This window comes from Pan paniscus, chromosome 15 (assembly GCF_029289425.2).
Source record: "Pan paniscus chromosome 15, NHGRI_mPanPan1-v2.0_pri, whole genome shotgun sequence".
In the NCBI taxonomy this organism is placed as follows: Eukaryota; Metazoa; Chordata; class Mammalia; order Primates; family Hominidae; genus Pan; species Pan paniscus.
This window is the reverse complement of record NC_073264.2, coordinates 63,811,653-64,300,155: the sequence shown is the minus strand read 5'-3', so window position 1 is coordinate 64,300,155 and position 488,503 is coordinate 63,811,653. Positions and strand designations below refer to the sequence as shown.

General features: G+C 36.9%; 1 protein-coding gene and 1 long non-coding RNA gene across 2 annotated transcripts; both read left to right on the top strand.

Annotated features, from left to right (window-relative positions):
* The first annotated feature begins 59,498 nt into the window (after window positions 1–59,498).
* On the top strand, window positions 59,499–65,411 carry LOC134728970 (uncharacterized). The gene is made up of 2 exons (XR_010109812.1): window positions 59,499–59,582; window positions 63,934–65,411. It is a non-coding gene; the product is annotated as an uncharacterized LOC134728970 (long non-coding RNA).
* Window positions 65,412–136,897: 71,486 nt separating this feature from the next.
* Window positions 136,898–473,051, top strand: KCNH5 (potassium voltage-gated channel subfamily H member 5). Its single transcript, XM_003831625.5, has 11 exons — window positions 136,898–137,394; window positions 165,551–165,674; window positions 176,036–176,142; window positions 181,055–181,183; window positions 195,323–195,438; window positions 201,265–201,657; window positions 231,873–232,299; window positions 330,351–330,550; window positions 378,421–378,673; window positions 401,086–401,282; window positions 464,059–473,051. The coding sequence occupies exons 1-11, from the start codon at window positions 137,322–137,324 to the stop codon at window positions 465,004–465,006; spliced, it is 2,967 nt and encodes a 988-aa protein (XP_003831673.1). The 5' UTR covers window positions 136,898–137,321; the 3' UTR covers window positions 465,007–473,051.
* Window positions 473,052–488,503: the final 15,452 nt, after the last annotated feature.

Below are 488,503 nucleotides of genomic sequence, written 5' to 3'. Positions count from 1 at the left end.
ATCTTAGTCATCTCAGAATCTCAAACAACCTGATTGATTGTTTGAAAGTTGGTGTATGGTGATTTTTAATGTTGAAGGTAAAATGACAGCATATCATTTTGCAAAGACTGCCCTACAATGAAAAGGGCTCTGTTGCTACGAGTCTTGTTTTCCTAGCACATGATGATGTGCTAGGTCCCAGACAAATTGATTGTATATTATTGCGGTTTAGTCGAAAACCATATGTAAATGCTACCATAGAACCAGAAGAAATGCTGCCAGGATTGAATGTTATCAGACTGGATTGGGAATTGGTTCAAATCACTAACATTTCTGTTTTGTGTGATTTACTCCTTTCTTAGCATCTGACAGAGCTTTGAAAGTGATCTTCAGTGAGAAATCACCTATACTTTTTGGGTCCTCTGCTTAATTCAGTTATGAACTCTCTGACAGATTCACCCTAGATTGTCATTGCTGATGGCCCATAATTGTTATTTATGATTTTACAGTTTATTAGAAATAAATATAAGAAAATAAACCGTCTATGCATAGATGTAAACTAAACTAAGTTTATGTGGAGCTGGATGCCTTGGTGAAAATGATAAACAATATTCTTCTTACTTATATATAACCATTATCATTTTTACTTTTAAGTGACAGCTTATTACTTCATATTAGGATAAGCCTTTGGTTCTTTTTTTTTTTTTAACCTGAAATTAGTAGCACTGTGTCAACTGAATACCCATCATGTGGTCTTCAGCTGTCAAAAGTTGGAGAAACACTAGCTAGGTCATGCAAGGACATATGGTATTTGAAAAAAAGTTTGGATTTTATTCAAGGGTAAAGAGAAGCCACTGAAAGGCATTAAGCAGGGGAATTGCATGCTTCCAGCAGTGTTTTGTAAAGATCCTCTAGTTGTCATGTAGGTTAGAGAGGCACAAATGCAGAATTAGAGAGATCAATACAAGGCTGGTCTAGTTGAGAGATAATGGTTGGACTGGAGTGGTGGCAAAGGAGACAGTGATATTGAACACTTATTGAGTACTCACAATAAGAATCCTATAATATGGATACCATTAACGGGCCCAGTTTTACAGATGAAGACACTAATGCACAGTGAGGCATAGTAACTTGTCCAAGGTCACACAGTTAGGAGATTGTAGCTTTGATTTCAATTCAAGTAATCTGATTCCAGAATTCATATTTTTCACCACTAAGCTTACTTTCCTCTCTTAGATGGAAATGAGAAAAATAGATGGATTAAAGATATATTTATGGCTGGTCATGGTGGCTCGTGCCTGTAATCCCAGCAGCTTGGGAGGCCAAGGCAGGAGGATCATTTGAGGTCAGAGGTTTGAGACCAGCCTGGACAACAGAGTGAGACTCCATATCTACCACAAAAAAAAAAAATAGCCAAGTGTGGTGGTGCATGCCTGTAGTCCCAGCTACTCAGGAGGCTGAGAGGGGAGGATCACTTGAGCCCAGGAGGTTGAGGCTGCAATAAGCCATGATTATGCCACTGCACTCCAGCCTGGGTGACAGAGCAAGACTCTGACTCAAAAACAAAAACAAAACAGAACAAAAAAAGGCCTGGTGTGGTGGCTCACGCCTGTAATCCCAGCACTTTGGGAGGCCAAGGTGGGCAGATCACCTGAGGTCAGGAGTTCTAGACCAGCCTGGCCAACATGGTGAAACCACGTCTCTACTAAAAATACAAAAATTAGCCGAGCGTGGTGGCAGGCGCCTGTAATCCCAGCTACTTTGGAGGCTGAGGCAAGAGAATTGCTTGAACTCAGGAGGCAGAGGTTACAGTGTGCCGAGATTGTGCCACTGCACTCCAGCCTGGGCAACAGAGTGGGACTCCATCTCAAAAAAAAAAATTGCTATATTTAGAGAGGATAGGATCAGTAGGACTTGAACTCATTGAATGTGAATAAGAGGAAGATGGAGGATGCAAAGGTGACCCCCATATTTCTCCCTGCATCAACTAAAAAGATTCAATGTTTGTTGAAATAGAAGATGGAAGGATATGCAGATTTGAAGTGGAAGATGAGAGTTTAGTTTGGCAGGTACAGGTGAAGATGCCTGTGAGACATCTAAGTGAAGCTGCACAGTAGGCTGTGGCCCATGTGACTCTGCAGCTCTGGACAGAGGCCTGACCTAGAGACACCTGTCTGGGAACTGGTAGTTTACTGGAAATGATGGATGTGGTTTAAGACGGCCTGCAAACGACTTAGTTCCAGACACATAACAGGGGCCCAGTAATACAGAGGGAATGAATTTGTAGGGGAGCCATGGTTCTTTGGATTTAGAGTGCACCTTAAAATAAACGTTTATGATATTCAAAGTTTAGCTTTCTGGATGTTAAGTGGTTGACAATGTCCACTGAAAACATTCTCACTCCTCAGATATTTCCAATGGAACTACTGTGAAAGAAAAGCACTCTGAAAAATGTCCATTTCAAACATGTGTAGGAATAGTTAAAACTAGCTGTTTAATGAATAGCTCTAATTATCTGTGTTATTAGGTTACCAAGAGATAAACATCATTTTTTTTAAGTTCTGGAACTCACCAACATTATTTACCAAGATAATGTGTGTTGAAAGCAATGATGACTTTTCTTATCTTTCAAGTTTTAATAACCTCATGTGTTTAGAGTTAAGTTTAAATGCTTTTAAATTTAACTTTAAATTTAAAGAAGACTGTAGTATTCCATAGTGTATATGTACCACATCTTCTTTATCCAATACACTATTGATGAGCACCTGTGTTGATTCTGTCTTTGCGATTGTGAATAATGCTGTGATGAACATATGTGTGCATGTGTCTTTTTGTCATGTCCGCTGCTGCAACACAGATGCAACTGGAGGCTGTTATCCTAAGCAAATTAATGCAAGAACAGAAAATGAAATACCACATGTTCCCACCTAGAAGTGGGAGCTAAACATTGGGTACTCATCACATAAAGACGGCAACAATAGACACTGGGGACTACTGTGGGGGAGGGTAGGAGGGGGCAAGAGTTGAAAAACTAACTATTGGGTACTATGCTTACTACCTAGATGATGGGTTCATTCTACCCAAACCTCCACACCCCACAATGTACTCATGTAATAAACCTGCACATGTACCCCCTGAATCTAAAATAGAAGTTGAAATTATTAAACAGAAGAACAATTCTAATAAAATATTTACTGGAATTAAAATCTAAAAAAAAATTTAAAGAAGAGTTGGAAGAGTAGCATAAAGAACTCCTATAAATTCTTTATCCAGATCCACTAATTATTAACATTTTATCATATTTGCTGTATCATACTTTCCCTCTTTATATCTACATAATATTTCCTGAACCTTTTGTGAATAGGTTGCAGTCATTGCGTTCCTTGACTTAAGCCTGTATTTTACTTAAAGCATGTACTTCCTAAGTATGGAGACATTCTTTTATATAGTCATAGTGTAATTATCAAATTCAGGAAACATAACATTTTAATGATACCCTTTCATGAAATGCAATCCATATTTAAAGTTTTTCATAGCAATTTACTCCCTAGTAGAGTATCTAACCTGGGATCATGCATGGCGTTTAGTCCTAATGTCTCCTCAAACCTCCTTTAATTTGGATAGTTTCTCTACCCTTGTCTTTCAAGACATTGTCATTTTTGAGGAGTATAGACCAGTGTTTTGTAAAAAGTCCTTTATTTTATCTGATGTTCCCTCCTGATGCATAACACGATTAGATTCAGGCTATTTATTTTGGGTAGTCATACTAAAAAAAGTTAGGGTTCTATGTTTTCAGTATACAATGTCAAGAGGCAAATATGTCAGTTCGCCTATTGGTGATGTTAAGTTTGGTCACTCATTTGAGGTAGTATTTGCCAGATTTCCTCACTATAAAGTCATAATTAGTTCCTTTATAAATATTAAGTAATCTGAAAGAGTTAAAGTTGGAGATAAAACCTTTCCCTTAAAAGCAACATCTACAACTCAAAACCTGGTTTGCTAATTGCCAGACTTCTAGTAGAAATATGCATTGGGAATCTAGGTGCAAGCTAACTGAATTTGGTGGGGTGACTAGTGTTAATTTGTTTAACTTCTAGTATGTATTTGTTTACATCTCTCAATCAAACCATAGGTCTAAATTGGAAGGGTGATGGTACCAGTTCATATTCCTGATGAGGTTCCAGCCCATTCTTGTAGACAGAAGAAAATATATTGTCTTTGTACCAGCCCTACTGTCCCTTGTAACCTCATTCTAAAGAGAGTTTGCCTGATTATTATTCAACGTATCTCCAAATTATTTTACATAAATTACCATTGACTTCTCCCCTCACAGGGATTCTAATATTCCTAATATCTTGGAATTGAGTATTGGCTTTTGTTCCTTGTCTTTTATTTCCCATACTGATTAATCTTAGACTGCTGAAACAGGCCTTAACACATCAAGAATCTACTCATATGTATAGATACATGAAGAAATGTACAACTAAGCTTGTTTTCATTTTATTCTTGAATTAAATGGTTATTCACTCAGGCATGTTAGCATCAATTTTAAAACAAATTCTGTAACAGCTATGAAAACATGAAAAAGCAATAAGGCTTTATGCATATTGTGTGTAAGGCTTTATGCATATTTTATCTATTTTTATTTTATAAACTTCTAATGAGTCATTCAATATGAATTTTGGCAGACTATTGTAAAATAGCACAGTTCTGTGAATTTTTCAGACTGGTAACATTGGGTCACATTTTGCTTTGTTTCACATCTGCTCAAAGCTTGCAACAAGTTTAGCAAAATTCCTGCTGTATAAGAACTACTCTAAATATGAGAGATTTCAGAGAGAATTCTTTTTTAAGCATGAATATTTAAATAAGGTATTTGTGCTTAATCCCTTCCCATAAAATTTGTCTACTTTTTCCTATGTTTCTAGTTGTCCAATACTCAAATGAGCACCATTGCTTTAAAAACAGTAAGGAGAAATTTATTTCACTCAATCATGTTGTCTTCATGATTGACAATCAAGGTAAAGGAATAGACCACAAAATAGAACATAGGTCTTTATGCTCTTCAATAGTATATCAAATCTGGCAAAGAAAAAATCAATTTGCCTCATTTAATCTTAGGAAATTAGAAGTTGTGAAAAACCAAATTAAAACAAGGACTTCATCTCATTTGGTCAAGCATTGAGATTGGATACTTCAAAAATATACATTGCTAACATGAACAACTAATCTTAGCCCAATAGTGGGTTGAATACTTTGAGTACTGCTCTTAGAATACTTTTCTATTAAAGTCAAAATGAGAGAAACTTTTTAAAGCCTTGACTATATTGTGGTATATACTGAATTATAAGAAATTTTCTTGTACATTGGTAGACTATCTTATTGTATTCAATTATAAAAAGACATGTTTCCTGTATGGGAGTATTGACAGACTCTAATAACTTTATAATGCTCCTATTATTTCCACTTCATGAAGAGAACGTCAACCAATTTCAAATTGACCTCAAGCATTATTTTAAAGTAAAGCATAGGGAGTATATTAGGATAAAAGGAAAGGTACTGTAACAAAGAAACAGAAAAATACTGTGGCTTAAAGAGTAGAGAAGCTTCTGGTAGTCTGGGGAGCCTATGCTGTTGGGCAGCTCTCCTCCATGTAATCATAAAGAAACAATGTTTCTTACATCTTGTTTCTCCATCATTTTCTAGGACATTGTCTTTGTCTTTGCATGATTCAAACTAGATTGTGAGCATATCTATGTCTCAGTCTTTTAGAAAGGGAAGTGGGTATGAAGAAGCCCATGCCCAATATCTTAAAGTCCAAACTAAGAAATGGCACATATTGATTCAGCTCACGTTCTTTAGTCATGTGGTTAATAAGTGTGAGAGAGGCTGGGAAATGTAATCTAGCTGGATAGCCACGTACCCAGTGAAAATCGTGGATGAGGAATAAGGGTTGGACATCTGACTCCACAGAGAGGCTGAATACCTTGCCTATGGTCATGTAGCTGGTAAGTGAAAGAGCTGAGATTCAAAACCAGGCAATCTTGTTCCAGAGAACATGAGATTAAATACCTTTTTAGTTTTCATTGCTGCATAATAACCAATTCAAAATGCAGTAATTTGTTCTGATTCTGTGGATTGGGTAGGTGGTTCTCCTGTTGCCTAAGCATACTTGTGTGGCTACATTGAGCAGGCAGATTGGTTTAAAACAAATTCTACTCCTGGGTATTTACCCAAGAGAATGAAAATATATGTCACAAAAGACTTGTTTAAGAATGCTCATATCAGCTTTATTTGTAATAGCCCCAAAAGCCTGAGAATAAACCACATATACATCCACAGAAAAATAGAAAAATAATAGAAAAATATTTATACAAGGGAACACTACACAACAATGAGAATAAATAATTATGACTAAATGTAACAATATGGGTAAATCTTAGAAGTATAATGTTGAGGGAAAGTAGCCAGCCTCCCCGCCCCTAAAAGCATACATAATAACATTGTATTATTTCTTTTATATGAAGTTTAAGAGCAGGGAGAACTATTCTAGGTGCTAGAAATCAGAATAATTTTTGCCTCTGTGGAGAGGAATAGGAGGGGCAAAGTAAACTTTCTGGAGCAACTGAAATGCTCTGTATCTTGATTGGGATGTGGGTTAAGTGGGTTTGTAATTGTCAAAATTTATGAAACTATACATTTAAGATCTGTGCATTTAATGTAAATCATAATTCAATTAAAAAAGAAAAAAGTACATGATAAGGAATTGAATGTTACAAAATTTTTTTAAAAACCCTTTTATAATCAGTGTTCTATAATGCAACAGATAAAGTTTCTTCAAAGTTAACCTGTACTGATAATTATATAACAAAAATGTATTGAGGGCCTCCTGTATGTGAGACATGTTCTAGGAATTAAACAGGGCAAAAAATAGCCTTGCTTTCATGTGCTTTACATTTTAGGAGGGTAAAGGTGGTAGTGGTGATGGGTGGGTGGCGGGAGAAGCAAAGGATACATGAGCAAACAATGTAATAAATAGGATAATTTCAGATGTGCGTCATGAAGAAAACTGTGACTAGGAGAAGGGGTAGGAGAAACATTTTCGACCAGATGGTGAGGAAAGACTTCTTTGAGAAGATGACATTTGAGTTGAGTCTTATGTAATAAGAAGGAGCCAGCTCTGTGAAGATCTGTGGGAAGAGTTTTCCAGGCACAGGGAAGAGCCAATGTACCGGCCCTACATTGACAATAAGTGTGGCACATTGAAAAAGCTTCAGTCGACCTCTGAGACAAGAGCATCGCAGGCAACGGGAGAAGGGTGATCTTGTTTCTGCTACTTAAGCTGTGTGGATTCTCACTGATTGTTCTGAGTATAAATGTTCCTTGTTAGTGTCCAGATTACTTTATGGGGATGCAAAGTTTGCATGAGAATATGGTTTTCAAACTCCTAAGAACTAAATGCATTCTAGTTACTATTGCTATGATTAAAAAATTTTAAATATTCACATGTTTTCATCAGTAAATCCTACTTTGCTTTTTTATGGCTTAGTAATGTAAATGACAGTGGGGTAATTAGAAAACCATAGCCAAAAGAAGAAGAAATGAAACTCCCTGTGGTTGTTCATAACTGTGTATAATCTTAGTAATATAACTGGGTGTAATATATATTAATCAACCATGTTGTATTGTTCTGAAAATTGATGTCGCTACTCTATTTCATGTCACTTAATATGTACTATGATATCATTTTAAAGGCTACATAGTGGCCCTCTGCACAGGATATGTAATAATTCATGAGTTGATTCTGTAATCTTGAAAATTTAGGTTGTTCTCTACTCTTCATCATTAACATTTGTGCATCTTTGTGCCTATCCCTAATAACTTTTTTTAGGATAGATTTTGGAATTGAATGTGCTTTGGATATATACTTCCTAATTGACCTTCTCATTGTCTATATCAATATAATTAACTGTTTCAATGTAACTTTTTCCTTTATAAAAGTTACCTGGAAAAAATGATAGCCTCCTATTGTTTTGTAGGCACATTCTGAACCAGGAAACGTGATGTTTTGATTTTTAGAAAATCAGATCCAAGACAATAGCTTTGTTTGAAAAAACAAAACAAAAAGGAATGGTTGTGCTCCAGTGGAAAAGTCATGGCTCAGGGATTGACCCATTATGCTTCCTTCTTCCTGTTTGGCTGATGTGTTACTGGAACCATTATATGGTTTTATTATGAGGGGAAAGAATGAGAAGGACACAGTGGGTAATAGGATGAAGGGAATATATTGAGACAGAGCCTAGGAACAGGGCACGGGAGAAAGAAGGAACATACTGTGATAGGCAGAATAATGGCCCCAAAGATGGCCACATGCTAATCTTCTGGACCTGTGAATGTGTTACTATGCATGTCAAAAGTGACTTTGAAGCTGTGATTACATTAAGTACCTTGAGATAGAGAGTATTATTTTGGATTATCCAGGTGGAATCAATGTAATCAAAGGAGTCCTTATAAGCGAAAGAGAGAGGCTTGAGAATCAGAGTCACAGAAGGAGCTGTGATGACAGAAGTAGAGATCAAAGTAATGAAATTGCCAGTAGAAGGAGGCTACAAGCCAAAGAATGGGGGCAGCCTCTAGAAGCTGGAAAAGCCGAGGAAGCCTGTTCTCCCCTAGAGCCTCCAAAAGGAAACTAGCCCTGCTGATACCTTGATTTTAGCCCAGGAATGTCCGTTTGGACTTCTTATCTCCAGAACTGTAAGCTAATAAATTTGTTTTAAGCCACTAAACTTGTGGTAATTTATTACAGCAGCAGTAGGAAACTAGTACAGATGCTGAATTTGATGGGAGGAGTTAGGGAATGATGTAATTTTGGAAGAATGTAAATATTTGCAAAATGAGTTTGAAATTTAGGTGAAGAAACAATGACAGAAGAAGGTCAACTATGTGTGAAACTGCAGGGATGGGTAGAGAAGAGTGAGACTGACTTCAAGGCAAGGTTACCACCCCCTGCTGTCTTTTCTCAGCTATGTAGTTTTCCTTCACAGCACAGCTTGAAGTTAAATGTATATTTGTGCAATTATTCATTTAATCTTTGTATTTCCCTTTAGCAAATCGTATGAGGGTAGGGACTGTCTGCTTTGATCATCACAACCTCTTGAGCAGCCACATAATAACTAACAATGAACAAATAGGTAGGATAAAGATTGAAATGAATGAATGAATTGGGAGAAGATACTCATAGGTAAACAAAAAATAATAGTCCAATAGAGGGAAGCCTAACATATAGCCAATTTCTTGGAGATGTAAAACTCCTTACATTGTCCTATAGTGATTTTCAGCCATTAAGGATAGCCCTAGCATACTGTTTTCTTTTGCAGTTTTGGTGTAGTGACTGTTTAAGAGCAGGTGAGGGCTTTGGAACTAGACTTCTTTGTTTCAAATTCATATAGCTATGCATACTGTCCCATACATACTTAAGGATATCCCGAACATACTTAAATGTATGCTTGTCAGTTTAGCTAGGCTAAAGTACAGCAAAGTGGCCCATTGTCCACCCACCCATTCATCCATCCATCCATCCATCCATCCATCCATCCATCCATCCATCATCCAGTTTACTTTGGTGGTGAGGAGTATAAACTGTGAAGACAGATACCCAGGGTTCAATCTCAGTTCTGCCAGTTAATATGGGACCTTGGGCAAGTTACTTGAAACTCAGTTTTTTGATCATAAAAAGGGATGCTAACATGGTTGTTGTAAGCATTAAATATAAAGCAATTAGAATCATTCCTGACACTTAGTTATTGATAAATATTATTTTGTATTATTATTACTAGAGGTTGAATAAAATAGATTTTGGTTTAATAGAACCAAAGACCAGATCTCCACTATTTAGCTGTGTCACTGCCGCCAGACTTTACATCTCTGGTTGGGGGAAGGGATTGTATTGAGCCAGTGATTCTCGATCTTTGTTGGGCATATCAACTATCTGAAGGCCCTTTTAAGATGCTGATTCTGATTCAGTAGGTCTGAGGTGGAGGATAAGATTCTGCACCTCTAACAAGCTCCCTGATGATGCTGATGTTGGTGGTTCATGGGCTACACTTTGAGTAGCCAGGAACTAGGCAACCTCTCAAGCTCTTTCTTGCTTCAATATTTCTGCTATTGATATCACCATCCTGCTAATCTCTGGGCTATATAAATAAACCTTGGAGTTTACTTTTTCTTTCTTCTTATTGCCTAAATCCAGGTTTTCTTTTTACTGATTTTGTTTGCTGCTTTAAAATGTCTCTTTAGTGTCTATTAAAACAGAATTATAATAGATTTAGAAAATTGCCATAACTGTTCAATTATGCCACCCTTAAAAGTTGTTACAAAGAACATTAATTACATGGCAAAACTTGTCTAATTTAATATTGTACATATATAAACATATATCATGTATGATTAGGGGTAAGCTCAATTCCCCAGAATTCTATAAACAAGAATAAAAGGGAAAGAAGGCAATGGCCCAAATGGTCTGAGTTTGGGTGGAAGAAGTGTGATTCTCTCTAGGTACATATATTTTTCTTTCTTTTTCTATATTTTCTTTAATGAGGATGTATCACTTAGAAAATGAAAACGTTGTTTTCAAAGAATTACCAGAACTGAAATCCTTCCAATTCACAGGTATTTCTGGATCTTTAGGGACGGTTGCTCTCCATTCTTTCTTAAGTATCTTTATAGGCTCTTCTCTTCATTTTTAATCTTCAGGTCTCACTGACAGAAAAGGCCCCACTCTCCAAAAAGATTTTTCTTTTCATCTCCTTTGTGAATAGAAACTCATATTTTCCCCCAGGTCTTTCCTGACCAAAGAGTTTAATCTCTTCCTCAAACCATCAACATGGTGACAGAACACTGGTCCCTACAAGATGTGGTTTTACTTCTAATGGCTACCAAGGGCCAGAGACCAGAGTGCTGACACCATCCCATGTTTTCCAGAGTTTTGCCTGGACTTCTTGGGGGTCTGCCTCAAGTAAAAGGACAAGGGGGGCAGGGGGTTGTGGAAGGATGAAGTCAGATGTTGCACAGCTGCAGCTTATGCCAGAGGAACTTGGGACGCGGCCCCACAGCTGTGAAGCAAGCCAAGCAGCCCGCCACGTCCACAGCTGCTGAGTCTCCAAGGGGGAAAAAGCCATAGAGCCAGATGTTACTTCTAGAAAAAAAAAAAACTGCTGTGTGGAACTTGGCCTCTGAATGGTGCATCTGTCCAACTTACCTTCTGCTTGGTCAGAGATAGCAAAAACTCTGCTAGGAAGGCCTGGAAAAAAACAAAGAAGGAACATAACTTGACTATGAAAAGAAAGTTGTGGAATACAAATGTTTTTGCCAAAGCATTTATTCTGGAGTTTCTCAGTTTTCTTAGCTTGAATTGATATTTAAATGCCCTTTCTAGGAGGGAAAAAAGTCTGTTGATTAGATACTGATGCAGGTTCCGCTTGATTCTACTTTTTATATCACATAGGGTTTGAGTAGGAAGCTTGGTTATACATTAGAGGGGAGAAAGAAAACCCTTCCATTGCCCTCAATTCTAGGCCTTTCCAGTACAATCTTCTCTCTGTGAAGTCACTGTGCCTTCCAAGTCTGCTGGGTATTGTTTGACAGGTTGTTTACTGCCCAAGGGTACCTGCATTACTCAGTGTTCTCCAGAGATAGAATCAGTAGGATAAACGGAAGGAGATTTATTAGGAGGAATTGGCTCACGGAGTCACAGAGACGAAGTCCCACCATAGGCCAAGTGCAGGCTGGAGAATCTTAGAAGCTGATAGCATGGCTCCAAGCTGGTAGTGTGGCTCAGTTTCTGTCCAAAGCCTCAGAACCAGGGAAGCTGACAGTGCAGGCCTCAGGCCCAAGAGCCCCCTTGGGAGGCTGCTGGTGCAAGTCCCAGGGTCTGCAAGCTGAAGAACCTGTAGTCTGATGTCCAAGGGAAGGAGGAGAAAAAGGTCCTGCTCTGTAGGGGAGAGAGACAGTAGGGAAGATAAATCCTCCTTTTCCTGCCAGTTTTGTCCCAAATGGGTCTGTAGCTTACTGGATGGTGCTGGCCGCGTTGAGGGCAGGTCTTCCTCTGTCAGCCCACTGACTCACATGGCAATCTCTTCCTGAAACACCCTTACAGACACACCCAGAAACAATGCTTCACCAGCCATCTAGGTGACTCAATCCAGTCAAGCTGACACCTAACATTACCATTGCAGTGCCTGACTGAGGAAGAAGGAGGAGGCCAGAATGTAGTCTGCTTCCCACACATCAGGCTGTGCCTGTACAGGCCTAGGTCCAACTGGGAGAGGCATCTTACCAAATAACACAAAAATGTGATGCACTTGCCAAGCACTGTGTCCACAGGTTTACCACAGTCTGCTTGGGATGCCTTTTCCTAGTTAGCATAAAGTGTTACATGGACCCTCCCTAACCCCATCTCGTACCTCCAACCTGGAGTCACTGCTCTTTCAGCTGCTGGGCCAGTTGTCTCCGCATCTTAAGGATGGATCTACCCTGACTACAATCCAGTGAGTTTGCAGGACTCTGTCTAGGGGCCAGAGCACCAAGTCTAGCCTTGAACTTGTATCTCCATTATGATGAGGGAGGTTTTGCCCTGGGATGTAGGCCTTGCACTTATACTCAGGAGATAGATTCTTGTCTTATTTCCTGAGTCAAATTAACATCTCTGCTACCTGCCTGGTATCTTGGTCCCTTTAGAGTCAGGGACCTGTGCTAGTCTGGCCCTCGGCATGCCAGAGATTCACGTAGTGCTCCTTCCCCCCAGCCTGGCTGCTGAGCCCTGTCTCCCCAGTGGTTCTTTTCTCTACGCATCTCTGAATGTGACTGCTTTAGGGTGAATCTCCTCCTTCTTGTTCCACCCACCTGCCAATTTGTGTTATGCTCCTGATGTTGACAGCTTGCCTGGACCACTTCCTTTCTCTATAGCCTTGAACCCTGTAGACACTGGATTCTGCCTCTTGGGCTGAACTTCTTCTTGAGGCCTCTCCATTGGGTGGCTCTGTCTTTCCTAGGCTTCCTCATCTTGATGCAAGGAAGAAGGTACACACTTGGCCATGCATGGTCTGAGATGTAATAATTAGTTTTAGGAAGTGCCTACTTCTGTGAGCAAATAATCAATTACCTGTCATAGCAGCCACTCTTTCCTGAAACTGCCTTCCAACCAGGTGTGCAGTTTCTGAAATTCTACCAATGGCTTTACTTCCTCCAGGTGTCTTCTGGAGGAGTAAGGAACAGTGACCAGACAGACACAAATACATATGGCCATTAGTAATATCATTACCAAGCTAACTACAGGAATCCAGGGCAGTATGCAGGCATAAGAGGTCCAGGAAGAGCAGAACAGAAGACAGTTGTGTGGAGAGCAAGTGAAGAGAGGCACTGAAGACAAACTCTCCCATCCTTCTGACTTTACCTGGTCCCAGTCCTGGGTGAGCAACTCACATAACCTTAGGCTTTGAGATGGTTTGGCATATCATGGGCCCTGAGAGAATATTGGACAAAAATGTTGTTCTTTAGAGTTTATGGAGAAAGAAACAGAAACAGGATTTGGTTATTATTTTGAAGTGGGCAGAAAAACTGAGGAGCAACCTAACTGCACCATTCAATAGATTATAATGCAAACAAGGACCAGAAATGGCTACTGTCAGAAGTGAGTGAGAAACAAAGCCTGGGGAAAGGATGTAGGATCACAGGTAAGTCAAACAGCAGTTAGTCCTCATGCCACTGACATTCAGCTTTCAGTATAATGTAGACCCTCCCACAAATACCTCTCTAGGACAAGCTGTAGCATTTCATGTCCTCTATGTTATTAAGTTATGGGCAGTACCAGCTGAGGGGAAGAACTTAATATGTGATTGACAGGTCCTTAAGTGGGAGGTGAAGACCTCCTGATGATTTTCTTGAAGCATTAGGATTGCTTCATAAAAATTTTAACCCACCTTGGGAGGTGATCCAGCATGGCTGGAATGTGGCTTTGGTGTCAGCCACTAGTGGGTTCTTTCTAGTCCTGGCTTAACTGCTTACTAATTGTATGTGCTTGAGCACTTAACCTAAGCCCCAGTTTCCTCATCTGTGAATTGGGTGTGATAATAGTTCCTAGGTCATAGGGTATTGTGAAGATTGCATAGAATCATGTATTATTTCATGGTATGGTATTATAAAGCTCCAAATAGAATGTCTAGCAGAGCAAAAGTATTTGTGAGTGGTGCCTCTGTTTTTATTAGATGAATTGCCTATTTTCCCACAAATGACCTGGTCGTACTTCTCTTAGCAGAGCTTTTCCAAAAAAGTCAGATCCCTTTCATTTCTAAGTCTTCTGGTATATGAAAAAGTGAAATACCAAAGCATCTATGTAGTTTACGTAATTGCATTGAACAAATCAATGATGTTAACATAAGCACTCACATGCAATGCATCATGTAACACAATTGTGTTGTTCATAAGATCCTGGTGCCCTACAGGGTGGTCATCCAGGGTTGAAAGTTCCAGAGTTGAAACTTGGGAGGGACCCAAGTTTCAAGTTATGTGGAGAATGTCCTTCAGTCCCATTTTTGTCTTTCTGTAACTAAATGTTTAATATCATTTGGAGTTTAAGGTGAAAAGTCTATGTTTGAAGCTTGAGCTAATGGCTCTGCTAGCCCCTCATGTAGTAAGACCAGACTGTCAGAGAAATCTAAGCTGTACAGACCATTAATCTGTTTATTTCTGGTGGTAGAAATCATAGAGCTTCTGCTGTTCTCCATCAGTGTAACAAGGACACTCAGTTGAGGCTGAACTCCTCTGTACATCAGGAAGATCTTAACTTGGGATCAGCACTGGATCAGGAATGAGGAGCACTGTTTCATGGGTGAAATTCATCACCCATCATTATGAGATATGGAAGAAGGTGCTTCTCAGTGCCAGGCTTTCACGTCCTGGCATTCAATGAGGGGACCGGGGTTAGATCCTGCCTGAGGTCTCCACTCTAAATTTGTGTGATTCTATATATGCATGGAGTTTGCACATGTGCGTGGGGCATGGTTTCTTGAAGGTTGAAGTAATCTAGCTGAGTAAAAGGTTTGATCTCAAAATGTTTGTATCAACTAAGTTAATCATAGCAATTTCTCCATAAAATAATTAAAGTTAATGGTTACCTTTAGAACTACTGGCATCTTTACGAGATCCAAAACGTCAGGGAAAGCAGCAGCTGGAGATGAAAGGAGAGTAAGGAATCAATTCTGAAAAGACCAATGGTTAGAAAGGAATGAGTCTGGGGTAAAAACCAATAAGGTCTTCAGATGCAGCCTTGAGACCTCATCAGATATTTTCCATGTAGTCCTTACTTCATTCAATTCCATTGAGTTTCCTTTTTAGCTTTTATTATTCACCTCTCTGTGCATTCATTATTCCACTTTTTTCTTTTAATTTTTATAATGCAAGGTTTAAACAGACAGATGCTGGAATATTCTTGGGCAAGAAGATAATGAAGTCTGTGAAACAATTATGTCTGTTCTTATTTTTCCTCTCTGCCGGCACTGATCAATTGGAAAGTAGGAAAATATTTTTCAGCAAATAACTCACATATTTGGACATGCCTAACTGTTTAAATAAGGGATGAGAAAATAATAAGTGTATAACTATTTGGAGAAATAGTTAAACGTCTATTTTTAAGGTCTTTTGTAAAAGTGATTAATGCATTAAAAATAGGAGAGATGTGTAATCAGAGGAAAAGATTAGAAAGAAAAAAACAAGATTATGCTCTGATTTTAAAAGTTTGAGAAATAAAGCATGTAGAAAAAGTTTTATAAGCAATTAAATTCTTTAATTTGTTTGAACAAAAATGTCTTTTGGCTAGAGAGACAGACTTCTTTATAAAATATCGTTCACATTAGTTATTCAAAGATAATGGGACATTTACTATAATTCTAGATCAAGGCAGGTCCTAGGATGGCTTATGAGTCTGCCAGTTGCGGTTCTAAAACTTAACCCTTAACAGTTTTATTCCTTTAGGTCCTGAAGACCTTTTGTCCTTCTGAAGTTTCCAGTAAAAATGTAATGATTTCTGGATGATATGGTTTACGTGTTTTAAGGGCAAAGGTGGTATCTCAGGGTGGCACCATGGCTGGAGAGCAATGGAGGAGAATAATTCTTTCTATTTCACAGATGTAGCTAGTGCTGTGTTCCCTGGGGCTGTGCAGAGGCTCAAGGCTGAGAGACAGAACAATAAGACTCATTAATTCAAATTCTGAGGGTTATCTTGATCAGAAGGGCAGGGACTCATTCTTGGATAGTGAAAGCATAGATTCCAGGGAAAAGAGTAATGACCCCTGAGTGCCTGGAATACTTGCCATCACCATTCATAGAGATTTCTTTTGTTCGCAACTGAATTCAACCTACTGTCTAGAGAGTTACTAAGTGAATCTAGCGAGGTAAAAATCCAGTTCATGTCTTTGCCTGGGGGGTCACTGGGTATCTTTCTCCACCTAGTGGCCAATGCCTCCTCATAAAGCTAAAAGACAATTGGTTATTATGGCAATGAAACAAGTGAGGTTTCTTGTTTTCCAATACTAGGCTATCAAATCACAGAATGAAGAAGACGTTTAAGCATATGTTTGGAAAAGCCAGTGGGTGTATTAATAATTAGATTGGTTTGCATAGCTTCCTTTGTTGAGATGACATGCCTTGCATTCTAGTGGAGAAAAAGCAGTTAGGAATGCTTGCTGATCAAGTAATGCACACAAATAGAGTTAAAGCTTGCGGCCAATTCCATAATATGAAATTTTCATACCATAACACCCACTCTTCAAGAAGAGAAACAGATGAGAAGGATTAAAGAATTTTTAATTATTAGTTTTGCATGATTTTTGGATAATCTGTGTCTACACTATAGGTGCTCAAAAAGCATATCACATTGAATTGAATAGATTTTCCTGTGCTTCAGTTTCTATTCATTACTCTTATTGTTTCTACTTTTCCAAACTAAAATCATATTCCATTAAAAACAAATACATCTTAAAGAAAGCATGTAATTAAGTTTTTTAGTTGTTTTCATGTTAGTCTCTGCAGCATTTGACACTGCTTTACACACTCTCCTTCTGGAAACTTTCCTCTTTCTCTCTGCTCTGGTTTTCACGACACCACCCTCTCCTGCTTGCCTCCTACTTCCCTGGCACGATTATTCTACCGAGTTTGCTTTCCAGCATCACTCTCCTTTCATGTTCCCTTAGATACCACTGTTGCCTGAGGTTCTAGTCTCAGCCCTCTTATTTTCTTCAATGAATTTTCCTTCTTCTAGGATCACACATCAATATTTGAACTTTAATGCAGATACTGATGGTTCCCAAGTCTCCACCTCCAGCTCTCACTAATTCTCCCTTGAGTTCCAGACAAAAATTCCCCTCTATTTGTTAGATCTCTCCACCACAATATCCTGTGGGCACCTAGAACCCTGTGGAATCCTAGTTGAGCTCATTATTTTATGCTCTTCTGTGACTTGCACTATTGCCTGAATCTTCTATCTGGGTATGTGTCAACATTATTTAGTCTTCAGGATCCAAAAGATGAATGGTGTTTACCTTCCTTACATTTCAGCGTTGATTCTGATACTACTACTACTACTAATTAGAATTTTCAAGCAGATGCTATTTTTCATACCCTGTGCTTAGCATTTCATGCATCACACTAGATAATTTCTTTTTTTCTTTTCTTTTCTTTTCTTTTTTTTTTTTTTGTTTTCTTTGAGACGGAGTCTCCCTCTTGTCGCCCAGGCTGGAGTGCAGTGGCATGATGTCGGCTCACTGCAACCTCCGCCTCCCGGGTTCAAGCGATTCTCCTGCCTCAGCCTCCTGAGTAGCTGGGATTACAGGTGGGCACCACCCTGCCCAGCTAATTTTTGTATTTTTAGTAGAGATGGGGTTTCACTATGTTGGTCAGGCTGGTCTCAAACTCCTCACCTTGTGATCCCCCCGCCTCGGCCTCCCAAAGTGCTAGGATTACAGGCGTGAGCCACCGCGCCCATCCCCACACCAGATAATTTCTGAACCCCAAGCCGCACTGCATAAATCAGCTTGGTTTTAGTGCGGCTGCCGTGGAAATCTCTGTGTTTGAGGCCATTATTTTCTCTCAAGTACATGCCTTAGCTTTCCTGCCTCACGGCTTCTTCTGAAGCTGGGGAAGGTTGCCCAGTCAGTGAACAAGCCAGCCAGTTTGTGCAGGGAAGTTAAAGCTCCCAGGAGTGAACCTCAACAAATGCAGATTGGAAGTTAGTGTATAAACGCCTCAGCTTCTCATCCTTAAGACAGGCAGTTTTGAGGACCATTCTATGAGGTTCCTCAGAAATTCCTCTGGAGGATTGAGCTGCAAGTGCTCAGCATGATAACCAGCCCACCAGTTCATCCTTAGCTGGCATGGCATTTCTCCCTCCCTGACTCACTCTTCCAACTCCTCCCTCCACTCTTTCACCTCCCCAACAAGCTACCTGATCCTAAGACCCATCTCAGGGTCTTCTTTCAGGAGAACCCAAATTCAGACATACTATGTAATTCTTACAACTGACCTTCCTCTGAGATAATACTATCCTTTCCTGAGGGAACTGAGGCACAGAGGTTACTAAACTTGCCTAGGGTTATTCAACCTACTAGTTGAAGAGCTGGGTTTTGAGCACAGGCAGTCTGACTCCAGAACCTGCTGTCTGCCAAAACAGTGATCTGAAGAGTACATGAAAAATAGCTGTGCACTTCTAACTGATTGGCTTTGATATCTATGTATCATTGTCCCTTCTATATTGAGATATTTTATCTCAGCTTTTTCCAGTTTTGAGAATTCTCAGCAGATTTTTCATTTGATATCAAGTAGAATGGAAAGATTCACAGTGTAAAAAACCTGTACAACTGAAAAGAAAACAAAGTAGACATATTTAAAAATTTTAAATTATATGCTGTCAAATTATGGTTATGTATGTTTATAGGGTACAAAGTGATGATTTATGTATACAATATGTAATGATTAAATCAAGCAAATTAATATATCCATCACCTCAAATATTTAATTTTTTTGTGATGAGAACATTTAAAATTTATTCTCTTAGTGATATTGAAATGTATGGTACTCAATTATTAGTTATATTCCCCGTGCTGTGCATTAAGTCCAAAAAAATCAAACGTATTCCTTTTATCTAACTCAGGCTTTGTACCCTTTGACTATTGTCTCCCCATTCCTCCCATGTCCTCCAGCCTCTGGTAACCACCATTCTACTCTCTGCTTCTATGAGCTCAGTTGTTTTAGGCTCCCCATATTAAGTGAGAACATGTCTATTTGTCTTTCTGGCTTATTTCTCTTATCATAATATTCTCCAATACCGTCCATGTTGTCGCAAATGATATAATTTCTTCTTTTTTCATTGTGTGTATATACCACATTTTCTTTCTTTGTCTGTTGATGGGTATTTAGGTTGATTCTTTAATTTGCCTATTGTGAATAGCGCTGCAATGAACATGGGAGTTCAGACATTTCTTTGACACAATTAATTATTTCAAACCTTCAGCTAAATAATCTAGAAGCGGGATTGCTGGATCATATGGTGGATCTATTTTCAGTTCATTGAGAAAGCTCCATACCATTTTCCATAATGGTTGTATTAATTCACATTCCCACCAACAGTATAAAAGTGTTTTCTTTTCTCCACTTCTTTGCCAACACTTAGTTTTTGTCTTTTTGATAATAGCCAATTCTAACAAGCATGAGATGCTATCTCATTGTGGTTTTAATTTGCATCTCCCTAATAATTAGTGATATTGAGCATTTTTTCATTAATTTGTTAGCCATTCATATGTTTTCTTTTGAGAAATGTTTATTCAGAACTCTTGCCCATTTCTTAATTGGATTACTATTATTTTCTTTCTATAGAGTTGTTTGAGTTCCTTATGTATTTTTGAAATTAATCCTTTATCAGATGTATGGTTTGTAAATATTTTCTGTGAATCCACAGGTTGTCAAAATCATTGTTCAGACCAATGTCATGTAGTTTTCCCTGCTATGTTTTCTTCTAGTAATTTTAAAGTTTCTGGTCTTTCGGTTAAGAGTTGAGCTGATTTTTGTATATATTGTGAAATAAGGGTCTAAGTTCATTCTTTTGCATATGGATATCCAGTTTTCTCAACACTATTGAAGAGGATGTCCTTTTCCCATTGTATATGTGTCTAAAATCAATTGATTGCAGATGTATGGGTTCATTTCTGGGCAGTCTCTTCTGTTCCATTGATCTATGTGTCTATTTTTATGCCAGCACCATGGTGTTTTAGTACTATTGCTGTGTAGTATAATTTGAAATAGGTAGCGTGATGCTTCTAGCTTTGTTCTTTTTGCTTGTTATTGACTTGACTATTCAATATTTTTGTGGTTCCATATAAATTTTAGGAGTATTTTTAATGTATTTATAAAAATTACATTGGAATTTTGATAGGGATTGCACTGACTCTGTATATTTCTTTGGGTAGTATGGACATTTTAATAATATTAAATCTTCTTATCCAGAAACATGGGATATATTTCCATTTATTTGTGTCTTTTTCAATTTCCTTCATTAATGCTTTATAGTTTTCAGTGTACAGGTATTTCACCTCCTTGGTTAAATTTATTTCTAAGTAATGTATTTTATTTTAATATCAATCATAAATGGGATTATTCTCTTGATTTCTTTTTTGGAAAGTTTGTTGTTAGTGTAGTGCAACACTACTGATTTTTGAATGTTGATTTTTTAAAAATCCTGCATCTTTACTGAATTTGTTTATCATTTCTAACAGTGTGTTGGTGGACTCTTTACGGTTTTCTATATATAAGATCATGTTGTCAGCATATAGTGACAGTTTCATTTCTTCCTTTCCTATTTGGATGTCTTTCGTTTCTTTTTCTTGCCTTATTGCTCTGGCAAGAACTTCCAATACTGTGTTGAATAGAAGTGTCAAGAATGGGCATCCTTGCCTTCTTTTGGATCTTGTAGGAAAGGGTTCCAATTTTTCACTGTTGAGTATAATGTTAGGTATGGGCTTATTACATATGGGCTTTATCATGTTGCAGTACATTTCTTTTATATCTAATTTATTGAATTTTTTAAATTATGAAAGGATGTTGAATTTATCAATGCTTTTTCTGCATCTAATTAGGTGATCATATGACTTTTGTTCCTTAGTCTGTTAACGTGATGTACATGTTTATTGATTTGCATATGTGGAAACATCTTTGCATCCCAGGCATAAATTCAATTTCATCATGGTGAATGATCCTTTTAATGTGTTGTTGAGTTTGATTTGGTATTATTATGTTGAGGAGTTTTACATTTATGTTAATCAAGGATATTGGCCTGTAGTTTCATTTTCTTATGATGTCCTTGTCTGGCTTTGGTATAAGGGTAATGCTGGCCTTGTAGAATGCGTTTGAATGGGTTCTCTCCTCTAATTTTTTGGAAGAGTTTGAGAGGGGTTGACATTAATTTGTCTTTAAATGTTTGGTAGAGTTAAGCAGTGAAACCATCAGATTTTGGGTTTTCCTTTGATGGGAAACTTTTTATTACTGATTCAATCTCCTTACTTGTTATTGGTCTGTTCAGATTTTCTATTTCTTTGTGATTCAGTCTTGTTAAGTTGTATGTGTCTAGGAATTTATCCATTTCTTCTAGGTTATCCAATTTTTTGGCATATAGTTGTTCACAGTAGTCTCTGATGATCCTTTGTTTTTCTGTGTTGTCAGTTGTAATGTCTCTTCTTTCATTTCTGACTTTATTTGAGTGCTTTTTCTTGGTTATTCTACCTCATTTGTTGCTTTTGCTTATTTTTTCAAAAACCAACTCTCAGTTTCATTATCTTCATTCCTTTTCTAGTCTCTATTTTACTTATTTGTGCTCTAATTGTTAATATTTCTTTTCATATGCTGATGTTGGGGTTAGTTTTTTTTCATTTTCCTAAGGCATAACATTAAGTGGTTTATTTGTGGTCTTTCTGCTTTTTGATGTAGGAGTTTATTGCTATAAACTTCCCTCTTGGAACTGCTTTTGCTGCATCCTGTAAATTTTAGTGTGTTGTGTTTCCATTTTCATTTGTCTCAAGATATTTTTAAATTTCCCTTCAAATTTTAAAAATTGATTTATTGGTTGTTCAGGAGCATGTTGTTTAATATCCATATATTAATACAGTTTCCTAAATTCCTCCACTTATTGATGTCTAGTTTCATATCATTGTGCTTGGAAAGGTACTTGATATAATTTTAATCATCTTAAATTTGCCAAGACTTTTCTTGTGGGCTAATATATGATCTATCCTGGAGAATGTTCCATGTGCACTTGAGGAAAATGTGTATTTTATCCATGCTAGATGGAACTTTTGTATATGCCTGTTAGGTCCGTTTGGTCCAAAGTGTTCTTCAAGTCCAGTGGTTCCCTATTAATTTTCTGTTTGGGTGGTCTGCTTATTATTGAAAGTGGTGTATTAAAGTCTCCTACTATTATTGTATTGCAAGCTATCTCTCCATTCAAATCTTTTAATATTTGCTTTAGATATGTAGGTGCTCCACTTTGGTTGCATATATATTTACCTCTGCTATATCCTCTTGATGAAGCAATTCTTTATAATGTCTTCCTTTTTCTCCTTTTACAGTTTTTGACTTAAGTCTGTTTTGTCTGATGTAAGTATTGTTATCCCTGCTTTCTTTTGGTTTCTATTTGGATGAAAAGTCTTTTTCCATCCATTCACTTTTAGTTTATGTGTGTCCTTAAAAGCATATAAAAGGTGAGTTTATTGTAGGAAGCATATAGTTGGGTCTTGTTTTTTAAAATTCATTCATTCACTCTACAATTTTTTTTGGAGAATTTAATCTATTTACATTAAAGATAATTATTGCCAGGTAAAGACTGACTACTGCCATTTAAAAGATTGTTTTCTGGTTGTTTTTAGATCTTTGTTTCTTTTTTCCTCTGTTGTTGTCTTGCTTTGTGGTTCAATGGTTTTCTGTAGTAGTATTTTTTGTATCTTTGTGTGTGTGTATGTGTGTGTGTGTGCTTTTTGGTTACCATGAGGCTTATGTAGAACATCTTAAACTCGTAACAGTCTATTTGAAGCTGATAACAATGAAACTTTGATTGCATACAACTCTATGCTTTGACTTTTTCCTATTTTATGTTTTTGATGTCTGAATTTATATTTTTATGTAAATGTGTATTATCATTTTGTAGTATGTATCCCTTTCCATTTCATTTTAGCTATAATCGTTATTAATAGTTTCATTCTTTAACCCTCCTACTAAGGATAAAATTACTTTACATACCACCATTACAGTCCTAGAGCATTCTGAATATTGCTCTGTATTATTTATATCATTGAGTTTTTTGCTTTTGTAAGTTTTATGTTATTAATTAGCAGTTTTTTGTTTAAAGTTTAAAGAACTTTTTTAAAATATCAATTCTTGTAATGCATGCCTAGTGGAGGATGAACCTCCTTAACTTTTGTTTATCTGGGAAAGTTTTTATTTATGCCTCATTTATGAAAAGCAGCTTTTCTGGATGAAGTATTCTTGGTTTGTGATTATTTTCCTTCAGCACGTTCAGCACGTTGACTCTATCATCCCACTCTTTCTTGGCCTGCAGGGTTTGTGCTGAAAAGTCCACAGATAGTCATATTGTGACTCCTTTGTACGTGATGTATTTCTTATCTCTTGAGGCTCTCAGAATTTTTTCTTTGTCTTTGATTTTTGGTAGTTTAATTATTATGTGTCTTGGTGAACTCCTCTTTGAGTTGAATTTGATTAGAGACCTTTTAACTTCTTGTACCTGGATGCTGGCTTCCTTCCTCAGATTAGGGAAGTTTTCATCCATTATTCCTTTTAATATATTTTCTGGCCCTTTTTCTCTTTCTTCTTCTTATATTACTATTACACATAAATAAGGTCTCTAAATGGTGTCCCACAATTCCTGCCGGCTTTCTTTATTTCTTTCTCTTTTTGCTCCTCTGATTGGGTAATTTCAAATGTTCTGTTTGGAAGCTCACTGATGTTTTCTTTAGCTTGATTGAGCTGGATGTTGAAGCTTTCTATTGAATTTTTAATTTCAGTTATTGTATTCTTCATCTCTAGGATTTCTCTTTGGTTTAAAAAAATGTTTATTTCTTTGTCGAACTCCTTGTTTTGTTTGTGTATTATTTTCCAAGTTTCATTTAATTTTTAATTTGTATATTCTTGAAATTCTTCTTCTTCTTCTTTTTCTTTTTTTAAAGAGGATCATTCTGAATTCTTTTTCTGATGTGTCATAGATCTCCTTTTCTTTAGGGTCCATTGTTGAAGATTTGTTAGTTTCTGTTGGAGGTATCATGATTTCCTGAGTCTTTGTAATTCTTGCATTCTTGCATTGGTGTCTGTGCATTTGCAGAGACAGCTACCTTTTCTGGCTTTTATAGGTGTCCCTTACCAGGAATAGACCTTCACTATTTAATGTAGCCCATGCTTCTAGATGAGTCAGCTGGTAATGACCCTGGAAAGGCAGAGCTTGCTTTTAGGTTCTCTAGATGGCTGGGCTGCTGCTTTTGCTCTGAATTTGGGTGGGGCAGCTAGCTGGGCTCTGCTATCTGGCAAGACCACTGGCTGACCTCTGCAATCAGGCTGAGCTACTGGATAGGCATTTCAATTGCCTCTGATCAAGCTGGGCCACAGGGTGTATTCTGTGGCCAGAAGGTACTACTATTTCAGTTCAGCAGTTGGATAGGGTTGCAGGAGGGTTCCTGAGGTTAAGTATATCAGGATGAATGGACCAACTGCTATACTCAGTAGAAAGGTACTGTTGAGATTTGTCTCCCTCCCTGGGAGGGATCTGGGGTTATTTTCTGTGGCAGCAAGGAATGCTGATTAAACTCCTGGGTATGGCAGAACTAGTCCTTACTTTTTTTTGTTGAAATTCACTGTCGGGGGGTCTCTCCCTTCCTGGGTGAGGGGGGATACTCTGGCCAAGTCTGAGGCTGGGCCTGGCAGCTAGCCATCTACGGATTCAAAGCAGGTAGCATTTCCCACCTCTTCTGGGAGTGACCAGTCCAGCTTTGTGGAGGGGGTGGTGGGGTGGGGAAAGTGGTATCTCTGATCTAGCACCACTGCTGGGAGGTACACTGAACTTTCGCCAAAATTTGTGCACTGGTCTCTGTGGGCTTTGCAACTCTTGCTTTGTTTCTACCTGACCCCACGTAGTCTAGCTGTGCAGTTTTTCCCTACCGTTACTGTGAGGTGAGAAGAGAGTGGGCTTTCAGGGAAGCATCTCTGAATCCTAGGGAAGTTGGATGTCCACCACCCAGGTTGTCTTTTCCCACTGTAGGCCCTGGGGAATCCTCTCTGTATGGCACTGTGGTGACTTGGGGAAGGGAGAGAGACCATTTCTCCTACCCTTTCAATGTGGATTTTTACTCACTTCTGTGGAACACGCAGGAGACTTAGGCTTATTTCTGTGTTTCAGGATTTTCACCAAGGTGTTCTTATCTGTGCATAGTTGCTAGTTGATCTCTCAGTGGAGGCATAGGGAAGTGGGGTGGTGGGTGAATCCTGAGAACTGCTATTCTGCTGATGCCACCCTTAGACTTGAATTTTTCTGAGAAACATTAAATCAATATTTTACATAAAAATATTCATGATTTCGAAACCTTTTTGACACTTTGCACACTGAGGTTAATGCTTAGATGTTCTTGTGAATGTCTTTGCATTAGAAAACAGACATATCTAGAATGTTTCAATAAAATGAGTGCTTAGTTTCCTTGTTAGAAGGCATTTTAAATGCAGATAGATGTGATCATGAATACTAATGTGTGATAAGAATTTTATTTTATTTATTTTTTTGAGACAGGATCTTGCTATGTCACCAAGGTTGGAGTGCAGTGGCATGATCTTGGCTCACTGCAATCTCCGCCCCCTCCCCAGCCCACTTCACTTAAGCAATCCTCCTACTTCAGCCTCCTGAGTAGCTGAGACCACAGGTGTGCACCACCACAGCCGGCTATTTTTTTTGCATTTTTAGTAGAGTTGGGGTCTCACCACGTTGCCCAGGCTGGTCTTGGATACACGAGCTAAAGCGATCTGCCCACCAGCCTCCCAAGGTGCTGGGATTACAGGTGTGAGCAAGAATTTTAGAATCATTACTGGTTCCTCATATGATTACATTGAATGCAGAAAAAAATGAGAAGTAAAAGATGGAAATTTGCCTTGCTTTACAGTAACATGGGTTTTGACACATATTTTTGAAATTGTAACTAGAATGAGGGAGAGGAACCATGTGTTGCCCTGAGCGCTTTACTTATGTGACCTCCTTTCACTTTCCAAAAACCATGCAAATATTCTTATTCTTTTTCTTATTTTACAAATGAGGAATTAAAGGATTTGACAAGCTCCCTTTAAATCAGAGGGTTTTTTTTTGTTTTTTGTTTTGTTTTGTTTTGTTTTTTTTGAGATGGAGTCTCGCTCTATCACCCAGGCTAGAGTGCAGTGGCATGATCTTGGCTTACTGCAACCTCCGTCTCCCAGGTTCAAGCAATTCCCTGCCTCAGCATTCTGAGTAGCTGGGATTACAGGCACCCACCACCATGACTGGCTAATTTTTTTTTTTTTTGTATTTTTAGTAGAGAGGGAGTTTCACCATCTTGGCGAGGGTGGTCTTGAACTCCTGACCTTGTGATCCACCCACCTCAGCCTCCCAAAGTGCTGGGAAATCACATAGTTATTGAGCAGGAAAGCTGAGATTTAACCCCTGTCTTAGTTTGTTTGGGCTGCTATAACAAAATACCAAAATCTGGGTAGCTTTTAAATAACAGAAATGTATTTTCCAGTTCTAGAATCTGGGAAATTAAAGATCAAGGTGCAGGCAGATTTGGGGTCTGGTGATAAACTGCTTCCTGTTTCATAGCTGGCACCTTCTTGCTGTGTCCTCACATTGGGGAAGGGGCAAGGCAGCTCTCTGGGCCCTTTTTTATAAGGGCACTAATCCCACTCATGAGGGCTCTGCCCTAAAGCTTAATCACCTCCCAAAGGCCCCACCTCGTAATACCATTACATTGGTGATTATGGTTCAACACATGAATTTTAGGGTGACACAAACATTCGGAGCATAGCAAACCTGGTTTGAGTGACTTTTCAAACTACACTCTTACTACATTGCCTGAGAGATAGAATACACGACCACGTGCAAGAATTCTTCAGATGCAAATTTGTAATAAACACTCAAAATGTATAAGCCATGAAGGCAGATGATGTGGTATAGCATATGCACAAGTACCATTTTTGTGGATCTTGAATTGATGTAGATGATGATTTTCCTTAGAATAGCCACCTCCAAATTTCTTCCAACAATGCTCCAAGAAGGAATCAAGAATTTTACTTGTAATATAATCTGAAATTTATTCTAATTTTGAAAAGCTACCAACCCTGGCTAATTTACTATAGTTAAATGAATTAACTTGCATTACTCTTCTACCAGAAAAACATCTAAATGTCCAATGTGGAGTGTTATCTTTATATGGGGGGCTGGCTCACAGGCCAAATCTGGCCTGCTGCCTGTTTTTACATAGCCCATGCACTAATGATTTCTACATGTTTAAATGGCAGAAACAAATCAAAAGAAGAATAATATTTTATGGCATGTTGCTGTGGTCTGAATATTTGTGTTCTTCTAAAATTCATATGTTAAATCTTCATCCCCAGTGTGATAATATTAAGAGGTGGAGTCGTTAGGAGGTGATTAGATCATAAGGGCACAGACCTCATGAATAGAATTTAGCACCATTATAAACGAAGCTTGAGAAAGCTTGCTTGACCCTTTTGCCATGCAAGGACATAGAAGGTGCCATCTGTGAGAATGGGCCCCCACCACACACTCAGTCTGCCAGCACCTTTATCTTGGACTTTCTAGCCTTCAGAACTGTGAGCAATACATTCCTGTTGTTTGTAAATTACCTTGTCTAAGGTATTTTGTTACAGCAGCCTGACCAGACTAAAACACATGTGAATACTATATAAAATCCAAAATTTAGTGTGTATACATAAAGTTTTATTGGAACTCAGCCATACTCATTCATTTGCATGTTGTTTACAGCTGTTTTTTGCACAACAGCTGAGTTGAGTAGTTGTGGCAGAGACCATATGGCTCACAGAACTGAAATATTCACTATTGGGCACTTTACAGAAAAAGTTTGCTGACCTTGTTCCATACTATTTGGTAGCTGAGGATGAGACTTAAAGCTTATGACTTTGTTTCCTAAAAATCTTTAAAATACCTAACACAAATGCAGTGTACACTTAAATACTAATATAAATGTATATTTTATTTATGCACACTCTATTTTCTTCTCCACTTTCAAGATAATGTGACTTTTATCTTCCAGAGTCAGCTGTGGTGATAAAGAGATATGTGAGAACCAAATTCATTCAGGGACCGAATTATTCTTTGGAAAGTGGTTTATGTGATGGGAATCATATTAACAGAGATAATAGATAATACCCAGCACTTTTCAGTTTAGAAATCACTTTCACATACCATGTTACATTTAATATTGATATTTTACTCGGTAATATCATATTATAATTGCTTTCTTTTTTGTTTATGTATGAGTAAATTGAGGCTTTGTAGGATTGACTTGTCCAAGGCCACAAGATCAGTAAGGGTCAGAGACCAGACTCAAATACAGTATTTTTTTTTTTCTTTTCTCGGGATGGGAGAATTTATTGTTAAACAGAAATATGTTTTTAAATTTATAAGTAGTTAGAATGTTTTGTTATCAGAAGAATCATGGGAATTTACTTAAAATAACAGTTTTTAGAATTCTAATTTTAAGTTCGTAATTTTTGGAATTGCTTTACTACTTACAGTGTTCTCCAAGGCAATGTTCTTTTCATACCATAATTGCCGGTATTAATTTTATACCAGCTAAATGTTCAGCATTGAAATAGATTTAGCGAGTAGTAACATATGTGAGTATATACTAAAATTATTTTTACTTATATGAGGAAATATGTTAATTTAGTTATTACAAAATTCACATTTCAGTATTTTTTCTGAATAAAAACCAGTATTATAAATAAATGAAATATATTAAAAAGAAAAAAACCAAGGTCTCAAGGCATATGAGTGAATTAGTGAAGTCCTAACAAATGGTTTATACAGATTTATAGTTTATTCTAAATCCTACAAATTATTTTGTTATATTTATTTATTACATATTTAAAGATGTTAACTTCAAACAACATAGTTTCAAGCAGCGTGTCAGGTACTGGTGATAGGGAGGTGACCCTGTGCCTTTATTAAGTCCATGGCCTATGGAGAGATTAGCACATAAACAAAAATTATGATATAACTGAGGTGGAATGTGCTCTCATGGAAATAGAAATAAAAATCCTATGGGTATTTACTAATTATGGCTGGAAGATAAGAAATTTATCAAGGGGCTGGTTGAAAATATGATGAACAGATGGTTCTGTATAAATAGAGAATATAAAAGAAGGGAAGTTTGGGTGATGAAGAGTGAATGAGTGGTCAAAGTTGGGGTGAAGAGAAGTTATGGAGTTTGGTTTGGACACGCTGAACCACCAAGAGTCTAGTAGGGGCTACATAAGAAAACATATGTTGCAACGTTTTGTGAAAAGGGCTACTATTAACAGCATGAGGTGCCAAAGGTGGGCAGAAAACAGGTATAGCAGAAAACAGGCTTTGATTTGATCAAGAGGCCAGAAGAATGTCCTGAAGGAAGGGATCTCTAAGCAGAGACTTATAAGCAAAAGTTTTCTGGATAAGGCAGGGTGGTCCAGGACCATCGGGTATGACTGTGTACACACTACTCAAGTTCAAGAAATTCTGGCCACATAGACTAAGATGTGAATAGAGTACCCTAAAGTTCTTTAGTGCATAGGCTGTACAACTATGTCCAAGTCGTTCTGCGTGAAAGTGATGATTAGGTGTTCCAGGTAGAGAGGAATGAAACAGGGAGAAGCTTCCAGGCAGAGTAAGCCAGAAGAGAAGATAAGGGCTCTGAATCAAGAGCATGACATGGTTAAGGAGGCATGAACTGGATCTCAGTTTCTGTTGTGTAGTCAAAGGATAGGGTTGATGGGTATGGGAAAAATGGCCAGAAATAAAGCTTGAGTGGTAAGTACGGCCTGACATTTGCAATACCAAATAGTTGGAATTGGTTAAGGTATGAGCACTAGAGGTGGAGAGAAAGTGAGTATGTTAAATGAATATATTGAAGATAGATTTAGGAAATTAACTTGAGATGCTTACAGGAGATACTAAACAGTGATGCCGAACTTTAAAAAATTAGCAAATACATTGCGCTTATTATGTTTCAGGTCCTGTTCTAGGTACTTTATATACATTAACTCAATCTGAACAACAATTCTATGAAGTAGGTACTATTATTACTCTCCCCCTTCCGTTTTACAGATGAGAAAACTGAGGCACAGAGAGAGCTTAGGTGACTTCCCTAAGGCCCCACGGCCCAGGCATTCTATCTCCAGAGTCCATGCTTTTAACTACCACATTCCTCTGTCTTTTAATAGGAGGTGGAAATGATGGAATTAATAAGAAACCAGGCATGAGAAGCCATGCAGATGTAAATTTGGAAATCAACATATTGATAGTTGGAGTCACTGGAGTAGGTAAGGGCCCAGGAAAATTGTGAGGTGAGAAGAAGCCAAAGATAAGTTCCTGGGGGATGCCACCATTCCAAGGGCAAGCAGATCAGGAGGAGCCAGCTTAAAAGGCTAAGAAGATGCTACTGGAGAGAAGGAGAACACTCAGAGAGAGTGGGCTTCACAAGCCGAGGGAGGAGTTTCACCAACAAGGACAGTGGACAGTGTCAAGGCTAGCAGAAGGTCTGCCGAAGAAGCCACAAGCCTTTACTGGCTTTAGTAATTAAAGGGTCATGAGTGAGCTCGGTAGAAGCAATTTAATTTAATTTAATTTAATTTTTTTTGAGATGAAGTCTCACTCTGTTGCCCAGGCTGGAGTGCAGTGGCACGATCTTGGCTCACTGTAACCTCTGCCTCCCAAGTTCAAGTGATTCTCCTGCCTCAGCCTCCCACGTAGGTGGGATTACAGGCACGTGCCACCACGTCCGGCTAATTTTTGTATTTTTAGTAGAGATGGGGTTTCACCAAGAAGCAATTTTGAAGAATGATGGTGCCAATGTCAGCATGATGGTGGTCTAGGACCTTTCTACTGTTGTCCCTCCACAGAAACATCTATTTTGACAGCTACCCACAGAGGGGAGTACCACTGGGGGAATCTGGGAGTCCAGTAGAGAAGTTCCAGCGCATGACTGGAGCAAAAAATCTGAGAATAGATAGATGATTGAAGAGGATAAGAAGAACAGTTTCACTTTATCCACATCACTCCTTCCCCTTGGCCCTCGATTTCTCCAGTGGGAGAAAGTGAGAGTGCAGTGAGTGACCCCTGGCTCCCCCAGCTATGTGGGACCTTGCCCCCAAGAGACCTGCTTCCTTCTCACCCCACCCAGAATACTGGGGTGATTGGCATGGCTGAATGGTTGGGAGAGGTTGGGAGGAGGAAGAGAGGCTGCAAACCTTGCTATCTGCCCTACAAACTCCCTCAGGAAGCCTGACTACAGCCACTCAGGAGGCCTTGCCTGTGTACCCCACCTCCAGCTGGCCCACAAGTCCCCCAAACACTCTGCATGCTTCTTCCCCCTACTCCAGTCCGGTTCTCTGAGCATACCCTCATGGAAAGCAAGTACATGTGTCCTGGCTGACAACTGGCTTGACCCTGCAGGACTGGAAGAAGGCACACAAACTCGAGCATTTCAGGGTATTGTCCTAGGGAAGAAAAATGGGAGGCTCTCAGGACCTGGCCTGGCTTTGTGGGTTTGAGGGAAGGCATATGATCTTTAAAATGCCCCTTGCTCCTCCTAAGAGGGAACAAGAGATGTGGAGTGGGGACATCCATACAGAAACAACCCATGTGTCTGTCGACCAAAGAATGGACAAAATGTTATATATACATTGTGTGTGTGTGTGTATGAATATTACTTAGTCTTAAAAAAGATGAAAATCTTGCCATTTGTGACAACATAGACGAACCTGAAGGACGTTCTGTTTAAGGTTGAAATAAACCAGGCATAGAAAGACAAATACTGCAAGATCTCACGTATACGTGGAATCTAAAGAAGTTGAGCTTGTAGAAACAGAGAGTAGAAGGGTAGTTACCTGTGTTCAGGGGGTGGGGAAAATAAGGAGATGTTGGTCAAGTGGTACAAACATGCAGTTATAAGATGAATGAGTTCTAGAGAACTATGGTATGGCAAGGTGACTATAGCTAATAATAATGTATTTTATACTTCAAATTTGCCGGACATCTAACATTTAGATTTTAATATACTCACCACACACACATATAAAAGGTAACTATGTGGGGTGATGGATATGTTAATTAGGTTGATTGTAGTAATCATCATTTCACAATGTATATGTACATCAAAACATCATGTTGTACACTCTAAGGTGCATACAAATATATGCGTTTTTAATTTGTCAATTATACCTCCATGTGGCTGGGGAAAAAAGAATGATGGGGGCAGAGGCTAGCACACACCAGGCTGAAAAATGAACAGAAATTAGAATCATGGAGACAGCTAAGATAGATGCTGGTGAAAGTGGAAAAGAGGGCATTAGTTAGAGGAAGAAGTTCAGTACAGGGGGTGGAGAAACCTGTCTGTCTATCTGTCTGTCTGTCTGTCTATCTATCTATCTATCTATCTATCTATCTATCTATCTATCCTATCTATCTATCTGTCTATCTATCTATCATCTCTGGACCCTAAGGCAGCATGCCTCCAGAGACTCTGCATAAGTAGGTGGGTTACTTTTGACATCTGCCATATACTACTTCTCCAAAAGAATCAGAGTCCCTCTTCTGGAAGCACTGGATAGGAATGAAGGATCTTTCTGCTTTCACTGCTTTCAGCCCGCCCACCTCAGGCATGCTTGAGCACGAGGGTGGTGTCTAGAAAACCTCAGGAGTTGCTCAGTGTGTTCCTCCTTCCTTTCACTCCTGAAGATCCACCTAGAAGATCAGCTCCTGTCTCAGTTCCTTCTGCAGGTGTCTCCTTTATCATTGAGTTCGATTCAGACAGTTGATTCTGGAACCAACCTGGAAACCATGTAGGATACAGTGTTTCTGGGCCCTTGGCACTATCTGCCCTACACATGGTCCGCATGGTACTGCTGGTGAGGCTCACAGCCCTCCTCACACAGAAAGTGATGAGTCATTTTGAGTACATTTTTAGGGATGTTTAGAGACTGATGGGAAAAACCCAGTAGGAGGGAAATGTTTTGTCTTCATGATTATTGGGTTCATTTCCAGGGCTTCCTCAAATCCTTACATTTTTTCTCTTGCTCAAAAAATTTGTATAGCTGACTCACGGTCTTTCAGACAATGGAAAAATAAAGCATGATTAGAAGAGTTATGACTTTTCTTAAACTCTATCCTTCTTATCTCTGTCTGACTGCCTATCTACCTCACATTAAATTATTGGGAACTATAAACTTATTTTTCCCACAAACAGTAGCTGATTTTCTGTTTTTAGACAAATGTTTATGTTCCACATATTTTAACTGTTGACATGAGAAGAAAAGAGATTTATAAAATTAGAGCCTGTGATTTTGTCTAGGAAGTTTATATTTAAGTTTAAAGTTATCTCAGAAGTCTTTTATAGTGCCAATCAAAAAGAATTCCTTTCATGGCTGTGAAAGTGTTCAATTATGTAGTATCAGTATTAGATATTTGTAAAACATATCTATGAAGGGGAATTTAATTAGGAAAACTGTCTAAAGTAAGGAACTGTTTACCCTTTCATTTATTTATTTATGTATTAATTCTGTCTTGCATCTCTTTATTGCCAGGGCTTAGTACAGTGCTTGTATATAGTATCTCTTAATAAATATTATTATTGTTTTAGGTATTAGCTCTATTGATATTCTGTTCAAATTCATTCATTTCTGCCTTTGTCTTTCTTAATTCCTTTATTTACCTTATTTTTGACTTATTTTGTTATTCTTTTAAAAAATTTTGAGATGCATGTCTTAATTATTTTTATGTTTTAATGATATAAGTATTTTAAGAATTTTCTTCTGAGTATTGCTTTTGTTTTATTCTATAGGGTCTGATACTTATGGTTTTCATAAATAGTGTTTTCTAGAAAATTTATAGGCTTTCTTTACATTTTCCATTTGACTTAAAAGATCAGGAGTTTTTATTTTTTGAATTTGTAATTAATTTCCAGTTTTAATTCATTATTATCAGAATAAGTTATCTGTATTACTTCTTTTTTTCTTTCTTTTTTTTTTGAGCTGGAGTCTTGCTCTTGTCGCCCAGGCTGGAGTGCAATGGCACGATCTCGGCTCACTGCCACCTCCGCCTCCCAGGTTCAAGTGATTCTCCTGCCTCAGCCTCCTGAGTAGCTAGGATTACAGGCACCCACCATCACACCTGGCTAATTTTTTATATTTTTAGTAGAGATGGGGTTTTGCCATGCTGGCCAGGCTGATCTTGAACTCCTGACCTCGTGATCCACCCGCTTCAGCCTCCCAAAGTGCTGAGATTACAGGCTTGAGCCACTGTGCCCGGCCTCTTTTAAGGAATTTATTAAGGTTTTCTTTGTGAACTAATATGTATTCAATTTTCATGAGTGTTCCATGTACACTTGAAGATAAGTTGTATTCTCTATTTTCAGATAAAATCTTGGTATATGTCACTTAGCTCTGCATTGTAGATTATGTTCTTTAGGTAGTTTATGTCATTATTTTTAGTTCAAATTGATCTATCATAGACCAAGAGAGGTAAGTCTATATCTCCTGTTATTAGTATCTCAACATATCCTTTTTCTGTAAGTTCTGGTTCATGAAAATTGCTACTCTGTTTTTTTTGTGTGTATAAATATTGAGAAAAAGGAGCAGCCCCCAATAGGTGTCAATTGGTACCTGGCATGACTCTTACAGCTAGCCCATGATGTTCTGCTGTGGAACTTACACAATTTTACAATATCAACATGAGACAGAGGCGCCCTGTGACAACAATGGAGTTGGACAAAACAAGACCACTCCATAATCATGTGTGAACAAAGACAAAAATAAGAACACTGTGCAAATCAGAAAAATGACCACGCATCCCCCTCTCCCAGCTAACATGAACAACTGTTGCTTTGTTACCAATGATAGCTTCAGCTGTTCTTGGTCTTCCTGATTTGTAGATAAATATCACTAAGATACCTGGTTATAGAATTGTTGCCACTTTCTGACATCACCTGATTAACAGCAAAACCACAGGTCCTTGAACCCTATAACAGACCCCAATCCTATAACAAGCCCTGCCTAACTTACTAAGACATTCTGTAGTTCCCTATGAAGTATGATCTCTCTTGTTACAAAAGTATCAATAAACTCTAAATATGGGCATCAAACATCTATAGCTGTTTTGTTTTCATTGTGAATCGTACCCTTAGCAATATAGTGCCATTTTTTGGTCTCTTTTGATGGTTGGCCTGAATTCTACCTTGTTTAATACTATGATCACAACTCCTATTATTTTACTTTGTGTTTTTCTTTTTTTAAAAATGTATTTAAGCTTTTAAAATTATGTAGTTTAGACACGTCTTTTGTATAAAGTATAGCATTGAATTCTGTTTTGTGATCTTATCAGAAGATCTTTTCCTTTTAATAGATTACTTAAGCTTATATACATACATTGATAGAAATGTATGTTTGGTCTTAGTTCTGTCATTTTGTGTTATGTTTTCTGTGTTTCTATATACAAGTTTTAAAAATGTATACTATACAAAACTTTTTTTTTCTGACTTTTTCAATTGCAGTCATTTCCCTTTGATATTTAGGAAGTTTTAATTTTTAATCCAAAGATTACCTTTACCTTATACTCTCATTCCCCTCTTATTTAAAACAATAATTATTCTCACATGAGCAATGATAATATTACTTTCTGTTCTTTTCCCCAGCTCCTCAATTCACCGTCTAATTTTAATTGATCCAATTTATCTTTGGTTTGCTAGTTTGTACTCAAGAGGTTTCTTAATGAAACTTTCATGTGAACAGTATTTCCCAAACTCTTGAATTTCCAAAACTATAGTCAATCTCCATTGTTCGTGGATTCCAACATAAATGTTAGAATTTTCTGACTTGCTAAAATTCATTTGTTTTCCGTAAATCTGTACTTTTGGGATCACCTTAAGGATGTGCGCAGAGTGGTAAAAAATTTGAGTTTCCCAACCTGCTTAATGTGTACATTCTCAGCTGAGACCTGTCTTCTTTTTTCAGCTCTCATACTGTGGACAACTGTCCCCTGAATGGCCAATTTGTTGCTATGTTTTTTGCATTTTTGTGCTTTTGTTGGTGATTTCACTTTTAAGATGGCCCTCAAGATAGTGCTGAAGTGCTGTTGAGTATTCCTAGTGGCAAGAAGGCTATAATGTGCCTTCTGGAGAAAATAGATGTTTTAGATAAGCTTTGTTTAGGCATAAATTATAGTGCTGTTGATTGAGTTAAATGATAATGCATCAACAATATATATTAAATAAGGCATCTTTAAACAGAAGCCCACATAAAACAAGGCTATATATCGATCAATTGATGAAAATGTTATGACCGTCGGCTTGCAGGAACCTAACCCTAGATTTCCCCCTAGGATCAATTATTCAGTATATGCTAATTCAGTATCTGCAAAGACTTTGTAGAATATAACTATCACAAATAATAACTGACTGTAGTTGTCTGTAGCCTTTAAACTTTAAGAGGAGTTGAGCTGGATATAAAATCCTTGTCTTATACCCTTTTCTCATGAGTATCTTGTAGGTGTTGCTGTCATGTTTTCTGTGGCCTTTGTTGAGTGTTGTTGTCAATAAACCTCAACTAACCTGATTTCTTTATCCTATTAGTGACTTGTTATTTTTACCTGGTTGCCCAAAGAATTCTTTTTCTTATTTTGAAGTTCAAATAATTTTACTAGGATAGTCTCAGGGTTGGCCATTCTGGGTCGGTTTTCCCTGATATTCAATAAATCTATATTTTTTCTATATGCAGATTCAACTCAGTCTGCTTGCTTCATTCCCTCCTCTCTTCCCTCCATGCTCCTCTTTCTTTCCTTAGTTTCTTCTTTTCTGTCTTTATTTAATTTCAGGAAAGGTTTTTTTGTTGAAATAGCTTAAGTGCTTATTAAGTTCCATGAGTTGGTTTTTATCATCAGCAACTATTTATACTTGTGTATAGAACCATATATGTGCGTGTGTGTACGTGTGTGTATGTATGTATATATATATATATATATATATAAGGTTAAGGAAAAGTATAAGAATACATATACATATATAGAAGGAATATACATATATTCCTTTCAGTCCTTTTTTTCTGTATAATTTTTAAATTATATATATGTATGGGCCTTTTCCTTCCTATTTCTATTTTATTTTGCATTTTGTTGGATTTTATTTCTGTTTTCTGTATCCTTACTGTGGTTTTCTATGGTATCTATTATTCTTAGTGTTTCCTATAGTTTAGTCGTCATTTTGGACCTGACTTTGTATTTTTCTTCTGTTTCTTTCATACGTTCCGTCAGTTCTTGTTTCATACCCTCCTGTTATCTACTGTCATGTCTTCTTGTGTAGCCATCTCTTCTCTATGTTTTGATATTTATCCTTATAGTTTCAATTGATGCATAAAGGTTTAAAATTCTCAGTTGAAATATTAGGTTGCACTTTTTATCTGCCTTCTGTCAATCATTTTTCTGGTGTTTTCATTGTCTTTAAGAAGGCTATACTGTTCTTCTTCATTTTTAAAATTTTCTCTGTAGTATCTTTATGAGAATGTAGGGCACATTTCTTTTTTGTTACTCATATTTTAGTGATGTTTAACAAGAGATTACTATGGAGGGGTGAGGCCAGGATAGATTTGTAGGCTTCTTAGCTCAAGGGCTTCCTCTTCTGATGTTGTGGCAAAAGACTTGACATTTGGCCCTCCTGTGTGATCTCATTTTTATGTATTTCTCTTACTGGCCGTGGGTTCATTAAGACCATAACCAACAAGAGATAGAATCCTAACCTTCCAAAGCTACCCCAGCTTTTAAAAAATGTACTATATTTGCTGGATGTTTCTGAGGTCATTTCCCATTAGGCCTTCTCTGTTCTCCCTGTTCCTCACTTCCCATTCCACTGCATCTTTGGTACCAATTATTTGCAATGTGAAGTTTTATGATTTATTTCTCTTACTTTGTAAGTTTATTTTTTACTTTCTTTGCTGCTCTTTGTGATGAGAAGATTCAGAAATAAAATGCTGCTGTGTTTCTAGTTGAATCAGAACTCTTCAGAGTTGTTTATTCATCAAAATTAGAATCAATATAAATGTAGTACTTTTTAGTCACCAAACATGATTTCCATTTCCCAGGTCTGCAAATTTATTCCAAGGTCACAAATGAGGTGGGGAATAACAATGTTAACATGTACAGGGAGTTAATGTGTACATGATTTTTGTTTGTTTGTTTGTTCTTTTCCTTTTATTGTGATCAAATTTAAGTTTATATCAGTTTTAAATAACTTGTTGTAACTACAGGATTTTTTTTGGTAAGCCTCAAGGTAAGTGCAAAGCAAAAACCTATGATAGATATAACAAGAATAAAAAGCAATGGATTCAAACATACTATGGGAGAAAAATCATGTAACCACAAAGGAAGACAGTAAGAAAAGAAGAAAGGAGTTACAAAACACATAGAAAACAAGTAACAAAATAGCAGTAATAAGTCCATACCTATCAATAATATTGAGTGTAAATAGATCACACCCTATAACTAAAAGATGTAGAATGACTGAACAGATTAAAAAGCAAGACCCAACTATATTCTGCCTACAAGAAACAGATTTCACATATAAGGACACACACAGACAGAAAATGAAGGGATGGAAAAAGATACTCCGTGCAAATGAAAATAAAAAAGAGCAGATAATTGCTATACTTATATCAGATAAAGTAGACTTTAAATCAAAAACTGTAAAAAGAGACATAGAGTTCATTATATAACAACAAATGGTTCAATTCAGCAAGAGAACATAACAATGTTGAATATATATACACACAACACCAGAACATCCAACTATATAAAGCAAATATTAATAGATCTAAAGGGAGGGATAGACTGCAAAACAATAATAGTAGGAGACTTCAACACTTCACTTTTGGCAATAGACAGATAATCCAGGCAGAAAATCAACAAATATTGGAGTTAAACTATACTCTAGTTCAAATGAACCTAATAGACATCTAAAAAGCATTTCATCCAACTGCTGCAGAATACACATTCTTCATATTAGAAAATGAAACATTCCACAGGCTAAACCATATCTTAGACCACAAAACAAGTTTCAACAAATTACAAAAGTAGAAATCATACTCAGTATCTTTTCTGATCACAGTGGAATAAAACTAGAAATCAATAACAAGAGGAACTTTGGAAACTGTACAGATACACAGAAATTAAACATGTTCCCGAATGACTAATGGGCCAACGAAGAAATTAAGAAGAAAATTAAAAACTATCCTGAGACAAATGAAAATGCAAACACAACATATGAGAATCATGTGGAATACAACAAAAGCAGTACTAAGAGGGAAATTTATAGACATAAATTCCTCCATCAAAAAATAGAAAGACTTCAACCTTATGATGCATCTTAGGGAACTAGAAAAACAGAAATCAAACCCAAAATTAGTAGAAGGAAAAGAAATAAGATCAGAGCAGAAATAAATAGACAGTAAAAACAATATAAAAGATAAACAACGAAAAGTTGGTTTTTGAAAAAGATAATTGACAAACCTTTAGCTAGACTAAGAAAAAAGAGAAGACTCAAACAAATAAAATGAGAGATGAAAAAGGGAACATTACAATGGACACTGCAGAAGTAAAAAGGATCAGTAGAGACTCCTATGTACAACTGTACACCAATAAATTGGAAAACACAGAAGAAATGGATATGTTCCTTAGCACATACAACCTACTAAGATTGAGCCATGAAGAAATAGAAAACCCGAACAGACCAGTAAGGAGTAGTGATATCAAAGCAGTGATAAAAAAGTCACTTATCAAAGAAAAACCCAGGATCTGATGTCTTCACTGTTGAATTCTACCGCTTACTAAAAGAACTGATATCAGTTCTACTCAAACTATTTCAAAAAATGGAAGAGGAGGGAAAACTTCTAAACTCAGCTTAGGAGGACACCCTTATACCAAAACTAGATAGGGAAACACACACACACAAACAAACAAAAACCAAAAACAAACAAAAAAGAAAACAACAGGCCAATATCCCTGACAAACATAGATACAAAAGTCTTCAACAAAATGCTAGCAGATCAGCTTCAGTAAACATTAAAATGTCAAGAAACAACAGATGCTGGCAAGTTTGCAGAGAAAAAGGAACACTTTTACACTGTTGGTGGAAAAGTAAATTAGTTCAACCATTGTGGAAGACAGTGTGGTGATTCCTCAAAGATCTAGAAACAGAAATATCATTTGACCCAGCAATACCATTACTGGGTATATACCCAAAGGAATATAAATCATTCTATTATGAAGATACATGCACATGTATGTTCATTGTAACATTATTCACAATAGCAGAGACATGGAATCAACCCAAATGCCCATCAACAATACACTGGATAAAGTAAATGTACATATACACCATGGAATACTATGCAGCCATAAAAAGGAATGAGATCATGTCCTTTGCAGGAACATGGGTGGGAAGCCATTATCCTCAGCTAACTAACACAGGAACAGAAAACCAAATGCCATATGTTCTCACTTATGTGGGAGCTGAATGATGAGAACACATGGACACAGTGGAGAGAACAATGCACACTGAGTCCTGTCAGGGTTGGGGAGGGAGAGCATCAGGAAGAGTAGCTAATGCATGCTGGGCTTAATACCTAGGTGATGGGTTGATATGTGTAGCAAACCACTGTGGCATACATTTACCTATGTAACGAAACTGCACAACCTTCACATGTACCCTGGAAATTAAAATAAAAGTTGAAGGAAAAAAAGATCATTCACCATAATCAGGTGGGATTCATCCCAGAGATGCAAGGATGGCTTAACATATGCAAATTAATAAATGTGATTCACCACATCAACATAATCAAGGACAAAAAACATATGATCATTTCAATAGATGCTTTAAAAGCATTTGATACAATTCAACATTTTTTTATGACAAAAACTCTCAACAAATTGGATAGAGAAGGAATATACCTCAGCACAATAAAGGCCATATATGACAGACCTACAGCTAACATCATACTGAATGGGGAAAAATGAAAAGCCTTTCCGCTAAGACCTGGAACAAGATAAGGATGCCCACTGGAAGTGCTAGCCAGCACAATTACACAAGAGAAAGAAACAATGGGTTTCCAAATCAGGAAAGAGGAAGTCAAATAATCCTTGTTTGGACACAAAATGATCTTATATTTAGAAAAACCTAAAGAATCCATAAAAAAATCCTTAGAATGAATAAATAAATCCAGTAAATTTGTAGGATACAAAAATCAGTAGCATTTCAATATGCTAACAGTGATCAATTTGCAAAATAAATCAAGAAAACAATCTCATTTACAACAGCTGTAAAAATACCTAGAAATAAATTTAACCAAAGAAGTGAAAAATATCTGCAAGAAAAACTATGAGACACTAATAAAAGAAATTGAAGAGGACACATACAAAATAATGGAAAGATATTTCATGGTCATTGATTGGAAGAATTAATATTGTTGAAGTGTCTGAACTACCCACAGGGATCTACAAATTCTGTGCAATCACCACAGAAACACCAATGACATTCTTCACAGAAATAGAAAAAACAATCCTAAAATTTGTATGTAAACACAAAAGACCTCTAATAGCTAAAGCAATTTTGAACACAAAGAACAAAGCGGAGGCATCACGTTACCCTATTTCAAATTATATTATACTACAAAGCTATAGTAACAAAAATAGCATAGTACTGGCATAAAAACATATACACAGGCCAATGGAACAGAATAGAGGACCCAGAAATAAATCCACACACTTCCAGCCAGCTCCTTTTCAATAAAGTTTCCAAGAACATACATTGAGGAAAGGTCAGTCTCTTTAATAAGCGGTGCTGGGAAAACTGGATATCTATATGCAAAAGAGTGAAACTAGATCCTTCTCTCACTATATAAAAAAAAACTCCCAATAGATTGAGGACTAAAATGTAAGACTTGAAACTATAAAACTACTAAAAGAAAACAATGGTAAAACACTACAGGACATTGGTCTGGGCAAAAATTTTTTTGTATAAGACCTCAAAAGCACAGGGAAAAAAAGTAAAAATAGACAAATGGGATTACATCAAGCTAAAAAGTTACTGCACAGCAAAAGAACCAATAAAGCAAAGAGACAACCCACAGAATGAGAGAAAATATTTGCAAACTCTCCATCCCATGGAAGATTAATAATCAGAAAATATAAGGAACTCAAACAACCCGACACCAAAAAACCAAATGATTTGATTTTTTAAATGGGCTATAGACCCGAATAGACATTTCTCAAAAGAAGGCATACAAATGGCCAAAAGATATATAAAAAAACTGTTCAACACCACTAATCATCAGGGAAATCCCAATCAGAACCACATTGAGATATAATCTTACCCCAGGTAGAATGGCTATTATCAAATTACAAAAAATAAAAAATGTTTGTGAGGATGTGGAAAAAAGGAAACTCATACGCTATTGGTGGGAATGTAAATTAGTACAGCCATTATGGAGAACAATATGGAGGTTTCTCAAAAAACTGAAAATAGAACTGCCATATGAACCAGCAATCCCACTACTGGACATGTATACAAAGGAAAGAAAATCTGTATTTTGAGGAACTATCTGCACTCCCATGTTTATTGCTACACTATTTACAATAGTCAAGATGTGGAATAAGCCTAAAAGTCCATCAAGCGATGAATGAATAATGAAAATGTGGTATGTATACAGAATGGAATACTATTCAGCCATAAAAAAGAATGAAATCTGTCATTCACAGCAACATAGATCAGCTTGGAGGACATTATGTTAAGTGAAGTAAGCCAGACATAAAATGACAAATAGCACATGTTCTCACTCATGTGGTAGCTAAAAACATTGATCTCATAGAAGCAGAGAGTAGAATAGTGGTTACTAGATGCTGGGAAGGACATGAGGATTGAGGGATAGAAAGACCTTGGTTAATGGATACAAAATTATAGTTAGGAGGAATACATTCTAATGTTTTATAGCACTACAGGGTGACTATAGTTAATAATGATTTATTGTATATTTTCCAATTGCTAGAAGAAAAGAATTTGAATGTTCCCAACACAAAGAAATGATAAACGTTTGAGGTGTACTAATTACTCTAATTTGATCAATATGCATTGTATATGTATATCAAAATATCACGGTCCATTAGAGGATGGCCAAATAGGAACAGCTCCAGTCTACAGCTCCCAGCATGAGTGACGCAGAAGATGGGTGATTTCTGCATTTCCAACTGAGGTACTGGGTTCATCTCACTGGGGCTCGTCAGACAGTGGAGACAGGACAGTGGGTGCAGCCCACCAAGTGTGAGCCGAAGCAGGGCAAAGCATCGCTTCACCCAGGAAGGGCAAAGGGTCAGGGAATTCCCTTTCCTAGCCAAGAGAAGGGGTGACAGATGGCACCTGGAAAATCGTGTCACTCCCATCCTAATACTGCACTTTTCCAAAAGTCTTAGCAAATGGCACACCAGGAGATTATATCGCATGCCTGGCTTGGAGGGTCCCACGCCCACGGAGCCTCGTTTATTGCTAGCACAGCAGTCTGAGATTGAACTGCAAGGCAGCAGCGAGGCTGGGGGAGTGGCGCCTGCCATTGCTGAGGCTTGAGTAGGTAAACAAAGTGGCCCAGAATCTCGACCTGGGTGGAGCCCACCGCAGCTCAAGGAAGCCTGCCTGCCTCTGTAGACTCCACCTCTGGGGGCAGGGCATAGCCAAACAAAGGGCAGCAGAAACCTCTGCAGACTTAAATGTCCTTGTCTGACAGCTTTGAAGAGAGTAGTGGTTCTCCCAGCATGGAGTTTGTGATCTGAGAATGGACAGACTGCCTCCTCAAGTGGGTCCCTGACCCCTGAGTAGCCTAACTGGGAGGCACCTCCCAGTAGGGGCAGACTGACACCTCACACGGCTGGGTACCCCTCTGAAATGAAGCTTCCAGAGGAATGATCAGGCAGCAACATTTGCTGTTCAGCAATATCTGCTATTCTGCAGCCTCCGCTGCTGATACCCAGGCAAACATGGTCTGGAGAGGACCTCCAGCAAACTCCAACAGACTTGCAGCTGAGGGTCCTGACTGTTAGAAGGAAAGCTAACAAACAGAAAGGACATCCACACCAAAACCCCATCTGTACGTCACCATCATTAAAGGCCAAAGGTAGATAAAACCACAAAGATGGGGAAAAAACAGAGCAGAAAAGCTGAAAATTCTAAAAATCAGAGCTCCTTTCCCCCTCCAAAGGAACGCGGCTCCTCGCCAGCGATGGAACAAAGCTGGATGGAGAACGACTTTGACGAGTTGAGAGAAGAAGGCTTCAGACGATCAAACTTCTCCGAGCTAAAGGAGGAAGTTCGAACCCAATGCAAAGAAGCTAAAAACCTTGAAAAAAGATTAGATGAATGGTTAACTAGAATAACCAGTGTAGAGAAGTCCTTAAATGACCTGATGAGCTGAAAACCATGGCACGAGAACTACGTGATGAATGCACAAGCTTCAGTAGCTGATTCGATCAACTGGAAGAAAGGGTATCAGTGATTGAAGATCAAATGAGTGAAATGAAGCGAGAAGAGAAGTTTGGAGAAAAAAGAGTAAAAAGAAATGAACAAAGCCTCCAAGAAATATGAGACTGTGTGAAAAGACCAAATCTACATCTGATTGGTGTACCTGAAAGTGATAGGGAGAATGGAACCAAGTTGGAAAACACTCTGCAGGATATTATCCAGGAGAACTTCCCCAATCTAGCAAGGCAGGCCAACATTCAAATTCAGGAAATACAGAGAACACCAAAAAGATACTCCTTGAGAAGAGCAACTCCAAGACACATAATTGTCAGATTCACCAAAGTTGAAATGAAGGAAAAAATATTAAGGGCAGCCAAAGAGAAAGGTCAGGTTACCCACAAAAGGAAGCCCATCAGACTAACAGTGGATCTCTGGGCAGAAACTCTACAAGCCAGAAGAGAGTGGGGGCCAACATTCAACATTCTTAAAGAAAAGAATTTTCAACCCAGAATTTAATATTCAGCCAAACTAAGCTTCATAAGCGAAGGAGAAATAAAATCCTTTACAGACAAGCAAATGCTGAGAGATTTTGTCACCACTAAGCCTGCCCTACAAGAGCTCCTGAAGGAAGCACTAAACATGGAAAGAAACAACTGGTACCAGCCACTGCAAAAACATGCCAAATTGTAAAGACCATCGATGGTAGAAAGAAACTGCATCAACTAATGAGCAAAGTAACCAGCTAACATCATAATGACAGGATCAAATTCACACATAACAATATTAACCTTAAATGTAAATGGGCTAAATGCTCCAATTAAAAGACACAGACTGGCAAATTGGATAAAGAGTCAAGACCCAACAGTGTGCTGTATTCAGGAGAGCCATCTCACGTGCAGACACACACATAGGATCAAACTAAAGGGATGGAGGAAGATCTGCCAAGCAAATGGAAAACAAAAAAAGGCAGGGGTTGCAATCCTAGTCTCTGATAAAACAGACTTTAAACCAACAAAGATCAAAAGATACAAAGAAGGCCACTACATAATGGTAAAGGAATCAATTCAACAAGAAGAGCTAACTGTCTTAAATATATATGCACCCAATACAGGAGCACCCAGATTCATAAAGCAAGTCCTTACAGATCTACAAAGAGACTTAGACTCCCACACAATAATAATGAGAGACTTTAACACCCCACTGTCAACATTAGATGGATCAATGAGACAGAAAGTTAACAAGGATATCCAGGAATTGAACTCAGCTCTGCACCAAGTGGACCTAATAGACATCCACAGAACTCTCCACCCCAAATCAACAGAATATACATTCTTCTCAGCACCACATCACACTTATTCCAAAATTGACCACATAGTTGGAAGTAAAGCACTCCTCAGCAAATGTAAAAAAACAGAAATTATAACAAACTGTCTCTCAGACCACAGTGCAATCAAACTAGAACTTAGGATTAAGAAACTCACTCAAAACCGCTCAACTACATGGAAACTGAACAACCTACTCCTGAATGAATACTGTGTACATAACAAAATGAAGGCAGAAATAAAGATGTTCTTTGAAACCAATGAGAACAAAGACACAACATACTAGAATCTCTGGAACACATTTAAAGGAGTGAGTAGACGGAAATTTATAGCACTAAATCCCCACAAGGGAAAGCAGGAAAGATCTAAAATTGACACCCTAATATCACAATTAAAAGAAGTAGAGAAGCAAGACAAACACATTCAAAAGCTAGCAGAAGTCAAGAAATAACTAAGATCAGAGAAGAACTGAACGAGATAGAGACATAAAAAACCCTTCAAAAAATCAATGAATCCAGGAGCTGGTTTTTTGAAAAGATCAACAAAATTGATAGACCGCCAGCAAGACTAATAAAGAAGAAAAGAGAGAAGAATCAAATAGATGCAATAAAAAATGATAAAGGGGATATCACCATCAATCCCACAGAAATACAGACTACCATCAGAGAATACTGTAAACACCTCTACGCAAATAAACTAGAAAATCTCGAAGAAATGGATAAATTCCTGACACATACACCCTCCCAAGACTAAATCAGGGAGAAGTTGAATCCCTGAATAGACAAATAACAGGCTCTGAAATTGAGGCAATAATTAATAGCTTACCAACCAAAAAAAGTCCAGGACCAGATGGATTCACAGCCGAATTCTACCAGAGGTACAAGGAGGAGCTGGTACCATTCCTCCCGAACTATTGCAATCAATAGAAAAAGAGGGAATCCTCCCTAACTCATTTTATGAGGCCAGCATCATCCTGATACCAAAGCCTGGCAGAGACACAACAAAAAAAGAGAATTTTAGACCAATATCCCTGATGAACATTGATACAAAAATTCTGAATAAAATACTGGCAAACTGAATCCAGCAGCACATCAAAAAGCTTATCCACCATGATCAAGTGGGTTTCATCCCTGGGATGCAAGGTTGGTTCAACATATGCAAATCAATAAACGTAATCCAGCATATAAACAGAACCAAAGACAAAAACCACATGATTATCTCAATAGATGCAGAAAAGGCCTTTGACAAAATTCAACAACGCTTCATGCTAAAAACTCTCAATAAATTAGGTATTGATAGGACATATCTCAAAATAATAAGAGCTATTTATGACAAACCCACAGCCAATATCATACTGAATGGGCAAAAACTGGAAGCATTCCCTTTGAAAACTGGCACAAGACAGGGATGCCCTCTCTCACCACTCCTATTCAACATAGTGTTGGAAGTTCTGGCCAGGGCAATCAGGCAGGAGAAAGAAATAAAGGGTATTCAATTAGGAAAAGAGGAAGTCAAATTGTCCCTGTTTGCAGATGACATGATTGTATATTTAGAAAACCCTATTGTCTCAGACCAAAATCTCCTTAAGCTGATAAGCAACTTCAGCAAAGTCTCAGGATACAAAATCAATGTGCAAAAATCACAAGCATTCTTATACACCAATAACAGACAGAGAGCCAAATCATGAGTGAACTCCCATTCACAATTGCTTCAAAGAGAATAAAATACCTAGGAATCCAACTTACAAGGGATGTGAAGGACCTCTTCAAGGAGAACTACAAACGACTGCTCAATGAAATAAAAGAGGATACAAACAAATGGAAGAACATTCCATGCTCATAGATAGGAAGAATCAATATCGTGAAAATGGCCATACTGCCCAAGGTAATTTATAGATTCAATGCCATCCCCATCAAGCTACCAATGATTTTCTTCACAGAATTGGAAAAAACTACTTTAAAGTTCATATTGAACCAAAAAAGAGCCCATACTTTAAAGACAATCCTAAGCCAAAAGAACAAAGCTGGAGGCATCACGCTACCTGACTTCAAACTATACTACAAGGCCACAGTAACCAAAACAGCATGGTACTGGTACCAAAACAGAGATATAGACCAATGGAACAGTACAGAGCCCTCAGAAATAATACCACACATCTACAACCATCAGATCTTTGACAAACCTGACAAAAACAAGCAATGGGGAAAGGATTCCCTATTTAATAAATGGTGCTGGGAAAACTGGCTAGCCATAAGTAGAAAGCTGAAACTGGATCCCTTCCTTACACCTTATAGAAAAATTAATTCAAGATGGATTAAAGACTTAAATGTTAGACCTAAAACCATAAAAACCCTAGAAGAAAACCTAGGCAATACCATTCAGGACGTAGGCATGGGCAAGGACTTCATGTCTAAAACACCAAAGGTAATGGCAACAAAAGCCAAAATTGACAAATGGGATCTAATTAAACTAAAGAGCTTCTGCACAGCAAAAGAAACTACCATCAGAGTGAACAGGCAACCTACAGAATGGGAGAAAATTTTCGCAACCTACTCCTCTGACAAAGGGCTAATATCCAGAATCTACAATGAACTCAAACAAATTTACAAGAAAGAAACAAACGACCCCATCAACAAGTGGGCGAAGGATATGCACAGACACTTCTCAAAAGAAGACATTTATGTAGCCAACAGACATATGAAAAAATACTCATCATCACTGGCCATCAGAGAAATCCAAATCAAAACCACAGTGATATACCATCTACACCAGTTAGAATGGCGATCATTAAAAAGTCAGGAAACAACAGGTGCTGGAGAGGATGTGGAGAAATAGGAACACTTTTACACTGTTGGAGGGACTGTAAACTAGTTCTACCATTGTGGAAGACAGTGAGGCGATTCCTCAAGGATCTAGAACTAGAAATACCATTTGACCCAGCCATCCCATTACTGGGTATATACCCAAAGGATTATAAATCATGCTGCTATAAAGGCACATGCACACGTATGTTTACTGTGGCACTATTCACAATAGCAAAAACTTGGAACCAACCCAAATGTCCATAAATGATAGAGTGGATTAAGAAAATGTGGCACATATACACCATGGAATACTATGCAGCCATAAAAAAGGATGAGTTCATGTCCTTTGTAGGGACATGGATGAAGCTGGAAACCATCATTCTCAGCAAACTATTGCAAGGACAAAAAACCAAACACCACATGTTCTCACTCATAGGTGGGAATTGAACAATGAAAGCACTTGGACACGGGAAGCGGAACATCACACACCAGGGCCTGTTGTGGGGTGGGGGGAGGGGGGCAGGGGGAGGGAAAGCATTAGGAGATATACCTAATATAAATGATGAATTAATGGGTGCAGCACACCAACATGGCACATGAATACATAAGTAACAAACCTGCACGTTGTGCACATGTACCCCAGAACTTAAAGTATAAAAAAAATCACATGGTACCTCATAAATGAATACAATTATGTCAATTAATAATAAAATGTACTACTTATAAAGAGGACTACACAATGAAAATGTATCATGCACTTCAGTTTTGATGGTATATAAATATTTTAGAAAGAAAATGAATAATGAATAATTTAAAAAATTGAAACCCTGAGATAAGGATGGACACTGAAACAGGTATCTCAGGCTTTGGAAGTGCAGGGATGAATATTTTTTCTCTATAGAAACTAAAAGGCAGAGTCAATTCTATATCTGGTAGACATAGAATTGATTTTTTTGGGGATATACTTCACATAGGATTTTATTATGGTATATTTACAAAGTGTGCAATAATCACCACTGTCTTCTTTTTTCACACCCAGAAGAAACCCTGTACACATTAGCAGTCAGTCCCCATTCTCTCCTTCTTGAAGCTCCTGGCATCCGCCAGTGTACTTTTTATCACTATGGATTTGCCTATTCTGCACAGTTTGTCTGGCTTCTGTCAATTAGCATAATGTTTTCAAGGTTCATCCATGTTGTAGCATGTTTATGAATGAATAATATTCCATTGTGTGGATATATTACATTTTGTTTATCCATTCATCAGTTGATGAACATTTTGATTGTTTCTACTCTTAGCTGTTAAGAATAATGCTGCTCTGAACATTCATGTACATGTAGTTGTGTGAATATACATTTTCAATTCTCTTGGGTATGTTACTAGTAGTGAAATTGCTGGGTCATATGGTAACTGTTTAATTTTTTGAATAACTGCCAAACTCTTACAAAGTGACTATGCAAAAGAGTTTTTTTTTTTTTTTTACTGTTTTTATGCCAGTACAGTGCTATTCAACATTCCCACCTTGACTATACTTGTTATTGTTCTTTTTTAAAAAATTTGTTTTGTTTCCATATGTTTTTGGAGAACAGGTGGTGTTTGGTTACAGGAGTAAGTTCTTTAGTGGTGATTTGTGAGATTTTGGTATACTCATCACTGGAGCAGTATTTGCTCAAATACCGAACCTGATTTGTAGTTTTAAAAGTGGAACTACTGGCTGGGCATAGTGGCTCACGCCTGTAATCCCAGGATTTTGGGAGGCCGAGGTGGGTGGATTACTTGAGGTCAGGAGTTCAAGACCAGCCTGGCTAATATGGTGAAACCTCATTTCTACTAAAAATACAAAAAATCAGCCTGGCTTGGTGGCGCACACCTGTAATCCCAGCTACTCGGGAGGCTGAGGCAGGAGAATTGCTTGAACCTGGGAGGTGGAGGCTGCAGTGAGCTGAGACCATGTCATTTCACTCCAGCTTTGGCAAGAAGAGTGAAACTGCATCTCAAACAAACAAACAAAAAAATAGAACTACCATTTGATCCAGCAATTTCACTACTGGGTATCTATTCAGAGGAAAAGAAGTCATTATACGAAAAAGATGCTTGCACACACGTTCTTTTTTTGATTTGCATTTCTGTAGTAACTAATGATGTTGAACCCCTTTTCATGTGTTTACTGGCCATTTGTGTTTCTTCTTCGAGGAAATGTTTTTTCAGATTTGGTATTGCTTAGTTGGGTTATATATTTTGGATACTGGTACATTAGTAGATACACTATTTCAAAATATTTTCTTCAGTTCTGTGAGTTGTCTTTCCACTTTCTTGATAATATCTTTTGAAGTACAAAAGTTTTTAATTCTGACGTAGTCCAGCTTACCTATTTTTTCTTTCATTGTTTTTGTTTTTGGTATTATATCTGAGATCACAAAGTCACAAAGATTTATGCTTATGTTTTCATGTATGAGTTTTATAGTTTTAACTCTAACATTTAGGTATTTGAGCCAGTTGAGTTAATTTTTGTATATGATGTGAAGTAGGGGTTTAAATTCATTCTTTTGCATGTGGATATTCAGTTGTTCCAGCACCATTTGTTGAAAACATTATTCTTTCCACTATTGAATTGTCTTGGACCCTTGTTGAAAATCAGTTGACCATAGGTACATGGCTTTATTGCTATACTCTAATTGCATTCTAGTGATCTGTGTCTATCCTTTGCCAGTACGACACTGTCTTGATTACTATTACTTGTAGTATGTATTACAATTAGAAAGTGTGAGTCTAACTTTATTCAAGGTTATTTTGGTTATTTTGGATCTCTTGCATTTCCATGTGAATTTCAGCATCTGCTTGCCATTGTTTGCAAAAAACGACATTTGGGAATTCATAAGGGATTGTGTGAATCTATAGATTAGTTTGGGAATTATTGCCATTTAACAATATCTAGTTTTCCTATCCATAGACACATATGTTTTTCCATTTATTTAAATCATTTAAAACTTCTTTTAACGTGTTTTGTAGTTTTCAGAGCATACGTTTTGCACTTCTTTTGTTAAATGTAATTTATCCTTCTTGAAGCTATTGTAAATGAATTAAAAAAAATTTTTTTTTTTTGAGATGGAGTCTCACTCCATCACCCAGGCTGCAGTGCAGTGGCCTGATCTCAGCCCGCTGCAACCTCCCCCTCCTGGGTTCAAGCGATTCTCTTGCCTCAGCCTCCCAAGTAGCTGGAACTACAGGTATGTGCCACAATGCCCAGTTAACTTTTGTATTTTTTAGTAGAGATGGCGTTTTGCCATGTTGGCCAGGCTGGTCTCGAACTCCTGACCTCAGGTGATCCACCTGCCTTGGCCTTCGAAAGTGCTGGGATTACAGGCATGAGCCATTGTGCCCAGCCTGGAATTGTTTTTTAATTTTATTTTTGGATTGTTCATTTCAAGTATACAGAAACACTATTGAGTTTTGTATATTGATCTTGTGCCCTGCAACCTTGTGGAACTTATTGGTTCTAATATTTTTTAAATTGAGTCCTTAGGATTTTCCTAAAAAGGTATGTCATCTTTGAGTAAAGAAAGCTTACTTCTTCCTTTCCAATCTGGATGCCTTTTATTTAATTTTCTTGCCTATTGCCCTGACTAGAACCTCCAGTAGAATGTTGAATAGAAGTGGTGAGAACGGACATCTTTGTTTTCTTTATGATTATACTGGGAAAGCTTCCAGTCTTTCACCATTAAGTATGATGTACTTTATTCAGTTGAGGATAGAACTGATTTTTAATAAAGCGAAGTTATGACATTACTTCAACGTTCTCAGTTTATCTTGGTTTAAAAACTTTTTAAAAACCTTGGCAATCTCAATATTTTGAGATCCATTGTTAAAATCCAGACAATGGTGTGACATTCTGAAGTCTCTTCTCCTTCCCTTCTCCTTCCCCCCTCCTTTCCTTCTCTCCTTCCTTCCTCCCTCCCTCCCTCCTTTCCTTCCTTCCTTCCTTCCTTGCTTCCTTCCTTCCTTCCTTCCTTCCTTCCTTCCTTCCTTCCATCCTTCCTTCCTTCCTTCTCTCCCTCCTTTATTTCCTACCTAATATAAGATTCATTTCAACAGCTGTTTCACTTTCCAGGAAATAAAAGATTTGCAGATTCTGTAAGCTTTCTAATAAGTTTCTATTCTAATAATTAACTTGAGTCTTTGACTCATAATTTAATCTTTAACATTCTGTGGTTAGGACAGTGTTAACTTTTAAAACTTTTAAGTAGTTTAATAAAATGTAATAATAAAATAATCAATATGGCCCTTTTTAAAGAGAATTCAATATTAATAGTGGTGACATAAAAATTTGATCATCAGGAACTGGTTAACTGAATTGTCTATTTATCTCTTTATATTTTAAAGCGCCTTTACTTTATTTCATTTTTAAGAAATTTAATATGAAAATCTTCAAGCATGCATAAGTAGAGAGCATAAAATATTTTTACATACCAATCTCTTGGTTTGGCAATTATCATTTTCCAAAGCGTGTTTCATTTATCTCCTGTACTTTTTTGATTAAATATTTTAATGCTAATGCCAAACGTTGTATCATTTAACCTAAAATATGCAGTATGTGTTTTTAATAGATAAAGATTAGGAAAAAACCAACCATGATACCACTAATATCTGAAATGAATATTTTCATTCTCCCTTGTCCTTCCCACTGCTCTGTTATCCCCAATTTAGTCACCAGGGGTACTCGTAGCTACTTGGTTTTCTTTATATCTAGACTTGCATTGGCCTTGAAAGTTCAGTACAGCAGTCTCTACCCACATGTGGCTACTGAACACTTGAAATGTGGCTAATCCAAATTAAAATGTTCTGTTAGTCTAAAAATATACATTTAATTTTGAAAACTTGGTATAAAAAGAATGTAAGATATCTCATTAACATTTAAAAATTGATTCCATGTTAGAATGATAAGATGTTGAATATTCTGGATTAAATAAAATATATTATTAAAATGAATTTCACCAGTTTCTTTTACCTTTTAAAAATGTAACTATTAGAACATCTATAATTATACCTGTTGCTTACATTACAATTTTATTGGATTTGATGTTTTAGACCTTTTTAATGAATGGAACTAGGGAATATCTGTATTTTAGAAAGAACAAAATAAATAATGATTTCATGCTGATATCTCATTTACATTAAAGATGACAGGGTTTTAAAATTTAAAAGACAACTAATTTTGATTTTATATTTGTATCTGTTTTTCTCATGCTGAGAATATTACTTCCTACTGACATTTCTTATTTGCTCTATTTTCAAGGTAACAGTGTCAATATTTCTACTGGAAGTATTATAGCTGAATGCAGTTTTTAATTTCTTTTTTTTCTTATTGAGGCATAATTGACACATAAAGTCATATGTATTTAGTGCTCAATGTGATGTTTTGATATATGTATACACTGTGAAATGAATACACAATCAAGCTAATTAATATATCCATCAATTTACATAGTTATCTTTTTTTTGGTGAAGTACATTTAAGATCTACACTCTCGGCAATTTCCAAATATACAATATGTAACTATTAACTATAATCACAATGTTGTACAATAAATTTCCAGAACTTAGTCATCCTGTCTAAACAAAACTTTGTACCCTTGACCAACATCTTCACATTTCCCAACTGCTCTCCCCAGCTCCTGGTAATTATCATTCTACTCTCTGCTTCTGTGAGTTTGATTTTTTAGATTTCACATGTAAGTGAGATCATGCACTATTTGTCTTTTTGCATCTGGTTTATTTCACTTAGCATCGTATCCTCCAGTTTCATCCATGTTTTCATAAATGACAAGATTTCCTTCTTTTTTAAGGCTGCATAATATTCCTCTGTGTGTGTGTGTGTGTGTGTGTGTGTGTGTGTGTGTATCACATATTCTTTATCTGTTCATCTGTTGATGGACAGAAGTTGATTCCACATCTTGGCTATTGTAAATAATGCTGCAGTGAACATGGGTGTGCATGGGAGTGCAGATATTTCTTCAACATACTGTGTTCATTTCCTTTGGATATATGCCCAGATGTGGAACTGATGGATCATATAGTCATTCAATTTTAATTTTTTGAGGAACTTCCATACTGTTTTCCAATTTACATTCCCAAAAACAGTATGAACGAATTCCTTTTCATCCATCTCCTTGCCAATGCTTGCTATCTTTTGTCTTTTTGATTATAGCCATTTTAACAGGCATGAGGTGATATCTCATTGTGGTTTTAATTGCATTTCTCTTATGATTAGTAATGTTAATCATTTTTTTCATATGTCTATTGGCCATTTCTATAGCTTCTTTTGGAAATATCTATTGAGGTCCCTTGCCCATTTTTAAAATTGGGTTATTTGTTTTCTTGCTATTGAGTCATTTGAGTTCTTTACGTATTTTGGATATTAACTGTTTAAATATTTATAAACCAGAGTGTGGTTTGAAAGTATGTTCTTCTATCCTGTAGGTTTTCTCTTCACTCTGTTGGTTGTTTCCTTTGCTATGTGTGAGATTTTTACCTTGACGCAATCACATTGGTCTATTTTTTCATGTTGCTTGTGCTTTTGGGGTCATATCCAAAAAATTATTGCCTAGCCTAATGACGAGAAGCTTTTTTTCCCTGTGTTTACTTCTAGTAGTTTTAAGTTTCTAGTATTACATTTAAATCTTTAATCCATTTGAGTTAATTTTTGTATATTATATGAGATAAGGCCCAGTTTCATTCTTTTGGCATGTAGATATCCACTTATCCCAGCCCTATGTGTTAAAGAGACTGTCCTTTACTCATTGTATGTTCTTGGCAGCTTTGTTAAAGAATAATTGACTGTAAATATGTGGCTTTATTTCTGGACTCTCTATTCTGTTTCATTGGTCTAAATGTTTTGATTATTATAGCTTTTTAGAATATTTTGAAATTAGGTAATGTGATGCCTTCAGCTTTGTTGGCTATTTGGGGTCTTTTGTGGTTCCACATAAATTTTAGAGTTTTTTTTTTCTATTTCTGGAAAAATGACATTAGATTTTGTTAGGGATTACATTGACTCTGTAGATTGCTTTAGGTAGCACTTACATTGTAACAATATTAATTATTTCAATCTATGAGCATGGGATATCTTTCTGTTTATTTGTGCCTTCTTCAATTTCATCAATTTTCAGTGTATAGATTTTTAATTTCCTATTTAAATGTATTCTTAAATATTTTATTCTTTTTGATGTTATTGGACATTGGATTTTCTTAATTTTTTATGTGTAGTTCATTGTCAGTATATAGAAATACTACTGGGTTTTTGTATGTTGATTTTGTATCCTGCAACTTTACTGAATTTATTAGATTTAACAATTTTTTGGGTGAAATCTTTAGGGTTTTCTCTATATAAGATCATGTCATCTGCAAATAGAGGCAGTTTTACTTCTTCTTTTCCAACTTGGATGTCTTTCATTTATTTTTTTTACCCAATTACTCTGCCTAAAACCTCCAGTACTATGTTGAATAGAAGTCGTGTGAATAGGCATCCTTGTCTTGTTCTTGATCTTACAGAAAAAGGTTTTTAGCTTTTCACTATTGACTATGATGTTAGCTGTGGGCTTGTCATATATGGACTTTATTAAGTTGAGGTACATTTATTCTTTCAATATCTAATTTGTTGAGAATTTTTATCATGGAATTTCATCAAGCACTATTTCTGCATTTATTGAGGTGATCATATGTTTTTTGTCCTTCATTCTCTTAATGTGATGTATCACATTTACTGATTTGTGTATATTATACCATCCTTATATCCCAGGAATACATTTTACTTGATTGCATATATGATTCTTTTAATGTCCTTTTGAATTTCGCTTGCTAGTATTTTGTTTAGGACTTTTACATCTGTGCTCATTGGGGATATTGGCCTATAATTTTCTGTTCTTATATTGTCTTGTTTGGTGTCAGGGTAATGTTGGTCTTGTAGAATGAGTTTGGAATGTTCCCTTATCTTCAATATTTTGGGAGAGTTTGAGAAGAATTGGTATTAATTCTTCTTAAAATATTTGGTAGGATTTACCAATGAAGCCATCAGATCCTGGGCTTTTCTTTGTTGAGAGGTTTTCTTTACCAAAAAGTTACTTATTCCTATCTCTATCTGAAATTCCTGTTGTCGTTTAAGATTTCTTCAAGCTTGAGATCCTTGCTATTTTCCCTATGCCGTACAATGTTTTTGTCAGTCTCATCTCCCTCCTAACCATGCTACTCTAAGTATTTAGCCATATGTGCTTAACACTTTCTGGGTTGGTTCACACCTCTTTGGATAGAATCTCAGCATTTACATTCTATTTGCATTCTCAATTTGATTTCAGACTATTTCTTACCTTTTCTTACCAAATTACAGTGTTATCTCTCATGCGCTGGGCTCCGTGTAGATGGAACATTTCTTCAAGAAAAAGTCTGTCATCTATATATTTTGTACCTATCTCAGATTTTAACAGGGTCTGTTACATCACAGCTGTTCCATAAATGTGCTCACCAGCTAATTATAGCTTTATAAAACATCACCTGGTGATACTGCTATTTTTATTAATAGTTGCTATATAAATAGTTTTCAAGGTTATTTTTTCCCCGAACGTTATTGGTGTTCAACATAAAATTAACTCCTTCAGTAAACAATTTGAAACACAAAAGCTGCTTCAAAAACACCATAAGCATTGTTGATACTAATTGCTATGCAGTGCTACAGAGCAGATTTTGCCAACATTTTCTCATGACCCTTATCTTCAGGGGTTTGTAATTGAAACAGTATGTATACATTTATAAATTTAATACAATTTATAAATTGAAACAGTATGCATGTTGAATTTTAGGATGCAAGAATTCACAACATTAAGCTTTTTGAAAACAGTATTAGTGGTCCAGTATGGGTGTTGCAATTTGTTGTAGAAGAGCTGGGTGCTAGGTCATGTTGTGTTATGCCAGGGTGGAGGGGGATGATCATTCTGCCATGCAGAGCAGCCCTCGTTTGTGATCCATTAATCTTTTGCCTTTGGCCTTCTTGTGAGTGGATGAATTGCAGTACAAAAATGTGAACATTTTATAATGAGACTCAGTTTGTTCTGAAAATGAAGACCATAAATGAGTGTTTTTCTTCTTTTGATGGGACTTCAAATTGAGACAAAAATAAATGCTAGGAATATCTAGAAATTGGTCCTAGAAATTGAATATGATCACTAGCTCTTTTAATTAACATTTCTGTTAACATTGGGACCTATTCCTTATTCTCTCCACACGGAGGCTTCTTCTTTTGTCAGAGATTAATGTTCCCTCCTTTTTCATGCAAAAGATTAAAGAGGTCATATAAATATAAAACATTTGCTTTTCATTAACCAGAGTTTTAATATATCTTCTTGATAGACATCAAAAGACATAAATTGCAGTGTCAGAATTAGAATTCTGTAATACAACTAAAATGAAGTGGGCAGCTTTATTTTAAAGATGTAACAGTATTTAACATATTTCTGTATTTTCATGTTAGATGAGGACTTTTGTGATGGGTTATGATCCTTTCCCAACAGAATCATTCTGTTTCTTTTCAAAGGAACCTACCCTTTCCTTATTTTGGTGGGAACGACAAGAGTATTTGGTTGGAAGTCATAGCTATACAGAGGGGAAGAAGCTGTGTCCAGGCAAAGGAAAGTGTAGCTAACTTTCTGTGATGATACCTTAGAATTGTAGTTCTGTAAATGATATTAGAGGTGATCTGTACATAATCCTTCTGTTACAGGTAAAGAGAACAGATTTAGAGTGGGGTGGATTTGCACAAGGTCACGTCACCCAGTGGCTGAGCAGGAACATAGGAAAGGGACTCTTTATCACCCCATAGTGTTCACAACCCACACTCAGTACTCAGGCTGCTCTTCAGTAGTGGGGACTCCCACAGACCCGCAGGGTATAAAGAAAGGACTCGTGGGAGGAATTCCTACTTATGATGTTCCATGACTGTATTAGGTCATTCTCACATTGTTACAAGAAATACCTGAAACTGAGTCATTTATTTAAAAAACTGGTTTAATTGGCTCATAGTTCTGCAGGCTGTTCAGGAAGCATAGCAGCTTCTGCTTTTGGGGAGCCTCAGGAAGCTTCCAGTCATGGCAGAAGGCAAGGGGGAAGCAGTCATCTTACATGGCAGGAGCTAGGATCAAGAGAAAGAGAGAGGGAGGAGGTGCCATACATTTTTAAACCACCAGATTTCCTGAGAACTCACTAACATGAGAACAGCACCAAAGGGATGGTGCCAAACCATCCATAAGAAACCATTCCTATGATCTAGTCACCTACCATCAGGCCCTACCTTCAAACTGGGGATTACAATTTGACATGAGATTTGGGTGGGGACACCAATCCAAACCATATCAATGACCAAGGGAAACGAGGGCATGTATCCTTAATTTTCAAAGATCTTTATGACTAGTTACAGTAAGGTCACAAAAGCACTCATCAAGGAGCCTCGTTCTTTTGCAGGATGTCTGCCAGCTCCTCTCCAGCCACCCATTCTCACAGCGGGTGAGCCAGACCACATCTGCTAATCCAGGAGCACAGCTCAGGTGAGATTTCCCCAGAGGGAGAGGTGGAGCTACGTGCAATACTTGTTCTAACATCACTGGATTTTGCTGACTAGTACCAAGTGGTCTTGGCATTGTATATAAAGGCAAAGTGGTTAAAAATTGAGATGTTTGCTATTTTAAAATCTGTGAAAATTACAAAAATAAGATGTGTTGGTTAAAAAATATTTAAATATCACTGAATAAATGTCTTCTTATTCCAATTTTATTTCCTTGCTCTCTGGTACCCACTGGCATCAGATTGGTGAGGTTCCAGGCTCTTTTTCTATGTGTATGCAACTGAAATAATTAGGATTTTATTTTGTTTTTACAAAAATGAGCTGTGTTCTGCATACTTGTCTTTTATCCCCCCCATAATCTTTCCTGATTGCACTCCTTATATGTTCTCAGTTACACAATGTTCCATAGTAAGGATATTCCACTATGTATTGTTACATATCTGTGTTGAAGGACATATAAGTTGCCTCGGGTATTTTACAAGTAATACAGAAATGAATATCCTTCTACACATATCCATGTGAATATGTGTTAGCACTTTCTTTTGCTAAATCTATAGAGGTTGAATTTTTGGTCAATGCATTCAGGCATTTAAAATTTGTCTAGAGACAGTTGATTTGTTTTGAGGATTTGATGTAAAGGTGAAAACCAAGGCAGTGAGTTTAGATCTATACAAAAGTCTAAGTGTTCTAAGTACCAAAAATCTATGGTACAAAAATACTAAAATAATTGGATTTTTTGCGCATTTTGACATTAATTCAAAGTGGCTTTCAGCCAGAGGTTCCCAGGGCCAACCTTCAGACTTGATGATTTTCTAGAAGGACTTTTGGGACACAGAAAAGCTGTTATGCTTACAGTTGTTATTTATGACAGTGAAAAGATACAGATTAATCCCAGCAAAGGTAAAAGGTATTCACCTTTTACCAGTTTGACCAGATGGTTTATGTTAACAATGTGGCTTGTGGTGAATGCCTGTTTTCCTGTGCCTCAGGTTTTGGACCACGCTGGATCAGTTTAATCTCTTAGGGGTCAGACTCTAAGTAGTTAGTATCAGTCATATGGGTGCTGCATAACTATGAGCTGACCTCAAACATTATAAAGATAGAAATGGTGGGCACTGGCTGGGTGTGTTGCTCATGCCTGTAATCTCAGCACTTTGCGGGGGGGGGTGGGGTGGGGTGAGGTTGGCAGATGACCTGAGGTCAGGAGTTCGAGACCAGCCTGGCCAACATGACGAAGCCCTGTCTCAACTAAAAATACAAAAAAAAAAAATTAGCCAGGTTTAGTGGTTTGTGCCTGTAGTCCCAGCTATTTGGAAGGCTGAGACAGGAGAATTGCTTGAACCCAGGAGGCAGAGGTTGCAGTGAGCCGAGATGGTGCCACTGCACTCCAGCCTGGGCAACAGAGACTGTCTCAAAAAACAAACAAACAAACAAACAAACACCCAAGAAATGCTGGACACCAAGGCTCAGGTAAGCTCGCCTGGTTGACATCACTTCCATGTGTACTTCCCATAAAATCAGGAGATAAAGGAGAAATCAGGCACAAGATTCCAGGTGTCCTTTCCCAGCGGAGTCACAGGGATGCACTTAGTTCTCTCAGCAACAATGTGTGACAACACATGGAAAGCGATGTCAACCAGAGGAGCTTACCTGAGCCTTGGTGTCCAGCATTTTTAGCTTCACAGTGATTCAGGTGGGCTCACGGTTATGCAGCACCCATAGGACTGACATTAACTACTTAGCGTCCAGCTCCCAAGAGATCAAACAAATCCAGCATGGCCCAAGACCTCAGGCATAGGAAAACAGGCATTCACCACAAGTCACATTGTTAAAAACCATTTGGTCAAACTGATACAACCTGGCCCAAGGTCTCAGAAGTATAAAAACACTCTTATTAGGCAGGATATTTCAGGGGTTCAGAGGTTGTCTCCTAGGAGCTTGTCAAGGAAGGGCCTCTATTTAGAATGTGTAGGACTTGATCAATCAGGCCTGAATTCAACCTTTACTGCACACTCTTCTTTTACTTTATTGGAGCGAATCTGTGATCTTAGAACATGATGTACTTGAAGAGGAATTATTAAAGTTACTTGGAGGATGTGTGATCATTTCTTTATTTTAGAACTTAGCAATTTCTATTGCTTCATAAAATGGAACCATAATGAACATGAGGGACCAGTACCTAACCAGGACTGACAAGACTTGATATGAATCCCAGTCCTGAATTTGAGTCTGGAGAGACTTGTCATTCCAATAAAGGTCAGGGATTTGTACATGGGAGCAAAGTAAGACTTTCCAGAGAAAGATAGTCAATGATGTGAGTCTGAAGGAAGATGTCCTTTGGGTTATTGGTTCTTGGTCTGGTGAGGAAGAAGTGACATTAACAAATATTCAAGACCCAGTATCAATTACTGTCTATTCAAAAAACAACAACCATTTGTTGTATACCTTCTACGTGGAGGTGCCACAATATCCAAGTGGGGACAGGACCAACAATTGGTGGAATTTCAAGGGGACGGGTGTTTAATAGTATAAAGCTTTGGCAACTACATCAATGAGCCAGTTCTAAGGAGAATGAAGTCTAAGGGCTAGAATATAATTTTTTGTCTAGATTGAGATAGCAGGCAGAGATTTAAAAAATTGTAACTTGCCACTGCACTCCATCCTGGGTGACAGAGAGAGACTCCGTCTCAAAAAAAAAAAAAAAGCAAAAAAGAGAAGGAGTTACAATTTTTTTTTTTTTTTTTAGATGGAGTCTTGCACTGTTACCTTGGCTGGAGTGCAATGGGCCATCTTGGCTCACTGCAAACTCCGCCTCCCAGGTTCAAGTGATTCTCCTGCTTCAGCCTCCCGAGTAGCTGGGATTACAAGTAACTGCCACCTCACTCAGCTAATTATTGTATTTTTGGTAGAGATGGGGTTTCACAATGTTGGCCAGGCTTGTCTCATACTCCTGACCTCAGGTGATCCACCCCTGTCGGCCTCCCAAAGTGCTGGGATTACAGGTGTGAGCCACCATGCCCGGCCGTAACTCCTTCTCTTAAAGGGACAAACAAGAATCTAGTGATAAGGTGCTGGACCATCAATTAGGAACTTATTAAAGAATAAAAAGGATACAGGGTAGGGGTTCAGTCATAGGGAACCTGGGTCTCAAGGCAGGACATTGATTGCTGACAAAATGAAGTTTTCTCTCAGGGTGGCACCAGAAGTAATGGTTGAGGCTAGACCTATTTTCCTTGTGTACGACAAAGGTTGGTCTTAGAGTCTGGGAGGGACTTACTGGCTTCATTTATACAAATTGGGGCTATTGATGGGCTGGATGTGAAGGGGTTTATACCATTCTTGCACCCACGGGTGATGACTTTGCTTTGGTTTTGTTAGAAAGAAATGAATATTTTGTGTATTAAGTGACTAGAAATTCAATAGAAGATAGAAAAATGTAGGTCTGGTTGAGTTATGTCAGGAGAGAGGTGGGTGGTGTGAGTAGAGGGGTGATAATTCAAAAAACATGCAGGAAAGCGTCTCCTCGAGTGTGGTGATTATAAGGGGCTGATTAAAGAGATAGAGACCTCACCCAGTGGGCAGCAGGCAATGCCAATTCTATTCTTGTCTATTCTCCAAAAGACCTATTCTTTCTGTTATGGGTCAGATTGTGTCTCCCTATAAATTCTGACCCAAGCCTCCCAAAAAGAGATGTTGGAATCCTAACATCTAGTATTGCAGAACATGACCTTATTTGGCAATAAGGTCTGTAATCAGTTTAAAATGAGGTCATGAGGGTGGGCCCTAATGCAATATGATTGGTGTCTTTATAAGATCTTAGGGGAAATTTGGACATGGAGAGAGAGACACATGCAGAAAGAAGGTGATATGAACACACACGGGGAAAGACAGCCCTCCACAAGGCAAGGAGAGAGGCCGGGAACAGATCTTTCCTCATAGCCCAAGGAAAGAATGAACCCTGCCAACACCATGGTTCTGGATTTTTGGCTTCCAGAACTGTGGGACAATAATATTTCTGTTGTTGAAGACACCTGTCTATGGTACTTTGTTATGGCAGTGCTCCAAATGAACACATGCCTCACCCCTGCCTCCTTTGCTGTTTCTCATCCCTGCCCTCTCACTCCAGGGGCACAGGCCTTTCTTTTCTTTCTTTTTTTTTTTTAATGGTATGAAATTAGTTTTTATTTTTAACTAAAAATGAATGCTTAACAACTTTCCAAAATCAAAACTAAAGATGAACACTTAGAAAAAAGGGTGGAAACATATTTTTCTTTCCCTGGGGAAACCAGTAAGGCAGACATTCTAACGGAGCTTGTTTTTTTTTTTTTCCACAGGACTAGTCTATGCAGATGGAATCTCTCTCCAGCCTTTTCTCTATGTCAGTTTTATCTACCTGGCAAGACAAAACAAAAACAACCCCAAAACAACCCCTCCCCACAAACACAACACAAAACAAGGGACTTGAAAAGTTGGAGAAAACCTTTTGATATGTTTCTGTAAAATCCTTTCTTAGGAGGTTTAGTACAGGTACTACCCATCAGCAACTTAGCCGGCCAGGTGAGTTGGTGCAGAAGCGCTTCGGCTGAATTTATACCAGAGCCATCGGGAGTGACTTGGCCACCTCTCCCAATTACCACAAGGAGGTCTTAAAATTGAATTTCAGTTTCAGCAGATACTTCAGATTTACCTGAGCAATATCATAGACAATGTACTCATTATATAGTAGACAAGTGTCATTCACACCAGATGAAATCCCAGTCCCAAGAGGAACCTCTGCACCATCCAGAGTAATACTAGCTGAAGGGTCAGGGGTAGTTTTGCCCAAACCTTTGACACTGTGCTTGCCCTTGGGTAACTTGCTGATATGTGAAGCGTGCTTCAGTTCATACATTTTCCAAGGGCAACTTCTCCCAACAGGATTAAGCCTGTTGGGCCTCCCTGAGATGTATGGCAGTAGTTGGCACTCTTGGAGGCCATGTCAGCGAAATAGATCCCCTTACCAAACATGTAGCCCGTCATGGGCACTTCAGGCGGGGCTATCCAAAGACCCTGGGACAGGATCCCAGCAAAGCTGGTGGTTGTGGACCCGGGGCATGGGCCTTTCTATCTTTTGCTCTTGGTTTATATTTTCTTATCCACCAGTTCTTCTTTAAAATAAATGTATTTGAGTCAAAACAATAGATCAATAAAATATACTAAGTAAATAATTGTATAGATGTCAAGTAGAATGTAGCCTAGAGATCAGTGAAGAAAAAAATAAAGAATACAATAGGACAAAGACCTGACTGGGATAATAAAAAGAGGGAGAGAGAATTGATTTTAAAATCTTTCCTGGGAAAGTTTAAAATCTGTCCTTAATGGAGTAATTGACTAAAATAATACTCTATTATATGAATGTTATATTACTGATCAGTTTTGATGTGTAGTAATTTTATTTTTGTTTTTGTCAATCTAAAATAATCTAACTAGTTCTTCTTCTTGTTCATCATAGTTTTTGCTTTATATAGTTGGCTTATACAAATTTATGGTGCTTTGTTTTGTCAACACAGATTTCTGTCTTTTTGCTGCTTAAGTCTTTGCCTGTAATTGGTATGTGTCCCTGGCTTTATTTTTGTTTCTGTATACCTGACAAATATGTCACCATCCTCTTGTTTTTGGCATGAAGTACTCCCAATTTAATTCTACGGTCTGGTGGGCATTCATGTGGTGTGGCACTGCCTTGTGGAGGTAGGATCGTATTGTACTTCTACTGCCTCTGACTCTGTAATTCATTGTGGTGCATGAAAAATTATAATCCACAGCATCTTCTTCATCCAGGACTCTTTCTTTTTTTACTTCCCTTCAAGGTTTTACACAAAGGATTGTGTATCTCAGGATGAAATACTGGCTCATGCTCCTTTTCCTGCCTTCCTATTTAGTTGTTTCTGTGAAGTGAAGTTGCAGTCACCTGGTATATGCAGAAAGTGATGTGGCACTACTTGAGCAGTGTGGGGAGTGATGTCTCAGAATGAATTACCATTATGGGAGAGGGACATGCTCAGTTTCCCATTAGTGCAAACTCAGAACTTCTGACCTGAGGGCAAATAGTAAGTATAATGGACATCATTTTGGCCATCCCATATGTATTCTCATTTTTTCTGGTAATAAATTCATTTTTTTCTTCTTCAGAGAACTACCCCTTCTGTATTCTCCAGGGCTATATGGGGTGGGAACAGGGAAGCAACAATTTTATTAGAGCACATTTTCCCAAAGTGATGCCTTCTTAGAAAATCAGATCTATAAGAAGGTGGCCAAGGCATAGTTTTTTACATCTTACTCTCCCTGATGGTAGAAATCTGGCAGTGAGTGATGCTGTTCCACACAGTTCCTATGGTTTCAAAGGGGCTTCTCTCTTGGCTCCAGAAAGAAGGCAGTGGCTCTGGCATGGCCAATCAGAGCATTGCATGTCCCTTCCCCGGGTCACAGTGATTCATTCAAAGTTGGGATGTGTCCCAGGCAGAGCCAATAAGACATAAAGGTCTACGGCATGGAGCCTGAGATCCATTCAGTTCAACCATCCCAAGAAAAGACAGTCAAAATATGAAGAGGAGCTATCTTAATAATACTGTTTAAACTCCTAGGTTAAGCTCTGCCTGAACTTTTATGCTCATTTTAATTGGATTTCTATCATCCAGCTACATTGTTGAATTGGAAACAAAGGAGCACTGGCTAAAAAAGAGGCAGAAGGATATATTATTTCTCTGCCTTCTTTTAGTCATCTTGTTACCTATGCTTCTGGTATCAAAGCATATATGGGCCACCAGTTATTTTTCATTCCTACTTTAATAGCTTTACAGTTGAAATTCCTTGCACATTTTTCTAATATAATAACAACCCACGTTTTCTCTTTCTGGTCCTTGTAAATGATAGGAGGTTGAATAAGAGTTAATGAAGGATTCTTTATCAGATGCACTTTAAACTGGAATGGTGATACTGATGGTTGAGCTTTATTATATTCTCATTTGACAATCTTTCCCAGTCATTTCGTGTTGATTCCTTATTAATTATGCTTTTTAGTTCAGCTGCTTGTAGCAGCACATCCAGGTGGGAGTAGCTTAAACTAATTATGTGCTTTTGTTTTCTCATGTAGTGAGGAATTGAAAGTGGGCAGTGTAGCATTGGCAGGATTGTTCTACGATGACACAGGGACCTGGCTTCATCTATCATACTGCTCAAATATCAAATATTCTTTCAAAGAACTTTCTTGGAAGCCCTATCCAGTGACTTCCACTTATTTCTCTTTGGCTCCAACTGTCACATGGCCGCCCCTAGCTGCAAAGGCAGCTGGAAAGTATAATTTCTTAGTCGTGTCTATGGTTGCTTCAAATAATAACAGTGTTCTTTCAGTAAGAAAGAAGGAGAGAATGAGTATTGGCTAGGTGGCTGACAGTCTCACCTATAAGGAGAATAGGTATTAGATAGAAAACTGCAAGTCTCATCCATGGACTTCCTTTTTTTTTTCTTTTTTGAGATGGAGTCTCACTCTGTTGCCCAGGTTGGAGTACAGTGGTGTGATCTCAGCTCACTGCAACCTCTGCCTCCTGGATTCAAGCAATTCTTCTGCCTCAGCCTCCCCAGTAGCTGGTATTACAGGCTCCCGCCACCATGCCTGCTTAATTTTTATATTTTTAGTAGAGATGGGGTTTCACCATGTTAGCCAGGCTGGTCTCGAACTCCTGACCTCAAGTGATCCCCCGTCCTCCACCTCCCAAAGTGCCGGGACTACTGGCGTGAGCCACTGCGTCCGGCCTCAACCATGAACTTCTTAATGCAAGCCCCTTTCTGACATGCTTAGTGCTTTGTGTCTATTCCTGTATTTTGGGGGTTGTTATTAGTATTAGCCATAATTTTTTTAGGCATTGTGTCTCTTGCCTACAGTGCTCTGTTCTCTAAGTTTAGTCTCCGAAGCTCACCCATACTGGTATATTAAAGGATACAAGTAGATTACATGTTACTTTTGTTTGGGATAATATTTTACATATTTAGGTTATGGCTGCAACAGTAGTATGCTGGAGCTAGCTCTGTTGGCCCCTGAGAGCTGGTTGTTAAATTCAGGAATTTTTTAAGTTGGCTGTTAAGCATGCACATCATTAAAAAGTGAATTATGTAAACTTATAATGAAATAAATTATATTAAAAACAAAGGAAATAAACATTCAAAACTCATTACTTCTTAATTATTTTACTCTGTTATCTCTGCCTTTGAAGCTTTTTATGTTTATTTTGTCTGTGTGATGAAAACTATATAATCGTGTGCTACTGCTCATCTCTTCCCAATTCTGCATTCAATGACAACATGTTGGTAGCTGGGAAGGGTCATAGTGGGAGTGTTAATACCATGGAATCAGCAAACACTACAAATGAACACCTCATTTATTGTTGTGTTGATTGTCTATCTAGACCTAAGAAAGTGGCGGGGAAAATGTTAATAATGCAGATTAAACTTCAGTTTGTGGTGGTTTAGCTGTTTTGTTGTGAATTGCACAACAAATTGAGAAAATATTCTTTTAGTATTAGGAAACTGTTAAGTGGTTTGGCAAAGAAGCTGTTCACGTCCTTGATGAACTAGTGAAGCTTCAACATAGATTTTAATTATTTCACAGTCATCTTACTCATTAACATTAACCAAAACATCAATCAAAATTCAGGTCGGAACTACACGCAGAGAACCAACTGTTAAATATTTACCCGCATGCCATGGCTGAAACCCAAAGGGGAAGAAGTACTGTTCTTGACTTGTGGGCTAGAGTTGGGTCATATTGGAAAGCAACAGCAAAGGATTTGCTTTGCCTGGGATGCAAGGCCAGCATGGCACCTCTAGACCCTGCCTCTAGCTGCTATCTGCTTCTCAGGCTCAAGTTGGACCTGCCTTGCACCATGTTCACGGACTCGCTTTGATAATATTCCTTATGTTGTGTGTGGTTTTCCTAAATCAAATTATGCTTACTTAATACTTTAAACAATATATGGTTGGTAGGTTGTATTTGATCTCCCATGCCATGCGCTACAGGCTTTTTGGACAATCAGTAGTACCCACGCACTCAGTATCTCCTAACTTCTCCTTTTTCCCACTACTTACTGGGAGGCTGGCATTTATGGAAATTTATAGCTAGCTACTTTGAAAATAAGAGAGGCAGCAGAATTCTTTAGAGCACTGAGTCCAGAAAATTGGACATGGTCTACCAGCTCAGTAAAAGAGTTTTGCAGAATCACTTTTTCTTGTCAGCTTGTGACATTGTTGGCTAAGCTGGTGGTGTTTTCAGATGAATAAAGTAAAATTTCATTAATTTAGACTCCATTAGTATAATTTTGAACAAAGGTTGGTTTGGAGTTTACATGTATACCATTCATGAAGAACAAAGGTGTCAAATGAATAGTCAAACGAGAAGAAGGAAACAAGTGCACAAAAACTTTCAAGTGCTTTAGCAGACTGCTTGCCAATGGTTTTGTTTGCCAGTGTTGCTAACTAGCTAACCATTAATGCAGATCTTGTGGGCCTCTACTTGGCAGAGGTCACTAGGTGTGTACAGCTTATTAAAAAGTAATGCAATTGCATATCTTTAAAAATCATCCATGATTCAGATTTTTCACAAATTCACATTGGTATTTTTCTTCAAGTAGACTCAATTAGGTATTACTGTATATGGATTTATGGAGAATTCTCAAATATTAGATAATACATTGCATATAAGCTCATTGGAATGTATTTCTCCTTGTTATGAAAATATTAGCATTTTTCATCCCTTAGTGTATTTAGGTAGTTTGAGTATGAGTGTGTGTATGTGTGTGTGCATGTGTGTGTTAGAGAAAGGAACAGCCTGGGGTCTCCTCCCCTTCTATTAATTTGACCATTCCTTTTCTGAGTCTTGTCTTGCTACTCACTACTCTTCACTCTGCCACTGGACATGAATTTGTTTGCTAAGAGTTAAACCCAGCAACAAATGACCCACAGCTCCTTCAAGACAACATTGTCCATGTCTCAAGGGCCACTGTGGAGTGTTTGGTGGAGGAGGTAGTAGAGATAACAAACAATATAGCAGGGATCACTGTTTTTCTTCATGTTCTTCTTCACTTCCTTTCAAGAGTTTGCTGTGCTAAGTTGTACTAGAGGAAGACATTTAAAACTTTCTTCAAAGCATTATCTTTCCCATGGCTCAACAGAAATGTACCCAAGAGGTTAAACCATTGTCAGATAGCCACTTTGTGGGCCATCATCATTCCCTGTAACATTTCCCAACCTTATTCCTGTATTCTGACGCTTACCCTCTCTTCTAATTTCCTTTGGGTGAATCTCTGCCCATCTTTTGGAAATTCTCTCCACAGGGGCAAGTCTGGCCTCAACATCCATCTCTTTTACCCAATAGTAAATTTCTTTAAGTTTGAGTGATAGTTTGGAAATGTGCCTTAGGACATCTGGGTGGGGCAGTCTTAGATGGCCTTGGAAAGGAATCCAGCTCTGGGAGACAATCTAGGTGGGCTTGAGCTCTCAGACTTCTTCCCCTTCAAATCTCTCTATTAAATGAGCGGCAAATATGCCCTTTGTATTCTTTGTTAGTGATTAACTGTTTTTTTCTCTCTTTCTTTGTTGCTGTTGCCCTCTCTCTCTCAAACATACATGTGCGTGCGCGCGCGCACACACACACACACACACACACCCCCCACACTACCACACATACCCTCTGAGGTCAATATAAATTCTCAGAGATAGTAAAGTATAAACCTACAAAATGGAAAAATATTCCCAATTGCATTATAAATTCTGAGGCTACTTCCCTCCAAATGAAATATTTCACATTATGATGCAGAGCATCATTTCCTCACCTTCATTCATTCCTCTACATTCCCTCCAAATTGTGCCTCTTTGGTAATACTGAGGATTGAAAAACAACCAAACAATATATATCTCTTAAAGAAAGCATTCAGTGACACCAAATCCGAGCTTGTAAGGGCTTCACTAATTTCCCAGATCAGTTGCCAACCACTTTTTCATACCCTATCAAAGCTGGAGGAAGCTTAGTTAGCACCATATTTCCCTATAATTTACTCATTCTTTGTGACCAAATATTTTAAGCTTTTCCCCAACTCCTAAAAACAATTGTTCACTCATTCCTCTGTGGCCCCATGTTACTTTATACATATCTTCTCTATGGTCCTGTTCACCTGACAGCTATTTCTTCATATATGGGTCTAGACTATCCTGTCTAATAAGGTAGTTACTAGCTACATGTGGCTATCTAGATTTAAATTAATTAGAATTAAATACAATTGAATATTCATTTCCTCAGTTTCACAACTCATATCTCAAATGCTTCATAGCCACAGCTGATTAGTGGTTACCATATTGGTCAGAGTGATATGGTTTGGCTCTGTGTCCCCACCCAAATCTCACCTTGAGTTATAATAATCCCCACGTATCAAGGGTGGGGCCAGGTGGAGATAATTGAATCATAGGAGTGGTTTCCGCTATACTGTTCTTGTGATAGTAAATAAGTCTCACGAGATCTGAGGGTTTCATGAATGTGAGTTCCCCTGCACAAGCTTTCTTGCCTGCCACAATGTAAGACGTGACTTTGCTACTCATTCGCCTTCAGCCATGATTGTGAGGCTTCCCCAGCCATGTGGAACTGTGAGTCAATTCAACCTCTTTCCTTTACAAATTATCCAGTCTCAGGTATTTCTTTATTAGCAGTGTGAGAAGAGACTAATACACAGAGCATTTGTATAATCACAGAAGGTTCTACTAGACAACACTAGTCTGGATTTTGATTTTGAATGCTTGTATTGATAATCTTTGTATTCTCTGCCCTTAGAGTAGTGCCTATAATAAGGTATTCAAAAATGCTTGTTAAATAAATAAATGAATAAATAAGTAATGAAAAATTCATTTATCATGTTAGATAGTTCTGCAATCTGAAAAATTTGTTTTTCTATAAATTTTCAAGGTCTCTTTTTATTGAATGGAGAACACAGGCTTAAGAATTTGTTTTTCAAGTTTTAAGGGCCCAGTAGAAATGACTTTTGAACAAGGAGAAGGACTTTGTCTGGCAAACAAAACAAGGAAGGGGATTCAAGGAAGACGAACAGAGATAGGAACAAAACATCGGGTTTAGAGAAATTGGATGATTGTAAAGTTCATGGCAGTTAACTATTATTGAGCACTTACTATGTGCTAGGCACTCTTCCACATCCTTTACATATACTGCCTTACTTAACTTTCAGGGAATATTATTACATCCATGTTACCAGTGGGAAATCAGAGGCACAGAGAGGTCAAATGACTTTCTCAGGTAAGTCACTAAGTGACAGAGCCAAGATTCAAGCTCATGCAGTCTGGCTTCAAACCTGGAGTCTAAATCAATTTATTAGTAAGGCCACCTCTCCCCATGAGTGACAAAGGCTAAGAGATTAGGCTGGAGAAGAAGTGAGAGCAAATCATGATGGGGCTTGCAGGGTACCGGGAGGAGTTCAAACTTTATCCTGTAGCTCTGGAAAAAGAAAACTTTTAAGAAAGAAAATAGCTTTGGATATTTGTTTTAGAAATCGCACTGTGGCTGTAGGATGAAGGGTAGATCACGGGAGGCAGATGTACCACCAAAGGGTTTACCAGCTTCGAAAGCTAGCAGAAGACAAGAAATAACTAAGATCAGAGCAGAACTGAAGGAGATAAAGACACAAAAAACCCTTCAAAAAATCAATGAATCAGGAGCGGTTATTTTTGAAAAGATCAACAAAAATAGACCACTAGCAAGACTAATAAAGAAGAAAAGAGAGAAGAATCAAATAGATGCAATAAAAATGATAAAGGTGATATCACCACTGATCCCACAGAAATACAAACTACCATCAGAAAATACTATAAACACCTCTATGCAAATAAACTAGAAAATCTAGAAGAAATAGACAAATTCATAGACACATACACCCTCCCAAGACTAAACCAAGAAGAAGTTGAATCCCTGATTAGACCAATAACAAGTTCTGAAATTGAGGCAGCAATTAATATCCTACCAACCAAAAAAAAAGCCCAGGACCAGACAGATTCACAGCCAAATTCTACCAGAGGTACAAAGATGAGCTGGTACCATTACTTCTGAAACTATTCCAAACAATAGAGTAAGAAGGAATCCTCCCTAACTCATTTTATGAGGCCAGCATCATCCTGATACCAAAACCTAGCAGAGACACAACAAAAAAAGAAAATTTCAGGCCAATATCCTTGATGAACATCGATGCAAAATCCTCAATAAAATACTGACAAACGGATTCCAGCAGCACATCAAAAAGCTTATCCACCATGATCAAGTTCGCTTCATCCCTGTGATACAAGGCGGTTCAACATATGCAAATCAATAAACGTAATCCGTCACATAAACAGAACCAATGACAAAAACCACATGATTGTCTCAATAGATGCAGAAAAGGCCTTTGACAAAATTCAACAGCGCTTCATGCTAAAAACTCTCAATAAACTTGGCATTGATGAAACGTATCTCAAAATTATAAGAGCTGTTCATGACAAACCCACAGCCAATATCATACTGAATGGGCAAAAACTGGAAGCATTCCTTTTGAAAACCAGCACAAGACAAGGATGCCCTCTCTCACCACTCCTATTCAACATACTATTGGAAGTTCTGGCCAGGGCACTCAGGCAAAAGAAAGAAATAAAGTGTATTCACATAGGAAGAGAGGGAGTCAAATTGTCTCTGTTTGCAGATGACATGATTGTATATTCAGAAAACCCCATTGTCTCAGCCCAAAATCTGCTTAAGCTGATAAGCAACTTCAGCAAAGTCTCAGGATACAAAATCAATGTGCAAATATCACAAGCATTCCTATATACCAATAACAGACAGAGAGCCAAATCATGAGTGAAATCTCCCATTCACAATTGCTGCAAAAAGAATAAGATACCTAGGAGTACAACTTACAAGGGATGTGAAGGACCTCTTCAAGGAAGACTACAAACCACTGCTCAAGGAAATAAGAGAGGACACAAACAAATGGAAAAACATTCCATGCTCATGGATAGGAAAAATCAATATTGTGAAAATGACCATGCTGCCTAAAGTAATTTATAGATTCAATGCCATCCCCATCAAGCCACCAATGACTTTCTTCACAGAATTGGAAAAAACTACTATAAATTTCATATGGAACCAAAAAAGAGCCCACACAGGCAAGACAATCCTAAGTGAAAAGAACAAAGCTGGAGGCATCACGCTACCTGACTTCAAACTATAATACAAGGCTATAATAACCAAAATAGCATGGTACTGGTACCAAAACAGATATATAGACCAATGGAACAGAACAGAGGCCTCAGAAATAATACTGCACATCTACAACCATCTAATCTTTGACAAACGTGACAAAAACAAGAAATGGGGAAAGGATTCCCTATTTAATAAATGGTGCTGGGAAAACTGGCTAGCCATATGCGGAAAGTTGAAACTGGATCCCTTCCTTACACCTTATACAAAAATTAACTCAAGATGGAGTAAAGGCTTAAACTTAAGACCTAAAACCGTAAAAACCCTAGAAGAAAACCTAGGCAATTCCATTCAGGACGTATGCATGGGCAAAGACTTCATGTCTAAAACACCAAAAGCAATGGTGACAAAAGCCAAAATTGACAAATGGGATCTGATTAAACTAAAGAGCTTCTGCACAGCAAAAGAAACTATCACCAGGGTGAACAGGCAACCTACAGAATGGGAGAAAAATTTTGCAATCTATCCATTTGACAAAGGGCTAATATTCAGAATCTACAAAGCACTTAAAGAAGTATACAAGAAAAAAACAACCAACCTCATCAAAAAGTGGACAAAGGATATGAACAGTCACTTCTCAAAAGAGGACATTCATGCAGCCAACTGACATATGAAAAAAAGCTCATCATCACTGGTCATTAGAGAAATGCAAATCAAAACCACAATGAGATACCATCTCACACCAGTTAGAATGGCAATCATTAAAAAGTTAGTAAACAACGGATGCTGGAGGTGATGTGGAGAAATAGGAACACTTTTACACTGTTGGTGGGAGTGTAAATTAGTTCAACCATGGTGGAAGACAGTGTGGCAATTCCTGAAGGATCTAGAACTAGAAATACCATTTGACCCAGCAATTCCATTACTGGATATATACCCAAAGATACATACCAAAAGACATGTACACGTATGTTTATTATGGCACTGTTCACAATAGCAAAGACTTGGAACCAACCCAAATGCCCATCAATGATACCTTGGATAAAGAAAATGTGGCACATATACACCATGGAATACTATGCAGCCATGAAAAAGGATGAGTTCATGTTCTGCAGGGAAATGGATGATGCTGGAAACCATCATTCTCAGCAAACTAACACAAGAACAGAAAACAAAACACCGCATGTTCTCACTCATAAGTGGGAGTTGAACAATGAGAACACATGGACACAGGGAGGGGAACATCCACACTGGGGCCTGTCACGGGGTGGGGGGCTAGGGGAGAGATAGCATTAGGAGAAATACCTAATGTAGATGACGGGTTGATGGGTGCAGCAAACCACCATGGCACGTGTATACCTATGTAACAAACCTGCACGTTCTGCACACATATGCCAGAACTTAAAGTATAATAATTAAAAAAGTAGCTAATGCATGCGAGGCTTAATACCTAGGTGATGGGTTGATGGGTGCAGCAAACCACCATGGCACAAGTTTACCTATGTAACAAACCTGTACATCCTGCACATGCATCCCAGGACATAAAATAAAATAAAATAATAAAATATTTTTTAAGAAGAAGAAAAAACTATACAAGAAATGATGAGAGTAGTGTGCAGGGGGTAGAGTGGAAAGGAGTTGGTGTGAGAGAAATTTGGATGTTAGAAGTGACAATATTGACAACTTTCTGATGTGTCAGTGAGGAAGAGAGAGGACTGGACAGACTGGGCAGGTTTCTGCTGTGGGCGCGTAGTTGATGGGGAGACATTTTACTGATGTTGGGAACACCCAGGGAAGAACAAGCACTGATGGGGTGTGGGAAGGCAACAGGTGCTGGGTGTAATTTTTAGTTAGGTGAATTTGGGGGTGTTTGTGGGATGTTTAGTTGGAGATAACCATTGACTCTTTGCTAGTTCAAATCTGAGGCTCAGGAGAGGAGTGCTTAGAGGTTTGTATTTATTAGCAAAAAATTGGTAGTGGAAGCTGAAGAAAGAAAACACGTGAGACAAAAAGTATGGAAAGAGGAGACTGTAGTACATCAGCATTGAAAGAACAGGTAGAAGAGGAGGCCGCAAACAGATGGAGAAGGGATGTTAAAGAGAGGAGGAGAACAGGGCGATTGCTGCCTTCTCTCAGTGCTGGAGCATTTCTCTCTAATTAGCTGCTACCTTCGCCTAGAATCCAGAACCCTTTTTTTTCAAATGAAATATTTTTGTGAGTCTCAATATTTTAAACAGAAATAAGTATAGCTGTTTTGGTTGAAGTGGGGTCAAGTGTAACCACATGTAACCACAATCTATGCCCTGAAATATTATGCTATCTCAACACATGTTTTTAGAATTAACTTTAGTTAATTTAAAGTCTTTATTTAAGTCTTTATTTAAATAATTTCAAGTCCTAATAATTCACTTAAATAGAGAAGTGTGTTTTGGCCAACACTAATTTTGAACTTTGATGATGATGATGATGACGATGATGACAATGATGTTCTTTTGCTGCTGACACTCTTGGTTGTCTAATAGTCTTTTTCTTGTCAATTGCATGTCTCATTTCTCCCTACCATTCGACTTTTCATTGATGGCAAAGTTCTGATTTGGTTTCCTTGTTTTCCTTTCACTGCTTAAGAAAAGCAAACTTCCCAGCTTCAAGGCATAACTGGTCTACATCAGTCGTGGTGGTTTCATTTCCTTTGTCAGTGATTTGCTTAGGAATGAATAGAACGTGTAACTCACTTTTGGTGTGTAGAACTGAGGGTAATTCTTCTGAGAAGTTTCTGGAGAGGCTTTTTTTTTGTTTTCATTATTGAAAATAGCTGCATGGGGAAAACACACCTATTATTAGTTGGCTATCATCATTGACAATGATATCTGAAATGTTCTAGCTTTCTTGTGACCATAAGGGGAGGCATTGCATACTGAGAATGGCACAGAAGAGAGAAGGGAAGAAGCTGGAGTCTTGAAGATGTTATTCAGTAGCTGAAATAACTGGCCCAAAGCTGCTCTATTCTTGGGCTTCTAGTTGTCTGATACAATAAAATTCTTTATTGTTCAGACCTCTGTTAGTTGAATCTTCCATTACTTGCAGCTGAAAGGATCATAATAGTTTCAACTCCTCTTCTGGCATAAAGGTTATGATCCTGAAAACCCATTCATTCTTTTATACATTTAATAAATATTAATTGAACATGTACATGCAAAGCGTTACCTAGGTGCTGAGAATACAGTAGAGAAGAGCACAGATAACGAGCTGTCATCAAGGAATGTAGTAAAAACAGAGAGAAACTTAGTGTGTCTGGAGCATAGTGAGTAAGGGGGAGAGAGTTATGAGGCTCAGTTAGAGAGAGGTGGAGGCAAAACTGTGCATGGTGTTGTAGGTAAGGTTGAGGATTTTGAACTTTATTCTAAAAACGGTGGAAAGAATTGAAGAATTCTAAATGAAGGAGATGTGACAGATTTGCATTTTTTAAATTGACTCTCTGGCTTCTGTGTAGAAAATGCACTGAAGAAAGTCTAGGATAGAGGCATAAAAGCAGTTATTTACGATTGTCCAGTGAGAGATGTCATTGGTTTGAACTAGGAGGTAGTCACAGAAATGGAGATAACTGTGTGACTTCAAGTTATAATTTGGTGGTAGAATTATTAGGATGTCACAACCAATTGGACCTGGGGAGTAAGGGAAGGATAATTGTTAAAGCTGACTCTAACTGATAATTGTTAAATTTCTGGCCCTGGGTAGAAGATGGTGCAATTTTTGAGATAAAGAACACTGGAGAAAAAGCAGACTGGGGTAGCATATGATACAAGAATTCCACATGCATGTTTATAGTGGCACAATTTGCAATTGCAAAAATGTAGAACCAGCCTAAATGCCTATCCATCAACAAGTGGATAAGCATGGAATACTACTCAGCCATAAAAAGGAACAAAATAAGGGCATTTGTAGCAACCTGGATGGAGTTAGAGACCATCATTCTAAGTGAAGTAACTCAGGAATGGAAAACCAAACATCCTGTGTTGTCACTTATAAGTGGGAGATAAGCTATGAGGACACAAAGGCATAAGAATGATACAGTGGACTTTGGGAACTCGGGGTGGGGGGGGGGAAGTGGGAGGGGGTGAGGGATGAAAGACTACACATTGGGTACAGTGTACACTGGTCAAGTGATGAGTGCACCAAAATGTCAAAAATCACCACTGAAGAACTTTTCTATGCAACCAAACACCACCTGTTCCCCTAAAACTATCCAAATAAAGATAAATAAATAGAAAAAAAGAGAAAAAAGATACAAGAATTTGGTTTTGAAAATGTTAAGTATGAGATAACTGTGAGACTTTCAAGTGAAAATTTTAAGAAGGAAAGTGGAGGTGCAAGCCTGCATCTTTTAAAAATAAGAAGCCTATCAGGAGATAAAGAATTTAAATTATCTAATACTGAATCAGTGTTACAGATTTGTGATTTGTAGTCCAGATTTCTGTGCCTGACAATTAAACACATGCGATTGCGAGATGTATGCTTATGAAGTCTTTCACCAGAGCTTTAGCCATAAAAAGGAGCAAAGTTAACAGAGAATTGAGCCTGTGCTCTAGGTCTCATGTTGGGCATTGAATAATGTGAACTAACCTGCATCTACGTGTCACGGACACTCCTATTGACAAAACTCTCAAAGTACATCCCAAATTCTACTTATTTTGCTCATCTTCACAGCTACAGTCCTAATCCAAGCCACTATAATATTTTATCTGGACCAATGCCATAGACTTTTAGTGTCTCTTGGCAGAGATGCCAAATAAACAGTTGGATGTATGGTTTTGGGGTCAGGAGAGAATCTGGGGTTACAGTTCTAAATTTAGAGTCATTAGAATGAGAGGGGAGTTAGCAGGAATCAGGGCAGTATTCCAAGAAGGGGAGGAATGTACAAAAGCATAGAAGCATGAGATAGTGTTGGTCTGGAGAACTACAAGATGAAAAAAGAAACCAGTATTAGTTAAGTATAATTAGTCACTGAAATAAACACTTATAATAGAGAAGATAAGGAATCTGCCCAAGGTGACACGATTAGGTCTTCAAAAATAATACAGTAGATTGTTATTTAATCAACGTGGCTTAAAATATATATGGGTTGGGCTAGTAGTTGGGAGTGGATGAGAGAGATTAATGCTTAGAAAAAAGGCTGATTCAGAGGCAACTATATGATCAGTCTTACATGCTACACAGAGTATTTAGATTTTATGTTGTAACTTCATTTGCTTGCACAAATGTCAGAAGAAGCTTGAGTGATGATGAGAGAAACAAAATAATTCAAATCCAACAAATAACGATTAAGAACCTGTTATGTACACTCTGGATGATACAAAGGGCTGTGGCCTTTGAGATGATTATCTGGTTGGGGAAATGAGACACTCCAACTAATAACTACAGTACAAGGTGGAATGTGAAGCCAGTGGAATTTAAAGTCAGGATACGTGGAAAGTTAAGATGTTCCAAAGAAGGGTGGATGAAGAATGAAAGGCACAAAGAAAGCTTTTGTGAATATGTGAGTTTGTTGTCTGTGCAAAAGAAGGGGAAAGGACTGAAATTGTCAGGAGAGAGTGTGGTGGAATCAGAAAGAGATGAAGACTGAATTTTTTTTTTTTTTTTGAGACGGAGTCTCGCTCTGTCCCCCAGGCTGGAGTGCAGTGGCGCGATCTCAGCTCACTGCAAGCTCCGCCTCCTGGGTTCACGCCATTCTCCTGCGTCAGCCTCCCGAGTTTCTGGGTCTACAGGCACCCACCACCACGTCACGCTATTTTTTTTTTTTTTTTTGTATTTTTAGTAGAGACGGAGTTTCACGTGTTAGCCAGGATGGTCTGGATCTTCTGACCTTGTGATCTGCCCGCCTCGGCCTCCCAAAGTGCTGGGATTACAGGCGTGAGCCACCGCGCCCGGCCGAAGACTGAATTTTTGAGCAAATGAAAGACACCAACAAAATCCAACACATAAAGATTCACACTTGAAACAGATTAATCAGGGTAAGGTTAACTATGTTACCAAATAATGGTTTCGTGAAAGAATTAACTATAGAGTAAGCAGTGTGCTCTTTCCAAGGACAAGAGAGAATTTTATCTTAGAGATTTTCTTTATACAACTCTAGCTCTCACGGGAAGCAAGGTAGGTCCTCGTTTCAACCCTCCGCCCCCACCCCACACACCACCAGCACTTTCTTTTCTCCTTTGGTGGACACGGCTATACTGCTGCATCTCATTTCCTGCCCAAAAAACAACTAGGGGCACACACAAAGTAGATTAAAAATGTAGGTAATGAAAAGAGATTAATAGCCTGAGCAGGTAGTTGGACGGCTGCTTTGGGGGAAGCTGATCACTTTGCTTTATAGGCTGAGGTCATTGTGATAATGTTGGTCAAAATCTGCCCAGAGGAAGCAAACTGCTTTTAACTGTACTGCTGTTGGTTAGCAAACCATCATACTGGTTTTGTGTTTGTTTATTAATTCTCCATTAAATCTGGATAATACTGTTAAGCATAAAGCAGTAAGCTTAAAAATCAGAAATATTTTGGAATTTTCTCTGAAACCATAACAACATATCTTAAAGGGCAACAGAAAGCAAAATTGGGTTTGTCAAAGCTAGACATTTCTGCTAGAAAAAATTGAGATTTATAAGATAAACCAAAAAAGTTCTATCTTGCTAGTCTGAGATTCAGAACAAATGGGAAAAAGAGTCTAAAGATCTTAGTACTCATGTAATAACTTATTCGATGTATATTAAACAATTTTTGCAGTAGTAAGACTTGCATTCTGAAGTGGTGTGTTTTTGAGAATACAGGTTTATGTCTCTCCCCTGGCCCACCCCTCCCTACCACGAGCTTCAGAGATTGGAGGTATACTGCATTGTATGTGTGCGTGTCTGTGTGTAAAGCTTTTGCTAAATTGGATTTTTCATTGCAATCTTACCACAGGATTTGTGGAATCCTTTCCAGATATGATATTACATTATTGTAAAAGCTTTACTCCTCTTATCTTTGTGGGCAGAAGGGTCACAATGGACTGCATATGAGGATTAAAATGAGCCTGCCCTGGAGCAGAATAAACCAAATGGATTACACAAAACATTTTAACAAATGCTGGAGGTCCTGGCTTGCCTTGATCTTTTACCTCTGAGATTTCAGAAAATGTTCTGAGACTATTATTTGGAGGAAAGCAGAAATCAGATATAAAAATTCCAGCAGCCACAAATGCTGAACTTACGTAAAACATTGATCTCAGTTTTAGGAACCACTTAAGTCCTTTCTTTAAAAAATGGTAGAAATGTTCTTAGCTTTTTCTGCAGTGGGGAAATAGTGCATTCCAAGGCTCTGCCCTATGCTCTTCTCTTCCCTCTCTCTGCTTCAAAGGAGCTCATTTTCCTTCCCTGGTTTTCTTTGTAACTTGCAAGTGAGGGTCTGGGCAGTTTCCAGCCACACCTCTGAGCTGGCCTCACAACCCGGGGCCCTCCTACTACCTGTGGTGGCTCTAGAATTGAAGTTCTGGAACTGCCACTCATCCAGTGTGGCTAAAACATAGACCAGCCTCTTCGTTACTAAATTGTTATTGCTAAAGCTTTTGTGGGAAAGTATTAACCTAAGAATATATTAATAGCAGGGTCTAGGATGAATATGATACTTTTCCTCCAAAACATTATAACCTAAGCACTATACTGGCTTGCTAGCACCCCAGAGAATTAATTAGTAAGAGCATCTCTTGCTACCTCCATTCGAAGAGACTGATGTTTTCTGTGTAATTAACCTATTAGTAGGTTATTAGTGATTAAAGTATAAGTAATTAAGGTATTATTAGTAGTAAAAGTCTTTTTTTAAAAAATAAAACAAATTATAATGAACAGCATTAGACTTTTAAAGTACGTAGAACAATTTATATAGGTGAGAGAAATAAACCTCTAATGGGGGAGAAAAAAGGACAAAGAAGAAAGTGGGGCTCTCTCCTGCTCTTCTGGACAGCTACATCAGGGAACCTAGAGAAGCTGATCCATTGTTCAGCAAAGCACATTAATGAGCCCTAGAACAGCAGTGATACACTCAAGCCAAGCCATAGGTAGCAGAGAGTTACAGTGTTCTGCAAATTAAATAGGGGAATTGAATTTCCAGAGGACAGCTTGAGAAGCAAAGCATGAAGTCTTTAGGGAATACCTACTGTTTATATTTTGTTTTTCACACAGTACACTACTCAACCTTCCTGCCTTGTGTTTTGTGTAGCAATCAAAGAAAAGGGGTCACGTTTATTCTGATACAGAATTGGAAGGACAGTGTGAGTGTGACTAGAAAAGACAAAGGCAACCTCTTTTATGATCTGCCTTTCCCCATCCTACCTCAGGTATGGAGAATCCCTGGGGAGGATGGGCCAGGTAACACTGAGTGGGAGATGGTGATCAAGAAGGTGACTTCCTAATCTCAAAGTGCATCTGAGTTACACTTGGCTGTCATGCCTGCTTGTTAGCATTCCCAAAGGGAATTCTAGAAATGGTAGTGAAGATCATACTTGCAGGATAATCTTTGGAGCCACCCTGACCTGGGTTTGAATATTGGATATGAAAATATAGAATCTGCGTGACTCTGGGCAGATTTTAAGACTTTAAAAAATGTTTGACTCCTCACCTGTGAATTAGGGACAATGATTCCTTAGGATTTTCTACACACATGATCATGTTTTCTGTAATTAAAAAACAGTTTTAAATTTTCCTTTCTAATCTGTATTTATTTTAAAACTTATTTCACTTGTTAGGACCTCTAGTGCAATGTTGAATAGAAGTGGTGAGAGCAGATATTCATTACTTACTTAAAATCTTAGAGGAAGAGATGAAAACATTCAGAATTTCACCATTAATTATGATTTTGCCTACATGCTTAACATATATGTTCTTTTTCAGGTTAAAGTTCTCTATTAGTTTGCTGAGAGTTTTTATCACAAATTAATATTGAATTTTGTAAATTTGTTTTAGCACCTAATGAGTTGATCATATGGTTTTCCCTTTTTATTCTGTTAATACAAGTTAAGCATCCTTAATCCGAAAATCCCAAATCCCAAATGCTCCAAAATCTGCAACTTTTTTGAGTGCCAACAATGATGCCCTGCCCCAAGTGGAAAATTCCACACATAAGTACTTAACACAAACTTTATTTCTTGCCCAAACTATTAAAAATATTGTATAAAATTACCTTCAGCCTATGTGTATAAGGTGTTTTTGAAACGTAAATAAATTTTATGTTTAGACTTGGGTCCCATCCCCAAGATATCTCATTATGTACCTGTAAATATTTCAAAATTCAAAAAAAAAAAAGAGAAAAAAGTGAAATCCAAAACACTTCTGAACCCAAGCATTTTGGATAAGGGATACTCAGCCTGTACAGTGAATTGAAGTTATTGATTTTCAGACATTAAACCGTCTTTGCATTTCTGTGAACAATGCTACATGGTCATGATGTCCTTTCCTTTTTCTATATTGTTGCAATCAACTGGTTAAAATTTTATGAGTTTTTTGCATTTATGCTAATGAGGAATATTAGTCTGTAATTTCCATTTCTTGCAGTGTTTGGTTTGATATCATGCTAATGTTGGCCTCATAGAATGACTTAGGAAGTGTTCCTTTTTCAGCTATTTTTCTGGAAGAGTTTGTGATTATTTCTTCCATAAATATTTGGCACAGCTCACCAGTAAATTCCTTTGTGTCTGGAGTTTTCTTTATGGGGAAAATGTTGAAGTACAAATTCAGTAGATAATAAATATTAAGTTATTCAGATTATTCTTGGATGAACTTTGGAAGTGTGTGTCTTTCAAGTAATTCAACCATTTGATCTAAGTTTTCAGTTACTGGCATAAATTGTTTACAATGTCCACATATTATCTTTTAAATGTGGGTAGGAACTGTGGTTATATTCCCTTTCTCAATCCTGATAGGGATAGTTTTCTCTCTTATGTTCTTGATCAGGGTGACTAGAAATACATTAATTTTATTGACTGACTTTTGGTTTCATTGATTTATCTTTAACTTTTTTTTTTTTTTTTTTTTTTTCTTGAGATGGAGTCTTGCTCTGTCACCCAGGCTGGAGTGCAGTGGTGCGATCTTAGCTCACTGCAACCTCCGCCTCCTGGGTTCAAGCGATTCTCCTCCCTCAGCCTCCCAAGCTGGGATTACAGGCACCTGCCACCATGCCCAGCTAATTTTTGTATTTTTAGTAGAGATGGGGTTTCACCATGTTGGTCAGGCTGGTATTGAACTCATGACCTCAAGTGATCTGCCCGTCTTGGCCTCCCAAAGTGCTGGGATTACAGGCATGAGCCACCACACCTGGCTCTTTTTTGTTTTTATTACGCTATTTTCTCCTCTTTGTTATTTCTCTTCTGGTTACATTGAGAAGGGTATGCCTCAGGGTAGAGAAATTCTTCGGTACATTCTGATATTAACAATTCCGTTTGTTTTCCTCTGCCTGAACCCATCCCAATTTATCCTGCCCCTCAGGGAACCTCCCTGTATCTTCGACTCAGGCGCTACTCTTTTCTAACAGATGCCTCCCACAGCTGTAATTAGGAGGCTATACAGTTGGAGGGAGTGGTGATGAGAGATTGGCCCATCCTGGAGTTATTGGCTCGCTAGTGCAGCTGGCTATTCCCAAGGTGGTCCTACTGATTTAACATCCAGAACATGTCTGGAGGGAAATAGGTTCTCACAGCCTTTTTCCTATCCGTAGTGCCTGACTTTCTTGTGCTCTTGGCTGCCATTTCCTACCACTCCTGGGTCCCAGATTCTATCTTCCTAGAGATTTCTCCTGGTTTTTGCTTTTCTGAGTTTTGTTGGTTTCTTCCTGGCATGTGGGCATCTCTGAGGCTCAGTTCAAAGATGAGAAAACCAACACTTTGTGTCTTCCTTTCCCCCAGCTCCCTTTAGAAATGTTCTTTTCTTTGCATCTCCGCTTCTGCTCAGGTGTTACTCAGGCTGTATTAGAGAATTTAATTTTTCAAATGGGTCTTTTGAATCTGAAGCGTCTACTTAGTATTGCAGAATCTTGGTTACATTGTTTAGCAATGAAGGGTGACTTTAATTGCAGATAAGGAGAAATTCCACTAGGTGCATATTCTTTCTACTAGAGAGATGTTTTATCAGTTGTTAAATGAATAATTAGAAAAAAAACTTTCAGGTTGTTTTACAGTGTGATTTGAGAAAAGAACAAAGTGTCAAGTGTGCACTAAATTCTATAGGATGGTCATTATCAAAATAATAGAGCTAGAGATATTACATCTTTTTATTTTAAGATTTCAATGAAATAGTCTAGATTCAAGATAAGGCTCCGGAGAAAAAGCGAATAAGAGCCTTCACTGTAACATGCAAATAAGCTGTCTTGAGTGGTGGCAGAGGTGAAGAATGTTGGCAATTTGGCTGATTTTGTTTCTTTTCTGGAAGAGAGGATTTGGTCATGTGAAAACACTGTAAAAGAAAACAGTGTAACTACAAATCATGTCTTTGTGAGAAACAATGAAAAACCTATTCAAATCCGCTTTCTTGCTACATCTTCCGTGTACTATGGAACTTCAAAGTGTAATTACTGGGCCAAACAAAAACAATGAATTAAAAAAAAATAAAAAGCCATATACCAAGACAAACATACTTCCCAGAGGTTACTAGCTTATGTATAATCCGCACTGCTTCCACACAATAAACAATTCTTTGGGTTTTTTAAAGCTGTATTAATATTAGAATAAATTCAATATCCCCAGAGAATAATTATTTTCCCTTAACGAATAATAATAATTATTCTGTGGCCTTATATGGCCACTTTTCCCCCAAAGAACTGATGAGAGTGTTCTACTTCTATTACACTTTTGTGTGTGTATTTGTGATTTTATTTCTATGCTATATTATTAAATGAAATTGTTTTTTATATATATATATATATATAAATAAAATCTATGTCATTCAGATATTTTTGTGAGGCTAGAAAACATCAAAGGTCTGCTGGGCTGTGTTGTCCTGGTCAAGTTTAATTCCTTGTGCTTCCATTTCCTCATCTGTAAAATGGGAATCATCATGCTTAACACATGGAGTTTTTGGAAAGCTTGAGGGAGATTATGAATGTTAAAGTAGGTTTTCAAATGGGGTGCAAAATACAGATATAAGTTGTTTTAATTATTCATATTAAATGATTATTAAAATAATAATTATTATTGGAGAAATATTTCTATCACTTTCTGAATACTCTGAATTTTTTTAGAACATCTCTACTTGGACTCAATGGAATAGTTGTATCAAAATTCACAATGTAAAAGCAATTTTTTTTTTAACATTTAGCTTCCACAGTTAGCTTCCTTTTTATTTCTCAGGGTTATATCTACCAATGAAGGGTGGAAAGAAAGAGAAACCTCGATGCTACATCACATACCCGGGACCAGTCTCTGGTGTGTCAGTCTTTTCAGTGTGTTCAGATCTTTGAAATGTCTTTCTTCATAATTGACTGTCATGCCAACAATTTGTTTACTTTTATGGAATTTATCTGATTTAAGTTGTTCTATCGTCAAGACTCCAGCTTAGACTTCAGATAGTGTTGCAGACTATCATCTTACCACTCCTTGGCTTCCATATTTGTAGTTTGTGTGATTCAAATGGTCCTCCAGGTAGCATATTTGTCCTTATCTGTGACCATTCTATAAAGCAGGGGTCCCTAATCCCCGGGCCATGGACCAGTACCAGTCTGTGGCCTGTTAGGAGCCAGGCTGCACGGCAGGAGGTGAGTGGCGAGCCAGCAGCATTACCACCTGAGCTCTGCCTCCATGCCATCAGTGGCAGTGTTTGATTCTCATAGGAGCACAACCCCATTGTGAACTGTGCCTGCGAGGAATCTAAGGTGTGTGCTCCTTATGAGACTCTAACTAATGCCTGATGATTGAAGTGGAACAGTTTCATTCCAAAACCAACCACCTCTCCTCCATAGGAAAATTGTCTTGCACGAAACGAAACCAGTCCCCGGTGCCAAAAAGGTCGGTGACCGCTGCTATAAAGAAAGCACCCTGAAGACCAAAGCCAGTCATCTGCCTGGAAAGTTAAATGTGGTATAATCCTTGAATCTGTTTACAGGAAAAATGGCTTTTAAAATATGCCTATACCAGTACTGGCTTTATTTTGTTCAGTTGACTTCAACCTATTTCAGATGATTTTCAGGGAGCTTGTTCTGTGACTTTTGTTGCTATGAATTAAATTTGTGAACCTCTAGAAGTTGTAACAGCGCTCTTTCAAAATGATAGAGGCCCCAGCTATTTGACACGGTTTCAGTCAGTTCAGGCCTGAGTGCAAAAAGATTCACAATAGCCTGGAGACACTGCCTGGCTTGATAATTACATGATCCCCTAAAGAATGTCATCCTTAACTGGAAAATGAAACACTTAAAGGCACCATCATATTCTTTCTCAGTTTTCTTTTATTTTCAATATTGTGACTTTGTAGAATAGCTTCTTCCTTTGATCTATCTATAAGAACGTTTACAGATAAATTCCATGTGTTCCTGTTTGAATTTGAGAGGGGCTTATGCTGCATGTTTCAAGTTGATTAAATATAAACTCTTTAAATCCATGCCTTAAAGCAAATATTTCAGAGATAAATTCCTAAGAAAGATATATTTTCAACTGAAACTTGTAATTCATCTTCATAGGAAGACAGCCAGAGGTTATTTCAATTTTGGATAATTTTATTCTGGGTTTCTAAATATTCTAGATGGTTTTCCAGGCACTTGCTGTATATTTTTGTCTATATATTCTTCAGTACTTTTTCAAATACAAGTTGGTGGCCTACTTACCCTTGCAAAGCTCAACCTTTGTGAACTTAATAGTGCCTTCCATTCTCTTTAGATGAAGGGGCCTAACATTTATTGAGTAGCTGCTAGGTGCTGTGCTAGGTGTATTATCTAGATTATCTTGTTTAATCCATAGAGTAATATTATGAGGCAATACCATTACTGTCTTCATTTTACAAGTGAAAAAAAAATAACAAGGAGCAGAGAGGTTTATGAAGTTGTTCCAGCTCAAAAGTAAACAAAATAGTAGATGACAAAACTTAGATTTGAATTTAGAGGTGGGGCTAAAGGGATATATGATAAACCAAACCAAAATGTTTTTTCTTTCTTTAGTCTCTATTCTTACACAACCAACACAGAGCACGTCCGACACCAGCTGTCCCCATGCTAAGCAATTCTCTGGCAAATTCCCCAGGACACACTAGCAGGATGCCCTCAAATTCAGTTCAGTTCTGACACCATCTACCTGGATATAGTGTCACATCCCACAGATTGACGCCTCCATTTCACAGGACTGCCCCTCACTTCAGATGCCGACTGCAAGCACAGGTTATGACCTGTACTTCTGACTAGCTGGCTATATACATCAGTGTTCCCACAATTCCCTCCTTAGGTTTGATTAATTTGCTGGAGTGGCTCATAGAACTCAGGGGAACACATTTTCTTACTTATTATAGATGATATTACAAAAGATACAGATGAATAGCCAGACGGAAGAGATGCATAGGGTGAGGCATGTGGGCAGGGGTATGGAGCTTCCATGCCCTCCCTGGGTGTGATACCCTCCAAAACCCTCCATGTGTTCAGCTATCCAGAAGCTCTCAGAATGTAGTCCTTCTGGGTTTTAATGGGAGCTTCATTACATAGGTATGATTGATCAAATCATTGGCCATTGGTGATCAACTCAAACTTCAGCCGATCTCCTCTCTGTGGAGGGGGTGAAGGGGTGCAGCTGAAAGTCCCAAACCTCTAATCATGTCTTAGTCTTTCTGAAGTCATCCAGGGTCCCCCAGCCACCAGTTGGCTCATTAGTATACAAAAGACACCCTTATTACTTTGTAGATTCCAAAGATTTTAGGAGATGTATGTCAGGAAATGGGGACAAAGACCAAATACATATTTTACAGTATCATACTCTGAAGATTCTGAAATTTATGCTCTTTCTACTATACCAGATGGCAGTAAGAATGTTTTAAAGAAATCATCAAGTTACAGTAAAGTGCCACAGTATGCGTAAATCTATTGTATGTGCACGTGTGTGTGTGTATTTAATTATAGCCTGCCAACTTGCAAGTGAAGGTTTGAGAAATCTCTGAATTCCAGTACATGTAGAGACTACAGTTGCTGAACCTAAACATGGACATGGTCTAGCATTTGACTGCACTGCTTAGTCAACATGAACATGATCCCTTTCATATGACTTGGGAAGCAGAGACGTCACATTTGGATGTTTCCCTCCGCAGACATCTAGTGCAAAGGTATCATTGCTAATGAAAGCAAACTGGAATGTAGAAAACTCTCTTTAGGAAATTCAGTACCAAAGTTGTCCTGTTGGTTTGACTTTTAATCACTATGGGCCCTAAAGTACATGTAATCAGCATGAGATGAAGCCAATAGTGTAGCTACAGACAGTTTTAGAAATCAACAGTCAGGATAGAAGACTACAGGACCTGCACTTCTATCTCCCTTGACAGAAATAGAAATTGTAAGTGCAGAACAATGGCAGGATTAGGCCTTTTCATGGCTGACTCAGATGTTACAGTTTAACTCCCCAGATGAACTGAGACTTGGGAAATAAAGGCTTTTTTTAAAATTTTTTTTTTATTTTTTAATGGCTGTAAATCAGTAAGGTGGTAATAGATAAAATAACCTGGACAATATGTGGCTTTAGTGAACTCTACAAAATTCTTACAAGTCTGACTTTGCTTGAATGAGGAGGAAATTGATTACATAAAGTGTAGTAATTTCCTCTACAGTGGAAATTACATGCGTATAGATAGAGAGGTAGATTCATTGATCCTTCTATTCATCCATTCATGTATAACATAAGAAAAATTAACACTAGATAATGATTATTATCGCTAGATAATAAGTTATTTTTCCACTGTGGTAAAATGGAATGTATGAATATTTAGAGGAGAAATCAAGGGTCTTGATATTTGCAGTGACTCCAATAAGACATGATCCTGGCTTTAGCCCTTAGCCTCTTTGTCCTCTCCTCTCCTCTCCTCCCCTCTCCTCTCCTCTCCTCCCCTCCCCTCCCCTCCCCTCCCTTCCCCTCCCTTCCCCTCCGCTCCCCTCTCCTCTCTCTCTGCTGCTAGAAATCCTAGTGTGCTTATATTTTTTCACCAGCAGGGGAACAGTGTTACCTATATTACACTATAACTCCCAAAGAGTCGGAAATCATAGGTTCTGTTTTAACTCCTTTAAATTTCCCTGTATGTAAAACCAAAAGGTGATTTGGACAATCTCTGCGATCCCTGTAAATAGCACAGAATAAATGAAAATAGCACAAATTCAGAATCTGACCTACGTTTGAATCCTGGCTTCATCCCTTTATGGCTATATAACTCCTCTACAGCTTGGATTTTGTCTGTAAAGTGAGAATGTAATATTATTTAATGTGGTTGATAGGAATATTAAATTAGAATAACAATAATGGCTTAGCACATTGTAGCTAAGGGAGGGTTTTCTTTTTTTGGTTCTCATTCTTTGTACAACTATAGGGACAAATTGAAACAGTAAAAGTTATCTTTTATTCCTACTTTTGATTTTAACAGTTCAGATAAAACTGTTATAATATCACATAGGCCAATAGACAACTGCATTGCAATGAGCAATTTAAACCGTAAAAATCACGTTCAAGTGTTTTATTTCTTTCATTTCCACAGCAGCCCTGAGCTATTTCTCCAATATTTCTCAAATAGCTAACTGGGCTGCTGTGGAAATGAAAGAAATAAAACATTCTAAAGTGATTTGGTGATTCTTCTATTCAACATATATTTATGGAAGGGCCTATGTTCTGGCACCATGGGGGTTCTACACTGGTGTGTAAAACGAGATGAGTTGCCTGCCCTCAGGAATCTTATCATCTAGCGTGGGAAGACTATCATTATTCAAAGAAGCACACTGAAAAAGAAAAAAAAAACCCCACATCCTTTAACCCCTTTTATTCGGAGTTATTTATTGGGGACCAATCTAAATTGGTCCCTAAGAGATACTGAATATGTAGCCTTCTGGTTACTGGGTGGTGAGTGAGGGGTCGTGCATGTGTCAATTTCTTTTGGTATAAGGAACTGAGGTTCTCTCAAGATTCTGCTCACGTCAGGTTTATATGAGGATATCTGTGAACTGATAAAAGGAAGCGGTCAAGAACAGAGGTCACTTTAGAGACTTAAAGTGACTCTCTGCATCCTCATGGGCTGCCACGTGGTCTCTCAGCTCATGGTGTCTTGTTTCTCTCAGTGGGGTTTTTTTTTCAGTCTCATAATATTGGCTTTCCGTGACACAGCATGGCCCTGACAAGATTTCATGGCTTTGTTCCAGCCTCTGTTCACATTAGCATCCTCATTATATTAGGAATACCTAATTTAAATTTCCAAGAGAGACAACTTGGATCAACTCCCCTTTTTGCTCCAGGTCACACCAAAACATCTAACCAGCATGTGGAATAATGCTCCTGAGGCTAGAGGTGCACATTCTTCATCCTATCAGATGTGGTCAGGACTGCTGGACTGGAGCAGCAAGAAGGGGGCTCTGGGGTGTCTAATGTGATTTTTCAGGCCTCAGTGTGAAGTAGATGAAATATTTCTCTGGATTATCTGCTCTGTATACTCACCAAATAGCCTTCTGTTGACTTACATGTCTTCTCAGGTACCTGACCTTGGGAACACAGGGCTATGAATAAGTAATGAATGGAATGGTTGCTGGCATGTATGGTCACTCCATTGAAAATTACTACACAAATATTTTGATCTATAAGTTCATCTCTTGTTGGTCAGTGACCACCAATCCGACGAGCTCTAGGTGTAATGACAAATTAAATGTGCAAAGTAGAAGACCACACACTGGGATAGTAACCTCTCCAAAAACACATTGTTTCTTAGAGTCTTACTCTTTAGCCTTGTATTATTTGAGTATGGTTGCATTATTTGAGTATGGTTGCATTATTTCAGTTCCAATTTGAGAATTAACTCATTAATGTATAATATTTGAAATCACTTCTTTATTACTCCAAAGCAGTACAGACAGGCGTGGTGATGCACACCTGTAATCCCAGCTACTTGAGAGTCTGAGGCAAGAAGATCACTTTGGGCCAAGAGTTTCAGACCAGCCTGAAGTGAGACCCTGTCTCAGAAAACACAAAAGACAAAATCCCAAAACACATACACACAAAACAAAAGCAATATTGAATAAATAGATAAAAAAATGTAGAAAATAAAAATAGCCATAATCCTGCCACTGAGCAGTAACTACTATTTAAATTTTCACATACATCTTTTCCAAGAGGGAAAGAATGTGTGCAAAACATATATACTGCTATATTTATCAAGATGAAACTTTTGTGTTCATACTTTTATAGTCTGTTCATCTCACAATATTTCTGAAATTTATTTCCATTTTTTCTAAATGGTCTTCTACCATGTCTTTAATGACTACTGACATCCTACTAGATGAATAAAACATGTACCTTACAAATTTTGATTCAATGAAATGTAGTTCTTGTTATTACAGACAATATTGTAATGAATTATATCGGCTAAATATTTTCCAGTCTTCATGAGTATTCCTTTGAGGTATCTTATAGGCTTGGGTGATGTCCTGCTCAGACCTCCTTTCTGAGACCAGTGCACTCATCCCCCAGCTGTTGTGTTTTGGCTGCAAGTGACTCACAGCTGCCCTTTTTCACCAGATAGATACCTGCTGTCAGATAATGGAACCTACTTGCCAAAAAAGGCTACAACTCCAGCTGCTACAGGCACCTGCAGCCAAAGACTGACTAACGTGGGTGTACATAAGACCAGCTGTCTTGATTCAAAGTGGAGACAATTCTGCAGGGGCAATTTAGGCTCCAGAGCTCTGATAAATCAAGCCAAAGCCAGATTTTGTCTTTGCTTGACCCTTTCCTCTTTCTTAACTATAGTCCTCACTCCCTTAAATGATTTCCTGAAGAGCACTCCCTCAATACATTATAATCTACTTGAATCCAAGACTATTTTTAGGGAACATGACTTAAGATAAAAATGACTACCTAGAAGGTCTATCTATCCATCTTCTCATATATATATAAGAAGTATATATATATATATACTCTTATATCTATATAAGAGTGCATACATAAAGAGCCATTGATTTTTGAGATATTTTATAATACATATATACATATGTATATATGTGTGTGTATATATATATTTTACATATATACATATGTATATATGTGTATATATATTTTACATATATACATATGTATATACGTGTGTATATATATATTTTACATATATACAGATGTATATATGTGTGTATATATATATTTTACATATATATACATATGTATATATGTGTGTGTGTATATATATATAATATATATATATGTTTTTTTTTTGAGATGGAGTCTCAGTCTGTCACCCAGGCTGGAGTGCAGTGGCACGTTCTCGGCTCACTGCAACCTCTGTCTCTGGGGCTCAATCAATTCTCCTGCCTCAGCCTCCCAAGTAGCTGGGATTACAGGCGTGTGCCACCACACCTGGCTAATTTTTGTATTTTTAGTAGAGACAGGGTTTCACCATGTTGGCCAGTCTGGTCTTGAACTCCTGACCTCAGGTTATCCGCCTGCCTCGGTCTCCCAAAGTGCTGGGATTACAGGCATGAGCCACCACGCCCATCCTATATATTTTGAAATTTTATATTTACTAAAATAAAATTCACATGCCATACTCTTCATCCATTTAGAGGGTGCAAATCAAGAATTTTAGACTATCTACAGATGTATGTGCAAGCATCACCACAGTCAATATTAGAACATTTTCATAATCACAAAAACAACCTTGTAGACTTTAGCTATCACCCTCTACCCATCTATCCTCTCTAGTCCTAAGTAAGCACTGATCTACTTTTGCTCTCTGTACATTTGCCTAATTTGGACATTTCATATAAATGGAATAATATACGATCTTCTGTGACTGGCTTCTTCCACTTACTACAATGTTTTTAAGATCCATCAGTGTTATAGCATGTATCAGTATATCATTCCTTTTTATGGCCAAATGTTTCATTGTATGAATAGATAACATGTTGTTTATCCATTGTCAAAATAACTTAATGGGATGCCATTAGGCTGAGATGATTCCAAGGCTATGGGTTCCTACATAAACAAAACTTAAGCTTGGCCAGTCATAAATGACCAACTGAGCATTAATTATACAATCAAGACTTTCCACCTGGATAATCCAAATAAGGCAATTGCTTAACTTTAATGAATCAAATAATTTTTTTGCTCTTCTGCATTCCCCCTATAAATGACTTCCCCTCAGACGCATCTAGTGGAGCCCCCATACCACTTTCAGTTTTAAGTTTGATGCTGATTCATGAATTGTTTGCTCATATAAACTCCTAAAAATTATAATGTGCCTCAGTTTATCTTCTAACACTATTCACAATTTGATGATTATTTGGGTTGTTTCTTAATTTTTTGGCTATTATAAATAGTGATGCTATAAACATTTGTGTACAGGTTTTTGTGTGGACATATATTTTCATTTCCCTTGGGTATGTGTCAAAAAGTGGAATTGCTGGATCATATGGTAACTCTATCTGTAATGTTTTGAGGGACTGCCGGACTGTTTTCCAAAGTGATTGCCCACTCTACATTGCTACCAACAGTGTATGAAGGTTCTGATTTCTCTATATCTTCATCAACACTTGTTATTATCTGATTTTTAAAATTATGCCACTCTGGTGGGTGCGAAGTGGTGTCTTGGGGTTTTAATTTGCATTTATGTAATCTAATGATGTTGAACATCTTTTTATGTGGTTATCAGTCATTTGTATACCTTCTTTGGAGAAATGCCTATTAAAACTCTTTGCCCATTTTAAAATAATATTATTATCTTTTTATAATTGTTTTAGAAGTTTTTATGTATTTTGGATACTAATCCCTTACTAGATACATGATTTGCAAATGTTTTCTCTAATTTCGTGTGATATATTTTTACTTTCTTGATACTATAGTCTTTTAAAGCAGAAACATTTTTTAATTTTGATGAAGTCCAGTTTGGCTATTTTTTCTTTTGTTGCCCGTGGTTTTGGTGTCATATCTAAGAATACATTGCTCATTCTGAAGTAATGAATATTACTGGTGAAGAAAACACCTGTTTTCTTCTGAGAGTTCTTTTTAACAGTCTTTTTCTCTGGCCACACCCAGCTGCTAAGTTTCCCTAATTACCTAGATGATTGCTCTATTGTTTTCAATAATTCTCTGTTGCATAAGTTGCTCCGCAAATGGATCCGGTCAAATTTGTGTTCTTTTGAACGGATAGCTCCTAAAGCCAGTGTTTTGAGATTTGTTCCTACCCCAAGATGTCTTCATCTGTCTCTTTCCTCATTTATCTGTGGAAAACTAGCCAGCCTGCGGTTTAGCTTATAGCTCTAGTGAATCTATCAGTTTCCTCTCAATTGGCTATCATCACAATCTCCATTAATTTACAGTATGTCCTTAGGTTTGAACTTCTCCACATCTTGTTTCACATGAAGTCAGTTCTCTGGGGGAGAGGTTCAGACCTTTCTCTTCTAAGGCCTGATATTTCCCCTAGACAAAATCTTTGAGGCACTTGGCCGGGCGCGGTGGCTCATGCCTGTAATCCCAGCATTTTGGGAGGCCGAGGCGGGCAGATCACCAGGTCAGGAGATCGAGACCACCCTGGCTAACACGGTGAAACCCCATCTCTACTAAAAATACAAAAAAATTGGCTGGGCGTAGTGGCGGGCGCCTGTAGTCCAGCTATTAGGGAGGCTGAGGCAGGAGAATGACATGAACGAGGGAGGCGGAGCTTGCAGTGAGCTGAGATCGCGCCACTGCACTCCAGCCTGGGTGGACAGAGCGAGACTCCGTCTCAAAAAAAACAAAAAACAAAAAAAACCTTTGAGTCACTTGTCTGGTACTGGGAGCAGGGACAATGGTGTGCTTCCCTTTGAGTGACACTCTCACTCTTAGGAGCTAAGTGCTTGGTATAGGGAAGTGCAGCACTCCTGGGTCTCCTGGTGTGGAATCCCCAAACTGTGAGCCACTTGGATCAGACTCCAGTACTGTCAGCAGTACCATGCTTAAGTTAGATCCTCTGTCTCCTAGTTTAGCGTTGGGTAGAAAAAGGAAGCACCCACTTCTTAGCTGCACCCAGCCAGTAGTTAGCCTCACCAACAGGTAGCTAGTGGCAGGATGAGAAATTTGATTTCTTGCTCACTGCAGAAAGACAGTCCCCTGACTGGGATCTGGAGTGAGAGGGAACCTCATATTCCTGGCTGTAGCAGCCAGGAGTGGAGATTTTGTCTTGCTAAGTTGGGGGCAAGAAGGGAGAAACTGAGTCTTGGCTCATATACCACACACTTTTATTCTTCTTACCAAATTTTAGTACATTTTCTTGAATAATTTTTTTTAATTTGCTGTATGCTCTTAGGGCCATTTCTAGAGACTTAAAATTTATTTGGCCGGGCGCAGTGGCTCACGCCTGTAATTCCAGCACTTTGGGAGGCCGAGGCGGGCGGATCACGAGGTCAGGAGATTGAGACCATCCTGGCTAATGCGGTGAAACCCCGTCTCTACTAAAAATACAAAAAGTTAGCCCGGCATGGTGGCGGGCACCTGTAGTCCCAGCTACTCGGGAGGCTGAGGCAGAAGAATGGCGTGAACCCGGGAGGTGGAGCTTGCAGTGAGCCGAGATCGTGCCACTGCACTCCAGCTTGGGTGGCAGAGCAAGACTCTGTCTGAAAAAAAAAAAAATTATTTAAAAAATATTTTCGCCAGTTTTGCTAGAGAGCAGGTCAACAGAGAACCCCAAGCTGTCATGCCAGAAGTAGAACCTGGACCGTTGATTTTTTTTCCTTATTTTTTTGTGATAAAATATGTATAACATAAAATTTACCATCTGAACAATTTTTAAGTGTATACTTCAATGGTATTAAATATACTTATAATGTTGTACAACTATCACCATCATACTATTATGATTTATGTAGAATATCTTTTCCTATTCTTTTACTTGTAATGTATTTATGTCTTTGAATCTAAAGTGAGTCTCTTGTGGATAGCATGTAGTTGGATTATATTTTTAAAAATAGATTCACCAATCTCTGTCATTTGATTGGAGAGTTTAATCCATTTATATTTAAAGTAATTATCAATAAAAAAGGACTTACTTTACTCATTTTGCTATTTTCTATATGCCTTATAGCTTTTTATCCCTCACTTCTGCATTAGTGTCTTTTGATTATTTCGTAAAAGAAATGCTTAAATTTCTTTCTCATTTCCTTTTTTATGTATTCTACAGTTTTTTTTGTGGTTATCATGGGGGTTAAATTTAACATACTAGAGTCTTAACACTCTAATTTGAATTTATAGCAGTTTAACTTCAATAACATGCATAAACTCTGCTCCTCCCCTTTTGGCTATTGATTTCACAAGATTATGTCTTTATACATTGTGTATAAAGCTCTGTCTCCACACTTTTCATTTGCTAATGTTAAAAGATTATGTGTATCTACATTGTGTGCCTAAAAGCATAAACTAACAATCCTTTAAAATGTGTTAGTGTCTTAAATTATGTAGAAAACAAAATGTGGAATTACAAACAGTTGTTATAATAATATTAGCTTTTATAATTGCCTGTGCATTAACTTAATTGAAATTTTTAATTCTTCACATGGCTTCAAGTTACTGTCTAGCATCCTCTCATTTCACCCTGTGGGTTTCCCTTTTGTATTTCTTGTGGGGCAGATTTAGCAGTAACATACTGTCTCAGCTTTTATTTATCTGGGGATGTCTTACTTTCTTTTTCATGTGGGAAAGACAGTTTTGCTGAATATAGGATACTTGGTGATGGTTATTTTCTTTTGGCACTTTGAATATATCACCCCACTGCCTTCTGGCCTCCAGAGTTTCTGATGAGAAATCTGCGAATAATCTTCTTGAGAATAACTTGCATGTGATTAGTTGCTTTTCTCTCGGCGGTTTCAAGATTCTTTGTCTTTCAAAAGTTCAATTATAATGTCTTGATGTGGGTCTTTTTTGAATTTATCTTACTTGGAGTCCATCAATTATTTTAGATGTTTATATCCATGACTTTCATCAAATTTGGAAAGATTTCAGTCATAATTTCTTCAGATATTTTTTTCTGTGACTCTTTCTTCTCTCTTCTCCTGAGACTCCTACCATGCTTGTTTTGGTTCATTTAATGGCATCCCACAGGTCTCTTAGGCTCAGTTGATTTTTCTTCAATCTTTTCTCTTGTGCCCCAAATGATAATTTTTTTATATTTCTTGTTTTTGTTTATTAATACATAATTTTTGTACATATTTATGGGGTACATGTGATATTTTGATACATGCATACAATGCGTAATAATCAAATCAGGGTATTTAGGATATCCATCACCTCACACATTTTATTTCTTTATGTTGGAATATTTCAAATCTCTTCCAATTATTTTGAAATATACAATATATTGTTTTTAACTATCATTCACTCTACTTTGCTATGAAACACTAGAACTCACTCCTTTGATCTAACTGTTTTTACCCATTAATCAACCTCTTTTTATTCCCCCTTGATTCTTTGCAGCCTCTGGTAATCTTCATTCTACTCTCTACCTCCATGAGATCAACTTTTTTAGCTGCCACATATGAGTGAGAATATGCAATGTTTGTCTTTTGTGCCGGGTTTATTTCACTTAACATGATTTCCAGTTCCATTCATGTTGCTGCCAACGACAGAATTTCATTCTTTTTTATAGTTGAACAGTATTCTATTATGCATATATACCAAATTTTCTTTATCTATTCATCCATTGATGGAGACTTAAATTGAGTCCATATATTGGCTATTGTGAAAAGTGCTGCAATAAACATGGGGTTGCAGGTATCACTTTGATATATTGACTTTTTTTTTCCTTTGGATAACTACTCAGTAATGAGATTGTTGGATTGTATGGTAGTTCTACTGTCAGTTTTTTTTTTTTTTTAGAAACCTCCATACTATTGTTCATAATGGCTATACTAATTTATGTTCCCACCAACAGTGTATAAAGGTTCCGTTTTCTCCATATCCTCACCAACATTTCTTATTTTTTGTCTTTCTGGTAATAACCATTCTAACTAGGTTGAGGTGATATCCCATTGTCATTTTGATTTGCATTTCCCTGATGATTAGTGATTTTGAGAATTTCTTGTCATATAACTCCTAGCCATTTGTATGTCTTTTAAGAAATGTCTACTCAGATCCTTGGCCCTCTCTTAATGGGATTATTTATGTTTTTGCTGTTAAGATGTTTGAGTTCCTTGTATATTCTGGATATTAGTCCTTTGGTGGATGAATAGTTTGCCAATATGTCCTCCCATTCTACAGATTGTCTCTTCATTCTATTAATTGTTAAACTTGATAATTTCCATTGTCCTCTCTTCAAGTTAACTGATTTTTTCTTCTGTTTTCTCTAATCTGGATTTGAATCCCTCTAGTAAATTTTTCATTTAAGTTATTGACTTTTCAGCTCCAGAATTTCTTTTTGGTCTTTTACAATATTTTCTATCTTTTTACTGATATTACCATTTTAAGTCACATATTATTTTCTTGATTCTTTCAACATCTCCTTTCAGTTCTTTCATTGTCTTTAACATAGTTGTTTTAAAGTCTTTGTCTAGTATATCTGCCACAGGTCTTTTTCAAGAATAGTTGCTGTTGACTTATTTTTTTCCTTTAAATGGATCATACGTTCTTGTTTTTTTGGTATGGTTTGTGGTATTTTGTTGAAAACTGGACCTTTGAATCTAATAATGTGGTAATTGTGGAAATCAGATTCTTTCCCTTCCCCGGTGTTTGCTTCCCTCTTCCCCCACTCATTTGATCCTGAATACTGTGTGAAGGTTGCTTCAGGAACACAAATACAGCTTCTTGACATGGAGCTGTGGGTGGAGGATGAGTAGCTGCTACTGTACTAAGAGCTGAAATGGACCGAAATTAACCATAATTTATCATCCAAACCTGGAAGTGGGAATTTCAAGTCTTCAATAGACTCCTGAGTTCCAAAATAGTTACATTAGACAGAGTCTGCCAATGTAATTGGTGTCTAGATTGGTAGAGAGATATCTGGTGCTTCCTACTCTGCCATCTCCCCAGAGTCCTCTAGACCATTAATGTTTATGACATTTTAATTTGATATACAAGCTTACAATAAAGTTGCAATAGTATAAGGAACTCCCATATATACTTTATTCAGATTTGACAGCTTTTTATATTTAGATTTCATCCATTTGCGTTATCATTCTCTCTCTCTCTGTATATATATAGATATGTGTGTGTGTGTGTGTGTGTGTGTTTGTGTGTATGTGTGTCTATGTATATTAGTTTTTTTCTGAATCACTTGAAAGTAAACTGGGGACAACCTGCCCTCACCCAAATATTTTGGAATGTATTTCCTAAGAAAAAGAACATTCTCTTACAAAATCCCAGTACAGATATCAAAATCAGAAACTTAATATTGATAAAATAGGATTCTTGTCCACAGTTTGTATTACAATTTCAGTTGACTGATATTAGTCTTATAGCTATCTTCCCTTCATCCCTTCATTCTAGCATCCAGTCCAGAATCATCATCATGCAGTGTATTTACACATTTAAGGTTGCTATGATTTCTTGGAGAAGTGGCCGGCCTGCTTATCATTAGGTAACATCCTATATATGTATACACATTTATGTATGTTGTAACTTAATATATACATATAAAGATAATGAATTTAGAAGCTTATTATACATTCTGAATACAAATTCTTTGTCAGAAATATGTATTGTAAATATATTTTTCTGGTTTGTACTATGCCTATTCATTTTTTTCTTTCTTTTTTTCTTCTCCCCTTTCTTCATTTTTTTTTTAAGAGACAAGATCTCACTCTTGCCCAGGCTGGAGTGTAGTGGCATGATAATAGCTCACTGCAGCCTTGAACTCCTGAGCTCAAGTGATCCTCCTGCCTCAGCCTCCCAAATAGCTGGGACTGCAAGCATCCACCACCATGCTCGGCTAATTAAAAAAAAAAATTTTACAGATAGGGTCTCATTATGTTGCCCAGACTGGTCTCAAACTTCTGGCCTCAAGCAATCCTCCTACCTTGACCACCCAAAGCACTGGGATTGTACCCGGCCCCTATTTATTTTCTTGATAGTGTCATTTGATGAGAAGAAGTTTTAATTTTGATAAAGTCTAATTTAACATTATTTTTATTTCATGATTTGGCTTTCTATATCCTAAGAAACTTTTGCCTATCTTCATATCTCAAAGATATTCTCCCATTTTTTTTCTTTTAGCAGCTTTGTAGCTAAATCTTTTTAAGTGAAGTTTTTTAGCTTTTACCTTTAAGTCTATAATCCATCTCAAATTAATTTTGAGGCTTAATATTTTTATAGAGAAATATGTGTGTGGTGTGTGTGTGTATATATGTGTGTGTTATACATAAAGGTATACTCGAGACTTAGTGATTTATAAGGAAAAAGAAATTTAATGGACTCACAGTTCCACATGGCTGGGAAGGCCTCACAGTTATGGCAGAAGGTGAAAGGCATGTGTTACATAGTGGCAGACGAGAGAATGAAAGCCAAGCTAAAGGGGAAACCCCTTATACAATCATCAGATCTCATGAGACGTATTAATTACCATGAGAACAGTATGGGGGGAACTGCCCCCATGATTCAATTATCTCCCACTGGGTCCCTTGCACAACATGGGGGAATTATGGGAGTACAATTCAAGATGAGATTTGGGTGGGGACACAGCCAAACCATAGCATAGATCTTAATTTCAGGTAGTTTGAGTCCTTCAACTTTTCTTCATTTCCAAAACAATTTAGGTATTCTAGGATCTTTGCTTTTTCATGTAGATTTTAGAGAGAGCTCACCAGTTTTTACAAAATGCCAGCTGAGAATATAATTGAATTTGTGTTGAATTGCTAGATTGGTTTGGAAATAACTGACACCTTAACAATATTATTTCTAAAATATGAACATGGTATATTGGTCCATTTATTTAGGTCTTCTTTAATAACAGCAGTACTTAATAGTTTTCTTTTTTTTGAGATGGAGTCTCACTCTGTCACCCAGGCTGGAGAGCAGTGCCATGATCTCGGCTCACTGCAAGCTCCGCCTCCCGGGTTCACGCCATTCTCCTGCCTCAGCCTCCTGAGTAGCTGGGACTACAGGCGCCCGCCACTACGCCCAGCTAATTTTTTTGTATTTTTTTTAGTAGAGACGGGGTTTCACCGTGTTAGCCAGGATGGTCTCGATCTCCTGACCTCATGATCTGTCCACCTCAGCCTCCCAAAGTGCTGGGATTACAGGCGTGAGCCACCGCGCCCAGCCTAGTTTTCGTTGTTTATATCTCATATGTCTTTGTTAATTCAGTACATTCCTAATTATTTACTATTTTTGATGTTATTATAAATGACATCAAAAATCATTTTCCAATGGTTTACTACAAGTATATTCACTTTATTTTTGTATATTGAGTTTCTATCCCCAGACCTTGCTAAATTCATTTAGAATCATTAGGATTTTCTACCAAAACTGTCATGTAATCTGTGAAGAGAAACTGTTTTACTTCTTTCTTCTTAATCGTTATCTTTTATATTTACTATTTATGCCAATTGCACTGGTTGAATAGAAATGGTGAGAGTGGACATGCTTGTTTTGTCCTTGATCTTAGAAAGAAAGCATTCACTATTTCACAATTATGCATGATGTTAACTGTAGGTCTTGCTTAGATGTAATTTATTAGGTTAAAAAAAGTCCCTTCTGTTTCTAATTTGCAGAGATTTATTATACATGGCTGTTGAACTTTGTTAAATGCTTTTTCTGCATCTGTTAAATGATTGTGATTTTTCTCCTTCATTCTTTTAGCATGATGAATTGCATCAATTGATTTTTGCATGTTAAATCAAACTTGTATTTCTAGGGTAAATTTCACTTGGTTGTGCAATATTTTTCTTTTTATGTTTGCCTAGATTTTATTTGCTAGTATTTTTTGAGGAGTTTTGCAACTATGTTCATGAGAGATATGTGTCTTGATAAAGCTATAAAAGAAAAATTTGAGGCCATACATAGTATAGGATTATAATGTTTGCAACTAATGAGTTGAAAAGCTATGAGGAAATATGTTGAAATTTTTGAGAAATTTGTGTTCATTTCTATATAAAGAAAGAAAAGGTTACAAATACTTTATTGCAAGTTGCTATATGGACTGCATAAACAAAAACTAACACTAGAATTTGGGGTTTTTGTTTTGCTTTCATTTATGTAGCAAAGTTATTGTGTCTAGACAACAGATATTTCTTTTATTAATAAATTGTTCTGTTAACTCTGTTCTTTTTGAATACTTTTAAATTACTTTGGAAAAGGATTACTTACTTTTTAAGGCTAAAAATGTTAATAGTCATGGTTACTTATTTAAAATTATTGCATGTAACTATTTCTTTTCTTTGGATACTTGTGACTTATGTTCTTGTCTTCTCTGCCAAGTCTTTTTGATTTCCCAGATCAGGTCCAACATTTATAATAATAAAACTGTTGGGATAACGTTTATGTTTAAAATTTCTTTGAGCTTCCTGGAAAGGCCACCATGAAACACAGAGATTTTCTTCTTTATCCTTGTAAGAGAAAGACTATAGGAATAATTATGCTTGCTTGGCATTCTCTACATTTTAGTTAATTCAAAGCTATAGTGAGAGTACTTTTGTTTACCAAACTTAGAATAAGGAAACAATACAGCATATCAATACATCAAAAGAGAATTTCAGCCTTCCTAGGGTATTTATGTATAAATAAAATGTTAGTATGAATATATTTCAATGACTGTGTATCCTTCATATTAAAATAAACTATCATAATATCTTCAGAAAGGTTTAGTTCCAGGTTTAAATGCTCTTGTCAATCAGAAACAATCATAATACAATTTATGAAATAAATTAAGGGCCTAGAGGTTTGTCAGTTTTCTTACTTTTCATAAGATAATCTTTCTGCCAGCATAATCAGTGACTAAATCTTTATAAAATTGATTATATGTTACAGCTCAGTAGAGGGTTTTGTTCTCTTTCATTCTGCTGTTGTTATTGTTATAATAAATTAACCAGAGCCTTTAGTTTTATTATCCACAGGGATTTTTGCTCCTTTTTTATTTTGTTTTATTTTTATGTGACAAATTATAATTGTATATATTTACGGGGTACAATGTGATGTTTCAATACCTGTATACATTGTGGAATGATAAAATCAGGCTAATTAATATACGTATCACCTCAAGTATTTATTTCTTTGTGATGAAAACATTTAAAATCCTTTCTTTTAGCTATTTTGAAATATACAAGTATAGACAACATTTACATTCACCTAATGGCCTGTGATTTAAGATTAAGCTCTGGAATGTGTGTTCCAGAAGGAATATTAAAAGAATCTAAGTAAGGAACTGTAATAGTATCTCTCTCTTACTATGCTGTGAGGAAGCTGGGTCGTGTACAAGGCGTTCTGGCCTGCATCTCCAGCTAAGGTCTCCACCTAAGGCCAGTATTAACCATCAGACACGTGAATGAGCAAACTTTCAGATGATTGCAAACCCCATCCTTCAGGCTGTCCCAGTCGATACCTAGTAAAGCAGAGATAAGCTGGCTTGACAATCCCTGCTTGGGTTGCAACTCTATGAGCAAATTAAATGTTGTTTTAAGCCACTAAATTTTGGAAAAATTGGTTATGCCGTGATAGTAGCCAAAATTGATTTTAGTTCTGGAACACAGTAAGTGAAACAGATAATATAGAAAATACACTTACAGGTATCACTGACATCATCACTACTGCCAGGTGACTGAGTCAGAATTTGTAACAGTTGGCTTCAGAAGCAAAAACAATATGAAGTAGGCAAGATCATTGGCACAAGATTCCCTGATTCTAAGAGCCACTGATTACCATGAGCTTCTTTGCATAATTTTGTTTGTTATACTCTTTGTTGCTGTCTTCCCTTTATGAAAAAGGATATTAGGAGGCAACCCTGTTCTTTAGTCACAATACTCCCAAACTCCTTATCCTTGCCAACTATCATATGTGACTAATTTTTCAAATACTATAAAATTGAACAACTCATACTCAAAGGGAAGGCCATTGTTTATCTAAAGAAGGTCCAAATAGTTGATGAGATATGTGGGATATGCTCCAAACTTTAATAATAATCCTTGCAACTGGATATACAAGTTGACAAAAATGATTTTGATGTATTGGAAAATTATTACCCATGGTGGATATCACCAGAAATATGGGGAGGACCATTTCTACATTCTGAAAAAACATGGGTTTTTATAAACTAAAGATATCTTTGCCAATATGATGAATTAAACCAGGTGGAAATATTGATAATTTGAATTTAGTTAATAACTAGTACAGTTGAATTTTTTCATATTTATTAGATAAAAAAACTTCTGTTGTGAATTGATCATGTTGATTATCCTTCTCATTAATGAACGTTCATACCTTTCTACTGATTTGTAAGAACATTTTACATATATTAGAGATATGAATCACTGGTCTTTATATATTTGCACACAGTATTTAGCTTGTAAATGAAAACATTTTAAATAGTGTTCCAAAATACAGACATTTGTAATTTTTTTGTAGCCAGATATACCAACTAGTTCCTTAATGAACTGTTTTTGTTTTCAGGCTCAGAAAGTTTTTTCAAATTCAAGATTACAAATAACCACCTATGTTTTATTGTATGCATTCATTATTTCAGTTTTGTAGAATTCACCAATGAAGCCATCGGGTCCAGTGAAGCTATTTGTGATCTCTTGAGATTCCATATGAATTTTAGGATGTAAATATATTTTTTCTATAACTAGGATATATGTGAATTATTTTAATATTAATTATTATGAAGCACAATAATTAAGAAAACTTAGACTCCAAATATTTGTTTTATTTAGTTGTCATATAACCTTTAGACTAATTATTTTCCATTACATATTTTATTATTTTTGCTGACAATCATCCCATTTTGAGTCCCTACATTAAATTTCACATTCTTTCTTTCTTTCTTTTTTTTTTTTTTGAGATAGAGCTTTGCTCTTGTTGCCCAGGCTGGAGTGCAATGGCACGGTCTCGGCTCACTGAAACCTCTGCCTCCCAGGTTCAAGCGATTCTCCTGCCTCAGCCTCCCAAGTAGCTGGTATTACAGGTGCCCGCCACCGCATCCAGCTAATTTTTGTATTTTTAGTAGAGATGGGGTTTCACCATGTTGGCCATCCTGGTCTCAAACTCCTGACCTCAGGTGATCTGCCTGCCTCAGCCTCCCAAAGTGCTGGGATTACAGGCGTGAACTACTGCGCCCAGCTGACATTCTTTCTTTCCAAAGTATATTTCTAATCATTTCCTTCTTTTCCTCCATTTTATATATATACTCATTCATTCAGCAAACATTTGTCGAGTTCACTGAAAGCAAAACACCGTGCTAAAATTTTCTTTCACCATACCTGATCAAATTTCTGTTAGCAAGGCACTAGTATCATAAATACTAGGATAGTATCAAAAAGCAAGGATCATAAATATTATATTCGAGAGCATAAGTTAGTGCCCTCGAATATAACTTATTCATATTGAGTTAACTTACTGCTGAAATTATTCATATTGAGTTGCAATATAGATCTAATTTGGGGAAAAAGTATTTTAATACATGTTATAAAAATCTTTGTTGTGATCTGAGCTCACTGCTAGCTCCACCTCCCAGGTTCACGCCATTCTCCTGCCTCAGCCTCCTAAGTAGCTGGGACTTCAGGCACCGGCCACCACGCCCGGCTAATTTTTTTGTATTTTTTTAGTAGAGATGGGGTGTGACAGAACGAGACTCTGTCTCAAAAAAAAAATTTTTGTTGCAAATCAGTTTTTTTGAATTTAGTGAATAAACATCTATCAATGTTTGAAAATAATTATTCTGGTGATTTAACAAAAGGATTTAACCCTACGTATAACAGAAGAAATCATTAGCTTTAAAATGAGAATTATAGAAAAATACTTTATAATTTGTATTTAATAGTAAAAAGAAGGTCTGAGGTCTAAGAAGCATGAATGAAAATATTATAGAATGATTCTTAAATAAATAGAAAATTGTGGAATATATCTGTTCCTGGTAGAAATTGATTTGTTGATTGCTGATTGGTAATACTACTTATAGATCTATATGTCTGTATGTCTCAGATGCTTAAAAATCATTTCCAGTCTTGAGACTGCATTGACATAAAAATATTTAAAGCTTTTTTTTGTGGTGCAACTCTCATGTCTCCAAAATTGCTTTTTGCCCCATATTTGAGATGCTGACATCCTACCCATCTTTTATGGTGCTGGTTATTGGACACCCTGTGTCAGGGGTCCTCAAGACCCCACTCGAGTTCCATAATTCACCAGAAGTACTCACAGAACTCAGAGAAGCTGTTATAGTCATGGTTGCAGTTTATTACAGTCAAATGATACAAATTGGAATAAAAAAAAAAACAGTGCATAGGGCAGAGTTCAGGAGAAACCAGGCACAAGCTTCCAGTTGTCCTCTTGCAGTGGAGTTGTATGGACAGTGCTTATTTTTCCCAGCATTGATATGTGACAATGTGATGGAGTATTGTCAACCAGGAAAGTTCACCTTAGCCTAGGTTTACAGAGTTTTGATTGTAGGTCTGTTACGTAGGTGTGGGGCACCCATGTGGCCAACCTTGGTTATTTAGTCTTCAGGTCATTCAGAGGAAAGTCTGATACAGCATGGCCCAGACCCCCACTGTAAATCACATTGCTAGCATAAACTCCATGGCATGGCCCGTGGCCCAAGGCCCCAGACATACCAAGACAATCTGATCAAGTGGGACATTCCAATGGCTTAGAGCTTTTCTCCAAGGAACTGGCCAAGGGTCAGACTTTTCTTTGTAATGTGTAGGCTTTGAATAACCCAGGCCTGTTGAGTTAACCCATTACTGCACATGCATTGTATTTAACATGCTAAAATCCTGCCAATCTTTGGCATCTGGATTATCTTGTATCTAGTTACGATCTCCCTTCACCTACTGGCAATAACTTCTAACTCTGTGTTTCAAACGCACTTTATATTGAACTTGTCTTATTATCATATATGCAATAAGGTGAGGAGTTATAAATTAAGATGATATACAGTGCTTTCCCTCAGCACCTGGGACAACAGCTTGTGTATATAAGAAAGGTGATACATATTTATTGAAATGAATGATTGTTGTCTCTGCTCATGTTTTGGCATTCCTATTAACTGGTGAAGTCTTCATAATTAGAGACCATGTTGTGTTCATTTGTCTTCCACAGAGTTTAAGGCCTTTCATGGATCGAGGGAATATATGTATATGTATTGAATGATATATTCATGAAGCATTGCTTGTATGTAAAATCTCATTTAATCCTCACAAAACCCTATGTAGTAATTACTGTTATTATTTTAATTTTATAGATAAGGAATATACCTATAGCCACTTAGCCAGCAAGCAACAGAACTGGAATTCAGCTGCATAGTCTGGGCCCAAGGTCCACACTCTTCACTGCGTCATAACCTCCACAGTCAAAAATCCATGTGTAACTTTTGACTCCCCTAAAACTTAACTACTAATAGCCTACTGTTGACTGGAAGCCTTATTGATAATATAAATGATTAACACATATTTTGTATAGGTATTATATACTGTATTCTTATAATAAAGTAAGCCAGAGAAAAGAAAATATTAAGAAAATCATAAGGAAGAGAAAACATATTTGTTATTCACTAAGTAGAAGTGATTATCATAAGGTCTTCATCTTTGTCATCTTCACATTGAGTAGGCTGAGAAGGAGGATGAGGAGGAGGGGTTGGTTTTGCTGTCTCAGGAGTGGCAGAGGTGGAAGAAAATCCAAGTATATGATAAACCTGTGCAGTTAAAACCCATGCTGGGAGAGTGCTGGGAAAATGGCAGATAGCAGGCAGGACTAACTTGCAGCTCCTACTCGGACAGACAGAGCAGTGAATGGAGACCCACGTTTCGAATTGTTGCTCCAAGAACTACCACAGGAACATACCAGGAAAGCAGAGAGAATTCACAGTCCCTTTGAGGGAGGTGGATGGCTGCTGCAGACTCGGTGGGACAGCCAAGGAACTGTGAGTCTAATTGCTTTCTCAGCTGGGAGGCTTGTAGCCTGGTGCAAGTTCTAAGGCCTGCTCACCAGCTGCCTGGAAATAAACTCAGTGCTGTTGGGGGAGCATGGTGGGTGTGAGACCAGTCTTTCCAGCTGTGGGCTCCATGGGAGCTGGGTGAGGCCTGTGGCTGCTGGCTTTCCCCCACTTCCCTGATGACCTGTGATACAGCAGAGACAACCATAATCCCCCTAGGAACATAACTCCATTGGCCTGGGAACCACCCCACCATCCCCTGCAGCAGCCGCAGCAAGCCCTGCTCAAAGAGAGCCTGAGCTCAGACATGCTTAACCCTGCCCCAGCCTGATAGTCTTTCTCTATCTGCCCTAGTAGCTGAAGACAAAGGACAGAATCTCTTGGGAGTTCTATGGCTCGCCCACTGCCGGATCCTCCCTATACTACCACAACTGATGTGCTCTTGAAAATGTCACCTCCAGGCTGGAGGCCAACCAACACAAAACCAGCGCACCTAAAAATACAACAAAGGACCCTCACAGAGTCCACTTCACTCCTTTGCTGCCTCCACTGGAGCAGGTTCTGGTATCCATGGCTGAGAGACCTGAAGATGGTTCACTTCACAGGACTCTTTGCTGACACTCCCCAGTACCTGCCCAGAGCCTGGTAATTCCACTGGGTAGCTAGATCCAGAAGAGAACTAACGATGTTCAGCTGTCAGGAAGCCCCATCCTTAGGGGAAAGGGGGAGCACTACATCAAGGGAGTACCCTATGGGACAAAACAATCTGAACAGCAGCCCTTGAACCTCAGATCTTCCTTCTGACGTAGTCTACCCAAATGAGAAGGAACCAGAAAAACAACTTGGATAATATGACAAAACAAGGTTCTTTAACACCCCCAAAAGATCACACCAGCCCACCAGCAATATATCCAAACCACAGATAAAAATTTTTGAATTGCCAGAAAAAGAATTCAGAAGGTCAACTATTAAGCCAATCAAGGAGGCACCAGAGAAAGGTGAAGTCCAACTTAATAGAAATAAAAAAAAAGATATAGGATATAAATGGAAAAATCTCCATATAGATAGCATAAATAAAAAACAATAAAAACTTCTGGAAATGAAGGACACACCTAGAGAATTGCAAAATGCACTGGAAGGTGTCAGGAATAGAATAAAACAAGTAAAAGACAGAACTTCAGGCTTTCAGATTAATCCAATCCAACAAACACAAAGAAAAAAGAATTAAAAAAAAAAATGAACAAAGCCTCCAAGAAGTTTGGGATTATGTTAAATGACCAAACCTAAGAATAATTGGTGTTCCTGAGGAGGAAGAGAAATCTAAAAGTTTGGAAAATATATTTGAGGGAATAATCAAGGAAAACTCCCTCAAGTCTTGCTAGAGATCTAGCAGCTCAAAGAACAACTGGGAAATTCGTCACAAAAACATCATTGCCTAGGCATGTAGTCATCAGGTTATCTAAAGTCAAGATGAAGGAAAGAATCTTAAGAGTTGTGAGGCAAATGCATCAGGTAACCTATAAAGGAAAACCTGTCAGATTAACAGCAGTTTCTCAGCAGAAACTCTACAACTAGGACAACCTAGAAGGGTTGATGGTCCTAGCTTTAGCCTCCTTAAACAAAATAATTATCAGCCAAGAACTTTGTATCCAGCAAAACTAAGCCTCATAAATGAAGGTAGGATATAGTCTTTTTAGATAAACAAATGCTGAGAGAATTCACCACTACCAAGCCAGAACTACAAGAACTGCTAAAAGGAGCTCTAAATCTTGAAACAAACCCTTGAAATACACCAAAACAGAATCTCCTTAAAGCATAAATCTCACAGGACCTGAAAAACAACAACACAATGAAAAAAACCCAAGGTATTAAGGCAACAAATAGCACTATATGTAGAATGGTACTTCACATCCCAATACTGATGTTGAATGTAAATGGCCTAAATGCTCCACTTAAGTGATACAGAATGGCAGAATGAATAAGAATTCACCAACCAAGTATTGGCTGTCTTCAAGAGACTCACCTGACACATAAGGACTCACATAAACTTAAAGGGGTGAAAAAAGATATTCCATGTAATGGACATCAAAAGCAAGCAGGGGTAGCTATTCTTATATCAGACAAAACAAACTTTAAAGCAACAGCAGTTAAAAAAGACAGAGGAACATTATATAATGATGAAAGGACTTGTCGGCCAGGCACGGTGGCTCACGCCTGTAATCCCAGCACTTTGGGAAGCCAAGGCGGGAGGATCACGAGGTCAGGAGATCGAGACCATCCTGGCTAACATGGTGAAACCCCATCTCACTAAAAATACAAAAAATTAGCTGGGCATGGTGGCAGGCGCCTGTAGTCCCATCTACTCGGGACGCTGAGGCAGGAGAATGGTGTGAACCCGGGAGGCGGAGCTTGCAGTGAGCCGAGATCGTGCGACTACACTCCAGCCTGGGCGACAGAGCAAGACTCTGTCTCAAAAAAAAAAAAAAAAAAAAAAAAGAAAGGACTTGTCCATCAGAAAAATGTCACAATCCTAAATATATATACACCTAACACTGGAGCTTCCAAATTTATAAAGCAATCACTACTAGACCTAAGGAATGACATAGACAGCAACACAGTAATAGTGGGGGACTTCAGTACTCCACTGACAGCACTAGACAAGTCATCAAGAGAAGGTCAACAAAGAAACAATGGACATAAACTGTACCCTAGAACAAATGTACTTAACAGATACTTACAGAACATTCTACCTGACAACCGCAGAATAAAAATTATATTAATCAGCACATGGAACATTCTCCGAGATAGACCATATGATAGGCCACAAAACAAGTCTCAACAAATTTGAGAAAATTGAAATTATAGCAAGTACTTTCTCAGATCACAGTGGAATAAAATGAGAAATCAACTCCAAAAGGAACCCTCAAAGCTATGCAAATACATGGAAATTAAATGACCTCCTCCTGAATGATCATTGGGTCAACAATGAAACCAAGAGGAAAATTAGAAAAGTATTTGAACTGAATGATAGTGACACAACATATCAAAACCTCTGGTATACAGCAAAGGTGGTGTTAAGAGAAAAGGTCATAGCATTAAATGCATACATCAAAAAATCTGAAAGAGCACAAACAGACAATCTAAAGACTAGAGAAAAAAGAACAAACCCAAACTCAGCAGAAGAAAAGAAATAACCAAGATCAGAGGAGAACCAAATGAAATTGAAACAAACAAAAAATACCAAAAATAAATGAAACAAAAAGCGGGTTTCTTGAAAAGATAAATACAATTGATAGACCATTAGCAAGATAAACCAAGAAGCAAGACGATCCAAATAAACTCAATTAGAAATGAAATGGGAGATATTACAGCCGATACCACAGAAATATAAAAGATCATTCAAGGCTACTATGAATACTTTTACGTGCATAAACTAAAGTTATGGAAATATACAACCCTCCTAGATTAAACCAGGAAGAAATAGAAACTCTGAACAGACCCAATACAAGCAGTGAGATTGAAATGGCAATTAAAAAGTTACCAACACAAAAAAGTCCAGAACCAGATGGATTCACAGATGAATTATATCAGACATTCAAAGAAGAATTGGTACCAATCCTATTGACACTATTCCACAAGATAGAGAAAGAGAGAATCCTCCCTAAATCATTCGATGAAGCCAGTATCATACAAATACCAAAACCAGTAAAAGATATAATAAAAAAAGGAAAGTAAAGACCAATATCGCTGATGAACATAGGATGCAAAAATCCTCTACAAAATACTAGCTAACGAAATCCAACAGCATATCAAAAAGATAATCTACCATGATTAAGTGGGTTTCATACTAGGGATGCTGGGATGGCTTAACATACACAAATCAATACATGTGATACACCACATAAACAGAATTAAAAAAAAATCACATAGTTATCTCAATAGATGCAGTAAAAGCATTTGACAAAATCCAGCATCACTTCATGATTAAAACCTTTAGCAAAATTGGCATAGAAGGGACATGGCTTAAGGTAATAAAAAGCATCACCCAGGAGGCGGAGCTTGCAGTGAGCCGAGATCGCGCCACTGCACTCCAGCCTGGGCGACAGAGCGAGACTCCGTCTCAAAAAAAAAAATAAAAATAAAAATAAAAAGCATCTATGAGAAACCCACAGCCAACATTATACTGAAAAGTTGAACACATTCCCCCTGAGAACTGGAACATGACAAGAATGCCCACTTTCACGACTTTTATTCAACGTAGTACTGGAAGTCCTAGCCAGAGCAATCAGACAAGAGAAGGAAATAAAGGGCATACAAATTGGTAAAGAGGAAGTCAAACTGTCACTGTTTGCTGATGACATGATTGTATATTTAGAAAGCCCAAAAGACTCATCAAAAAAGTTCCTAGAACTGGTAAATCAGCAAAGTTTCAGGATACAAAATTAATGTACACAAATCAGTAGCTCTGCTATATACCAACAGCAACCAAGCTGAGAATCAAATCAAGAACTTAACCCCTTTTACAATAGCTTCAAAAATAAAATAAAATAAAATAAAATAAAAAATAAAATAAAATAAAAGAAAATACTCAGGAATATACTTAACCAAGGAGGTGAAAGACCTCTACAAAGAAAACTACAAAACACTGCTAAAAGAAATCATAGATGATACAAGCAAATGGAAACACATCCTATGCTCATGGATAGGTAGAATTATTATTGTGAAAATGACCATACTGCCAAAAGCGATCTACAAATTCAGTGCAATTTCTATTAAAATACCACCATCATTCTTCACAGAACTAGAAAAAAAACACTAAAATTCATATGGAATCAAAAAAGAGCCAAAGCAAGACTAAGCAAAAAGAGCAAATCTGGAGGCATTACATTACCCAACTTCAAACTATACTATACGGCCATAGTCACCAAAATAGGATGCTACTGGTATAAAAACAGGTATATAGACCAATGGAACAGAATGGAGAACCCAGAAATAAAGCTGAATACTTATAGTCAACTGATGTTTGACAAAGCAAACAAAAACAGGAAGTGAGGAAAGGACACCCTATTCAAAAAATGGTGCTGGTATAATTGGCAAGCCACATGTAGAAGAGTGAAACTGGATCCTCATCTTTCACTTTATACAAAAATCAACTGAAGTTGAATCAAAGACTTAAATCTAAGACCTGAAACCATAAACATTCTAGAAGGTAATATTGGAAAAACCCTTCTAGAAATTGGCTTAGGCAAAGACTTCATGACCAAGAACCCCAAAGCAAATGCAACAAAAAGATAAATAGATGGGACTAGATTAAACTAAAGAGCATTGGCACAGCAAAAGAAATAATCAGCAGAGTAAACAGACAACCCACAGAGTGTGGGAAAATCTTCACAATCTATACATCTGACAAATGACTAATATCCAGAATCTACCAGGAACTCAAACAAATCAGCAAGAAAAAAACAATTCCATCAAAAAATGGGCTAAGGACATGAATAGACAATTCTCAAAAGAAGATATACAAATGGCCAATAAAAGTGAAAAAAAGCTCAACATCTCTAATGATCAGGGAAATGCAAATCAAAATCACAAGGTGATACCCCCTTACTCCTGCAAGAATGTCCATAATCAAAAAATCAAAAAATAATAGGTGTTGGCATGGATGTGGTGAAATGGAAACACTTTTACACTCTTGGTGGGAATGTAAACTAGTACAACCACTATGGAAAACAGTGTGGAGAGTCCTTAAGGAACTAAAAATAGATCTACCATTTGATCCAGGAATCCCACCCCGGGCATCTACCCGGCAGAAAAGAAGTCATTTAATGCAAGTGTGTATATACACACACCATGGAATACTACTTAGCCATAAAAAGGAATGAAATAATGGCATTTGCAGCAACCTGGATGGAATTGGAGCCCAGTATTCTAAGTGAAGTAACTGAGGAATGGAAAACCAAATATTGTAATTTTCACTTATTAGTGGGATCTAAGCTATGAGGACTCAAAGGCATAAAATGATACAATGGACTTTGGGGACTTGGGGGAAAGGGTGGGAGGGGGTGAGGGATAAAAGACTACACATTACAGTGTACACTGCTTGGGTGATGTGTGCACTAAAATCTCCGAAATCACCGCTTAAGAACTTATTCACATAAACAAACACCACCTGTTCCCCAAAACCTACTGAAAAAAAAAAAAAAAAACACCCAAATCAGTAAAGCCAGGCATGGTGGTGCATGCCTGTATTCTCAGCTACTTGGGAAGATTGCTTGAGCCCAGGAGTTTGCGTCCGGGCCACATAGCAAGACTCTGTCTCTAAACACACACACACACACACACACACACACACACACACACAGCCTAAACCAATAGGATAAGGTTTTAAAAATTCATTTGTCAAAATTGTTTTCCATTAACTTAAAGAGTATAATTGGATTGTTTGTAACTCAAAAGATAAATGCTTGAGGGGATGGACACCCCATGCTCCTTTTTTTCTGGCTGATGTGCTTATTTCCCATTGTGTACCAAAACATCTCATGTACCCCATAAATATATATATTTACTATGTACCCACAAAAATTAAAAACGAAAACAACAAATTGTATTCAAAATCTAAAAATAAATAAATAAATACTAAGCAAATGAAAGCTCAAAAGAAAAAACCCACCATGTTGTTAAAGGGTTAACTGGAGACTACTGCAGGAAATTCATATTCCAAAAATATTGAACATTATTTTTGACTTATTTCTTGACCTAAGGTTTTCTCATATAATTACTTTCCAAAACTACATTGTCTTAATTTTAAAATATGCACAAGTGACATTTATTAGTCACATAACTTACTTTCACTATGTCTGAAAATTTAAATCTCACCAAGATAAACACTGTTAAATATTGGTGGCTGAAATTACAATACTATCTTTCAACAGTGGAGGCAGCAAGCAGAGTGAATAATAATTTTATTTTCTGTAAATTCACTATTGTCACTGTATATATTAGGAAAGTGCATCATTGGGCTTAGCATACTAAAGAGAAGAGATTCACTATGTAAGCGGCGGCAAAACACAGGAAGCACTGTGCTAGCTCTTTCTACCCTGCAACTGTTATATATGTATATATTTAAAGCTGTGCCTGCATGGGTGGATTAACACCTGGCTATTTCTACTGCCATTAAATTAAATGAATCATTATTCTGCCACCTAATACATCAGAGGTAGACACTTTTATGGTTGGCAGAAACCCTTGCATTTGAAAATTTCCAGTAATTGCTGAATATTCCTGAAAACTTTCAGCTTCAACAGTGTTTTCCAAAACCATGCAGTTTGCTTTCCAAGTTTTAAATAAGGTATATACAGTATGATCGTTTGCTCTCTCTTCTCCTTTGCAAACAGCAGTACGTTCTCTTCTCCTTGGCAATATGCCACTGTAGCATAGATCGTAGAGCAGAAAGCCTGGTGTCTTCCGTAGCACTAAAGTTTCTAATGAGAACATGGTTATTTGTTTGGTTGCTATCTCACTGTCATGATTCCTCTTAAACAACTACAGCAAAAGTGGTAATACAGCTTAAAAATGTCTCCAATTTAGGCCCAAACCTACTTAAAAAGAGGCAAAATGTATATTAATATCGGTATTTCCTTTCCCACTCTATTATGTAGTGGGCCTCTCCAATTTAATTTTCTATTTCTCTCCTTCCTTGCCCACACCCTTATCCAAATCCTTGGTGTCCAGCGCCTTCCAGGCTAGTTTATCCCTCCCTCCCTCCCTCCTTCCCTCCCTCCCTCCCTTCCTTCCTTCCTTGCATCTGTCTTTTTTTTTTTTTTCTGAGAGGGAGTCTTGCTCTGTCACCCAGGCTGGAGAGCAGTGGCACGAACTTGGCTCACTGCAAGCTCCGCCTCCTGGGTTCAAGCCATTCTCCTGTCTCAGCCTCCGAAGTAGATGGGACTACAGGCGCCCGCCACCACAACCGGCTAATTTTTTGTTTTTGTATTTTTTAGTAGAGATGGGGTTTCACCGTGTTAGCCAGGATGGTCTTGATCTCCTGACCTCGTGATCCACCCGCCTCGGCCTCCCAAAGTGTTGGGATTACAGGCATGAGCCACCGCGGCCCGCCCTGTCTTTCTTGTCTTTCTTTCCTTTCTTTCTCCCCTCCCTTCCCCTCCCCTCCCCTGCCCTCCCCTGCCCTCCCCCTCCTCTACTCTCCTCTCCTTCCAATCGCTTTCTGTCTCTTCTCCTTCCTTCCCCACTCTCTTTCTTTTTCTCTCCTTCCTTTTTGTCTTCCTTCTTCCCCCTCACCCTCCCTTTCTCCTTCCCCACTCTCTTTCTTTTTCTCTCCTTCCTTTTTGCCTTCCTTCTTCCCCCTCACCCTCCCTTTCTCCTTCCCCTTCTCTTTTTTCTCACTCTCTCTTTCTCCTCAGTGCTGTGGCTTCTTCTTTGATATTTCTTTCATCTCTCCTTAATCATTTTTTGATTCTCAGTATCATTCCGCTTTATGAAGCCTTTCTTTTACTCCCGGGCTCTATCTTCTATGTTTCCATCCAACTTGGTTCATTGCTCTGTAAAAACATTTTTTGTGTATTGTGGTGATTCAACTGCACACACACACACACACACACACACACATATAAACATGCACATATATATTATAATTATATGTATATTATATATTATACATATATACATATACATACATACATATTTATTTATTTATTTATTTATTTATTTATTTATTTATTTATTCTCCCCAAGCCTATAAACTCTTTGTGGGGAGAACTTTTCAATAATTCTCTTTTGCATTTCCATCAGTTATCACAGTGGCATGCCAAAATTATTGAATAAATTAATGAATAACTCAAAAGCACAGCTCTAGTACTTAGACCTGGGCTGAAATCTCAACTCTACAATTTAATTTCTGTGTAACCTTACACAATCTACATAACCTTTCTGAAGCTCCTTTTTTTTATCACTTATAAAGTGAAGACTTTATAATCTTCCCCACAGAGTTATTATGCAGCTTGATGAGATTACATATATAAAATCCTTAATGCCTAACTTATTTTTCTTCTAGATAAAGTAGTTCCATTCCCAAGATTTACAAAATATGTGCTCAATTTTATAAAAATAATCAAATACAGCAAATCAGATGATGGGATGAGAAAGGATAACAAAGTTTTCCTGGAATTGGATCTTTTCTACTGTGAATTTATAAAGCGAATCATCCACATGTTGCTTGAAAATTGACCATTCAAGAGAAGAGATAGGAATCAAAACTTTTGGACAGATTTTCCCTAATTTTATCTTTTGTAGGGAATGGGTAGTAATTTTTCCCTTTGTTGTTATGTGACACATTACAACTTTGCTCATAGTGTTTGCATATAGAATGTATCTATAGCAATGTTTCCTTATCCATGTGCTGTGGTTGGATGCCTGGTTTATCACTTTTTTCATTCAATTTTTTACTGCAACTAGTTATAATTTTTTTGGTTGCAAGTGACAGAAAACATAATTCCAATAGTTTAAGCAATGGAGAGAACAATAAGTCACTCTAACAATATCTAGATGCCAAGGATGTGAAGCTACATCTATTGATCCATTAGGTTCATCTTTTTAGACAACTAAATGGCTGCTTTAATTCTAGACTTCATAATCCATCAACTAGAAGAGAGAGAGAAAGCTTCTCCTTCCCAAGAATGTTCAATAAAATCTTTGCACTTTTCTTTAGTTCGAAGTGGTGTGCTCATCTTTAAACCAAACATGGTTGACAAAGTGGATAGGAAATGCTGATTGACTTTGGTCCAAATAGACACCCTCTCCTGGTGTAGCCAGGATAAGGCAATCTATGCCATTTGGCTGAAATTGGGAGATGGATGTTGCCAAAAGAACTTTGGGTACAGTTGAGAAAGGACAAGAGCTAACAGGGAAACACATTTCAAAGAAGGAGCAAACAATCATCCACTATACATCTGTTGACTGTCTACTCTATACCTGGCACTGTGATGATAAATGTTGCTTTTTTTGGTGGAGGTGGGGGGGGACAGAGTCTCACTATGTCACCCAGGCTGAAGTGCAGTAGCATGATCTCGGCTCACTGCAACCTCCGCCCCACAGGGTTCAAGCAATTCTCTGCCTCAGCCTCCCGAGTAGCTGGGATTACAGGCACACCTGCCACAATGCGTGGCTAATTTTTGTATTTTTAGTAGAGACAGGGTTTCACCATCTTGGCCAGGCTGGTCTTGAACTCCTGACCTTGTGATCCACCCACCTCGGCCTCCCAAAGTGCTGGGATTACAAGCCTGAGCCACCGCGCCTGGCCGCTATTTTTTTTTTTTTTTTGGATGCTCTGCTATTGTGTGTGTGTGTGTGTGTGTGTGTGTGTGTGTGTGTGTGTGTGGCAGCTCTGCTAGCTCTCTTCTAGTTTTTCAAGTAGAATCTTAGACAAAAGAGAATGCAGAGGGTGTGTGAGGAGGTTTTTTTGTTTTTTCATGTCTGCTAAGGAGGATATGTTGCTAGCATTATCCTGAATATTGCTGAGAAGAAATGAGCTTGCTTTCAATTTAAAATAGTCTTTTTTTCCATTTAATTTTTGTGACCATGGGCAGCTACTTTGTGTTGGATTTTTGGTCAATGAAGTCCCTTGGAAAGCACCCTTTTCTCCAGTTAGGAGGTGCTTTCTGTTTCCTCACATACAGAATATAGTTTAAAACAGAATGGATTTTGAGCATTCCTGAACAAAGTGAGTGGATTTTACAAACATGAGATATAGAAAAATATTCTTTAAATCTTGTGGGTGGTTCAGCACTTTAACCCTGATTTTACTCAAGCCTAATTAACCTTTTTACATTTTATTTTATTATTTATTTTAGAGACAGGGTCTTGCTCTTTCAACCAGGCCGGAGTGCAGTGGTACCATCATAACTCACTGCAGCCTCCTGATTCACCTTGTTACACATACGACAAGGTTATGTGAAGAGTTACTAATAGATTACTAAGCTCTATTATGTTAATAAATATGAAATCATTCCCTAGAAATTTCATTCTAAGTGCTCCTTTTCTAAATTGCCTAGTTACCTGAATGAAAAAAATTCTTCATTTTGTCACTGCACTTTGCTCAATTTTTTCCTATCTTGAATGTAAATCATAAAAGTGAAAGTGTCATATAGCACCTAATCATTTTACAAGATGACAGTAATTGTCTTTATTTATATGCTTTTTAAATTAATTGTAAGTTACTTTTGAATATCTCTGATTTTACAAAGAAAATTTAAGAGACATCAGTAGTAAATCACAAAATAAATAGGAATATTATCACTGAAGATCTAAGTATGTGGATATTTGTTATAATTTGAATTGTGTCCTCCACGAAATTTGTATGTTGAAACAGGGCCTTTAAGGAGGTAATTAACTTAAAATGACATTCTCAGTGTGTGCCCTGTATTAGTTTGTTTTCACACCGCTGACAAAGACATACCAAAGACTGGGCAATTTACAAAAGAAAGAGGTTTAATTGGACTTACAGTTCCATGTGGTTGGGGAAGCCTCACAATCATGGTGGAAGGCAAGGAGGAGCAAGTCACATTTTACATGGATGGCAGCAGGCGAAGAGAGAGCTTGTGCAGGGAGACTCCTGTTTTTCAAAACCATCAGATTTCGTGAGACTTATTCACTATCATGAGAACAGCATGAGAAAGACCTGCCCCATGATTCAATTACCTCCCACCAGGTCCCTCCCAAAATACATGGGAATTCAAGATGAGATTTGGGTGGGGACACAGCCAAACCATATCAGGCTCTAATCCTGTCTGACTGATGTCCTCCTAAAAAGAGGAGATTAGGACATAGACATGTATAGAGTAAAGGCCATGAGAAGCCACAAGACAAAGTGGCCATCTGCAAGACAAGGACAGAGGGCTCGGAAGAAACAAACCCTGCTGAGACCTTGATCTTGGACTTCCAGCTTCCAGCTATGAGGGAATACATTTTTGTTGTTTAAGCCACCCAGTCTGTGGTATTTTGCTATGGCAGCTCAGCAAACAAATACAATCTTCTATAACTGTGTTTAAAGCCAGGTTATTTCCTTGTGAGTTTATAGAGGCCTAGGACTAAGATTGGATTCATCTATGCTTCCTCATCATCTAAGCAGAGCCTGGCCCAGAGTAGGTGTATGGGAAATGTTTGTTGAATTTAACTGAATAAACACAAACTGTGTTTTGATCACGGCAGTGGCAGAGCAGCTGGCTGCCAGCCTGGCTCTTTCCGGCTACCACCTAAAGTTTCCAGACTGTTGTTTGTCTAGTTCTTCCTAAGAGAAAATGGCTTTTTTTTTTTTTTTTTGGTTCATTCTGATTATAAAAGCAGAGGTAAAAGCATACATGCATAGAAATGTGTGCTCATTGTAAAAATTATCTGGTAACGCATTAAAGTGTGAACAAGAAAGTAAAACTCACCCAGAAGTTCCCCACCCAAAGCAACAATGATTCAAATTTTGGTGTATACATTTTGCTCAGGGAAAAATATACCTAAGGGAAGCATATTTGGGGACCATATCAATATGGTTATCAATTTCTCTCTAACGAAAAAAGGCATGATTTATACAGCATATGTTGTTTTTATAATATGATTTTTCCCCCTGCATAATATATTGTGGATATCTTTTCATAATAGAAAATAAAATAAATGTAGATATATAGTAGCAATTCCAAGGTGGCTGAACTAGATTTCATTTAAGGAATGTGCAATATTTAGCCTATGAGTAGAGGCTATTTAGCCTATGAGTAGAGACTATTTAGTCTAGCCTGTACTAATGGATAGTTGGGTTGCTCCTCATGTTTTCCTAATATAAATAGTGCTGTGAGCATTTGGACTCTTTGTTGTAGCTCTTGTCTCATTATTATCTCTTTCTACTTCTAATCTCTTTACTGAAGACAAGACAGCTATTAAACAGCACATTTTAACATATTTGGGAAATTGTAGAAAAGGTAATGTGGACATGGAGGTAATGCAGATGCCCAAAGACGAAATCCTTGCAGAGTTCTGTTGGTTGGGACATCTTCTGCTCCCGGGATCCACAACCTTTCCTGTGAGCTCCAGACTCAACTATCAAATTGCCTGCTTGATGCCTCTACTTGGCATATCAAATTCAAAATGTCCAAAACGCAGCTCTCTTTTGAAACACATCTTTTGCCAACTGGTCTTCCCCATCTCAGTCAACAGCACCACTGTTCTTCCAGTTGCCGCAGGCAAGAAGGGAAGAGCTATCCCTGCCTCCTCCCATATCCTCACTTTCTACACCCATTCCATCGGTGAGTCCATGCTGATTTTATCTTCAAAATGTATCTCTGACCTGCCATCTTCTATCTGTTTCCACTGTCTGTTTTGTTCCTTGCCTATAGGATGGTAACAGCCTTCTCACTTTCTCCCACTTTTTCCTCTGGACTTCTGCCACACAGCTGCAGAGGTGATCATGTCATACAAAGATGGACTGATATTGTTATAACAAAATTTCTTTCATTCGTATCTTGTTATTTATGTGAACAAGGTTTCTTGGCACTTGAAGCTACAAAAATGAAAAGTTAATGCATTGCTAATAATAAAATTTACTCTTTATGTTTAATAATAATACCCATTTGTAATGTAATTGTTTGGATCAATTGCTTACTAATAAAGAAGACGATGAGGCCCCCCATTAATGATCATGCCTATAGGCTACCTTAAAATATCTCAGTGGTTCCCCTTTTACTTTGACTTCAAGGGAAAGTTTTAATTCCTTGCTTTGGTCTACAAACCCTGAATGCTATGGCATTTATTTGCCTCCCAGCATCTCTTTGCAGCTCTCTCTGTCTTACTCCCTCTGCTCCAGTGCCCCTTTCTTACAGTTTCTTGAACATCCCCAACTTTTTTCCACCTAAGGTCAGTTACACAGTCATGCTGCTTCCTCTGCCTGGCCTGCTATTCCTTCTATTTCTTTTGGGCTTAACTTCTTTCCTTCCCCTAGTTTGCAATGTAAATGTGCTGTATACAGAGAGATTTTCACTGAACATTTAAAGTATAGTTGACCCTTGAACAGCGTGGGGGTTAGTGGTGCTGACACCTGTATAACTTTTGAACCCCCAATAATTTAATTACCAACAGTCTACTGTTGACTGGAAGCCATACAGATAACATAGGCAGTTGATTAACACATATTTTGTATGTTGTATGCATTATATACTGTATTCTTACACTAAAGAAAATGTGATAAAGAAAAATCATAAGGTAAGAAAAAAATACATTGACAGTACTGTACTGTATTTATCAATGCCATAAGTTTAAGCTATCTGTTTACAAGAGGAATGGCTATCTGAAATGGTGGGTTATCGCAGCTGCAGACCTCAATCTACAGTATATATCAAGCAATTTGACTTTTTCTTGTAATATCATGACTTTTCTCTGCTTATTGGGAGCACTTCCAGCACCACTAGTGGCACTTTGTGTCGGTTTTCTTGTTATCAAGGTTTACGGTATTGAATCAAATATGATGAAAGATATGAGAGAACCATGAGATCACTTTTCACTGAGATCTGCAATTTACTGGAGAGAGGAACTGCTTACGTGGAGATGATTAGCGTCACATGGCATTTTAAATAGCAACAGGAGGTGGCTAAGAAATGATTACAGTCATCAGTATGTACTACAGTTAATTTTATGCAGTTATGATTTAATATTACATCTTTACATTTGTTTACATTTCTCTTGACTGTGAATGGCACCATGTAAGGCCTGTAAGTGTTTGCGTGTGTAAATTTCAATAAATTTTAACTTCTTATGGTAGATTTATGTATATTTTATGGTGGTAAATGACAAAATAGGCTAGCATCTCCATATATTTTATGCATTTATGACATATGTAACTTTTCTTGGTTTTGATATTTCTAGGCTATGTGGTTCATTTGAAAGATTTTTTTTCAAATGTGAATCTTCAAAACATTTTCCAGGACATCTATTGAAAAAAATCTGTGTATAAGTGGATCCCTACAGTTCAAATCCATGATGATTAAGGATCACCTGTATGTACCCATCTACCCACTTACTTTTTTCTTTTATTTCTGCCTCTTGTTTTTTCCTTTATTAGAACTTTTTTGACTTGCAAATATTTTACTTATTTGTTGGTTTCTTGTTCTTTGTCTGTCTCCTCTACTAGAAGGTAGGCTCCATGAGGGCAGGGCTGTGTCTGTCTTATTCACCAATGCATCCCTGGACTGCAGCACAGAACCAGGCACAGAGTAGGCTCTCAACAAATAATCTGATGATTTTGTTGTTTCTGTGGCTTTCTTGCACAGCCATGCTTGGATCCCAGTGCTGAAGACCTTTAAACCTGCAGGCTTAACCCACTCAGAGGCTGAGGCATCTTAGTACCTAAGTATGTATGTCCCTGCCAGGTGTGGTCTTGCCTTAAGCCTAAGGTCCAGTTACTCTGGGATGAGTTGCTAAGGGGCTTGCAACCTACTGAACTGTAACTTTCATCCCAAGACCCTGCCCCTTTCTCTCGCATCTCCCCCTTCTGTGACCTTCTGTTCCATATGATGGGGCCTCTGCCCCTAGTTTAGGTTTGAACTCAAGTTGGAGGCTAGGACTTGTGGTTTCGTGACTACAGCCATACCAGCCCCTCTTTCTGAAGCCTGATTTGTTCCTGATTCCATCCCTAGCCATTGGCTGAGATGTTGCCTTTAATCAGACAGATTGTTCTCCTCTATTTAGCTTTCCACCCTTCCCTACCTGTTCCATCCACCTGGCTGAAAATATTGCCACCTTCTAAGCTTTTTGCCATGCTCCATCTCCGGGTATGAGTGACAGCCGACATTGTAGTCAAGTTCACCACTATCTCTTTGGATGTTGGGATTTGGATGCTTGCTGTCCAGTTTCACTGGGCTGGCCTATAGGAAGAGGGCTTTGGAGCTAAACAGGCCTGAATTTGAATTTTGGTTCTGCTACTTATCAGCTGTGTGACCTTGGGCAAGTTATGGACTTCTTTGAGTCTTGGTTTTCTCATCTGTAATGCGATGGCAAATAATACCTATCTTGAAAAGTGAGTCTTGGTGATTGCCTTTGACCCATACCTAAAGCAGAGCCTAGCACAGAGCTGTCACTCAAGCCTCCCACCTGCCAGCTCCAGCCCTCTATTCCTAGTTTCTTTCTCCCATCCCATCCACCAATGGTGCAGGTTCTGGCCTGTGTCTATAGAGTCCTCTGGACTATTTTAGACTGTTCTTTCTCTCTTGATGTGAGCTGAGCTGACTCCTTTCACTTCTTAAGTTTTTGTTTTCTTTTTGGTCCATACATATCCTTTAAACCAAAACTCTTTTAACTGCTTCTGGTTTACACATCTGAGCCACTTTGATCTATTTCTTTCTGGCATAAGAGCCATTTGTTCACTTTTGGAAGTAAGTGAGATGCATGCCATGGTTTTTTTTTTTTTTTTTTTCCCGAAGAACCCTATAGTCATATCCAGAGAAGATGCTGACCTGATTTCTCCAAAGATGGTATAGAGGGTCAACAGCATTCATTAAATTCACATGCAGAGGATGTTCTTACAATAGAGGACTTTTTTGACCAATTTTAAAGCTGTATGTAACAGTGCTTTATACTACAAATAGAATGCAACAGAATGGCCCTTTGTGATAAGAATCTTATTTGCAACGACTGTTTAAATGCCCTATTTATTTGTTTTCAAGGTTACAATTAGAACTACATGACCACACAACTTTTCTGGAAGGCATAAAACTGCTGTTGGAGCCCAGCCCCTCCAACACTTTGGCATGCATAATTTGAAGAATGCCTGGGATCCCATATGTTTCTTCATTCCTCCTAGACAGCGTTGACATTTGGGGATTTATTCTTAGAGTTTGCTTCTTTGAACATGTTTGGTTCAATTAGTCTACTGAAGCTGAGGTAGCATAAGCTGTTTTTTTAAGAAGTGGTAGCATATTCAGGACAGGATGTTTGCGACACAACAGATGGGCTTGTGATCAGGCTAGATTGCCACTTATCAAATATAGAGTAAACTGAAGCAGATCCACAGCACCTAGCCCAGTTCCTTGAACAGATTAGGGACTTAGGAAGTGCTAGTTAAGAGAAAGAAGCAATGCATGAACAGCTAATGGTCAGAACCCTATAGAGGCCTTGGAGAAAGGAGAACATTTAAATGAGTTGGGGATTTTTAAATCTTAAAATGTCACATGTACTACTAAATAAGTACATTGTTGCTAATTTTCTTTCTAGAGATTAAATAGTTAGAGATCCATCCTGGCCAACATGGTGAAACCCCGTCTCTACTAAAAATACAAAAAAAAAAAAAAAAAAACAACCAATTAGCCGGGCGTGGTGATGCATGCCTGTAGTCCCAGCTACTCGGGAGGCTGAGGCAGGAGAATTGTTGGAACCCAGGAGGCAGAGGTTGCAGTGAGCCGAGATCGTGCCACTGCACTCCAGCCTGGGCGACAGAGCGAGACTCTGTCTCAAAAAAAAAAGGTTAGAGATCATAGTGGCTACCACTTATTGAGGACCTACTATAATGAGTGTGTATTGTTTTTGTTTGCTCTGCAACATTATTCCTTCTAGAGAACTGTGTCTATCTCCATAGTTAGTGAGACTATCAAATGCTGCATTGCTCAGCAGCCAGGATAGAGCACATGCCAGGCTTGGTCAGTTACAGTAATACAGCCCCTCCGCACCCATTCTTGGTGCAGATACTAGCATGTAGACATGTGATCCTGGTAGGGCAAATCAAGGGCTTCCTCTGGACTGATATTTGGATGTTAGGGAGAGAGAAGTTTATCTTTGCACTGGGATTGCTAAACTTTGAAGTGGCAAATTGCACAGTGACGTGAGGGTAAAGGTTTAACAGGTGGCTCTCAAGAGAAAAACATGCATGTATGTATATATGTACGCATATATATACATACATACACACATATATACATATTTAAATTATAAATTCTACTGATGAAAGGATATGTAGCACATAATTTTCAAATACTATTAAAGTAGTTATCTCTCTTTTTTTTATTGTACTTTAAGTTCTAGGGTACATGTGCACATTGTGCAGGTTACTTACATACGTATACCTGTGCCATGCTGGTGCGCTGCCCCCACTAACTCGTCATCTAGCATTAGGTATATCTCCCAGTGCTATCCCTCCCCCCTCCCCCCACCCCACAACAGTCCCCAGAGTGTGATATTCCCCTTCCTGTGTCCATGTGATCTCATTGTTCAATTCCCACCTATGAGTGAGAATATGCGGTGTTTGGTTTTTTGTTCTTGCAATAGTTTACTGAGAATGATGATTTCCACTTTCATCCATGTCCCTACAAAGGACATGAACTCATCATTTTTTATGGCTGCATAGTATTCCATGGTGTATATGTGCCACATTTTCTTAATCCAGTCTATCGTTGTTGGACATTTGGGTTGGTTCCAAGTCTTTGCTATTGTGAATAATGCCACAGTAAACATACGTGTACATGTGTCTTTATAGCAGCATGATTTATAGTCCTTTGGGTATATACCCAGTAATGGGATGGCTGGGTCAAATGGTATTTCTAGTTCTAGATCCCTGAGGAATCGCCACACTGACTTCCACAATGGTTGAACTAGTTTACAGTCCCACCAACAGTGTAAAAGTGTTCCTATTTCTCCACATTCTCTCCAGCACCTGTTGTTTCCTGACATTAAAAGTCATCTCTCTTTTTGCAAATTCCATGTGGCCTACTCATTCTCACAGGATACTTTCACCGGTTTTTGCCTCACTCTTGCATCTGTAGCCAACCTATGGTTACAATTGATGATAAGGTAGTTCCAACAGGAACATTGGTTGGTATTTTCCTTTATCTTAATGATGAAAATGAAACAATGAAGATATATTCTAAAAATTTATACATTTGTCAATGTTGTGTGTGACTTCTTTGTTGAATTTGATAGTTAAAAAATCTTTTTTAAAATGACGGCTAACATTGTATATTTTTGTGGTGTACAACATGTTTTGAAGTACATATACATTGTGGGATGATTAAATCTGGCTAATTAACAAGTGCATTACCTCACATAGTTGTCATTTCTGTGGTAAGAACACTTAACATCCATTCACTTTACATTTTTCAAGACTACAATATATCACCATTAACTATAGTCACATTGCTGTACAATGAGATCCCTTGAAGTTTATTTCTCTTATCTAATTGTAATTATGTATCATTTGATGGTAGTTTTTTAATATTAGAAGAATATTCCCTAAAATTTTTATTTTTCACAATGTTGCTATGGTTTAAATATTTATGTCTCCTCCAAATTTACATCTGAGGTTTGTGTTATTTTCCTTGGAGATCCACCGCTCTCCCTGCATTGTGGCAGGAGAAGGTCCTCCTTACTCTTCTTCTCCAACTTGTCTTCCTTCCCTTAGCGCAGGGGAATTTTTTTCTCATTTAGGGTGGATGTGGAGCATATGAGACAGCTGGTTCTTAGATATTTTCAAAATCTTTTGGGTGACAGTGTAGTGCAATGGTGAAATAGATGGCTAAGCATTTGGGCTTTGAAGACAGAGTACCTGAGAACATAATCCTGACTCCATTACATACTACCTTTGTGACCTTGTGCCAGTTACTGAACTTCTCTGTTTCTCAGTTTCTTTTTGGTTCAATGAGGATAATGTAAATACCTACTATGGTGCCTGGTGTATAGATGCATAATAAATATTTGTTGAATTGAATTAAATTCAATTTTGCTCTATTAAAATTAAATGAGATTAAATGAGACCATTCGTGTAAAGTATTTAGAACAGTGACTAACACCGGGTAAGAATGTATAGAGCCTTTATTATAACACTTTTCTCATTGTATTTCTGTTCTAATGCTTAGACTTGAAATTCAAAAGCCAGGAAGAGGTGAGCTGTGGTGAGGAATGATGATACAATGAAAGCAAGAGGGTGACAGTAAATATGGGGCTTGGGAATAATTTAATATTTCAAAAATATCAGCTTCTTGTATATAGGGGTCTCTTAAGTAGTTTTTTCAATCCTGGACTTTTCTCTCCCTAAAGCATCTTCAATCAGAAACTGATTTTTTCTCCTCAAATACCACGTCACATATTTACTCAAAATATGTCTTTCATTGCCTACAGAATAAAGTCCAAACCCCTTAAGTTGGCCTGATGAGCCCCTAACTACCTCCAATTCTATCTTCCATTTAAAGGTTCATTTTGTCTACTGTTAGTCACATATCACAAGCTTTCTTATCATTATGATTTTCCTTTTTTCTAGTTCTGTCAGCTAGAAAGCTCCCTCCTTCTTCCCACCAAGCACACCCATTAAGGGAAAAAATAGAGGCTGAAATCCAGCCCACAAATATCTCATCAATCGGTGTGCTGTGACTTGGCCCTATGACTGGCCAGAAGGGACTTCTTTTCCTAATTCTCACAGAGATGCCAAAAGCACTAGTGGCAGTTCTGGTGAAGAGATACATAAGATTTCAACTGTATTTGCAATCTTTTCTTCTTTATTATTATTATTTTTGTCTTAACAACATTGAGATGCAAAGAGTGAGGTACAATGTTGCAATAGAGGAAGCATAGAGTGGTATTAGAAGAACTTACAGGAAGGAAGGGCTGTTTACCAGGTCATGGAGAGTCAAAGAAGGCCTCTTGGAGGCAACGACATGTCATATAGGGTCTGAAGTAAGGTGGCTAGTGGCTAGTGATGCAGGACATTGGTGGAGGAAGAAAGAGACAGCTTAGTAAGCACAAGGAATACAAAGGGACATAGGGAGGGAGGAAGTATGAAGGTGGAGGGTTGGAATGGGGAATGATGAGAGTTGATCCTGGATAGATAAGCAGGAGTCAGATAGGGAAGGATATAAAAAGGCCAGGTAAGGGCTTTGAGCTTTCACCTGGGGGCAAAGAGACTTAGAAGTGTTTACACAGGGAAATGACATAACAGATTTATGCATTAGAAAGATCACTTTAGCTATAGTGCAGGGGGAAAAATGAACTGTGGTGGAGCTTGGAGAAGAAAATAGAGAGGACTATGTATGGCCGGAAAACGCAGGAAGAAGGGAGACCAGTTGGAAGGCTGATGTGGAAATGCAAGTAAAAAATGATGGGGCCTGACCTGGAGCAGAGCCAACAGAGAGAGTGAGAGGTGGATAGTTTAAAGAGATATCTGGGAGGTTGAATGAATAGGACTGGATGTGGAGTCGGGGGTAGAGAAGTGTTGATGTTACTAACTTGGATAACTGGGCGGATAGAGGTAGCTCCTGAGATAAGAAACACTGGCGGGGGAGAGAGTTTGGGCAGGCTGCAAGATGATTCATTTGTTTTGAATATGTTAGAGATTCCCGTGGAATTGCCAGTCAGTCCATGGGTATGGGTATCTACAGTTGCAGGAAAAAGATCTGTGTTTTGGAATTCAGATATTTGTGGATTTCTATGTATTTGTATCTCTCTCACTGGGGTTAGGGGCAGCAATCTCTGTTTTCAAACACATGAATATCTATGCAGCAAGACATGGTCAATATCCACAGCAGATGGGATAAAAAAAAGAGTACAAATAGCCACCTAACAGTTCAGGTCAGGTTTTATTGGCAAATGAGTTTGTAAAAAATTTATGAAAAAACCCCGTAGGACATCAGAGTTTTCTATTTCAGAAAGCTGGATGCAAGATTCTCCACCTGTACTATCTCATTTAATTCTTACATCAACCATATGTGGTAGGCATTATTAAGTTTTTTACAGAAAAAAAACCCCTGAGGCACAGATAGGTTAATGAAAATGCATGCTGAGATTACAGCATCAGTATTCAAAACCAGTCAGTCTAAGGTAGGAGAATGTTTCAAGAAGAAAGGATTAGTAATAGGCTCAAACATCATAGGTGGGTAAAGTAGATTAGCAATGAAATTGCCTCACTGGATTTGGCAATTTAAAAATTACCTTTGGGGAGGTAACTTCAGGAAAACAGTTGAAAGGAGGCCAGTTTGTTGGGGGTTAAGGAGTGAATAGGAGGCAAGAAAGTGGAGACACCTATCACAGACTTCTCAGAAGATTGACCATGAAGAGATAGGAGAGACAGAGCCAAATCTTGAGGGAAATAACAAGTTAAGAAAGCATTTTTAAAGCATGTTAAATGTCAAAGTGAGGAATGAGGGGACAGTCAGTAAAATGAGGTCTCCAGAGGCCCAAACGAATAGGATCCAGATCAGTGATGGAGGGATGGTGAGAGAAATTGCTTTCTATTTGTTTGGAAGAAAGAAGAAAAGGAAGAGAGAACAATGGCAGGAAGTCTAAGAATTGACATCATGACCTGTTTTCTACGAGTGATCTTCTGAGACTGGGAGGTGAAAAAGTGATGACGGAGGTGTGAAAAGAGACAAGATGCTTTGAGAAAGCTACAGCAGATAATGGAAAATGCAGCTGATCAGGATGTACAGAAGGATTGGGCTGTATTGAGAAGGTCAGGTTGAGTTAGGAGGCTTTCAATTTATGGTGCATTAGTCTGGGAGGTTTTGTGGTTCTCTTCTGGGCTGCTCAGCAGATCCAAGTACACAGAAACTCACAGCTGCATGTAATAGAGCCTTTGTGGGAGAGGTGAAACTGAAGGTATGATCCTTGGGAGCTGAGGATTTTGATACAGTATTGAAACCCCAGAGATTCCCATAGGATGCAGCCTTGTTCTAGGTCAGTGGTTCTAAACCTTGATACATATAGAAATCACGGCCGTGTGCAGTGGCTCATGCCTGTAATGCCAGCACTTTGGGAGGCTGAGGCGGGCTGATCATGAGGTCAAGAGATCAAGACCATCCTGGCCAACATGGTGAAACCCCAATTGTACTAAAAATACAAAAATTAGCTGGGTGTTGTGGTGGGCGCCTGTAGTCCCAGCTACTTGGGAGGCTGAGGCAGGAGAATTGCTTGAACCCAAGAGGTGGAAGTTGCAGCGAGCCGAGATTGCACCACTGCACTCCAGCCTGGTGACAGAACAAGACTCCATTAAAAAAAAAAAAAAGAAGAAGAAGAAAAAAAGAAATCACCTGGGGAACTTTAAAAAAAAATAGTAATGCCTGTGTCTCATCCTTTGGAATTTTGATTTATTTGGTCTAGGCTGTGGCTTTGGGATTCTTATAAAGTCTCCAGGTGACTGTAATGTGCAGTCAGGATGGAGAATTATTGTTCCTCTGATCTCCTGTTCCCAAAGCAAGTTAATAACCTGTACCAGCCAGGATAGATAGACTAGGTTATGGCACAGTAACAAATAGTGCTGGATTGTCAGTATCTTGACACAACAAAGGTTTATTTCCTGCTTATATAATGTCTACTGAGGTCTAGGCAACACTTTTGGGCAGGTGTTCTCCTTGTATTTCTTGGCATTCCCTAGTCACTGAGGCAGGGGAAGAGGAAGATGAGAAAATAAGTCCTGGTTCTTAGATGCTCACCTGGAAGTAACACCCTTTCCCTCCATTCCTATCTCATTGACCAGCATTAGTTGCATAGCCACACTGATTTCAAGGAGCAGGAAAAGGCAACTGGATATTGGTGAACCTTAGTAGTGACCACTATCTAGAGCCTTCACTGTAAATGAAAGTTGAAGGGGAGGAAAAGGCTCATGTATTTACTTTCAAACACTTACATAGTGCTTATTACCTGTCAGATATTGTCTGCATTGCTTTCAAGTAGGAACTAACTTAATCTCCATATCAGCACTATTAAATAGGTAATTATTATCCCCATTTTATAGAAAGGGATGTTGTGCTTAAATAACCTGCCCTGGGTCATATAGCTAGTAAGTGGGAGAGGCAAGATTAAATTCTAGGTAGTCTGGGTCCACAGTCCAAGCACTAGGTCTCTCTAGTCTGCTTTCTCTCAACTTCGATCCTGAGTGGGGGGGAGCAGAAAGGAGGAAAGGTAGAAGATATGGGTGTAAATGTGGGATTTGGTGCATGCAAAGGAATTTAGTAATGTTTGTATGCTTCACTGCTAGAGCTGGGATAGGACTTTGTGGAAAGGCATGCAGTGAGGTTTAGGGAGTTAAAAATGGAATGGAGTGATGCTGCTGCTAGTGAGGCCAACCTTGGAGGCCATGATAGGGAATCACTTTTGCCCCTTTCCTGTTTTCCTTCTTCCCATCCCTCCATCAGAGCCACCCATTTAGCATCTACATACAGGTTGTAACTTGGAGCTGTACTGAGGTTTGCTCAGAAACAGAAAGCAGGAAACAGGATAAAAATTTCCCGAGAAAGTAGTGGTTGGATCATTTGCACAAAAGGGATCAAAGAGTAAGTCCAACTGTACCTATTTGTAATGCATTTTTGAAAATTTACATATAATTACAGCTACTGTCAAGTAAACTATATTAGAAAATCTTCAGAGGAGGGGTATTTGATAAAAGAGTCCTTCAGTGAATCAGTAGTAATTCCAAATCATCACTTCCTACATCAGTTTTCTAAGCCTTCTCGTTTATATTGGTTTCGGTTAGACTAGAACACACCTGCAGTTCACTCAGCCAGCTTCCATTCTGCTGTGATTTAGGAGTCAGTGAACACTTCTGGGGATTGGAATTCTTGGTTATCACAGACAAGGTCTAATTACCATACCTGGAGGGACAGAAGAAAAGAACAAATGATTCTGTTTTAAAATGGACTTTTGGCAACATAACAAAACGAAGCTTTGTCTTTGTGTGACATTGAAGCTTTCTAATTCCTATCTCTCTCATCTGTTAAATCTTGAGGTTTGTTCCCCACATACGGAGTCTGTAACACACTTTTAAAATGATGTATTAGCACCTTGTTGCAACTGGCCAGCATATTCCTTAGGGCCAGTCAATCTATATGATGCTGCTACTCTATTTTGCTTGACTCTATTTTGATTGGGAACAGTTGCAAGTTGTTGCCAAGGGTTTCTCTTCTTTCATGGGCTGCAAAATCATCGATGGCAATAGAGATCCTTGATGTTGCTGGTTGTTACCACACTAGCCTAAGATTAGGTTATTTTCTATTATTTGCAAGGAGCTCTGGCTACAGGGTCAGGAGACCTGATTCTAGTCTCAGTGCAGACTGTTCTAAAGCACTGTGTCATCTGAGACAGGATATTTCATCTCTCTGGGTCTTGGTTTCTTCCTTTATAAAATGAAAATTTAAACTAGAAGATTAAGAAAAGTGTGTAACCTTTTCACACTACACAGCTACATTTTTTACGATCATTAAAATAATCCAAACGTTATAATGCTATGGAGTTATTAGAAACAAAGAAGAAAGGATAAATATCATTTAATTGAATCTGCAGATGGGAATAAGAAAGTTCTACCAGTAATTTTGTGATTGTGTCTTAATGGAGTCCAAAAGAATTTCCTCTTTGGGAAATGTGAGCTAATACACCCACAGAGGAATGATTAGGAACAAGAATATATATACTAGATGGGAAATGCTGAGAACCTGAGATTTTAAATCAATACCCATAGGCGAGATGTGGGCAGCTGACGATGTGCAAAAGAACATATAGATTTGAAATATTCTCTGTTAATGATGATGGAATTATTATAGCATGCTAGAAGTCTAGAATAGCAATCAATGAATTATACATGTTTAAAAAATAAGTCTGTCTATTCACCAACCCAGCCAATGAATGACTGATTAGTTTAGGATCATTTGAACACAGGTCACAAAAGAATCGCTAGAGTGGGAAATTCAATTATGTGTTTAAGGCTGCTGTGGTGATGGTGGTTTCAGTTCTTCCCACCAACCGCAGGGAGGGAGTTGTAACCTGGCCGTATCTCTTGAGTGCTGCTGTGGCAAGCTCACTACGGATCCAATCTGCACCTGAGTCTCTTGTTATTTAACTAAACACACCTGATGTATTTAAAAGACATTTTAACTGTAAGGGGATAAGCTCCATGGCCAGCAGCACTTCCTGTGGAAAGCTAGAATAGCCTAGTGTTATTCCACCGAGTCTCTTGACTTTTTTTTTTTTTTTTGCATAAAGATTTTTAGCGGAATAAAATTGCCTCGTGTCAACCTTCTGGGTTTGCTCAGCTGCCTGGTCTCTGAAAATTTCAGAGAGGGAAAAAATGACCCCAAGGTAAAGGCTGGATCCTGGTTTTGCATTTAGCTGCTACAAGCGGTAGGCTTACCCAGTTGGGGAGAGGAGAGAAAGGGAGAGAGAGGTGGGGGGAGAGAGAGAGAAAGGGGAGAAAGAAGGGGAGAGAGAGAGGGAGAGGAGCGGGGGGGGGGAGGGGAGGGGAGGGGAGGCAAGGAGGGAGAGAGACAGAGACAGGCAGAGAGAGAGACAGAGAGAGAGAGATCCTGTCTTGAGGTCAGTGATTAGTAATCTAGGGGGTTCCAAAAGGGGACAGGTGCTGAGATGTGTACTTCCACCCCTGCCTGGGGATTCTCCCTGCTTCTGGTAATCTGACCTTGATAATTTCTAACGCAATTACCTCTCCTCTAGCACATTCTGACCCCAGCAAAAGGGGACGCACCCATCCAACTATCTTTTCGCCTTCAACACTGAAGACTTCGCTCTACCACCAACCGCTGACGCCGCGGCAGTGCACTTTGGTTCCCCACTCTTTGACCCTGTTTGCACAATCGTCCTTTCTCGACAGGCCCAGGTGCAGCCCCCAGAGAAGAGAGGAAGCCTTACGTGTATCATATTTACCTGGAGGGCTTGTTTAAACAGATGGGTCAACCCAATCCTCAGAGTTCCTGGTTCCCTAACTTTGGGGTAGAATCCACTAATTTGCATTATAAACAAGTTCTTAGGTGGTGCAGATGCGGATGCTGCCCGTCCAGGCCACTTTGAGAACCACCGCCTTAGATCAAGGAAGGTGCCTCAGTGTGGGCTCCTCTTTCCTTTCCATCTCTCTCCACCCCTTTCGCATTTATGCCATTTTCCTTTCTCTGTGACACATTCAGGCTTTTGGACTGTTTGTAACGGTGCCGCTGCTGTCCGTTCTCAACGCCTGGAAATTGGGGGGTTTGTTAGAGGTGATTCGTGCCCTGCCCCACCCTGGCGCATCTTCGCCCCCACAGCCTTTACCGTTTTTCCATCGCTAACACTGCCCGCCTCACTCCCCCTCTCTCGGGTGTGAATTATTCACCCTCTTCCCCTACTCTTCACATCAAGTGCAACCTTTCCCGCAACTTTGCAGCGGTGGCGGGCTCGCGGCTCGCCTCCTGTGCTCAGCAGTCCTGGGGGAAACTCCCCTGGGCGGCCGCACGCTCCCCCAGACGCCAAGCCCGGCCCGGGTCGCAGGGGCCATTCCGGGCGCCGGCTGTGCGCTCGGACCTCAGGGCTCGCGCTCCCGCTCGGGGGTGGGGTAAGGGCGGTGCGGAAAGCGCCAGTGTTCAGGAAGGTTTCAGGCGCCGGAGCCCGGAGGGGGGCGGTAGCAGCGTCAGGTGGCTGCTCTGCGTCCCCGCGCGCCGCCCAGCCAGTCCCTGCCCTGCTCTCAGCCTCGGCTGGAGGGGAAGCCTGCCCGCACCTCCGCCCCGGGAGCCGCGTCCGCGCCAGCAGCCCGGATTCGGGATCCGAGCGGGAGACGCCGAGATGTGAGCCTCCGACTGGCCACTGCTCTCTCTGGCACCCTCTTCTCCCATTCCACCGGCCCGATTGGAGAGCGATCGCTTGCCTCGATCTCCGGGGAGAGGAGCAACCACCAGGCGCACAGCCCAGAAGTTGGGCTACGCTGTTCTGCCCGGAGCTCGCTGCGCGAGGGGGTGGACGAGGAGACCGGGAGACGAAGGCGCGGGGAAGGGGTCTCGGTCTGAGCTGAGGGGGATTGGGAGGGTGGGGGCTTGAGTTCCCTCTTGCGCTCCCCAGCAGGGGGGAGAGATGCAGAGCCCGCGCCCAGGCGCCGGCCGCCGCGGTAGCAGCCTCAGCATCAGCACCGGCGGGACAGCGACAGCGGGGGCGGCGCAGGCGCACTGTGCCCCGCGGAGCCTGCAGTTCCCGAGCCCCGTGTGCGGCACCGCCACAGTCTGGGCAGCGGCGGCCGGGGGAGCGCTACTACCATGAACTGCCTGGTCCTCCTCCCCAGAGCTGCTCATCCGGGTCGGGCTGGAGACACAGTCAGGGGACCCCGTCGCCGCCGCCGCGCCCCCTCTTCTTTCGGCTCAATCTTCTCTTCCACCTTTTCCTCCTCTTCCTCCACCTTCTTTGCCTGCATCCCCCCCTCCCCCGCCGCGGATCCTGGCCGCTGCTCTCCAGACCCAGGATGCCGGGGGGCAAGAGAGGGCTGGTGGCACCGCAGAACACATTTTTGGAGAACATCGTCAGGCGCTCCAGTGGTAAGGAGAGTTGTAGTTCAGAACACCCCCACCTCCATCCCGCCCACACGCGCCCCCCATCCTCCCCATCCCATCCCTCTCCCAAGGGGGGAGGGGGATGCAGGCAGCCTTACCTGGTGGTTTCATTTACCAGTTGGGCTGGATTTGGGGTGGGGTGGGGTGGCAATGAGATGGTGGGGGAAAGTTAGTTGCATCCCCTTCCTACCAGACAGACTCACCCCCTCCCACCTGTCCAGAGCCCAGAACTGGAGGAAAGAAAGGGGTTGGATAGGGTGTAGGTACATCTGGAACATAGAGTTGAGTTTTGCTTTTATCTTTCTTGTTCTTCCTTCTCCCACATTTTCCCCCAAAGTAAGCAGCAGGGACTGACCAAATTCTGAGTTAATCTCAGTGGAAAGGTTTCCCTCAAGTTGGGAATGGCTGCGAAAGTGGCTACTTAACAAGATTTAAATCTCTGGAAAGGCTTTTGGCCCTCGTGGTCACTGGGAAAGGTGCTTTGTGCTGGGGAGAGTAGTTGAGGTTGAACCTAAGAAAGAGTTCAGTGCTTGCAAAATGGGAAGCCGATTACTGTGGACAAATTGGTGCTTAAAGTTTCTTCTTGCTATGTTTTTCACTGTACATTCATCTATATATTTCGTTTGACTTAAACATGAGAAACGTAGAAGTGAAGCAGTAACTATTGTGCTTTTAATGCAACTAGAAAAAAATCAAAAAGATGCCATCCTACCTTGCTACTGACGTTAAAGTTTTCTTGCCTTAGTGTGTCTTTAAAATACCATCCATTTATACATTCATTTCCTACAAGATATTCTGGATGGGAATGGTTATATATTTCCACATTTTAAGACCTTATAAACTTTGCATCTTACTGAAATCTGCGTTTTCTACTTGTTTTTAATTCTTTTGTATAATTTTAAACTTCATAAGTAAGATATGTTGAATATCTTTTTAAGTTTTTCCTTCAGAGGCTGTTATTTTGACATCTCTTGCTTGGAGAATAATGAGAAAGACATTTCTGTATATGGAGTACAGTAGAGCTTGGAACAAAGCAATGGAAATACTCTATGCAGTTCCATAGTGCCTTGTTTATTCATTCATTGAAACAATATTTATTTGGGTGCCTTATACCATAGATACTCTGTGGTTTCTTGGGATTAAAAAAAAAGTAATTAGTACACATCCCCTCTTCTTAAGAGGCTCCCTGCCTAGTTGGAGGCACAGGGAAAGACAGAGGCACACTGAAATATCAAATAATTAAATAAATAATGCTTTCCCTAAATGGTAGATTAGATTATACTAATTCTTAGATTAGAATCTCTTTTAAGACTAGGCTTGTAAATATTTCCTCTGATTTTGAGACTAATTGTATTTAAGTGTTTCAAAGTATTTTCTCCAAATATCTGACTTGTTATTTGTTTTTAATTTGAGGTTTTAAACTTTATTTCTTCGTTTTGGCCAATGCCTGAAACAGTAAAAGTCTAAAGCAGTAGTGTTGTATTTGGGTCGGAAAAAATAGCGAATAGGGTCTGGCCTAATATTCTTTTAAATACCTGTATATTTTTTAGTTATATAAATTCATAATGGTAGGCAATTTTTATTCTTATACATTACCTTCTTGTATTAAGATTATACTAAACCTATAATACAAGGGGATATTACTCTTAAAACAGTTTGGGGAAAATGTGTGGATTATTGGAATTAGTTAAGTATACAAGTCTTCTTTCAGCTTTCTCATCCTCTTGGGTTATTTCAACTTCACGCAATTTGGTCTATGAGAGGACTTCTCAGAGAAGGCCTTAAAACATAAAATCTGCAGGATTACGATTGCTCTGCTTTATAAAGAGAAAGAACATGAGAATCCCTTGACTAAACTTTATTAATATAGCAACTGTGGTTGAAGCTTCTTATACAGACTATGAAACTATGAGATAGTTTTTTGAATTTTTAAAAATTGTACATATACTATGAAATGAAGATTTACCTTAGGTGGCTTAGAAATGTCTGTTTCTGTTGCCTCCATTTTGTATCTACCACTCAAATTAATGAGAATTTTATCTTTTTTACACTTCATGTTCATAATCGTTTCATTGGTTAAATGTTTCTTTCCTGGACAATACCAAGTGAAAATGAAAATTTATCTGTTTTGGCACTTAAATGCCACCTCTAATTGCCTATGGCTAACTTTGAATACCACTACTCAAAGACCCTGAACTGTTTGAAGTTTGTTAGATAATTGTAGTGAGTATATATGCAGGTGTGTGTGATAAATACTGAAAAGTCTCAGTACCTCTTTTATAGGCAGAACCTCAGAAATTGAGAATTATGGTATTAAATTGGTGTACACATTCACGGGGGAATATCCCGCAGTTGTCATTTGTATATGATTTGGCAGAGAAATAGAAAAATTTATCCTGAGAAATTGTTTAATTGAGACTAATAGAAAATTCCCTTCAGGATTCTCACAGATGGATCAGGTTTGTCACTTTGAAGGTTTCATTATTCACTAACTTAACAACATTGAAAGTGAAGTGTTGGCAGAGGTTTAGCAGGAAGACAAAGAATAGAACCCAGCACTCCCAATGTATTTAACAATTGAAGAAACAGAGGCTGGCCTTGTCTTTTTACCTGAACCCCGAGAAAAGCTCTTTCTGATACAATATCATTTTCTTCTTATGAAAAGGTCAGATCTTACAGTGAGAGTCAGCCAAACATAGACATAGATATAGAGAGATACCCAGATAATACACAGGCACATAGGTAAACACTCAGCTGGTCAGGCATCCACCCAGAAAACTGAAAAGAGGAATATCCTACTTCTTCTTTTTTAGGATTTGTCTGTAAAGTGTGTCCACCACCCTACAGACACAGAGGAAGCAATCTAACTCTTTTTCTCTGTCTTGCACACAAGGAGCAAAACAGAGATGTAGGAAACAAAACAAAACAAAACACACAGAGCAGAGAGAAAGGGGTGGGGTGGGGGAGAGAGAGACAGATTATGGGACATGAAAGGGAAATGGACACAAAGAAAATGTCAGACATGTATTTGTCCATGGGTATCACCAATGAACTGAAATCTCAGCCAGTTACAAATTTACCAGAACATTTTTTGATGATGTGAAACAAAAAACAAGAAGTGTGGCATATTTGAATGTCAATTTTATACCTGAGGATTTCTTAATAAAGTTCCAAACTCCTTAGATGCAGTTTCCCAGAATAACGGCGCTGCATTCTGTACTCCAGAGTGGCAACTATAACCTATGCTATTATTTCACACCTCTTGAGACTGGATTTTTATTTTCCTTATTTAGTTGACTCAGTCTGTTATAAGCGAGCATTGCAAGTTGTTACTGGTGATTCAAAGTCTATAAAACAAAATAATGAGGGCCATTGAGTAGGATGGATACACACACACTTTATAGCCAAATCTCAAAAGAAGCAAGGAATTCTTTTTAGTTTAAAGAAAAAAGATAAGATCATTTCTAGACAAAAGGAATTATAATAATTCTTAGCATGTGATTCTAGTAAATATAGAGAACATTATTACTCTAAGAAGTTGTAAAGTTTAAAGTATAAATGCTATAGGATGGCTTAGACAAATTTTTGGCTAGTACGATCAAAATAAGCCATTAGTAAGGGAAGGTTTAGAGGACTATGTGGTGAGTTCATTACAGCTGAGCAATGTCTCCCAGAAGGCCCCTGCCTCAAGGGCTTACAGACTAGATTTGTGTCTAGAACATTATTAGGATACCTTCCTTTATTTAAATTTCAATTATTTATGCAAACTATTAATCTAAATTGGGCTCTAGGGAGCAGTAAACTTGTGGGTAGAGGTTAAGTATCTGGAAGAAAGTAACTGTTTTTAGGACTTTTAGGTTAAAATTTAGATTCAAAAGACAAAAAATATTTCAAAGACCTTCAACCTGATTTTGTCTTTGGGCAGCACATTTTACTCATATGTTGTCTTCAATTCCTTAGCAAATAGGCAGACATGATTAGTTTGAGTGACAGTAAGCTAGATTGCTATTTTGAAAATTATAACTACAAATTAATACCTTTTAACTAGAAATTATTATTATTTAATATTTTAAGCTTTATGACAAATTGGAAGTTTATTTTAGTTTTGTGGAAAACTAGAAGTGTTTTTCTTTTTGGGGAAAAAGGGGGTTCAGGAAAGAAGAAAACAGAGAAGGTAGTATTTTATGAACCACTTACCTTTCAAGAGAAGAAACTCAGTATCCTCAATTTTTCATTCTGCTTGAGATAGCTGGTTGCACAAGCACTTTTTTTTACTCAGCTATCTCTTACTTGTAGAAAAGTCCAAAATTATTTTCATGCTGTAATTGACCTTTGTACAAACTGAGGTCTTAAAATAAACCTATAAGAGAGGAAGCAGAACTAGTGATCTGTAAACAAAGCAAAAAAGGAATAATAACTTTTACAATTAGCCAATTTAAAAGAAATGATGGAAAACAAATGGACATTATTTTGGTGGTGGTTGTTATAAAGTTATTGACATTTTTTCTTGAAAGGTTTTCTTTAATATCTAAGACACTATTCAGGAAATACTGATAAAACCACACAGTGTTTTTGAAGCACTGGTTTACTCAGGTCTTATAATGTACCACTTTAACATTTAAAATATCAAAGAGGTTGAAATTATACTGACCACTTCCTAAATTATATTTATACATAAGCCACAAGATTGTCCCTTGCATTAGATTCCCACACTGTGTTATATAATGAATGCAGCACATTGCTGATAGAGGGATGCTTATTCTAAGATACTGTTATCTTCACTAGAAATTGCCCTCTTTGTTTATCTTTTGCTTGATTCCAGAAGTAGGATGTGTAAGACATCCATCTACCTAGGCACCTTGTAACTGACTTACTAAAAGGATCATATAAACATTATTTTTAATAGAAGGGCGTAGTTATGATTATTTTAATTGATAGCGACTGAGTAGATTTCCTAAAGAAGCCCTTTAGTTTAGTCAGTGTTTATCTTTTTCTTTCCTTGTGAGTCACAGCCGAGTTTCTTAGCTTGGAGGAACAATGCTTCTGCATTCTCCAGAGTGTAGCCTAGGAAAAGGTTGTGCTGTTCACCAAAGTACTGTAGTTAGTATTTACCACAAGAGGTCACTCTGGGTTCTGTCACAGGTGAACCAAGTAGTTAATATTTTTCTCTTTTTCTGTTCTCCCTCCTCCCCCTTCCCCCACCTTGCTTGCCACCCCCCAAATTTGACTGGGAGGGAGTCAATGTAGTTAGTTGGTGCTCTTGGAAGAAAATATCTAAAATGTAAGACATGCAGGAAAGTTAAGTGAAAAAAGGTATTTATTATATTAATTATTAGAATTTATTTTAGTTGACAGTGATCAACATTTTATAACTACACGAATGTGATATTGATAAAAATTGTTTCTGTAAAGAAATGGATTTAAATACATTTTAGACTAATAGAGCATTTTCTTTAGCAGATAAAATTTTATTGTAATACACAATTTCAGCATTTCATATACATACAGTATATGAAATATAAAGTCTTGCAGAAAAATGACCTGTACATAATGCTTCATATTGAGCCACTTCAACAGATTTTTTTCTCTATGAGACATCTTTATATAATTTATATTGAATTGGTGAAGTAGAATCAGTTCATAACAGTGCTTTAATTTTATCAAAAGATAGTTTACAGATTTATAGTTACTTCCTCAGGATGTTATGTAATCCTAGTATTTTATTTTTACCCAAATTTTAAAAATTAAATACAGAGCTAAATTGTTTAAAATTATTAAATAATATTTTCAAAGTTCTTTAAATTATTAAACTCCAAAAGACAGGATTGGGAGTAGACTGTTTTAAGAGGTTTTGTTTCCTCTTAGTCAGTAAATCTGTATTTTGGTTTAAGGCAATTCTTTTTTCTTTTTGGTGGGTTAGAAACCATATATCGAGAGATACTTTGAAATGTTCCACACAATATTGGTTTTAATGGGAAAAACTGAAATATGTCTTAAAGTACTTTTATAAATACAAGAGATGTGTTGTGAATCAGATAAACATGGATAACAAATCACAATCCAAAACCAGTGGCAATTATTGTTGTGGACATTGAGGTCAAAGAAAGTAGTGTTCTAGAAAGTATTGTAGAAAATGGACATTTATGAAACAAATTCCTTTACCAATAGCAAAGCAGAATGTAAAAAAATCCTCAGCATTTTCCACTAAATAGTCTAGCTTTATAACACATGACATGAGTCCTTTTCATCATTTAAAGATAATTAAAAAGAATCATTTAAATATTCCTATGTTATATAATATAGAAACTAATATATTAGAAAGGCTGAGTCTTGAAATATATTTGATCAAATGGAGGGAGTAATAACTATTGTCACATCGATCAGTGTGTATTTTAGACATCATTTTAGTGTTTGGTTATATGTGGATACTATTACCTAGTAAAGAGACATATTTATATACATTCTAGATAGTAGTTTTGTGATATATTAGGTTGACAAAAGAAAAAAGAGGAAAATTAATGAGCACAGTAATTTAGAAAGAAAGTGTGGTTAGAAAGCTATTGGAAATTTTATTGAAAATAGATTTCCCTCTCTCTTTGGGTCTGGTCCCATTACAGAAATATAACTATTAAGTACAAAGTCATATGGACCTCAAAAGATACGCAATTTGAGATCTGAGCTTATGTGCACAATCACAACAGCTTGTAGATATAAGGACATATAATTGGGAAGTCATGAAAATTTTGGTATATGAACTAAGCTCCCTGAGGATATGGGTCATATCTTAAAAAGACTTTTATGTCCTCCACTGTGCAGAGCACATAGCAGTAAGTATTCGTTGAATAAATGCTTTTTTGATTTTTGTCTCCTAAAGTAACCAAGACCATAACTAATTCTTTCCCCAAGCCAATGCTGATTAAATCTATTAAGTGAGCTTGAATAAGTAATTACATAGTTTAAACTATTTAGTTAATCAATGCATATATCTGAAAACAGAAACCACACTGCATAGGGCAAATCGGATGGTACTTCTGAGAGGATGAGAAAGGAATATAAAATGGATCCCATGTTCATTTCCTATTCCAAATTGAGGTACGGCTGAAATATTTTCTACCATTTTTGTTTCAATTGTCAAGAGCTTGAAAGCTGGACTATTTAATACCAGAAAGAACTGCTTAAAAATTTGTAGATTCTAACTAAATTATTTTAACAACTTTGCAGTTAGCAGTTATTGATGGTGAGTTTTATCCCTGGGAATCAATCCTTACCTGCTTAAGTACCTTCTGAGTGAGTTTTGCCTTGGGGAGCAGCTTACAGCCCTGTGCAGTATGCAGCAGAAGAGGAAAATGAGTTTTAGATTTTTAGAGACTGCAGGGCCAGCCTCAGGTTGCCATATCTAACTAAAAATTGAACAACTCACTTGGATTGAGGGGAAAAGTTAACCTTTGTCCTGATCTTTTCTGTAAGCCCTTTTTGGTCTGCTGGCATTTATTTTTATTTTTTAAATTTGGGGGCAAATTAAAGCACAATGAATTTATTTTTATACATTTACAGCATTGAAAAAATAGAGGAGTTCCTCAATGGGGGTTAAAGAGTCTCAGAATAAAGACTCCGAAATACAACGCTGATCCTTTTGCTTGGCTCTCATGCCCTTTCTAGTTAATTATCCATTAATGCAACACAATTTTATTGAGTACCTACTATGTGCTAGGCAGGGATCTAGCACTAGGGATTCATAATGAACACAGTGACAAAAACAATGTTTCTCCTGTTTTTCTGTGGAGGGCATGTGCATATTTATAAGTTTCTAGAGGCCTGTATTAGAGTCCTGGCTCTGATACTTACTAGCTCGGTGACTTAACTTACTTGTACCTAGTTTCCTTATCTATAAAATACAAGTAATAATAGTACCTAGTTTATGGGGTTAGAGTGAGGATTAAGTTAGGCGGTACATGTAAGTACGGAGAACGGTGCCTGGCACATAAATAAGCATTATATCATGCCAGTAGTTATTACTATCATTTAGTTGTTTAAATATTTGAATGCACTTTCTATAGTTGATGTTTTTAATTCTTAGTCACCATTTCCTTCTGCACCTCTTTTCAACTAATTTCTGCCTACTCCATAATGCTGAAAATTCCTAGAAAATTATAAGTGCACATTCTTCTCGTAAATCTTAAGATCTTTTCTTGATCCATATTTTTTCTGACTTTGCAAGGTTTGAAACTATATTCCCCTACCCTCTCCACCATTCATCTTATAGCTATCATGAGCTTACAAGCCCTGCTGCCCTTTCTACTGGCTTCCCTTTTTGTTCCTCTCCTCCTCCCTCCTCTCCTTTTCCTTCCTAAAGAATGAGTTGAGTAGTCCCACAAGTTCTCCCTTCAACTTTCTTTCTTGCATCTCCATCCTACTTTTCAGGGAAAGTTTGTCTTCTGCCATAATTTAAACTTTATCTTCTCTGTGCCCCAGGTCTGTATTTCCAAAGGTATACAGGATTTCTCTTCTTGTACTACTCAAAAGTCATCTAAAACTCAGTGTAGGCAGAATAGAATTTATTTGCTTTTGGCCTCAGATTGACTTTTTTTTTTTGTATCTCCCGTTTCTATTCAAAGTGTCTTTAGTATTTTTGTTTTTTACTCTAGAAGTGTTAGGGTCATCTTTGACTTTCCATTCAGTATAATGTTAGTCTTACTTTCCAACTAGATTATCAATCCTTAGCTTTCTTTTGTGTCTCCTGTAAGCGCTGTGTGCAGAGTAAGTTAATTCATGCCCATTTACTATACTGACTCATCTTAAGACATGAAGCATGTTCATAACTGACATCATATACAGCCAATGTCTCTAACTGTGATGGACCAAAGAAAGAACTACAGGTCAGAAGGAAAGAGCTGCCTCATTAACTGACCTCAGAAACTAAAGGTCTCCAAGAGGGAGGAATGAAATGCGTGACATATTCCCCTTGCTCATTCCTAAAACAGCTTCTGTCTGTACTAGAGCAAACATCATCAAGGTAACCGGTAATCTTTCTGGAACTCTATGAGGGCATTTCCAAGGCTCACAGAGCAGTGCTCTCAACTGTGCTATCAGGCACAGTGCTGGGATGGAAAGAGCAAAGGTGTTGAGTTCTTGACAACACAGACTCCTGTCTAGCCCTTACTCCTGGTGACACACTGAGGCTCTCCAGAATTAGGACACCCACCTTACAGGGTTGCTCAGAAGATTTGGTGAAGCCCCAGATGTAGTGGATCATCTCACTAAGGACTTACTCTAGATAAGGTAAGGTAGGGGAGATTTTTTTTAACCTGAAGAAAGCAAGAAATTAAGTAGTTGAGAATTTCCCAGCAGAAACTGGTGGATCTGAGCTTAAAAGCATTTGAGTTCAATTTACTAGGGGCTTACCTTGGAGAGAATACTAAACCCAAACAAACAACACACCCCTGTCCATCCTTGCCCCAAACAAAAACCTACTGCCTAGAGCAAAAGAAGTATCAGTTCTGCTTACTTCAATACCTGATAATTCTTGGACAAACTGAGGAATAAAGCAGAAACATCAGCCTCTTCTTATAACCATCCTAGTGAAATCCTGCCAAAGGAGAAATGAATTGAATTTGTAGCTCTGTAACTCTTTCTTGAACAATTAGCTCCTGTTACATAGAGTGTAGAAATTTAAAAACATACAGGAGAAAGCCTTAGAAAATTAACTGGATTGTGAATGCATTCAGAAAAGCCTCCTTCTGTTTTTCTATCATGTGTGCAGGTCGGATCAGCTTTTTAATTGAAGTTTTTCATCATTTATCTTGCCATTAGTGTTTAATTGCCATTAAAGGGTAACTTCAAAGAAAATATATAATCTCAGAAAAGATGCAATCCATTTGCAAAAATCTTTATTTGTAGGATTTAAAATGATGCTTAAACATTAAATATATACTTTTTTCCTCTGATAAATACATCTTGACTGATTTAGCTTTTATTCCCCAAGATTATGTAACTAGCATAAGTCTTATGGCTTCAGGTATTTTAAGAAATTTCATTGCAATATAATTTAGTAAAATGTTATCATTATATCAGGGTGAAAGTTTTCTGTTGTATTATGATGCTATGCATCAAATAGGCCATTATTGCAATTATATTTTGCTTCTAATGATTCTGACCAGTTTACATTTTAGAAACTCATTTTTTCATGAACAAAACACCAACTATTAAAAGTAGAAACATTGAATTGTTAAACATTTTGTGGAGAAATCTTTTTTAATAGCAAAGTTGCTATTATTCCTACCACTAGAATTTCAGAAATATATGTTAAAGTATCTCATGCATTTTGAACCACTGTAGCTGGATGAAAAAATGAAGTTAATGCCATCAAAGAAACACAGACACTTAAAAAATGTACCTTTGATCGTGAAGGAGATAGAAAGTGGAAGCATATTTTTATCTTTCATGACACCTGAACAAGTTTGAATAAATTAACAGATATTTTTGCATATTTCAAACTCCTACAGTGATGGTCTGCTTAATGTTGCCAATATTATTGGGTAATAATTAGTGTCACTGTGGAAAGTACAAAGTATGTCTGCACATTTGCTATATTGCTAGAGGATTGTTGTAGGATACAGGTGTATTTTGTAAGAACATGAAGGAGACCAGCCTTACATTCTGTCATTGACATAGAAATGGGCAGTGCACATACAACAAATCAACATTGTGGATGTGGGCATGATTGTGCTTTTGTTTAGCCATCTGTACCAAGATTTTATTTAACCCAAATACAATTGCTATATATGCCTCAGATTTTTCCACTATTACTGTTCTATGAAACTTAAATAGATCTATAGGTATCATTCATCCAGAAGACACATTTAAAAAATAATACAGGCTGGGCGCCGTGGCTCATACCTGTAATCCCAGCACTTTGGAAGGCCGAGGCAGGCGGATCACGAGGTCAGGAGATCGAGACCAGCCTGACCAACATGGTGAAACCCCGCCTCTACTAAAATACAAAAAATTAGCCGGGTTTGGTGGTGCATGCCTGTAGTCCCAGCTACTCGGGAGGCTGAGGCAGGGGAATCACTTGAACCCAGGAGGTGGAGATTGCAGTGAACTGAGATTGCGCCACTGCACTCCAACCTGGTGACAGAGCAAGATTCTGTCTCAAAGCAAAAAACAAACAAACAAAAATAATACAGACTGCATGATTTAAATTCACAAGTTTCTAGAGGCCATTCAAAGCACGGGAATATCTGCTTAGCAACACCCACCCCCTCCTTTTTTTTCTTTAACTTATTGCCAATTCCTTGAAAAAAAAAATACCTGCCATGGTCCTTATCTACCTTCTTAACAATGTCTAAGAATTGCTTTATAACTATTTATTGACTGACTGTATGACTTTAAATAGGAAGCAGAATTTTTTATTTGATATATTCATAAAACATTTGTGAGTGTACAGTAATGAACAAATAGACATGGTCCCTGACGTCATGGAACTCAGAGTCTGGTAGGGGAGGTAGGCATTCACCAAGCCTACATCAAATATATAATTACAAATTGTGGTAAGCATTTTGGATGAAAAGGGGAGGGTTTGATGGTCATGTGCAATGGGATCTAATTCCAATTGGGAGGCCTTTCTAAAGAAGTAATGTTAAATTGATACCTACAGTGAGAGGTAACAAGAGGATAAGTGGCAAGAAGAATATTTCAGGCAAAGAGAAAGCATGTGAACATTCCTAAGGAGAAAAAGAAAATGAATGGCTAAGTTTGTGAAGCTTAAATACTAGCGCAGCTACATTGCCTTGGGTGAAACCAGAAGAAAGACAGGAGATAAGGGCGAGTGACAGTTAGGGGCCTGACTGTTCAGGGGAAAGATTTTGTGTTTTATTCCTAGTGCAGTGGAAAAACCTCATAGTCCCAAAAGCTACTTCCGTAAGGGTTGAGGGGAGGAGGAGCAAGAGTGGGAGACCAGTTAGGTCTGGTCTCTGTGCAGTAGTCGACGCAAGATACGATGGTGGTCTGGCCTGGGATGGTAGTAGTGGAAATGGGGAGAAATGGATGTATCAGATATGTTTTGTTGGTAGAATTATTAGGATCTAGTAATGGATTGGATGATATGGATGAGGTTTGAAGGATGACTCCCAAGGTTTTGGCCCAAGCATTTGCGTGCAGATGGAGGTAGGGAAGATATCCTTGAGATGGGAAAAACTGGAAGAAGGCCACGCTTGGAATGGAACTCTAAAGACCATCTGCATCATCGCTGTCATCTAGCTCCCTTTTCATTCCCTTGAAGAAAAGAATAATGCAGCCAAAGACAGCTTAGCTCAATATAAGTGTGTACAGATGTGATTTCTGCATTCCATTTGCATAGTTCAGAAAAGAGCCAGGTAATTAGCTTGGACAGTCTGGTCATTCTTGTGGATTAGAAACATGTAGTTTCAGATTTTGATAAACTGATTTGGATAAGAAACTAAGTAAACTTTTGAATAAAACCCAAACCCCAAACTAAACCTAACTTTATAATAAATATTTGACAGTAAGCATTGTTGAAAAGGCCTCTGCAGCCAACTCCTTTTAGAAAAACTTAGTGATTGCTACATGGTTTTAATGGGTCACTTTTGCTTCAGATTTTCCTTCATAGGCATCGATTTTTGGAATGTGTGTTCTTTGAATGGGAGCACTGTGAAGGGTGGGTCGATACTTGGAGCTGCGACTGCCTGCACTGATTCTTCCTCACTGAAGCCCCAGTGATCTGGAAGAGCAGCTTGAAATAGCCCTCATCTGGGTTTGTAGTCTTGCCTGCACTTCGTTTCTGTTGGAAGAGCTGTGTGTTCCGGGGTTTGAGGGCTTTGAGAGCGAGAGCCGTGGTTTCTGGGTGGTGTCCTTCTCCAAAGTTAGAACTACATGAATACAGTCAGAGGGAAAATGCAGCTGACTTTCTTCACATGCCGTCCTGGATCTTGGCAAATCTATACATTAGTGAAAGTTTTTTTTTTTTTTTGTGAAGTCATTTTTCTTCTCAACTCCTCTCCATTTTCTTTGTTCCTCAGTACTCTAAAATTTGTTTATGTGTCTTATTATTATTACTTAAAATACTTAAAAACTGCTAGTCCTCTGAAATATTTCTCTCTGGGGGTAATTGGCATAAAAAAGGTAAAAAGGAGAGGGAGCCAGAGGCTTAACCCCCTAAAAAGGTGTTCCACCCTTTTTTTCTACACGTCTTAAAAATTGTATATATATAAGGCCTGTAACATTGTTTTTATATACATATAAATAGTGAAATGATTATACAGTCCAGCAAATTAACCTATTCATAATCTTCTGTATTTACCCTTTTGTATGTGTGTGGTAAGAGCTAAAATCTCTCTTAGCAAATTTTCAGCATACAATACAATATTAGTAAGTACAATATTAGTAACTGTAGTCCTCATGTTGTGCATTAGATCCCTAGACTTATTTATCCTACATAACTGCCAGCTTGTATCCTTTGATTTCTCCCATTTCCTTCCCCTCCCCACCACCCTTGTTAATGTACATGAGATTTCTGGATCCGAGAATGATATGATTTTCATAAAAACAAAACAAAAACCAGTCCAATCATGTTGGAGCAGCTCAGAGGAAATCATTTTTTTTTCTCCTGGAATTACTATAGAAAGGGAGGAAACATCCCACATGTTCTTATATTGCCTTTATTGACTGAATATAACCTTCCTTTGTCCAGAATTTTTTATCAGCCAGGATTATTGATCCCATGATTTGTGTATGATCTCCTTTAGGAATTAATATGTACTAGTATTAACCTAAGTGTAGTTATTTTCCTGTTGTCTGAATAAATTGCTCTATAAAGAAGAAGTGCCTCCTTATATTAAAACAAAATAAAACAAAAACTTAGACAGCAGTTCAGAAATATAGTCTGACAGAATAGAAAGTCTTAGACAGGGAGGCCTGGTCCTGTCTTTTTCCCCTACTAGATACTCTTTTCCCCCTACTAGATACTCTTTTCCTATATTGGATGAGTCTTTAACTTTCCTGGTCTGTTTTCCCATCCCTAAAAGAAAGGAAAAGCAGAAGATGGGTGCATTTTGGGGTCACCTGAGGATCTTGTTAAAATGCAGGTTCTAACTCAGAAGGTCTGGGGTGCGTCCCAGGTTCTGCATTGCCAATAAACTCCCAGGTGATGCTGGCCCATACTTTGAGTAGCAAGGCACTGGATCAAAGTGTGCCAGACTTGGCTGAGCATGAGACTTACCTCTATGTCTGTATTTTTATATTCACCTCTGAGGGAGTCAATTCAGAGCATCTGCATTAGAATTTAACAATCTCTATTTTTGACATTCGTGACAAGATTCTATTGCAGCTGCCAGCATTTAGGAATTATTGCTCTAGATTAGTGCTTCTCCACCCTGGCTGCACACTAAAACTACCTGAAAGACTTAACAATAAGTATTGATGCCTGGGTTCCACTCAAGACCAATTAAAACAGAATCTTTGGCATGTGGGGACGGGGATGAATAACTCCTAGGTGGCCCCCTCCAATCTCCCTCAACTTTCACTCCACTCAGCTGTGCAGTCAAGATTGAGAAACACTGGTAATAATCTCTAGGGGACCATTTGGAATTAAGGGTCTTTGATTCGTTTTTAACCTTCTAACCCTTGAAGAAAAAGTGCTTGTTTTATTTTATGTTCTTTTCTGATAGGATACTGCATAGTCTTGAATGAATATAATGAGTTGTTTTCAAGTCTTAGCCCCTTGTGGATGCATTCCAGAATCTGCTGACATGTGAAATTACAGCTTCTGAAATCCTTGCCTCCTGGTGGGGATAATGCCCTGGTTCTTAGGCACCTCATTCAGGACCATATTGTGTGTCTGATCCTTTGGAGATGGAATGTTTGTAAACATCTTTAAGGAATGAAACAATCTGGATCTCAAGGAAAGTTCAATTTTCCAGAATTCATGGCTCAAGGTCCTTTAAGAGCTGTGAGGACAAACCAGAACTGGTTTCCCTGTCAAGACTGGTTGATAAGAATGGGTGATGGTCACTGAAATTCTGGGCAATTTCTTTAAAGGCATCATGTTTCCAAAACTTCTAAACCCTCTCACTTTCTAGATGTGTAACTCATTTGTTTTCAAAGAAGTTATTCCTCTGTAATCAGATTTCTTTTCCTCAACATGTTTTAAAGCTAAAGGAAATTAAAATTTTCTGGGAAGCAATTTTAATTAATTTGCTATTCTGTTCTTAATATTTATTAATAATATATTTTTCATTTGTTGTAATAAGAATTTTCATGACTACAGGGAAATGCAACAGTTATATGAATATTTCATATACATAGAGAGTGTTTCAATGAATAGAGAAATTTCAAAAAGAAACCTCTGGATTGTTAATATTCAGCAATTTCTATCTAATTTAGCCTTAATTAAAAAATCTGTCTCCCTCTCTTCTTCTCATTTTTCTCAAGTATTTTATTCTGTAGTTTAGTTCTTAGTGATAAATACAGTTTTATAGGTTTTGGTTTGCAGGGTCAACATTTAACAGTTTATTTTTTCTAGGTTCTTCTCTTACATACATACATATATACATCCCCCCCGCCACAAACACACCAAGATACCTCTGCATATACAACTCAGTAACTTAATCTTGTACATAATAGTAATAGCTTATAAATGCTTTTTGCTTTAATAGTTTATAAAGACTGCTTACTTTATTTAGTCTCCGTAACTATCCAGAATGGTGGGTATTACTGTCACCAGTTTGTATATCAGGCAACCAGTAGCCTAATTGGAACTCACCAGCTTTTTCGCAGAAACTTACTTGGTGGTACGGAGAAGGGATCCAAGTTCTGGGAGAATATTTGAGTCAGGGCTCCTTGTGGTATATTGATTGTTAGAAATGTTTACCACTTGATAACATCTCATATAAAGTAGACTTAGCACCATGTCTGCTTTACTCAACTACGGTTTTATAAAACGTTCAGAAATGGTAAAAGCAGTTTTCATGTTTGTCCTCCATAAACTCAGAGTGCATATAGTTAAAATGCAATTATTAAGGCCTGGAGGTAAGGTCTGGTGAGCACAGTCCAATTACTTAACTCTTTGATGGTCTCAATTACTGGACTTAAACTTCAAGTATAAAGATGAATGGAGAGCATATTTCCTAGACTACCTTTTTAAAAACTTTAAGTTGGTTTGAAAAACACTGTTTGAGTTGTTAGGTCTGAGGTCTAATTGACTATGTGAGCAAATACTTTGGGGTATACCTGGCAAATATGTGAATTGTCCATATTCTATATTATTGGTTAAAATGTAGATATTTTGAAAAATGGGATTGAAGAGAAAAGCAAAGTCTTAATTACCTACTTTTGATTCTAACTTCTGTGTTCTTCTCCCTAAACAACTCTGCTTCCAGTCTAACAGGAAGAGTTAGTTCTCCCTGCAGTGAGTTGCTTTAGGACTTTTCCTTCCTTCCTAGTCTTCCTACTTTTCCATCTAAAGCAAAAAAAAGAGACAGAATTTCCTAGACTACTTAGGAAGAGTTTAAATTTGCAATTATTTCAGCCAAGAATTAGAATTTAAGGAACATGTGTTCTAGTTGCCACTTCTGACCTTGGGAATCTAGGCTTTGTGAGTCTGTGACTTATTGCCTGATGAGTGATCAGTAAAGGAAGAAATGAAGTTTTCCTGATTAGGGATAACATGTACAACATCAGGCCCAATACCTAGCATAGAGTAGGTGTCCACTAATGGTTGCTTTTGTTATTAATTTTGTTACTACACAGAGTTACTCAAGTGTAAGTGAAATAACATATTAACAGATGGGTAGTGATAGCTGGACCCTGCTGAGCTGGAGTCTGAACATTCCCGTTGTAGAGCTGTTGAAAATGGTATGATGGGGGCAGGGTAATATTTTTAATGGCAGAGTTCATATGAAATAGTTAGAATGATCCAAATCCTAACAAATGTCTTGAAAACTAGTCTGTTTATAAGAGAGAGAGAGAGAGGTTTGTAAAGCCTTTGCAGAGTTGTTTAAAGCATGCTTTTAAAATTGTAAGGTACACCCCTTCATTGGGCTATGAAATTGATTTAACAGGTCTTGATTAATGCACCCAAAATTGAAATAGGTTAGAAATTGTAGAGTACATCTCATGTAGTGAGTAAATGTAGTCTGAGAAATTTTTTCAATTGTGTATTGTGTATATATATGTCTGCACATATGTATATACACTTGAGTCACTATGTAAAAATTATTTCTTACTATGAGCTTTAATAAAACAAGTTTGAAAAACACTATTTGTTAGATCAGCCGGCCCTTAATGTTTACAGTCTTTCTTTTTTAAGCCTGTGGGGTCCTTTTTCCTAGAATACTAGCAATTCATTCAACCAATAAATAATTACTATATTGCAACACTTTTCTTAAAATTTTTTAAAAAAATCAACAAGTAAAAATTGAATATGTTTATAGTATACAATAAGACTTTACCTTTCTCTTCAATACCATTTTTCAAAATATCTACATTTTAATCAATAATATAGAATATGGACAATTCAAGTATTTGCCAGGTATAGTATACCCTAAAGTATTTGCTCACATAGTCAATCAGACATAACAACTCAAAAGAGTTTTTTTTTTTTTTTCAAACCAACTTGAAGTTTTTAAAAAGATAGTCTAGGAAACATAATGCTTTGATATATGTCTACATTGTGGAATGGCTAAGTCAAGCTATTTCATATATTCATTACCTCACTTGTCACTTTTATTTTTTGCAGTGAGAACACTTAAAATCTCCCTTGGAGATTTTCAAATATACAATATATTGCTATCAACTGTCATTAACCTGATATATAGTAGATCACTCAAACTTATTCCTTCTGTCTAACTGAAATTTTGTGTCCTTTGACCAACATCTCCCCAATGTCCCCACCCTTCAGCCTTTGGTAGCCACCATTTTTCTCTGTTTCTATGAGTTTGACTTTTTTTACATTGCACATGTAAGTAAGATCATATGGTGTTTTTCTATGTCTGACTTATTTCGCTTAAAATAATGTCCTCCAGGTTCATCCATGTTGTCACAAATGACAATGCTCCTTTCTTTTTAAAGGCTGTATAATATTTCATTAGGCATATATACCACATTTTCTTTATTCATCTGTTGATTGGCACTTAGGTTGATTCCATATCTTAGCTACTGTAAATAGTGGAGCAATAAACATGAGCATGCAGATAGCTCTTTGACATACTGATTTAATTTCCTTTGGATATTTACCGAGTCGTGGAATCGCTGAATCATATGGTGGTTCTATTTTTAATTTTTTGAGGAGCCTCCATACTGTTTTCTATAATGGTTGTACTAATTTATATTCCTACCAGCAGTGTAGAAGAGTTCCCATTTCTTGGCATCTTGGTCAGCTGTTATCTTTTGTCTTTTTGATAATAGCCGTTCCAGTAGGTATGAGGTAACATCTTATTGTGGTTTTAATCTGCATTTCCCTGATGATTAGTGATGTTAAGCTTTCTTTCATGTAACTGTTAGCTCTTTGCATTTCATCTTTTGAGGAATGTCTATTCATATCCTTTGCCCATGTTTTAATCTGGTTTTTTGTTTTCTTACTATCAAGTTGAGTTTCTTATATATTTTGCACATTAACCCCTTATATGTTTGGTTTGTAGATATATTTTATTACTCTATAGGTTGTCTCTTCACTCTGTTGATTGTTTCCTTTGCTGTACAGCTTTTTAGTTTGATGTAATTTCATTTGGTAATTTCTGCTTTAGTTACCTGTGCTATTGAAGTCAGACCCAAAAAATCTTTGCTCAGACCAATGTCTTGTAGCTTTCCTTCTATGTTTTCTTCCAGCAGTTTTATAGTTTCAGGTTTGATGTTGAAGTCTTCAATGCATTTTGAGTTAATTTGTATATATGGTGTGAGATGAGTGTCTAATTTTATTCTTCTGATGTGGGATATCCAGTTTTCCCAACATCCTTGATTGAAGAGATTGCCCTTTCCTCATTGTATGTTTTTGGTATCTTTGCTGAAAATCAATGGTTTATAAATGTGTGGCTTGATTTCTGGGCTCTCTATTATGTTTTATTTGTCTTTGTGTCTATTTTTATGCCAGTACTGTGCTGCTTTTATACTATAACTTTGTAGTAGATTTTGGTATCTGGTAGTATAATGACTCTGGCTTTGTTCTTTTTGTTCAAAATTACTTTGGCTATTGGGGTCTTTTGTGGTTCCAGATGAACTTTAGGATTTTTTTTTTCTATTTCTGTGAAACATGTCTTTGGGGTTTTGGTTGGAATTACATTGAATCTGTGGATTGCTTTGGGTAGTATGGACGTTTTAACAATATTAATTCTTCCAGTCCATGAACACAGGATATATTTCCTTTTATTTGTGTCTTCCTCAGTTTCTTTTATCAATGTTTTGCAATTTCCAGTGTATAGATCTTTCACCTTCTTGGTTAAATTTATTCCTAAGTACTGTTTTTTTTTTGTTGTTACTATTGTAAATGGTATTGTTTTCTTGATTGCTTTTTTGGATAGTTTGTTGTTATAGAAATGTTTTTCATATGTTGATTTCATATCCTACAACTTTACTGAACTTGTTTATTAGTTCTAACAGTTTTTTGGTTGAGTCTTTAGTTTTTTTCTACATATAAGATCATATTGTCTGCAAACAGAGACAATTTAACCTCTTTATTTCCTATTTGGAAGGCTTGATTTCCTTTCTCTTTCCAGTTGCTCTGGCTAGGATTTCAGCTAGAAATTGAATAGAAGTGGTAAGAACAGGATCCTTGTCTTGTTCCTGATTTTAGAGGAAAAACTTTCAACTTTTTATCATTGAGTATGATGTTAGAGCTTGTTATGGCCTTTATTGTGTTGAGGTACATTACTTCTATACCTAATATGTTGAGAGTTTTTAATCATGAAACAATGTTGAATTTTTCAAATGCCTTTTCTAAATCTATTGAATCAATATTATAGTTTTTGTCCTTCATTCTGTTAATGTGGTCTATCATATTTATTGATTTGCATGTATTGAACAATCCTTGCATCTCAGGAATAAATACCACTTGATCATGGTGAATTATCCTTCTATGTATTGTTGAATTTGGTTTGAAAATATTTTATTGAGGATTTTTGCATCTATGTTCTTCAGGGATATTGGCGGATAATTTTCTCTTTTCGTGGCTTCCTTGTCTGGTATCAGGGTAATGCTGGCCTCCTAAAATGAGTTTGAAAGTTTTCTCTCCTTTTTAATTTTTTGGAAGAGTTTGAGAAAGATTGAATTAGTAAGCAGTGAAAGTATCAGGTTCTGGGCTTTTCTTTGATGGGAGAATTTTTGTTAGTGATTAATCTTCTTATTTGTTATTGGTCTATTCAGATTTTCTTTTTCTTCATGATTTAGTCTTGGTAGGCTCTATGTGTCTAGAAATTTATTTCTTCAAGATTAGACAGTTTGTTGGATTTTAATTGTTCATAATAGTTATCTTATGATCCTTTGTATTTCTGTGGTATCAGTTGTATTGTCTCCTCTTTGATTTCTGATTTTTTTGAGTCTTCTCTCTCTTTCCTTAGTATAGCTAAAGGTTTGTCAATTTTGCTTATCTTTTCAAAAAACCAACTTGTAGTTTCACTGACCTTTTAAAATTGTTTTTCTAGTCTCTGTTTCATTTATTTCTGCTCAAATCTTTATTATTTCTTTCCTTCTACTAACTTGGGGCTTAGTTTGTTCTTCTTTTTCTAGTTCACTGAGCTATAATATTAGTTTGATTATTTAGGGTCTTCTTTTCTCATGTAGGCATTTGTTGCTATAAACTTCCCTCTAAAAACGATTTTTATTGCATCCCTTAAGTTTTGGTATGTTGTGGTTCTGTTTTCATTTGTCTCAATATATATATATATATATATTTTTTTTTTTTTGAGATGGAGTCTCACTCTGTTGCCCAGGCTGGAGTGCAGTGGCATGATCTCGGTTCACTGCAACTTCTACCTCCCGGGTTCAAGTGATTCTCCTGCCACAGCCTCCTGAGTAGCTGCAACTACAGGCGTGTGCCACCATGCCCAGCTAATTTTTGTATTTTTTAGTAGAGACAGGGTTTTACCATATTGGGCAGGCTGGTCTTGAATGCCTGACCTCATGATTTGCCTGGCTCAGCCTCCCAAAGTGCTGGGATCACAGGCATGAGCAACCACGCCCAGCCTGTCTCAAGATATTTTTAAATTTCCCTTTCAAATTTCTTCCTCGACCCATTGGTTCCTTAGGAGTATATTGTTCAATTTCCACATATTTGTAAATTTTCTAAAATTCTTCATATTATTAATTTGTAGCTTTATAACATTGTGGTCAGAAAAGATACTTTATATGATTTTAATTTTCTTAAATTTGTTAAGATCTACTTTGTGGCCTAAGAGTTGATCTATCCTGCAGAATATTCTGTGTTGAGAACTTCAACTTTCTGTACTTGAGAAGAATATGTATTTTACTGTCTTTGGGTGGAATGTTTATATATCTATATCTGTCAGGTCCATTTGGTTTAAAGTGTAGTTCAAGTTCAATGTCTCATTATTGATTTTCTGTCTGGATGATTATATTGAAATTCCTGTATGCAGACTAGGCATATAATTTATAATCCTGAGGAATATGTGATTTATATGAAAAGACAAAGTTAGCATATATGGAATATTTAGAAAGACATTATTTAATAAATTTTATAATACCAATTATATAAAAAGAGAACCCTGCAAAAATGTATTAGTTCATTTGCTTATTCATATAATCAACCATTAAATTAGCATTTACTACGTGTCAGGCACTGTGCTAGGCAATGAGAGATCAAATGTGAGCAAAAACTTACATGGGCTCTATCCCTGTAGAGCTTATAATCCAATAGGCAGATAAACATTAATTTTTTCTTTTTTTTTTGAGATGTAGTCTTGCTCTGTTGCCCAGGCTGTAGTGCAGTGGCATGATCTTGGCTCACTGTAACCTCCACCTCCCATGTTCCAGCTATTCTCCTGCCTCAGCCTCCCGGGTAGCTGGGACTACAGGTGTGCATCATTATGCCCGGCTAATTTTATATTTTTAGGAGAGATGGGGTGTCACCATGTTTGCTAGGCTGGCCTCGATCTCCTGACCTCATGATCCACCTGCCTCTGCCTCCCAAAGTGCTGGGATTACAAGTGTGAGTCACCGCGCCCGGCCAGATATACATTAATTAAGTCATGACACAAATAGGTGTAAAACTGCACTTGTGAATGGCTGTGAAGGACAGGTACATCATGTCAAAAAATTATATAGCAGGGATATAACCTCATCAGCGGTCAGGGAAAGATTCCCTGAGGTCATGTCAATTGAGTTAAGATCTAAATAAGTGAAGGTGACAAGGTGAGGAGGGAAAGGAATGGTATTTAGGCAGAGATGATGGCAAGTAAAAAGTCCTTATGCTGGGAGAGAACTTGGCTTTTACAAGAATGTAAGAAAAGTCAATGAGGCTATTGTAGGCGAGTATCGTGGGCAAGGGGCAGAGTGATGAGAACTAAGGCTAGGCAGACTTTGAAGTCATTGGGGGCCATGGAAAGGATTTGGGTCTTATGAGAGCCAAAAGAAGGATGTTAAAGGAGGGAGGAAACATGATACAATTTTAGTTTTTTGAAAAACAAACAAACAAACAAAAAACTTGTTTGGCTTCAGTATAAAAAATCCATTGAAGGACTCCCACAGAGGTTCTGAGTAAATCAGACAGTTACCTGAGTAGTCTAGGGGAGAGATGATAGAGGGTTGGAGTTGGGTGATGATCATGGAGATGAAGAGAACTAGAGAGATTTGAAAGAGTTTTAGGAGATAAAAGTAATGCGATTGATAATTAATTAGATATGAGGGTAATGGGATAAATGTTGATTGATGGCTCCCAGATTACTGGCTGATAAAATTGTATGGATGGTGGCCCCATTCTCTAAGACAGGAAACAGTGGGAAAGTACCTAATTTGAAGGAGTAAAAAGTCATGATCATGTTACACTGAAGCACATTTAAGATAGCTAAGAAGAGAGGTCAAGTTTGGATATCAAGATCGAGAGTTTACAGAAGAGGTTTGGTTTGGAGATATACAATCATGAGTTACTGAATCTATGGACATAGATAAGCGTGTAAGAGTAAAGAAAGGAGAGGACTTAGGCACTCTAATGTCTACTTATTGGTAAAGAAGACACTCTAATGTATACTTATTGGTAAAGAATGGTGAGCCTGCAAAAAAACTAGGGGAATGTTCAGAGAAACAAGTGAATGGTGTTCTGTGAAAGCCAAGCATTGAGAGACTTTTAAGAGGGAAATGGTTACCAACGCTTCTGAATTGTTATGAAGTGAGTGAAAAGCATCCTGTGGGCTTGGCGATAGGGAGAGGTTATTGGTGACTTGGCTGTCTTGGTGGAGTGGTAGGGAAGAAGCTAAATAGGAGTGAGTTGAGTGAACAGGAGCTGAGGAGATGGAGTCAGTGAGAATAGACAACTTCTGTGGAAAGTTTGTCCTGTGAATGGTTGGAGACAGATACGGTGGCAGCCAGAGGAGATGTAGGCTGAGTGGTATTCAGTGAATGTGGCATAGAAAATGTAGAGTTGAGATGATTCTTAAATGTTTTGATGGGCAAAGAGATGTCAGAAAAGTATTTCAAGTGAATAGTGGGCAGCATGAATGAGCAGATTTTCGGAACATAATGAAGAGACTGACCTAACTGTAATAGTATAGACTTTAGGAATAATGGGAAACATGTTTGTATAGGTAGGGAAGGTGAGACTGGATTTCAGAGGGCTTTGTTAGCCTCGGAAAGGATTTGAGATTTGATTATATAAACAGTTGGGATTGTTGATCTGGATGAAGAATGACAGGATACAGGAAGGGTTTCAGGGAGACAATTTAGCATTCACCTAATCACAAGACTGAACATTGGAACGAGTTAAGGCAGGGATACCATGTAGCTGTATGGCCTGCCACAGTTATCTAGTCATGAAGTGGACAGCTTATGGATTAGAGAGGGTAAACTGGCTTGGGCTAAGGTGAGAAAGAAAACAATTTTTGATGGTCATATTAAAAATTTATAGTTGATACTATAAATAAAAGAAAACATCATTTATTTATAGAGGAATTTATACTTTCTGAAGTACTTTTGCAGAAATTAGCTCATTTTGATCTCTAACTGCCCTAGGTACCACAGAAATGTAGTAATACCATCCTCATAACTAAGGTTAAGCTCAAGTACCATTGTTTTACTAAAACTTCTGATTCTCTGGTCAGATGGAGTTATCCGTTGTCCTCTTTGTGTGTTTTAAAAAATTTTTATGCAGCAAAATGCACAGATCTTAACTGCACAGTTCAATGAATTTTGACAATTGTATACACCTGTGTAACGTATACCTCTATCAAGATAGAGAACAATTACATTTGCCAGAAAGTTCTTTTTATCTTTTCTGTCACTTCCTCCACCATTCCCTTTAGAAATCATTGTTCTGGTCCCTATCATCATATAATATTAGTTTTCCCTATATTTAAGCTTCATATTAATGAAATCAAACAGTATACCTACTTTAGTGGCTGGTTTCTTTTATAATGTTTTTGAGTCATATCGTTGCATGTATCAGAAGTTTTTTGTTCCATTTTAGAGCTGAGTAGTATTCCTTGTGTAAATATGGCACAATTTCTAATCCATTCTCTTCTTAATAGACATTTGCATTGTTTCCAATTTTTGGCTACTGTGAATAAATCTGATGTGAACATTTTCCTCCAAGTCTTTTTGTAAACATATGTTTTCATTTCACTTGCATAAATACCTAGAAGTGAAATTTCTGGGTCATAGATACATATTTAACTTTACAAGAAGCTGTTTTCCAAAGTGATCATACCATTTTACATTCTTGCTAGCATTTTATAAAGAGCACTAGTTCTTGATTCTCATCAACAATGTTGTATTGTTAATCTTTAAAACTACTCTAGTAATTGAGCAGCAGTATATCCTTGTGCTTTCAGTTCATGTTTCCTGATGCGTGATGATTGTAAGCATCTTATTCTTGTGCTCATTGGCTGTTGTTTCTCTTTTCTGTGTGTGAAATGTCTGTTTAAGTTACTTGCTCATTTTGATACTTGGGTTGTTTGTTCTTTTGTAGGAATATTTTGTATTTTCTGGATTAGAGTTCTTTCTCAGATACCTGTATCAAAAGTATTTTCTCCCAGGCTGTATGTTTCCATTTCATTTTCTTGAGAATGTCCTTGAATGAGTAGTTGACAGTAATTTTGATGATGCCTAATTTATCAACATTTTCTTTTATGCTGATTGCTATATGAGGCTTATATAAGAAATTTTTGTCTTCCTCATGATTGCAAAGATTTCCTTCTATGTTTTCTTCTAGAAGGTTTATAATTTTCCCTTTTATATTTACATCTATGACCCACTTCAAATTATTTTTGTGTATGAGGTAGGGGTCATGTTTCAATTTTTGCTCATATGGATATCTAGTTGTTTCAATAAAATTCATTGAAAAAGACTTTACCTATTCAGTTGGCGTGGCATCTTTGCAAAAAAGCTGTTGACGTTGTATGTGAGGGCCTGTTTCTGAACTCATTTTGTTTTATTGGTCTACTTGTCTGTCCTTACTCCATTTCCACATCATCTTAATTACTATAGTTTACTTAATTACTATAGTAGAACTTTGTTCTACTTTTTCATATTTTATTTTTAACTACTTTAATTTGCATTTTCACAAACTTTTATAATTTTTCAATTTCCTCAAAAAAGCCTGTTGTCATTTTCATTGTGATTGTATTGAATCTATAGACCAATTTGCAGAAAATAGAACACTTTTTGATGTGGAACAAAAGACCAAGAAAGGTATTCCTACTGTAGCTTGCTTATGTTTATCTCTCTTGTGGTTTACTGAGTTGCTAGTTTTCATTCTATCTGGGAAAATTTTAGCTATCATATCATCCAATAACATGTGTGCCCTCTTTTGTTTTTTTTGCAGACTCAACTACATATATTTTAGATTGCTTGATATTGTCCCACAGAACATCTCTTCAATCTTTTTCTCTTTTACTTCAGTTTGCAATAGCTTGTATTGATGTGTTTTCAAATTGTTCTTTCTTTTTTAGTGTCCAATCTGCTTTTAAACCAATCCAATAAATTTTTAATTTCAGAGATTGCATTATTTCTGTGTTTACCTATTGACTTCTCTTTCTACTGCCTACTTTTTTCCATAGTAATTGTAGGGTTTTCCATTTCTTCCCTGTCTAATAATTTTTGATTGTTTCTGGGACATTATATCAATACATTGTAGAGATTTGGGATTTCATTGTTTTCCTCTGAGGAGAATTACATTTTTTTTTAAATCAGGCAGTTAAATTACTGATGGATGACCTTGATCATGAAGAGACTTGATTTTAAGATTATTTTTCGTGTTGGTCTAATTTCTACATTTTTTATTTTAGTCCCAGGGCATATCCGTTCATCCTATGACTTGTTTCTTACTCCTAATGCATGGCCTTCTGTGTTTAGATGGAAGGCTTGAGGTGTTTTTCAAGCTTCTCTAGCTTGATGGGACTTGAACTCTGAAATTCATCTTCTAGCTTCGGAGAGCTGGTGAAATTTCTATCCATCTCTTTAGCCCTTTACCATTGCTGTCTGCTGGATTCCTTATTGTCTCACCCTATGCCTGCCCAGTTTTGACCACAAGAAGGATTTGAGGTATATTATGCAGAAGTTTATCACTCCATCAATTAAAGGATTTCCCCAACTCCAAGTTGCTCTGCCACCCCCAAATTGTGACCTTTGACTCCTTAGACTTGTAAGACACTTCTGCTTGAGCTCTTTCACACCATGAACTTCCCAAACTGGCAAGTGCTCTCAGCGGAATAGACAGTTAAATGACTATCTCAGCTAATAAAGCCTCTCTTTTTCAAGGGTTTATCTTTTCCAGTTTGTGCCTACTTTCCGTTGTTTCCTAGTGGCTTCAAACAGATTTTGCTTTTCATATTTTGTCCCATGCTTCTTTAGTATCTATTCTGGCAGTTGTATTTTGTTGTTACATATTTGTTTTCAACATACACACTTATTGAGAGCAAAGGGTGTGTTTTACTAATCTTTATTTTATCCCACTGTTTGACCCAGAGCAGTGACTTTTATACAGCAGCTACTTAATAAATGTTAAATTGCATTATTATTTTTATGAAGACCAATTATGAATGAGGATTTAAAGTCTTCTAAAAAATTGTTATATTTTTAGTATACTACCCTGAGTATGAGTTCAAAGGAAATTTTCATAGGTAAAATTTTGAAGCATATTATTGCTTTAAAAATTTTTACTTTTAAATTATTTATATTAAAAATAAGTGTTCATTTATATATTTTAATATTATTTTAATTTTAATTCATTTTAATGTTGACATACAACATGTGGTTTACAAAACTGCTAAAGTTACTGCCCAATATGATTGGATTTTCAATCATTTTATATTAATTTATACAAAAGCAAACCTACTTTTCTGTGTAAAATAGAACAAAAATATCTCTTTTATTTGGAATACTGATAGTTTCTAAATTATCTGTATTATGTGGTTGAAAATATCTTTGAATAATTTTAATTTAAAGGAAGACTTTTAAATTCTATTTTAAATTAGACTTTTCAAGATTAGTCTAATGGACAAAAAAATTGTTCTGTCATGTCAGCAATATATTAATATAATTTTTGAAGGGGGTCATCCAATTTTCTTTTATTATCAACTTCAATATTCTCTATTTGTAGGGAAGTGACCATAGCCCTAATCTTAATAAATTAACCAATTTTTAGGTGTAATTTATAGTCATTAACATTATTTATTACTAACTACACTTTGATTTCATAGCTTAGGGTATACTTGAATGGAAAGAATTATTATAAACTGGTTTCGTTTAAATGGAATTTTTAGTTTGTATATAAATTCGATATTTATTGCAGGGCTCATGATCATGCAAACCTGGTTATGTCAGTTTCAAGAACAGGTTATATTATTTGTACAATTACAAACCATAGTTGTATGTGTCCATCTTTATAAGTTTGCCTTTTTGATTACTTGAAATAAGTGCATTGTTGAATTAAGCTAAATAACCTCCTTTTTTCTCCTTTCTTCTTCAGAATCAAGTTTCTTACTGGGAAATGCCCAGATTGTGGATTGGCCTGTAGTTTATAGTAATGACGGTTTTTGCAAACTCTCTGGATATCATCGAGCTGACGTCATGCAGAAAAGCAGCACTTGCAGGTAGGTAACAGAATAGCTAAGTAATCTTTTCTGAAATTTAACAAAAATCTGAATGTAATTAAAAGGCTTAAGCTTACTTGGACTCCCATATACAAACCATAGAGTTAAAAATTATGTTAGAATATTAGGGAGACTAAATTATCAATGGAAACACATAGCTTAAGAGCCATTGGTGAGAACTTTTGCCGAAAGAAAGATTTGTATATATCTGTGAGTTAATCAATTCATTCAATAAATATTTTTTGATGACCTACCATGAGCCAGGAATAGTCTAGATGCTGAGTAATCAGAGGAACGTCTTGTATCAGGGAACAACTTGTGGCATGTGATCTACAGCACCTCTGGAACAACTAAATTGTCTTGAATAAAACAGAGTAAACACCACCTGGCCAAGTTAAACATGGTCCATGAGAATGTAAAGAACATAAAATAAAGCTCTTATATCCTGTGTAAGCCACATGTACTTGGTAATGGTACATTGTTTGACTCATGTACAACAGAATCTGACATTTATATTATTATAATGGTTCTTTAAACAAATATGCCATTTCTGTGAGCTTAAAGAGAATATTAAGAAAAAAGGGGATCAGAAAAAAGAAAAGGAAACTATATATAAGGAACCAATTTAGAACCTAAAACTTTTCACAATATTTCAGTAAGGCCAGATGGGATGTTTTTTCCATGAGTTAATTTTTCTTTAAAGCTCTCATTTAACTAAGCACTGAACCAAGTTATTTTAGAACTACAAGGGATCTGATTTTTTTTTTTTCTAGGCCAAATCCTCTGTTTTTCAGATGAGAAAACTGAGGTAGAGCTATGTTAAGGGACTTGCCCAGAGAAATAGTGATTTGTTTTTTCTACCTATTGATGCTGAGAAGCATTATATATATACATATATATGTATATATAAAATAGTTAAATGCGTATACAGTTGACCCTGGAACAACACTGGTTTGAACAGTGTGGGTCACTTATAGGTTAATTTTTTCAACCAAATGTGATCAGAAATATAGTATTAGAGAAATACAGATCAAAAATATGATATTCAAGGGGATATGAAACCCTTGGGTACAGAGGGCTGACTTTTTATATATGTGGGTTCCACAGGGCTAACTGCAGGACTTGAGTGTGCATGGATTTTGATATACACAGGGATCCTGGAACCAATCCCCTGTGTATGACTCTCTCCCTCTCTATGTATATAACTGTTTATATATCTGTGAATTAATCAATTCATTCAATAAATATTTTTTGATCACCTACCATCTACCATGAGCCAAGAATAATCTAGGTACTGAGTAATCAGAGGAACATGTATATCTGTATATATACGTACATACAGAGAGAGAAAGACAGAGAGAGAAAGGCAGAGAGAGAGAGTCATCCATGTTATACAGAAGGGATTGGTTGATAACTCTCTCTTTCCCTCTCTAGATATCCTTCATCATCATGAAATGTAGATATTTTATATTATACCATTGAGTTTAAACCTGACTGCACATAGCAATCACTTAAATAGGTTTTGCAAAACAGATTCCTACCCCGCTTAAACCTACTGAATTAGAATCAGTAGGTGATTCTGAAGTGGGTGGGTCAAGCAGGGAGTCAGTATTTTTAACCAACAGCTTAGATGATTCTGGTGCCTATCCAGGCTTGAGAAATAATCTGCTCAAACATTCTCTTCCTTAATCTATGCTCCTCTAGCCATCCTCATTTTTGCCTCTACTGAAGGCATTCTCATATTCATTCTTCATTCCCAGGTATGGAAATTGGTAAATGGGAGTGATGAAAATCTGTGGCTTCTGGTTGAGAGGATCCCTTTGCTAGCACTGATATCGTTGGGCCATATTAAGCATTGCTCCTCTCCTATCCCCCAGAAGGCAGTTTAAGTTAGAAAAAGCTGAGTTTCATGGTAGACGTTATCCTGTGGAACAGGTCCATAGAGAGTTCCAGGCAACACAGATATACTCACACTCGCATTTCTTATTCTTGGACTGCTGACATCCCGTCTTCATGCCAGGTTTATCTCAGATCTCATCTACCTGAAGGTATTTATGCTTCCCTAAGCAAGACAGGTTTTTCCCTTCTCTGACTCCTCATAGTTTCTTGTGTATATTTCTGTTGGCATCATCATTTGGCCTTAAACTAACTTGCCTTATCCCTTGGGTTTTTATTCTTATTGCTTTATTGCTTTTGTTGCCATTTTTGAGAAGTATTACTCTTCATATCTGGATCTATTTTAAGTCCTGCTCTCATCCCTTCTTGTGTCCCATGTATTTGCCCTATCCCTGGCCTATTTTCTTTGGCAAGTACAATTTTTCCTATAAACGATTCACTAAGAAAATAAGTGCTGGTGTGTTATATTAGCTCTTTGCTCCTCTGAAAGAGCTGCTTTTCTTCTAACACAAGTACCAGATTGTAAGTGCCTTAAAAGTAGGGTCTCCATCTTGCTCACTTTTGTGTGCACAACAGGACACGAGACAGTGTCTTATGTCAGTATTTATTGAATTGGATTGGCTTGTTTTGCAATAAACCGTAACCTAGGTCTCACATGCTCTCTATAGCATACTGTTATTTCTTGTATTTCATCCTGTGTTATGACATTTGAGGTGGGAGAGTTTTGGATTATACCATGCTTTTTAACTGTATAAAAAAGTGTTTGAGTCTTTCCCCAAATTGTCTTTACTTATCAGAGACAGTGTTTTCAAATGATCATGTTCTTAATGTAAACAATTATTACTTACTTGCATAAAATGCCAGATGTGTTTTGTTAACCTAAAAATTGCAACCAGTTTAATGCCCTCACAGAACAATGAAGACTAGCATCCGATATATGAACAAATATCTGACCTTTATCAGTTTTTCTTGGAAGCATGATTTATTTTAATGTGTTCTTCTTTTAAACTTCCTTATTCTCTTTTAAAATTAAACTATATCCATTTTATGTTTGCTGTAGCATTATTTAGAAGACTGAAGACCTGGAAGGAATCAAAATATCCAGTAGTAGGAGTTTAGCTACATCATATGTTGTATATACTGGAAGGACAATGACACTGGAAAAAACTAACAACATATTATCAAGTAAAAAAAAGCCTAAAACAAAATAAAACAACAAACCCAAAACCACCCCCCAAGCAGTTTATGAAACAGTGTTTGCATCATGACTCAAATTCTTTTACATATAGCTTTTTTCCCGTTTCTTGAATAAATCCAGAAAAGCCTTTAAGTGTGAGACACAAAATAACAGAGAGAGAAAAGAAGAAAATGAGATGCACATTTAGAAACACGGGGTTGATGGCTAAAAGTTATTATAGTATGTGGAATTACTGACTTATAAGTGAATATGGAGATAAGTATTTGACACTGAGAATATCCTTGTAAATAATTAAAAAATTTTGCTTATCATAATAAGTTTTTAGACAGACATAAGAGAATAAGAAGCTACAAAGCAGTGAGGTTCATTTTATATGGGAAAATACAAGCTTTGACACTATATATCTCAGAAAAAAGAATCATTTTTGTATACAACTTGCATTAGATGAATTAAAGTCTATAGGGTTAAAGTGGCAACTAGGTAAATGATTACATGCCACAGTTTTGAATGTTCAAAAGCGAATTGTTTTATGGTAAAATAAAAACACATTAATTTGTGTTTTTATAATATCAAGAGGCTAATATTTCTTTCTTCTGTTTTCTTATCTTTTTTCTTCTTTGTCCTTCTCAACCCCTCCCACATTGGACCAGACACGCAGAATCAAATTAAACATACTCCTCAGTTTGTCACAACATTGTCATTTTGCTCTCTCTAAGCAAGGTCTCTCTTTATTTTATTTTATTTTTTTCCTTTTATTTCTTTTCCCTTTCATCCCATCCCCCTTCTTCCTCTTATGGTTATTAATTCTAAAGTGTGTTTATTGTATGTCTTTCTAATCTGTCTTCTGCTTGTTAATTAAATATGTGTATTCTTGAAATGATATCGCTTTGCATATGTTGGTTGTTAAGATCTATTTAATTCCTACCACACTGTAATATTTATGGTTTCTTACTCTTTTCATTCACCATTATGTTTTTAGACTTCTTTGTGTCACTGTATGATGATCTATTCATCATGTCTGATTGTTGTCTAATGTTGTAGTGTCTTCACAGCCTTCGTTCTATTTATACATTCTAGTAGTCCTGGAATCTAACTTTGACACTTTGCTACCTCAAACAACTTGGAAATAAGAATCGTCCTACACATCTTCTTGTGGCCCTGTGTGAGACGTTTTCTGTCTCTATCCCCAGAAATGGGATTGCTAGATAATAGAATATATGCAGAGTTTGTAAATTAACTGCTATAAGACTGTTACAGAGTAGCCTTCTGTTTCCATTCTCAGCAGCCATTAGTGAGGATTCTGGTTTTCCTACATTTTTGCTATGTCATAATGGTACTGAAATTCCTATCTGAAAATATCTGATGTGTGCTAGGTATTGTCTCATTTTTGTTTTAGGTAAAATTATGACACTATGACACTTTCGGATCCCTAGGAATTTCAAACGTTGTCCATTTTACTGTGGACACTGCATTTTCCACGCCTTTGCACTGTTTTGCTGTTTATTGGAGGACATGAAAAGTATCGCATGTTTAAAAGAGGTTATAGACTTTGGGAGAATGACATTTAAAAGCATATGATCTTATCTCATGACCTGTAGAAGCTCTGACATTTGGGATATACTGTCATAGATTAGGTAGGAACCACTTTAGCATTTTACTTCTAATTAACCTGAAACTTTTAAGAGCCTATTCTGCTGTCATTTTTTGTTTTTGTTTTGGATAGAGGGGTGAGAAGAACAATCAGGTAGTTTAGGTAGGGAGGATTGAGGGGTAGATAGATGGTCTCAGATACATTTTTTTGAAAGACCATTTACAATCCCTTATCCAACCCCATCAAGTTAGACAATGAGTCAGAGCTATTAAGAAACACTTTATTGGGCAGATTTCACAGCAGTTTTATGAACACAGGATTATCTCAGCAGCTACCAAGAGCATGTGACACATGATGGATGCCAGTCAGTCCGGCTCCATTTGGCTGAGGGCTGTGCTTCTCATGGTGAGACTGATGAAAAGTGTTGAAGTGCAGAGGTGTCTTGGTGATGTCAGACTCCGAAGATTAGAGGTATACAGTGCTATCCCTGTTTTTCCTTAATTACTTGTCATGGATCAACCATTTATTTACTCCAGTGAAATCCTTTGAAGACCATGTAATTCAATGGGTTGTGAAACCTTTTGGTTATGATCCTCTGTATAAAGGAATGTCTTTGATTTATTCCGAAATTACCTCTTTCAGATTTTGAAAACTGTATTTTTTTTTTTTTTTGAGACAGACTTTCGCTCTTTTTGCCCAGGCTGGACTACAAAGGCATGATCTTGGCTCACTGCAACCTCCGCCTCCTGGGTTCAAGTGATTCTTTTGCCTCAGCCTCCCAAGTCGATGGGGTTACATGCACCCGCCACCATGCCTAGCTAATTTTGTATTTTTAGTGTAGATGGGGTTTCAACTGGCCAGGCTGGTCTCGAACTCCTGACTTCAGGTGATCTGCCCGCCTCAGCCTCTCAAAGTGCTGGGATTACAGGCGTGAGCCACTGGGCCGGGCCGAAAACTGTATTCTTGTTTTTAATTTTTCCTCCTTAACTTCCCCTCTCTCAGGCTTTATCTTTTTTGATCCTTCGACTGTAGATCTCAGTCCACCTCCCACTAACCTTTATGATTCTATGGTTATGGCCACTTCTGAGCTAGAGACCACATTTACCAACTGCGTTAAGTCTATCTGTGTTGCTTTGTTTTGACGAAGGATTTGCTAATCTATGAACTACAGCCTGCAGATAATATTACCCTGTATTATGGTGACTGAATGTTCGTTGCATTTTAGTCTAGACACACTGTTGCACATTTAGCAGAGTAAGAGAGGTTGGTGGAACTCATGATTAGGTTATGTTTTCTACAGAGCTGTGAGATTCTTTTCTCCTTTGGAAGTCTGTCAATCGTTATAGCCATTCTTACGCTAGGTACTATAATGAGGCTTGTTCGTGAGATTTTGAGAGCAGAGCAAGGGATCCAAGAATAAATAAATCCTGCTACAAGCCCAAACCACCTGTTCCTCAAAGTTTTCTAGGTCAGATACACATGAACGATAACTGCCAGATGCCTAGGCGAGCTGGATATGGCCTAGACCAGGCCTGAAGACAACTTATCCCTTATTCCCAAGATGAAACCAGTCAGTTGTGTGACAAGAAAAGTGGCCAGATTATACAGGAGCAGGTTCTGAGTGAGCGTTTGCTTCAACCTCATGGGCTTGTGAAGAAAGAAGATTCACAGAACCACGCACATCTCCCTTTAAGACACAGTGACACTGCCTTTTGGAAAGCATGGTTCCTGGAGAATCCTGGAGAAGCTGGGGAGTGAGGCTGGGGTGGGGAAGGGGCATTCTAGTCCCATCCGTACATTCCAGTCATATTTCAGCCATTGTGCAACACGTTATAATTTGTAACTTTATTTGCGTTATCCTTTTGTCACCCTTTGAGTTATATTATTATTGTCCTTATTTTACTGATGAAACTATGGATCTGAGAGGATATACGACTTGTCCATAAATTATCCAGTTTGTAAGTGGTCCTCCAAATGCAAAAGTCCTCTGTTATACCATGACTGCCCAATATTATAACAGAGAGTGATTGCTTCTGTGAATCCAATTCTATTTTCCTTTCAATAAAGTAACAGTGCAGTAGTTCATTTATAATTACCAAGGAGGAGCTTGGCATCCTATGTAAGAGAGCAAGTGGAAGTTTTGTGATTTTAAAAATATTTCCATTACATATTCCTTGAGGATATTTAGTAGAAGATATGAAAACTATGTACAATTATTATATATGGTTTCTAAAGCCTGTTGATTATTATTTCTATAATTTGTGACCCCTCAAATTGATTAACCATTCAAAGACTGCATTGAGCTTCAGTCATCCTGAGTCAGGCTTCAGGAACCTGTGATAAAACATTTCAGCATTCATATGTGACAAAGCCAAGCAAATAAACAAATGTGCCATACCCATAGAGAATGCGGGAATCATTGATTTATCAGTATGGCTTGGACAACTTTGGATGAAAATACTTTCAGAGATTGAATTAACCTCCAGAACACTTGCCTTGGGAGGATAGATAGATAGTACATTTTTGACATTCTTTATAGTCTGTTTTGAAATACCTCTTATTATTTAACTGCTACATGTCACCCCTTCAAATACATGTTCTATCACTGGAAATATGTGGTACAATAAATGAAAAATCTGAGTGGAACAATGTAAGAAATGAAAGACTATTTTAAAAACAGCATTCAGATGTTAATAATATAGGATTATTTTTCTTAAGTGCCTTTATTTTCCTAGGATAAGTGATTTTAGCACTGGAAGGACTAACTAATGGAGGTGTATTATGAAATTTTTATGGTTTATTTAAAAATTGCTTGTTTGTTTTTATCTTCTCTTCAGAAGTTGAGCTGCATCAGACTTGTGTTGCATTTTTTCTTAGTTGGTGTTATTAAACCAATCCCTCAAAGAGCTTCTTTTTTAAATTTGAGTTGCAACTTACTTTTAAATCTTATTGGAGTTAATTTTTGATAATTTTTATCCTAGTTGCTTGTTATATCATAAATTCTTTCTTATTTTGTTTTTCTGTTGACCAGTTGTGAATATTATGTTTCAGTTTATTGAACCACAGACACCTGTCATTTAGTAGCAGTGTGAAATGGTTTTTCTTTCTTTCTTTTAAGACTACAAATATTTACTTAGTTTAATTGCCCTTATCTTGAATTTTAAAATGTTTCTGCTCTATTAAGATTCTTTAATTAAAAATAAAAGTTAGTAAAAAAATGATTTAAAAATTTCACTTGTCTTTAAAAATATTATGTACAATATTAAGCTAATTTTTTTTGGGGAGAGAAGTGGCTTTATGTTCTTTAGCTGAATAATTCTAATTTAATTGTAATGCCTTCAAGCGATTTTTATGAAACTCTCATGAGCTGAAATTTCAGCTTTGACAGTAACAGTGGCTTTTCAATGCCAGCTTGCAGGTATGCTTTGAGGTTTCCTGTGTTAGTCTAGATATAAGATTATGGAATTAGGAGTCTGTCATTTTATTCTGAGATCCTTTTACTTATTTTATTATTTTAATGACAATTAAAATTTTCCTTTTTAAATTAAATATATTAAAAATGAAGGATTCAGGTTTCTCGGTGCTTGGACAATCTTTGATCTGCCTTACCCACTTTCATTTCTTACTTTCTAGAATTCTAGTTGCTTAGGTTGGTGTTATAGAAGGTGGGCTTGAGTTACCCTGTAATTTCCGGTTGTAATGTGGTGCTGCTATTGGATCCTGTGTGTCATTACTGGATCTTGCTGAAAAACTGTGCCTTTTAGGTTGTAAATTTTATTGATTGGTATTTTCAGGTGCAGATTTTCTGTGAACCTATAATGAATCTGAACCTTCAGGGGCCCTCATTTGAGTGGATGTCTTTCGAGGCTCTGTTTGTAATCTTGTTTTATAATTTTGTATTCTTTTTCTTAAGGATGGCTTCACAGATTGTATAAGCTTCAGCCTCCACCACACTTTGGATCTGCCTCTAGTAAATATGTGAACTCTTTGAAAACTGAAAGAAAAGCAATAACAAAGACAGACATTTGATCTTTCAAAATCTTGGTTAAGGTGTTTAGTAATGCCACATTTTCTGTCCTGGTGGAAGAAATGGTCTGGACAATCATACCGATCAGCAGAACTGTGTATCTAAAACCAGATGTACAACTGATGATTTGAAAGCATTGAGAATGGAGTTTTAGAGACATGTAGTTCCTGGGCAAGTTTTGTTATTTAGATGATCAGACTTTTGCCAAGGTTCTCTTAGAAAAATAGAGAATGTCAAACATTAGAAAGTTTTTGTGGAATATGGACATTCACTCCTTAATCTATGTTTTGTATGTTCCTCTAACCACTGTAATAATGTATGATTCTGTCAAGGTGCCAGCTTTACTTCCCTCCCATTAGCCACACTTGTACCTATCTTAAGAAAATTCCCTGAAATGATGAGAATGTCAATGCATTATATGTATAATATGCAATCCTCACTTTTTTAATGATAGTATGGGAACATAAGATCCATGCAAGCTGAAACCACATAATACTATCTTAATACTCAATAAAAATTATGATTGTTTTAGCATCTTTAAAAATGTTTGTCAAAGCAATAAAAACTCTCTTACTGTTGGTTATCAATGCAGGGAGATGATATAATAGTAAAACTCATATTTATTTAGTGTACTGTGATTTTGAACATTAGAAACGTTGAGAATGGAGGAAGTGTTTTATTTCTTCTTAAAAAACTTATGAGTCATTTAAACAATACTTGCCTTTTCAGAATGTAACTTTCTGTATAAAGAGAGCATCTTTTCTATCTTCTCGAAAATTGTCACCCTCCTTTCTAAGTTAGAATTAATTTCAAATATTTTATTCTTCCACTTTCACTATTGTGAACAATGTACTAGAGTTCCTTTAATAAGGAGGGTTTTTTTGGTTTGTTTTTAAACTGGTGTCACCTCCTCTGGGAAACCTTCATCCTTTTTGTCACAACCACTTTCTTCATTTATATGGATGAGCTCACCTTCACTAAGTCCTTTTGGATGCATATTTAGAGTCTCCCAAATGGCAATAGTATCGACATTTCCATGGTCACCTATTTCTCTTATAACTTCATTTATGTTCAATTTGAATTCCACTTCCAACATTATTATTTTTCATTTCTTTGGTGGACTTTAGTTTTTGTTGGCTACTTACTGCTTTTGATTATCCATTTTTGTAAAATGTCATGTGGGTTTATCACTGAGAGAAAAGGAGGCAATATGACTACATGCTTTTCTGTCTGTGCGTGAACTGAGTAACAGCCGTGCTGTTTCCAATACTGACAGGCTTTGAAAGAAGTGATGTGATCAGTGACTGGTTGTGAAGGTGCATCTGTTATTTTCCAGTGATTTGCAGACTGAAGATCAAGCAGCAAAGCTTGCACTTTGTGCAATTACTCACAGTTAACATACTGTGGAAACTGAAATTTGAACTGTGCTGTGGAACTGGTGTTATTTAACTAAACCACAGTGACTGAAATCTGTGCATACAGGAACTGTGTAAAGCAAGAACTGCCTCTCATGATTTGACTATTCTGTGTAGGAGCAATATTATATTTTGTAGCCACATTTGACTAATCAAAGACAATTATATGATTTTTGTAGCATTTGAAAGGCAACACAAAAGTGAAATTGATTGTTTGTTTTTTCCCCCCCCCAGTTTTATGTATGGGGAATTGACTGACAAGAAGACCATTGAGAAAGTCAGGCAAACTTTTGACAACTACGAATCAAACTGCTTTGAAGTTCTTCTGTACAAGAAAAACAGTAGGTATCTCAATTATTAATAAGATGTGCCAACTCTTTATTAATATTATGTTTGGTAAGTCGTAGTGGAGCTAAAATGTAGAGAGCATGTAAAACTTCTGTTGCTTCTTTTCTTGGCAGGGGCAGAGGTTGCTGGTGAAATTAGATAATAAAATTAATAAATAATTCTACCTATGAAAAGTAACCTTTTGAGGAATGGAAGAAAAATGTGATGCATCTTAAATATGACTTTTGTATCAGGCAGCAAAATATTTTGTAATTAATACTTATAATAAAGATCCTATAATTATGTGACAATGACTAAAAATGACAGATGCATGTATTAATTTCTTCTTATGGTTAAAGAAAACGGTAATTGTTAACACTGGATATATGCAATTACCTTTCTACACGAACATAGGCAATGTGAATATGTGGTAGCTACTTGAGGGGAATCTCTACCAATATGGCCTTTTGCCAGCCTCAGACTCTTTTGTGAGAAAGCCTAGTAGAAGTAGTCATTGTTCTCAGAACAGGTCATTCACATTTGGTAAATTTGTGTTGATTGTTGTGACCTTTCTCTGGGATGAGATTTGTATGTGGTAAGGTATGCATTATATAATGACATAATAGCTCATGATATAGACTTTCCATCAGAGTTTGGAGGGAAAAAAACCAACATGACAAAAACCAACAAGTATACTCAACAACTCAGTCCCCTTTCTAATTCACTTTATTTGCATGGTAACTTACGTTTATCTTTTTGCTGTTTCCTCAAATTGTTCTTTCTTTCTTTTTTGAAACGAACAGTCACTTCATAAGATGAGTCAATTTATTTATTGTTAATAGCAAATTATAGCAAAGTCTACTATTATCTTTGATGGAAATTGATGGTTACTAAATTCTTCCCAAGTTTGGAAAACATTCTCGCTTCAACAGGAAACGCCTGTTCCATGTTCAGTGCCTGTTGGATCTTGTGGAGCATAATTTATCCTCTCCATTTACTTGAAACATTTTTTATCTGTGGAATATTTGGAATTAAAATTCGATTTCTCTTTTTATTAGTAGACTAACAAAGGAATAACAGTGTGAGACATTGCCTCAAAGTAGTGCACTTGATAATGGAAACATTTGTTTTTAGTAATTTTACTTAAGGAATGGCTTATCTTATTTTTCATTTTACATCAAGGCCAAAGAGAATTTCAGTTTGAAGTCATAGCTAAATGTCAGCTAGCTTGTCACCTAGAAAACAATCCCTTCTGAACGGTCAGCTCTCTCCTCTGCAAGAGAAAAGGCAGACTGTAGGTGCTTTCTGGGTCTTTTTTTGCCAAGTCTAAGTACATATTGATAATTTGTAGGAGACCTGTATACCAAAAAATCCTTCATTTTCCTATGGTTTGTTAAGCCTTCAATAATTTAGATATGTGCTCCAAGTTTAGCAAATAATTTAAGAATATTCTATATAACTAAGGTCATTCACTCTCTGACATTTAAGCAAAATAAACAAACATTTGCCTGACTTTAAAGCCCCAAAGACAAGTCCATAGTTCCTGAGTTTCTCAAAAAATATGTAGGTGAAGCCTAGGTGACATAGCAAGACCCTGCCTCTATGAAAAAAAAAATAGCTGGGCATGGAGGCACGTGCCTATAGTCCCAGCTACTCAGGAGGCTGAGGCAGGTGGATGGCTTGGGCCCAGGAGTTCGAGGCTGCAGTGAGCTATGATCATGCTACTGTATTCCAGCCTGGGTGACAGAGCAAGACCCTGTAATGACAACCACCACAACAAAATAACTTAGTGGAATTTCTGTTTATTTACTTTAAATCATCTTAGTAATTACTTGAATTTTACATTTCCAGAAGTCTTTCCAAGGTAGTTTAGATATTTTGCCTTATGTTAATGGATTGAAATTATTATCTGATCATTGTTCAGGCCTATCTGGTTCTTTCCAGATAACTCTCTATGCAGATAAGTGCCTGCTTATAGCCAATAGGATATATACCCCATAGCATTGTAAGTTAAAACTTGTGCCTCCTTTCTGTGCACTATCTACATTGAGTTTTGCTTTTGTTTTCCTCTTTAGTGAAGGATAGGTGTTATCTATGTATTATAATGGAGTTTTGCTATTTAAATGCAGCTTTTAAAAAGTCTTGTAAATAGCTGAAAGGTTTTGAACATCAGCTGAGAAAAGTATATTTTTGTGATTTAAAAAAAAGTGTTAGGTAGAAAAATTCACGTCTGCAGAAAACTGTTTTGGGAATGCCTATGTGCCAAGTTCTCCCAATACGTCCTTTAAGCAATTAAGTTAAACACCATTTTGCAAATGGGGGAATTGCGGGATCTGATTGAATATGCATCACCATTGAAATTTTAGTTTGCAGCCTCTGTTCTGTAGGTCCAGTGCTCTGATTAGCAGGGGGCTGTTTCTACTGTGGGGAAAGAAATGGTAGCTCTGAGCTTAAAATAGCTCTTTCTGGCCGGGCGCGGTGGCTGACACCTGTAATCTCAGCACTTTGGAAGGCCGAGGCGGGCGGATCACGAGGTCAGGAAATCGAGACCATCCTGGTTAACACGGTGAAACCCCGTCTCTACTAAAAATACAAAAAATTAGCCGGGCGTGGTGGCGGGCGCCTGTAGTCCCAGCTACTCAGGAGTCTGAGGCAGGAGAATGGCGTGAACCCAGGAGGTGGAGCTCGCAGTGAGCCGAGATAGTGCCACTGCAGTCGGGCCTGGACCAAAGAGTGAAACTCCGTCTCAAAAAAAAAAAAAAAAAAAAAAAAATATATATATATATATATATAAATATATATTATGTATATAAATATAAACATATAAATATATATTATATATTATATATTATATATATTATATATTATGTAATATATATTATATATTATATATTATGTAATATATATAATATATATAATATATAATATATATATTATATATATATATGGCTCTTTCTGTGTACTCAAATGCAGAACTGACAGCCGAGGCTCCTCCAAGTCATCAATGCTGGAGCACTGCACCGAGATTCAGCCACAGCAGGTTCCTCTACTTAACCCTCCCAGACTCCCCAGCCCCCTGAACCCCAAATCCAGAATATGAAGGATCTATCACCACGTACTTGGCAGATACTCAGCCTACTTGGGGAAATATGACCCTGTGGCTTGGAAAGTTGAAAAACAATTACCTTCATATCTAAAGCAGTTTTAAAGAGAACCCAGACTCTGTGCCAGAATTTGAAAAGTTGCGGTTTTCACAGCAAGGCATGAAATCTAACATCATCTCTTTCTGTTCAGATTTCTAACAGACCTTGGAAAATTACTTATTTTTTTAGTGCCCTTTTCTCTTTGTTTATGACCCTTCTGCCTCAAGCTTACTGTGTTGGAATAGCTACAGGCCATGTATCCACTAACGTCTGGGTCTGGTGATTTGTAAAACCGTGCACATCACTCACAGTTCCTGGTCACGCTGTGTAAAATACGAAAACAGAAAAAAATGAACAAGCCTCTCGGGGAGATGATGTGATTATTTTTGAGGTCCCTGTCTCATTCTACCATCATTTTGGAAAGGGCCACGTCCTTCCATAGGCCCCCTGGGGTTGCAGAAAACCTGATTGTCACAGCTGAATAGTCCCATAGAAATCTCCTTTCTCTAATTCTCTGACTTCTTGAGCCTGGTAGTTATCTCATCCTGTCTAAATGAAAAATTCCCCTTTGTGGTGACATTAGGTGACTTTTTTATTTTGTATTTTTTTAGGCCATGGGAATAGAAGTGCTTCTTATTCGGTTCTCAATGGAAGCTAGTAAAAGGCTAGGGTCTTACCTACAGACTATTAATACCTGCACGTTTCACTCCCCAAATCCTAAACCTTACAAAAACCTTTATGTCTTAAAATAGAATATTTGGAGGGGCTTTACTGCACTGTGGCATGAAGAGAATATAATGAGAAAAGTGTCTCTTTGATTGTAATGTAAATGTGTCTCTTTGATTGTAATGGAACCTTCCCTTCAGTGTTTTATCACCTAACAGATAATTACACCTTTGAAGGCATTTCTTGTGCCTTCACATATTTTTATTTGTTATATACCAGTTCCTGACTTATCCAAATGATAAGCCTTGAATACTTTGATACCCTCTGTCCTAGAGGGCAGAGTCTGCAGTAGCCATCCTTCAAAGAACGAGGTGATAGAGTCCAGCTTCATGCTGTTTGAGTGAGGGAGGTAGGAAGCAGTGGCTCAAAAAGATGCCTGGGGATCTCAAAGGCTGGGGACACGTCTATTTTTCTTCAGGCTGCCTTAACAGTTTCAGGTAGAGCTCTGTGTACATCGGACATCAAGTTTTGCTGACATCCTCTCTCTCTGATGTGGGGATGCTGTCAAAGCCATAGAGCTATCATATAAGTCTATCTGACTGATGAGAGAGCCTTGGGATAGAAACAGTATTTTAGATGTTCCTCCAAGAGGAATGCTTATTAGAAGATCAGGTATGGCTGTTGCAGTTAATTGGAAACACTTGTTAAAGTGACATGACAAGAGAAGCAGGTAGGAGTGATCACAATTGGTAAGACTCTCAGAAGAAAGTTGGTGAGAGCAGCAGTGGTTGAGGGACCCAGACCTACAGGTGTTGCTGGGATTGCTTAAGTAGCAAGACTGCCTTTGTGTTCCTGCATTGTGAAATGACAGCCTGTGCCTTACTTTAGAATTTTGATATTTTGGCTTGTATACTGTGTTTATTAAATTTGAACAACTGGTAGTGGATACAAAATTAAAGGTTTACGGATTGTTTGTAGTAATTAATATACTGTTGTTTTGGTGTTGATTCCTGGCACAGCTGTTGGCAGCTGAAGGAAGAAGGAAGCCAGGAGACCAAACCACTGCTGTGGCCGTGCCACACTCTAATGTCCTTTCCCTAACTTCTTTCTGTTACAGGAACCCCTGTTTGGTTTTATATGCAAATTGCACCAATAAGAAATGAACATGAAAAGGTGGTCTTGTTCCTGTGTACTTTCAAGGATATTACGTTGTTCAAACAGCCAATAGAGGATGATTCAACAAAAGGTAATTTTCAAAAGAATTCCTACACTGAAAAATTAGGCTGTTGCTAAAAGATCTTCTTACTATTTTACCTCTGCTGATTGAACTGGAAAACAAAATTCTACTATGTGGCCTTTCTTTTGCTTCATTGCTTGGAATCTGTTTTATTCAATCATACTGTTGGAATAGAAATAGCATGGCTATCCAAAGTTGAAATATAGATTGGTTAACTTATAGCATGAGTAAGAAATTTTATAGAGCATTTTTTTTGTTTGTTTTTTAGTCAAGGTCTCACTCTGTTGCTTGGGCTGGAGTGTAGTGGTGTCATCTCAGCTCACTGTAATTTCCATCTCCCAGTCTCAAGTGATCCCCCAACCTCAGCGTCCTGAGTAGCTGGGACTATAGGTGTGCGCCACCATACCTGGCTAATTTTTCTATTTTTTATAGAGTCAGGGTTTTGCCATGTTGCCCAGGCTGGTTTCAAATACTTGGGCTCAAGTTATCTGCCCCGCCTTGGCCTCCCAAAGTGCTGGGATTGCAGACGTGGGCCATACACCTGGCTGAGCATTGTTAATTTTGAATCAATATGATTGGAATTTCAACACCTCATACCATGGTGAGCTTTAGAGCCAAAACGTAACAATTGGTGGAATGGTTTGGGTGAAATCTAACTAGAGCTCAGTTGGTTAGTTGATTGAATTTTGTTGAATTAAAATTGTAATAGTTGACTTTTTCAAGTTACTTTTCAGTTTTTATTTATTCTGTTGTGTAGTCTCTAGAGTAGATGTTGCAAGATTATGGAAAGAATAATTTTGTCTTCAGGAGAGTGACTGGCAAAATGCAAACCTTCTGACTGTAGTCTTATTGACTATAATAGTCAAAGAGACTGCTATAGAAACCACTAGTCAGTGGCATGTGCTTTTACCTCCTTTTCTATGTAATTTATTCCCAATTTATTCTCTCCAATTATGTTTAAATTAGAAACTGGTGTCATATAAATGAAGCATTTCAAATAACCTTAGAAGTAGTTTTTATGAAATGTTATTTTTAATAATCTCTTAGGAAACTAAAAATAAAATGTCTTCCTCTTTGCATTTGGCAAACATCGCCTTTCCTTACTTCTTTTTAAAAAACTGGCATAGAAACTTTAATCTTTCCAACTGTAATCATAATTATAGAAAAAATCACAGTAAGTTTATTCCTTGCATAGGAACTCACATATATAATATTGTGTCTGCTCAGTTTCTGGTTAACATCAAATAGCGAGAGGATAATTTTTACAGTGTGCAAACCATTCAAAGTATGACAGAGAGCAATTTATTTGTGCTTTGAAGATTGAATAAAGTATTCAATTTGGACCCATATTCTCTGTTCCTTTACACATAGACTCAGTAACTGGGAAATTTAAGATAACTATAAATACTACTTTTAAATTGAACAGTCTTCTAATAATATTTAGGGTTTTTTTTTTTCTTTTCCCTTTTTAAAATTATTATTATACTTTAAGTTTTAGGGTACATGTGCACAATGTGCAGGTTAGTTACATATGTATACATGTGCCATGCTGGTGTTCTGCACCCATTAACTCGTCATTTAGCATTAGGTATATCTCCTAATGCTATCCCTCCCCCCTCCCCCCACCCCACAACAGTCCCCAGAGTGTGATGTTCCCCTTCCTGTGTCCATGTGTTCTCATTGTTCAATTCCCATCTATGAGTGAGAACATGCGGTGTTTGGTTTTTTGTCCTTGCGATAGTTTACTGAGAATGATGATTTCCAATTTCACCTATGTCCCTACAAAGGACATAAACTCATCATTTTTTATGGCTGCATAGTATTCCGTGGTGTATATGTGCCACATTCTCTTAATCCAGTCTATCATTGTTGGACATTTGGGTTGGTTCCAAGTCTTTGCTATTGTGAATAGTCCAGAATCTACAATGAACTCAAACAAATTTACAAGAAAAAAACAAACAACCCCATCAAAAAGTGGGCAAAGTATATGAACAGACACTTCTCAAAAGAAGACATTTATGCAGCCAAAAGACACATGAAAAAATGCTCATCATCACTGGCCATCAGAGAAATGCAAATCAAAACCACAATGAGATACCATCTCGCACCAGTTAGAATGACAATCATTAAAAAGTCAGGAAACAACAGGTGCTGGAGAGGATGTGGAGAAATAGGAGCACTTTTACACTGTTGGTGGGACTGTAAACTAGTTCAACCATTGTGGAAGTCAGTGTGGCGATTCCTCAGGGATCTAGAACTAGAAATACCATTTGACGCAGCCATCCCATTACTGGGTATATACCCAAAGGACTATAAATCATGCTGCTATAAAGACACATGCACACGTATGTTTATTGCGGCAATATTTAGGTTTAATGCTCATTTGCTTGTTTTAAAATTCATGGTGCTCCATCCAACAGCCAGAGAATACATATTCTTCACCTCACAAGGAGTGGAGCATTCACCAGAGAGATCACATTCTGGGCCATAAAACTACCTTAATAAATTTAAAAAAATATAAATCTTAAAAAGTATGTTATCAGACCAAAGTGGAATTAAACTAGAAATGAGTAATAGAAAGATATCTGGAAGATCCCGAAATATTTGGAAATGAAACATGTTTCTAAACAAATCAAAGAAGCAGCCTTAAGATGTTAGAAAAATATTTTTAACTAAAGAAAAATGAAAATACAATTTATCAAATTTGTGAGATGCAGCAAAAGCAGTGCTTAGAGGGAAATATGTAACATTAAATGCATATATTAGAAAAGAAGAAAGACATAAAATCAATAATCTAAGATTCTACCTTAGAAAACTGGATAAAGAAAAACAATTTAAACCAAAGCAAACTGAAGACAAGGAATAATAAACCTTACAACAGAAATCAATGAACTAGGCAACAGGACAACATTAGAGAAAATCACAAAAACCCAAAGCTGGTTCTTTGAACAGGTCATAAAAGTTAGTAAACCTGTAGCCAGGCTAACTGAGAAAAAAGGGTAAAGACACAAATTACCAATATCAGAAATTAAAGACATGGACATTCAAGCAGAGTAAAGGGCTACTGTGAACAACTCTATAGCTGCCATTGATAAATTGGATGAAACAGACCAGTTCCTTGAAACACACAAACTACCAAAGCTTACAGAAGGAAAAATAAACTTCATTTGTGCTTTATTTATTTAAAAAATTAACAATAATTAATAATCTTCCAAAACCAAGAAAAGACCAGATGCAGATGGTTTCATTGGTAAGCTCTACCATACGTTTAGGGAAGAAATAATACCAGTTCAAGTCTTTTCCAGATAATAGAAGCAGAGGGAGCTCTCTTAACCTATTCTGAGGCAAGCACTACCCATATAACAAAACCAGAAAAAGACATTACAAGAAAGGAAAACTACAGACATATATATATATATATTTTTTTTTTTTTTTTGAGACGGAGTCTCGCTCTGTCCCCCAGGTTGGAGTGCAGTGGTGCCATCTCGGCTCACTGCAAGCTCCGTCTCCCAGGTTCACGCCATTCTCCTGCCTCAGCCTTCTGAGTAGCTGGGACTACAGGCGCCCACCACCACGCCTGGTTAACTTTTTTTTTGTATTTTTTGTAGAGACGGGGTTTCACTGTGTTAGCCAGGATGGTCTCGATCTCCTGACCTCGTGATCCGCCTGCCTCGGCCTTCCAAACCAATATTTTTCATGAATATAGATTCAAAATCCTCTACAAAAATTGAATCCAACAATATCTAAAAAGAATTATGACAACCAAGTGGGGTTTATCCCACTTATGCAAGGCTGGTTTAACATGCAAAAACCAATTGCTGTAATCTACCATATAAAAATGTAATTCACAAAATAATGAGAAAAGTCATGATTATGCCAGTCAGCAGAGAGAAAGCACTTGCTGAAATCCAGCACTTGTTCATGATAAAAACTCTCAGTAAAGTTTGAATAGAGGGGAACTTCTCTAGTTTGATAAGGAACATCTATATAAAGCCTATAATATTCTAACTATTTTTTCTTGTACCCATTAACCGTCTCCCCATCTTACTCCCCAACTACCCTTCCCAGCCTCTTGTAACCATCCTTCTACTCTCTATGTCCCTGTTGTCAATTGTTTTCATTTTTACATAACTAAAAGAGTTTAATTGGATTGTTTTTAACACAAAGGATAAATGCTTGAGAGGATGGATACCTCATTCTCCATGATGTGACTATTATGCATTGCGTGCCTGTATCAAAACATCTCATATACCTATAAATATATACAGCTACTATGTACCCACAAAAATTAAAAATGAAAAAATTCTACAGCTAACAATGGTCTATATCTTAAAGTTATATATTTTTAAACAAAAGAGAAATAATTGGCATCTGATTTGTGACCTAACATATTCATACACGAATGATAATCAGACTGAGTAAAAAGCTTTGATCATAGTCTTTTCCTCTCAAAAAAATATGTATTTGTATTTGCACTACATGATTATTGTTTTCTCTTACTTACTTTAAGTGATTTCATGGCACAGATGAAGCTGGCCAAAGAAAGTACAGTACTTTCTCAGCAGTTTTGACTGGCTGAACCTAAGTGGTGGTGTCAGTAACTACATATCTATTTATGGAAACTCAAAGTCGGCAACATTTTGCAGTGAAGTTGGGGAAAGGGTGCTGATATTGAAGTGTTGACTTTTCTTTCTGAAATTAATGCTTCTCCATATATCTGCATCTCCACATCAGAATCACAGTATTCTTTGTAAGGCTCAGTCTCTTTGAAATGAATAATTCATTTTTATACAAAATGATATTTGAAAAAGCTCGAGACAACTCAGACCACTTGATTTTTTAACTATGAGTTTGATAGACATGTAAATTAGAATTTATAGGGAAAATCAGACCCCATTGTGAAAAGCATTAGAGAAAAAGGTCTCTTTCCAGTGCCAGAATCTGTAGATGAGCTTATTTTAAATAGACTTTTGAGACTTCTCTGTATCTTCCAAACACATAGCAGATTACCGAAAAAGTATTGTAAAATGTAACTATGAATGGTGTGTAGGAGCTACTTTCTATTATTCATGTGAACTGTACATTTAACATGAAAAATTCAATAGAAATAAAATATTTATGCCATTAAGTCAGCATCCTATATCTTGAAGCTAGCAGTGTAGGAAAGTACGTTTTAAAATATTGGCATAAGCACCTATCTTTCAACTTTTTAAATCAAGTAAAGGAACCATGGAACTTTTGGGAAATAATGGGTGAGATGACATGATAACACCGTAATATCAAAATAATTTGGGTGTAGATCATTGAACTTGGGTAGAGTAGACTTGCTGTTGATTCAGTTTTGGGCACCAGAGTTACTTAACCTGAGCCTGTTCAGGACTCTTACAGGAATATTTTATCCTTGTCTTACATTTATCTATTTTTTTTTTCCCAACCAAAAATTGGGAATATGGTGCAGGCATGATTCTAAGTCCTGGAGATACAAAGTCTCTTCTGTCACATTCTAGTGGGGGAGGCAAACTAGTAAATATATAGTGGAAGCTTTCTTTTGATTGCTCCCGTTGTCTCAGTAAAAACAGGAATCACAGTTATCAACTGAGAGTAAAGATGGTGAAGGGTGTGAGAAGAGTGGAGTGCGTCTGAACTAGTTATCTAAGAGAGTGGAATAGTGAGTGGACAAGAGAAACACAGCAGGATTTCTGAGCCGCACAAAAGTCCATTTCAGGCTAGTGGTCATAAATTTCACTAGTTATCTATGAGCATAATATTGTGTTTTAATCCACTCATATTTAGTCAAAGAGGTATAGATGCAGAAGTAAGTGAAAAGTTGTGTTTATCCAATGTTGAAATTTGGTCAAGTGAATAAGAGAAGACTCAGGGACCTCAAAGATCTGGGAGTTGAGGATGTTTACAAGGGTGTTTGCAAAATTTTGAAGAAATACTTCATTGATAAAAATTCTGCCAGCATACAAGAAATAGTGTTTTAGCATTCAGAACAGACAAGTGAATCTACACACCGGCAAAATCAGAATGTAATCCCAGAGCAAGGACTTTTTACCTTCTTAACATGAAAAGGGGCCTGGTGATTGGAGCAAGGGTCCAAGTCCTTTGAGGATTTGCCAAAATTGACTGGAATTAACATTAATCTCCTACTTGTATCGATATTTTTACCAAGAAACTTAGACATATGATTGAAAGACTTAAATAAATGGACTCACTCTGAATTTTATTTCTGAATCATATCTGGGAAAAGAACTACAACATGTGATGGCAGCCAACTAATTTGAACGTACCTCTTCCTTGTAATCAATCTATGATTACCAAACTTTTATTCTGAATTGATATTTGATCTTACTGGCACTGGGTAATGTCAACACTATCTTTGAATTATACCATGATGGATGGTTGCAAAACCCATCGAAAGGGAAGGAAGCCAGTGTTGATGGAGTAGTTAATGTATGCCAAGAACTTTATATTCATTATTGGTCATTTCTATAATTCTGAAAATTAGTATTGTTGTCTCCATTTTACTGTTGAAGATTCTGACGCTCACCGTCTGACTGATTTCAAATCCCATGTTCTCTCTATTGCACCCATGCTGCCCCGTCCTTCTTAGTGGAGACTTATTGTTGAGGTTTAACTACCTCAATCCCCTGCTTTCTTTTTTCCCCACAAAACCAAAGCACAGGTTGAGAATACTTTCATTCGGAGAGAATTATGGTGCTTTGAACCAAATAAACTAACTGATAATAATTTAAGGGGGCAAAGTGTTCCCGTTATTTTTTGTTCCTGGTATTGAGGTCTTGATAGTGTTGTTCAGGTAATCAGTCAGTGGTACCTGATACATTATAATAATACAAAGAGGAAAATTACAGCCAAGAAATCCATTCTGTCGATTATCCATATGTGTTCTAAAAGAGATGGCCTAAATCTCTGCCCATTTATACTGTACAGTATTTTCAAACAGACTCCAAAACTGCCAAGATAATTACAGCGTGAAATATCTTGTGCCAAATAGTTATGGCACTTTCTTGCCAATAATTGTGACAAAAAAATTCCCATAGAATAAAAAATAACAGCCAAAATAGCAAGCTTCACCTTGTGGAAGCCAATGGTTTTCTTTAGAGAGGAAACAACAGATGAAATATGAGTAATTATACTATGTAGTCTCTTTGGCCAAGAGCATAATTGTTTACCTAAGCTTTTTACTTATAGATTAGAATCTTGTGTTGCAGTCTAGTAGATTGATTTAACTGCCTCTGTGACTTCTTTTTATTTTTAAGATTAGGCAGTCCATGACAAAGGGTTAATTGCAACCCAATAGAGCTAAACTAATATTTTATTAAGAAGGAGCTGGCATCCTAAGCTTTTAGGAGAACAAATGTTCTCATAATGCCATGAACAACTTACAGAGCAAGTATTAGGCTCTTCATATTCAGCTCTCTGTTTGCATTACCCTGTATCGACCACATCTAAGTAACATTAGCAAACTTTGCTGAATAATCAGTCACACCAGTTAGATCTCTGTAAAGGTGAGATCAGTAAATGTATCACTTGGAAAAGTTAGAACTGCTGATACGTCTTTTTTCTCTGACCTAGACAGTATGGCAGCTCAACTTTTTCAAAGTTTATACAGTACAATTTGGTGGGAGATCAAATGAACTAATATAGGTAATAATAGGTAATTCCAGATGTGTTCAGGAACACAAAGGGATTGGTATAAGACATTGTTAGTGATAGCAAAAATTTAGAATCTACTTCAAAGTACATGATTGAAACATGTGTGATCAGGAAGGAGCAAATGATCAATTCTCTGAGATGATAGGGGTGCAGGTAAGAACCAGGTGCCATAGTGGTTTAGTCTGGAGGTGGATGGGAGAGAAGGGGAACTGAAGGCTGTCACATTTCTATAACCATTTTGTCCAAAGCAGTCTACAGATTCAATGCCACTCTTATCAAAATACCAATGTCATTTTTTACAGAATTAGAAAAATAATTCTAAAATTCATATGGAACTAAAAAAAACCCAAATAGCCAAAGTAGTCTTAAGCAAAAAGAATAAAGCTGAAGACATCACATTACCTGACTTCAAGTTATATTACAAAGCTATGTTAACCCAAACAGCACAGTACTGGTATAAGAAATAGAGACATTGATTAATAGAACAGAATAGATAGTCCAGAAATAAAGCCACATATTTACAGACAACTGATCTTTGACAAAGCCAATAAGAACATATATTGGGGAAAGGAGACCTTTTTCAATAATTGGTGCTGGGATAATTGGATTGCCATATGCAGAAGAATGAAACAGGACCCCCCTATCTCTTGTCATATACAAAAATCAACTCAAGATGGATTAGCTTAAACATAAGACTTGAAGTTATAAAAAATACTAGGAGAAAATCTAGGAAAAACTCTTCTGGACATTGGTGTAGGCAAAGAATTCATGACGAAGACCTCAAAAGCTGAGGCAACAAAAATGAAAACAGACATATGGAACTTAATTAAACTAAAAGCTTCTATACAGCAAAAGAAAGAACCAACAGAGTGAACAGATGACCTGAAGAAGGGAAGAAAGTATCTGCAAACTATTTATTCAACAGAGGACTAATATCTAGAATTTATAAGGCACCCAATTCAACAACAACAAAATAACTCCATTAAAAAGTGGGCAAAGGACATGAATAGATATTTTTCAAAAGAATACATACAAATGGCCAACAGTATATGAAAAAATACTTGACATCACTAATCATCAGAGAAATGCAAATTAAAACTACAATGAGATATCATCTCACAACAATCAGAATGGCCATTAAAAAGACAAAAAATAGCAGATGTTGGTAAGGATGTGGAGAAAAGGGAACTCTTGTACACTGTTGGTGGGAATGTAGGTTAGTACAACCTCAATGGAAAACAATATGGAGATTTCTCAAACAACTAAAAATAGAACTACCATTTGATCTGGCAGTCCTGCTACTGGATATGTACCAAAAGAAAATAAATCTTTACACAAAAAAGATACCTGCACTCATATGTTTATTGCAGCACTATTCACAATTGCAAAGATAGAATCAATCTAATTATCCATCAGTGGATGACTGGATAAAGAACATGTGGCATATATGCACAATGGGATGCTACTCAGCCATAAAAAAGAATGAAATCATGTCTTCTGCAGCAACATGGATGGAATTGGAATCCGTTATCTTAAGTGAACCAACCCAGACACAGAAAGACAAATATCAAATAATCTCACTCATAAGTGGGTGTTAAAAAAATGTGTACACATGGATGTAGAGAGTGGAATGATAGACATCAGAGACTTGGGAGGGTGAAGGCGTGGGAGAGGGTGGATGATGAGAAATTCTTAATGAGTACAATATATGTTATTCAGGTCACAGTTACCCTAAAAGCCCTGACCATTATACAATTGATACATGTAAAGAAATTGCACTTGTACCTCATAACTTTATATAAATTAAAAAGAAGACTATCATGTTTCTTATGGCTTCTGCTTTTTTCAATAACATTTTTGGCAGGGGTTTGTGCTGACAGTAAGGAGAGAAGGACAGCATAGGTGTTGTGAGAAAAATGCTAACTCTTTGGAACTGGAACTGCAAGAAGGCCCTAATCAGAGTCAAATAAAAAGATTACTGAGTAGCTCAGAAAGCTCATCTCTGAATGCTCCCATTGATTTTAATGTGTACCAAAACATTCATTTGCTTTGCATTGATTCTCCATGTTCTAGGGCATTTTGATAGCAAAACTCATAAACGATTACTCAATTTTACAACCGCCTTTGGCTTTGATTTATCTAGGAAGAAAGAATCCTTTCCAAGTCTTTTCTCCTAAATTTCTCTCTTCTGGTCCGTCTGAGTCAGTTCAACATTTGCCACCACTTTTTTTTCTTTTTTCTGCCAGCAGTTCCCCAGTTCTCTTTCTGAAAGCAGATTATAATCCTTAACACTTCCAGAATTCCTTCTCTAACCTTCCCTACCATGCCTTTCCTACCTTCTTCAACCAAAAGACTTCCTTCATATAAGCTATGCTAATACCTAAGAACTGAATGTATTTTCTTCTTTAAATTTTAAATATTTACATATAATGCAGATGCTGTGCTCCTATTTATTTCCTCATTAATCATCATTAATTCATTCACTAAACAAAACCATTCAGTAAAACATTCCACAAAAACAGATCTAGTGCCCACTATGTGTTAGTCAACCAAGGTAATATGGTCTGGCTCTGTGTCCCCACCCAAATCTCATCTTGAATTGTAGTTTGAATTGTAATCCCCACATTGGGGAAGGCACCTCATGGGAGGTGATTAGATCATGGGGGTGGTCCCCCCATGCTGTTCTTATTATAGTGAGTAAATTCTCTGAGATCTGATGGTTTTATAAGGGGATTTTCCCCTCTTGGCTCGGCACTTCTCCTTCCTGCCGCCATGTGAAGAAGGATGTGTTTGCTTTCCCTTCTGCCATGATTGTATGTTTCCCAAGGCCTCTCCAGCCATGTGGAACTGTGAGTCAATTAAACCTCTTTCCTTCATATGTTACCCAGTCTCAGGCAGTTCTTTATAGCAGCATGAGAACAGACTAATACACAAGGATAGAAAATATAAGATCTGGCAACTAAAAGTCGCACGATGCAGTCACTTCCCTTTTCATCTATGTTCAAGGGTAGTCTTACTCAGAATATGCTGATTTAAAACATTTTTAGAATGATGGGTTAATATTACCTTTCTCTTTCATTTTCTTTCTGTTTTTTAAATCAATGATAGTCCTATTTTTATTCATGGAGAAAAATGTGTGTGTTTTATTTTTACTGTTTGAAAATGATTTTTTTCCTCAAGAAAGTAAAATAAGGTAAAGAAAAGAGATGAAATATTCCTTGATCACACTGACTTCATGTGTAAATTAAGGTACACACATACGCAGACGTTTGAACAAGCTTTTTTTGTATTAGGAACAACTGCTTCCTCCTTAAGAAACACAGTTGTAGTCTGTGCTCATGATGCTTCAAATGGAAAACCAGAGGATGACAATAAGCTTTCATTGTCATATTTCTCCTTTCTCACATTTATTTTCATGTATGATACTGTGAAATCAGAGAAAACATGCCGTTTGATGATTTGTATTTGTTTATGGATCATTTAATTTATTCCTAAATGTCTCCCTTTTTTTTTCAAAATATTTTCTGGATAAACCTTTTTTTCACACAGGGAACGAAAGTGGGCTTTTCTTTTAATCCAATGAGTTATACCAAGGGCTGTAATTTTACCTGTTTTAGAAATCTGAGCCTTCAGTAAGTAAAAGATTGACTTGGAATTTTCTAGAAATAGTCAAGGCAATTATAACATTCTATTGATGTAAGGTGCACAGATTATCACCAGGTAAAATTATAATATACCTATGACTAATATAGTTACTGTCATCCAAAGACACCCTCACCACTTTTACCAAACAAAGCAAAACCAAACTAAAAACCAATGATAATAAAACAAAATGAGATTTATTTTATATCTGATTTTTAAAGTTACAAATACAATTGATTTATTTTATGGCATATTTTATGCCAGGCCCTTTTTCAAGTGCTAAGAATGGAGGGATAAACAAGAGTTTAGCAAGAGTGGCTATTATATCAATCAACAATTACATCAGTGTTGTTAGTGCCAGGTGAGGTATGCATCCCATGATGTGCGTGTACAGAGGAGAGCACCTCTCACTTGTGGGTGGATCAAAGAAGCATCAAGGTAATGCTTTTACTGAGTCTGCAGTTACCAATAAGTGTTAGCCAGAAAGGTGGGGGAGGGAAAAGACATTCCAGGAAGGCAGAATGATTGTAACATGTGAAAATATGGAAACACAAAACAGCATAGGGTGTGCAAAGAATTCCTAGTAGATTTAATTTTAGTTTTGAATTTATTCTTTATTTGATTTGCTATTGATTTTAATAAGGCTGGGATGCAGAGCATGTGTGAGAAAGTGGCAAGAGACAGAGGCAGAGCAAATCACCGGGATCAGAAAATAAATGACCTGTATACCAAGGATATACAGTGTTATCCTGGAGGCCTTCAGGTTTCTGTTAAAGGGTAATAGGGTAAAAGGCATGTGTTTTAGAAAGAACTTTGCAAGCAATGAGGATGTGGTTTTGGAATGCTGCCTAACTCGGGTGAAAGATGGTGTGTTGTCTGACATAGTAGGCGTGCAGAGAGGAGATGCAATTTGAGAGATATTTATTGATGTTATAATCTATAAGGCTGGGAAATAAGTGTGTGTGTGTGTATGTGTGTGTGTGTAGGTAATAGTGAAAAGAGGATGGCGAATTTCATGTTTCTCATTTGGGCATTAGAAATATCTTGCGGCCATTTGACAAGATCAGGGATGCATGAGTGGGGCAGAGTGGGTGATAAAGGGGGAAGATGGTGTCAGTTTTGGACATGTTGAGTGTTGTCAGATGCCTGTAGAATACTGTAGTAAGAAAAGTCCAGTGGCTAGCTAGACACATAGGTCTGGCATTCAAAAGAAAAGTCTCAATTTGTCATAGAGATTGCATGTTGGTTTTTCATTAATGTTGAGTTTTTAGAGAGTTGGTGTCATATCTAATACCTTTTTTTTTGTTTCCACAGCACATTGTACAGGGTAAGCCTTAGGGTTGCATACAATTCCCAAAACCTAACTTTTTTTTTGTTCTAATTACTAGGATGGGGTTCAATAATGTAGAAGAAATAAAGACTCTCCATCAATTGCTGCCAGTTTATTTCTTTTCCAATCCAGTTATTGATACATAGACCTGAATTGGTGGGGCAATACAAAGCTTAAATTAAATTAGAATCAGCCTGAAGAATAGTAGTAAAGAATGATGTCACCTGCATTTTATGGTTTGACAGATATTAGGCGGGTGTATTTCCAGAATTTCTTCCTTAATTTTTTTTGTCATATCATCTGAAATTTCATCATTGTCATCATTCCTTTGGAATATCAGGAGTTTTTCAGTTTTAAGGAGTTGCCTGATAAATGACCTCATGAAGGGTAATTGTGTAGAAGTTATCAGATAGTGTTAATAAAATTTTTTAGTGAATCGGAGCTTTTGAGATATCTAGGGAAAGGATAATTGAGACAGGATGAGAGTATGGCTGGTTTTGTTCTATTTGTTCACTTCTTATTGACATTTCCTTGAGATTAATGATTTTATTACTGGCAATTTGAGGCCCCAGAAGAAAATTCTTTCCCATTAAATTGCATTTCTTTCCCCCGAAAGTCACTGCTCTTTCAGAAGACATTATTAACAATTCTAGATATTCCAAAAATAAATTTAGGTATCACTGCAGTTGTTAATAACAGATAAATAACATTTTGCTATGTTACAAGGAAGATGGAAGTGTGTGAAATGAACCATAAAAAGTAAGATTTGTTGAAATTCAGTTTTATTCTCTTATATCTGCACACAAACACATTGAAGGACTGTTATAATTAGGGTAAGACTAGCTGCTGTAACAAATAAATCCCCAACTTTTAGTGGCTTAATACAATAGAAGCACATTTCTTGCTCATGTAACAGTCCAAGGCAAAGGATCCTGGCTGGCATATGGCATTTTCCCACACAGTTATTCAGCAGCTTTGCTATCCCCTTGGGCCTTGTCATTTGCATCCTTCCAGCTGGTAGAAAGAAAGAGAAATTGTGGAGAAGTCACAGTTGTTTCTTAAATCACGGCATGGAAGTGACACACATTACTTCTGTCTGCATTCCATTGGTGAGAACCAGGGACATAGGCCATACTAAGATGCAAGAAATTCTGGGAAATATGTTCCTGATTGGACAGCTATTTCCCAGTAAGAAAGCTATACAATGCAAGGAGGAGCACAGAATTTTGTGGATAGCTAGTTGCATTGGCTACAGGGACTATACACAGATATGGGCAAAACACAAAGGTCACACATAAAAATTGCTCATTATTTTATGGCCACACTTCAAATATATGAGCATGTCTATACAGAAGGAAAGAAAATACTTTTGTTTGATGCTTTGCATTCATTTTGGATGTTATGTGGTTGCTGAGATCTTTTTAATGCTAGCAAGAATGTTGGATTCCTTATTCATTGTGTATGAAAAACTGAGACTTTCTTTCCTTATTTTTAAGGTTGGACGAAATTTGCCCGATTGACACGGGCTTTGACAAATAGCCGAAGTGTTTTGCAGCAGCTCACGCCAATGAATAAAACAGAGGTGGTCCACAAACATTCAAGACTAGCTGAAGTAAGTATGAGACGAACTTTGCTTCCCAAGATGGTGGTGTTGGTACATTTTTCTTCCCTAAAATGATTTAATACAGATATTTCTGGCTATCATCTTATAAATACTTAGCTGATAATTTATGTTTCCCTTGTAGAAATATAGAAATCCCAAATATTTCTATTCATTCTCTCCAACTTTTGAAATGGGAGTGTAGCTCATGACATCCCAGGTCATGTCTGTAGAGTGTAAGGTTTTCTTTGAGCATATCAGATAGGGAGTTCTTTCATTGCTTCATGCATATATGCAGCAAACACATATTCAGGGTATGCTCTGTGTTTGGCACTCTGCAAAGGATGTAAAGTTAAATAAGAAATGGGCCCTGTCTTCAAGGAGTTAAATATCCAGCAGAGGAAACTGATCATAAGATGTGAAAAGATGCAATGACAGGGTGCTGTGGGAGCCTGTGCAGGAGAATTTGCCCAAATGTGGGGCCCTAGGGAAGGCTGTGTGAGTGAGATGATACCTGGGCTGAGTGAATTCTGAAGGGAAAATGTGAGAGTTAGTCAGGTAAAGAAGGGATATAGTTTATTCCTACCAGGGAGGCCAGCATGTACAAAGGGTCAGAGATGAGGTAGTATGGTGACGTTGAGTATGACTTTACTGTAGTTGAATTCATATGGGGAAGGAGAAGGTAGGGTGGCATATAGTGAAATGGTGGTGGTTGGTGTCTCATGTGCCAGGAAAATGACCTTTGTGCCTCAGAAAAACCTCTCAAAGGGAGGTGGGTCCTAATTGGTTTCTTTTGCAATTTCATGTTTTTATTGTGTTAATTCAAAAACTTTATTCTAAGAAGAGGTCCATAGTTTTTACCAGATTGCCATAGGGATCCAAGGCACAAAATGATTAAAAACTCCTGCTTGGCCTAGTGGCTCTGTGGAGAATGGGGAGGTAGGGAAACCAGTGAGGAAGTCCTAGCAGTAAGTAAGTTAGCATGACCACGGTTGTCAGCAGGATAGTGGTAGCAGAAGTGGGTGGATTGCAGACACATTAAGATTAGAGTGAACACATTTGTTAATACATTAGAATAGTGTGTGAAACAAGGGGTTGAGTCCAGGACAATTCTATGTTTTTGATTTAGATGACAGGGTAGATAGTTCTGTTGGTTAATAAAATGACGAATGTAAGAGGAAGGAAAGAAGATTTGAGGACAATGATCATGAGTTCAGTTTGGGGCATACAAAGTTTGAAGAGTCCCATAGGAAGCCCTAGTGGAGATGCCTGAACAGCAGGGAGATTTATGGGTCTGGCACTCTGGAAGGATATTTAGTTTGAATTGTAGGCTTCAGTGTCATCTTCACAGTTATGGCTGTTCAAGTCATGTGACTAGACGATGTTACCCTGAGACTAAGGAGAAAAAAAACGAGGACAGAACTCTGAGGCAGCTAATAGCTTTATTGTTCACATGTCTTCTATAACTATAATTTGTATTACTGGTATGAAAGATGCCAAAAAGCTCATTAAGCTACCAAAACTATGCTGAGCACTACGTTTGCACTCACAAAATATTCTCAGGTAACTTTTACCAAAAAAGAGAAAGATAAAATCCATACGCTTATCAGTTTTCTCTGCTGCAGAAAAGTGAGTTGAAGCAATTCAGAGTAATTTTCTTAACTTGCCGTAAATATTGAATCTGGTTTGGAGGGGATTAGGAAGTAAAGTATGTTCCCTGAATTTAGAAGACTATGGAGTTTTTCTTAGACCATGGCTAACAAAAAGACTTTTGGTTTTCTGCTCTAAATAGCACTGTTAGCTTGGGGAAAGATGAATCCTTTGATGTGCAGACATGTTTCTGAAGACCAAAATAAGACATTAATATAACTAAATATTAACTAGTAATAATAATCACAATATTTAAAAGATAATATGCAATTAGTACAAGATTTAAAGCAGACAATGAGATACAACTTTCTTTTGCAAAAATGCTTAGATTTTGGAGCTAGTTCCTCTTCTGCCTAAAGTTGCCTGTTTCTTTCTACAAATCAAGCTGAAATGTAGGAGGTTGTTTCTGTGATTGTGAATTTTTATAGTCATGATTCCTTTGGGGTCTTAACCACACCTGATTCAGGATTTTTCTTTTGTCTGTTACACAACAGAGCGACAACAAGTGAAAGGCGGCCATAGAGAAGACAATCTTCTCCCTTAGCACCCAGAATCACTCAGGATTGTTTTTTCACTGTATCAACAGAAAAGAAAGAAACTTTCCCCTTGACATTTTCTCATTTTTATTTTTGAGAAATGTATTCCTATTTCATCCCATCTGTTTTTTTTTCTTTGCTCTGTGATTAGTGTTAGTTTCTTTACCAGTCATCCCTTATTCATAAACCTGGTTCTGATATAAAACTGCTTTCTGTCAGATCTTAGGGTCGATTTCAGAGAGCATACAGAAATAACAAGATTGTCGATAGACGTTTAGTCTGAATACCTGCAGCGCATGCTCTTAGATCTCCAAAGATAGACATAAAAGAAGTACCAAATAAGTATAACAATATTGTTTTTCCAGTGGTACTCAAAACTCTTGTAATTTGCTCAATGCAAGTATTTGGTTTAGCTATGGAATTTGAGGTGCTTTTACTTTTTCAAAGACAGATAAATTTGATCTCAATTCTACCTGATCCCCCAAATTTGGAGCTGATCCCCAGTTTCAAAGATTCCAGTCTCCATAAAGGTAGTTAATTAATTTTCTGCATGCATTGACACCCTGCTGATTGCCTTTAGCTTGTTCACTTTTATGTTGGGTAGAGATAAATATATACGCCCCGCCACATCAGTCAGTGGGCCTGACTTTGTTAGAGTCAATGCTCTCAGATCTTCAGAGAGGAAGAATGTGTCTGTATTGGTACAAAAATACATCAAAAAATGTGATTTCATCCTCCTTCCACCAAAGGCTTATTGCTTATAAAAGCACAAATGACATAACAATGAAAATGAAGAGTCTGTTACTCACTGTTTTATGAAAGAGCCCAGGAACAGAGTGAAGATTAGTAGTGCTTTGCATATGAAAAAGATGAAGCTTATTTTTTGTGCACTGTTTTTTGTTGTTGCCATTTTCCTCTTCTTCCTCCTCCTTGTCCTCCTCTACCCTTTCCTCCTCCTTTTTGTCCCCATCTTGCATTTTTTTGGAGGGCTTTACATATGCAAATCACTGTCTAGAGAATTGGGTCCTGAATGTCTAAAGAAATGTAAGACAGATATCTTACCTTGGGCTGTACATTGTAATCACCTGGGAAGGTTTTGAAAATATAGATTCTCTGAGAACCCAAACAAGACCAATGTAATCATTCTCCAGGGTGGAGTCTAGGTATAAGTATACTGTATTCTTTTAAAACTTCCCCAGATGATTCTAATATATAGCCAGGTTTAAGACTTTCTGAACTCAGGGTGATGCCATTCCATCTTTAGAGGAGACCTGCATTAATCCAGGCTACTGAGCAGGGCTTACATCTGTCAGCACAGTAGGCACAGTGTCCAGGGCCCCACAACACTTTTACGGGTCTACAGGATGTTTCAATTTCTATTAAGAGCAGAAGAAAACAGGGTAATTTTAGGTAAAAACAAAAATTGAATGTGTAATATTAATATATTTATCTTTGTAGGAATGCTGTTATATACACACACACACACACACACACGTATATATATGTATATATACATACACACTTTTTTTTTTTTTTTTTGAGACTGAGTCTCGCTCTGTCACCCAGGCTGGAGTGCAGTGAGTGGTGTGATCTCAGCTCACTGGAACCTCTGCCTCCCAGGTTCAAGTGATTCTCCTGCCTCAGCCTCCAGAGTAGCTGGGACTGCAGGCACGTGCCAACAAGCCCGGCTAATTTTTGTATTTTTAGTAGGACGGGGTTTCACCATGAAGGAGTCTAGGAAGGCACAAAGGCTTAGGGTCCACGAAGGTGGTAATGCACCCTGGTACTGAGTTTGTTCTTATTTCCCAAGTTTGATTTATTTGTGGTTAAACATAGACTGTGTATATATAGATGGTAAACTACTAACATTGAATATGAAGGCAATTTTCATGTTTAACACAATGAAATTGGAATTGACAGGCCAGTGGTTGAAAGGCAAAAGAAAAGACATGATTATGTACAATTGTATAATACTTCACCCCAACATGAATCTTACCTCCTGGTAGGATGATTTGCTGTTAAGTAATTTAAGACATCATGGGAAAAACATAACTGAGGTACTGATAATGGCAAATACATAAAATATCTTTACAAGTATTCTTACAAACACCAAAATAAAAATAACAATTCTAACATACAATTAAAGGGACCACCAGTGATGTTTTCCATATCAAAAATAGTAAAAATGGATATTATATTCTTAGTTTTCAGATATGTAAGTTCTGTATATGAGAGGAACTTTAGGATACTCTCCCAAGCTGCCAAAGATGCTAGTATATTTGTTTTGTTTTGTGGCATGTATTATAACTCAGAGTTACATGCTAACAAGTATTTTTATTTTTATCCATTCTTACATCTAAATATTTAATGCATTTATGATTTTATGATTTGGACTTTTTGACTCCTACCTCCTGGGTCCCATTAGTCCTAGAGACACTGAATAACTGAATACATACAATGGGCAAATCTGTTGAAAATATTTAAAAATTTCCATTTACCAAACTCTTTAACACATACATTGTCTTTGGCTTCATTGATGGCACAGGGCAGAAGTTTTTGATTTATCCCTTCAACTGTCTTTTTTTTTTTGAGACGGAGTCTCGCTCTGTCGCCAGGCTGGAGTGCAGTGGCACAATCTCAGCTCACTGCAACCTCTGCCTCCTGCATTCAAGTGATTCTCCTGCCTCTGCTTCCTGAGTAGTTGGGATTATAGGCACGCACCACCACACCCATCTAATATTTGTATTTTTAGTAGAGACGGCGTTTCACCATGTTGGCCAGGATGGTCTCGATCTCCTGACCTCGTGATCTCGCCTCAACTGTTTTTTATAATTCCCAGATTCCAGGTTCCAGAAGGCAATGCTATGTCCTGTGTTGGTTACCTTTGCCCAGGGATACACAAACCTCTACTCTTGCTGTGTCATCTGCTTTTTATCTTTGTTTTCTACTGTCATTAGACTTAATTAGTGTAATTCAAGGTTCATATAAACTTACACTAAAATTTTTCCATTTGAATTGGTATACAGAAACAAACTTGAGTATTTAATATTTTTTTCCCTAAAGGAAATTTGCAGTTGGGCAAGAAACACAATATTCTTTAAGTCCAGATCTAAGGGAGGAAGGGAAAAAGCAGGCGATACCCTTTACAACCCTTTACACTGCTGTGCCACCCATCAGGGCCCTTGCTGAGTATCACTCAACAACAGCATCACCAACAGTGGGATGCCGGGGTCCAGCGAGGCCATCAGAATCAAAGTTATGCTTCCTGAGGTGCTAAATGTGTATGAAGAATAGATAATGGTGTTTCACTCAAATAACTGCTGGACAGTCCATGAGAGCCATGTGATTCTAGGCAGGCTTGCATAGTGAGTGTGCAGGAGGCACTTGCAGAAGTGGACATCCAGCAGTGTTGTGGATCAGTGTTGGCTACTGCATCAGAGCAGGCCAGATAGAACAGCAGAAAGATCAGCTTTGGTAGAGTGTTTGGACTTGGAGTGACTTCCTCTGAACAAATTTTAGGACAACTCAGGAGAAGAGGGAGGCAAGACTGTGGAGCATGACTGGCTGTGGTTTGACTGCCAGTAGATTTGAATTCATCACTGACTGTGCAGAGATAACCTAGTCATGTATAAATACATTTTCTCTCTTTTAGGTTCTTCAGCTGGGATCAGATATCCTTCCTCAGTATAAACAAGAAGCGCCAAAGACGCCACCACACATTATTTTACATTATTGTGCTTTTAAAACTACTTGGGATTGGGTGATTTTAATTCTTACCTTCTACACCGCCATTATGGTTCCTTATAATGTTTCCTTCAAAACAAAGCAGAACAACATAGCCTGGCTGGTACTGGATAGTGTGGTGGACGTTATTTTTCTGGTTGACATCGTTTTAAATTTTCACACGACTTTCGTGGGGCCCGGTGGAGAGGTCATTTCTGACCCTAAGCTCATAAGGATGAACTATCTGAAAACTTGGTTTGTGATCGATCTGCTGTCTTGTTTACCTTATGACATCATCAATGCCTTTGAAAATGTGGATGAGGTAAGTTTTTCGTTTTGGTTTTCTGAGTACTGTGGGTCATATATTTTGAAAACATCAGGATAAATGGATTCCACAGATAATCCAAACCTCTTTTTAGCCACCACTTTCAACTTTCTTGAAACCCTTGCCGAAAGTTATTATATTTGATTACCTTAAATTAGTTTTCATCTGTTTCTTCTCCTTGATATCTGGTTGAAAGTACTAATTACTGGGAATTGGAGTTTGTGGATGGAAGAAGTGGAGGAGAAGAAAAGCGGCGGCATTTGAAGTCAACTACAGTTCACAAACTACATAATTGATTGAAAGAAGATATTAGATTGGTGCAAAAGTAATTGTGGTTTTCACAATTACTTTTAATGGCAAAAACCACATTTACTTTTATAACAACCTAATAAATAGATGTATTTTCTTTGAAAAGCTGCAGCATTTGAAAACTACTCATTCACAGATCTTTTGACTCCTCTCAAGACACAGATGATAACAATGGTAGAGTTAACATAAAGATAAAGAAACTTTTATGAAACAGCAATTCTTGGATTTTTGCCACTTTGGTTTCTTCCTCATAGCTTTTGCTTTACATTTTGTCTGAATATATTTGTGAATATTGGATGACTTATTAGTCCATTTTCACACTGCTATAAAGATACAACCTGAGACTGGGTAATTTATAAACAGAAGAGATTTAATTGACTCACAGTTCCACATGGCTGGAGAGGCCTCAGGAAACTTACAATCCTGGTGGAAACAAGCAAGGACCTTCTTCACATGGCGGCAGGAGAGAAAAAGGAGCACAGGGGAAACTGCCACTTTTAAAACCCCCAGATCGCATGAGATCTCCCTCACTGTCACGGGAACAGCATGGGGAAAACTGCCCCCATAATCTAATCACCTCTCACCAGGTGCCTCTCTTGACATGTGGGGATTACCATTTGAGATGAGATTTGGGTGGGGACACAGAGCCAAACCATATCAGATGACTTCTGATGTCTCGTCTAACGTAAGGCTCTGCTTCTTCAGTGTTATCAGTGCACCTAGAAGTACTTAAAATATGTAGAAGCTTAAAAGACCACTTCATCCACAGCTTCTCAGCCTCTAACTTAATAGTGGATGATATTTAAGTTGTTACACCAAGCTAATAGGATACAACCAGTAATTTCAATTCATAATATATAGAAGAGTCAATATAGAATATATCTATTATTAAAATATGTTCATTATTATAATATTACTAACTTAATTGTCCTAAGATGTTCCTATAGATTCTAGTCTGTAGACTGCTCAGATGGAAAATTCTTTACTCTGTTGTTATTATTATTATAATACATTGTAATATATTATTTCTCTATGTGTGTTGGGAGATAGATTGAAACTTTTCTTCAGTGACTTTTTCTATAAAATATTTACATTCAACCAACTATAATAATATAAATATTATTTCCCCCAAATTTAAGTGTAGACATTGTATTTTGATATTGTGTATGTAATTATTACTTTATAAATTATGAGAAAAAAATCATAATAATTCATTTTCCAAGTTTTGAGTCCACCTACATCAAGCTTTTAAAGATTTTTTTTTTCAAATTTATCTTCTGAAGTGAGTTAAAGGAGTTAATTTTGAAAATACAAATCACATGATAGGGGACAATAAGCAGTATTTATGTTTTGCACACTACACAGATTATTACATTAATACATTGAGATTTTAGTTATTTAGAGTATAGGCCTAAAGATTTTAAAAAAGGCAATCACTCATGTGGAATCTAGAAAAGTTCATCTCATATAGAGTAGAATGATGGTTACCAAGGGGTGGGGTGAATGGAGAGATGGTGGAAGAATACAAAACTTCAGTTAGATGGAACTAAATTCAAGAAATCTATTATACAATATGGTGACTATAGTTAACAATGTACTACATTCTGGAAAAATGCTAAGAAAGTGGGTGTAAAGTGTTCTCACCACAAAAATGATAACTATGTGAAGAAACACATACGTTAACTAGCTAGATTTAGTCATTCCACAATGCATACATACTTAAAAACGTCATGTTGTACATAGTAAATACATGCAATTATTTCTGTCAATTAAAAATAATCAAAAGATTGGCTTGATTAGTATTACAGTAAATATATTGTTTAATAATACATTTATAATTATGTAATACTTTTATTTATACATTTATAATTATGTAATATATATTAAAAGATTCTCTCAACTTTGCTCATATTCAAGAAATGCAAAGTAAATCTACACTAAATACAATTTTCTTTCTCTTTTTTTTTTTTGAGACGGAGTCTCACTCTGTCGTCCAAGCAGGAGTGCAGGGGCGCTGTCTCGGCTCACTGCAAGCTCCGCCTCCCGGGTTCACGCCATTCTCCGGCCTCAGCTTCCCAAGTAGCTGGGACTACAGGTGCCCGCCACACTAAATACAATTTTCATTTATCACGCTGCAAAGACCGAAACTACGTTAGAACACTAGGCTGTTGAGTGTAGTAGCTAAGTAGGCACACCACTCAAATCTCCTTTCATCAACACGTGCTGTGTGGAGTATGGTCAGCGGCACCCTGGGTCCAGCTCCTGGCTTTAGAAAGCCTATTGTTACCATCTCTTCTCAACTCAGCATTTGGTGATCTCACAGTGGTAGCTTGAAATTAGCCACAGTGGGCGTATTTACACTACAGAAAGTAGCAAAAGCTACAAATCAAGGCCTTTTTAAAAAACTTTCTGTAGAGCTAGTTGTTAATCATTTTCCAACACATCACTGAACACAGTTAACTGAAGGCTGCTGCCTTTTCTGATCTCCTGCAGCTCACATGTTGAAGCTGGGCTCACACATTTCCCCAGGGCTCTTCCCCGTCAGTGTCTGAGTATGGTGGGAATACTATAACTTGTCCATAACCGCAACTTTTGCTCTGGGACTATCCATTTACTGTGTAAAAGTGTAAGCTTTTTCTTCCTACCTGAGTCTTCCTTCCCTCTTTCACAGGTGTTAGACCTGCATTGTAGTCCAAAGGCTCTTCGTGTTCCCCTCCTCCCCATTTTGTCCTTCCCAGGCATTTACCTCAGTAAAATTCTTGCGTAAATAACCCTGGCTTGGCATCTTCTCCTTACAGGACCTCAATTGATCAAGTGGGATGTGGCATATCACTCTCATACACTGCTCAGGGGAGAATGAATTGGTAAAATCTCTATAAAGGACAGTTGGCAATGTTTCATTTTAAAAAAGAGAAGACCCTAGAGGCAACCACTTTCAAATTTTTTCAGGGGATTCTTTTATTATTTGCTTCCATGTCACCAAACAACACGATTACATATCTACCTCTTGGTTTGTCAATTTTAGGTTTTGTCTTTGACTTCTCAACATGAAAGGTGAGATTTTAGCTCCCCTTTCTACTTTCGCTCACTATTTACATGCACCATTTTCATCACCTCATTCTCACAATATATCATCCTTTTGATTCAATAAATATTAAGTGTTGATATTATTATTATTTTTGGTGACAGAGTCTTGCTCTGTCACCCAGGCGAGAGTGCAGTGGTGTGATCACTGAAACCTCTGCCTCCCAGGTTCAAGCGATTCTCCTGCCTCAACTTCCCCAGCAGCTGGGACTAGAGGCGCGCACCACCACACTCGGCTAATTTTTAAAAATTTTTTTAGTATTTCACCATGATGGCCAGTCTGGTCTTGAACTCCTGACCTCAAGTGATCCGCCCATCTCAGCCTCCCAAAGTGTTGGGATTACAGGCGTGAGCCACTGGGCCTGGCCAAGTGTTGATATTGTTATGACTGCAAATATGCATTTTATAGCTGATCCTTGCAGCATGCTGTAATTACTTTTCTTTTTCTGCACTTTCCATTTTTCTGGGAGCAGATAACTGTCTGATTTTATGTTTTCTATGTTCTTATCACTAATTCAACCACAAAGTTCTCTGACAATTATCTAAATCTCCCTTCATTACATTGATGCAAGAAGTATTCTATTGATATCATTTTCTTAAACAAACCTCTCTTTACTCTTTCACCTGATTGATAGTTAAGCTAGCTATAATATTCTTGGCTAGAGATAATTTTCCTTCAGAATTTTGAAAGATACAATGCCATTGTACTGCTCCAGTAATTCTGATAAGAAACTTGAAGTCATTATGATTTCTGTTCCTTTACATGTGACCTATTTTCTCTTTCTGGAAGTTTCATACACCTTCTCTGTCCTAAGGTTCTGTAACTTTCTGAAGATATGCCTTTGTGCAGATCTATTTTCATCAGTTTTGATGGGTATTAACTAGGTGGTCCTTTTCAGCCTGGAAAAGCATGACTACTGTCTTGATATTTTTTCCTATTATGATTTTCTCCAGCCCTCTGACCTTTTCTAAATTTTCTTTCTTTCTGGAACTCCTTTTATTCAGATACTGTACCTATGAGACCAGTCCTGTAATTTTTTTTTTTTTTTTTTTTGACATGGAGTCTCGCTCTGTCACCCAGGCTGGAGTGCAGTGGCATGATCTCGGCTCACTGCAAGCTCTGCTTCCTGGGTTCACGCCATTCTCCTGCCACAGCCTCCTGAGTAGCTGGGACTACAGGCGCTGCCACCATGCCCGGCTAATTTTATTTTTGTATTTTTAGTAGAGACAGGGTTTCACCATGTTAGCCAGGATGGTCTCGATCTCTTGACCTCATGATCCACCCATCTCGGCCTCCCGAAGTGCTGGGATTACAGGCGTGAGCCACTGCACCTGGCCAATTTCCTTTTTTTTTTTTTTTAAATCTCCTATTTTCTAATCCTTTATCTTTTTGCTACACTTTCTGGGAGATTTCTTCCACGTTATTTTCTAACTCTCTTTGTCCCTAATAATGCTTTTCTTGCTTAAGGTCTAGTTTGCTTAATACTATTATAGCTAAATTTGCTTTTGTATGGTTGGTGTGTATTTGGTCTGTATATTTCTGGATATATATTTTATGAGTAGTGTATAGATTCTGAAAGTCTCTTTAACAGGCAAGTTTAATCTGTTTACATTGATTGTGATTAATTACGTTTTGATTTACTTAGTACATCTTATTTTCTATTTTTAAATGCCTTTTCTTACCTTTGTGTTTTGGTGTTTTTTTTTTCCTTTTGTTTTTCCAGATTTTGGATTGATTGAACTTTCCTTTAATCTCTTGGATTCCTCCTACTGGTTTGGAATTTTTTCTGTTAATCGATTACTCTTACATTTTTAACATCAGTGTTTGACTTAACAGATTCCAGAAGCTTCTAAGTATCTTTACCTTTCTTCATTTAATTCAAGGACTTCTGTTCCCCTTCATCTTTCAAATTATTATTGTCTTTTATTTTGGATCTACATTATTTTTAATTTTTTCCTTTTAATATATGATTGTTTTATTAATATTTAATTGTCAATTCTTATTTAGATTTATCCACACGTTTATCGGCTTCTTCATTCATACTATTTTATGCATTCTTTGCCTTTTTTCTGGGTCAGTTCCTGTAGATTGGCTCTTTATTACCCCTTATTATAACATTCACCTTTCTGGAACAGATTTCTTTCAGGAAGCCTGCCTGCATCATTCCCAAGCAGCTTTAATTAATATCTTCACCATATTTCATGTTCACTTATGTATATGTGTGCGCCTTAATATAGTTAAAAATATTTTTTTCTTTTGTTGATTTGTGTGTGTTCATAAGCACTATATCAGCTGTTGGATGTTCTGGAGTCTTGTGCCTTGTCTAGGACATGTTTGTTTTGAGACTTTGAGAGGGTTACTCTGGTTCTCAGTTTCCATGATGTAAAACAAGGAAAGGAGTGTATAGCTAAATTACTTATATCACAAGGTGATTATAAGGAATAAATGGGAAAAGGGATACTAATACATTTTGCTTGTAGACTTCTGCAAATCTGGTGGGGTATTATTATTTCATTTGTATGTATTTGTTTCCTCAGCTGGATTATAAATCCTGTGATGGTGAAGAATGTGTCTTCCATCTCCTTGGTATTTCTTCATTTCTCTTAAGGCATACTGGTGACTTATTGACCTGAAGCAGTAAAATGTTAGCAAGGTTTTAGTAAATTGCACAATGACATAAAAATAAAATAGAACTTAGACCTGAAGAGGAAGTACATTAATGGTGACTTGGGAATAAGGAAGAATATGAGTCTGAAAATTACGATATAATCCTTTTACATGATGTAAGTGCAGAATGACTTAGAAGACTTAATAACGTTCTTTATTTTCAAGATTGTCGACACGCTCTCTGAAGGTAGTTTGGTTTACTAGGAATTCATGAACTGAATATGTGATTCTTTAAGAAAATTGTGAGGCAGAAAAGACAGATTCCATTAAAGAAGGCATTCTGTTTGAAAAGAAGGAACATAAATTTTCTAAAAGCTGTAAACAGAGGGTAAAAGAATGTTGTCACTAAGAATCCAAAGAATAGGATTGAGCTTCTTTGTAGTATGCATTTGAATACAGCTTTGGGAGGTTCAGGGAGCTTGATTTTGGGGAGATTAGAGGGAGTTGAGCCATAGAACATCATCAAAGATGGAGCAGCTGCAGATAACACGCTGTTTGGTAGCATAGGAGGATTCAGGAAATATGAAACATGGGGAATTTTGATGATAATGAGTAGTCTTAATAAGTGATAAACATAAAAACTAGGTCAAAAATGAAATTGGGAAAAGATAACTCATGCATTGCTTTAGGAGAAAGAATGAATAGAACAATGACTGCTAAGTGGAAGTATATAAATACTTTTAATTTTCAGAAAAGTTTATGGAAGATAATTTTCTAAATTATTGTTTTGTCATGAATTATGCTTGTCAAGCTGCCACATGCATCATTTCACTTTATCCTGTATAATTACGTTAATAATTTTTATTTCTGATCTAGTCATTAAAACAAGAACAGGAAATCAGGAAGGCTAATTATGCTTCTAGACTTTAGTAACTTTTGTCAGCTTAGAATCCTCTTTTTCCCTTTTGCTTGCCATCTCAGACCTTCTACAAAGAATAACATGTTAGAAATTGTTATTTAATGCAGTTGGCTTGCCATTACCTTTTCATTAAAGTGTATAGATAATTTAAAATAATACTTCAGTGGTATAACTAGGATATACCTAATTTTTCTGTTTGTTTTCCTAGTTTTAATCTTATTAAATCCATATAAATACTGCCTGTCTAAGTTTGTTATGTGCTGCCATAGCAAAATACCACAGGTTGGGTCATTTATGAAGAACAGGAACTTATTTCTCACAGCTCTGGAGACTAGGAAGTCCAAGGCACTGGCATGTGGTGTCCTGTGGGGGCTGTCCTCACATGGTGGAAGGCAGAAGAGCAAACAAGACAAATGTGTCCTCATGTAGCAGAAGACAGCATACCGCTTCTGCAAGCCCTTTTTATAGCAGCATTAATCCATGCATGAGGGCAGATCCCTCATGACCTAAATACATTCTGTTTGTCTTCATCTCCCAACATTATTGCATTGAGGATTAAGTTTCAACATATATATTTGAGGGGACAAACCAATCAAACCATAGCGCCACCCAATCCTTCTTGGAATTAGTTGATTTTTCTTTTCACTGTGATTCACAGCTGATGATAGCATGCCAACATTAAGTCCTAAGCAATCTGCTTTTAAATCTAACTTTGTAAAGAGTGTGAACCTTTTTAAAAATAGACTTTAATTTTTAAGACCGCTTTTAGGTTTGTAGCAAAATTGAGGAGGTGCAGAGATTTCCCATGTACCCTTTGCTCCCAAACATGCATAGATTCTCCCACTATGGAAATCCCACACCAGAGTGGTACATCTGTTACAATTGATGAACCTACATGAATACATCATTATCACCCAAAGTTGATCATTTCTAGTGGCTTTCACTCTTGATTTTGTACATTTAATGGGTTTGGACAGAAGTATGATGACAAGTATCCTCCATTACAGCATCACACAGATTAGTTTTACTATCTTAAAATTTTTTTCATGCTCTGCTTATTCTTTTCTTCTTCTCTGCTTATCCGTGGCAGCCACTGATCCTTTGTGTCTCCATAGTTTTGCCTTCTCTAAGTGTCATATAGTTAGAGTCAGATAGTTTGTAGCTTTTTCATATTGGCTTCTTTCTCTTAGTAATAGGCATTTAAGGTTCCTCTGTGTTTTTTCAAGGCTTGATAGCTCATTTTTTTTTTCTGTGCTGAATAACATATCATTGTCTGGATGTATCACAGTTTATTTATTCATTCACCTACTGAAGAACATCTTGGATGCTTCCAAGTTTTGGCAAAATTATGAATAAAGCTGCTATAAACATTCATGTGCAGGTTTATATGTGGACATAAGTTTTAAACATATTTGGGTAAATACCAAGAAACATGATTGCTGAATCATATGGTAAGACTATGTTTAGTTTTGTAAGAAACTTTCAAACTGTCTGTTTTCCAAAGTGGCAGCACCATTATGTATTCCCATCAGCGATGAATGAGAATTTCTCTTGTTCCACATCCTTGCCAACATTTGGCGGTGTTAGTATTTTGGAGTTTGACTATTCTAATAGGTGTGTAGTGGTATCTGTTTAAATGTATCTGTTTTGATGTTTTAAAATTTGCAATTGACAAATGGCATATATTGCTGAACACCTTTTCATATGCTTAATTCTCATAGGAATATCTTCTTGGTAAGATGTGTGTTCAGATCTTTTGTGCATTTTTTTATTGTTGTTTTAAGAGTTCTTTTTAGTTTTTAGATGATAGTACTTTATTAGATGTCTTTTGCAAATATTTTCTCTCAGTTTGTGGCTTGTCTTCTCATTCTTTTGACTGTGACTTTTGCAGAGCAGAATTTTACATTTTAATGAAGTCCAGCTTATCAATTATTACTTTCATGGATTGTGCCTTTGGTGGTGTATCTATAAAGTCATTGTCATACTCAAGGTCATCTAGATTTTCTCCTATGTTGTCTTCCATAAGTTTTATAGTTTTGCATTTTTTATTTTATACGATTCATTCTGAGTTAAATTTTGTGAAGGGTGTAGGGTCTGTGACTAGATTCACTTTTTTTTAAAAATGTGGCTATCCAGTTGTTTCATCACTATTTTTTGAAAAGACTATGTTTGTTCCATTGCATTGCCTTTTTGCCTTTGTCTAAGATTAGTTGCTTGTATTTATGTGGTTCTATTCCTGGATTCACTATTCTGATCAGTTAATCTATTTGTCTATTTTTTCTCCAATGCCATACTCTCTTTATTGCTATACTTTTATAGTTAGTCTTAAAGTCATGTAGCATCAGTCTTCTGACTTTGTTCTTCAACTTCCATATTGTAGTGGCTATTTTGAATATTTTGCCTGTCTATATAAACTTTAGAATCAGTCTACTTGTATCAACAAAATAACCTGCTAGATTCTTGATTGGATTTTTGTTGTCTCTAGTTCATTTCGAGAAGAACTGACATCTTGACAATATTGAGTCTTACTATCCATGAACATGAAATACCTCTTCATTTATTTAGTTCTTCTTTGATAAATTTCATCAGTTTTGTAGTTTTCCTCATAGATCATGTGCACATTTTATTAGATTTATATTTAAGTATTTTGGGGAGGGCTAAAGTAAATGGCATTATGGTTTTTTATTTCAAATTCCACTTGTGCCTTGCTGGTATACAGAAAAGCAATTGCCTTTTGTGTATTAACCTTGTAACCTGGAACCTTGCTATAATTACTTATGAGTTTCATGGTTTTTGGTCAGTTTATTCATATTTTCTACATAGATAATCATCTCATCTCATGGATAATCATCTGTGAACAATGACATTTTTATTTCTTCCTTCCCAGTAAGTATACCTTTTCTTGTTTTGTTGCATTAGCTAGAATTTCCATGATGAGTTTGAAAAGAAGTGATGAGAGGGAACATCTTTGCCTCGTTCCTGATCTTAATAGGAAAGCTTCTAGGTTTTCATTCTTGAGTATGATGTTAGTTGTAGGGTTTTTTTTCTTTTTTTTTTGTAGATGTTCTTTATCATGTTGAAGAATTTCCTCTCTACTTGTAGTTTGTTGAGAGTATTTTATCATGAATCGATGTTGGAGTTGTTAAATGATTTATCTACATCCATTGATATGATCATGCCATTTTCCTTTAGCTTGTTGATGTTATGGATTACATTAACTGACTCTCAAATGTTGCACCAGCTTTGCATACCTAGAACCAAATCCAGTTGGTCACAGTGTATACTTTTTAAAATACATTGTTGGATTAAATTTTTTTAAATCAAATGTTAACAAAACTAATATTTTGTTGAGAATTTTTACATCTATGTTCATGAGCGATATTAGTTTGTACTTTTCTTGTAATGTCTTTGTCTGGTTTTGGTATTGGGGTAATGCTGGTCTCATAAAATGCACAAGAAAGTATTCTTTCTGCCTCTACCTTCTGGAAAACATTGGAGGAAATTGGTATAATTTATTCCTTAAATGTTTGATAGATTTCACTTGTGAACCTATCTGGGCCTAATGCTTTGTGTTTTAGAAGGTTATTAATTATTGATGCAATTTCTTTAATAGATGTAGTTCTATTCAGATTATTTTTTTGTTGTGTGGGTCTTAGCAGATGTGTCTTTCAAGGATTTGATTTATTTCATTATCAAATTTATCAAATCTGTGGGCAGAGTTGTTCATAGCATTTCTTAATTATCCCTTTAGTATTCATGGAATTTGTAGTAGTGTCCCTTCTTTTATTTCTAATATTAGTAATTTGTATCTTCTCTCTCTCATTTCGTTAACCTGATTAGAGGCTTATTGATTTAATTTTTCTTTTTTTTTTTTTTTAGACGGAGTCTCACTCTGTCACCCAAGCTGGAGTGCAGTGGCTCAGTCTCAGCTCACTGCAACCTCTGCCTCCCAGCCTCAAGTGATTCTCATGCTACAGGCGCATGCCACCACGCCTGGCTAATTTTTTGTATCTTGATAGAGACAGGGTTTCACCGCGTTGCCCAGGGTGGTCTCGAGTTCCTGAGATCAGGTGATCTGCCTGCCTCAGCCTCCCAAAGTGCTGGGATTCTAGGCATGAGCCACTGTGCCCAGCCAAAAAAAAAAGAAAAAAAAATTAATTTTATTTTAGATTCTGGGATACACGTGCAGGACAGGCAGGTCTGTTACAGAGGTAAACCTGTGTCATGGTGGTTTGCTGCACCAATCAATCCATCACCTAGGTATTAAGCCCTGCATGCATTAACTGTTCTTGATGCTCTCCCTCCCCGTCCCTGGCAGCCCCCCATCAGGCCCCAGTGTGTGTTATTCCCCTCCCTGTGTCCACATGCTCTCATTATTCAGCTCCGACTTATGAGTAAGAACATGTGGTGTTTGGTTTTCTGATTTTTAAAATCTTTTCAAAGAATTAGCTTTTGGCTTTGTTGACTTTTAAAAATTTATGTCCTATTTTCAATTTCATTTATTTCTGCTTTAATTTTTATGATGGCTTTTCTTTGACTTACTTTGGATTTCTAGTTTGCAAAGGTGAAAGTTTAGATTATTGATTTTAGATTTTTCTTCTTTTCCATCATATGTATTCAAAGCTGTAAATTTCCCTGTAAGCACTGATTTTGCGATCTCCTATCCTACACATTGTTAATTGTATTTTCATTTTCGTATAGTTCAAATTATTTTAAATTTCTTTTGAGATTTCTTCTTTGACTCGTGTTATTTAAAAGTGTGTTATTTAATCTCCAAGTGTTTGGGTATTTTTCAGATATTGTTCTGTTATTGATTTCTAATTTAATTCCATTGTGACCTGAAAGCAGACGTTGTATGATTTCTATTCTTTTAATACACACAGTGATTCTAATAACAATTTAAAAATCATTTATATTTATATTGGATTTATATTTATATTGAGTATTGGATTACTCGTCTTTCATCTATAGGCTCAGAGAAGGTGTGTTGGTGACCCTATTTGGCATCCTTTAATTGTACTTCAAGTAAAGAATTCAAATCCAGCAAAGATCTTTAGAGAGCTAATGGTTAGGTATTATGCTTGTTTCTGGAAGAATCTCCAAAGCAGAGACTCTGTCTCTCTAACTCATCTTGGATTTGTATACCTACCAAGATGCCTGACATCTAATTGCCAGCCTACAAATATTTCTATTGAAGTGAATGAGGCATACCGCATTTCCTAACTATACATGCTTTTTGTTAATAATGGGAAATATAAGGCCAGAGGGAAACCTTTGTGACATAATCTTAGCTGTGCTCTAAACTCTTTCTTCTCACAGACTATAGGGCATATCCTTTGACCACTATGTTCACATTTCCTCTCATGAGTTGCTTTCCATGAGTATTCTTTTGCTGTCATGTAAATAATCCTCCAGTCAGATGACCTACCCTACCAGCTTTCCATACATGTTTAAGGATTACCCTAGGGTTAAGCCTCCAAGCTGTGATCTCCCACTGGGAGTGCAAAGTATTGTGGACAAATAAATACAAATGAATACAAAGATGAACAAGACGCAGTCTCTGAACAGATATCTACTTTCTACTTTGAGGGAAAAACTTTCTCACAAACTATTCGCGGGTGTAAATAAAAGAGGGGTCAGGGTGAAGGAAGAGATAGGGAAAAAATTTGGAGAAAGGGTAAGAGTCAGCCTCAAGTTCCAAATTGGAACATGATGGCTGTCATCTAAGCTTTTAAATTCTATTCCTGGTGGGCATTGGTAGAGAATGTTATCATGGTTGGGTAATACACAGCTTTAAAGATAGACTTTCTTAGATTTGAAAAGTTTGGTGATGTTGCAGGAACATTCTTTTGCATGAATTTCCAATGAGACAAAGCAGTCTGTCTAACTGAGGGAATTAGCTTTGAGAGGATAGGAAATAACAAGCAATGAGGATAGCACTGAGCTTCCTTTATTTGATTTTCTTGTTTACATAAAAATTTTTTTATCTGTACTGATCTTCATTCATGATAAATTGTTCCTATTGTTAAGCATCAGGGGATGATTCTAACATAGAGTCAAAGAAGGTTGAAATATATTGGAATTTGTATGTTACAGCTAACTCTTAAACAATTTTTACCTTAACTAATTATGAATACTTGCATAGAGGTTACTGTTTATTGTCTTTCTGTGCAATAATTATCCCCATGCTTGAGAAATCATAGTTTTGTTACTCTGCTTTTGGGGGAGCTCCAGTGGAGTTCATCCCTACTTCATTTAGCCTTTTTAATACTTCATTTTATTCCCTAATATCCCTGCTTTCACACAACACACACTAACTTATAAAGAATGTGTTTGTCTTTGTATTGAATTTCTTCATCTTTAAGAAGTGTTGTTTATATTTAGGTAAAGGGTTAACAAAATTATTTCTTCTTCTGCTTGATAATTTGACCTTTGGCTAGCAGTCTTCCTTTGCTTCCCTGGGAACTGATGAAGGGAACATGTCATTTATGTTTCTAGGCAATATTAATTATGTTTTAAAAAAAATGGCTGGGCATGGTGGCTAATGCCTGTAATCTCAGCACTCAGGGAGGCAGAGGAAGGAGGATTGCTTGAGCCCAGGAGTTTGAGGATAGCCTGGGCAACATACCAGGACCCCATCTCCACAAAAAGGAAAAAAAAAATTCCCTTATCAGTAAATTGCATCTAGACTATGAGGAACTTTTAATAAACTATAAATAACTTGATAAGGACGCCATAGCTTATGGGTTCCTTGAATGATGGAGCTTTCAGAGTTCCATCAGATATGAGCATATCTCTTGTGGGACTCTGAAACCTATGCCTGTGGCATTGTTATTAGAAGTATTTGATTAGGTAGAGCATGAGGCTGTCAAAAGCTACATCCCCAAACATTACCAACACAACCTGTTAAAAAGACAAAGCTGAGTTGAATTTATTGCTTACCACGGTAAAAGGGAACACTGCCATGCAAAGCTCTAGTAGTGTACTCAGAGCAGGAAAGACAAGGACAGAATGGATTAAGAATCGAAAGTTTGATATAAGGTAGGTTTTTAAAAACAGGGAGTGGCTAGGGGAGTGGGCTTTATTAGAACTGGGTAAAGTTCAAGAATATGATACAATAGCACAGGATTGGAGGAAACAGCAAGGCAAGGATTTTGAAGGAAAGAATTCAAAGAATCTTAGGACATAAACTGTCTGCAGATACTTTTCACTAAAGAGTTAATAGGTCTTTGCAAAGTTCTTGTAATAAAAAAATCAAACCATTTATCTGAGCAGGAGAGTCCTGGAGAAAGAAGGTCATGCTAAGGGAGACAGAAGAATAGTCCAAAGTCGTGTTAATGTAGACAGTAAGATAGAGTTTTAGTTTTCAGTGTCCAGAATGAGTGAGAGTAGTGGTGATGGTGAGATTAGACTATTTCTCAAGGCTTTTAAGTCAAGATGGCTCCAGTAATTGCTGACTGAGTCTTATTTTCTCACTTTTAAGTTGTCTTCTTGGGGAGACAGGGGACAGGGAGCATAGCTCTTTGGACTGCTACACAAACTACTATGAGGTCTATGCCCATGGAAGAGGATGCTAATACTGCCCTTTTGATGAGCAGTGATTTCTATTCTGTGCCCTTCTGAGTCTACTGATAAATAAGCATGATCGATGATAGTAGTGTCTGAATGTTTAGTTGATCAGTATTGCAGATACAAATACAGAGTTTATGATCAAATGCCCAGTGTGCACTTTCAGAAGATGCTAGTTTCCATTGTCATCTATTTGTTTTTGGGTAATTGTGTCAGGAAAAATCAGTCATCTTCAGTTACATTCACATTTATACACAGGATTACACTGAGTTGTGAATGGCCTTACTCAAAAACTTTTACAGATGTTGCAATTGTCCTGGTCACAGTAAATTAAGAGATCTATATCATGGAAACCAGTGCAAAAATTATTTTACCATAGATTACAGATTTTTAGATTTGCTCAATTTTATATTCAATATGATGCTACTGGAATTTTAGAATCACTTCTTCTTGTCTTCAATATTGAAATCTAACAAGTTTAAAAAAAGAACATCTATTTAATGACATCTTACCTATGATGGCAAAGAAAGTAATTATTTTTAGGAAATACACAGTCTCCATGTACAGAAGCCTGCCAGTACATATGGTAAACATATCACTAGGACTGATCACTAGATCAATTGTTAAATTTCTGCTCTTTAGTGTTATGAATGACTGTGTATTTGGTTTGACTTCTGAGATGTGGTGGTACATTGAGAAATATACAGGGACGGCTGTCTTAGTCCATTATGTGTAGCTATAACAGAATGCCTGAGGCTGGGTAATTTATAAAGAAAAGAAGCCTATTTAGCACACAGCTCTGCAGGTTAGGAAGTTCAAGAGCATGGCCCTGGATTCTGATGAGGGTTTTCATGCTGCATCATAACCTTGTGGAGAAAGTCAAAGGACAAGCAGACATATGAGGAGAGACAAAACCCAAACAGTGCCCTGGCTCTAGAAAAATCTACCATTGCAGGAACTTGTCCATTCCTTTAAGAATGAATCCAGTCTTGCCAGAGTGAGAACTCACCCACTACCATGAGAATGGTATGAAGACGTTCATAAGAGATTCACTCCCATGACTCAAACACCTCCCACTAGGCCCCACGTTCCAACACTACCACATTAGGGATCAAATCTCAACTTGAGTTTTGGTGGGACAAACCACATGCAAACTACAGCAACGACATAAGAAGGATTTATTCTTCTCTGAATGTCATCCTTTAAATGAAAAAAACAAATCCCTTACTTGATTTTATTCATCTCTTCACCTCTCTGTATATATATATATTGAGGTACTCCTTTATTATAAGTATTGGGGAATCTGGCAGTGAACAAGCACACAAATCCTTCCCTATCTTCATAAAACTGTGAAAGGGAAATCGCACCAGACATTTGTTGAAAACAAAGACTTTATTCAAGACCGTTGCAATAGTAGAGAGAGATTTTTGCACTAGGGGAGAGGGATTGAACTCAACTTTGTTGAAACAAGTGTAGAGATGTTGGTCAATATGATTAGGTCATCTAATCATTTGATAATTGGTGCTTATCAAAGTTTGACATCTACCCTCCTACAGACATTAGGAAATAGAGGCACTATCTTTCTTGATGATTATATTCCAAAGGAATAGCCCACAAGTCTTTGAGAAAGACATTCCTGGGTTATAAAATTGGCAAGAGGCTTGGAGATTTTCCTCTGAAAGAGGCAGAGAAAGAATTTACGATAGAAAGTTTCTAAAGTAAATTGTTCTAAGAAAAGGGAAGTCAGGATCCTAGACTTAGGAAGAAGCCAAGTTAAGGTCATCTTGGTCAGAGTTAATATTCTGGTGGGGGAAAAACAGACAGTAAGTATACGTGGACAGTTTAAATTGTATGTGTGTGTGTGTGTCTGTGAGTATAATTTCAGCTAGTGATATGGTCTACAAATAAAAATAATACAGGGGCAATAGGATATAGATAATGACTGGGGTGATGAGGAGGTGAACATGTAGGAAAGCATGTAATGGGCTAAATGCCGCTGTTAGGTTAGGATTTCTTTTTAGTTGCAAAGGAAGGAGATTCAAGTGACCTCAAGTGATGGAAGATTTAGTATAAGGATGGATATTTTTCAGCACATAGCACAAATAACAGTGGTACCTTAGAACCTAATGTATGGCCCTAGACCAAGGTGGCTCTGGGGAACTTGGCCCAAGGCAGAGCCAATTTCTAATGTTAGGGAAGTGAGCCTGAAAAAAGGAAGGAGCTGAGCCAAAGTATACGGAAGTGAGGAAAAAGAAAATGGAGCTACTCTTTAAACTCCTTCTTCATGTGTCTCACAGTCTTTCATTGACATCGTTTTCTCCAGTATCATTTTCTTATAGCCTTAACATTCCATATGATCACATATTGTCATTAAAATTGTTGAAAAAAGGGATATTTTAGAAAATTCCTTTGGAGGACATGACTGCTTACTGTTCTAGCTATTTTCTTAGGGTTTGTAGATCTTTAGTTGAGTTTCCCACCACTAATGTGACTCACTCACTCTGTCTGTATGCTTTTCTCTCTTGACTGAATTTCTTAGCATGCTTGTTAATTTCATCTCAACTTAACTGAACCTTGGGGTGTTCAGATTACACATTGTTACTGGGTATATCTGTTTCTTGCTGAGAATAGCACTTGGATCAGTACATTAAGTAAAGCAGATTGTTCTCCCCAATGTGGATGGGCATTATCCAATCTGTTGAGGGCCTGAATAGAAAAAGAGATGGAAGAAGGAGGAATTCTCTCCTTTTTTCTGCCTTACTACTTGATCTGGAACATCTCATCTCATCTTGTCTTGCTTTTGGACTGGAATTTACACCATTGGCCTGGTTCTTAGGTCTTTGGACTTGAATTGCAATATCGGCTTTCTTGGGTCTCCTGGTTGCAGATGGCAGACTGTGGAACTTCTCTGCCTCCATAATCATTTGAGCCCATTCCTCACAATACATCTCTCTCTCTTCCTAAATATCAACATCTATATACAGTTATTCCCTTTTACCCATGGGTATGCATTCCAAGACCCCCAGTGGAGGCCTGAAACCACAGATGTTACTGAACCCTATATATACTATGCTTTCTCCTATACAGACGTACCTATGATAAAGTTTAATTTATAAATTGGGCACAGTAAGAAATAAACAGTATAACAACATAGAAGAATTACTTTAATGTACTGTAATAAAAGTTATGTGAATGTGCTTGCTGTCTTCCAAAACATCTCATTGTTACTATACTCACCCTTTTTCTTATGATGATGTGAGATGAAAAAATGCCTACATGATGAGATGAAGTAGGGTGAATGATGTAGGCATTGTGACCTAGCTTTAGGCTACTATTGACCTTCTGATAATATATCAGAAGATGATTACATTCTTCAGGTGATCCTGGATCATCAAGCCATGAACATTAATGGTTGAATGTCAGGAGCAGGAGCAGATAATGTCAATATTAGGGATCCTTGATAGTTGAAGGTTATTTTTTGCTGAAACCTTTGGGAAGAACACTGTAGTTAGAAATTATTGTCTCTTTTAAACTCATTAAAATGTTGCTATAGAAATTGTATTCCTTCATTGATCATATAGGAGACTTTAGTGCTTTGTTTCATCTGTGGATCATATTCCATAATTCTGTCCATTATTGTCTGTACTATTTGAAACACTTCAGCAACTTTCCATAGTATCCACATTGCTAGTTCTGCTTCACTTCTTCTTCCTCTGTAGGTGACTCAACAAGTTCTTCTAGTTTCTCATTTGTTAGCACTTCTGATGACCTTCAATATGTTCTTCCACTTCATCAAGTATGTTGGCAAATTCTTCTTCACTAACTTGTCTTGCTGTGTGAATTATTTTCTTAGCTTCTCCATTGATCCCCAGGAAGCCTTTAAAATCATTCATGACTTCAATCCATAAGTTCTTCCAGCAGGTATTTGCAATTTCTGGTTTTAATTAATCCATTGCAGTTTGATGAACGCTATTGCATCAGAGATAGTGAATGATTTCCAGCATTGCTTTATATCTGGATTAGGGTCTGCATTAATTGCTGATCAAATGCAATCAAATATCAGGCAGGTGCGTGTGGCACTGATAAACCAAATGATGTCCTGGTCAAAGGGCTGAAACAAGGAGGTTGTATTTGAAGGTAAAAATACAACCTCAACATTTTCATTTTCATAGAAGATTCAGGATGGCTGGGTGCCTTCTCATCTCCATCTCCATCTTCATCTCCATCCCTGTCCCTATATCCATCTCCATCTGCACATCCATCTCCATCTCCATTTCCATCTCTATTTGCTCTCCATCTCCATCTGCATCTGCGTCTGCATCTCCATCTCCATCTCCATCTGCATCTCTATCTGCATCTCCGTCTCCATCTGTAACTCCATCTGCATCTCCATCTGCATCTGCATCTCCATCTCCATCTCCATCTCCTTCTGCATTTGTGTCTGCATCTGCATCTCCATCTGCATCTCCATCTCCATCTCTATCTGCATCTCCATCTCCATCTGCATCTGCATCTCCGTCTCCATCTGCATCCCCATCTCCATTTCCATCCCCATCCCTGTATCCATCTCCATCTGTACCTCCATTTCCATATCTCCATCTCCATTTCTATTTTCATGTCCATCATGTCCTGTTAGTCCTGTTTCTCTGGAGAGCCCTGACAAATACACTTAGTCTTTCTTCTCTTTTGCTTTGTCTCTTTGCTTACATAGCCCATCATGGCTACTTCAGTCTTACTCTGCTTCAACTCTCATTGCCTGTTACCTCATTCCCTCAGCATTTCTTGGACTAATTATTTATGCTATAAAACAAGAGTCTTAACTTTCAGGGTTGGGGATAGTTAGGAGAAGTGTCTCTGAGGGGGTTACATTTTTAAGCCCAGTCCTGAGAGATGCATAGGAATTCACCAGACAAAAGAAATGGTTGGTGGGTAGGGAGATTGTTTTAAACAGCATGTTTGGAGATCTCCTAGGTTAGAAAGAATATATTTTTAAGGTAGGAAAGAAATCCTATATGACAGAGTGTAGAGAGCAGAAGACAGATGCTCAAGGTGAGTCTGAAGAGGTAGGCAGGGGTAGGTTGTGTTAAGGAGTTTGGGCTTTATTCTAAAGGCAGCAAGAAATTATTGAAGAAGGATTTAAAGCATCCCCAATTTGGTTTGCTTGTACACATATCATAATGTTTGGAAAAAAATCAGGGCTTTAGGCAATACACCTCTTCATAGGGTACATATTTTGATCAAGCTTTATATTCACTGTGGGCCCAGTGGATATGAAAATGAAAGTCTTTTCTACAAAAAGAAGCATATTAAAAGTTACTACATTATGGATATTGCTGAAAATAAGTGCCTATTCTTTGTCTGTCTGGCCATTTATGCCACTGTGTTTCAATTAGAATATGAATTGGCTAATACAGGTGTTATGCACAAGTTATTTAAATTCAGATCTTCTACAGAAGGATGCTAGCTAATCCATGGAGTAATTAGGATTATTTCCCCGTAGAGCTCTTGGTAGCTTGAGTTGGAGCAGTGAATTCTGAATAGGAAAAAGCAATGTAATTTGTTATCTGGGTTAGAGGTTCAGATAACAAATGTAGTTTGCAATTTTTTTTCTGTCTTTAAATTGCACTCTACAAAAGGAAATGGAAATGGACTATGTAATCATTCATGTATAAAATCTATTTAGAATAAGGGCCCAATGCTTATGAAACAGAGCTTATTACTGTTTTGTGGTTTCTATCCAGTTGCCTAATATGGTACTACCTGTGAAAATTAAGCAGCTATTAATTATTGATTATGGTATCAGTGCTGGAGGAATCAGAAATTATTATGAGAGATTTATATATTGGTTAGGTTATTCTTTAATTAATGTTTTCATTCTTTAAATCACTAGGTTCCCAAGAGTGCTAGAGTGTGCTAGGGATAAAAGAATGAACAAAACATGATACACAGGCACAATCACAAAGAGACAAGTGTCATGAAGGGAATGTACATGGTCCTTTGAGATTATATAATGAAATGACCTGATCTAGATCAGAAAGGGAAAGTTCCCTAAGGAAGCAATAACTGAGCTATAATTTAAAGTATGGATAGAGCCAACTAGGCTGAGGAATGGGCAAGAAAGAATTATAGAACATTCCATTTAGAAAGAACAGCAAGTGCATAATCCCTGTGTTCGAGGGAGAATGACATATTCAAAGAATTGAAAATTGGATGGAGAGTGAGCAGAAGAGAATGGAGCTAGAGTGGTAAGCCTGGACCCGACTGTGCAAGGCTGTATAAACAAAACAGATTTTAGAACAGTGGGAAGCTATGAGATAATTTTAAACTAGCAGTGATTTTGAAGAGGTAACTCTTATGCAGTGTTCAGAACAGATTGAATGGGTTTAAACAAATGCCTTGACACTTAGGAAACTCCCGTAGATAGAGGAGAGAGATGCTGTTAGTGTGATCTAAGGTGATGACAGTGGAGGTGGTGAGAGGTAGATAAATTTGAGAGATAGGAGTTAAAATTATGTATTGATAAAAACATTATTACTACAAATATTTAAAAATAATGGAACCTGATTCAGAACAAGTTTCAAAATCTAACTACCAGTTTGCAGGAAAGTGGGAGGACAGAGGATTATATTAGTGACACCATAATGATGCAAACATCAGAATTCAGAATTTAGGAAACTCTATAAGACAAACAATCTGTTTTTTTATACAAATAAATTGGACTTCAACAGATTAAAAAAAGGAGAGGGAAATGTGTACATTAAGAGACACATTAACAAAGCACAAAGTGTGGACCTTCTTTGGTCCTAATTCTAAGAAACCAGCTGGAGAGAGGGTGGGCATTGAGTGGACTGGATATTTGCTGATTTTGAGAAATCATGTTAGGTTTTATCAGGTGTGATAATGGGTGATAGTTTTGTTGAATTAAAAAATATGTTGTCTTTTAGAGACATACCCTGAAATATTTATGGACAAAATTATACATTTTGGATTTGCTTCAAAATAATCCAGTGGGGCCAGGAGTTTGCTGTTAAAAGAGAGATGTAGAAGAAACAAGGGTGGTGATAAGTTAATAATTACTCTAGCCGAGTTGTGGGTAAATGGGGGAATTATTATGCTATTTACCTGTTTTTTTGTATGTTTGAGTTTTTCCATGATAAAATATTGTTCTAAAATGAATAGGATTTTAAGGTAGGTTGGGTGAGGTGATGTTAGAGAAAGGGATGGCAAGGATACTTCTTGGTTTCTGATTTGCTTAGTCACATAGCTGATTTAGGAGGGTGAGGGGGTATGTTAATTTTTTTGCTTAATGAGAGGGACATGAGATGTTTAAATATCTATGGGAAAGGTGTAGTTGAAGAGGGTATGGTTGGAGTTTTGAGTAGAGTAGAGAAGACTTGAAATATAGTGAGCAGGTAAATTTACAAGAAAAACAGGAAACTTGCTAGGTAGTTGACAGATGCATTGAAAGTGATGGTAATGAATTTATAGTGGAACCCACTGTATAACTGTCTTGAGCAGTTCATAATACAGATGTGAAGAAAGCTGGTAATTGAGCCAGGACTTGAATTTTGATAGTGGGCATAATGAAGAGACAGTGATGCTAAGCAATTTAGGGTGTTGATGTTATTGAAATTAGGGGATTATATAAGAAAAAAGGTAGAGAATGAAGAGGGTTAATAAATTGGGGACAGGACTACAGGTTCAGTAAAGATAAACTACTTTTGCAGTTGGTGTAATTGGGCCATTGATCTTGACAGAGAAGCAGCCATGGTCAGATAGCAGGATGATTCAATTCAAAATTTCAGAGCTGGAGAAAGTTTTGAAATATAACAAATTTTAGATTTTGATCATGAAAATGGGTGTCTGAGGAGAAGTAGAAAGGTTGTTGGAGATGGATTGGTGAAGAAACTCCAAGGCCAGGCTATTGGAAGGCTTACCTCCATGGATATCACCCAAGGTGATGTTAAGTTTTAGGTGAGATTGGCTTTTAGAAATATTTATAAGATTTATGAAGTAATAACTTGGAGTTCTTTATTCTCATGAAGTATTTGTTGGCGTCAATCCATGCAAAGCATAATAGCGACATATTTCTGAATATAACAGATAAATAACACCCAACAATTGTATATTAAACCTTACTTTACATACCCATATCTTTCCTATTTGGGATAATGTTGTATTAAAATGGGACCTCTCTATTAACGCGATATCTATATTGCCCCAGTGTTCTGTCATAGAAATATGAAATTCTGTGCTCATAAACATGTAACATATGCACTTTTCTTACATTTTTATCAGTTATCTTTTTTCCTGCATGTCAAATCACTCTAAAGCTTTATAGATAATATCCACCATAATTTATTCAACTCATGAGTCTGCAGTTCAATTGGGTGGTTCTGCTGATTTAGGCTAGGTTTGGCTTATCTCAACTAAGTTTACTCATGCATCTGTGGTCAGCCGCTGAGCTGGCTAGGGCCTGAGTAGTCTAGGATGGCTGAAATGCATGACTCAAAGAGATGCTTCTGTGGTCTCTCATCCCCCAAAGCCTAGTGAGTCTTGTTCACATGGCAGCTGGGCTGGCTTCCAGGACCACAGGTGGAGGTGGTGTGCAAGGCCTTTTGAGGCCTAGGCTTGGATCTGCTGCAATCATTTATGTCACATTCTGTTGGCCAAAGCAAGTCCTAAAGTCAGTCTAGATTTAAGAGATAGGAAACAGACCCTATGTCTTGATGGGAGGAATTATAAGTAACATTGCAGAGGAGTATGGGTACAGGGAGAAAAATAAACACAGCTATGTTTTTGAAACAATCTACCAGAACGTTGTATTGTGAGAATGCAAAGTGTAGGTGCAAAATCATGCAACTGGATATGACAAGTCTGTATTCCTGCTCTTTCATCTCCACTTAATTGCAATGTGTCCTTGGACAAGAAAGTTGAAGAAAATAGGAAGGAATATTGGCTGAATTATCTACCTGCTATTATTAGCGACGATCAAATAAGAGAATTGATTTGTATTTTGGATGGCTTTATCATTGCAAGATATTATTTTATGCTGATAACATCTCACATCTCTTTAATGTGGAATCCACAAAAGTAGCTTGAAGAGTTAATGGCACAGAGGTGTCTCCTGGATACTGTTCCTTTTGCTACTATGGCCTGAGGGGCTTGTCAAGTAAGGAAATTGGCTAGAAAGGTGGAAGGCTGATGGCCGAAAGTCCTCCATTCACCCTGTTGTGTTCTGTTCTGCACTTGATGTATTTGATATTCTGTTCCACAGTGGAACCTCAGGGATTTGTGTGCTAATAGCTCAGAGGTTGGGATAGAGGCAGAAAGCCACTGAAGTGCAGAGGAGGGCCCAGAAAGATTGGAAAGTTTGGAGTGAAATGAAGCAGAAAATCAATGAATATCTAAGACTGGTGGAAAGTACAGCATCAAAACATTGTTATAAAAAAGGCGGAAGTACATAAGAAGGGCATTTTTGGAGGATCAACCTCTAAAACTGTCCAGCAGTATCATATGAGTGAAATTAAACTTGCCAACAGGAATTAAATGCAATTCGTGGCCCAATCTAAAGGTTATGAGAGTGAATCATAAAATAAGGAAAATCTCTTATTTTAGATACAGTGATAGCTATGACTCCCTGCCCCCCCGCCGCCCCCACCAAATATCATGGGATGAGTAAGAAATTATTAATCTGAATCATGTACTGTGGTGAAATGTTAGCTTAATAACACATCAGTGACTACTGGGTTTTCCATAACCTTTTTTTGATGTTTAAATATGACATATTTAAAGAAAATTATCCGAATCTTAAGTGTACAGCAGAAAGAATTTTCACAAAGTGAACACACCTAGTGATTAGTAGCTGTGTTAGGAAACAAAATACTGCCAGAACCCGAAGGTCTCCTCATGCCTTTTGTAATCACTGCCCCTCTCCCAACAAAGGGAGACACTGTGCTCATTTAACCCCATCTGTAGTTCCATCTGTTTCTGAACTCTTCAGAAATGGAATCATACAGTATACACTCTTTTGTGTCTAGCTCCTTTTGCTCAACATGATGTTTGGGGGCAAAAAGGAGTTTGGTTTGATTGGAGCACTAGGTCTATGCAGAGGCATAGAGGGAAATGACCTGGCAGCATAGACAGAGATGGGATTGCGGGCGTTGAAGGCCTGTTCAAGAGATTATGCTTAATGTCTGTGATAAGCCCTTGGAGGATATGCTCAGTGCTGCCTTTCAGGAAGATTAATATTGCAGCAGTGATGTAGGAGAGATTGGGGGTAAGGACAGGAAGGCTGCAGAGTGGTTGGTTGTTGTGGGAAATGCACTCAGAATCTGAAGGACTGGGTCTGAGTGATACTTCTGTTCCTTGCTAACTGTGTCTTTGGACGATTCGTTCAACCTTTCTGATCTTGAGTGTCCTCATGTGAACAATGAAGGTAGGAATCCTGCTATTACAAAAACAAAATGAATTGATCCATGTTAGAGAACTGCAGACTATATAGATATAAGAGTTCCCGGGCCTCCACGGACCCCTATTGTGTGGCCATTGCTGTGACTGAGTGGAGAGAAAGAGGAGGCTAGGTATTTAATCTACTTTATTCAGTCATGTAGAGAATGCTCATGTTTAAGCCAATATTGCAGGTATTCATGTGGTTGGATAAATTACACATTATACTCTAGGTATAGAGAGAGACTTTCAGAATGAACGAAGGAAAATTCTGGAGACAGACTGCCTGAATGTGAATCTGGCTTCCTCCTCTTACTATCTATGTGAACTTAGTCCAATTATTTTTAACTTTTCTGGGCCATGCTTTAATGATACGTACCACATAGGATTGTTCTGAATTTTAATTTAATTAATACAAAGAAAACACTTAGAATAGTACCTGGCATGTAGTAAATACTCAATGTTATTATTGCCTTGTCTGTCTTTTCCAAGTAGCAATAAATGACCTAACTTTCTGTTGGTTAACTGCATAGAAGTGTGTGGCACAGGCCCATTGAAATCCTGTTTGCATCCTTCTATCCCTGTAGCTCCAGCCTTTTTCCAGGTTACCCACATTAGGATTATACAGAGTGAGCTCAGCCCTCATCCATGCACTGTGTATTTGAATATAAATAGTGCCCTGCTCCAATCTCCCTTTTTCCAGTTCCTTTCACATTTCCTAATAGAGTTGAGTTTTGAGGGTTTTTTTTTTTTTTTGGCAGTTCTCTGATGAATATATTCAACTGATCTCCTACATGTGTGACTTAGTGATATGGTTTGGCTGTTTCCCCACCCAAATCTCATCTTAAATTGTAGCTTCCATAATTCCGAGGTGTTGTGAGAGGGACCAGGTGGAGATAATTGAATCATGGGGGTGTTTCCTCCATACTATTTTTGTGGTAGTGAATAAGTCTCATGAGATCTGCTGGTTTTATAAGGAGTTTCTCCATTTGTTTGGCTCTTATTCTCTTTTGTGTGCTGCCATGTAAGATGTGCCTTTTGCCTTCCTCCATGATTGTGAGGCCTCCCCAGCCGTGTGGAACTGTGAGTCCATTAAACCTCTTTTCCTTTACGAATTACCGAGTCTTGGGTATGTCTTTATCGGCAGCATGAAAATGGAGTAATACACCTAGTCAGTGTAGAGATTAAGGAGAATTTCTCTTTTGTACTCAGTGACATACTCTATTAATGCAACCTTAAGTTACATTGACGGTTTTGTTCTCTACATTATACTGTTAAATCATTCTGAGTTTGTAATTAATCAAAGCCCTCCAAATTGATCCCCAACATTTGCTTGTTTCATAAAAGTTTATTCTTTCATTTATTGAATTATTGGCTGCTTAACATATTACCATATGCCAGCTTTGTAATTGACAGTAGATCTGCTCCTTAAGGAGTTTCCTGGAATGTCATACATGCAAACAGACTTGTAGTAAGTGTGACAGTGAAAATTGTTATAATAGAGATGTGCAGAAACTGTATGATAACATAAAGGAAGGATACCTAATTCTCCCAGTGGGGGACGGGGGAGAGTATGACAATAAAGATGGCAGAGGCAGGGAGATGATGTCAGGGAAGTGCACATAGAAGACAGAGTATTTGTCATAAACTGTATGTAAGATCCTAACCACTAAGAGTGAGGGAAGGAAGCCTTTAAACAGAGAGAATAACTTGTAACGTAGCATGAAACAGCATGGACATTCTGGGAACTACTCCTCTCTGAGAATGGCAGCAGCCTAGAGAACAGGTGGAGGAATTGGCAGGAGAGATGCTGAGCAGGTAGGTAGGTACAAGGTCCTGATGGGCTTCGCATGTCACACTTGGAAATTAATATTTATTCCTATAGGTAATGAGCCAACATGAAAAGAGTTTATATTAGAGAGGGACATGGTTAGACAGATGTGCTTTAAAGAAATACGAGACTGATAGCCCTTGTAGTGTGATCTGTGAATTAGAGGAAGCAAGAATGGAGGTGGGATGGCTGATGGAGAGGGAGCTCCTGTCACACAAGTGAGAAAAAACCAGGAAATCATGACCAAAACATGCCTATGGGAATGGAAAAGAAGGAAATTTTTTGAGAGATTTATTCAATAGATATATTTTGAGCATTTAGGCACTTTGAGTAGTGAGACCCTCAGGACTTGGTAACCAGCTACATGTGGCAGGAAATGGGAAAAGTTGAGGCTTCGCCCCAGGTCTGAGTGACTGGGTGGATAATGATGTCAATCACATGATAGAAGATAACTGATTTGAGAGAAGCAAACGGTTCCCTTTGGGACCTATTTTTGGATACCTGTGGGACATCCAAGAGGAAACGCACAGCAGACATTTGGCTTAGTATCAATAACTCAGGAGAGAGGTTTCTTTTTGTGCTAAGTGGACCTGAGAATCATTCATATATGGAAGATGATTGAAACCTAGATATGCAGTAGATCAACCAGAAGAGGACTGAGGGCAATCATGAGAATCCTAACATGAAATAGAAGCATGGAGAAGGATAGCCCTAGAAAGTGAATTTGAGAGGGCGTCAGTTGGAGGGTTGGCTCAAAACCAAGAGGAAGTGGTGCCATAGAACCTATGGCAGAGAGAGTCTATAATGCTTGATATATATGTGTATATATTACTAATATTTTATATATACTTTATGTATATATATCAAGTATGTATATTTACTAATATTTTGTTACTTTTTAAGCTTGTAAAACATTTTATAATGTTTAAGTGGTATCAAACTACTTCTAAACCTGAGGCAGAGAGTCTATAATGCTCTCTCTCTATATAAAACTAATATTTTATATATACTTTATATATCAAGTATGTCTATTTACTGATGTTTTATTGCTTTTTAAACTTATAAAACATTTTATAATGTTTAAGTAGTGTCAAACTACTTCTAAATATTAGAAAATGTGCTTTTGAGTAAGCAGAATCCAGAGCAGGCCTGTCAGGATGGTCACCTCCTTTCGGAGCAATCTGCTTGCTAGAGATGAGGGGTGTGTGTCTTCCCACTATTTGGACCTCATTCTAGTAGGTCCTAACTCATGACATTCTAGTTGGGGTTTGTGTTGGCTTTCTTAGTTTGAATGGGGTGAAGATTTTCTCTCTGTTTTTCCTTCTCTTTGCTTTAAGCTATTTTCAGAGAAAAGAATTCAGGTAGAAATGACTTTTCTATGCAGTATTTAAACAGAAGTCCCAAAGTTCCTTTAAAAGTTTGAGCTAACCAGAAAATATTATCTATAACATCATTGTTTTTGTTTTTAAACTGAACTCTGTTTGAGTTTTTCATGTATTTCGATTATGCGTTTCTTTAGAGCAGAAGTGAGGCGTATTTATCTTAATATCCCCAGGGCTTAAAACAGAACTTGGCATATAGGAGTGCTCCATAAATGTTTATTTTTGTATTACTTGTTGATGACTACACTGTTCCATTTTTGAAAGCTTTCAAGCCTTCCAACATCTCATGTCACTGAATTACACAAATTTGTCTTCTTTATTTCATTAATTCTACTCTTTTTAACTGACTAAAGTTGAGCTTCTTTTTCCCCCAAGTGTTAAAGTGAAATGGGAATTTGTTTTTAGGCTGTATATATGCCACAATATTTGAGAGTTTCAACTTAAATAGAGGTAGGCCTAAGGAAATTGAAGTTGAGGCAGAAACCCAGCAGGATGACCCTGCTACTCCTTTGTTTCTATAGGGACTCTTGTTTCTACTTCTCTTTGTTATCTTTCTCTTTTAAATTTTCATTATGAAAAATTTCAAACACATGCTGTCTTATAGAATATAGTATAACAAACCAGATGCATTCTTAACTGTTCCCTTTTTTTTTTTTTTTTTGAGATGGAGTCTCGCTCTGTTACCCAGGCTGGGGTGCAGTGGCATGATCTCGGCTCACTGCACCCTCCGTCTCCCAGGTTCAAGCAATTCCCCCTGCCTCAGCCTCCAAGTAGCTGGGATTACAGGCACCCACCACCATGCCCGGCTAATTTTTGAGTTTTTTTAGTAGAGACAGGGTTTTGCCATGTTGGCCAGGCTGATCTTGAACTCCTGACCTCAGGTGATCCACCTGCCTCGGCTTCCCAAAGTTCTGGGATTACAGGCATGAGCCACTGTGCCCTGCCAACTGTTTCCTTCTTAACTGTCAGGAACTTTAACATGCATAATTAGAGTCTTATTAATATACATCTATTCTACTGCAACAACAAATTCCTCCTTGCTGGTCAGAATTCATGTCAGAGTAAGTTATATTAGATTCCTTGTCTACATTCTGGGAGACAGGGTTAGCAGTAAGGAAGTCATGGATACGAATGGATTTGCAGGTAATGACTGCATGAGAGGCTTCCTGGATCACTGCTCCATTTTCCCTCCCTGCCTATTTTGTGAACTGCATCAGGAATGAACTTATCCTACCTCTGCAGGTGGCCTATTACATGCTTCCAAAAGAGTAACTATGGGACTTTCATTGATTTAAGAAAGCCTATGCTGTGCTTTGATTTGGATAATCCCTTATTTGTTATTTTAAGCTTTTAAACAAAATATGAATTTTCCGGCTGCTGTTCTTTTTTTGGTGTTATTTTTGGTGACTTTTGCTAGAGAATGGATAGGATAGTAGGCCACACACCCATTTCAGGTTCAGCTCTGTTCACGTTTTCAGAGCTCTAGAAATGTAGTTATTCTCATGATTGTGGCAGGAGGTAGTGGGGCCAACAATGGTATTTGTTCATTTTCCCCATATATACCAAAGTATTTCCTGTGTGATTGCCTGTAAGACTGTGCTTCCTTTTTCAGAGTTCTGCTATTTGTAGCTATCATAAAATAAGAAATGAAAAGAAACCTTTTAGAGTAGAGGGAAAGTTTTATAGGAAAAGGAAATAAAAGGTCTGAATTCAACACTCCTATTTGTATACTCTGTATATAACGCATTTGAGCAATTTTCATCTTCGGTTTCTCGCTGTACCATTTATATTCTACTTATGAAAATAAATTGGGAATTTCTTAGCTAATGAAATCTGTTTTATCTAATAATTTGAAAATATGAATTTTTGGGTAGGAAGATATCTATTTTTTTAAAGTTTATCATTTTGACTTTTTTGTTTTCTTAAAATCAGACCTATAGTATACATATGTTCTTAATATATAAATGGATGGTTAAATTTATGAAGGTGAGCCATTGTATTGTTTCCCTAGCCTTTTTTTTTCCTGAAAATGTGGTGTAATTTTTTTTTTTTAAAATCCAGGGAATCAGCAGTCTCTTCAGTTCTTTAAAAGTGGTGCGTCTCTTACGACTGGGCCGTGTGGCTAGGAAACTGGACCATTACCTAGAATATGGAGCAGCAGTCCTCGTGCTCCTGGTGTGTGTGTTTGGACTGGTGGCCCACTGGCTGGCCTGCATATGGTATAGCATCGGAGACTACGAGGTCATTGACGAAGTCACTAACACCATCCAAATAGACAGTTGGCTCTACCAGCTGGCCTTGAGCATTGGGACTCCATATCGCTACAATACCAGTGCTGGGATATGGGAAGGAGGACCCAGCAAGGATTCATTGTACGTGTCCTCTCTCTACTTTACCATGACAAGCCTTACAACCATAGGATTTGGAAACATAGCTCCTACCACAGATGTGGAGAAGATGTTTTCGGTGGCTATGATGATGGTTGGCTGTAAGTATTTTAATTTTTTCATTGAAAATTATTGTTATTGGCAATTTTCCTGGCTACAATCTCAGATAGGATGAAAACGAACTACTTTGTTTACAGAAAGGTATTTAATCCATCTTATTTGCAATTGTTTTTTTTAATCTACCTTAGAAAATAGAAATGCAAAATAATATATTTTACTCTTCAGGACATATTAATGTGTGAAAAACATATTAATGTGTGTACCCAGCAGAGCTCTCTTGAAGGAACCAGGACCAGCATCCAGAGAGGTGGCGTTTGGCACGTTCCATAGATTTTGTTGGTAATGTGTTAAATTCCAAAAAAAAAAAAAAAAAGAGATAGGATCTGATGTGAAATATATTGTTTATAAATATTCTAGTTAATACTGAATTCCTAAATTAAAGTTGACCTTAGGATACACTTTTGTATAGGTTTTTACAATTAAGACTAGGAGAAAGGGTTTATAAAGCTAGTCTTCATTATAGCCACTCTAGGTTGAATATATGCCTGTTTGGGAGAATGAAAGGATTACTGAATATAAGCCCATTCAGCAATGAGAAGAGTCTAGGATTTAACAGGTATACCTGGGTACCAAGTTCTTGGAAGTAGAATACCCCCTAAAGGAACAAAGACCATGTGCTCTGCACTCAGACTGTGACTGGATGGCATCAGAAGACCAGAACATAAAGGAAATACATACAAAGAAGCTGCTTTTGAAGATCTTGAGGGAGACTTCACCATCATTCATGCCTTCAAGTTGACTTAGATGACTTATCCACACCTAAACTAACCTTAAGATTGTACTTTGATTTTGTATCCTGAGACTTTGCTGAAGTTGCTTATCAGCTTAAGGAGATTTTGGGCTGAGACAATGGGGTTTTCTAGATATACAATCATGTCATCTGCAAACAGGGACAATTTGACTTCCTCTTTTCCTAATTGAATACCCTTTATTTCATTCTCCTGCCTAATTGCCCTGGCCAGAACTTCCAACACTATGTTGAATAGGAGTGGTGAGAGAGGGCATCCTTGTCTTGTGCCAGTTTTCAAAGGGAATGCTTCCAGTTTTTGCCCATTCAGTATGATATTGGCTGTGGGTTTGTCATAGATAGCTCTTATTATTTTGAAATACGTCCCATCAATACCTAAATTATTGAGAGTTTTTAGCATGAAAGGTTGTTGAATTTTGTCAAAGGCCTTTTCTGCATCTATTGAGATAATCATGTGGTTTTTGTCTTTGGCTCTGTTTATATGCTGGATTACATTTATTGATTTGTGTATATTGAACCAGCCTTGCATCCCAGGGATGAAGCCCACTTGATCATGGTGGATAAGCTTTTTGATGTGCTGCTGGATTTGGTTTGCCAGTATTTTATTGAGGATTTTTGCATCAATGTTCATCAAGGACATTGGTCTAAAATTCTCTTTTTTTGTTATGTCTCTGCCCGGCTTTGGTATCAGAATGATGCTGGCCTCATAAAATGAGTTAGGGAGGATTCCCTCTTTTTCTATTGATTGGAATAGTTTCAGAAGGAATGGTACCAGTTCCTCCTTGTACCTCTGGTAGAATTCGGCTGTGAATCCATCTGGTCCTGGACTCTTTTTGGTTGGTAAGCTATTGATTATTGCCACAATTTCAGATCCTGTTATTGGTCTATTCAGAGATTCAACTTCTTCCTGGTTTAGTCTTGGGAGAGTGTATGTGTCAAGGAATTTATCCATTTCTTCTAGATTTTCTAGTTTATTTGCGTAGAGGTGTTTGTAGTATTCTCTGATGGTAGTTTGTATTTCTGTGGGATTGGTGGTGATATCCCCTTTATATGCTGCTATAAAGACACATGCACACATATGTTTATTGCGGCATTATTCACAATAGCAAAGACTTGGAACCAACCCAAATGTCCAACAATGATAGACTGGATTAAGAAAATGTGGCACATATACACCATGGAATACTATGCAGCCGTAAAAAATGATGCGTTCATGTCCTTTGTAGGGACATGGATGAAATTGGAAACCATCATTCTCAGTAAACTATCGCAAGAACAAAAAACCAAACACCGCATATTCTCACTCATAGGTAGGAATTGAACAATGAGATTACATGGACACAGGAAGGGGAACATCACACTCTGGGGACTGTTGTGGGGTGTGGGGAGGGGGGAGGGATAGCATTGGGAGATATACCTAATGCTAGATGACAAGTTAGTGGGTGCAACACATCAGCATGGAACATGTATACGTATGTAACTAACTTGCACAATGTGCATATGTACCCTAAAACTTAAAGTATAATAATAATAAAAATAAATAAATGAATAAATAAATAAATAAAAAAGATTGTACTGAAGGTGTGATTAGCATTATTAGCGCCTCTTAAGCCTTTGGATCATGGTCATTGGTTTTTTTTTGTGTGTGTGTGTGTGTCTAAGCTGTCCTTTCTGAGATTCCATGTTGCAGAGGCTTAGATTTTGACAGTGATGGCAAAAGTTCTGGGACTCCAAGGGCGTTTGCTGGAACATGAAAGGTTAATATCTTGAGTCTAAGCAGGTAGTTTTCATCATTTAGAATGTCTGAAAGCTATTGGAGCATCAGTGTTGGCAGTTGTTCAGCTTCTGTTTGTCTAATGCACCCTTGTACAGGTATAGGAACAAGAACAGGCAGGCTCTATTTGCTGGTTAGAGCTTGCAGTTAGAGGGAGAGTGAGAATTCCACGTGCTGTTTGCTCCAGAGGCTTTCAGCAGGAAAATGTCCTTATACACAGAGAGAGATCCTGATGATTAATTAAATGGATACCTACGTATACAAAGTGGTAAGATGTATGGGCAAAAATGTATTTTATAAATTCAGAAGACAACATTTTGTCAGAGGCTGTATTTAGCACCATACTACTTTTAATATTTATACAATACATTTTGCCTTATACTTGAGCATAGTTAGATTTAAAAAAAAACCTTTTTGTTTTGAAGTAATTATAGATTCATTGGAAGTTGCAAAAATAGTGTGGAGAGGGCGTTTGTTACCTTCACCTAGTTTCCTCCAATAATTACATCTTATATAACTATAGCTCAGTATCAAAATTGACATTGATATAATGTGTGTGTATAGCTCTGTATTGTTTTATCACATGTGCAGGTTTCTTTAATTACAACTGCAATCAAGATACAGAACTGTTCCTTTACCACAAAGCTCTCTTTTATATGTAATCTACCCATTTCCCCCAACTATCCCTATTCCCTGAAAACTACTCATCTGCTCTCCATCTTTATAATTTTGTGATTTTGAGTATGTTATATAAATTGAATTATGTAAAATGTAACCTTTTGAAATGGACTTTCTCCGCTCAGCATAATGCCCCTGAGATCCATCTAAGTTGAATGTATCAGTAATTAATTTGTTCTTTTTTATTGCTGAGTAGTAGTTCATGGTTAGGGTGTACTACTGTTTAACTCACCATCTATTGAAGGACATTGTATTTGTTTCCAGATTTTGGCTATTACAAATAAAGCTGCTATGTTAATACCTAGGTGATGGGTTGATATTGCAGCAAACCACCATGGCACACATTTACCCATGTAACAAACCTGCACATCCTGCACATGTACCCTGGAACTGAAAATAAAAAAAAAAAAAACACAAACAGACAAGAAACACAAAGCTGCTGTGAACATTTGTGTATAGGTTTTTAATATGGACATTAGTTCTTAGTTCTCTGGGATAAGTGCCCAGGAATGTGATTACTGGGACATGTGATAAGTGTATGTTCAATTTTTAAAGAAATTGCCAAACTATTTTACAGAGTGGATGTACTAGCACAGTTATATTTTTCATAAGAGAATTGTAGGAAAATAAAATCTATGTAGAGTCAAAGGACACAATTATTTACTTTGTTTCTGAGGCCCCGAAGCTGGGAATCATCCTAAATTTCTGTTTTTCTATGTTACATCTATTAATAACATGGCCTGTAGGGTTTACCTTCAAAATACATTTGATTATTTCTCTCTCCTTCCATAGATTACCACCCAAGACCAAGTCACCGTCATCTCTGGCCTGAACTTTTGAAGTAACCTCCTATATCTTCCTAATTTTCTTATGCTTGCCCTACAATCTGTACCCCAAAGCTTAAGCAGCCCCTTTAAAAGCAAATCAGATCACACCATTCCTCTGCTCAAATCCCTCCAATGTGTGTGAAATAAAGTCCAGATTCCCTAGCTCATCTTTCAAGGCCTTCCTGATATGGCCCTGCCTACGTCACTCACTTCACTTTCAACCATTCTTCCTTGGCTTATCCTCCTAAGTCCATGCTCACCATCTCATTTTCCCTGAAAACATCAGTCTTAGGCCTGTCTCAGAGTCTTTGTACTTGCTTTCCCACTGCTTATAACACTCCTCTCCTGACCTATGACCCAAATTCATGTGGCTCTCCACGGAATCACCTCTACAGAAATTCCTTCCAGTGCTACCCTAGTATAAAAAAACACCTCAATGCCAACCTGTAGTCTCTACTCTTTAACCTTTCCCTTCATTGTCCCTACCACGATCCGAACCCACGTGTACTTGGTTTTTCTTTTCCTTCAGAATGTAAGCTCCACGAGAGGTAGGCCTCTGTCCGTTTCTTGTATCCCCAGTATCTAAACAATTCTTAAGAGTTTTGTGCTCAATCTTAATTTTTCATATGAATGAATGAAATTGAAGATGTCCCTGATTGTCGTGATGAAGATCTTCTGTCCTTGAATCCATCCCAGTTAGATCTACGATCAAGTACGTGCCAGCAAAATGCAGGGTGTTAGAGCTTTGACCCCGATTCCTTTGTGAAAGGCCTGGTAAGCTCACCTGCATTGTCTTCCTTTGGGGGTGTAGTCATTCCTTTAGCTGAGTTGGTAACCCCGTGTCTTATTGGCCTATCGATATAAGTTCTAAGAAGCAAGTCACTGGAAGCTCCAACAAAATGTTCTCTCACTGCTTCTTACCATCTACCTTCTGAATCTACCTACAGTGGAAATTTTCAATTATATTCAGTTGGGTTTCCGAAACTGTATTTGGTTCGGAGTTGGTTCTATTCCTTCTCTCTTTCATGAATAGCCAATTATACTTGCTAGATCTAAATTTCCATTTCTCCTCATCTCTTCCATTTTCTGAAGTTCCTGTTTTGATTTAGAGATAAAAACCTAGTTTTAAAGTTGGTTGTTTTCTTCTCTGAGTTTCTATTATATTCTTTGAATACTTGAGTAGCAGTTTTCTGTTTGTATACCAATTTTTGACATCTTCTTGCCTTTTGACTTAGGTTTTCCTTTTATGCTTCTGATTAAGTCCAGTTTCTATAGCCAGAGTATTCCAGGGAGATACCTTTAAATTTCCCTTTTAGTCCTTGGGTCCTTGGTAATTTCATGGGATATTTCCTTTGAAAAACCTGAGAAGATTATAAAAAGCTGTCTAGATTCATGAAGTGTTATAGTACCTTTGCACAGTTCCAAAATTTGTTAGACCTACATGCACAAAATGTCAACCAAATTTGGATATTGTAGCTCTTTGTAAATATAGTATCATTTTTTTCCTACAAGAACACCAAGGAAAACAAACAAATGAAAACAAACCACCTGCATTCTTAGAAACCAATATGTGCTAGCAGCCATAGCCAGGGATTTAGCGGTGTGTGTGTGTGTGTGTGTGTGTGTGTGTGTGTGTGTGTGTGTGTGTATGTGTGGTGGGGAAGATAGGATAGGGAAGAGGCAGGTAGAAAACAGAAAGATTCGTTTTTTTACTTGTGCCAGGATTCTAGTCAATCTGTGTGGCTGTCTAAGAAGCACCACTTGTAACCTTATAACTCAAAAACAGAAAAATGTTTTATCAAAAGGTTGATGGAGACACCAACTGCCTATATTCTGTTGAGAAAAATAATCACTACTTGCAAATGATAGACTCTGTTTCTTGAGAAAGTCATCCAAAATTTATATGTCTTTCAGAAAAATTTAGAAGTATGAATGTGGCAACAATCCCGATTCCTAGGTCCTTATGAGCCCTCTTTTCAATGGCCTTTCCTTTCCTAGGCTCTTGCTACCATAATGCTAAGTTGGATGTGGGCTCTGTCTAAGAATACAGTCTCAAAAGTTTTCCTTGTTCATATATCAGACAGATCTTCAAAAAATAGTATAGGCCTTCCCCTAATTCCACTCAACTGAGATTCCTTCCAGATCCCTCCTATGTCAGCAGGGTCCCAGGGTACTTTTCTTACCTGCTACCTGGGAATTTCTTAGACTTAAATCCTTTGTTCCTATATTTGCCCAACATGGGAAATCTTCCTGCTCAGTTTTCTGAATTGGAAGGGTTGCCTGATGCTTCTCTATATACATCTACTGTCATGCATTCTTTACCTTAAATTTGTCTTCTCTTGGTTTTTTCATCCTCTCTCTGCCTTGAGTGACCTCCACTGCTCTGGTAGCAGCCATTACTCCCCAGGGTAGCCACATCCTCCCCATTCCTCTGTATCTGTCCATTCATGAATGAATCCAGCTACTCTGCTGACATTCACAAAATTCACTACCAAAGGGCTTTTGTGAGAGAATATTTTTGCAGCACTTGTAGAAAATAGTATGTATGTACATGCGTATGTGTGTGTGTATGTGTATTTAGATCAAGATGTAAGTAATCTCCTTGCTAATTTGCTTAGTAAATACTTAATGATGCCTTCATGAAATGTTTTCTAATCCATTTTATTTACATAATATTATTATTGAGCCCCTAATAATATTAGATTTTCTAAGGATTAGGCACACTGACTAATTTTGCTGCTATTCAGAAGGCACCATAGTACGTGGATGATTTGTTTTGATGACTATAAAACAAAGGAATGCAATGATGGAATTTTTCTAATAGGATTATACTCTTGTCTTCATATGTTTTTAAAAATCCTCTTCCAAAGATTTATCAAGAAAGCATTTACTTAGTCCCTTCTTTATTGCTAAATTATCATATAAACTGTATTTTAGTTTAATCCAGCCATTATAAGGGACTCTACATTTGCATATTTCATTATAATTTTCTAAAAGAAAGAAACATATAAAATAAAAATATGTTTTGAATAACTCTTTGCCATAAGTTCAACCATAATTTTTTTCTCTCTCCATATATATGTTTTAGTACACTGTTAAGTACATTATTAAATATGTATTCAGCATATGTCAAAGGGCTATGAGATTGGAATTTGGGTATTCATTTTCTCTAAAAGCATTTTTCTACTTTTTCTATTGTCTGCTTTGGTAAATTGAGACAGGCTGGCCCATGCAGTATATGTCAATGAGAATTTGTCCTGCTGTGATGCAATGCAAACTGAGTCTTATAAAGCAAAACAAACCAAACTAAAAATTATAAATATAAAAATTGCTGGGGTTTAATTGGTAGACAGGAAGCCCTGTCATAACGATGCTAATCTGCAATTTTCAAATAGGGTGTAATTGGTAATCACGTAAACTTCTAAAAACTTTCTGTAATTGACTAGTATGATCTGTAATGCAGTAGACAAATGGTTTAGCACATCTAAAAGTATAGCAAGACCATCTGCCAGTGGGATGTGTATGACAAGAAATCTGAATCTTCATGTAGGCGGTTAAGTGCAACTGGGAAGCATTTAGTTGCACACTGGTCAATCAGCACCATACAGAGGAGACCAATGCCACACACTGTATTCTCATGTTGATGAGTTTATTCAGCATCCTCTGTGGAATTCAGATAAAAGTCAAGCTGAGGTTATGGGCATTGCCCTGACTTCTCCCCACCAGAAAAGGAAATAAATAGAAGATGGTAAGATCCAGAAATTGGGAGAATATAGAGTAAGTTGGGAGCAAAGGCCTGTGTGACCCTGGAGAGTCTTTACATCTCTCTGAGCTTTATTTATTTTTTTCAACTGTGAAATGCCAAAGTTGAAATCAGTGACTTTTAAGGTCCCTTTCAGGACTAACATTCTATACTTCTAAGGTTCTATTGGTGCAGTTATGCCCCTGTCCATGGCATGGAGCTGGTTATTGGAGATGAGATTAAGATGGAAAGAAAATGGTGTCACAAAGGTGTTAGGGCTTTTTACATACAGTGCATACATTGCTTTATGGAGAGTAAGATGTGTTTTCTATAGAAAATGTTCTGTAAAGGTTAAGAGGAAAAGTTGTCAGAGAATAAATATTATGGAGAAAAGAAAATATGCTTTTGGGAAGAGAAGTGTTTTTCCATATAGAAATTAGGCAGCTAGGAAGACTGAAAGGCATGTGTCTCAGGGTAAAAGATCAGGGCCCAGGAAGAGACTGCACACCATGCCCAGTGGGACTTGGACTTGGAGAGGTACTAGACCTAGGTGGATATCCAGACAGGCTTAAAAGTGGGTTGTTGCCCTTTCCTAATATTAGAAAAAAATTATTCTACAAATCTTAATATGCGACTTCAGGTATTTCAGGTATAATATTAAGTTACATGTTAAAATTTGTCTTGGCCTTGTTATTGCGGTGTAGGTAGAAAATGCAGTGTGTACATGCTGATTTTCATTTCTGGCTTTAGTTTTAGCCAGATGGGGAGAGCTTTAAGCCTAATGTTTATTTTGGAAATTGGGTCAATTCTTTGTGTCTGCTTTACCATAGCTTGTAAAGAAAACTTTGTCTTTTTTCTTTTCTTTTCTTTAATGAGCTGAGTTTTGCATGAGAAAAAACATTTTATGGAGCCCCAAGTTCAGGGTTATAGGCACCTTTTTTCATGGTTTAGCAGTCTCAGATGTGTAGTCCAGTAGTTAGAAAAAGACTGTGTGATGTACACTTTACTCCCTGATTCTTATTCCAACTAGGGCTTGTGTCTTTTGCAGGAATGTTCTTTTATACCCATCTTTCTTTTCATTCCTAGTCACATTTTCACTAAGCCTCTCAAATTCTGTAAAGGTTGACTTTCCCCAGAAAACAGCAGGACATTTTCTTGATAGCCTATTAACTAGCCTGAATGTTTTACAAGGATCTTCATCTCTTGTGTCCTTGTATCACTCAAAATTATTTAATTCATTCAGCCTTGTGCCAGGTGTTCTGGTATACATTGGTATTTAAGAAACTTTTGAGCCCTCAATAACCTTTTAATGTGGTATGAGGGTCAAACAAGAAAATCACGGATCCATCTGTCTCTCCCTTACTCTCTCCATCCCCATCTCAATGTCCACCTCTGCCTTCATCCTCATCTCATCTCTTCTTATACTATGAATTAAGAGGGAATAAAGAAGTTGGACTTGTGAGAACAGGATCTGTCTTTGTCCTGTTCATCATTGTGTATTTAGCACAAAGCATTATCTCCTACTTGATGGTTGTGCCCATTGAACACATGTTGAATGAATTAATGAATGAATAAAAATGTTTGCCTAGTTCAGCCTGAGGGAGCCCAGGAGGACTCCTAGGAGAAAGTGACTCTTGAGCTCAGAATACAAAATAAGTAGGTAAATGAGGCAGGACTTAGGTATTTTCCAGGTATAGAGAACATAGTATATGCAAAAATATAGGCATCAAATAGCTTGGCCCTTTTGGGGAACTCCTTGCATTTCACTTTGGCTTGAGTGGAAAGTAGATGTGAATGGAAAGAAATGAAAGAACCAAGATGTCAAAAAGCTTTCCATAGCTTCACAAGGAGTTTGCCTTTTATCCTAAAGGTTGTGGGATAAATAAGAAAAATTTGATTCTTTATTGTGGACAATGAATTGGAGGAGATAAAGGCTACTGGCAGAGAAACCAGTTAGGAGACTGTTGCAGCAATCCAGGAAGACATACATTGAGGTGGTAGATATATGGAGGATGGTATAGATTTAGAGTTGGCAAACTTTTTTTTTTTTTCTGTAAATGGGCTGATAGTGACTATCTTAGGCTTTGTGAGCCATATGGTCTCTGTTGCAAACTACTCACCTCTGCTTTTGTAGTGCTAAAACAGCCATAAACAATACATAAACAGATGAGTGTGGCTATGTTCCAATACAACTTTAAGCAGGTGGCAGATCAGATTTGGCACGTGGTCTGTGGTTTCATGGTTTGTGAAAAGACTGTGGACTTTGGAGTCAGACAAATGAATCTAGGTTCAATTTTTTGCATCATAATTTATAAGAATTCATATCAGTTATGTAAACCATCATTTGTAAAATGGAGATAATAGTCTCTACTTTGCAGAGTTATTTTTGATACTCCAGAATAGATTTTATGTAAGATTCCTGAAATTTTTTTTTTTTTTTTGAGGCAGATTTTTGCTATTGTCACCCAGACTGTAGTGCAATGGTGTGATCTCGGCTCACTGCAGCCTCTGCCTCCTGGGTTCAAATGATTGTCCTGCCTCAGCCTCCCAAGTAACTGGGGTTACAGGCATGCACCACCACGTCTGGCTAATTTTGTAATTTTAGTGGAGTTGGGGGTTTCACCATGTTGGTCAGGCTGGTCTCGAACTCCTGACCTCAGGTGATCCACCCGCCTTGGCCTCCCAAAGTGCTGAGATTACAGGCATGAGCCACCATGCCCGGCCAAGCTTCCTGAAACTTTAAAAAATGTTTTTATGGGTGAATGAATGAATATGTGGGGTATTTTAGAAGGACGAGTTCAAAAGCACTTGTAGATTTCTAGCAAATTCAGCTGAATGTACGATGAAGCTTTTTTCTAAAATAGGAAAAAGGTGCAGTTATTACTGGAGGAAAGTGGTTCTTTTTCCTGCAGGTTATTCTGATGGAAATGTTCATTAGGTGGTTAGAAATGTGGTTCTGGTTTCCAGAGCTATGAGGCACAGAGAGATCTCTTTGGGAATAACAATGTATAGAAAGTAATCATGTCAAGGAAGTGTACGGTGCAGTCAGCATAAAGCTGGCCAAGAGTAGACTCTGAAGAAGGAGAGCCACAGAGGGGCTGAGAAGAGAACCCAGTGAGGTAGAATGGAAGCATGACTCTGGAAGGAGAGTCTGTTGCTAACAAAGGATGAGAGAGCTTTAAGAAGGAAGGGAGAACAACAGGACCACTGAGAGAGGAAGTCAGAAGAGATCTGGGTGGCCTTAGGAGGTCATCAGTGACTTTCTCTGACTTGTTTGATTGGCTAGTTGAGGGGAGAGAGCCACATGGGGAACTCATGGGGTCCAAACCATTTTTTCTCTTATATGAAGGAAAATAATGTATTATTAGCCATTAACTTCATGGAGGTAGATTATGCTGATGCAGTAATTTTCACAGCCAATATGATTTTCTAAATCAAATTTCAAGTTCAACAAAATATACTTGTTAGATTATTAGATGCATAACATAGACATAGAATTTCTCTTTTGTGTTATAAAACGAAAGATAGCATTGGCTTAGAAGTTTGTATGAAATTGAACTTTCTTAGAACAGACGTTTTAGTCAGAGGAGAATTTTATTTACTTATTTGGTGACTTTCCAATGAATTTAATATTAATTCCTATGAGAAAATATTTTTCAGGACACACTGTCACCTGGTAGGTGAAGTGATACTCTGGTGTAGAACAGACAGTGGGGATGTAGATGATTCTCACATATGTGATATCCATCAATTGACATCTGATTTTAATTTTGCTTAATATGTAATACTTAAATGTTTTTTCACAGGCTGAAAGACTCACAAATTCATAGATGAATATATTTAGAACTTATTAAAATAAATGTCATACCAAAGGCCTTTAGGCATGGATTTAAGAATTTCTTTGATATGGCCAGAGAGGGGATTTTATTTGGAGTAATTTCTAAGCCAGCTCCTAAGTGACTTCTTCTTACCTACTTGTTTAATATTTTCATATGTTGTGACAACTGAGTTAGCCCTCCCTGGAAGGTTAGGTACCAGGCACATGGTGGTGGCTTTAGGCTGAGTGTGTAGGTAAGGAGATCTTTATGGGGTGAGAACTATATTCAAGTTGACTCTCAGGAAATACTGGAGGCTTTAAAAATTCCCTTTGAAGCTGGCTCTGTAGCTACCCTTTTTAGACTCTATCTTCTTTAAAGTTGAGCTTATTTTTAACAACACCCCCCCACCAGATCTTAAGCTGTGAAGGTCTAATTTGGGACCATTACTCATTTAAAGTGTCCTGTAAGGGAAAGACATTTAAATTCATGCCCCTATTTAGGCATCAGCAAAGGAGGCCGGTCTGGTATTGACTCTTCTGATGAGACTTCGGTATGGGAATAGTAGACCTCGGGAACTTTTCTTAGACTGGGCTGTTGAGTTTTCCCGTTGGTTTCCTTAGAAAGTGTCCAAATGGTGCCTTCATAGGTCTGTTTCCCCAACTTCTTTCCCTTATGAGGACCTAGCTAGAGAATAGCAGACCCTCCTCCCCAGGCACACACTGACACTCCAGATTCCTTCATCCTGTGCCCTTTTGCTGCCTTAACAACTCCATGTGGATCTATTTGTCTCTTTTTCTGTTCCAGGGTTGCTGAGCACTGGCTGGAGTCAACTAGACAGCCTTGTGAACAGCTGCCCCTAAAATGAATGTTTAGCAATCTTACGAATCTTCTTCCTGTAACATTTTGCTGAGCAACGATTCCTGTACAACTTGCACACGTTCTCTACCTTTCCCAAACCTATGACCACTCATCTTCATTGCAGCAGATGGCCTTCCTTTTACTTCTGTGAAAAAGAAACGTGTTGCAGATGTGCATTCCTTTACACTCCTGACTCTCCCCTTAGGAAGGTGGGCTAGGGGTGGCCAAGGGTGCAAACCATTCAGGGCCTTATAGGACAGGATAGTAGCCCTTACTTTGAGCCAGATGGGAAGACTTTTGAGGGTTTCACACCAGACTGACTTGATTTGTCTTATGTCTTACAAATACCAATCCGGCTGCTGTGTGGAAAATAGACTGTACAGGGTCAAAAATGAAAGAAGACAGACAGGTCAAGGTGAGAGATGATGATGGTGGTGGTTAGGATTGGTTAGATTCCAGACATACGGTAAGACCAGCAAAACATGAGGGTTTGAGAGAAAGAGAGTCAGGATTTAAGGCTTTCAGGGCAAGCAACTGCTCTGAAGTTAGTGATGGATGTTCATTTGTTGTGTCCAGTGGGCAGTCACATATACGATTCTAGCATTCTGTGAAGTGGCCCCGGATTTGTACATAGATTTGTGCTGTAGCTTGATTATTTTTCCCTTCCAATTGTTTGTCCTTCCTTCTCCTCCTCCTTCTTCATCTTCTTCTTTTTTTTTTTTTGAGATGGAGTCTCACTCTGTTGCCCAGGCTGGAGTGCAATGGCGTGATCTCCACTCACCGCAACCTCTGCCTCCTGGGTTCAAGTGATTGTCCTGCCTCAGCCTCCTGAGTAGCTGGGATTACAGGCATGCGCCACCACGCCTGGCTAATTTTTTTTTGGATTTTTAGTAAAGATGGGGTTTCATCCTGTTGGTCAGGCAGGTCTTGAACTCCTGACCTCGTGATCTGCCTGCCTTGGCCTCCCAAAGTGCTAGGATTACAGGTGTGAGCCACCGTGCCAGGCCTTTTTTTTTTTTTTTTTTTTTTGAGGCAGGGTCTTGCTCTGTCACCAAGGCTGAAGTGCAGTGGCATGAGCTCAGCTCACTGCAACCTCCTTCTCCCAGGTTGAAGCAATTCTCATGTCTCAGCCTCCCAAGTAGCTGGGACTACAGGCATGCACCACCATGCCAGGCTGATTTTTGTATTTTTTGGTAAAGAAGGGGTTCACCATGTTGCCTAGGCTGGTCTTGAAATCCTGACCTCAAGTGATCCGCCTGCCTTGGCCTTCCAAAGTGCTGGGATTACAGGTGTGAGCCACTGCACCTGAGCCTGTCTTTCTTTCTTCTGCGTTGTCCATCTCTCTCTCTCTCTTCTGGCTCTTTCTCATCAGCTGATAAACATGCTCATGTCTTTTTAATCCTAAGCTAATATACATATGTGAATAAAACACTTGACCTGGACCTTGCATTCTCTTTGCCTTATTATCCAGCAATTCTTCCCTTTTAAAGCTTTCTAAAGCATGTGTCTTCACTTCCTTTTCTTCTTTTACTCCCTATTGAAAATGGGTTTCTTCTCCTATACTGCCTCTCAGAGTACATTTGCTAGATTTCATAGACACTTTTTCATGCATATGGAAGTACTTCTTCTTTGGCTTCTTTAATATTTCTCTCTTTCTGGCTCTTCCCTGACCTCTCTTGCTATTTCTTCTCTGTTTGCTTTGCTGGATCATGTTACTGCATCACTGTCGTAAATATTGAAAACTGATATTGGGAACAAATTATTGAAAGATCAAGGGCAGCTCTCCTGATAGGCTGAGCAGTTTCTCCCACAAAAAGTGACTTCATGGGAGCCAGCCGACTCTCAGATATTTTGCTCAATGGTCCACCATTAGAAATCCTGCTGCATGTGTTCTTGACTCCAGAAGGCCCCTTGAAGCTGCCATTTTGTCCTCTAAAGGATGTAAGTTCCTCATCTCTGTACCAGATTGGACTGAGTTTTAAACTGGCACAGTGTCTCAATGAAGAGAAAATAATTGTTGAGATTTCAGAGGAGGGTGGAGAAGGCGTCTGGAGCATGGGCTGCCGCTTGGCAGGCAGGGGAGGGAAGGAGCTAAGGTAATGATGCCAAGAGGAAGAAGAGAACCCTTTTACTTTTTCCTAGCTCTGTGGGAAAAATAACCAGGGATTATTAATTCACACCACCCTTTCCCTCGTTTACTGCCATGAGACCTTTTTCCTCCTGTCTGAAGTGTCCCTATTACTTTATACTTCATTATTTCTTCATCATGGTCTTTAATTATATTCTTTAATTCTTTCTTTATGTAATTATTGCTTGTCTTTCCAACTAAAGTGGAGCCACAAAGGCAGGGAACTTGTCTTTCTAGTTCCACTCTGTATCCCTAGCATAACAGGAGTGTAGCAGGTGCTCAGTAAATCCTCCTTGAAGAGATAAATGTATTTCGAGCTCCATATTTGTAAAGTTGTAAATTCAAAACCATACTAGTTCTCCAGACCTAAATTCTTCGGTCTTGGGTTTAAATTTTTATACAGTGAAACATAGGTGAATGAACATGTGACTGATTTCATTTTTCTGTACAGAGCTAATAACTTAGTTTAGGACCCTTCTCTCATCCCCCCGCTTTTCCACCTTTCATAGTACGCTTGACTGCCACATCTGAGCTATGGCTGTACTGGCCACTCTGTGTCTATCATGTTGTAGAGTTCTGGATGGGAAGCTGGATATACTTCTTTGCTGCCTTTGATTTTCCCTTCAACCTATTTTGGGTTTCTGTTGTTACCTCCTATAGTTCCTTTTATTCTGCCCTCTTATGTTTCACTGCCACCCACCCCCATGTTTTCTGGGAAAAGAACTAAGATTTTAAAGTGAAAACAAAACACAACAAGAAAGACGACAAAAAAACCATTTGCTATCTCAAGGGCCTGGCACTTGCAAAGGAAATCTATGCTTTTAAGATTATTGTTTTGGCTATGGGCTTTAAAAAAGTCTAATTTGAAACTCAAAGCTAAGTTGCTTTCTTTGTTCTCAGCTGTTACCACACTCCTCTTGAAAAGTGACTGCCACTGTTTCAGTGAGAGGATAGCAAAAGGGTCATTAGGAAGAGCTAGGAATTAGAGGGACTGAAAACACTCTGCACCTGTGTGTCCCTCATCCTCGATCATGCTGAGGCCTGGCATAAATGCACTTGCCATACTTCCAATCTTTCTTTGTTCATTGGATACAGAAGAGAACAACCTGGGAATTTTAATGGTTTGGAAACAACTGTCTGTACTATGGGCAGAATTTGATTATGAAATTTGGATAGTCTCTTCTATAGAGGGCAACACAAGGTCAGGACTGCTTCAAGTTAGATGAGAAGCACAAATATCATTTTTGGTGTTTGCTAAAGAAACAAAACTATATAAGTGTGTTTTAAAGAAATTTGCGCCTGTAGTCCCAGCTACTAGGGAGACTGACGCAGAAGAATTGCTTGAACCCGGGAGGCGGAGGTTGCAGTGAGATCATGCCACTGCACTCCAGCCTGGGTGACAGAGCGAGACTCCATCTCAAAAAAGAAAGAAAGAAAGAAAGAAATTTGCATTTGAAAAAAGTGTGTCCATTTACTCACAGGGAGATTTCAGTGGCTTCTGATGTTTGATCAGAGCCTTTCTGTGCTGTGTAATTCGAACTGCTAATTTATTCAGTCGTTAGAGAGAAGTTTCCAGAGAAAAAGGGGTGATTCTACTGGGATTTGGGTAATAGCTAATACCAGGGAAGACAGAGCTGAGATAAAAGGAAGGAACACAGGGCCCACAGAAGAAGGGAAGGAAATCTCAGATATTTTCCACATCTCTGGTTCTCCTGCCTTCTTTTTCATTTAATCTGTGTGCTAATTCAGATTATCTGACTGTAGTTTTTTAAATTTAATTTTTAGATCGAGGTAATACATGCATGTCATTTAAAGAACCAAATAGCGCTATAAGATTTATTTTGAAAAATGGAAATTCCTTGATCTTCATGCCTTTAGACATTTCCCAGAGATGACTTTCAAATCATTTTCATTTTTTTGGTGGCATTTATCTTTTTGTTTTTACATGATTATTGGAGAGAATTTTCAGTTTTAGTCATTGTCTGTTGACTTCCATCTTTGGAAGATGAAAATAAAATTATATAATTCTCTTTCCTGTCCTATGTCCCTTAACTACCAGTACACACACACACATACACACACACACACACACACACACACATAATATATATGTGCATATATATGCATTTTCTGATTTTCTTAATCTTCTCTATATTTAGATCATAATTTTGATATAATCAATAGCTGTTTTCATTATTATGACTAGATATATGCTATTTACAACTGAGTCATATGCTATACTGTGATTATTTTCCTGTACAACATTTGATTTCCCCTAGGGTAATCATTGTCACAATTTTTTTTCTTAGTTTGTTATGTTGCTTCTTTTAAATTTATTACCAAATTCTCTTCCATTCTGTAACTCTAATCTCATCATGCTCACATTAGGCGGTTATAACTTTTTATCTCTGGAGGGATCTTTCTTTGAGCCTTCTGACTTTCTCTAGTTTGCACTATCCCAGGCTTGACTTAAAGCCCTCAGCCTGCTGTCTCCCATTAGCCCTGATGTCCAGGAGTCCCTTTGCCTTTCTCTTTTGTGGACCCATTGTTTCCTATATCTGTTTTGAATGAACACCTCTTATAGTAGCCTCTAGAGAAAGTATAGGTAAAAGAATTTTTTTTGAGATTATGCATGTTTTAAAATGTCTTTCATTTATCCTTACACTTAACCGATAGCTTGTCTGGGTAGAGATTTAAAGGTTAGAAATAATTTTATGAGAATTTTGGTGCACTGTTCTTTTGTCTTTGAACTTCTAATGGAACTGTTCAGAGGACTCCATTTGAGCCTTGATTCTTATAAATGTTATGTTTTTCTTTCTGTTTCCACTCTGGAAACATTTAGAATCTTCTTTTGCTTCCCAGTATTGTGAGGTACTGTGACAAGGTATCTTTCTATGGATTCGTTTTCATCCCAATGGGTATGTGTAATCATTTGGAAATGCCTATTTTTCACTTCTGGGATATTTTCTTGAGTTATTTCATTCACAAGTTACTCCTAGTTTTATCTTTTTCCCTTTCTTGAAATTCTTATTATTTGGCTATTGGATCTCCTGGATTGGTTTTTTAGTTTTTTTTTTTTTTTTTTTTAAATCTCATTTCTACAGTTTTCTATGATTTTATCTTTTTTACTCTATGGTCTAGAAGTGTTCATGTATTCCAATTTCTAATCCTTCTTTTGAGTTTTTGTTTCTGCTTGCCTACGTTAATTTCCAAGAGCTCTTGCCTTTTCTCTGTGTTCCTTCTCATAGCATTGTGTTTTCTTTTGATGAGTGCAAAATCTCCTCTTCTCTTTCTGAGGGTATAAGAAAGTTTATGTGTAGTTTTCATATCCCCACATAGTCTGTTTCTATCAAGATGATGTTTGGTTTGTTGGTTTTGGTCTCTGCTTCTCATGGTGGAGGCTTTATGCAGATGCCTCGGAATCCTGGCTGTCTGTTTTTGGCTGATTTGTGGCTGCGGACTTTATGTAGGGAGATCTAATTGGGTTATTTTGTGGAAAATCCTCAACACCAGTATTTTGGGGTCATTTCTATTAGGCTGCCAATTCCCTCGGAGAGGAATTTTCTAGTTTCCAGCCTGGAGAATATAGCCCTTGCACTGATCTTTCTGGAAGCTGAATGGAGAATAGAGCTGAGGGTTTGACACTCAGTGTGTAAGCTTTCACATAACCCCCTGATTTCAGTGTGGAACCCCTACTTTCTGCTCTTCCTTCATTGCAGGGATCCTCTCTAGTCTGCTGAAGTGTGAAAAGGGAAATTGACTGGCTCTGTGGAATTAGGGAAGGCATCTGGAGGGGTAGGTGTCCATCTGTTTCTTAAACATACTTTCAATAAATCCTCTAGTTTTAGCCCCACTTTTGCTCCTTCACTTCCCAAAGTACTTGGTGGTGACAATTCCTGGGATATTTAGTGGCTCTGTACTGCATATCAGATTGTTAATTATCATTCCTTTCTGCTAGTTTAAGATCCAGCTTTCTTGGATCTGATAAATTAGTTACTACTTGTCCTATGCTTTCCAGCTTCCAAACTTTTGTTGCTTTTGTCTGTTCTACTGTTCTGTTTGTTCTTGTGGCTTTATGGCTTTACGCAATCCATTTACTGTTATTTTGTGGAGTTTTGAGAGGAAACAGAGGTATATACATGTCGTCAACCCTCTATCTCTGGCTGAGTCTCTCTGCTTCTTTGCATAGTTCTGTTAGTTCTGCTGGTTCATGCTCCTCTGTCATGTGTTTATCATCCGAATTTATGTAGCTCTTGATCAAAACGTTCCCATTGCTATCTACCATTTGTCTCAAGCTACTTGTCACTAGATAATATCCCAACCTTGCTAAATCCATCAGAGGTTCATTGCTATATCTGTCTATTTAACCTGTAGGTCTACTTTACTGTCTGCTTGGCTTCCCAGCTATTCTGCATGGTCTCTGTTTTTTGGAAGTCCTCTGCTGTTATATACAACCTCTGCTCGATCATTTTCTCTGTATTCATTAGATCCAGGCCATCCCTGATACTACATCATTCCTCAAGCCCATCTCTGGCAGGTATCTCTCTCCAATCCCTTAAATATATGGATTAGCACTGTAAAAATGATCAAGCACTGTGTCATTATGTAGGTTGAGTCAGGGGTCTAAACTTTTCACATAGGGTTAATACTTTAGAGTTAAAGGAAGGCATGAAATGTACCAGCATCATGGATAAAGTTGGACCTAAATATCTTGCATTTCTTAAAGTCAGGTTTCTATTACACTCATTGGACTAGAAGTGAACAGCAATAGAGGAGTGAGATGAAAAATCACTCTCACTCAGTACTGTGAACTAAATTTAAAAAAATGAGGGCTGAATTCCCGTTCTATTAGATTTTAGTAAACAGCATTCTGTAGTCCACAGGGAATTCTTCACAATGCTGTGTGAATTTTTTTGGTAAACCGGTTACAGGTGTTTTTCAGTTTGTGTTTGGGCTAAAATATTGTCAAGTGGCATACTTGCCTGAGGCAGTCAGTGTAGGATCAGAACATATGTGCCTTTGATGAAAGCTGCTTTTCAGTTTAAATCACTAGGATGCTTGTGAAGCTGTATCTTATGAACATTGTTATATAAACATTGCCTTTAAAATCTTTGGCTTGAGTCTCAAGTAAATAGGTTTATACAGTATGATCTGCTGGCTGAGCAGCAATGAAAATAAAATGTCTCCATGTTGTGGTACGTGGAATTTTTCTGTTGTCAGGTAGAACTTTGCCTACAGAAATTTAAAGTGAGGCAAAGCTGACTAATAAAAATCATCATGGTTAGTGGTGTTAAAAACAAAGCTTCTACACTGTGGTGGGAATATAAATTAGTTCAGCAACTGTGGAGAGCATTTTGGGGATTTCTGAAAGAACTTAAAACAGAGTTAATATTCAACCCAGAAATCCTATTATTTGGTCTATAGCCAAAGGAAAAGAGATCATTATAACAAAAAGACACATGTGCCTGTATGTTCATAGCTGTGCTATTCACAATAACGAAGACATGGAATCAACCTAGGTGTCCATCAATGGTGGACTGGATTAAAAAATGTGCTACATATACACCATGGAATACTATGCAGCCACAACAAAGAATGAAATCATGTCTTTTGCAGCAACTTGAATGGAGCTGGAGGCTGTGATCCTAAGTGAATTACTGCAGAAACAGAAACTAAATTCTGCATGGGAGCTAAACATTGAGCACCCATGGACATAAACATGGGAATAATAGACACTGTGGATTACTAGAGGGGGAGGGAGTGGGGCATGGGTTGTAAAACTAGATATTGGATACTATGCTCACTACCTGGGTACAATATACCCACATAACAAATCTACACGTATCTTCCCTGTATGTAAGATAAAAGTTGAAAAAGAAAGAATAAGAAAAATAAGAGTTTTTATTTTACCTTCAGAAAAAAAGAAAGGTTCAAAAATATCATAATTAAAGTCTATGTCCTCATTATAAATTGAACAACCAGAGTGTCTGAGATAAGAGTGAGGAAGGGAGAAAATAGTACAGGATGAAGTCAGAAAGGTAATGAGACCAGACCATGAAGGGCCCTGTCACCATTGTTCTGTGGATGGAGACTTCTAGAGCGTTCTGAGTAGAAAAATGACATGATATGACATATTTTAACAGTATCACTCCGACTGTTGTGTTGAACATAAACCCTAGGGTTACAAGGTGGGATGGAGAAAGATAATTCAGGGAGGCTATTGCAATCATTTTAGTGAAAGATGATGTTGGTTTGGGCCAAGATAGTAACAATGGAGGTGGCAGGAAGTGGCGAGACTCTGGTTATGTTTTGAAAATAGAGCCAACAAGATTTGCTGACAGACTAGATGCGGGGGGTGGTTGTTAAAATCAGAGAGAAATCAGAGATGACTCCAAGAGTTTTTCGGTTTATACATCTCTTAAGAATGGGAAATAATTTGGGGAAAACAGAGGGGAGAGATGTGCTAGAATTAAGAGCTAAGTTTTGATAAGTCACGTTAAGTTTGAGACGCTGCATAGACACGTAAGTACATATGTCTCATAGGCAGTCCCATAGACAAATCTGGAGTTCAGGGGAGAGGTCCTGGCTGGACACATACATTCTGGAATTGTTGATACAGAGCTGATATTTAAAGTCATGAGACTGGTTGAACCCTCCTTGATATTGAATGTGGATAGAGAATAGGTCTAAGCACTAAACTCTGGCGCATTGCAATATGTAGTGGTCAGTGAGATGAGGTGAAACCAGCAAAAAGACTGAGAAGGAAGTGAGTTAGGAAGAAATCTAGGAGTGAGGTATGCTGTAGGTCAGTTGAGGAAAGTGTTTCAAGGAGGGATGAGTGAGCAGCCATGGGAAGTTCCTCTTACAGGTCAATCAAGACAAGATCTGGGAATTGATCATTGGATTTTTCAATCTTAGGGTCACTGGTGACCTTTAGCAGATTTTATGTAATCTTGGGGGCAAAAGCTCTTACAAACCCCTAAACCTCAGTTACCTCATCGGTAAAATGGGGTAATAATATTGCCTATCTTATAGGATTGTTGTGAAAACCCAATAAATTAATTCATATAAAATGCTCCGAATAATGCCTGGCTCATTGTAAATGCTAAATAAATATTTGCTGTTGTTTCTAGAAACCTCTATTCAGGTGCTCATTAATTGTCAGTCATAATCTTTTGGTAAGGTCCTGCAACTAATTAAGAATCTACCTAACTGAATGAGCATCCAGTCTTCCCTGCTAGGCTATTATTGAAGATCTTTTTCAGCGCCTCACCAAAGTATAGATAAATCTGAAAAACATGTTAACTCTATTAAGCAAGAAATGAGGTTATCACCGCATGACTTCTGCAGGATCATGTGCTGACTCCTCTTATTTCTGGATGCTTATCCATTCTAAATCTTGTCCAGGAATGCTTAGTTCACTGGTCTCCTGTTGGAATTCACCATATTTTCATATTCTTATTTGAAAACTACAGTTGGGTTTGCCTTATTTCTAGTCTTTTACCAACTCTTTTTCAAACATAGCTGGCAGTGGCATAGTTATCTCTCTGGCACGTTCTTCACAGTGTCGGGATGAAATCTGATGGGGCTAGAACACATGAACTCCTTTAGAGCTATTAATGTTTTGTTTTCTTCACAACCCATCATTTTTAAATTGCAGTAAAATACATGTAACATAAATTTTACTATCTTAACAATTTTTAAGGATACAGTTCGGTGGCATTAAATACATTCATAATGTTGTACATCCTTAACCCCTATATAGCCTCATAACTCTTGCAAAACAAAAACTCTTTACCCATGAAACAATAGCTTCCATTCCCCTTTTCCCACCAGCCCCTGGAGACCACCATCCGACTTTCTGTCTCTATGAATTTGAGTATTTTAGGTGCTTCATAGAAGTGGAATAAAAGTATTTGTATTTTTGTGACTCAATTATTTCACTTAGCATAATGTCCTCAAGATTTCTCCATTTTGTAGCATATGTCAAATTTTTCCTTTTGTAAGGGTGAACAATATTCCTTTGTATGTATATACCACATTTTGTTCATGCATGCATCTGTTGATGGACACTTGGTTGCTTCCACATTAGCTATTGTAAATAATGCTCCTATAGACATGGGTGTATAAATATCTCCTTGAGACCTTGCTTTCAATTCTTTTGGATATCTATCCAGAAGTGAAATTGCTGGATCATATGGTAGTTTTATTTTTAATATTTTGAGGAGCCACCACAGTGTGTTCCACAGTGCTTATACCATTTCACATTCCCACCAACAGTGCACAAGCGTTTCAGTTTCTCCACATCCCTGTCAACACTTGTTATTTTCTGCAAGTAGCCATCTTAATGGTGTGAGGTGGTATCTCATTGTAGTTTTGATTTGCATTTCCCTAATGATTATTGATGTTGGACATCTGTTCATGTGACTATTGGCTTTTTGTATATGTTCTTTGAAGAAGGGTCTATTCAAGTTCTTTGCCCTTTATTGAATCTGATTGTTTTCTTCTTGTTGAGCTTTTGTTTTCTTTTTAAATGTTTGCCTTTTGTTGGGTTTATATCGTCTCTCAGCAGTGCTTATAATCCACATTCTGCTCGTTATAATCTGTCATTCTGTGTGAAATGGGGACAGGCAGAGCAGGAGTCAAGGACTTGTGAGTCCTCTGCATCATTCATCAACACTGACCCATAACCAAAGAAGCAGATGCAATGGACTGAATTGTGTCTGCCTCAATTTCATGTGTTAAATCCCAACCCTTCATGTGACTGTATGAGATACAGGGCCTTTAAGAAGGTAATTAAGATTAAATGGGTTAAATGAGAGTGGAGCCCTGATCCAGTGGAGCTGATCTTCTCATAAGAAGAGGAAGAGACAACAGGACTCTCTTCCACCATATGAAGACACAGTGAGAAGCTGGCTGTCTGCAAGCTAGGAAGAGGGCCCTCACCAGAGCCTGACCATGCTGGCACCCTGATCTCAGACTTCACGCCTCCAAAACTGTGAAAAATAAATTTCTGTTGTTCAAGCCACTCAGTCTTTTTGTTATGGTAGCTCAAATGGACTAAGACACCAAGGCTCTTCTTTCTTTCTCCTTTTTGTTGTCCTTAGCATTTTATGTATGCGTGTGCGTGTGTGTGTGTGCGTGTGTGTGCATGTGCACAAGCATTACTTCTTTGGGGACTTTAGATTTTCTAAGTTGAATGGAAAAAATTCTCATTTATGCTTTGAGATACCGGCAGCTTTTTAAACTAAATCCAACTTAGTGGTTTGAGCTGATGACCACCTAAAAGTTTCAAGAACTTATCAGAGCAACTACGAAGGTATACTTCTAGCTTATCAGATATCTTAGCACTAATTTCTTTAATTCTCTAGAGCTGATGCAAGCCTATCCTTCTTGTCTTCCTTGCATCATTTATTTTTCTATCTCCCCTTATTTTCCTTCTATACCATCCACTTGCAATATTTTCTGCTGAAACATTTTGAAATGCTTATTGTATGTTACTTTAGCATATATGAAGCATTCGTACAATATTTATCAATATATGGCCTTTGTCATTCTTAAAGCTTGTGCAAGTCTATAATGGTGAGAAGAATACCTTGTCTATGCCTCTAATTTATACATTGACAAAAAATGCCAGCACTGTAAGGACTTTTATCTGATTTTTCCAAGTCGTGTTTTTCTTAATGTGGGAATTTCTTTCTTCTTTAATTTTATGTCAGAGAGCACTCAACCATTTAACTATTATTTATAGTCTGTGGAAATCCATAATTGGGAATCTAACTTCAGAGTACACAATTATGTCTACAAGGCTTGATTACAAGCTTTCTTGTGGTCTTATGATCCAGACTGTGGATCATACACATGTGGGCACAAAGGACAATGGCTGCTTATTGGGAATGTAAAGACTAAAAGAAATCAGGTATATGTGCCAGGGGTGTTGAGATGGGGTCGGTTAATATTTTATTTTTCTGTCTTTACCTGTGAAATGCAGAACAAGTATGTATCAAAATCTGTATACCTATATAACATATGTAAGTATATTTTAGGCTGACAAAAATTTGATGCTGAAGAATACTCATTATAACACTCAAGGGGAAAGGATAAATGTAATAGTATACTTTGGGAGAATTTTGAAAGAGGAGAAGGAAACATTTAGATGAAGAGTTAAATATGCAAGCTACAGTTACACAAAAGAAAGACCATATGGTTTAATGCCATACATTAGTTTGTTTTAAACCTTTTGTAGTTTATTTTCATTTTAAAATGAATGTGTGCTTTAATTAGTGTTGAAGTGGGCTAGGGAAACATATGTCTTTTAGTTAAACAGTAATTTATATTGTATTCTCTCCCTTAGTCTTAGTGATAAATCTAAATTCTGGTTAACCAAAAAAATGTGGTCTACAGACACCAGGCCAAACAATCAATTTCTCGTTTGTTTATTTTTATGTTTTCACAGAACTATGACAAATAAAAATTTTATATATATATAAAATGTACAGATTGATGTCTTGAAATATGTATATTCTTAAGTGATTATCCCAATGAAGCTAATTAACATATCTACCACCTCACAGTTACCTTTTATGTTTATGTGTGTGGTAAGCATACTTAAGATCTACTTTCTTAGCAAATTTCAAGTATACTTGACTTGAAGTATATTATTGACTATAGTCGCCATGCTATACGTTAGGTCTTCAGAACTTATTCATCTTATCACTGAAAGTTCATACCCTTTGATCAAATCTCCCCATTTCCCTCACTTCTAAGTACCTGGTAACTACCTTTCTACTCTGATTCTATGAGTTCAACTTTTTCAGATTCCACTTGTAAGTGAGATCATGCATTGTCTTTCTGTGCCTGGCTTGTTTCACTTAACATAATGTCCTCCAGGTTCATCCATGTTATTGCAAATGGCAGCAGGATTTTCTTTTTTTCAAGGCCTAATAATACTTAAAAATATATAGACATTTTCTTTATTCATTCATCTGTTGATGGTCACTAGGTTGATTCCATATCTTGGCTATTGTAAATAATGCTGCAATGAACAAAGGAGTGCAACTGCCTCTTCAAAATACTGATTTCATGTCTTTTCGATAAGTACCCAGAAGTGGGATTGCTGGATTATATGGTGGTTCTATTTTTAATTTTTTGAGGAACCTCCATACTGTTTTCCATAATGGCTGTACTAATTTACATTCCCACCAACAGTGTATAAGTGGTCCCTTTTCTTCGTATCATTGTGAACAATCGCTATCTTTTGACTTTTGATAATAGTCATCCTATCATGTGTGAGGTGACATCTCATTGTGGTTTTGACTTGCATTTCCTAATGACTAATGATGTTGAGTACCTTCTCATATGCTTCTTGGCCATTCGTATGTCTTCTTTTTAGAAATGACTATTCAGGTCCTTTGCCCATTTTAAAGTCGGGTTATTTGTTTCTTTGCTTTTGAGTTGTATGGGTTCCTTATATATTTTGGATATTAACCTCTTATCAGATTAGTGGTTTGCAAATATTTCCTCCCATTCTGTAGGTTGCCTTTTCATTTCGATAATTGTTTCTTTTGCTGTGCAGAAACTATTTTGTTTGATGTGGTCCCACGTGTTTGTTTTTACTTTTGTTGCTTGTACTTTTGGTGTCATATCAAAAAAATCATTGCCAAGACCAATTTTAAGGAAATTTCCCTCCATGTTTTCTTCTAGGACTTTTATGATTTCAATTCTTATGTTCAAGTATTTAATCCATTTTGAGTGGATTTTTGGATATGATGTGAGATGAAGTCCCAATTTTATTCTTTTGTATGCAGATAACTAGTTTTCCCAAAACAATTTATTGAAGATACTGTTCTTTCCCCATTGTGTACTCTTGGCATCTTTGCTGAAGATTAGTTGACTTTACAGGTGTGGGTTTATTTTTGGATTCTCTGTCCTGTTCCATTGGTCTACATGTTTGTTTTAATGCCAGTACCATACTATTCTGATTATTGAAGCTTTGTAATATAATTTGAAATCAGAGAGAATAATGCCTCTATCTTTGTATTTTTTGCACAAGATTGCTTTAGCTATTCAGGGTCTTTTGTGGGTTACATGAATTTTATAATTGTTTTTCTATTTTTCTGAAAAATGTCATTGGAATCTTGATAGGAATTGCATTGAATCTGATGTGTAGATTCCTTTGGTGGGTATTTTGACAATATTAATTCTTTCAATCTGTGAACATGGGATGTCTTTCCATTTATTTGTGTCTTCTTCAATTTCTTTCACCACTGTTTTATAGTTTACAGTGTACAGATTTTTCACTTCCATAGTTAAATTTATTACTAAGTATTTTATTCTCCTTGATGCTATTGTGAATGGGATTGCTTTCTTAATCTCTGTTTTGGATAATTCATTGTTAGTGTATAGAAACACAACTGATTTTTGTATGTTGATAACATATACTGCAACTTTACTGAATTTGTTTTAGCTTTAACAGCTTTGTCATGAAGTCTTTATGATTATTCTATATATAAGATATATGTTTTTCTGTATATAAGATTTATGGTTTTCTATATATAAGTTCTGCAAACAGAGACACTTTTACTGTTTCCTTTCTAAATTGGATGTTATTTACTTATTTTGCCTAATTGCTCTAAGACTTCAGGTACTATATTGAATAGAAGTGGTGAGAATGGGCATTCTTGTTTTTCTGATCTTACGGAAAAGGCTTTAAGCTTTTCACCGTTGAATATAATGTTAGCTGTGGGCTTGCCATATATAGCCTTTATTGAGTTGAGGTATATTCTTCCTATACCTAATGTGTTGAGAGTTTTTATCAATAAATATGTCAAATGATTTTTCTGCATCTATTGAGATGGTCATGAAAATTTTATTCTTCATTCTGTTAATGTGGTGTAACATATTTTTTGATTTGTGCATGTTGAACCATCCTGGCATCCTAGAAATAGATTCAGCTTGATCATGGCGTATAGTGTATGATTCTTTTAATATGCTGTTGAATTCAGTTTGCTAGTATTTTGTTGATGGTTTTTGCATCTATGTTCATCAGGGATATTAGATACAACCAATACTTAACATATTGAAAATGTGCTTTGGTTTTATTCTATTACACTTTGCTTAACTGAGAACAAAGAATTTATAGATGTTAATTTAACTATTAATAATTAAGTCACATGCTTATTTGGAATATTTCATATATATGCATGTCTACTATATAATGTAAATTTATGTTTGCATACATATTTGTGTCTTCAGTGCCTTGACATATCTTTGTGCATGTAGATGGATACACATACAGGTAAAGATGTAGATGTAGCTATAGACAGAGCTATAGATATAGATATAAATGCAGTTATCTATGTCTAAGGATTAAAAAAATCAAGTAAAATTATTTTCCTTTCCTCAAAACCTCAGGGATTACAAAGGAAGACCCCTATATGCAACTGAATCTAAAAATGCACTGTATAAGGTGGGACCCAGAATGTATATCATTTGCATTATTATATCATAGGATAATAAGCCAGAAAAAGAGCTCTGGTTCTAGACATAATTATATAGTCCTACCTATGTTACGCAATTGTTATGAGATCTAGTCAAATAACATTACAAGCATGTTTTAAGCTTTTAAGCATAAAATTATTGTTACTATTCTCAGAATACTCAAAATCCAGCCCCTATGTGTCTGTTCCTGTCAAAAGAGGTCAACTTAAGATGTATTTTATTCATCAAATCTTGCTCCACAAGGCTGTTAGATAAAAAGATCTGTCCTTCTTTGTCCATTCTGAAATCAGGTCATAACTAGGCTGGTGAACCCCAAGAGCCAGGTCAGTCGTGACTCATTCAAGTCTTTCAGAACAGCCAGTGAAATGGTTGGGAAGTTGTTTCAGGATGTTTTTTGCTCTGATTTCTGCAGGATGGTTGTTCTTCCTATGTCCAGAGGTGTGGGGCTTTCCTGGGTCATTTATGGCCATGAGAAATCATATGGCTTAGTCCAGATTTCCCAGAATGCTGGTGATTCATAATTTGATAAAACCAGGCTGAAGTCATCTCCAAATCCTTCTCCATCACACTCAATTTCTAGGTGATAGTGAAAACATTTTCTTCCCTTTACTTGGCATTTTCTTCCCATTACTTAATGGTCTGTTAGACATTACACATTCAGTTAAGGTTTTGAGACTGTACCTTCAAAATCATGAAAACATAAATCATACTTTCCTGTATTTTAAAGAACAGATTTTAATTTATCTTCTTTCTATTTAGAAAAGTTACAGGTTTTTAGCTCTTATTTTTACTTTGGATCAGTGGGTAAGTTTTTGATAGCAAGAGAGTGAAAAACGAAGCCTCACGTTCCTGTAACTGTGTTTAATTACGGAACATGCCGAACCACATTTGACTTTTTTTTTGTTTCTGAACTTATGTCAGCTTCCCCAGTCTGTCATGAAACATGTTTTGCAGCTCTACAACAAAGGATAAAAATAAAATAAATGTTTAGGAAAGTACTTTGGGATAGCTAAAGATAGAGAGCCATACAAAAACACATAGGCATTGGTAGGAACGACAAATTAATTGTGCTGCCTTTAAGTAATAACACAGAGCAATTAATGCATTTAATAGCTTTATTGAAACGAAAAGCTCTTTTGCAGTTTGCATAATTTCTTTGTGTAATAAGAATGTTTCATAAGTTTATAAATGAATGCATGACCTCTGACTTAGGGAGTTTTGGTAATATGTATATCTCTGTATTTCTATTTTCATTTTCAGACAGTATTTTTTCCTTATTGCGTAAATTCAGATCTTTATTGCATAAAGCCAGATCTAATGGCTTTGAATAATTGATTGGTCTTTCAGATTTCATGATTTATGACTCTCATTTTCAAGATTGTAATTTTTATTTCTTGATACAAACATACCCTAAATCAGTTTGTTTCAAGCATTTTTTTTGAACCCAGAACAACACTGAATCTAGTGATTTTTAAGTTGCACAGGAGGATCGAAGATTCTTGAGGGATTATCTTGGAACTCAGGGAGGTGTAAGGCAGGTGAGTAGGCAGGGCATCATACTGGAAGTTATGTGAGGGTTTTGTACCTCATTATAAGCCTAGCACTTATCACAGTTGACACATTGGAATAAATGAATGAAAAAGTTTACCCCACCCCGCATCCCTGCTTTAACCTGAAAGGTTCATTTTTCCCATTTTTTTTATTGTTCTCAGAGTAAGTTTTCCAGAGTTTAGTAGAGAATTCCAGAAACGATGTAAACTCTTCTCTGGGGGCTGCTAATCTGTTGCTGCTACTGACATACATTAGTATCCTGGCTATTTTCTCTCCATGACCTGCCTTCTTTTCCCTATCCCTCCACATCATTCTTCCTAAGCCTCTAGCTTCCCTGTACCATTTTCCCCCACAGGAGTTGGTATCCTAAAGTGCTGGTTGAGCACAGTCTCCATTCCCACATTCAACTGGCAGCATGATCAGAAAGACTGCCAACTCATCATGGAGATGGGCAAGTTCCCCCAAAACTCTCATGCACTGTATAAATGCAAGGTAGTAGTAATAGTTTAATATAGAAGTTTATTGATTTGTCAAAGTAATTGATATCACCTTGCCAGAATTGGACAACCTCAGATATCCTGGACTTTGGCTTTCTGGTACGCCTTCCTAAGCCTTCGCTGACCTCTCTCTCTCTCCCCCCTTGGTTTGATGATGCTATATTTAAATGTAATCACGCTCAGTAGACTATTTGACTGTCAATACTCTGGGACAGCAAAAATTATTAGTCCTCTCACAGTGTCCTTAGGTGACACATGATAATAAGAGTAATCAGTACTTTCATGATGGGCCAGGTAGATATTGTGTATGATTTCATTTTACAATGAACGGCAGACTTCTTTTCTAGGATGTCAGCTATAAATCTAAAAGCTTTAAATACATTGATTCATTTCATCCTAATAGTAATCTTACTAGATAAGTATTATTATTACCCATATTTTACAGAGGAGAGAAAATTGAGTGCACAGAGATTAAGTAACTTGCAGAAAGCCACCCAGCTAGTAAGACGTGGAACTTGGTAAGGCAGCCTTTTTCAAGTTTGGAATGTGAGATGCTCTCAATTTAATCATCTCTGCAATGTTCCAATTTCGTTTTATCCCTGTGAGTCCCAGAAATGCATTTCTAACTTTATAAAACATATAGAAAAAGACCTAGAGCAGTTATATCATTATTAAAATATTATCTCTAGGGAAGTAGTATATTTGTTTTCTAATAAAATGAAAATAGCTTCATTTTCTCTGATTGTAAAAATAATACATACTCGTGAAGAAAAATGAAGCAATACAGAAAATACAAATGAGAAATCAGAATAATTGGAAGCTTCATTACCTAGTGGCATTTGAGTGAATATACTTTCTGATATTTCTCTAGGCACATGTATATATATAAATATAGCATTTTTATGTATGAAACTATACTACGCTTTTTGTAATCAATTTCTATGCCTACAGTGTGTCATGGATATTTTTCTGTGGCAGCAAATACAAGTATATACCACGTTTTTGGATTGGTTGTATAGTGCTTCTTTGTATGGCTGTAGCATTCTTTATTTAAGCAATTCTATATTGAAGAACATTTAAATTACTTCCAATATTAATATTAAAAATAATATTATGGTAAAAATGATTTTCATAAGTATTTTGGTACATGGACAATTACCTATTTGGGAGCAAATTTCTAGAAGATTTTTGGCACAAAGGTTATGCATTTTTTTATTGGATATATAGTGTCAAACCTGAAAGACTGTAATGACTTAACAGTCTACTGACATATTTTGAGTGTGTCCATTTCTCTTATTCCTTGCAAATGGTGATTTTGCCCATTTAAAAATACCTCTGCTTGTCTGAATTTGAATTTATTGTTTGGTTTTTATTTTGGATATTCAGTGATTAGTGAGGTTGAATGTATTTATTATGTTTATTGACCATTTGTATGTTTTGCAAATTGCCTACTATGTCCTCTATCCATTGTTTTTATTAGTATGCTGTTTCTTTTAAATTAACTTTTATGATCTTTTTAAAAAACATATTAGCGATATAAGCCTTTTCTTTATCTTATGTGTTGCAAATAGTTTTTCCAGCTAACAATTGATTCTTCAGTCCTATTTTAGTAACTATTTATTTATTTATTATTTGCCACGTAGAAATTTTAAATTTTTATATGGTCAAACAGACCTTTTCTTTTATGGTTTCTTGCTTTTGGGGCCTTCTGTACTTGTAGAGTTGTATGTTGTACATAACATTGTAGAAATGGCTTCTTTTTAATGGGACCCAGAGCCAGGACATGTAACCAACACTTATATGTCAGTTACTTTAAAGTTTACTAAGAGCTCCCACAAACACTTTCTTATTTAATTCAATTAATACTTTAACATTATTATTAACATTCTTCAGATGAGGAAAATGAGGCCAAGAGAATACCTTAACCTTCCCATGGCTCATCCCAAATCACACATCTAGTAAGGATTAGAATATAGGCCAGTCTGATGCCAAAGCCATGGTTTTAGTCATGACTCTATACCAGGATCCTTTAGATAGATGGAACAGCAGAGAAAGAGGAAGGTTAAATGGCCCCTGCCTCATGCTGAACAGCATTTCCCTCTTTTGATAGAAAGATTAGGAACTGAATTCTTGACTGTTAATATGATCCTTCTTGGAGTAATCGGATTCCAGTTCAGTCTTTTGAAAGAAATTTCAGTGGAAAATCAATTAGATGTTAAAAGAAAAGAGCCATAGGAATGTTAAGGTATTAAGAATAATGTGGGGTATGCTTTGGGTTTTAAGAATTAAGAGGATGATGTCCAAGTAGTTAAATGAATTTGTGAAAATGGGTCAGTGAAAGAGTACCACGTCAGAGTGCTTGGTCCATTTGCAGCCAGGCATATTGAATGAACTCTTCTCTCATCTCATTTCTAATAAATAGTCAGAGCAAGTATTAATCGGGATTTTACATGTACAATTAGAAAGGGTTTTATTCTTGGTATTATACTGGATTTTGGTGCAGATAAATTTCTCATTCACAGGACACTTTCAGTCTTCCGGTCAGATTTTGCTTTTCTAATAAAGAGGTATATGGATTTCAGTTGATTCACATCATTAATTATCAGCATTTGTGTGGATACAGGGATATCTTGGGCAAAGCTCTGTATTTGAGATAAAGCAAAAAAAAAAAAAACCTTACAAACCATTTCTGCCTTTTTTGTCCCTCTTTAAAGATAAATTGAGTAGGGAGCAGTAAACACATGATTTCAGGTCTTGCAATGAAATAAGCAGAGCTCAGTCTCGTAAAAATAAATTAGGTAATTCAACACAGAACAAAAGAAGGAATATAACAATGTAAAGCTATGTATTAAGTACAGCAGATCTTACACTGACTATGGCAAATCAAAGTGTCATCATTTTCTAATATATCTTCTCTCAGGGCAGTTAAATATATTTTAAACTGTAGAGTAAGTTGCAGTTTTTATGTTAGTTTGTATTCCAATATCATTGGTGTGAAATCATCAAACTCTAATTTCTAGCATTTCTAGAAAATGAACCTCTTTAGCTCCCACATGAATTCTAGAATTTTCAGGATTCTTCTCAGTGATCAAGTTGTTAAAAAATTGCCTTGGTATACAATGTGGGCTCTGCTATTTTTAACTTTGTCTGGACCTCTTTCCTTAACAGTTGAAATAAATCAATCATTTGTTGGGACTGAGAGCCGTAAAGGATGAGAAGACTGTTTTCAGAGCCTCAGCATTTATTTGCACCTGTGCCACACTGCAGGAATATTGGCATGACCCTCTGTTGAGCTGTGCTTCTCTCCTTTCAAATCAAACATGCAGTCTCAGAGCCCCTCTGTGTTCTCAAATCTCATTAGTAGTGTTTTCTGGCTTGGAGGTTTTCAGAATCCACTGTTTGTATGGCAGTGGAAAAAGACATTTTTTCTCATCAGAAAAGCAGAGAAGGCACGTCAATGGCACAACAAACTTAATTGTTTTACTGTTCTAATAAAAAGGCTTCATTGAACCAGGGGCTTTCCCCCGAAGTTAATTATTTGTCACATCAGGTTTGTTCTGTCTAATAAAATTAAGCAGTGACCCTAAGAAGATGCCAATTGTTTGACAGTGTTATAAAGAACACATTAAGGAATTTGGATGCCTGAGAAATTTATTGTCCTTCTCTTTAATTGTGTCTTCCTTTTGGTAGTGTTCCTCCAATTAACCAATTATTTGGGGTATGGTTGTGGTTAAGAACATGAACATCAGCCACACTTGGATTGAAACCCTGGCTGGCTGGGCGTGGTGGCTCACGCCTGTAATCCCAGCACTTTGGGAGGCTGAGGCAGGCAGATCACGAGGTCAGGAGATCGAGACCATCCTGGCTAACATGGTAAAACCCCATCTCTACTAAAAATACAAAAAATTAGCTGGGCGTAGTGGCGGGCGCCTGTAGTCCCAGCTACTCGGGAGGCTGAGGCAGGAGAATGGTGTGAACCCGGGAGGCAGAGCTTGCAGTGAGCCAAGATCTCCACTGCACTCCAGCCTGTGAGACAAAGTGAGACTCCATCTCAAAAAAAAAAAAAGAAAAAAAAGAAAAAAAGAGAAAAAAAGAAACCCTGGCTAAGCCACTTACTATGCAGGTGACTTTGGCAAGTCACTCATTTCTAAAACACAGTTTTTCATTTATCAAGTGGGGGTTATGACACCTATCTCATATTAAAGTTGTAGTTAAGATTAAATGAAGTAATGTACATGCAATACTTTGATAGTACTGCCTAATATCAAGTAGATGTTTGATAAAAAGATTTTATTACTGTTTTTAAGCACTGATTGTTACCAAACTATTGGTGCTTTCATAAATAGCTTTAAAAATGCTTATTGGAATAGCATTTTTTTCCATTTCTGTATACTTTCACTTCAATGTAAATTGGGGTCCTGCTATGTATTCAGTATCAGGATTCAAAGAATAATAGTATGTAGCCCTTGTTCTAAAGGAGTGCAGAAGATAAATAATTCTACCTTTACTTTTACTGCATTCACTTGTTTAAATATTATATGTGCATTTTTAATGGCATTTGTAACCTTTAACTCTACTGGGAAAGAATATAAGCATGCTACCCATAATAATTATATTTCTTACTATAGTATTCTGTAGTATTTTTTCATCACGTTTCTTCCATAAATGACAGTAGTTTTGGAACCTTATAGGCCTGAAATATTCTATTCAATGTGTCATGCCAAAACATATAGTCCCCGCTCTCAAGAAACAGGAGGGGAAGAACTTAGAAGAATATGCAAATTTAAATAGTGAGTTTATGACATTAATTCAACAAGCAGGAAAAAAGCACAATTAGTTCTACACAAATAATTAGTAAGAATCTCACATGAGTTTGGCCAGTTACAAAGTGGCAAAGCCAGTTAGGCATATGTGACTTTTCACATATTGCTTAACTGGAGCAGGGAGATCTCTGGTTCACACCTGTGGTGCATTGGTCTGATTCCGTAAGACACTTATTGTCTGTTCTGTGCCAGGCACTGGCTCAGCTCTGGAAATACAAGGTGACTAAAACAAAGCCTCCATTCTTCAAGGAACGTAAAATCCCAAATCCATTGGGAATGTGCCTGATAATTTATGTTTGAGAAATCGCTTCCAGCCTGTCCTCACTGCCCACATGGCGAGGTATGCACGTTCGGCATGTGGGTATCTCATGAGTGTTGTCTAGTCTATTTGGGCTGCTGTAAGAAATTACCATAGTCTGAGGAGCTTATAAACAACAGAAATTTATTTCTCATAGTTCTGGGAAGTCCAAGATCATGGTACCAGTGGTGTCTGGTAAGAGTCTGCTTCCTCATAGATGGTGTCTTCTAGTTTTGTCCTCACATGATGGAAGGGGCAAAGGACCTCCAAAGAAACACATACATGTAATATGCTTTGTATACATGTAAAATATATGTAAATGTGAGAAGAGAGAGATCAATAAGATTTTTGTCTCTTCCAGTGGAAAATTCCTAGGAAATTAACAGTGCTGATCATTTATAAAAAATGATTATAAAACCACAGTATACTCCACCCTCCTTTTTAATGAAGTTTTATATAAGATCATTATTTTAAGTATCTGTTTCCAACTGTCTCTCTGAGTACAGTTTTATTTAATTTATTCTGTGATTGGAGTTCTATGATGATACAGAATCTTTGTTGCATTCTCTATCTCTATTACTGTGTCTCTTTCAATTTATAAGGGTGGCTTCGGGGCTTCCAGAAAATATAAACATGAGTGAGACTATCTCAGACTACATTAGGCCAACATAAATGATGACTCACCACGAGTAACTCAGTTGAGATGGTTATTAACGATTTCTATTTTTGTGGAAGGAATATGGTTAGCATGCAAGAGCTCTTTATACATCATTAGCAAATTTAATTTTTGTAATAATCTTTGATGTATTTTTCAATTTTAAGAAAGCACATGAGAGTGGTGTTCATTTACTCCTGAAAATTCAGCCTTTTTCACTCTGATTACATTCATTACTGGGATTTTTGTGAATGTGTTTATTGATACTCTCTCAAGCTTGAGGCTGAAGTGAGAATTAATTTTTGATTTTTATATAAATGATGAGGGATTTTAGCTGGGATGTTTGAGGCTAACATTGTTGCTTCTCTGTTCAAGATTATACTGTGGGATGAAAGCCAAGAGTAATTTTTTAAAAAAGCCTCAGGGGTGTATTACTGCCCTACAGTTGCTTTAAAGATGAATACATTTTTTTGACAAACTCTGATTTTAGCTAATGATTATTAATCATTAAGAAACAATGCTTCTTCTAGTATAGAGTAAAAACCATCTAAGCTTGGGTTTTATATTGTTCTTATTTTGTAGTTTCTCCCAAGTACTATAATTATTCTAGGTGGCTATACAAATTGAATTTAGAAGGGGTCCCTACTAATTAAACAAACCATTGCTACATTACCTAAAATTCTAAATCAGTTGTTCACTGACCTCTAAATATAAAAAGTTTTGGCCGGGCGCAGTGGCTCATGCCTGTAATCCCAACACTTTGGGAGGCCAAGGCAGGTGGATCATGAAGTCAGGAGTTTGAGACCAGCCTGGCCAATATGGTAAAACCCCGTCTCTACTAAAAATACGAAAATTAGCCAGGCATACTGGCACGTGCCTGTAGTCCCAGCTACTCAGAAGGCTAAGGCAGGAGAATTGCTTAAACCTGGGAGGCGGACGTTGCAGTGAGCCGAGATCGCACCACTGCACTCCAGCCTGGGAGGCAAGAGCAAAACTCTGTCTCAAAAAAAAAAAGTTTCACATTTAACACATGATCTGTTCTTGATTTATATCAGTATTGCTTATTCCTGGCTAATTTTATATTCGAGGCCAACAAGATGCATCAGATTTATTCTGCAGCTTCATTAATCTTGACAAATCACTACCTTACCCCACACATTTTGACTCCTTAGACAAAAATTTTAACTAAGTTCAGATTTAGAAGTCATTTTATGTAGATATTATTGGAAAATATAGATACATTTGTTAGATAATTCTCAATTTAAGATAAGAAAAACTTAAAACATTTTGCTCTCTGTAGCAATTTATATTCCCAGCAGGGTTTTAGCCTTAAGTAGACAGACATACCAATCTGTGAAACTAGAAGGGACTATACCTTACTGCCTGTAAATTTCTTCAATGTTAAAAAAGATAGTTGAAGCTTTCTATCTTCGTTTTCCACACTTAAAGTGGCTTATGAAAACTATTAATTTTATATTTAACTATGTCATATTTGTGTGTGGAACATTGCTTTTAGAGACAATTATTAAAAGAAATCTAGATGGCCGGGTACGGTGGCTCACGCCTGTAGTCCCAGCACTTTGGGAGGCCGAGGCTGGCGGATTGCTTGAGGTCAGGAGTTTGAGACAGCCTGGCCAACATGGTGAAACCCCGTCTCTACTAAAAATACAAAAAATAGCTGGGTGTGGTGGTGGGCACCTATAATCCCAGCTACTCTGGAGGCTGAGGCAGGAGAATCGCTTGAACCTGGGAGGCAGAGGCTGCAGTGAGCCAAGATTGTGCCATTGCACTCCAGTCAGGGCGACAAAAGCGAAACTCCGTCTAAAAAAAAAAAAATCAAGATATAGAAGGAAGTAAATGATGATAAAGCAAGATAAGAGAAAGTAGCAGACTGGATTCTGATTTAACTCAGCAAACAGTATAAGTACTAAAAGACAAAGAATAAGATTTGATGGTTGTCATCAACCAAATTTCTATTTATTATAATAAAAATTTGAAAAAATTATTAACACTGAATTTGCTGAGATTTATTATGTGAGGGACATATTAATGCATTTCATTGTTCTTTTACATGCACTATCTCGTGTAATCCTCATAACAACCCTAATAGGTAGGCAGGCTTAGGTAAAAATAATCTTGAGTCATATTTTGTAAGTAGTATAACAGAGGTATGTCTAAAACACTTTACTTTTTTTTTTGGATTAGGAGTCTCGCTCTGTCACCCAGGCTGGAATGCAGTGGCATGATCTCGGCTCACTGCAACGTCTGCCTCCTGGGTTCAAGCAATTCTCCTGCTTCAGCCTCTCGAGTAGCTGCAATTACAGGTGCCTGCCACCACACCCAGCTAATTTTTAAAATATTTTTAGTAGAGACGGGGTGTTACTATGTTGGCCAGGCTTGTCTGGAACTCCTGGCCTCAAGTGATCCACCTGCCTCCCTCCCAAAGTGCTGGGATTACAGGTGTGAGCCACCGTGCCCAGCTACTGACAGTTTTTGAGTTAAAAAAAAAAAGCTAGTTAAAAGCCTTCCTCCCGTAATCTGACATGCTGATGTTTTTTTCTTATATACAAAATGTTCACAAATATTGGCCCACTTCTCTAATTTCTATTCTATTTTATTGATCAAGTTGTCTATTTCTGAATCAGTGTCGTGTTTTCTTAATTCTTATATCTTTGTAATATATTTTGGATCTGGTAGGGTACAATTCTATGAAAATGAGCATCTGTTTTCCTTTCTCTAATTTTAATGAAATGCTTCCAATTTCATAATAAGCATGATGTTTGCTATTTCTTTAATAAAACAGGCAATTTTTCTTCTATTTATAATTTGTAAGGTTTTTAAAAATGAAACTTTTTAGCATCTATTAAGCTTGTGTGTGTGTGTGTGTGTGTGTGTGTGTGTAACATGTTAGTGTAGTGAATTGCCTTGATATCTTTCTTATCTGGAACTATTTTTCAATTCTTGGTCACATACTGATTCAAAAAATATCAAGCGCCTACAGGAACTGGTACCATTCTAGGCACTCAAAAATTCCCGGCATAATGAAGCTGATATTCTAATGATGGAAAGCAAAAAAAGAAAAAAACCAATACATATAATAAATGAAATATTGTATTTTTAGTTAGAAGAGATAAGTACAATGGCAAGCGGAAGGAGCAAAGCATATAAGGAGCAGAGTGTGTTTGGGGGGTTTATACTCTGAGTTAGATGGGCTGACATTGTGTGGTTCTAAGCAGAGGTATGGCATCACCTGCCTGTGTCTCTGCGGGCTCACTCTGGACAAACAGACTCTGGGGGGGTGTGGGTGGCGGGTGAGCAAAGGAAGCAAATGGAGACATATAAAGAGCTTATTATAGGAATACAGGAGGGAGGTGATTGAGACTGACCTGGTGGATGGCAGTGGGGGTGAAGAACATCCACTTCTATTTTGAAATAGAGGTAACTGGATGTTTTCTGACCAATTGCATACAAGGTGTGAGAGGAAGAGAGAGGTTGAGGTTTTTGGCCTGAGCAACCTGATCATGATGTTTCTTTTAATAAAAAGCTAGATTTGATTTGCTAATAATTTATTTAGGACTTTTACAATGTTGCTCATAATTAAAATTGTGTGAGAACTTTCTGTTCTTCCATATGCCTTGTCTGGTTCTATTAGCCTTTAAAATACGTAGCATAGTGTTTTCTATGTTTGAGAGCAGCTTGGCTACAGTTAGTTTTCTTTTACTTAAAACTTTGGTTGAGTTTGCTCAAAGAGTCATTTGGACCTGGTCAGGTAGTAGGTCGATGAGTCAGCATCCCCCAGACCACCCCCAAGTTTGGTGATTTGCTAGAAGGAGTCACAGGACTCCATATTGTGATACTCATGACTAAGATTTATTACAGCAAAAAAAAAAAAAAAAAAAAATACAAAGCAAAATCAACAAAGGGCAAAGGCACATGGGGCAAAGTCTGGAGGACACTGGGCACAAGCTTCCAAAAATTCTTTCACAGTGAAGTCACACAGGACAAGCCTGATTCCTCCAGCTACAGCTGGACACATGTGAAGTGTTGTTTGCCAGGAGGGCTCCAGTCTGTGCCTCTGGCTGTTTGCAGCTTTATGTCCCTTCTTTGTTTAGGTGCTGTCTCCTATCTTTCAAGGATTCCTAATAGTTTCCCTGAATTTGAGGTTTACTGAGGATTCTTCCTCTAAGTTTCAACAAGCTATTTTGTAATTTCTAGGAATTTGGGGTGGGAAGGAGAGATCATAGCATGTTCTAAGGCTACCATCTTGGCCAGGGAGGCTCTTTTTGTGTTACTGAGTAGGCGGGTGAACAGGAAGCAGGAAGGTGTTTGAAAGTCAGACGTATCTGTCTGTCATGTCTGTGCTCATCTCTGCTCCCCTGACAACTAACAAACCCATTGACTTCATTGCATTTCAGATTCCTAACCTGTAAAATGGAGATCACTGTAGTCCTGTGAAGATGAAATGAGTTCAAGAATGGTAGCCTCCTATTTACTACATACTGATGCTTAACAAACTGTTTTTTCCCCTTTTTTGGTGAAATAAAATGAAATATACTGTTATACAAACTGAGCTGAAAACATATAGAATCCATTACCCACAAAAGTTTATGTAGTATATATACATAATTATGTTTGAAAATCATTTAAATAAGGTCTTTGTGGATAGATTCATAATGGAGAGTCAAGGAGACCCTTGGGATGCTTGGGAAAGTATCTTTAATATTTTGAAGATGTCATTGTGGTAGAAGATGACCTTCATCTTGCACAATGCCCTCATGTGACTAACAGCAGGAGAACATCGACTATTGGTTGATCCACTAAGTTCTTTATTATGCTGTTACACAGGGCAGGGGCCAGAGCAAGTTGCACATGCTGCTCTGCTTTGTGCTTGTCACTTGCCGCTCCAGCCAGGCCACATGAGCTTGAGAACAGCTTCCTGTTTTATAGAAAGGCCATGAGTGCACAGGGAATGACAAAACGGAATGACTAGGTATGGCAATCCTACTTGCTTTTAGTTTTCTATACCTGTTACTCAGACTCCTTGTCTAGGCAATTGACCCTCAATTTCCAGACCCTGCAGTCATTTGTGGATTGCAGTGCTTGGTTTCCTGTCCTGGAAACCTGATCTCCCTGGATTTCAGGACTCTTATTATATACTAACCTTGGCAGTTGCCCTTTCCTTCCAGACTTGCATGAAGTTGTCAATGAGACCATCATGTGGGAGAGAATAAAAATGCACGATAAACTAGGAAAGAGTCAGTGTGGCACTGTGAAGACAAATCATGGCAGACTTATTTCATTTCTTCTCTGATAGAGTGACAGGCATCATAAACAAGGGAGAGTAATGGGCTAGATCTATCTTGCTTCCCTGTAATCACTCCTGAAACACTGAAGGTATGACTGGGTCATATTTTATATTTCCATATAGATGAGAAACAGGATCTTTGTCATAGGGTCTGATTGATCTGTCTAGTTTCTCTGAGATTCCACCTCCAAGCCAACATCCTGGATAAGTTGCACTAACAAAAAATCAGAGCAGCAGAATTTAATAAAGAATTAAGGAGAGAAGACTGTCTAGAAAGACAGTGAGACACATCCTACATGTGGAAAGTATAGTCAGAATTCAGGAAGGGATTGGGATTGTAAAGTTAAGAAAATGGATTAGGGTTGAAAATGCAAGCTGAATCTTTACAAAGAATTCAGGAAGAATTGAGACAGTGCTATACGTTGTTCATTGCAGGATACATTTTTTATTTTGCTTTTGAGACACCCTAGGTAAGGTACTTGAGAACACTTTGGGGTTGGTTGGATTCTGATTCCTTGTCAAGTACAGTAAACTCTCTTTACAGATATATACATTTCTTGCTGATGAGGAAAGTGGAATGAGAAAGAATATGGATGTCACCATAAAATGAGACAAGAAAAAAAAAGTTTTGTTATGTTTAAAAAAGTCTCCTAATTTGTATTCTATTGATGGTGAGTAAACAATATAACCCTGATATGTGAAGAGTAGTCTATTCATTTCTCTTTATGAATTTAACAATATCTATTAGAAAGCCAAAGGGGAAAAGCCCATCTATATTCTATTTGTTGTTCAACAGAGAGAGAAATGAGTTGTACATTTTTAGTATCTGACCTTTTTTTTTAAAGGAAGATAGATTATTCTCATTCTTAATGGAAACCTGTGAATAGTGTTGATCCAAGTGAAATATAGATTTTTGTAAAAGAGAAGAAAGAGATTTTGTTACAGAATGAGCTTCTATGTTTCCTTTACATCTCGGCTCAATCACTATTTCATTAGAGAAGCCTTCTCTGACTTCCCAGACAAGGTCAGCTCAACCTTTTCTATATTCTCACAGCACCAAGTATGTGCGTGTCTGTCTGTATGTGGTTACACACACAGACATACTATATTTGTGACTCTTTTACGTGATATTCCCCTTTAGATAGACTGTAAGCTCCACCGAACACAGGAAATGCACATGTTTTGGCTCATCTTTCCTAACCAAAGCCTAGCATGGTGTCTAACACCTAATACACTCTCAATAAATGAATGAGCCAATAAACAGTGAATGTTGTCTAGATATTAAAATGCTGAGAAAACCCTATGCAGTTGAATAGAACTATATTCATTGCTCATGAAAGAAGATTTTACTTAAAAGTTTTACCTTAGATGTGCTACCTTTTTGAGTAAGGGAGGCAAATTTTCAAACCTATGGGAGAGTTAGGGTGGGGAGTAGGAGACAGCACTGCCACATTCTGGGTGGGTGAGAGCTGGATGTGAAGTGGGCCTGGTGCCAGTCTCAGTCTTGACCTAATTTTGATAACTGTTACTGAACACGTTGCTCTTTTATCATGGCGTTGAAAGCCTATCTAAAAGCACTCTGTGGGACCTTTAGATATAGCAAGTGAAAGGGATCAAAGCCCTGAGAACTAGACATTGTTGGCTCACCCTGGAAGGCTGGCTTCAGTAACACTGCTTCCCTCTTCTCCACTGACAACTGGTTCACTGAGCAGGAAGTTGGGATTAATTTACTGGAGAGCAAGGAAGGTGACAGGATTTCCACAGCAATTGAACACATTTAGCAGAGATATGTTCTAACCATTGGTGACTTCATGATTTCCTCTTTCTTGGGAAAGTCCAAGACTCTTACCTAACATTTGTCATCCTTCTCCCCTGCCCCCCGCAATGAAGGAGAATGATAGAAAGGAGATCTTAGCAAAAAAAGGAAAAAATAAGAACAAATCCAAACTTTCATCTTATAGTTACTATGGAATTAAGTCCAAAAATGATGCTGGCTTTCATGGCAAACATGCATACTTCTCTCCTTCCATAGCCTCAGTTTCTGTGCCTTATTATTGTTTATATTCATTAATAATTTTTGCTAACAGGGTTATTATGCAAATGTTACCAGGTGTTTTTATTTGAAGCTAAAACAAAACAAAAGAGGTTTAATTGTATTCTGAAGGATCTAATGAACTGGGGAGGCTTTGAGTTCTGAAGATAGGACAAAAAAAGAAGATGGGGCTACTTGTTTGGTGAGGTAGATTTTCTTTTCTTAGCCTACTAAGGGTATAATGCCATCAGAACCTGAATCTTGGCTTGATGACTTTTCAAAGTCTCTACCAGCTCTTTGATTCTGTGGGCAATACCGAAGAAATACACTGATACTCAAAAATGCAACTAGATCCATGGTAGGGTATATTTTGAATTTTATAAATGAATGTCCTTTATTTTGTAATCTCCGAGGTTCGTTCCATTTGCTTCTAAACTTCCTTTGATCTAAAAAGCAAAGCTTGAACATTTGACCCAGCTATTAACATTGGTGGCAGGGTTTAGAGAAGTCAGACATAATTTCAGATGCAGGATATGCATTTGGTTTGTCATGGGGGAAAATGAAATGAGAAGTACACCCCAAGTCACAATTCAGGCCTTTTTATCTGATCAAAGTCCAGCCTTGTAGTCATCTTTAGCAGCCACTGAAGCCTCAGTGTAGCATTTGTGAAAAATATAAAACATGATAAATATGTCTAAAAGAAAATGTTTTTTCTAACTTTGATGAAGCCTTACTTTCTGTGACATGTATGTGCGTGTGTGTGTGTGTTGAGTATTGGTGGTGGGTGACCCAAGACATCTCCACATCATCAGGAAGGGTGTGGTTTACAAGGAAACCATTGAGGACCATAGGGGAAGAGGTAGGGGCATGTGTATGTGGGATTTTGCTGAAGATGTGAGGAACTTTTTGGTTGAATAGGAAAAATCAAATGTAACACCCACTCTAGTTAATAAGTCTGACTCTAACTAGATTCATCTGCTTTTTCTTCTGTCATAGTAGCATACAAGTGAGGTAGTATGGCTGAATTTAGCGTGGAGACCCTTCACTTGTGTAACATAATAGATTTATGCCAGCGAAGGAAAAATAGGTACAGTGACTAAGAGAAAATAGACTGGTAATTTCATTTTCAATTCATAAATAATTCACTTAAACTAAAATTATTTATAGGCCAATGTGGAAACAATTACTTTTTGACTTACTTGCATTCTTAATGAAGATGATGTGAGTTTTTGAGTGGCTTGCATTTGTGACAAATGCATCAGGTATAGTCTTGGAATATTTTTGTAGAAATGCCAGAATTTCTGACATATTGGAAAATCACACTCTTAATTGAACCAAAGATGTTTTAGTTTCTTAAGAAATATGTAAAAATGATATTTTTCATTTAAGAAAATAGCATGTGACCTCCTCACTAAAATATTTTCTGAAAAATAAAAAATATGATTTATAATATAATAAAATTATAATATTAGATCTACTTTTTAGTATTAAAACTGTAATAGCATCAGTAATCATACATTCTGTGTAACTTTGATAGCCCCACAAATGGAGACAATTATTCTTTCATCTATATCTATTCATTATTTTTATCTTTAGATATCCATGAATGATGCAGTCTAGCTTCATCTTTGTCAGTATAGAATAGGTTTTTTTTTAACATTTGTTTATTATTGTGCTTTGACACATTCCCTGCTACTTCTAGATTCTATTTTCTGAGCACCCAATGACTGTCAGCATCCTACATGGGCTAAGAGAATGCGACAACTGAAGAGGACCTTACATATTATCTGACCATACGCTTATGAAACCAAAGCTTAGATGTACAAAGTCATACAACTTCTTCTATATTTACTTTAACTGTCCTCCTAGTTCTCATATTTTTTTCCAATTTGAGAATAGTATGTCTTCCTTGCTTCAAAATGGACAGTCGCTGTATTGGGTCTTCTGCCTACCCTTTCTTGGAGAAACCTAATTTCCATAATGAACATTTGACACATTTTCACCCTGAGATTTTTAGCATAATACAAATGAGGAATGAACTGAGATTTGGTAGTACAAGGGTGTGTGTGTGGGTAGTGGTGAAGGTTGTGGTTTGAGAAGTCCATCTTTTATGGAGTGAAGAGAAGGAAGACAGGCCTATTTTTTCATTTGGCAAACATTTGCTGAAGGGCTACTGTATTGTACTCCTACACACAACCATTTATTATTCCCAAATAATAGGCTTGGTGGTGTTTCAGTTTTCAGATTTTTAAATAATTTGTGAAAAATCACATAGTTGTCATACATTTATTCATAACTGTCTTATGAAATAGATATTATCGCAGACGTGCTGGCTCATGCCTGTAATCCCAGCACTTTGGGAGGCCGAGGTGGGTGGATCACGAGTCCAGGAGTTTGAGACCAGCCTGGCCAACATGGTGAAACCCCATCTCTACTAAAAATACAAAAAATTAGCCAGGGGTGGTGGTGCCGCCTGTAATCCCAGCTACTCAGGAGGCTGAGGTGGGAGAATCACTTGAACCCTGGAGGTAGAGGTTGCAGTGAGCCGAGATTGTGCCATTGCACTCCAGCCCGCATGACAGAGTGAGACTCTTGTCTCGAGAAAAAAAAAAAAAGACATAGATATTATTATCCAAATTTTTTTCAGATAAAACTGATACAAAGAAAAATTAAGTGATTTGCCTAAATTCCTATTGCTAACTGGAGGTAGAGCTAGGATTTAAATCAGCTTTTTCTGACTAAAAAATTGGGCTCTTACAAAATATACTATATTGCCTGTATTAGACTCAACCTATGCTGGTGTTAGAGAGATGAATTAAGTCATAGTGTCCAAGCATTATTTTATATAAAAGAAAGAAAAACTACTATTATAATCACTTCCCATAATGTCTACTTTTTAATTTGTATTTATTGTACAATTTAAATCCCTACCTTTCACCACATAGAAAAATTAATTCAAGATGGATTAAAGATTTCAATGTAAGACCTCAAACTATAAGAATCCTAGAAAAAGAAAAAACTAGGAAACACCATTCTAGTCATCAGCCTTGGAAAAGCATTTATGAGTAAGTCCTCAAAAGAAACTGAAGAAAAATCAAAAATTGACACATGGGAACTAATGAAACTAAACAGGTTATGCATAGCAAAAGAAACCATCAACTGAGTAAAGTGGCAGCCTACATAATGGGAGAAAATATTTGCAAACTACAATGACAAATGTCTAACATCCAGAATCTGTAAGAAACTTAAAAAGTTGAACAAGGAAAAAAAAACCCATTAAAATGGGCTAAGGACATGAACAGATACTTCTTAAATGAAGACATAACAGCAGACAACAAACATGAAAACATGCGCCACACCTCTGATCATCAGAGAAATGCAAATCAAAACCACAGTGATACACCATCTCACACCAGTCAGAATTACTGTTACTAAAAAGTAAAAATAGATGCTGGTGAGGTTGCAGAGAAAAGGGAATGCATATACATTGTTGATTGGAATGTAAATTAGTTTGGCCATTGTTGGAAGCAGTATAACAATTTCTCAAAGAGCTTAAAACAGAAGTGCCATTTGACCCAGCAATCCCATTACTGGGTATATTTTCAAAAGAAATCGAATCATTCTACCAAAAAGACACATGCACTCACATGTTCTTCTCAGCACTATTCACAATAGCAAAGACATTGGATCAGCCTAGATGCCCATCAGTGGTAGACTGGATAAAGAAAATGTGGTACATATCTACCATGGAATACTACACAGCCATAAAAAAGAATGAAATTGTATTCTTTCCAGCAACATGGATGCAGCTGGAACCCATTATCCTAAGTGAATTAACCCAGGAACAGAAAACTAAATACTGCAGGTTTCCACTTTTAAGTGGGAGCTAAACATTGGGTACTCATGGACATAAATATGGCAGTAATAGAAACTGGGTTCTACTAGCTTGGGGAGAGAGGGAGGGGGCAAGGGTTGGAAAACTATTGTGTACTATCCTCGGTATCTGGGTGATGGAATCAGTCACACCCTACACCTCAGTATCACGCAATATACCTAGGTAAGAAATCTGAACATGAACCCTCTGAATCTAAAGTTGAAAAAAACCCAAAAATAAATAAATAAAAATAAATAAAAAACATTTTAAAATCGAATAAAACTTTTGGGATTGAAAAAAGTGATGGAGGCTGGGCACAGTGGCTCATGCTTGTAATCCCAGCTATTTAGGAGGCTGAGGCAGGAGTAGTGCTTGAACCAGGGAGGCGGAGGTTGTATTGAGCCGAGATCATGCCACTGCACTCCAGCCTGGGCGACAGAGCAAGACTTTGTCTCAAAAACAAAACAAAACAAAACAAAACAAAACAAAAAGATAGGAAGCATTTCATGTATACTATCCTGTAAAGCAACTTTTTAAGTCTTTTGTTCATTTTTATTGGGTTGTCTCTTTAATTGATTCGTAAGCGTTCTTTCTATATTCTGGACATATTCTTTGTTGGGTATATATGTTGCAAATATCTTCTCCCTGTGTGTCACATGTGTTTTCATTATCTTATGGGATTTTTTTTCAAAAACTTTTAGTTTTGTTGACCCTCGTCATCAAATCTTTGTTTTCTTCTTCATTAAAATTTGCTCTTATCTTACTGATTTCCTTCATTAAATTTCTTTTCATTTTTTAGAAAACTTTTTCATTTGGATGCAGAGCTCATTTATTTTCAAGCTTTGATTTCTTTACTGTAAATATCCACTACTTACTGTAACTTAGCTTTACCACCAAATTTAACATGTGGTACCATAATCATCTTCTATAAGATACAGCATTATTTTATGTAAAAGAAAGAAAAGCTGCTATTATAATCACTTCCCATAATGTCTACTTTTTAATTTCTATTTATTGGAAGATTTAAAAATTTTGTTGAAAGACATAATTTTGCCATATATTGTTCTTGTGCATACACATAAAAGTATATATAAAAATAAATTGCTTAAGCTATTCATTGGTTAAGCTATTTATTAAACTTCCCCACATACAAATTCCAACTCTTCTGAATTTCTTCACATTATGTAATTCTTATAGTATCCATTACATAATCAAGAGCATTTCCTATAGAGTGCTTTACTATTTTCCCTGGGATTTGCTTCCTAATTGTTGACAATTATTCTGTGAGTTTTGTTGCTGGTACTTTCTTGATCTTACTAGAAATATGCTACTGGATTTTTTTGGTCAACAAACAGGATTTCTATTTCTTCCTCAGATGGTCCTACAAGTTTGCAGACTGAAACATGGAGAATGCTATTTCCTTGTCACTCCACTGGGAATAACAATTGCTTATATGCAGATCATGGCAATTATGTCATCTGGCCAATGATAATTAGAAGTCGTTTTTGATTACAAGATACAGTTTGATTTCAGAGATATTAAAATATGAAAAAATATGTGCCTTAGGTTAGACATTTAGACACAAGGTCCTGTTCCAAGAATTAAAAATTTTTTAATTCAATTTTTTTTACTGTATAGATTTATGGGGTAAAAAGTCATGTTTTGATAGAAGTGTATACATTATGGAATGAATAAATCAAGCCATTTAACATATCTGTCACCTTATTTATTTATTTTTTGGCAAGATCATTTAAAATCTACTCTCCTAGCAATTTTCAAGTATACAGTACATGATTTGTTTTCCTATTTTGATGTCTTCTTTCTTCCTTGACCCATAGATAGGTTATTGGAAAGCTTATTTTAACATTACTATACACATGAGTTTTTGGATTGTCTTATTTTTGCTATTAATTTTTAATTTTTTTTAAATCAGAAAGTAAGTTCTGTATTATACAAATGTTTTTGAAATTTTCAAGACTTGCTTTATGACCATGATGTGGTGATGTGCTTTTTGTTAACATTCCTGAATGCTTTAGAAGAATGAAATTTTTGTGGGTTGAGAATTGTGTTGTCCAAATCTGTAATTATTTAGAAAAACTGTTTGGTAAATCACTTTTTAAAATAAATGTGTTAAAATCTCCAATTACTTTTGTGAATTTTTCAAAATCTCCCTTTACAGTGGCAATTTATATTTTATATATTTGAGGCTACGTTACAAGGTGCATACCAATTTAAAATTATGTCTCCCTGGGGAATTGAAATTTTGATGTATTTCTAATTATCATCTACCAACTATTAACCATTAATAATTATGAGTAATTACATATAACTATTCTGCATATAATTTCTATTATGTAGCAATAATTTATGATACCTCTATCCATTATTTTTACATTATTGTATCTCTAGCAATATTTGCATTTATGTCTAGCAATGACTTGTAGATTAAGGAACACTTTGTCTGCTATTAATACCAGATTTATTTTGCTGAGTATTTCTCTATATGTCATTTTTAGACATTAACTTCCAATGTTCTTATACTCTTTTGAATCTCTTGTAAACAGTACATAGTTATATTTTTTAAAAAAAATCACTTTGACAATTTTTGTTTTAACCTGTTGTTAGTCTATTTACATTAGTTTGAATTGCCAATACATTTAAATTCATGTCTGTAATCTTACTTTGTGCTTTCTGTTTTCCTTTAGAATGACTTTTTTCTCGTTTACTATTTTGGGAGTTAAAATCTCCAAGTCTATTATTTCAGTGATTTCTTTAGATATCTTAATGTGTATGCTTAACATAGTCTACTGTTAATGAGTGTCTTTACCTTCTTCCAGTGTGATGCAAAGGCTTTAAAACAAAATCTGTTCATTCTCTTCTGAACTTTTATGCCATTGTTCACTTCTGTTCTTTTAGCCCTTTCTATTTAGTTTTAACTCCAGAAATTAGACATCATAGTTATTATTTTTTCTCTTACTTTCTAAAATGTCTTAGAGTTTAACAGTTTATTACATTATATTTTTCAGCCTGTGTTCCTAACATATTCTAAGATCCTTAAGACCAAGTATCTGGTCTTATGTATTTTTCACTGGTCCCCAGTGCCCGGGCAATGCCATATACTTAGCAGGTGCTTAATAAATACTTGCTGGCTCATTGACTCAGCATCCAATTATACTCATGAGTTTCCATTAAATGAGAAATTTTAGCATCCAAATTAAAACATTTAAGTTTTTTTTCTTCTGTGGTTAGTATTGGTTTGCCATGCTCCATTTCCATGGGACTGATTTAACGGAAGTTTCAATTACCACCCCTCCCCCTCAATTTGTTGTGGGAAGTGGTGGGTGGAAAGAGAGATAACAAGAAACAAAGAGGGAACACAAAAATACCACTGTATTTTGTAACTACGTGAAAAATGGTAAAACTAAAATAGTTTCATTTTTCATTTGATTTTTTTTAACCTAACTGTGTTCTTCCTCTTTCACTTATTGACATCTATCAGTTCTCATAATATTCCTGTGCTGTAGAAGAGGCAGTAATACATTTTATTCTTGGGCCTTGTTCTGGGTCAAACAGGGCCATGGTAGAGCTAAGACAAAGTTCAATTCTCCTTTCTCTTTATCCGTGCAGTTTTTTTTCCCCCCATATTCCAGCATATTCCAGGTAAAAAGCTTCTTTCTTCTGTGTGGGTTGAGCACTCTTGTTAAGTTTTCATTCTTCTCTTTGTTACTTGGTTCATCTAGAAAAACATTTCTTTCCCACTAATAAAAATACTTTTCTTGCCTTGCAATACCTGACCTAAGAATAGCTTGAAAATAAACCTGAATTTCCCTTAAGATAATGTAATAAAGGGACACCAGATCAGACATCTGTTACTCATTACTTATAATCCATGGCTAAAAGTCATGCTAATAAGGAGTTATTGCTGTTTATTTCTCAGAGTGCTTGCTCAAGAGACTCATGCATTGTCTTTAGTCATTTTCACTTTGCTTGTGATGTCAGTAAAGCATTAGCAAAATTGGAAACACTGGCTATTAATGGGGAGGAGGGGACTTCCACCATAACACAATTTAGTGATCAAAATGTGTCAGTTCTAGCCACTGCTCACAGTGACCATGAGTTACATTTCTCAGTTGCTGAAGAGCGATTTGGAATTCTTAGCTTTCTATAATTGTTTTGTTTTAAAGAGAGGCAGGCTGCTTGTTATGTATATTCCTCATATGTGGCTGTGGTGATATTACTTATTTATGTGCCCCTCAACTAACAATGCCATTGTTAAGTTGAAAATATTGGAAGTTGAAAATGCATTTAATGCTAGCAATGCAGTATTGTACATACACAATCTTTGACAATGTCTAAATATTCCGTTGAGATTATTTATTGTATTAAGTTGTATATAGTTACTGGGACTGAAAAGACTCAACAAAGGGCTACCTGTGACCTCACGAAGGTCTTTGTTTCTGAAAAATCTTTAAATTCTGATCAGGATACCTATAAAGAAAAAAAAGCAATTCACTTCATACTCCATATGTCAGATAGCAATTTATTGTGTGAATTCTGTTGCTGGATGGACAACATGTGCTACGTTGATTGTAAAACTGAACCGTGAATCTACCTTAGGAAGAATTTTGAAAACATACAGATTAATCTATTTTTCCTTTTCCTTTAAGGATACTCCTCATGGTAAGAGGAAGGTGAAAGGGAGGCTCCTTCACAATTTCAAATATTTGTTGGCAATGTGAAATGAAGAATTGAAGTAGCTATACCAATAGTAGGCCTCCATCTTGTACTCACTCCCCAATCCTAAAGCATTTTCATCTCAGTTATCTGCAATTTGCTGAAAAAAGTGAATTGTACTGTTTCACTGTGTTAACATATATAGGTCCTTATGCAGCCAAACAGAATGGAAGTCTGGTTGATTCATAGGCTTAGCTGTAGGTGGCCTATTGACATTTCAAATAGAAAGAAGGATTTGCTTGGAGCTACTGATGACTATTGCTGCTGCTCTTTTCCTTTTAGACTGTGAATGTTACCATCAGGGAAAGTAATTTTTCTTGGGACTGTTGCTGTAGGTTCCCTGCTTCTGGACATATATATGGACTATTGGGTTGAAAACACAGTAGAAATTTTCATCATTTTTGCCTACTGGGAAAGCTTATGATGTGAAAACAATTTCTTTCTTATAGTCCCCCACCCTTAATTATTATTTTTCCCTACTGTCAGGGTAACTTAAATTTTTACCTAAATGAAATTAGGGGTATATCTGCTTCAGGAGTTCATAGAAGGCAGAGTTCAAAGTAGACTAGGCTATCCATGTGTGCTACATAGAGGTGTTCCTAAGTAATGCTGATGAACCTTTGCAAAATATGTCTTTGGAGTCTAAGTTCTATCACTAGATTTTTTAATGAGAAAAAGACATCAGTCTTTGGCTTTTGTTAACTTTCAATGTCTCCTTGTCATCTCTCTGAACTGAGAAGGCTATAACTATAGGTATGGCATACGGTGCATATTTATTTGTTTTTTACTCCCCTACTGACTCAGGAAATGTTTTGCTTCATTAAACTCATGATGCTGACATTGGGAAGCCAAGGTGGGTGGATCACCTGAGGTCAGGAGTTTGAGACCAGCCTGGACAACATAGTGAAACCCTGTCTCTACTAAAGAAAATACAAAATTAGCTGGGTGTGGTGGCGCATACCTGTAATCCCAGCTACTCGGGAGGCTGAGGCAGGAGAATCGCTTGAACTCATGAGGCAGAGGTTGCAGTGAACTGAGATTATGCCATTGCACTCCAGCCTGGGCAACAAGAGCAAAACTTTGTCTCAAAAAAAAAAAAGTCATGATGCTGAATGAATTATTATTGACTAATAGATTTCTTAATCTGTATTGATACCAGAAGGGTTAAATTTGTGGGGTACTAAGTCATCAGAATCTTTCTATAATTTCCTAGGTGCATAAAAAAATTAACAAAGAACACTTAATTGTAATATGCTAAAATATCTCAAAAATAGATGTAGGAAAGAACCTTGCCATCTCACATATGCAAAGCTTAAAGGCTTACTAAGAGTTAATTGAGCACATGGGAATTATATATTATTTGTAATTTTATTAGCTGAGTCTAAAACCAAAGAAAGGCTGAATGTCAACTCTCCTTTCATTATTAAGTTCAGTGTTATGAATTTAAGGTCTTTGGCTCTGTTTCTGAGTTATCATTAGAGTAGATTATAGGGTTCATTATCTATAGATTCCCAGCTGTAGAACAGAGGGGAATGTATTCATTTAGAGTTTTAGAAATGAAATTAAGAAGAGTTGTCTTTTGAAATATCTGAAAAGTTTATTGAGCTTTGGTGAGTTTAATTTCAGTGCATTTAATGAAAGTCAAAGGTGGATTCATTTAGTTAAGGCCATCAGATGGAGCCAACTATTCTGTGCAAAGAGAAAGTAAGACTGGAAAAATGACATACAATTAACCTTTTGCTTGTAATTCAGCAAATGGTCAGGCAAAAGCTATATAGAATTGGTTGGATGTTAATATAGTAGAAATTATTGACAACCGACCTCAGCTTCCAGGTTGTTCTAGGGGGTGTTGTTTGAATATGGTGATATAAGTAAAGATATAGTAATTTTCTGGAATAAGAAACCTGGATTAATTCATTGGTTCTGCTACTTGAGATGGAGGGAATCTACATGAGGTAGATGAACACATACACACTTACAAACGTACAGGAGCAAAATAAAAGAAAACACTTAAATTGCTTAATTGATGACAGTGTTTATTATTTACTAGTCTGAATTCTTCCCTTTGCACTCCTACAGTTTCCGGTCCATAGGAGTATAGATCTCTCCTCTTTAATACTTAGATTCAGTGTGCATGTGTGCGTGTTTTGTGATGTGATGTCTTAAAATATCCAGCACAAACGTATCTCAGAGATATTATAGGTTCAATTCTAGGCCACCTCAGTGAAGTGAATATTGTAATACAATGAGTCTCTCATAATTTTTTGTTTTCCCAGTACATATAAAAGTTATGTTTACATGATACTGCAGTCTATTAAATATGGAATACTATTATGTCTAAAAAACAATGTTCATACCTTAATTTAAAATGCTTTCTTGCTAAAAAATGCAAAAAATCATCTGAGTCTTCAATGAGGCATAATCTTTTTGCGGGTGGAAGATCTTGCCTCAACATACGTAGATAGCTGCTGACTGATGAGTAGTCATTGCTGAAGGTTAAGGTGGCTGTGGCAATTTCTTAAAATAAAATAAAATAAGTTTGCATGCAGTCCTCACAAAAGATTTCTCTATAGCATGCAATGTTGTTTGATTTTACTCACAATAGAACTTCTTTCAAAACTGGAGTCATTTCTTTCAAATCCTGCTGCTGCTTGATCAACTAAGTTTATGTACTATTCTTTTTTTTGAGTTGGAGTCTCGCTCCGTCACCCAGGCTGAAGTGCAGTGGCATGATCTCAGCTCACTGCAGCCTCCCAAGTTCAAGCAATTCTCTTGCCTTAGCCTCCCGAGTAGCTGGGATTACAGGCACACACCACCATGCCCAGCTAATTTTTGTATTTTTAGTAGAGGCGGGATTTCACCATGTTGGCCAGACTGGTCACAAACTCCTGACCTCAAGTGATCCACCTGCTTTGGCCTCCCAAAGTGCTGGGATTGCAGGCTTGAGCCACCATGCCCGGCCATTTCTTTACTATTCTAAATCTTATGTTATCATTTGAAAAATGTTCATAGTATCTTCACTAGGAGTAGATTCCATCTCAAGGAACCACTTTCTTCACTTATCCGTAAGAAGCAACTCCTTGTTAGTTAGTTTTATAGTGAATTCACTGCAGAATTAAAATGCTCCAGTTCTAATTCTAGTTCTCTTGGTATCCCCACCACATCTGCAGTTACTCCCTCCACTGAAATCTTGAACCCCTCAAAGTCATCCATGAGGGTCACAATCAACTTCTTCCAGACTCATGTTAATGTAGATATTTTGGCCTCCTTACATGAATCATGATGTTCCAAATGGCCTCTAGAATGGTGAATTCTTTCTAGAAGGTTTTCAATTTTCTTTGCCCAGATCTATCAGGGGAATCACTGTCTACACTAGCTATAGCCTTATGAAATATATTATCTTAAATAATAAGACTTGAAAGTCAAATTTACTCCTTGATCCATGGGCTGCAGAATGGATGTTGTGTTAGCAGGTATGAAAACAATATTCATCTTCTTGTACATCTCTGTTTCAGCTCTTAGGTGACCAGGTGCATTGTCAGAGGGAAGCACCCTTTTGAAAAAAAAATTTTGGGGGGGGTACACCAGGTCTCGACAATAGGCTTAAAATATCCAGTGAATCATGCTTTAAACATATGTGTTGTCATTCAAGCTTTGTTGTCCCATTTATAGGGCACAGGTAGAGTAGATTTCGCATAATTTTTAAGACCTTTGGGTTTTTGCAATTGTCAGTGAGCTCTGGCTTCAAGATGAAGTCACTGGCTGCATTAACTACTGACAAGAGAGGGTTTGAGGTTTTGAAGCCAGACATGACTTCTCTGTAGCTCTGAAAGTCCTAGATAGTATCTTCTTCCAAAAGAGGGCCATTTCATTTACATTGAAAATTTGTTGTTTAGTGTAGCCATTTTTACCAGGCATCTTGGCCAGATGATCTGAATAACTTGCTGAAGCTTCTTCATCAGCACTTGCTTCACCTTGCACTTTCATGTTATGGAAATGGCTTCTTTATTTAAACCTCTGGACCAATCTCTGGTAGCTTGCAACTTCTGCAGCTTCCTTACCTCTTTCAGGCTTCATACAATTGGGGAGAGTTCGAGCCTTGCTCTGGCTTAGTCTTTGGCTTAAGTCAATGTTGTGGCTTTTTGATTTTCTATCCAGATCATTTAAACTTTCTTTATAGCAGCGATAAAGCTGTTTCTCTTTCACATTATTTGTGTGTTTAGAGGAGGAACAGTTTTAACTAGTTCTTCAAGAACTTTTCCTTTGCATTCACAACTTGGCTTATTTTTTGTTGCAAGAAGCCTAGCTTTTGGACTCTTTCAGCTTTTGGTGTACCTTCCTCACTAAGCTTAATTATTTCTAGCTTTTGATTTAAAATGAGAGATGTGGGACTCTTCCTTTCACGGCAACACTGAGAGACCGTTGTAGAGTGATTAACTGGCCTAATTTCAATATTGTTGTGTCTCAGGGAACAGGGAGACCCAAGTAGGGGAAGAAAGACAGGGGAATGGCTGGCTGATGGAGCATTCAAAACACAAAACATTTATTGATTAAGTTCACTGCCTTACATTGGCCAAGTTTGTGACGTCCCTAAACAATCACAATAATATCCAAGATTACCAATCATAGATCACCATAAAAATATGATAATAATGAAAACATTTGAAATATTGTGAGAATTACCAAAATGTGACACAGAGACACAAAATGAGCACATACTGTTGGAAAAGTGACATCAATAGACTTGCTTGATGCAGAGCTGCCACAACCTTTAATTTGCAAAACCACAGTATTTGTGAAGCACAATAAAATGAGGTATGCCTATATAGGGTTATAGGATTAGGGGCATGATGTTTAGTTTCAAGTCTTTTTTTTTAACTTTTAGGTTTGGGGGTCCATATGAAGGTTTGTTACATAGGTAAACTCATGTCACGGGGGTTTGTTGTACCGATTATTTTATCACCCAGGAATGAAGCCCAGTACCAATAGTTATCTTTTATGCTCCTCTCCCTCCTCCCACTTCTACCCTCAAGTAGACCCCAGTGTCTGCTGTTTCCTTCTTTGTGTTCATAAGTTGTCATCATTTAGCTCCTACTTAGAAGTGAGAACATGCGGTATTTGGTTATCTGTTCCTATGTTAGTTTGCTGAGGATAATAGCCTCTAGCTCCATCCATATTCCTGCAAAAGACATGATCTCATTGTTTTTTATGGCTGAATAATCTTCCATGGTGTAGATGTACTACATTTTCTTTATTCAGTCTGTCATTGATGGGCATTTAGGTTGATTCCATGTCTTTGCTGTTGTGAACAGTGCTGCAGTGAACAGTTGTGTGCATGTGTCTTTATGGTAGAATGATTTATAATCCTCTGGGTATATACCCAGTAGTAGGATTGCTGGTTTGAATGGCAGTTCTACTTTTAGCTCTTTGAGGAATCGCCACGCTGCTTTCCACAATAGTTGAACTAATTCACACTCCCTCCAACAGTGTGTAAGTGTTCCCTTTTCTCTGCAACCTCGCCAGCATTTGTTATTTTTTGACTTTTTAATAATAGCTATTCTGACTTTTTAATAATAGCTATTCAGAGATGGTATCTCACTGTGATTTTGATTTGCATCTCTCTAATGATCAGTGATACTGAGTTTTTTTGCATGTGCTTGTTGGCTGCATGTATCTCTTCTTTTGAAAAGTGTCTGTTTATGTCCTTTGCCCACTTTTTAATGGGGTTGTTTTTCTCTTGTAAATTTAAGTTCCTTATAGATGATGGATATTAGACCTTTCCCAGATACATAGTTTGCAAATATTTTCTCCTATTCTGTAGGCTGTCTGTTTACTCTGTTGATGGTTTCTTTTGCTGTGCAGAAGCTCTTTAGTTTAATTAGATCCCATTTGTCAATTTTTGCTATTGGTGCGATTGCTTTTGGTGTCTTTGTCATGAAATCTTTGCCCATTCCTACGTCCAGGATGGTATTACCTAGGTTGTCTTCCAGGGTTTTTATAGTTTTGGGTTTTAGATTTACATCTTTAATCCATCTTGCATTGATTTTTGTATATGGTGTAAGAAAGGGTCCAGTTTCAGTCTTCTGCGTATGGCTAGCCAGTTCTCCCAGCACCATTTATTGAATAGGGAGTCTTTTCCCCATTGCTTGTTTTTGTCAATTTTGCCGAAGATGGGTTATATTAATTTGATGGCTGGTTGAATCAGAACATTTTTATGAACTTCATCTTCTAATTTTCCTACTTAGTTTTCTAATGCCTTTTTAAACAACCATCTTTAATACCCATGGATAATTAGCTTCTCTCCTATGTAGTTATACTTTCAATTGAAATGCAGTAGTACTATGCAGGATAATTTATTACCATACAGAATTGTTATTGTGTAGAATATGGCACTTAATGAGCCAAGTTTTTTCTCACATCCAAACATTATAGGTACTGAAATAGTCTGAATCTGCCCTGGCTGCTCGTCTTATGGAGATTCTACTCTCTTAGGAATCAGAGAGGCAGAGGAATGGGAACAGGGCCAGCATCTAAAACTCCAGGCCGGCTCTGTCAGTTAATGTGCTCATCGGCTGCTCTCTCGACTACTGCATCATCATCCCCCAATATCTCTGCTCTTAGTTGTTGACTTTTCCCTTGCTTCCTGCCATGTGGCTTTGTCATGCATGATATTCTTCTCCTCTGCAATTGAGCTTTTTTTGGTGCAGTCTCTGCTTTTCCTGGCTTGGCCCCCATGTGATGCTCTGCTGGGATGTAAGCTCTGTGAGGGGGAGGTTTTCATTCCTTTTGTTCAATTCTGTGCCCTCAGTGCCTAGAACAGTGTGTCTGGCAGGTAGCTGACTCTCAATCAATAAGTATTTGTTGAGTAAAATCCTTGGACTTTTGTCTATATCTTTTTATTTTAACTCTCACTTTTGCATTTCCATGAGTAGCCTTTGTCATCAGGTACATAACTTATATCACCTAGGGTGTGGTATAGGAACTTTAGACAAAATGTCCTCCTTCTCAGAGCTCATGCACATCCAGCCACTTCCAGCCCATGAATGTCCACTGCAAGGACGTTACTGTTGTAGAGTGTTATCACCCATTAGAATATGTTGCAGCTGGCACTTAAGGATAAATTTGACTCCAAGTGACTTTTGCCTGTCCCAGATTAGATATTCTTGTGGCTAAGAAATTCTTAGGTTTTATCGGAGAGCAACTTCAGTAAATGCTTAGATAAGTGAACTTATTTGTCTAAATTCTCTAATTGGGTTGGGGTCAGTGACCTTTTCTGTGATATTAACAATTATTTTTAGGAAGAGGGATACAGGTCCAGATGAATTATGCAGATGTGTGACAGGCTTTCTGCAATCCTAGGAAGTCTACAAATAATAATGATATTATTATCGTTTGGGTCAACATATGCACAGAAACTTGCTTTTTAATATCTGGTGACACTATTCCTGCCCCTGAGAATTAATCTAATACAGTTATCTGAGTGGAACCTTAAAATCCCATAAGACAGAGTCTTATAGGAATATATGTAAAATTAGTTTCCAACTTAAAACCAAGAAATATAAAAATATAGATCTTATTGCTGAATGGAACCTTGAGATCATCTGTTTCAGATGCCTGCCCACTGCCAGGTTAGGTGTAATTCAAATTTCTCACAAATCATCTATCTGAGACTCAGAGGTTGAATGATTTTCCTGCCAAGGGTGATAAAACAAAGTTAAATTTCATCTATTGAATTACAGTACAAAAGAGAATATACACTCTCATAATTTCTGTTTAAATTCTCCTTTCGTAGTAACCTTTTACAACAATCTGCAACTTCATTAGCACATCTTCTTATAGTATGTACAGGACTTTCAGTCTGTATAGTTTCAGTTTGAATGGAATTAGAAGATAAAATTAAACTTCATTCCCTTTCTTCAAAGCAGGAGGTTTATATTCTTGGTAAGACAAAGCACAACAAATCTAATAAAATAGGTTTTATTAGTAGGCTGTAAAAGTTACCTGCAGAGCCTCAGAGTCTTGATTGGGAATTAGCATGCCAACATTTTTAAATCCCTCTTAGGAAAGTTTCGAATACTCTTAGAAACACATGTGTTAGAATTAGTAAAAAGATTTATAAAGGGAGACAGCTGAAACTAAAACTAATCTCATTTATCCTTCTTGTTTTAAGGAGTAAGAACTGGACCCTAGTAGGTGATGAGGCTACATAGTGCATCACAGTTGAGAAAAAAAGTGACGAGGCCCCAAAAGTTTCATGTGAGACTACTCAATAGCAATGCTAACACTAGAACACCTTTTTTTTTCTTATGCAGTAAGAAGCTTTAATAATAATTTCAGGGTATGGGCAAACAAGAGGTATGAGCAAAGCAGACAGTCTGGCACATCAAGGGCAGCTCCATGGATCTTTTCTCCCCACCTCATACATGTATTCTCTGACCCAGAAGCTGGAACGCTATATTCTGACCCCAGCCTCAAGGCTTTTTCCATTTTGATGAAGTGAGTCCCTCCCTTTAAGTCTTAAATCTTGTGTAATACTCAGTGTTACCTCATCTAGTGTGTTCAGTACTGTGGTTTAACTTCAGACCTATTTAGACACTTCTTTTGTTAAATATACACAAATGATTTTTGAAGCATCAATAAGAGGCAAATTTGTTCTTACTTTTTTCTTATACTTCTGGAAATATTCATCATATAGCCTTCAAATACTGACATTGAATTGCATGAGCTACATAACTTTACATCTTAAGTCTTGGGCTGTCTTCATTTATCATTATAGTTTGCAGCACTACCAGAATATCTAACTAATGCAATTCTGCTCCTCCCTTAATCAAGAACTGATTTCGCTTGTATCATTTCCTGCTATTGCCAAAAAGACCATACAAACTGAGTGGTATTGCTCTGAAGTCTACTTGAAGTCTAGGCTAGCAGGTGAAATTGAATAGGCCTGTATTTTCCCAGATTTCTGCAGTGATAATAATAAAATAAACATCTCATTTTAGTAAGTAGCATAATAAGAGTTTAAGCAAAATTAGGAGCAAGGGGCTAATTATGTATTTTCCCTTTACATGCTCTTTATGCCATTGTCAAAGATAGAGGATTAAGTAAACCAAATATGGCATTTTGTTTGGCATTTTTTGATGTATAGAAATATATTAACACTCCTGGGAAATATGACTTCCCTTGTCATCATGTTCACTACCGGTTCTATTCATATCTAAATATTCTATTATTAAATGATATCATCTAATAAAGTCTTAACTATTCTGGTATTAGTTCCTCCCTTTTTTAAATCAAGATACAGTAATTTGTATATTTTCAAAGTGCTTTATAAACCTCAAACTATACTGTACCATAGCCAAGTCTTTGAAAGGAGATGCACATCCTACTATGTTTGTATGTTAGAATAATGCCCATGTTGACAGGAACCATATTTTCCCTAAAAAGTATGATTGATGAAGGCAGTTTTCAGACAAAGAGCTCATGACCAATTTCTTTCAAGCTTCAAATCAAGCTTGAAAACATGAAGAATTTCACATAGCATATGAGAAATATTCACTTTACCTTTTCAACTGGTATCACAATCATTGTGGGCTTCCAGACACATGCACACCCCACTCCTGGTTCAAGCCATAAGAAACCCTGTCATGCCAGAGTGTTAATTCAGTACAGCCATTAAAGGGAACATGTGGCTGGGTGTGCTCTTGAAAACACGAACCCTGCAGGATTCTGTTTACTGCTAGTTTTATGTGCAGACCACTAGTCCAATATAAAAATCAAAGCACAAATTTTCACGTGCTACACAGTATTGCAGTTTTTGGCCGAATTGCTTCGTGCTTATCTGTTATCTTTTGGGTTGATGGGTTCCAGAGGAAGCCAGCTGTGCAATTAGAGATGTTTTGGCACATCTGTTCCAAAGTTGCAGCCTGAAGATGCTCAGAGAGTGATATTCTCGTGTGTGTGTGTGTGCGTGTGTGTGTGTGTGTGTGTCCTCTGCAGGTGCTACGTTTTCAAGGAGAGAAGTGTTCAGCATGAACAAACATGACTAATGATTGTGAGAGGTTTATTTGCAAACAGACAGGTGTTGGCAACTCAGAATGTAAAGCAGAAATTATTACATTAGGGAAGTGCTATGAGATTTGGGGCTATAAATATTTTCCTCACAGACCCAGGTCTTTCTTCTAACCTGTTTTTTTGAATTTCAACACTGTATTTATTTGTAAAACAATTAACACTGTATATTAAACTATCTCTCATTAATGTTATATTTTAATTGTGCTTCTCCCCTCTACTACATTATGATAAATAATGACTCTGAAACACAAAAGGATGTTTAGGTAGTGAAATCACCATCCTTTCAACACATTTTTCTTCTTACACTCATAATTGTTTAAAGAACTCATTTAATTAACTGCCTCTGCTGAACTCGAACTCCCTGAAGGCACTGGCCATGCCATTTCATCTTGTATTCCCACTGTCTGACACAATGCGTGACACATAGGAGGTGTTTAGAAAACATATAATGAATAAACTATGATGTTATTTTCACTGTTTGTTCAATATGTGTTTGTCCTTTAAATATTTAAAAGTTTTGTCATCAAGTATGGTATGTAGGAGAATTCTCCATTAGCAAATACCTTGTCCAATCATGTAAATAAAGAACATGTTTTCCTGTAAGAATATTTTCAACTATAATTCTTCGATGATTATTTATGAGCCTGGTCAATAGTGAAAACTGATCATCTTAGTTATTATATGCTTACTATGTTCTCAGGATAAGGGATATCATAATAATTGTAGTTAACATAATTGTCTTAGAGCTAAGAAGAACTTTAGATGTCACATCACCCCAAGAGGAATAATTAAGGTACAGAAAGGTAAAAAGCTTGTCTAGTAACATTAGTAGGTTTTGGTTTTCAGTTGTGGGTTTCTTAATTATGTTTTTTAAAAAAATTGGTGGGATTTCAAGAATCTTTTTTGAGCATTAAGATCAAGCATAGAAATATCATAATTACTATCATTATCCAACTTACTCTTCAAGAATTTGTCTTTACTTTCATTAATTAAAGTGAAATACTTCTTTTATAGGGTACTGGGATTTGAGATCGTTGTTGTTTTTTGTACACTGGCATCCTATAAAGTTATACAACTAGTTCATAAATTGATTATGTGCTTTTGTTTGCTATGTTGTATTTAAAGCATTTAGTTTGTGTCTAATTCACTTTCTTGTTGGAAGTGACATAATTATATGTTACAGAATTCAAATGAAAATTTTCTCAACTTTGAATATGCACTAATTCAAACTGAAATGTTTTCATCTTTAATATTTTCCACATTCTGATTTTATCATCTAACCTTTTACTCCTTTGTGGTTTGCATTTGCCTTCTTTTTTTAACAGCTGGCACATTTAAAAATATCACCTACATACACATATCTCAAAGCTGTATACATGGAAAGACTAGTTTTTTTCTTTCTTTCTTTTTTTTTTTTTTTGAGACAGAGTCTTATTCTCTCGCCCAGGCTGGAGTGCAGTGGCGCGATCTCAGCTCACTGCAACCTCCGCCTCCCGGGTTCAAGCATTTCTCCTGCCTCAGCCTCTCAAGTTGCTGAGATGACAGGCGCATACTGCCACACCTGGCTAATTTTTTGTATTTTAGTAGAGACAGGGTTTCACCGTGTTGCCCAGGGCTGGTCATGAACTCCTGAAGCCAGGCAATCTGCCCACCTTGGCCTCCCAAAGTTCTGGGATTACAGGTGTGAACCACCGTGCCCGGCCGTTATTTCCATTTTTAAAAATTAATTGTTGTAGTAATTTTCATTTCTTAGTCAATTGTTTGGAATGCAATTCACAGACTCAGAGAAATCCAATTTCAAATATGGGCTATATCCATACTGAGCGCTGTTAGTGTCGTATTATAGGTACATTGTGGGTTAAATAGAATTTTTTGAGTTATTTTCAAGTTTTATTATAATTTCACTAAGAAAAATATTTTAAATTCTAACACAGAGCTTGAAGAAAACATCCCCTTTCTGCAGTACTGGTGGTTCTCTAAGAGGCAAGAAGGGCTGTGGCTAACAGATTCAATACTTCTGGGACTATTTAATCCCAGAAGTTTATAAACTTGTTATATCTCTGTGTCTGAATAAGAGAAACAACTGGCTATGATTATATACCTAGATGTTGGGATATAGACTGGAGCAAATTGAGATCAAATATGTAAATTGGGACAAAGGACCTTTGCCTCTGTGGATTAAAGATTCTTAACTCACACTCCTCCAACTTTCCTCTTTGTACCTATTGTGAGCCACTTCTTATTATTCATTATTATTATATTATTGTAATAGTATTATTATTATTGTTGTACTACATATCTGTGGTGGAAAAAAGGACAACAGTGTGTAACGTGAAAAGTAAAAGTCTCCCTCCACCCTCATTATCCCATCATTCTACTCCACAGAGGTAATTAGTGCTATTGATAGATTCTTGTGTATTCTAACATAAATTTTCTGTATCTACAAATATATATTTCATTTAGGTGATATGAATTTCAATTTTTCTTTCTGTATATGCCATTTATAAGTCTAGTATTAATGAACACTAGATTGCCAGCATCCTGATTTTAAAGTGTCCTGGAATTTTGATCTTCTTAATTTGAATTCCATGAGCAGCAGCAGAGTTACCCTTGTCCTGAGCCTAGAAGTCGTTCCTAGTTAATCATAATCACCCTCCATAGAGAAAAGACTCTTTTTTTATTTCAAGTAAAATCATTGCATTTCCTAAGGGTAAGGGACTAATTCATTTACTAGCTTTCCAAACAGGACTGCTAAATGTTTTAGATACATCCTAGGTAATTGAATTCTCCTGAACTTGGGAATATATCCAATTCTTACTCAAAAAGTTGTCCCGATTGGATCAAATAGTTAAATGTACAGTAAGGATGTGGGAAAAGAAAGATAACTCAGAAAGCAGGCATCTGCTATTTATCTCCCAGATTGATGAGTACAACTCTATTAGAAGAGTAAGTACTAATTAACTCATTAAACAGTTCCCACTGTGATTCTGATGTTTAGAGATTTAAAATCTAACTGTAGAAGCGTATCATTGCAAGCTATTGATAAAACTTTCAGAGATATTAGAAAAATTTCTTAGGCCATAAAGTAGAAAGGAAGTAATATAAAGCTAAAGGCTCTTGTTGTATAGAAGGTACTTAAAAACTTTTTTAGCTTAGTTTTCTGAATGCTAAGTCAGATGACCAACATGAGCTTAAAATCCCATGTTAATAAGAGCTCTGATGGCTTGGGAATTTGCATCTGTGTCCAATTCTGCAGAGTTATGTTCCTCAATTAAAATCTACCCAAGAAGCATGTTCAGCATGTAATCTAATGATAAAACAAATTTAGTAAACTACATTAAAAAAGAAAGACAGTAAAATGAATGTTCCATACCCTGTTGTAAAGCGATTATTGTATGCATCAGCACGGTGGCCCTATTTCTCCAGGGCACATATAGCATGGATTAGAACCACAAAAGCATGTGGTCCTACTCCACAGTCTGCTATGCAAACCTCAGCATTGTGAAGACTGTCCAGTTATGAGTGTCACACAATAAGCATAAGTCTGGTTACTGAGTGTATAGCACATTGCTTGTGAGACTTGGCTAAAGTCCCATGGTTATGCATGTCTTGGAGCATAGAAATTACAGCATGTAGCTCAATACTAGTCCTTTCAGCAGAGAGAATTCTTAGTTTCCTGAAAAAGATCTGTGGTCTTCTCAGATGATCAGGAGAAGAACGATATTGAAGGGTTTTCAGTTTTTTCTTTCTTTTTTATTTTTGAGACAGGTATCACTCTGTTACCCGGGCTAGAGTACAGTGACCTGATCATAGCTCACTGCAGCCTTGAACATGTGGGCCCAAGCAATCGTCCAGCCTCAGCTTCCCAAGTAGCTGAGACTACTGGTGCATACCACCATGCCCAGCTTTTTTTTTTTTTTTTTTTTTTTTAAGAAATGGGGTTTCGCTATGTTAGCCCAGGCTGGTCTCAAACTCTGGGCCTCAATGGATCCTTCCACCTCAGCCTCCCAAAGTGCTGGGATTACAGGCATTGAGCCACTGTGCCTGGCCTCAGTTTTTCCTTGAAGGCCCCACAAATATTGTTAAATGTTTAAAATAAGTTTTCTAAGAGTGATAGACATATAGTGGACCATCAAAGTTATTTTAGGAGACAGTATATTAATCTTTTCAGGAACTAGGGCTTTGAAGGTAGAGAGTCTGATAGTATAAGACTTTATCACTCACTAGCAGTGTGACTTTGAGAAATGATTTAATCTGAATATTCTTTTTCGTCTGGGTCTGTAAAATATGGATACTTATATCAACCATGCAGAGTATTGTTGTGGTACAAAATGCTTGTTAAATGGTACCCATGACTAGTAATGTGCATAGTGATAATGAATTGTTTTCCCTTTCTCATAGCATGAGGGATTTCTACTAGAAATGAGACATTCTTATATAGGTAAACTCGTGTCCTGGGGGTTTGCTGTATAGATTATTTCATCACCCATGTATTAAGCCAGGCACCTATTGGTTATTTCTCCTGATCCTCTCCCTTCTCCCACCCTCTGCCTTCTGGCAGGCCCCAGTGTGTGTTGTTCTGTCCTCATCATTTAGTTCCCACTTATCAGTTATGTATCAGGAAAAACAATTTTAAACAAAAACAAAAAATATAATGGCTTGAATAGGATAAAAGTTTCTTACTAAGAAAAAAAAGAAGTGAGACATTCTTATAATGAGGGTTTATAAATGGGGAGCTTTTCCATGAAAATCTTTAAACAAGTGATGTGCATATAGTTTCTGTTTATGTACTTCAATATTGCTTATTTTAGAATCTAAGCTCTTGGGGGCTAAGCACTGTGTCAGGGTATCATTGACTACCTGTAATGCCAAATATGAGTAGAAAAATGTGGTCTGTTATGTGGCCTAAATGGCCCTTAATGCATAAGCATTTTATTGAAGGCTTAAAGATGTTTCCATAGGATGTTGACACAACGGATTGAAAAGTGACCAATTTAGGTAAATCTGGCTCTTATAAAATGGCTGTAGTTTTGTAGCATTCTTTTCTCCCTCTGTGTCAATGTAGAGAAGGACTGATCCATTTATCAGCGGCTGGCTGGCACTCTATGCGGGACCTTTGTTAGTTCCAAATTCTGTTTGGCAACAAACATCCAGGACTTATTTATTTTCATCTTCTAAAAATAAGTCTATGTTTCTGAGATCTTTTCAAATGAATAAATACTATACTAAATTTACAGTGATTGCTCATTATTCAACCAAAGAGAAAACAGTAAATATTGAGCATGGTGATTAATTTGCCACTAATCACGATAAAATTGTTCACAGTCCTCTCTTCTCTGCTCACCTACAGTCTACTTTTTCTTATTTCCTTCTCTTGTCCCCAAGAACATCTACCCATCCTTATTTTAATATCGTTCTAAACATGTATGATTATATGTAGTTTCCAGTTCCAGAAAACAGCTGATGCTCAATAATTGTTTTTTTGGCGAGGACTCTCCTGGCTGCTGAGTGCCACAATATCCAGTGTGCTCAATGACATCAAAGAATTTCTCATTCCACCAGCATTTGAAAATCAATTCCTGGTTTTTACTCTTTTGCCTTGTGAAAGAAGTTTTAAAACTTAATGTCGGCTTTTCTTCTTTGAAAGACTAATACTTTTGAAATGTTTTTCCTTTAAGTTTGAGAATTCACAGTGGTATATGGAATTGAGCACATGAGTGTGCACGTGTATGTGTTTTTAAAAAGAATAGGATTTATAGCTCTAATATATAACTGCACCACTAATGAACTGTCTTTTCTAGTGCCACTGTCTATTCCGTAGAAAATATAATTACCTATATAATGGTTGCTAATAAAGAAACTGTTGCAATGCCCTTGACTATGAATGCATAAGTAGGAATTGAAATAAAATGTTTAGTTTAGTGTCTCCCACATATAGTCACCATCCAAAACTTCACTGAATGTAATAATACATTTCTAATACAAAAAATTAAAAGTATATTTTTTGAAGCATATATGTATTAAACACATTGCTTGGTATGCTTAATGAAATGTTTTTTAATAAAAATGTTCTTATGTAGCAGAAAGTAGATACAAAGTCCTGCTTTAATTCTGTAAATTTAAAAATTATGTAGACTGTGTTATGATTAGAAGACGTGGATGACATCTGCTTTTGTATAATGAGCAAATCATAATGCACAACTATAAAAATAGACTCTGAAATTTACAAAGAAGAAACAAATTCTATGGAAAAAGATCAATACCTCTTATAATTAGGGAAGTACAAGTTAACATTAAATTACAAATCAAATTGGCAATGGTACAGTGAATTTTAATGCCTGATACTGGGTAAAGAGCAGAGTAAGATAACTGTATCACGCTACAGATAGTAATATAAAAATTGGCACAAGTTTTTTGGAGAGTATTCGGGAAGGTCCTTCAGGAGGCTTGAAATATGCCTAAATTACAAGATACGTGACTGTAGATTTACCTTTACACTGGAAATAACCTAAATGTTCAATAATAATAATTTGCGGGTTAAAGAAATCCCATTCATTTATTCATTCATTCGATAAATATTTTGTCTGTACTTAACATGTGGCAGATAATGTTGGAGTCTCTGGGGTTATTGCTGGGAACAAATGATTTGTACATGATTACAGAATTAGAGTATAATCACGGAGATTACGTGGGACTGTTGGTCATATGGCTTAACTTTATAGGAGACTGCCCAACTAGTTTTGCAAAGTGATTGTACCAATTTGCATTCCTATCAGCAATGCATGAGAGTTCCAGTTGCTCTGTATTCTCTCCAACATATTCTATTATTAGTGTTTATCATTTTTACCATTCTGATTGGCATGTAGTAGTATCTAAATGTGATTTTAGTTTCTATTAAACTGATTACTAATGATTTTGATAATAGTTTTTGTTTTTATTAGTCATTAGTATACCGTTTTAATAAAGTATGTTTTGGGCTGACTAGTATTGTAAAATTGAAGTTCCCAGTACCTCAAATTCCTACATCGAAGTTCCCAGTACCTCAAAATGCAACCGTATTTGGAGACAGCATCTTCAAAGAGGTAATTAATTTAAAATGAAGTTATTAGGGTGGGTCCTAATCTAGTATGACTAGTATCCTTACAATAAGAGGAAATTTGGACACAGATATACACAGAGGGAAGACCATGTGAAGATATAAGGAGAAGACAGCCATCTATAGGCAAGGACAGAGGCCCCAGAAGAAACCAACCCTGCTGACATCTTAATCTTGAACTTTTAGCGTCCAGCACAGTAAGTAAATGAATTATTGTTTAAGTTCCCCAGTCTGTGGTACTTTGTTACAGCAGCTCTAGAAAATGAATGTAAAGGAACTTCAAACTTTTTGCTCATTTTAAATTAGATTGCTGGTTTATTTATTGAGTTACAAGTATTCTTTATATATTTTGTATATTTTCTCATACACCACATGTATTGTGAATATTTGCCCTCCTCGCCTCAGACTGTGGTGTGAATTTTTTGTCTAATGATATTTGGAAGTGGAGAAAGTTTAAATTGGCAAGAAGTCCAATTATCAATTTAAAAAAATATTTTGTGCTTATGATGTTCTTTAGAGATAATTTTTACTCCAAAGTCAACAAGACTTTCTCCTATGGTTTCTTTTTTCTTTTTTTTCTTCTATTATTAATATACTTTAAGTTTTAGGGTACATGTGCACAATGTGCGGGTTAGTTACATATGTATACATGTGCCATGCTGGTGTGCTGGACCCATTAACTAGTCATTTAGCATTAGGTATATCTCCTAATGCTATCCCTCCCCCCTCCCCCCACCCCACCACAGTCCCCAGAGTGTGATGTTCCCCTTCCTGTGTCCATGTGTTCTCATTGTTCAATTCCCACCTATGAGTGAGAACATGTGTTGTTTGGTTTTTTGTCCTTGCGATAGTTTACTGAGAATGATGATTTCCAATTTCATCCATGTCCCTACAAAGAACATGAACTCATCATTTTTTATGGCTGCATAGTATTCCATGGTGTATGTGTGCCACATTTTCTTAATCCAGTCTATCATTGTTGGATATTTGGGTTGGTTCCAAGTCTTTGCTATTGTGAATAGTGCTGCAATAAACATATGTGTGCATGTGTTTTTATAGCAGCATGATTTATAGTCCTTTGGGTATATACCCAGTAATGGGATGGCTGGATCAAATTGTATTTCTAGTTCTAGATCCCTGAGGAATCGCCACACTGACTTCCACAATGGTTGAACTAGTTTACAGTCCCACCAACAGTGTAAAAGTGTTCCTATTTCTCCACATCCTCTCCAGCACCTGTTGTTTCCTGACTTTTTAATGATCGCCATTCTAACTGGTGTGAGATGGTATCTCATTGTGGTTTTGATTTGCATTTCTCTGATGGCCAGTGATGGCGAGCATTTTTTCATGTGTTTTTTGGCTGCATAAATGTCTTGTTTTGAGAAATGTCTGTTCATGTCCTTCACCCACTTTTTGATGGGGTTGTTTGTTTTTTTCTTGTAAATTTGTTTGAGTTCATTGTAGATTCTGGATATTAGCCCTTTGTCACATGAGTAGGTTGTGAAAACTTTCTCCCATTTTGTAGGTTGCCTGTTCACTCTGACGGTAGTTTCTTTTGCTGTGCAGAAGCTCTTTAGTTTAATTAGATCCCATTTGTCAATTTTGGCTTTTGTTGCCATTGCTTTTGGTGTTGTAGACATGAAGTCCTTGCCCATGCCTATGTCCTGAATGGTAATGCCTAGGTTTTCTTCTTGGGTTTTTATGGTTTTAGGTCTAACGTTTAAGTCTTTAATCCATCTTGAATTAATTTTTGTATAAGGTGTAAGGAAGGGATCCAGTTTCAGCTTTCTACATATGGCTAGCCAGTTTTCCCAGCACCATTTATTAAATAGGGAATCCAGAGATATAGATCAATGGAACAGAACAGAGCCCTCAAAAATAACGCCGCATATCTACAACTATCTGATCTTTGACAAACCTGAGAAAAACAAGCAATGAGGAAAGGATTCTATCCTATGTTTTCTTTCAGAAATTTCTAGCTTTAGTTTTACCTTCAGGTCTTTGATCTATTTCAAAATTTTTACATATAATGTGAAGTAAGAATCAGTATTCTTTTTGTTTTACGTGGAGATCCTGTTGTTCTACCTCCATTTATTGTGGACTACTGTCTTTTCTCTATCTAATTATTCATACTTCAGCAAAATCAATTGACCAAACAGGTGTGCTTCTATTTCTGGACTCTATTCTGTTTCACTGATTACATATTTACCCTTATGGCAATACCCTGTTGTCTTGATAAAGGTCGCTATATAGTATGTGAGGTTTTGTGGATTTTATTGTCCAGGATTTATACATATTCAGTTAAATTTATCCTTACATTTTTCTGCTACTTGATTTTTTTTTAAATGTCAGTTTTTCTAACTTTTCAACTATTTGTTGGTAGTATATAGAAATAAAACTGGATTTTTGTTTGTTCTTTTTGTGTCTTTCTATATGACTGTGTTCACTTGTATTGTTCATATTGCTTTTGATAGATTTCTTAAAGATTTTCTATTTGTGCAATCATATCCTTTCCATGTAAACTATACGTCACCTTTCTAATTGGTGTGTCTTATTTCTTTTTCCTGCATTATTGCACTGGATAAAATTTCAACAAAATATATAATAGAAGTGGTGAGAGTGAGTATGCATTATTTACTTTGAATCTTAGGGTAACATCTTAAGTCTTTCACTGTTAAATATGTTATCAACTATTAGTTTCTCATAGATTCCCTTTATGACTCTGAAGATACTTCCATCAACATCTAGTTTTCAACACTTTGTTTTTTTAGACAGAGTCTCACTCTGTTACCCAGTCTGGAGTGCATTGGCACCATCTCGACTCACTGCAACCTCCGCCTCCCAGGTTCAAGCAATTCTCCTGCCTCAGCCTCCTAGGTAGCTGGGATTACAGGCACATGCCACCATGCCTGGCTAATTTTTGTATTTTTAGTAGAGATGGGGTTTCACTATCTTGGCCAGGCTGTTCTCAAACTCCTGACCTCATGATTTGCCTGCCTCGGCCTCCCAAAGTGCTGGGATACAGGCGCAAGCCATAGCACCAGGCCAACGTTTCTTAAAGGAAGGCAATAAAACCTAATCAACAACATAACATTGACAATTTCTAACACCAGGCTGGTCTTAATCTCCTGACCTCATGATCCACTTGCCTCGGCCTCCCAAAGTGCTAGGATTACAGGCATGAGCCACTGCGCCTGGCCACATGCATGTATCTTTATAATAGAAAGATTTATATTTCTTTGGGTATATACCCAGGAATGGGATTGATGGGTCACATGGTATTTCTAGATCTTTGAGGAATCGCCACTGTCTTCCACAGTCGTTGAACTAATTTATATTCCCACCAACAGTGTAAAAGCATTCCTGTTTCTCCTCACCAGCATCTGTTGTTTCTTGACTTTTTAATTTCTGAGGGCTCTGTTCTGTTCCATTGATCTATATCTCTGTTTTGGTACCAGTACCATGCTGTTTTGGTTACTGTAGCCTTGTAGTATAGTTTGAAGTCAGGTAGAGTGATGCCTCCAGCTTTGTTCTTTTGGCTTAGGATTGACTTGGCGATGTGGGCTCTTTTTTGGTTCCATATGAACTTTAAAGTAGTTTTTTCCAATTCTGTGAAGAAAGTCATTGGTAGCTTGATGGGGATGGCATTGAATCTCTAAATTACCTTGGGCAGTATGGCCATTTTCACGATATTGATTCTTCCTACCCATGAGCATGGAATGTTCTTACATTTGTTTGTATCCTCTTTTATTTCCTTGAACAGTGGATTGTAGTTCTCCTTGAAGAGGTCCTTCACATCCCTTGTAAGTTGGATTCCTAGGTATTTTATTCTCTTTGAAGCAATTGTGAATGGGAGTTCACTCATGATTTGGCTCTCTGTTTGTCTGTTGTTGGTGTATAAGAATGCTTGTGATTTTTGTACATTGATTTTGTATCCTGAGACTTTGCTGAAGTTGCTTATCAGCTTAAGGAGATTTTGGGCTGAGACAATGGGGTTTTCTAGATATACAATCATGTTGTCTGCAAACAGGGACAATTTGACTTCCTCTTTTCCTAATTGAATACCCTTTATTTCTTTCTCCTGCCTAATTGCCCTGGCCAGAACTTCCAACACTATGTTGAATAGGAGTGGTGAGAGAGGGCATCCCTGTCTTGTGCCAGTTTTCAAAGGGAATGCTTCCAGTTTTTGCCCATTCAGTATGATATTGGCTGTGGGTTTGTCATAGATAGCTCTTATTATTTTGAAATATGTCCCATCAATACCTAATTTATTGAGAGTTTTTAGCATGAAGGGTTGTTGAATTTTGTCAAAGGCCTTTTCTGCATCTATTGAGATAATCATGTGGTTTTTGTCTTTGGCTCTGTTTATATGCTGGATTACATTTATTGATTTGTGTATATTGAACCAGCCTTGCATCCCAGGGATGAAGCCCACTTGATCGTGGTGGATAAGCTTTCTGATGTGCTGCTGGTTTCTTGACTTTTTAATAATCGCCATTCTGACTGGTGTGAGATGGTATCTCATTGTGGTTTTGATTTGCATTTCTCTAATGATCAGTGATGTTGAGCTTTTTCTACATATGTTCGTTTGCTGCATAAATGTCTTCTTTTGAGAAGTGTCTTTTTGTTTGCCTACTTTTTGATGAGGTTTTTTTTTCTTGTAAATTTGTTTAAGTTCTTGTCAATATTATGAGCCATTTTTAAGAAACACACGTTTATACACAAGATGCTACATTCCTTTTATTATGAGTTTCCTTGTGAAGTTAAAATCTTCTGTAGTAGTAAACAGATATGCAAAGTGTCCCGCAAAAACCTCACTTCTTTGGGAATGAAAGTCCAGGAGGTAAACTTTAGTCCATGTTCAGTTCTTTCTTCTGTGGGAGGATATGTTTACTTGTTTTAAATATAAATTATTTTTATCATTAGCCTCAGGAGTTTCAGGTCTCCTGCATGCTTAAGAGTTAGTGAATATTGAGACCCCAAAAATATGATGTCATTTTGCAAGCCTGGGATCATAATTAAAAATAGCAAAACTAGACCCAGATCAGTCCTTGGAGCACGGACCATCAATTGAGCCATGCATTCACAGACATCACTTTGTGTCTGTCAGCAGCAGACTGGTGACAGTCACCCCTCAAGGCTTGTAGATTCTAAGGGCTGTTATCATTTCTTGTTATTTCTAGACCACTTTGTTCCTTTCATTGTGGGGAAAAATATTGAGGAGGATTTTTGGGCATGTATAATAAACAGATAGGGAATGTATTATTTTCTTCCATTAATCTTTTCAGGTAAGTAAAAAAAATAATTGTTTGATTTCTTAAATGCCTTCAAACGCTATATAATTCAAAGCATTAGATAATTTACAATTATACTTCCCATATGTAATGTCTGTGATCTAAGCAGTAGGACAACTCATTTTTATTCAGTGCTCAAGTGGGTATAATATATTGACACATGCTTGAATCTGATTTATATATTGTTCTTATTTTCAGATAAATCATATGAATTTGTCTGCCTAATACCTGAAACAATTACAAAAATCACTTCTTTCACTCAAGAGCCACATTCTAGACCTATGCATTGGTAACAATATAAAGAGCTGTCCTTCATGTATCCTCTATTTTTAAATTATCATTATTTTGAAACTGTCATTCCTTTTTTTAATAGCTTAAAACAAATTAACTTTTACACTTGAGGGTATATAACATGCCAAATTAGAAATTTATATTTACATTTTACCATTTTCTTTCTCTTCCTTCTCTTCTTTTTTTTTTTTTTTTGTGAGTCAGAGTCTCGTTCTGTCGCCCAGGCTGGAGTGCAGTGGCACGATCTCGGCTCACTGCAAGCTCTGCCTCCTGGGTTCACACCATTCTCCTGCCTCAGCCTCCCAAGTAGCTGGGACTACAGGCGCCCGCCACCACACCTGGCTGATTTTTTGTATTTCCAGTAGAAACGGGGTTTCACTGTGTTAGCTAGGATGGTCTCGATCTCCTGACCTCATGATCCACCGGCCTTGGCCTCCCAAAGTGCTGGGATTACAGGCGGGAGCCTTCTCTTCTTTTTTCTGGCATTTCCACTGCCATCTCACCATACTCCAAGGTCCTCATCTATTTGTCACTACCTCTGTCAGTTAGTAGAAGGCAAGTTCTTAGAACTTTTCTATATGTCAACATCACAAATTTCTATTCATTCAGTGCCCTTATACAGTGTGCACTGAGCTAAGAGTAGATTTTTTTTTTTAAGATGGAGTCTTGCTCTGTTGCCCAGGCTGGAGTGCAGTGGCACGATATCTGCTCACTGCAACCTCCGCCTCCCAGGTTCAAGCGATTCTCCTGCCTCAGCCTCCCAAGTAGCTGGGACTACAGGCACATGCCACCACGCCCAGCTAATTTTTTTTGGTCTTTTTAGTAGAGATGAGGTTTCATTGTGTTAGCTAGAATGGTCTTGATCTCCTGACCTTGTGATCCACACGCCTCAGCCTCCCAAAGTCCTGGAATTACAGGCAAGAGTAGGAATTTAAAGATAAGTTGTATCTTCCTTCATTTCTTTTATTATTTGGCATAGATATTTCAATGTAATACTTTAATTCTTGCTCCTTAACATTTGCCAGAACCATCTTTAGGGAAAATATTGAATTAGGTATCATAGAGATTCTCTTTTTTAAAATAATACCATAGAGTGATTAAAACCACCAGCATTGGGCATGGCCTGAGACTATTTGTTCATCTCTGTGTTATCTGTGCATCTGACATGTAGTAGAAACCAAATGAATATTTGTAGAATCAATGAATGAATGACAAGGAAATGAAATTGTGAAAGAATCAAGGAAGATTTTTTTTCTTTTCAGTAAGCTGGAAGAAGCTTGTATATGCTTAACTGCTGATTAGAAAGTTCCCACTGAAGGGAGAAATTTACTATTCAAAAGGGAGAAGGGTGAGAGAGATGATAACAGGATTTCTTAGAAAAAGGAATTTAATGGGATCAGAGCATTGGATTCACTGACCTTAGGGATGCCACTGAACACAAACAATGACTCAGTCTGAGATTTTCATACAAATTACCTATTCTTCCTGATTCTGATTAGTCTCCTTCTGAGATATGTAGGCAGAGCCACCCTAAACCCATCCTTGCCTACCACACTGCTTGTACAGCCCATCTCTTACACACTGATGCACATGGAAGCATATATGTCCTTCCACATCCTTTGCTTATGTCCTTGTCCCCCTCTTCTCACATATCATAACAAGCTATAATGCACATTTTCTTGCCTAATGCTTAGGGCTTTCTATTCATTTCAATTCCTCATTCCCCAGAATCAACACAGCTAATGTGTGGTGGTGTCAGAACTAAAGCCTAAATTTCCAACCCAACTCTATTGTTTTAGACATATCTCTAAATGAAACTGTAAATGAGACATTTCCTTGTTTTCCACAAGGAGAGTTTTATTATCTCATATTAATGGAGAAGTAATTGAACTGTCTTTCAATCGATATAGCTTAATACAAATTTTAGCTGTCATGATGTTGGAGCCACACCAAACAACTTTAGCAAGTACTTGGAAATTGCTCCTCTGGGAAGCTTTTCTTAAACCCCAGGATTGGGTTTGGTGCCCCTCCAGTGAGTTCGTCTTATAGCACCCTATGTAGCATTTGTGACACTGAACAGAAATTGTTTAACTGGCTACTATTAACTACAGTTTCCCTGGTGATAGATGTGATCTTTTATACCATTGTATTTTAGCATCTCACAAAGAGTCTGGTACACAGATGATAGTCAATATTGAATAATACCCAATAAGCCAATCAAAAAATCTGAAGACAAGAGCTTGACATGTTTGACTTTTCATTTTCTTCACAAGTGGATGTTCAATTGCAGTGAAAACAGTTTTCACTGATATGTTATATAAACAGAGAGAGGCTATTTTAAGATCTTATGGCTAATGGGAACAATTTTAAAGTGTTTATTGAGAGGCAGTTTTAGACAATGATTCAAAACACAGGATTTGGGGTCAGAATACCTGTGTTGGAATCTTGACTTCATAACTTACTAGCGGTTTGACCTTGAACAAGCAACCTATCCTCTCCGCCTTTAATTTCATCATCTCTAAAGTAGAAATGATAATAGACCTATGCCAGAGAGTTTTTTTAAGGTTAAGTGAGTTTATAAGAGTTATATATAATAATGACTGTACATGTATTATTATTAAATTGTGAGCATAATAAGAATATTTTCCAAAATACTTTGTATTAAAACTATGCCTTATATTTTCCAGTGGTTAAAGGTTTCCATGCATTATCCTATAAAAGATACTCACTGCCTTGCTTTTATTTTACATCTGAAGGCTAGAAAAATAACTAGATTTACAAATAGAATAAAACTTAGACTTTTTTAAGTTAAAAAAATTATTACCTATTTTTATGTGTGTGATCTGCCACTACTCAGAGGACTTGACTTTCCTTCTGTGCCATGCTATTAGGACATGACTACTTTGGACACATAAGCTTCTAATCAAATGATTCACTACTACTCACATTTAAATATAAGAACTTGATTCTTCAGATGAAGAAGTCACAACATTTGTATATATAGCAGGTAAAATATCCATTTTTAGGAGAAATTCTTTACATGTGATTGCTCCAAGCAGTCAAAAAAAAATTACCATCACTTTATGAAATGCATGAGAATATTTACAGAAGTGTTTCCATGTATGTGTGTCAAAGAAACCAATGGAGGCTAATTTGTATGTAACTTGTCCTAAGCAGATGTGACACTGAGTATTTGATTAATTGGCCAAAATAGTAAGCTTGTTGGGAGACTTATAAAAAAAAGAAATTTACTTACTTCCTGAATTTCAGCTACAAAAGGTCTCTTTTGCAATGGCTGTAGCATACACTCGAAGTAGCCATGGACATAGAAACTATAGATGTATTCAGTTGGTGCAAAAGTAATCATGGTTTTGCCATTAAAACTAATGACATTACATTTAAATCTTTAATTAATCTTGAGTTAATTTTTGTATAAGATGTAAGGAAGGGGTCCAGTTTCAGTTTTCTGCATATGGCTAGCCAGTTTTCCCAACACCATTGATTAAATAGGGAATCCTTTCCCCATTGCTTGTTTTTGTCAGGTTTGTCAAAGATCAGATGGTTGTAGATGTGTGGCGTTATTTCTGAGGCCTCTGTTCTGTTCTGCTGGTCTATGTATCTGTTTTGGTACCAGTACCATGCTGTTTTAGTTACTGTAGCCTTGTAGTATAGTTTGAAGTCAGGTAGTGTGATGCCTCCAAGACCTAAAACAATAAAAACCCTAGAAGAAAACCTAGGCAATACCATTCAGGACATAGGCATGGATAAAGACTTCATGACTGAAACACCAAAAGCAATGGCAACAAAAGCCAAAATTGACAAATGAGATCTATTTAAAAGAGCTCTGCACAGCAAAAGAAACCATCATCAGAGTGAACAAGCAACGTACTGAATGGGAGAAAATTTTTGCAATCTATCCATCTGACAAAGGGTTAATATCCAGAATCTACAAAGAACTTAAACAGATTTACAAGAAAAAAAAAAACAACCCCATCAAAAAGTAGGCAAAGGATATGAACAGACACTTCTCAAAAGAAGACATTTATATGCCAACAAACATGAAAAAAAGCTAATCATCACTGGTCATTAGAGAAATGCAAATCAAAACCACAACGAGATACCATCTCATGCCAGTTAGAATGGTGATCATTAAAAAGTAAGGAAATAACAGATGCTGGAGGGGATGTGGAGAAATAGGAATGCTTTTACACTGTTGATGGGAGTGTAAATTAGTTCAACCATTGTGGAAGACACTGTGGTGATTCCTCAAGGATCTGGAACCAGAAATACCATTTGACCAAGCAATCCCATTACTGGGTATATATGAAAAGGATTATAAATCATTCTACTATAAAGACTCATGCACACGTATGTTTATTGCAGCACTGTTCACAATAACAAAGACTTGGAACCAACCCAAATGCCCATCAGTGATAGACTGGATAAAGAAAATGTGGCGCATATACATCATGGAATACTATGCAGCCATAAAAAAGGATGAGTTCATGTCCTTTGCAGGGACATGGATGAAGCTGGAAACCATCATTCTCAGCAAAATAACACAGGAACAGAAAACCAAACACTGCATGTTCTCGCTCTTAAGTAGGAGTTGAATAATGAGAACACATGGACACAGGGAGGGGAACATCACACACCAGGGTCTGTCAGCGGGTAGGGGGATAGGGGAGGGATAACATGTAGATAACAGGTTGATGGGTGCAGCAAATCACTATGGCACGTGTATACCTGTGTAACAAACCTGCACGTTCAGCACATATGTCCCAGAACTTAAAGTATAATAAAAATAAAATAAAATTAAAAAATTTTAAAAGCACAATGTGATAATGGCTCAGAAACAGAATGATCATGAGACCATAAAGAAAATCCAGAAATAGACCAAAGATAAATATGAATTAAATGAAAGTAAGGGCAAAAACAGCAATTACTTTTGCACCAACCTAATAGGTTTGCATCTCTTGTTACCTAACTTATTACCTACTTGCCATTTGGCCTATTGCCTTGGAGAATTTATGAATTGAGTAAAATTGTTGAATGTCTGCAGCATGTCAGACACTGTAGTAGAGACCTGAGGGCACAGGAGAGGAATCCCACTGGGACTGGGCAAGTTCCTGGTGGGAAGAATGTGGAAGGCTTGAGTAAATCCTCAGGGAAGCTGCAGGATAGACTAGCTACCACATGACATCAGATAAAGTGCCTTCCAGGCACAGAGGGTCAGGATTTACCCCCTCACTCAATGATTGATTTGTTCATTCTGCATTGATTGCACCAAGTCCTGGGAATATTATATTCAGTTTGACAGAGAACAGCCGGATCTCGAGGAGTTTACATTCTGGTGAGAGCGTCAGGTTATACAGACAACAAGCATATTCACAATCCAATGTCAGGTAGGGGTAAGTGTTGTGAAGAAAAATAAAGCAGGTTATGTGTATGGCATAAGGGGGTTTCTGTTTTAGATGGTGACATTTAGGAGACCTGAATGAAGTTAAGGTGGGAACCATGTAAGCATGTTCTATGTGTCAGGAGCAGAAAATGCATAGTTCCTGCAGCAGGAGGGTGCCAAGTGGGCACAGGAATCCATGGGGCCAGTGCCTGGTGAGGAGGAAGAGAGGGTTAGAGATGAATTTGGAGATGAAGATTGTGCAGCCTTTGGTTTTATTCTACTTGTGATAAGAGCCCCTGGAAACTTTTCAGCAGGTCAGTGACATGATCTGATGTTATTTTAAAGTGATGTACTAGCTGCTGTGTTGAGAATATATTTTAAAGATCAAAATAAAGAACTAGTTAGGAGGCTATTGTAGAGGTATAGGGAAAAGATGGGTTGAGCATCGATGGTAGCTGTGGATGTAGTTAAGAATTGGTCATAATTATGATTTTTTGGAAAAACATTAGCAAATGTTAAAAACTGCATAGTGTATAAGGAGCCAGTGGTTGAATGTTTGTGGAGCTTGAGTTTTGGGGTGTGAAGTATCAGAAGATGAAGGTAGAGATTAAACCTGTGGGTGTTAGGAAGCCGTTGTAGGAGATTCAGAAGGGGAGTGACATGAGCAGATGTGTATTTTAGCCAATCCGCCTGACTGCACTGAACCTTGGTGCGGCAGAAGCTATTTTTACTTATCACGTATCTATGTGCTTCTCTACCTTTTCCAGCCTCCCATGCTGTGGGTTGGGGCCACATGACTGGGCTCTGCCGGTGAGAGGTGGGAGGAAGTGTTCTGTGTGGCCCTCTGATCCTCTCCTCTTTGCTGGTAACCATGGGGAGATGAATAAGTTGCAGGTGGAAGCAAGCTGTATCCCATTTGGGGCATCACTCCTGGGTGAATGGTAGATCCACATTTACCCTATAGAACTATAAGTAAAAGTTGGTTACTGTTAAACTACTGAGTTGCAGGAGGCTTTGTTTCCCTAGGAAACCTTAATATTACTCAGTTCTTACTATCAGGACATGATTGTTTGCAAGAGTATCAGTTAGGAGGCTGTTCCAGTAATTTAGCTGAGAGAGGAGTACCTAGACCGGGACAGTGGTAATGTGGATGAGGAGAAGTGACCAATTTGTGATCTGTAAATGGAAAGGAATGCCCCTCCCATATTTGTCAGAAGGATTAAATGGGAACTTGAAAGCACCTGTAAAGTGAAAGCTGGGAAACTTAGCTGGCATATTTCTTCTTCTTCATATTGTTAATGACAGCTGTCAGCCTCAGTCATGCAACCTCTTCATGTAAATGTTCAGTTTTAACCTACTGTCAGGTTATGTAGTACCTGACAGGAGCCCTGAAGATCTTTTTCATCACATGCTTATTATAGTTGACATTTCTGCCACAATGATGTGCCCGGGAGAATGAACTTGATATGGCTTTATTCCATACATGTCAAGCCTTGGCAGTAATGATTTATTGAAAAGGTGAACATTTGGTACCAAGTGTTGCTAGAAAAGAATAAAACTTAGTAATGTGGTAGACAGTAAGAGAAGAAATTGAGTAATGTGTCTTACAGTCTTTCATAGGATACAGTGTTTCATGGGGTACACAGTCTTGAAAATTAGAAAGGTGGGGATAATTTAATCAAGTCAAAACTTACACTCTTTGAAACCTATTAAACCAGTGCCATTTTTGTGAACCTTGCAGGTTTTTATTGATTCCATTCATCATAAGCAATTAACTAAGGTTACTTTTCGGCCAGCTTCTAATGAATAGGCTGAAGATAGAAACATTCTGTAGGCACAACACTCAAAGTTTCTCCAAATCCCAGTTCCTAGGAAGTATAATAAGTAGAGTAATATATTCTGCTTCTTAAGTTTCCAGATGATGGAGTTTTCCTGTCTTCATATGTCATCACATGGATTTGTTCTAGTTAGATGACGATGATGATTGTCAAGTATATGATAATCAATTGATGATTGCTCTTTAAAAGATCCAATCTTGTTTTACATAGGATGGAATATTGTCTTTAAAATAAGTCAGTGAAGTACCCCATCATATATAAAATAACTTGCAGTGCTTGCTTACCAACAATTAACTTTACATCAGTTAATCTATTGCTCTAAGCAATGCACAAGGTAGCTCTAGGAAATACACAATTCATCGAAAATATATTTTCTTGTCTTCAATACATTTGCACTTTATGTAGGGCAGTCAAAAGTACACAACTGAAGGGATTTGAAAAAAAGAATTAGAAAGGAACCAGTCGACATAAAGGAAGAGAGTACAGACTGAATATGCAGAGTGCCAAGACAGCGCAGACAGCCCCCAGGCCCTCCAGGTCTGCAAGAATGTAGCTGTGTTAGAGTCCTCTGACTTAAGTTTAGCCACTCTGTCCTGTGATTCTTCCTCATTTCTATTGGTTTACTTATTTCTCTCTTCATCTGCTATACCTGTGCGATTCCAGATTATCTTCATTTCTTTCCTCATGGAGATGGCGACCAATCTGGTAGCTTGTTTACCTGTCTTCAGTCTCTTTCCCACTCCAGTCCAACTTGTCTAAAACTGCAAGAATAAGCTTTTTTTTTTTTTTTTTTTTTAAATAGCATTTTACCCTTATTCACCAGACACTGACTTAAGACTCAATTAAAAAAATTCTGCTTTAAGACCCACGGAACACAGTGGCAGGGAATACAGAGAGTCTGTGTCTAAACCCAACAAGCCTTGTAAAGAAAACATCAAGCCCTGCCAACTCACGTAGACTGTCCTTCACCTTGCTCTCTGTCACTACCTAGGTTATTTTTTTGGTGAAATTGAAGTTGGGCCTTACCACCTAGCACTCCTACTCTTGCTTTTCTTGTAGGTAGGCATGGCCTTTCATGGCTAGTTCCATCTCATTTTCAGTCTGTGACAGTGGTTGGTGTAGTAAACACCTGTTTTTAGATTTGCTAAAATAGGCTCCTCTGTTGCTGCCTGTATTAGCCTCCTGGGATTGTGGCAACAGCCTCTCATGTGCCCCAATGCCAGGACCTGCTCCTTCCTGCCTACTGCAGGGATTGTAAAACAGTTTTCCATGGTGATCTGCAAAATATTCATAGATTTTTAATGAATAAAAAAGGTTCTAAAAACAAACAAGCATGAAAAATGGTGTCTTACTGCAAAGCCTCTCAGAGCTTTTGATATGCTAATATGCATTGTGACATGCTAATGTGAATTGGGACTCTCCAAGAGGAAGAATTAATATGCAACATTAATGAAACTTATTTGATCCAGAAACTACTTTTTTAGATAAACATCTGTTACCATCACAGAGAATTACAGTGTTCCAAGAGAGTACAATTTGCAAATTTTGGACTGCTCCATCAAATAAAATTCCTTCCACCTTGACCAACTCATCTTTTCTTCTTTGGGCATACTTCGTTCAGCTCAGTCATATAATTTGCAAAATTCACTATCCATTTTAAAGCCTCAGGTCAGCTTAGTCTGTGTACAGTCCCAGCAAGAAAAGAAAACAGTGGTTTCAGGTTCTAGAGCTGTGTTTTTATACTTTATGTTCATTCAGATGAATGTGAAAACCAATTTGGAGAAGAGTGATATTCTCCAAATTGGAAATTGACCTAATTGCTCTTTACAGAGAATTATAGTTTCTACTTTTCTGAAAAATATAAGTACCTATTCTTTATCTAAAAATTATTTAGGGTTATTGTAAAATAATCGATTAATAAAGAAAAGTCTTTACACTTTTTAAAAAATTTGCTTCTTTAAAGCAAAAGAACCCCACAAATCCTATTGCTCAAAAGTAACAACGTTAACATTTTGTAAGCATCCCCTTAGTCATGTTTCTAGGAATTTTGCGTCTTGGTCATGTACAGATGGTATTATAACAGAGAATAGAAGTAAGGAGAACAATTAGGAAAGCATTATGGTAACCTATGGAATGATAAGACCATACTTTGGGATGTAAATAGAAAGGAGGCCATGAGTATAAGAGGTAATTGTATACTCAAGAGGTGCCCATAAATCATTCACCCTCACATTCACATACATATAAAAAAGTATACATACAAATTAAGTAAATTTTTAGACAAAAATATGCCATTAATCTTTTCAGATCTGTGCCTAGAGATCCCCATCATTACCTTAATGGCTGCCTGGTTTACAACTGTATTAAGGTGCCAATGTTTGCGTCACCTAATCTTCATTTTGAAACATTTTACTGTTTTTCTTATGTAGCATATAAAATTTCAGTGAATATTTTCATATATTATTTTTATAATACCATAGTATAGTCTCTAAGAAATGAAATAATTGCACTAAATGGTAAACCCATTTGAACTTTTAATCTATACTTGGTAGAGGCATCTCTTCTTGATTAATTTCTGAGGAAGTCTTTATATACTATGGCTTATAATATATTTTTCATAAACTGCCAGGTTTCAACAATTGATGTTCCCAGGTTTTAATATTCTTGGAAGATATTAGGAGATAATTTTCACCTTGTGATTAGCCATAGCCTTGTGATTTCATCCCTCTTAATGGTTTGTTTTTTGTCTTCCATCTCTTCAGACTGGCATGTCAGAGTACTTTAAAAGTATTCTCAGTCATATTTAAACTGGGATGGTGGTTCTTGTGCACTTGCTGTTTACTTTGCTACACAAGGAGAATATTTAAGTTTAATTCCATTTGTATCTTTGATGTAAATATAGCATAGTTATGTGTCCAGAACTATGCTGTCAATTATAGAGAGATGTAAGGACCTCATTAGATTTATAGAAGATATGTCAACACACGTTAAAGACTATAAAGCAAGATGAATGATTAATTTTAAACAGTGGTATGTTGCTAGGTTCTGTAGAAGAATAGAAAGAAAAATTTCTTGACCTGGGATAACCAGAAGAGGTTTCATGAAGAAAATAATAGGCCCTGAAGAGTGTCTGGGACTTAGGAAGGATGGAGCAAAACGGAGGGCTTTCATGGGAGAAAGATGCATCGGTTGTTTATTGCTGTCTAAGAAATGCCTCCAAAGTGACCTAAATCCACACCCATTCATCATTTCTCATGATCCTCTGGGTTGACTGAGCAATTGGTTCTTCTGCTCATGGCTTGGGTTTCCTCAGGCAGCTACATTTAGCTGATGCATTAGTTGGGAGCTAGGTTCAGTGGGGACTACAAGAATAACTAGACTTCGCTATTCTTGCTCTCTTGTTGTCCCTCAGTACAACACAGACTTCTTCAGGGTGATGATTTCAAGGCAGCATCCTAAGAGAGTAAAGGCAAAAACTTCAAGTCTTCTGAAGGTCTAGCTCTGGAAGTTGCATAATCTCATCTCTGCCACATCCTATTGGTCAAAGGAATTTACAAATCTAGGGAAGACTCAAGGAAATAGATTCCATCTTTTAGTGGGAGAAGCAGTAAAGTCTTACCACGAAGGGATTTGCATACCGAGAGAGGAAAAATTTGTGGTAATGTTTTTAAATCCACCACAAGGGAACTGTATGAACAAAGATTTAGAAGCAAAAATGAATTTTTTTGAGAATCAGCCAGAAGACATATTATGACATGATTTCTCAGAAGTTATGAGAAGCTCCTGGCTATTCCATAGGGATCATTCTCAGGACCCCAAACTATTTAGGTTATTGGCAGTGCCGGCCACTTCAGTCTTTGGATCTCGGATCAATCTTACTGGTATTTTAATAAAATTTCAGTATTATTTTAAGTATTATCCTAATGCTTCCATATTTAAGTAAGCATAATAGTAACACTAACTTTATAGATAAATAGAAAAAGTGATGTAAGTTATATTCTGTATTTGTTGCTTCTTTTACATGCTGGTGCTTATGATTGGAGAAACGTCTTGCAGGTATCACCACGGAAAAGCAAAGATTCCTGGGTCATTCAAATGTGTTTCTAGTACAAAATAAACAGAGAAGAGCCATAAACAAAAGAAATTCAGTTTTTCATCATAGTAAGAGAGGACTTGTTGTATTTTGTTATTCCTTTTTTTTCTTCTGTAGCTGATAAAGCTAGACTTATAAATAGGTAAGGTAATCTTTGCATTTTATAAATTCAAGGTCATAGGAAAATCTCTGTATCGAAATAATGGATTGCTACATAGCTGAACTCTTATCATTGTAGTTTTCTTATTTTGTGTTTTAAAGTTGTTTTTTAAAGATGCAATCAAAGAATTTACAAATATCCTGAAAGATACATCTCATGCTATTATCAATCATCAGATCAGATCATAATTATACCGCGCACGCGCGTGTGTGTGTGTGTGTGTGTAAATGGAGATGGTGGGGGGAAATGTGCTTTTTCCTAACTTAAGATAGGAAAAAAATAGAAACAAAATAGAAGCGACAAAGACATGTGTCATCAGCTACATAATTTGTGAAATATGTTATACTTTCAGTTGTTCCTTGAATCTATAAAAATAGCAGTTTTCCAGCCTGGGAACCATAGCAAGACCCTGTCTGCACAAAAAAATGAGCCGGGTGTGTTGGCACATATCTGTGATCCCAGCTACTCTGGAAGCTAAGGTGGAGGATTGCTTGAGCCTGAGAGGTCAAGGCTGCAGTGAGCTGTGATTACGTCACTGCACTCCAGCCTGGGTGACAGAGTGAGAGACTCTGTCTCAAAAAAAAAAAAAAAAATCAATTTTTAGAGATAGAAAATAAAAGCAAACCAAAATTTCAGCGGCAAAATAAGTCAGTCCTACTATCTTTTCCAAGTTGGTGTTCTGCTCCTTGAGAACATAAAGTTGTGTGTTGGTGTTGACCCTTGTCCAGCTTTGCATCTTTTAACACAGACCTATCTGATTTCTCCTTAGTCATTTGTATTCAGCTGAAGTTTTAGTCTTTGTAACTATAGATTTTGAAAAATCATGTCACAGAAAAGACTTCATTTTCCTTCTGGGAACCTCTGAGTGACTGTGCATCATCAGCAGTCTCTGGCTGTGTTTCTTGTAAAACCTCCCTCACTTTCTTTCTTCCTCTGCTTCTTTCCAAGCTGGGTTTAAAATTTCTGAGAAACATGGAGAAGTGACGAGTGTTCCAAGGTTGGCATTGCACTCACTTGAGACCGTGGCTCATTGCCTAAGACAGCTCCCCTCCAGAGAATCTTTTAGTGACTAAGTTAGCCTTTGTATTCGATGGGCAACTGCACCAACTAGGAGGGTGTGATGCCTTAAGCAAGGGGGTAGGTCCTGTGAGAAGGGGGCTTAGAGTGATGGTAGCAAGTAAGAAGTTGGGAAAAGATGGGCACTAAGAGGTAGCTGGGGACTTCTAAAGATAGCATAGAGTTTTACTCTCTGGTTGTCTATGGTGGCCTGACAGTTGATACATTTAGGAACTATTGTTTGATCCATAATAAATGAGTCTGAAGTGGTGAGTTCAGTATTCCCTGAACATATACTATTATTCCTATTTCAGAGGGATTTTTCTATATTGCCTAGATAGTTTTTAATCAAAGTTACAAAAAAATCTGTAGCTGTGTAAGCAAGGCAAGTGTACTAATTTTATTAGAAGCTAAGTGAGTTTTGCTGGATTAGAGAGAATAAAGAAAATGAATTTACTTAGTGACTGAGCAGATCCAATGGTGCTTGAGGTGTCAGTGGTAGATAGGGATGCTGTTTGGAGCCTTTGGCAGGCCCCCATAGATGAATCACAGTGGAGGCCTCTAGGATTTTGGAGCAAGGCCCTGCTGTCTTCTGCAGATAACTACTCTCCTTTTGAGAGACAGCTCTTAGCCTGTTACTGGGCTTTGGTGGAAACTGAAGATTTGACTATGGGTAATCAAGTCACTATGGAACCTAAACTGTCTATCATGAACTGAGTGCTTTCTGACCTATCTAGTCATAAAGTGGGTCATGCACAGCAGCATTCTATCATCAAATGGAAGTGATATATATGTGATCTGACTCAAGCAAGTCTTGAAGGCATAAGTAAGTTACATGAAGAAGTGTCTCAAATGCCCATGGTCTCCATTCCTGCCACCCTGCCTTCTCTCCCCCAGCCTGCACCAGTGGCCTCATGGGGAGTTCCCTATGATCAGTTTACAGAGGAAGAGAAGACTAGGGCCTGATTCACAGATGGTTCTTCATGATATGCAGGTATCACCCGAAAGTGGACAGCTGCAGCACTACAGCCCCTTTCTAGGACCTCCCTGAAGGACAGCAGTGAAGGGAAATCTTCCCAGTGGGCAGAACTTCAAGCAGGCCACCTGGTTATGCACTTTGCATGGAAGGAGAAATGGCCAGATGTGCGATTATGTACTGATTCATGGGCTGTAGCCAGTGGTTTGGCTGGATGGTCAGGGACTTGAAAGAAGCATGTTTGGAAAATTGGTGACAAAGAAATTTGGGGAAGAGGTATGTGGATGGACTTCTTTGAGTGGTCAAAAACTGAAGATATTTGTATCTCATGTGAGTGCTTACCAACAGGTGACCTCAGCAGGAGAAGACTTTAATAATCAAGTGGATAGGATGACTTGTTGTGTGGACACCCCTTGGCCTCTTTCCCCAGCCACCCCTGTCATCGCCCATGAACAAAGTGGCCATGGTGGCAGGGATGGAGGTTATGCATGGGCTCAGCAACATGGACTTCCACTCACCAAGGCTGATCTGGCTATGGCCACTGCTGAGTGTCCAATTTGCCAGCGACAGAGACCAACACCGAGCCCTCGATATGGCACCATTACTCTGGGTGATCAGACCGCTACCTGGTGGCAGGTTGATTATATTGGACCTCTTCCATCATGGAAGGGGCAGAGGTTTGTCCTCACTGGAATAGACACTTACTCCAGGTATAGGTTTGCCTATCCTGCATGCAATGCTTCTGCCAAAACTACCATCCGTGGACTCATGGAATGCCTTATCCTCCATCATGGTATTCCATACAGCATTGCCTCTGACCAAGGCACTCACTTTACAGCTAAAGAAGTGTGGCAGTGGGCTCATGTTCATGGAATTCACTGGTCTTACCATGTTCCCCATCATCCTGAAGCAGCTGGATGAATAGAATGGTGGAATGGTCTTTTGAAATCAGAATTACAATGCCAATTAGGTGATAATACTTTGCAGGTCTTGGCCAGAGTTCTCCAGAAGGCCATGTATGCTCTGAATCAGCATCCAATATATGGTATTGTTTCTCCCATAGCCAAGATTCATGGGTCTAGTAATTAAGGGGTGGAAGTGGAAGTGGCACCATTCACCATCACCCCTAGGGATCCACTAGCAAAATTTTCACTTCCTGTTCCTGCGATATTATATTCTGCTGACCTAGAGGTCTTGGTTCCAGAGTGAGGAACCAGGAGACACAACAAAGATTCCATTAAACTGGAAGTTAAGATTGCCACCTGGACACTTTGGGCTCTTCCTACCTTTAAGTCAACAGGCTAAGAAGGGAGATACAGTGTTGGCTTGGGTGATTGTCCCACACTTTCAAGATGAAATTAGTTTACTACTCCCCAGTGGAGGTAAGGAAGAGTATGCATGGAATACAGGAGATCCATTAGGGCATCTCTTAGTATTACCATGCCCTGTGATTAAGGTCAATGGGAAACTACAACAACCCAATCCAGCCAGGACTACAAATGACTCAGACTCTTCAGGAATGAAGGTTTGGGTCACTCCACCAGGAAAAAATCACGACCTGCTGAAGTGCTTGCTGAAGGCAAAAGGAATACAGAATGGGTAGTAGAAGGTAGTCATCAATACCAGCTACTACCATCTGACCAGCTGCAGAAATGAGGGTTGTAATTGTCATCAGTATTTCCTCCTTTTGTGAAAAATGTGTTTGTGCACGTATATACTTGTACTAAGAAAATATCTTCATTTTATTTCCTTTTTTTTTTCTTTATCATGTTGACTTCATATCAGCATTTAAGTATTGTTAACTTTAATAGTATTTGGGTTGGGGATTGGTGTGTTTCTGGTTGTACAAAGGATAGTTGTATTATGTTAGGTGTAATTATGACTTTATTATTGTCTTTATTTGAAGATTATGATCTCAGGAGATGTATATGGGTTCAAGTTGACAAGGGGTGGCCTTGTGATGGGTAATAATGAGTGTCACCTTGATTAGATTGAAGGATGCAAAGTATTGATCCTGGGTATGTCTGTGAGGGTGTTGCCAAAGGAGTTTAACATTTGAGTCAGTGGACTGGAAAGGGTAGACCCACCCTTAATCCGGGTGGGCACCATCTAATCAGCTGCCAGTGCAGCTAGAATATAAAACAGGCAGAAAAACATAAAAAGATTAGACTGGCCTAGCCTCCCAGCCTGCATCTTTCTCCCATGATGGATGCTTCCTGCCACTGAACATCAGACTCCAAGTTCTTCGGTTTTGGGACTCGGATTGGCTCTTCTTGCTCCTCAGTTTGCAGATGGCCTATTGTGGGACCTTATGATCATGTGAGTTAACACTTAATAAACTCCCCTTTATATATTAAGATTAATATTAAGTGAGGATATATCCTATTAGTTCTGTCCCTCTAGAGAACCCTGACTAATACACTTAGCTTAAAAGAGAATAACTATCATAGAAGGATAAAGTGGAGATCAAGCCATCTGAATACTTTGATTCTTTGTTTTTACTGTTATGTTAATTTCTTATAATTTTTTCAAGTAAACAGTCTTCCCACATCTTTCCCTTCATTCCTCTCCCTCTCTCCATTTCTTCCATCTTTGTTACATTAGTAATTGATTAATGCAGGTTTGTGATTAACTTTCTAAAGTTAAGTGATTCTTTAGGGCATATAGGAAATAATATCAATAGTCATTGCCATATAATTATTGGGGCTATTTTGACAAAGTCAGTTATGGTAATCACAGGATCAGCTCTAAGATAGGTGACATCTATCCAATATTATACTAAAATTTGGTAAGTTCCAAAAGTGATCCTGCTGTGTCCTAACTAATTTTACTAGTTGACAGTTCATTCAAATAGTGATTCAGTCAACTCACTGTATCACTTGGAATTTCCCTTTCCAAATTCCAACATCTCTTAGAGGGAAAATGCGTCAAATAGTTTTCAGTATTTAACACTTAAAGTTATTGATGAGACCAGTTTCTAACAAAACAGTTGGCACAGCCCAGATACTAGATGGAATGGGGTGTAGATTAAGTGAAGATTGGAAAATAGAAATTGCCTGGCTCGTAGCAGATGCATAGAGGGTGCCTACATATATGGGTCACTGCAAAAGAGCATCCAGCGAAGCCAGGAGCCATTATGAGAGAGATGGAAGGAGAGCAACTTGGAAACTGGAAGTTTCTGAAGATCAGCTTCTCCACTTTGTGCTAAGGCCAACCGGAGCCATTTCAAATGTTTTAACAAGCTGCGTGCTACACAGATGATCACAGATTGCTGGAACATTTTCCTTCCACATCATAAATGTCATTATTAAAGGTGAACTTTAGTGAATAGAAATAAAAGTAGAAAATGATGGTTGGATCACCTGTGAGGCCTTAAGCGTTACTGCCAATGCATTATCATATCAATAGTTTAAACTGCTTAGTCTAAGGCCAATATCACTTGGCAAGATTTATAAAAGGAAGATAATTAGGAAAAGTTAGTATTGGTTATCATTATGGAGGGGCACAAAATATAATATCTAAGAAGGAAAAATTACTAATAAGGAGATGGAGAGATGCAGCTTGACCTAATGAGCAAATGAAATAACTGGACCACATTTTTTTAGAGACCTGAATATCACTATTTGATCTCTTATCGTGAGAAATTCATAAGAGTGAAGGCCAGGTTACAGTTAATTAGCTTAACATGATTTTTCTTTGACTCTACAAATTGTTTAACCCTGAGAAATAAACTATATTGTTTATATGCTTAGATTTGCTATATGAATTTTTATAAACTATAAAAAGAGAAAGATTCATCTTCTTTCAAAGAATATAATTTGGGAGAATTAAGGATGAATAGTTTTCTATAGGGAGGAGTGGATACTACTGGAGGGTGGGGATTATGTCTGTCTTTTTTATCATTGTGTTCCCAGAGGTTGGTATAGTGGCTGGCATATAATAGGTGTCAAATAAATATCTACTAAACTCAACAATGCTTGAATGAATAGTGATGTCTGTGATAAGTTATAACATTGTTCAGTCTTTTGACCTGTCTCTTTTTGATAACATTGTGTATTCTTTCATGTCTTTAATGTTTATATTATAAAAATAAAAGGCATTTTTCCATTTTAAAATATAAAACTATATTACATATTAAAAATTGTTTTTCAGAATATTCTCTTGGGCTGTGATGTGTGTCATAAAGGACTCAGTACCCTCCTCCTCCAGGACCCCTGCCCAATTGAGAACCACTCTGTGTTATTAACGTTAAATTGATGATAGTTACATAAGTAATCACATTTAGTGGCTTAAGAAAAGAATAATTATTTATTTTATTCATGAATCTACAATTTGCACAGGGCTGTGAGGGTATGACTTATTTCAAGTTCATGTAGTATCAGCTAGGATGGCTTCAATGGTCCTGAAAACTACTTAGTTGACTCAGCCACATGGCTGGTAGGCTGATGTTCTCAAGCTGTATCCTGCACATACAATCACAGACTGATGGAACATTTTGTTTTATTTCTTAAGTATCATTATTAAATATCATGAATATGAAAAGAAAAAAAGGAATGGTCGAACCACCTACATAGTCATAAGTGTTAACCAGAAATGTATACTCACATCAATATTGTAAATTGCTCAGCTATGGCCAGTGCTTAGCTGGGAGTTCAGCCAAAGCTATTGGCCAGGGGCCTTTATTCCTCTCTATGTGGGCCTCTCCAGAAAAATGCTCGGGCTTCCTCACAGCATGAAAACTAGATTCCAAGAGCAGGTGTTTCAATAGTGAGGAATTAGAAGTTTCTAGTTTTGTAAGGCCTCTGGGCCTAGACATTGGCACAAAATCATGGTCAAAATATTCTAGTGGTCAAAGAGTCATAGGGTATGCCTACATTCAAGGGATCAGAATATAGACCTTGCCTCTCAATGGAAGAGTTCTCAAAGAATTTGTGACCCCTTCCATTGAGAGGCAAGGTCTATATTCCATCTTTTGTGTGTCATAATTATCTTCAAAATAATCCTTTTGTGGTGAATAAGAAAAATGTAAGACTTTCTATGTAAGGCATTTGCTGGTATGTATGCCAGATTTACTAAGACCTTAAGTATGATTAGCTTGCACAATTAGCAGTTATCTGAAGTCTGTAAGTCTGCAGGAGAGCATATAAAAAGACCCTTATGAAATTGTCACAAATTAACCTAATTATTACTATTAACAGTAAAGTACATGGATTGACTATATGATATCTTCATTCAAAAGGTAAAATAATGTAAGGGGTCTCTACAAAACTGACAAAACTGGCCAGACCATGGGAATTCATGTTCAATGAATGACAATGGAACTTCCAATTTATTTTTACCTTAATATGGTTAGGACATGAATAACCTTAGCCTTTAAATGTTTCACTCCCCTACCTGCCTTAACAGTGTATATTCCTTCTATATATTTGTAACACTGGTAGTGAGATTTTGATGTGAAAATAAAATGTTTCTGAAAAACTGTTTTTTAGTTTTTGGTGTGTGAATTTACAGGAAAAAAATATTTGAACACTTGCCATGTTCTAGGAACTGGTCTATATTGGGAAAATACAGCAGTGAGCCAAAAGGACCAGGCCCACACCTGCCCTCTTGGAATTTGCATTCCTAGGGGAAAAGATGGATAATAAATGAATAAATAAATAAATAAGTAATATAAGTTAAAGTAGTGATAAATAAAATAAAGAATGATAAAGCATAGTAAGGAGGTGGATAGTGATAGTGAGGGAAGAGGATGTTTAGACAGCATGGTCAGGGAAGGCCTCAGTGATGAATGAGGGTTTTTTTTTTTTTTTTTTTGACAGAGTCTCGCTCTGTCGCCCAGGCTGGAGTGCAGTGGTGCTATCTCGGCTCACTGCAACCTCCGCCTCCCGGGTTCAAGCGATTCTCCTGCCTCAGCCTCCTAAGTAGCTGGGATATCAGGTGTGCACCACCATGCCCAGCTAATTTTTGTATTTTTAGTAGAGATGAGGTTTCACCATGTTGGTGAGGCTGGTATTGAACTCCTGACCTTGTGATCGCCTGTCTTGGCCTCCCAAAATGCTGAGATTACAGGCATGAGCCACTGCACCCAGCCGATGAGTCAGGTTTTGAGCAGAGACCTGAATGAGGAGCGGAAACAGACCAAGCGAGGATCATGCAGAAGAGTGTTCAAGGAACAGCTAGTAAAGGGGCCCTGAAGAATGAGTTAGTTTAGGTTGTTTGATCAGCAACAAGAAGATGTATACTGAAGCAGAGGGAATGAAGAGAAGACTGATAGGAGTGATGGCCAGTGGAAGAGGCAGTGCTATGATTATATGTGGCCAAGATCATATATATATATATATATCATATATATATATATGATTATTCTTTTTGTTTGGGAAATGATTTTGTGGTGATGATGATGCATAGCATTTCTGGATACCTAGTCGCTACTAGACTCTTTTTTTATACTGTTTTATATGCGTTATCTCATTTAGCGCGCCCTTTTGTGAAGATTCCAGTGTAATTTTAAAGTTCTAAGTGAGGACATAGAGGCCAACGGAGGTTTAGTAATTGGTCCAAAGACACGCACTCTTAAGAGACTGCAAGGATGCTGGTAGAGGTAGTGAGAAGTGATTGAACTGAAGCTATATGTTGAAGGTAAAGCCAACAGGAATTGTTGATGGATCAGATATAGGAGATGAATCAAAGAATGGATTGAAGAATAACTTTGAGGTTTTTGATCTGAGCAACTAGGTATGGCTTTGCTGTTTGCAGAGGTGAAAAGTGCATTTGGCTGTTGGAGAGAGGGTGCTGTAGACTGAGTTCCTTCTCGGATGTGTTAGATCCAAATAATGATTAGACATCCAAGAAGTTAGGTGTGTCTGTAATATGGGAGGGAGGTATTATTTTGAGAGTTAGCAGTTTAGAGGGAGCTTCTACTGAGATCAGTTTCCCTCATTATTGTGTGTCATGCTCCAAGGCCTCTCTCATTAAAGATGTGCCCATTTGTTTGGGCAGTGCTGTTGTTGCTTGCTGGAGTATCATACATGCTGTCACATTATCTCTTTTGAAATGTATTCCAGGCTCAAGATTGAAGATATTCATAAGGAAGAAGTGATTTCTCTTTTTAAAAATATATGTAAATGACATGAATCTATATATGTGATAAAATTTTATAAAACTATACACCGAAGAAACAAGTGCATATGAAAAAAAGAAAAACGGGCCAAAAAAAAAAAGTTCTCTAGTTTGGTTAATTGTACTGTGCCATTGTCAGTTTCCTGGTTTTGATATATTACTATAATTGTGTAGGATGTCATCCTTGTGAGAAGCTGCATGTGGGCAATGCAAGCTTTCTGCACTATTTCTGCGACTTCTTTTGAGTCTAAAATTATTTCAAAATAAAATTACAAAAATGTAAACATACAATTGAATCTCCAACTTTAAATTATTATCTTGTTTAGTCTTATCTGATGTAGGGACCCTACATTCGCATGAAAATGAGAAGCAGTGAGGGATAAAGAGCAGTTGGTTAATGGGTACAAAAATACAAGTAAGATCCAGGTTCAGTAGCACAATAGGGCAAATATGGGTAATAATAATTGATTGTAAATTGCATAAGAACTGGAAGAGTGGAATTGGAATGTTCCTAACGCAAAGAAATGATAACCAATTACCCTGATTTGATCATTATACATTATATGCTTATATCAAGATATCATTGTACCTCATAAATATGTATAAGTATTATGTGTTCATAAAATAATGAAAATGAAAAATGAACAAAATAGATATTTTTATAATATGCCAAACTTAATGGGATGTTGATAATTCTTCACTTATTAGTGCTGCAAACTTTTAATACATTAGCAGGTTCTTCATATTTTATCTTAAACTTTTATATGAGCAGAATATATTTTGTGTATACATTTAATGTACCCTAAAAGATGAAATGTGTCATAATTTGTTAAACTAGAAGGCAGTAATAAGACATTTGGCAAATGTAGCGTGTTGCAAGCATCTTAGAGAGCCAAACAAGTTAAACATGTCAAAATAATAGGTAGTTCTGTGACATTTATTGACAATTTATGATAGCTGAGCACTACTAAAAATCATAATTGCAGCATTATTTCATTAACCCCTAAATACTCATTATTTTAAAAATGTAAATTTTTCTTATTTCTCTTTTCTGAAAATGTAAAATTCCATATTTGTTAGATGATTCTGCTATCATTAATTTGTTAACCTTATTTCTGTTTGTTTTTCTTAATAGCAACAATGGTGGAATAGAGATGTTAAGTCTGTGATTACCTTTAGTTTTTTTTTTTTTTTAGGAAAGAACTCTATATCTTTTAATAAACTTAATAATTCTTTATAGAATCAAGATCTCAGGATACTATAACCAGAATCCTAGTAACCTCTTCATTTCAACATGGAAAACTGATACATTAAAGATAAACACATTTATTTTGAACTATTAAAATAAATATATGCACACAGGACGTTGAAAGATGGACAAAATGATAATTTTTTTGTTTTTAAATATGAATATTGAAAGGTATAAAGACTCACTTGGGAAATGTCAACACTGTATTCCTCCTACACAGGTCTAACAAAATATCATCTGTCTTAAAAAATTGTCCTGCACTGGCATCAAATAATAGCAGAAAAACTGACTACATTTTTATAAAATAATAGCTTTCTGTTGTGAAATTGTAATTTGTTATACTCAGAGGAGAACAGCTCTTCTTGAAGAAAACAAATAATTTTCTAAAAGCAGTATATTAAAGATCTTAAGTTGCTTCACTAGCTTGATTTTATACCACTTCCATCAAATGGGATTTGGCTGATGAAACTGCAAAGTGAAACAGCCTATATTTTGTTTAGAGTCATTTTTCAAATGCTTGGAGGATGTAGGATGGAAATTATCGTTGCCTGTGAGTCTACTTACTTGTGAAATGCTTATGAAATGCCTGTGTACTGAACATTAAGGTGAATAAAGTACTGCCCCCTTTTCAAAAAAGCTTCCAGTTAACAAGAGAGTGAAACCAGAGGGGCAGGGAAGTTGCGGGTAGTGTGCTATTGAAGATTGGAAGTTTGTTCAGTTTAGGCTGAACTGTACCCTAAATAAGCTTTTGTAGGATCCTGTCAGCATTAATAGCCTGACTAGGTCTGGAGAAAGAAGAGTTGGTGAATTATGGATTGAGGAGGAGGGAACAGTTGGGGCTTTGAAATACCCTATACCACCTGTAGTCCCCTGTAGATGAATGACAATAGTCAGTGGGCTAACTTTACATTTAATTAAAATGATGGAATAAAAAAAATCACTGGAATAATTACATGAATTTAATAACTGGAATTTCTCGGCATTGCCAAAGTTTTATTTTGGCTAAAAACTCCAAACCTCTTTATCTTCAGAACCTTCTAAACATGAAGCACATTAATTTGTCTCCACTCCCTAAATTTCTGATGTTCTGTCAAAAATATTTATAACCAGGGAGGTATTCCAAAAACTGGAAGGAGCAGGCAGTGAGAAAGAGCATATGTTTCTAAACTGGATCATCAATCCCTGAAGAATTTAAATTGATTAGGCTTCATTCAGGGGGACAAAGTGGAGGAGAACTTTAATCTACTAACAAATAGAATTTCTTAGGCTAAATTATAACTTTGGATCATCTGATTCTTCAGAAAAGATGACTCATGTTTTGTCATGTTGACTAGAGCTGTGCATGCTCATAAAGTCATGTTTCTCCTACTGTAGGTAACGTTTTCTGAGTGAATACCAGGTGTCAGGCAGTCTTCTCAGAGTTCAACATGTATTTACCCCTGCAAGTTTATAAGGATGTCTCTGTCAAATTATTCATTGATTTAGCAAATATTTGTATTTTTTTCACGAGATATTTGTTTTATTTTTATCATTTCTTCTCTTTCAGCTCTTCTTTATGCAACTATTTTTGGAAATGTTACAACAATTTTCCAGCAAATGTATGCCAACACCAACCGATACCATGAGATGCTGAATAATGTACGGGACTTCCTAAAACTCTATCAGGTCCCGAAAGGCCTTAGTGAGCGAGTCATGGATTATATTGTCTCAACATGGTCCATGTCAAAAGGCATTGATACAGAAAAGGTATGGGTTATTATTGTTATTATTTAGTTTCTATTTTAGTAGGATCTTCAGATGCATTAAGCTTTTCCAGTCACGTATTGCTTGTATAATTGCTTCGTAACTGTTATTCTGTATTTGTAAGTGACATATCAGTCAATCAGTCATATTTATTAAGTGCTTAGAAGGTGCAAAGCACTGAACCATTAATCATCAATTATTACCAGTCATCACATTCAATTTAGAAAATTCAGTTCGTGAAAATAACTCATTATTCTATTTCCCCAAAACAGTCTTATTACCTCTCACAGTAATTTGTTGCTTTCCTCTAAAACTCAGAGTGCTGCCATTTTTCCTGCTAGAATTTATTCTTGATTTTCCCTTTGCCTTTTTTGCTCATTTAAAAATTAGAAAGAGACTTCCTGGCTATAAATTTAAAATGTATGTGTCTTCTATGCTGTCCTCCACTTAAATTTCTCCCGTCTCATATGTTTTATAGAGAACTTATAATTCTTTATTTTCCACTTTACCTTACACACATCTATAAAATAGATATCTCCCTCTCCAATCATCTGGTATCTCTAATCTCTTCCTTGCCTTTTCATGGAGCTGATTTTAATTTTTCTCATGTATCTCATATTTGGGGCAAAGAAGAACTCAAGATCCTCCTTAAAATAAATAAAACCAAATTTTAAAAAATCCTCACTTCCTACACCCAGCTGATTCACATCAAATACAGAAGATGAAAAATAAAGCTTGTACACAGAGTTTTAGAGGAAACCAGTCTTGAGCTATTTTACTTTATAAACATCATTGGAGACTATTCTTTTTAGGTACTGATTTTTGACACGTGATAATTAGATGGCATAATACTTTCCTGGCCATTTCCCACAATTTTTTTTTTTTTTGTTATTTTAACCTTGTGAGGTTGACTTACGGTTTTTCTTTAAGACCTGCTCAAAAAGCGTCTTTCAATGTCAAAGGGAAAAAGCAAATGAGCAAAGTAGATGTTTAGTTAGGAGAATTTCATGAAGCAACATGTAAGTAAGTTGTTTTAAGCCAGGGCAGGTGTTGTTAGGAATAGGTTGAGTGGAGGCATAGGGAATGGACGAGGAACGTAGGAGTTGAGGGAGAGAAGCCTTCAGAGGGAGTGCAGGTGAGATACTTGGGGGCAGCTATGTGGAGGAATTGTGAAAGGGGGTGAGAATTACTCCTTTTTCAATATTTTACAAGATACAGTATAAATTTTCCAGTTAAATGGCCCCTTGAAGTAGTACGCATGAAAACAGAAGGGAGAAAGCAAACTACATTTCTATGGAATTTCATTAATGTATATCTGAGCCAATATATGGTTAGTAGAGAGAGTATCCAAAGAAGAAACAGAATCTTCCTTGGAGTGAAGGTGAGAGTAACAGAATTTAAGTCATCAAAAGCAGGGTGTCTGTTGAAGTCCACATTAAATGAAACAGATCAAGAGGCAACCACCGGCCTCGTCAATCACTATCTCAGCAAGAAGCTTTCCTTTCCAGAAAATGCAATAGAGCCACATGGTAACTAATAAAAATCAGTAAATGATGGAATAATGGCCTTTTACGTATTTGAAAAGAGTCTGAGCCAGGGCCTCTGGCACAAATCTAGTACATGGCAGAGTTTTGAGTCCTTGCTCTCTATATTCTTGAATACTGAGTTATTCATGAATGGAGCCGAGTAGATTGTCTTCAAGCCTCCCCTTGAGGACATGCTTAACTGTCTGATTCAAGATGGAGTTAGGGTCTGATGCACTGGCATGCAGTGTGTCTCAAAGTGCACATGCCATGTGGCAGGGAAAAATTTCTGGGTACCTACCATGGACTGCCTTAAATAATATTTTGTTTCCTTGTTCATTTGCAGTTAAAGAAAGGTACTTCTGATTAGCAAAGTAGCCAAGGAAAATGGAGTAATAGAACAAATATGGGGAGACTAATATTAAAAGTGAAATAAAAATTTAATTTCAATGAAAAGATTTTTTAAGGGGATATTTTAAGATATCAAAATTGATTAGCATTTGGATAAGAAAAAACCATGGATGTGGCTTTTAATTGAGTGAGGAATCCTTAAAGTTGTTTTTGACTAATAGGAGAAGCATATTTAAATAACTGTGACAAATATAAAAGTTTCCTTGTTCATATATGAAACATACTCTATGCCTGTATTGATTTATCCCAGTCTATTAAGAAAATCCCTACCCAGATGCATAAGTTCTAGGTTAACAGCACTGAAGGAAAGAGAAGGAAGGAAAGACATCTGCCAAATTCTGGGCTTAGAAAGGGGGTGTAGGGATTTCTAGTATTGCATCATCAAAGAGACTGAATTTAAAAATGATTCTTAGATTACACACCATATGCTATACTAAACAAGAGGAAAACAAAAACTGTCATTCAGCTCTCTGGTTTTGTAAAGAACCTGACAACTAGAGCAGAAGACTCCTATGCCTGTTAGGCATTCAGCTATTTAACAAATAAATTATATATAATATATATATATATAATATATAAAAATATTTAATTTTAAAATACAATAATAAAGATACAATACAGGGCCGGGCGCGGTGGCTCACGCCTGTAATCCCAGCACTTTGGGAGGCCGAGGTGGGCGGATCATGAGGTCAGGAGACAGAGACCATCCTGGCTAACACTGTGAAACACTGCACTCCAGCCTGGGCGACAGAGCCAGACTCTGTCTCCAAAAAAAAAAAAAAAGATACAATACAATAATACAATACAATAATAAATAAAGACTTGAAGCATAGACAAAAGAATTAGTAATTAAAGAAAAGAGAGGGAATAGATATCTCAGAACTAGATTCCACTATAAATAAGGACTGAATATAAGTTAAAGAATGAATTGTAAAGATGGAATTGACATACTACTTAATATCATTATAAAATGAACTAAAAATCTAAGAAAATATGTATAAGGATCTTCACTCATGACCTAACATAAATATCAGAAGAACTGAGAATTAAATGCAAAAAAACAAGAAACTGTAAACTATTAGAAGAAAATATGTGAATATATTTAATTTATCTTTGTACATATTAAAGTAATGGAATATATAACAAGGTAACTGACAGATTTTGCTAAAAAGTGTAAAATCTTTCACACTAGAAAACTATGAAAATGAAAATGACATAAAGCATTTGCAACAAATTTTGCAAGTGAAAGGTTAATTACCTTAATATGTAAAGTGATTTATTAATTAATAAGAAGAATTAGAATACTTGGGGAGAAAAATGATCTGAGGACATAAGTAATTTATGGAAGACAGAATGCAAATTACTAATAAGCATAAAAAAGGCTTATTTTCCCTTGGAACAAAGAGTTAAAACTTAAAAAAACAAACAAACAAAAAGACATAGAAACATTTTTAATATGGCAAATGGTCAAAGATGATGCCCAGTCTTAGCAAAGGTTGGTGACTGGCATTATTGTATAATTCTGGGAGGTGTGTAAATTGGTAGCACATTTCTTGAAAGCAATTTGAATAAGATAATATTTTAAATTTGGTGGTATTTTAGAGTTCAGTCCTTGTGCCTCGTCCCTTTTCTGTCTGTATTCCATTCTTTCATGATATCCTGCAGTCTCATTACTTTAAACCAACACCACCCAATGTTCATACTTCTCTTGAACTTGATTCCCTGAACTATAGACTCTCCCCTCCAACTGTCTACTCATGTCCAGTGAAGTTGTCCAAAACCAAACTTCCAATCATCTCCTAAAAACCTGTTTTACAGACATTTTTTTCCCAATGAAATTAATGGATGAAATTGGAAACCATCATTCTCAGTAAACTATCGCAAGAACAAAAAACCAAACACCACATATTCTCACTCATAGGTGGGAATTGAACAATGAGATCACATGGACACAGGAAGGGGAATATCACACTCTGGGGACTGTGGTGGGGAGGGGGGAGGGGGAGGGATAGCATTGGGAGATATACCTAATGCTAGATGACGAGTTAGTGGGTGCAGCGCACCAGCATGGCACATGTATACATATGTAACTAACCTGCACAATGTGCACATGTACCCTAAAACTTAAAGTATAATAAAAAAAAAAAGAAATTAATGGGAACACTACCTTTCAGTTGCTTAAGACAAAATCTCCCACATTTAAACCTCTGCTGAATCCTTTTGGCTCTTCCTCCGATTCTCACCACCTTCATTGCTATCACCTGGTCTACGTCACCATCATGTCTTCCCTGGATTTTTCTAATACCAACTAACTGGCCGGTGCTTCCACCTTTGTCCCCTGTATAGTCTGTTCTCAAAAGAGCAGCGAGTGAGCACATATGGCTTTTGTAACAAAACTTTCTATGTATGTGTGTGTGTATCTACCTATTTATGTTTATATCAATCATCAATTATCTATTTATCTATGCCATAGACTTTTGATTATGAGTTAAATTGATTAAACCTGTTAAAATACAAGTGTAGGAAAAATAAAATGAAAGGTTGATGACAGTAATAATATAAATTCCATAATTGCAGTCACCATCTTAGAATTATGTATGTACTTTTGGATGTAGCTTTAATAAACAGTATCTGAATTTTAACAATTATCCAGTATTTAATGTTCGAGACCTCTGTTAGACTTCCTGTTCCTCCATAAGCCAAATACATTTTATTACTTTATGTTTCTTATTTTATATTTTATTGATAATTTTTTTCAAATATTTTAAATAGAGGTTATCAAATTTAACTATGAATATATACTTTAAAAGGAAATATAATATATGAAGCCAAATGTCTTTGTTTTAATGCTTCTCTTCTCTGGTTAGTTTTAAAATAGCTGTATATTTTTTCAATTGCTTGCACAAAGAAATTTAATGATTCATTGAAGCTAATTAGAGAAAAAACCTTCACCCCAATGACTGAGATTTCCTTCTATCATTTCCACATATTTAGTTTTATAGATTTTTGAATTCAGCTTTAACCCACAAGCAAATTAATCACTGTGATTTAATTCTGTCTTAACGTGCCTTATGTGAATAATGCTTTCTCTAATATAATTGTGGCATTAAAATCTGTACTGACGTGGAGATTGCAGCATTTCTATCATGAAAGTTTGCTTTAGGCAATATTTTTTAATATAGAACAGTGCCTAGTTCAATTTTATGTAGTTGAAAATATGTTATTGACTGCTCATTAGTATGGTTGCTTTAGATTTTTTTAAAATTTAATAGCCAAATCCATCCTCTGGGCTTTGCTGCTTGCTAATATTCTGTGTACATGAAGGAAGAAGAAATGGGTGGAATAAGTGAGGATTTAAAAGGGGAAGAGGAGATTATGGGAAAAAATAGAAAGGATGCTGGTTAAAGCCCAACAAATTCGACCCCGCAGTTTGAAATGACTTTGCTGGGAAATAATTCAAATGAAGTAAATGGCTGGGGACTTTATTTTCAGCTTTTTGGAACATGTGAAAAAATGTAAGACCCTTATAGCAGCATGATTTATAGTCCTTTGGGTATATACCCAGTAATGGGATGGCTGGGTCAAATGGTATTTCCAGTTCTAGATCCCTGAGGAATCGCCACACTGACTTCCACAATGGTTGAACTAGTTTACAGTCCCACCAACAGTGTAAAAGTGTTCCTATTTCTCCACATCCTCTCCAGCACCTGTTGTTTCCTGACTTTTTAATGATTGCCATTCTAACTGGTGTGAGATGGTATCTCATTTTGGTTTTGATTTGCATTTCTCTGATGGCCAGTGATGATGAGCATTTTTTCATGTGTTTTTTGGCTGCATAAATGTATGTTTATTGAGGCACTATTCACAATAGCAAAGACTTGGAACCAACCCAAATGTCCAACAATGATAGACTGGATTAAGAAAATGTGGCACATATACACCATGGAATACTATGCAGCCATAAAAAATGATGAGTTCATGTCCTTTGTAGGGACATGGATGAAATTGGAAATCATCATTCTCAGTAAACTATCGCAAGAACAAAAAACCAAACACCGCATATTCTCACTCATAGGTGGGAATTGAACAATGAGATCACATGGACACAGGAAGGGGAATATCACACTCTGGGGACTGTTGTGGGGTGTGGGGAGGGGGGAGGGATAGCATTGGGAGATATACCTAATGCTAGATGACGAGTTAGTGGGTGCAGCGCACCAGCATGGCACATGTATACATATGTAACTAACCTGCACAATGTGCACATGTACCCTGAAACTCGAAAGTATAATAAAAAAAAAAGAAAAGAAAAAATGTAAGACCTGTAAAACAATGTGTGGACCACATATTTCCCATCATACTGGATTTTTTTCAACTTGTTTCATACAATGAAAGGTCTAAAACCTTACCTTTTGTATTTTCCAATATCTTACTTTTTTCTCTAACATGTAGCTTGAAAAAAATCAGAAAAAGCTCTTTAGTCTTCATTTTTGTTTCATATGTTTTATAATAAACATAAGGTATCAGTAGGAAGATGCTATTATATGAAATGTCCCAGCAGAATTACACAAAAAAAATCAGGTAGGAGTATGCCTTTAGAATTTAAACAAATTGAAATTTTGAACGTTTTAAAATTTTTTATTATCTTTTAACCGAATCTATCAGAGAAGCACTCTGCTTTCAAATACAGTAGGCAATATATATATTTTTTACAAGTTAATTTCCTTTTGACAGTTTAATTTTGTATATTTTTTTAATTTGGGAAATGATGTTTAAATATTTCATCGTATTACTAGATATGAAAAATGGATTATATTTTCATACATGTCATCATTTTCTTGGTTCGATATTAAAATACTTCAAGAGCTTCCCGTGATGGTATATATCATAGTTGAAGCCAAGAGCAAAGGCACTAGTCTTGTAAGAAAACTCCACCGACAAATGTCCTGTATTTAAAAGCCATGTAGGGGCCGGGCGCAGTGGCTCACGCCTGTAATCCCAGCACTTTGGGAGGCTGAGGCAGGCGGATCACGAGGTGAGGAGATCGAGACCATCCTGGCCAACATGGTGAAATCCCGTCTCTACTAAAAATACAAAAATTAGCCGGGCGTGGTGGTGCACGCCTGTAGTCCCAGCGACTCAGGAGGCTGAGGCAGGAGAATTGCTTGAACCCGGGAGGAGGAGGCTGCAGTGAGCTGAGATCACCCCACTGTACTCCAGCCTGGGCAACAGAGTGAGACACTGTCAAAAAAAAAAAAAAAAGCCATGTAAATATATCCATGTGAATATAATAAAATAAAGCTGAATTGGTCTTAAGATGCACTAAAAGTAATCTAGCCTTTGAATCAAGAAAGATAATGATCATGCCAGTACAGCCCATTTTAATCAGATCATAGATTGTGTTTGGATATTGTGTTCAACTTCTGCTGGATATTTTAAAAGAAATGTCATCCTATAAAGCAGCACACTTACCAGAAGATAAGCATGATGGCACAAAGTTCTTGGAATTTTGTTATATGATGGGTAGTTAAAATAAATATGAATATTTAGTTTAGCTGAGAAAAGACTTGGGAGAGATATGACAGGTAAGTTGAAGTATTTGGCATTTTAAAAAATGGAATGATCTGTTTCAGGAGGAAATTCACAGTCTGCCAGTAAAAGATTTAGGCACATATGTAGAACATAGTACTAAATGAACTTGCAGGTCCTGACAGTAAGATTATATGATTGTGTCTGAATGATTTGGAGTACTATTATATATTACATCTCATTTACAATTTACATATATGTATTTAAGGGATTTTATATAAAAAGAATTATAGTATAAAAATCTGTAATAATTCACTAATTATTTTCCAACAACTTTTTATTAGGACAGCTAAGTACTGTAGTTTTACATATGACATGAAAGGGCTTTTCCAAGGTGATAGAACATATACTACCTTAAAAAATTAGGATTCGGAATGTCTAATAGAGGGGCTATGCCAGGCCAGTATGGGACAACTGTAGTAGTTTTCCCTGTGGTCTTTGAGTTACCTGCTTGTTGAGCAAGAGACGCTATTAAGAAACTATTATAAGAAACCGGCATATCATTGCAAGAAACTATTCTTCAGCTTGTTATTTGAAAGCATTATGCAACAAATATATGAAAACTATAATTTTTCCATCAGTACCTAAACATAATCAGAGAACTTAACTATTGTTACATCTACATGTGTTTCCCAGTTGTTACCTACTGAAATATTACAAAGTAAGCATTCAGAATTATTACTGACATTTTTCTTTTCTGACTGACCTGCACATATTATGTGAGAAAGTAGACTTTATCTGAAACCTCAGTTTTTTCATTTTGCGTATCAGAAGTTAAGTAAAATAACAGCCAGTGGCTTATTGAAAACATTACAAGCAGATGAAAACTTTAAGCAATACTTTTTATAATAGTAATTTGGAACACTCAAACATACATATTAGTTTTCATGGCTTTTAGCGTAGTTTAAGAGGGTTCCATTGCAAGCTTTACATTATTGTCAGCTAATATACTTATTAGTAAACTTTTCATGTGTCAAATCTTAGGCTGTGTTATTTGATTCAAACCTATCTTTGGGGATAATATTAAGCACATTCTTTTCTTGTATCATGTTGAAATTTAGCGTAATAGTGTGGGCTAATTTATATTTCATTTTCTCATCACTCTGATACTAGCTTCTGAGGAAGGACCAAAGGAATCCTTTGATAGCCACAGTCCAGAAATGAGAAAGTAGGATTGTTTACAGAGGTCCATGGATAACTTACTCAGTACCCTACTTCATCTAGACCATAAGCATCAGGTTCCATACTTTTGTGTTCACATCTGTATTGGAGTTACCACCAGCCACATTTACTTAGTTGGCTGGGAGGTGAAAAATGCCCACATGGTGCTTGTGCAAGGTAGGCCATAATAAGAGGTAGCAGATAATTTAGTCTATTGCGGTTATAATACATTTCATCCTTTACAGGTTATAAACTACAGGCACTGTGTTATGACTGGCACCATTTTAAATCTTAGTTTTTGCTTGGTATTCAGTGGGCACTGTTTTATTTAAGTATAGATGAAAATAGAACATCAATTGTGGAGTAATTTGGATGAATGACATATTTCTATATATATACACATTGTACAGAAATATACTTTAGACTTTGGGGAAAAATTAAATCATGAATACTTCCACATGCTGCAGACAGCGTTATAGTATGAGTAGGTGTTTGTATCCAACCTATTATTTTATTCTGAGCTGCCTTGATTGATCTGTTTTCAAACTCCCACTGCTGTAAATCTGCAGTAATGGCTATTGATACACTTATTTTTAAATGAGACCATAATGCTTCCGAGACTTTTTCAGTTTTTAAGGTAAAAGTAGAATTATGCAGATTTGAATTTTAGAAACTGAACTTTTAAGACACAATGTTTCAATTTCTTTGATTTCTGTTATTATTATTTGACTGCGTTTGTTATTTTTCATTTCTCATCCAGTGCTTTTTGTAGCTTTCTCCTCTCCACCCGCTCTCCCATCTCTTTCTTGATTTTTTTAATGGTAATGACTAAAAGATGCCTGTCTTTTGGCTCAGGCTGATTGCTTTTGATTTTGTATTCATTTATATAATTTATATTCAGTACTGAAAATCCACTTTTAGTTCCTTTACCAGTAGTGCCAAATAACCATGGGCATCATTGTCTGGCACAGCAGAAGGCAGCAACAGGTTGTAGAAAAATATAGTGAATAGATTGAAATAAAAGGAAAAATTGTTATGTAAGAAAGAGATTCTGCAGGGTGTGGCAGCTCATGCCTGTAATCCTAGCACCTGGGGAGGTCAACGTGAGTGGATCATGAGGTCAGGAGCGAGACCATCCTGGACAACATGGTGAAACCCTGTCTCTACTAAAAATACAAAAATTAGCTGGATGTGGTGGCGCGTACTTGTAATCCAGCTACTTTGGAGGCTGAGACAGGAGAATCACTTGAACCCAGGAGGCAGAGTTTGCAGTGAGCCAAAATTGTGCCACTGCACTCCAGCCTGGCTACAGAGCAAGACTCCGTCTCAAAAAAAAAATAAATAAATAAAATAAAAAGAAAAGAAAAGAAAAACAAAACAAAACAAAAAACAGAAAAGAAAAAGAAAAAAGAAAGAGATTCATCTGGTTCATTGCCAGCTGCCTGGGGTGCTGCTCCATGTCCCCTCCTGGTCATGGGTCTGGAGTCAAGGAGAGGGCTGCATGGCTATGCAACCTGATGGCTTCCTCTCAGCTTTGCTTTTTATGGTTCTTGACTTCTTTCTTAAGACCTTCAGGAGGCATTTTCTTCTTTTCTCATGATAGCAACCTTCCTTATTTCTCTATACCTTATACTTCCTTGAGGAAGTCTTTATGTCCCTAGTTTATACTGGGACATCTCTGAGAGATGGCATATATAAATTTAAGAAAGATCTATATAATGGGAGAATTTAAAAATATGGACATAGCCATTTTTAAATTTGCATTCATATGGAAGGAAACTATGGTATTAGAGGGTTTTGTGGTCCTTGCTATAGAGTGATAAATAGAAATAAACATAATCCCTGCTCTTATGTTGTTCAGAGTCTGATGGGGGAGAAAAATCTTCAATAGTTACCCTGATAAACATATGATTTTATATTGTGATGATGCTTGAAATACAATACAGGAAGCCATGTCAGATTTTAAAAAAGGAGAGACTGAATTTAAGTTGTGAAGATGAGAGTCAAGGAAAGTAATAGAAAAAAACAATAGAATTTGGACATGAAAGATTGTTAGAAGCTGAAACTTTTCACCTATTTTATAATAAAATTCAAATTACCTATGTGCTAACAGTCAAATAACTGGTCTGAAGGTGGAAAACAAATGCAAGGAGGAAATTCGAAGACCTAGTTAATCTATTAACTACTACTAACTCATTAAAGAAATTAATAATATTAAATGGTCTGTGTGTTCCATGTAAATAATAGAATGATTTCCACTGAATAGTCATGATGGTTTAAAATATTACTCTAATACCAATAACAACACATAAATTGATCCAGGAACATATTGGTACCCAAATATGAGTGAACTAATCATCACATATTTGTTTAGAATAATGCTAAATAAATATGTGGGTCTGCTGCCTTTGAGGGCATTATCCACAGACTTAACCCATATGTATTGTGACAGCACAGATGGCACAGGGGAGTCTGCAGGGCAAATATCAGAATATATTCAGATCAGAGTATAGCTTTACTCCCACTACTACTTCTCTCAAGGATAAATAAATGTTAGAATATATTATTTATTATGAATAAGTGTTAATATTTATATAACCATTTTGTTTTCAAAAGTGCTTGTTTAGTCAAATACATGACTGTTACATAAAATTAGAAAAAAGAGCTAGAAAAAGAAAATATGATGTCACTCATAATGCTACGACTTACAGAAGTATATTGTGCCACATTTATCTGTATGATTTTGTAAACATCAATTTATGTTATAAGTATACAATATAATAACATTTGTAGTCTATTCTAGGTCTGTATTACATCATCCACATATTACTGAATATTTAAGATGTCTAATGAGTACATTAAGATAAACACTGAGAATAAGGGGTGCCAAGTCCAAGGTTATGTACATTTTTTGTTTTTATTATTTTTGTAGCTTATTTCTTCTAAAATATCAAATGAGCTACAACCAACATTAATTTACATAAGTCTTTTTTCAGAATAACATTGTCAGTACTAGGTATTAATTTTCTTTTAATCTTTGTGAATTTAGAAGGCCAATAATCTTAGCATGTTTAATGTTTACTCTTTCCAACACATATATACTATAATTATTCCCGTTTACTGATACAGACACTGGGCTGTAAGAGGTTAAATGACGTGGCTTAGATCACACACAGGGAAACTTGGATTTTGTACTATGTCTGCACTGTAAAGGCAATGTTCTTAGTCACTCTGCTGCTTATTGAATATCAGTATCTGGTAGACAAGTGTCTCCTTATCACACCTTAATTATGGCTCTTTTCAATGTGTTTATTCTTCTAAATAAACTTTCCTTATCCTTCCCACTCATCTTCATCCTATGCACCCCAGATAAATCCCATTAGCTTTTGACTGAAATTGTATTGTCCTAATCTCAGAGTTCAGCCATTCAGCAGAGACCATCTGGAAACAAGTTCAGGTTGCTTAGATGAGGCATGACGGGCTTATGAGAAACAATTAGAGATCTTGGACCTAGATTATCTAATGCAGGGTTAGAGATTCCACTCCTAGAAACCAGCATGAAAACCAAAGGATTCCACAGTGTGAGTATGAATCAGAGGTAGTGCAGTTGGAATATGATGAATAAAATACTGCACCAGCAGTAGGGAGTCTCCTGTTCTAGTTAACATGTCTTCTAGGCTAGTTCCTGTATTCCAGCTGGATGACCAATCAGACTTAGTCTCAGAATATATATGCTTGATGATCTTTTCCAAGATTTTTAAGGTTGAAAATTAAATGCATGTTTCGAAAGAGTTAGTGAGAAATATTAGTGATTTTTGGTGCCAAGGAAGAAGTCAGAAGACATAATTTAAATCAGTAGTTTAATATTGTAACCCTTGTATCAAACTTCATCTTGATAATAAATGAGAAGTTAATGGGAAGCAGCCTGCCTAGGGAAAACCAGTCACTGTTAAATGAGAAACAACCCAGCCCAACTCCCAGTGTTACATCCAACTGTTTCAATTAAGATCCCTCTTGTCTAATAACACAATTTGAAATGTCAGTACATCCATAGAGACTTCACTTGTTTAATCTGGTAGTTATTATTTGGTTTCAGAGTGCCTGGTAAAGTAGTAAAATCAACTGTCACATAATTTTACAATGTTTTTACTGATTCATATAATTTGATAAATCATAGAAGACAGTATGATCAGAAGTAGTTCATTTATTCAGCCATTCTCAATACACTTGAGTGCTGTCCTTCCATATAACAGGGAAGCAAACAAAACTCCAAACCTCAAACTTCAAATCATTTTTACTATTAAGGATTAATGCTTCCTCATCATTTAAGTTTTCTGTTAGAGAAATTTTGATTTAATGATGGCTTATTTACTATGTAATAAAATATTTTATGCTTAGAGGAAAACATGGAAAATTGTAAAAGGAGGTAAAATTCTTTTATGCTGAAAGCTGAGGCCTGACAGGAAGTTTAACCAAGAATTCACAAATATTTAGGTAGATATTGATGTATGTGTTGATATTTACTTTAAAGATATACTTCCCCATTTCAGTATTTAATAGTAAACGTCCATTAAGCCCCTGCTTACATTCAAGACATTGTTCCAGTCTCTGGAATGACAGTGGTGGATATGAGGCAGTTCCTGCCACGCAGGACTCACAGTCTAGTAGGACTGAACAAGTACATTTTTACTTTCTTTGACCTGCTGGCACTATTTTGTGGTTACACAAAGAGACACTTGGCCTTCAGGTGTGGGCCACCTGGAAGAGTGCAGACCAAGAGTCAGAGGGTAAGGGAACACACATTTAGGGACTGTGCCCATCTCTAAGCACTTCTTAGTGTTATATATTCCTGAGTTTCTGTAATGATCACAAACATCCTATGTGGCAGGCGTTATAGTCTCCATTTAAACAATAAGGAGATTCTGAAAAATAAATAAATTATCCAAGATTATACACCTAATAAATGGTAGAGTCAAAGTTTGATTCTGATTTTTAGGTTTCTGACTTCAAACTTTATGCCCTTTGCCCTAAATCACTCACCTACTCCATGCCCCGTATGTTCCAGGCAGTACATCAGGCACTGGAGATGCACCTGTGACCAAGATAGGCATGGTCCTTGCCCTCATGAAACTTACAATCTAGTAGAGGAGACAGATAAAAATAATTGCATAAATAATTAATATTTTTTCAATTCCCTTATAAAAATTAAAATGCTTATGCAGTTGTTAGTATTTTAGGTGAAAGAGGAGATTCTTTTATCCTTTTAACTTTGGTTTTCTTTCTTAACATAGAGAAGGATGGCTCTTGCCTGCATTGAGAATGGTGAGTAAATACACTATCCCTAAACATACTGTGCTTTGGGATATATTGAAATCTCTGAATCCTTATGAATATGTTATAATTAGAGTGATCTTTACTGCTTTGCAAGTACTCTGAAGCCAAATAATAGCTATGATTGTAATTTTTGTTTTTGTTTTTATTAATTGGTAAGGGATATGTAATTTTACTGAACTGAATTGGTATAGTCACAACCAGGAACAATGAAACTTGGAATTTTAGTGAGCTTATGTTGCCTAACTTGGGATGAATATCAGATTAATACTAGGATTTTCTAATATTTAAAAAATGTTATTGTACTTTTCTGGTATTGGTCTTAGGAAAACCTGCTTTCATTTGTACAGGTACATTTCAAAAATATATACAAATTTTATTTTCTGAAATTCCTTAAGCATATAAGTTCCCTTAAAAACTTATCACTTTAATGAATAGATTGCAGAGAATCATGGGATCTTAGTCAAGCCAAGAACCACACAGTACTCCTGTAAGAAAGCACCAAGTGAATATATTAATAATAGGCCTGGTGTCAAGCTTGTTATTTACATAGAACACATATATACAATAAAAAGGCCTGTTCTGTAATCTAAATTCGGCAGAATTCTAGAATATTCCTGATATTAAATTTATCTTTTTTAAAAAATTCTTGTAATGAAATCATCCTACAAATGTACAGAGAAAGAATTTCATTTATTTCGTTTTTTTTGAGGGCAATCATAAAAAATTCAAACGTAGCAAAAGTAAAACAAAAAAAAACAAAACAAGCAAGCAAGCAAACAAAAACCCCTTCAGTCTAATTTTTGTTTCTTGTAACTTTATTTTTTAAGATATTTTATAGGAGATCAGAAGAGCTGGCAGAGAAACCCACATCTTAATGTTATGACCTTTACTTACTAAATAAAAAAACATGTGAATGTTAGTGTCAAGGCATCAGTTATGCTGTCAATATTTGAAGTAAAGTTTCAAATTGACTAAAGCTTACACTTCCATCTACAACTTTTAAAGAATCTTTTTAAAAGGCTATGATATTACATATTTTTTCTTAAAGTATTCCTAAGAATATTATGTATTACATTAATTGGGTAATATTTTCATCATGGAGGAGCAATGAATTTCCTCATGAACTTAGATGTGTACTTGTTTAATCTCATAATTTTTTATCCTATAAGAGACAAAAGCAGTTGGGTCATTACAATTTTAAGAATGACCTCTTAAAATAATACACCAAATATAACTCTTCCTTATGTTTGTATTTGTAATGACTTTCATACAAAATTATAGGCTTCTCATAAAATGAAAATCAATGTAAAAAGAAGACAGTAAAACCCACATACATCAACATTTACACATACACATGTTGGTAAATGGTTAAACACAATAGAGGTGTCCAGCCACCTGGAATGTCGTTGTTACTGAGCTTGGTTGTATTGAGCTTTCGAGTCTTTTGGAAGCTGAATCAAAAAGTGAAATTCTTTAGTCTATTGAAAGAAATAAACACATTTGTCTAAAGATTTGTTTATTTTCTTATTATATTGAATTCAAAAAGAACTTTATCATGTGAAGCTTTTTGTTTGCAAGCAGTAGAGTATATTGGTTAAGATGAGGGATCAGAAAACTTTTTCTCTAAAGGGCCAGATAGTAAACAGTTTAGCTTTTATGGGTTATATGGTCTTTGCCTCCACTACTCAACTTTGCCATAGAAGCATGAAAGGAGCCATAGACAGTATGTAAATAATTTAACATTGTTGTGTCCCAGTAAAACATTATTTGTGGATGTATTAATTTGAATTCCATTTTTTCTCACATACCATTAAATGTTATTTTTTCTTTTGATTTTTGATAACTATTTAAAAACATAGAAACCATTATATACTCAGTGGCTGTACAAATACCGATGATGAGTCCAATTTGGCCTTCAGAGTTTGCTGACCTCCACTTAAGACTTTTTAGATCTCTAGTCCAATTGTCAGATTTCTATCCTATTTAAAAATTACAGTATCATCATCTCAAAACTCTTTATGTACCTTTCCTGCCTTGGTTTTCTTCATGAGGCGCATCAAAATCTGAAGTATGATACAGAAGTTCACTTATATATTCTTTGTTAATTGCCCCTCTAGTACAATAAATAGTCCATGGGGGCAGGGAGTTTTGTATCTTTTGTTCACTGCTGAATAATTATTGCCTAGATTAGTGTTTGGTAAGTGGAATGTGTTCAATAAATATTTATTTTATCCGTGAATGTAATTCTGGAGTTCAGAAAGACACATAAATTTGGAGCCATTAATATATAAAAGGCCATGAATAGGTAGTTATGATCACTCAAAATGGCATTCTAGCTAGGAAAAGGAAAAGAGCTTAAGATCAAGCTTTGAGGTACTTGTACACTTAGATGTTAAGTAGATGAGAAAAGGCCAGAAAGGATACTCAGGAGTGGCTGGTGATATTAGATGAAAAGCTGAATTGTTTGATTTTATAAAAGCCAAGAGACAAAATGAAAAACTGCCTTGCAGTCTTCTAAAAGATAAATAAAGTAAAACGTAAAAAAGTTCCATTTGGATTTTACAACATGGAGATTACTGGTGGATTTGATACAGGCAGATTTGTTAGAGTAGTAGAGACAGATGCAACATTGGAGTGAGGTAAGGAGTAATGTAAGGTAATTAAGACAGTGGGACTTGGTCAAAGGGACCATCAAACTGACATATGATAATGGCACAAGATAATGATTCTAAAAATAACCTCTTACATACGTGGAGATTTTATATATGATAAAGGATAGCCTCTTAATAAATGGTATTGGGAAAGCTGGATATCCATATTCAAAATAATGAACCTAAACCCCTATATTATACATAAAAATCAACTCAAAATGGATTAAAGACTTAAACATAAGACCTGAAACTAAAACTACTGGAAGAAAACTTATGAGAAAATCTTCTTTACGTTGGTTTTGACAATGATTCTTGAATGTGACACTAAAAGCAAAATCAACAAAACCAAAACTAGATAGTGAGGGGACCAAAAAAAACAGAGAATAGTGGGACTACATCAAACTAAAAAACTTCTGTAGGACCAACGAAACAATTAACAGAATGAAAAAGCAACCTATATAATAAGAAAAAATATGTATAAACTATAAATCAGATATGGGGTTAATACCCAAAATTGATAAGAAACTCTATCAATTCAATAGCAAAAGCCCACAAATAACCAAATTTAAAAATGTGCAAAGGACTTAAATAAACATTTCTCCTAAGAAAACATACAAATGGCTGACAGGTACATCAAGTATATGCAAAGTTGCCCAACATCACTAATCATCAGGGAAATTTAAACCAAAACCACAATGAGATATTTCCTGTCAACTGCCAGGATGGCTATTACCAAAAAATGAAAATATAACAAGTGTTGGCAAGGATATAGAGAAACTGGAATGCTTATATACTGTTGGTGGGAATGTAAAAATGATATAGCTGCTATGGAAAACAGTATGGAGTTTCTTCAAAAAATTAAAATATAGAACCACTATATGATCTAACAATCCCACTCCTGGGTATTTATCCAAAAGAATCGAAGTCAAAATATCGGATGTTTATATTTCCGTGATCATTTTAGTATTATTCACCATAGCCAAGATGTGGAAACAACTTAAATGCCCATGAATGGATAAGTGGAAAAAGAAAATCTGCTAAATACAAACAATGATATATTATTCATCTATAGAAAGAAGGAAATCTTGCCATAGATGATCAAAAAGATAAACCTTGAGGACATTATGCTAAGTGAAATAAACCAATCATTAAAGGACAAATACCGCATGATACCACTTATTTGCGGTATCTAAAGTAGTCAAACACATAGAAACAGAGGAGGAAAATGGGGAGTTGCTATTCAATGCATACAAGTTTCAGTTACACAAGATGATTAAGTTCTAGAGAACTGCTGTACAACATTATGCTTATAATTATTACTACTGTATTGTATAGCTAAAAAGTTTAATAGTAGGGTAAATTTCATGTTAAACGTTCTGACTATAATTTAAAAAAATAATATATAGATGATTTTTATGATTATGTGTTTTAAATTGCTTTAATATGACACAAGTGGGCTAAATGGTAAAGAAATATTGATAAATGTAACTATTGAAGTTAGTAATTTAGGCCAAGTGTGGTGGCTCATGCCTGTAATCCCAGCACTTTGGGAGGCCAAGGTGGGAGGATTGTTTGAGCCAAGGAGTTTAAGACCACCCTGGGTAACATAGTGAGACTTTGTCTCTACAAAAAATAAGAAAAAAAATTAGCCAGACATGGTGGCACATGCCTGTAGCCTCAGCTACTCAGGAGGCTCAGGTGGGAGGATTTCTTGAGCCAGGCAGGTTGAGGCTGCAGGAAGCCATGGTTATGCCACTGTACTTCACCCTGGATGACAGAGTGAGATTGTATCTCAAAAAATAAATAAATAATTTATGTTCATCAAAATACATTACAAGAAAAGTGAAAAAATAATCTACAAACTGGGAGAACATATTGAAAGATACAAAATCAGTAAAGCATTAGCATCCACAATACATAAAGGATTCTTGAAAATCAGTAAGAAATATATGGATAACATAATAGAAACATAGACAAGAGATACAGACAGTTCTCAAATGCAGAAATATAAATGGTCAATGAACATGTAAACAAGCTTAACTTCAGCAGTAGTAAGGGAAATACCACTAAAAAACCCAGTGCTTACCTCTGGATTTCCATAGGTTAATTATGGTGGCCTAAATGTGCTCAGAAATCTTTTCTCTAAATTTACAGATTAAGAGGGGGAACAAATAAAGTCACTTTCATAGTGTAGCTACAGTTCAGATGAAAACAGAAAATACTGCAAATTTGATACATTAAACTGACCCTTGGGAAATACCTATCCAAACCAATAAAGTAGGCTTCCAGGCTCACACCAGAGCTGAGAGTCATGAGGAAATTACACAAAAGAGAGGAAGAGAAATGTTTTGTTAGTTATGGAGGAGAACAAATAGCCACCAGGGTTCACTAGCATAAAAAAGAATCCTGTCCTAAATGGAAAATACTAAGAACAGGACTGAGACTGGTGGATCAAGGGACATGCTACTGTGCAGTCAGCTGGCTTAGAAAATGCATGGGATGAGAGGAAACAGTTTTGGGAAGGCCACACTTCTGGGGATAAAGAAAGCCTTGGAAAAGCAATGCTTTCCTTGGAAGCTTAGTGAGGAAGGGAAGGAAGTAAGGAAATGTTTTAGATAAGGAACCTAATGAACAGGATATCAGAAGTCAGATCCAAATAGCATTGTTTATTAAATAAACTGCACTTAACTGTAGTGACGTAAGAGGATGCTCTTGAAAAAAAATCTGGTAATATACAGAAAAAATATCTTCCCTTGCATCCTCCCTTGATCGGGGGGTGGTTTCCTCCATGCTGTTCTCTCATGATAGTGAGTGAGTTCTCACAAGATCCGATGGTTTAAAAGTGTGTGGCAGTTCCCCTCTTGCTCGCTTACTCTCCTGCCACCATGTGAATAAGGTCGTTGCTTCACCTTCCCCTTTGCCATGACTGTATGTTTCCTGAGGCCTCCTCAGCATGCAGAACTGTGAGTAAATTAAACCTTTTTCTTCATAAATTACCCAGTCTTAGGTAGCTCTCTATAACAGTGTGAAAACTAATACAGGAAACTGATACCAGAAGAGTGAGGTACTACTATAAAGATAACTTGCAACTATAGAAGTGGCTTTGGAAGTGGGTAATGGGCAGAGGTTGGAATAGTTTGGAGGGCTCAGAAGAAGACAGGAAGATATGGGAAAGTTTAGAACTTCCTAGAGACTTGTTGAATGGTTTTGACCAAAATGCTAACTGTGATATCGACAATGAAATCCAGGCTGAGGTGGTCTTAGATGAAGATGAGGAAATTATTGGGAACTAGAGTAAAGGTCACTTTTGCTATGATTTAGCAAAGAGACTGGTTGCATTTTGCCCCTGCCCTAGAGATGTATGGAACTTTGAACTTGAGAGAGATGATTTAGGGTATCTGGCAGAAGAAATTTCTAAGCAGCAAAGCATTCAAGACGTGACCTGACTTTTTCTGAAAGTATACAGTAATATCCGTTCATGAAGAGATAATCTGACATTGAAACTTATGTTTAAAAGTGAAGCAGAGCATAAAAGTTTAGAAAATTTGCAGCCTGACCATGTGGTAGAAAAGAAAAACCCATTTTCTGGAGGAAATTCAAGCCTTCAGGTGCATACATTTGCATAAGTAAAGAGAAACCGAATGTTAATAGCCAAGACAATGGGGAAAATGTCTTCAGGGAATTTCGGAGATCTTCAGGGCAGATCTCCCCATGACAGACCCGAAGGCCTAGGAGGGAAAACTGGTTTAGTGGTCCAGGCCCAGAGCTCTGCTGCTCTGTGCAGCCTCAGGACATGGTGCCCTGCATCCCAGATACTCCAACTCCAGCCATGGCTAAAAGGGGCCAAGGTACAGCCTGAGCCATTGCTTCAGAGGGTGCAAGCCCCAAGCGTTGGTGACTTCTGTGTGGTATAGGGCCTGTGGGTGCACATAAGACAAGACTCGAACTTTGGGAGCCTCCCTCTAGATTTCAGAGGATGTATGGAAATGCCTGGATGTCTAGGCAGAAGCCTGCTGCAGGGGTGGAGCCCTTAGGGAGAACCTCTACTAGGGCAGTGCAGAGGTGAAATATGGGGTTGGAGCCCTCAGAGAGTCTTCACTGGGGTACTTCCTAGTGAAGCTGTGAGAAGAGGGCCACTGTCCTCCAGACCCCAGAATGGTAGATCCATGGAGAGCTTGCACTGTGCCCCTGGAAAGGCCACAGACACTCAACACCAGCCCATGAAAGCAGCTGTGGGGGCTGTATCCTGCAAAACGTCAGGTGCACAGCTACCCAAGGCCTTGGGAGCCCACACTTTTCATCAGTATGCCTTGGATGTTAGACATGGGATCAAAGGAGATTATTTTTGAGCTTTGAGGTTTAATGGCTGCCCTACTGAACTTCAGACTTCAAAACAAAGTCCTGGAACTCCTTTGTTTTGACCAATTTCTCCCTTTTTGGAATGGGATCATTTACCCAATGCCTGTATCCTTATTGTATCTTGGCAGTAACTTGTTTTTGATTTTACAGGCTCATAGGCAGAAGGAACTTGCCTTGTCTAAGATGAGACTTTGGACTTGGGTTTTTGGGTTAATGCTGGAATGACTTTAGACTTTGGGGGACTGTTGGGAAGGTGTGATTGTGTTTTGAAATGTGAGAAGGACATGAGGTTTGGGAGGGGCCAGGGATGGAATGATATGCTTTGGGTCTGTGTCCCCATCCAAATCTCATCTTAAATTGTAATCCCCACATGTTATAGAGGGACCTGTAGGGGGTGATTTGATCATGGGGGAAGTTTCCTCCATGCTGTTCTCTCATGACAGTGAGTGAGTTCTCACAAGATCTGATGATTTAAAAGTGTTTGGCAGTTCCCTCCTTGCTTGCTTACTCGCCTGCCACCATGTGAAGAAGGTCCTTCCTTCCCCTTCCCTTTCTGCCATGATTGCAAATTTCCTTAAGCCTTCCCAGTCATGTGTAACTGTGAATCAATTAAACCTCATTTCTACATAAATTACCCAGTCTCAGGTAGTTCTTTATAGCAGTGTGAAAATGGATTAATACAGCAACTATTGCTAGTTAAGAAAAATGTAAGCATAAATAGAAATAATTCACATAATGATTCTAGAAAAGAAATCAGGTAATAAAAATCAGACTTTTCAACCTGAAAGCCTATCTCCCACAAAGAGCTATAATGCAAAACACTAATATAATACACAGATTAAATTAAATATAGAAAAACAAGGAATTTAAAATATTAAAATACTTCATGAGTCAGAAATCCAAAAAAATCAGTATAGAAATAGAAATATAGGGGCTGATCAAGGTCAGAAGATAAATGAAAAAAAGAAGAAAAATAATCTTATAAATGAAGACTGACTTCATTTATAAGGTGCCCACATTTTGTCTCATATTATGTAAGGGACATAAGAACAAATAGGAGTAAATGAAGCAATTCAAAAAATTAATGGAACTAAAACATAAAAAGAGGTATGAAGGGTGCAAACATGTAATAGAGAAGACATGTGTAAAGATCCAATATGTGTATAGTTGGTGCCCATCAAAACATGAAATAAAACAGAACTAACTTCTAAACTATGATTCAGGAAAGCATCACTGAAACAAACAAACAAAAACCCAGAGCTACATATCTGGCCCATTGTATACCTGGGAAAATTGACCTGTTGTAATCAACTTCAAAGTATATTCTACAAGAACAATTTGATTTTAAAGTATCATAAAATCAGACAAAAAACCTGGTCACTTACAGAGTAAAATGACAAAGTTGACAACAGACTTCTTGATAAATAAAAGGACTACCGAGCCTGGTGATAGCTGGTTGTCCAAGATAGAATCTTAGTTCAACTTTAATACACACAACAAAACAACAATAGAGCAACATTTTTTAGATCCTCAAGAAAAATGTGTGAGTTAAGAATTTTATATTTCAGCAAGCTGTCCTTTATGAATAAAGTTTACAGAAAATAGAAAAATATTAATGATCTCAGGGAATATTGTATTCAGAGACCTACTTCGATGATTCTGTTATGGCAGTGCTTTCAAATGTTAATACACATGAGAATTGCAAGCAGACTTTGTGAATAATGGAGATCTGTTAGTCTAGAGATGTGAGTGAAGAATCTGTGTTTCTAACAAGCACCAAGGCAAGGTGATGCCAGTGCTCCTGGTTCACAAACCATACTTTGGGTAGCAAAGTAAAAGAATGAAACAGCCAAGATATTATTGGGGAAACGTTGGTAGAGACTGTTGGTAAGCACTGAATATATTTGTTTGCAAATATAAACACCTGTCTTTAAATGCCTTTACACCTGTCTTCTTTATTACATTTTTGTACCTTTTATACAATTTTTTATGTTTTAGTTGCATTAAGTTTTTTGAATCTTTTCATTTACTCTTCTATATTTATTCTTGTGCTCCTTACATAATAGAAGATACAGTGTGGGCACCTTGTAAGTTAGTCTTCATTTATAAGATTATTTTTCTTTTCTCCTTTCATGTATCTTTTGATCTTGATCACCCCCTATATTTCTATTTCTATACTGATTTTTTAAAACTTCTGAGTCATGAAGTCGTTTCATGTTTAAATTCCTTAAACATGAAAAATTTTTATAAAATACAGAAAAAATAGTAAATAAAGTAAAATACATATGATGAAAGTAACTATAAATGCTCTGATAAAATAGATGTAACAAAATTACCAAAATAGGGAGAGAAAAGAGATAACCACATGAATACTAGAAGGAAAATCAACTTGATCTTACAGATATCATTAGTAAGGAAAAAAGATTAAGGGTTATATGTAGGTAAGTTTTAATACAAAAGTTTTAAATATCAAAAGAAATAAATTACAATATACATCTTTTAAAGTAAAAAACAGAACAAAAAAACTATATTATAAAGATACATATTTATATGCTAACATGTAGTAAATATAAGATATAATAGAGCTTAGCCCTAACCTACCAGTTATGCTTAACTCACCTATTAGAAGAAAAATATTTTTAGATTGGCTTACAAAGGAAAATCCTTGAAAATGCTGACACACACACACACACACACACACGCACACACACACACACACACACAAAATCTCAACAATAATAAAAGCCAAACATAAAGAGATGGGTAAAGGTATACTAGGCAAATGAAATAAATAAGGAAATTTGGCAAAATGCATTTGGCTACATAAAGAACGTGATTCACAATGAAGCTATAGGAGTTAATATATATGTGACAAATAACATAGCTGTAATTTTATAAAATAGAAAATATAGATGAAAGAAGAGTTTAAATAGCACAAAAATAATACGACACTTTAACACAGCATTTTCACTCCACTTTAAGTCCATATAATATAATACTTTAAGACATCACTTTTAGTCAGGTACACAAAAATAAGAATGGATGTAGGTAACTTAAACATTAAAGTCAGTAAGATAGAGCTTATTAATAGATACCTAAATTTGCACTCTGATAATATAGAATATAAAGTTCCTTTCAAATAAATATGGAAATTTTAAACTGTATATTTGATCACAACGACAACCTCAAAAATTTCAATTAGGCAGAACAAATGAAAGCATGTTCTCTGATTATAGTAGAAAAAAGGGAAACAGGAAGGCAGGAGGGAGGAAGTAAGGGAAGGAGCAAGAGAACGAAGGATAAAAGCAAGAGAGACAAAGTAAGAGAGAAAGAAAGAAAGGAACAAAGAGACAGAAAGAAAAAAGAAAGGAAGAATGAATGAATGAAGAAAGAAAGAGAAACCTTTCCATCTGGAAATATATAGACTATATTTTAAAAAGCAATAATCTGACAAGTTCAATATGTTAATCACCTATGGATGTGTTTGTATTGCCTATTTTTTCTCTTGGTCCTGTCTTAGTTTGCCGTTAAATTTTTATTAGATGCTGAATATGAAAAAGTGATGTGACTCTTGATGATGTCACCTTTCTCCAGAGAGATTTTTCTTTGTCTTCTGGAAGGAAATTAGACTAGGTGTCGGTTAGTTTAATGTAGTAAGAGATTTCTCAAAAGAAGGCATACAAGTGGTCAAAAAAACATATGAAAAAATACTCCACATCCCTTATCATCAGAGAAATGCAAATCAAAACCACAATGATATACCATTTCACATCAGTCAGAATGGCTATAATTAAAAAGTCAAAAACAACAGATGCTGGCAAGGCTTCGTAGAACAGGAAACACATATATACATATATGCACAGTAAGATTTCCATACTGTTGGTGGGAACGTAAATTAGTTCAACCACTGTAGAAAGGAGTTTGGAGATTTCTCAAAGGACTTAAAACAGAACTACCATTCCATCCAGCAATTTCAATTACTAGGTATATATGCAAAAGAAAACAAATCGTTCTACTGAAAAGACACATACACCCATATGTTCATTGCAGTGCTATTCACAATAGCAAAGACATGGGATCAACCTAAGTGCCCATCAATGGTGGATTAGATAAAGAAAATGTGATACATATACACCATGGGAAACTATACAGCCATAAAAAAACAATGAAATCGTGTCCTTTGCAGTAACATGGATGCAGCTGGAGGCCATTATCCTAGGTGAATTAACACAGAAAACAGAGGTGTTTCCACTTATAAGTGGAAACAAAAGATTGGGTACTCATGGACATAAAGATGGCAACAATAGACTGGGGACTACTAGAGGAGAGAGGGAGGGAGAAGGACAATGGTTGAAAAACTAACTATTGGATAGTATGCTCAGTACCTGGGTGACAAGATCATTCGTTTCCTGAACTTCAGCATCACACAATATACCCAAGTAATAAAACAGCATGTGTACCCCTGAATGTAAAATAAAAGTAGAAAAGAATAAAGTAATAATCATAAAAAATAAATCTTCACAATTGTGGACTTTTAAATTAAGCATGTTCTTTTTAAGGTGAAAAATGTTTCAATATATAAAACCTTTATGTCTAAAGTAAAAAAAAAAAGAGTTTTTTGAAGTACTGAAGTATTCTATTTTGCATGTAATATTTCAGGAATCCCAGCTAAAACTTTGTTTACTAATGCTCCTCTTACCTTGTAGGCCCTGAACTCCAAACTTTGTATTTTCAGCACAGTAAGATTTCCATAAACTGCTTAGTTTTACCACGTTTTGACCTGTGGTGCTTAAGAATGAGTGAACGCCTTTAGGGGAAAAGTATTCAGACTCTTGCTCATGTCTCTGTGGTTTCTTTTTCTTCAAAATCTTGGAATCTCAAGCATTGGTTGTCTTGGTAGCCCTGAACTGCTGAAATTTTTGCTCAGCATCTGAAACTATGTCTGCATCACTTATAAATTAGTAAATATAGTCTATAGGGAAAAAATGAAACAGAGTTTTGGGCTCATCTTGGTGAATTTTTTTTTCTCTCTGGGATTGGTTAAATCCTGGATGTTTTTCTGTATGTTTGATGTTTTCAGATTTTTTTTAAGTTTTTTTCTTTGCTTTTTGTGTTTTATCAAGGTTTATAGTTGCTCTGCATAGAAAGATTGGTTTGCTGCAAGGCAGATCATTAAGCTGAAAGAAAGCCAGCTTCTATTGTTTTTAAATAACAAGAGGAAATAATGAGTAGGTTTAGGGGACGATTGACGAAAGGGGAAAATGTATGAAATAGTCATATTGACAAGCAGGGATGCATAAATGTCAGAGAAATATAATAGTTATTCTAGATAATGATGAACGCCAATTTTAAGATTATACTCATCATTTTAAAGCAAAACTGTTCAGCAGAATTATGTGATGTTATCTAGCCAAAAAGGAGTAAATCAGAGATGACATGATGGAGAAAGAATAATCTGAATTGTTTACAATAATGACCAATAGGAATTTGTGCTGGCCTTTCAAAAAGTGAAGACAGGAGGGATTAAATGGATAGTGTGGAAGTGTTGAGAATGGCCAGTGGTTTGGGGATCATAATTAAGTTAATGAACTGCTGCTAACAGAGACTGTGCATGAATTTGACTGCTGGGTGTTTAGAGGTATTAATTTCACCATGACTCCATTACTCATACCACCAATCTCTCAGTGTTCTAATAAGGTGTAGCATGACAATCTGTACCTCATATCAGGGCAACCTATGAGCTTTCTGATTCAATTACTCTGAAACAGAAAAATTTTGACTTTTGAAAAGGGATAATCTAAGTGCAGAAAATGATTATACTTATTATGGAAGTGAGTAGGATAAGATCAATGGTCAATTCAAGGAACAGAAATAATATCAAAAGGTTAGAAAAATTGGAACAAGGGACAGGTGGACATGTTGCTATAAATTGATAGAAGTGTTGTAGGATAGGGTGGACTCCACAGGGGAGTCCAGGGTCACAATTTGAGGGTGTTTCAGGAAATGTTTCCAAAAGAGCCAGGTGGAGTTGTGAGAACCATACTGGAGAGCATGCTGAATTCGACCAGGATTCTACAGTCAGGTACACCTCCAACCATTACAACTGGACCTAGAATAAATTTCTGTTTATTATTTCGGTATCCAGAAGGAATGCTGTTATAGAAAGAGAAAGGGGACTTTAAATTCACCCAGACCATGGATCTGTTATTAACCTTTGTGAAATACAGATAATAGTATTTGCACTGTATGGTTTTTTAAAGGATTAAATTTTTGGTGTTCTTTTTTATTTCTTTTAATGTCTGTACCTACTCTATCTATGAAAATGATCGACGAAATTCATTTTATGGATTGTACATTTGATGTCAAGGTTTAGGACTCTAACTGGCCCTGGTCCTAAATATTTTCTTCTCTTTTTCTAAAAAGCTTTTTTTTTTTTTTCATTTTACGTAGTACACTTAAGTCCTGATACATTTTTGAAAATTTGTATGTAAGGTTTGAGGGTTAGGTTGAGGTTAAGCTTTTTGGTTTGTTTGTTTTTTGCTAGATGATGCCTAATTTCTCCAGCACAGTTGGTTGAAATACTGTCTTTCCTCTGTTAAAATGCTTTTGCTCCTTGGTAAAAACTTACTTGAGCATATCTGTGTTGGTATATTTCTGGGTTTTCTATCCTGTTCCATCGATCTATGTGTCTGTCCCTCTGCCAACATCACACTGTCTTAATTACTATAGCTATAAGGTATGCCTAACATTGGATAGAGTGATTTCTCCTCCTTAATCATTTTTCAGTGGTCTTAGGTCTTCTAGGTGTAGTGCCTTAATTATGAATTTTAGAATAAGCTTATCAATATCTACAAAGAAAAATTTCTGGGATTTTTATAAGAGTTGCATAAATGTAAAGGTTAATTTAGGGACAATTCACATATTTACTGTTTTAGGCCTTCCACTTTATTAACGTGGTATATCTCTCCACAAATTCCTTGATTTCTTTCATCAATTTCATCAAATGTAATTTTTAGGATACAGCTCTTGTCCATATTTTGTTACATTTATACCTAAGTATTTCATTTTCTGTGGACACATTGAAAATGTTATTGTGTTTTTAACTTTGGTTTCCACATGTTCATTATTATGCTTTAGCTTTTTGAATATTTCTTTGGCATTAGGCTGTGGGCTATGGTTTTTCCTTACCAACAGCACATTCACCTCCAGGAACATTTTTATCAATTTGCTGTCTTCGATCTGCCATGGGCACAAAGTAGATCATGTTTGCAGGATTTGAGACGGATAGAATTATTCGAGGCTTTAAGAGATGCTTGAGGGTCTCTTTTACATATAAAATCTGTATATTCTGTGACAGCTTTTTTGCTACTCATGGATATTTTTACTTGTTCTGATATTCATGGCTATTTTTATGGATAATGAAAATTATGTCTGAATAAATAATATTACTGACATGTCAAGGTTTTCAGCTCTGAAGACATTGGTGACAGACAACAATGTAAATAATACATAAACTAAAATTGAAGTTAGGGCTTATTGCCCTAAAGCCCCTTTAAATAATGTGAACATAATATGCTCTTTCAAAAAGATGATAGTTTGATGTCTAACATGTAGAATACTGATGAGCTTTAGAGGCATTTCTTAAAGTTAAAAAAATATATTTCCCCTGTGTTTACGAAATGGGCTCATGCAAATAAGAAAAGTTTGCTAATTTTTGGTTCCTAGCATTTTAATTACTATGATAGCATATATATTACTAAGTAAACAACTAGCAGTGTTTACTGTTCTGTTTTCAAGTCTTATCAATAGCATTGATACAAACTGAGTTAAGATAATGTACCCTATATTTAATTATAGAAATCATTATCATGTACCTGTTATTTAAGAAAAGCTTTTTTTTTCCCATATGATTGTTGGCTGCACATATGTCATCTTTTGAAAAGTGTCTTTTCATGTCCTTTGCCCACTTTTTTAAGGGTTTTTTTTTTTCTTGCAAATTTAACAAGATACCATCTCACAGCAGTCAGAATGGCTATTATTAAAAAGTCAAAAAGTAATAGATGCTGGTGAGGTTGTGGAGAGAAAGGAACTCTTATACACTGTTGGTGGGACTGTAAATTAGTTCAACCATCATGGAAGACAGTGTGGTGATTCCTCAAAGACCTAAAAACAGAAATACCATTTGACCCAGTAATCCCATTACTGCATATATGCCCCAAAGAATATAAATTTGACCCAGTAATCCTATTACTGGGTATACACCCCAAAGAATATAAATCATTCTATTATGAAGACACATGCATGTATATGTTCATTTTCACTATTCACAATAGCAAAGACATGGAATCAATGTAAATAGCCATCAATGATAGATTGAATAAAGAAAATGTGGTACATATACACCATGAAATACTATGCAACCATAAAAAAGAATGAGATCATGTCGTTTTCAAGGACATAGATGGAGCTCAAGGCCATTATCCTGAGCAAACTAAGGCAGAAACAGAAAACCAAATACTGCATGTTCTCACTTACAAGGGAGAGCTAAATGATGAGCACACATGGACACATAGAGGTGAACACCACACACTGAGGCCTAGTGGAAGATGGAGGGTGGGAGGAGGGAGAGGATCAGGAAAAATAACTAATGGGTATTAGGCTTAATACCTGGCTGATGAAATAATCTGTACAACAAACCCCCACTGCACTCCAGCCTGGGTGACAGAGTGAGACTCCATCTCAAAAACAAAAAAAAAAGTATATAACAAAATAAATTACTTAATGGAAAGACAAAAAAATAAAGAAAAGCTGAATTAACCACATGAAGATAGAGGTTTCACAATTCATAAAGTTAATTAAATAATTGCATAATTGACTAGTTTCACTTTGCTTTGGCCTATGTAAACCAACTCATTGTTCCCCAAGTGTTCCTTTTATATACCCCCCTCAGAGCTGCTGCCTATATTTTCCCCTGAAGCTGGCTTCCTGTTGCAAAATGCCAATGATTTGTCTTGTCTTCCTAGTGAGATAAGCAAGTAACCTGCATGTGGAAACTTTTTGGAGCCATTTTTAAATGCAACCTCCTATACATGTCCCACATATAGTAGACACTCTATACCAGGCCCATGTAGTTGTTAAATGAAACGAAGTACTTATGGCTCATGAGATGTTCTTCTCTACAGTTAGTGCAAATTAATTTTGATCAAATTTGCCTAAAGTCAATATTTTTAGTGGTTGGAGAAAGTAACAGTAATAATTTTTCATGTATTTTAGCATAGAAAGATATACACACGTGCACACACGTAAAGTGTTCAAGTCATAAGTATGCAGATTAATAAATTTTTGCATATGTATATACCATGTAACTGCTACTAGGATCAAGATTTTAAAAAGTATTTTTATGTCCTCTGAAGCCTCCTCCATGCCTTGTTCAGGCAATTACTTCTCTTTTCCCTGAAGTAGCCAGTATTTTAAAAATTGAGATATAATTCACATATTATAAAATTCATTATTTAAAAATGTACAATTTAGTAGTTTTTAGTATTTCCACAAGGTTATGCAACAATCACCACTATCTAATTCCAGAACATTTTCATCATCCCTCAAAGAATTCCCATTCCCATAAGCAGTTACTTTCTATTGCAACCTCCCCTGCACCCCTGACAACCACTGTTCTATTTTCTGTGTCTATGGATTTGTTTATTCTTCTCATTTCATATAAGTGGAATCATATAATATGTGGTCTTTTGTTACTGGATTCCTTCACTTGACCTGTTTCCAAAGTTCATCCATATTGTGGCATGAATCAGTACTTTATATTTTTATATCTAAAGAATATTCTTGGCCAGGCACGGTGGCTCACGCCTGTAATCCCAGCACTTTGGGAGGCTGAGGTGGGTGGATCACGAGATCAGGAGATCGAGACCATCCTGGCTAACAAGGTGAAACCCTGTCTCTATGAAAAATACAAAAAATTAGTTGGGCGTGGTGGCATGCAACTGTAGTCCCAGCTACTCGGGAGGCTGAGGCAGGAGAATGGCATGAACCCGGGAGGCGGAGCTTTCAGTGAGCTGAGATTGTGCCACTGCACTCCAGCCTGGGTGACAGAGTGAGACTCTGTCTCAAAAAAATAAATAGATAAAATAAATAAATAAAGAATATTCTTTTGCATGGATTTCCTGTATCTTATTTACCGATTCATTATTTGGTAAGCATTTAGGTTGTTTCCTGTAACCATTATTTTGACATGGATCTTCATATAAGTGGAATCATACAGTGTGTATAGCATTTAATTTATAAATATAATGGGGTTATATGTTCATTATATGACTGATAGACATTAGGGTTGGTTCTAATTTTTGGCTGTTATGAACAAAAATGTTCTGAAATTCTTGTATATATATTTTTAATAACATATCTACACACTTCTTTAGTGTTAATACCTAAGACGTGGTTTGGTGGGTTATAGTGTTGGTTGATGTTTAGTTTTATTGAAAATTACCAAAGAGTTTTGAGTAGTGGTATGCTATTTGACATTTCTACTGGGCTACCCGAGGGTTTTGGTTGTTCTACATGTTCCTCAAGACTTGATACATTGTCATCCTTTTACATATTAGCCACTGTGATGTGTGTATTGGTATTTTATTATGATTTTAATTTATCTTTTTCATACTTAATGGTTTTAGAACCTTTTGAAATTTTTATGTTAGAAAAGTATTTTTTATTTTTCTGCTTTATTGAGGTATAATTGACAAAAATTATATGTATTTAAAGTGTGCAATGTGAGAATTTGATATATATGTGAATGACTACCAAAAGCAAGCTAATTAACATATCTATCATCTCACACAGTTACCTTTGTTCTCTGTGTGTGTCATGACAGTTATTATTAATTACAGTCAACAAGGTGCACATTAGGTCTCTAGAACTTATTCATTTTATAACTGCAAGTGTGTATCTTTTGACAAACATCTTCCCATTTCTTCCACCCCCCCTCCCAGCTCCTGGTAGCCACCCTTTACTCTGTTTCTATGGGTTTGAGTTTTATAGATTCTACATATAGGTGAGATCAAGCAGTATTAGTCTTTATTCATCTGGCTTATTTCACTTAGCTCAATGTCCTCAAGGTTCATTCTATGTTGTCACAAATGGCAAGATTCCATGCTTTTCCAGTTTGAGTAATAGCCATATATATATATTTATATTTATGGCTATTATATGTATATGTATGTATGTATATATATGTCCATTATATATATAATATATATAATATATTCCTAGAATATATATAGAATATATAATACATTCCTAGAATATATATAGGAATATAATATATTCCTAGAATATATTATTATATAGAATATATTCCTAGAATATATATTATTATATAGAATATATTCCTAGAATTTTCCATGGCAGTAATGCATGCATAAATAATATATAAGAAATAACATATGCACCATAATAAATATAATGGACATATAGTAGATATAGCAAATACATATTTGACATGTAGCGATAGCCTGCTGGCTATTCCCATCAAGTGAACCATTTCCATAAGCTCTCTTCACTCTTTTTCATTCTTTTTTCTCCTCAAACCGAATATTTTCAAATGACCCATCTTCAAGTTCACAGATTCTGTCTTCTTCCTGACCAAATATGCTGTTGAATTCTCTATTGCATTTTTCACCGTGTTCATTGTATTCTTAAGCTCCAGAATTCCTGTTTGGTTCTTTTTTGTGACTTTATTTATTGAACTTCTTATTTTGTTCATGTATTACTTTTCTGATGTCTCCGAGTTGTGTGTGTGTGTGTATATATATATTATATATGATATATTATAATATATGTATTATATTATATATAATTATATAATATATGATATAATACATAATATATTATATATGATATATTATAATACATAATATATTATATATGATATGTTATGTATATGTGTGTATATATATTATATATGATATATTATAATAAATATATTATATTATATATAATTATATATATATTATATATATATAGATACACACACACACAACTCAGAGACATCAGAAAAGTAATACGTGAACAAAATAAGAAGTTCAATAAATAAAGTCACAAAAAAGAACCAAACAGGAATTCTGGAGCTTAAGAATACAATGAACACGGTGAAAAATGCAATAGAGAATTCAACAGCATATTTGGTCAGGAAGAAGACAGAATCTGTGAACTTGAAGATGGGTCATTTGAAAATATTCGGTTTGAGGAGAAAAAAGAATGAAAAAGAGTGAAGAGAGCTTATGGAAATGGTTCACTTGATGGGAATAGCCAGCAGGCTATCAGCTACATGTCAAATATGTATTTGCTATATCTACTATATGTCCATTATATTTATTATGTTGCATATGTTGTTTCTTATATATTATTTATGCATGCATTACTGCCATGGAAAATTCTAGGAAGCATACTTGTGCATATAAATATTTAAATACCTATACTTTTTTGTCTATTTCAGTGGTTCCAGAGGACTAAATTCCTGAGGCAAACTTTACTTATAATGAAGAGTTTAATTTACCAGAAAGCTCAGTCAAATATTGCTATCCTATTTCAACTATAAGTAATAATGTAACAGGCTTTACTAAATGAAAACATATCGATCCGGGTCTGCTTTGATAAATGTCAGCATAGTGGGAGAGTGAAAGGAAGAGCTTGTACTCTTTGAAAGATTTCTGATTTTATTGTACATAGTCATTTTACACATACATACACTGATATATATATTTTTCACACATACACGCTGATAGATATACATGTATACATATACACACTGATATACATATATAAATCTATAACCTATGTAAGTGTTAGTGTTGTGAAAAAATGTTTCAATATGATTTCAATTGCCGAACTATATTTTGTTTTATCTTGTTTAGCTTTTCTTACACTAAATAATTTCCCAATCTTTTCAAGATAACTTTGTAGCTGTTATTTTATATATACTTGATTTAAAAAATCTATATGCACACAGACACATGAATATACACACATATGGCATATGAGAATATGTATGTATGTATCTGAATATATATATATTCTTTTATATCATCAACTCTCAAATTCTTTTTGGATTTAGAAGTAACATAAAAAATATAATCAATCAATATATTCTTTGCTTCATTTACTACTCTGTGACCTATTTTGACTACCTTTACTTTCTACAGTTGGTGTTTTGTGTGTGTGTGTGTATATGTCTTAAATTGTATAAATAATTTGGAAAGACAGCTTACTTTACTTTGCTCTCTCTATTGGAAGACTGGTAGATTTAAACATCAACTTTCAAAATCACAGTCATTCCAAGAAATAATTTATTTGGCATCTCTAATTTCTGTTTCATGTATTTATTTTTTCTCTTTAAATACTACCTGTTTGTTTAATAGGTAACTTTGTTTATAATATAAACTTTTTTTCACCATTGAGGTATAATTTACAAACAAAAATTGCATATATTTAAGGTATACAGTGTGATGTTTTGTGTATATATATGTAAAATGAAATAATCACTACAGTCAAACTAACCTGTATTACTTCATACAGTTATCCATTTTTTGTGTGTGTGGTGAGAATATTTAAATATTCCTTTTTAAACTAAACTTTTTAAAGTAAATTTTAAAAATTGAGATATTACATAATACTGATAAGTGAACAAATTATATTATAAATAAATAGTTTGATAAAATTTCACAAAGTGGACACATGTGTAGCCAGGATATTAAAACCTTATTATCAGAACCCCAGAAGTCCATCTCCCATGTCTTCTTCAGGAATTAACCAACTCTGGCCCTCAAGAGTAATGTAAACCTTGACCTTCAGCACCAGAAATGAGTTTTGCATTTATGAACTTTATATAAATGGATATAGAGTATACTCTTTTGTATCAAGCTCTTTTTCAGTCAACATTATGTTGTTGAGATCCATGGATTTATCCTATATATAGTTGTTACTTCTTTCATTCTCATTGCTGAATAGCGGTCCATTATGTGACTGTGCCACAATGTGTTAATATTTATCTATTTCAACATTAATGAATCTTTGAGTAATTTTCAGTTTGGAGCTATACCCACTGTATATATGCTATACCCACTGTAGTTCACAAGATTCGCCGCATATATATAGACATTTCTGTTGCATATATATCTACAAGTGAAATTCTTGGGTCTTTGAATATATGCATGTTCAACTGTTACAATATAGCCAGATGATTTTCCAAAGCACCTCACTCCCACTTGGTACGAGGTGGCTCATTCTTTTTTTTTTTTTTTTTTTTTGAGATGGAGTCTCGCTTTGTCGCCCAGGCTGGAGTGCAGTGGTGTGAACTTGGTTCACTGCAACCTCCACCTCCCAGGTTCAAATGATTATCGTGCCTCAGCCTCCCGGGTAGCTAGGACTACAGGTGCCCGCAACCACACCTGGCTAATTTTTGTATTTTTAGTAGAGACAGCGTTTTGCCATGTTGGCCAGGCTGGTCTCAAGCTCCTGACTGGCTCATTCTTTTAAAGATGGGAACATCACTTGTCATGGGGACTAAAAAGATCATGGCCAGTAGAAAACAATATTGTTTGTATTTTTCTGGGCAGTAAATACACTTAAAAGTATATTTCTAATTTTAGAAAATACTTTCACAGGTATGTAAAAGCACTGTTATTTAGTCAAATATCTGCCTGTAAGACAGTAAAGACACGAGATTAAGAGCAAAGCACAGTAGAAGCTCTAAATTTCATCAAAGCCCTGCCTTTGGAAAGCCAGTGGCCCAAGACATTTGCTGCCTAACAAGTTAAAAAATGGTAACAATTGCTGTTTGTTGTTACTGCAAAACTAATCTTGTGAAAAACCTGGTAGAACTGGTTCACGATGTTTCTGAAGCAAAAACTTTAGGTCTCATTTTTATATATGAACTCTAGTCGCAGGAACTTTATCTCTAAAGTGAAACCAATGAGGTTTAACCTATAATCCTTCACTGGTTGCAGCAGCCTTTTATTGCTAAATATGACCTTTTATTTTTAAATAATGGAAGTTAATTTGGTTTGGTTTTATTCACTACATTGTTCCTGGGTTATTTCCTTGGAGGTTTTGACACCCCTAGAGATTGTCAGAGTGACATCCAGAGAGCAACTTCCTTTTGCTTGGCATGACTGCATGACTGCCTGGTTATACTTTTTATTTCCTTTAAATATAAAGGTGAGCTTTCTTTTCTTCCCAAGAAATGAATGAGAATTAAATTCCTGTAAAGAGCTACTTAAGCTCCTCATTCCCAGGGAGGATTGTAAAAATATTTTATGTGCAAATGTCACTTGTCTGACTCTCTCTACTGGCTTTCACTGACTTAATAATACCAGCTCCATTAGATTCATGAAGAGAGATTAATTAACAGTGCATAACTTAATTGTGTCAAAAGAAGGAGAGATTTGGTGGTAGCTCCAATGTCTATCAAAATGTCATTAGTGCATTTATTCCTTTGTCCTAAAAATAGAGGGATCATTTAACTTATTCATTATTATTAAAAATAGCTGATATTGAATTATTCCTGAAGAAGGATTTTATAGATAATCAATACAATAACTTAGAGCAGTAAGAGACCTCAAGAAGAAGCCTTGTTTAGTTTACTACCTTCAGGCACTTAAAGTGAAATTATCCTCATTATCCCCATTTGCACATTAGAAATTTGTTATAGCTTCATTAATAGTGTTCAGTCTGTGAACACTGAGCTAGAGGGTAGTGGTAGTAGAATAACTTCACTAAGACTAAAGCTCTCCCAGATTCTGCCTCATTACACTATACAATTCTACTTTTGTTTCAGGTGAAATTGCCATTCCTCTTTCAAATGCATTTGGAAGATTAAAGAGAGATATTATTAAGAACATGCAACATACTCTCATACACAGTTGGTTAGAGTGTAATTTGGTTTACCTTTTCTAGGATGCAGTTTGGCAACAGCCTTAAAGATGTTTTGGCATTTTACCTACTAATTTTACTTCTAAAAATTTGTGCTTAGACAATCTGATATAGGTACAAGGGTATTTGTTGTAACTTGGTTTATGAAAGGGAAAACTGGAAATCTTGATATCCAATTATAATGTAATGGTTAAATTAATTGTGCCATAAATATTTGATGGGATATTGTACAAGGATTGAAATTTGGTTTTAAAATATGTATTTCATAGCATAGGAATTGATTATAATGTGATAATGAGTCATTATAGCAAGAAATAAAATAGTAGAGTTTAAAGTTTTGTAACAATGGTATCTACACATAGATAAGTGTAAATAATGGAAGAGTTTTTTCCTCTTTATGATTTTTATTTTCCATATTTTATATAATAAATATTAAAAAGCATTTTAAGTATATTCAAAGAACGAATGATAAGATAAAGCCTTCTTTCTTTGACTCTCTCTAGTCAACCATTTCTTTAGAGGATTTTGGTTTAATTTATTGCCTTCTCTGTTAATTATCGTATTTAGACTCCCTTATCTTCTAAGGTTTTGTGACATTATTGATACCATAGTGCATGAAAGTGATAGAGGGAAGGGACCCAAGGAAAGTAACATTTATCAAATGCTAACCTCTGGCTCAGGTCCTTTTCATGTATACAAGAAAACTTGTGTTTCAAATAAGATGTCTTCCTCTGGGTGAGTAGTAATGTGATATAACAACTTAACAGTGAATCCTATGTCTTTATCAACATATTGAAGTATGTGATACATTTGTTGGAGCTGAAATTAAAAAGTGCTTAAAGGGCCGGGCGCGGTGGCTCACGCCTGTAATCCCAGCACTTTAGGAGGCCGAGGCGGGCGGATCACGAGGTCAGGAGATCGAGACCATCCTGGCTAACACGGTGAAACCCCGTCTCTACTAAAAATACAAAAAAAAATTAGCCGGGCGTGGTAGCGGGCGCCTGTAGTCCCAGCTACTCGGGAGGCTGAGGCAGGAGAATGGCGTGAACCCGGGAGGCGGAGCTTGCAGTGAGCCGAGATCGCGCCACTGCACTCCAGCCTGGGCGACAGAGCGAGACTCCGTCTCACAAAAAAAAAAAAAAAAAAAAAAAAAAAAAAAAAAAAAAAGTGCTTAAAGATGGAAATAAATTGGCAATGAAATTTAGGCTGTTCTATGGCAGTGGCGGGGCATTTATGGTTTCCTAATAAATAAACTATAGATTTGATCAATTGGACCTTAAATAATTTTCAAAAATCAGCATTTTAATTTTTTTAGTACAGAGAACCAGAAAACATGAGAAGGTACCAGATATTATATTTTTTTTCCTGGTTGAGCTTCACGAAGGAGCGTAGCTTAATAGCTGGAACTCAAGAGTTTGGGGTTTTGCTAGTAATTTGTTGAGAGGACTTGAGCAAGTCACATAACCTTTATGAGACACATTTACTTTATCTGTAAAATGGCAGTGAACTAGGAACAGTGACTTTTCAAACCATGCCTAATTGGATGCTTCAGGGGAGCAGGCTCAATAAGAGTTTTTGCTGATGGATCTGGAGGGCCTGTATAGTACCAGGCACATAACTAACACGTAACCAGTGCTTAATAATCATCAGCTGAATGAATGACTGAATGTGCCCTAAGCAATCCTGCCTGGGAGTCTGCCTTTCCAGCAAAGCTTCTCTCAGCATAATTCTGCTTATATCTAATTTATATGTTGAGTATAAAGGAAGGTGTTCATTAAAAAAAGTAAAGAATCATTTTATGGTTGAAACCAAGTTTGAAATATCTATTGATAATTCTGTGTTACTATTTCTGGTTATTATTTAAAAACAACAACAACAAATTACAACACCTCTTACTCTCATTTTCTTCTATATATTACTAAATTCTATGAGAAAGCTGTGTCTATACTGTATTCATGGTAGAAAGAAGGATAATCTGTCCTTTGACAGATAAATCAGTGATGACTAGACAGAGAAAGGGAAGATGGGAAATGCCAGTAAAAAGGAAAAGCATGTGTGAAGGCAAAGAGTAATGGGAGAACATGGCAAGCTTAGGTGGTGAGAAAGGTGATGTTACTGGAAGGCATGGTTGGAGGACGGTAGTAAGATTGGAGCAGGATTCCACCATAAAGAGCCCCGTATGCTTGGTTAGGACTTTGGCTGTAGTTGGTGGGGAAGCAAGCCATCAGATATTTTAAGAAACAGAGATGACATGATAATATATGTGTTTCACTAAGAGTTCTGTAGTCAAAATGTTGAGGTTAGATCTTTGGAGCTTGAGAATATTTGCTAAGATACCTCTTGACTTTGGGTTTAGTGAATATCATAAATAATTTGAAAAAGGTTTTCTTTTTCAGACCATGACATTCATTTTTTTTTCCCCAGGGTTGTTTTGCAGAATTCTGAAAAATGGTTTCTTACATACTGTCATTGTTACAGGACCCCAACACTTACCCAAAGATAGCCGTTGGGTCAGGGTTTCTGCACTACAGTCCCTTCTGTGGTCACCAGAAATATGTTACAGGAAAGCAGTCCTGATTCAGACCCCAAGAGAGGGTTCTTGGATCTCATGCAAGAAAGAATTCAGGGCGAGTCCACATTACAAACTGCGACTTATTAAGCAAGTTTATTAAGAAAGTAAAGGAGTAAAAGAATGGCTACTCCATAGACAAAGCAGCCCTGAGGGCTGCTGATTGCCCATTTTTATGGTTATTTCTTGATGATATTCTAAACAAGGGGTGGATTATTCATGCTTCCCCTTTTTAGACCATATAGAGTAACTTCCTGACATTGACATCACATTTGTAAACTGTCATGCCACTGATGGCAGTGTAGTAGTGAGGATGATCAGAGGTCACTCTCGTGGCCATCATGGTTTTGGTAGGATTTAGCCAGTTTCTTTACTGCAAGCTATTTTATCAGAAAGGTCTTTATGACCTGTATTTTGTGCCAACCTCTTATCTTATCCTGTGGCTTAGAATGGCTTAACTGTCTGGAAGTGTAGCCCAGTACGTTTCAGCCTCATTTTACCCAGCTCCTATTCAAGATGGACTTGTTCTAGTTCACATCCCTCTGACATTTCCCCCTCCCTTTTATAAGAGAACCCTTAATCATAAGGGTTGCAGAGGGATGAAGATCGACCTTCTGTAATGTCTTCAGGCTTAATAGGGGTGATGATATTCCTGCCTAACTATTAGGGTCTCTTGTGTTCAGGGTAAAGAGGAGCTTAGTCAGAAAACATCAGTATGGCGAGGGCCATTTATAACTCTTGAGTTTCGACAAGAGGTGATATCTGGAAGATTGATAAGCGTTTAGTTTAAGAAAACATTCAGTAAGCTTGTTCTGTATTCCTACACAAAGAGTATAACAGTAATATATTCCACAAGGGCAAAGCAAAATGAATAAAGTTGTTCCAGGTAAACTAAATTAGAAGACTTTTCATGAACTAGGCAACTGTTGGAACTAAGCTGATATGGGGTTGTTAGCTGATTGTAATATGCCCAGAATTAGAATACTGATCCAGGTTTTTATATTACCCATCCCTCTTGTTTCTTCTAAACAGCAGTCAGAGATCATTGGTTGGTTCACAGGAATGAGCAGGGTTAGCCTAAACTGCAGAAACAAACTTAAAAACAACTACTGAGACTAGAATTTAGTAATACGTGTACCATAGTTCTTGAAAAATAATATTTCTCTCTCCAGTTTCTCATTTTTACTAAAGACAAATTCCGGTAAGACTGATTTGCTTTATTATACTTGGCCTGATAATTTGTATAAAGTTCAGCAAGAATAATTATATTTCACATAAGCTTCTTAATTGGCTTTGATGGAACTCTGTTTCATAAGGAATCTCACATAAGACTTTTTTAAAGCCAAGCCCTGCCATGGGTTTGTACCCTCAAATACCTATGGGTTGAGTAAATTCCTCTCCTTTTGAGGTTCCACAATAACCTGTGGCTCCTGGACCTGTGAGAAAGTGACATTCTTTACTTACCATAGGTCAGAAACCCTGTAAAGGGACTGTGTAGGCAAGGTATGAGGCTAGTTCCCCAAAGGGCTTTTATTGGCTCTACAAGTCAAGTTTGATTCCTTAAAGGAAAGCAAACCATTCCAGTCAAAGTCTTGGTAAAATAACCAATTTCTCCAGTTGTGTCCTGTTACAAAATAAAACAGATTCTTATTGCACTTAGGCAAATAACTATATTGCCATAAGTTAAGAATACTCATAACTAGCTTCCAAATTCTGGAGAAATCAGCTAGAGAGAAACAAATATGTTCCAAATTTTGTTCACAGCAGTATACTTTGCTCAATTGCTACAAGCTGTAAATAGCTCAAAAGAAAAGATTCTTTGACTCTGAAAAACAAAACAAAGGCTCAGCAACGTTTTAAGCAAAGTTAAAAAGTTTTCTATTGCTTAAGTTAATTCAATTAACTCCTTTTCTGTTTGATATTCATGAACATTCCAGCTCTTCATGAGAGTTCTGAAAGTTATTTTCTCTATTCTAATGTTACAATTTCCAAAGGTATTAGAAACCTGCGTTTAAGAACACCTGCTAGAGTTCTATAGTTTATTACAAACCACCTTCTAAAGAGGATTAAAACAAGGCAACAGTTGACTGTGGATGATAAAAAGTTTTAGGACAGCCACAATTAAAGCCACAATTGATAAGGAACTTTGGTTACTTCTGTGGCATACACAGTTTTACATAACAGTTATAATTATTAATAACATACACTAAGTCATATTAGAATTACAGGAGTTTCCCATAACTTTGGAACATATACCGGTAACATATTTATGTAAATACAGTCCAAAGAAAGCAAAACACCATTTCACATTTGATAATGCTTCCTGTATGATTTTTATACCAAATAAGCCAAATTTCACCTTTATAATAATGTACTATTAATGTTAAACTGAATTTTTAATAAAACTTTATAGACATATTAACTCAATTTTAATGTTTAACCATAAGGTTAGATTCTTATAAACCTTTTATAACCCTTTACATTTTTTTGTGAAAGAGCAGATCAGTACTCTAAGAAAAACCTGTTGTGCTTCTATTCCAATGTTTAATTTACAGAAAAACTGAATAATACCTCTTTAACTTTAGCCAATATGTTTACACACAGAATCTTTTACAGTTAATTTTTATAAACCTTCCACAACCTGTTTAAATCTTTAGCTTTATTCTATCTAACTTACAACACCCTTTACACACAAAAAAATCCACATTCCCAGGCCTTCTTAGAATCTTTTACCAAAAGTCCATTCCACTTTCCTTACACACCTTACATGTAAAACTGTATCTTCAGTAGTCTCAATTACATGTTATGTTATTAACTTTTAGTGACTTTTACTTTTGGTGAAAACCCTGGTTGGTAAGCAATTTTAATCACGTAGTAGGTGTGGAGCCTAGCCTAAGATATACCAGGCAGTAGTGCAGATAAGAGCCAACTCTCCAGCATAGCTAGGGGGCATGACTAACTCCACAAGTCCCTAGGCCTTACCTTACTTAAGAAGGCAAGTTGTACAGTAAGAGTTATAGTGGCATTTTATGAAGCATTTAGGAGGCCTAACAACCTTTAAATTGTACAACATTTTTTGCATAAATTCCCTTTAACAAATCCTTTCACAACTTACACAGACCATCTGAGACATTCTTGGACTTTCTGACTTGCTCTAAACATCCCTCCTTTTAAACAACCAGTCATTTTACTTTAGGACAAGAATTTACGGTACAAGATCCTTTTTTATATAAAATCTCTTTCTTTATAATCTTTGTATAGCTAGGGGGCATGGCGAATTCCACATGTCCCCTGGTCTTATCTATAATCTAATGGCTTTAAGGTAGGTAAATTGAACAATTTTTAAAAGTTCAAGAAGCAGTTTATGACCTTAAAGCATTTAGCAAACTTAATATCTGACCTGCATTATTTAGACTAAATGTTTTTATTTTATTAATAATTTTTAAAGCTGTTTTTATTTTGCAAAGATTACTAAAGTTACATGAACTAAAAGGCATTATAGTTTTTTATTTTGCTTTCAGAATATTGAAGTGCTTATTTTTGTTTCAGCCAATTAATTAGAGCTCTTTTATATAAACATTACATACAACATATATATAGCTACACAGAAAGACAGAAGGTTACTAGAGTAGTTGTCAGATTTTTCATATGCAAGTTTCTGAGTTCTTATTTGGGTTACTGGGTTTAGGTTCATGTTTTTTGTTTTTTGTTTTCTTTGACAGAGTCTAATCCAACCTCTGACTTGGAGTTTCAACAAGTGGTCTCTGGGCAAGATGGTCACCCTGAGTAATAGAAATGATAAGAAAGGGAAAGGAGAGAGAGAAAAGCATTGCCTGTGCAGTGTGGGGAAGGCAAAATGATCAGGGAGGCCAGAGAAAGACCTTCCCTTTGCAGTGACACTGAAAAGTTCAGGCAGCTGCTTCTTGGTAGCAAAGGGATCTTTTCCAGCAATCCTGTCAGCTCTCAAGTTTCCCCTTTCAGGGAGGAAAAACCTCCCCATATCCCACAATCCTGTACATGCCTAACCCTGTCACCCACAGCCATCAGCAAAGAGAGCAAGGCAGATTAATCCAAAGAGAATAGCAGTTAACATCCCATAGTGCCAAACCTGTTCTTAGCTGAGAGGGACTTTACCAAGAGGGGCCTCTAACCCCCTAAATCTTAGAAGGGACTCTAACCCTCCTAAGTTGGGCCTCTAACCCAATGTCAGTCAGGCATCCTTGCCTTTTATTAAGAGGTGCCTCTAACCCACTCTGTCTTGGGAGAGACTCTAACTCCCCTAAGTTGAGCCTCTAACCCAATCCCATTCTTTATCTGGGTAGCCCACCACTTACCCAAAGTTATCCAGTCAGTGCTGCGGTCTGCTTCCTTTGTAGGGAGGGTGGTTTCTTCAGTTTCGTCCCTTCTGTAGTTCACCAGAAATATGTTACAGGACCCCAACACTTACCCAAAGGTAGCTGTTGGGTCAGGGTTTCTGCACTATAGTCCCTTCTGTGGTTGCCAGAAATATGTTACAGGAAAGAGGTCCCGATCCAGACCCCAAGAGAGGGTTCTTGGATCTCACACAGGAGAGAATTCAGGTCAAGTCCACAGTACAAAGTGAAAGCAAGTTTATTAAGAAAGTAAAGGAATAAGTGAATGGCTACTCCATAGAGCAGCCCCGAGGGCTGCTAGTTGCCCATTTTTATGGTTATTTCTTGATGATATGCTAAACAAGGGGTGGGTTATTCATGCCTCCCCTTTTTAGACCATATTGGATAACTTTCTGACGTTGCCGTGACATTCGTAAACTGTCATGGCGCTGATGGGAGTGTAGTAGTGAGGACAATCAGAGGTCACTCCGTGGCCATCTTGGTTTTGGTAGACCAGCTTCTTTACTGCAACCTGTTTTATCAGCAAGGTCTTTACGAGGTGTATCTTGTGCCAACCTCCTATCTCATCCTGTGACTTAGAATGCCTTAACTGTCTGGAAAAGCAGCCCAGTAGCTTTCAGCCTCATTTTACCCAGCACCTATTCAAGATGGAGTTGTTCTGGTTCACATGCCTCTGACACCATAGCTCTTACAAGAAAATTTATTGCTCATCTTAATGAGTCTAATTTATTAATATTATGTTGCAAAGAGGGGACAAACAACTCTGAAACAAACAGAAGTCACTTTTAACCTAAGTATTTTCTTCTGAAATATAATTTTATTTGTTTGTAACTATGAAATCCTCATTAGGAAGCCTACCTACAATAAATTGGATCTGATATTCCAGGCAGAATACATGGAAAGTGAGACCAGTGGGCCAGGTCTTGAATGATAATTTTACTCCATCCCTTAAAACCAAGTTTTGCCTTGGCTAAGACTGTGATTAACATTTCATTTCCAGAGTAAATAACAAGATACTTATATTTTGATGACAAAAACGTCATGTAACACACATGCTCTGTCTAAGGTTGGAGAAGGAAGGTGCTTGCCAGTGGGTGTGACTTTGGTTGATCTTTTTAGCATTTAGTTTTACCTTATCACTTTTTGATATCTGGATATAAGTAGATACCATCAATCAAAATAATAAATCAATTAGTGTCATATGTTAAGTGAAACAAAAAAGGAAAGGTGTACTCATAATATAATAAAATCCTCTTTTGACATGCCAATAAACAGAGAATATTGCAAATACTGGACTATTTCATTTGCAACATGAATCCTGAAAAACATTATTAAAAGGAAATAACATATTACCAAAATGAATAGAAAACAATGAAAGTCCTATGTGGTAAATGGATCAAAATAGAGCAGTCTATTTTTCCATTAAGGTATTCAGTGTAATGTTTGTGTATGTATGTATTTAAATTTTTTCGTTCTTCTAGAGCTAATTTCATTTTCAACTGGGAAAAAAATATTAACCTTAATCAGTGCTTAAAATATCTTCAGGTTTGTGCTGAAATATTTTCTTAATTCTGTCTGGAAACCAGTCAAACTGTCCAGATGAAGACTGCAGACAGAGTGGAAAGTGAAAAAAGAAAATTGCTTTTGTAGAGAGTTTAAGCAACAATACACTCTGTAGGAAGACAGATGTTCCGTAGTGATAATAAGAGCTAGTATTTCCTCTGCCCTTGCTATGTGCCAGGCTAAACTAGGCTCAACTCATGCCCTTTCATTTAATTTCTGCAATAAGCCTAAGATATAAGCACTATCATTATCCCCATTTCACAGATGAGGTTTAGAGGAATTAAATAAGGTGCTCCAGGTTACAAAGGTTGTGATAGTTTTGAACCCAGACTTACGTCCTCTTGAGCCTGATCTTTTTTGCTGCCTCTAAGTAAAGACTCACAGGCAGCACATGCTTTTATGTCACTCTGGCCACGCTCCCATCATACCACTTTTTTCATTGTATTGCAATTGTCCCTTTACACGCCCACCTCCCACACTTTCTGGTTAGCTAACCTGAGGCAAACACAGTGTCTTATCCTTCTAGTTCTGAGGATTTAGCACAGTGATGTGACCCATTGTGGAAGCTCAGTAAGTGCCTATAGAATGACTAATATATTGTCCAAAGTCAGTAAAGGTTTATATATTAAATAAAACATTGCCTTATAGAAAATAACTGATGTGAAAACAGCGTCAATTACTTTTAAAGCTGTGTTAGGCATTCCTTTCCTCAAAGATCAGATTTTTCAGAAAGGTGGGTGAGCAGATTGCTGCTGCCTATAGAAATTTGAGGGAGTATGAAAAAAACCCAGAGATGATTAAATAATGTGAAATGTATGTAGAGCATTAAGAAAGGATAAGAGAAGGGATACTGAAAGCATAATTTAATTAATGGTTTTTGCATTTATGATGGGCTTGTCTTCTCTACAGGGAAGCAACCCAGTTTTCATTGATAGTGACCCCCAAATAAAAGGAATAGTCAGGGGACATTTTCAAGCCTTAGGAAATTTTTTAAAGCTTAAAATGCAATTAGTAGAGGAAAGAAAACTATTTTATATTTATTAAAATATTATGCAGTATAACTTAATGGGGTAAATCAATTTAGCTTCAGCTTTGAGGGATTGAAATCCGATCAAAGAAAATCATTTCTGGCTATAAAGAATAGTTTACAAAGGGGGTTTGAGGAGGATTCTAAATGAGTTTGCACTTGCATCTTTAAAATGGGTGGTATTAACTTCTGCAATCACATCTTGCTCCACGATGTTCTGATTAAATATGATGATAATGTCCATTTTAATGTGGGTCTTTAATCACCCTGTCAGAAAGCTGTAGCCAATAAAAGCTCTCTACCCCTTGCTGTATAAGCATACTTCTGCCATTTGCTTCCTCTTTTAAAGGATGCCTACAGCGTGAATTCTGCTACTGCCTGCAGTAGTCTTCAGAAGTCAAAGACCAGAATGAACAAGGACTGCCATACAAAATAACATACCCACCCTGCCAGCACTGACATTTCCAACCACCCAAGCCTTACAGAAGGCTGGTCAATACCCTTGTCCCTTCCTGGACATGAATTTATTTGTAAAAGGAAAATCTTCAGAGTGAAAAAAATATATCAAGAGTGGAGTTAGTCCGCCAGTGCCAGTATGTCAAGTTGCCAGGGTGCTTTTGTTGATTTTGTTTTCTGAATCCACCTCCAATGTGGAATTTTGATTTAGTTATAAAAAAAATTCTGAAACATCTGCTAGATTAAAATGAATGTTCATGCCCTATTTTACTTGACTCTTTGATGAAATGACATTAACTTTTTTATGAGACTCTTCTTGACCACCTCAAAACTGTTTTGTTTTTGTTTTGAGATAAGGTCTTGCTCTGTCACTCAGGCTGGAGTGCAGTGGCACGACCTTGGCTCACTGCAATCTCTGTCTCCTGGGATAAGGTGATTCTCCCACTTCAGCCTCCCAAGTAGCTAGAACTACAGGCATGCACCACCACGGCCAGCTAATTTTTGTTTTTTTTGTCTTTTTAGTAGAGACAGGGTTTCACCATGTTGCCCAGGCTGGTCTCGAGCTACTGAGCTCAAGTGATCTACCCGCCTTGGCCTCCCAAAGTGCTGGAATTACAGAAGCCACCATGCCCAGCCAAGGCTGTGTTCTTTCTAAGGGGAGATCCATACTCTTCTCAAAGCATTTACTACATAGTTCTGCATTGTCATGGTCCATATGCTCATCAGCCCATCTCAGTGGATTATTACCTCCTTGAGAGCGGAGCTGTGTCTTGTTCCCTTTGCCTTCCCAGTACCCAGCAAGGTGTGTAGCAGTGTAGCAGACATAGTCATAGTCAATAAATATTTGTTGGATGATTGTTTTTCTGAAGTGGCCCCTTCCTCTTTCCTTTTCACTTATTCATCTCTCACCTTCTTTAGGTCCTCTCCATCTGTCCCAAGGACATGAGAGCTGATATCTGTGTTCATCTAAACCGGAAGGTTTTTAATGAACATCCTGCTTTTCGATTGGCCAGCGATGGGTGTCTGCGTGCCTTGGCGGTAGAGTTCCAAACCATTCACTGTGCTCCCGGGGACCTCATTTACCATGCTGGAGAAAGTGTGGATGCCCTCTGCTTTGTGGTGTCAGGATCCTTGGAAGTCATCCAGGATGATGAGGTGGTGGCTATTTTAGGTACTGTGAACTTTCCTAATGTAGTAGCAAATGCGTAGTAACAGTTTTAGATATTTTGCTTTTCGCATTTTTAAAGAGAAATTTCCCTTGTTTGGTAACTTTGGAAATTGGGTCACTAATGAGACGTGAATCTTAATGAAAACTAATAATGCTATTTCAGCAGAGAACATTAGTATCAGTCACAACCTAATGGGCTGAGTTTGATTAAACTTTCTTTGGCAACAGTAGGACAGTACCTTTTAGACTAAAGGTGGTCGCAGCCTAACGTGCCTTGTAGCTCCATGTTAGTAAGTGTGAAAATGGCTTGTGGAATGATTGACGTGGTAGTGATGAAGGGTGTTAGTCTCAGAAGGGCAACAGAACCTGTCTAGTTCAACCCTTTTCTTTAGAGAGGAGCCAAGTGAGGTCCAGAGAAGCTTAGTGACTTTCCCAATTAGTAAATGAATGGAGGCTTGAAAATAGATCATTTTACCCCAAAACTTTCTCCCTCATCACGGTCAACCTAAGTAGTGAGCTGAAAATGTGGAGGAGGTTAATGAGTCTGACTCTTTATAGCAGAGTGATCGCAGTATAAGTAAATTAAATTTAGGTTTATAAAGCTGGTTCTGTCCTCTATATGAATAGGCCATAAAAATTATTTGGCTAATAATAAATTCATTTTAAAATTTAGAGCATTTTAGAATTTAGAATTCAGTAGATAGTTGTACTAACCACAACCACAACAATAAAAGGGCAGTAACAGTATATATAAGTGATAAAATAAAAAATGTTGCATGTTTGGGGACAGTGTAGGATATATAGCTTGGCAAAAAAAAAAAAAAATTGCCAAATGACCTTTTAGATCATTTTCTGCTCAAATATCTGTAGCAGTTTCCTGAAATCCACAGATATAAAAGGAAGTAATAATGAGGTCAGAGGAGAATCATTTCTTTTTTCTTTTTTTTTTTTTACCAGATAAAATAAGTTAGAATTGCAGGATGTCGACTTCATTTTGATCACATTGTTCATGGCTTGTGTCTCATGAAAAATGAGCTCAATTTTTAAACTATTGGATTTTCAGCTACTGAGGTCAACCTACCATAGCTTGAATGCCACTTATTCTCAAAAGTAAAAGATTAACTGATAGATTTTAAAAACTACAAAAGCAAAATCCACCACAATATAATGAAAAATTGACTTCAAAAGGCACCATTACTTGAAAAATATAGAATTGAGAATGGAAAAGAAATTACCCTTCATAGGGAAACAGGTTCTGTAAAAATTGTGAGTTCTAGAAAATGGTTCAGGGTTGCAAATGACTGAATACCAAGGTTTGTAAGCCTTTGCTTAACTGCATATAAATAATATTAGAATTACAGTTAGATTTCTTCTAGGAACTATTTTTATTTTTTTCAAGAAGAAAATACGACATTTTAGAGTCAACATTCTGGGTATGTTTAATGCTCGTTAGTGCTTGTTCTGCTTTGTTTACTGGAGTATAAAGGAGATAAATATAACCCTTCATAAAAAGTTGTACATTTCACCAGAACAATCCTTTGTGGTAAAATGAAGCATATTTACACTATGCAAACCATTCTTGTTTGCTTAAAGAAGAGGATACATACACACTAAGCAAACTATTCTTGTTTGCTTAAAGAAGAGGATAAAATACAAGGCCAAAACAAATGTATTTTATTTTCCTGAATGTCAACATCAAAGGTGGGTAGGAAAAAAATATCAAATGTATTACATGAATATGAGTACCCTCATGATAAATTACGTCAGCTGTAGACTCATTATTATTTGCTTTGTCCCGTTTTCTTCATTACAGCTTCGTTTGGGTAACTCCTTTTCTAAAAGAAGGTTGGAGAAAGTCCTGGGTACAGTGCCTCTAGCCTGGGTCTACTCAAATGAGACAATTTGCTCAGTGAGACAGACAAAATGCATTTTCCTTTCATTTTAAAATAAAATGGTAACTTGTTTTGCCCAATGACACAGTAAAAATGAACACAGGACCCCTGGGTATTGGGCGCATCTCATCATATATCTGTCACATTTTATTATTTTGAGTTTGTGCTTTTTGTTCTCTCTCCTCAAAAGTCTTGGGATTCAGAGACTTTTCACATCTTGTGCTTAATGAGTCAAATTATACGGACAACTCTCTGGTGACCTTTCTTTTTTTCTATAGGCTCTGAAAAAGACTAGTTCATTCAAAAGCCCATCAGATCAGGATGTTTTGTTTGTTTGTTTAACATACAAAATGCTTTAATGAGGTTTTAAGAAAGGAGGAGGAAAATAGTAACTTACCAGCACCTGTTTTCCTGATTCTCCTCTTCTTCCTCTTCTTCTTCTCCTCCTCCTTTTCTTCTCCTCCTCTTCTTCTTCTCATTTTTGATAGTTTAATTTTGAAATAATTGCATGCTTAATGAAAAGTTGCAAAAATTATCAGGGTGTGAAGGGATTATATATATATTAAATATTAAATATATATAATATATTATTTAATGTTTAATTATATATTAAATATTAAATATATAATATATTAAATGTACAAAATATTAAATATATAATCCCTTCACACCCTGATATATGTGTGTGTGTGTATATGTATATATATATAAAAAGGTATATACATAGAAAATATATATATGTATATTTTTAAGTTCTGCTTTATTAAGTTGATTCAGTCTTTATAACTTTATGTATTTTTTTCTTTTTGGCTTTTTTTTTTTTTTCTGAGATGGAGTTTCACTCTTGTTGCCCAGGCTGGAGTGCAATGGTGTGATCTCAGCTCACCGCAACCTCCACCTCCCAGGTTCAAGCAATTCTCCTGCCTCAGCCTCCCAAGTAGCTGGGATTACAGGCATGCACCACCACGCCCGGCTAATTTTGTATTTTTAGCAGAGACAGGGTTTCTCCATGTTGAGGCTGGTCTCGAACTCCTGACCTCAGGTGATCCACCTGCCTCAGCCTCCCAAAGTGCTGGGATTACAGGTGTGAGCCACCGCGCCCGGCCCAACTTTATGTATTTTTAAAATCCTTTTGATTTGCCCTGGTACTGAGAGTGGTGGGTTAACATATCTTATCAGTCATGCGTTTTATCTGTGTCTCCTTGCATGTCTTGTGGTTTATGCTATATAACATTTACTGCTGTGTTATTTGGTGTACAGATTATTTATGATTGTTATGTCTTAATTGTCAACTGTGGCCTTTGGCATTTAAATATGCCAAAAGCCATCATGTTTAATGCTCTTTGCTTTTAATCTTGCAAGGGTCAGAGAGGAACAAAATCCCTACATCCCTCACATCTGAGGACACCTCACAAAAATGGGAACTTGCCTAAATTAGTCTGATAGGAGAAATAAGAAGGCCTTGCTATCTCTTACACTGATACATTTGCCAGTTAAAAGGTAGAGAAGGGAGGTTATTTTAAAATTAATTAGAATCTCTGAATCCAAAAACAGGTGCAGTTTCATGTTTTTGGATTCTTGCCACTAAACAGTCTCTCGATAGGCACATAATTCTTTAGTGTGTCAAAAGTGCTAAGGAGTTTAATGAATAAGTTCTGAAGCATAACTAATTAATGGAAAGATAAAAAATTTAGTCAACAAATAACCTCCTTTAACACTGGAGGATGGCTTCAAGATGTTTTTCTAAATAGGGCATATGAAATATAATTGCAGTTCATGTCTTTTTTCAATTTGAAGTTCTTTCAAAGTTCTTTCAGTTCCTACACCTCCACCTTTTTCTGACCTTCCCACTTTTTATAAAACACAAAGAATTCCAAATTAAGTTTGTAATGCATACATAATATTTTATATGCTTTAATGTCTTATTCCTTTTTAGTTCCTATCCTATAATTACTTAATGTGAACAGATTTGTTGGTATGGCTGAAATAGCCAGGTTACTTCTCAATGTCTTGACAAGTATATTGTGCCTTTCTGAGGTTATAAAAATGACATTTCCCTGCTAACAATAGACTGTGCTCCTAAGACATTTGTTTTGTTGTATTTTCATTTTGTCTTTTCTCATCTGTGTTCGTTGATTATTAGAATCATAGGGTTAGAATTATTAAACTAAGACAATCTCTAAGTCTTTTAGTTGTAACTTCAAATTCTCAAGAGAGCTATGTTTGTTTATGTATGGTTTGGATAGAGGGGTTGAAAATTGTTATGGAATTGGGAAAAAGCATAAATGAGGCCAGGAATAACATAATTAAATCAACTTAATACGAAAGAGAGTCTTTAGCACTCGAATTAAGATTCTATTTTAAGTAGAATCAGTTATTTAAAATCCATTGTAGGCTGGGCATGGTGGCTCATGCCTGTAATCCTAGCACTTTGGGAGGCTGAGGTGGGCTAATCACTTGAGGTCAGGAGTTGGAGACCAGTCTGGCCAACATGGTGAAACCCCATCTCTACTAAAAATACAAAAACTAGCTGGGTTTGCTGGCATATACCTGTATTTGGGAGGTATTTGGGAGGCTGAGGCATGAGAATTGCTTGAACCCAAGAGGCTGAGGTTGCAGTGAGCTGAGATCACGCCACTGTACTCCAGCCTGGGCGACAGAGTGAGACTTTGTCTCAAAAAAAAAAATTATAAATGTGTGCATTATCAAAGAAAATTTATAACTTATACTGCTCAAAATTAAAAATCTCCTTATTTTTATTACAAAAAGAAAAAATGAGATGTGAATGAATAATATTTTGTTATTTTGAGAATCTGTGAGAATGTGATTTTTATGCCGTAGTTACATTTCTTCCTGTGCACTTGCTGTTAGAAGTCAAGTGCTTCACAGTTTAAATCCTTAAAAGGGTTTTTCCCAAGTTCCAGAAAATTATTTTCTTTTGCACCCATGCTTCTGTGTTTTAGATGCTGAACTGTGAAACATGTAGATTTGTTCTATAGATCATGATGATGAAATTACTTAATTCAGATATTTTTATAAAGGGCAAATCAGTTGTTTGCTTTTAAAAACATGCGTACTTGTCTTGTTTTAAACATTTTAAGCAGTGATTATAAATTGTTTATCTATGGTTCAAAATATACACTTTTAGAGTTCCTCAGCCTGCAGGTTTTGGAATAAAATAGGAGTTTTAACAATCTTGGTAGTTTAGATTAAACTTCAAACCCTCCCTCCATCATCCTTCAAAACTAATTTATCCTATCCCCTTGATATCTTTTAATCCTATTCTTAATATCCCTTACCACAGTCAGTGCTCTTAAAATTTTGGTCCTGGGTGTGAAAGGAAAACATCTTGGGCCCCCAAGATCACTAAGGAAAATTCATGTTGGAAACTGCTTAGGGCAAATCTGCCTCCCATTCTATTCAAAGTTACTAAGATAGATGCATATCTGATTTGCCTCCTTTGGAAAGGCTAATCAGAAACTCAAAAGAATGCAACCATTTGTGTATCACCTATCTGTGACCTGAAAGCTCCCTCTCTGCTTCCAGTCTTCCTGCCTTTGCTTCAAGTTGTCCCGCCTTTCCAGACCGGAACCAATGTACTTCTTACATATATTGATTGATGTCTCATATCTCCTTAAAATGTAGAAAACCAAGCTGTGTCCCGATCATGTTGGGCACATGTCGTCAGGACTTCCTGAGGATGTGTCACGGGTGCATCCTCAACCTTGGCAAAATAAACTTTCGAAATTAACCAAGACCTGTCTCAGATTTTCCGGGTTCACATGGGCCATGACTACCATCTTAGTCATTAGACTTACCTGCTCATAAATCTATCACAGAATCATAGGGTTAGAGTTATTAAACTAAGACAATCTCTATCTAAGTCTTTCAATTGTAACTTCAAATTCTCAAGAGAGCTATGCTTGTTTATGTATGGTTTGGAAGGAGAGATTGAAATTGTTATGGGGTTGGGAAAAAGAGCATAAATGAGGACAGGAATAACATAATTAAATCAACTTAATATGAAAGAGAGTCTTTAGCACTTGAATTAAGATTCTATTTTAAGTAGAATCAGTTATTTAAAATCCACTGTAGGCCTAGCATGGTGGCTTATGCCTGTAATCCTAGCACTTTGGGAGGCCGAGGTGGGCAAATCACTTGAGGTCAGGAGTTAATAAATCTATCATCAGCTTCAACCTCTATTTCAATGTTTCGCTGCCACCACAGTAATCTTCCTAAGATATAATTGTGTCAATCTCCTCATTAGTATTTCCAGTATCTTGAGGATAAAATGTAACTACGAGCATGGCCTATGGGGCCATTTGGGTCTGGCTTTTGCTCTCCTTTCTGGCCTGATTTGTGTCATTGTCTATCCCTACCCTATTCTCACCGTACTGAATTGCAGGAAGTTTCCTGAGTTTAACAAAGTTCCCTCTTCCTGGCAGGTTGTTGCATATACTGCTCCTTTATTTAGAATACTTTTTCTCTCCTTTTTAGTGATTTGTCTCTTGCTTCCTTGTTCTATTTTATTTTTCCCTTATTGCCCTAGTCTGGGTTAGATGCCTGTATTCTGTGCTTCCACTTGGATGCCTATACAGGGTTCTTAGTACCTCCTATTTTTATCCTTCCCCTGTTTATCCTCCCACTGCACAGTGACCACTTGAAATTTCTTGTTCCTTTTTGTCTCTCTGTCATCTATGATAGGATCTCTTCAATAGGTTCTCAGTAAAGGCTATTGTGAGTGAGAAAGATTAGCTAGTACAGCTATTACTTGGTATCCACAAGGGATTGGTTTCAGAACACCCTCACAGAGACCCTACTCTGAGGATGCTGAAGTCCCTTGCGTAAAATGGTGTAGTATTTGCATACAACCTATGCACATCATCCTGTGTATTTAAAATCATCTCTAGGTTACTTATAATTCCCAACACAATGTGAATGCTATGTACATAGTTGTTTTATTGGTTAGGGAATAATGACAAGAAAAAATATCTGTACACATTTAGTACAGATGCAGCCATCCATTTTTTACCCCAAATATTTTCTATTTGTGGTTCACTGAATGCATTGATGAGAAACCCACAGGTATGGAGGGCCAACTCTGCTATATTTTGCCAACAAACTGTTTTCATAATTGTTTCAGTTCTGGGTACCCAGAAAAATATGTTGTGTTCTGTTGACTCACTTGCCAATTTCCTCTATGCCCTCTGTTCCTCCTTTGTTGATAGAGGTTTATAGTAAAATGCATTTCTCAAAAGCCCGTAACTTTAGTTTAGATCTGTTATAGGCAGAAGAAACATTTTCCTACTGTTAACTAGGCAATTTGAACAAAGATAATTGAGGGGGAAACTGTGTTAAGTATCTCAGACCACACACGGCTCTCTGATAAGTTGCTCCTTTCTTGTTCTCCATCACGGATCCCCAGTGCCAGGAAAGGAACTAACTTATACCTGCTAGTTGACCATAATAAGAAAACTTTAAATTACATTCATTGAAGGAAATTTAGCTTTAATTCCTAAAGTGGCATTGCTTTTGTCATCAACTAGAATGAATGATTCAATAAATCTGAATTAATTTCATTAATACATAAACATTTAAGAATTAAAAGGGATTTAAAGAAAGGAAAATCATATTTTCCATTAGCAAATGAGCCCCCACCCACTTAAGTAAAATGTAAAGCCAACAGATACCTTTTGATTTTAATATTCCTTAACAAACTTTTAAAGTGTATTTTTGAAAAATACACTTGGGCCTCTTTGGAAGTCTGATTAAAATACCAATAATTATTAATGGAGTGCTCGTTATTTTGTATACATTATTATACCAAGTCATTTAATAACCCTGTGAAGAAAGTAATTATTGTAGTCATCTTACAGAGGAAGAAACTGAAACTCTGTAATATCAAGTGGTTCTCCCTGGGTCACAGCTAGTAAGTAATTCGTGGGTACAGGATTTTAATTCAGACCTGTCTGACATTATGTGCATGCTCTTACCCATCAAATTACAAAAAAAAAATGATGCTCTGGTTAACAGGAATTTTGAAATAGAATTTTGAAATTATAGTACAACTATTTGGTTTAATCTTAATGGAAAATAAGAGTACCTATATTACCTTTACCAATTTATTTATTTTTATTTTTTTAAAAAGATTTCTCTAACACCACTGCCAAGAATTAGGCACCATAACAGTATACATTACAAAAACCCTTCACCAAATATTACCTAAGGTACTTAGTTAAGTATGAATTGGCTAAATCAGCTACTAAGTATCTATAAATGCTGTCCTTCTCCAAGTAACTGGTTTACCATGAGGAAGGTGTTTAGGACTGAGGAGAACTGAGCCCAGAGTGTGAATGTCATGAGTTCTTAGAACACAAGATAGGGATGTTACATTCCACCCTTCTCTCTCATCTGGGTTATGGAAGAGTTCAGAGTCTACTTAGTTGGTAAATGTTAAAGTGGAAATGAAGCTTTCTTTCTTTGTGAGGTCTTTCCTAATTTCTTTAAATTAAAAACAATATTTTTCTTCTATGCTTTGCTTATCCTGATCTGTATACACTTACTTCATTTTCTTCTATTTTGTAATTTTTTTGGTCTGTCTCTCTTACTCACAAAATTAAAGACTTCTTGAGAGCCAGATTTCTGTTTCCTGAATCTGCCTATCCCCTCACAGCATAAAGCAAATGTTTCAACTTTTGAACAAAAAGGTCAAAAAACTTAAAAAAATTTTTTAAGTAGTAGCATTTTATTTTATAAATAAATAATATAGCATAAGGTAAAGGAAAAACAGAAGACAAGTAACAATAATACAAGAAAGAAAAAAAGAAAACCTGTGCTTTGAATCTCACTCCTTTATCCTTGTGATTGCTTTTTGTTTCTCTATACACTTCTGTGATCACTGCCCATACTCATACACATTTCTATCACAGCAACACACCTTTATTGAGGTATAATTGATACACAAATATCTACACATATTGAATGCACACAATGTGATGAGTTTGTGTATATGCAAACACTCTTAATACCATTACCATAATCAAGGTAATAGACACATCCTAAAACTCCCATAGCTTTCTTCTGTCCTTTTTTCATGGTAAGAACACTTAATATGAGATCTATCCTCTTAACAAATTTTGAAGTTCACAGTACTGTGTTGTGAAGTATAGGCTCTATGTGTACAGCAGATATCTAAAACTTAATTCATCTAGCATAACTGAAACTGTATACCCATTGAACAAAAACTATCCCTTCCCCCATCTTCGAAGCCCTGACAGCCACTATTATATTCTCTGCTTCTATGAATGTAACTATTATAGACACTTCATATGAGTGGAATCATGAAATATTTGTACTTCTGCAACTGACTTATTTTGTTTGGCATAGTGCTCTCCAGGTTCACCTATATTATTGCAAATGACAGAATTTTCTTCTTTTCAAAGGCTGAATAATATTCCATTGTATGCATACATCACGTTTTCCTTATCCATTCATCTGCTGATAAATACTGGGGTTGTTTCCATGTCTACCTATTTTGAATAAAGCTACAATGGGCATGAGAGTACAGATATCTCTTTGAGATTTTGATTTCAATACTTTTGGATACATACTCAGGAGTCAGATTATTGCGTCATAGGTTAGAGTTAGGGTTGAGTCAGGATGTCAGATTCATTAATTGAATGAGGTAGAAAAGACAGCCATTATTTCTCACACTTCACAGTTACAAAAGTTGTAAGACTTAGTTATAATATGAACGATATCGTAGGCTTCAACTCTAAATGTTTTCTTAGAAAAAGAAAACAGGAGAGTTTCAAGATGTAATTGATTTCCAAATTAGTCTTTTGCATGGATTTCTTTTTTATAATATGCCATTCTCTTTCTTGATTTAGGCATATATTTGGATTTTTATATGCAATCAATTTGTTCTTAACACTAATAGTGCCAAACTCAGGATAATCAGCATGTTTATTATTATTTCTTCTACCTCCTTAAAGGTAGCTTCTTACTGATGTCAGGATACCTTCTCTTTACTTCTGCTTAATAAGAGCTATTTGGCTCATTCTTTATGTGTGTAAAAAAAATCTACAAGCTAGATCAGTTATTTTTTTAATAGATAAGAATTATTATTTGCTTCTCTGAAAATGTCTTCAAGCTTGTATTTATGATAATTTTTAACATAATGACTTTGGACATCAATCATTGAAGACTGGCAGACATCATTTCTAAATGTTTTAAAAGATTTTATTCTAATAAACCTATGTAATTTCTTAATTTGAATACTCATTGTTTTGTTCTTTCTGTTCTTCCTTTTTAAAATATTACTTTATGACCCTTGCAGTTTGTACATAGTTGAAGTCCATTTAAAATAATATAATTAAAAATCATATAGTCTTATTCATCTATAAATGAATATTTTTGGGCCTATGTAATTATAATGAAGTTTATGAGCCAATTGCAATGATAACTTATAGTGAAGGGCCAACTAATAAATAAAAATGAATACAGTTCAAGTCCAGTATTTCTTTATTAATTTCTTGTCTGGTTGATCTATCCATTGTTGAAAGTGGGTTATTGAAGTCCTGTGCTATTATTGCATCTCTATGCATTTTTTCCATCAAGTCCATTAATACTTGCTTTATATATTTTGATGCTCCAATGTTGGGTACATATATATTTACAGTTGTTATATACTTGATAAATTGATGCCTTTAACATTAAATCATGAGCTTATTTGTCTCTTGTGACAGTTTTTGACTTGAAATCTATTTTATCTGATGTAAATATAGTCATCCCTGCTCTCTTTTGGCTACTGTTTGCATGGAATATCTTCCATTCTTTAACTTTCAGCCCATGTGTGTCCTTAAATCTAAAATAGTTCTTATAGGTAGAATATAGTTAGATCTTGTTTTTTTTTCAATATCCATTCAGCCACCCTGTCTTTTGATTGGATAATTTAATCCATTTATGTTTAAGGGTATTGATAGGTAAAGACTTATTCTTGCCCTTTTGTCATTGTTTCTTGGTTATTTTGTAGGTCCTTTTTTTTCCTTCTTGTGACTTACTTACTGTAAGTTACTTACTGTAGCTATGGTTATTTTTGACCATTTTGACTTTTAACCTTCATACTAGAGATTTGGAAGATTTACATGCTGCTACTATAGTAATGGAATATTCTGCTTTTGACTGTGTATTTACTTCCACCAGTGAGTTTTATACTTTCATATATTTTCATTTTGGTAGTTATTATCCTTTCATTTCCAGTTGAAGAACTCCATTAAGCATTTCCTATATGATGGTCTAGTAATGATGACACCATGATCAATGGGGAACAACTAAAGACTTTTCCACTAAGATCCAGCACAAGGCAGGGATGCCTGCTCTTACCACTTCTATTCAGTATAGTGCTGGAATTACTAGCAAAGGCAATCAGACAAGAAAAATAAATAAAAGGCATTTAAAACAGAAAGAAAAAAGTAAAATTATCTGTTTGTAGATGACATGATTCTATATGTAGAAAAAGCCAAAGATTCTACAAAAACCTCGTTAGAACTAATAAATAAATTTAGTAAAGTTGCAGGTTGCAAAATCAACATACAAAAATTAGCAGCATTTCTATATGCAAATAACGACTTAGCTGAAAAAGAAATCAAGAAAAAAATCTCACTTACAATTGTTACAAAAAATACATAGGAATGAATTTAACCAAAAAGGTAAAATATCTGTACACAGAAAACTATAAAGCACTGATGAAAGAAATTGGCTGACTCTGGGTGTACCACCAATAAGTTAGCCCTGCTCCACAAGGAGCAGTGAAAAAAAAAAAGAAGGAAAGAATTGAAGAAGACACAAATAAATGGAAATATGTCCTATGTTCATGGGTTATAAGAATTAATATCGTTAAAATGTACATACTAGCCAAAGCAATATACATAGTCAAAGCAATTGCTATCAAAATTCCAGTGACATTTTTAAAGAAATAGAGAACACAATCCTCAAATTTTTATGAAGCTGTAGAAAAAACCCAAATAGACAAAAAGCAATACTGAGAAAGAACAAAGTTGGAGGCATCACACTTCCTGATTTAAAATTATATTACAAATGTCTAGTAATTAAAACGGTATGGTACTGGCATAAAAAAGAAACACAGAGCAGTAGAACAGAACAGACAGCCCAGAAATAAATCCAAACATATACGGTCAACTAATTTTCAACAAGGGTGCCAAAGGCCACAATGGGAAATTAATAGTTTTTTCAATATATGGTGCTGAGAAAACTGGATTTCCACATGCAAAAGGATAAAATTAGGACCTTATTTTCCACCCATACCAAAAAAAAAAAAAATCAACTCAAAATGGATAAAATGCCTGTGAGACCTGAAACCATAAAACAAGTTGATGAGAACATACAGGAAAAAACATCTTGACATTGGCCTTGGCAGTGACTTTTTGGATATAACACCAAAAGCTTGAGCTATAAAAGCAAAAATAAATAAATAGGGTTACATCACACTAAAACGTTTCTGTACAGCAAGGGAAACAATCAACAAAATGAAAAGGCAGCCTATAGACTGGGAAATATATTTGCAAACCACATATATGTAAGAACTCTTACAACTCAATAGCAGAAAATAAATAACCCTATTAAGAAGTGAGCAAGAAACCTGAGCAGAAATTTCTCCAAATAAAACATAAAAATAACCATCAGGTATATGAAAAGGTGCTCAAATCACTAATCATCAGGGGAGTGCAAATTAAAGTCATTATGAGATGTCACCTCACACCTGTTAGGAAGGCTATTATCAAAAAGACTAGATATAATAAATGTTGATGAGGGTGTGGAGAAAAGAGAATCCTGGTATACTGTTGGTGGGAGTGTAGTTTGATGCAGCCATTATGGAAAACAATATGGAGGTTTATTAAAAAATTAACAATAGTACTACTGTGTGATTCAATATCCCTCTACTGGGTAAATACCCAAAGGTGATGAATTTATCACCTCCTAGGGATATCTGCACCCCCATGTTTATTGCAGTATTATTCACAGTAGGCAAGATATGGAAACGACGTAAGTATCCATTGATGGATGAATTGATAAAGAAAATGTAGTATGTATATGCAATGGAATATTATTCAACCTTAAAAAAGAAAGACAGCCTGCCATTTGCCACAGCATGGATGAACCTTAAAGACATTATGCTAAGTGAAATAAGCCAGACACATAAATAATATATTGCATGATCTCACTTATATGTAGAATCTTTTTAAAAAGTCAAATATACAAAGATAGAGAATAAAACTGCGGTGGGGATGTGGAGTAGGGTGGGAGGAAATGAGTACATGTAGGTCAAAGGATAGAAAATAGCACACATGTAGGATGAACATTTTTAGAGATCTAATGTATAGATGAAGACTATAGCTAATAATATTGTACTGACATATCTCAGAGATTTTGTTGGTTTGGTACCAGACCACCGTAATAGAGCCAATGTTGTAACAGAGTCACCAATTTTTCAGTTTCCCAGGGAACATAAAAGTTATGTTCACATTATACTTAGTCTATTACGTGTGCAATAACATTATGTCTAGAAAAACAATGCATATACCTTAATTTAAAAATATTTTATTGTTAAAATATGCTAATGATCATCTGAGCCTTCAGCAAGTTGTAATCCTTTTGCTGGTGGACAGTCCTGCCTTGATGTTGACAGATACAGACTGATCAGATTGGTGGTTGCTGAAGGGTGGAATAGAGGTGGCAATTTCTTAAACTAAGATGACAATGAAATTTGCTGCATCAATTGACTCTTCCTTTCATAAAATATTTCTCCTATAGCATGCGATGCTGACTGATAGCATTTTAGTCACAGTAGAACTTCTTTCAAAATTGGAGTCAGTCCTCTGAAACCCTTGCCACTCTGTCTGATCAACTGAGTTTATGAACTATTATAAATACTTTGTTGTCATTTCAACAATATTCATAGCATCTTCACTGAGAGTAGATTCTGTCTCAAGAAACCACTTTCTTTGCTCATCCATAAGTAGCAACTTCTCACCTGTTGGTTTTATAGTGAGATTGCAGCAAGTCATCCACATTTTCAGGCTCCACTTCTAATTCTAATTGTCTTGCCATTTCTACATCTGCAGTTACTTCCTCCACTGAAGTCTGTAGCTCTCAAAGTCATCCATGAGGGTTGGAATCAACTTCTTCCAAACTCCTGTTAATATTAATATTTTGGCTTTCTCACATCTCACATGAATCACAAGTGTTCTGAATGGCATCTAGAATTCTGAATGTTCTCCAGAAGATTTCCCATTTACTTTCTGTAGATCCTTTAGATGGATCAGTATCTAAGACAGCTATAGCCTTACACAGTATATTTCTTGAATAATAAGACTTGAAAGTCAAAATTGTTCCTTGATCCATGGGCTGCAGAATGGATGTTGTGTTAGCCGGCATGAAAACAACATTCGTCTTGTAGATCTTCATTAGAGGTCTTGGGTGACCAGATGCATTGTCAATGAGCAGTCATATTTTCAAATGAATCTTTTTTTCTGAGCAGTTGGTCTCAACAGTAGGCTTAAAATATTCAGTAAAGCATGCTATAAACAGATGCACTGTCATCCAGGCTTTGTCCTTCCATTTATAGAGCAAAGGCAGAGTAGATTTAGCATAATTCTTAAGATTCTAGGACTTTGGGAATAATCAAGGAGTACTGGCTTCAACTTAAAGTCACCAGCTGCATTAGGCCCTCACAAGTTAGCCTATCCTTTAAAGTTTTGAAGCCAGTTTTTGACTTCTCTCTATCTATGAAAGTCCCAGATGGCATCTTCTTTTAATAGAAGGCTGTTTCATCTGCATTAAAAATCTGTTGTCTAGTCTAGTCACCTTCATCAGTTATTTTAGCAGATCTTCTGGATAACTTGCTGCAGCTTCTACATCAGTACTTGCATTTCAGCTTGCATTTTTATGTTGTGGAGATGGTTCCTTTTCCTAAACTTTATAAACCAATCTCTGCTAGCTTCAAACTTTTCTTCTGCAGCTTCCTCCCCTCTCTTAGCCTTTACAGAATTGGAGATAGTTAGGGCTTTGCTCTGGATTTGGCTTTGGCGTAAGGGAATGTTGTGGCTGGTTTGATCTTCTATGCAGGCCACTAAAACTTTCTCCTTATCAGCAGTAAGTCTGTTTCATTTTCTTGTCATTCATGTGTTCGCTGGAGTAGCACTTGTAACTTCCTTTAAGAACTTTTACTGTGCATTCACAACTTGGCTAGCTGTTTGGTGCAAGAGGCCTAGCTTTTAGCCTATTTTAGCTTTTGACATGGCTTCCTCACTAAGCTTAATTATGTCTACCTTTTGACTTGAAGTGAGAGATTTGTGACTCTTCCTTTTGCTTGAACACTTGGAAGCCATTTTAAGGTTGCTGGTTGGCCTAATTTCAATATTATTGTGTCTCAGAAAACAGGGAGGCCCCAGGAGAGGAAGAGGGAGTTGGGGAATGATAGATCAGTGGAGTAGTTAAAACACACACAATATTTATTGATTAAGTTTGCCATCTTATATGGGTCTGGTTTGTAGTGGCCCCAAACAATTACAACAATAACATGAAAGATTACTGATCACAGATTTCCATAACAGATATAATAATAATGAAAAAATTAGAAATACTGTGAGAATTACCAAAATGAGACATAAAATGATCACATGCTGTTAGAAATATGACGCCGATAGACTTGTTCGACATTGAGTTGCCACAAACCTTCAATTTGTAAAAAACATAATACCTGCCAAGCACAATAAGGTAAAGCACAATAAAATGAGGATTATGCCTGTATTGTAGTACAAATTTTTGTTAAATAGGTAGATTTTAGCTGCTTTCATCTCACACACAATCAAAAATATGTGAGATGATAGACATGTTAATTTGCTTCACTATAGTGATTCACTATAGTGATTTTACTATCTTTATGTGTTCCATAATGTTACATGTTAAATCTCAAGTATATACAATAAAACTTACTAAAAAAAGAAGTGAAGCCATGGATTAAGTTCATTGTATAGAAAAATCTTCAAATAGAGCCACTATTACACCCCTAAACTCACGGAAAACTACCTAAGTAAAATTCAAATGATATTTTGTTTGGAACCTGTTGGATATTAGTTAGCAGTTCTCACTGATGAATACCTGTGGTAATTTTTATTTATTTATTTATTTATTTATTTATTTATTTATTTATTTATTTTTCTGAGACTGAGTCTTGCTCTGTCACCCAGGCTGGAGAGCAGTGGCGTGATCTCGGCTCACTGCAACCTCCGCCTCCTGGGTTCAAGCCATTCTCCTGCCTCAACCTCCTGAGTAGCTGGGATTACAGGCGCCCGCCACTGTGCCCAGCTAATTTTTGTATTTTTAGTAGAAATGGGATTTCACCATGTTGGCCAGGCTGGTCTCAAACTCCTAACCTCGTGATCTGCCCACCTCGGCCTCTCAAAATGCTGGGATTACAGGCATGAGCCACCGTGCCCTGCCTAACTGTGGAAATTTTTATGCATTTATTTTATTCATGTCATTAACTCACCAAATAATGTGTCTCACATTTGAAAAAATAAATCTGGCTATAAAATCAGCCCCTTTGGGGACCATAATCCCTAAGCATACCGTAGTCTGTATTACTCCTTTAATTATGTTGTAACTCTGTCTCTGTTTTGTCTTAAATGTTCCAGTTTCCTACTATATGAGTCTTTAACAATTATTTCTGTTTTACAATCCTTTTTCCTGTAGTTTAACAGTGAAATACTTCATAAGACTTGATGAAAAGAACTGAGAAAATATAAATAGACCAAACAACAACTTTCATGTTTAGCACAAGCTTTCTACTAATTTTAGTACTTTGAGGGGAGGTTAGTTATCTCTAGCTCTAAAATGTTTATAGCAGAGACTGCTTGTACCCAGCGGGAGCTGACCTAAAAACCAGCATCAAATGTTCTGTAGTCAAGTAGATGAACCGGAGTTCCCAGCCCTGAAAGTGTGCAAAATCTTTTGTACAATAAAGAAAAGTGTTTCTTCATTAGCTATTCCATGCATATTGGATGCATGCACGTTAGATATTCTGTGCCTAACATCACATTTTCACAGCCTATGATTTCTGGGATGATTTACTGTAAATGTGCGTAATATGCTTGAAGAAAGACATTAACCAACTTTACTTTGGCTGGTAAATTAATTAATTTTTTTAAAAGACGACCATAGTCCCAGAAACGCGGTAAAAGTTTGTTGTGAATTGATTGCCTCATAGGTGACATAGAAAGCCAACAAAGTAAACACACTTTGAAATGGTTGATTAGCTTAATATCCAGTTTACATATTGCATGTCCCAATGAAAATTCTATGTAATGAAACAATTAGTATTGCTTATTACACAAAGTGAATTCTGATGTTGGGGGCAGCATTATCTACTTTTGTTAATTTTGCTATGCTTTTCTAAACTTTTTTGGGAGAGGAGCAGGAAATAAAGTTTATCATGAGTTCATATTCTAGTTTATCGCTATTCTTACTATATCATAGACTTTTTATTTCCCCATGATATGAAAAACATAGTAATTTAATGTAATAATTTAAATTTCAAAATTTTAGGTAGAAATAGTGTAAGAATTTTTAATTTCATCAGTTAAGTTAAATAAAATATATAACAGATATTTGAATGCTTCTGTAATTAAAATGGCCCATATTGGTAAGAAGAAATTACCTTTATATTTTGAGTACCTTTTACCTATTGACAATGCACTTAATAATCAATGAATATTTATTCACAATCTACAAGTCTATGTATGTATTTTATGAATTCAGTTTTATTAAGAAGTATAATGAAAGACATCAGTGAAAATGGTTTGCTGTTTTTTAATGTAGAAAAATTTGGAAAACATACAGTAGGAAGAAAAAGACCCATAAACACACCACTTAAATCCAGTTGCTATTATTATTTAAATGCATTTTCTTTTAGTCTTGTATTCCTTTAGACTTTTAGCTCAATTTATATCAATTGATAAATTTATATAACATAGTATAATGATATGGTTTGGCTGTCTCTCCACCCAAATCTCACCTTGAATTGTAATAATCCCTACATGTCAAGGGCAGAGCCAGGTGGAAATAATTGAATAATGGGAGCAGTTTCCCCCATACTGTTCTCATGGTAGTGTATAAATCTCATGAGATCTGATGGCTTTATAAATGGGAGTTCCCCTGTACAAGCGCTCTTGCCTGCCACCGTGTAAGACGTGACTTTGCTCCTCATGTGCCTTCGGCCATGATTGTGAGGCCTCCCCAGCCATGTAGAACTGTGAGTCAATTAAACCTCTTTTCTTTATAAATTACCCAGTCTTGGGTATGTCTTCATTCTTTATTAGCAGTGTGAGAACAGACTAATAAATTATATATAATAACATATAATTATAAAATACATTATACTTTGGTTCTATCAAGAGAATTTTCTTAAGAAAAGAAGATAAAGTAGATTTCTTAATTGACAATTCTTTTAGTCTTGGCACCTCAGTTTCATTTTTATATATTTTGTTATAGTTGTAACCATATTCATATTATTCTTTATATATTTATTTCTTAATTAACATTATAAGTTAGGAATTTTTTGCATGTTACTTCAAAAGCTGTTTTAATTCTTTGGACATTAATATTTTACACATATTTTTACAATTGCCATAGCTATTGGACATATAGGGTTTTAAAAAAATCTAGGGTTATCATTAATAACACTATAGTGAATATTACATGCAGTAGTTCTAATCTTTTGATTCTCAGAAGTGAAAATACTGAGTCAAAAGCATTGATTATTCTTAAGTGTACCATATATGAAAACAAAATAGCTGAAAAGTAATGAGCACTCATAAATGGGTAAAGGATTATAATTGACAATTTGAGAAAATGATACAGAAATGAATCATAGAGAAATGTAACCTTTTTTCTGTCTCTTGAAGGAAAAATCCAGTATGGAAAGAGAATAAAAAGGAAAAGAAATAAGAGGTAGATCAAAGCAGCCCTTTAAAAGCTTGGCTTTTTTTGGTACCATCAAGAACTGTGGTAATATAACAGTTGTTGATCTCTTCTGTTTACAAAGTATTACACAAATTATAAGACAAAATAAAAACCATACATTGTTCCATAACGCAGAGAGGACCTACCATTTTGATGCATTTACTTCTGTGCTTTGTGTGCATGTATGTGTGTATGTTTGGGGGTGGGGAGATGGGGTACATAAAATGAGATTATGCTGTATGTATAGTTTGATATCCTGCTTTTACTATTTTATATAACCTTATATAACCTCCATGTCACTTTGTAAAATTTATGATACCTTGTGGCTGCGTATTTCATTATTTATTGACATTTATTTCTAATTTTTGGCAATTATAAATTTCACTTCAGTGAGCATTTTTTTAAATAAATTTGGCACTTAGGCAATTAGAATAAATGCCTATAATTGGGATTACTAGTTTGAAGAGAATACCATGTACAGATTTCTGAAATTCATCTGTATAAAAGGAGGTAGAGTTTCTATAGCTAAAGTGTTCCTTTGGTTATTTTTTTTATTTCATTTTATTTTATTTTATTTTTTGAGATGGAGTCTCACTCTGTCATCCAGGCTGGAGTGCAGTGGCACAATCTCAGCTCACTGCAAGCTCTGCCTCCCGGGTTCACGCCATTCTCCTGCCTCAGCCTCCCGAGTAGCTAGGACTACAGGCACCCACCACCACGCCCGGCTAATTTTTTTGTATTTTTAGTAGAGACGGTGTTTCACCGTGTTAGCCAGGATGGTCTCGATCTTCTGACCTCGTGATCCGCCTGCCTCAGCCTCCCTTTGGTTATTATGATGCTGTATAACCCTAGAGGCTTTCTTTGGCTACCAAGTCTCTGATCTCCCTTCCTTGGCCAAATAAATGGTTATTAGGTTGTTAATTTGCTCATCAGTGTCATGAACTAAAAGGAATTTTTGGAGGGTCCAGAAACAAATGAATTGCTTAAGATTAATTAACTATTCATGATTGTTGTTTCATGCTGATCACATGATCATGTGGTGGTTTTAATCACCTCTTCAGTCATGTGCATGTTTTCTCTTTGTACCCTGAAGTGCCTCTTAAGCTTGAAATCAAGCCCTATGTTTCTCTCAGAGCTTCCCAACTACCTAAGTGAGCAAAGAATGTGTAATCTCACTCACTCAACCTCTCTATTTCTGTCTTGTCACTGTCTTTGTCTCTCTCTCATTTCTGTGGTTACACATTTTCTTTTCTCTCTGGTTGTCTGCCTGGCCTGAAGGGTGATACAAGGTCTGTTGCGGGAAGTCAGGGACCCCAAACGGAGGGACCGGCTGAAGCCATGGCAGAAGAACGTGGATTGTGAAGATTTCATGGACATTTATTAGTTCCCCAAATTAATACTTTTATAATTTCTTATGCCTGTCTTTACTGCAATCTCTAAGCATAAGTTGTAAAGATTTCATGGACACTTATCACTTCCCCATTCAATACCCTTGTGATTTCCTATGCCTGTCTTTACTTTAATCTCTTAATCCTGTCAGCTAAGGAGGATGTATATTGCCTCAGGACCCTGTAATAATTGCATTAACTGCACAAATTGTACAGCATATGTGTTTGAACAATATGAAATGTGGGCACCTTGAAAAAAGAACAGGATAACAGCAATTGTTCAGGGAATAAGAAAGATAACCTTAAACTCTGACCTCCGGTGAGCCTGGCGGAACAGAGCCATATTTCTCTTCTTTCAAAAGCAAATGGGAGAAATATCACTGAATTCTTTTTCTCAGCATGGAACATCCCTGAGAAAGAGAATGCGCACCTGGCGGTAGGTCTCTAAACTGGCCCGACCCCCGCCCCGCCCCGGGCATGGTCGTCTCTTACAGTCGAGACTGCAGAGGTGAGATAGACTCCAGTCTCCCATAGCACTCCCAGGCTTATTAGGAAGAGGAAATTCCCGCCTAGTAAATTTTGGTCAGACCAGTTGATCTCAAAACCCTGTCTCCTGATAAGATGTTATCAATGACAATGGTGTCTGAAACTTCATTAGCAATTTTAATTTCACCTCAGTCCTGTGGTCCTGTGATCTCGCCCTGCCTCCACTTGCCTTGTGATATTCTATTACCTTGTAAAGTACTTGATGTCTGTGACCCACACCTATTCGCACACTCCCTCCCCTTTTGAAAATCCCTAATAAAAACTTGCTGGTTTTTGCGGCTTGTGGGCATCATGGAACCTACCAACATGTGATGTCTCCCCTGGACGCCCAGCTTTAAAATTTCTCTCTTTTGTACTCTGTCCCTTTATTTCTCAAGCCAGCTGATGCTTGGGGAAAATAGAAAAGAACCTACGTGAATATCGGGGCAGATTCCCCGATAAAGGTCTTCTTCTTTTTTTTTTCCTGTGAGTTCTGATTTTAATCTGCATGATGACAGCAGATAGTTGCTCACCTCTGTGGTTTGAGTGCAGAAAGAATAAATCATTAACAGAGTGCCTCTAGGAAGATGTTTCCCTCCTGGATATATTCCCCCTGTCTTTTTCACTTTAAAACTTTTCCTTTCACGCGGAAGTTGAACAAAGAATGCAGTTGACTACACTTCAGAAACCAGGGGCTTTTATGGAACTGCCTCGGCAGAATGGCCTTTTGGGACCTTTAACCTTAGACTCTTCCTCGTTCTTTTTATTTGGGCAACTAAGTACTTGATTTCAAATGATAAATGGTTGAGTTCAGGCCACCAGTGGGTAGTGCTCTGAAGTGAATAGGTGATTTTTGTGTGATTTCTAGAATTTTTAAAAGACGTCTACATTTGATGATAGTATAGCACTTTTTATAGAACTGTTCATGGGATAATACATTTGAGTCTCCATGTTTTACTCAACCTGGGTCTTTCAGCTTTGTAATTGTGGATGGGGAGCTCTTGGGCTGGACTCCGAGAACCTGTATAAGGTTGGCTAGGTAGAGAGGGAAGGGCATTCTTGGGGAACTAAGTTGTGGCAAGTTTTAATTGGCTTGGGGCACAATACATAGTTACTGAATAAAGTGTATTTAATATATGTTGGATCAGCCCTAGATTTATAAAGGCTGTTACAGCAGATCCTTCTATATTGCATTTTGTTATCTTTACCAGAAGGACCAGAGGCAAGGATGAAACTAAGAAGTCACCTTTGCTCCTTCTGGTCAAAATAGGAAAAATTAAGGTGGCAGAAGATAATGAAATTATTTGTTAAAATGAGGTGTTTGGCTTCTCTGTTGGATCCATTTATTCATGCCACTCCAGATTTTCATCAATAACTGAATTCAGGGTGATGTTACTTTACATATTATATGAAAGCATTGTGTATTGTTATGTGTTTATAGATGTGGTTATACCCTCAGCTCTAAATTATGCTAGAAGGTCAATACTGTATATGAAACTGAATAACAAGAGTGATTAAATAAGAACAGTGTTAGATACTTGAATATGTATCTTATACTGTTTTCTAGGGAAGGGTGATGTATTTGGAGACATCTTCTGGAAGGAAACCACCCTTGCCCATGCGTGTGCGAACGTCCGGGCACTGACGTACTGTGACCTACACATCATCAAGCGGGAAGCCTTGCTCAAAGTCCTGGACTTTTATACAGCTTTTGCAAACTCCTTCTCAAGGAATCTCACTCTTACTTGCAATCTGAGGAAACGGGTATGTTCTCTGGGTCTGCTTTTTCTTATTAGTGTCCAGAGTATTAATTAATTCAGCTCTATTAGCTGAAGAGTAGAGAAGATATTTTGTTTTGCAGCACTAAATTCCCATCAATGTAAAGTGGCATAATTTTCCTTCTCTTTATTTATATTTTGTTTCCTTTTTAAGGAAAAAAACCCTATTTCTATGAGTAAAGATTTGAATCTTTACCATTTAAGATACAAAATGAAAAACAGACTTGAAGAGAAACAAGCTGTGAACTCTACTATGATGTAGTTAGTTCTTGGAGTTTATAATACTGCCATAAAATCAACTCCAGTGTCTTTTACCTTTTTATATGGATTTTTTTAAAGCTGGTAAAGTTAATCAAGCTGGGTGCCTGTTTTACATTCTCAGCTCTCTTTAGGCACTTCTCATTTCATAATCAATTCACAAAGTTTACTCTTTCAAAGAACGCTATCTCAAAAATTAATTAGCCGCATTGACACATCCTACAAATATGGATAAGAATCCTTTATTTTACACTGCTGCTGCACATTTAACCTTCACTGCCATTTTGTAACCGATGAGTGTGACACAAATTTAATTTGCATGAAGAAATCTCCTAGTTCTGGTTTCTAGGTCATTGGGCATTGGGTAAGGCTTTTTTATTGCCAAGAATGAAATACATGTTTGGATAACTGCACTTAAGTGGTTTTATCTAAAATGATCGCCTGTCTGTGGTGAAGTATTTTGAAATAACAGTCATTCCTTTCCATAACCTGCTTAAATGAAACCTTCTCTGTAGTTAACAGGGAGGGAAGAAATCGAGCAAAGAGATAAATTAATGTCTATACTGTAGCAACATAGAAATGAACATAATTAAATCAATGTAATTCCTACTTAGGGTTCCAAGAAAGGATGAGACTAGCAGGAGTAGTGTTTGTACTGGCTGTATCACATTTATTTGATCTATACTTGAACATCATTTTCAGTTCATACTTTTGTTATCAAATAGATGGAGCATCCAGAATCTGTGAGAAAGAATGAATAGCTGTAGAGAACACACAGACTTAAGCACAGAGTACGTATGCTTAATAGACCTATAGTTAAATGTGAATATTATGTCAAACACAAATAGTGGAAAGTGAAGGCAATGATGAATGTGGGAGAGGGATGCTAAATATTAACTAAATGTGGAAGTTTCTCACTTATGTGTTAGGGAGCTCAGAGTCCCTTTCGGTATTAAGCAGGAATGTCTCCTTTGGTCTATGCTCTGCCTTCTGCAATGACAAATTTCCCTTCAACAAGGCAACCTGTTTGGTAGTTGACTCTTGTAGTGTGGTTGGCCCTTGAATAACACAGGTTTGAACCACGAGGGTCCACTTACACGCCAATTTTTTTTTGCCAAATGCAGATGAAAAATACAGTATTTGTGTTATTTGAAACTTGTGTATACCAAGAGCCCACTTTTCCTGTATGTGGGTTCCACAGGGCAGACAGCAGGACTTCGGTATGTAAGGATTTGGGTGTGTGAGGGGATCCTGGAACCAGTCCCCCTCGTATACCGAGGGAAGACTGTAGTTTTAAGTTCCCTTCAATCTAAAATGTGCATTTTAAAATCTTCCCCCATACTGCAAGATTACTGAAAACTCCTATCCAACACCCGTACATTCCTCAGGACTTGATGTTTATAATATTCCTGTGAAAGAAAATGGGCAGTTATTTTTCCTTCAAATCACATGAGAATATTCAGGCCCAGAGGGATTAATATCAAACAACCAAGTGATACATTTGCAATGCAAGGTGCCAAGGAGGGACAATGGAAACAGATCACCAGTAGAACATCTGTCACCACTTTTTCTCTTACACACACACACACACACACACAAATATACATACACACATGCATTCATTGGTTGTGACAGCTGAGTGCACACTGGTGTGGACTCAGTCTTCTGATAAGAAGACAAGCTAGAGACAGAAAACTGTTGTTGGTTTTTCAACAGGACCCAGAAACGCTGTGCCTGTCTCCATGGGTGCCAATTTGCTGAGTAACACCAAGCGGCTTTCTTCCCTCACAACCTGTTTCCTGTTATAACTGGTGTCAGTTTTTATAATTCTAGCCTCTCTGCTCTTGATGCATTGTCTCAGTAACTTGGCAAATAGTAGGAAAAGGGTGTCATTCAGTGTCACTTTATTTTCAGAGAAACAATATACTCATGAAAAAGATAAGTGGTGAGAAAATATTATCTAATGAGTAGTAATACTAGCTACCATCTGAGAACATGTTGTATATAGCCAGGCACTTCAACATAGTTTACATATAATATCTTATTAAATGTCAACGACCCACAAACAGAGCGGTATAATCTCCATTTCACCCATGAAGACATTAAGTTTCTAAGACTGGAACAGCTAGTTCCCTAATAACCTAGGAGTCAGGGCCTGCATTTGAATTCATCTCTATGATTCTAAAACCTGTATTTTTTAGACTACCATGTTGTTTTAGCTTGTCAAAGCCACTGACATTTTCTTTTCCACAATATTCCACAGAAACACTGTCAACAATTTATAGTTTCTCATTCACTTATTCACTTTATTCCAATTGATCTATTAATGAAAACATTTTGTTCTTATTGCTATTATTGTAAAAATTATTGCAGTGAACATTCATTGTGAATTCTATAACCAAAACTATGTCTTTAGTATGCTATTGATATCTCATAGCTATCATAGCCATTGGTTAAGGGTGTGTTCCTGTTAAATAAGGGAGCAGGTTTTGAATCCAAGTTGTCAGCCATGGCATGGTACAGTTCTGGCCACAAATGTGTATCCAGTGGCTCAGTGGAGAGGTTTGAATAGTGTGTGGCTTTCCATGGCTGCAATAAGGAGGAAAGTGAGCCTTCTTTAGCTGCTTGCCTTCATCTCCATTAAGGAAAAATAAGATGCTTACTGTGCGAATATAGCTCTTCCTACCCATCCTTAAGCCCCTCTATGTAAAAATTCTAGAGCTATAACTAGAATTCCATCAAATTCTACGAATTGACGAATAACTAGAATTCCATGAAACAACTACAGCATGGAATGGCAAATTTTTCTGTCAAGGACCAGATAGTAAACAATTTTGGATTTGTGGGCCAATCTCAACTACTCAACTTTTCCACTGTAGTATGAAAGCAGCTGTCCTAGACAGCTTGGGCTGCCATAACAAAATATGATACATTGGGTGTCTTAAGCAGCAGGAATTTATTTCTCACAGTTCTGGAGGCTGGGAAGTGTGTGATCAAATTACTGGCCAGTTTGGTTCCCTGGTGAGGGTTCTTTTCCTGGCTTGCAAATATCCAGCTTCTCACTGTGTTCCCACATAAGAGAGACAAGAAGGGGAGGTAGAGAGATGGGAGGTGGGAAGGAAGCCAGCTCATTGGTGTTTTATAAGGGCACCAAGTCACTCATGAGGGCCGCAACTTTTTTTTTTTTCGAGATGGAACCTTGCTCTGTCACCCAGGCTGGAGTGCAGTCGTGCGATCTCGACTCACTGCAACCTCCGCCTCCCGGGTTCAAGTGATTCTCCTGCCTTAGCCTCCAGAGTAGCTGGAATTACAGGTGCATGCCACCACGCCCAGCTAATTTTTGTATTTTCAGTAGAGACAGGGTTTCACCATGTTGGTCAGGCTGGTCTTGAACTCGTGACCTCGTGATCTACCCACCTCAGCCTCCCAAAGTGCTGGGATTACAGGTGTGAGCCACCGCGCTGGCCCCAACTTTATTACCTCTTCTAAACCTAATTACCTCCAAAGGCTCCATCTCCAAATACCATCACATTGGGGATAAGAGCTTCAACAGATGGATTTTGAGGGGGTAAAACTTAGTCAATAGCAAAGCTGTAGATAATACATAAAGAAATGAGGAAGATTGTATTTCAATTACTTTACTTACAATCAGGTGACTGCCCAGGGGCCTTAAGTGTGTTAATTGTTGAAAAAAGAGGACTGGAAGGAGTTAAATGGGGACAACAGTGGGCATATGAATAGAATCGCCCCACCTTTATTAGAAAGCAAATCTCTTCTACTTGCTGCCTATTCAGAGGGTTATGAGATGGAAAAAGCCATAAATATTAATAAGAAGTAGCTACACAAAGCAGGCAGATAGCATGAAAGAGTAAGGCAGGATTTATAGTTACTGTGGAAATGGAGAGTTCATTTCATCTGTGAACGAGACAGCTGTTACTCACTCTGGTAGGACATTGCCTTGTGGGGATGCTGGGCTAGTGTTGCTTAGTCCTCATATTTTTTTTTCTCCAAGAGGCCAAAAGCACATTTTTATGGGAAAACACATTTGTTTGGTAATTGATTTGTTTTTAAAATTCTGTGGTCAAACAAAATAAGTTTGCTTGCTATTGGTTCAACAGCTGATGATCTAAATGGAATCAGTTAATGAACTCCTGGTCTCATGGTGCTAGAAACCTGAGATTTTTACCTGGGGCCTGGACATTTTGATGAAAACAAATTTTATTTTATCTATTTTCTAACTGACATTTAGCTTTTCCTTTAATTGGAAAGGTTGCTAGACAACTACAGTGTTATTAGAAGTACCAAAAGCAATTATATTAATGGATATTTTCATATATCATATGTGCTGAAGATATCTTGAAATGCCATTTATGCTCATTACTATTTAACAATTATGATAGTTATCAGACTTGCTGCTAGACAGAAGTACATAGATTACTGTAAATTATTTGAAAATATTTTGATAGGATTTCAATATATGTTTCCTTTGCAATCCTACATATTTTATTTTGTGCATTTAGAGCAATTCTTTTAAGGAGAGGTCCACAGGCTCTGCCAGACTACTGGAGATTAAGATCCCATGTGTGAGAGTCAGAAGCTAAACTGAATTGAGCAGAAGGACCCGCTGGGGTTTTTTTTCAATAATAAGAACACAATTCCGTAGTTTCCAATAAGTTTAAACATACTCAGAAAAGGGATGAGAGAGAAGCAGAGGAAAGTTGACTCATTTGCTTACTTTATGTATGTATTTATTTAACCAATTCAAGATGCTATTTCCTGGAATGACAAAATGGTATTCATTAAATTGATGACCAGCTCTTAGGTATACATCAAAGAAAGTAAGCAACACACCTTCTCTGACACACACATAAAAAGGTAACACAGGTGACACCTACATTTTAAAGACTTCTTATTAGACTTTTAAAGTTAATATTACACTTCCTCCCATTTTACCTATTTGTTGCACAATGATTTTTACCATTTGTGTAAAAAAGAGTTAACCTGGCAGGTATGACTATTGGCCTTTGAAAGACTTGCTTATAAAGCTGGCTCTTGTGAACTTGATTTCGGGGGACTCTCACCACTAACTGATGAGTAGCTCTCTGTGCCTTAATTGTCTGTTCTAACAAGGTGGGTTGATGCTGAATATCGACTTTCCTTCCTGAAGTGTGGAATTTTGACATATGTCAGGCAAAAGATGCCTTTGTGACCATCTCCAGTACAAAACCAGAAGCACCAAGTCCTTCATGAACTTCCCTGGTTGACAGCATTTCTCGTGTGTTGTCATACTCTTGTTTGTGCCTGGCTTCCCCCAGACTTTGCCCATGCCCCTTTTCCCTTTGCTAAATTTTCTTTGTATCTTATGCTGCAATAGTCATAACCATGAATATGATGATATGCAGAATTCTGTGAATCTGCCTAGTGGATTGTCTGACCTTGGTATGGACTTGAGGGTAACCAGTGCTCCATATATAAAGGTTGGTAGGAAATCTGTATCCTCAAAGGTCCTCAAATCAGCAGATATATTGGTAATTTCATTGTAACCTTTTTTTCCATAAAAGATACTGAAACCTACAGACAGTATGTTTTATGAGTAAAAGAGAATGAACCATTTAAAAATAAGTGTTATATTTGTCCATAAGGCAGTCAAGCGAATTTCATTTCCTTGAAACTTAAAATATATGTTACATGAATACTGCTGGCTACAATAAGCATGCCTGAGATTTTAAATTATTTCTGAATATTTTCTTCACTTTCAAGATAGCAAGAACATATTTTTCTCCAGATTGACTATTTAAATAGGATAAGAGAGGAATTTTATTTGCTGTTTCTATACGTCTTCTCATGAGACACTTTGTTGAAGTGTGGCACAGAAAGTATTGGCTGGCTCACCATATAGCCATGCATCCATCCAGCCCGTAACACATAACATGGGGTTGTGGACATAAAAGACCAGGTGCCTGCTTTCCAGGAGGCTCCAGTCTAGTGAGAGATCATGAGTCAGATAAGTGCTACGAGAGGGTTATTCTCAGTACACAGGCGGCATAAAGGAGATGAATTCAGTTTGTCCAAGGGGAGGAAACAGGGAAGGATTCCAGGAGGTGACAAGGACACAGGAGTTAGGATTTCATTTCAAATAGAGAAATAATCTAGAACAAGGATGCGTCTTGTATATCACCAATTTCATTTTATTTTCTTTAGAGATGAGAAAAATTCAGACCTAAGAAATTAAGTGATTGCCTAAGTTCACTTAGCTAGTTAGCGGTAGAGCTGAGACTGGAATCTAGTCCTTGGAAGCTCATGCTGGCAGTGTTTCTACTATTTAACCTAGAATAAAAGCATTTCGAAGAAGATTGTCAGTAAAATCCAATACTTGATTGTGTTCATTTTTAATAGGGAAGGATAATATGTGGCATCAATTTGCATGTGATTTATAGATTGATTTTAGTTTTTCATACTGTGGTTCAGGATAAAACTAATAGTGAAGCCAAAACAAAACAAGCAATAAGCAGTGTTCAGAGTCAGTGGACAGGACTCTCAATCTGGGCATGAACCAATACGTCTAGTGTGGCCACAGCATATCTGTCACCTGCATTGTAAAATATCTCATTTTAGTGAAAGCATTTAACTTGCATATGAGTATTGTTTAAGAAGTGTTACTGAATATAGTAATATTGTCTTGCTGATAATACTGCATTCTGATATACTCTCTGTTAACATGTCAATACTGCTGTACTGGTTAGTATAAATACATAGAAAGATAAAAATTCTCACATTAAAAAAACTGCTACTTTTTTTTTTTTTTCAGACAAAGTCTCACTCTGTGTCCCAGGCTGGAGTGCAGTGGCACGATCTTGGCTCACTGCAACCTCCACCTCCCAGGTTCAAGCAATTCTCCTGCCTCAGCCTCCTGAGTAGCTGGGATTACAGGTGCACGACACCACGCCTGGCTAATTTTTGTATTTTTAGTAGAGACAGGGTTTCACCATGTTGGCCAGGCTGGTCCCAAACTCGACCTCAGGCGATCTGCCCATCTCAGCTTCTTGAAGTACTGGGATTACAGGCATGAGCCACAGGGCCCGCCTGCTACTTTTTCACTTTTGTATCTTAAGTTATTTTTAAAAAGATATTAATACTTTTATATTAGAAGTTACAAAAAATATTGATAAGCTTACCACCAAATGTGTACTAAATTATGTATACTAAAAATATTAGTTAATCAAAAAAAAAAGGAAGGGAAGGAGAAAAAGAAAATACAAAATTGAATATTTTCATATAGAACTGGAAAAATCTGAGACTTGTTTGGTAGCAGGTAGAGAATGTGTTTTTTTGTTGTTGTTGTTAGGGCTGAAAACTAACAGAAGATTACTATGCAGCCAATTCCAAAAATGCAAAAGAAGAATGTAAACTGAATTTTGAAAAAGAAAAAAATAACTAAGATTGAACCATGTTAATACAGGCTAAAATTATATAATCTAGTGGGTTTCCCTTTTAAATACCATGTCTATGTTATATCAGTGGGTATAAACCCTCTTGTGGTTCCAGATTGAGTGATCATGGCCAGAGAAGTGTTGTCTTTTCACTCCATGACTCTGCTTATTTTGTCACTGGTGTAATTAAAGTTTCTAAGCAAATGGCTCTAGAGTTCTAATACCTTTACTATTGTCATGGAGTGGGGCCCATTGGATGTTGATAAAAATGATGTCAAACTGACATCCTTTAGTAGTGGTCTCAAAGAATTGCTTCCATTATGGCTTCAGAGGCTCATCTTCCTTTAGCTCCATAGTTTCTAGTTTAGAGTCTTTTTGTTTGTTTTTGAGGCAGAGTCTCGCTCTGCCACCCAGGCTGGAGTGCAGTGGCACGATCTCGGCTCACTGCAAGCTCTGCCTCCCGGGTTCACGCCATTCTCCTGCCTCAGCCTCCCGAGTAGCTGGGACTACAGGCGCCTGCCACCATGCCTGGCTAATTTTTTGTTTTGTAATAGAGACGGGGTTTCACCATGTTAGCCAGGATAGTCTTGATCTCCTGACCTTGTGATCCGCCCGCCTCGGCCTCCCAAAGTGCTGGGATTACAGGTGTGAGCCACCACGCCCGGCCTAGACTCATTTTTATTAAACATCTCTATACCACTTAGTTCAATGCACAGGTTAGTCTGGGACCCCTTGCCAATATTTCTTTAACCCTTGTATTAGTCTGCTTGGCTTACTATCACAAAATACCATAGACTGAGTAGTTTCAACAACAGAAATTTATTTTCTCACAGTTCTGGAGGTTAGAAGTCCAAAATCAAGGTGCAGTAGGGATGGTGTCTGGGGACGTTTCTCTCCTTGGGTTGCCACTGGCCACCTTCTCACTGTGTGCTCACATGGCATCCCTGCAGTGCCTGTATGTGTAGAGAGTGAGAGAGCTCTCGAGTCTCTTGTTATAAAGACACAAGTCCTATTGGATCAGAGCCTCATCATTATGACCTCACGTAACCTTGGTTACTTTCTCAGAAGCCTTGTCTCCAAATACAGCCATACTAGAGGTTAAGGCTTCCCCATATGAATTTGCGGGTGGGAGACATAAACATTCAGTCTATAACAACCAAGTTTTATATTTTAAGTTAAATATGAAGAAATGACTTTGAAAATATGTTAAAATCAAAACTTACAGCTGGAGTGTAACATTACTGGGGATAGATGTGCAGCAGCAGCAGCAGCAGCAACGTTCAGTGTTGATTTTTATAACTTCTGGGCAATGTATAATTATCAATACCAGCAAGGTTTTCTTGCTGCCCTACAGTGATTTAAGAAGGATTGCTATTTAAACTTAGAAAAAAGTCCCCAGGCATGATCAATCCAAATTGTAAAATGGAAAAACAGAACATAGAGGTACATGTAGATTCCATTTAACCCTAAAAAGCCACTGTCCTTTTCTACAGATGGCACTGTTCTTAAGTAGAGATCAACTGAAGCCAGCTGGCAATGTTATGGAGAAGCGTAGTAGCGATCCTGTATTTTGATGTTCCAGTGGTAAGAAATAGTGGTTTGGGTTCACTCTGGCATTAGCACAGGCTCAGAACTCAATAATGCTTTTCTTTCCAGAAAACGTTCATATTATGGTGAATCCAGCAGCACAGAATGTCATTTTTTTCTCTGATCAATGAAGCTTCTCAGTAGCAATGATCTTTTGTAAATGAAAAACATACTGGAATTGGATATCAAACAGGCATGAAGTATTTGCTTGGTGTACATGTGTCGCAGATTGCATCTATTTCAGTAGCAATACGAGCATCTTCGAAGAAATGGTCTAGGAGTGACAATGGGTGTTCCAACTACTTTTTTTTCTTTTCTTCACCCACCCTCCCCACAATGGTATATTAGCTAGACAAAATAGTAGAGCCCGTTTGTTCCACGAATCCATCAATTCTTGATGCTGTGGAAAAGACATTACTAAAACATTGTCCACACTTGCAACAAAAGATAATATAGTTTCCACAAAACTCTCAAATAGTACGTAGTATCTATGTTTACTTCTCTCATAACACTGATTATGGTACTTTGGTTTCTTATTTACATTTCTATTTTTCAACTAAACAATGAGCTCCATACAGTAGGTATTTTCTGTAATACTTTATTGTCAATGGCCAGTATAGAGTCTGCTATATAATTAAATGAATGAATGAAACGTGAATCTGTCACGCTGCCCAGCAGTTTTTATCATCACTGACCAGAATAATCACTGTTATCTAAAAACACACAATATCTTTGATAACTTTGGCAATAAGCCCTATGTAATAGGATTATGAAAATTACCATTATTAATTGGTGTTAAATCACGATTAGAGTTAACTCCCAGCTGCTGTTTCTAACCATTTGTGCCTGCAAATTCTGCACAGTCCTGCAGCACCAGCTTGTCTAGTGCATTCAGAGTAGTACAGCAATTTTGATATCACTGTGGAGTGAATTGAGATCACCCGATGCCAGTGGCTGTGATTGTCAGAGTAGTGCCTTATTCCCATTGTGAAGGACTTTGAAGAGAAAACGATTGCTCTGAAAACCCTGCATGCCACATTTGAATCTGAGCAGAGTGTAGATATAACTCTCATTACCTCAATTGATCATCAGGACTGCAAATTCACTCCAACTTACTGGCCCTGCTGGCAATAGCTCTGCTTACATGTTATGGTTTGTAGAAATTTCACTTCCAAAGTGATGCTACTCGTCACTTCACAGTTTACACGCCACAGGCGTGATGGCGTTTGAGCTTGAAATCAACACTGTAAGACAAGTGAGTTAAGGGAGGTAAGGTGCTTCGCTCATGGCCATACAGGTGATAATTGTTCTGAGCCTGCAGCCTCAGTTTTTCAACTCCGGGCTGGCTCCAATTCCACTGATGGGGGTAGAAAGAGGCAGACCTTCAACAATTCCTGAAGTTTGTCATGTGCATTTAGATGGAGCAGAGACCTAATTATGGAGTCTTTTAAGCCCTTAAGCTGCTTCTATTTAGGGCTCTCTGTTGGTCTGCTTCCAGATGGAATAAAAACTTTTCCACATTTAGTCACCAGGACAGAGGTTCACAGATATCTTGCTCTTGAATATGCCTCCAAAGCAGTTATTCAAGGACAGCTTCACAAGTTTCAAAGTTGGGGCTGGATTCAGTAATTTACCAACATTTTGAACTGTAGGTAATACTGTCTGTTCCTTGCCAGCTCTTCTTTTTAAAACCAGAGTTTATTTTTATTGCAAGAAAATACATGTTTTAATAGTAAACAAGAATAAAATAAATAAGCCTTTAGTAGATAGAAAAGTATTTAACCAACATAATGTAAAAAGATAGACATTTTACAAATTATTTTTCTTGCAAATGTCTATTCAACAATCTATTTGAGACATTTGTTTTTATTTTAGGTCTGAGTCCTGCCTCACCATAATTCATCTCTAGAGGCATCTTAGCTGGATGCTAGACTGTTTGTTTCTAAAATGTCTACTACTTATGAATTCTCAGCCATTAATATTTGATATGATTAATAAATGATGTGCTCTATCACATCATTTTCATTTAAAGGAAAATACTCCTTTTGAATTAGAAAACAAGGGTTTGTATTAATGTTAAGACTTAAATGTGTGTATTATTTTCTTCCTTAATGCCTTTTGGCATTGATTTAAACTTAGGATACATGCAAACTTTCTTATCCTAACTACTTAGGTCTTGTTTTATTTTTTCTTTGTTTTTAATTTTTTTATAATTTGTATAAATTTAAGGGGTTCGAGTGCAGTTTTGTTACATGAGTATATGGCTTAGTGGTAAAGTCTGAGTTTTTAGTGTAACCATGACCTGAGTAATATATATTGTGATCGTTAAGTAATTTCTCATCCCTCACCCCTCTCCCACCCTGGCACCCTCCCAAGTCTCTAATGTCTATCATGCCACACTCTAGGTTCATGTACACACATTACTTAGCTACGAGTTATAAGTGAGAACTTGTGGTATTTGACTTTCTGTTTCTGCGTTGTTTCATTTAAGATAATGGCCTCCGGTTCCATCTATGTTGCAGCAAAAGACATTATTTTATTCTTTATAATGGCTGAATGATATTCCATTGTGTGTATACATATCGCATTTTGTTTATCTTATTGACTTTTATTTTAGGTTCGGGGGTACATGTACAGGTTTGCTACATGGGAAAATTGCATGCAATGGGGCTTTGGTATACAGGTTATTTTGTCACCCAGGTAATAAGCATAGTAAATGACAGCTAGTTTTTACAAACCTCATCCTCCACCCTCCAGTAGGTTCTGGTGTCTATTGTTCCCTTCTTATTGTCCGCGTGTACTCAATGTTTAGTTCCTACTTATAAGTGAAAACATACAGTATTTGATTTTCTGTTTCTGCGTTAATTCACTTAGGGCAATAGCCTCCAGCTGTATCTGCATTACTGCAAAGAACATGATTTTGTTCTTTTTATGGCTGTGTAGTATTCCAGTGTGTATATATACCCCATTTTCCTTATCTAGTCTACCATTGATAAGCATTTAGGTTGATTTCATGTCTTTGCTATTGCGAGTAGTGTTGCAGTGAAAATATGCATGTATGTGTCTTTATGGTAGAATGATTTCTATTCCTTTGGATATATAGTTAGTAATGGGATTGCTGGGTCAAATGGTAGTTCTGTTTTAAGTTTTTTGACAAATCTCCAAACTGCTTTCCACAGTAGGTGAACTAATTTACATTCCCACCAGCAACATCTATGTGCTCCCTTTTCTCTGCATCCTCAACAGAATCTGTTGTTTTTTGACTTTTTAAGAATAGCCATTCCAACTGGTGTGAGATGATATCTCATTGTAGTTTTGATGTGCATTTCTCTAATGACTATTGATGTTGAGAATTTTTCCATATGCTTGTTGGCTGCAGGTATGTCTTCTTTTGAAAAGTGTCTGTTCATGTCCTTTGCTCATTTAAAAAATATTTTTATGTTTTTAATTTTTTGTGGGTACATAGTAGATGTATGTATTTATGGGGTACATGAGATGTTTTGATATAGGCATGCAATGTGAAATAATCATATCATGGAGAATGGGGTATCCATCCCCTCAAGTATTTATCCTTTGTGTTGCAAACAATCCAGTTACACTCTTTTAGTTATTTTAAAGTGGACAATTAAGTTATTGTTGACTATAGTCACCTTGTGCTATCAAATACTAGGTCTTATTTCTTTCTACTTTTTTGTACCCATTAACCATCCCCAAGTACCCCGACCCAGGCCCCACCACCCATCCCAGTTTCTGTTCACCATCCTTCTACTCCCTATAATCATGAGTTCAATTATTTTGATTTTTTTTAGACCCCGCAAATAAGTGAGAATATGTGAAGTTTGTCTTTCTGTGCCTGGTTTGCTTCACTTACCATAATGATCTCCAATTCCAACCATGGTTTTGCAAATGACAGGATCTCATTCTTTATCATGGATGAATAGTTCTCAGGTGTGCATACATACCACGTTTTCCTTATGCATTCATCTACTGATGAACGCTTAGGGTGCTTCCAATTCTTAGCTATTGTAAACAGTGCTGCAAAAAACATAGGAGCGCAAACATCTCTTTGATATACTGATTTCCTTCCTTTTGGGTATATACCCAGCAGTGGGATTGCTGGATGATATGGTAGCTCTGTTTTTAGTTTTTTGAGGAACCTACAAATTTGTTATACATAGTGGTTGTACTAATTTACATTCTCACCCACAGTGCACAAGATGTCCCATTTTTCCACATCCTTGTCAGCATTTGCTGTTGCTTGTCTTTTGGATATAAGCCATTTTAACTGGGGTGATAACTCATTATAGTTTTTATTTGCTCAAAGTGATGTTGAGCACATTTTCATATGCCTGATTTCCATTCGTCTTATTTTGAAAAATGTCTTTTCAAATCTTTTGCCCATTTTTGATTGGATTATTAGATATTTCCTATAGAGTTGTTTGAGCTCCTTATATATTCTGGTTATTAATTCCATGACAGATGGGTAGTTTGCAAATATTTTCTCCCATTCTGTGAGTTATCTCTTCACTTTGTCGATTGTATCCTTTGCTGTGCAGAAGCTTTTTGACTTGATGTGATCCCGTTTGTTCATTTTTGCTTTTGTTGTCTGTGCTTGTGGGGTATTGCTCAAGAAATTTTTGCTCAGACCAATGCCCTGGAGATTTTACTCAGTATTTTCTTGTAGTATTTTCACAGTTTGAGGTCTTAAATTTTCTTTGCCCACTTTTTAATGGGGTTGTTTGTTTTTTGCTTGTTAATTTGTGTAAGTTCCTTTTAGATTCTGGATATTAGTCTTTCATCAGATTCACAGTTTTTAAAACTTTTCTCTCATTATGTACGTTGTCTGTTTACTCTGTTGATAGTTTCTTGGTGTGCTGAGGCTCTTTAGTTTAATTAGGTCCCATTTGTCAATTTTTGTTTTTATTGCAATTGCTTTTGGAGTCTTCATCAGGAAATCTTTGCCAGGACCTATGTCCAGAATGGTGTTTCCTAAGTTTTCATCTAGGGATTTATAGTTTTAGGTTTTACATTTAATTCTTTAATCCACCTTGAGTTGATTTTTGCACATGATAAAAGGCGAGGGTCCAGTTTTAGTCTTCTGAATATGGCTAACGAGTTATCTTAGCACTATTTATGGAATAGGGAGTCCTTTTCCTATTGCTTGTTTTTGTCAACTTTCTCAAAGTTCAGATGGTTGTAGGTGTGTGGATTTATAACTGGGTTATCTAACTTGTTCCATTGGTCTATGTGTCCATTTTTGTACCAGTACAATGCTGCTTTGATTACTGCAGCCTTGTAGTATAGTTTGAAGTCAGGTAGTGCGATTCCTCCAGCCTTGTTCTTTTTGCTTAGAATTATTTTGGCTATTTAGCCTCTTTTTTTGGTTCCATATAAATTTTAGAATAGTTTTTTTCTAATTCTGTGAAAAATATCATTGGAAGTTTGATGGAAATAGCATTGAATCTATAAATCCCATTGGACAGTATAGTTATTTTAACAATATTGATATTTCCTATCCGTGAATGTAGAATGTTTTTCCATTTGTTTGTATCATTTCTGATTTCTTTCAACAGTGTTTTGTAATACTTGCTGTTGAGGTCTTTCACCTCCCTGGTTAGCTGTATTTCTGGGTACTTTATTTTTTTGTGTGTGCCTATTGTCAGTGGGATTGCATTCTTGATTTGGCTGTCAGGTTGGACATTGTTGGTATATAGAAATGCTACTGATTTTTTTACATTGATTCTGTATCCCAAAACTTTGCTGAAGTGGTTGATCAGTTTTAGGAGACTTTGGGCAGATACTATATGGTTTCTAAGTATAAAATCATATAATCTAGGAAGAGATAGTTTGACTTCCTCTCCCTGTTTGGATGCCTTTTACTTCTTTCTCTTGCCTGATTGCCCTGGCTAGAACTTCCAGTGCTGTGGTGAATAGGAGTGGTGAGAGTAGGCATCCTTGTCTTGTTCTGGTTCTCAAGCCAAATGCTTCCCCGTTTTGCCTAGTCAGTATGACGTTGGCTGTGGGTTTGTCATAAGTGGCTCTTATTATTTTGGGGTATTTTCCTTCAATGTCTAGTTTGTTGAGGGTTTTTAACATGAAAATATGTTTAATTTTACCTAAAGCCTTTTCTGTAGCTATTGAGATGGTCATGTAGTTTTTATTTTTAGTTCTGCTTATGTAATGAATCACATTTATTGATTTGCATGTGTTTAACCAGTCTTGCATCCCAGGAATGAAGGCTTGATTGTGATGGATTAGCTTTTTGATGTGCTACTGGTTTTGGTTTGCTAGTATTTTGTTGAGGATTATTGCATCTCTGTTCATCAGGAATGTTGGCCTGCAGTTTTCATTATTTGTACTGTTTCTGCCAGGTTTTGGTATCAGAATGATGCTAGCCTCATAGAATGAGTTAGGGAGGAGTTCCTCCCCCTCAGTTTTTTGGAATAGTATTGGTACCAGCTTTTCTTTATATGTCTGGTAGAATTTGGGTATGAATCTCTCTTGTCCAGTGCTGGTTCTTGTTGGTGGGCTTTTTATTACTTATTCAATTTTGAAACTTGTTATTGGTCTGTTCAGTGTTTCAATTTATTCCTGGTTTAATTTTGGGAGGTTGCATGTTTCTAGGAATTTATCAATTTCTTCTAAATTTTCTAGTTTGTATGCATGACAGTGTTTGTAATAGCCTATGAGGGTTTTTTATATTACTGTGGGGTCAATGGTAATGTCTCCTTTGTTATTTCTGATGTGTTTATTTGGAGCTTCCCCTCACTTTTTTTTGTTAGGATAGCTAGAGATCTGTTAGTTTTATTTATTCTTTCAAAGGAAAAACTTTTGGTTTGTTGATCTTTCACGCTTTTTCACGTTTCAATTTTGTTCAGTTCAGCTCTGATTTTGGTTATTTCTTTTCTTCTGCTAGATTTGCAGTTGGTTTGTTCTTGTTTTTCTAGTTCCTCTAGGTGTGATATTACATTGTTAATTTGAGATCTTTCTACTTTCTGATGTGGGCATCTAGCACTATGGTCTTTTAATCCTGCCTTAGGTGTGAGATTCGGGTATATTGTCTCTTTTTTTTGTTACTTTCAAAGAATTTCTTGATTTTTGCCTTAATTTCATTGTTTACCCAGAAGTTATTCAGGAGCAGGTTGTTTAATTTCCATGTAATTGTATGATTTTTAGAGAGCATCTTAGTATTAATTTCTATTTTTATTGTGCTGTGGTCTGGAAGTGTGGTTGATATGTTTTCAGTTTTTTTGAATTTGTTGAGAATTGTTTCATGGACAAGTGTGTGGTCAGTTTTAGAGTATGTGTTATTTGCAGATGAGGAGAATTGTATATTCTATTGTTGTTGGGTAGAGTGTTCTGCAGATGCCTTTTAGGTCCATTGGATCAAGTGCTGAATTTAGGTCCCAAATATCTGTGTTAGTTTTTCACCTCAATTATCTGTCTAATACCATCAGTGGAGTGTTGAAGTCTCCCATTATTATAGGGTCGTTATCTAAGTCTCTTTGCACTGCTGTAAGAACTTGTTCTATGAATTTGAGTGCTTTAGTGTTGGGTATGTGTATATTTAGGATAGTTATGTCTTCTTGTTGATTCGAAGCTTTTATAATTATGTAACACCCCTCTTTTTCTTTTTCATTATTTTTGGTTTAAAGTCTGTTTTTTCTGAAATTAGAATAGCCACCTCTGTGTTTGTTTGTTTGTTTGTTTGTTTTCCATTTGCTTGTTAGATTTTTCTCCATTCCTTTACTTTGAGCCTGTGGATGTCATTGCATGTGAAATGGGTCTCTTGAAGACAGCATACTGTGGGTGGGGTGATGATGGGAAGGTTTGTGTGTATGCACACCATTGATAGCATGGTGGTGAGGTTTGCACATGCATGCACCAACAAAGTGGTGGGGCGACGTTGTGGTGGAGTGTACATTGGCAAAGCTGTGTGGAGCGGCTGCTGCTGGGTGCCTGTTGGTGAGGGCTTGTCTGCTGAAACTCTCCATTGGTTAAGCAGGGTCTGCTGGTGAAGAAGCTCTGGCAGCAGTTGCTGGGAAATGCCCCGTTTGGGCATCCAAGGCTATGCTGCAAGTGGGCATGGGCTTGCAGGGACCGCACGGGAGGCTAGAAGACAGGGTTCACTCAGATCAGACTGCCCTTGTTCCATGGGCAAGACAGACTTGCTCTGTCCAGGTGTGACAGTCAGCAAAGACCAAAGCCACCAAGAAGAGTATGGAGAGCCTTGGGGAATGGGTATCCTCAGCCGTTCTCTGACTTTCCCAAGCCAAACTCTCTGGGCTCTGCTCAGGCTAGTGTTCTGTCCTGCCACCTCTCCAAGCAGCAGTCCCTGTTGCTGAATATCCATGGGTTGTGGGGTCTCCTGAAGCTAGGATTCTGGAGGTCCATGGCAAGAATCGGCCACTCCACACCTATTTAACTCACCTCTTCCCCAGGAGCTGCTGGGGGCCAAGAATGAGTACTGGTGCTTGGCAGTCCCGTGCAGGATTTCCAGCTTGCTCTCCCTTCACCCCAGGGTCTGCATCCTCCCTCCATCCATTCTCAATGCCATCCTTCAAAAGGTCCCCTCACAGTGTGCCAGTCTTCTTGATGCTCTAGCATGTTGGTGAGAGATGCTTTTACTGGCTGCATCTAGTCTGCCATTTTGGCTCTTCCTATACCACATTTTATGGCTCGTTTTTTCTTCTGTCTTCTAGAATAAAAGTAAATAATTTTTCTCTGCAGTTGAATATATAATATAATGATGTGCAATATTAAGTTTGAATTTTTTATAGACTTGTATTATAATGTATTTTTAGCCAGAGTTCTTTTGGGAGTTCTTCCCTCCCCAACCCCCAAGGCAACATCTAAATTTGATCATACAGTTTGTCATTTTAGGGATTTCTTCCCTTCACTTTTTGAACTGAATCTATTGTCTCAGCTTTTTCTGTTTTCTGAGGTGACTGAAAAAATATAGAAGCTTAACAGACATGTATTTGAAAAGCTTCCATGCTGATTCTGATCTGTAGCTTTGTAGCACATTACAATGGACCATAATCCTTTTTTTTTTTTTTTTGAGAGAGAGTCTCATTCTGTCACCCAGGTTGAAGTGCAGTGGCGTGATCTTGGCTCATTGCAACCTCCGCCTCCCAGGTTCAAGTGATTCTCCTGCCTCAGCCTCCAGAGTAGCTGGGATTACAAGTGCCCGCCACCACACCCAGCTAATTTTTGTATTTTTAGTAGAGACGGGGTTTCTCCACATTGGCCAGGCTGGTCTTGAACTCCTGACCTCAGGTGATCTGCCGGCCTTGGCCTCCCAAAGGGCTGGGATTACAGGTGTGAGCCACCCTGCCCGGGCGACCATGATCTTTTGAGGAGCATTTGGTTATTCAAAGGAGGGATTTCAAGGTGTTTATGGTGAATTCAGGCTGTGAAAAAAATAAAATAAATGTTGTTATAATACATATGAATGTCTATATGATAGAAAGGACTTTAAAGCATTATATACATTTTGCAAATGAGAAAATAGCTACTCTGTGGTTAGACTGAATTCTTAATACTTAACTATTCTCACCAAAATAACATCTGCCTTGCTGCAATGTCTTTTGTATTCCCCAGCTGGGAGGTGCATTTCATAGATTTTGGCTTCCAGTCAGGTGATCTTTTTCTAAAGGAATCAAATGAAGCAATTCTACTGAGTAGCCAGAGACACTCAGATGACCCAACAAGGCTACAGTAATTTCTCTTGGAAAAAGTCATTCATTTTCTGTCTCTTCTCTCTGAATCAGGTTGTACTTGATTCATCCAACACTTTTAGAAGTTGACATTTGATTTCACTCGGGTATGTTCTATGTTCACACTTTTGTCCTCCAGAGAGTAATGTCGTCTGTAGAAGTTCAGAGACACAGTCCTTTAGGAAACTCGCAATCTGGAACGGAAGCTGCAAGTAAAAGCTGAAATTGCTAATTCTGCACATAAGAAGAGGCCGATTTCCCCTAATGACAGCACACAGAGGTAATACAGAGCACTGGACCCTGACCAGGAATTTGCTTCCTTTTTTAACTGGTACCTCGGTGACCGTGTTAGGTATGATTATGGACTGTATTATAACTTAGAGCATTACATGGGTAATATGTAACATGGGTCCTTTGAAAGTTAGTTTCCCATGATAGGAAGTTATGTACTCATTCTCATGTGAAAAAAGAGTGTTTCCTAGTGCTCAGAATTCAGAAACTAGGATGTCAAATGACCTAGTTGGCCATTGTAGAGTGTGATAGTACACAGCAGAGAGTCTCCTGTGCCAGCAAAGGTGAGCAGGAGAAATCAGATCCAGCCTCCTGGATTTGCAACTCCACAAAATGAGACTGACTGGCAGCTTTTAAATAGCAACATGTTTGTACCTGAGAGTCACCAAGTGGCTTGTTATTGAAATCACACTCTGGGAAGACTCCCTGTAGGCTGTTGGGAGTGGGGATGCAGGTGGGGAGAAAAGAAAAGTGCCTGACATGGGCCTATCCCCGCCGTTCAGGTGAAGCTGGCTTCTTCAAAGTGTTTGTAAAAAAAGTCACAAAATGGATGTTTGTTCTGGTGAAAAAACTATGAAAGTAGATTTGGATTTGGTAATTTTGCAAAGCCGAAAAATCTCTGTTGTTGGGTTCTTGAGTCATTCTATTCGGCTTGCTCCCTTAAAGGGCTCTTTTAAATTTTGAACCAGCAATTTTATGGAGGTTGGTAACAGTGGTGATGATCAGATAATATTGAAAGAGAGAGAGAAAGGAAGGACTGTAAAAATTCAAAAATTCAATCAGGACAAGTTTGTCAGCAGAAAAGACTTAAACAAATGTAATTATTAAAAAATATACCCTACGCTTGGAGGGTAAACCAGCTTTATGATATCAAATGGAATATAAAGGGTTTGAATTTTCAGCTTTTGAGCAAATGTTATAAAACAAATGTGCCAATATCCTTCTGTAAGCACAGGCACCTCAGTATTTTCCATAATCAAATAGCCATGCCCCAGAAATAAATTCATAATTGATGCCACAGGATTTCAAATTATCTAAGCATTCTCTCATTTTCTTAAAGGCTCTTCAGAAAAAATATGCCTAATTTAGAAAACTGCTACTTTAGTCTGGATTTCAGACAGTGGGACTATTCAATCCTCAGGTGTGCTTCAGCTTGTCAAAAACACAGCTGACTAATTTTGATGAAAGAAGACCAGAGATAGATTTAATATCTTACCAAAATAAGTCAAACTAATACAAGTGACCAGGACTATAATAAAGACAAAACATAGCCATCCATATAGTAACAAAAGTCATTGTTTTAAATGAGGATCAAGAGCAAAGGTATTCCTCTATTGAGTTATAAAGACTTTTGTTCTCAGAACTAAAAATTTGAGATCATGTCTTTGAAATACAGGACAATAAAATCAAGATTTAAACAAATGGAAGAGAACTTGGGAAAAGCACTTATTATAAAGGAAAACATATGTGTCCCTTGAATTGCTAGCATATAAAATAAACTGAACATCTTATCCTATGTCTAGCTCCCTCCTCAAGCAGTGTCTTCCACCCTACACCCTCTGTTATCCTCCTCATGTGTTCCAGCTCCACATGACTCTCCTTTTTCCATACTAACCTACAACCAATTTCTGTAACATTTGATTGATATCTACTGTATGTTGCTTTGTAGGGTCATGTTGTGCTGAACAGATGACATATCCCCATGCACTGACAGTTACATTCTTAAAGAGACATCTATTACCCCATATATCCAACTGCTCTTTCTACGCCAGCACTTCAGTGACTTTTTCTGATTAAATGCATAATGATATTACAGAGTTCTTAATTTAAAGCAATGTGTGCTGCTTCCCTTTCTGGTGGTAGAAATTGATACCCATGGGAAGTAAATACTGAGAGAAGAGTAGCAGAAAAGAGGGAAAAGAGGAATTTGATTTATTTTTTAAAATTCTACAAATCACCGGATAATTTTGGATGGTTCTTTTTTTAAAAGAATTTTATTTTTAACTTCAGTGGGTATATAGTAGGTATATGTATTATGGGGTTTATGGGATATTTTGGTACAGGCATACAATGTATAATAATCACATCAGGGTAAGTGGGGTATCTATCTCCTCAAGCATTTATCCTTTATATTATAAGCAATCCAATCATACTTTTACATATTTTAAAAGGTACAATTAAATTATTACTGACTATAGTCACCCTGTTGTACCATCAAATACTAGATCATATTAACTCTTTGTAACTTTTTTTTTTTTGAGATGGAGTCTCGCTCTGTCACCAAGCTGGAGTGCAGTGGCCCAATCTTGGCTTACTGCAACCTCTGTCTCCCAGGTTCAAGCAATTCTACTGCCTCAGCCTCCTGAGTAGCTAGGATTACAGGTGCATGCCACCACACCCAGCTAATTTTGTATTTTTAGTAGAAAGGGGGTTTTGCCATGTTGGCCAGGCTGGTCTCGAACTCCTGACCTCAGGTGATCCACCCACCATAGCCTCCCAAAGTGCTGGGATTACAGATGTGAGCCACCACCCTCGGCTGTAACTATTTTTTTGTAACCATTAACCATCTTCACTTTTCCTCCCATCCACCCACTACCCATTCCAGCCTCTGGTAACATCATTCTACTCTCTATCTCCATGAGTTCAGTTGTTTTAACTTTCAGCTCCCACAAATAAGTGAGAACATCTTGTCTTTCTATGACTGGCTTATTTCACTTAACATAATGAGTTCCTTTTCTATCCATGTTGTTGCAAATGTCTGGATCTCATTCTTTTGGGGTTTTTTTGGCTGAATAGTACTACATTGTGTGTATATGCCACATTTTCTTTATCTATATTCAGCTGTTGATGGACACTTAGGTTGCTTCCAAAACTTGGCTATTGTGAACAGTGCTGCAACAAACATGGGAGTGCAGATATCTCTTCGATATACTGATTTCTTTTCTTTTGGGTATATACCCAGCAGTGGGGGTGCTAGATCATATGGTAGTTCTATTTTTAGTTTTTTGAGGAGCCTCCAAACTGTTCTCCATAATGCTGTACTAATTTACATTCCGACCAACAGTGTACAAGGGTTCCCTTCTCTCCACACCCTCACCAGTGTTGGTTATTGCCTGTCTTTTGGATAAAAGCCATTTTAAATGGGGTGATAGGATATTGCATTGTAGCTTTGATTTGCATTTCTCTGGTTGATCAGCTTTTAATACACCTATTTGCCATTTGTGTGTCTTCTTTTGAGAAATGTCTACTCAGATCTTTTTTCCATTTTTTAAAATCAAATTATTAGACTTTTTCCTATGGGGTTATTTGAGCTCCTTATATATTCCAGTTATTAATCCCTTGTTAGATGTGTAATTTGCAAATATTTTCTCCAATTCTGTGGGTTTTCTCTTCACTTTGTTGATTGTTTCCTTTGCTGTGAAGAAGCTTTTTAACGTGATCTATTTGTCCAGTTTTGCTTTGGTTGCCTGTGCTTATGGAGTATTACTGAAGAAATCTGCCCAGTCCAAGGTTCTGGAGAATTTCCACAATGTTTTCTTTCAGTACATTCATAAGTTAAGGACATAGATTTAAGTCTTTAATCCATTTTGATTTAATTTTTAGATATGGTGAAAGATAGGGGTCTAGTTTCATTCTTTTGGATATGGATATCCAGTTTTCCCAGCACAATTTATTGAAGAGACTGTCTTTTCCTCATTGTATGTTCTTGGCATCTTTGTAACAAATGAGCTCACTGTAGATGTATGGATGTGTTACTGAATTCTCTATTCTGTTCCATTGGTTTCTGTGTTTGCTTTTATCCCAGTACCATGCTGTTTTAGTTATAGTAGCTCTGTTGTATAATTTGAAGTCAGTTAATATGATTCCTACAGTTTTCTTCCTTTTGCTTAGGACAGCTGTGGCTTTTCTGGGTCTTTTGTGGTTCCATATGAATTTTAGGATTTTTTTTTCTATTTCTTTGAAGAATGTTATTGGTATTTTGTTAGGCATTTTGTTGAATCCATAGATGGCTTTCAGTAGCATGGACATTTTAACAATATTGATTCTTCCAATCTATGAACATGGAATATCTTTCCACTTTTCTCTGTCCTCTATAGTTTCTTTCACTGATGTATTATAGTCTTCATCATAGTGATCTTATTATTCTCTACTTAATTCTTAGGTATTTTATTTTATTTGTAGTTATCATAAATAGGATTACTTTCTTAATTTCTTTTTCAGATTGTTTGCCGTTGGCATATAAAAATGCTACTGATTTTTACATGTTGATTTTGTATCTTAGAACTTTACTGAATTTGGTTTTCAGTTCTAATAGTTTTTTGGTGGAGTCTAGGTTTTTTTTTTTTTTCTTAGAGGAAAGGCTTTCAGTTTTTCCCCATTTGGTATAGTACTAGCTGTGGGTCTATAATATATGGTTTTTATTATGTTGACATGTATTCCTTCTATGCCCAATTTTTTGAGGGTTGTTGTCATGAAGGGATGTTGAATTTTTATCCAATGCATTTTCAGCATCAATTGAAATGATCATGTAATTTTTTTTCCTTCATGGTGTTGGTATGATTTATCACACTGATTGATTTGCAAATGTTGAACCATCCTCAGATCCCTGGGATAAATCCCACTTGGTCATGATGAATGGACTTTTAAATGTGTTGTTGAATTATTCTTGCTAGTATTTTGTTGAAGGTTTTTACATCAGTGTTCATCAGAGATACTGTCCTGTGGTTTGCTTGCTTGCTTCCTTCCTTCCTTTTTCTTTTTTCGATGCATCTTTGTTTGGTTTTGGTATTGGAGTAATAATATTGTGCTCATAGAATGAGTTTGGAAGGATTCCTTCTGACTCTATTTTTAAGAATAGTTTAAATAGGATTGGTATTAGTTCTTTAAATGTTTAATAAAATTCAACTGTGAAGCCATTGTGTCCCAGCTGTTTTTTGCTGGCAGACTTTTTAGTTACTGCTTCTAATTACTTCTTGTTGGTCTATCGAGTTTTGGATTTCTTTATGGTTTAATGTATTTGCAGGTCGTATGTGTCTAGACATTTATCTGTTTCTTCTAGGTTTTCCAATCTATTGGTATGTAGTTGTTCTCAGTAGCCTCTAATGATTCTTTGAATTTCTGCTGTATTGGTTATACTTTATCCTTTTTCATCTCTGATTTTATTTATTTGGGTGTTCTCTCTTTTTTATATTTGTCAATTTTGTTTATAATCATAAATAGCCAACTTTTTATTTCATTGATTTGTTGTATTGTTTTGTTTCAATTTTATTTATTTCTGCTGTGATGTTTATTATTCTTTTCATCCACTAAATTTTGGTTTGGTTTTCTCTTGCTTTTCTAGTTCTTCAGTATGCATCATTAGGTTGTTTATGGGAAGCTTGCCTTCTTTTTTGATGTAGGCACTTATAAACCTTCTTTGTCTCTTTATATAGTTTTTGTCTTGAAGTCTATTTTGTGTAAGTATAGCTATTTCTATTTTATTTTATTTTACTTTATTTTATTTTTAGACAGAGACTTGCTTTGTCACCCAGGCTGGAGCACAGTGGAGCAATTTCAGCTCACTGCAACCTCTGTCTCCTGGGTTCAAGCAATTTTCCCACCTTGGCCTCCCAAGCAGCTGGTACTAAAGCCACACACCCCCATGCTTGACTATTTTTTTTTTGTATTTTTAGTAGAGATGGGATTTTGCATGTTGACTGGGCTGGTCATGAACTCCTGACCATAAGTGATCTGCCCACCTCAGCCTCCCAAAGTGCTAGGATTATAGGCATGAGCCAGCATTCTTGGCTCTATTTTTTTTATTTTCCATTTGTATGAAATACCATTTTCTATCCCTTATTTTTAGTCTGTGTGTGCTTTATAGGGGAAGTATGTTTCTTATAGGCAACAGATCATTGGATCTTGTTGTTTTTTTTTTTAATCATCCCTTCAGCCACTCTATGTCTTCTGACTGATGAGTTTATTCCATGTACATTTAATGTTGTATTGATAAGTAAGGACTTACTTCTGCCATTTTGTTATGTGTTTCCTGGTTTGTCTTCCTTCTTTACTTCCTTCCTGTCTTTCTTTTAGTATAGGTGATTTTTTTCTGATGTTATGTTTTAATTTCTTGCTTTTTATTTGTTTTGTATCTGCTGAATGTTTTTAGATTTGAGGTTACCATGAAGCTTGCGAATAATATATTATAACTGATTATTTTAAGCTGATGACAAATTAATACTGATTGCAAACAAACAGATAAGCCAAAGAGAACTAATAAAAACTCTATATTTTAACTGCATCTCTGTGCTTTTTAACTTTTTGTTTTTTCTATTTTATATATTATTGTACTGTCTATGTCTTGAAAAGTTGTTGTAGCTTTTTAGAATGTTTCATGCTTTCATCTTTCTATTTAAGATATGAGTAGTTTACACAGCACAATTGCAATGTTATTATATTCTATATTTTTCTGTGTACTTACTATTACTAGTAAGTTTTGTACCTTCAGATGATTTCTTATTGCTCATTAATGTCCTATTCTTTCAGATTGAAGAACTACCTTTTGCATTTCTTGTAGGACAGATATGGTATTTGTGAAAACCCTCAGCTTCTCTTGTCTAGGAAAGTCTTTATCTTTCCTGTATGTTTGAAGGATACCTTTGCCAGATATACTATTCTAGAGTAAAAGGGTTTTTTTCTTTAGTACTTTGAATATATTATGCCACTCTCTCCTGGCCTGTAAGATTTACACTGAAAAGTCTGCTGCCAGATGTATTGGAGCTGCACTGTATGTTATTTGTTTCTTTTCTCCTCCTGCTTTTAGGAACCTTTCTTTACCCTTGGCCTGTGGGAGTTTGATTATTAAATGCCTTGAGGTAGTTTTCTTTGGGTTAAATCTGCTTTGTGTTCTATAACCTTCTTGTACTTGAATATTGGTATCTTTGTCTATGTTTGGAAGCTCTCTGTTATTATCCCTTTAAATTTTCTATTCCTCTGTCTCTACCTTCTCTTTAAGACCAGTAACTCTTAGATTTGCCGTTTTGAGGCTGTTTTCCAGAACTTTAGTCATGTTTTCTTCTTTTTTCTCTTCTGTCTATTTTCAAATAGCCTGTCTTTAAGCTCACTAGTTGTTGCTCATGCTTGATCAATTCTGCTATTAAGAGACTGTGATGCATTCATCAGTATGTCATTTGCATTTTTCAACACCAGAGTTTCTGTTTGATTCTTTTTAATTTTTTAAATTTATCTGTTAAATTTATCTGATAGAATTCTGAATTCTTTCTATGTGTTATCTTGAATTTCTTTGAGTTTCCTCAAAACAGCTATTTTGAATTCTGCTTCTGAAAGGTGACATATCTCTGTCTCTCTGGGATTGGTGCCTGGTTTCTTGTTCAGTTTGGTTGGTGAAGTCATTGTATTAGTCTGTTTTCACACTGCTATAAAGATACTATCTGAGACTGGGTAATTTATAAACAAAAGAGGTTTATTTGACTCATAGTTCTGCATGACTGGGAAGGCCTCAGGAAACTTACAATCATGGTGGAAGGCAAAGGGAAAACAAGCACCTTCTTCACAAGGTGGCAGGAGAGAGAGGGAGGGGGAACTGCCAAACACTTTTAAACTATCAGATCTTTCGGGAAGTCACTCACCATCATGAGAACAGCATGGGGGAAACTGCCCCCATAATCCAATCACCTCCCACCAGGTCCCTCCATTGACACTTGGGGTTTACAATTTGAGATAAGATTTGGGTGGGGACACAGAGCCAAACCATATTAGTCTTGTTTACTTGGATGGTCTTAATGCTTACGGAAGTACTACCAGGGTACCTCCAATGTTTTCTTAAGGCCCAAGGTTTCTTCATTCAGCTTGTGGTGAATGCTGCTAGGCCCAGAACTCATCCTTCAGGACAGTAGGATTCCCTCTGGGTCGGGATAGGTTCAGAAATGTCATCCAATAGCCAAAGCCTGCAATCGGGACCCCGAGAGCCCACTTGATGCTCTTCCCCACTGCGTTCAAGCTGGTACATAAGCTGCAAAATAAAGTCTCATTCATTCTTTTCTCTCCTCTTCTCAAGCAGAAGGGGTCTTTCCTTGGCAGAATCTGCATGTTTTGTTGTCTCTGTGTTGTACAGTGGAAGAAGAACAACACATTTTGGGGACAGCTAGGACCCATGCAGATGAGGTATTGGCTCACAACCCAAACCATAATATACACTATCAGGCAAGAGGTATTGCAGTTCCAGATCAAGACCCAAAGTGGAACTATCAAAGGGGCAATCAGGACTTGGGGAGGAGAGATTATGTGGTCACTTGTTGGTTGGAAGGGATGAAGGAATGTATGCAAAAGCCTGTTAACTATGAGAAGGTTAAGAAAGTTTCTCAGGGCAAAGATGTGAATCCAGCTTTGTTTCAAGGGCGTTTAGTTGAGGCCATCAGGAAATATACTAACACTGATCCTACCTCAAGAGAAGGACAGACCCTTTTGGGAGTACATTTTATAACCCAGTCTTCCCCTGATATCCATAGGAAGCTATAAAAAGCAGCTATGGGTCCCCATACTTCTATGGAACAGCTATTGTATATGGCATTTTAGTTTTTAATAACAGGGACAAAGCAGAGGAGGCAGAAAGAACAAGAAGGACTTCCCACAAGGTGCAGCTCTTGGCTCTATCCTTAAGCTCATCCCCCACATGGGGCTGCCCTCCTGGCTCTTGGCCTGAACAAGGGAAGCTGAAAGGTGGGAAAGCCAAATCTGGGTGTCTGAGTCACCATGCCTTGGGCATGAATTATAAGAAATTCATGCCTTGGGCACACTGTTAGAAAACTGGCCATGGAAGAGGGATTGCCCAGTGCTTAGAAGGGAGCTACTGGCACCCGAACCAATGATGGCCGAAATAGCCAGGCAAGTCCAAGAGTGATGGGGCCTGAGATCTTCCACCACAGCTCCCATTGGACAACTAGGCATATCTCTAGAGGAGCCTTGGGTAACCAATGACATGGCAGGTAAGAATATTAACTTCCTTCTGGAGTGCTTATTCTGTTTTGACCCATTATAATGGGCCTCTCTTACCCCAAAACTGTATGGTCAGGGGAATAGATGGAAAAGCCCATAGATGTCATTTTACCTATCCTTTAAGCTGCTCTTCAAGGACTTTGGTTTTCTCTTGAATGGCCCACCCCTTGTTGGGAAGGGATTTGTTAGCTGCAGACAGTAGTATCTTTTGGAAATCTCAACAGACAGAAATTGCTCCTTCTCTTTTTCTGTGAATAAATATTAGGCTTTGTTGCTAGATGCTCCTTATATAACACTTAAAGTATGCCAAACTTTGAATCCAGCTACCTATTTGCCTAAACCCACAGGCACCCTAGATCATTCTTATATACAAGTTATGGAGCAAGTTTACTCCAGCCGTCTGGATTTAAAGGATGAGCCTCTAGATAATCCTGAGGTAGAATGGTTTACAGATAGAAGTAGCTTTGTGCACCAGGGAAACAGGAAAGCTGGGTATGCTGTTGTCAGTTAACATGAGGTAATTTAATCTCAGGCCTTACCAGCTTCTACCTCAGCTCAAAAGGCAGAATTAATAGCTCTTATTAGAGCCCTGCAATTAAGAAAAGATTTAAGAGTTAACATTTACACTGATTCTAAGTATGCCTTTCTGGTACTTCATGCTCTTGCTGCTATCTAGAAGGAACAGGGACTCTGAGCTGCTAAGGGTTCTCCTGTAAAACATCACTTAGAAATTCTAAATCTATTAGATGCTGTTTTGCTGCCCAAGGAAGTAGCTGTAATCCATTGCAGAGGACGTCAAAAAGGAGACTCTCATGTGGCTAAGGGAGACTCCTTTGCAGATACAGCTGCTAAGGCAGCAGCATTAAAGGAGCCAGTTGGACTTGTCGGCAGGTTTGTACCCTCAGCCACGGCAATGACAGACCCTAGATATACTAAAGAGGAACAAGAATGGGCTAAAGGTCAGGGCTTAATTCAAGAGCTTTCTGGCTGGCTTGTCAATGACAGCAAACTGTTAGTATCAGTTGCTAATCAGTGGAAAACAGGTAAGTATTTGCATGACTCTACTCATTTGGGAAGAGCTTCCCTGTTTCACTTAATGTCTTTTTATAGGAAAAAAGCTTTTTATATGTAAAGGCTTACTTAAAACAGTAAAGCCGGTAACTAGGGCCTGTGAACTATGTGCCTGGAATAACCCAAATAACCAGTCTTCACCTCCTCCTCTAGTAAGGCCTGTTCAGCACAGGGGAGCATACCCTGGTGAAGATTGGCAAACAGACTATACCCAGATGCCCCCATGTAAAATATTTAAATATTTATTAGTGTTCATTGACACCTTTACCAGTTGGGGTTGGATCAAGGCTTTTCCTACCTGGTCTGAAAAGGCAATTGAGGTTTCTAAGCTACTAAAGGAAATAGTTCCTAAATTTGGGCTGCCTAAGCGCTTACAGAGCAATAATGGCCCATCTTTCACAGCGACAATTACCCAAAACATATCTTCAGCCCTAGGAATTCAGGACCGCCTTCCCTTGGCATGGAGGTCACAGTCTTGGGGAAAGTGGAAAGAGCCAATCAAACTCTAAAGAGGACTCTTGCTAAATGGTGCCAAGAGACATCAGAAACCTGGCTGTCTTTATTACCTGTAGCCTTATTAAGGGTTCGAGTGGCCCCTAAGGGAAATCTGCAGCTCAGCCCTTTTGAAATAATGGATGAAAGTCCTTTCTTAACTACAGACCTCCTAATAGACATAGATACTTTCAAGCTACAGAGTTATGTGATCAACTTGGGACAAGTGCAAAACACACTTCTTGAATATGGAAATCAAAGACTCCCTTCCCCTCCTAAGGAAGAGAATCTTGTTACAACACAGCTGGGAGACTGGGTCCTATTAAAAACTTGGAAGGAAGGATCCCCAGCAGGTCAACTTTCCTCAAAATGGAGGTGACCCTATCAAGTTCTCCTTAGTACCCCAATTGCCATTAAACTTATGGGAATAAACAGGTGGGTCTGCTTATCTTGAATTAAACTCATTTCTTATGAAGTCCCACAGGCCAATGGAACACAAGAGACTGATCTTGTTTATTCCTGTGAGCCAATCAGTGACCTTCGACTCCTGTTCAGAAGAAATGAAAGGGATGGGTAACCTAAAGATATGGATTGGCATTCTACTTTGGAATATAAGTTGGAATCAGGCAGAGAGTAACTTATTTCCTGAGTGGGCACAGACTTTAGCCTCTCTACATAACCAAACTGTTGGGTATGTGGACATTTTAACAGCAGCTTGAGGGAGAACTTGTGGTTTGATCAAAGCCGAATGCTGTGTGTATGTTCCAGACTATTCAAATAATATCACCCAAGCTATGAAAACTTTAAACACTCATATTTCTGCCATTGATACGCTATCGGCTTGGTTGACCCTATATCGGCTTGGTTCCAACAGCTGCCCAGTTCTTGGAAAGCCTTTCTGTTTAGTTTACTTGGAATGATTTTACTTATTTTACTTTGCTTTTGTGGAATATATTGCAGTTGTACTCTTTGTGTAGGAATACAAGACAAGTTCATTCAACACTTTCTTAAATTGGACACTTATTAATCTTCCAGATATTGGAAGATTTTTTTTGTCGGAACTCGCAGTTATGAACGACCTTCGCCATACCAACGCTCTCTGACTGAGCTCCTCTCTACCCTAAATGCAAGACACCATAGTTAGGCAGGAATATCATCACCCCTATTCAGCCTGAAGAAGTTACAGAAGACGGATCTTCATCCCTCTGCAACCCTTAGGATTAAGGTCCTCTTGTAAAGGAAGCAGGGAGATATGTCAGGGGCATTCGAACCAGAGCGACTCCATCTTGAATAAGGGCTGGGAAAATGAGGCCGGGACTTGCTGGGCTGCATCTTCAGAAAGGTAGGCATTCCAAGCCTCTAGATGTTCACAGTTAAGGGAACAAATTAATAATGTTTACTAAACAGACCCCGACTTGGGAGTGTCCAGATATCCCGATATCTGAAGAAGAAAGACATTCCTAATTTTGCTTTAAAGATAATAATATCGATTCTTGCAAAATATAATAATTAGGAAAATTAATCCTCTATCACAAACCCTTGTAGCAGACTATATCTCCCCATATATACCAGCATTGTACCTAGGGTGGATGCGTGCCTCCTTTTACTTTCAGGAACGTCCTACTCTGTCTATGGAGTAGCTGTCCTTTCACCACTTTACTTCTTAATAAACTTGCTTTTGCTTAGCACTCTGGACTCTCCCTGAATTCTTTCTGGTGCAAGATCAAAGAACCCTCTCTTGGGGTCTGGATCGGGACCCCTTTCCTGTAACCAAAATCACCCTCTTATAAGCTAAGTATAATGTTTAGTGGCAAGGAATTTCATATACAGCAATGCAATGTGCTTGAAATTGCAGAAATAAACACTTCTACACTTGCCTAAGATAATACTGAGTCTTCCCAAAGGAAATGCCTTTTTTTCTCCTATTAACACAAAACAGTATCTAATTCCAATTTTCTAAAAACTCCACACAGTCAGCATAACCTCTGTTATGAGTAGTATCTTAACTGTGTTCCCTAACATTTGTTAAATTATTTGGCTAATGATACATCTTAAGTGAACAGGTAGGGGTTGTGATGTTAAGTCAGGGTCTTGGCACTTTTAGTTCATGAATTGCGTTTCTCTAATTTAGGTTAACGAACAGACTTCCGTACTGTTTGGCTGCATGTGCTGAGATTAGCATTAGTTGATTTAACTTGACCTAAAGCTTGCACTTTAACTACAGGTTCTAAGCTCATCCTGAATTATATCTATCATTTGGCTGAGAACCCTGCTATCTGCTGAGATATTGTCCTTATAACCATGCCTTTGTGGCTATAGAAATAGAGTTATTATACAAATATGTTCCAGTTAATGGGAGACACTCAGGGGAAGCATTGGGAAAAATGGCAAAGAGCTTTGCCAATCTGTGCTTAGTATTAACCCAGTAATTTTGTAAATTAAGAGCTGAGTTTGCTTTTTTTTTTCTTTTGAGACAAAGTTTCACTCTTGTTGCCCAGGCTGGAGTGCAATGGCACAATCTCAGCTCACTGCAATCTCTACCTACCGGATTCAAGCGATTCTTCTGCCTTGGCCTCCTGAGTAGCTGGGATTACAGGTGGGCGCCACCACGCCCAGCTGATTTTTTGTATTTTTAGTAGAGATGGGTCTTCACCATGTTGGCCAGGCTGGTCTTGAACTCCTGACCTCAGGTGATCCACCCGCCTCGGGTTCCCGTAGTGCTGGGATTACAGGCATGAGCCGCCGCGTCCGGCCTGAGTTTGCTTTTTTATTTACAGCCTCAAACTAAATTTGAATTGCACTTTTAGAAGTAGAAGGCAACTACATTTTGATTTCATAAAATTTTGATCTTAACATGATAGCAAGTTTGAAGTTTAATTTTTCTAAAAACATTATTTGCTTCAATTTATCTGTTTGGGAAAGAACATAATAAAGAGAGGCCACTGATAGGAGAAGAAAGAGAAATACTGCTTGAACAAGCTCATTCCACTAGTCAGATTTGTCAAGGAAAAGGTGAACTGATACCTTTTTAAAATAATATTCCGTGCAAGAAAAGTTGCTCATTTTATTCATGTTTGACATTTCATAGTAAAGGTAAAATTCATTTTTAATGAAAAATACTCCACAGGGTTATTAATTAAAAGAAACACAGGAAGAGAGAACTGTCATTTTAAAAGAGCAGCTCATGAATTAGAGAAAGTCACCAGCCAAAAACACAGCTCAGTGATATTCTTTCCAGGATGGATGGCTGGCCTGCTAATGGAAACAGCCCTAAAGTGCCCCCTGATTGGCACCTGTGCCATCTGGGCATGAGGTGTTTTTGCCTCAAAGTTTCAGTAAACTTAGAGAAGTAGTTTCTTGAGCTTGTTAATTAAATGTTTTATTATAATTCTTTTTTGTGCATGGTTCTTTTTATTTTTGGTGTGCAACTTGAGGGCAAAGCATGTGAATAATGTAATCATAGCATCTAGAGTAGTATTTTGTACTGTAATGTTTTGATATATTTGGCAGGTTGGTGAATCAACATTTGCATGCCTTGTATTTGCAAGAGGACCAAATACAGATATTACATGGATTTATATTCCTCTAACATAAATAATATTTCTAGGAAAAGGTGAAAGAGGCTAGAATTGTTTAATTTGTTGAAGATAAGTGAATGCCATGAAAGTGTGTGGCAGAGCCAGGTTGTGAGAAAATTGTAAAATTTCCATTTGATGAATTCACACTTCTTTTCTCCCACTTCCTAGAAACTTCTAGTCTTGCCTCTGTCGCCACTTCCCCCATTTTGTTCTCCACACAGCTTTGTGGTGCTCAGAAACCCGCTCTTCTGTTGACTCCACCTGACATCCTTTAGGAAGCTGTAAGGCTTGAAGGATCCAAGATACAGAATCCTTATGTCCATGTCACAGGAACCAATCGAAATATCAAAATGTGACTGTTTTTACTGAGAAAGCTGATTAGTGGAGATGGTTTCAGGGCTGTATCAAGTGGTCTTCCTGATATTTTAGCCCTGAATTAGGCAAACTTACCATGCAGGCACAGGTATGGCTGAATAACTCCTCATTAGACAGTTGCAATGGAATGCATCATCCCTCCAGGCAGGATGGCTTCAAAAGGGGAGAGGAAGTGGCTAGGCTGTTTATTCTTCCAGCCTCACCAACCAGAGAGGTCACTCCTTTCCCAACCCCTTACAGACATGATGTTTGGAGTCTCTCTGGCCCTGGCTTCTGACCAAAGTCCTTATTCCAGGGATTGTTTAAAGAAAATTGAATAAAATATATGTGATTGGCTCTGTGAAAGTTTCTGTCTATATTATACTTGTTGACAGAGTTGATAAATTTAGTGTTTTTGAACATTTCATACCATGTTATTCTGACAAATTCCAGTTTTTGTTGAAAGTTAGACTCCACTTAATACTGATTTAGTTTAAGGTTTTCTTTTCTAGGATGATAACCTCTCATTGTTAGAGGACAGTGTGCTAGTGCATGGAATTGACATGGCTGCCACTATGTTTAGGATAACACAGGCCTGACCATAGGGGTCTAATGACTTTCAGAGATTTTCTGCTTCATGAGCTTCTGATCTACACAAGCAAACTAGAGCCTTAGTGGAAAACCATCGCTTTATACATGTATCTTTAATATCACACACATTTATTTGCACTTCTAAATATTACACAATCTCCAGGGGTAAAATGCCAGGCAAAATGACTGGAAAACTCACTTGTAGTTGAGCCATTTTCTCTGTCTCCTCTCCATGGGGAATAGAGAGGGACCAAAACTGGTCATCATCTTCTGTACTATTTTAAGGGAAGGCAGTTGCTTTTGGGGCAGTGGCTTTCCAACTGCTGTGTACCTGAATCATGCAGAGTGAATCCTAAGCCCCGGTACCAGGTAACTACGGTTCAGTATCTCTGAAGTGAGGCCCAGAAACCTGCAACTTGAATAAGCTTTCCAAGGGATTCTGATGTAGATAGTCCATGATCCTAACTTTTCTCTATAGTTTGATCTAAGGGCCTTCTGCCAAATTAATGGCGCCATGGCGTCTCCTCCATGTTGCCTGCAGTCCTTCATGTCATAATCACTTTGCCTGGAATTTTATCACTGGAGATTGTATAATCTTTAGAAGTGTAAATAAATGTATATGATGTTAAAGACGTGTTTAAAGCGATGGTTTTCCACTAAGGCTGTAGTTTAGACTCACCTGGGGAACTTTGAATAAAATACAATGGGCCTCAGCCCTAGAGATTCTAATTTAAATTAGTTTGGGACAGGGTATATAGATATCTCTTTTTCTAAGTTCTCTGGGTAATTCTAATGTGCAGCCAGGGTTGAAGACCACTGTTCTAGGTCAGTGATTCCAAAGCTGTACACAAGAATCACCTGGGGGTATCGACGTAGAATCAATCTATGAAATCTTTTGGTTTTGTTTTGCTTTTGGTTGTTATGAAAGTTTAACTGAATGATTTTTATTCACGCCTTATTTAGGATTTTTACCTATTAAAATTTAATTATGTTAATTTGTTTTTATTAAAGAAGTCTAATAATAAAACCTAAGAGAAACTAAGATCTGTAAAAAATCTAAAATAAGTGGAACCATATGCTGCATAGAGCACTTTATTCTTTTTTGCTACTTAGGACGTTAGCTATCCGAAGCTTCTAAAATATGTTGTATTCTCCTCATGCCACCAGTTTCCAGATGTTACTTCATTTCCTCCTTCCAGGCCTTTGAGGAAGATATTACTGTTCAATTTTATAGCCAAAAACCTGAGATTCACAGAGGCTAAGTGGATCATCAAGATTGTAACCCTGATAAGCAGCAGAAACAGAATTTAAACCACAGGGTTTTACTTTGATACCAGTAATCTTTTCTTATATTACATTGTCTTAAGAGACAGAAAACTCATGGGCAATTTTTGCAGAACTAACAATTTATAATGCTTTTCATTTAAAACACTAATGCTATTCTTTCTTTGCAGAGATTTATTTTAAAACACAAATGTAGAGGCTACCGTAAAATAAAAGCAGGAAACAAAACCATTACTGTGTATTTTCAGGAAAGAATGATTACATAGGTAGGAAATTTATAGAAAATAATATCAACTTTTACTAGCCAAAATTTCTTCCTCACTCTTTCTCTCTCTGTGGCAATAAACTTTAAAAAGTTCATCCTAAGTAAGCTGCAAATATCACTCATAAGGGTTGATTCTCCTTTCCATGCTTTATGTTATCATTGGGTTGGGGGAGGGGACCAAACATAAGCCACTGCAAGATCCCAGTAAAGATGCAACACCTTTTACAATCTAAAATCTGGATAATTTATTGATTTTGATTCACAGTTGGTTTGGTATATTCGGTTTATTAAAAGTGTGCTACTAGGTGTGCAGGTAGGTTGCAACCACAGGCAGTCTGTATCACAGAGTTAGAAGTTACTCTACCTGCAATATCACGAGATTTCCCTTAACATGACTTCTTCCAGTCTAAACCAGCCTATTGATTAAGTAGACCCTTGTATTGCCAATTATCCCCTTATCTGAAAATATAGTATCGTCTTTTTAATCTCCTACATTAGAAACATCAAACACCTTACAAAGTTCTTAAGGAATACGTGCAAGCCGCTTCATTTATCAGTGTGCTTGTTTGTTTTTCTGGGAAAACTCCATTATGAGTGTTCTTTACATAGCAGTCAATATAGTTTGAAATTGTAATGCTTCCCTTAGAAATGTGAGAGGGATATCTTTTACATTAATAAGCATTTTTGCTTTTGTTTCATACTCAGAATAAATCAAGGCACATGTTTGTGACTTCTACTTAAAAATAAGACATTTCTGAAAATTAGCAAAGTAAGTTTAGTTAACTAAATAATGGAAGCTGGAAATGAAACTGTTAGAAGCTTCCAATGAGTTCTTTATTTTAAATTGCTGCTCAAAGCTAATCAGTTTGTATTGCTCTAAAGAGACAGGGAGAAGACTTTGCATGTTAGTGGTTATTAATTCTGTTCTTACTAAGTACTATCCAAAAGTGATTTCTTGACACTGAATAATCAGCTGTGCAATGCAGAGTTCACTAACCTGCATTTCTACCTCCATGTTAAATATCTTTTATGTGTAGCTCATCAAAATATATGAATGGAAAGATAAGCTTAATAAAAATAAAGGAAAAAATCAGAATGAGGTTGAAATATAGGGATGTTATCCTTTTGGGCTTATGTCTCTTAAATGTCATGTTTTTCTCTGAACTAGCTTCATGGCTCAGGAAGTTTTTCGGAGTGCCATGAAAAGAAAGGGCAAGCTTAGGTGTAATGTTAGAAAATCAGCAGGAGAGCAAAATGGGGTGGGGGCTGGACAGCAGGAGGAGAGCAATAGTGGCTAAATTATAGCTAGAATGAGGCCACCTCTGTCTGACAACCTAGGCCAGAGAAGTGATTGTCACTTGTTTAGCTCCTGAGTTCAGACAAGTGTGCGTGTGCACACACACTCAACAAAGATGGACACCGAAAAGATGGCATATAATGACAAGAAGAGTATCTTTCTATAATCAAATATACCCTCACAAATGCCCACATACACATCATCCGTATATTGTGTTCACATGATTGTTTAACAAACATTCATTGATATCTTATTCCTTCCTATAATGAGTCTATCACAGAGGGACTCCTACTTGACCTTTGTTTTTCTTCTGTTGGTTTAACCAGACCTGACCTGTTTAAATGTGTGAATTCTGAGAAGGAAAAGCAGCTTAACTATTTATATGGTCTATATTTGTCTGTCGAGAGGAAAGATTCTTAACAGTGCTGCTTCAGATGTTAAAACATTTCCCTACCCTCCAAAATCATCATCTTACTTTGCTGAAAGGTTTACATTTCATTGTGTTTTATGTTGATTGCCTAGCTATAAAATACCATTAAAAGGCGACTGTAAATCAAAGATAATGTTCTATTGGCATCCTTGAGATATGCAGCAAACTTTCCCTTCAGTTCTTCAAGCACCCTGCACGTTTATATGACAAAGAGTAACTCTCCAAATCCCTGCCATAGCTCTGGGAACATAAATTTTTGCCCGCATGTAATGTTTGTGTAGGGCTTTCTTGTACAAGTGTTTTGGTCTGTACAACAGTACCATGATTGAAGCTGGGAGGCCTTTGAGATTTATAGTTTCAATGGGTCACTGAACTCCATATCGAAAGTATTTGTTGATGTTCTGTAGACAACTTAGATATTCTCCAGTATGTTGACCAAGAATCTCTTGTTTTTCAAATGACTCAAATATTACTGTAGCATTGCCCTCAAAATTTCTTCTCTAAAAATGCCTACATACTCTAACACACAAAAAAAGAAAAAAAAATTTCTCGCATAAATAGCGTAGTCATTTTGACTGTAGGTTGTTAGCCTACAGAGCCTTAGCCAACTGTAGGCTTCAAATAAATCTACTGAACTTTTAAAATAAGATCTAAATATTTTCACATATTGGACAATGGGTCCTTTTGAGAGAGGCTTTGAAAGTTTTATCAGATTCCAAAAAAGTGTGTGACTCTAGAAGTGATTTAACACTGATTTTGATTTAATTCATAAGAAGTGCCAAATACCACTGTCTTTGAATATGGCATGGCAGCATGATTTGTATTGGAGTGAATGTTAACTGTTGACATTTTTAATGTTCACATATTTGGGATGATCCTTAAATATTCATATTGTACCTTAAAATCTAATTATAGATAAAGTTACCACAAATCTAAGTTCTTCTTGAACCCTTTACTTCTCCTGTCCAATTTATTCCCTCTGTCTGGAATGCCCTTACATCCTCTCCCTTTCTCTGCCTGTTGAAGTCCTTTAAGACCCAGCTAAAGTAACACCATCTCTAAAGACTTCCAGATTTCCTCATTCAGAATTCATCTTTTGCTTCTCCGTAATGCTCTTTCTATGTGCATTCCTTTTATTAAGGGCCCTTTTAAAGTCTAATTTGTATTGAGGCATATGACTGTATATTTCTAACTGGATTGCGAACTGCTATAAACAAGAGACATGTTTTATTAATCACTGCACCCTCCATTAGGCACAGTGCCTGATGGTACTTAAGGAAATGCTTCTTGTTTAACTGTTTGATGAATATCGAGTTGATATCAGATGCCCTAAGTATGATTGTAGGATCTGATAGCGATATAAACACAAACTACGTATTATCCATGGAATACTTACTTGGCAGTTTATTAGCATATGTAAATCATAATGGTCAAGGTAAATTAAAGAAATCATTGTATGACATTTTAAAATGTTTTCTTATTATTTATATGAGATGATACACTTTCAGCCAGTAATACTGAGTCTCATTCACTCATAATGAGCTCTTTGAGGCACCCAGAAAGCTTAACTGCACTGAGTTCTTTCGAATTCGGTTGTCCTCCCTTATCTGCAGTTTCCCTTTCTGTGGTTTCAGCTACCCACAGTCAACTGCAATCTGAAAATGTTAAATGTAAAATTCTAGAAAAAAAACACTTTGTACGTTTTAAATTGTGGGTTGTTCTGAGAAGTGATGAAATCTGAAGCAGTCCAGCTCCATCCCACTGAGGATAGGAATCATCTCTTCATCTGGCATATACCTACTGTGTACACTGTCTGCACATTAGCCATTTAGTAGCCATCTCAGTCATCAGATTGACTGTCATGGTATCACAGTGCTTGTGTTCAAATGATCTTTATTTTATTTAATAATGGCCCCAAAGTGCAAGAGTGGTGATGCCGGAGTGTTATTATAATTGTTTTATGTTATGATTAATTGTTTTTAATCTCTTACTGTGTCCAATTTATGAATTAAACTTTATCATAGGTAGGCCTTTATAGGAAAAATGTATATGGTTCAGACTGTCTGCAGTTTTGGGCATCCACTGGGGGCCTTGGAATGGACCCCAGTGGATAAGGAGAGACTACTCTATTTTGTTATATATAAAAGTATTTTTAGTAAGTCTTAGCAAGTAATAGCTGTTAATAATGAATGTTGCATTTCATAGCTTCTGTTTTTAGACATTTTAAAGTGGTACTCGACTGGGATTTCTTTTACTTTTTCTTTTTTAGAGCCTATTTTCAGGAAGCCTGACTTCTCAGTAATTAAGAATGTCATCTTTTATTACTTACCTCTTAATATACAGAATCACTTTCATTCTATAAAACTCTGAGTAGATTTATTTTTAAAATAGCTCATATTTATATAACACTGTAGAGATTCAGATGCACTTTTTATGCATCATCCAAGGTGATCCTCAGGACAACACCGTGAGGTAGGCTGGATTTCTTCTCATTTTAACAGACGAATAAACAGACTGAGACTCTACTTACCTAAGGCTACTTATGCCAGGTAAGTGAGGCAATGGGTATGGAACCCAGGAATTATGACTCCAGTGGTAGTCAGTATTCATTCTGCTACTATTTTGTGCTCCCTCTAAGGTGCAAGATATAACCTATTCATGCAATAGATATGCCTTGTGCACTTTCATGTGCCAAATGCTATATGTTCTAGGTATTTGGGGTACATCAGTAAACAAAGCCAACAAAAAATGAAGTCCTTGTTGAGATTACATTTGTGTTTGGGAGAAAAATAAGTAAAATGTAATCTGTTTGAAGATAGTGAGAGCAATGGAGGAAAATGAATCAGGAAAGAAGGTTCAAGCATTTGTGGAGGGTTGCAATTGTATGTAGGATAATTAGACCTCATTAAAAAACTGTTGCTTGAACAAAGACTTAAAGAAGATAAGGAGCAAGGCTTATGGATATCCAAGGGATACGAGCAGAGGAAATACTGACTATAAAGGACCTGACAGAAAAGTTTTCTTGGCAAGTTTGAAGGACAGAATGGAAGCCAGTTAGCCTGTACTGTGGTGAGAAAGGAGTAAACAGTGGGATATAAGGTCAAAAGGTGTAGTCTTGGAATTCACTGTAAGCATAAGAGTTAAAGAAAGAGAAAAGAAACATGAACTGTGGCTCGGCAGTAAAGACAGGTTTACTTTAGATAAAACCTGAGACGGACTTCTGGCCAATTTTTGGTCAGGAGTGCTTTCTCTTACAGACTAAGAGTATATATTGGTTTTAGGGTGAGGGGGCTTATCAGAAGCTTGGAATGTTTCTGTGTGAGGAAGAAGTTTTACGGTGGGGTTGGAATGTCTCTGGGAGGAGGCAAGTTTATCTTTGGGCAGACATCTTTCCGGCCTGCGGGGCATTATCTCAAGGCTGGCATCTTCCTGGCTGGAGGGAGGTTATCTTGGGGCTGGCATGTCTTTTGTCTGGGTGGAGTTTGGAATGTTTCTGTCTGGAGATGTTATTTGTGGTTTATGGTCATGCTGATCTTAGCCATTAGGCTGATGCCCTTTGGATTTAGGCAGCTTTTTTTTTTTATTAAGGTGAACTTTAGAATGAGGGGCTTGTCCAAGATCGCAATGCTCCTCCTCTGTCAGTAAGGACTTTCATTTCTGCTCTGAATGTGTTAGGAAGCCAGTGGAGGATTTTGAATAGAAGAGTAATATGATCTAACTTACAGTTTAAGAGGTTTGCTCTTGTTTTCATCTTACATGTCAAGAATAGATTACAGAGGTGGGGGTGGAGATGATGCAGAAGTGTAGAATAGGAGAAGAGACCAGTGAAAAGTCTTGCAACAACCCAAGCATTGGGAATTGCATGAGTTAGCTAGGGCTGCCATAACAAAGCACCAAAACAAACAGCAATTTATCGACTCACAAATCTAGAGCCTTAAAGCCTGAAATCAAGACTTCAGCAGGGCCATAGTCTCTCTGACAGCTCTAGAGAAGAATCCTTCCTTGTCTCTTTTAGCTTCTGTTGTTTTTTGGCAATCTTTTGAGTTCCTGGGCTGGTAGAGGGATCACTCCAGCCATCTGGCCATTTCCCCACTATGTGTCTTCATGTCATCTTCCCACTGTTCCTATCTGTCTCTTTTTATAAAGGACATCAGTCATATTGGATTAGGGTCCATCCTAATAACCATTTTTTTGTAAACTCAATTATCCCTGTAAAGACCTTACCTCCAAGTGAAGTGACATTGAAGATGCTGGGTATCAGGACTTCAACATATCTTTGTTGGAGGACACAGTTTGGAGGACACTGTTATGGAGGATTCATAACAGTGGCATTGGCCAGAGTGGTATCAGTGAGAAGTGGATGGATTGTGGATGTATTTTGAAGGTGGAGTACCGCCTATTATAAATTCCAATAAGTACTAGATATGATTATTTTTGTTGTTAAAATTATTATCCTGATCCCAGTAGTAACAGTACTTATCTGAATGATAACAAGCCCATGTTTGCTTAGGTATTGTGTGAAGAAGACAGTAACAGTGAAATTGAAGAATCTCAGGCATCTAATCCATATCTTCAGTTCAAGGGGTTTCTAGGGTATCTCACATGTTCCTGAGTAGCCTTGCCTTGCTGTTCCCCACTGCCTGCTTTGCCCTATAACCAGGGCTACTATCACTCTTGAGCCCAAGTGAGTCCCTTCCTGATGACAGCTACAGCTTCAGCATTCTTGTCACCCCCTTATATCATCAACATTGGTTTGATTATATCTACTCTTCCTTTTGACTCTTGTGCTACAAAATCCTCCTCCCACTTTCAAACTGAACATCATTAAGCTTTATTTCCTGCAAGAACTCCGATAGGGTGTCAGGTATAAGGATTGGACATCAGCTCTAACACATGGAGACAGATATGACATCTTCCTCCATTTTAAGGCATGTATATCTAGGCTTGCCTGCTCCAAGGACTTGTCTGCACTTGTCTTGACTTCAAATGAGTACATAGTGCAAGACTTTACTGGCACTGTCCTATAATATATCAGAATACGAATTTTTTCATGGATTTTTGAAATGTTTCAATGTATATATTTCTAAATGATGACATTGAGGTTAAAGCATAACAAGGGCTTATTATTAATAATAATTACTTTTAATTATAAAAATTGATGTTAAGTTTTGGCTTTGATTCAAGTAACTGTGCTATGCAGTTGTGAAAAAAGGACCAAGTCATGTTCCCTGCCTTAGAGCACTCAAAGTTTGGTGAGGTGGAGAGAGATGCTAATAGGTAATTTCAATATAAAATTTTAAATTCTTTGAGAGATTATATGGTGTTCTAGGAGCCCATTTGTGGACACTTATGAGCAGGAGGCTAGTGGAGAAGGCATAATGCTAGTGTATGTGGGGATTGGGTAAATAGGGGCAAGAGGAGGGGCTTCCTGGAAAGAAATGATGGTGCTTTCCCTGAAACACTTGGCCAAAGTCAAACAGCATGGTCAAAGGTATCTTAGGGAGAGATGCAGACCTCAAAAGGCATGGAGGCATAAAATATTATGACTTTAACTAGAAACTGTAAGTGGTTTGTTATTAATAGCACAGAAACCATAGGCATGAGAGTTCCAGCTGCTAAAACTGAGGATAGAGGTAAGGGTCAGAGCAGCAGTAAAGCATCCTGTGTGCCTTGAAACAGCTCAAACTAGAGCCATTGAAGGGGTTTAAGCAGTGGATAGAATAGGCAGATTTTCACTTTGGAAATTTCTCTCTGGTGGAATGATGACGGGTGATTTTCGATGAATCATCACTGGAAGCAGATATGTTGGGGGGTGGGGAAGAGAGAGGCGTATAGGATAGCTTAGACTTCAGATTGAATATATTGAGCCATTGGCCAAGAGGGAAATAGAAGTCAGAGCACACAGTATGAGGATAATCATTAGTTAGGATAATGATTTTGGCACATAATTATCTTGGATATGCTGACTTTGAAGTGCCAGTAGAATATATAGATGGTTGTGTCTAACAGATTTGGATAGTGAGATCTGCGCCATGTTGGGTATGTTAAATGTCCTGAGAGTGGAGAACCTCACTTGGGAAAAGAACGTAATGTTAAAAGAGCATTGGGTCAAGGACTGAACTATGGGGAGCACCAGTGTTTGAAGGGATGATAGAGAGCCCATGAATACCAATAAAGAAAGCACAAGAAGATATCATGGTTGCCAAGAGATTTACTGGAAGAGTATAGTGGTCAATAGTGTCAAATGCAGCGGGGTGATCTCCACTAAGTTATGGACTGTGGGCCAAAGAGTGTCCACTGGATTTGTCTATGTGGGAATGAATTATAGTGACCAGAGAGAAAGAAAACAGTTATATGTGGGAATAGTGGCACAAAAGCTAAGTTATGTGGGTTGCTGCCCAAACAGCATGAGTAAAAGTAGTACCTATATGTCTTCGTTTGGGCTGCTGTACTAAATTGCCATATACTGGGGGTTGCTTAAACAACAAATACATATTTCTCACAGTTCTAGAGGCTGAGAAGTCTAAGATCAAGGTACCAGCAGAACAGGTGTCTAGTGAGAGCCTGTTTCCTGGTTTGTGATGACTGTCATCTCATTGTATCCTTATATGGTAGAGGGCAGAGAGAGAAAGCAATCTCTCTCGTGTCTCTTCATGATGGGACTCCAATCCATCATAAGGGTTCTACCCTCATGGACTAATTCATCTTCAAATACCATCACAGTGAGGATTAGGGTTTCAACATATGAATTTGGGGGGAAGAGGACATATTCAGTTCATATCACTATATTATATAAACTATTATTTCAAGATAATTGTATCAGACTGGGACCCAGCAGGAAAGAAGCAGCAGATTCTGCTTGGGTAATCTGGGCTTGGCTAAAAAACAGGCTTACTTACAAAGTATGGACAGTCCTTATGGTTTTCCTATGTAAGTAATAGTAAACTATGCATGGGCTAATTATAGCACACCACTATCATTTATTATCCTAAAGAGATGAGAAGAGAGAGAAGGAGGGGGACAAGAAGAAGGAGAGAGAGAGATGAGAGAGAATAGAAGAGAGGAGGGGAGGCAACGAGAAAGAGAGAGAGACAGAAAGAGAGAAACTGTATCAAGACTGTATCAAGAGGGTTGCCTGACAGGAGCTGTGATCCTTAACAAGGAAATTGTTAGCCCATGGAGACATCTCTAGGAGGAGCTGGGATAATAAAGACCCTGGTCTTCACTTTCCTTTCTACCTTATATTTTCTTCTAGTGCTTCCCATTGGTCACACGCAACTGAAAACAAAGCAATAAGTAAGCCCATCAAAATAGTCATACAGGCTAAGATTGCAGAGCACAGGGCTAGGTAGGGAAGGGTGGGGAGTAGCTCTGGATAGGGTAAATATATTCAGCACAAAATCATTTCGGATAGAGAAGAGGATATTAGTTAAAGTGGCTGCAAATTTAAAGGAAACAATTGAGTTTTAACTTTTGTGAGTTTTTTTTTTTCCTTTATCAGGAGGGGAGAGAGGAGCTAAAAGCCGAGGTAAGTGATACCAATAAAAAGGAAGTTAAAGCTACTTTATGATATAAGGATATAACTGATGCAGAAAAGTCTTGACAGATTCAGACAATCAGATAAGGAGCCACAGTAAAATGATTGGCTTTAAACAGAAGGAAGAAAATTTTATTTCCTCCAAGGGAAAGGAAAGAGAAAAAGAAGCATGGTTGTGTTCATTCTATAGGTGGAGAGGGGAACAGATGGGAGAGGCAAGAAATTGAGAGAGCTGATTGCTTTGCCCCAATTTTCCTGATACAGAAGGCATAAACATGATATGCCTTCTGCTGATAGTAAGAGGTGGGGATCTGTGTGGATTTTGAAGAGAGTTTTGACTAATTGATACAGTCACTGAAGGATGCAAAAGAAGGAGTTGGCCAAGAACAAGAAAATTTTATGGGAAGCCCTATGGCCAAGAACAAGAAAATTTTATGGGAAGCCCTATTGATGGCTAGAGTTTCTACACGATCACATGTGCCCTTATGTGTGGCTGAGGAATTTTCTCATTCAGTGGTGTGTGCTCAACAGCCTGAATGTGTAACTCAAGAAGGCCAGTTGAAGGGATAATTTAGCATCAGAGTTTTATTAGATTAGTTCAATGGCAGGGCAGAACCAAAGGGAAGGAGGCCATTGGTGATCATTCCTCAAAATCCATTTTACACAGCTGAGATCATTTTATTTTCCTCTTATTCTTTTGGGGGCTATTTTTAAAAAATATATTTGCAACACATCTAAACCTGTGGCAATGGTGGCATTCTTAGAACTATTTCATAAAGTTCAGGTAACAAAATTCCTACAAGTATCATAATTAGCATTTTCATTCTTAGTACAACAAATATCTTCTGAAGATTAAAGCAAATATTGCAAAAGGCAGATGAATTCAGGTGAGGTTCAAATTTTAGTAGAAAATTGTAGTATGTTTATATACCTATATTCCAGGTGTAAACCATCAACAGTTTCCTATATCCATGCAGCATATAGTTAACTAATTAATGTTGTATTTCAAAAGGAAGAGAACTACACTGAACTTCAGTGACATTTTCCCTTCATTTCTTCCCCATCAATGTGATTAGTATTTTTTTAATTTTTAATTTAATTGTATTTATTTTTTAATTTATTATTATTTTTTTTTTTAGACAGAGTCTCCCTCTGTTGCCCAGGCTGGAGTGCAGTGGCGCAATCTCGGCTCACTGCAACCTCTGCCTCCCAGGTTTGAATAGAATAAATCACAGATACATATGTGTTTTTTAAACATTGGATTTGGTAACAATTATATAAAGATCTTTATATAGGAAGATTTCAGTGAAATTATATATTCTAATGTGTTAGAATATTATTTTTCATGCCTCAATAATGCGCAGAGCTCAAATCTCTTTAACCAGACTTTCCAATGATGATAGCTCAAGGTGTACTTCGTAGGGCCTCTGCCGGCTTTGCTGTGTGTTTGCATGCTGGTGGGCAAATGCACTGGCAGATGTCAGTCACTTAAACAGGCTCTTTTTTGTTTCAAATTCTAAGTTTCAATTCTTGGCAATTGCAACGCTACCGAAACAGGCAGTGTGGCTTCTAATACTTGTCCTTTGACTTAAATAATTAAAGTTCAACACTACAGCAACAAAGTTATTAGCTAGTACTTGACTCTAGACACTACAGGTCAGTTACTGGCCAGCAATGTTTAGAAGCACAAACCTTGATAATTAGCAGCAAATTTCATCTTCTCTCAGCACAGTATGTGAGCATGCCACCAGAATAAGCAGAATTAAAACACAAATAAAAGCAGCTCATGTATCCTAGATTTATGATTGCTACTAAGGACCATAGAAATTTCAGCAAAGTTGGGTGCAAGGAAATTTTGACACCTGGAAAATAGGGCAAGTATGTTATCTTTTAGCAAGAAGTTACCTTAGGAATAATTTAAGGAGTATAAAATAGATTATATATATCTTTTCTTTTGAAGCTTCAGGTACTGACCTCTTGTGTTGTATATTCAAATATAGATAGAGCTGAAAAGAAGCAAGTTCAGCCCCATCTTTTAATCACTATTTAAATAAAGAATAGTGATCACATAGCTAGTTAGAATCCTGGCTAGTACTGGAATGCCAATCATCAAATAACCTATCATTGATCTTTACATTAGATACTCTAAACATCAAATCTCCGGCAAAGGAAGTTATCAAATTGGAGGTGGTACTAATAACCAGTGCTATTTCTAATAGACTTTTACTAAATAAAACATAAATTAGTATACATGGCACATTACTTTCTGATCTGTGAAAGGCGAGGAAATACTATCTCCTCTGGATTATCTAAATGTATTGAACAATCAAATTCTTGAATTGGAATGGGGTGGAAATGATCCAAATAGGCAGGGCAAAGCCACTTGCATGTCTGATTTTGCTTCTATGGAAAGTTAGAAAATCTAGATGGCAAATAAGAGGCTACTGTACCAGAATTTGATTATTTTGCAACCAACAAATACTTAGAGACCCCATTCTCAATTTTGGACCTGGGTGAACACATGCTCATTAAATTCAAAATAAGCAGTTGATATCTGTTTTACATGGAATAGCTACACCATTCTGATAAAATAAAGAATGATTTACCTTAAGTAGATTTTTCTGTACACCTGATGCTTAGAAGGTCAAAGTGGCTTGGCCAAATTTATGCAGGTACCCAAACACTTGCCTCTTGGATCTCAGGGAATTCTTTATTTTTAAAAACTTTCACCCCACACTTTTCATCCAGAAATAACATACCCCATGAGGGATGTGAAGAGTGGGGTCAGCAACCAGAAAAAGTGAGTTCTAGGTCAAACTGTGAATGAATGTCTATACATCCAAGTGGCTAATCACTTTGACTCTCTGAGTTTCTGCTATCAAATACCACAATATTACAAACACTAAACCCCCAAAATATGTTATTTTATGTAAATTTGATTTAGCTGTGAAAAATTGAAATTGTAATATATCATCTATTCTACATATACATTTCTAAGTCTTTCCAGAAGATAATACTTAATAGAAGATAATTCTTAATAATAGAGAAAGATTATTTACCTACTCAGCCTGTTTTTTGTAACAGTGAAGAATTTATGCATGTGTGTGATATTAAGTGAAAATTACATTATTCTTTTAGAAAGCAAATGTAAAAATTGACAACTATTTAAATACACACGATGGACTTGTCTTTATAAACACAAGCTGTAGAAAATTTCTTTTATGGTAAAAAAAATCTTTAAAGATATTGTATCTACCCTAGGTTGGTAATTGTTCCCCCTGAGTCACAGCCATTATCTTCCAAGGCAAGAGCTAAAGCCACCTATGAGATGTGTTTCTGGGGACAATGGAATAGTCTCAAATGAGATCAGTAGGGTACTGTATTTGAAAGTGCATTACAAGCTACAAAACAAAATTGTACATAGCATTAGCAGTGTCGATATAAAATAGTGGAAGGAACACTGGAGTTGGCAGTAGGAAACGGGTTTCAGTCAGAGCTCGGCTGTTTACTAGCTGGTGAGCTTAGGCAAGTCATATAACTTCTCTGAGCCTCAACTGTCAAATGGAAATAATAATAATTGCCCTGACTGATGTACAGAGTTGCAAGGGGAAAATGAGGTAACATGGAAGAGCTTTATAAAGTGTATTACATTTGCCAATGTCAAATGATGTTATTTTTCACATACATACCGAAGAGTCCCAGTATATATTAATATGTATGTATTTACTTTCTGCATGTTAAACTTCCAGCCTATGGAGTCATAACTTTAGTGATTCATGAGTAAGTGATTCAACCTCTTTAATCATTTAATTTCCTTTACTCCAGGCCAGTTACAAAAATTTAGTTCAAGTATTCTTAAATCAGAGTAGCCTAGTCCTTAAGTCCAATGAACCTTGGTTAGAAACCCTGCTTTGTCACTCTTCACTGTGTAGACTTGGGGAAGATTTTTAAATCTCCCTAAGCCTCAGGTTTTTTTTCATCTTTATAATGGATTATTATGAAAATTAACTGAGACAGTGATCCATTTGTAGTATTTAGTATAACTCCCCTAATCCTGGGAATTTTATTTTAATGTTCCCAAGATGAAAACATGTGAGAACAATCTGTATTGTAACTGGAATAATTATGTTTCAAAGACAATGTGGTCTAATGGTTCATTTAATGGCCTCAGGCAAGTACTGGGTGCTGTATTCTTACATTCCCAGCAGAACATGAGGGTGAGGGTTTTTCTTTATCATTTTGTTCAAATGAGCTTAGATGTGCTACAAATTCAATGCTAAGAACTTAGAATTAAAATGATGATATTCTTCTGAATATTTTTCCAAATTTTCAAATGCTAATGATTAGGTGGCAATTCCAGTGCTACTGGGCATTGACTTAAATTGGTCCCAGTAGTGGGCTTTCTCACCATTTATTCTAAAATATGTGATATTGACTTAGCAGGAGTAGAAACAGGTAAGGAAATTAATATTTGAGACTTGGAAAGATGAAGACAAGTATTATTTAATAACAAAACATTTGGTATATTTTCTACCTGTGATTGCCTTCCAGTGCTATAGCTCTATTGGAAAAGGGTGGAAAACAATATTAGTAATGTTTGGGTTGTGGCTAGTTATGTTTAACATGGCACTAAATGAAAGAGGTGATGCCAGATTAGTGTTGGCTGGCTTGTATGTAGATATGGAAATGAAATTAGACTAGGTAGGAGGGAAATAAAAATAAAATTAAAATCCATTGTATTAAAAAAAATCTGTTAAGAATCAGTTTGGGGGCAAAGATGAGATTAGGAATCTGACCTTTCCACCAAGCCTGAACCCTTCAATACAGTTGCCAATCTATTTGCCATAGAAAGAGAGAGAGAGAGAGAGCGAGTGAGTGAGAGAGAGAGAGAAAGAAACATGATGTCAAGAAAGCAAAAGATTAAATCAGACCAGAGAATTATATCTAGGAAAGTACTTCTTGTGAAGTTCCCAGAACATGGAATTGACTGTAAATAGATCAGAAGCTTACTAAAGTTTTTGAGAAAATTACATTGCCAAAGAAACCACAAGTTTGATCTTTAAAAATCTTTTTTCTATGAGCCCAAAAGCAAACTTTGGGTCCTCAAATTTACACAGGCAGGAAGTAGCTGAGGAAGCCCTACAGTCCTAAAATAGGACAAATTCTCCAATACCCATATCAGATCTCACTATAGAGAAATACGGACAAAGAAGGACCTCCAAGAACATAGAATCAGGAGACACAGAGAACAATGGATGAAAGAGCTTATCCCTGATAGCTGACTAAGAGAATAATAAAGGAATTTATTCCACTGCCAGGGCAGAGGGAACCTCAGAATGCCTGCCTGGTAGATTTCATCACTGCTATAGACCAGTCCGCAGTCATCACTCTTCGCCATTTTTATGGGAGTGTTTAGTCAGTTATCCTATCGCTTCTTCACTTTTGCATACTGTGCATGTGTGTATATAGGTATACAGTGTGTGTGTGTGTGCGTGCACGCGCATCTGTAATGGTGTGGATAACTTGTCTTTCTAGTTTATAGGCCACCATTCCAGGTACCATCTTGGAAAATGGCACTACCATTTGTCCTTCGGCTTAGACTAAAAAGAGTGTTGTTGTTGTTGTTGTTTTTCCTCTGGGATTATTCATCGAGCACATCCACAAACCTGTCAGTTTTACTGACCAAATAAATCTGAAGCTGCTTCTCACTCCCTCCATTTCTATCTCCCTAATCTAAGTTAACATAATATCTCACCTGAACTACTCAAAAAGTCTCTTTTTTTCTTTTTTGAGACAGAGTCTCGCTGTGTCACCCAGGATGGAGTGCAGTGGCGCGATATCAGCTCAGTGCAAGCTCCGCCTCCCGGGTTCACGCCATTCTCCTGCCTCAGCCTCCCGAGTAGCTGGGACTTACAGGTGTCCGCCGCCATGCCTGGCTAATTTTTTTGTTGTTGTTAGTAGAGACGGGGTCAAAAAGTCTCTTAATTAGTATCTCTTCTTCTACCCTTCCAACCTTTCAATGTGTGAGTGGAAGTGAGATTATGTGAGTCCTCTGCTCCAAATTTCCCATGACTTCCCCTCCCCTCACAGGTAAAATCTGAAGTCTCTGGCCACCTCTTCCACGTCCTCTCCAGCATTCTCCTCCTGTTTACTAAGGGCTACCCGCTATATCTTCCTTAATGTGCTTGAAACATACAAAGCATTTTCCCACCTTAAGATTTCCCCTCTCTGAGCCCTCTCCAGGGCCCACTTCTTCATTCATGAATATCTCGCTCAAATATCACCTCCCCATAGATACTCAACCACTCTGCCATTCCCTATGTCCTTATACTTTATTTTTCTTTGTAGCCCCCATCACCGTCAGACATCATATAAAATATCTCAGGATTTTTGCTTTGTTTACAGATATATTCCTAACTCCAAAACAGAGCTTGGAACATGGTAGATGTTTAACACATATCCGTAATGTAAATATCTTGTATGTGCTGCATCTCAGCACTTAATAAGAGGCACGTTAAAGTGAACTAAATATGGCCTGAGAAGGATTCTGTACTTCTGTATTTGAGTCCTTGTGGATGAACTGTAACGTAGCTTAATAGGTAGACAAGATTGAAAACCTGATTTAGGAGTATGTGCCTGTAACAATAGCTAAGTCTTGGCCAATCCCAGCGCCGTACTTCAACCGTTCATATGCTGCTGAGTCTTCAAACTGTTCAAGTAAGGGAAACACTGAGCTGTAACCAATCTAGCCATTCTGTACCTCACTTCCAAATTCTGTACATCTTTTCCTTTTTTTGTCTACAAATCTTCTTTCGCCGTGTGGCTGCGCTGGAGTGGTTGTGAATCCGCTGTGATTCTGGGGGCTGCCCAATTCACGAATCGTTCATTGCTCAATTAAACTCCTTTCAATTTAATTCGGCTGAAGTTTTTCTTTTATCAGGCATAAAGTAAGTGCTATTGGGGTATAGCATAGGATGGACCAACTCTGACTGACAGGCTAGTGAAAGCTTCCTAGCTGGCTTCATGGGTGTGCAACCTGTGCAGATATGCAGGGCCATGCACTTGGAAAGATCCTGCTTTTGGTGTAATGTTCTGTTTTTGCCATCTTGAAATTCTTCATAATTTTGAACAAGGAGACCTGTATTTTTTATTGAAGTATAGTTCCCGTTCCATACAATTCACAATATTTTAAGTATACAATTTAGCATTTTTTAGTATATTCACAAAGTTGGGCAACCATCCCCATTATCTAATTCTAGAACATTTTCATCATCCCCAGAAGAAACCCACAAACATTTGTGGTCATTCCACTTTCTCACTTTCCCTTATGCCTAGCAGCCATTTATATACTCTCTGATTCTAAGTTTGCCATTTCAAGACATTGCATATAAGTGAAATCATTTAAGATGTGGCCCCTTTAGTCAGGTTCCTCTCACTTAGCATGATGTTTTCGAGGTTTCTCTACATTGCATTATGTGTCTATACTGTATTTCTTTTTGCGGCTGAATAGTATTTCATTGTATGGATACACTACATTTTTGTCAATTCATCAATTAATGAATATGTGGGTTGTTTCTACTTTTTGGCTATCATAAATGATGCTGCTGTGAACATTCATGTACAAGTTTTTGTGTGACTATATGTTTTCAATTCTCTTGGCTATATAGGAGTAGAATTGCTGGGTCATATGGCTACTCTATGATTTACTTTTTGAGACACTGCCAAGCTGTTTTCCACAGAAGCTATGCCATTTTACATTCCTTCCAGCAATGTGTGAGGGTTCCAGTTTCTCCACATCCTTCCAACACTTGTTATTTTCTGTGTTTTTTACTACAGCCATCCTAGAGGATGTGAAATGATAGCTTATTGTAGTTTTAATTTGCATTTCTCCAATGACTAGTGATGAGTATCTTTTCATATGCCTATTGGCCATTTATAGATCTTCTTTCAATAAATGTCTATTCAAATTTTTTGATGATTTTAAAATTATTTTTCTTTTGTGTTTTTATTTCTGAGTTATAATAGCTCTTTATATATTCTGGATACTAAACCTATATCAGATATATTATTATCATTATATTTTAAATTCGGGGGTAGATATGCAGGTTTGTTGCATGGATATGTTGTGTGATGCTGAGGCTGGGGCTTCTATTGAACCCATCACCCAAATAGTGAACAGAGTACCCAATATTGGGTAGTGAAAAACCACACAATAATTAATTTTTTAACCCTTGCCCCCTTGCCTCCCTTCTCTCTTTTAGAGTCCCCAGTGTCTGTTGTTCCTGTCCTTACATCTGTGTGTACCCAATGTTTAGCTCCTACTTGTAAGTGAGACCATGCAGCATTTGAGTTTCTGTTTCTGTGTTAATTTAGCATAATGGCTTCTAGCTGCCTCCATATTGCTGCACAGGACATGACTGCATTCATTTTTGTGGCTGCATAGTATTCCATGGTGTATACCACCTTTACTTTATGCAACCAGATATATTATTTGCAAACATTTTCTCTAATTCTGTGAGTTGCCTTTTCACTTTGATAGTGTCCTTTGAAGTACAAGCATTTTTAATTTTGATGAAGTCCAATTAATTTATTTGTTCTTTGCTGCCTTGAGATTTATGTACCTATCTAAGAAACCATTGTCTAATTCAGGGTCACTAAAATTTACGCCTTTGCTTTCTTCTAAGAACTTTAAAGTTTTAGCTCTTGCAGTTAGGTCTTTTATCCATTATAAGTTTAATTTTGTATATAGTGTTAGGCAGATATCCACATTCATTTCTTGTTTGTGTATATGCAGTTGTTTCAGTATCATTTTTTCAAAAGATTATTCTTCTTTAAGACATCATTGAATTGCTTTGACAACCTTGTCAAAAACCGGTTGACCATAGATGCATAGGTTTATTTCAGGACTCTCAGTTGTATTCCACTGATATTTATGTCTATTCTTATGCCAGTATCAAATCCTTTAATTACTGTAGTTTTGTTATAAATTTTAAAAGTGTTAAGTGTAAGTCCTCCAACTTTGTTCTCTTTTTCCAATATTGTTTCAACTATTCTGGGTCCCTTGCATTTTCATCTAAAATTTAGAGTCAGTTTATCAATTTCTGAAAAATGGGCTGTTGAAATTTTGATGAAAATTGTATCAAAACTATAGATTAACTTGGGTAGTATTGCCGTGGTAGCAATATTGTTTTCTATTATGTAAACATGAGATCTTTCCATTTATTTAGGTTTTCTTTAATATATGTCTATGTTTTGTAGTTTTTCTATGTGCAACTCCTACACTTCTTCTTTTGATAAATTTATTCCTTTTATTCTCCTTGAAGCTATTGTCAATAACATTATTTTCTTAATTTCATTTTCAGATGGTTCGTGGCTAGTGCATAGAAATACAACAGATTTTTATATTGAATGTGTATGCTGCATCCTTGCTGAACTCCTTTATCCATTCTAGCAGGTTTTTCATGTATTTCTTAAGATTGTCTATATGCATGATCATGTCATCTCTAAATAGAGGAGTTTTAATTCTTTCTTTCTATTCTGGATATCTTTTATTTTATTTTCTTGACAATTTCCTTGGCTAGAACCCCCCAATACAATGTTAAGTAGAAGTGATGGGATCATACCTGCTCCTCTCTTTGCTGATATTAGGGGGAAAGCTTCTAGTATTTTACTATAAAGTATGATGTTAGAGGCCCTGACTTTTTATCTTGCATTGGGCTCTGAAAATTATGTAGCTAGAACTACCTTATAAAGAAGGACACAGTTGAGCTGAGTATCACAGGACAAGTAGGAGTTCTCCAGTGGGTGAGGAGGAGGAAGGGGAACAGTATATGCAAATATCATGAATACATGCTGGAACTCAAAGTGACTCAGTGTGGCAGGTGTGTGGAGGCCAAGTGAGGAGTGAAGGAAGCAGAGGTTAGAGAAGTAGGTAGGGCTGGACCACTGCTGGATTGCTGACTTCTTACTAAGGAGTTTGGATTTTATTCTGTAATTTTTAGACTAGTATACTATTATATTTTATATTCAACATCAAAGAGTAGAATGAAGAAAAACGAGACTAAAAATTGAGGCAAGGAGAGCAATTCATGGGCTACTGCAATGTTTGATACAGTGAATCAAAACCTTGTCAGATTAACCTTGGAATAGCTGTATTCTTGCTCTTGAAGACTTTGCTTTCCTTCTATATTTTTTTAAATGAAAAATTTGTACAAATAAAAACATAGGTATTGAGCACCATATTTCAAAGTTAGGCTAGCATTGATAAAGTTTACAATGTTTTGTTCATTGTGAAAAACATATTTTCATGTTTATGATAGCCTGAAGAATTGAGATAAATGATCTTTTACACGGTAAAGAAAATGATGCTTAGAACATTTCGTTACTTATTTCAGTAACTGTATTAGTAATCCTAGAATCTTTTGCATTTGCATCATACTAATCCTTCTTACATTAGGCATCACCTGCCACATTAGCAAAACCAAAAGATATTCCTTCCCTATCCCTCCTTTCCTCCCTCCCTCTGTCCCTCCCTCTCTTCCTCCCTTTCTGCCTTCCTCTCTTTTTCCTCTCTACCCATTTTCCTTCCTTCCTTTTTCTTTACATTTACTTAATTAATTAATTCTTCAAAAATTTTAGGACCTAAGAGACTGGACTAGATCTATAACACATTTTGTGCCCTCGGAGAGCTTACAGATTGATGAGTGGCTGAAGTAAACAAGGCTGCCACATCTCAAAACAGAGTATCATGCATCATTGTTACCCTAAGCACATCTAAATTTGTAGAATGGTCATTTGCGACAGCCCCATCACTGTGGCCTTCACTGAGAGTTTACAGCCTCTGATATATACATGGTAGCATTGAATAAATAATGCTTTGTTGTATTAGTTCAGTTATCATGGATTGGAGGGCTAGAGTTAGAATTCGTGACTAAGATGATGGAAGCAGTAAGAAGAACCAAAGAATCAAACCAACTAAATCCCAGGAGAGTCAGATGAACCAGAGCTACTCACTGCTTGATCACATATAGCTATAAATTCCTAGTCGATTCACAGATCTAGAAAGTGATGAGCCATTTGAGAGAAAACACCTCTCTCTTTTCCTCAAATTATGTAACACTAAATCCATGACATTAAACAAATGATTCTAACCTTTTTTTTCTTGCCTTTATTGGATTTCAAAGTTCCGTACACATTCAAATTATTCAATTTTGATATCACTTTTATGATCAAATGTCCTACTTTTGAAATGGAAAGCTCAGTTGGCCATGTTCCCTGTTAAGTTTAAGAAGCTTTTATCACTTAAATAAATTAAACCTTCCAGCATGGATTCTGCAGATCATAATGAAGCACAGAGGAAAAAAAGCTTAAATGAAATAAACCTCTTTGCTGATAGAAACAGTACAGGTTATTGTGCATTCTACCAATAAATGTGTAGCTGGAACCGTAGCCTGATTTCTGGTTTTTAAATTTTGTCCTTAATTTTTATAGTGTTCAGCAGCAATCTGATTTGCCATTGGACAAAAGATGGACACAATGTACATGAAATAAAAAGGGTCTAGGTTTTTAATACTGAGAATAAAACCAAATATTAGGTTTTTAAAAGCTGATTTCTTTTAATACTACATTGATAAGTAAGGATATATATTTTTCACACCATTTAATTCATACAAGTTGAACTCTTATGAACTCAAATCCTTTAACACTTTCCATAATAATTTCTTCATGGTTTAAAAAAATGCTTGTTTTCTAGAGGAAAATGATCATCCATATAATAATTGGGTAAAATTAAGCTATATAAATTACATGTTGAATTAGCAGGAGACATTTTACTTTTTGAGTTATAATTTGCCAGTTGCCCATGAAAGATTCAATTGGATTGTGAAAAATCTTACTGTTTATAGATTCTTTCAATGGCCAAAGTGTAGGGTGCAATTTTTAAAATGTAAATAAAAACACACCATTTTAAAGAGTTTAACTAAATAAAATTCATCAGTGTTTCCACTATGTTAAGTTGAACCATTTTACTATATGCATGTTAAAAATAAAGCTAAAGGTAAAAAGCCCTTCTTTTTAACATTTTTATTTATTATTATTTTTGAGACCCAGGCTGACATGCAATGGCATGATCATAGCTTACTGGAACCTCAGATTCCTGAGCTCAGGTGATCCTCCTGCCTCAGCCTCCCAAGTAGCTAGGACCACGGGCATGCACCACCATGCATATCTTTTTTTTTTTTTAATTTTATTGTAGAGATAGGGTCTCCCTGTGTTACCCAGGGTGGTCTCAAACTTCTGGGCTCAAGTGATCCTCCCACTTTGGCCTCCCAAAGGGCTGGGATTACAGGCATGAACCACCATGCCCAGCCAAAAGGCCCTTCTTAAAAGGAAACATTCAGCAGAATTAATTTGAGAATACTCATAATGGTAATGTATAATAATTACCATGGAAATATAGCTTTCTTGGTAATAAATATTCAGTGTCACTCAAAATTGGAGCTTAGGTCATAAAGCTGTCTCTAAAACTGTAAGGACTTGTAGAGAGGGCCTAATTACATTTAGTGTTTTTGAAATACAGTGAGTTACTTATGTTAGGCATCCCTGATGTTTTATCTTTTTATTTGTTATATTTGTACATTCTTTTAAACTTAAAAGAAAACAAAGAACTATCATACTTTGCGCACAAGATATGGATCAGCTGGTGGTAGCACCTTGTAAATTAGTGTTTAAAGTCCATAAGCATGATTAAATCACCTTTTCATTTTCATTTGTTTTTAATGAAGCTTTCCATTTCAAAATCAGTGCCTATACTCTCTTACCTTGCAGTAGGAAAGAAAATTTTGTTTTCTCATAAGCTAGAAAATGAGCTTCTAGTGGATATTATTGCATCCTTGCAATGAAATCAAAGCAGGTTCTGATTCAAGACCTTTCAATGACTGATTTGTGGGTCAAAGATTTGAACCCGAGTCTACCCCGTATGCATTTGCTCAGTAGTTGGGTAGGTTCTAGGAATGCCAGAAGGCAAATGATATAGCTCCTGCTTCCAAATGAGGAGTAGACATTAATGATCAATAATAATAATAATATACAGATAGCACTGATTCTTTGTTTAGACAGTGGAACATAGTGAAGGAACTATAAAGTGCCCTGCTTATTTGTAACATTTTCCATTCATAGACGCACCATGTCATACATTTGCTGAATGTATGAAAAGGTTATTGAACTAATGCATAACATTTGTTTATTACAAATGTTACAGACACTAGAGATATAGCACTTAGCAAAGCAGACAGAAATCCCTATTCTCGTAAACAAATGATTTAGGTGTAAGTGGAATCAAGGTTGATGTCAGAGTCCAGGGAAAGTCACATTCTTTGACCCTCCCTGCTCCCTGCCTTCCATAAAGGTAGTGTATTTAATATATGTAGAAGAAAGTTAAAAACAAAACAAAACAAAAACACAAGGTGTCCTTGAAGGGGACCGGAAGCTGCAAAATGGTAGCATGTGTTTAAGCCTACTAGCTCTGCTTTGGAGAGTAAGGAGGGTCTAGAGACTGCCTCGCACAAAGCTCTTTCAAGGTCTAGGCTACCGCTTTCCCAGCAAGTATACAGCTTCAATCGTGTTCAATTCACTGCTTTCAGGGATGGTTCTCCATGGCAAACGCTCTGTGAAGGGTGACCTGCTGGGTGTGAAACTGCTGCACGACTTCCTACTTCACCCATTCATCTATCCGAGTTTTCACGGAGTCCAGGAGAAAGTATAAAAGTTACCTTGAGGAGCAGGAGAGTGGAATGGTTAAGACTGTTTGGAATCTGACCCCTTGAATTTGTATCCTGGATACACAGACCTAAGGGAAACCACTTAAACTCTTTATGCCTCAATTTGCTTCTCTGTGATAAAAGAATAATATGACCTGTGTCCTACAGTAGAGAATAATAGGTCCTAGCTCGTAAAATGTTCTCATTCCATGACACTTAAATGAGAAAATATGTGTGTGGAAGTGACCACTTTGCTATATAAAGATATTTTATAATCATTTTACAATGCCATTATTTTGTTCCATAGTCAAAAGTAAAATAAAACAAATGTCAATTTGTCTTATTCTAATCCTATAAAGTCAATTCAAACTAGTGTATTTTTTTTAAAAAACTACCTCTTAAAAACCTGGATATAATAAGTAGTTGACCAAATCCAAGTGTTACTGTTTGTGGTTAGGCGTCAGTTCCAATTGTATAGATTGGGTGATAAATCTCCTCATGACCCCCTCTTTGTAACCTTCCTCCTGCACCTGCTTCTCCTCTCACTGGGCTGCAGATTGTCAGCAGGCCCTGCTGCTAAGGAGAAAGGGGGATCTACTTCAGGACCTAGGGCTTGTGTCTGAGATCTGGAGGGCCTGTAGCCACTCCTCAGAGTGTTGGCTTTTGAGCTAGTCATGTCCAACTGCTGGCTCTCTTTATGTGTGGCATAATTGATGGCCTGAACGTCCCTGGTGGCAGATCACCTACAGGGTGCAATAACCTTTCCCACCTCACACAGTGCTTTTGCCTTGCCTGGCTTCTAGCAGACTGAATTCACAAATGAGTACGTTCAGTGGCTTCCTGAGCTCTAGGGGATCCCAGCCAGTGCCCCTCTGAGCTATAAAGGAAGTGAAGGGCAAGGAACAAAGAGGGGAACTTTGGCTCTCTAAAGAGCATGTTTTTCCACTGTGCATTGCTGCCTCCTGAGATTGGATGTGTAGGTCCTGCTGTTCTGCAAACTTGATGACAATTCAGGACCAGTCTTGTTGGTCATAAGTACCCTCAAACCTCAAGAGAGCTATGTTTAAAATTACTTAATTTCCTATCTCCCGGGAGTAAAAAGGGGGAAAGGAACAATGTGCAATACTCAGAATTCTGTCATCTAATGTACCAGAGCTCGATTCTTTCTCTTTCCCAGTTACTTTTACATTCCTCGACAGCAAAATACAGATCCAGCTCTGTCTCATTTGTCCCCTGGTATAGGTGAGAAATCAAGCCCTGTGCCAAGACCCCCTTTGCTCTATGTTTTTTGGTATTTGGAGTCTTTGTTTCTAGCTAAATAGTAGCAATTCAAACACTTTTGTTTGTTCTTGGTTGGGGGTGGGTGGGGGGCAGCTGGTGGTCAAGGAAGCTGGGAAAGATTTATTTTATTGATATTTTACATGGACATGTTACAGTCTTACAACACAAAACACCCTGAACTTGGTAAGCACACAATAATTGCAAGCAATTATTAGCCATTATATTCAAAGATCTAAACAAATAAGGCTCTTGCCTAAGGTGCCCACAAATTCTCAGATGTCAGTAATACCAAATCTTTCATTATAGTCTCTGCATGGCAGGACATGTAGACATTACAAAATAGGAATGTCCTTGTCTATTATATACCAATAGGGTTGCCAAATTTAGCAAACAAAAATACAGGACTCCAAGGTAAAATTAAAATTCGAATAAACAATGAATATTTGTTAAAGGATGCATATGTCCAATTCAGATTTATAATGTCTGATGTTTTTAGTATGTCCCAAATATTGCACAGGGGACCTGCATTTTACCTGACCTTCCTGTGTGCCTACCACCTGTCACACTCCACTGACTTTGAAACGGTTCCATTTTGCCAAATGTGAAGGCTGCTCTCAGTTACCACATCGAGCCAACACTATGTCTATCCTAGGCTAAACAACCACCTTAAAAAAATAAAAAGGGTAAGTGGTGAGTGGGAAGGGGGATGTGGAAAATCATTCATATTAGGCCTCTCATGTCCACCCATAGAATCAAAGTGAGTACTTTTTCAAAAAGGGGCTGAAATAGGAAAATAGTATCTGCGTTCCTGTGTCTGGGTCTGTCTGGTTCTAAAGAATGTTCATATCTTGAAGACTTAGTACAACCTATGTTTAGTTAGGAAGCATAAGAAATGTGTCAACCCTTTGAAAGACTTCTAATTAAACTGCTGGAGCTTTGATGTCAGAATTTGAGATTATTATTACATATTTTAAAAAGACCCAATTTCATGTGCCACTAACAAGAAAAAATATGTTGGCCTTTACAGACAGTTACTGAATTTATTTCAAAATACAAATTAGTACCACTCGATAAACTGAATTTAGTGCATCAATCTCATTTTAGAAAATGTACTCTTACCTGGAAGGGGAATTCCTATCTTTCTGACTTTTCTGTTAATGGTGACCATCAATAGTATTGGTTTTTGGTGTAAAATCAATGATTATATGTTACTCCAGGCAGTTGCTGAATATTCAAAAGATAGTAAATGGTTTCAGATAGGAGTATTTTATGAGAGTTCAAGGAGAGAGAACCAACGTATGTTGAGTGTCTGTTATGGGTTAGAGAACACGTGCTTCACATGTGTTTCTACTCTAACCAACAACTTACAGAGGGTGATCAAGGTAAGTTATTTTCCTTGAGTGATAAAATTGTCTGATTCTGAAAGTGCCTTATCTAATATAACTCTTTTTTGATTTTCCTTACAGCCTTCACCTGCAGTTACTTTGCTTTTCAGGACTCTGAGCAAAAATCTCACACTTATTAACTTTACTTCCAACTCTGATAATATATGTGGCAATTTCTTATATAGCCAACATTTTTTATTTCTTCTGATGGGGTTATCATAAGTTCTTCCCATTATTATCTTCAAAATACATTTTAAATAAAATGATGCTCATTTATTTGTGGATATCTAACCCCTCACCTGTACTATGTATTTAATTTTATGTTTAAAATGTAAAGAATCTTGGAGATTAAAGAGTTCAGCCTCCAACCCAGTGAACATGTCATATGGAAAACATACTTCTACTTAACCTTTTAGTGGTAGAACGATCATGAGCTTTCGAGGCAGTTTATTCAATAGAGAGCAGTTTGCAGTGAAGTCTGTGTACTAAGCTGGTGTTACCTCCCAGAAACTTTTCCTCACAAATTCTAGTTCTGCCTTCTAGGGTCACATAAATCAATTTAAGTTCTCCCCTCATCCAACCCAGATGCCATTTGCTAAACTGTGTAAGTTTTCAGTACATTTATAGCCTGGAATTCTTACTATCTGATACCCAAACAGAGGATAATATTAAAAATGGTTTTGAATCTTATTTCTACACAATAAGGAAAATCATACAAAAGTGGCAACTCATTACAGAGAAATTTAAGGGATAAATATGTATTTCCTTATATATGTATACACATATATGCATATACAAATATGTATGTATGTATGTATGTGTGTATTTCCTACTAAACGGTAATATAATGGGAACATAAACTAGAAGCAAAGTACCTCTCTATTCAGTTGTCTCTTGAGTAATTCTCCTTCTGATATGTAGGGGACTAGAACTAAGTAAATAAGTAGCCAACATTTCTATGTTGGGTTTAAGGCATATTGCATCCATAAATTTCATAAATGCAATTCCATAAATGGTATTTAAATTTTTTTCTTGAGAAATAATCTTATCAAATATTCAAGGGTTTTCTTTGTAACACAAAGCACATACAGCATAGTATTACACAACTGTTAATCCATCTGCTTTTATAATCAGGCTGTGACTATCTCTCCCGTTCCACAGATCATCTTTCGTAAGATCAGTGATGTGAAGAAAGAGGAGGAGGAGCGCCTCCGGCAGAAGAATGAGGTGACCCTCAGCATTCCCGTGGACCACCCAGTCAGAAAGCTCTTCCAGAAGTTCAAGCAGCAGAAGGAGCTGCGGAATCAGGGCTCAACACAGGGTGACCCCGAGAGGAACCAACTCCAGGTAGAGAGCCACTCCTTACAGAATGGAGCCTCCATCACCGGAACCAGCGTGGTGACTGTGTCACAGATTACTCCCATTCAGACGTCTCTGGCCTATGTGAAAACCAGTGAATCCCTTAAGCAGAACAACCGTGATGCCATGGAACTCAAGCCCAACGGCGGTGCTGACCAAAAATGTCTCAAAGTCAACAGCCCAATAAGAATGAAGAATGGAAATGGAAAAGGGTGGCTGCGACTCAAGAATAATATGGGAGCCCATGAGGAGAAAAAGGAAGACTGGAATAATGTCACTAAAGCTGAGTCAATGGGGCTATTGTCTGAGGACCCCAAGAGCAGTGATTCAGAGAACAGTGTGACCAAAAACCCACTAAGGAAAACAGATTCTTGTGACAGTGGAATTACAAAAAGTGACCTTCGTTTGGATAAGGCTGGGGAGGCCCGAAGTCCGCTAGAGCACAGTCCCATCCAGGCTGATGCCAAGCACCCCTTTTATCCCATCCCCGAGCAGGCCTTACAGACCACACTGCAGGAAGTCAAACACGAACTCAAAGAGGACATCCAGCTGCTCAGCTGCAGAATGACTGCCCTAGAAAAGCAGGTGGCAGAAATTTTAAAAATACTGTCGGAAAAAAGCGTACCCCAGGCCTCATCTCCCAAATCCCAAATGCCACACCAAGTACCCCCCCAGATACCATGTCAGGATATTTTTAGCGTCTCAAGGCCTGAATCACCTGAATCTGACAAAGATGAAATCCACTTTTAATATATATACATATATATTTGTTAATATATTAAAACAGTATATACATATGTGTGTATCTACAGTATATACATATATATATTTTCACTTGCTTTCAAGATGATGACCACACATGGATTTTGATATGTAAATATTGCATGTCCAGCTGGATTCTGGCCTGCCAAAGAAGATGATGATTAAAAACATAGATATTGCTTGTATATTATGCAGTTGACTGCATGCACACTTTACATTTATTTATAATCTCTATTCTATAATAAAAGAGTATGATTTTTGTTACCCAAGGCAATGTAATATTTGAAGAATCAGGGTCCAACCTGCCAATGTTGCCATGACAAATTTGATCTCAGGCTGAGTATGTATATCGAGCTATCATTTTCTCACTGTTCTGTTAAGTTAAAAGTATAGATTAATGCCAAGGAAGATTTCAGTCTTTTAAACTATTAGTACCATGTTATGATCTCTTTCCATAGGATATTTTTCTGTAACTTAGTGTTAGATTCTTTTCCCCTACAGGCAGTGTTTGCTCCATTTAAATGACTGTTTAGTTGCCTAAGTCAGATAACAGTGTGGGATATTGAAAACTTATTGCTATGGGTTTTGTGCATGAATTACATTTTTGATCAACTATACCTCTCGTTTTTTAACATTATACTTAGATAGTAATCATTAGCTCCTATGTAAGGAAATCCCTACTCCCTCCTTCTTGGAGAACAGCTGCCATCTTGTAAGCTGACATTATCAACACCATAAATACTAAACTATTAATATAGAGTATGTTATTATAGAAACACTGCACCACAGGGTATAAGGGCCTTTTGACAATTCATGTAAGAGATGCTCAATTTCCAAAGCTGATGAATGCTCTAAATTTGTATTTCCAAAACATGTTCAAGAGTGACATTGAAAGGCTTCTTAGCAAAGAAACATACAAAAAAAAAAAAGCATTTAAGTAATCATATCAAAATGCTAACTATTATGGTATAAAATAAAAAAGAATATAAACAGATAGATAAATTTTTGTGGCATGTTTATAACTTAGAAAGAATGAAACACTGGTACGGATTGTTGACACATGAATCCTAGTGTTTGTAGTGATAACACATGAAATGTGGTAAAACAAACAAACCAACCAACCAAGAAGTAGACATTAAGTTGCTCGACTCAGATAACTGCTTTTCTATCATTTTATTGTGGTTATAGTTTTTTAAAGCTTTTTGCACACAGTTCTACGGCTGGACTTCTGCTGAGTTGATTCAATAAACTATTGTGGCTCAGGCAGGTCCATTTGTGAAAGGGGGATACTAAAGACTGAATTTTAGTCTTTTGAGTTCAAATCCTCTTTGTAGAAAGTGCCTATTATCAAGTTTTTAAAAAAAGTCACAAAGAGTTGTCCTGTATATAGCTAGTCCCTTAAATGATATGGATTGAGAATAAAATACACATTCACTTGTAAGAACCCAGGAGAACTTATTTCTTTTGACTAAACTATATTTTAGGAAGTCGTTCAGGGAAGCATACTTTTCAGTCAGTGCATGCACAGCATTTAATATGGGGAGCAGGGGAGCTAGTGTTTGCATGAAGTTGAAAATATGTGTGAGTAATTTATATATTACGGGACCATCTGTACATATATGTTAACAATATGCAAAAGATGATGGCAAAATCGAAGGAGATATCTTGGTCTATTATACCCATTTGTATGAGCTTTTCTATCTCCCAGTATTCCCAACCAAAGCCACTAGAACTGAAAGACACATTATCACATTCAGACTTGAGAAGTGCAAAACAGTGATTTATAAAAACAGTTGCTATTTTAGAATTTCTATTGAACTTCACACGCCTACAAGATGTGCCTCTTTAATCTAGGAGTCTCAAAACATATGAGCCATGGGCTCCATTTTCCTTTCTTTGTGCGTATAACTTCCATTAACCATAATGGAAGTTTTCAGGGGAACACGTCTCCATGTAATGCTACAATATCTACCTACCACAAACACAAGAAAATGAAATAATTATGGAGTAAAGAATCAGCCTTGAAATTGGAATTTTGTTGCTTTCATGGTGAGGATGATATCTTTTTCTTGACCTCTGACATTTATTGAATTTCAGGGTATTTTTCTATTTGTTTAAGTCAAGTTTGGCTTAAGCTTTTAAAGGTGAATGTGTGGTTAAAATAAGAATCTGATTATAGAAGTTGTTAGTTTAACTTTAGCCAGTGCTTCAAAACTAACTATTGGTGTAAAGCTATAAAAGAATGACTGTGAACAACATGATGATTTGAAGTTCTAATTCATGGCTTTGCATATTAGTGGTGCAAATATTTACTGTGTTCTGACATTGACGTAGAGTTTCACCTAATCGACCTACAATGTTATTGTTCATATATGTGAGAAACATAATGGTTTTGAATTACTCCAGATTGTCAGGAAGGAGGGAAAGTATCAATTGTTTATTTATGGTGCAGTTATCGTAGTGTCTTTTCAGCCATCTCTGTTCTCTGTGTGCATGATATGAAGAGGTGCTGAATGCACCCTGCTGTTTTCAGCAGGAATGCGTGTTTTCAGCAAACATTGTATATAGAGTAGTCTTTTAGGTTCCCAGATTCCACAAATCTTAGCAGTTGAATTTACTCAGATTTGAATGAAGGGTGAATATTTGCTTTAATACATGCAATAATGATAAAATCATGTTCTATGTTGCCTCAACTAGCACATAGACAGTAGATGCTCTTTTGGGGACCAGACAACTGCATGTTTTATTCCTACACTGTATAGATGCTCTTGGTGCATCCAGAATAAAAATTTTAATATTATATTTCTAAATAATATATTAATAGGAGTAAATGGATATGTATTAGAAATCCAAACATTTTCCAAAGCAATTTACACACCTTCAATATTTTTCTATGATGTTATTAATAGGTAAGATCAGATGCTGTATCCTCGACAGGTGGTTGTAACAAAATAGCAAAAGTCAAATTAGAATGGAAATGTGAGTGATGTATCATAATGGCAGGTTTTATCAGTCTGTATCAGGATATTGTTGCACTAAATGTGATCTAGCAGATGGAAGAGATTATGATAAAAAGCAAATAGGCACACAAAAGCCAGATGACAATACCAAAGCTATATGAATGGTACTGAAAATGGTTCAGGCACAGTGGTTGAATTGAATGACGTGGTTGAAAACAGGCCCATGCTTCATTGTTAAAATGGAAAATTTTTATGACACTAGTTGCATCTTGCATTAAGTATAGGACTAAAAATGTCCTAAGTATTTTTTACAAACAACTTTATGCATATCAGAGAAAAAAATGGAAAATCTGGGGTTTGAAATTGCTCTAGAAAAAATGTGTACTTCTGTTGTACTCAACACTTTAATAGGAAAATTAGTTGTGACCGCTAACTAAAGTACCATTATCAAAATTAACCTTATTGGAGCCCAAATGAAAATCACATTTTCCCTTCTGTTTAAGGAGATTTTGTTCACCCTGTGATATCTGGTCCATTTGATATCTTATTTTAAATAGCTAAAGTCATTTGGAATTTTTTTTAATATTAGCCTTCAGAGCAGTGACTGTTTTGAAGTGTGCAGTGGCAGATATTTGTGAAATTATTCATCATATTTCTAATGAATTCCACTATCTTGTATAATTTTTATCTTTTAAGCAATTTTCTATGAGTTTGTTTTCCAAAATTCCATGTAGGTAATGAGAACATTTATCTAGAATGTGCATATCATACATGGATAACTTTCAAATATGAATATTTTATAATCATGTGAATGTTGTGCTATAATTTTTTCTATTAGGTGTAAAAGTATTTCTCTTCTCATCTTAATGGAAAGGGGGAAAAGACAAAAACAGTCTTTTGGAAAACATCTTAAGTCTTAGTATCTGAGCTTTGTCTTGGGTTCTGAATTTAGCTTTACCACAAACTAGAAGTGTAATTATGGGCAAGTTAACCTTTCCTAGTGTACCAAATGCTACCATTTCCCCGCCAATAAATAAGAAAACAAAGATAACAGCTGTTGCCTCCTTATATCAACATGCTATTAGGTCAATGAAAAAATTATCTTTCTTGCAGGTGAAAATCACATTATGACAAGTGATCACTTTTTCATTCTTTCATAGAAGAGTATCCACGATGTACTCTCTATCAAAATATTCTTCTAGATTTTAGAAGAGATTTCAGGGATTGATGGTGATGTGATTTTTATCTAAATATTCTTTTAGGTTTTAGAAGAGATTTATCTGGTCAGAGGTTAATGGAGGGAGGCATAGTTTGCTAGTGGCAGGTAAGCATAAAACTTCATACTTATGTGGGAATTTAGAGCTACAAATCAAATAAACGTGGAAAGAATGAAGCTCCTTTGACAGAAGAGAGAAAGGAGAGAAAGATAGGTAAATTTTGTGATTTTTCTTATTTCTACTTAATCATACTGCTTGGCAGAAATTCTCAATTTTGTGAAAAAATTGGTAAGCGGCCAAGGTATAGAGTAGTTCACCAATGTATCTATGTAACAAAACTGAATGTGTACCCCTTAAATTTATACAAATAAAAACTAGAGTAGTTCATCCTTCAACTTTTTATATTAAAATAATCATGACCTGTTCAAGATATATGATTCCACATGGGCAGACACTCTTATAACAAAATTCTTAACTATGTGCTATGTGTTGTAAGTTTTGGCCTATATTCTGACTTGAGATTTTCTATCACTTCATTTGTAGGATAAGACCCCTGTGTTTGCATTCTTTATGAGGGTCAGGACCACTGAGGATTTGGACTGGGAACTAGAAAGATGATGAAGGCAAGGGTTGAGAAAAGACTGATTAGAATCTATCTGCTTCTTTACTCTTAGGCTTAGAAGTTAAATAAGTTAACTAAGCTTATATTTACCAAGGTCTCACTATGATAAGCATTTTATTTAGGTTATCAAATTTAATTCTTGCAGCAACCCCATGAAGGTATAGGTTAAGGAACTTGTCCAGGATAGCATACTTGTTACATGGTAAAGTTGAGTTTCTAACACAGGCAGTCAGACCTTAGGGAGAAACCTTTATTTTGTAGAATACTGACATTACAAGAACTATCTAGTTCAACCATCTAGTCTAGGTTTTTCCAGACACATACTTTTAAAGATTTCTTAAAATAATTCTTAAAAATTGCACTCGATAATGTGAATGTAAATGTTTGGTTTTTCTTGATAGGTCAGAGTCAATGACAGAGTTTGAAATCATACTGTCTTAAGCAAAAGGTGCCCTGTCCCAACAGTGGAATTTTCCTTTACTTCTCCTAACAGTTGAAAGACATCGGCCAAAGTAAACTGTCAAATGTGGTATGTTTGATATATGGTCACTGGTATCAACATTTTCTTTTCCAGTTGAATTTTAACCTAAAGAGGTAATGCATAATGGTTAAGGAAAGCAAGAGTCATTCAGGATTTTTTTTCTATAATTTCTTTTTCTTTTTAATAGTGGGATTTGGATGAGACTCCAGAATTGATTTTTAAAATTTATTTTTTGACTCATTGGGTTTTAAGTAGATTATTCAGATATTTTTATTGATTGCACTGATGTTGGCTTCTTGGCCAAACCACTATTAAATGCATTATCCAAATGAACTATTTCTGTTTAGAATGGCAACTTGTATCCTTACTTCCAAAATTAATGAGCTCATAGTATGTATATTTACTTCAGAGAGTTTCAATAATTTTCTCTAATGAAAAAATGTTAATTTTCTGAATGTGATTTATTTGTTCTACCCTTTGAGATTTCTAAAGCAAGTGTCTTGAGATAAGGAGAAAAAAACAAGATATTACAACACTACATGCTGGAATCTTCAGCCCAAACCATCTTGTTTTCACTTGGCTAATAACTGAGCCAGAGGTAATCATAGAAAGGAAGAATCCTACTTTTAAAATAATGACTGTGAAGGACCCCACTGACACTATCCAAAGCTTTTTATAGTCAGCTCACTTCCATCCTGGCTTTTACATTACCACTGCATGATTATTTAAATGAGGTCATGTCTTGTACTACTCGTAAAGGCACTTGGTCAAAGAAGAGTAAACCAAAAAGTGCAGCTTATGACCAGAGTTATAACTGAGGAAAAAGGAGGGTGGAGAAGGGACAGCTGTTGCTTCCTTTTAATGAGTTTTCAGTATGTGGTGCCTTTTAAATAGCTTTTGTTTATTTGTTTTTAAGATGACACATTGTCATTAAGGTTTTAACAAAACCTTTGGAAGCAGTTTGAAAGCTTGTCAAATGCTGGGGCCTTCTTTAGAAATAAGTGTTCTCCCACCAACCAATGAGTTTAGAACCTCTGGTTCTGACCTACAAACCCAATCCCCTAAGCACTTGGCTGGTTGGGCTGCATTTTGATGGGAGGAAACAAAAAGATCTGATCACTCTCTCTCATTCATGCGGAATCACTGACTGTTGAATGACCAAAGCAGTCAAAGCCAAAATATTCACCTTGAAGCTTCAATAAACCAGATTGAGTATCCATAATAACTAATTTAAGTAATTTTATCCCCATTCTCTGCTAAATCATATTTCATAATATAAAATGTAACCACTTCCCTCTATCCAAAGCTTTTGGTCAGACTCTCCATTGAGTTAGAGAAATTGGACTTTGGCAAAAAGCAACATAAAGATTATTGTTGTTCCTAGAACCATTGTTGTCATGGACCCCTCATTTGCTCCTCAACTTTTTCAACCAAATTATAGCGGGAAAGATTCCTGATGAAGCCAAGACTGCAAACAGGAAGAATACCTAGCTAGTAAACTATGCAAAATCACAACAAAGATTCATTTTTAATTCCATGTTACAGTGTTTGATAGTCCTAAGTATTTAATATTGGTATATTATGTCACAGCCATGAACTGTCAACTTACACGAAATCCAAATGCACTTTTATTTAAAATCAAGATTAGCCTATTTCATTTTCAGGAAAAAACAGTGGTCAGAATTGCTTTTTTGACCTCTGCAGGGATGTTTTCACATTGCTATTCTTATGACCCTTTATCAGAGAGGGAATAAGTGTAGTGTTCACTTTCATCTCCTTAGGGTTGACTGCACCAGCATCTTCCATCAAGCAGTCGCCTTCCACCTTAGAACCTGTTCACAGTTAATAAAGCAAGGGGGAATATGCATTTCATATTAGGAACAGATTTCTTAAGTGATTGTTATGAAAAGTGGAAACCAGTTTAGAACCATTTTTTTACCCTAAAACAGCCATTGTAGTTTGTTGAAAGAGCAGTGACTTTTAGAAGTGCTTGGTACTCAAACAACACAAAATGTGCAGATTCACGATATATTGAAAATTATAGAGTTCTTTTTAGTCTATGTTCTAGTGACTTTGTTTACACTAGTTGTGGCATTTTGTATACTACAATGTAAATTGTACTATAACACTAATGTTACTATGGGAATTAATTTTGCAACTTCTTAAATGTTTTTGTCACTGCAACCATATTGGTGAGATATTGGGGGTATTAAAAATGCCTCTGCCTTTAAGGGTTAATTCACCAGAAATAATTGATTCATGCATTGACAAAGGAAACAATGCAAAAATTTCATGTGGGATGTTTTTAATACCATTATGCTAAGCAGTACTTGTTGGCTTTTTTCAAAATCTGATTCATGCTAAGCAGATCCTTTTTTCTACTTAAACAAAGATACTGCAATGTATAATATAGAAATTTTGTATGTACTGTTGACCTATCACCTGACTGCTGACAGGATGTGTGAAAATATTTTAACTTTGTGACGTTAGGGTCAATTATGAAAGAATTGTGATCAAAATTCAATTGCTTCTGGGAAGTTTATGGTGATTATCACTTTATTTAACGTTTGTTCTCAAAAAATGGTCATTTTGAAAAGTGAATTGGCAGGTGGAAGCTTTTAGCCCAAAAGAAATCTGGGTTTCAGCACAATAAACTGTATTTCATCAGGGAGGACTAACTTTGCTTTTTTTCACACTTTATTTAAATGTGGATATTTTTTCATGATACAGAATAAAATGTGCATTTTATGGAATTAATTTGAATTGGGTCTTTGTTGGAAATTGCTATTTTGAATTTAGTTAAATAAGTGAAAAGCTCCCCAATATTAAAACACAAAGCAATAGGTTTAGAGGAAACAGTCTTTTGATATATTAGAATTCCAATGTTTTCTTAAACTTTCATAATATTTTTCCTCTGATAAATTGTATCATTATGGTATGAATGATAAAGTAGTATTATATCAGAAATTAAAAGTTTAAGCTCCAGGAGTAAATTTGGTTGAATTAGAATATTTCTCTGTACCTTGAAAGATAGAGATAATGAGCATATCTGAATAGGAATTTGGAGAAATCCTTATTTTAAAATGGGATTAAAAAATATTTCTCTATCAATATTTCGAAAATTCTATTAATATCATAACATTATTAATTTATTCCAAGCAGTGAAATTTAGAGGCTTAAAGGGCAGAATGTACATGGAATAAAAGTATACTTTTTCTCATGTTTTGAAAAAAATTATAAATGGCTTTGCCAAATTCCTATTGAAAAACAAGAGCTGAATATGTAACATAGGATGTCTGCAACACGAGAACTGCAGATTTTTCTTCTAACTAAAAAACAAGTTTGAGGAACACTTTTTTGGCACATCACTGAAAAATTATTCATACCTATGGCTACGTAAAATTACATGTTGATTACAGAACCACCAAATAAAGCTTCGTCTTTGCTATGGCTGTATTAGAATATAAGTTAGAGCATTCTAGAGTTAGCTTTCAGTTTTATAGGAATCAAGGATATGATGATCACAGATAACAAAATGAATCGTCAAAATGAAGTGAAACTTTCTACACAAATGAACAGTAATTAATGCTTTCTCCATTTTTTGTTGATTTTCCTCCTCTTTTTTTTCTTCTTTCCTTACTCACACATGCACATGCACACACAGTCAACAATAAATTGCAACCTTTCCTTCTAAGTTCCATGGTAATAATTAAGAAAGATACCAATTTTTGGCTGGGCGAGGTGGCTCACGCCCGTAATCCCAGCACTTTGGAAGGCCAAGGCGGGTGGATCACCCAAGGTCAGGAGTTTGAGACCAGCCTGGCCAACATGGGGAAACCTTCCCTCTACTAAAAATACAAAAATTAGTTGGGGGTGGTGGTGGGTGCCTGTAATCCCAGCTACTAGGGAGGCTGAGGCAGGAGAATCGCTTGAACCCAGGAGTTAGAAGGTGCAGTGAGCCAAGATCACGTCATTGCACTCTAGCCTGGGCAACAAAGAGAAAACTCCATCTCAAAAAAAAAAAAAAAAAATTCAAAACATGATAATACATATTGTAGATGTGTGAGGAAATACTCAAGTGCCAAATACCATTACAAGCAGAATGAGAAGTTTTTGTACCATAGGATGTTTTCTTCAGGGAATGTGATGAAAAATAGAACATGCTTTAACCTTCCAACCTTCAAACTTGTGGTTAGCTCCTTCTATTCCCACCCAGTTAGGAGGCTTTTGCTTCCTGTAAGATTGTTGAAAACACTAAGTTTTCCTATATCAAGTTGGGTACATTCTGTTTAATCTAGGAAAATCAGCGTAACATGCTTTTAATTTGATTAAATAAAGACGTGCCCAAGGCGAGCGATGCAGGGCTGACCTTATATAGCCAGAAGGGGCACTGGGGATGAATTAGCACCATGCCTACTTTGAGAAATGAAGAAACCAAGAATTGGAAAGGGTAGGCAATTCTCCAAAGTTGTATGTATAGTGACAACTTTGGAAATTAAAGTTGGGAGTTGGGAGGAGTTGGGATTAAAATTCAGTTGTCTTGACTCCAAGTCCAATGTTTCTTACACTATATCACATGCCATCTGGTTTTTCACAGTGCAAAACACACACACACACAAACACACACACTCTTTAGCTAATGCTACTGAAAGTGTTGCTAGTCTCCTCTCTGAATATTGCAGAAAGGGTAGTTATGTGTTCAACTATGTCATTTACATAAAGGCGTGTGTCCTTTATTCCAGTTTTCTTAAAAAACAACTGATATCTCTCCCTTTGATATTGAAGATTGTAATTTCACATTCTACACTCATGATACTCTCTGTCCACCTGGTTTTAGAATCAGAACTAGACAGGTTATTTGTTGTATCTGGCTAAGGATACACAGTTGGGTCAGAGTTCAAGAAGACTGAATAAAGACTGGCTGGATGCTGACCATTCCAGATCATTCTGTGTGGAGCAGAAACTGGAACTTCTGGGTTCCTGCTTCCTGTGGGTGCATATGGGTGCATCAAACACAGCTTTCCATCTCATCTGATTCTACTGTCCTCTGGCACCCAAGCTTAGCTTAAGTCTTGAAGTGTGCGTGTGTGGGCGTGGGTGTGGGTGTGGGTGTGTGTGTTTGGGGATGACATCTTCCTTGGTTCTTAAAATTCTCTAGGACTATTCCCATGAAAAGAAAAAATATGTATCTGTGTTCACAGTTTATAAATAACAGCGTTCAATACCACCAGTGGCTCATGGACAAGTGCTAGCAACTTGTCACCTGTAGTCATTCGACCTATCAACAAACGTTCCTCCAATGTATGATACTGCTCTAGGCACTCCACACTGACCAAATTCAGCTGCATAGTGGATCTTAGAGTTTTCTTCCACAACTGTGAATATGCTGTTCAAAGACAAACAGCAAGATTCTGTTGAAATTCTTCATGTTAATGACCTTTGAACTATGGAATCCACTCACTGGCAGGACTGTCAGGAAGAATAATACCTGCTTTTAGAGACAGGGGAGAATTTCAGCTCTCTCACGCTTTCTTTAAATTTCCATATTCTCCATCCTTAACACCCTTCCCCTAAATTTTTACATCTCAGGTAAGGAGAGCAGGTTGCAGATTTTCAGAGGTCTGGTGCTTTCACTGCTGCATTCACACACTGTTTTTCCTTCCCTGTAGTTTTCCATTCTGCTATAAGCAGGGAGAGGAGAAGGAACACTCTGCAGGCAACCTTAAGCTGATGGCTCTGTGGCTCCCTGCCTGCCTGAGGAGAAAAGGAAGGATGAAAGCAAGATTTCCGACAATTGCCATTGAATGCCCTGAAAGGAAGAGGCTGAGTGGAAGGAGGGCAGGGAGGGGTTTTGCCTTTCAGGACATCAGCAGCAAATAAGAAATTTCTGTGCTAGTGCAGTTACCAGGAGCCTCTCTTCTCTTCCTTTCCTCTGCTAGCGTTATTCCTTGTATAGCCTATAATAGGTTGGGACCAGATTAAATGAGATAATAGCAGTGAAAATGCTTTGAAAAATATAATGGGCTATACAAAGCTTGAGGTTCTCTCTATTTGCCTGTGATTTTCCCAGTAGTCAAGGGTGGATTCCAGAACTTATTGAGAAAGAGCCATAAATATTAATAACATATATTCACACACAGCTCCTAGTGAAGTTCCAAGATTTTCTCAATTATACATAGAGAAAATTGGACAAGTTCAAAGTTTGTCGATCCACAACAGCTGGAGTCCTTTTACCTTCCCGTCAACTATAAGGGCAAACACAAACACTATAATAGCCTCTCCTCTACTTCCACACTTCAGGAAGTATGTAAAGAACCTATTAACATATAGGCTATATGAAAATATAGTCCCAGTTTTACTAATCTGAAATTCTCTAAAATAGCAGTACTATTCGTCATTTTCACTTTCACACTTAGTTGTCAATATCATGTAAGATCTCTGTTACACATAGCAGGTATTTGATGCTGTTTCAGAGTTCTTCCTGATTGAAGATTCAGCGCTATAAGATCAATTCCGAAAGTTCATGCTAAAGATGTAGAGGGGCCACTAGATGTTTCGCTAATTTAGGACTCTGACCCATTTAGATACAGTGAGGGCATACATAATGCTGGAGTGGACAAATTAAAATGTTTTTACCTAACATGACACCGGAACCATGTTTAACACCAATACCTTCATTCAACTTCCCTCCTTTTTATTCTCTGGCAAGATGTCTGTACCTTTTACAGGGCTGCATCTTGTGTGTTTTTCTTGTTGTTTTATTGAATTGACTTTGATATAAAACCAAGATTCTTATAATTTTGCGTGTTGTATATGGATGTTTGGATAAGTAGAAATATCTACTATTTTTCAGTCTCAGACACCTTCACATATAATGCTTCTAACAACCTCGTTAGAGAAATAAGCCCATAGGCTCTGGGTGATAACCCCTTGTAACCTCACATAGCTAGAAAGTATCAGAAAATGTTTTCAAACTCAGGTCTCTGACTTTCAGCTCTTATTTGCCTCAGAGTGACTCTCAGACCTGCATTAGGCCCTTGGTTTTTACATCAGGACCTATAGAAATAAAATTATTTTTTGGAGGATTTGTAATCTGATTACAGAATTCCAGGGTTTAGCCTTGTGCTGAAGTTCCTAACATAGGAAAAATGCTAGGGTTCCCCTTCATGTATGTTCTATTTACAGATATGGAGTATTACAATTCATGGCATCCACTTAGTTTCTCCTTTGCATGATGACCTATGTGGAAAAGTCCCACAGGAGCATTGGTATCTGTGCAGGACACTATGGTCATGTATACAAGAGCTACTTAAGGAAAAGGGCTGTGGCCAGGAGCGGTGGCTCACGCCTGTAATCCCAGCACTTTGGGAGGCTGAGGTGGGCAGATCACCTGAGCTCGGGAGTTCAAGACCAGCCTGGCCAACATGGCGAAACCCCATCTCCACTAAAAATACAAAAATTAGCCAGGTGTGGTGGTGGGTGCCTGTAATCCCAGCTACTCAGGAGGCTGAGGCAGGAGAATCCCTTGAGCCCAGTAGGCGGAGGTTACAGTGAGCTGAGATTGCGCCATTGCACTCCAGCCTGGGAACAAGAATGAAACTCTGTCTCAAAAAAAAAAAAAAGGAAAAGGGCTGTGTCCCTTCTTGTTTAATAGCTCCCTACAGTGTTTAGAAGTGTGCACTATACCCAGTGTAGCTACTACAATTAAAAGTCTTGAAAGAATGCTTAGAGTAGTTCAAGTCTATTTCTTTAAGACTCACTCCTGTTTTGAAAGGCTTCAGTACAGCTAAGTCATGCAGGAGGATATATCTATCACTTGGTATTCTCTTTGCATTCAAAATGAGTGAGACATCATAAAACACTTCCAACTCCCTGACAATGTGTATCATGTGGCCTAAAACACCATGTGATGCCTTGATATGTTTGTGCGTCACTGGGCTCCAAAGACCTAACCGTAAGTTCCCTTGTTCTTGCTAGATGTGTCCCCTTGACCCCCAGTGAAAAAGGCTTCCACCTGGCTAGTTTCCCTATTAGTCAGACCAGCTGCACTCCACCAGTCTGCAACTTAACAGGCTTTCATTTTCTTGCCATCCAACAAATTTCTTCAAACAATCCAATCACATCCTCCTGCGGGAACCAGGGGTTATCTCACCCCCTTGTTACTACAAAGTGTGCCTCACCATGGCCTCTGATTGTTCTGAGTCCAACCCCAGTGTGGCCCTACACGGTATGGGATGTTCTTCTCCTTTGGGCTGTGAGTATATGTGACCAACAAATTGCTATTTCATCTGCCCAGGGTTTGGTGTTTGGCCATCTTGTATTATTTAGGGTGGGGGATTCCTCCCTCACCGATGGGGTGAACAGGAGGCCACTAGAACAGAATGATAATTCACTTTATTCAGGAGAATTTTAGTGTCCATCAACTAATACTGCTCAACAAAAATTAGCACATTATGGCTGTTCTCACTTTGATGGTTTAATTAAGTGAGGGTCTCTGTATATCACAAGGCTTTGTAGTCAAACCTGGTGATACTCTGTGTATAAATTTTGGATTTTGTCTTTTGCTGTGATTTCATAATAAAGGTGATTAGTTTAGCTTGGACCTGCATCAGCCGGGTAGTAAAAATGAATCTCTTTTTAAATCCAGTTGAATGCTTAGATCAAATATGTTTTCCTCTTTCACCGTTCTTAATGGTGGAGCTCGTTGATGCAATAAAAGTGAAATAATGATACTTTGCTTTTTGCAAATGTCTTCACTTTTCAAGATACTTTGCATTTTCAAGGTATCAATAGATTTACAGTTATCTGGACAGTTCAACAGTGAAGGAAATGATACTTTTTCAAAGTTTCTATACAATCGTTTCACTACTCCAAAGAGTTTGAAATGATCGTGTAGATCAGTAGTTTTCAACTGGGGCCAGTGTTGCTCTTAGGGGATAGTTGGCAATTTGTGGGAGTGTTTTGGGTTGTCTAATTAGGGCAACAGTGCTTCTGGCCTCTAGCTGATAGGGACAAGTGATGCTGCTAAACATCCTACAATGAATAGAATAACCCTCATAATGAAGGTATTATCCCGTCCCAAATGCCCGAAGTGCTGAGGTTGAGATTCCCTGATTTAGACCACACGGCATGCTGCTTGCTCTTTTCAAATTACACAAACCATTATGTGAATGATTTGACCCACAATTCAGCCACAGTCAGAAGTTGGCTTATTCAGAAAGTAACTCATGAGAACATTCCTAGAAATAGTGCAAAGCACCACAGTAGAGGCTGGGGGTTAGGGCACGGCAGATCCATGCTCATCCTTTCAGTCTGTATATAATCTCTACACCCCACAGTCCCTTTGTGCCTGTCTGAATAGAGCAGAACCATATTCTGCCATGACAAAGCAAAAATTCCCAGTCCAATGCTATAACTTTCAGTTCAGAATAGACTTTACAGAACATTTGTGTCTTTTTCATTTGATGTTTAAGTTTTGATATTTAAGTATTCATACACAGATACTAGCTTCTTTCATGTGAAATTTGTAACTTAAAAAATGGATTAGTTTTTATTTTGGAAGAAGAATCTGCTCAACAATCAAATAACCTTTTAACTGTCTGTCAAGTTATAAATGAGCCTACTTTTGATACTATCCAGTTTATTATAGCTTAAATTGTAGGGGATCTTACAAATGTTGGTAAAAATGTCTTCTGTGGGCTCATTAGTATCATTTTTAAATGGAGGCTCCACGGCTTCATTGAGCTGAATTCCTGCCCTGCCTTGCCCTCTTTCCTTTCTTATGCGTACACAGCTCTGACTCACTCATTACACAACCTTTGGAAAGAGAGTATGTGCTTAGAGGCAGAGATATGGGCTTGCCTGTGCACGTCAGTGCAAAAACTCATTGAGAATCCTGCTTAGGTTTATGTTTCCATTACCACTATTATTGCAGATCTGACTGAATGTGAAGGCTCCTATGTAATTACACACACATACACCTCATTCATGTAAATGAAATAAGCTTATGAGGCAAGTAATCATCTTAACTTGATAGCCACCACTCTTATTTCTTTGAGAATTAGGTGATATTTCTAGACTCTAGGAATCTTGCTTCCCTTAGTCCTGACAGTGAGCCACACTTTGTTTACAAATGAATTATGTCTGGTATTGGTACATTGACACCAGTGAGATCTATTGGAGAAGTTTCATTGTGAAACTTTATTGCTTCTTAATTAATAACTTTATTATAGTTTAACTAGCATACATTTATTCACTATAAATATATAATACTATGGGTTTAGTAAATTCATATAGGTGTGCAACCATCACCATGATCCAGTTCTAGAATGTTTCTGTTACCCCAAGCTGGTCCTTCATGCCCATTGTCAGTCCTCGCTACCCTCCCAAGCCTCAGGCAATCCTCTTGTGCTTTCTCTTTCCTTAGATTTGCCATTAACAGACCTTTCACTTAAATAGAATCATACAATACACAGGCTTTGGTGCCAAACTTCTTTCTCTTAAACCATGCTTTGGAAGTAAATCCATGTTGTTGAATGTGTCAGTAGTTCATTTTTATTGCTGAGTATTTCAATACACAGTTATACCCCACTTTGTCTAGTTACCAACTGATAGACATTTAGATTATTTCTAATTTTTTTTTTGCTTTATAAATAATGCCTGTGTAGCTATATGTTTTCATTTGCCATGGGCGGATATGTAGGAGTAAAATTACTGGGACCTTTGGTAGATGTGTGTTTAAGTTTTAAAGAAAATACCAAACTATTTTCTCAAGTAGCTGTACTATTTCACATTCCTTCTAACAACACATACGATGGTTCCAGTTTCTCCGCATCCTTGCTAACACGTAGTATTATCAGCCTTTCCGATTAGTTACGTTTTAGTGGGTCTATAGTGGTATCTCCTGTGGTTTAAATGTGTATTTTCCTGATGATTAATTATCTTAAGCATCTTTATTTGTGCCCTTTCTATATCTTCTTTGGTGAAAGGTATATTTGAATATATTGTATTGAGACAATGTTTAAATCTCTCACCTTCTTTTTGCCTCTCGTTGCCACTATTTTTCAGTCCCAATAGGTTGACAATTAATTGATTTCTGAGCTATAAGACTAGGCACTTCTCAGATATTTTAGTGAATTATTGGGAAGGGGGATCAGAGGCATTAGCACTTTTGGGAGGTATTGCTTTAAATTACAAAGCTTCCTTCACTGCTTAATATGTCTGACTATTTCAAGGAACCCATTTACACTATTTCTTAATAGGTGCTGCAAAGCAGTCTGGTGCCAAAGATTTTAATCTCAAAAGATTTTATTTATCCCAATGAGAGATTTGAGATTTTATTAATCTCAAAAGCTGATTTTGAAAAGAATTCAGGAGGAATTTTGCATTCCTATTCTGAACTATTCTTATAGTTGTCTAGTATTCATCCATTCATGCAGGTAATAAATGCTAGATTAAACTATAAAAATCTTTAAAAGTAAAGCACCTTAAAAATTATAGTTGCACATCTAGGCAAGATCTATTCCTTGCAATTCAGGCAACTCAATATCTTGGGCTGGTTTACTTTTCAAGCTCTCAGTCAGATCCTTTATTTCATGGAAAAGTTATTTAGGCAGGGTTCTATCCATTAGTTTCTCCAGCAGGCTTTGCTTTTCTTTGGTGCATTGTTTTTTAAGTTAAACTAAAATAAGAAGATTTTTCTGGTGAAAAATCCTGTAAAGCAGGTGATATGGCTATACAATAATATTCTGTTTTAAAAAATTATAGTTTGTTTCACAAGCTTAAGAATTATAATAACATGGAATTTAAAAGTCTTTGTTGCTTTGTGTTGTAAACTCATTCTGGAAAAGTTGAGGAAAGTATACTATTATTTTTCTTTTGACTTGTTGGCTAAGGGTCATTTTTCCAGAATGACTTGATGTGAAAGAGCATGAACTATTCCAAGCAAAGCAGAATTGTTCATAGTTGGAGAGATTCAATATCTCTCCAAACCAAGTCTTTTGGCTTACATTTCCCTGCAACACCTCAAGCCACGGTGAAGCTTTGAAAGAAGATGCCCATTGAAAAGTGTTTCACAATTCTAGGACCTCAGACTATACTGCTTCTAAATACACTGGTTCTGTGCCTGTAAATTGCAGATTGGGCTCCCACTAATTTACAAAATTAAATCCCATTCTCACTCTACTGATCCCGTAAGCTGATTCTGTGAAGGCCAAGGCCACATTTCCTGGATACCCTTGTTTCTCCAGGATCTAACAAAGAGCCACGTGTGTAGAATGTAATCAGTCATTGTTAACTAAACAAATGTTGAATGTTATCTTAACATTGTTAAATGTCAACATCATAAAATGGTGAATGAATATCTTAATACCTCACTGTCTGACTCCTAGAGAGACTACCTTCTACTCAGTATTTTCAGGTTTCTTCAGATTTGTTCCTTTTGGTTCAAAGGTTAAAATGAAGAGATCACTACTGTATATTCTGGTATGATGCTAATAACATTTTAGAATATGTGGAATTACCAATATACAACTATATCATTTTAGTTTTCCTGTAATTTTTCAAATGTATGTTATTTTACAGACATGCATTAGATTCATACTACATAAAACTACTACGCCTTAAAAGGCAGCGTTACAGAGGCATACGGGAGAGAGTTCGTGCCTTCAGAGGAGCTTAGAATACAAGGTAGGATGCTGAGAGGTATACAAATAATATAAAGGACTAGGTACAAGTGGAAGGAATGCGGTAAGGATGCAGAGAAAATAATTATTGTGGAAAGAATCATCCTCAGACTTCCAGATGGGAGCATGGGTGTTGTGGTCTACCTGCATTTGTATTCCCTCCTGTTAGCAGGACTGTAAAATGCTCCATTCACTCTAGAAAACAGTTTGTTTCTTAAAACACTAAATATACACTTACTGTAAGACTCAGGAATTTGTGCTCCTGAATATTTATCCAAAATGAAACTAATGTTCCCCCCAAAAAAGCTGTACACAATTGTCCATAGAAGCCTTATTTGTAATAGACTAAAACTGGAAACAACCAAAATGCCCCTCAATGGTGAAACAAACTATGGTATGCCGATACTGTGGAACATTATGCAACAATAAAAAAGAATAAGCTATTAATATACACAACCACTTGGGTGGATCTTAAGGTGAGCTGGGAGCAGGACAGCAGGTGGACAGAAAGCACAGCTCCTGAGTCTCAATGACGTGACTAATGGTCAAGAGTGTGCCTTGCCTTAGTTCAAGGTTGAAGGATGTTCCAGTGATGTATACAATTTTCCAGATCTGACCTATTAATTTTTCTGAACATGGGTGTAATAAGGTACCGTATTACCTATGCTTTTTCAGAGTCTATTATTAGCTGGTTTATGAGTTAAAGTTTATAGAAACTATATTATTTTACTGGATATAAATTAGATTGAAAAATGTGGCCTACAGAAATACACGTGTACCATTTTATTTTCTAGCTTTTGTGAGTGTTGTGCTATTCCAGAAGTTCACAAGTATTGCAGATGACAACTCCCCCCACCCACTTGTATTGTCTGTTAGTGAATAAAATTTGCCAAGATTTAGTATTACCCTACTGAATTAGGGCTGCAAAGGCGTTTTTAACATCTTTTCCACTCAAACCCACATGTAAATTCTTAACAATCTAGCACCAATTTTTTAAGTTACCCTTTTTGATTGAAATAATTATCAATTAGCAGGCAGTTATAAGGTAAAACAGGGAGGTCCAATGTATCCTTCACCCAGTTTCCCCCAATAGTTACATTTTACATTTTATCTAGTTATAGTACAATATCAAAACCAGGACTTTGATATTGGTCCAATATGCATTTATAGTACTGAGTCATTTTATCACAGGGGTTGATTTGTGTAACCACCATTGTAATCAAAATACAGAACTATTCCTTCACCACAAAGAGCTCCTTTATGCTAATACCTTCTAGTCTACCCAAATCCCAGTCCTTTCCCACCATCCCCAACTGCTGATAACTACAAGTTTATTTTCCACACCTGTAATTTTGTCATCTCCAAGTTTTATATAAACAAAAATATGCAGTATGGGAACTTATGAGATTGGCATTTTTCATTCAGCATAATGCCCTTAAGATCCACCCAAGTGGTTGTGTATATTAATAGCTTATTCTTTTTTATTGTTGCATAATGTTCCACAATATGGGCATACCATAGTTTGTTTCACCATTGAGGGGCATTTTGGTTGTTTCTAGTTTTAGTCTATTACAAATAAGGCTTCTATGGACAATTGTGTACAGCTTTTTTGGGGGGAACATTAGTTTCATTTTGGATAAATATTCAGGAGCACAAATTTCTGAGTCTTACGGTAAGTGTATATTTAGTGTTTTAAGAAACAAACTGTTTTCTATAGCGACTGGAGCATTTTACAGTCCTGCTAGCAACATGAGAGATCCCGCTTCCCCATTCCCTGCTAGCATTTGGTATTGTTGCTATTGTTTACTTGAGCTGTACTGTAGATGTATAATGATATTTCTTGGTGGCCTTAATTTGCATTTCTCTATTGGCTAGTGATATTGATTGTGTTTTTTTGCACTCATTTTCCATCAGTGTATCATTTTCAGAAAAATATCTCTTCATATATTTGTCATTTTCCAACTGAATATATGCATATATTTACTGTTGAGCTTTGAGAATGAGTTACGTATTCTAAATATGAATCCTTTGTTGAATGTATGGTTTGCAATAGTTTCTCTAATCTATTGTTTGTCTTTTCATTCTTTTGACAGTCTTTCATACAGCAAAGGTATTTAATTGTGATTAAGTCCAATTTACAGATTTTAAAAAATATCTAGTGCTTTTAGAATCATGTCTAAGAACTTTTCATGAAGTTCCAGGTCCTGAAGGTTTTCTTCTAGGTTAACTCCTAAAAGTTTTAGACTTTTTATGTTTTACACTTAAATCTACGACCCCTGTTGAATCAGTTTTTCTAAAAGGTATGAGATTTAGATTGAGGTTTACTTTTTTTGCCCAAAGATGTCCAATTATTATTCCAGAACCATTTGTGAAAAAGTTCATCCTTTTTCCATTGAATTGTCTTTACATTTTTATAAAACATCAGCTAGCCTTCTTCACCTGTCCCATTTATTTATGCATTTATCATGCTACCAATACCACATGATCTCCATTACTAGAGATGTATAAATGTATAATAAGACAGGATGGGGTAGAGTAATTTCTTCCCATTTATTCTTGTTTTTCTTTTCTTCTTCTTCTTCTTCTTTTTTTTTTTGTCTGAGACAGGGTTTTTGTTCTGTCAGTCAGGCTGAAGTGAAGTGGCCTGATCTTGGCTCACTGCAACCTCTGCCTCCTGGGTTCAAGCGATTCTTGTGCCTCAGCCTCCCCGGTAGTTGGGATTACAGGTGTGCACCACCACGCCCAGCTAATTTTTTTGTATTTTTAGTAGAGACAGGATTTCGCCATGTTGCCCAGGCTCGTCTTGAACTCCTGAGCTCAGGCAGTCCGCCCGCCTTGGCCTCCCAAAGTGCGAGGATTACAGGCATGAGCCACTGTGCCCAGCCTATTTAGCAATTCTAGTTCCTTTGCTTTCCCATAAAAATTTAGAATAATCTTGTCTATTTTACAAGCTCATTGGGATTTTGATAGAAATTGTATTAAACCTGTGTACTAATTTTGGGGAAAATCCACATCTTTACTATATTAAGTTCTAAGTCATGAATATAGTATATCCCTTCATTTATTCAGAGATATTTGATATCTTTAGTCAGACTTTTGTGGTTTTCAAAATACAAATCCTATACACATTTAGTTGAATTTACACCTAAGTAGTTTTCTCTTTTTCTTTTGAGTGATTGCAAATAGTATTGTATTTTTAATTTGGTTTCTACCTGTTTATTGCTATTGTATACAAATATAATTGATTTTTGTATGTTTATCTTGCATTCTCTGGCCTTGCCAAATTTACTCATTAGTTCTAGGAGTGTTTTCAAACCATTCTTGAGATTTCCTATGTAAACAATCATGTCATCTGCAAATAGGGACTTATATGACTTTTCTTCCTTTTCTTGCCTTATTACACTGACTAAAACTGTTGGAGATGAAGAAAGATTCTGGGTGGTTATGACCATCTTCATGAAACAAAGAAGAGTTTAACTTGGCAAGAGCAAAATGTACAGTTAGATATTAAATTATTGTATGAAAACTCTTGCTACAAGGCAAAGAAGGGACTCGTGAGGTGGTTTATCATTACAATGGGAAGAACCCCAAGTCCCAGAGTAAGTGTTAAGCTCTTATATAAGAAGAGATTAAGAAAGTAATAAGAAATATTGAATAGGAAAACTACAAAGTTTTTCATAATTTCCTTTATTATTAATTTTTATTTTTATTGCAATAGTTTTTGGGCTACAGGTGGTTTTTTGTTACATGGATAAATTCTTTAGTGGTGATTTCTGAGATTTTAGTGCACCTGTCACTTGAGCAGTATATACTGTACCCAATATATAGTCTTTTATCCCTCACTTCCCTCTCAACCTTCCCTGCTAAGTCCCCAGAGTCCATTATATCATTCTTATGCCTTTGCATCCTCATAGCTTAGCTCCTACTTATAAGTGAGAACATATGACATTTGGTTTACTATTCCTGCAAAAGACATTATTTTGATCTTTTTTAAATAGCTGAGTAGTATTCCACGGTGTATATATACCATATTTTGTTTATTCACTTGTTGGTTGATGGGCATTTAGGTTGGTTCCATATTTTTGCAGTTGTGAAGTGTGTTGCTATATGTGCATATGTCTTTTTCATATAATGATTTATTTTCCTTTGGGTAGATACCCAGTAGTGGGATCACTGGATTGAAGGTAGTCCCACTTGCAGTTCTTTTGATGACCTCCATACTGTTTTCCCATAATTTCTTTTTCTTAATTTTTCCCAAAAGTGGAAGGTGTCACCCATATTTTACATTTTGAAATGTATTAGAATTTTGTTCTCATTCTAGAGTCTAGAATCTAAAATCCAAAAAATGTCAAGTAGCAAAAGCTTTCTTTTTTGAGACTAGTTTTAAAGTTTTTTTGTGTATGTGATTGTGTGCGCAAAAACAAGTATGCTTTGTTATTTAAAATTATTATTTTTACCTTTTCACTTTTTACCTTCTCATCTTTGTCAAATAATATTAATAAATCTTTATGTTCTTACAAATTCTCCTTGCCCAGAGCTTCAAAACTTTCCTTTGTGGAGAAATCTATGAGAGGATGTTTGAAGGAGATTCTTCAGATCAAATAAAGGATAAGTGGTCGAGGAAAATATTTCATAACTTATAAAGGTTGACAACTTTTAGTAACCTTCCTTTCTACTTATTATAAATAACAGTTGGTAAAAGGAAGCTGAAAATAACTGCTAATCTTAGCGTATTTATTAAAGAGTTATGCCAGATGGAAATTTTGTTAGATGTTAAAAAAATATAAGCAAACAATAGACAAGCTGAAAAATGGGGCTGTAGTGGGTAGCTGAAGCATCTTTCAGTTAAATCATGTCATGAATACTTCCTTCACATACAGTCTTGTATCATTTCTTATGGAATTTTGTTGTCATGACAACAAGTTTTACAAGAGCGTCTTCAGCTTCCATAGTTAGAGTTACACAAAAAGAGTTTGGTACAATGAACACAGGTGAGCTTTGGTTATTACATTTGGACAAAAGCCCCTTGCTTTATCACAGTTATATCTGTGAAAAAATTAAAAATGTGACACTTCTTTGCAACAGAAAGCCTTTTTCTATAAAGTTTTCCATTTTTTTTTTCTGAGAAAAAAAGGTAAAAGGTTCCAAATATTTCTCAGCTTAAATACTATTAGATTAAAAGGTAATTTGTAATGAATAAGCCATGATAGCCCCTAATACACGAAAGGACTTTGAAATTATGTTGTTTCTTGTAGACATGAATTTTGATGAAGTACTAGTAAATCAAATATAGTGGAAAATACAGGCTGAACATGAAAATACTGTTAAGAACACGATGGTAATCTGTATTGGACATTTTTTATTATCTTACTTGAAAGTCTCATTATCATAACAACAAAACTCTTTGGCTGTCCTGTTTCTCATTGCAAATAACCTCATGACAAATGAAAACTCTTTTGTGTTAATTTTCAATGGCATACAACTACAGTACTATTTGATAGCTATGCATTTACAGACAATTA

Coding starts and splice junctions, on each gene's coding strand:
- KCNH5 (XM_003831625.5), top strand. CDS start 137,322: ATGCCGGGGGGCAAGAGAGGGCTGGTGGCACCGCAGAACACATTTTTG. Junction 165,675..176,035: donor CAGAAAAGCAGCACTTGCAG/GTAGGTAACAGA, acceptor TCCCCCCCCCAG/TTTTATGTATGGGGAATTGA. Junction 176,143..181,054: donor TCTTCTGTACAAGAAAAACA/GTAGGTATCTCA, acceptor TTTCTGTTACAG/GAACCCCTGTTTGGTTTTAT.